The following is a 576,716-nucleotide window of genomic DNA, read 5'->3' on the forward strand; positions in this document are numbered from 1 at the left end:
GAAGGACAGGGAAGCCTGCCAGGCTGCAGTCCATGGGGTCACAAAGAGTCAGACATGACTGAGCAACTGAACAATAACCAAGATGGGGAACAACATGGGGGGCGAAGAGAGGGGAAGCACTACATTATCCATAAAGTGAGGCTTCCAGCTCTTGGTGGTGTTCTTATACAGCCACGGTCCTGGAGCTCACACCAATTTCTAAGGCAGCATCCCCTCTTTAAGACCGAATGTGGCCCTTGGAGTTTACCATTCCTCTTTTTTTATCTAACTTCTGTACCTTCTGGGGGAGGGGGGGCTGAGGAATGTGTGACTGGCTGTTCCCTCAACACTATGGAAAGAGTCATGGGAAATTAGGGGAGGCTGTCCTAGGACTTCTGTGTCCCTGTCATCCCAGCCAGCCACTTTTCCTCTATGGCTGCTACTGCAGGAAGGCTTGAGGAACTGCTGTATGCCAGAGTTCTGGAGAGAAAAGGGGAACAGAGCTCTTCTGCTTTCAGATCTCTCAGATCTCCAAACTTACATCTCTTTCTGTCCTGCCCATACAGTAGCCACTAGCCACGTGTGGGTTATTTAATTTTAAATTCATTTACATAACGTAGAATCTGGGAGAAGGATAAATCAGGTGGTTGGGATTAACATATACACATTACTATATATAAATAGATAAACAACAAGGACCTATGTAAAGAGCACAGGGAACTCTACTCAATACTCTATAAAAACCTATATGGGAAAAGAATCTGAAAAAGAATAGATATGTGTATATGTATAACTGAATCAATTTGCTGTACACCTGAAACTAACACATTGTAAGTCAACTATGCTGCTGCTGCTGCTAAGTTGCTTCAGTTGTGTCCGACTCTGTGCGACCCCATAGACGGCAGCCCACCAGGCTCCCCCATCCCTGGGATTCTCCAGGCAAGAACACTGGAGTGGGTTGCCATTTCCTTCTCCAATGCATGAAAGTGAAAAGTGAAAGTGAAGTCGCTCAGTCGTGTCCGACTCTTAGCGACCCCATGGACCGCAGCCTACCAGGCTACTCTGTCCGTGGGATTTTCCAGGCAAGAGTGCTGGAGTGGGGTGCCATTGCCTTCTCCGAAGTCAACTATACTCTGATATAAAATAAAAATTTTAAAATAAATTTTAAAAATTAAGTAGAATCTGAGACTTCCCTGGTGGTCCCATGGCTAAGACTCCACGTTCCCAATGCAGGGGGCCTGAGTTCAGTCCCTGGTCAGGGAACTAGATCCCACATGCTGCAACTAAAGACCCCAAGTGCCACAAATAGGGGGCCTCAGTGGTAAAGAATCTGCCTGCCAATGCAGAAGATGTGGGTTTGATCCCTGGCTGGGGAAGGTCCCCTGGAGCAGAACATGGCAACCCACTCCAGTATTCTTACCTGGGTCATGCCATGGACAGAGGAGCCTGGTAGGCTACAGTCCAAGGGGTCGCGAAGAGTTGGACACCACTAAGCAAAGGACGGCATCTAAGACCTGGCACAGCCAAGTAAGTAAATATTTTTTAAAATGTAACTGAGCTCATTCCTCAGTTACACTCGCCACACTTCAGGGGGCTCAGGAGTCACATGTGTCTAGTGGCTACTGCATTGGATAGTACAAATATAGAATGTTCCCATCAGCACTAAGAGTCCCACTAGACACCTCTGAAGTACTGTTTCCATTTCATTTGGATCCGACTCGGGTGAGAAATCACCAGTTCTCTTGCTTCCTCACCAGCTGTCTGCTGTTCCACAGGCCAGGGAGAATTTTTTATCTCCTTTCATCTCCTGTAAAGAGCATGTTTGTGTGTGCGTGTGTGTTGCAGGGGGCACACACTGGTTAATGACAATACCCCACTCCTCAGCTTTCCCATTCTTCTTCTCCCATTATTTCCTCAGTGATTCCTGTCATTAAATTGCTGACCTTCCCTCAGATTCATGAGAAGAGGAAAGAGTCGTCACATGGTGATTTATTAAAAGTGTCGTATCACAGTGCAATTCCTTTTATTATAAAGGAAGCTATTAAAATAACTATTGATTACTACTCTTTATTGTTTGACATGAACATTAGACTTTATTGGTGTTGCATGCATTTCTTTTTACCATAACTGAGATCTGTTAAAAAACAAGATTCTTGGATGCTGATCTGGCTATTCATCCCATCCGAGTGGTTGTTTCAGAGGGAACACTGAAAACAAATGAATTGGTAAATATCTAGCAAATCAGAAGGAAGGTCTTGAGGAAGGAGGAAAGCAGGGGTTCTGCAGTTAGTTAATAAACTGAAATGCCCTGCTGTCGGCTGTGACTGTCAGACACAGAGTTTTATGAGATCATATTATCATCCTGCTGCATGATTTTGCTCTCTGTCTCCTCTTACACAAAGAGAAGAAAGATTCAAGGGAAATGAGAAGGGCAGAAATAGACCATTGCTCTCACCCCAGTGGACTGTAAAAAGTTCAATGTCTGTGCCCCTGGAGGGAAAGAGGGTCTTGAATGTAAGGCTCCAGAAGGAATTGTGAAGTCAAGCTTTCCTCCTGCTACTGAATGCTGGAGATGTGCATATTCCTTAAAATGTACCATGCATTTTCTTTTTTAAAAAATTTGTATTTATTTATTGTGGGCTGTGCTGGGTCTTCGTTGCTGCACAGGCTTTTCTCTAGTTGCAGCGCTTGGGCTTCTCATTGCCATGGCTTCTCTTGCTGTGGACCACGGGCTCTAGGGTGCATGGGTTACAGTAGTTGTATTTCCTGGGCTCTAGGGCATAGGCTCGATAGTTGTGGCACATGGGCTTAGTTGCTTCGTGGCATGTGGGATCTTCCTGGACCAGGGACTGAACCCATGTCTCCTGCATTGGCAGGCAGATTCTTTACCACTGACTCACCAGGTAAGCCCCACATTTTCTTTTAATTATGAAAGTCACATATGCTCAGTTTAGGAAACATGAAAAATATAAATAAATATGAAAAAGAAATGAAAAACTTATCACTATGCAGAGATAAATACTAGTATGATTTCCTTCTGTTTCATTATACACACTCCCACACACCTTTTTTATTTGAACATAATTGGAATATATTATACATAATTTGGATCCTTTTTCTCTTTTTACATTGCATCCTCTTTTCCCATTTCATCAAAAAATTGTTTTAAAATGCCATTCATTTTTAATGACCACATAATATTCCATTCTGTAAACACACCATAATTTAGCCATTCTCCTGTTGTCAGACTTTTAAGGACTTTTTTTCTTATAAGTAGCATGGTGGGAATTCCCTGGTAGTCCAGTGGTTAAGAATTCACATTTTTACTGTCAAGGGCATGGACTCAATCTTTGACAGGGGACTTAAGATCCTGCAAGCTGGGAGGTGCGACCCAAAAAACAAAACAAAACAAAACATGGGCAATGAACTTTTTTGTTTGTTTTGCATGTGCTTATTGTGAGTCTTCAGAAGCAGAAATTCTTCATTGAGGAACATGAATTTTTATACAGTTTTTGGTGCTTCATAGCCAGGTACTCATCAGGCAGGTCTTCACCTGCCAAAATTCCAATTTAGACAAATTTAAGCTGTTTTCTGGGCTTCCCTGATAGCTCAGTTGGTAAAGAATCCGCCTGCAATGCAGGAGGCCCTGGTTTGATTCCTGGGTCGGGAAGATCCGCTGGAGAAGGGATAGGCTACCCACTCCAGTATTCTGAGGCTTCCCTTGTGGCTCAGCTAGTAAAGAATCCTCCTGCAATGTGGGAGATCTGGGTTCAATCCTTGGGCTGGGAAGAGCCCCTGGAGAAGGGAAAGGCTACCCACTCCAATATTCTGGCTTGGAAAATTCCATGGACTGTATAGTCCATGGAGTTGCAAAGAATCTGACATGACTGAGTGAGTTTCACTTTCACTTTCAAGCTGTTTCCTGAGGCAGTGTGCATGTCTGACCCTTTGCGACTCCATGGGCTGCAGCTTGCCAGGCTCCTCTGTCCATGGAATTTTCCACACAAGAATACTGGAGTGGGTTGCCATTTCCTTCTCCAGGGGACCTTCCCAACCCAGGGATCAAACCCATGTCTCCTGCGTCTTCTGCATTGGCAGGCAGATTCTTTACCTCTGAACCACCTGGGAATCCCAAGGCAACATGAGTCTCATGAAAATCAAAGGAAACTATTTTTTTGTGTCCTGAACATTCTAAAATTGTTACAGAGCATGCCAGTTATCAGTTGATTGCTTCTCAACTCCAAATTCGCCCTTTTTGACTGCTCTCTGAAAATGAGGCTGGGACCTTGAAATATTTTTTTCCTTTCCCAACTGTCTGTAAAGCTTTGTCAGTAGAGGGTGCTGGAGAAACACTACAGAAGGAAAGCTTTGCTTCCTCATTCCAATATGCCTGTCTAGCAGGTTCCTGCAGCAGGCACAGTGTCTCCAGGCTCTGGCAGCACTGAAGGGTGTAGCTTTCCCTGGCACCCTACCTCTGGTTATTTGTAGCAGAATGCCTCCTGTGTCACCTCCCATGAGCAGCTTTCCCTAGTGCCCTAGAGGGCTGAATCCCAGCAAGTTCTGCTGCTGCCGTATCAGCACCCCTGCCATTCTGTGCATCATGGCAGCCGTAGGGGTCGCAGCTGCTCCTTGTATCTATTCTCTTTGCTTTTTACTAGCCAATCCTTTGTTATTCCAATCCACTATTATAGTTAATAATTCTTTGCATTAAACCCTTCCTATTCAAATTGCTCTGTGGTTTCTCTTTTCTTTAAGAATTAAAAAAATTGGGGGGGTGCTGTGCTGGGTCTTTGTTGCTGTGCAAGGGCTTTCTCTAGTTGCAGCAAGTCAGGGCTACTCTAGTTGCGGTAAGCAGGCGTCTCATTTCAGTGGCTTCTCTTGTTGCAGAGCAGTAGTTGCAGTGCGTAGGCTCCGTAGTTGTAGCTCTCAGGCTCTACAGCACAGGCTCAGTATTCGTGGTGCACTGGCAAAGACGCCCCATGGCATGTGGGATCTTCCTCCACTACAGATCAAACCCAAGTCCCCTGCATTGGCAGGCAGATTCTTAACCACTGGACCACCAGCAAAGTTCAGTTTCTCTTTTCTGATCAGACCCTAACTGATCCTGGGACTAGACTGCCCTGATCTCTCTCATGTGTGATGCAGCCTGACTCCTCAGGCCAACCTAGATCTCAGCTCTGACCCAGACCCACATATTCTGTGTTGCAGGGTTAAATAATCAAAACACTGATTTAAATGTCCTTTTAAGCTTTCAGGTTGAAAGTTTTATTGATGTTTAATTTAGAAGGCAAAGTACATGGACCACTGAACTATTGCTTCCTCCTCTTTTCTGATGGCCTCTATTCAGCAGCCACCAAATTCAGTCAATTCCTCCTGCATCCTTCTTTGCCCATTTCAGGCATTTAACCCTCTACACACAGCAATGCATTCCTGCTGTCACTGGGTAATTCTCCTTTCCACCTACTGCTCTATTCAAAACCAATGGCATCTGACTTAACAGTCCTCAACCATGACGTTGGGTGATCAGTGACCTAGTGAACTAATGAAGATCATACATTTTCCCTTTTCTGTTTTCAGAGCACCAGCAAATGAGACTGTCTGGCATATTGGGTAAATATGAGATATCAAAGATAACAGCTATTCTGTTCTGTTGAACATAAAAGAAAACCCTCAGTTTAAGGATGGGCTTCCCTGATGGCTCAGATGGTAAAGTGTCTGCTTGTGATGTGGGAGACCAGAGTTCAATCCCTGGGTTGGGAAGATCTCCTGGAGAAGGAAATGGCAACCCACTCCAGTACTCTTGCCTGGAAAATCCCATGGAGAGAGGAGCCTGGTAGGCTACATTTCATGGGGTCACAAAAAGTCGACATGACTGAGCAACTTCACTTTCACCTTTTCACTTTCAGTTTAAGGATATATTAAGTATTATTGACGGAGAAGGCAATGGCACCCCACTCCAGTACTCTTGCCTGGAAAATCCCATGGGCAGAGGAGCCTGGTAGGCTGCAGTCCATGGGGTCGCGAAGAGTCGGACACTACTGAGCGACTTCACTTTCACTTTTCATTTTCATGCATTGGAGAAGGAAATGGCAACCCACTCCAGTGTTCTTGCGTGGAGAATCCCAGGGATGGGGGATCCTGGTGGGCTGCCGTCTATGGGGTCGCACAGAGCTGGATGCGACTGAAGTGACTTAGCAGTAGCAGCAAGTATTATTGAACGTTTACGTGCTAAGTCACTTCAGTTATGTCTGACTCTTTGTGACCCTATGGACTGTAGCCTGCCAGGCTCCTCTGTCCATGGCATTATCCAAGTAAGAATACTGGAATGGGTTGCCATGTTCTCCTCCAGGGGACCTTCCTGATCCAGGGATCAAACCCACATCTCCTGCTGGGGTGAGGTTGTATTGTTGTGCTTAGTCGCTCAGTCGTGTCCGACTCTTTGCAACCCCACAGACTGTAGTCCACCAGGCTCCTCTGTCCATGGGGATTCTCTAGGCAAGAATACTGGAGTGGGTTGCCATGCTCTCCTCCAGGGGATCTTCCTTACCCCAGGATCAAACCGTGTCTCTTATGTCTCCAGCATTGGCCAGCAGGTTCTTTACCACTAGTGCCATTTGGGAAGCTCTTAAATACTATTAAGTAATAATAAATTCCTCCTTCTCTGGCTTTCTGGAAATTGCACCGTCCTTCAAGATCCAAATTACATGTCACTGTTTTGTTACCTGAAACCTAGGCTTGTCTTTGATGAGTGCTGAGCCAAAAGACATAACCAAGCCAAAGAGCAGAAGGAAGGATTTATTACTTGCAACAAGTAAAGAGAACCCCAAGAATCTTTCCCAAAGCAGGTGTCTCAGACAGCAAAACTGGAGGAGTTTTAAGGTAAGGGTACATGAGGAGGCTTGAGCAGTTGAGAATTCAGCATTGAATTGGGGCAAAGGTTGACAGAGTCCAAGCTGTAGTTGACAGAAGTCACAACAGTCAGAAAAAGTCAAGTCATTATTCCTTAGATTCCAGTTGATCTGGTTGTTGAGCACTGGAGGGGGTTTTGCATTTGGGAAAACAGCTCAGGAAAATGCTTCAGGCTACTCTTTACCATGGAAACAGAACTGGGAGTCTTTATAAGTAATATATCACCTTTGCTTTCATTATTTCTCTTGCCTGAAAACAGTTGTTTGTTCCTGCATTCTTTTGTTCCCTTAAGATCATTAATTACTGAGACCTGTTCAAGAGCAAGCATTGTGACCAGGCTTAGACCCCAAATGGCTTCTCTTATGTCAAGAAAGTCATGGCTGGTTCTCTTCCTCTGGGACCTCTTACCCTACATACTTACATTTCAGTGATGCTTTCTCTCAGCTTATCAGTGGCAGTAAATTCCTTCTTTCCTCTGTGTCCTTAATATGTTTATCCCTTGGCTGTTGAGCAGATCATAGTATGTCTATGGTATGTTTGTCTTGATGGGAAATCAAGTTTCCCATCAGATTGTGAATTCCGGCTGAAAAGTTACCATATCTTGTTCACTTCTGTGTTGACTCCTAAGTGCCTAATTAATGAATACTATGTTGTTATATTAATTGGTAATAAACCTGATACTATGTGATCAACATTCAGAGGACAAGAATAACTAGTATAAGATGCACTCTAGACAAGTGGGAGAAGGCAGTGGCACTCCACTCCAGTACTGTTGCCTGGAAAATCCCATGGATGGAGGACCCTGGTAGGCTGCAGTCCATGGGGTCGCGAAGAGTCGGACACGACTGAGCAACTTCACTTTCACTTTCCACTTTCATGCATTGGAGAAGGAAATGGCAACCCACTCCAGTGTTCTTGCCTGGAGAATCCCATGGACGGAGAAGCCTGGTAGGCTGCAGTCCATGGGGTCGCACAGAGTTGGACACGACTGAAGCAACTTAGCAGCAGCAGCAGCAGCAGACAAGTGGTTCTCAAACTGTAGCTTGCATCAGAATCTTGGAGTAAAGGTGAGGTGGGATAGGGTGGAGAAGGGAGGATTGCTAAAACACAGATTTCTGATCCCTACCAATTTAGAGTTTCTAAATCAGTAGGTCTGGGTAAGGGTCCCCAGATCTGCATATTTTCAACAAATTCCTAGGTGATGCTGAAGCTGCTGGTTTGGAACCACATTTTGAGAACCTCTATGAGACAAGAGGGCAGGAGGCAGGGCACAATCATTAAAAGAATGACATAGCCATTGAGAATTGGACTCACCAAAAACTGGTTAGAACTGATTAGGTCCAAGATGACAAAAGACTGACTTCCAGTGGATTTCAAGCCTCATTGTACGCTCATTGTAACACATCAGCTAAATGACACACTACAGGTGCCATGACAGTTCCGAGGCCCAGCAAAAGAGGCTAAAAATGGGCAGTGGCTCACTTCCTGGAAATCCATGCCCCTTTCCTGAAATCCTCCCATAATCCTCCCACTTATTAGCCTATGACATCAGCCAGCCAATAAAAAGGAACCACTCCCCAACACCTTCAGGCTCTCTCACCTTTTGAGACAGGTGGCGTTCAGTCTCTGGAATGTGTACCTCTGGTTTCACTTCACTGTGACTCCCTTTGAATTCTTCCCAGCTCACCTGGTTACCGTCCCAGGAACTTGTCAGAGACCCAGGACACAACCATCCTCTCACACCCCATTTTCCTGTAACTTCTTTGCAAAGGATATCAATAAATCTGCTTCTTACCTATCACTTTGCATCTTTGAATCCCGACTTAAAGAACCTGAGCTTCATTAAGTCCTGAGATGAGTTGTATAGTTTCAGATGGAAGATTGTGGGTTCGAGTCCCATATGAGTTGAGGTTTCAACTAGGTTAGCCCACCCCCATCTTTCTCAATCTTTCTTCCAAATGTGCTTCTGTCAGCCTCAATGAACCCCAGGTGTGAGAAGACTCCCAAAATGTGCTTTTCCCTAAAGCAGCACCTGTCATAGATTCTTTTTTATTATTATTAATTTTAATAAATAAGCCACCTGGCTTGCTGGATCTTAGTTCCCTGACCAGGGATTGACCCCAAGCCCTTGGCAGTAGAATCACAGATGCTTGATACAGAAACTTCAATTAGAGAAACTTCAGGGGCTTCCCCGGTGGCTCAGATAGTTAAGAATCTGCCCTTAGTGTGGGAGACTTAGGTTCAATCCCTGGGTGGGAAAGATCCCCTGGAGAAGGGAATGGCAACCCACTCCTGTTTTCTTGCCTGGAAAAATCCCATGGACAGAGGAGCCTGGTGGGCTGCAGTCCATGAAAACCTGCTAGCATGAAAATCAGACAAACCCAGCAACTTTCACTTTCAGAGTTTTCTATTAATTCCTATTTTGTATCCAATTCGGGAATCCTTTTGACTGTCAAGTGGTCCACTACACTTAAAATTTCACCTCCTGTAACAGTCCGTGGTCCTATTTCCCTCAAGTTCTGACACTCTCTGAGTTGGATCTCACGTGGCCGCCTCTGACCAGCTCTGGGAACCTCCCCTGTTTTGTTATTCTCACCCACTTATTCCCGATTCATTCTAGATCCTCCCAGGGCATAAGTGTGGGAACGGTCCGGGTTTGAACTTGGGTTTCACTCGGGGACTTGACTGAATTGCCCTGCCTGGTGAAGAGCAGAGCTCCTCCTGAAGGCAGCGGGGTCCTCAGGGTCTTGCCCTTCCTTCCAACCCGGCCCAGTGACTTTTTTCGAGCCCTCCCCTCTGGCCCCCCTAGGGGGCGCAGCCGCCCCAGGCCAGTCCCAGCCGCATCCCTTCTCGGGGCGCACAGTGCGGGCTTTCTATTAGCGAGACTGCCCTCTTCGGAGGAGAAATTGGGTCCGCTTGGGCTTAGGAGTCAGATTGCTGGGTCCTGTCTGACCCTGTATTCCTGCGCGACCATGAACAAGTTATTCACCATTTCTGAAACCTTAGGAAACCTTGCAGGATTAGTGTGAGAAAAATACATTTAAAGCACTTGCCACTAGCCTGGTAGATAACGCTGTTGTAAAACACCTATTTCTGCTTCATTGACTACACTAAAGCCTCTGACTGTGTGGATCACAACAAACTGTGGAAAATTCTTAAAAAGATGGGAATACCAGACCGCCTTACCTGTCTTCTGAGAAATCTGTATGCAGGTCAAGAAGCAACAGTTAGAAACAGACATGGAACAATGGACTGGTTCCAAATTGGGAAAGGAGTACATCAAGGCTGTATATTGTCACCCTGCTCATTTAACTTATATGCAGAGTACATCATGTGAAATGCTGGGCTGGATGAAGCACAAGCTGGAATCAAGATTGCCGGGAGAAATATCAATAACCTCAGATATGCAGATGACACCACCCTTATGGCAGAAAATGAAGAGGAACTAAAGAGCCTCTTGATGAAAGTGAAAGAAAGTGAAAAAGCTGGCTGAAAACTCAACATTCAGAAAACTAAGATCATGGCATCCGGTCCCATCACTTCATGGCAAATAGATGGGGAAACAATGGAAACAGTGACAGAATTTATTTTCTTGGGCTCCAAAATCATTGTAGATGGAGAATGCAGCATTGAAATTATAAGACACTTGCTCCTTGGAAGAAAAGCTATGACCAACCTAGGCAGCATATGAAAAAGCAGAGACATCGCTCTGCTGTCAAAGGTCTGTCTAGTCAAAGCTATTGTTTTTCCAGTAGTCATGTATGGATGTAAGAGTTGGACCATAAAGAGAGCTGAGCACCGAAGAATTGATGCTTTTGAACTGTGGTGTTGGAGAAGACTCCTGAGAGTCGCTTGGACAGCAAGGAGATCCAACCAGTTCATCCTAAAGGAAAAAGGCCCTGAATATTCATTGGAAGGACTGATGCTGAAGCTGAAGCTCCAGTACTTTGGCCACCTCATGCAAAGAGCTGACTCATTTGAAAAGACCTAAGGCTGGGAAAGATTGAAAGCAGGAGGAGAAGGGGATGACAGAGGATGAGATGGCTGGATGGCACCACCAACTTGATGGACATCAGTTTGAACAAGCTCTAGGAGTTGGTGAAGGACAGGGAAGCCTGGCGTGTATTCTTGCCTGGGAAATCCCATGGACAGAGAAGCCTGGCAGCCTGCAGTCCATGATGATCACAAAAGACTCAGACATGATGTAGTGACTAAACAACAAAAATTTACTTTAGTCACACATCTGTTTTCTCCATCTCCATATTCAGTGTAGACACCTGACTCCAGAATAAAATACTCACTCCTGAATCTCTACTTTTCATTGGATAATCTTTCCATCTAGAAAGTTCTAGCTCTCTGCCCTACTCATTTTAATAGTAAATAGAAAACCTAATATTTATTGACAGCTTACTCTCTGTGAGATACTTTAGAAAAAAATCCTCCGAAACATGAGCTCCTATAGACTTCAGAACAACCCATGAGGTTGGAATTAATTTTGTCACTATTTTACAGATTTCTCTGCACTGAGTGTTGATCATATTCTACTTGATCATGTTCTGAAAGTGTTAGTCGCTCAGTCATGTCCACCTCTTTGCGACCCCATGGACTGTGCAGCCCTCCATGGAATTCTCCAGGCGAGAATACTGGAGTGGATAGCCATTCCCTTCTTCAGGGCATCTTCCTGATCTAGGGATCAAACCCAGGTCTCCTGCATTGAGGGTGGATTCTTTATAGTCTGAGCCATCAGGGGAGCCCAAATCACGTTCTAAGCACATATTATCTTTAGCTCTGTTGTCTCTTTCTTTCTTTTTATGTGCACTTGTCTTATCTGCCATTCTCTGTTACCTACTGGCTTTTTTACTTTGGGCATGTTATTTATTTTCAAAGGCCTGATGTGAGGCTAAAATGGGATAATACTTGTAAAGTGCACAGCACGCTGCCTGGCATGCTAAGTGCTCAGTAAATGGTAGTTTTTATCATTACATTATTAACAAGAGCTGGAGCATAACCTCTAAGTGCTTTTGCCTCCTCACTGTCTCCCCAGCACCCAACCTTGCCTATTTTTAGTAACAATCTGCTCATTCACTAATATCACCTACACACTGGCTCATTTCATCACTTCTACAGTAGAGAGGGGGTGACTGAGCTGTGGATGGCCTCCTGGCCCTGGGCCCGAGACTGGACTTTGCACAGAGCTGTTTTCAGAGGGCGGCCTTGTGGCTGGCTGTCACGAACCCAGGACACTGTATGCTTTGCTCATGTGACTGTGATTCCCACTCTGTGCCCTGCCAAGGATGCAGGAAGAGCCCAGCCTCCGGAGAACACGGAGAAAAACAAAGGCAGATCCCCCGGGGATTCTCAAAGTACTGCCTGTATCAGTTTCCTAGAACAGCTGTAACAAATTATCACAAACTTGGTGGTTTAAGACAACTCAAAGTTATTCTCATGACTTCAGGCTAGAAGTCTGAAATCAAGGTGTGGGCAGGACTGGTTTCTTTTGGAGGCACTAGGGGGAAGTGGGTGGGGGAGCCTCACCCATGCCTCTGTTCTAGCTTCTTTTTTTCTATATTCACTTTTAAATTTTATTTATTTATTTAGCTGCACTGGGTCTCAGTTGTGGCAGGCAACTTGATCTTCACTGTTGACCTTGATCTTCACTGTTGAATGCCAGAACTATAGTTGCAGCATATGGGATCTAGTTCTCTGACTAGGGATTGACCCTGGGCCCCCTGCATGGGGAGCATAGAATCTCAGTCACTGGACCACCAGGAAGTCCCTGCCTTATCTTCCTATCGAGGCTGGTGATCCTTGATACTCCTTGGCTTAGAGACGTATCACTCCCAACATCCCTGTCTCCATCATCACAGGGCCTTCTTCCCTGTGTGTGTCTGTGTGTCCTTGCCTCTTCACCTAAGGACAGCAGTTCTCAGATTTAGGGCCCAGCCTAATTTAGTATAGCCTCATGTTAACCACATACATCTACAAGACTATTTCCAAGTAAGGTCATGTTTTGATTTCCCAGGGGGATATAAATCCCGGGGGACCATTACTCATCCCACAGTGTCCCCTCACCTCCCCATCTCACCAGTGGGGTTGCTGCTGTTCTCGGATGTGGTCCTGGTCCCTCACAGAGAGAGGGTTACAAGGTCCACAAAGCTGTGACTGCATTTGAGTGCGTGCCTGCTCAGTCACGTTTGACTCTGTGATGCTATGGACTGTAGTCCACCAAGCTCTGTCCATGGGATTTCCCAGGCAAGAATACTGGAGTGGGTTGCCATTTCTTCCTCCAGGGAATCTTCTTGACCCAGGGATCAAACCTGAGTTTCCTGCACTGAAGATAGTCCTATAAGTAAAGAAAGAACAGGTCTCAGGAAGCAGCTCTAGGGAAGACTCCCAGGTGACTCAGGGAGTCTTTTGACCAACTGCCCCCCTCCTCCCTGCCCTGCCCAACACCTCAAATGGATTTCTCCAGTGGCTTAGCAGTAAAGAATCTGCCTGCAATGCAGGAGACCCAGGTTCGATCTCTGGGTCAGCAAGATCCCCTGGAGGAGGGCATGACTGAAGTGACTGGGCACACATGCACACCACCTCAAATGGGGAATATAGGGGGGAGGTCTGTGTGTGGTGGGGCATGCTGCATGAGGAGATCCTCGGGAAAAGCAGAACAGCAGGTGAGATGGAGCCAGACTGTCTAAGGTCTGTACTAAGACAAAGGTTTCTAACCTTTTGGGGTGGGGGTGGGCAGGTGGAGGTGTCAGTGACAGTTCTGAGAGTCATGGGAATGCTTTGGAACCACTCCCCTGATGGAAGCTCAAATGCACACATAAAACAATGTTTGCGGGCTACCCTAGAGGCTTGGTGGTAAAGAATCCACCTGCCAATGCCAGAGACTCAGTTCAATCCCTGATCTGGGAAGATTCCACATGCCTCAAAGCAACGAAGCCCCTGTGCCACAACTACTGAGCCTGTGCTCTAGAGTCTGGGAGCCACAACTACTGTGCCCCTGTGCCGCAACCACTGAAGCCATGACAGTGAGAAGCCCATACACCACAACCAGAGCGCAGCCCATGCAGCAGCAACGAACCCCCAGCACCGCCATAAATGAATAAGCAAAATGAAACAAACAAATATCATTTTCACAGACTTTCTGGGGTCAACAGCAGCAACCTGTACCCCAGAAAAGAGAAACGTTACACCAGCACCATCTCCCTGCCTCCCACATGGGCAGGCTCCCTGCTCCTGGGTTCCAGAACTCAGGCTGGAACCCTCAGCTTGGAGGGGTCATCAGAGAAGGCAGTGCTGTTCTGGATGGAGCATCAGTTTCCATGGGGAAATGCAAGCCTGCTTCTGTAGAGGGCTTCTGAAGGGCTCTTGCAGCATGGCTGAGTCTGTCATTTGGGGCTTGGTTGTCCTGACGGTAATCCACTTTAATGAGCTCAACAGTAAGAACAGACAAAGCAGCCTTTTCACGTGGTCCTGGCTCTGAGTTGAAATGCTTCCCAACTTCACATCCAAGTGTCCCACAAGCATCACTCTGCCGTGCCTTGGCTAGCCAGCGCTCCTCATAATAGCGGGGCTCTGGGTGGATTAATTAGAGTTTATGGTAACAATTCAGCCACCTTCCACACAACCTGCTTCTGCCTGGAGAGCAAAAGAAAAGGCTTTAATTAATTCTGAATTAAAATAACTAGAAAGAAATCTCGGCAGTCTACCAATCAGAGAAGGCAAACTTAAAATTAAGCTAATCACATAAGCCAGAATTTCACACACTCAGATGGCTCAAATTATGAGTGTTGGTCTTGTATTTGATGGAACTGTTTCCAACTAAATCAATTAAAATATGAAAGTAAAAGATTGTGTTGTTAAAATAATAATATACAGTCATTGAATTAAAATAAATCAAATATCCAGAATAAATATATGTGTATATGTGTGTGGGGAGGTGGGTGTATCCATTTAGAGTTATTATTTATGGAAAATTCCCTGGTGGTCCAGTGGTTAGGATTCTGTGCTTTCACTGCTGAGGGCCCAAGTTCAATCCCCAGTCAGGAGACTAAGATCCCGCAAGTCTTGAGATATGGCACACAAAAAAAAAGGTTATCATTTATGGACTTTCATTCTCCAGTTCGGGAAGATAGGGGCTGGTTGTGTCAAGTAGCAGGAGAAACTTAGGGAGTGCTTCCTTTGTGTCTACTCCCGTGTTTGCTCCATATATATATGGAAAGGAAAGGGAAGGGAAGGTGACTAACTCTCAGTCCTGTCCGACCCTTTACGACCATGGACTGCAGCCCACCAGACTCCTCTGTCCTTGGAATTCTCCAGGCAAGAATACTGGAATGTGTTGCCATTTCCTTCTCCAGGGGATCTTCCCGACCCAGAGATTGAACCCCGGTCTCCTGCATTGCAGGCAGATTCTTTTACTGTCTGAGCCACAAGGGAAGCCCTATTATGAAGTCATATGTATAACTTAATTTAAATCTTATAAATAATCCTATGGGAGATCACCATTTTGTGGATAAGAAACTGAGTTTCTAAAAGCAAACGTTCAGATAGCTCAGCATCATCATTAATGCTGTTGTTGTTTCTACTGAGATAGACTCTTCTTTCCTGGATAGCCTAAGTGTTATGTTCCCTGAAAGTCAGGTGGATGAACCAGGTTTCCTCTGATCTGGAAATGCTCTACTTGTAGAATCTGCACAGTTCTACAGAGTGAGTGAGCGCTGCTTGTTTTCCCTGGTGTGTCAGCCAGGTGTTCTGGAACAGTGGCATTGCAGGGAAGTGTGAACTTCCTTCCCTTTTCTCAGTGGGACATTACCCTGAAAACTAATCAACTGTCTCTGGGCTCTGGCCCAGAGGATCCTGGACCTTTGGGAAAAGGGGAGTATGCAGTGAGCTCAGTTCAGCCCTTGTCCAGCCCAGCAGTCTTAGTCCATTCAGGTTACTAAGACAGAACATAGTAGGCTGGGTGGCTTCATCAACAAACGTTTATTTCTCAGAGTTCTGGAGGCTGGGAAGTCCAAGGCCAAGATGCAGTTTCCAGGTCTAGTGAGAACCCACTTCCTAGTTCATAGTAGTCATTTTGCTGTGCCCTCACTTGGCAGAAGGGGTGAGGTGGGCGAGCTCTTTTTTGAGGGCACTAATATCATTCATGAAGACTCCACTCTTATGACCCAATCTCGTCCCAAAGGCCCCACCTCCAATGGGGATTTTTTTTTTTAGTCACATTTAAAAAAATTTTTTAACTGAAGGATAATTGCTTTACAATGATGTGTTGGTTTCTGCCATATAACTGTGAATCAGCTATAGGTATGCATGTGTCCCCTCCCTCTTGAACCTCCTTCCCATCCCGCAGCACAACTTCCCACTAGCGGTCTATTTTACACATGGTGATACATACGTTTCAAAGCTACTGCCTCAGTTCGTCCCACCCTCTCCTTCCCTTACTGTGTCCACGGGTCTTTTCTCCATGTCTGAGTCTCTGTTCCTGCCAATGGGGATTATTAACATACGAATTTGTGGCGTGATGAGGGGAGGACACAAACATTCAGTCTATAGCACCAGCTTCGTGAAGTAGTAAATGAACCCCTTAGATGGTCTCACTGATGAGACTGTAACACTCTTGGAAACTGTTAACACTCTTGAAAGCTGTCAGGAAGCTAAAGAAGTTGGGTTGAAGCTGGGGATGGGGAAGAAGCAATCAGCTGCTCCTTTGGGTTTGATACAAGGGAATAGAGGTTCTCTGTCTTCTGGAGCTGCTAACCTGGGAGGACAGAAGTCTGGGGCTGCTGGACCATCTGTCTTCAGCCCTCTGTGTGGCTACCACCTCCATGCAGACACAAATATCAGAGAGCCAGAGTGAGGGAAATACAGCTCTGGTAAAGTTGGCATAGCCTGGGAGCTTGTCGTGTGTGTGTGTTTAATTGCTTTACAACATTGGTTTCATTTCTGATGTACATCAATCTGAATTAGCTATAGGTGTACATATGTCCCCTCTCTCTTGAATCTCCCTCCCTCCCACTTCCCACCCTAGTGTTTTTCATTCTATATTCATTCAACAAGTTTATACGTAATACCTGCTACATGCCTACCGCTGGGTCATGAGCCAAGGAGCCCAAAACCATGGATGGATAAACTAGGCCTGTGTTCTCCAGAATTTCCCAATCTGCTAGGATTGAAGGATGTGTCATCAAATACAAGGCATTTCACTACCCCCTGCTATGTGTGAACGAAACTTCAGAAGAGTAGGGAGTGAGCGGCTTTGCTCATGTGTATAGGTGCTCTGTCATGTCCAACTCTTTGTGACCCCATGGACTGTAGTCTGCCAGGCTCCTCTGTCCATGTTCCAGACAGGATGTTACATAATGCATAAGAGTCAGGGTGATGAGAAAAGGATCTTCTTGACCCTGAGCACAGCCAGGATAAGTACGGTGGATGCTGCAATTTTGTGTGCCACAGAGAGAAAGCCAGCAGTGGGGAAAGCAGTATTACAATCCACCTACAAGGGGGCATGTGCTGTGGATCGAAACTCCACTCTTCCATAGCTGAGCTGTGGGGAGTCTGGGCTGTGGGTGTGGGCATCAGGGTTCTCATCTCAGAGAACCAGTGCCTGGGGCTGGGTATGCCTGTAGCTGGCTATTGAGGGATATCCCTCAGCATTCTGGTGTCCCAGGCAGTCAGAAAGTCTTTCATGGGAATTTTTGGCCCTTTGCACACCTTTTTGTCCCTCTGTGATCTAATTTTCCTTTCCGTTCTAGGCATGAACAAACATCTCACGGGAATAACGGGAATCATGTTAAAGACTTCATGGGTCAGTTTCATTTGAGGCTCACAACCATCTCATCAGGTAAGCAGAGCAAAGATAATTTCCTCTACGTTCCAGGTGGAAAACAAAAACCTGCGGCTCAGACAGGTAGTAATTTGTTCCAAGATCAACGGCTCACTTGTTGTGCAGGCAGAACTCTGGAAATTCTGACTTGCAGCACGGTCCACATTGCTTAATCAGCATTGCTTCTCTAGTATGTTATCTTATGAAGCATGGGTTAGTAGCTTCACTTGTGTGGGATGAGTTCAGGGGCCCCATAGGTCCTATGGACCCTGAACAGTTCAGTTCAGTTCAGTTCAGTCGCTCAGTTGTGTCCGAGTCTTTGCGACCCTATGAATCGCAGCACGCCAGGCCTCCCTGTCCATCACCAACTCCCAGACCCTGAACAGTTACCCCCAAAGAACTTTCCTCCTTGCCCAAGATGAAGTTTTTGTCTCCAAATACCTCTTTTTAAAATGCTAGGCTCTTGGGACTTTCCTGGTGGTTCAGTGGTTAAGATTGGGCTTTCAATGCAGGGGGCTAGGGTTCAATCCCTGGTTGGGGCACTAAGATCACACATGCCACACCACACAGCCAAAAAATAAAAAAAAATTAAAAAAGCAGGGTTCTTACCTTGAAGACCTTGAAGCCTGAGCTGTTATAACAGGAATACCATAGGCTGTGTGGCTTAATCCATAGGAATTTATTTCTCACAGTTCCAGAGGCTGGGAAGTCCAAGATTAATGTGCCAACAAAATGGACAAACGTCCTTATTTTCTTGGAGCTTACATTTTAGTGATGAGAGACAGATGCTAAACAAGAAAATTAAGTAAAAAGACAGTACACTGTAGCCGCCACCTCTTTAGGTCACCTGTAACTCATGTTTGCTGAAGGCAGCCTGCTCTAGAACAAAGAGCATGGAAGGCTGGCCTGGATCCCAGTGCTGCCCCTCGCTGGCTGGGTGACCTGGGGTCTCAACAGCCACATCTATGATTCCAAATGTATAGGCTGTAGAGGTCAGGGGCAGGTGTAACTAACAAGATTACAACTCCCCAGCTGTAAGAACATTTAAACTATCATCAAACATTTCAGGCAGGGGTTTCCCTGGTGGTTCAGTGGTAAAGAATCTGCCTGCCAATGTAGGGGACATGGGTTCAATCTCCAGTCTAGGAAGATTCCACGTGCCATGAGGCAGCTAAGCCTGTGCACTGCAGTTACTGAAGCCCCACACCCTAGAGCCCATGCTCTGCAACAGGAGATGCCATTGCCAAGAGAAGAGTTCCCTGCACACCGCAAGGAAGAGTTGTCCCACTTGCCACAACTAGAGAAAGCCCACTGGCAGCAACAAAGACCCAGCACTGCCAATAAATAAATAAAATTATAAAAACTACATTTCAGGCATACAAAATATATAGGGAGAATAGCAACATGAACACTTACAGAACTACCTACCAGCTTTAAGACATGAAACTGTAAATTCAAGGTTGGCTTTGTAATGTGTCCACTTGGTTGGCCTAAACTGAATTTCCTGGAATTCCCTCCCCCGGATGTTTAGGCTGAATTGGGCCAAGAGAGACTTTTCCTGAGATTTGGAGGTCCAAACTGAAGCAGCAGTCATATCATTTCTTACACGTGGGAGGTCAGGACAGTTGCTTTTATTGCACACTCTTGCTTCTCCCCTTGGTGACTGTGGCAGCCATCCAGGCCTGCACTGCTCCATCATGTCCTGCTTCTTCCTTCACTTTCTCTGACTGCTGAGCCAGGTGTGTGCTAAGCTCTGTGACAAAGGAGGTCAGCTTCCCCTGCAGGATTCCCTTCATCGGGGTTGGAGGTGATGAGTGACTGACATGGCTTCCTGTCCATCCTTGTGGGTTTCGGCTCAGGCTCATGGGTTCTACCTCATCCTCACTCTCCCCAAATTTATATCTGTCTTCCCTTCCTTAGCCCAATTTTCAGCTAGAGCATCGTGTTATATACAAATAGGTAGTTTGTTGTTGTTGTTGTTGTTACTTTTGGCTGTACTGGGTCTTTATTGCAGCATAGGGCCTTCTTCAGTTGAGGCACGGGGGCTTAGCTGCCCCTTGGCGTGTGCAATCATAGTTCCCCAACCAGGAATTGAACCCATGTCCCTTGTTTTGGAAGGCAGATTCTTCTTTTCTTTTTTTTTTTTTGGAAGGCAGATTCTTAACCACTGGACCACCAAGGAAGTCCCAAACAGATAGATTTTAAAAAATCAATTTACTGAGGTATAATTTCCACATAATAAAATTCATACATTTTAAGTGTATGGTTCTTTGTATTTTTTTATTTTTAAATTTTTAATTGGAGGATAATTGCTTTATAATATTGTCTTAGTTTCTGCCCTACCTCAACATGAATCAGCCATAGGTATACATATGTCCCCTCCCTCTTGAACCTCCCTCCCTGGCTGTATTTTTAAAAATGCATATACTGGGCTGCATCCATCACAATATATATACAGAGAACATTTCTATCACCTCAAAATTCCCTTCTGCTCTCCCCTAGTCTTCTCTCTCTACCCTATATAAATAACAGTCTGCTTTCTGTCACTCTAGATTAGATTTGTCTTCCCTAGTGGCCACAGGACTGGAAAAGGTCAGTTTCCATTCCAATCCCAAAGAAAGGCAATGCCAAAGAATACTCAAACTACCGCACAATTGCACTCATCTCACATGCTAGTAAAGTAATGCTCAAAATTCTCCAAGCCAGGCTTCAGCAATGTGAACCATGAACTTCCTGATGTTCAAGCTGGTTTTAGAAAAGGCAGAGGAACCAGAGATCAAATTGCCAACATCTGCTGGATCATGGAAAAAGCAAGAGAGTTCCAGAAAAACATCTATTTCTGCTTTATTGACTATGCCAAAGCCTTTGACTGTGTGGATCACAATAAACTGTGAGAAATTCTGAAAGAGATGGGAATACCAGACCACCTGATCTGCCTCTTGAAAAATCTGTATGCAGGTCAGGAAGCAACAGTTAGAACTCGACATGGAACAACAGACTGGACATGGAACAACAGTTCCAAATAGGAAAAGGAGTACGTCAAGGCTGTATATTGTCACCCTGCTTATTTAACTTCTATGCAGAGTACATCATGAGAAACACTGGACTGGAAGAAGCACAAGCTGGAATCAAGATTGCTGGGAGAAATATCAATAACCTCAGATATGCAGATGACACCACCCTTATGGCAGAAAGTGAAGAGGAACTCAAAAACCTCTTGATGAAAGTGAAAGTGGAGAGTGAAAAAGTTGGCTTAAAGCTCAACATTCAGAAAACGAAGATCATGGCATCTGGTCCCATCACTTTATGGGAAATAGATGGGGAAACAGTGGAAACAGTGTCAGACTTTACTTTTTGGGGCTCCAAAATCACTGCAGATGGTGACTGCAGCCATGAAATTAAAAGATGCTTACTCTTTGGAAGGAAAGTTATGACCAACCTAGATAGCATATTTAAAAGCAGAGATAGTACTTTGCCAACAAAGGTCTGTCTAGTCAAGGCTATGGTTTTTCCAGTGGTCATGTATGGGTGTGAGAGTTGGACTATAAAGAAAGCTGAGTGCCAAAGAATTGATGATTTTGAAGTGTGGTGTTGGAGAAGACTCTTGAGAGTCCCTTGGACTGCAAGGAGATCCAACCAGTCCCTTCTGAAGGAGATCAGCCCTGGGATTTCTTCGGAAGGAATGATGCTAAAGCGGAAACTCCAGTACTTTGGCCACCTCATGAGAAGAGTTGACTCATTGGAAAAGACTATGATGCTGGGAGGGATTGGGGGCAGGAGGAGAAGGGGACGACAGAGGATGAGATGGCTGGATGGCATCACCGACTCGATGGACGTGAGTCTGAGTGAACTCTGGGAGTTGGTGATGGACAGGGAGGCCTGGCGTACTGCGATTCATGGGGTCGCAAAGAGTCAGACACGACTGAGCGACTGATCTGATCTGATCTGATGGATGGCCATTTACATTGTTTACATTTTTAGCAGTTACAAATAATGCTACTATGGCTCTGTGGTAAAGAATCTGCCTGCAATGTAGGAGACTGGGGTTTGACCCCAGGGTCAAGAAGTTCCTCTGGAGAAGGGAATGGCTACCCACTTCAGTATTCCTGCCTAGGGAATCCCATGGTCAGAGGAGCCTGGCGGACTACAGTTCATGGGGTCACAAAGAGTTGGACATGACTGAACACACACATGCACGAGAACATTTGTGTACAAGTCTGTGTGATCGTATGCTTTTATTTCTCCTAGGTAAAATATCCAGGAGGTAAATGTATATTGGGCCATTTGGTAAATACATATTTCTTTTTTTGTAAAGATATGCATCTTCTAATATTTATGCATTGTATGTGTTTTAATACTTCATTTTATGAATGAAATCTTTAAAAAAACATTTGGCATTTTATAAACTGCCAACATGTTTTCCAAAGTGGCTGTGTCATTTTTCATTCCTATCAACAATGTATGAATTCTACTTGTGCTTCCTGTTCGCTAACATTTAGTATTGTCATTCTTTTTCATTTTAGTTGTTCTCCTGGGTGGGTGGGCTATCTCATTGTGGGTTTTTTTAATCATATTTTTATTTTTGGCTGCCCTGGGTCTTCATTGCTTTGAGTGGCCTTTCTCTAGTTGTGATGAGCAGGAGTCACTCTTTTTGCAGTGCGTAGGCTTCTCATTGCAGTGGCTTCTCTTGTTGCGGAGCACAGGCTCTCAGCTCATGGGCTTCAGTAGCTGCAGCACGTGGGCTCAGTAGTGGCACCTTGCAGGCTGTAGAGCTTAGGCTCAGTAGTTGTGGCTCACTGGCCTAGTTGCTCTGCGATATGCGAAATCCTCCCAGACCAGGGACCAAACCTGTGTCCCTGGCACCGGCAGGCGGGTTCTTCTCCACTAAGCCACCGGGGAAGTCCTCACGGTGGTTTTAAATGGCCTTTCCTGGGCCCTGTTTGTGTTTTTCTGGGGGCTGCGAGAGGTCTTGGTTTCAGCATGTGGGATCTTGAGTTGTAGCAGGTGAACTCAGTTGGGGCACGTGGGATTTAGTTCCTTGACCAGGGATTGGACCTGGACGCCCTACATTGGGAGTGCAGAGTCTTAGCCACTGGACCACTAGGGCAGTCCCCAGGCCCTGTTTCATGACCACCTCATGATGTATGTTCTTCTATTATCACCCTCACTTTACATGTGAGGAGACAGAGGTCTAAGAAGATTCAGTAGCTTGCCCAAAGACATGATATACCTAGTAAGAGGCAGAACTAGGGTTCAGTCCAGCCACTATTCCTCCAGAGATCAGACTCTTAACTCCTCTGCTACATTATTCTCCCAAGAAGTTTTGGGGTCCTGTCACGGGTAACCATTTATAAGGGGGGGGGGTGACAAGGGCACCCAGTCACCTGAAGGGAAGAGTGTGGCCTAAGTCAAAGCTTTACAGCCTAAAGATAGACGTCTGAAGAACAGGAGACAGAAGCTGCAGCTGCCGGTCCACAGTTGAGGGCTGGGCTGGGACGCATGCCAAGGGCCCCTGGTCTCAATCTCTGCCTTTCCCTGCTGTGCCCTGCCAAACGGCAATGTGGCAGCTCTGCCTGCAATAGATAGCACAAGATCATGCCTCATCCTCCCACTCCTGCTGCTTGAATCCTGCCGGCACCCAGGAAAGGGCCCCATGTGACTCAGTAACTGTTACAAGAGTCTGGGGGGATGCCAGGGGAAAAACTGTCTTGCAGCCTTGAATCCTTATGGAAACAGGTGGGGTATAAATTATAAATCAATACATATGCTAGTTCTACAGGGAAGATGGAAAAATTAAAAAAAAAACAACAACAACAACCACAAAACCCTACAACAATGTCAAGTGTCCAATTATGCACCTCTTGAGTCCATGATACCCAAGGACTAGGGCAGAGCAATGGCCCCTGGACTTTTGAATTTCAAGCAACAGTGACACTTGAAAAAAAAGAAAAAAGGAAGAAACTGAAGGGGATGACATTAGTTTGGTAGTTTTTTACTTTGCCAGGAAGGACATTAAAAAAATAACAACCACTAATTGCTATCACCATGATGTCATAAAAGAAAGGACATATTAGGAACCCCAAAGGTATAAAAGACAATCTCAGAATAAGAGATGGTCTTTAGATGGCATACATTAGCTTTATGAAAAGTGCACTATATTGTCTTGATATTTCTTACTGAAAATGCTATCATTGCCAATTTTTTTTCATCACCCAAAAGTTCCTTCTTGCCCTTTTGCAGTCAATTCCCTTCCCCCATTCCTGGCATCTGGGAAACACTGATGTATTTTCTGTTACTCTGATAGTTTAGGGAGAAAGCTAGAATTTGCAGAGCCAAAGGTTTTGTCTTGACTAGAATTTCATATAAATGGATGAAAAATTGAAGTCTCTCTTTCCTATTTTCAACTTTAAAAATCCCAGGGGAGAACTTTGGCTCAGCTGTGTCCAGTGCTCACCCGTGGCCAGTCAAGGTAGCAAGGACCTGTGAGAAAATGACATTTGAAGGGCGGAAAATTAAAAAAAAAAGATTGGAGGATGGGGAAAATCACTCCTCGATGCAAAATGGATTGATCTTCCCAGAAGAAAGGGTACAGGGGGGAAACAGATTTTAAGTATCCACCTAAGTATCCACAGCAACAGCAATTCATGTGAAAAATAAAGCGAACCAGCTGATAGGGCTGCAAGAGTCTCATTGTTTCAAAGGCTCTATCTAGTCCCCTGGCCTGAAGTTTTCCAGGGTCAAGGACAAACTGGAAGGAGTCTAGGAAGGAGAGAGTTAACATATGTAACAGTTACCCTGAAAGAGATAGAAATAGAAAAGCAACTTTCTTCTCTCTGTGTTCTTTCCCCTCCGCTACCTGTTTGTACTGTTGAACATGTTTTTTTTTTTTTTTTTTTTTCCCCAACCCTTGAATGAAATCTGGTTGGTCCCACTAGCTTTTTGGTACTCTTCAGATAACAGAAAGATCTTCAAATATTTTAATCCCAAGAATAGTCTCATTTCATTAATGAAAATGTCCAGTTGTGTGCATCAGTCAAACCTGAGAATTCTATTTCTAGGAATAGGGGGCATCTTCAGGAGAGAAGGGCTTCCCTGGTGGCTCAGTGGTAAAGAACCCTCCTGCCAATGCAGGGGACGCAGGTTCAATCCCTGGGCCAGGAAGATCCCCAGGAGGAGGAATTAGCAAACCCACTCCAGTATTCTTGCCTGGGAAATCTCACGGACAGGGGAGCCTGGAGGGCTACAGTCCATGTGGTCACAAAAGAGCTGGACATGACTTAGCAACTAAACGACAAAAACAACTAGGAGAGAAATAGCATGTGACCAGCTTCTCTAATTTTCCACCAAAAGTCTCTCTTTAAACTATAATTTTCCTTCCATATCCACCCCCCAACACCACTAACAGCATTTTCTGACCTGGGTGCAGGGAGGGGATGGAGGAAATTCCTATTAGCTTGGTACTGTCCTGATCTGTCTAGTAGGTATTCCAAGCTTTTTCCTGTGGGGTACCAGGCTTCTCTGGTGGCTCAGTGGTAAAGAATCCATTTATCAATGCAGGAGACATCCGTTTAATCCCTGATCCGGGAAGATCCCTTGCAGAAGGAAATGGCAACCCACTCCAGTATTCTTGCCTGGGAAATCCCATGGACAGAGGAGCCTGGTGGGCTACAGTCCATGGGTCACAAAGAGTCAGACATGATTTAGCAGCTGAGCAACAACAACTACGTTCACCATAGTACCTTGAGTCAGGTATGATGAGGCTGGATCAGGAGGGAGAAAGCAAAAAGGTTTACAGCTTTGTTATACTCACGGTTCCCTGGACGGAGCACACCCTGCGCATAGGGCTACTCACTGTAAACATGGGGGAGGATGACAAGGCAGACAGACAGAGGGAAATCGTGGTTTCCGTGGGAAGGAAAAAGCAAGGCAGGATAAACAGGTTTAGGACTAGCTAATTTGAATAATTTCGGTGGGCTCGAGGACATAGAAGCTGTGCCTGGCCATCTGGTACTTGGCCCCAGAGTGATAAGCTGGGTTATGGTGGCCTGTGCCAGAGTCTGATAAGGCAGGTGGTGGGGTGTGGACTTATTTGGCTGCCGATGAAGGGGAACTGACTAGTCCCTGCTGGGCCTCAAACCTGGGTCAAAACAGCGTTAAAACAACAACAACTCTATTACAGGTATTTTATGGGTTCTTTGGTGGTTTAGACGCTAAGTTGTGTCCGACTCTGGTGAGCCTGTGGACTGTAGCCCATCAGGCTCCTCTGTCCATGGATTTCCCAGCAAGAATACTGGAGTGAGCTGCCATTTACCTCCCCAGGGAATCTTCCTAACCCAGGGATCAAACTCAGGTCTCCTGCATTGCAGGTGGATTCTTCACTGATTGAGCCACCTGGGAAAGCCCATGCGCTCTTTGGAGACCCCTTATCATAGAGAATGTCTTGTCTCCTGTTCCCTTATTGTGGGCAAGGTCTTTTTTCTGCCTGTATCTCACCCTCGCTGTCTCTCTGCTCCCTCTGAAGGAACGTTTCCAGCCTCTTTCCAAGGTCTGAGGTCTCCTGTCCTCTGCTAGGGAGCTGTCTTGGGCAAGTTTCCTTTAAAGAAGGCTTCAAGCTGGCTCTTTTCTGTGTCTCTGGCATCTGACACTGAATTATACATGACATCGCATCAGCAAAGAGGCTCTCAGAAGGCACCATGGAGGCAGTGAGGAAAGCAGCAGCCAAGGGCAGGCGCAGTAGACAAAGGTTTTTCAAGCTCACATGGAACAATGTACCAGGGAGCACATCTATAAGGGCCAGGATTTGGGTGAGAAGGTTAAGGCACTTTTTCAGTGGCAAAATGTAAGGGCGTGCCACAAGACGCAGTTATCAAGATAAATCACATTTAGTGCAATGTTTAAAAACAAAACAAACGCTCTAGATACATATTTTCCCTTTTGCTTAAGACTCCAAAATGGCTCCACAGGGCACTGGCGCTAGGCAATACCAGCTTCTCTCTTCCTCCGGGTCACTAGGAGCCACTTCGACACAGAGACGCTGGAGCAGCCTCCAGGAAAAGCTGTCCTTAGGAAATAACCCTTATCTGAGCCTTGAAGAAGGAGACAAGGCATGGAGTGTATAAACCGGGGGAAGGGGACAACGTGGTCTAAGTCCAAAATGCCTGAAGTAAAAAGGCCCGGAGCGGGGATCTGGGCCATGGTGGTAGCTGTGAGTTTGTAGGCAGAGACCAGATTTTGTAGGAACTCTTCAGCATTTTAACCACAGGAGACACAGGCCCAGATTTGTTTCTTAGACAGATAACGCCTTGCGGGGGGACAATTGCAGCAGTCAGATGTGGATACAGCTAAGTCCCTTACGAGGCCAGCGCAGTATCCGGGCAAGGGATGACTATATTCCAATCAGAACAGGTGGACACAGATCCCAAAGTCCACGCCTCAGTTTATCCCCCGGAGCACAGAGGGTGGGGCGGCCCCGGGGTCTCTGTCCTGCCCATTAGGCCACCGCAGGGTCCCCTTGTGAACGGCGGGGGCACCGGGGCGCGCTGAGGAACCGCCCGAATTTAGCCGGGGGACCCGGGGCCAGCGGGGCGGGGCGGGTCCCGCGGTTGCCCGAGCCACTCGCCGCCCAATCGCCGCGGGCCCGCGGTGCCCCGGGGGGCTGGGGCCGCCGCCGGAACGTGCCGCGGCTGCGCCGACGCGCGAGCGCCGGGCAGGGCGGCGGGCGCGTTCAGTCTGGCGGCGGCGGCCGTGCGCGGACGGACGTGCCCGGAGCGCCGCAGCCGAGCCGCTCCGCGTTGCCGAGCTGCGCCCGCCCGGCCCCCGCCATGGTGGCATGGATCATCTCCAGGCTGGTGGTGTAAGTGGCCTCCTTCCCCGCGTCCCTTCCTTCCTTCCTTTCCCTCCTTCGCCGCCGCCGGCCCCGGGGGCTGCGCGCGCCCCTGCAGAACGCCAGCCCGGGTGGCTCCGGCTATTAATACCCCGCGGCCGCTAAATTTAGCAGGTACAGTAGCTGCCGAGGTCGCGGGCAATCGGGCCGCGCAGGACGCGGCTGCTGCCCTGCGGGGCCGGGCCCGGGGCGCCGGGGACCGGCGGGTGGGGCCGCTAGGGCTGGGGCGCACGGGGCTGCGCCGGGGGCCGCGTGTCGCCGCGCCCGGCCGCTTTGTTCCCCCGCTTGATGGGCTTGGTAGAGGCCCCGAGTGGGCGCGCCGCGGGGACACGCGTCCCTCTTCTTGGGGGAGAAACGCTGGCCTGGGATCGCCCCGCCGCTACGCTTTTGTCGGGTGAAATTGACAGCAGAGCCTGGGCGCTGCCTGGAGGGGTAGTCGCGGAGAAGGGCAGAGAGGCAGAGGCGGGGCTCCCCAGGGGGTTGAAAAAGACTCCTTTTTAGGGTTCTCAAATTGACAGCGGCCAAAGGAAGTGGGACGGAGAAGGACACCTCTGAATCTCGCGTCCCCTTGTCTGAGTCCTTTGGCGGGGGGTTTGAAGGAGAGAGAGAGACAGGTATCTCCGGGAAATTTCCAAGTGACAGACGGCCACCCTGACGGTGGCGATGACACCTCCTCGGCCTTGCAGGAGAGCGCAGAGTCATCCGGGGTGAGGCCTGCGTGAAGTCATCGCGGGTGGGCGTGGGGGGCGTTTTCTGCTCTGACAAGCCCCAGAGCTGACTAGACCTTTGAAGATTTCCTTCTCTCGTGGATTTGCCCTCCTTTGGAGGTAGACATAGCCATCTATTCGAGTTCCTCCCCTTCGTTGACCAGCCTCTCCTGAGTCAGATTTCCCACCTGCTCAAGGAACCGGGATGAAATTGGTCTGGGAAGGGCGGCCAGGTAGTGCGATTCTGGTTTTTTCTTTGTCTGAGAAAGAGGGGCTCCCGACTCTGGTTGATTCTGCACCATCACCCTCCACGTTTAGAAACACCTCCCATCTCCTACCCTTCTTTCCTGATTTTCAAGGAAGCCAGTCAGGGGCCGCTTTGGGAAGCAGTACTCAGCTTTGTCTCCCGGACACCATTCTGGGCTTTCCTCCCAAAGCCGCTGCATGTGCCTTTTAGCCCCCCGAGTTGTTCATTCCTTGCGGGCCTGTCCGCAGCTGTTGCCGCCTGCTGGGGGTTTGTGCTGTACCTAGAGGTGGCATGTTAAATATTTAGAAGATTTCTGCGGGCAGGGCCAGCATGAATAACCCAGGGAAGTGGCTGGCAGGGTGGCTGGCCCCACCTTGTGCCCGATCAAGGCCTGTCTTGCCTTCTGGGTGGGTTTTTTTTTTTTTCTTCCTGAAGTAGTGCTGTGATTGTCATATTTTCAAGTGGCTTCTGGGGGGACTTCAGGGTGGGGCCAGAGAGTTGAGTTGGCCAGGCTGGAGGGCTCACTCTCCATAGGTCCTGCTGGGCTGGGGCTGGAACACTGAGGAGCCAGGCTTTCTGGGGTCCATGTGTCATAAGGGGTCCGTGTGACCATCTTTAATTTTATTAGCACCCTCAGCTTATATATGAGGCCCCTGAGAGGAGTGGAGAAGAGAGGCATAGGTTTGGGTGGGGTCTTAGGGACTCGTTGTTATTTTCAAAAATAACCACACTTCCCAGAAGTGAACAGTTTCATTTCAGAGAATGTTTTGTTTATTTATTTATTTTTAATTGAAGGATAATTACTTTGCAGTGTTATGTTGGTTTCTGCTGTACAACAAGATGAATCAGCCATAAGTGTACAAATATCCTCTCCCTCTGGAGCCTCCCTGCCCCCTCCCTTCCACACCTCTAGGTCATCACAGAGTACTGGCCTGAGCTCCCTGTGTAATACGGCAGCTTCCCACTAGCTGTTTTACATATGTGTGCTTAATCGCTTAGTCATGTCCAATTCTTTGCAACCCTATGCACTGTAGCCCGCCAGGCTTCTCTGTCCGTATAGATTCTCCAGGCAAGAATGCTGGAGTGGGTTGTCGTGACCTCCTCCAGGGGATCTTCTCAACCCAGGGATAGAACCCAGGTCTCCTGCATTGCAGATTCTTTACCGTCTGAGCCATAGTAATGTATATATGTCCATTCTAGTCTCTCAATCCCACCCTCTCCTTCCCCAGCTGTTAAATGACCATGAGAAGTGCTCCTTAGCCCAGGGCCCTCTACTCCAAGGGGGAGTTTTTGGAATGTGGGGTTGTTATTCCCACTGTCAACTCCAAAAGTTCAGAGATACCACCTATCTCTCCAGCCCCCAATTCTACAGAAATCCAACATGTGTCATTTGTGAATTTTTAAAACCATTTTAATAAGCAGTACCTGTTTTGTATAAAAATACCTATTAATTATAGGAAAATTAGAAAATATAGACCATATAGACTATAAATCATCTACATGGCTACCTTATGTGCGTGTGTGCTAAGTCACTTCAATTGTGTCTGACTCTTTTCTGCCCCAAGGATTGTAGCCCACCAGGCTCCTCTGTCCATGGGATTCTCCAAGCAAGAATACTGGAGTGGGTTCCCTTGCCCTCCTCCAGGGGATCTTCCCTACCCACCCATTAAATTCGCCTCTCTTGTCTCCTGAATTGGCAGGCAGGTTCTTTACTGCTAGAGCCACCTGGGAAGCCCAGCTAATGATAATTTTAAGAGGTGTATTTGTCAAGATGTGTTTTCCTAGGTATGTACAAACATACATATGCACGTATGTTTGTATTTACCATTCAAGGAGATTATTGATTCAGCCCACATTTCCACACACCCCTTAGCAAAGAGTAGAAATCCCATGTTTGGAGCCAGAAAACCCTTGGTTCAAAACCCAGTTCTGCCTCTTGCCAACATCCCGGTTCACAGCTCAGATCCAAAGAGATACTAGTTCACAAGCACTAGTTGAACTCATGTTACTGTTGCAGAGATTTCAATGATCCTTGACTGATAAATTGTCAGGGACCACTGAAAGCATTCAGTCAACAAGAATCCCCTCCTTCTGTCCTCCAAGCAAGGGTGTACAAATTCTGGAAGGAGCTTTCAGATGTTATTCCTACAGCTTTCAAACTGGCTGCCCTGGTGGCCACCTAGCCTTAGTGGGTTGGCTCTGGGCTTGCAGCCCTGATCCCTTTTCTTTGTTTATATATTGGGGTTCTAGATCAAATGTAATTTGGAAACTATGTGTGTTTTACTGCTGATAAAAACTGCTGAACCAGTCCTTCCCTCATCTGTACAACTCTTAGTGAAGTGTGCCTTGCCTCAGGGCAGGAGGTGAGCTGGAGAAAAACACAGGTACTGGATTTTGGGGTCAGTGCTTTTTCCACCTCTGCCGGCCCTTGACCTAAAATGATGTCTTTCAAGCTCTCAAGACTTCTAGTATGAAGTCCCATGATTTTGTCCACAAGTCCCTTTTCCTGTAAGCAATCTTTTCATGATTTTGTAAGCCTCTGTCACATCAAAGAATGTGTAAGGAAGACCTATCGCTGTGTTCTGAGAATAGGGAGGGAGTATTTTCCTTCCAACCAGAGGCATCAAGACAAGCTGATGGTGTCTGGGGACAGCCAGCTGTGTTTGTGGCTGTCTGTGTTGCCATGGACTGTGAGCATTTGGAGGGCAGTGGTGGTGGCTTTTCTTCCTCTCCCACTTCTTGCCCCCTCCCAAGGCTCTTTTGTGAAGTCCCTGGCAGCGCAGTGCCCTCAGTAAATGTTGGTTGTGTTGAATGAGGTCAGAGGCCCTGGGATAAGCCAGGGAGCTGGTCAGGGTTATTCTCTGGGGACGGAGGTTAGTGGGCATTGGCACAGGCTTGTGTCCAATGGGCAAAGCTCTTAGAACAGGAACTGATTTGAGATCCTTCTCTCTTGCCAGCTGTCTTCCTCTTAAGTCCCTTCACTTAGCTAGGAAGAATTAAGGAAGAAATATTAGTGCAGTAGCAAGGTAGCCCTTAGGGCTTCTTTGATGGCTCAGTGGTAAAGAATCCTCTTGCAGTACAGGAGATGCATGTTCCACTCCTGGGTCGGGAAGATCCCCTGAGGAGAAAATGGCAACCCACTCCAGTATTCTTGCCTGGAAAATCCCACAGACAGAGGAGCCTGGTGGGCTATAGTCTGTGGGGTCTCAAAGAGCCAGACATGACTTAGCAACTAAACAGCAGCAACAACAAAGTTGGCTTTGTTAAAACCTGGTTGATAAGTGCGTGGAACATGGAAGCTCATTTAGGCCTGGGCTGCTTGCCTTCTTTAAAATACTTTGTTTTCTTTCCAAACCACTCAAGGCCTAGGTGTGTACGAATTTCAGACTGTGGAGGGTAAGTTCGTGTGCACTGGGGGGAGTTGGGGCCACACAGAGCGTCCTCTATGCCTTCTTGGGGGAATGCACTGTCTTGAAGCTTTTATTCCAAGGAGCAGGTGTTGCCTCCTTGTCTCTGGACAGAATTTTTTTGATATTTATTTATATATTTGATTACCTGGTCTCAGTTGTGGCATGTGGAATCTTTAGTTCAGCATGTGGGATCTAGTTCCCTGACTAGGGATCGAACCTGGGCCCCCTGCATTGGGAGCTCAGAGTCTTAGCCACTGGACCACTAAGAAAGTCCCTGGACAGAATTTTGTCTGAGACCCAGGCTGTTGGCTAAATGGATCCAGAGCTTCCCACCACTTAACTGGGTTGTTGTGGTTTAGTCACTAAATTGTGTCTGACTCTTATGACTCCATGGACTGTAGCCTGCCAGGCACCTCTGTCCATGGGATTTTATAGGCAGGAATAGTGGAGTGGGTTGCCATTTTCTACTCTAGGGGATCTTTCTGACCCAGGCATTGAACCCTAGTCTCCTGCATTGGCAGACGGATTCTTTACCACTGAGCCACCAAGGAAGCCATTTACTGGGTTAGTAGACCAAAACTCCAACTCATTGCATGAGGAAAAAGAGAGTCCTAATTCACCAATAATTTTAAATAACCAATAGCTATGCCAAAAAATGGACTTCACTGGTAGCTCAGCTGATAAAGAATCCACCTGCAATGCAGAAAACCCTGGTTCAATTCCTGGGTCAGGAAGATCCCCCCGAGAAGGGTTAGGCTACCCACTCCAGTATTCTTGGGCTTCCCTATTGGCTCAGATGGTAAAGAATCCGCCTGTAATGTGGGAGACCTGGGTTCAATCCCTGGGTTAGGAAGATCCCCTGGAGAAGGGCGTGGCAATCCACTCCAGTATTCTTGCCTGGAGAAACCCCATGGACAGAAGAGCCTGGTGGGCTACAGCCCATGGGGTCACAAAGAGTCAGACATGACTGAGTGACCAAGCACACACACACGTGCCGAAAAATGCCACTTTTCCACATTGCACACCTTTAAAAAAATGTTAGTTTTTAGAAAGTGAAAGTCTGATATTTAAAACAGAGTCTTGGATTGATAGCTGAAGATCTAGCTAAGTCCTAGGGTTGGGATTTGGAGTGTGCTCTGTGTGCTCTGGGTCGGGAATAGACACGTAGAGGAGTCTGGAAGGAATGTGGGTTGTCCTTGAGATATTCCCCAACTATTGCAACACAAATGGAAAAAAGAAAAAACCATACACTCTTAAATATAAGCTTGCTTTTCTTTGGGGCCTGCTCTGAAAAGTGGAATGCAGAAATGTGATCCTGTTAATGGAGGGTTCAGTGGGTTAATGATTTCGCTCCTGGCACTGGGTGTGGCACAGGGTAGCAGCCTGGTGAACGTTTCAGTTGGACTGTTGAGAGGAAGGATGCCAGGTTCTAGTCCAAGTGCTGATCTGACCTGCCGGCAGGGTCCTGAGGGCAACTCAGACCCACGCTAGGGCCCTGCTTCTGACCTGTTGTTGTTTAGTAGCCAAATGGTGTCTGACTCTGTGCGACCCCATGGACTGTTGTCCACCAGGCTCCTCTGTCCATGGGATTCTCCAGGCAAAAATACAGGGGTGGGTTGCCATGCCCTTCTCCAGCTCCCGGTCTATGAGACAAGATTTTTGACCAGCATCATTCTTGGTGACATTCCAAGAGCCATTGCTCCTCTGGGCCCCTTCCTTTTCCCCAGATCCCCCAGCTGGCCCATATGCACCATGTTTGTTTATAAACAGGGGCAAGTATCTGCAAGGAAGTGAAAAATATCAGCTTAGATTCTGTTGCCCTGATTTTTGTTTATTAATCCTGCCTGCCTGCCGGGAAGTAGCTTTTGTGCCCTTCTTCCTGCTGGGTCTTAATTTGAAGGGTAGCTGACAAGTGATGGTCTCACCAAGCTAGTAATGGCTTAGTCCTCCCCTTCCTCTTAAAGCAAGCTGTTTTCTTTGGGGTATATATTATCTGCAGGGAAAATGAGCCCTGTGAAGAATGAGAGAAGGGAGGATCAGGCCCTCAAGTAGCCACTTGGAAAGGTTGTTATTTTGTATTGTGTGTGTGTGCGTGTGTGTGTGTGAGTGTGTTGTCCAGTGGATTTCAAGAGGGTGGGAGGTGGGGTGGACTTGACTGTGCAATAGCCTTTGGAAGTTTTAAAAAATATTTATTTTTGTTTATTTATTTGGCAGTGCCAGGTCTTAGCTTCAGCCTAGTGGGATCTAGTTCCCCAACCAGGGATTGAACCTGGGTCCCCTACATTGGGAGCACAGAGTTTTAGCCTGTGGACCACCAGGGAAGTCCCTGGCATCTTTGGAATTTTATTGCCAACAAAGAGCCATGCACATGCCCAACTGGTGACCAGGATTCTTGGTGTCTGTGGAAATTTTTCCAAGAACCAACAAGTGTTAAGAGAGTTTGCATTTGGGCCAAGAGAATATTTTCCTCTCACTTCTGGGCCTTAGGAAGGCCCTGATGGATTGGAAGTTGGATAGTTACATACATATGGTTTGTTCTGAACTTTCAGATCTCACCCATCTTCACACAGAAGTACATTGTTTTCCCTTTGGTTCATTTCAGTTGCCCTGGGGGCCTTTCCTTTGATTTATAGAGAAAAAGTAAATATAAAGAACCAAGTATCTGGTACACAGTAGGGGTGTCTGAAAGAATCTGGACAGGTAACCTGGTATTGTAGCTCTCAAGCCTGGTATGCATACCTCAACCAGGATGGCCGGTGGGTTTCATCTCTTATAATTGAGGTTGCCTGGGACCAGTCTTGAGATGGGGTATAAACCTGAGTTGGGCTCACTGGTGAAGGAGACCAATAAGGATTCATGTAGGGAAGATGGTAATGGAGCATACAGATTAGTTCAGTATTTGCTCTTCCAAACTTAGCCTGTTCCCCATCATGGAAGATCCATCCCACTGTTCCCTAATTTAGTAAACAGAGAGCAACATCCTTTATCTGACTTAACATCCCCTCCTTATATCCTGTCTCCACCAGGCTTTGTCAGTTACGTGGTAGCACTACACCACAGATGCCTCCTTGATACCAGCATAGGGAGCTGTCCAGCCAGCAGCTCTGTAGTCTGCCTCTGTCCCCTTCGGGTGGTCACACGGATGCCATGCTTTCCTTTGCCTTTCACAGTCTCAGCTCAGTTACATTCTCCCTTGGCTTCTCTCATGTACTTGTACTCTCATATCCTTTCCACTTCCTTTAGGGATATGGATGGCACTTTGGGCTTCAAAACATGTTTCCCATTCCCACTTGGTAACATACCCCATCCTACCTCCCTCTACTCCACTCCACTGTGGACGTGGGCAGTGACTCAGGCCGAGCTGCACATTTTCGTGGGCACAGAGATTGGTTCAGGGGTGGGTATGTAACCCAAATGGAACCCCTAGACCCTTCCCCAGGGTATCTTGATTTGAAGCTGAGAGAGAATAGACTTGCCTGGGGGACCCAGAACTGGAAAGATATGAAGGTGGGACTGCTGGTGGCTAGCCAGCACGAGAAGAATGTGTAGAGATCGAAGAAGGTAATTATGGCAAAGCAGAGGTAAATAGGGATGAGATGCAGGAATAGAAAGCAGGAAGCTGGCACCAGAGTCTTGATTCTGGTTTCTCAGGCTCTGGTTCCTGCAGCTCCTCCTTTAATTCCTTGATCTGTCCCACATCCTACAATGAAGGCCTTGAATAGTGCTTGTAGTTTTTTTTGGCTGTGCCTTGCAGCATGTGAGATCTTAGTTCCTTGACCAGGAATCGAACCTGCATTCCATGCATTGGGAACTCAGAGTGTTAACCACTGGACCACCAGGGCAGTCCCAAATAGTGCTTGTGTGAATTAAACATTTATTGTAGTGGTAAGGATGGACTGGGTTATGCTGCAGCAATAACCCTTAAATCCCAGTGGCTAGAGACAGCAAAGATTTATTTCTTGTTTTATGCTGCCTGTTCACTGTGGGTTGGCACTCTGCTCATGGTCATCACCAGAGGCGTAGGCTGACTGAGTATTTTTTGTCTCCAGGTGCTATTATTACAACATAAGGCACCAGGATTCACTGGAGTATGGAAAGAAAATGGAGAGTCATGTACCAGCTCTTAAGTACCTCTAACCAGAAGTAACGTGTCATTTCTGCTCACATTTCATTGGCCAAAGAAGATCATATGACCAAGCCTGAATTCAACTGGGTGGAGACTTTCAATCTCACCAAATATCTGTAATCAGCCCTAGTGACCACCATATATGTTGAATGAATGAATCCTTACCAGCTTTGCAAACCTCTACATGGCCTTTTTTTGTTAAAGTTGGGGTGAGATGGGATTTTTTTTCCTATTGCTACCAGGACAGTGCTAACATACTCTTTACCTCTTCACAGTAGAAAAATCTTTGTCTCTCCTTCTGACCTGTTTTCTTTATCCTGTTGGATAGTTTTAAAAGGAGGTCTTGGGACTTCCCTAGCAGTCCAGCAGTTAAGACCCCATGCTTCCACTGCAGAGGGCATGGGTTTGTTACCTGGTTTTGGAACTAAAATCCCGTGTATGGCACAATGTGGCCAAAAAATAAAACTTATATATATATAAACAAGAACCTACCATATAGCACAGGAACTATATTCAGTATCCAGTAATAAACCATAATGGAAAATAATATGAAAAAGAATACACACATATACATATAACATACACACACACATATATTTATATAACTGAATCACTTTGCCATAGACCAGAAACTAACACATTATTGTAAATCAACTATATTTCAATAGAGACTTCCTTGGTGGTCCAGTGGCTAAGACTCCATGCTCCTAAAGCAGGGGCCTGGGTTTGATTCCTGGTCAAGGAACTAGATCCCACATGCCACAACTGAGAGTTTGCATGCCACAACTAAAGACGTCCCACTATAATTAAAAGATTCTGTGTGCCACAACTAAGACCCTGTGCAGCCAAAATAAATTAAAAAAAAAACTATACTTCAATAAATAAATATTATAAAGGAAAATATTTTTTCCTTTTTTAAAAATTATATATTCCTTTTTAAAAGTAATTTTTATTGGAGTATACTTTATTCAGGGAAAAGATTTCAAAAAATAAAATAGATCATAGCTTTCCCCTACTGTTTAAAAACTGTCTAAAGATCTCCCGTCACACAGAGAATAAAATTCAGACTCCTCACCATTGTCAACAAGACTCAGCAAGGCCCAGCCCTTGCCCACTGCACTGACCTCACCTGATATTGCTCCCCCATCGCTCACTCAGTTCCATCATCTTCATTATTCCTGGAGGGTGACAAGCTTGTCCCAGCCAGAGGCCTTTGCACTTGCTGTGCCCTCTGTCCTGAACACCCTGGAGTGGATGGGCCGTGGCTCTGAACACACTGCCCTGGATCACGCATGGCCCTTTCCCTCTTTATATTATGTCTCTGCTTACATGTCACGTATTTAGGAGAGGGAGGCCTCTTTTGATCACCTTCTCCAAGATATCCCCCACCCATACCTCTGTGCTCTCGTCCCTCCTGGAAACTATGCTTTTAATTCTTTTCTTGTTTCTGGCCTATCTCTCTACTAGGATATGATCTCCATGGTTTGTTTTGAGACTTTTTTCCTGTTTCATCTTGTAGCTGTTTTTTTAGTGTCTAGAGTGGTTCTAAGCTCATAGTTGGTGTTTAAAAAATATCCAGGGACTTTCGTGGTGGTCCAGTGGTTAAGACTCCTTGCTTCCACTGCAGGGTGGGGTGAGGGGGGCATGTGTTCGATCCCTAGTAGGGGCACTAAGATCCCGTATGCCTCTATTTATAAATAAATAGATAAAAATATGAATGATGACTTTGTATTCCCTCTGGGGTTAGAAGATCTTTTTTTAAATTTTTTATGATGACTAGGTCCTCTTGGTGTGTTGTCATGCCCTGTCCACCATCTGCATGCCCCACAGAGGAACTCCTGTCCCTGAGATTTGTGATCAGAATAAGTGATGTCAAAGTGAAACTGTATAACTCAGATTGGGACTTGAACCCACAGTCTTTTAATTGAGACTACACCCCGTCTCAGGAATTAATGAAACTCGGGTTCTTGATATCTTACCATGGAAAGAACTCAGTGAGAGACAAAGTGATCGGTAAGAAGTGGATTTATTTAGAGAGAAACACTCCACAGACTCAATGTGGGCCATCCCAGGAGGTAAGAACAACAAGAAGATCCTTTTTTAAACCTAGGTTTGTAGAACCCTGATTCGTGACCATGACACATAGCTTAACCTCTATAAGCCTCAATTTTCTCATCTGTTAAGTGAAAGATTTGGCTTCTGCCTCTGGCAGTGTAGAAAACTATATAGCCTGAAACTCCTCCTATAAGAAAACTGAATGAAACATTTTTCTAAAACTTGTGGATGAAATCTAAGTGATCCCCTAAAAACATAGCCAGACTTTTAAGTAAGTAAGAAATTTGCCAAGAGACAGGACAGAGAGAGATCTGTTTTGCTGGGCTGTAAACTAGTCCTGCAGCAGCTGCACAGCAGACTACCCTGAGATTTAGTTTCAAACAGCAGCCGTTTTATTATCATCTCCTCTGGCTCTGTGTTCAGGAATTTGGGCAGGACACGAACCACAAAACTCATTTCTGCCCCGTGGTATCTGGGTCTCAAATGGGATGATGCAAATGGCAACAAGTGGCAGACTAGCCATCTCTCACTTTTCATGTGTTCCAAGACCTCTCCACTTGGTCTTTTTATGTGATTTCTCCAGCATGGAGGCCTTGGAATAGTCAAGTTTCTTACATGGTAGCTCAGAGCTGCAAAAGTGAGTGTCCAAGAGGGACTTCCCTAGTAGTTCAGTTGTTAAGAGTTTGGTTGGTCTTGGTGCAGTACAATGTGGGTTCGATCCCTGGTCGGGGAATTAAGATCCTACTTTTCATGGAGCAACTAAGCCTGCATGTTGCAACTACTGAGCCCACAACAACTAAGTGTGCACACTGTGAAGCTCGTGTTTCACAACTAGAGAGTCCCTGCACCACAATGAAAGATCCCACATGATCCTACATGATACTGTCATACGGGATCTTTCCTTGTGGCTTGCAGACTTTCTAGTTGTGCCACGTGGGCTTAACTGCTCCACCTCATTGGGGTCTTAATTCCCCCACCATGGATCAAACCTGTGTCCCCTGCCTTGCAAGGTGAATTCTTAACCACTGGACCATCAAGGAAGCCCCCTGCAAAACTTTTCATCAGCTGGTCTCAGAAGTCCCAGGACAATATTTCAGCTGCATTCTATTGGCCAAACAAGTTGCTAAGGCCATCCTAGATTTGAAGAGAGAGAGTTTAGACTCTCCCTCTCCATAGGATGGGGAGAAGTAATTTGCAGCCATCTTTAATATACCATCCTGGAGGACTGGCCTAACTTAATTTTAGTATCTCAGTAGAGAAAAGAGGGGCCTTGAGTCTGTGGGGGTAATAAGTCAGAGCTGAACATTGCATATAGCTCAGATTTGAAGGGCATTTTGCAGCCTGCTGCTGCTAAGTCGCTTCAGTCATGTCTGACTCTGTGCGACCCCATAGACGGCAACCCACCAGGCTCCCCCGTCCCTGGGATTCTCCAGGCAAGAACACTGGAGTGGGTTGCCATTTCCTTCTCCAATGCATGAAAGTGAAAAGTGAAAGTGAAGTTGCTCAGTCGTGTCCGACTCTTCGCAACCCCATGGACTGCAGCCTACCAGGCTCCTCCATCCATGGGATTTTCTAGGCAAAAGTACTGGAGTGGGTCCTGAGTAAAAGCATAGACCCACTGGCACAGGAAGATGGCAGTGAAGTTTGTCTGTCTTGTCCAGGGTTCTTGGTAGGGGGAAACTCTCCCTTAGGAATTTGAAACCTTCTATGGCCCTGTCCTTATATGGATTTAGGGTTTAAATGAACACATTCTGCATGGTCTCTGTACCCTTAGCTGAGAGATTAACACAAACATTGGTCCTAGAACAGCATTACTCCTGCAGCATCTGATAGAAATTAATCCAGCCTCTTCCCTGGTGGCTCAGATGGTAAAGAATCTGTCTGCAATGTGGAAGAATGGGGTTCGATCCCTGGGTTGGGAAGATCCCCTGGAGAAGGAAATGGCAATCCATGTATTCTTGCCTGGAGAATTCCATGGACACGGGAGTCTGGCAGGCTACAGTCCATTGGGTCGCAAAGAGTTGGACACAACCGAGCATAAGGACAATGGAAAAAAAATTCAGCCCACCAAACTGCTGGTTCTGCTGCCGCTAAGCTGAGGGGAGCTAAGAATAGCCTAAAAAGGGACTTCCCTGTCAGTCCAGTGGTTAAGACCTCACCTTCCAATGCAGGGGGTGTGGATTCCATACCTGTTTGGGGAACTAAGATCCCACATGTCTCAGGGCCCAAAAAAAAAAAAAGAAAACATAAAACAGAAGCAGTATTGTAACATTCAATAAAGACTTAAAATGGTCTACATAAAAAAAAAGAATCTAAAAAAAGAATAGCCTAAAGAAAGAACACTCTGATGTTCTTACTTTGTGTCTATTTCCAGATTCTCCTTGATTTGTAAAAAGTAATTATTGAGTCAGTAGAAAAGATTACAAAGAAGTGGTTACGATACACAGTAATGGATAATAAATGAATGCTCCTTTACTCGCCAACCAGTTTAAGACATAGAAAATTACCTTCATTGTATCAATATATCACTGTTTACAGACATTTGGGGTCTTCCTAGATTTTTGTTTTTCTCTTTGGCTTGTGAAAGAAAAGGATTTCTGCAGTGAACATTCTTGTGTGTGTTTCCTGGTGCACCGGTGCACAGATTTCTTTAAGAATGGAAAGGCTGACACATAGGGTATATGTATCTTTCACTAGGCCAGATAACATAAATTAAGTTTCCTAGATGTATGGGTCTCTTTCTGGGCTTTTTATCCTATTTCATTAATCAACTTGTCTGACCCTGCACCAGGATCACACTGTCTTCGATACCTTAACTTTTACAAAAATTCTTGGTATCTGGCCTGGCAAGTCTCCACATTTTTTCATTATAATTTGCCTTCTGAAATGGTTTTTCTCCAGCGAAATATATTACTTCAGTTGTGCCATGTCTTTACCATCTCTTGCTATTGTCACACTTGGGAATTTTTGCCAGTCTGGTGGGTACAGAATGGAATCTCATTATAGGTTTTAATTTGCATTTTCCTGAATACTAATGAGGTTGAACATCTTTTCATATGTTTATTGCCCATTCATGTTCTCTTTTCTGTGAAGAGCCTGTTTAAGTCTTGCCAATTTTTCTCTTATCCTTATCCAACTGATTTGTAGGAGTTCTTTAAATATTTTAGATGCTAATCCTCTGTCACTATGCATTACACGTGTTTTCTCCCAGTTTCTGGTTTATTTTTTCATTTTCTTCGTGGTGTGTTTTAATAAGCAGAAGTTCTTAATATGATTGCAATGGATTTAGCAATTTTTTCATTTACAATTTATACTTTTTATGTCCTAGGAAAACCTTACTTACCTGAAATCATGACGCTACTCTCCTTTATTGTTCCTAGCGATCAGTTCAATAGTTTTCTCATTCACATTAATTTCTTAATCCATTTTGAGGTGATTTTGGTGTATGATGTGAAATAGGACTAGAGAGGTTTTTTCCTATAAAGAAAACCAATTGTCATAGCACCATTTATTATTAAGTGTGTCCTGTCTCTTTACATCTGTGATTTCCAGCCTGTCATAAAGTAAGTTTCCATGATGTGTAAGTCTATTCTGGGCTCTTTATTCTGTTCCTAGGAACAGTTTGTCTGGCCCTGTACCAATACCACTGTTTTCATTACCATAATTTTATGAAAATTCTTGGGATCTGTCCTGGCAAGTCCCCTCAACCTTCAAAAGTACCTTAGCCCTTTCTCTTCCATATACATGTTTTGAATTATCTTAAAATTATATGTTATAACACAGATGCATAGACACAGAGACATACACATACTCAAAAATCTTTTGGGGGTTTGATTGTAGTAACATTGATATTCTTGAGGTATTGAGTGTTCCAATCTATAAACATGGTCTCTATCTGTGTTTATGGTCTTTAAAGATTTTCAATATAATTTTATAATTTTTAATGTAAATATCCTATGTATCATTTTTTAGATTTATTCCCAGTTACTTGATGTTTGTTGATGCCTATGTATTTGGTATCTTATTAAAATTTTCATCTTCCAGTTGTTTGTTAGACTGCATCCTTGTCAAACTATAGATTCTTTTGGGCTTTCCAGATAGAGTCATGCCATCTGAGGAGAGCACAGTGTTGTGTCTTTCCAGTAATTATCCCCCTTTTTCCCTGCCCCTCACTATCCTGGTTAAGATCTCTAGTGCAAGATGAAAAACAGTGATGAAAGCAAGCCTTCTTGTCTTGTTCCTGATTTAAAAAGGAATGCTTCAGCATTTTCCCATAAAGTATTGTGCTAGCCGTAGGGTTTTCAGAAAACTTTAAAGAAACTTTTAAAGAAAACTTTAAAGAAGCTTTAAAGGGTAAAGAAAACTTTATTGTTGTAAGTTTTGTTTTCATCCTAGTTTGCTGAGAGTTTTTTTATTGAATGATATGGTATTTTATCTGATGCTCCCTTGGAGATGATAATGGTTTTTTTGGCCTTTAATTTGTTAAGTGGCAAATTGTATTAATTAGTTTTACCTTTAATCAATTTTGCCTTCTTGGATAAAGGCAATTGGATTATAAAGTTATTTTTCTTTTTTGTTGTTAGAACAACCCGAGATTCAATTTATTAATGTTTAGTTTTTCTTTTTAAAATTATATTTGTGAGTGATATTAGCTGTGCTGCCTTGTCTGGTTTGGTTAAAAAGATTATGCTAGCCTTATAAACCAAGTGGAGGGCGGATATATCCTCCTTTTTATACTCTGGAATAATTTGTGTAAGATTAGATTTCTTTCTTGTGTGTAAAATAAGTGACCTTACCAGTAAAATTATCAGGGCCAGGTGTATTATTCTGTGGGAAAAACTTAACATATCTGTTTGATTTCTTTGATGATTTTAGAGTTTCTCTATTTTCTTGAGTCAATGTCAGTTTAGAGTTCATTCATTTTACTAATTTTTGAAATTTATTGATAGTTAACATTGCTTCTGTCCCCCACTCCTTTTTTCCTTTTTTTTTTAAGCAATATTTATGATTGAGATTAATATCACTACTTCAATAAACAAATTACCCCATTAGGGGAAAAAAGGGAATTAAAAAAAATTTTTTTTTAATCTAGCTCTCATTAGATATATGGTAGGTGTTCTTACTCTGTCTTCCATATCTCTTCATTTCTTATTTCTGATTCCTGTTTTGTCTTTACTACTTCAAAAAAAGTTATTTATTTATTTGGCTGCATCGGGTCTTAGTTGCTGACCTTCCTTGTGTCATGAGAAATCTTTTCTTGGGGCACATGGGCTTCAGTAGATGTGGGACATGGGCTTAGTTGCTCTACAGCAGGTAGGATCTTAGTTCCCCTACCAGGGATCGAATCCTATGTCCCCTGCATTGCAAGGTAGATTCTTAACTACTGGACCACCAGGGAAGTCCCTCCTCTGCTTATGAATAATTTTCTCCACATCTGTCTCTAATTAGCTGCTTATTTCTATTTGGTCATACTTTATGGCCTCTGTTCCCTCCACATATTTTAAGATTTTTTTTAAAATTTATTCAATTATTTGTTTAGTTTTGGCTGTGCTGAGTCTTGGTTGTTATGAGGGCTTTTTTCTAGTTGGGTTGAGTGGGGGCTGTTTCTAGTTTCGGTGTGTGGGCTTCCCATCGTCATGGCTTCTCTTGTTGTGGAGCACAGGCTCTAGCGTGCACAGTCTTCAGTAGTGGCAGTGCATGGGCTCAGTATTGTGGCTTCTGAGCTCTAGAGCACAGGCTCAATAGTTGTGGTGCATGGGCTTAGTTGCTCTGCTGCATGTTGGATCGCACCCATGTCTCCTGCTTTGGCAGGCAGTCTTTGCCACTGAGCCACCAGGGAAGCCCCCTTCCACATATTTTAAATTCATGGATCTTTTATCCATGCATTATTTGTAATGTCACACATGAATCATTTAGAAACTATTGACTCACCAAGTTAAATGCAGATCTTCTAAATGTTGACAAATATACAATGTCAAAAAATCACTTTCATTAATGTCATTATCAGTCTCATCAGAAAAGTCTTTGAAGTCTGTCAAGTTCATGGTAGGAGAGGAAAATTTTCAAAAATTCTAGTCTTTGCTTGAAATATCAAATTTTATCATTGACAACAAACCTTATTTGTTTTTCTTGAAGAAATGGGCTCATTTCCTAAAACATGCTTGCCAGATGAATAACCATGGTTTGTTAGTCAATCAAGTAGCCATAGTGTTCCCTGAAAAATAGTGGATAATCAGCACATAAGTCAATGACCCAAGGGCTTTTCCTTATACAGGGATCATACATTGGTATGCAACAGTGCTTAATGCTTACTTCCCATTTCATCACAAAATATTAAAAACAACTCTACTCCAAGGTCAAGATTTAATAAAATTGATGATTTCTGCTTCATCATCAATGACATTCTTAAATGAAACAGGCATTTTTTTTTCCCTACTGGGTCGTGGTGAGGAGTACAGTGACCACTGCCCAGGTTTAATGCCGTTGCCTTGATTCATGCAAAGGCTGTGGTTTTACCCGATACTGTTTTTGCACCATCCGTGCAAATTCAATACAGTGAAAAAGGCAGATGTCTTTGTATTGTCATCAAAATTGTTTTGACCTCATGAACCCTCTGACAGGGTCCCAGAAACCCCTGGAAAGGGTTTGGGGGTCTCCCAGAAGTCTGTGGAGCCTGCTTGAGAACCATTCACTGTTCTATACAATCAACAATCATTTCCATACTTAAGAAAATCAACTGTCACTCCACAGCTTCACCCAACATGTGGTCCATACTCAAATTAACCCCAGTTTTTAAGAAACTCTTTATTTTTTTCTTGTTTCTATTTGGATCCAGTTAAAGCTCACACATGTTATCTGGCTATTGCATCTTTGACTAACCTATAACAGTCCCCCCGTGTGTGCGTGTTAAGTCACTTCAGTCATGTCCAACTCTTTGAGACACTGTGGACTATAGCCTGCCAGGCTCCTCTGTCCATGGGATTCTCCAGGCAAGAATATTGGAGTGGGTTGCCATGCCCTCCTCCAGGGGTTTTCCTGACCCAGGGATTGAACTCGCATCTCGTATACTTCCTGCATTGGCAGGTGGGTTCTTTACCACTAGCGCCACCTGGAAATCCCATCAACTTTATGGAAACTCTTGACTGTGATATAGATGCTCTGGACTTGTCAGACTTGTCCTCATGGTTAGACTTAAGTCAGACATTGTATAGATGGTGAGATGCACTTCCCACTACCTTCTGTCAAGCGGACAGAACGTCAGGCTGTCCTGTGATTGATTATACCAAACTTGTCGTCATTGTCATTTAGTCACGAAGTCATGTCCACCTCTTTGTAACCCCATAGACTGTAGCCCACCAGGCTCTGTCCGTGGAATTTCTCAGGCCAGAACACTGGAGTGGGTTGCCATTTCCTTCTCCAGGGGATCTTCCCAATCCAAGAATTGAACCCACATCTCCTGCATTGGCATGTGGCTTCTTTACCACTGAGCCACTGAGGAAGCCCACCAAACTTGATCACTTGGTAAAAAAGAAAAAATTTACAGTTTCTTTAAATCCAGAATTTTTAGTTATTTTCAGTGGGAGGGTAATATCCAAATATCCAAATATCTTGTCTGATACTATTGGAAATAATAATATCCTTTTGAGTGCTCATTTTTGAGGTTCAGAGGTGTAGCAGTTAGAATTCTTTTGGTCCCAAGGAAAAAAAAAAAAAAAACTCATGCTGGCCCATATAACTTAAAAGTCTAGGGTGGTGCTGACTTCAGATGAGGCTTGATCCAGCAGCCCAGGGTCAGCACCAGATTCTTTTGGTCTCTCCCCTACACCAATGTTAAGGCTGGTTCCCCTTGTGGACACATGGTGATTTCTAGCAGCTTCTAGGGGTTTTGGGGTCCAGGAGGAAGAGGGCATCTCTGTGTCTTCATGGGACACAAGGAAGCTTCTTCCTCAGAAGCTCCTAGCAAGCATCTTGCTCTCCTGATTTTGGTCACACACCTGTCTGGTTAGATAGCATCACTGTCTCAATGGTCATGAGTTTGAGCAAACTCCAGGAGTTTGGGAGATAGTGGAGGACAGGAAAGACTGTCATGCTGCAGTCCATGGGATCGCAAAGAGTTGGACTCCACTGAGCAACTGAACAAGCCCAGGTGCTGTCTTTCCCGGCCTGGCCGGCTCAGCCCTGCCTGCTTGCTCCCCCAACCTGTGCTTGCCTCATCTCAGGAGAGGCAGCCTCCAAACTCTGAGGTCAGCCCAGCCCCGCAGTTTCCTCCCGGGTGTAACTGAGGCTCAGCACTGACCTGGGGGCAGCTCTTTGAGCTTAATGAGGCTCTGAGCAAGCAGGTGCTTTCCCTTTCACCAGGCTGAGAGCTGTGTGGCTGGGTGAAGTCACTTGGAGTGGGAGCTCTGATCCTGGGAAGACAGTTTGGAGACAGCTTTCCAGATGATAGATGGACCATCCCACTCACTGTGGGGCAGTCCTTCCTTTACCCCATGGTGTGTACGTGTGTGCTCAGTCACTCAGTCATGTCTGACTCTTTGAGACCCCACAGACTGTAGCCCACCCATCTACATGAGACTCTGTCCATGGGATTCTCCAGGCAAGAATACTGGAGTGGGTTGCTGTGCCCTCCTCCAGGGAATCTTTCCGACCCAGGGATTGAACCCACTTCTCCTGCATTGGCAGGTGGATTCTTTACCACTGAGCCACCAGGGAAGCCCCTCTCGTTGGATACAGAGTCACAAGCATGGTGGCTTCCAGGCTGAGACCAGCCCACCTGTGTTTATTTGCCTTGTGGTATTTGAAATTTGAGTCATTCACCACATTTAAAATTGAGAGCTGTGGCAGCCACATCCAGATTTCTGTCTTCTCTGGAAGACTTGGACAATCGAGGTCCCAGGGTGATTTCAGCAGGGCAGCATCAGCTGAGCTGAGCAATGGCTGCCCCTGGGGCACATGCCCCTGGGTCTACTCAGCCCCACCTGGTCCGGTTACTGAAGGCTACTGGAGATTACCACTGCTCATCGTACACCTGGTCATTTCCCTCACCAGCCTGATGCAGTATTTCCAGAGCAACCTGGGCAGGTAGGCATTAGTATCCCTGTTCTACCAGTGAGGTAACCAAAGCCCAAACTGATTTCAACATTTGATGTAAGAAAATAGTCATGGCCCAGTTCATTCGTGGCTCTGCTGCTTAACAGTTCTGTGAGCTTGGGTGAGTCACTTTGCCTGCCTGGGTCCCAGTCTCCCCATTCATAAAATGAAGGGAGGGGTAGCTAAATGCTTACAGGGTCCTATGACATATGTCACCTGATTAGTCATTGGCTGTTTGCTGCTTGGTTCTGGAGGGACACAGATCTGTGCCTTAGTCCCCAGACGTAAAGGCAAAACTTGGATCCAACCCGCCTGCCAATGCAGGAGACATAAGAGATGCGGGTTTTGATCCCTGGGTTGGCAAGTTCCCCTAAAGAAGAAAATGGCAACTCACTCCAGTATTCTTGCCTGGAGAATTCCATGAACAGAGGAGCCTGTTTGGCTATAGTCCACAGGGTTGCAAAGAGTCAAACACGACTGAAGCGACTTAGCACAGCACAAACATGATACGAGTAAGTACTTTAAAAACTACATTTATTTATGTATTTGGCTGCACCAAGTCTTAGTTGAAGCATGAGGATCTCTGATCTTTGTTGCAGCAAACAGGATCTTTTAGTTGTTTTTTAGTTATAGCATGCAATCTTTAGTTGTGGCATGCAGGATCTTTAGCCTTTGAACTCTTAGTCACTCTTAGTTATAGCATATGGAATCTAATTCCCTGATCAGAGATCGAACCCAGGTCTCCTGCATTGGGAGCGTGGAGTCTTAACCACTGGACCACCAGGGAAATCTGCAAATGAGTACTTTTATTGACATGTTTGTACTCCAAGTAAGATGTTGCATGGGCAGCTGTGTGTGTATTGTTTCACTTTATCCTGACAGTAGTCCGATGGAATAGGTGCATAGTATTATTTCTGTCTTACAGATGAGCAGTCTGAGACTTAGAAAGTTTAAGGAATTTGCCCAGTTCTTAATGGTTATCCACTGGCTCTGATCACAGCCTTTGTTTGTCTTTGTTTGGATGTTGCAGCATTCTTTGTGTCCAGAAAGGATCATCAATAGTGGAAGGCAGAGAGAGAGCAAGGATCCAGCCCTTCTGCAGGCAGTCAGACTCATGGAGATGCCAGAGCCCTGTGGGCTGGGCTGGTTGGTCCTCAGAGGTGGTGTGAAAGAGGAGCAAGTGGTCTTCCAGGTGCAACTTGGATTCCCTTCTGCCTGGAGGCAGGCATGTGCCAGGCTAAGGTGTGGGGGTGAAATGTGCCAGCTGTGTTTGAAGAACCAGACTGACTCAAGTTGAGAATTCATGTTGGGATGTCTGGGGAGTTCAAGTGGGGAAGGTAGATTTGAGGTCAAAGTATTGGACTTTGCTTTTAGACAGGAGTGAGCCAGTGAAGGTTTTTAGAGAACGGAAGTGATGTGAAAACAATTCTATCGATGTCAAGTTTGAAGCAACAGGGTTGAACCAGAGTCTCGGCAGTAGGAATGGAGAAAGAGGACTGAATTGGTAAATCAATATGACAGAAATAATTGACAGAACCTTGAACCCCACATGTATATAATCGGAAGGAATTTTGGAAGTCATCTAGAGCATTAACTAGTCCTGGCGTGGGGACTCCCCCTTTGGTGGCATCCATCACAGTAGTACATCGAGTCACTTTTTTCCTAATATTTATTTGGCTGTGCCATATCTTAGTTGCAGCATGCGAGATCTTCATTCTTCCTTGTGGTGTGCAGGATTTTTAGTTGTAGCATGTAAACTCTTAATAACCCTTTAGTTACAGCATGTGGGATCTAGTTCCCTGACCAGGGATCGAACCCAGGCTCCTGCATTGGCAGTGCAGAGTCTTAGCCGCTGAACCAACAGGGAAGTCTTTTGAGTCACTTCTCATGCAGGATAATGGAATAGTTGCTTATGTGGCTGTTAGTTTCTCGAACCAGCACGTAAGGGTGAGAGTTACTTAGTGTCTGTGCTGATGTGAATAGTGTCTCCCCAAAGTTTGTGTCTACCTGAGACCTCACATACAAAAGACACAAAGATGCATGCATGCTCAGTCATGTCTGACTCTGTGACCCTATGGATTGTAGCTCACAAGGCTCCTCTGTCCATGGAATTCTCCAGGCAAAAATATTCAAGGAATGGGTGGCCATTTCCCTCTCCAGGGGATCTTCCCCACTCAGGGATTGAACCCACATCTCCTGCATCTCCTGCATTGCAGGCAGATTCTTTACTGCTGAGCCACCAGGGAAACCCACCCGAGACCTCAGAATGTGACTTTATTTGGGAATAGAGTCTTTGCAAATGTAGTCAAGTTAGGATGAGTTCACACTGGATTAGGGTTGGCTCTAATCCAGTGACTGGTATCCTTATAAGAAGGAAATTTGGATGCAGACTGAGACATGCAGGGGGAGAATACCATGTAACAGTTGAGGCATTTTACAGCGATGCCTCTGCAGTCCAAGGAACACCAGGGATTGCTGGCAACCCCCAGAAACTAGGAAAAGACAAGGAAGGATTCTCCCTTTAAGCCTTTGGAGGGAGCGTGGCCCTGCCGATACCTTGGTTTCAGACGTCTCCCCTCTGGAACTGAGAATAAATTTCTGTTATTTTAAGCCATCAAGTTTATGGAAATTTCTTATATCAAGTTTATGGGAACTTGTACTCATGACCTTGCAAAACCCACAGTCCCCTGCTGGTCTCTCTGTTTTAAGAAGAAACAGGGCTGCCTGGCATGACTGTCCTCAGAGGACCTGTTCAGGGTCCAGGCACTGTTCTCTCCTTTCCAGTGCTCCTTTGTGCACTCAGTTGCTCTGTCGTGTCCAAGTCTTTGTGACCGCATAGACTGTAGCCCCCCAGGCTCCTCTGTCCATGGGATCTCCCATGCAAAAACACTGGGGCAGGTTGCTATTTCCTCCTCCAGGGGATCTTCCTGACCCAGAGACCGAATCTGTGTTTCCTGCACTGACAGGTGAACTCTTTACCACTGAGCCACCTGGGAAGCCCTTCCAGTGCTCACAGTCATTCAGTTATCCAGTCTAGAATTTTGCAGTTGTTCAGGGCCCTCTATAATGTACTTCTAAAGGACCTTATTCACTGTTCCCTTTGACCATCCCTACATATGTCATGTGCTTTCCATGCTTTGACTTGAGTCCCTGCTACCCTATTCCTGAAGGCCACATCCCTACCTCACCAAGCTGTATCCCACCCATCTTTAACATCTGCTCTTTCCTCCTGGGCCACTCTAGACTAAGGTGGATTCCATGTCCTGCACCCTCAAAGCACACTCTGCTCGCTAGCACCAGTCTTTGGGCAATATTCTTCCCAGCCATCTTGAGACATATCACATGTTTTCTTATTTCATAACTCATATTTTTTTACTTTGCCAATACTGATGGCTTTTCGGCTGGGCTCAGGTCTCAGTCCGTGAAGGTAGACAGTCTGTCTTTTGATCCTTTTTCTGCTCTATACACTTTATACATTGTTAGTATTCAACATACATGTAGTGAAGTTTCTAAGCAATGGTAGGTGATAATTTTCTTTGCCTGGGAAAGATTAAGAAACAAGAAAGTTTGACTCAAAGGAAAGTCTTCTTGACGTTTAGGGTGGAAATCATACTCTGACTCCAAGAAGGTGATGGTATGTCTGTATATATCTTTGGAGTACAAACTCTTTATCCATCTCCCATTTTTTAAAAATATATTCACTTTTCACTGCACTGGGTCTTGGTTGCTGCCCTGGGCTTTCTCTAGTTGTGGCGAGTTGGGGCTATTCTCTAGTTGCGGTGCATGGGCTCTCATTGCGGTGGCTTCTCTTGTTGCAGAGCATCAGTTTGCAAGTTCAGGCCAAGTAGTTGTGGTGCATGGGCTAAGATGCCCTGTAGCATGTGGAATCCTTCTGGACCAGGGATTGAACTTGTGTCCCTTGCACTGGCAGGTGGATGCTCAACCACTGGACCACTGGGGAAGTCCATCCCCATTTAGGCAAAAAGCAACCATCAAGCATTGAACATCTTCTGTGTGCCTGCTTCTGTGATGGGCTTGAGGAGGTGGTGGTAGATAAGACAGAAATGACCTTTATCCTCCATGAGTGTTTAGTTTTGTGGGAATATTGACCAAGAGGAAATGAACAGTTCTTGACTTGCTGCTTTAATAGCTTTTCATTCAGGTGACAGGGTAGAGACAGGACTGGGGAATCAATGCTGGAAGCCAGGTTTGTGCTGGATGACCACTTGACTCAAGACTGAACCAATTCTGTTTTCCCTCTATTGGGCAAGTGAGAAGTGAGATTCAGAGATAGCCAGTTGCCATGGACTGAATTGTGTTTTCCTCCAATTTATATAGGGGCTTCCTAGGTGATTCAGGGGTAAAGAACCTGCCTGCCAATGCAGGAGAGGCAGATTCGATCCCTGGGTCAGGAAGATCCCCTGGAGGGGGCATCCACTGCAGTATTCTTGCCTGGGAAATCCCATGAACCAGCGGAGCCTGGTGGGTTACAGCCCAGGGATCACAAAAGAGTCAGACACGACTGAGCATGCAGGCACGAATTTATATATTGAAGCCCTAACATCCAATGAGAAGGTATTATATTTGGAGGTGGGGCCGTTGGGAAGTAATTAGGTTTATTTATTAATAATTTTATTTATTTAGTTTTGGCTGTGCTGGGCTTGTTACTGTGCACGCTTTTCTCTAGTTTCGGTATCAGGGCTTCTCACTTTGGCAGCTTCTCTTGTTACTGAGCTGGGCTCTAGGGGGTGTGGGCTTCAGTAGTGTGGCTCCCAGACTCTAGAGCACAGGCTCAGTTGTGGCACATGAGCTCAGTTGCTCCACATCATATGGGATCTTCCCAGACCAGAGATTGAACCTGCATCTCCTGTATTGGCAGGTGGATTCTTTACCCCCAGCCACCAAGGAAGCCCGGTAATTAGGCTCAGGTGAGGTCACAAGGATGCAGCCCCATGATGGGATTAGTGCTGTTGTAAGAAGAGGCGCCAGAGAGCGCCCACACCACCCAGTCTCTGTGATAGGAGGACACAGAGAGAAAGCTGCTCATCCGTTAGTCCTCACCAGATCCCAGCCATGCCAGCACTCTCATCTTGGAGTCTGAACCTCCAGAACTGTGGGAGAATAAATTTCTGTGATTTAAGCCCTCAGTCTGTAGTACGTCGTTATGGTGGCCTGAGCTAAAACACCAATTATTCAAGAGGCAGGAGTTGTAATAAGTAAGCATGAGGAGGTGTGTAGGCTGTGTTCTGCCACAAAGAGCATGTGGAAGATGGGTTAGCAGAGAAGGAAGAGTGACAGAGATCATTAGAGCACAGAAGTGTGAGAAACCCTGCCAGCTTTCCTAGGCTCTCCAGTCCCCGGTTCCAGACGCTCCCAGAGCCCAGCTGCCCTGGGGTTCTGACTTTACCCCAGTGTCCTCCCCACAGATTCCCTTTGTTGCTTATGCCAGCTTGGTCAGTTTCTGTTACTAACAACCAAATGACTCTCTTCCAAGACCCTCCCATTTTACAGAGGAGGACAATAAGAGCCCAGAGGCTGACTAGTCCAGGTCTCCATTAGTGAGTGACAGAGTCGGGGCTGCAGTTCTGGTCCTCAGACCAGCTGTCTGCAGTCCTGCCTTTCTGGGCTAGCAGGGTGAACTTGTTAAGCAGACCTGGGAGGCTCTGAGACCCCGAGGAGAAATGCTGTTATTCTCTCACTGCCAGCAGTTTAAAACACTACCTGTGTTGGGTCATCCTTGAAAGTGCCTTCCTAACATCACATGTGTTTTCCCCCCTTTTTCTGTAATCCTGTCCAATTGACAGCAGGGCTGTCACCAATCACTTTTTTTTTTTTTTTGGCCTTTGAATCTTGCATCTAAAAGATTCTTAGCAGTGTGCACTTGGCTGACAACAGAGGTCTCCCCAGTCCTTCCTGCCTTCTCTGCATTTGTCTGCCTTTTGTTCTCGTAATCGGATACATGTTTCTATCAAGAACAGGTGATTTTCTCCAAGCTATATGATAGGGAACACCTGACACCCATACCCCATTTGGTTTCTATATTTATGTTAAGCTATGTTTTAAAAATGAGCTCATCGTTAGTTGGAAGACACGTAAAAATAGAAAGGAAAAAATGTTACTGTTTCCATCTTCCCACCAGGACTGCTGATAACATCATAGAGAATCTTTCTGGTCCTTTTCTGCTTGTGAAGTTAATTTGCAAAAATATGCAGTTGTACTTATACATAGTAACAACTTTGTATTCTACTTTTCACCTGAAGATAATGCTCTAGAGTTTTGTGCTGTTTCAGACATTTTGTAAATATCACTTTTAAGGGCTGTTATCCATTCTAGTAAATTGAGCACAATTAAGTGTATAGTAAATCCTTTTTGGCATGTGCTAAGTCACTTCAGTTGTGTCTGACTCTTTACAACCCCATGGACTGTAGCTCACCAGGCTCTCCTGTCCATGGGATTCTCCAGGCAAGAATACTGAAATGCGTTGCTGTGCCCGTCGCAGTGCCCTCCTCCAAGGGATCTTCCCCACCCAGGGATGGGACCCGCGTCTCCTGCATTGGCAAGTGGGTTCTCTACCACTAGCGCCACCTGGGGAGTGTGAATGACAATAAATAAATATATGAATGTGAAAGCCACGCTCATGTGAGACGTCCCATCTGTTTCTAACTTTGTGCATGTGTGTGGCTATAGGGAATGGTATTGTTGGCCTTTGTTTTTCAGATGTTTTCCTTATACTGATGGAATTAGGGATAAACAGGTGTGAGTCTTTGAAAAGCTTTTGATGTGTGGCATCAAATGGATTTCATACACAGAGCACTGATTCCCCTGCTCCCAGTAGAGTGAGAGACCCTGTCAGAATTTCCTGTACAGTTCTCTGCCCAAGACTGAGTGAGAACAAATAGCTGTTTCTATTAGCGTTCTTTGAGGTCTGTCCGGAGAACTCCCAGCCGCCTGTTTGTAGATCACATGACCCCTAGCAAGAGGGAAGGACATACATTTTGTTCTTTCATTTGATAAAGTTACAGTAACTGTTTGTCTCCAGCATGTGGAAAAACGTTGCCAGTGTGATGCTGTAGATTGTTTTACATGAAAAGCCATCAGTCCTTTTTTTTTTTTTTTTTTGGATGAGTGGATAAAAACTGCCTAATAATGTAAGCCAATTGGCAGTATTTTATTATGATCACACTTTTTCAAACAAAGGTGGGAAAATGGGAAACTAGATTATCTTTACTCAACTGTTTTTGTATATTCTGCATTTCAGGAAGAGAGGCCTAGTGTTTTTTTGATGAGGGTGGGTGGGAAAAGTCTCACAGAAGAGGTGGGACTTGATTTAGAGTAGGAGCTGAGCACAGGGAGCATCATGAGGACCATGTGAGAACTCCCGTGGTGTGCTGCGTTTGGCTGGATTGGCCAGACTGCACACCTGTGTGTGTGTGTGTGTGTGTGCATGCTTGGTCATATCCAACTCTTTTGTGGCCCCCTGGACTGTAGCCCGCCAGGCTCCTCTGGAGTGGGTTACCATTTCCTCCTCCAGGGGATTTTCCCGACCCAGGGATTGAATCTGGGTCTCCCACATTGCAGGTGGATTCTTTAGTGTCTGAGCCACCAGGGAAGCCCCTGAACAAGGGCAGATGCCCTGTTTCTGTGGAAGGAAATAGGGCAGTGATCTTCAAACTGTGCTCCAGGGCCAGCAGTAGTACCACCTGGGATCTTGCTAGGAAGGCAGGCTTGGGCCCTATGTTAGACCTACAGACTCAGACACTCTGGAGGTGGCCCAGCAATCTGTGCTTTAACAAGCCCACTGAGGAATTCTGATGTACCTCACATTTAAGAGCCCCTGACATAAGGAAATGGGGTTTGAGGGGAAGTATATGATCCAAGAGGAAATACTGACAGGCTGTTGGAGAATGGAGGAGGAGGTGGAAGCTAGGGAGAAGGGTGGTGGGGCTGGTGTGGACACTGGCCTTGCCTGATCTGTGCACCCAGGAGTGTAAGGAGTGTGCTGCCCAGGCAGTTTGGGCGGTGTCTCAGTAAAACTCTTTGGTTGAAGTAACAGAGTCCCTTGGACTGCAAAGAAATCAATGCAGTCAATCCTAAAGGAAATCAGTCCTGAATATTCATTGGAAGGACTGATGCTAAAGCTGAAGCTCCAATACTTTGGCTACCTGATTTGAAGAACTGACTTATTGGGAAAGACCCTGATGCTGGGAAAGATTGAAGGCAGGAGGAGAGGGGGATGACAGAGGATGAGATGGTTGGATGGCATCACTGACTCGATGTACATGAGTTTGAGCAAACTCCAGGAGAGACTGCAGGTGTGTTGCAGCCCATGGGGTCTCAAAGAGTTGGATATGACTGAGCAACTGAACTGAACTGAACAGAAATGTGCTTCTGATCAGCTTCAGCAAGAGAGGACCTTTGTGGGAAAGATGTTGGGGTGGCTCCCAGAGTATGAGAGGACAGAGTCCACCTGGACTTCAGGAAGGACTGAAACCAGGAGCTGAGCATGGTGAGAACCCAGAGAGAATATGAGCTTAAAATAAAAAGACTCAGCTCTGTCCTTATACGGCATGTCTGTCTGTCTCTTTTAGCATGAAATATTGTCTTTGCTTCTCTGTACTCCCTCTTTCTGTCTCTGCAGACATCCTTTTTTGCTTTGGTGAGCATTTGGTCAGACAAGGCCATTCTGTGTGTGTGTGTGTGTGTGTGTGTGTGCGCGCGCTCAGTTGTGTCCAACTCTTTGCACCCCCATGGACTGTAGCTTGCCAGTCTCCTCTGTCCATGGGGTTCTCCAGGCAAGAATACTGGAGTGAGTTGCCATTTCCTTCTCCAAGGAATCTTCTTGACCCAGGGATTGAATCCATGTATCTCTTGCTTCTCCTGCATTGGCAGGTGGATTCTTTACCACTGTGCCTACAGTCTTCATTTTCAGTAACCTGCAGATCTCTCAGCTCTAATTCTAAATTCCTGGGGGAAAAAATTGGAGAGGTCCAGCTGGGGGCCAACAGTGCCTGAATCAGCTTTGGTTGGAGGCAGAGTCCTCTGTTCATGCCTGGGGATGGGGATGGGGGGTGGGGGAGTGGGTGGTCCTTGTGAGAGAGGTGAATGGGCAGCATGGCTGTGCAGTGTTTTCATGGTTTCTAGTGTGATCCACTAGTATGGGGAAATGGTTTTTGTTTTCATTCATAATGAACTTCTTAACAGCGCACTCTTGCAACACGGTGGGGCCCCTTTGAGGGTTTGTGTGCACTAATTATTAGAAACCCTTATTGTTGGTGGAGTCAGGAGGAGGGGATGGGAGGGGAGGAGGGGGTGGGAGGGGAGGAGAGGATGGGAGGGGAGGAGGGGGTGGGAGGGGAGGAGGGGGTGGGAGGGGAGGAGCTTGTTGGTGCAGAGGGACTGACACGGTGATTCTTTGCCTTTTGGGGGCAGGGTGATAGCTTTTAAAGCTGCTCTCCCTAAGAGTCTGTGATTACAAATGAAACAAGGGAGTTTGGGCATCTAAGCCTGAATGAGGGGAATGGAGGGAATTGTGGTGGCTTGTGTGTTCCTTCTTCTTGAGCACAGTAGACTCACCTTCATCTGGTTGGTGCTGTGGTGTGTTTGGGTCCATGCATCTTTCTTTCCTATGAAATCTGGGACTTAGTTGCTAACGGTTTTACAAGAATTGTTCCTTTGTTTAATTGGAATATTTCTAACTTCTGGGAGACCATAGGGTATATGTGTGAATGTATCTCTACCCACTTTCCAAAGAGGGGAAACTCCAGTTCACTGGTTTTCTTTGCTCTCTTGGTTGTAAACTGCTTCTCTAACCTTCTCTCTGCCCCGAGTCATTCATTCATTCATGCATGCATTCACTCATTCACTCATACCTTCTGTGTGCCAAGCACTGTGTAAAGAGATAAACTTCATCTTACTTCGTTTGTTTTATTTATTTTAATTTTTGGCCCCGCCCTTCAGCATGTGGAATCATAGTCCCGCCCCAGAGTTTGAACCCACATCCCCTGCATTAGAAGTAGGGGAGGGTCTTAACCATTGGACCTCCAGGGAAGTCCCCTAGAGTTTGTCCTGCTTCGTATTTTCAATCACCCTCCCTGGCACTTCCTTTTTAGTTTTCCCTCCTCCCCTCAGCCTTTGGAAGGACCCCCCTGGCAGAAGATACCCTGGAAAATGACAGCTCCCCCCAGTCCATGCCCAGCTGGCCTGATCCCAGCTCCCTTGAGCCCCTTGTAGCCCCAAACCCATGATGCTCTTGCATCATTGAGGATTTTCCCATGTTTTCTCCCTTCCTGAAGTGTCCCCTTCTTCCTCCCAGATCTACCAAGCTCCTGCTCATCATTCAACATCTCCTGGAGCATCCCCTGTCAATTTAGCAGCCCAGCCTCAGCTCACAGAGCACGGCTGTGGGTGTGATGATCTGACTGTCATTCAGCTAGACTTGAACTTGGTGATGTCTAGGACTGTCCCACTCATCTTTAGATCCTGACTGATGGATAAAGGACCAAATGCTACTCTGGGCAACAGGATGGGGGAGAAAAGGAATGGATAAAGAAGATAAAGTCACTCATAATTACATTATAGAAATGCATTCGGGGGGGATCCTTAAGGCTTTTTGAACACAAAAATTTTGTGTGGTTGGAGTTACTGTATATCTTGCTTTCCCATTAACATTAATATATCCTTGTGTCCATAATATTTCTAAACAGAATTTTAGTGACCTTTTAAAATTGTACAGTCAGTTCCTTTTTTAAAATTGTTGGACAGCTGTATTATTTTCAGTTTCTTTTGTAATAAAAAGCCATGGGATGTGTTTGTGCCTTAATCTTTGTTTACCTCTGATGGTTTCTTTTGGGTAGGTTCCCAGGAGTACAATTGCTAGGTCAGAGGGTAGCAAAGCTATAAAGATTTGAGAGATAAGAGCAACTTGCCTCCCAGAAAGATTATACCAATCTCTCCTCCCATCTGCACTTCTGGATGATTGGGTTTGTAAATTCTTAAAAAAAAAATGGAGGTGGAAAAAAAAAAAGAAACACTGATGTCCTCTTTTTTAAAATTTTTAATTGAAGGATAATTGCTTTACAATGTTGTGTTAGTTTCTGCCATACATCAACATGAATCAGCCTGATATCCTCTTAACTGGCTATGATTTCCATCTGGAGGGGGCTTCCCAGGTGGCGCTAGTGGTAAAGAATCCACCTGCCAATGCTAAGAGACATAGGAGATGCAAGTTCGATCCCTGCAACGGGAAGATCCCCTGGAGAAGGAAATGGCAACCAGCTCCAATATTCTTGCCTGGAAAATCTGTCTGGAGGAAGTGGCAGCTTTTCCTGTTTTTGGAGCCCCTGTGTGGAGACAGCCTTGTTGCCTTGCAGTCCGGGGCTGGGAGCTTGGCCCTCAGTGACAAGGGCCAGGGCTCTCAGCATAGCTGCCCCTTCCATGACCCCAGAGAGACTCTGTGGCTTTCCAAAGTAGGGAGGGAAAGAAGCTGCTTGCTGACCTGTAGGCAGGGGGCTTCAGACAGCAATGCATTGGCTGAACATCCATCATTGAGGAACTCAAGCTACAGGAAGCCCATCTGGCTTTATAAAATCTACCAGACATTAAGGGAAAATGGAGTGAGGGTGAAGCATTCGTTGCCATCATGGTGCAGAGAGGTTGCTACTGTGCATTCATCTGCCTGGGGCTTCCTGGCCACTTAAGCCCAGGAGCAAACAAAGATGGGTTTCCAAGAGGTCATTCATTTCCAGACAGGAAATTGGACCTGCCTGGAAGCTGAACTTGCACCCTCTTGCGCATATACATCTGTTGAAATATTAAGTATACTCTGCATTAAGCAATGCAGGATACACAAGAGATGTAGTTTCAATCCCTGGGTTGGGAAGATCCCGTGGAGGAGGAAATGGCAACCCACTCCAGTATCCTGGCCTGAAAAATCCCATGGACAGAGAAGCCAGGCAGGCTACAGTCCACAGGGTCTTAAAAAGTTAGACACAATTGAGTGACTAAGCACACAGAACCTGCGAATTCACTTTGAGGGGTACAATTGTAGCCCCCCAAAGGCGATAAGATCCACTTGCTGTTGGCACCCCTGTTTAAACCATGGTATTGCTTATTTTTGCTGATATACTCCTGGAATTGGTGCCATTTTGAGGACACTTAAAAAATAAAATGAACCCTAATCAAGTTTTTATTTTCCAGCTGAGGAAGATCTCACATAGATTATGTTTTTTAAATTGACATTATATTGTCACCTAGTAAACTGAAAAAAATTACTTAAAACACTGAATATGAGTGGGCTTCCCAGGTAGCGCTAGTGGTTAATAACCCACCTGCCAATGCAGGAGACGTAAGATGAGGGTTCAATCCCTGGGTGGGGAAGATCCCCTGGAGGAGGAAATGGCAACCTAATCCAGTATTGTTGGCTGGAGAATTCCATGGACAGAGCAGCCTGATGGCTACAGTCCATAGGGTCGCCAAGAGTCAGACACAATACACAGCACAAATTGAAAAAATTAATCAAAACATTTAATATGAACAAAATGGGAGATGGAAAGCTAACACCTGGTGAGTATTAAAACTTTTGTTTTAATACTCTGGTCCCTTTAAAATTCTCATTTCAAAAAAAAAAAATAAAATAAAATTCTCATTTCATTGAATCCTTACAGTGGGAACTGTTTTTATTTCTTATTTTTGTAGATGAGGGAACTGAAACTTAGAGAATTTAAATAACATTCAAAATCATGAAGTCAGTAAGTGGTAGAGATGAAATGCCCTTCTCGGTATTTAGGGGGTGGTTTTTCTCCTGGCTCCGGCAGGAGCTGGACTAAATGGGGGGTGGTGGGTAAGCTAGCTGCCGTTACCTGGTCCTGGGAGGGACAGGGCTGTGTGCCCCTAGGAGAAAGCCTGCTGTGGTTTCTGCTGAGGATCTGCTCTGAGAGGAGCTTAAAGGCACTTCAAAGGGAACCAGATGGAGAAGTTGGACAGCTCCCAGCTTCTCTGGCCTTAGACCCTCACTGTGGGTGCTTGTGTTTAGTTGGGGTGATCTGAATCCTTATGCAAACATACACTCTCGGTGGGTACTGCTGTACTGGATTTCCAGCTCTCTCAGCTCAGGAACTGGAGCCTCACCTTTTGGTACCATCATAATGAGTTTGTCGGTAGTACTGCAGTGTGAATGGCTTTATGCACATGGGTGCATAATCTACCCTCAGGAGGCCTCGGTCAGCTCCAGGGGACATGAGTTCAAGTTGGAGAGAAGGTTAAGGGGATCTGAGTTTTTAGGCATTAGTTGTCAGAGGCTGTGTCTTAGTCAAGTCTTCACCCCCACCACTGCTCCCTTTTCTCCCGCATGAACCAGGAGAGAGAAAACCAACTGGATGATTTAGCATCATCCAAAAAGGGGAATTTGGGGCTTTCCTGGTGGTCCGGTGGTTAAGATTGCACTTCCACTGCAGGGGGTGGGACGCACAGGTTAGATCCTTGGTTGGGGAACTAAGATCCCACATGTTGAGTGGTGCGGCCAACAAGGAAAGAAAGTATGAATTCTGCTAATTCCTAAATCAGCAGAGTTTAAACTATTACTGGTACACATCCCTCCCCAAGGCTGCCCTGGTGGCTCAGTGGTAAAGAATCTGCCGGCCAGGGCAGAAGATGTGGGTTCGATCCCTGGGTCAGGAAGGTCCTCTGGAGAAAGAAATGGCAACCCACTTCAGTATTCTTGACTGGGAAATCCTATGGACAGAGGAACCTTAAATTTAAACTATTCCTCAAACTTAACAACAAGAAACCAAAGCTTGCCCTAAGATTCAAACTCTGTAAATAATGGAAATAGGGGAAGAAATAAAGTAAAAAAAAAATTTTTTTTTAATTAAAAAAAAAAGAAAAACAAAACAAAAAGGGGAATTCATTGTAAAGAGTTAGGGAGTTGCATCTGGACTCCATGGGGTCCTAGAAACTGGGCTGGAAGCTATTGGGAAGCCTCCTGTTCTCACTTCCTCCCCCTCCCCAGGACCCTGCTCTCACATCTCAGCTTCATTTTCTGTGTATATGTGTGTGTGTGTGTGTGTGTGTGTGTGTTCACTGTTCTCTTTCTGACTCTGTCTCTCCAGGCTTCTACTTTTCATGTGCGTGCATGCTAAGTTGCTTCAATCATGTCTGACTCTTTGCGACTCCGTGGACTGTAGCCCACCAGCCTCCTCTGTCCATAGGATTTTCCAGGCAAGAATTCTGAAGTGGGTTGCCATTTCTTTCTCCAGGGGACCTTCCCGACCCAGGGATTGAACCCACATCTCCTGCTCTGGCCAGCAGATTCTTCACCACTGAGCCACCAGGGAAACCCTGAGGAGGGACGTGTACCAGTATTTTATTGGTATACCAGTATTGGAAGGACATATTTAGTATAACAATTTAACTACTGTTATTGCTGGATGGTGGGATTCTGGGTGATTTTTATTTTATTCTTTTTTTAAGGGTCTTAGTTCCCTGACCTGGAATCAAATCTGTGTGCCCTGCAGTGGAAGCATGGAGTCTTAACCACTGGACCACCAGGTCCAGGTCTTGTCCTTTTCTGTCTTAAAATTTTTTTCTACAATAAGCATAAACAAGTAACATAGACAGGTTAGGTTTATGTTAAGAGTAAGCAAGTTAAACCCAGTGGTCGAGTTTCACTAGGCCAGTAGGTAATGAGTGGCTTGTAGAAGATGAACAATAGGTGATCTCTGCCCTCAAGGAATTTATGGCCTGATGGGGAGGGTGATATAAGCACATATAAATCAAGCTGAAAGGAAGCTATGTTAAATGCTAATAGATTATTACAAAGCGTGTAAAAGCCATTTACACTTCTAAGAAGTTCAGGGAAGGGCTTCATGAAAAGAGTAGCCCTGGCTCTGAGTGTAGAATACAGGTTCTCAGCCAGGGGCTCTTTGGCCCCCAGAGGACATTTGCCAGTCTCTAAAGGCATTTAAAAAATTTTATGTATTTATTTAGCTGCACCAGGTCTTAGTTGCAGCATGTGGGATCTGGTTCCCTGGCCAGGGATTGAACCTGGGCCCCCTTCATTGGGAGTGCAGAGTCTTAGCTACTGGAACCACCTGGGAAATCCTTCTAGAGGCATTTTTTCTCTTTTTAATTTAAATTTATTTATTTTTAATTGGAGGATAATTACCTTACAGTATTATGTTGGTTTCTGCCATACATCAACATGAATCAGCCATAGGGATACGTATGTCCGCCCCCCCCGCCCCCCGCCCTTGAACTTCTCTCCCTCCTGGAGGCATTTTTGATCTTCACAGATGAGATGGAGGGAATGCTACTGGCATCTGGTGGAGAGACCAGGGTTGCTGCTGAACGTCCTTCAATGCCCAGGACAGCCCCCTCCCTGACCAGCAAATAATTACCTGGCTCCAGATGTCAAGGCTTCTAATCCAGTCCATGGGATTTTGGCAGACAGAGCTGGGAAAGAACCTTCCAGGCAAAGAGAATGATGGCAGGGCACAGTGGCAAAAACACATGATGTGTGCCCAGGAATTAGCGGAGGGCACGTGAGGCTGGTGGGGTGGGCCCAGCTGGCTGGTGGGGCCCTCAATACAAAAGCAAGCAATTGGATGTGTTCTGTGGTCAGTCGGGAGCTGTGGAAGTTTTGTGTTTTTATTTATTTGGCCATGGGGGGTCTTAATTGTGGTGTGTGTGTGGGGGGTCTTTGTTGCAGCATGCAGGATTTTTTAGTTGTGGCATGCAAACTTCTAGCTGTGGCACATGGGATCTAGTTCCTGGACCAGGGATCAGACCCAGGTCCCCTGTACTGGGAGGGTGGAGTGTTAGCCACTGGGCCACCAGGGAAGTCACACCGTGGAAGATTTTGGAACAGTGGAATCGCTCCATCAAGAAGGTATCATTTCTCCTTACCCCAGCTTTGCCTCATTCCTGGCTCATCTGCACACCCACGCTCAATCACACCCGTATGTTCCTGTTTTCCACCTCAGGCTGTCCATTCTTTGTTTTGTACGCATCCGAAGGAAAGCTGTGTCAGCATTCTGCTTTGCTGACCCGTGATTCCCATCTACTGGTGACAAAGGGATACAGCAAAAACATGATCCCCCTTTGGACCGCTCTCTTTCCTGCTGCAGTTTCCCAGGAAAATACCCTGGCGAGAGGTGACTGTCCACATCTGTGCAGATGGCCTCGGAGCAGCTTTGTTTGTTTGCTCATCACCACTGTTTGGGTGTTTGCTGACATCCTCATGCTCTCTCAGGATGCAGCGTGGGGCGGGGGGTGGTGCCCAGGGTACAGGTCACACTCAGCAGGGTCCACACGGGGCAAGCAGAGGCCAGGACTGGAGCTGGGTCAGATTGCAGTCATCAGATGAAAGAATGCCTGAGGCAGGGGAAGGAGTGCTCAGAACTCAACAGGGTCCTGTCCCCACCTGTTCACTGCTGATTTGTCAGCAGAGCAGTGCTGGACACTTGCTGGACCAGGTCAGTACAATAGGTACCAGGTCAGTAGATCAGTGATTTCTTTTTTTTCTTAATATTTATTTATTTGGCTTTGCTGGGTCTTCGTTGGGGCACTTGGGATCTTTGGTTGCTGTATGTGAACTGTTAGTCGTGGCATGTGGGATCTAGTTCCCAGAGCAGGGATTGAACCCAGGCCCCCTGCATTGGGAGCTCAGTGTGTTAGCCACTGGACCACCAGGGAGGTCCCAGTAGGTCAGTGATTTCTGAATGAAAGGATGAGGAGAGGTTCCAGGAGGGATGGTGTGATGGCTCAAGATCACGCTGCCAGTTGGGGTCAGAGCTGAGCCTAGACCCATGGTTTCCTGACCCTCAATTGGGAGCCCTTCTCCTGTGCTGCACCCCGTTCAGTGCATAGGGACCCAGAGATGTCACCCTAGGCCCTGACTGATACAGATCTTCCTGAAGACCAGGCCCCTGTACCCAGCACTCTGTGCTCCAGTCCCCTCCTGTTGAAGTCCACTGCTAACCAACTAACCAACCCACCCTAAAAAGCAACTTGCCTTCTCTACCTGCAAACGAGCCACAGAACCACACCATGCTACACCACAGGCTGTGGTTCCTTTAGTTATCCCTCCCAGGATAGCATACCCCCAGGGGCACCTCCAGGGCTGGTGCCTTGTTGTTGTTTAGTTGCTCAGTTGTGTCCGATTCTTTGTGACCCCGTGGACTGTAGCCCGCTAGGCTCCTCTGTCCATGGGGTTTCCCAGGCAAGAATACTGGAGTGGGTTGCCATTTCCTTCTCCAGGGAATCTAACCCACCTAGTGATTGAACCCACATCTATTGCATTGGCAGGCAGGTTCTTTACCACTGAGCCCCCTGGGAAGCTAGCCCAGGCTTAATTCTTCACACACCAGTCAGGGCTGGGGTTTGAGGAAAGATCCTATCAATGCTGAAGTTTGGGCTAAACTATACCATTCATGGCTTCCCAAGTGGCTCAGTGGTAAAGAGTCCATCTGCCAATGCAGGAGACGTGGGTTCAATACCTGGGTTGGGAAGATTCCCTGAAGTAGAAAGTGGTGACCGACTCCAATATTCTTGCTTGGGATATCCCATGGACAGAAAAGCCTGACAGGCTATGGTCCATGGGGTTGCAAAGAGCTGGACACAACTGAGCACATGAGCATGTGTACCATTCACAGTAAAACCTTCTTGGTCAAATGCACACAGGGAGATGAAGTAGTGTGAACTTGTCCATCATTTTCTCTGTTTTGGGATGGAGGCAGGGTGAATACAGGTGTCTCTGACACTACCAGAACCTTCTGGGAAGAGGCATTTCCTTGATGTCACGCAGCCAGAAGGAAACAATGAATCAGGGTGGGATGCTTTTAAGAGTCCACTGAGACAGCAGCACTCCTCCCTGTGCTCTGAAAACCATGCTCATTGGATGTTAGTGTCCACTAACCCCAGGAAGGGGCTTGCAGGCGGTGCCACCCCTGGTCTCCCAGCCACAAAGCATCCCTAGGTCTTATAGGCACAAGGGCTGGACTCATCCCCACCCAGGGCTGTTCAGGTATAACTCCCACAGTGGCTCCTGCTTCACCCTGCTGTTAGTGGGACACCATGGCCCTTTGCTCACAGCCTCCACCATAGGGAAATAATGTCACAGGTGTGTGCAGCATTTCTTTTCAATGTATTTTCTTGTTGTAGTTGCTCAGCTGTGTCTGACTCTTTGCGACCCCATGGACTGTAGCATGCCAGGCTTCCCTGTCCTTCTCAATCTCCCAGAGTTTGTTCAAACTCATGTCCACTGAGTTGATGATGCCATCTAATCATCTCATCCTCTGTTGCCCCCTTCTTCTCCTGCCGTCAACCTTTCCCAATATCAGGGTCTTTTCCAGTGAGTTGGCTCTTCACATCAGGTGGCCAAAGTATTGGAGCTTCAGCATCCCTATTTTCTTGAATATCATCCCAAGGACTACCGGCTCTGGTGGGGACACCTCGTTGTGTAGAGGACATAAACCCAGTGAGTCTCCTGGGTGCTTGTCCAAGGACCGTCACCCAGTGAGTGGTGCAGCACAGACCGGCTCTGTGGACAGCGAAACCTCCGGGCATCATGAAGATGAGAGGAGGTGGAATGGGTGGTTTACAGTGCAGTGCTGGGCGCAGAGCAGGCAGTGGGTCTGCCTGGGAGAAGGGCATGCTGCACACACTCCCTGGGGAAGGTCCCGAGGTTGGGGGGGGTAGACTCCCAATCAGTGGGAGGTTCTCTCAAGCTCTTGTTTGATTTCAGCAGAACCCAAGTTGTGTTACAGTTTGAAAGAGCCTTGGGAAGTGGGCTTATGTATTAGATAGGCTCATTTTAGATAAAACCAGCCTTCACGATGACTTACCAAGATTTCCTCAGCAAAGCCTGAGGAATATCATAATATTTTACTGATTTTGTGCTGTCAAAAAAAGTTGGGACATCTATTTAGCACCAAGGCTTTGAAATCTCACATTCTAGTTTCAGTCCTGACATGGACTCGCTGTGTGATCTGCAGTTCAGTTCAGCCCCTCAGTCGTGTCTGACTCTTTGTGACCCCATTGACTGCAGCACATCAGGCTTCCCTGTCTATCACCAACTCCTGGAGCTTGCTCAAACTTGTGTCCATTGAATCGGTGATGCCATCCAACCATCTCATCCTCTGTGTGACCTTAGCTTGATTATTTAACTTCTCTGATGGACATCTTCAGCCTGGGAAATGTAGATTAGAATCATGCCTACTTTGTAGAGTGGTTGTACCTGCAAATGCACGTAGGGCGCTTAGGGCTGTGCTCAATAATCAGCGCCGCTTATTATGGGATGTTAACCTCCCCCCCTCCCCGAAATGTGAAGTGTTTCTGCTTGCTGTTGGTTCCCAGGATAGCAGGCCATCCCTCACCAGGACTTCCCTTTCTGTCCACCCTGTCTTCATGGCCATCTGGAGCTCACAACAAATGGAAAGAAAGCATACTGTTTTCATTCTGAAATGACTAAATTTCTTATATCACCCTCCTCTAATCCAACTCTTTGTGTTCTGTGTTGGAATTGTTTTCTCCTTGGTGACCTAGTTTTATCCATTCTTTTCAGATCTGCAAAAGCAAATGGAACAGATGTTCCAAAGCACTTCTCATTCTGTGTAGTTGAGAGGAATATCTTTTCCAAACGAAGCAAACTATTTGATGTATTTCAGCTTCTTAACTACTAAGCATCATTCTACCTCATCTTTTTTTTTTTTAAATAATTTTATTTATTTATTTTTGGCTGTGCTGGGTCTTCGTTGCTGCATGGGCTTTTCCTTAGCTGCAGTGAGCAGGGGCTACTCTCCTATTGTGATTCACGGGCTTCTCACTGCGGTGGCTTCTCTTGTTGCAGAGCGTGGGCTCTAGGGCCATGGGCTTCAGTAGTTGTGGCTCTTGGGCTCTAGAGCACAGGCTTCCATGGTTGTGGTGCATGGGGCTTAGTTGCCATGGCATGTGGGATCTTCCTAGACGAGGGATAGAACCTGTGTCCCCCGCATTGGCAGGCAGATTCTTTACCACTGAGCCACCAGGGAAGCCCCTCCCCCCTGCCTCCTCCCCACACCCCCACCCCTCATTTAAAAAAAACTTTTTTCCTTTTTGGCCGAGTGGCTTACAGGATCTCAGTTCCCTGACCAGGGATCAAACCCAGGCCATGGCAGTGAAAACCCAGAATCCTAACCAGTAGCCAATAGGGAACTCCCTCCTCCACACCTTTTAGAGCACTACCAAGAATTACCTTTCCAAGCTTCAAAATGTTGTTACCCAAACCAGGGCTTTGCCTTTCTCTCTCAGGGTCCATCTGCTCTTGATGGCTGCACCCCAGGAGTTGTAAGCAACCAGCACAGCTGGGAGGCTGGCACTCACTGATCTTCTCCCAGGGGAGCCGTGGGCTTCCTTACATCACCTGCAGCACAGGTGTTCTTGATGATGGATTGGCCAGCTCAGGAGCCCAGTTCACAATGCCCAGCCAGATCCGTTCTGTAGCAGTCATTAGCTGCGCTTTTTCCATAACTGTCCCTTGTAATTAACAACTCCCTGACAATCGAGACATGTGCTGGAGAACCTCCTCTCAAAATTGAAATTTAACTCACTAAAGAAAACCTGGCTGTTTTCCACTCTGCTTTTTCTTTTCTTGGGCTTTTGTGTTCTCATCAGGGAGGCATTCTGGGCACTGGCCAGACAGCTCTGCTGCAGACAATCTCTGTTCTTCCATGAGCAGGTGAGTCAGGCCTGGATGTGATTAGCCTTTCTCTAGCTCCTCCCACTTTGGGTGAGGTGACAGTGATTTTGGTGGCTGCCCAAGCCTTCCTGCAGACAAGCCCAGGGGCCTGGAATCATGATAGTTTCTTATGTGTCACACAATAACCAAGTCACCTCCAGATCTTTTCTGGAGGAAATCAAGATGTATATATATATATAGATGATGGATTGGCCAGCTCAGGAGTCCAGTTCACACATATGTATATATATGACTTCCCTGGTGACCTTAGGCTAAGAATCCACTTGCCAATGCAGAGGACACAGGTTTGATCTCTGGTGCAAAAAGATCCCATGTGCCGCAGGGCAACCAAGCCCATGCACCGCAACTACTGAGCCCGTGCTCTAGAGAGTGTGAGGCACAACTGCTGAAGCCCATGCACCCTAACGCCTCTGCTCCGCAACAAGAGAAGCCATTGCAATGAGAAGCCTGTGCACTGAAATAAAGAGTAGCTTCCACTCGCTGCAACTAGAGAGAAAGCCTGTTCACAGCAATGAAGACCCAGCACAGCCAAATATATATGTGCAGAGTGTGTGTGTATATATTTGTGTACATGCTAAGTCAATTCAGTTGGGTCCGACTCTGTGCAATGCTGTGGACTGCAGCCTTCCAGGGTCCTCTGTCCATGCGATTCTCTGGGCAAGAATACTGGAGTGGGTTGCCATGCTCTCCTCCAGGGGATCTTCCCGACCCAGGGATTGAACCCAGGTCTCCAGAATTGCAGGCAGATTCTTTACTATCAATAGCAGGAACATATTTAGTAGTGAAACTTCTGGATAGAACATAATATACAGGCTTTGTTTTTTCCTCTACAACCAGAACCATTTGAAAAATATGATTTTTGCATTGCTTGCTAATTTTCATTCATCTTAAATGTCATTATATCCTCTCTAATGAATTGAGATGAGTTTACAATGCCATCTAAAATTGGCAAATTTTATTTGGTTAGACAATTTCAGTAAATTAAATAAATGACATTGTACCATGAAGCAGAACAGATGTAACTTGAAAAATTATAAATTCTGTTTTCCTCTAAATTTGTTACAATGAACCGTTTATGGATTAAATGAGCTAATGGGCTATACTCAATATATTCTGTTTCTATAAAATTACACATATATATAATTGTATATATATAAAATTATATGTATACATATAAAATTTTATATGTATATGTATATACATGGAGAAGGCAATGGCACCCCACTCCAGTACTCTTGCCTGGAAAATCCCGTGGACGGAGGAGCCTGGTAGGCTGCAGTCCATGGGGTCGCTAAGAGTCGGACACGACTGAGCAACTTCACTTTCACTTTTCACTTTCATGCATTGGAGAAGGAAATGGCAACCCACTCCAGTGTTCTTGCCTGGAGAATCCCAGGGACGGGGGAGCCTGGTGGGCTGTCATCTCTGGGGTCGCACAGAGTCGGACATGACTGAAGCGACTTAGCAGCAGCAGCAGTATATACATATATATATGTATATATAATACATATATATATATATATATATATATATATATATATATGGTCTTCCCAGGTGGATCAGTGGTAAAGAATCCACCTGCCAATGCAGGAGACATGGGTTTGATCCCTGGGTGGGGAAAATCCCCTGGAGAAGGAAATGGCAACCCCCTCCAGTATTCTAGCCTGGGAAAATCCCATGGACAGAGGAGCCTAGCGGTCTACAGTCCCTGGGATTGACGCAACTTAGTGACTAAACAACAACAAAAGTAAATATACATTTCCTTTTGTTTATCCTTTCATCTGTCATTGGACATTTAAGTTGCTTCCATCCCTTGGCTATTGTGAATCATGCTGCTATGAACATGGATGTGCAAATATTTCTCTGTAATAGAATTGCTTTAAAATTGGAGCTGCATTCTACTGATAACTTGGCTGATTTTAACCATAAAGAAATCAGCAACTCCACCCACAAGACCAGCCTCACTTGGCTGTGTTTGTTCCTGTAGTATCATGAGATTGTCCCCTTGAAGGACGCATTCTCAGCACAGCTGAATGAGAGGGCTGCAGGGACCTGGGTTCATACTTGTGCAGATGTGTCTACCACAAACACACATCCCTGCTGGAGGGAAGGCTGGAAAAGTGGACATCAACCATTTTCTGTTTCAGAAACATAATGTAAAATTTCCCTCTGTTGGGCAGTCGGGGGTCATTGCTGTGTGGGTAGCCAGAAGAATGATACAAGCTTGTTACACTGGCATCTAGAATTTTCACATCCTATTAGGTCATAGCTCTACCTGCCTTGAATGGCTTGATGTGTCTGAAGAGATCACACCATGACATCTGTGTCTGAGTAGTGAGCATAAGTGTAGGAATACCAGTTTCCTGATGCTCATGAGGTCACTGGGAACCATGAGAAACCCCTGAACTTGTGTCCACACTGGTTCTGCTCCCTGGGTTGTCTTCCTTACCTCCTTCTGCTGGAACCAGGTCTTACCTTTCTTTAGGGTCCCACTTGAGTCTTAATTCCTTGGGAGCCCACCATTCTTCTTTGGATCTGTTCTTATACTTTTATTCAGGCATGGATCTAGGTTTAATAGATCCTGAAGCATTTACAGTGGAAGAAAGATGCCTTCTCCAAAAAAGTCATAAAAAATTTGATGAGTATGCTTGCTAGGACCCCTCCCAGGACCCATGCAGTTGAGGGGTCTTGAAATTTAAGCTTCATTAGCTTCTCTGTAAATCTGCTTCTGCTTATATTCATTCTCTTTTTCTCTTTCTTCCCCCTTTAAAGAATTAGAGTATAATTTATATAGAATGAAATTTACCCTTTTTATCATGTAGCTCTATGAACTTAGACAAACTCATGCAATCGTGTAACCATTATCACAGCACATAGAACCATTCCATCACATTCAAAAATTTCCACATGCCCCTTTGAAGTCAACTCTCACATCCCCAGCCTCTGGCAGTGTATCTGTTTCTGTCTCTAATAGTTCTGTCTTTTTCAGAATGTCATATAAGTGGAGTCAAGCAGCATGTAGCCTTTTGAGTCTGGCTTCCCTGGTGGCTCGGAAGGTAAAGAATCTGCCTCCAATGCGGGAAACCCAGGTTTGATCCCTGAGTTGGGAAGATCCCCTGGAGAAGGAAATGGCTACTCATTCCAGTACTCTTGGAAAATTCCATGGACAGAGGAGCCTGTCTGCAGTCCATGGCAGGCTGCAGTCCATGGGGTCACAAAGAGTTGGACACAACTAACACCTTCACCTTCTTTCACTTAGCATAACACATTTGAATTTCACCATGTTACTGCGTGTCTCACCCATTCTGTGCCCGGCACTGGAGATGAGGAGGGGAAAGTCCCAGTTCCTGCCGTCAGAGAGCTCACAGTCTAATGGAGGAGGCTCTTGGGCCCACCTCCATAGGCTTTTCCTTCAATATTTAGCACGCACAGCTTTGCTCTGCTAACTCTCATTCCAATACACCTGGCACTCCAGGTACTTCTGATCCCCCTGAGCATAAAATCTCTTACCTTCTTGAGGTATCATGTTGGACTGGAAAGAGCAAAGGGTTTGAAGCCAGGAAGTGACGGCACTTTGAATCCAGCTTACCCACCTGGCAGCTCTGTGACTTTGTGTTAGACTCAGAAGTGCTGAATGAATATCTAATGAACGGATGTAAGAATGGAAACTCCTTAAGTCCCGGGTCCTACGTGTTTAAAAAGGGGATAATAGTCACGACTTCACCTGACTGCTGTGGGCATCAGTGAGCACCTGGCGGGCATCAGTAAAGATCTGTCCTGTTCCCCTCTCTTCCCTGGAGCCCTTTGATACCCTCCTTGGACAGGTGTGTGCACATTGTGTAGACCTCCAAGCTGGGCACAGCAACACCAGCACCTGCTCTGTGGGAATGGTGGAGGGAGCACAAGCTGGCACAGTTTCCCAGAGAATCCCACAGGTACCCCACAGCTACCACCTCAAATCTAGCTCAGAGCACCCTCAGGCTTATTCCCCTTCCCCCTCTCTCATGGTGCAGGCAGGAAGGTCCATCACTACTTTCCTCTCACCAAGTGTATCCCTTGTGCGTGCATGCTCAGTCACTTCAGTTGTGTCTAAATCTCTTCAACCCCATGGACTGTAGCCCGCCAGGCTCCTCTCTCCATGAGATTCTCCAGACAAGAATACTAGAGTGGGTTGCCATGCCCTCCTCCAAGGGATCGTCCCAACCCAGGGATTGAATCCAGGTCTCCCGCATTGCAGATGGATTCTTTATCCACTGAGCCACCTGGGAAGCCCCATATCCCTTGTAGGGTGCTTTAGAGATAAGTTCACCAGGAGGAGAACCATAACCCTTTACGAGGGGGCGATCTGGCCAAGAATAATGTCTCTGGCTCTCAGATCCTGGGTGGGGTTGTGAGCTGGGAAGTGGGCAACCACAGGACAGTCATTGTAAAGGAAATCCATGCTCTCCTTCAAAACATACTCAGTGAGACTCAACGCAGCAGTTATTAGTCAACTATTTGTATAATTATCTGTTTGCTGGCTGCCTTTCCTACCAGAGGACCCAGGGTACATAGTAGATGCTCAACAAATAATGATTGGGTGAAAACTATTTTGTGCCTAAAGGAATTGGCATTCGAAGCCACTATTTCTGTAAATAGAAGTGATCCCTTTATTTCTGTAGATGGGAAACTAGTATTTGTCATCCTTCTACACTGCCTCTGCAGTGTTAAATTCTCGGCTACAGTCTCCTTGTTTAATCTGTGCAGTGGCTGTTGATCATAGGTGTTTTTCTTCTCCAGCCTCAAGGAAACTGGTCCAAAGGAGTTAAGAAACACACTCCCAGTCCCATAGCTAGTCAGTGATGGAGCTAGATTCAGACTCAGGTCTGATGTCAGAGCTTAGCTTCTGGATTTCTTAAGAATAGAAATTTCAGTCATATAGATTTTTTTTAAAAATACTCAGACCGATACTTGAACAGGACTTGAGTGGGCTGGATTGCAGAGTTTAATGCTTAACAGCATGAACTGAAATCTGTAGCGTGTCTGTTCTGTGTTTTTCTAAATTGGACTTTGGAGTATTTCTGTAATCCAATTTAAATTTGTATTTTTGCCACACACATTTTACACAACTCTAAATAAGTAATAACCTCTTCTCTGTGCCACAGCGATAGGGGCTTCAGAATGGTCCTGGACTTCAGGGCAGGAGACCTGGGTTTGAATCTTGTCAGATAAGGAAGGGGCCTTTGGCGGGTCTCTGAACCACTCTAAGCCTTGGTTTTTTATTAACTGTGAAAAGAATCCCAGTTGTCTCAGAGGGTTGTGGTGTAGACCAAAAGACCAAATAAAAGAATAAGGTGTTTGTTGGGGTGTTCCCCAAGGAACAGCTTTGTATGTGTTAGTCTCAAGTCTGCAGAGAGGGGTTGGACTTGAAGCACACTGAAAAGAAAGAGTCTACAGGACTTCCTGATGGTCTAGTGATTAAGATTCCGTGCTTCCAATGTGGGGGGCATAGATTCGATCCCTGTTTGGAGAAGTTCTGCATGCCACACAGTGAGACCAAGAGAAAAAGAGAAGGGTCTATAGGCAGGGGCTAGCAGAATCACATGCCACGTTGAGAAAGAAGGACATGGTTTGTTTATTTTTGGCTGAGATCAGCTTTGTTGTTGTTCAGTTGCTAAGTCATGTCCGACTGTTTGTGATCCCATGGACTGCAGCATGCCAGGCTTCCCTGTCCTTCACTGTCCCCCAGAATTTGCTCAAACTCATGTCCATTGAGTTGGGGATACCATCAACCATCTCATCCTCTGTTGCCCCCTTCTCTTGCCTTCATTCTTTCCCAGCATCAGGGTCTTTTCCAAAGATTCTTTGCATCAGGCCAAAGGATTGGAGCTTCAGCTTCAGCATCAGTCCTTCCAATGAATATTCAGAATTGATTTCCTTTAGGATTGACTGATTTGATCTCCTTGTAGTCCAAGGGACTTTCAAGAGTCATTTCCAGTGCCACAGTTCAAAAGCATCAGTCCTTCAGTGCTCAGCCTTCTTTATGAGATTCCTTGTCTGTATTATTAAAAAACAACTTATCTCTCATAGGCCATATGAAGATGAATAGTGATATTGCTTATAAAGAAGTTTGCACAGCCCCTGGTAACTAATGGATACTCAATAAATAAAGAAGAACTTATAAATCATAGTCATATAGTCTCCAAGGAGCCCAAATGCCCCGTGGGCCAGTTCTGCTGTTTTCCTGTTTTCTCCCTCTAGCCTTTTAGAAGGTCACAGTGGGTAAACAGAAGCGGGAGCCCAAGGGGTGGGACCCATGGCAACCAGAGCCCAACTGGCTTGCCATGCCATGGGAACCTTGAGCTCTGTGCCCAGCCTGAGAAGCTGCCCAGCTTAGGCTTGTGGATAACCACTGTGAGTAAGGACGTTCCCTACACAGCATGGTAAAGATTAGGCTTGCTCAGTTGCCTATAGCACCCAGGCCCATAGTATGTCCAAGACAGTCCTTTCAGAGCTATAGTATTAGCAGCCCCTAGAGGTGTGTTATGTTTTTTGCAAATTGTTGTTTTGTCATACATGGACCCTCCAATACCAGGAAGTTGTATCGAGCTTTGAGGCTAATGCCTGGCCAGCTTTATGCATTTTTGGACACCAATACACACACACACACACACACACACACTTACACTTATGAGTGTGAATTCTTCAAGATGCTTTTTCTTTTTAAGGTCAGGTTTTTTAAATCAATTTGATAAGTTTTATTTTATTTATTTACTTTAAAATTTTTTGCCTGCATTGTGTGGCATGTAGCCATACATGGGTTAGTTCCTTGACCAGGAATTGAACCTGTACCCCTTGCCTTTGGAAACATAGGTTCTTAACCACTTGACTGCCCCAGGGAAATCCCAGTACGAGTGTTTTAAGTGTGAATTTGAATTCTGAATTTTGATAAATGGACAGTTATGTAGCCACCACTGCAATCAAGATGCATGAAGCTTCCATCATTTTCCATAATTCTTTCACTCTACTTTGTAGTCACCTCTCCCACCATCTCTAGTCCTTGCACAACCACTGATTTTTTTTTTATCCCTATAAACTTTCCTTTTTCAGAATAGCATATAAATGGAATCATACAGTGTATTGGTTTGGGGTTTGACTTTTTTCATGGAGTTGTAATGCATTTGGGACTCCAAATGCTTTTGACTGCAGCAAGTTGAGTGGTTCTGAGATCCACATGGAAAACCAATGGCATTCCTGTATAACATTAAAAACCAAGAGAAAATCTAATTTTAAAAACCCATAATACCATAAAAAAAAACTCTTGAAATATATACTTAAGAATAAAGAAAACAAAACAAGTCCAAGGTCTTTACAGAAAAATCTGTAGCATATCTTGAAAAGATGTTAAGGAAGACTCAGTAGAGGGGACAATGTTCATGAAAAGGAAACCCGATAAAGATGGTGACTCTTCCCAAGTAAATCTGTAATTTCAGTGTACTCTCAATCAGAACAGATAAAGTTTCTCATGGAACTTGACAAGCTGTCATGAAATTCATGTAGAAAATCTAAGGGCTAAGAATAGGCAAGACAGCATTAAGAATATCAGGATTTAGGGGACTTCCCTGGTGGTCCAGTGGCTAAGACACTGTGCTCCCAATGTAGGTTTGATCCCTGGTCAGGGAACTAGATCCCACATGCCACAACTGAGAGTTTGCATACTGCAGCTAAAGGTCCCATATGCTGCAACTAAGACCCAGCGCAGCCAAATAAATAAATATTTTTTAAAAAGAATATCAGGATTTATTATAAAGCTATGGAAATTAATACCCTGTGGTATAGGTGCATGGTTGGTCGGTAGACCAGGGTAAGGGAATGGAGAACTGAAATAATATCTATACATGTTAGAAAACATTACATGTAATGGTAGAATTGAAAATCAGTGGGAAAGAATTTGGTAATTGTTATTAGAACAGTTGGGATCCTGACAAAAAAGCATAAAGTTGAATCCCTAACTCATAACATACATAAAGATAAGTTACAGATGAATTAAAACCTAATAGTGAAAAAGTGAACCTTAAAAACTTTTATGACAAGATATATGTGGCCAGGATTTTCTCAACAAGATATAAAAAAGCAAGCTATAAAAGACTGATATATTTATCATTTAAAATTTAAAACTTCTGTACAACAGAAGGGACCACAGCAAAGAAAGTTAAAAGGGCTTTTTATTGGGAAAAGATGTTTGCAATCCATATGTCCAAGGCATAATTTATACCCAGAATTCACAAAGAAGTCCTAAAAGTCAGTAAGAAAAAGATAAAGAACTGAATGGGATGGGGGAGGGAAGCAATATAAATAGTTCAGTTAAGGGGGCCAAATGGCCAAGAGGCATAAAATGTTAATTAACTTCACTTGCAATATGGATTGTTGCAAGGAAATATGGATTAAAACAAACTTGAGATACTGTTTCACATTCTTCAGATTGGCAAAAAAATTTTAAATCTGACTGTATTACTTTGGCAAGAATGGAGAATCCTATGCCTTCCGATACAGGGGAACAGGCCTGATCCCTGGTTCAGGAAGATTCCACATGGCACGGAGCAGCTAGGCCCATGTAAACTGCTGAGCCTGCATGCCTCTACTGAAGGCTGTGTGCGTGAAGCCAGTGCTTTGTAACGAGAGAAGCCACTGAAATGAGAAGCCCACTCACTGCAATGAAGAGTAGCCCACTCCTCATTGTAACTAGAGAAAGCCCAAGTGAAGCAATGGGAACCTCATTGTAGCTAGAGAAAGCCCAAGTGAAGCAATGGGGACCCCCCAAAAAAAAGAATGGAGAACATCAGAACTCGTTTACACTGCAGGAAGGAGTAGAGAGTGGTATGACCTCTCTGGGGAGTGGTTTGGCATTGTTTGGAGGAAGGTGCTGTGCCCTGCAACTCAGCAGTTCCACACTGTGTGTAAACCCTAGAGTAAGTCCCACCTGCGCCCAGGGAGATTTGTATAAGAATGTTCATTCTGGCTCTGTTTGTAATAGTGACAACTTGGAAAGAACCTAAATATGCATCAATAGAATGGGTAAATAAGCTGTGATAAATTCACATAATGAAATAGTATACAGAGGTTTACAGTGAGCTAGAGTGACTTCCCTGGTGATCCAGTGGTTAAGAATCTGCCTTCCAGAAATAGATCACCAGTCCAGGTTCAACCCATGAGACAGGACGCTCAGGGCCGGTGCACTGGGATGACCCTGAGGGATGGGATGGAGAGGGAGGTGGGAGGGAGGTTCAGAATGGGGAACACATGTACACCCATGGCTGATTCGTGTCAATGTATGGTAAAAACCACTACTATATTGTAAAGTGATTAGCCTCCAATTAAAATAAATAAATAAATTAAAAAAAAAAAAAGAATCTGCCTTCCAATGCAAGGGATGTGGGTTTGATCTCCTGTCAGGGAACTAAGATCCCACACACCAACTAGAGAGCCTGCATACAGCAGCAAAGACCCAACACAACAAGAACAAAAAATGTCTAGAAAGACAAGTCTCAATACGGATCAAAAATTTCAAAACCATAAATTTGAATGAAGAAATATTTTGGTGGAATACATATAGTGTGATTCCATTTACATAATGTTTAAATAGAAATACATTTTTGTCTGTTTCAGCATGGCTTACAGAGTTAGTAAAAATATTAGTGAGAAATAGTGAGAATGAGAAACACCGAATTCAGGAGGTTGCTTATTTGGGGGAAGGAAGGAAAGAAAAATATGAGAAGAGTACCTATAGGAGACTTCAGATCTCTCTCTCCTGTTTTAAGTTTTTTCCATCTTAAAAATTGTAGCATATTTATTGAAATGCCAGTAGGCACTCTAGCACCAAGGAGGACCCTTGTGTGACAGTAGAAAGTAAAAATGGTCTTGGAAATTAATTCTCTTGGAAAGTAATCAAAACTGATTCATAGGGACTTCCCTGGTGGTCCAGTGGCTAAGACTCTGTGCTCCCAATCCAGGGGACCCAGGTTCAATCCCTGGTCAGGGAACTAGATCCCACGTGCTGCAACCAAGAGTTCTCATGCTGCAGCTAAAGATCCTGCATGCCACGATGAAGATCTAAGATCCTGTGTGTCCCAACTGAGACCCAACACAGCCAAACAGATAGATAAAAATAGTAAATATTTTTAAAAATGGATTCATAAACTTTCATGGAAAAACCTACATAGGATGATAATCAGAAATTGTATATTTTGCATTGGTGCCAGGGGTGTATATTGCTGCCAATGCTGGGGTCCCAGCAGGGCTGGGAAATGGTGGGGCAGCTGGAAGCAGGGGTGACTGAGTGTTGAGGGGGGAACCTGTGGACTTGGCCAAGATGAGATCAGGCTTGGGCTCACCCTCTGGGACCCTCCGCTGTTGTTTGGCTTGGCGAGCCCAGTGAGGGGCTCAGTGGGGCTCAGTCAGGCTTTCAACAGACCTCTTACCTGTCTTCTTGTGCTGTGCTAAGTCGCCTCAGTCGTGTCCAACTTTTGTGATCCCATGGACTGGCCATGGCTACTAGAGTAGCCTGCCAGGCTCCTCTGTCCATGGGATTCTCCAGGCAAGAACACTGGAGTGAGTTGCCATGCTCTCCCCCAGGGGATCTTTCCAATCCAGGGATCGAACCTGAGTCTCTTATGTCTCCTACATTGGCAGGCAGGTTCTTTACCACTAGCGCCACCTGGAAAGCCCTTTCTTCTTAGGAAATTTTAACTCCTTGGAAATTAACTGGAGAAAGAAGAGAGGCCCCTGGGTCCTACTCAAAGCAGTTATCTTATGTCATTTAAGCTGAAGGAAAGGAGTAGGGCCCAAGGATTGAAAAACAGCACCTAGACAAGGGTTTCTCCACCTTGGCACTTCTGATGTTAAGGACCCAATCAGGCTTTGAGGGGCTGTCCTGTGTGTTGTGGGGTTGAACAACATCCTAGGCCTCCCCCAACAAGATGCTAGTAGCGTTCTCTGAGTTGTGATGACATGTTTCCAGATGTTGCCCAGATGTCCTACTCCCAGTTGGGAACTGCTGTCGCTGAGGTTAGCATTCACAGGAGGCCCATTGCCCACCCACACCCCGCCCCCCACCCTGCTGCAGCTGGGGGGAAGTGAAGGCGGCAACCTGGATGAAGGCCCCTAGTTTGGAGCAAGAGGAGGAATCAAGGGCAAAGATAGCAAGGATGCAGCAAGCAGATACATGGAGGCAGTAGGTTGGGTTGGGGGCTTCCGGGGAACAGTAAATGGCTGTGGGCAGAGGGTGGGTGGGTGCAGAGCTCTGTGGCTCTGGAGTGCCAGGTGGGACTCTGTTCACAGATAACCAGGTGGAGTGTGTGAGCACAGAGCCTGGTTTCCCCTCTACAGAAGACACTCAAGCCTTCTTCCTTCCTGCTCTTGAGCCAACCTTAAGCACTAAAGTGGCTTTATTCCTCCTAAGAATTGTACAGCTTCTCTCTTGACATTGTAGAGAGAGTTATGTGAATCTGAAGTGGGCTGAAGTTCCTTGGAGGTTGCAGTTGTTTGATATTTATTCATCCATCAGACATTCATCCAGCAGCCACTTGGGCAGGCGCTGTGTCAGGTGCTGGGGACCCCACTAATCAATCTCGCTGGCCTGGATGGTCTGACCCAGTCAGAACAGGCTGCCCTGGGAGAAGACAGTCAGCCTGTTGTCTGGCTGCCTGGGTCACATCCCACCTCAGCTCCTGGCTATTTGTCCCTGTAAGCCTCAGTGTCCTAATCTGTAAAATGGAGTAGTAAGAATTCTTCCCTGTAGAGGGAAATGGCAACCCACTCTGGTGTTCTTGCCTGGAGAATTCCATGGACAGAGAGGAACCTGGTGGGCTACAGTCCATGGGGTCGCAAAAAGTCAGACATGACTGAGCACCTAAGCACAAGAATTCTTAGGGCTTCCCTGGTGGCTCAGATGAAAAAGAATCTGCCTGCAATGCAGGAGACCTGGGTTTGATCCCTGGGTCGGGAAGATCCCTTGGAAAAGGGATTGGCAACCCACTCCAGTATTCTTGCCTGGAGAATTCCATGGACAGAGGAGCCTGGTGGGCTACAGTCTATGGAGTCGCAAAGAGTCGGACATGACTGAGCAACTAACAATACAAAAATTCTTAGCCTGTACTGATGTTGAGAGGACCGAATAGACAGCTTGTAGAGCAGTGCCTGGCGTGAGTGAGCACTCAGTGATATTAATATCATTATTTTTAATGTCTTATTATTAAAACTACGACATAAGAGCTGTAAGAGACTTAACAAGTGTCAAGAAAATCCTGAGAGACAACTGATCAAAGACGCACAGAAGTGGCTCCTTCTTAAAGGATTAGTGAGACTTTATGGAGGTGGGGTGGGGGGGCGGGGCGGGGTGGGAAAGGTGTGGAGTTGTGGGAAGGTCGTGCACTAAGATGCAGGCAGAAGAGCAAGCTGGGGGACTTCCCTGGTGGTCCAGTGGCTAAGACTCCAAGCTCCCAGTGCAAGGGGCCCGGGTTCTATCCTTGGTCAGGGAACTAGTCAGAGCTGAGTTCAAATGCTGCAAGTAAGACCTGACGCAGCCAAATAAATAAATTTTTTTTAGAAATTGAAGAAGAGGTAGCCAATAGGAAGTCACACGTTTAAAAAAAGTTTATTTTTATTCCTTTGGTTGTACTGGGTCTCTGTTGTGACATACAAGATCTTCCATTTTTAGTTGCAGCATCCAAACTCTTTAGTTATGGCATGTGGGATCTAGTTTCCTGATTGTGGATAGAACCTGGGCCCCCTGCTATGAGAGCATGAAATCTTAGCCACTGGCCTACTGAAAGGTTATTGCTGAGTCACAAAAGACGCTGGGATTCTTGGCCTCTGGAGGAGAAGAATTCAGCCTGGGGCCAGTGACGAAGACAAGGCTTGATCACTCAGAGCTTTTGCGTAATAAAGTTTTATTAAAGTATAAAAGAGATAGAGAAAGCTTCTGACACAGACATCAGAAAGGGGCAGAAAGAGTGCCCCCCTGCTAGTCTTTAGCCAGATGTTATATAGCTATTAGCAAGCTGTTAATTATAGAAAGGAGATGTCTCAAAACTCAGAGTGGCACCAGGCCCCTCACCCACAACATTCATTTTGAGATAACATTGGCACTAGGTGAGTTATTCCGGGCAATAAAATGATTGACTTGAATCTTGAAGAAAGGCAGGTTTTCAAGTAAGTATATAGTTTCATTAACATAGATTAGGAGAACAATATATGAGTAAAATATACAGGTTTGTCAGGTCGGTTCTGAGGGGGAACCAACTTGAAGAAAGACAGAGTCTAGGATAAATACATAGTTCATTAACATAGCTTAAGACAAACATTTCCATAAGAAAAATGCATTGGTTAGCTCAAGGTTTGAGAAAAGTTAAGTTCAGGTAGAACCAGGTGTCATTATGGCAACACAGAATTTTAAGAGAAACCTTTTTAAAATTTGTATAGAGAAGGGGAAAAAAATCTAACACTTGTTTGTTTCCTCCTGCCTCTTAAGAGAAAGATAAAAAATGTCTGACACTTGCTGCCTATTGCCTCCGTTTGGAGACCCTGGCCTTCCTGCCTGTTACCCACTCTCTACCAGGGAGGTCCCAGGAAGTGACACGTGAGCGTGCAAGCATGGCTCAGTGGGGAACAGCTGCTGGGCAGGAGGTTAGGGTTAGGTCCGGAGCTGAGGGAGGTGGGGAAAGAGAAGGGCCTGGCCAGAGGGACTTGCTATGAATGGACATCAATCTCAAACCCCTTTGGCATGGACCTGCTTCATTTATTTTTTCTCCAAATAGATTTAGGAGACCTTGCCCTTTTCATTCCATTCTCCCTCCTCTGGGCAGTGAAATACTGAGTCTAGTCCCTTACATGCCGGTGTTTCTGAGCTTTTGGAGACTGGAAAGCACAGGCACATTTATCTTGCTGTCCCTATGATGTCAAAAGGGAGCCAGGTGGGGGGATGCTGGCAGCCATTCACATCTGAGTCCCCCAGGCAGACGGAGCACAGGCCTCCTTTGTCTTGGCCCTCGTGAAGCTTTCCACCTCTATGTCCACTTGGGGGGTGTCGCTGGCTTTGGGGTTCACAGAAGAGCTGATCCATGGGCTGTCAGGTGAAGATGCACTTTCCACTGGTCTCTCCTGCTGCTCACACACTGCCTCAAGGCAGGGGCTGGACACCCTCCCGGCCGTTGCTGTTGTTCAGCCGCTCAGTCGCATCCGACTCTTTGCAACCCCATGGACTGCAGCATGCCAGGCTCCTCTGTCCTGGCAGACATGACTATTGACCAGGGCCTCTGTGCCAAAGGAGGGTGTGTTTGTTTCTCCGGGGCCTGTGACGTTGTGCTGGAGGCTTTGTTGAAGCAGCCTGGTGCTGTCCAGCATCTCCTCACTATTGAGACCTCAGCCCCAAAGTCATGAGCGTCCCTTGGGTGGCTCTGACCCTTGCTTCACCACTTTATGAAATTTCCCAGAGGGAACATATATTTACCAAGCACTTCCTCTGCCCAAGGGGTGTGGGTTAGACTTGTAAGTAGACAGCATCAAGCCAACTTTGTGGAACTTGTCTTGTGGGAGAGACAGACATGGAAAAAACTGATGCAAGTGATATGGATCAGAGCTAAGAAAGGGGACCATCCAGGGTGTGGCAGTGAAGAACAGAAGAGGAACCTAATCTTCAGGGGATGCTGAGGTCAGGAAAGGTCTCATGGACGAAGAGAGATTCTCCAGAGTATCTGAGAATACTGCTTAGGGTGAAGCGGGGCTGGGTGTGGGGGGGGGAGGGGTTGGGGAAACCTCCTCCTCTGAGCTGACTTGTGACAGATCCCAGTGGATTTCCTTGGGCTGCCTGTGTCTTTGGCACTGTGGCCATCTTTTTTTTTTTTTTTTTTCTTTAATTAATTTTTTGACATTTTATTTGGCTGCACCAGGTCTTAGTTGCAACACACAGGATCTTGGATCTTTACTGTGGCATGCAGGATTTTTTTTAGTTGAGGCATTTGAACTCTTAGTTGTGGCATGTGGGATCCCTGACCAGGAATTGAACCTGGGCCCCCTGCATTGGACTCAATGGACATGAGTTTGAGCAAACTTTGGGAGATGGTGAAGGACAGGGAAGCTTGGCGTGCTGCAGTCCATAGGGTTGCAAACAGTCAGACATGACTGAATGACCAAACAACCCCTGCATTAGAAGCGCAGAGTCTTAGGCACCAGTCAGAGGAAGTCACCGTCTCCTTTTGAATTTTCTTGTTTTCTTTCAGACTATGTTTTTGTCCCTTTGGCTGTCTTATCTAGCTCCCTAGATACAATTTCAGCCTTCCCAGGGCGTGGCCTTGCTTTCCAAGGCAGTGGACAGTGTTGGTAAGGAGTCAGGCACAGAGGAGGCCAGTCTGGCTGGGTCCCTTCCCCTCCTTTATCCTTACTGGTCATGGAACTAGGCAAGCTCAGACTAGCTGCTCCAGCCTCGGTGCCCTGTCTATGGACAAGGTTCTTGTTACCAAGGCTGTCTGAGCTCATGTCTGCAGAGCACTTAGTGCAGGGCCTGTGTAAGTCAAGGTTACAAAACCCTTTCCCCTTCCCATTCAGCACCAGAAACAGACTTGGTTCAGTTAGCTTTCTGTTTTTCCATGGAAACCTGATGAATGTGGACTGTCAAGGTGTTACCTGCAACAGCTTATTGTAAATCTAAGCCCTCCTTGATAAATAGCATCTGATGGGAGTTCTCTGTATGACCCCCCATGATGAACCAGCCATGGCTTTGGGCTTCCTGAGTGTGGTGTCTCCTTGCATGGCTCTGTCCATAGGGTTGTCACATGAGATGCTGGCCCTTATGGGGACAGAGCCAGGATGGTATAACAGCTGGCACCTGAATTGACACGTAGAGGTGACTTCACCTGTCGGGTGAAAGGATGAAACCCTTCCAGCTCCAGCATCCTGTCAGTTCATTCATTGAAAAATATCTACTGAGGGGACTTCCCTGGTGGTCCAGTGGTTAAGAATCCACCTGCCAATGTAGGGGACATGTGTTCGATCCCTGGTCTGGGAAGATCCCACATGGCACAGGGCAACTAAGCATGACAGCTACTGAACCTGTGCTTTAGAGCCTGCAAGCTGCAACTACTGAAGCCTGCATACCCTAGAGCCTGTGCTCCACTACAAGAGAAGCCACCACAATGAGAAGTCCGAGCACCACAACTAGAGAGTGGCCCCCACTCACCACAACTAGAAAAAGCCTATGCACAGCAATGAAGACCCAGCACAGCCAAAAATAAATAAATGAATAAAATTAAAATAATAATTATTAAAGTATCTATTGAGTCTCCTATGTGGAAGGTGCTGGAAACACTGTTGAACAAAACAGATCCATTCTGTGCCCTGAGGCACTTAGAGTCCAATTAGGGGATGCTGTCAATCAAAACATCACGTGTCCTGATCAAATTGTATATCATGCTTTGAGAGTGTAGTGGGAAGATTTAACTTAGGGGGAGAGGTCAGGGAAGGCTTCCAGGAGGTCATATGGAGCTGGCATTTGATGAGTGAATAGGTACCAACCTGACAAAGAAGGAGGTGGGGGTGGTGGTGCAGATTCCAGAAGGAAAGGACAGGCAAAGACTCGATGGTTGGGGGTGGGGAAGGGACAAAGTAGAGAGAATGAGGGCAAGTGGAGCTATGCTATGCAGAGTCTGATTATTTAATGACCTGGTGCATGGCCCCAGGAGTGATGACTCAGTGAGAGCTGAAGCCCAAACATCACACTGGTGTCATTATTTTTGCTTCTACATCTTCAGAGCAGTGGGAAGCAGGTTATTGCAAGGTGGGGATTGTCTGGTGGGAGAAAGGGTTGGCTTGATTGGATTTACAAACTGAACAGCTGATTCTGACTGCAGGATGCTGAAATCCAGTCTGAAGGGAGTAAAATTTGAAGAAACTTGGAGTGATGCAGTTTTAGTAGCAAAGGAAGCCCAAGGTGTAGGTGGGCTTAAGAGAGCATCTGAAGGGGATTAGCAGCAGGGAGGAACATTGGGCCTTTTAAAAACATATGTATAATTATTAATTTTTAGTTTTGGCTGTGGTCTATCTTCGTGGCTGCAAGGACTCTTTCCTAGTTGCAGAGAGTGGGGACTGCTCCTCCTTGTGGTATGTGGGTTTCTCATTGTGGTGGCTTCTCTTTCTTTGGAGCACAGGCTCTAGGTGCACAGGCTTCAGAAGTTTCAGTGTGCAGGCTTGGTTGCTCCATGGCATGTGAGATCTTCTCGGACCAGGGATGGAATCTGTGTCCCCTACATTGGCAGGTGGATTCTTATTCACTGGACCACCGGGGAAATCCACTGGGCCTTTAATTTCAGGGGTCTTGGCTGCTCAGCTTGGTTTCCCACCTCCAGAGCCCCCGAACCTCTCATTTTTGTCTTTCATGACCCCAAACCACCCTCCTGTGTTGCAAAATGACAGATTGAAGGAAGGTGGGTGTGGAGTTGTAACAGGTCATAGAGGTTCCTAAGCACGTCCTAGCCATGAGCAGAAACGCTTCAGGGCCTTCAGAAAAATAACCAAGCCCCACAGAAGCATGTTCTGTAGTTCAGAGGATGCTATGGCACTGAAGACAACATTTTCCATCAAACAGAATGAATGAAAATCACATTTCTCATTTTTTTCTCTCTCTCTCTTCCCTCCAGGCTAATATTTGGCACTCTTTACCCTGCATATTATTCCTACAAGGCTGTGAAGTCAAAGGACATTAAAGAATATGTAAGTAGCACAATTTTTGAGTGGGTAGGGTGAGTTATGATGGGGTTAAGTGGGGGAGGCCGAGCGTGAAGTGGGGGCAGGGCAGATGCCCTCTTTGGTGGGTACTGGGAGCAGGGCGGTACAGTGACCTGCTAGATGTCACTCAGGAGTCCTCTCCTTTAACCCTGCTAACCTTTAGCCAGGTTAAAGGAGATTTCATGCCCTTTTAAGAAGAGTCATGAGAATGCATGGAGTGAGGTGGAGGCCATAGGAAAAGAGATAATTGCATAGTCACACAATTTTTTCATTGACTGGTGGTCATGACTGTGACATAATGAAGCATTATTTTAAACAAATGAATATGCTGAGTAACAGAGGTGTTACAAGTAGAGTGTGGAAGTGATGAGAGTGGGGAGGCCTGGCAAGAGGAAATGGTAGCTAGAGTTGGAGACTGCCAGAGGCCACAGGCCGTGGGCTTGGAAGCATGACTTCATCTCTCTGAGTGTCAGTTTCCTTGTCTGGAGTGGAAGGCAATGTTACTGGGAAACAGTCTTGCACTGGGGGCAGGGGCTCGGATCCTAATGTCCAGCAGACCTGGTTCAGCAGCTCTGAACCCCACTCCACTTCTGTGGTTTGAACATCCCACGATCTAAGCACTGTTGCTTTATAAACTTTTAGAGAACAGGAGCTATCATCCTCCTGTGGCTGAACCATCCTCCACATATACCTCCTATACCATCTTCCACAGCACCTGGCCGAGGCTGGACACACAGGTAGAGGATCAGGAGAACTTACTGGTGGGAGGGTTGTGTCACTGTTGGGTGATCTGGGTGGCCCAGTCACAGCCCTAAATGTTCTGGGCACCTCCAGGCAGGAGAATCGTCAGACTACCACTGATTGACAAAAGCCTGCGGGAAGTGGAGGGTAGGGGGTGTCCCTCCCCAGAGGGGACAGAATCCTCCATCAAAGTACAAAGGATAGAGATTTTTGTCATCAAAAGACTGAAGTTAAGTCCTGGCTCCGATGTTTGATTGACTCAATACTAGATAAAAACTTTAACTTCCAAGAGCCTCGATTTCCTCATCTGAACAATGGGTTGATATCAATAGTCCCAGCCCTTAGCGTTGGGAGGGACAAAGGATCTTTGCTCTCCTTTTACTCAGAAGAGGTCACTTGGCAAGTTAGGCACAGCTAAAGAAATCATTCAGAGCAGTAACCTGCTCTGAAGTTATTTTCTTGACTTTCCCAGGATGTCTTTAGGATGGAAGCAGCCGCCTCTAGATCAGCTCAGCCAGACCTGCCTCCACCCTTCAGAGTTTCCCAGAATGGCTTGCCTGGCTTGCATTTGCTACCATGCAGGGGATCCAAATGGGGCATGTCCCCTCTGGAGGCTGGGTCCCCGAAAAGTGTGTGTGAAGGAATCTCAGAGTGTGAACTATAAATAGCAGTGAAGTTGCATGTACAGAACCTCATGATTCCTAGTTGACTTGGCCCAGGGAACAGCACTGGGCAGCCTCCTCCACGTCTCCCTCCCTTTCTCTGACCCCTTCCAGCCGGGGATGCAGGGATGCTGTGCCAAGGAAGGAGGCGAAACTGGGGTCACCGCGGTTCAAGGTCTGATCCTCCGCTTTGCAGGGGTACAAAACTTAATTCTGTCTGCTCATCCGGGAGACAGTGAACCCCGGGGAATTGTTTTGTTCTGACTAAACTCAAGGGAGCCTGGTGTAGGACTAGAATGGCAATTCATTAATTTAAACTGAAAAATATAAGTGACAGGCAGAGCAGCTGTTTATGTTGGCCGTGCTGTTCTCAGGAGAGAAAGCTTGAGAGTTAAGATTACCCAGTTTCTCGGTAAAAATGGAACTGCAAGGAAAGAACCCAGTGGTATTAAGAGAGACTCCTTTCCTTTTTCTGGGATCTCTCACATGCCTTCAACTCACACACTTGCGTGCACACTTACACATTCTCTCAAACTCAGACTCACACTCACTTCTTTCCTTCCTTTTGACCAACAGACTCCTTTGTCCGAGAGAGAAACCTGAAAGCTTCCTTTGACTCCTGCCTCTCCTCACCACCCATCCCCACCCACACACCCAGCGGGTAACTACGAACCTCCATCTCTATAGTCCCAATAATCTTTCAAACCAGGACTCCCCTTCTGTGCTGCCCTCTCTCTTCAATGAGATCTTCCCTGGTGGCTCAGACGGTAAAGAAACCACCTGCAGTGCAGGAGACCCAGGTTCGATACCTGGGTCAGGAAGATCTGTTGGAGAAGGGAATGGCCTCCCACTCCAGTACTCTTGCCTGAAGAATTCCAAGGACAGAGGAGTGTAGCAGGCCACAGTCCTTGGGGTCACAAAGACTCGTCAGACATGACTGAGAGACTAATACTTTCTCTTCAATGAGGCTCTCATCATTGTTCCCCTGAATATCCCAGTGGCCTCCCATATCCTTTTTTTTATTGCCCCTGTAACAAATTACTATGAGCTTCATGGCTTAAAAGAACACAAATGCAGGCCTCCCCAGGTGGTCCAGTGGTTAGGACTCTATGCTTCCATTGCAAGGGCACAAGTTTGATCCCTGGTCGGGGAACAAAGGTACCCCAAGTCCTATGTACAGCCGCCCCCCCACCCCTGCCAAAAAAAAGACCAAAACCAACTAAACCAAAAAAGCAAAAATGTACTATCTCACAGTTCTGGAGGTCAAGTCAGATGGGTGTCCCTGGTTGAAAGCAAGCCTCCACTTGGAGGCTGTAGGGGAGAGCCCACTTCCTCACCTTTTTGAGTTCCTGGAGGCCACCTGCATGCCGTGGCTTGAGCCTCGTCCTGCACCTTCAGGGTCAGCAGTGTTGTGCTCTGGCCACAGCTGAGAAAGGTTCTCCACTCGTAAGGATTCCTGTGATTACATTGGGCCTGCCTGGTTAATCCAGGATAATCTTTCCATCTGAAAGCCCTTAACTTAATAACTGCCAAGTCCCTTTCATCATATAATGTAACAAATGCACCCCGGTTCTGGGGATGAGGAAGAGGACATTGGGGGTGGAGGCTGTTGTTCTGCCCACCAGATCCCTCACTGCTTCCTCCACCTCCTGTCTCTCATGCTCTGTTGTCTACATCATGCCTACAAGCCCTTGATAAATGGAAATCTATTCATTTCACTCCCCCTGGGTCCTTTAATGGCTACTTATCCCCTGCAGGATCAAGTCCAAACTCCATTAGATAATGTTGAACCTTGTTGACCTTGCTCCTTCCTACTTTCTAGCTACATCTCTACAAGCATTCAGCGCTCCTGAGCTCAGCACCCAAGGAGTGGTCTGTGGACTGGCATTATCCCACATCAGCTGGGAGCTTGTTGGAACTTGGAACCTCAAGCCCTACCCAAACCTCCGAAATAAAAATTGGCATTTAAAAAAATTATCATTTAAATTTATTTTTATTGTATTTATTTACTTTCAATTTTTTAATATTTATTGGAGTATAGTTGATTTATAATGTTGTGTTAGTTTCAGGTGTACAGGTAACTACTCAAAAATCTGCATTTTTAACAAGATCCTTAATTTGAGAGACACTGCTCTCGACATTCATAGCTTTTTATGTCTTTCCAGACTTACTACACTAGTCAAGGTTTGATGGGCAGATGCTTAAACAGAAAGGAACTTATAGGGCTTCCCTGGTGGCTCAGATGGTAAAGAATCTGCATGCAATTCAGGAGACCTGGGTTTGATCCCCGGGTTAGGAGGATCCCTGGAAGAGGAAATGGCAACCTACTCCAGTATTCTTGCCTAGAGAATTACATGGATAGAGAGGCCTGGCGAGCTATAGTCCATCGGGTCAAAAAGAGTCAGACACAACTGAATGACTAACACTTTCACTTTCATAGAATTAACTAGAAGGCTGGGGAAAGATACTCAGAAATCGAGGAAGATCCCAGAAGGCTGGGTGATGGCCAAGCTTGTGCTGCAGGAAGGGTCTGTTTAGGAATCTGCTGCCCAGGTCGCCACTACCAAACTGGCTGCCAGCTGCCCATGCCTTTGGGATATTCTTGCCTTTGGAACATCCCATGATGATTCAAAACCCTGGATAGGGACATTTGATTTTTCCAAGTCTGGGTAATAGACTTTGGCTTCCATAAAGACCCACATGCTGGGAGATGCCCTCCAGATTAGAAGGCTTTGGATGCTAGTAGTTCATAATTTTGGGGGGCACACCACAAGGCGTGCAGGATCTTAGTCCGCTGACTAGGGATTGAACATGTGTCCCTGCAGTGCAACCCAGGGGACTGCCAGGGAAGTCCTTGGACGCTCGTAGTTTTAAAAATACACACACACACACACACACACACACACACACACACACCCTACACCTCAGAGATGCTGCATGTTTGATTTCAGACTACAACAATAAAATGAATATCACCAAAAAGTGACTCACATGCACTTTTTAGTTTCCTAAAGCATACAGAACTTGTGTTTACACTATGCTATAGTCTATTAGGTGTGCAATAACATTATGTCTAAGAAACTATCAGATCAGATCAGATCAGTCGATCAGTCGTGTCCGACTCTTGGCGACCCCATGAATCGCAGCACGCCAGGCCTCCCTGTCCATCACCAACTTCTGGAGTTCACTGAGACTCGCATCCATTGAGTCAGTGATGCCATCCAGCCATCTCATCCTCTGTCGTCCCCTTCTCCTCTTGCCCCCAATTCCTCCCAGCATCAGAGTCTTTTCCAATGAGTCAACTCTTTGCATGAGGTGGCCAAAGTACTGGAGTTTCAGCTTTAGCATCATTCCTTCCAAAGAAATCCCAGGGCTGATCTCCTTCAGAATGGACTGGTTGGATCTCCTTGCAGTCCAAGGGACTCTCAAGAGTCTTCTCCAACACCACACTTCAAAAGCATCAATTCTTCGGCGCTCAGCCTTCTTCACAGTCCAACTCTCACATCCATACATGACCACAGGAAAAACCATAGCCTTGACTAGACGAACCTTTGTTGGCAAAGTAATGTCTCTGCTTTTGAATATGCTATCTAGGTTGGTCGTAGCTTTCCTTCCAAGGAGTAAGCGTCTTTTAATTTCATGGCTGCAGTCACCATCTGTAGTGATTTTGGAGCCCAGAAAAATAAAGTCTGACACTGTTTCCACAGTTTTCCCATCTATTTCCCATGAAGTGGTGGGACCAGATGCCATGATCTTCGTTTTCTGAATGTTGAGCTTTAAGCCAACTTTTTCACTCTCCACTTTCACTTTCATCAAGAGGCTTTTGAGTTCCTTTTCACTTTCTGCCAAAAGGGTGGTGTCATCTGCACATCTGAGGTGATTGATATTTCTCCCGGCAATCTTGATTCCAGCTTGTGTTTCTTCCAGTCCAGTGTTTCTCATGATGTACTCTGCATAGAAGTTAAATAAACAGGCTGACAATATACAGCCTTGACGAACTCCTTTTCCTATTTGGAACCAGTCTGTTGTTCCATGTCCAGTTCTAACTGTTGCTTCCTGACCTGCATACAAATTTCTCAAGAGGCAGATCAGGTGGTCTGGAATTCCCATCTCTTTCAGAATTTTCCACAATTTGTTGTGATCCACACAGTCAAAGGCTTTGGCATAGTCAATAAAGCAGAAATAGATGTTTTTCTGGAACTCTCTTGCTTTTTCCATGATCCAACGGATGTTGGCAATTTGATCTCTGGCTCCTCTGCCTTTTCTAAAACCAGCTTGAACATCTGGAAGTTCACGGTTCACGTACTGCTGAAGCCTGACTTGGAGAATTTTGAGCATTACTGTACTAGCGTGTGAGATGAGTGCAATTGTGCGGTAGTTTGAGCATTCTTTGTCATTGCCTTTCTTTGGGATTGGAATGAAAACTGACCTTTTCCAGTCCTGTGGCCACTGCTGAGTTTTCCAAATTTGCTGGCATATTGAGTGCAGCACTTTCACAGCATCATCTTTCAGGATTTGGAATAGCTCAACTGGAATTCCATCACCTCCACTAGCTTTGTTCATAGTGATGCTTTCTAAGGCCCACTTGACTTCACATTCCAGGATGTCTGGCTCTAGGTCGGTGATCACACCGTCGTGATTATCTGGGTCATGAAGATCTTTTTTGTGCAGTTTTTCTGTGTATTCTTGCCATCTTTCCTTAATATCTTCTGCTTCTGTTAGGTCCATACCATTTCTGTCCTTTATCGAGCTCATCTTTGCATGAAATGTTCCTTTGGTATCTCTGATTTTCTTGAAGAGATCCCTAGTCTTTCCCATTCTGTTGTTTTCCTCTATTTCTTTGCATTGATCGCTGAAGAAGGCTTTCTTATCTCTTCTTGCTATTCTTTGGAACTCTGCATTCAGGTGTTTATATCTTTCCTTTTCTCCTTTGCTTTTCACTTCTCTTCTTTTCACAGCTATTTGTAAGGCCTCCCCAGACAGCCATTTTGCTTTTTTGCATTTCTTTTCCATGGGGATGGTCTTGATCCCTGTCTCCTGTACAGTGTCACGAACCTCATTCCATAGTTCATCAGGCACTCTATCTATCAGATCTAGGCCCTTAAATCTATTTCTCACTTCCACTGTATAATCATAAGGGATTTGATTTAGGTCATACCTGAATGGTCTAGTGGTTTTCCCTACTTTCTTCAATTTCAGTCTGAATTTGGCAATAAGGAGTTCATGGTCTGAGCCACAGTCAGCTCCTGGTCTTGTTTTTGCTGACTGTATAGAGCTTCTCCATCTTTGGCTGCAAAGAATATAATCAATCTGATTTTGGTGTTGACCATCTGGCGATGTCCATGTATAGAGTCTTCTCTTGTGTTGTTGGAAGAGGGTGTTTGCTATGACCAGTGCATTTTCTTGGCAAAACTCTATTAGTCGTTGCCCTGCTTCATTCTGTACTCCAAGGCCAAATTTGCCTGTTACTCCAGGTGTGTCTTGACTTCCTACTTTTGCATTCCAGTCCCCTATAATGAAAAGGACATCTTTTTTGGGTGTTAGTTGTAAAAGGTATTGTAGGTCTTCATAGAACCGTTCAACTTCAGCTTCTTCAGCATTACTGGTTGGGGCAAAGACTTGGATTACTTTAATATTGAATGGTTTGCCTTGGAAACGAACAGAGATCATTCCGTCGTTTTTGAGATTGCATCCAAGTACTGTATTTTGGACTCTTTTGTTGACCATGATGGCTACTCCATTTCTTCTGAGGGATTCCTGCCCACAGTAGTAGATATAATGGTCATCTGAGTTAAATTCACCCATTCCAGTCCATTTGAGTTCGCTGACTCCTAGAATGTCGACATTCACTCTTGCCATCTCTTGTTTGACCACTTCCAATTTGCCTTGATTCATTTACCTGACATTCCAGATTCCTATGCAATATTGCTCTTTACAGCCTCGGACCTTGCTTCTATCACCGGTCACATCCACAGCTGGGTGTTCTTTTTGCTTTGGCTCCTTCCCTTCATTCTTTCTGGAGTTATTTCTCCACTGATCTCCAGTAGCATATTGGGCACCTACTGACCTGGGGAGTTCCTCTTTCAGTATCCTATCATTTTGCCTTTTCATACTGTTCATGGGTTTCTCAAGGCAAGAATACTGAAGTGGTTTGCCATTCCCTTCTCCATTCCCTTCTCTAAGAAACTATATACACCTTTATTCAAAAATAATGCTGTTGGAAAAATGGTGCCAGTATATCTGCTTAACTACAAATTTTCAGTTTGTGAAAAAACTCAATGTCTGCAAAGAACATTTAAAAAATAAACAATAAAAGGAGATATGCCTGTATATTATATATATGAAAATATATAGTGATCTATATTACAGTTATTTCCTAGGCTGCACAACATCTGCATCCACTCCTTTACCTAGGTTTTGGCTTTTAAAAAATCCTTTCAGAACAAATGGAAGATGGAACACCCTTGATGAAATATTCTTCAGAGAAGATCAGGAGACCACTTGAGGCAGGAATAAAACTCCTCGCCATTTCTTTCCAGGCTGGGACATACAGTTTTGAGAGGCACAGTCCCACTGTGTCCGCCTTTGCCTCGCAAAGCAACAAAGCTATTTTTTTCTGCTTCACCCCAAAACAAAACAAATTCTTCCAGTAAGAATTCTATACCATCTTCTTGCCAAATCCAAATTTCTTCATTTGAGTCCAGCTCCAGATCCATATCTCTGGCAAAGTCCTCTCTTCTTCGGGTTCTGACAGGATTCAACCTTAATAGTAAACACTCTAAAAATTAAATTGCCAAGTGAACCATCACTGGCAGAACCCATGTACTATGTTAAGGGGAGAAGGAGAATAAATAAAAATAAAATTAGTTAAAATATTTAAATCTATACATGACACAGAAAGAAAGAAAATATGAATAGAAGCTAGAGCCCTTATTTAAGTCAGTGGTCATGAGTTCATGCTTGGTATGTATGTCTTTGTTCATATGCCAGCAAATTTGGAAAACTCAGCAGTGGTCATAGGACTGGAAAAATTTAAGTCTTCATTCCAATCCCAAAGAAAGGCAGTGCCAAAGAATGTTCAAAGTACCACACAATTGCACTCATCTCACATGCTAGTAAAGTAATGCTCAAAATTCTCCAAGCCAAGCTTCAACAGTACGTGAACCATGAGCTTCCAGATGTTCAAGCTGGATTTAGAAAAGGCAGAGGAACCAGAGAGCAAATTGCCAATATCCGCTGGATCATGGAAAAAAGCAAGAGAGTTCCAGAAAAACATCTATTTCTGCTTTATTGACTATGCCAAAGCCTTTGACTGTGTGGATCACAACAAACTGTGGAAAATTCTGAAAGAGATGGAAATACCAGACCACCTGACTTGCCTCTTGAGAAACCTGTATGCAGGTCAGGAAGCAACAGTTAGAACTGGACATGGAACAACAGACTGATTCCAAGTTGGGAAAGGAGTACATCAAGGCTGTATATTGTCACCCTGCCCATTTAACTTATACACAGAGTACATCATGAGAAATACTGGGCTGGATGAAGCACAAGCTGGAATCAAGATTGCCAGGAGAAATATCAATAACCTCAAATATGTAGATGACACCACCCTTAATGGCAGAAAGCAAAGAACTAAAGAGCCTCTTGAAGAAAGTGAAAGAGGAGAGTGAAAAAGTTGGCTTAAAACTCAACTTTCAAAAAACCAAGATCATAGCATCCAGTCCCATCACTTCATGGCAAAAGGACAGGGAAATGGTGAAACAGTTATAGACTTTATTTTTGGGGGCTCCAAAATCACTGCAGATGGTGACTGCAGCCATTAAATTAAAAGATGCTTACTCCTTGGAAGAAAAGTTATGACCAACATAGACAGCATATTAAAAAGCAAAGACATTACTTTGCCAACAAAGGTCCATCTAGTCAAAGCTATGGTTTTTCCAGTAGTCATGTATGGATGTGAGAGTTGGAGTATAAAGAAAGCTGAGCGCAGAAGAATTGATGCCTTTGAACTGTGGTGTTGGAGAAGACTCCTGAGAGTCCTTTGGACTGCAAGGAGATCCAACCAGTCCATCCTAAAGGAAATCAGTCGTGAATGTTCATTGGAAGGACTGATGCTGAAGCTAAAACTCCAATACTTTGGCCACCTGATGCGAAGAACTGACTCATCTGAAAAGACCCTGATCCTGGGAAAGATTGCAGGTGGGAGGAAAAGGGGACGACAGAGGATGAGATGGTTGGATGGCATCACCAACTCAGTGGACATGAGTTTGAGTAAACTCTGGGAGTTGGTAATGGACAGGGAGGCCTGGCGTGCTGCAGTCCCTGGGGTCGCAAAGAGTCGGACATGACTGAGCAACTGAACTGACTGAATTTAAAAAGGGGTGAAATCATGATTTTTATACAAATATAAAATTAACACATGTTGAAAATTTTACTTAACTCACTGAGTAATGTGGGGACCAATAAGGTGTTAAAAAAGAAATCAGTCCAAAGGAGACTCCAAAGAACAGATATATATGTAAGCAATGAGGTATGATGAAATGTTTGTTCATAGATATTCAACTGATTTCTTGGGAAATGTGATCATTGGACCCAGTTGTATCTCCATTGGACAAAATTATTGTTCACCTCTATAGACTAAATTATCTGCATTGCAATCAGTTTTCAATAACTCACAAAGTTGTAAAATAACTCAAAGATATTGTAACAAGACACCTGCAGAGTTAAAATAATTCAGGAGGCTGGCTGCTCTGGCTAGCACCTAGCAGTCCACAGGACACCCATTCCGAAGTCTTTCACAGCTTTTCCTATTACTTCCCTTTTCCACCATCTAGTCCATGCTCCCTGTGCCTTCAACTTTAGTGAGTGTGGTTTCTTCTCCAAGTGGTAGTGTTAGTGGCTCAGTTGTGTTGGACTCTTTGCAACCACATGGACAGTAGCCTGCCAGGCTTCTCTGTCCATGGGATTTCTCAGGCAAGAATCCTGGAGTGGGTTGCCATTTCTTTCGCCAGGGCATCTTCCCAACCCAGGGATTGAACTCAGGTCTCCTGCATTGCAGGCAGATTCTTTACCATCTGAGCCACCAGGGAAGCCCTTTTTTCTTCTCCAAGGTTGTGACCTAAATCTTCATTCCTGGGGAATCTGAGGCCTTAGTGGTCTTGCTCTGGAGGGTTGTAGTAATGATCCGTTGACTTTTACCTCTGAACAAAACAATGCTTGCAGATCCCCTAGAGCAGAGATTCCCAATCCCCAGGCCACAAGCCTGTATTCATGGCCTGTTAGGAACCAGGCCACACAGCAGGAGGTGGGCAGTAGGCAAGCAAGTGAAGCTTCATTTGTATTTATGGCTGCTCCCCATCTCGCACATTATCGCCTGAGCTCCACCTCCTATCAGATCAACAGTGGCTTTAGATTATCATAAAAGCACAAACCCTACTGCACTTGAACCATCCTGAAACCACCCGCCAACCCCCATCCATGGAAAAATTATCTTCCACGAAATTGAAATTGGTCCCTGGTGCCAAAAAGGTTGGGGATGGCTGCCCTAAAGGATTCTTAACCTCCATCCAACCTCCTTCCCACCACATGTGTAATAGCAACTCTAGTTCCCCTTCATAAGCAGTATCAGTCACCCTGCAAAAGCCCAGTTCAGTTCAGTTCAATCACTCAGTCGTGTCTGACTCTTTGCAACCCCATGGACTGTAGCATGCCAGGCCTCCCTGTCCAACACCAACTCCCGGAGTGTACCCAAACTCATGTCCATTGAGTCAATGATGCCATCCAACCATCTCATCCTCGATCATCCCCTTCTCTCTCACCTTCAATCTTGAAAAGACCAGCATCAGAGTCTTTTCAAATGAGTCAGCTCTTTGCATCAGGTGGCCAAGGTATTGGCGTTTCAGCTTCTGCATCAGTCCTTCCAATAAATATTCAGGACTGGTTTCCTTTAGGATGGACTGGTTGGATCTTCTTGCAGTCCATAAGCCCTTTATTATCTGTTTCCTAGTGACACGGTGGCCTTGAAATGGCCAGGTAACCTTCTAGTCTCTGCTTGCACTTCATCAGAACCATTTTATATCCCTGGTGAAAGCATCCTTCCTTCAAGCACTAAAATTATTAAAGACCAGAGCTCAGAAGTTTGAGGATGAGAATTGAAGTGTTATGAGTGGGTTAGACCAGTGATTCTCAAACTTTAACATGCATATGAATAAGCAGAGAGTTTTATTAAAATGTAGAACTGATCCATTAGCTCTGGAGTGGGATCTGAGATGCTACACTTCTAACAAGCTGATTCTACATTTCTAACAAACTCCTTGGGGATTCCAATGTTGCAGTCTCATGAACCACACTTTGAATTGCAGGGAGCTAGCATTAGGCCTAATCCTAAGAAACAGCACCCTCATTTCCTTGGTTCCTGAACCTTTAGATTCTGGCTAAGATGCAGTACCATGTGTTGGTCACTAGTTCAGAGAGGAAACTGCATTGTCTAGGAGAGCATAGCAACTTCCCAGAATGCTAATTCCCATCTGGTTCTTTTCTGGCACTCTCCTAAGCTCTTGCAGCATTGTATAAGGCCAGCTGCTTCTGGGCATTGGGATACATGATTAGATCAGAGATTCCCCGAGACATCAGCCTATTGTTGCATTTCTTTGGCTGTAAAAGAGAGCCTTTGGTCAGAGGCAGTGTTGGCTGTGTGTGTGCACTCAGTCGTGTTTGACTCTTTATGACACCATGGATTGCAGCCTGCCAAGCTCCTCTCATGGGATTGTTGGGTGGAATATATCAAAATGAGAAGGATACTCAATGGAGTCCACAGTTTGTTGTGTGGATGCCAGAAACATGGCAGTGGGGAAAACAAGCCCTCATGCCCAATGAATGAATATTCCAGAAAGACTCTGTGCTCCCCTTTCTATGAAGAAAGGGGCTTGGTATGATGGCCTGCTCCCAGGAGGCTGGCTGGTGCCTTGAATTATGGTGCCATCCTAGAGATGCTTAGTCACTGCTGTTGGCAACTTGGTGTCTGAGCAGTGGTCATGACCAGGTCATCCTTGGTGAGAGAAATGCACATTGCTGAGCCAGTGTGTTTCCTCTGTCCACATCACCACTGCTACTGATCAAGCAATATCATGCCTGAAGTAAAAGGCTCACAGACATCTACAGAGCTGGTCATCTCATCCACCTGATTACCAAGAGCCTCCTCTGCCATAGGGACCTTCTGGTGAGCGTTAGCATGAGCCACAAATATCTGCATTCTATGGACCCATCCTGGAGAAGGCGATGGCACTCCAGTCCAGTACCCTTTCCTGGAAAATTCCATGGACGGAGGAGCCTGGTAGGCTGCACTCCATGGGGTCATAAAGAGTCAGACACAACTGAGCGACTTCACTTTCACTTTTCACGTTCCTGCATTGGAGAAGGAAATGGCAACCCACTCCAGTGTTCTTGTCTGGAGAATCCCAGGGATGGGGGAGCCTGGTGGGCTGCCGTCTATGGGGTCGCACAGAGTTGGACACGACTGAAGCGACTTAGCAGCAGCAGCAGCATGGACCCATCCTCATAATTTCGAAACCACCTCAACACCAAATTCTCAGTCTTGTCCCTTCCAAGTACCTCATCATCTATCCAAATTCTTATGTGGTGTTTTAAAATGTATCCCAGATTCATTTTAATCAGCTATGGTAAGGCATGCAGACACAGAAATGACTCATAGAGGAAGAAGTTTTTACTCACAGTTCCTTGGAAGTAGGAGGTTCAGCACATCATGCAGGGCCACTGGAGAAGCACCAGGGTCAGTTAGGAGTTAGAGGGAGAGCAAGGGGAAAACATGGGCATTGACCTTTATTACAGTTTCTGTGGGGAATTCAAGGCAAAGCAGAGTGAGCAACCTTACTACTGGCTAGTTTGAATAATTTCAGCAGGCTCTGGGGTATGGGATCTGCCTCCAGTTATCTGGCAGCTGGCCCCAGATGACTAGGGCTGGGAAATATTAGCTCAACCTGTGAGAGCTCCATAAAGGAGGTGGTTTGTAATATGGACGCCAGATTGCTCAGTTTGCATATGTGCCCTGGGATAAGAAATTTGCTATCTTTATGAATTAGCTAGTCATAGGAGAGGCAGTCTCTCCAGTCAGCAAGACCCCAACATCAAGAACACAGAAAATGGGACTTCCCTGGTGGTCCAGTGGTTAAGACTTCTTCCAATGCAAGTTCATTGCATGAAAGGGAATGCAAGTTCAGTTCCTGGTTGGAGAGCTAAGATCCCACATGCCTTGTGGCCAAAAAACCTTGCAGTCATAAAACAGAAACAATATTGTAACAAATTCAGTAAAGACTTTAAAAATGATCCACATCAAGAAAAATCTAAAAAAAAAGAATACAGAAAATATGAAAATATGGTTAATATACATGCTGCTGCTGCTAAGTCGCTTCAGTCATGTCCGACTCTGTGCAACCCCATAGACGGCAGCCCACCAGGCTCCCCCGTCCCTGGGATTCTCCAGGCAAGAACACTGGAGTGGGTTGCTATTTCCTTCTCCAGTGCATGAAAGTGAAAAGTGAAAGTGAAGTCGCTCAGTCGTGTCCGACTCTTATAAATGCCTTACCTCAGGACAATTCTCCTTCTGGATTGAGAGCACTGCTCAAAGTTCTGCCTACAGGGAATTTCCCTCCCTACTCTCTCCCAGCCACCTCTGACTAGACAGTTGTCCCCTGTGAACTTGTACCAGCAGATGATGCCAACTCATCTGTCAACCAGGCTCAGATATTTCCTTCCTCAATCATTTGTCAGAGAGGGTTCCCTGTGAGACTGAAGCAGAGCTCAGATGCAGAAGGGAGTGTGAAAGGCTTAAGAAATATTAGTGTGACTGGTGTGGGGGAGGGTCCAAAGGTGAGGTAAGCTAAGAGTTGACTGAGCCTGCTGCCTCCAGAGTTCGTGGAGGAGGCCTTTCACAGGCTCCCAAGAGCCCTGGGGGCAGGCTCTGATGGGTCCTGGGGTCTCAGCCCATTCTGTGACTCATGGAAGGTCACCAAGATCTACTTCCCACCCTTTTGTTGTAACCTAGGGTCATCGCTTCTCTCCTGTCTCCTCATTCCTGTGCTTGACCAGTCCAGAGGGAGTTCCCAGTTGTGCTGTCAACTGTCCACTCCAGAGTTGCCCCGATGATAATGTCACAAGTCAACAATATCTTCCTCTCTCTATTCTGGGTGCTGGCCTACCCACACTCCCACTCACCTTGCAGGGAGTTTGGGGTAGAATCCCTCTAACATGGCAAGTTCTATTTCAAATTTTGGAAAAACAGCTTCCATTTGGTTTCTCTGAGGAGTGGTCGGGAGACCATTTCCAGATATTTATTTATGGTTTCCATGTCTGAGTCACCAGTATTTCATTTACCTTGTTAGGCTCAGTGAGTCATTCTCAGATCCTTCTTTCTGCATGAAAGTATTTTAAGGTGAAGGAGTACATGATGGAAAATTCTTCAGGCTATCCCTTCCAGCCTCCTCTCTGCCATGGCTTCCTCATCTTTGTCTTCAGTCTTCAGCCCCAGTCTCCTTCCTGAGATTTACTTTTGCCTCTCTAGAGACCCATTGGGCATTTTTCTTAGATGTCCTCCAGAACCCTCAGATTGTCCTCAGCCTCATGGAGCTCAGCTTCTTCTCCCTAATTTGGCTTTTTTATTTTTTTTAATTTCTTGTTAATGTGAATGGTTCCATAACTATCAGTCACTCATGCCCTGACTTCAGCAGGTCCCTTCCCTCCCGTGGTATACCTAGCCATCCTTCTCTTGGGGAGCATTTCTTGCCTTGTAAGCTATCTAATCCCATCTTCCCAAAAACCCACTTAGGCCAGTATTCTCTGAAGTGCAGCATCTTAACTACTGGACCTCCAGGGAAGTCCCTGGAACATGGTTTGAACACTGAAAAGAAAAAACTTCAAGAGAGGGAATTCAGGCTCCTTGCAGTGTATATGGATACCAGTGTTGGGAATTCTTAGATCCTGGGCCCCAGTATACCAGAGAGTTTACAGCTAGATAAGATTGTTTGCTTCCTGCTAAGGAGCCTGTTCTGCTGCAGATAACCTTGGTAGTATACAGTGTCACAAATAAGTTTCTTTTGATGGACTAAGCCAGCCTTGTTCCCAAGGGTTTATTCTGTTTTTCTAAATAGAGAAGGCCTCTAATTGATCTACTTGGCCACATGTTTCAGAGTCACAAAGGCAATGAGATTCACCAGAACTGCCTCTGGTTTTTGAAAGATATTTTTGCTGGGTATAGAATTATATGTTGGCACTATTTTGTGTGTGTGTGTGGCACTTTAAAGATGTTATTTATTTTCTTCTGGTATTTGTTGTTTCTGATAAAAAGTCAACTGTAATTCTTACAGTCATTCCCCTGTATGTAATGTCTTTTTCCCCCCTCACTTAAGATTTTCTCTTTGTTTTTTAGCAGTTTTACTATAATGTGGCTAGATGTGGTTTTCTTCATATTTATCTTGCTTCAATTCACTGGGTTTTGTGGGTTTGATATGTTGGTAAAATTTTGGAAAACTTTAGGCAGTATTTCTTCAAACAATTTTTCTATCCAATTCTCTTTTTTCTCTTCTCTCAAATTCCTATTCCATGTATATTTGACTGCTTGATGTGTGTTCCTCAGGTATTGAGACTCTTCATCCCCCAGCCCACTCCCTAACCTAGGCTTCAGCCTGGTTGATTCTGTTGTCTTGTCTTCAAGTTCACTGATGTCTTGTTGTGACCAAACTGCTATAAATTCCATTCAATAATCAAAAACATTTTTTTCAGATGTTTTGTTTTTCAGTTCTAGGATGTCATTTATTTCTTTTTAAAGATTTTCCTTCTTTCTCTAGAAATCTCCCATCTCTTCACTTATTATATCTACCTTTTCCTATAGATTTTTTAAAACATATTTATACTTAAAAAAAAAAAATACTGAACCCATCCTTTTCCTCCTAGGATAAGTGTCTTGTTAAGTGGTGATAAAAAAAAAATCTATAACAAAATATCTGTTAGTAAGTTGCTGTATATCTTCTTTGGTGAGATATATGTTCAGATATTGGATTGTTATTTTTGTTGTTGTTGAGTTTTAAGTATTCGTTGAATATTTTTGATACAAGTCCCTTTTCAGATATATGTATTGCAAATATTTTCTCCCAGTCTGTGGCTTGTCTTTTCATTCTCTGAACAATATCTTTTGCAGAGCATTAATTTTTCATTTTAATGAAGTCTGGCTTTTCATTTTTTTCTTCCATGGGTCATGGTGGTGTGTTAAAAGACGAATTACCAAATTCCAGATCACCTAGGTTTTCTCTTGTGTTATCTTCTAGAAATTTTATAGTTTTAGTTAATTTTTGTGCAAGATGTAAGATCAGTGCCTACATCTATTTGTTTTTTGAATGTAAATATCCAATTGTTCCCAGCACCACTTATTGAAAAAACTATCTTTTCTCCATCAAATTGCCTTTGCTCCTTTGTCAAGGATCAGTTTGTGCAGTCTCTTTGGAGGCTGTCTCTTCTATTTGTCTAGTATATTTGATATATTTATCTGTTATTTCACTAATACCACACTCTCCTGGTTATTGTAGCTTTATAGTAAGTCTTAAAATTAGACAGTGTCGGTTCTCTGACTTTGTTTCTCTTCTTCAGTATCATATTGGCTATTCAGGTCTTTTATCATAAATGGGTGTTGGGTTTATTGATTACTGATTCATTTTCTAAAAGATATGGGCCCTTGACACACTTTAAATTGGGTTATTTGTCTTTTTATTGGGGCTTCCCTAGTAGCTCAGTTGGTAAAGAATCTGCCTGCAGTGCAGGAGACCTGGCTTTGATCTTTTTATCGTTGTGCTATATAAATTCTTTATTATTTCAATACAAATACTTTGTCAGATACTGATTTGCAAATATTTTCCCCATTTTGTGGGTTGTATTTTCACTTTCTTGATGATATCTTTTGAAGTACAAAAATTTAAAATTTTTATAAGGTCTAATATATCTATTTTCTTTTTTTTTTTGCTTGTGTTTTTAGTGTCACATCTAAGAAAACATTTTTTAACCCAAGGCTGCAAAAATTTACTCCTGTGTTTTCTTGTAAGAAAACACATTACATTTAGGTTATTACATTTAGGTCTCTGATCCATTTTGAGTTCACTTTTTTGTATATGGTGTGAGGTAGAAGTCCATCTTCATTCTTTTACGTGTGAATATTTAGTTGTCTCAATATACATTTATACTTTTTAAAGTCTTTGCTAATTGTAACATCTAAGTCAAATATGGATCTGTTTCTATTGACTAGTTTTTCTCTTAACCATGGAGCATATTTTCCTGTTTCTTCATGTATACACACACACACACACACACACACACACACACACACACATACACATCTTTTTGATGGTTGGAGTTTTTATGTACACTTCATCATAGGAACTCCAGATCTGTGTTATCTTCTTGTGAAGAAGGTTAATTTTTATTCTAGCAGGCAGTTAACGTCTAACAGATCATCTTGACCTTGTGGTAGTTAAGTTTTACATTTTGGGGGGGCAGGTGTATTTCAGTTTTACTCTTAGTCCTAGAGCTAATCTCTTAAGTCCTAGGTTGTAATTTTTATTCCTGAAGTATGACCTTTTAGATGTTCCCCTGGAAATTCCCAAATGTTTACCAACCTTCTCTAATTAGGCAAAACTTGAACTCCACACTCTATTTCTCCTGTAGTGGGCAGAAACTGAATCTCTGCTCGACTCTCCACTTCCTAGCTGTATTTTACTCAGCCACCTTGGCATATTACCAAGGTGGCTGATTCTGTACAATTCAGAAGCCAGCTAAGAAATTGAAAGGAATTTATATGTGAGTTTGGTTTATGACTTATGCTTCCCTCTTACTGAGGATTTTTCCTTTTCAATTTCCAGCATCTTTGACCATCTCAAACTCTATTTTCCACTTCCTCAGGCAAATTCGGCTATGGGTTTCTTCTGGAGTTCTGTCTGCCACATGATTTGCTGACCAGGTGGTTTCTTTAGCTGCATCCACGTGGATTTACTCTGGTGTGGTCCCCACATTTCAAAAGTTGGATCCTTTCCAGTTTCTGCCAGCTTTTGATAGCTTTTCTAGCCTTCAGACAGTTACTTTAAAATATTTTGTTTAGGGAATTCCCTGGCAGCCGAGTGGTTAGGATTCTGTGCTTTTGATGCTGAAGGTGTGGGTTCAGTCTCTGGTCAGGGAACTAAGATTTCCCATATGCCACATGGTGTGGCCAAAGATAGATAGAATAAAATAAAATATTTTGTTCTGAGTTTATTATCATTATTGGCAAGAGGATTAGTCCAATACAAACTACCCCACCATTTCTAAAAACAGGAGGAGCAGACTAAGGACTTTGGACTTTATTCTGCAGGCTAGAAGATTTTAAATGAAAGGTTAGTAGGATGAGTTCATGCTTTGTGGGAGATTAGTGTGGGGATAGTTTGCAAGATGGATTGGTAAAAGGAAAGTCAAGGGGCAGGAAAGCAGTTAGGAGACTCTTACAGTAGTTAAAGAGAGCGGGGGCAGGCGGGGAGGGGGAAACCAAGGCTTCAACTAGGGAAGAGAAACAGTAGAAATGGAAAAGGATGGTGACATGGGGGAGATAAAAGAAAAGATCCAGTTTCTGTGAAGGCTTTCCCACATGAAAGAGTTTTTTGTTTGCTTGTTTTGCTGTACCTCAGCATGTGGAATCTTAGTTCCTGACCAGGGATCAAACCCGTGCCCCTTGCAGTAGCAGCTCTGAGTCCTAACCACTGGACCACCAGGGAAGTCCTCAGAAGTGTTTTTAAGTGATCAGTGACGATTACCATTATTATATCGCAGAGAATATGGCCAGGTTAAAGTTCATCCCAGAGTGTGTCTCTGTGGAAGTTTGGAAACTTTATTTACCTGGTATTAGTCCTGGCAAAATGACCTGACTGAATCTTGAGTCACTGCTGGTCTTCAGGTCTCAGTGGCTCACCTGAGGGCCAGTGAAAGCCACCTAAAGTCTACTTTGAGCTTGAGCCTGGGTCAGTTGTGGAAATGGCCTATTTGCTTGCAGCCCCAGGGTCTGGAGTGGAACAGGACCAACCTGGGGAAGGATAGGACAAGGGGTCACCAGTGGTAGGCCAGGCTGCCTGGACCCATCTCAACATCTGCTGTTGGAGCCTGTTCTCTAAAGTTGGAAACCATTCATCCTTGACCTTTTCTGCTAGCTTTATTGCTTTCTCTTTCAACAGGTCAAATGGATGATGTACTGGATTATATTTGCACTATTCACCACAGCAGAGACATTCACCGACATCTTCCTTTGTTGGTAAGTACTCCAGGAATTGGGACTTTTCCAGGTAAGTTCCCTAGTCTCAAGGGAGAGATGGAAAAGGTCTGACCACAGTCTTAAACCTTATCAGCAGAGAAGCAGGTGCAAGGATATTCACCGGAACATTTCAAATCAAACTTCTTCTAAAGTTGTTCTTCAAGTAAATATTTATTGAATGCCCTTATCAGAGCAGGTATTGTTCTTATAATGATGGGCAAGATAAACAAAATTCTTCAATTAATGGAGTTGGTAAAGAAGCATTCATATGTTAAAAAAATTAAAAGGAAAATAAGAAACAATACACAAAAGTGTGGAATAAAACTAAATTTCCCCCCAACACCATTCACTCTCACCATTACTGCTTTTCACAGTTGTATACAATTTTTAAAAATGTGTGCATGTGTATATGTACACACACCTTTTTTGTTGTTCACTTGCTAAGTTGTGTCTGATTCTTTGCAACTCCATGGACTATAGCACGCTTGGTTCCTCTGTCCTCCACTATCTCTTGAAATTTACTCAAATTCATGTTCACTGTGTTGATAATGCCATCCAACCATCTCATCCTCTGCCATCCCCTTCTACTTTTGCCTTCAATCTTTCCCAGCATCAGGGTCTTTTCCAATGAATTGGCTCTTCACATCAGGTAGCCAGAATATTGGAGCTTCAGCAAAAGTCCTTCCAATGAATATTCAGGGGTACACACATATACACATACTTTTCCTTTTTTTAAGGATGTACCAAATGCTTTGGACTTCCCTGGTAGCTCAGACAATAAAGAGTCTGCCTGCAATGTAGGAGACCTGGGTTCAATCCCTGGGTTGGGAAGATCCCCTGGAGGAGGGCATGGGAACCCACTCCAGTAATCTTGCTGGCAGAATCCCATGGACAGAGGAGCCTGGTGGGCTACAGTCAGTGGGGGGCACAAAGAGTTGAACATGACTGAGCGACTAAGCACAACATACAGCACTGTATGCTTCAGCATTATGCAAAGCATTATGCAAGAACTTCCAGATGTCTAAACCAGGTTTAGAAAAGGAAGAGGAGCTAGAGATCAAGCTGCCAACATTCACTGGATTATAGAGAAAGCAAGGGAATTTCAGAAAAACATCTATCTCTGTTTCATTGACTATGCTAAAGCCTTTCACTCTGTGGACATGACAAACTGTGGAAAGCTCTTAGAGAGACAGGAATACCAGACCATCTTACCTGTCTCCTGAGAAACCTGTATGCAGGTCAAGAAGCAACAGTTAGAACCCTGTCTGGAACAAGTGATTGGTTCAAGATCGAGAAAGGAGTACAACAGGGCTGTGTATTGTCACCCTGTTTGTTTAACCTATACACTGAGCACATCATGAGAAATGCTAGACTGGATGAGTTACAAGCTGGAATCAAGATAGACAGGAGAAACATCAACAACCTCAGATATGCGGATGATAACACTCTAATGGCAGAAAGTGAAGAGGAACTAAAGAGCCCCTTGACAAGGGTGAAGGAGGAGAGTGAAAGAGCTGGCTTAAGACTAAATATCAAAAAAACTAAGATCATGGCGTCTGGCCCCATTACTGTATGGCAAGTAGAAGGGGGAAAGGTGGAAGTAGTGACCGATTCCCTCTCCTTGGGCTCCAAAATCACTGCAGATGGTGACCGCAGCCATGAAATCAGAAGATGATTGCTTCTTGGCAGGAAAACGATGACAAACCTAGACAGTGTGTTGAAAACCAGAGACATTACTCTGCCAACAGATCAGATCAGTCGCTCAGTCGTGTCCGACTCTTGGCGACCCCATGAATCGCAGCACGCCAGGCCTCCCTGTCCATCACCAACTCCCGGAGTTCACTCAGACTCACGTCCATCGAGTCAGTGATGCCATCCAGCCATCTCATCCTCTGTCGCCTCCTTCTCCTCCTGCCCTCAATCCCTCCCAGCATCAGAGTCTTTTCCAATGAGTCAAGTCTTCGCATGAGGTGGCCAAAGTACTGGAGTTTCAGCTTTAGCATCATTCCTTCCAAAGAAATCCCAGGGCTGATCTCCTTCAGAATGGACTGGTTGGATCTCCTTGCAGTCCAAGGGACTCTCAAGAGTCTTCTCCAACACCACACTTCAAAAGCATCAATTCTTCGGCACTCAGCCTTCTTCACAGTCCAACTCTCACATCCATACATGACCACAGGAAAAACCATAGCCTTGACTAGACGAACCTTTGTTGGCAAAGTAATGTCTCTGCTTTTGAATATGCTATCTAGGTTGGTCGTAGCTTTCCTTCCAAGGAGTAAGCGTCTTTTAATTTCATGGCTGCAGTCACCATCTGTAGTGATTTTGGAGCCCAGAAAAATAAAGTCTGACACTGTTTCCACAGTTTCCCCATCTATTTCCCATGAAGTGATGGGACCGGAATGCCATGATCTTCGTTTTCTGAATGTTGAGCTTTAAGCCAACTTTTTCACTCCCCACTTTCACTTTCATCAAGAGGCTTTTGAGTTCCTTTTCACTTTCTGCCATAAGGGTGGTGTCATCTGCATATCTGAGGTGATTGATATTTCTCCTGGCAATCTTGATTCCAGCCTGTGTTTCTTCCAGTCCAGTGTTTCTCATGATGTACTCTGCATATAAATTAAATAAACAGGGTGACAATATACAGCCTTGACGAACTCCTTTTCCTATTTGGAACCAGTCTGTTGTTCCATGTCCAGTTCTAACTGTTGCTTCCTGACCTGCATACAAATTTCTCAAGAGGCAGATCAGGTGGTCTGGGATTCCCATCTCTTTCAGAATTTTCCACAGTTTATTGTGATCCACACAGTCAAAGGCTTTGGCATAGTCAATAAGGCAGAAATAGATGTTTTTCTGGAACTCTCTTGCTTTTTCCATGATCCAGAGGATGTTGGCAATTTGATCTCTGGTTCCTCTGCCTTTTCTAAAACCAGCTTGAACATCAGGAAGTTCACGGTTCACATATTGCTGAAGCCTGGCTTGGAGAATTTTGAGCATTACTTTACTAGCGTGTGAGATGAGTGCAATTGTGCAGTAGTTTGAGCATTCTTTGGCATTGCCTTTCTTTGGATTGGAATGAAAACTGACCCTTTCCAGTCCTGTGGCCACTGCTGAGTTTTCCAAATTTGCTGGCATATTGAGTGCAGCACTTTCACAGCATCATCTTTCAGGATTTGGAATAGCTCAACTGGAATTCCATCACCTCCACTAGCTTTGTTCATAGTGATGCTTTCTAAGGCCCACTTGACTTCACATTCCAGGATGTCTGGCTCTAGGTCAGTGATCACACCATCGTGATTATCTGGGTCGTGAAGATCTTTTTTGTACAGTTCTTCTGTGTATTCTTGCCATCTTTCCTTAATATCTTCTGCTTCTGTTAGGTCCATACCATTTCTGTCCTTTATCGAGCTTATCTTTGCATGAAATGTTCCTTTGGTATCTCTGATTTTCTTGAAGAGATCCCTAGTCTTTCCCATTCTGTTGTTTTCCTCTATTTCTTTGCATTGATCGCTGAAGAAGGCTTTCTTATCTCTTCTTGCTATTCTTTGGAACTCTGCATTCAGGTGTTTATATCTTTCCTTTTCTCCTTTGCTTTTCACTTCTCTTCTTTTCACAGCTATTTGTAAGGCCTCCCCAGACAGCCATTTTGCTTTTTTGCATTTCTTTTCCATGGGGATGGTCTTGATCCCTGTCTCCTGTACAGTGTCACGAACCTCATTCCATAGTTCATCAGGCACTCTATCTATCAGATCTAGGCCCTTAAATCTATTTCTCACTTCCACTGTATAATCATAAGGGATTTGATTTAGGTCATACCTGAATGGTCTAGTGGTTTTCCCTACTTTCTTCAATTTCAGTCTGAATTTAGCAATAAGAAGTTCATGGTCTGAGCCACAGTCAGCTCCTGGTCTTGTTTTTGCTGACTGTATAGAGCTTCTCCATCTTTGGCTGCAAAGAATATAATCAATCTGATTTCGGTGTTGACCATCTGGTGATTTCCATGTATAGTCTTCTCTTGTGTTGTTGGAAGAGGGTGTTTGTTATGACCAGTGCATTTTCTTGGCAAAACTCTATCAGTCTTTGCCCTGCTTCATTCCGTATTCCAAGGCCAAATTTGCCTGTTACTCCAGGTAACAGGAGTAACTCTGCCAACAAAGGTCCATATAATCAAGGCTATGGTCTTCCCAGGGGTCATGTGTGGTTGTGAGAGTTGGACTGTAAAGAAGGCAGAACGCCAAGGAATTGATGCCTTCAAACTGTGGTGCTGGAGAAGACCCCTGAAAGTTCCTTGGACAGCAAGGAGATCAAACCAGTCAATGTTAAGGGAGATTCACTGGATATTCACCCTGACTATTCACTGGACAGACTGATGCTGAAGCTGAAGCTCCAGTATTTTGGTCATCTGATATGCTGCTGCTGCTGCTGCTAAGTCGCTACAGTCGTGTCCAACTCTGTGCGACCCCATAGACGGCAGCCCACCAGGCTCCCCCGTCCCTGGGATTCTCCAGGCAAGAACACTGGAGTGGGTTGCCATTTCCTTCTCCAGTGCATGAAAGTGAAAAGTGAAAGTGAACTCACTCAGTCGTGTCCGACTCAGTGACCCCATGGACTGCAGCCCACCCAGGCTCCTCTGTCCATGGGGTTTTCCAGGCAAGAGTACTGGAGTGGGGTGCCGTTGCCTTCTCACATCTGATATGAACAGATGCTTATTGGAAAAGTCCCTGATGCTGGGGAAGATTGAGAGCAGAGGGAGAAGAGGGCATCAGAGGATGAGATGGCTGGACAACATCATCAATGCAATTTACATAAACTTGAGCAAACTCTGGGAGATGGTGAGGGACAGGGAGACTTGGTGTGCTGCAGTTCATGGGGTCTCGAAGAGCTGGACATGATTGGGCGACTGAACAACAGCTATAGTATACCTAATAATTCTTACTTTGTTTTTTAAGTTTATTTTTTTAAATACTTTCATGAAAGCATAAACCGATCTACCTACTTTTTTTTAAAGGCCACATAGAATTTCATGGTATAGATGGACTGTAATTTATTTAATCTATTCCCTTTTGATGGACAGCTCTTTTTCTCTTATGACCAGTACAGTTATAGTGGTGAACCAAGTGAAAATCATAAGCTACGTGTTTGTACTGATATATTGTGTCTTAGCTAAATGAGGTTGTGAATAATATATAGCGTCCTGTTTATATCTGAAGTGTCTGAGTTTGTGCACATGTGAATATATACTAAAAATAGTGTCAAAAATACTCATCACTTAACTAGGGTTATTTCTGCAATTTGGGATCATGAGGTCAGTTTCACATTTGCTGTGTTTTATGAATGTTTTACTGTGATCAAATATCATCAGAAAAAAATAATAAGGATATTTCCATTTTGGAGAAAAAGTTTTCATCCTAAAAAGGATTCATCTGGACTTATCCTCTGGGGTGTCCTGGGTCAAAGACGTCCACTTCTCTGAACACTAGTTCACTGAATCCTGTCTTGGCTCAGTGTGTATGTAGTTTTTCCCCTGAAGGAGCCTGGCTTTCATCTCCACTGGGAGAGAGAGACGTCTCAGCTATTACGACCTCAAGCTGGAAGGAAGGAATCTGGATGACCTAATTTAATATGCTTGTGCCATCCTGTCCTGTTCTGTGCCCAGGTAAACAGCAGACCAGAGATGGGCTGAGTCTCTAAGAATGGAGACAGAACTCTGCTGAGCCATTTTTTTTCCTTCCCCAGGCCACACGGGCTGGCATTAGGAGGCAAACCCCATTTTGATCAGAGCTTCAGTGGGGAGGCTCCTGTCTGTCCCGTGGAGATGAGGAGAATAGGCTGGACCTAGTGAGGACTGTGAAATCCATTAAGGATCATAGCCACCGTATGACCCAGCAGTCCCATTACTGGGCTTATACTCTGAGAAAACCACAATTCAAATAGACACATGTTACCCCAGTGTTCTGCAGCACTATTTACAGTAGCCAGGATATGGAAACAACTGAGATGTCCATCAACAGATGAATGGATAAAGAAGTTGTGGTATATATATACAATGGAATACTACTCAGCCATAAAAAGAAATGAATTTGAGTCCCTTCTAGTGAGGTGGATAAACCTAGAGCCTTTTATACAGAGTGAAGTAAGTCAGAAAGAGAAAAACAAATATAGTATATTAAAGCATATATATTGAATCTAGAAAGATGGTACTGATGAACTTAATTGCAGGGAAGGTATGGAGACACAGATGTGGAGAACACAGATGTGGACACAGTGGGGGAACGAGAGGGTGGGATGAACTCAGAGAGTAGCATTGGCACATGTACACTATCATGTGTAAAGTAGATAGCTAGTGGGAAGGTGCTGCTGCTGCTGCTGCTACTGCTAAGTCGCTTCAGTCGTGTCCGACTCTATGCGACCCCATAGATGGCAGCCCACCAGGCTCCCCCATCCCTGGGATTCTCCAGGCAAGAACACTGGAGTGGGTTGCCATTTCCTTCTCCAATGCATGAAAGTGAAAAGTCAAAGTGAAGTTGCTCAGTCGTGTCCGACTCTTCGCAACCCCATGGACTGCAGCCTACCAGGCTCCTCCGTCCATGGGATTTTCCAGGCAAGAGTACTGGAGTGGGGTGCCATCGCCTTCTCCAAGTGGGAAGGTGCTAATACGTTAATAACACAGGGAGCCCAGCCTGGTACTCTGTGATGAACTAGAGGGGTGGAATGGGGGCAGGAAGGGAGGCCCAAGAGAAGAGATATAAATATATAGTTATGACTGATTTGCAATGTTGTAGAGCAGAAACTAATGCAACATTGTAAAGCAGTTGTCCTCCAATTAAAAAAAAAGAGAGCATGGCCAGCACTTCTTGTGGTCTAGTCTTCTGTTGCAATGCCCTCCTTTTGGCTGGCACTGGTGGCCTCCTGCTCTCCTCTCATCCTTTATTATGAACACCATGGGGAAGAACGTTAGTCTCATGAGCTCTTTCCTGGGGGTCCCGGCATTTCAACCACTTTGCTGGGTGGAAATCCTACCTAATGATGGATGTGCTGCTCCCTAATAGCTGGGATATGTTTAACCCTTGGTCCTGGAATTTTAGTCTCATGCCTAATAAGTAGACTTCCCAGGTGGCACTAGTGGTAGAGAATCTGCCTGCCAATGCAGGAGACATAAAGAGACTCAGGTTCAATCCCTGGGTCAGGAAGATGCCCTGGAGGAGGGCATGGCAACCCAAGTGTCAACAACTGTCTCTGGGGTTGATTTAATTTTGATTTGGGGGAGGTGTATTACTTTTCTATTGCTTCCATAATAGATTACTAAAACTTTAACATCCTTAAACAGTACAAATTTATTACTTCACAGTTTCTGAGAGTTAGAAGTTCAAGTAGAGTCAACTGAGTCCTCTGCTGAGAAGCTCACAAGACCAAAACCCAGGTGTGGGTCAGCCCAGGCTCTTATCTGGGATCTTATCCCCCAGGTATCTTATCTTATCTGGAATCTCTGGGGAGATTCCACTTATAGGTTCATTCAGGTTGTTGGCAGAGTCAATTCCTTGGGGCTGTAGGACTGAGGTCCCCACTTCCTTGACATGTGACATCCTGTCATCTTCAAGCCAACAATGGCATGTCATTTCTGTCCTCTTCTATTACCAGCCAGAGAATGGTCTCTGCCTTATTGTTTAAGGTATCATGTAATTAGACCAAGCCCACCCCAATAATCCAATATAATCTCCCCATCTTAAAAAAAAAATTCATGATTAACTATTAAGAGCACTTGCAATACATGTACCAAATGCATTGACTTGAACTTTGAAATTTTCACATGTTCAGTTTTCTTTTTTTTGGCTATGCTGACTCTTCACTGTGGCATGTGGGCTCCATAGTTGCAGTGCACAGGTTTAGTCTCCCAACCAGGGATTGAACCTGCATCTCTTGCATTGGAAGGCACATTCTTAACCACTGGACCATCAGGAAAGTCCCAGTCTCCCTAACTTAAAGTCAGAAGATTAATTACCTTAATTACATCTGTAGAATCCCTTATGCCATGTGAGGTAACATATTGGTGGGTAACATGGGGAGGAAGTTCATAGGACCAAAATGCTGCCTATCACAGGAAGGCGTCTGATAGCTGGTGTATTTGGAGTGTGTGTGCAGTGTGAGCAGAACACCCCTCTCTTCCTGACCCATGTAGAGGCGTCATCTGGTCCCTCCTTGGTCCCCCTGAGCTCGCACTGTCCAGGCAGTTTGTGGGTAGAAAGTGAGGGTCCCTTGCCTGTCTCCTGGCACCTTGGGCTCCGCTTTTGCAGGGAAGAGCAACTAAACCACTGCCACCTGTGCCTGTCTCAGCTTGCAGTCTGGACATGCCCTCAGCCTGCTCTGTCTTTTCCTGGCAACCTCCAGGTATCACAGATCCTGGTCTCCTTCTGGGATAGTCCTCCCTCTCCATCCTCTCTTTCACCCTGGGATTGGACCCAGAACAGGCCTGTTAGACAGACAGAGCCTCTTTCCCTTCCAGGGAATGGACCCCAATTCAGCAGCTCTAAGTTCTTTTTATAATTAAAGACGTGGAGAGGTAGTTCTACACCTTCTGGCTTCCTAGAAGCATCTTTCACTTCTGTTCACTTCCTGGACTGGAAATCACCCTTCATGTCTATACTTTTCCTCTCACTCTTCACGCATGCATCCCCACCCTGGTCTCTCCACCTCACCCTTAGCACAGTTCTCTCTTCATAGGTAACTTTTAAAAGCTTTCTATCTTGATGAAAACAGCAGCTGTGTATGGTCCCAGAAGAGATAGGATGGTGGTTTGTTTCACAATTTGTGTAGATTATTTCATTTAATTTTTAAAAACTTATATAATACTACATGCACATGGCAAAATAAAATTGAAACAATACACTAAAAAGTAAGTCCCTCCTCCCCCAGGCCCTTGGCTCTCTCCCCAGAGGTTAGCATGGTCAAAGTCAGTTGTGTTTTCTTCCGGAAATTTTCTGTACACATTAATTGCCTGTATATTTGACAGTTTCATCACTTGCCAAACCCCCTTTGAAATCTCTTAGAAATTCCCTGGCAGTCCAATGGTTAGGGCACAGAGCTTTCACTGTTGAGGCTTTGGTTCAATCCCTGGTTGCTGAACTGAGATTCGGCAGGCCACCCGGCATGACTGAAAAAAAAAAAGGAAACTCTTACCCCCTTGAGTGTGACGGTATTGTATCAAGAGCACAGAATTGCACCTGAGTGCTGTACAAATGACTTGGATATTATGGGTTCATCCAGCCTTTTCTTCTCAAATACATCCTAATTCTTAAGGTCAGGGCAATTCAAGGGCTTATCCACATAGAATGTTGTTGTTGTCCAGTAACTAAGTTGTGTCTGACTCCCTTGACTCTGTGGTCTGCAACACGCCAGGCTTCCCTGTCCTTCACCATCTCCCAGAGTTTGCTCAAACTCGTGTCCATTGAGTCAGTGATGCCATTCAACCATCTCATCCTCTGTCGCCCCCTTCTCTTCCTTTCTTCAATCTTTCCCAGCATCAGGGTCTTTTCCAATGAGTCGGCTTTTTGCATCAGGTGACCAAAATACTGGAGCTTCAGCTTCAGCATCAGTCCTTCCAATGAATATTCAGGGCTGATTTCCTTTAGGATTGACTGGTTTGATCTCCTTGCTGTCCAAGGGACTCTCAAGAGTCTTCTCCAGCACCACAATTCAAAAGCATCAGTTCTTCGGTGTTCAGCATTCTTTATGGTCCAACCCTCACATCCGTACATGACTACCGGAAAAACCATAGCTTTGACTATATGGACCTTTGGCTAGATACATTGTAAGAATTGTGAGGTGTATGTTTGTGAGCAATGGATGATGATTCGGAGAGAAGCAAAGCCCTTGAGCCACGCTGAGATATTGTTCCATTACTCACCGCACATTATGGGGTTATCTGTTGGTCTTGCTAAATGACAAGCCACTAAGGGTGAGGATGTTTCTACCCTAGCTTTGGTTTCCCTGAACTGCTTAGCATGGGCCCCTTACCTCATAGTTTTTCAGTTGAATTTTCCCAACTGAGTGAATCACTCAGTAAGCCAGCAGTTGTCTTTGAATAGAAAGATCAGATCAGATCAGTCGCTCAGTCGTGTCCGACTCTTGGCGACCCCATGAATCGCAGCACGCCAGGCCTCCCTGTCCATCACCAACTCCCGGAGTTCACTCAGACTCATGTCCATTGAGTCAGTGATGCCATCCAGCCATCTCATCCTCTGTCGTCCCCTTCTCCTCTTGCCCCCAATCCCTCCCAGCATCAGAGTCTTTTCCAATGAGTCAACTCTTCGCATGAGGTGGCCAAAGTACTGGAGTTTCAGCTTTAGCATCATTCCTTCCAAAGAAATCCTAGGGCTGATCTCCTTCAGAATGGACTGGTTGGATCTCCTTGCAGTCCAAGGGACTCTCAAGAGTCTTCTCCAACACCACAGTTCAAAAGCATCAATTCTTCGGCGCTCAGCCTTCTTCACAATCCGACTCTCACATCCATACATGACCACAGGAAAAACCATAGCCTTGACTAGACGAACCTTTGTTGGCAAAGTAATGTCTCTGCTTTTGAATATGCTATCTAGGTTGGTCATAACTTTCTTTCCAGGGAGTAAGCATCTTTTAATTTCATGGCTGCAGTCACCATCTGCAGTGATTTTGGAGCCCAGAAAAATAAAGTCTGACACTGTTTCCACTGTTTCCCCATCTATTTCCCATGAAGTGATGGGACTGGATGCCATGATCTTCAGAGCAGGAAAAAAGCTTGAGGAAAAAAAGTGAAAGCAAATGAAGTGATTGATAAGAGTAGCACCTGCTCACCACAACTAGAGAAAGCCTATGTACAGCAATGAACCTGGAGAAAGAAATGGAAACCCACTCCAGTATTCTTGCCTGGAGAATCCTCATGGACAGAGGAGCCTGGTGGGCTACAGCCCATGAGGTCACAAATAGTCAGATATGACTGAACGACTAACACAGCAATGAAGACCCAGTACAACTAAAAATAACTTTTTTTAAAGTCATGTTAATGTGGATGGGGTACACAGGAAAGATCTTGAAGAACAAGGAGGCTTAGCAGCAGGCTGACCAGAGAATACAGGGGCTCCAGCAGCTCAGAAGAACTGCTCAGGATCTAATGCCCATCCTCCCCACCAACCCCCCACTCTACCAATCCTCATAACCTGGGGCAGGCTCTTACACTGTCCTACACTGTGAGCATGAGGCTGGGGAGAACCAGGCTCTTGTACTCATGCTTGCACAAAAGTGCAGCTTCTACCTATAAATCAGATACCTGCAAAATTTTCACTTCTGAGCATTTTCTTAAAGGTACATTATCATTAGGACATAAAGAAGCATACTCCAGGAGATTCATGGCAGCTCTGTTGTAGTAGCTAAAGGTTGTGACCTTTGTAAATATCCATCCATGGGAGTCTGGGTAGATGCTCATGCCCCCTATACAGCCATTAAGAAGGGTAAGGCCTGGGGAATTCCCTGGTGGTCCAGTGGTTAGGACTCTGTTCTTTCACTGCCCTGGGCCCAGGTTCAATCCTTGGCCAGGGAACTACGATCCTGCAAGTCACATGAAACAGCCATAAAAAAGAGAGAGAGACAGAAACCACTCTCCATGTACTGGTATGAGAAAATCTCCAGTTCAGTTCAGTTCAGTCGTTCAGTCATGTCCGACTCCTTGCAACCCCATGAACCACAGCATGCCAGGCCTCCCTGTCCATCACCAACTCCCAGAGTCCAACCAAACCCATGTCCATCAAGTCAGTGATGCCATCCAACAATCTCATCCTCTGTTGTCCCCTTCTCCTCCTGCCCTCAATCTTTCCTAGCATCAGGGTCTTTTCAAATGAATCAGCTCTTCGCATTAGGTGGCCAAAGTATTGGAATTTCAGCTTCAGCGTCAGTCCTTCCAATGAACACCCAGGACTGATCTCCTTTAGGATGGACTGGTTGGATCTCCTTGCAGTCCAAGGGACTCTCAAGAGTCTTCTCCAACACCACAGTTCAAAAGCATCAATTCTTCGGTGCTCAGCTTTCTTTATAGTCCAACTTTCACATCCATACATGACCACTGGAAAAACCATAGCTTTGACTAGATGGACCATTGTTGACAAAGTAATGTCTCTGCTTTTTAATATGCTGTCTAGGTTAGTCATAACTTTCCTGCCAAGAAGCAAGCGTCTTTTAATTTCATGGCTGCAATCACCATCCACAGTGATTTTGGAACCCAAAAAAATAAAGTCAGCCACTGTTTCCACTGTTTCCCCATCTATTTGCCATGAAGTGATGGGACCAGATGCCCTGATCTTAGTTTTCTGAATGTTGAGCTTTAAGCCAACTTTTTCACTCTCCTCTTTCACTTTCATCAAGAGGCTCTTTAGTTCTTCTTTACTTTCTGCTTTAAGGGTGGTGTCATCTGCATATCTGAGGTTATTGATCTTTCTCCCGGCAATCTTGATTCCAGCTTGTGCTTCCTCCAGCCCAGCATTTCTCATGATGTACTCTGCATATAAGTTAAATAAGCAGGGTGACAATATACAGCCTTGACGTACTCCTTTTCCTGTTTGGAAGCAGTCTGTTGTTCCATGTCCAGTTCTGTTTCTTCCTGACCTGCATACAGGTTTCTTAAGAGGCAGGTCAGGTGGTATGGTATGCCGATCTCTTTCAGAATTTTCCACAGTTTATTGTGATCCACACAGTCAAAGGCTTTGGCATAGTCAATAAAACAAAAGTAGATGTTCTGAAACTCTCTTGCTTTTTCGATGATCCAACGGATGTTGGCAATTTGATCTCTGGTTCCTCTGCCTTTTCTAAAACCAGCTTGAACATCTGGAAGTTCACAGTTCACATTATTGCTGAAGCCACCAGAGTGTCCTGTTCATTGGATGTGTGGTGGGGAAAGCAAGGTGTGGTGTGAAGGGGAGCAGAGAATACCACTGAGTGAGTGTAGGGAGCATTGCAGGTGTCCTACATGCCCACATGATAGTATATCTTAGCCCCAGTCCACTTCTGGAAGGATCTACAGGAAACTGATGATGCTTTTGTGCTTTTGGAAAAGGGTCCAAGATGGGAAAGAGACTCTGTTATGTCCCCTTTTGGACTTCTAGAATCTTTTAAACTATGTGGACACACAACCTATTAAAAAAAAAACCAACCCATATCTCTTACATAATAAACAAAAGAGCCACAGTGTGACAGATTCCCCCTAGGATTATCTGTGTATCTTGGATTGGTGCCTGAGCTTGCCAGGCTCATTTGCCCCTTGGGGCTGACAAATACTTGTTTTCAAGACCAAATTTCCTCCATTGTTAATCACCAGAGTGTTCAAATATGAGAGGATCACATCTCTGTTCCTTCAGCTCCTTCTCTTTTCTGGCTGTGAAGCATTAAACGATCTTGACATGAAAGTGTCCTTTAGTTTCTAGGGGAATGTTCAGGAAGGGCCTGCCAGGAGCAGAAGGCAGTGGCCTAGGATGGGGAAAGAAGGGGTGGTGGAGCTGCTGTCTGGAGTGATGTGAGAGTTAAAGACCTCTGAAATGTCTTGCTAGAAATTACTGTTTGTGTTTGCTCTCTTATCACGAGGATGGCCTGGAAGGGGTTTACTTTTTTGATGCCTCAAACCTGCCCGGGTATCATGTTCCCTCATAGCATCATGTTTGAATGGTACCCAGGATTTGTTTTTAAGTTTGCTAAGACATGCAGAGGGGCTCCCTGATGTCTCAGTTGGTAACGAATCCGCCTGTAATACAGGAGGCCCTGGTTTGATTCCTGGATTGGTAAGTTCCCCTAGAAAATGGATAGTCTACCCACCCCAGCGTTCTTGGGCCTCCTTGGTGGCTCAGATGGTAAAGAATCTGCCTGCAGTACAGGAGACCTGGGCTTGACCCATGGGTTGGGAAGATCTCCTGGAGGAGGGCGTGGCAACCCACTCCAGTATTCTTGCCTGGAGAATCCCCATGGACAGAGGACCCTGGCGTGCTGCAGGGTCGCAAAGAGTTGCAAAGTCGCAAAGAGTTGGACACGACTGAGCAACTAAGCACAGCATAGCACAAGACATGCAGACACAGAAATGACTATTATGAAGGAATAAGTTTGTTAACTTCACAGATCCCAAGGGACTTCCCTGGTGATCCAGTGGCTAAGAGTCCACACTTTCAGTGCAGGGATCCTGGGTTCAATCCCTCATCAGGAACTAGATCCCACATGCTGCAACTAAGAGTTGACATGCTGCAACTGAAGATCCTGTGTGCCACAGTGAAGACCCAGTACAGTCAAATATATAAATAAATAAATATTTTTTAAAAGATACACAGATCCCTAGAGGCACAGTGTGCCATGCAGAGTCACACAGGCAGATCAGGAAGCAGAGGAAAGAAGTGTGGGCAGGAGCCTGTATTGTGGTGTCCATGAGAGAGGCAGTCTCTCCATCAGCAAGGTCCCAAGATGTCAAAGCATCAGAATACAAAAAATAAAAAGACCTGGTTAATACCCATTTGACCTGCCAAGTACGGTTGCACAGGTTGTTCATAGCACAAGATACCTGGCCAGTGGAGCTGAAATTCAGATGAAGCCCTGTTTGCAAGTCATATGCTCACAGGACTGCATCCAGTTGAAGGGTTGGGCTTTTTCTCACACGTGCAGAAGTACCATATGGGTTAACAGAGACCCTTGATGGCGCTTGTCTCAGGATGTTATTCTACACTAATTGTCTTGATTTGAGCAATCTCTGTTTCCTTGACTGGACTGTCGGTTCCGAGGATGCCAGAACCTTGTCTGTGCTTCCTGCTAGACTGGAAGCTCCAAGAGAACAGGGCTCAGGTCTTCTTTATTCCCCAGTGTCCTCTTGGTGCTCAGCACCAACTGCCACATATGGGTGCTGGCAAAGGGTTTATGGGATACATCAGTGAATAGTACCCAGAACTTTAAACTTCAGAGTTATATTTTATCTGTACCTTGAACTCTTCTTTCTTTTGCTACCAAAATGATCAAAACCTTTTTGCCTGCTGTTGGTTTTTAAAATTTAGGTTTTTTTCTATTGAAGTATAGGTGGCGGTAGTGGTAAAGAACCCACCTGCCAAAGCAGGACATATATGAGACAAGGGTTTGATCCCTGGGTTGGGAAGATCCCCTGGAGGAGGGCATGGGAACCCACTCCAGTATTCTTGCCTAGGGAACTCCATGGAAAGAGGAGCCTGGCAGGCTACATGGGGTGGCAAAAAATTGGACATGACTGAAATGACTTAGCATGCAGGCATAGTTGATTTACAATGATGTGTTAGTGTCAGGTGTACAGCTGAATCACTTTGCTGTACACCTGAAACTATATACATATGTTTAGTTCAGTCACTCAGTTGTGTCCAACTCTTTGCGATCCCATGGACTGTAGCACGCCAGGCTTCCCTGTCCATCATCAACTCCCGGAGCTTACTCCAGCTCATGTCCATCGAGTCGGTGATGCCATCCAGTCATCTCATCCTCTGTCGTCCCCTTCTCCTCTTGCTTTCAATCTTTCCCAGCATCAGAGTCTTTTCAAATGAGTCAGTTCTTCACATCAGGTGGCCAAAATATTGGAGTTTCAGTTTCACCATCAGTCCTTTCAATAAATATTCAGGACTGATTTCCTTTAGGATGGACTGGTTTGATCTCCTTGTTGTCTAAGGGATTCTCAGGGAATATATATATACATATACTATATATATGTATATATACATATATGTATATAAAGCAGTTATATATATTGTACTTGTTCAGTTGCTTAGTCATGTCTAACTCTTTGCAACCCCATGGACTGCAGCACGCCAGGCTTTCCTGTATTTTACTATTTATATTCTATTCCCTGCCCCCCTCCCCCAAGTCTGCCGTTGGTTTGAGCAGGGTAAGTACCATCCTCTTTCCTGCAAGAGTTGGGCTCCTGTCCAGCCTGTTTGGGGACTAAGAAGACAGCCAAGGAACAGAGGCTTTCATTCTAAGTGGAGATTCTTTGTCAGCTCTGCCCTGCTGTGAATTCTCCAAGTGTTTGTCCCTTCTTGGCCTCCAGGAAAGAGTGAATGAGTGGGAACTCGGGCGAGGGTGGATGTGGCATCTGGGCCTGCAGGAGCTCCGGCTCCAGCCAAAGTGAACAGAGCCTGGCAAAAAGCGCCAGTTGTTGTCAGGCACAGTCATAGAGTGACTGCTGAGAGACCCTGGGTCCCTAGCTTGTTTGACAACAAGAAAACGTGAACGGGCTTTGCGAACTCCCTGGTGGTCTCATAGATAGGACTCTGTGCTTTCACCGCTAGGTGCCTGGGTTCAATTCCTGCTCAGGGAACTAAGATCCTACAAGCCTCATACTGAGGTCACACACACACAGAAAAGGAACTGGTTTTCAAAAGAGACCCTGGACTTGTACCTCGGATGTGTGTGTGTGCACACTCGTTCATGGGAATCTGAGGACCAGGCTGTGTGCAGGCAGGAGAACTATCTGTGCTCCCAGGTTCTGTCTGTCATAGGCTCAGGGCAGAGTTGCTGAAAACCTAATGGAATGTGTATGTTTCTCATCTCTCTCCAGGTTTCCATTCTATTATGAACTAAAAATAGCATTTGTAGCCTGGCTGCTGTCTCCCTACACAAAAGGCTCCAGCCTCCTCTACAGGAAGTTTGTACATCCCACACTGTCTTCAAAAGAAAAGGTAATTTGTGTTGTTCTGCCTTTCAGTCCTTCCAGTGAGTGAAAAAAAATTTTTAAGTGATTTTTTTTTTTTAAAAAGACATATGATTTTATTGAAGGAGACTCTTGATTGACTTATTTGCCCCCTACCCGAAAATTGTTCCTTCTAATCTTTCTCTTTTAAGTCTATTTTTATGACCTGGTGAAATTCTCAAAACGATATTATTCATCACTATTATTGTAAAACATTTCCATACATCGAAACAAAAGACAGAAAAAAATTCACTCATAATTCAACTCCCCAAACTGAATTTCTTTCCTTTCATCAGGTTCAGCGCCTGTCCTTTTGTAGATGGAATTTTTATATATATTACTAAAAAATACTTTAAAAACTTAGTACAGGTCTTCCCTGCTGGCTCAGTAGTAAAGAATCTGCCTGCCAGTGCGGGAGACACAGGTTTGATCCCTGGTCTGGGAGGATCCTGCATTCTGAGGAGCAGCTAAGCCCATGCACCATAACCACTAAGCTTGTGCCCTCAACCCCAGGAGCCACAGCTACCGAGCTCACGTGCCGCAGTTATCGAAGCCTGCTCGCCCTAGAGCTTGTGCTCCGCAACAGGAGACGCCACTGCAGTGAGAAGCCCACATACCACAGCTACTACAGAGTAGCCCCCGCTGACTGCAACTAGACAAAAGCCTGAGCAGCAACCAAGACTCAGCATGGACAAAAAAATAAAAATGATAAATGTTAAAGATAAAAATAATAAATTTTTAAAAACTTAACATAAACAGGAAAGTTGAAGCCTAGAGAGATGAAAAGACTTGAATTTGTGCCTGGATAGCTACAACAGAGACTGGAATATAACAACTTTCTAGTACATTTGCTTTATTGATCAATGATAAAATGTATGCTACAAATGAAATACCTGCTATTTTTATACTTTATAAGTTATCAGTTGATAAGTGTGTTAATGAGAATAGACATAATAATTTGTTTCATTCAATTTACCTTTTGTGTTTTGCTTCAAAGTTTTGCTTCCCATACATCCTTGAAATGAAAATGTAGATTTGTCTAATGTCAGAGATGGAAAGGAGAAGGCAATGGCACCCCACTCCAGTACTCTTGCCTGGAAAATCCCATGGGTGGAGGAGCCTGGTGGGCTGCAGTCCATAGGGTCACTAGGAGTCGGACACGACTGAGCGACGTCACTTTCACTTTTCACTTTCATGCATTGGAGAAGGAAATGGCAACCCACTCCAGTGTTCTTGCCTGGAGAATCCCAGGGATGGGGGAGCCTGGTGGGCTGCTGTCTATGGGGTCACACAGAGTCGGACACGACTGAAGCGACTTAGCATAAGCATGCAGAGATGGAAAAAATAAGATAGGGAGAAATTGCAGGAAGGAGTCAAACAATATCTAAGGATACACGGAGGAATTACAACTTTTACCTCTTGAAAAGAAATTTAAGCTACTTTTAAGATAATGTCACTGTCTATTAAATTATTTTTTGTTTAACATCTCCTCTGAACCTGATTTGTCCGACTTGTTTTCAATGGATTGTTCCATGGTTTTGTTAAGATTTCATACAGTAAGAGACACATGCATGCTAAGTTGCTAAGTCATATCCTACGGTAGCCTACCATGCTCCTCTGTCCATGGGATTTCCCAGGCAAGGATATTGGAGTGGGTTGCCATTTCCTCCTCCAGAGGCTCTTTCCAATCCAGGGATCAAACCCACATCTCCTGTGTCTCCTGCATTGGCAGGTGGATTCTTTACCACTGAGACACTAAGGGAAATAATAGATGCAGAAACCATTAAAATAAAAGACTTCTGTCTTATTAATTTGTTTGGTAGCTCCTTTTTTCATTCAATGCAGTCTATGTAATGTTTCCTTAGAATGTTAACCATACACACACACACCAAAAAGCCAAAACGAAACCCGAAGGCAATAACTACAAAAAGCTGAAAAGATGCATTACTTGTCTTCTGAAATCTTAAACATGTTTGCATACCATCCTTTTCCATTTGTGGGTCCATAAGGACCCACAAACATCACCACACATAGTATACAGTCAACTTCTATTGACTTCTTGTCTTAGAATAAATTCTTGAGAGTGGGATTATTGGGTCCAGCATTCTGTAATTCATTAATGATATTATATGACTTTCTGAACTGGTTGTGTGGTAAGATTCTACCATATGAATTAAGAGCACTATCAATTCAGTTCAGTCACTCAGTCGTGTCTGACTCTTTGTGACCCCATGGACTGCAGCACACCAGGCCTCCCTGTCTGTTACCAACTCCCAGAGTTTACTCAAACTCCTGACCATTGCGTCAGTGATACCATCCAACCATCTCATCCTCCATCGTCCCCTTCTTCTCTCGCTTTCAATCTTTTCCAGCATCAGGGTCTTTTCAAATGAGTCAGCTCTTTGCATCAGGTGGCCAAAGTATTGGAGTTTTGACTTCAACATCAGTCCTTCCAATGAACGTTCACGACTGATTTCCTTTAGGACGGACTGGTTGAATCTCCTTGTAGTACAAGGGACTCTCAAGAGTCTTCTCCAACACCACAGTTCAAAAGCATCAATTCTTCTGAGCTCAGCTTTCTTTTTTTTTTTTTTTTTTTTTCAGCTTTCTTTATAGTCCAACTCTCACATCCATACATGACCACTGGAAAAACCATAGCCTTGACTAGACAGACCTTTGTTGATAAAGTAATGTCTCTGCTTTTTAATATGCTGTCTAGGTTTGTCATATCTTTTCTTCCAAGGAGCAAGCGTCTTTTTATTTCATGGCTGCAGTCACCATCTGCAGCAATTTTGGAGCCCCCAAAAATAAAGTCTGCAACTGTTTCCACTGTTTCTCCATCTATTTGCCATGAATTAATGTGACCAGATGCCATGATCTTAGTTTTCTGAATGTTGAGCTTTAAGCCAACTTTTTTACTATAGGTGGCTTGATATATTCGTTTCTGTTGCTTCTGAAAGTTGTACACTTTGGGTTTCCAGGGCAAGGCTTTGAGTACATCAGTTGGAGGTACTCCAGTACAGGTTACTGTAGCCATTTCTGAGACGCCCTTTAGGAACTAGGACACAACACTTACTGTCTCAGAGAGTAATCCCTGCCTCCACCTCATTATCAGATCTCTACTCTTCCTACTTCCCTTTCTCTAAACACTGGACTTAACCCTGAAGCCACTAATGTAATTTCCATTGACTCTTTTTTTTTTTTTTTTTTTTATTTTTAAACTTTACATAATTGTATTAGTTTTGCCAAGTATCAAAACGAATCCGCTACAGATATACATGCGTTCCCCATCCTGAACCCTCCTCCATCCTCCCTCCCCATACCATCCCTCTGAGTCATCCCAGTGCACCAGCCCCAAGCATCCAGTATCGTGCATCGAACCTGGACTGGCAACTTGTTTCATACATGATATTTTACATGTTTCAATGCCATTCTCCCAAATCTTCCCACCCTCTCCCTCTCCCACAGAGTCCATAAGACTGTTCTATACATCAGTGTCTCTTTTGCTGTCTTGTATACAGGGTTATTGTTACCATCTTTCTAAATTCCATATATATGCGTTAGTATACTGTATTGGTGTTTTTCTTTCTGGCTTACTTCACTAAGAGCTGCAAAGAATCACTTCCAGAGTCAGCCAATGGAAACTGAGTGTTGTGACTTCCCGAGGAATTTTAAACAAGGACCAGGCAAGGGGGTGAATGCCCACCTGTATGCCTCAAAGTGAAGGAAGTGCACCAATGTGCTGAACTTCCGATGAGACAGAGGCCAAGTGTCATTGACTGAACTCTGCTCCTATGATTACAGAATGGCTGTTTTCCTAAAACAATGACAACAACCCAAACACAACAAGAAGAATGAGCCAGCACTGATCCAAATTTGAACTAAACCAATATTTTACTTGCTCTTGGTCCCTAAGTAGACCACAATCTTCTCTTCCACCTCACCTTTACCTTGTAGTTGACTTCTGGTTTCTGTTTTTATTTAATTATCTGTAAAATGATCTCCTCTATCAACAAAAATATCCCCTATCTCTTTTTGCATCCTAATCTCTCCCATCGATATACACATGAGGAGGAATTTGGGTATTGTTTGAAATTGCTATGAAATAATAGAATTTCAAAGATCCTGGGGTTTACCTTCTTGAGATAAGGAAGATGACAATGGTTCTTGGTTACTGAAGCCAGCCACTGTGTAAGGTGCTTTCCTGGAATGAGCACATGTAGTCCTCACCATGGGGTTTCCAGGGTGGCTCAGCAGTAAAGAATATACCTCCCAATGCAGGAGATATGGGTTCAATCCCTGGGTTGGGACAATCCCCTGGAGAAAGAAATGGCAGCCCACTACAGTATTCTTGCCTGGGAAATCCCATGGACAGAGGAGCCTGGTGGGCTACAGTCCTTGGGGTCACAAGGAGTCAGAGAGGACTTAGCAACTAAACAACAACAATGAATTCTCACGGTGCTCCACAAGTTAGGTGCCTCCACTGTCCTCATTTTGCAGAAGACAGAACCGTGTGTAGAGGCTGAGCGCTCACCCTGGTCTGACAGCCAATTAGTGGCAGTGCCAGCGAGAATCAGCAATGGAGCAAGCTGCCAAGCTCAGCGCTCAGGAGAGGGGAGAAAAAATAGAGGTTTATTTGGGCCTTCCAACTCAGAGTGCCTCTTTTCCTTTGCCAGGAAATTGATGATTGCCTGGTCCAAGCGAAAGACCGAAGTTACGATGCCCTTGTGCACTTTGGGAAGCGAGGCTTGAACGTGGCGGCCACAGCAGCAGTGATGGCTGCTTCCAAGGTACCGCGCTGGGACCTGACCACCATGGCTGTAACTCATCCAGAGACAGGCTAAGTATAGCTGGGGTCCCCTTGAAAAGCTGAGGGGATAAAGGGTGAATATTACCCTCAGAAAACTGCATGCTCGCGTGCACACACACACACACGCAAATGATTTATGTAATACCGAGAGATTCCCAGAGCCCCTGAAGCTCACCTGTGGTTCTCATGTTAAGAAATTCTAAGTTACTTGAAGCATAAACCTTGGACACAGAGAAGAGGGGAGGGGCAGCGATGGGGTACTTCTTTGCAATTTCCCAGCATGCACTGGAAGAGTCACCTAAATAGACAGGTGCAGAGACTTATCTGAGTGAGCGGGTGCACTTCAGGTTTACATGACCCTGAAGATCTAGGGGAAGGAACCCAGGGTCCTAGAATAAGTTGAGTGGTTTAAATGTGGAGGACACTATGTGTAGTAGCAGTAACTAGAGTAGAAGAGGGTTTTTAAAAATAATTTTTTTTACAGTGTTTTGTTGGTTTCTGCCATACAACAACTTGAATCAGCCATGATTATACATATATTCCCTTCCTCTAGAGCCTCCCTCCCCTCACCCCACCCCACCCTTATAGGTCATCATGCACCAGACTGGGCTCCCTATGTTATAAAGCAACTTCTCACCAGCTATCCATTTTACACATGATAGTGTGTGTGTATATATATATAGATAGATAGATAGATGCTACTTTCTCCATTCACCCTACTCTTTCCCTACCCCTGTGTCCACAAGTTCATTCTCTCCATCTTTGTCTCCATTTCTTCCTTGCAAATAGGTTCATCAATACCATTTTCCTAGATTTCATGTATATTCATTATGACCCAGCAACCCACTACTGGGCATATAGCCTGAGAAAACCGCAATTCTAAAAGATACATGTACTCCAGTGTTCATCGTAGCACTGTTTACAATAGCCAGGACATGCAAGCAACCTAGATGTCCATCAGCAGATGAACAGATAAAGAAGATCAGGTGGATATATACAGGAGAATATTACTCAGCCATAAAAAATGAATGTGAGTCAGTTGTAGTGAGGTGGGTGAACCTAGAGCCTGATATATAGAGTGAAGTAAGTCAGAAAGAGAAAAACAAATATCCTACAGTAGAGGAGGTTTGAAATAAACACAAATCTGTGGGTATTGTGATGTAAGTCATTACTTCCTTCTCTTTCCCACCCAGCCCTGTTCAAAGGCCCTCTGTGTTCCTTCCCAGCTTCTTCTTCCATCACATTCTCCTTGTCATTGTGTCAGTTTCTTATCATGTGCTCAACCCTGAAAAATATAATTAGTAGACGTTTACTTGTAGAGCAAACTCAGCAGATTGTCCATGTAAAAATTGCTTCCCCCAAACTCGGATGTAGAGTAGGGGTCTACAGTTGGTGGAGGATGGGGAAAAGACAGTTATGGTTATGTCTGGGGAGACCCAGGGATTGGGAGGTGAGTTGTGTTTGCAAAGGGAAGCTATGAGTCCTAGATGGTGATGTGAGAGTTTTGGGGAAAGAGAGGGTAGAGCTTTGAAAGGATTTGAAAAAGGACTTTGAGTACTGATCTTGGTGCTCCATGGGCTTCCAGTGGATGGTGAAATGGAGTGTGTGGACAGTGAGTTGGGTCAAGGGACTGAGCTGGGTTTTCTAGGCCCAGGGAGAAGCACTTTAGGAGCATTTCTGGGAGAAAGATACAGCACACGGGGATGAGTGTTTGAAAAGTACCATCCACATAAAGTCAAGGAGTTCTGCAGACATAGGTTGGCAGGGATACAGGAGAACCAAAAGGGAATGATTCCTGTTTCAGAGAAGGACGAGCTGCTTATGTAACACAGAATCATAGTGAAGTGTCTCGCTGCTTCTACTGCTGGTACCTGGAGGGTCCCTGTCCACCTTAGTACGATAGTTGCTGGCAAAGCAGTGAATCCCAGGGAGTATCTTTGGAGGGGAAATTCTGCTGTTTTATCTTCAGATACCAGAATTTACAAAGAGCAGTGAATTCCAAGATCATTCTGTTTGAGATACAATCATTTTATGCTTTTGTGTTTAAGCTGAAAGAGAACTCGGAATCGCTAAATTCTGAATTCATCAGGCCAGCTTGGCCACAGGAGGCTTACAGAAGCCTTCTCCCAGGCCCCCTCCTCCACCCCATCTTCTCTGCTTCTGCACCTAAAGGACAGATTACTGCTCTTTGCTCAGCTCAGACACGGAGCATCGGTGCGGTATGTTTATCAGAGTGGCTCAGTGCGGGCCGCCTGGCCACTCAGCCGTGTGTGTAAATTATATTCTGATGGTAATTCTGTAGGGCCATCCTTTTCCAGGTCCCTCTCCAGCCGGAGTCTCCTGAGTCTTGATACCATCTTGGCCGGTCACCATCAGCCCCTCTGACCACCGGGGAAGCCCGTGAGCCCAGGCCTCCAGCCAGGCACCTTACAGCTAACCTGAAGGATGCTCCAGACAGTCTGAAACTTGCTTCAGAAAATAACTGCTCACTGGTTCTTTCTTGTCTTGCTAAAGCAGTGAGGGACGCCTGCTTTCTGCTGAATTTGGTTTCAGACTAGAAATTTTTCTGCCTTTTAGGAGCTTTGCTTTTCCTCTTTAAATGTCTTAACAGAGAAAATACTCTTCTCTCCATAAAATAATGTCCTCTATGTTTGAAACAGATGTGTACTTAAAAAAAAAAAGTAAAATTCAGTCTAGCTGAGGGATAGATCAGTGGTTTCCATAGCAACAAGGGACCACTCCAGCCAGAGGTTGAAGAATGATGACTCACCAGTGGGTTCAAATCTGGCTTCAGTGTTCAAACCACCTGGAAAGCTTTGTTTCTCATTTTTAAATAGATTCTCAGATGTGCTGAATCAGAATTTCAGGCCATGGGCCCTTGCATCTCTATTTTTAACAAGTTCCCCAGATGATTTTCAAACAGGGAGCTCATTACGGGTCACTGCCTGACACCCCATGCAGAGCCATAAACCACAGGTGATTAGGGTTAAAACAGTTAACCTGTTTAACATTCCTGGGATGCAGATTTAGCCCCTTAGAAGCATTAACCTTGAGAATGAGAAAGCTGAGTCCAGAACAACCTTGTCAATGACCCTAGGGGAACAGTCAAAGCAATTTTGTAGGGGAAAAAAAAAAAGACACCATGTCAAGTCCTGGTGGCTAGGGTGACCATATAATATAATATTCAGACAGGACACATCTGAGAGTGAAAGCATGCTCTAATTATTATGCTAGGACAACAGGTATAAAGGTCTGTTTCGAGCAAACTGGAATTTATGGTCGCAGTGCTCGTGGCCCCTGGACCACGTAGACCTGTGGCTCCTGGACCCTGCCTGCTCCTTCCAGAAAACACCCTCAACTGACAAATCAATTCTCACTCTGCATAATTACTGCATTTAGCTCCACAGATGCAGAAGACAGGGTGAGATGCCTGAGAGCCTCTCTCTGAGTTCAGACAGATTGAAGAGAGCCTTGGACCATGACCAGATGAGGAGGGTACTTCTTCCTCATCTGATCTTTTTTTCCATCCTTTGATGCTTCTCCAAGAGGAACTGCAGAGCTTAACTGGAAGAATGAAAGGTCTTTTACCTACACTTTTAGTTCATTCTTTGTCCTTGTAACTTTGAGCCCTAAGCCCTTTCTCAAAAAAAAAAAAAAAAAAAAAGAATGTTTGCAGGGTTTTTGCAAATAATCATGAAACATGAAGAAGGTTTTTAACCATTTGTTCAGTTGCTCAGTCATGTCCAACTCTTTGAGACCCCATGGACTGCAGCACACCCGGCTTCCCTGTCCAGCTTCCTGGAGTTTGCTCAAGCTCATTGAGACTGATGCCAACCAACCATCTCACCCTCTTGCCTGCCTCTCCTCTTGCCCTCAATGTTTTCTAGCCTCAGGGTCTTTTCCAGTGAGTCAGCTGTTCATATCAGGTGGCCAAAGTATTGGAGCTTCAGCATTCGTCCTTCCAATGAATATTCAGGGTTGATTTCCTTTAGGATTGACTGGTTTGATCTCCTTGCAGTCCAAGGGACTCTCAAGAGTCTTCTCCAGCACCACAGTTTGAAAGCATCAATTCTTTGGCCCTCACCCTTCATCGTGGTCCAACTCTGACATCTGTACATGACTACTGGAAAAACCATAGCTTTGACTATATGGACCTTTGTCAGCAAAGTGATGTCTTTGCTTTTTCATATGCTGTCTAGGTTTGTCATAGCTTTTCTTCCAAGAAGCAAGCATCTTTTAATTTCATGGCTACAGTCACTGTCAGCAGTGATTTTGGAGCCCAAGAAAATAGAGCCTGTCACTGTATGAATTTAAGTTGCTATTGATGTTTTATCTTAGAACTAGAAAATCTAAAATAAAAATATTGCACACTGGAAATGTCTCTCCAGACCTATTAACCCCAACATATCCCCCAGTTTTCCCCAAGGTCTAGTCCTTGTCCCTGGGAAGTAGCGGTGCATCTTTGCTTTCAGTGACAGGTGCTCTGTCTCCTTCCTGGGAACACACTTTGCTAGTACCTTCTTTCTACATGTCCCTAGTCTCCTGGTTGGTTCTGAACTTAGATGTTAGCTATTAATATTTCCCAATCAGTAATTCCACCTGGAGGGAATATTGAGCCCCACATCTTTTTAAGACTAGAATTGGAAAACTCTCTTTTTAAAAATAATTCTCTAGAAATTCACTGGGTTTCCCTGGTATGCTGAGACAGCAAAGAATCTGCCTGCAACGTGGAAGACCTGGGTTTGATCCCTGGGTCAGAAAGATCCCCTGGAAAAGGGAATGGAGAAATTAATTAGTTAAGCAAAATACATTCTCACATGAGGAGAAACCATAGTGAGAAAAAAACAATTGAGCAAGAATTTTAGTGACTCCCTCAGGCTCTGCCCATGTGTCTATCCACACAAACTGTACTCTTTTCTTCCTGATAAACACTTTTCACTAAAGAAAAAAAGAAAGAAATTTAAGAGTGTGAGATATCCAGGCCCCCTCATTCCCCTTGACATTTGAACTATATCCCCCCAGTCTCTTCCATCTGCCCAGTTCTCTGGCCTGGTAAACCAGTCTTGTGTTTTACTTGTCTCATAACTTGTAAAATAATGCCATTTTACTTCCCCTGGAGATCCTATCCCAGAACAGTCCCAGCGGTGCCAGTAATGTTATTAGAGTCACCTGTTCAAGACAGCTGCTCTCAGTAAAGCTGGCACTCTGTGTGCGAGGGATGCTTCTGCCCAGATTGCCTGTGGGTTCTTCCCTCCCTGCTGCTGCTGCTGCTGCTGCTAAGTCGCTTCAGTCGTGTCTGACTCTGTGCGACCCCATAGACGGCAGCCCACTAGGCTCCTCTGTCCTTGGGATTCTCCAGGCAAGAATACTGGAGTGGGTTGCCATTACCTTCTCTTCCCTCCCTAGAATCGGATATTTCCTGTTAGTTTGTGAGCTCCTGGTGATAAGTGGCTCTGGTTTCTTTTCCCTTGTTCCTCATTTAGGAAAAAACCAACACTAAAAGCCAAATGCCATCTTGCTTGTTGTTTTACACTCATTAAACCTCGTTAATTGATCTGAAGAATAAACTTTTTGAGGCCTCCAATCCTCTGTCCAAAATGGTAGCCACTTGCCACATGTGGCTACTTAAATTACTTGAAATTAAGTAAGTAAGTTTTAATATTCAATTCCTCAGTCTTTACTAACCCCTTTTAAGTCCTCGGCAGCCAGTGTGGCTAGTGACTGATGCAGGGATAGGATGCTCCATCTTCACAGAAAGTTCTCCTGGACAGCACTGCACCAGGAACTCTGTTATGCCTCTTGGGTTCTCCTTTGCCTTATTTCCATCTTCCTGCCTACAGTGCTCTGCTTTAACCAAGGCCCCTTCGTCTCTCACCTGCACAGCCCTTTGGGCCTTTGTTATATGAGGTGTACCAGGAAAAGAGGGGGATGGAGACAGCTTACAGCACTGCCCATGGTGGAACTTCTGCTTCTTCACCTTCTCCCCTGGTCCAGCCCTGCTCAGGCACTTTGCCTACGATTATGGTCAGCGGCCACCAGGGTGTAGCCAAGCCTTGGCTATAGCCCTAGTATCCAAATAGCTAGGTACAGTCACAGAGAGATAAATTACAGTGTCTTCCCACTCATTGGAAAAAAAAATTCACCTTCTTTTTTGCTTTAAAAATAATCTCTATGAAACAATTCACCATAATTTAAAAAAAAAAGTTGTCTGCCTCCGATCCTTATTTTTTAATCCATCATTGCTTTATCTGAAAATCTTGCTTGAATAAAATGCTGCTTTCAAATGATCATGAACTTTATTTTTGGAACCAGAAGCTAATTCTGGAAAGTTCATAAGCCTAGTGTTTTGAGATTTCTGACCAGATTGGAGTTGTTTGCCTTTGTTTTTTTTTCCCTAGCAAAAACCCAAAAGACAAAAAAAAAAATAACCTACCTGTTTACAGTCTGTCAGATTAATTATAATTAATCAGGTTTAATTATAATTAACCCATTTAATTAATTTTATCGATTAAACATTGATTTTCTTTTTATAACATCTCCCTATATCCACTCATGCTTGGAAGGCATGCTTTCCAAGGAAGAAGAAAAGACTGCTGGCCCCTCCAGGTTCCCGTGTCTCCCTTGTGTGGCTTCACACCCTCATGTCTGCCAAACCCAGGGACACCAGGAAGCTTTGTGCTTGTCCCTTCACCCCTCAGAGCAACATTTCCCAGCCTCTGTGCTCACTTACGTCAGGTTAGCCCTCTTTCTGTTTCAGCCAAGGACTGTGTGACATAAAATCAATGTTTAGAATTCACTACGGCAACCGTTTAAACACCAAGATTGTCTAAACTGTATGGACAATCCACTGAAAAAATTTGGAAGTATTCCCTGCCCTCTAGTCTCCCCAACAAATCAGCCTGCACTGGAGCTTGTTTCCAAAACAAGCTGAAACAAAACCAAGCAAACCTTGTTCACTGTGGTTCTACCACGCTTGCCTTTGTTACCCAACGCCCTTTCTCTCCGGATTTCTCTTTGGAATCCACTCTGGTGGATTAACACAAGCAAGAGACTCAGCCTCACAAGTCGGTGGAAGGGCCGGCACTCAGGAAGAGTTACTGATCTGATGTCACTTGCCCCACCTCTGTTCCAAGTTGGCCTGTGAGGATGATGGTGCTGGATGCACCAAGGGTCACAGTGGAAGAAGAGATGCCCGTGTGCCTCTGAGGACCACTCTGAGCATGGTTGAACCTAGGAGGTCTGAGAAACCACTTTTAGGATCACCATGAGTGGCTGTGGCGATGGCACCACAGCCTTCGTGGAGGAGGATGGTCGCCTCCTCTACCATCTCCCTCACCCGCTCAGCCCTTTGAGGCCTTTGTATATAAGGTTCACCAGGAAAACAGGGGTATAGAGACTCAACTTACAGCACTGCCCATGATGGAGCTTTTGTTTCTCCATCTTCTCCCCTGGTCCAGGCCTGCTTTCACACTTTGCTGACTTGCCAGCCAAAGCTCAGGCCATTTGCCTGCAATTATGATCAGCGGCCATATGTCTCTCCCTGCCCCCTCCCCTAACTTCCTTGTGTTGGGATTCTGCAGGACCCCAGCTTGCTCCTTTAACCCCCAGGGCCACCTCATCCTTTCCTTCGCCTTCAGCTGTCACCTGATGCTCCTGGCTCCCAAAGCAGCTCCTCTCCCAGGTCTCAAGTCCAGCATTACTGGTTCTCTGAACATCTCCCTCTTTCCTGGTACCATTAGTACCAGGTACCTAACTCCAAATCTACCCCTCCTCTTGTGTCCCAACTTTCTGATGATAATGAAATCACCATCCTCTCTGGTCCCCAAGCTCTAAATCTTAGTCGTCTTTGATGCTCTTCCTTCCTCTGACTTACTCTTCAAGACCTGCCCATCTGACATCCCTTCCTTCCTTCCTTCCTCCCTCCCTTGCCCTCTTCCCATCACCCTCCCTTCTAGCTTGGACTACTGCAGTAGCCACTCAAGTGTTACTGCCACTGTCCCTGCTTGAGGCCTGTGCATTCCTGTACTGATCCCTGCCTTCCTGTCTAGTTGCTCCTGGCTCTTGTACTGTGTTTACAGCGCCACCTCCTGTGCTGGTCTAGCAATAGCAACTCCATATGGTGTTCCTGGTGGCTCAGATGGTAAAGACCCTGCCTGCAATGTGGGAGATCTAGGTTTGATCCTTGGGTTGGGAAGATCCCCTGGAGAAGGGAATGGCTACCCATTCCAGTGTTCTTGCCTGGAGAATTCCATGGACAGAGGAGTCTGGCAGACTATGGTTCATGGAGTTGCAAAGAGTCGGACATGACTGAGTGACTAACATGCTATTTCTAGAGTTTTCTCTTTCCTACCTCTTCTGATGCTGATTCTTCATCGGCCTCTGTTCCCAACTGTTTGAAATCCTATCCACCCTTCAGAATCAAGAGCCGCATCCTCCACAGCTGCCTCCTCAGATTCCTGGTGAAACCAGTCTCTCACTTCATGGTCCCCCAGTGGCCCTCTTGCCGTCATTTATAGCCATGTCTTGTCTGCATCCCTACCAGTTACACAGTAAATAGTAGAGGAATGAAGGACGGTTGTACCTATTTTTAGCTGTCACAGCCAGAAAAGCAATGCTTAGTATCAAGTGTGGGCTTTGAAAATAAGCAGACCCAGGTTGGAAATCCCAGCTCCAAGACTTCACTTGTGGTCCAGTGGTTAGGATTTCTTGCTTCTTTCTGATACAGGGAGTGTGGGTTCGATCCCTGGTCAGGGGACTAATACCCCACATGCTGTGAGGCAAAAAAAAAAAAAAACCAACAAACCTCAGTTCCTCCACTTGCTATTGCATCTCTGTGAGCCTCAGTCTCTTCACTTGCAACATGGGCATGATGATGGTTTCTGCCGCAAAATAGTCATCAGGTGATGTCCACAGAGACTTCTTAGGATGCAGAGCTCATGTGGAGAATGCCTGTTGGTCACTCCTCTTATGTTCATTTACACCCTGAGGTTGATCATGATCTTCACTCACTGATGAACCAAATAAAAGAAACAAGTCCAACACTGGCATCACATGACTTACAATCCCGTCTTTCCTCTGGATGTGGTAGCATGAGCACAGCTGGGCATTGCCTGTGCTCTGTCCACCTTGCCTGTGCTGTGTGGCCCTGTGAGAGACACTCCCCCTCCCTGGGCTTCAGGTCCCTCTTAACTCTGGGGTCGACTTCTGCCACCTGTTCAGCCTCGAGGCAGGCAGTGCCTGGGCAGCAGCTTCTGTACAACACATGAGCCCCTGCCCCCACTCCCCCACTGAGAGAGAGAGAGAAGAATGTCACCCTGTGAGTGACTAGAACAGGAGCCTTAGATGCCGCCATCCGGAGTCCCTCACTGCACAGGGGAGGACACAGAGACCCTAGTGCCAAGCAGCTGCCAAGGCCACACAGCTGTTAGAGGCCTAGCTAGGCTGAGAGTGAGACTCTAGTTGCCAGTCGCTTGTTCCTGCATCACTCCAGACACCCCCACAGCCCCCTCCCCTCCACACACACCAGACCAAAGCTTCCTTAACCATGTTCTGCTTGGATCTCACCCCCTGGCCAGGAGGACCCAGGGCTGAGGGCCTAAGAGATGCCAGTCTGCCACTGAGAATTTTAGAACCAACCCTGGGTATTTTTAAGGTTGTCTGTCAGCTCTTCAGGCAAGGCTTGGGCCACACTTAAATGCTGGGCAGTGGGTCACAAGTTACCTTAAGATACTAAAGATAGGGACTTTTTGGGTGGTCCAGTGGTTAAGAGTTCCCCAGCCAATGCAGGGGACATGGGTTCAAGTCCTTGGTCCAGGAGGATCCCACATACCGCAAGGCAACTGAGCCTGCATGCCGCCACTACTGAAGATCGTGTGCATAGAGCCTGTGCTCTGCAACAAGAGAGGCCACCACAATAAGAAGCCTGAGTACTGCAACTCAAGAGTAGCCCTGACTAGCCACAACTAGAGAAAGCCCGAGTGCAGCAATGACAACACAGCTCAGCCAAAGATAAATGAACTAATTAAATTTTTAAAAAGACACTAAAGATAGATTCTCTAAAGCTTTATCACTGTGTCCTAATTGGGTTTTCATTCACTAAGTCGTGTACAACTCTGTGACCTCATGGACTGCAGCACACCAGGCTTTCCCTGTCCTTCACTATCTCCCGGAGTTTGCTCAAACTCATGTCCGTTGAGGCAATGATGCCATTCAACCATTTCATCCTCTGTTGTGCCTTTCTCCTCCTTCCCTCAGTCTTCCCCAGCATCAGAGTCTTTTCCAGTGAGTCGGCTCTTCCCATCAAGTGGCCAACATATTAGAGCTTCAGCATCAGTCCTTCCAATGAATATTCAGGATTGATTTCCTTTAGAGTGGACTGGTTTGATCTCCTTGCTGTCCAGGGGACTTCAAGAGTCTTCTCCAGCACCACAATGTCCTAATATAACATTACAAATCAACTATACTTAAATAAAAAGAAAGAAAAAAGAAATTAGATCCTGGAACAGGGATCTGCCTCACACAAAGCTCCCTCAGGGTCCCGTCTCTCCAAGGACCAGATAGGGCTTCTGGCTGGGTCTCAATGGTGGCCTTCTGCATGTGAGGGCTGGGACAGCTGGAGTCCTTCCTCGTGACCCTGAAAGCCCATCACCTGAGTGATGGCCTGGCTCAGAGGACCAGGCCCAGCTCTGGTTTACAGGGATTCTGCTCATTCATGCACTGTCGTTATCCTGCATAATGTCCTCATTTCCCATCCCACTCCTCACCTCCTCAGCAGCTACTGTGGGCACCTCAGATCCAGCCAGTGCTCCAAACCAGCCTTCCCTCACCAGTTAATGTTCATTTTTGCACTTCATCTCCCATTAAGGGCACTTCTAGTCCTTTTTTTTTTTTTTTTAACGTGGACCATTTTTTAAAGTTTTTATTGAGTTTGTTACAATATTTCTGTATAATTTGTTACAAAATGTTTCTGTTTTATGTTTCGGTTTTTTGGCCATGAGGTATGTGGGATCTTAGCTACCAGACCAGGGATGGAACCTGCACCCCTAGATGTAGAAGCTTGGAGTCTTAACCATTGGACCAGCAGGGAAGTCCTGCACTTCAGTCTTCCCTGCAGACATCCATGTGCCTGGCTCCAACTTGAGAAAGAAAGGCAGAGCACACACCAGGGGCCATTCTCTGTGTGGGCCACACAGTATATCTGGAATGTTCTCATGACTCTTAAGTATTCGTCACTCAGCCATGTCTGACTCTGTGACCCCTTGGACTGTAGCCTACCAGGCTCCTCTGTCCATGGGGATTCTCCAGGCAAGAATACTGGAGTGGGTTGCCATTCCTTTCTCCAGGGGATCTTTCCAACCCAGGGATCAAACTCGTGTCTCCTGCATTGCAGGCAGATTCTTTACCATCTGAGCCTCCATGGAAGTGACTCTAAAATCCCGCTTTATCCACTTGGGTCACCACTCAGAAACCGTCAGTGGCACTCTCATCGAAGTCCAGGTTTAGACAAAGTACAGTTTTTCCAGACTTACCTCCCACTGCTCATCAGGCACCTGAGCCCCTTCTCTGATTGGTTCAATCTCAGTTTCCCAAATCAGGTTTTCCTCTCTGACGCCTTGGCTCCGACAACTCTCCAGCTGCTATATCCCTGATCTCCCTTTCTGATGGTGCAGCTCTCGTCTCTAACTCCAGTCTGAACTCTTGGATGAGGCCTCTCTGGGTGTCCCTGCCAGCACTGCTCTCGTTCTATCTGGGCCTTGAGTGTCTGTCATGTGTTCTGTCATCCGTCCTTTGCTGTCTTGTTTGCGTTTGTGTCTCGATGCCTGGCCATTCTGTGAGGCCCTTAGGAGCAGGAAAGTGTTAGTTGCTCAATTGTGTCTGACTCTCTGTGACCCCATGGACTGTAGCTCGCCGGGCTCCTCTGTCCGTGGGATTCTCCAGGCAAGAATAGTGGAAGCAGGAACCGTGTCATGATTCACATTCATGTTTTCCTCCACCGGGCTTCCCTCAGAGCTTCAGGAACACTATCAGCATTGGTGGTGAATGAAGGAATATGAGTGAATGAGTGAGAGTCTGAGGCCAGGGCAACATTTTGGTGCCTATTTCATAGGCTTGGTGCCCATGGCTTTTTTTTCTTTTCCCCTTTATCAGGTGGCTCGACTTTTTCCCTTTGTCTCCTCTTTGGACCTCAGAGAAGGGCAGGTAACCCCGTTGAGAGGTGTGACTAACTTCAAACTGATCCAGTCGGGGAGAGAGGCCAGTAGCCACCTCTGCCTACCAACCCATGGTCTGGATCCAAGCCCGGTGTCTCTCCCGCCGACACCCGTGTGTGTACATGTGCGTTAATCCCAGAGCCGGGGTCAGCCTCCTCCCAGAGCCTCTCATTGTGTTAACGTGGTGGCATCTAACATGCAATTAACTTATTTGTTTTTGTTTGTTTGTTTGTTTGATGCCTGGAGAGTGAATTGGGTTTGATGATCGATGCTACCGTTGATGCAATGGTGGGAAGGATTCTCTTTCTCTTTTGTTTGTTAACCCACTTCTGTGGCAGAAACGGAGGCCCCTGCCTTCATCAAGCATGCTGAGAAGGAGCCTGCTCGGGCTTTGTGTGGAGCATGTGTAGCTGTAGAGGCAACTGTGTCAGGGAGGTGGGTACCCCGTGGGAATCTAGAAGGAAGCACTCACGCTCTCTGAATCGCCAGTGGGAACTGTGGTTACTGCTGGTGGCTTTGTTATCAACTGACGGACTCACTGAAGCCCTCTGACTTTATTCTCATTGTCATCAGGCACAGGCCTTAGATACGGTGCGAGGTGAGGTGTGCTACTTTATGCCCTGCCGCAGCCCCCAGTGGGATTCCTGGTGTCCCTTCCCCACTGTGTCCCTCTGGAAAAGGGGACCTCCTCAAGGGCCTGCAGCCAGACTTAGTGACTGTGTTGAATCGGGGCTCTGTGGGCCCTAATGGCAGGTCTTCTCTTAGTGGTAAATTTTTTACTTAGAGTATCAGATTAGTAGAGGTCTGGTGGGTTTTCCCAGGAACACACTTGCTCCCCCGATTAAGAAAAGCATTAAAACAAAGAGAATTTGGTGTGTGTTTGCTACATGGATTTCTTATTCCTTACAAATTAGGCGGAGAATTAGGAATTAAAGATCTCAGATTCCCAACACTGTTAATCATTTATACTCCAATAAATAATTATAAAAAAATCTTTTAAAATTAAAAAGAAATTACAATACATGTTAAGTATAAATATGTACGTGAAAGTACTTGTAAGCCCTTAATGCTTATATCTTGAATCCATCTATAAAATTAGAAAAATATAGTAATGGAGTACAAATGGAGGGACTTCCCTGGTGGTCCAGTGGTTAAGAATCCACCTTGCAATGCAGGGGACTTGGGTTCGATCCCTGATTGGATAACTAAGATCCCACAGGCCACAGGGCAACTAAGCCCATGCACCACAACTAGAGTCCGAGTGCTGCACTGGGAGATCCGGAATGACGCGAGGAAGATCCCGCGTGCCGCAAATGAGGTCAGACACAGTCAAATAAATAAATTAAATAAATTTAAAAATACAAGTGGAAAAATATACATCAATAAAATTGGAACACACACACACAAATAAAGATCTCGGATTAATAGAAAATTCAGTGACATGGTTCAGTTTTCTGGGTTTTAGCCAGGAAAATAAATTAATCAGTAATAGGTTTCCCTTCCTTGCCCCCAACATAGTTCTGTGGGATTTCTGGTATTTTAAAGAGTTGAGAGAGCCACTGGGCCACGTGGTATCGGCGTGCCAGAAAAAAAGCAAGGTTGAGTCTGTTCAGACAAACAGCGTATCAACAAGCAGCTGCAACAAGACTGGGTAGACCGTGCTTGTAATACGGTGGGAGATAAAGAGCTCAAAGTAGGACAGAATACAAATAGGAGATTCGTTTTCAGGGAAGGCTGACTACATCTCCCTTCTGGTCCCGTGATACTGGGCCGCGGGGAGGTTCTTCCAGGGGTGAGATGCCGAAGGCAGTGCAGACCTGCGGTGTGACAGTCCTGGGGCAGGTGCTCACAGTGTGCCTGAAGCAGGCTGACCGTGGCTCATGAAAGGGCTCCAGACTTCCCAGCTTTTCCTCTGGTTCACATTCTAAACCTGGTGTTGGCTGGGAAGGAAACTGATACAAGAATTTAAAGACACACACACCAGAATTTTATTTACCTTTCCTCAGGATTACCTTGGGAGGCCCAATATTTATTCTAGAGATTTTCAAATTACTCTGGGAAGTCTTAGCATTGTGATCTGAGCCACATAATCAACTGTAGAGGAGAAGGCCATAGATTCTCGAAGTTAAAATTTTCCAGTTGGGAATTCCAGAAGGGAATCTTACTCAGTCCTTTAACTTCCCAGTGACGTTGCAAGGATGAGTGGGACCAAGTTGTTGGGTCGGGGTTCCCCAAGCAGAGTTGAGACCGGGCTCTCCAGGCTGGAGAGTGAGTACATGGCAATTTCTGGAGAAACCACTTCCTCCTCTTTTCTCATTTGTTTTAAACAATCCCATGTTATTTATTTGGTCTAGATGGCATTTGTCAGCATCATGCAAGCCTCATATTTACAGATTGGGGTCTGCAGGGTGGTCATGGAAGAGTCTGTGGGTGTTACTGGAAACGCAGCTGTAATGATTTATTACGTTAAAGGTGATACATGTTCACTGTACACAATTCTAAAAGTACAAAAGAGGGCATCAGGTGAAAAGCCAGTCTTACTCCTCTGCTCCCACCCTCCTCTGGCACTGTTTTTTAATTTTATTTTTAAGATTTATTTATTGTATTTTTTGGCTGCAGTGGGTCTTCACTGCTGTACTTGGGCTTTCTGTAGTTGCGGTGAGTGGGGGCTACTCTTCACTTGTAGCTACTCTTCATTTGTTGTGTGTGGGCTCCCTATTGCTGAGCACGGGCTCTAGGTACACAGACTTCAGTCGTTGCAGTGCGCGGGCTCAGTAGCTGTGGCACAGAGTCTTAGTTGCTCTGAGGCATGTGGGATCTTCCTGGACCAGGGATCGAACCAGTGTCCCTTGCATTGCAAGGTGGATTCTTAACCACTGAACCACTAGCGAACCCTGACACAGTTATTTTAAAAGAAATCCTGTAATGGGACTTACCTGTGGTTAAGTGGTCCAGTGGTTAAGAGTCCACCTTCCAATGCAGAGAACTCGAGTTCAGTTCTTGGTGGGGGAACTAAGATCACGTGTGCCACAGGGTAACTAAGTCCCTGTGCCACAGCTAGAGAGACATTCACAAGCTGTAACTAAGACCTGATGCAGCCAAAAATAATAAATAAATAAATATTTTAAAAATCAATAAGTAAAAGAAACCCTGTAACCTTTCAGCAGGCACTTTCACAAATGTAATTATTGTGCCATTAACATGGTATAACTGGGGCTTCCCGGGTGACTCATTCGGTAAAGAATCTGCCCACAATGAGGGAGACACGGGTTTGATCCCTGGGTTGGGAAGATCCCTGGAGAAGGGAATGGCAACCCACTCCAGTGTTCTTGCCTAGAGAATCCCATGGACAGAGGAGCCTGGCGGGCTACAGCCCATGGGGTTGCAAAGAGTCAGACACGACTGAGCAATTGGCACACACACACCAAGGAACTCCTCTACTTCTCTTTATTACAGTGACTCTTTTGGAATCTTTAGATTTTTTTTTGTGTGTCACTTGCATACATGCAGTAAAGGGAAGCTATAGACACAACAAACTGGTTGAAGTCTTTCTAAGCTTCCTTTGAATCACTTATCAGTATCCATACATGATGAAGCCACATCACTTTTTGTGCTCTCCCGAGTGCTAGTGATGCAGATATTTTGTCTCTGAGATTTTCATCCATGTTGCTGTTTCCCATTCTGCCACTTCCTGCATCTTACTAGAAGGTGTCAATTCAATGTGTTTTAAACAACCTGGGCTCATAATCCTTCTTCCAGTAGGTCTTGGTTTGTTAACAGTGAACAGTCTCGAGTTTCCTTTGTCTGGTCCTGCCTTCAGGAATAATGACCGAGTGCATTCGTGTGTAAGCAGTGACAACAAGAATAAGGCAAGCAATCGTACGACTCACCCTAATTTCAGAGGTGAAAAAAATATGTCTTTTAATTGATGAACATCATTCACAAGGAGTCTAGGAGCAAGCGGACACTGTCAGTATCGCGGTGTCTTAGTGATGCCAAGGGTCCGGGTGAATGTCTTGGTGAGTCTTTTTGTCACAAGGTAGCGGTTCCCACACTCAAAGGCAGAAAGCAAGAAGCAGGGTCAGGCCTTTCTCCTTCTGCATGTCAGACAGAGGAAATATCTCTCCCAGAAATCCCTTAGCAGGTTTCCCCTTACCTCTCATTGTCCAGAATGGCCATGCGTAGTAGATAGGAGGGAGTTTGTGAAATCTTTTTTCTCACGATTTTCAGAATGGGATTGGGGATGACTTTTGGATAGTCAGTTAACAGTCTGTCTCACTGTGGTCAAATGCACTTGGAATTTTCTAATTTTTTAATTTATATTTTATTTATTAATTTGTTTTTGGCCACACTCTGTGGCGTGTGGGATTTTAGTTCTCCAACCAGGGATCGAACCCACACTCCCTGTATCAGAAGCATAGAATCTTAACCACTGTACCACCAGGGAAGTCCCTGATCTTTCTGTTTTTTATTTCAGCAGCAACTTGTATGTCTCAGGTAGCTAGAGTAATATGTTACCATCATCGTAGTTGACATTTCAGGACCACTTACTACACATTGGGCTCTGTCATGGACAGTTTATGCCATCATCCCATTTATTCCTCCCCACCCTCCTGCCACGTGGATGCTGTTCTACAGATGACAGGTTGAAGTCACCCAGCTGTAAGTGATAGGACTGAATCCAGGTCTGACTCTAGAGCTGTGCTTTGTTTATTTATTATTGGAGTATAATTGCTCTACAATGTTATGTTTCTGCTGTACAATGAAGTGAATCAGCTACATGAATACATGTATGCCTTCCTTCTTGCACCTCCTTTCCACTCAACCCCCATCCCACCCCTGTAGGTTGTCACAGAGCTCCAAACTGAGCTCCCTGTGCCATACAGCAGGTCCCCACTAGCTATCTACTTTACACATGTAGTGTCAGTCGCATGCTGCTGCTGCTTAGTCGCTTCAGTTGTGTTCGACTCTGTGCGACCCCATAGACGGCAGCCCACCAGGCTCCCCCGTCCCTGGGATTCTCCAGACGAGAACACTGGAGTGGCTTGCCATTTCCTTCTCCAATGCATGAAAGTGAAAAGTGAAAGGGAAGTCGTTCAGTCGTGTCCGACTCTTCACGACCCCATGGACTGCAGCCTTCCAGGCTCCTCTGTCCATGGGATTTTCCAGGCATGAGTACTGGAGTGGGGTGCCATGTCAGTTGCATAGTTGTGTCCAATTCTTTGGGACCCTATGGACTGTAGCCCACACAGTCTCTTCTGTCCATGGGATGCTCCAGGCAAGAATATTGGAGTGGGTAGCCATTCCCTTTTCCAGGGGATCTTCCTGACCCAGGGATCAAACCTGGGTGTCCTGCATTGTGGGCACATTCTTTACTGCCTGAGTTCCCAGGGAATATACACATGGTAGTGTATATATGGCAATCCTAATCTCCCAATTTGTCCCGACCTCCCCTTCCCCCACTGTGTTCATATGTCCATTCTCTACCTCTGTGTGGTTCTTAATCTTCATTTTCTGTAGCTTCTGCTATGGCACTTCTGAATGGTTATTTGTCCATTTGTCTTTTTATATTTTGTCAGAAATCGAGCTATATTTTTGGTACTTCCTAGTAACACCTAGTACAGTGTCTTGCCCATAGCCAATCCTTGATAAATCTTTCTGAAATAGATAAAGGAATAAATGGAAGAATGAATGAAAGAGCAAATTTATAAGTAGTTTTCCTGAATGTTAACCTAATATTGAATATCTCCATTATAATTATCAGAATATTTCCTCCCTCTTTTCAGGATCAGTTTTTGTTCTTTAGTCTCATTTCTTCTAAATTCTAGATGTCATCGTGAATGTTTCTGAGTAGAAATATCATAGGTCATTAACTGATGGATTTGGAGGGGTTTATACTGGGCAGCCGGTCCTGCCCTCATTTTCTTGGCAAAGGCTACCCAGCTGTCATATCTGGTAGGTTAAGCCTCACACCCCTTGCCCACCGTCGTCCCAGGGCAATGTCGGAGGCAACCAGGACAATTTCTGCCTTTTTCATATGTGCATGCGTGCTAAGGTGTTTCAGTCATGTCTGACTCTTTGCCAATCTATGGACCATAGCCCACCAGACTCCTTTGTCCATGGGATTCTCCAAGCAAAGATACTCCAGTATTGCCATACCCTCCTCCAGGGGATCTTCCCAACCCAGATCAAACCCATATGTCTTATGTCTCCTGCATTGGCAGGTGGGTTCTTTACCACTAGAGCTACGTGGAAAGCCCACCTTTTCGTATAATGCCCTCCAAATACCCTTTGCCTGGATTTCATATTCTAATTGTATATGTATTTGATTACTTAAATAGTTTTCTTTGTGTTGTTGTTAGTTTCCAGGAGACATTGCATCACACGGGATCTTTCTTTGTGGCATATGGACTCTCTAGTTCTTATGCACACACCAGTTGCTGTTGCGGGGGCTTAGTTGCTCTGCCATGTATAGAATCTTAGTTCCCCCGCCAGAGATGGAACCCACGTCCCCTGCATTACAAGACAGAGTCTTAATCACTGAACCACCAGGGAAGTCTGCCTGTCACGTCTTGTTCCAGGTCCCAACCCAATCCTCAATAACCCCAGTATCCTACCAGCCCCTCCCACTTCAGGTTTCCTTTTCTGCAAACAGGAGTCTGTCCTCCAGCCCCCAAGGTGCACCTAAGACAACGCCATCGTCCCTGTGCTTACCTTACGATCCTTTTCACAATGACAGACTCTCTCATCCAGACAACAAGGCCCTTCCCTTTCATAAGTATAGTGGATCGATCTTGCTTTCCTAAACAAAAGAACAGTTTCTGCCTGAGATGATGTCTGTAGCTCCCTCAGGACAGTAAAGGGCTTCCCCGGTGGCTAAGTGGTAAAGAATCCATTTGTGATGCTGAAGACACAGGAGAGGCAGGCTGGATCCCTGGGTTGGGAAGATCCTTGGAGGAGGGCATGGCAACCCACTCCAGTATTCTTGCCTGGAGAATCCCATGGACAGAGGAGCCTGGCAGACTAAGGTCCACAGTGTTGCAAAGAGTCGGATACAACTGAAGCGACTTGAGCAAGCAAGACAGAAATGGTTACAGTCAGCAGGGTTTTGTTGCATGTATGTTATTATTTTTTTAATATCATCTTTTTCCTTCTTGATTCATTACCTTTGGCTATTTTATGACTCTCAGATGCACCAGTGGCAGTCATTGTGACTCGTGGACAGTCACATGAGTAGATAAAAGAAATTGCTGTTGTCATACATTAAAAAAATATTGTCTGCATTTGATTTCCTTTGAAAAGACTAAGGACTGAGCACATTATTAAGATTATTAGATTATTAAGTTCTGATCTTCTGGCCAGATTCCTGTTTCCTGAGGATTGAGAAAAATGTAGCTATATAAGGATTTTTATTTATGTAAGGCTGGAGAAGACACAGACAAGCCCTGGAGAGTAGGGACTGAAGGCAACGGTCGTTTCCTCCACCCTGGGTCTGGCTGAGGCCCTGCTTTATTGTGGGGGCATCTGAAGGAGAGGAGAGTCAGGAGGCAGAGAAACAGTGGATGAGCCTGTAAGAGGCCCTGGAACATTCTGGGCCTGGTCCCCCTCTGTGTTTCCCACAAGTATGTGGGGCAGCTGCCCTGTGCGGAGTCCTTCCAGGGGCTTGGTCTCTACTGTGCTGACTGTCAGAGTCCCCGACAGCTGTCCCTGGCCCGTGGGGCAGGCCTCTGATGGGTGTCCCTCCTGTGTGTGTCCCCCACGACTGCCCCTGGCCTGTGGGGCAGGCCTCTGATGGGTGTCCCTCCTGTGTGTGTCCCCCACAGCTGCCCCTGGCCTGTGGGGCAGGCCTCTGATGGGTGTCCCTCTGTGTTGCGTCCAGGGACAAGGTGCCTTATCGGAGCGACTCCGGAGCTTCAGCATGCAGGATCTCTCCACCATCAGGGGAGACGGCGCCCCTGCTCCCTCAGGCCCCCCTCCACCGGGCCCTGGGCGGGCCAGCGGCAAGCACGGCCAGCCTAAGATGTCCAGGAGTGCTTCTGAGAGCGCTGGCAGCTCAGGTAGGTGTCACTTCACTTCCCTTCTTTTCCACCTCTTAGGCCTTGCTTTCCTAGTGAGAGGCCCAGGCCACCCTAGGACCCTTTCCCCAAGGACTCACTGCTCACACAGATGCCCATCAGACCATTCAGGTCAGCCAAGGGACTGAGTGCCACTCAGGCCAGGATGGGAAGCTGGCCTTGGGAACTCTGATGGGGGCAGAGTTAGATCACCTACACCAAGGGTTCTGCCTCCTCCATCTGATTATCTGGGTTGAGAGGGTGTTGAAGGTGGTTGAATAGTGGTACATAGACCAAGCCTAGAGGCGACTGACCCAGCTGTCCTTGGCCAAGGCAGCTTTCTCTCTTTCTTTCCTCTCATCCACATGCTCCCAGGAGGGCTCACCTGTCATGAGCACCTGAGTGTCTCCTCCCCCACATCCAGGGCTACAGTTCCCATGGTCCCTTTTCTTGACACGGTGTTTCCTATCCTCTCATTCTGCCATCTCGTCCCCTTCTTGTGCCCCGTCCCATAAACCTCACCCTGGGCCACCACGTGCCAAGGCCACACTAGCCCTGAGATCTAATTCCTGTGGAGGCCATGGTTGTATGAAACCACACCTCTGCCTCTGTGTCTGCCCTGGTTGAGAGGGGTCCCTGTGCCAGAATTGACATGGGACCTTATTATTAAATGTGTAGAGTCCTGGGCTCACCCCCAGGGGATTCAGTATGTTGAGGATGAGACCCTGATACATGGTGCTGTCAAGGTGCAGCCACATTTGGGACCCACCGACTTCTGATCCATCAATGGGTTTCTGGTTTGTGGAGGCTGGGGTCGGGGACTGGAGGGGTAGGGAGCTGGCCAGCACCTCTGGTTCCCCAGACTGTTCCTAGGGGAGGTTACAGGGCTGAGCACTGCTGCTGCCAGCAGAGGGTAGATGGGGAGGGGGTGGGCTGCAGGGCATGGTTCTGAATCTCCCCCGGCCCTCTCACTTGATGGGACATTGAGCCTGGGGGTGGATATAGGGCCACTGTGGCAATTTCTGGCTGTGACGTGTGCCAGGTGGCTCGCCTGCCCTTCAATGTATAAAGAGGGATGTCCAGGTCATCTAGACCTGGGTCATGTGCTGCAAGATGCAGCCTGCAGGGGGCTTCTTAGAGTCCTGAGAACAGGGTCCTTCCAGGCCCACACAACTTGAGGGTCTAAGACATGGATGGGAAAGGAGCTTCATGGCTGCCTTGGGAATGACAGCGTGTGCTCCCCACCGGGAAAAGGAGACCAGCTCAGAGCCAGGCCTGGCATCCACCAGTTTCCTCCCCTCTCGGGAATGTCCCCTCTACCTAGGATTGAAGATTGTGGCTTTTCTGTTGGAAGAGAGATGTTTTAGCCTTACTAGGGTTGGGGAGACGGAGGCTTGGCCATGGGGGTGAGATCCACCTTGGGTAGGGGAACCCTGTCGCTGAGCCAGGAGAACTTAGTGTGGAATCCCTAAAGGCCAGGCAGGAAGGGAGCTTGGGGATCACTCAATCTCACCCTCTGATTTTACCAACGAAGAGACAAAGGCCCAGGGAAGGTAGGTGTCATCAGGTTTGTGCCTTCTGGTGGCATTCTCCTATGGCCCCGACTCCTGGGTCAGTGCCTTCTAGCCACTCACCCACTGGCCATCAGGTTTCCTTGAGCATCTTTGGCTTCTGACCTCCCGGGCTCCTAGGCATGTGAGCCTCCACCCTTAATCAGTTTCTGAGCTACCGAGCCTCAAATGAAAGCTGTCACTTTGATTTGATAAAGGGTCCCGATTCTGTGAGGCTCAGCGGACAGAGCTAAAACCAACAGGGTAGAGTTCTGAGGGGGCAGCCGCTTACCAGCTATGTGGCCAGGGCAAGTGCTTTATCCTCTCTGCACCACAGAGTCCTTATCTGAACGCACAGAATGACTAGCCCCATATGCAGAGTTGTCATGAGGATTCAAATGAAATTAGCCATGTGAAGGTGCTTAGGGTCATGCCTGGCACTCTAAGTAGTAGCTGCTATTACTGTTCTTGTTGCTGTCTAACTTACCTAGAAAAGCACTTTAATATTAAAGTGTCTAAAATGGAAATGGGCTGCCTTGTGAAGTAGTGAGATCCCTGACATTGGAAGGGCCCAAACCAGAGTTAGTCACGTACAAAGTTCCTGCTTTGGCCGGGAAGTGAGTCTGGGTGGCCTGCAGTCCCTTTCTATGTTGTCATAGAGGCAAACTGAACAGAGGAAGTGGGCTCAGAGAGGGCACATACTGTGCCAGGGCCACACAGGACCAGAGTCCAGGCCTCCTGACTACTCTTCCCCTTGGCAGAGTATTTGCAGCAGCTTCAAAACTGGGAAAAAGAGAGGTCTGGTAGGATCTAAAAGGAGATGCATATTGCTCAGTCATAAAAAGGAATGAAATTTTGCCATTTGCAGCAACGTGGATGGACCTGGAGGGTATTACGCTTATTAAAATAAGTCAGAGAAAGACAAACACTGTATATATTTACTTATATGTGGAATCTAAAAAATGAAACAAATGAATATAACAAAATAAAAACAGACTCATAGATACTGAGAACAGACTGGTGGTGGCCAGAGAGGAGAAGGTTGGGGGAGGGTAAAATGGGTGAGGAGAATTAAGAGCTACAAACCGCTGAATATAAAATAGGTGACAAGGATGCAGTGTACACTGCAGGAATATAGCCAGTTTTATGTGAGATTTTTCTTTTCCTTTTTGGTCACCCTACGTGGCATGTAAGATCTTAGTTCCCTGACCAGGATTGAATCTGTGTCCCATGCAGGGGACGCACAGAGTCTTATCCACTAGACCACCAAGGTAGTCTTACTAATGTTACTTATAACATCTTTATATGGAGTATGATCTATGAAAAAATACTGAATCACTATGTTGTACACCTGAAACTAAATATTGTAAGTCAGCTGTACTTCAGTTATAAAAGAGAAGGCGATGGGGGCATCCCCTGGGCTTTGAACATTTTCCCAGGCCAGCACTTGATGGAAACGGACATGGGCTGATTTGTCTTCCTGGCCCTGCCCCCTTCCATGCTCCGTGATGCCCCAGAAAGCAGGAGAGCACTCTGGTTGCAGGTCTGCAGACTGAGCAAATGGAGTTCACGGAGAACCAGAGAGCCTGCTGTACTGCAACAAAATGCACTGTCCTCACTGCCCGCCCTTGGCCGTGGCACCCATGATTTCAGGGCCAGAAAGTGGGGTGCTGACCTAGCAGGAAGGACAGGGACCATTGATTTGCCTTCGCCCTAGCTGCTCTGGGCCTAAAATAAAAGGCAGCTCAGAAAGAAAGACAGGTGAAAGATGGCCCAGGGCCTGGGTCAAGGGCAGAAGCACCCAGGTCAGAGGCTCTGGAGTTGTCATAACCCCGGAGGGGAGGGTCAGGGTGCCTAGGAGGAAGTCCGCCAAAGGAGGCCCAGCTGGTGTGCCCTTCCCCGCCCTGGCCTCGGACACCACGAGTGGTTTGGTCTGGGAAATGGCCCCAAGTCTGGGCTTCTGTCCTGACTGAGTGACCCTGGGCCTGGGCAGAGACGGCAACGCAGCGAGGCCGACGTCACCAAGCAGTCACCACTCTTGTCCCCACCGAGCCTGTGTTCAATCTCAGAACCTTCCTGAGAGTGATTCCCTGGGCGGTCACTATCAGAGGATTTGTCCTTGGACCAGGAAAGGAACCCAGTTCGCTTCAGCCTTTGCCTTTGAAGGTGAGATACCAGAATCCCTATTTGGCCTCCATCTTGGGGTTGTGAGGAGAGCAGTTGAGGTGTTAATAATTTGCCAGTCCTGGACGGCAGGCCACTGTTGGAGACAGGCTGGGTAGGAGGCAGTGGCTGCACACCCCAGGGAGTTGTGTGCAGCTGTTGGAAGCAACAGTTTCAATGCACATTTAGGTAGAGTTTGAAAACATGAGGCCTAGTGAAAAATGTACAAAATGGAATAAGAGATTATGTAATAATTTATGTAAAATAAAAATATACATGCCCATTGGTATAAAATAACACCATGCAATTTCTGTGGCCCACCCTGCAGAATAAATGGCCTGGGAGGTATTTTGTCAGACATGATTTATTGCAAGTCTGGCATTGAACCCAGGGAAGGGTACAAAGGGAATTGAAAGAATGATCTTTGCCCTCCATGAACTTGGAGACAGCTTGTATTTAGTGGGCACCTACTGTATACCAAGGGCTTCCCAGGTGGCTCAATGGTAAAGAATCTCCCTGCCAATACAGGAGATGTGGGTTTGATCCCTAGGTTAGGAAGTTCCCCTGGAGAAGGAAATGGCAACCTGCCCCAGTATCCTTACCTGGAGAATCCCATAGACAGAGGAAGCTGGCTGGCTACAGTCAATGGGGTCACAAAGAATCAGACATAGCTGAGCGTGCATACACACACATACACACTGTATACCAAGGCCAAGATATACACCAAGACCAGTGGAGTGTGTAAGGTAGCAGCCAGTTAGCCACTGGGGCCAAATGGCCAGACACAGAGCCCTTCAGGGATTCAGAGGTCAGTGTGAGCAGGTTTTCTGCAGGCCATGACAAACTGGGAGAGAGAGAGAGAAGGGGCAGTTGGAGTTATTTCTCAGAGGAGAATTGGACTTCATCCCCTCCCTTCCCTTGGGCTGCAGGTCACAAGGACTGGCCTCTGTGCACCAGACAAGGGCATTTTCTAGCACCTGTGAGGAAGCGGAATCTAGAGTGATCCCCTCGCCCACCTTGGTGTCTCTACAGAGACCCACATTCCTGGGACCCCCATAGTGAACACATGGGGATGCCCACACCTCCCTGGGGCCTCCCTGTTGGCCTGGGGCTGGTCCCTGCCCAGGTGAGGGGTATCACTGATGATGCCCCCGTCCCCACAGTGTGTACCTGCTGCTCCACCTGCAGGACCCGGAAAGGTGAGTACACAGCCAGCCTCCCTGCAGCGTGCGAGACCTGCCTTGGAAGGAGGCTCTAACCATGAGCTGGTGTCTGACCTTGGGGCTCCCTTTCAGCTGCAGGGTCAGGGGTGGGGTGGGGTGAGGAGGTTAACTCCTTAAAATAGCAAGCGTGTATTATCTTACAGCGAATTCAGGCTAGAATTTGGGAGCAGCTTAATTGGGTGTCTCTGGCTCAGGGACTCTTAAGAGTTATGGTCTGGGTGTCAGTCAGGGCCACAGCTGTCTGAAGGCTTGACTGAACATGGCCATCTTGTGGCTCTTGGCTGGAGGCCTCAGCTCCATTCCACGTGCTTCTCTGGGGGCTGCTTGAGCATCCTTACCACATGGTAGCTGGCTTCATCCAGGGTGAGTGATGCAGGAGAGAGGCCAGGTGGGAAGCCACAGCACCTTTTAGGACCTGGTCTTGGAAAGCACAAAACCATCACTTCTGCCTTGTTCTGTTTGTTGGAAGTGAGTCATTAAGTCCAGCCCATCCTCAAGAGGAGGGGAATTCATCTCCGCCTCTTGGAGGGAGGAGTAACAAGGAATGTGGAGATACTTAAAAACCATCACAGAGTCATAGTTCCCTGTGCTCTTGGTGATAGGAGTGCAGGCACTTACCCAGGTCCCTGGAAGTGACGAGCCCTGCAGTTCTGGGGGTTTCAGTCCTTGTGCAGCCAAGGGAGCCCTGGTCCTGCTTTGCCGCTCACCAGCTGTGTAACTATGTGCAAATGACCTAACCGCCATAAGCCTGGGTTTCCTTCCAGTAGAGGTAAAGCTTCCCGCTTCCCCACCTCACTGTGCAGCTATGACAGTATCTGTGAAAGGGCTTTTTGACGAGTGATGATGGTGATGATGCTGGCCGTGATGGCCAGAAGGCCTCAGGGAGATGGGACTGGGCTCTCCCAGGCCTGGGCAGGGCCCCTGCTGCCACGCTTCCTGGGTGAGGGTGATGTCTGGGCTGTGTTGCTTTCTTCTGACCTGCTCCTGCTGTTTCCTTGATCTTAACATGTGAGGGACCAGAGATGGTGCTGGGCTAACCCAAGGCCCCATTACAACCCCTTGAAGGAGTTTCCTTTGGCTCAGAAGGCAAGAGGGGCCAGCCCTGGCCTGCTGGCTGGTGTGGGGGTGGGGGAGGAGGGAGACAAGCCTAGTGCCATGGTTGCCTGTGCCCCCAGCCCTGTTGCCACCGAGATGCGGTTCATGCTTCCCACAGAAGCGGCAAGCAGGAAGACATGGAGCTGGGTTCTCCTCAGTTTTAAGACTTTTTTCCTTCTTTTTTTGGCCACACCACATGGCATGGGGGATTTTAGTTCCCTGACCAGGGATTGAATCCGTGCCCCCTGCGGTGGAAATGCAGAGCCTCAACCGCTGGACTGCCAGGGGAGTCCCTTAGAGCAGTGGTCCCCGACCTTTCTGGCACCAGGGACTGGTTTCGTGGAAGGCAGTTTTTCCATGGACTGGGGTTGTGGGTGGATGCCTTCAAGACGATTCAAGCACGTTACGTTTATTGTGCACTTTATTTCTATTTATTACGTCAGTTTCCCCTCAGATCATCAGGCATTAGATCCCAGGGGTTAGGGACCCCTGCCTTAGACATTTCAGCTCTTGGAGTTTTAAAGGTCTGTAGAAGACCTGGGGGTTTCAGAGGCCATGAGCCTAATGAGAATGGATGGTCTAAAGATTCCTGAGCAAGAGACTGTGGGGACCATCGTCCTGCTGGAACAGAGGAGTGTACATATGCTCAACAAGGATGAAAGAAACCCAGGAGCTGCACACAGCTGTGTCCAGCACTCGCACATAATACGTGGGTCTGCTGGATGCTGCTGCTGCTAAGTCATTTCAGTCGTGTCCAACTCTTTGTGACCCTACGGACCATAGCCCACCGGCTCCTCTGTCCATTACATTTCCCAGGCAAGAATACTGGAGTGAGTTGCCATGCCCTTTCCCAGGAGATCTTTCCAACCCAGGGATCAAACCCGCGTCTCCTGCATTGGCTAGTGGGTTCTTTACCACTGGCGCCACCTGGGAAGCCCGCTAGACACACTAGTTCGTGGAAAATAACCATTCTAGTGACCTCAGGCAGTTATATTTATTTCGACCTAATCACCCTACAATTTGGAGTTTGTAAATACCTTAAGCCACTCAGAAACCCTTTCCCTATGGGATCCTGTCATCTTGGGACCTGGGAGAAGAGAGAAGCTTTCTGCTCTGCTCTTGCCAAGTGGGCCTGCTCCATGCTGCCCTCTGGGAAGTCTCCCTCCCCCGCCACCCCCACGACACCTGGTAATTTCATCATCAAAGCCTGCCTTTCTAGGACGTTAGAACAGAAGTTAAAATAGAATTATAGCTGGTGGTGAGCACCGAGTAGAGTCTGGCCTTCCCTGGAGCTGTGGGGATGGGGATTGTTGGGGATGGGGCCGCAGGTGGGGCTCAGTGGGGGCCTCAGGCTGGGGTGGACTTGCTCAGAGTCATGATCTGGGAGCCTCTGCCCCAGCCCTGCCTTTCTCAGCCTTCTGAACATCCAGGGCCCTGCAGTTTTACCCCATCTCCCTGAGGTCTGCTTGCAAGGAAACAGCTAGGGAGTCATCTGCACCGTTTCCCTCTGTGATGGTGGGAAAGCTTCTCCACTCTCCAGGCCTCAGTCGCCTCCCCTGTAAAACGGGGTGAGGGACTAAACTCGAGGCTCCGGGGACCCTTCCAGCTTGACCCGTGAAGGGTGCTGGCTGTGAAGCATCAGCAGATGGTGTAGGGGGAGGTGTGTCTCACACCTGGGGCTGGGGCACCTATACTGCGGCTCACAGATGCTCTAGCCAGAGGGGCCCTCCTGGTCCCCTGAAATGATGAGATGATTTCCATCCATGCCTCTCAGGTCCCAAGAGAACTTTCTGCTCCATTCCCGCCTGTCAGCCATTTCCTGTTGTTTCCTGCACATCTGTCTCTCTTTTTCTGTGCTTCTATTATTATCTCTGTCTCCCACCCCTACCGCCCTTTCTCCCCACTTTTCTCTCTGCCTATTTTGATGTTATACAGAACTGAAGACTGAATTCTGTCACTGCTTGAAATGAGTCATAGAGGTGGGTTCCCCCCCCCTCCACTTTTTAAATCAAGTAGATGGGACCTATTTTAAAAAGCAGAATCATCCCTTTTTATCCTATTAAAAGAGAGAGAGAATTGCATCTTTTCGTGAGTGGGGCCCTGGGGCAGTTTCTTTCCTCAGTAGCAGGAACTGTCAGAGGTTTGGAGCGTGGGCAGTGAGAGAGTGTGTGTGTATGTGTGCGTGTGCACAAACACTCGCACATGTGTGTGAGTTTCATTCCCCAAAGGTCCTTCTTTAACAGGATATTCTTTCCTTTCTCTTCGGTGGCTGTTGGGGACTTGGATGTAAGTGGTCCAGATGGGCGTGCTCTCCTCAAACGTGTTTGCTGACTTTGATTAATGGCTCCCACTAATGTGTGCTGTGTGGAAGTGTTCACTAACCCGGGGTGTTTGCTGCACTGGGGGAGGGGTGTGGGGAGGCCTGGGGCTCCTGCAGATGGATCAGCTCAGCCTTGAAGGGCTGGGAGTTTTTCCCTCCTTGCACTCCCCACAGAGAGAAGAGGTGCAGCCGCTTTCCAGCCTGCTCTACGCACGTTTGCTAACACAGAAAGTAAGCCACGGCCACACACTCATTCCCCAACTGAGGAAAATAAGAGTGACCCCTGTCTTTTCCTGGAGACCGCCCAGCCCTGGCCACTGTGGTCAGCTCTGTGGGCTTGAGGGCTTGGCTGCCATCCCCTGAGGTTTGCAGGTGGCTGTGGCCATGACCTTGCATGAGACGCTCCCCTCACACAAGTTGTCTTCAGGAGCCATCAGAGTATTAAGATGTGGACAGTAGCACCCTTTTGGGTGAGGACCTGTGGGATCACAAATTCTGTTTGGATGTACAGGAAAAGGAGCGCCGAGGAGGTCCGGCACCACATTTCTGCTCAGCCACTATTTTCACCTGGGTGCCCATAAAGATGGGACCATGTTCTGTGGGGTTTATTTCTTCACTGATACTCCTCCCTATTCCCTAAAGGATTTAAGTCTGCTTGTGGAAATATAGATGATAGATCAAACCAAATAAGAAAAATGAAGCTTGGAGGGGAAGGGAGGAGGCAAGTAAGATGGAGTCAGAACGAGAAGAAAAATATAGGTGCTTGTCACAAAGTCATAGGCAGTCTGAGATGCTGGGCTTCCTCGCAGCCAGCGCAAAGAGGGAAATGCAGTTAAGCGGTTCATTGTCCAACTTCCCTGATGGTCCAGTGGTTAAGGATATGCCTGCTAATGCAGAGGACACGGGTTCAATCCCTGGTCTGGGTAGATCCCACGTGTCACGGGACAGGTAAACTTGTATGTCACAACTACTGAGTCTGCGCTCTAGAGTCTGGAAGCTGCAACTGCTGAGCCCATGTATTGCAACTATTGAAGCCCGCATGCCCAAGAGCCCATGCTCTGCAACAAGAGAAACCACCGAAATGAGAAGCCTGTGCGCTGCAACTAGAGAAAGGCCATGCGCAGCCTGCGTGCAGCAACAAAGATCCAGGGCAGCCAAAAATAAATAAGAGATTCATTGTCACAACACAGTAGACATCTGGAGGCTCAGAGGCTCAGCTTGTCTACAGTGTTTTGTCTCCAGGGTCCTGAGAGTCAAGCAAAATGTTACAAACAACATTCTTGGCAAAAACTCTCCACGAACACAGTGACCAATAGGATTCTCCTCTTTTCAACAGGTTCTCTCTGTGTCTTCTATTAGAAGATACTTCTGGTCCCCGAGCTGCCCACACTGAAGGTGGTTCCTTCACTCCCCACCTCTGCTGAGTTGAAACCTTGTTTTCCATTCCTGCCTGGATCTCTGGACTTCCCTTGGTCCATCACTCCTAATGGCCCTTCTTTTCTACCGTTTAGTCCATGCTCAAGGATGCAGTGGAGAACTAACTCAAAGCATTTTTGCTTCATTCTTGAGATGGCACTTGTTGTTATTATTGTTATTCTGACAGTGTGTGAGTTCACTGCTCAGTCCCAGTGAGTCCAGAATGGGTGAGCAGGCTGAACTGTTCCATGCCTGAGGATCTTTTGGTGACTTTGGGCTGCCTTCTGAACCCCAGAGTGATATGTAGAGGGAATGCCATGGCCCTGAATTTAGAGGGAACCTCGTGTGCAGAAGCACAGACTCAAACCCTAGTCTGCTTTCAAGATGGGAGATTTTGTGCTGGGGCAGACCTAGGCAGGTTGCTTCTGCCCTGGTCTTTCAGTCCTAGGCAGGCCTGCCTCTTTGTTCTCCTGTTAGGTGTTCAGAGGAATGTCCTTGTGATGGGTGTTGAGTTCTGTTTGGGACAAGAGGCAAGCCCTCTGAGACAATGTCAGGACTCCACCTCTTTTAGTGGATGGGTGGCCACTGTGGGCACAGTCCTGGATCAGCTGCTCAGAGGGACCAAGGAGGATCAGCCATAGCTCAGGACACTTTCTTTGAAGCTGAGGCAGAAACTGATGGACAGGAGAACTAGGGCTCGAGGCACAAGCCATGTGGTACACATTCCAAGACCTTTCGGGTGAGTTGACAGGCTGGGGAAGACCAGAGCATTCAAAGAGGGCCAAACTGACCAGTTTTCATGTTCATCCATCTTAATGATGCAACTGACTTGGGCAGGGAAAGGGACCAGAGAGAGCCTAAACCCAGAGGGAAAAGGTTGGGGAATGCACAGGAGCAAAAAAATGCAAAGGAGAGTTAACAGTCTCAGGCTTGGCTCTATCCTGTCTCAGCTGGTCGCTCCCAGTCTACAATTCAGCTTTGAAATTCGTGGTTAAGACAACTGTGCTCGCATGCTGCCCCCTGCTGTTTATTGGGAGTATAGCAGCAATGACTGGAAAAGCAGCTCAAGGCTAGGCTCCCACTGTTGGTTCTATGAAGTCCACACTGGATGCTGTCATACCCCTTTGATGGGGAGAACACATGTGGTGGCTGAACATGTTTTTAGGAGAAGTAGCAGCGTGTCCCAGAACAGCTCTGGTTTCTGTCTGCAGGCCTCGGGTGGTCAGATCAGGTGATCAGAGGGCCCCCTGGCTCTGCCTTCTGTGGTTCTAGGTAAAAACAATATATGAAGCCTAGAAAGATATGTCTCTGAGTGTCAGATAGACTGGGACAGGAAGTATTTTATATCTCGACTGAGATAGGATCACGTGGCCAGATGACATGGAATATGCTCCACATTCGATGTTGCAGACTCAGTGACGTGAAGCTGAAGCTCCAATATTCTGGCCACCCGATTCGAAGAGCCAATTCATTGGAAAAGACCCCGATGCTGGGAAAGGTTGAAGGTGGGAGGAGAAGGGAGTGACAGAAGATGAGGTGGTTGGATGGCATCACTGACTCAATGGACGTGAGTTTGAGCAAACTCCAGGAGATGGTGAAGGACAGGAAAGCCTGGCTTGCTGCCGTCCATGGGGTCGCAGAGAGTGTGACATGCTGAGTGAACAACAACAACAGTGACACAAATAAGTTCTGGAGCTTTCCACGTGGATTAGTCATGGCAGACCAAAACAGGAATCTCGCTGCTGCCTCTGAGGGGAAGACTGCGGCTAGACTCTCCTTCCACCAGTCTCCTTTGCTTCTCTATCTAGCACTTGGCCTTTGAAATGAAAAATCTACACATTGCTTAAGGTTCTTTCTGAAGGCTTCCTGGCATTTTACATCCTCTCTCTTGAGGACAGCTCGGAGCTGTATGTGCAAGTATAATCAAGGCACCATCAGCTTGCATGTATCATGCAGAAAACTGTGTTATTCCCCTCCGGAAGTGACTGCCACCATCCTTTCCAGAGGATATTCTTTCCCCCTGGTGTTCTTCTGGTGTGGCTCCACAGCCCTAAGCTGTAGGGTGTGACCCATCTGTTTAGACAGAGGTACCCCCAGCTGGACCCCCACCTCCCCCGATAGCTTGTCAGTAGATTCTGAAGCCTGCGCTTGTTCCTGTGCATAGCGCCTCATGGTTGCAGTGGTCCTGGATCCCCTGCAACGTTCCAGGAAGCTGTCGGGGCCTCAGTTCTCCTAACTGGCCTGGCTTGCCGTGCTGTGTGCCTAACCTTGGCCTGCCCTTCTTCGCTCCTTTCTACACTGATCCCACCTTGCTGTACTTTGTCTCCCCTGCGTAGATTGTAAATGGCCATTCAGTGGTTGAGGGCGATGTGAATGAGGGTGGTGTGAAGGCCTGGGGGCCCCACCAGGTCCAAAACCCATTGGCGTTTTCTGACGAGGAGGAGGAAGACCTGCTGGACTTCATGTACAAGTTTAAAGCACCTCGAAAGACGGAGTTCCCCCAGGAGGTACACGGTATTGGGGGCTGTGGGGTGGAGCATGTATTTTCACAGAGGGATTTGCCCTGGAGATCTGGGGCTCCTGGGAGTGGCATCTCTTGGGATACCCAACACCTGAGTGCCTGAAGAGGGGAGACCTCCCTCCATCAAACAGGCAGGAGAAGCCACTAGGTAGCTTCTAGCTACTTGCCAAGGGGTGAAAAAGACCCTACCACTTTTATTTGGGAATAGAAGAAATGAGATCATATCTAAGGATTAAACAAAACAAACAAAACATCCAGCTACCAACTTAAGATGATGTGTGAGTGAAAAGCAACCCAAATGAGTGTTTTGAGGGAGAGAACAATTCAGAATGTCTTATGACATGTCTTTATAAATAGAGCTTGTTCATCTCTTTATCTCCATGTCACAACATAGTGGCCGATACAAAATATTTGGTTAGCCAAAAAGTTCGTTCGGGTTTGGAAACACCCAGACGAACTTGTTGGCCAACACAGAAGATGTTCATAAAATGTTATTGAAGAGGCACGGCCAAATGAGCAAAACAATACACTTGATATATGTACTCTGGCCAAGTATGGACGTGGATGGAATTTTGGCGGCAGGAGGGCCAAGCCTAGAGCCTCAGGTCGTTGCTCTGGGTCACAGCCTTGGGCTTGGATGCAGGGCCTGCAAAATTGGGGGACCCCAGAGTCTTCCTCTCTGTTTCATCAGGTCTCCCCTCCTTCCCCTTCTGCTGAACGCTGCAACCTGAGAGTCCAACTGAGGCAAGTTGGGAGCCCCCCTGCCCTCAGTGCAGAGACCCTTGTGAGACTCAGGTGAGGCAGTGTGTGGACAAGCTGCCCTTCTCCAACACAGCAGCCTGGCAGCCTGTCCCACCAAGGTCACAGCTGTTCCCACCGCAGAGCGCATGGTTCATTAGATTCCTTCTCAAAGTGGGGCACGCAGGGGTCCTTTTGAACTGAGAGGTTTTGGTAGAAGATATTCTAGGTTTGGACTCTGTCTGAGGAGTCCTTTACAGCCCAGCCAGCCCCATGATGGGGAGAGGGACCCAGCTCGGAGGGCATGCAAGGTGCTAGAACCATTCTAGGTCTTGAGGGTTTGTGCCCCGCCCTTTTTTTTTTAATGTGGACCATTTTAAAAATCTTTGTTCAATTTGTTACAACATTGCTTCTGTTTTATGGTTTTATGTTTTGGTTTTTCAGCCACGGGGCATGCGGGATCTTAGCTCCCTGACCAGGGATCAAACCCATTCCCCCTGCGTGGGAAGGTGAAGTCTTACCCACTGGACTGCCAGGAAAATCCCTGGTTTTGTTTTATAAAACCGCCCATGTTGCTTTACTGTTTATGGTTAAACTGCCTGAGGCAGGTCGCTGATTCTTCTCTCATCCTGTCCAGAGGTGGCTGGTAAACATTTCTGTCACATCGGTGTGGTGGGAGGACTGAGTATATGGAAGGCCAGAGCCTTCTGTTGGTGCTTGTTTCTCTCCCGCCTCCCTTCTGTGCGCCCGCTGAGCACGGAGCTCCTTGCTGGGAGAGGGTGGTGCATTTCCTGCCCCTAGGAAGGCACAGTGTGGCTGAGGAAGACTGTGCGCAGAGCAGCATGCTCCCCCGTGCCATCTGCTAAACAGCGTGAGAACCAAGGAGTTGATCCTGGCTGTGACTGGGCTGTGGGGGTGGGGCTCAGGAGTGACTCTGGAGCTTGTTCCTAAGAGGACTGGAAATAACCAGACAGAGAAGGGAGGAAAGGCCTCTGGTCAGAAGGGATGGAGATGTGAAAGGATAGTGTAGAAAATGCAGCTGAGTACGGAGAAGTGGACAGATGGGGGTTGAGGGTAGGTAGGGGCAGTGGTGAACCCCCTTGAGTGCACTATGCCAGGAGAAAGAATTTCCCTTTTCTTTAATCATGACAGTAGCAGCCCCTGTGATCTGTGTTCCATGGGAGGAGGGGGTCCCTTGATAGTCATTGGCAGGGGAGATGAGGTAGAACTCTTTATGTATAAAGCCAGTGTTTCCTGTGTTGTGTGGTTTGCTTCTGCATGAAAGGATTTCACATCTGGGAGGAGGACTGGAAATTCAGTGATGGAAATTTTAAGCATGTACCAAGAAACGCGAGGCCAGTTCCCAAAGGAAATAACAAAGACCGGGGAAGTGATGGGGAGGCCTTTCTCTCTGCTGAGTCACTTGTTAAGATCATTTCGCTCCCAAGGCAGAAACAAGTTGTGTCCTTCTTCCATGCAACTGTGCACTTGGGAGGTGCAGGGACTTAGGAGAGCATGAAGACGGGGGCACTGGGCTCCTCCACTGGCTCAGCTCTAGGGGGATGCTTGGGAGGCCGCTCTGATTGCTGTGGTGGAGACCCCAAGGGGGTCCCCAGCCCCACCAGCCTGCTCACACACATGGACATTTGACCAGAAAAGCTGAAGTCCCAACACAAACTCATCCAGGTACTGTCCTCAAAAGCATTCATGTTTATACCAAACCGAGGGGTCAGTCCTGTTTCTGTTTTCTCTGCCAGGCACCGCCTAGAATCCTTCGATCTCGCTTCAGGAAGAAAAGTACCTCATCCTCGGCCACTGAAACCACGTGAGTGAGATGAGCCAACAGCACCGGATCCACAGAATGTTTCTTCTCTGCCTTAAAGAGCTATTTATTCACTAATCACATAGAAACCCGCAAGCTGGTGTGCTCTGTGCACAGCCTCGGACGTGGCCTTTCCTCTCTCCCCTCTAAGAGCCCCCCTTTCCTTTTCTTTATTTTGTTGGGGAGAGGATAAGGGAAAGGTAGTGTGTGTGGGGTGTGACCTTAGGTCTTCTGAGGTTAGTCATTTCCCACCCTTGGATTGGCATACAGACAGCAGTGTTGTAGAAACAGAAGAGAATTCCCCCACCGAGCTGCTGAGATGTACATTTGTAACTTATTTGTTGCATACTTTGTTTTTAGTCCTATATATGCAAACAAAGCAATTTTTAAAAAACTTTTTTTTTGTTCTTGATACTAATACTTTGGACTATGATGTACATATTTATGGCTTTTGGCTTGATACCGTGGACTTGGCAAAGGCTGCCAGAGGTTCTGATGTATAAGCAAACAGCAAAAACAGAAGCGTAAAAGATTATTTTAATTCTGGAGGGTGTCTCAGATGTGCTTACGAAGCTTCCAAACACACCTCAAGGACATCCATTTTTCCTGTAGGGTGATGGTCTGTAATCTTCAGTCAGTATACCAGAGAAGTTTAGAATGGAGATATGATATTTCAGTACCAGAGGTGGGTATAATGAGGCCAGGGGAACAGCCTAGAATAAGGGAAAAGTCACAGGAAGCTTGTCTCCCCCATAGACACAGGATTAGGAGCTTCTGAGTCCTTCCGGGGTGAGGACTTCTCATTGCCTTAGGCAGGTTGGCTCACCTTTGGATGTAAACTCCTGGGATTGTTGTGACGAATCATTGAGTGTTTATTTCTCCTTCATAGTACCCTGCGCTGTGACTGGCAAAAATGAACCAATCCACCCAAACAAAACCAACCCTAGAACCATGCTTTGTTTCAGATGCTCCGAGAGGTACATCTGAGACATCTAGGTAATGATTCCAACCCCGGGTTCTAGAAGGTTCTAGAGGTTGCATCTTCATGAATGTGACCTGCTGCTTAGCTCCACGGGCAGCGGTGGCTCGTGCCGTTTGCCTCCTGGCTTGTGTGGAGTGTGAGCAAGAGAGAAGTGGCATGTTCATGGGCACTTGTATTTCATACAGGCCCACATCTTTTAGGAAGAGAACAAAGCACCGTCTGAGGCGACTCCCTAATTAAGAATTTTATCTGAAAAGAAGAATCTGGTTGAAATAGCATCTTGGTCAGTGGCGGCTACTCCCCACTGGAAGCGCTGAGCCTAAATGTAGGACTCGTCTACTTGTGCTTAGAATTGATGTTTCCTTTCAGTGTGATGCATGCAGTGGTCACAACCCAGTTACTTATTATACTTGGATTGTGTTTGTTCATAGATAGGCCCTGAACACTAGAGAGTTAGTGTCACGTACATAGAACCTACTGTCAGTCAGCTATAAACAGGCCCAGTTAGAGACAGTAGCATGACTGAGCTACACAAACCTACATCAGTCTTTGCTGATGACACATTGGCTGGATCTTAGCCACATCGGAAACGGTTTTACTTGAAGTTGTTACCAGATTGCAAATTTAAATCCCTTTTCCTCATAATGCCTCTGAAGGTGACTTGGTAATTTACAAAAGGATTTAGGAAAATAACCCTAAAAGCAAATGTGGGGTTCAGGAGGGCAAACAGAGGCTGTCTGTTTAATGTTTGTGCCCCATACCCACCAATAGCTAGATCTGTTAGTGAAGACAGAAAACCGGCTTTCTTCAAGCTCACAGAGTAGTTTCAGACAGAGGAAAAACATAGGCTTTAAAATGTATTTACCTGTTATTGGGAGTACCCAGAATTATCAGAAACAAATGCAAAAGAAAAAAAAAAAAAAAAAAAGCTTATTAAGCAGCTTTTTAGCAATTTTTTTTTCCTGGCCAAAATAATAAATGCCTGTAGCAGCAGAGATTAAAATCCTATTGTGAACAAGCTATATTTTCACCATTTTACAGTGGAGAGTTTTAACAAGTATGAGCTCTCAAGTTTGCACTCAACAATGCCAAAAATGACTTTGAAGCACTCTACTCTCAGACAAGCTGTATTACTTCTCATTTAAGATTTAAAAAAATAGAAAGATACCCAAACTGCTGTCTTAATGTAACTATTTTTCCTTCAGGTGTTGCTTAGGGAGCTGGTTTCTTTAAAAACACTGTACAACTGAGAGCAGCTGTCATATTTCTGGCAAAACATGTTTACTTATCCAACAAGCTGTATATTTGTGTGGACTGACGGAAAAATGTGAATGCCTCCAAGTGTACACATAGTGGTGTGGAGTTCTGTCGAGACGGTAAAACTGAATGTTTTTAATTTGCTGATTTACAGACACGGGCTGTTTACAAAATGCTAATGGAAAGTCTGTACCTTTCATGTAGTAACTTTTTCTTTGCTTTTGAGCACCTGTTCTGTTTCTGAGGAGACGAGAGAGGGTGTTGTACTTACAAACTGGAGAGTTAGGCATAATCCCTCCTGGCTTTGTGTGAATAGCTTGCTCACTTTGCTGGCCTCTGAATTGTGTGTTCTCTGTAGTACACTGTCCGTGTGTCTGTGATAACAGTGCTTGTCAACCACGACCGCCATTGAGTACCTTCCTAGTTGTTCATCTTGCACAGCACTGCAAACGGTAAAAGAAGTGCTTCATTCGTGAACCGCAGGCACCAGAGGGCTGGCGTTCTGGATGGTGACTGTGCACACTCCCCCTTAGTTTATCTCTGTAATCCTATAGGACGATCTGTATCAAATAGTATACTGGACTGTACATCAAAGGGATGTAAAATTACAGTATTCCAAAGGTTGAAGTTCTGTTTTGTTATAATGCCTGATCTATATCTTGAATAAAGTCTTAACATGTTTCTTTTAAAAGACATCTTTGTAAATGCTGGGCTTATGAAGAAAGAGAAAATCCTTTTAAAAAAATGTATTTAGGCTTCCCTGGTGATCCAGTGGTTAAGAGTCTGCCTTGCAACGCAAGGGACACTGGTTTGATCCCTGGTCCAGGAAGATCCCACATGCCACGGAGCAGCCAAGCCTGTGCACCACAACTACTGAGCCTGTGCTCTCCAACAAGAAAAAGCACCGCACTGAGCAGTCTGTGTACTGAAACTAGAGAATGCTGGCCGCAACCAGAGAAAGCCTGCGTGCAGCCATGATGGCTCACCACAGCCAACAAATAAACAAATATCTTTAAAAAAAAAAAAATGTATTCATGAGCAAGTATTAGAAGCTGAGTGTGCAGTCACTAACGGGCCTGGTGTCTGGGCTCTGTGCCTACTACACAGAATTGTTGCAGAGAGAAAATACTAAATGCTATCAGTGCTTTGAAACCAGTTGATCACACAAACATTCATCTGGCAGTATGTTTGTTTTACATTTTTAAAGGTCACCAGTGGAAACTAGGTAGCTGTGAAAGCAGAGCAGTTCGGCTGGAAGGCAGTTTCAATTGTGCAGACAGACCTTTGGTCTGCTGCGTTCCTTCTTGGAACCTGCTTTCTTACCTGCAAATGTGGGAGAACGTGTGCAGGTCAGAAGAGGGCGTTGCACACGGAGATGCACCGGGTGGTGTGGGGCCCTCAATGCCACTACAGCCCTCGCCTTAAGACAGAAACGGGTACATGTAGGCTTCACTGGGCGGTCACAAAGACTTAGAAACTCAGAAACATCACAATGAAACACGCTTTTTCTTTGCTTTTGTAGTCCTAAACGTTTGACACAAGGACTGTAAAGCATAGGCTCAGCAGGTGAAGAAGATGACTCCAAGATGGACAGAAGAGATCAAAGGCAGGCTGAAAATCCACTCATTCATTCATTTACTGAGCCAAGTCCATGGTCAATGGAAATGTGATTAACCAGGTTAAGATAACAGAAAAGCAAAGTTATCTAATTTAAAAGCTGACTTGGTTCAGTGTCATGAGGAAGTGTTTAGTATTTATGGTGCTAGATTTCAGTCACTTGTGGATTTCAGTGTGGATTTTCATGTTGTTGGAAGACTTGGAAATACACAAGGTTCCAAGGAGACAACCTGGGTTCTGGGACTCACTTGCAGTACTTTGGGTAATGTATTTCCCTTCTGTGAACTTCAGTTTCTGCACATCTAAACTAGGGATGGATAGTGTCACCCTCTTTCTTGGAAGGGTGATAGGAGGGTTAGCTGTTTTGTGGCTACATGTTGGGACACAGTAGGTGCTTAATAAATTACACTTTTACATATACTTGAATGTTACTTAGACCTTTCATAAGATATTTTGTTGTCAAACTACAAAATTAGTGTCTGATAAGCCCTGCTACCCACAAAACAAAAATTATATATATGAAAATTCCTTTTTCTAAATCTGGTTAGCCCTTCCACTTCAGTCCATCTCTGGCTGCGGGGCACGTCCTCATCTCTACCTCTCCTGTCACTGGCCTAGAGGGGAACCAAGGTGCTCTGAGTCCCCAAGACCTGGTTGTCTACACTGCACTAAGAAGTCACGAAGGCATGTGAAAGGCTCTGTAGGGCACTAGCTGTATCCTGCTTCCAGGGGTGAGCAGAAGAGGTAAGGAGCCAGGCCAATGAGAAATGATGGGGAGCCCTTGTGAGGGACGGGAAGCAGGAGGAAATGAAAACTCATCAGAACAGAAAGCCATCCCATGCTTCAGGCTCTTGAGATTCTCATCTCAAATCAAATGTCTGTTCTTTTTTCAATTGGTCCCATAAAGAGACACACACTTGGTGGTGGTGGTGGTGGTGGTTGAGTCGCCAAGTCGTAACCGACTCTTGAGATCCCGAGGACTGTAGCCCACCAGGCTGCTCTGTCCATGGAATTCTCCAGGCAGGAATGCTGCAGTGGGTTGCCATTTCCTTCTCCAGAGGATCTTCCTGACCCAGGGATTGAACCCGTGTCCCTTGCATTACAGGGTGGTCTCCTGCATTGTAGGTGGATTCTTCACTGCTGAGCCACCAGGGGAACCTGACACACATTTGGCCTTGCAGTTTTAAAACACTCTGTTGTCGCCCTTTTTCCTTTTAATGAACACACTAGTTTCAAGGAATTCCTCTAATAACCCTAGTCTGATATGCCACAGAATGTCAGTTTGGTTATATTTTAATTTATTTGAACTACATCTTATCATCATCAACTATTAAAGAATCTGAAGCAGTAACTGAAGCATAATTGTATTTAATAATGATTTTCACCCAGGCAAAATGCTCTGCTGTTTCAAAGTGCTTTCCAGATGATTCTGATGGGAGAGCTGAGAACCACTGCCCTAGACTATAACCATTCCCGAAAAACAGAATTTTCCTCAGTGCTGCTTACCTGGTCCTCTTCAAGGGAACAATGCATCATGAATCGTTTCTAAAAATGATTGAAATTACTTTTTCCCCTTTACATTCTACAATGTGGCAAATTCTGGAAAACATTTACCCTCACAGTTGAAAATGTGAAACCTCAAGGGGATAAATTAACTTTTATGAAATATAGTATCTTTTAACTCTTGGTTAAGAAGTTTTTGTCTCCACTTATATAGCCTCTTTATTTCATGAATGGGCATACTAAAAGGCTAGTTCATCTCTTCTCTCAATAAAAAATCCTGCTCCAGTAAACTCAGTGATAACTGTTTACCTGGTATACTAGGTGTGTGTTATCACCCCAGGCTCACCCCTGAGGGAAACTGCTCACATAACTATCTTTGGCTCTACGTGAACCTCGAGCATAATCAAATGAGTTAGGGTGGGCTCCTGACCTAAGAAAAGTCAGTCCTTACATTGACTGGTCAGTGACCCATGATGAAACCTGATATAAAAAGACAAAATGGTCCTATTAGAGTCTCTTGGTAATTAGAGATGGGAAACTGGAGCTGAGGGTCATGATGTAGAAAAGAACCTCAAAGGGTGCAAGCTAGCTTTATTATGAGGCAGCAGACACTAAGAATAAACAACAGCTGTGAATCAGAGGAGTTGGAGAGAGAATGGAGCCAGTGATGTAAAAAGAACTTAGTCACGTGCATGGCAGACCACCCAAGCCTAAAGAGCCACCGTTTCTGCTGCTGAGGTCCCTGGAGGTGCCTTGGATCCAGGATCACCCTATAATTTCTACTCTCCCTGAGGCCTGGGGGTTAGTTCTGGGTGGTGTGAGGTATTCCTGTATTTCTGGCACATGTCCTTAAAATAAAGTCTCACTGCTTGAACTAACTTGTTAGCTTTACAGTCTTTTCACATCTGTCCCAACTGGAGATGCCTTGCAACTAAATAAGCCTAATTGGAAAAACTAGTTAAGTCACTGCCATTTGTTAAAATTAATCAATAATTTAAAATTTATATTTCCCCAAACAAATCTGGGAATGTTTAATCCATTAAGTTTTAAAACATTGTTAAGTTTAATGTTGGTACCCCATGTTCCAAGTATCAGTTGGTACAATTTACATCATGTCTTATACCACTTCATCTTTGCAAAGACACCATACATACACAGATATACAGTTAATAACTGAGAAATCATGGATCTTCTGATCTATACTTTCAAGTTTGTTCGATCGTGATACATCTGATAAGGATCATCAGCATACCAGTTTCGCCTCTTCCAGAAAGATGTTGTCATTTTATCTAAGAGCTTACTCTGGGTCTTATTGCAGAAGACAAATTCCCTCAGGCGTCTTTTTCTTGCAACCGTCTTTTTCCATAATTTTTTCTTATAACCAGCCTGTTAGATAATATTACAAAGACATTTACAACATTATATTATATAGAAAAAAACAGATTATCTTCACTACTTATGGTTTATAGGCCCACTGGGAACAGAGACTAAACTTTCATAGGGGCTGGTATGTTTTTTCAGAAAAATATGATTCTCAATGGGGGTAGGCAGAGAAAGCATGCATAGTTTGAAAAACAAGTATTAATAACTTAACGGTTTTAAAAAGATTATTTAAAGTCACAGAAAATAAAGCTAAATAAATTGTGGCTTGTGAAGTACAGGGTAATGATACACAATTTTAATAGCTAACTTTATATGCGTTATCTTACTATCTCTTCAACAGTAGTGTGCTATTATTCTGATTTTACATATAAAAGAGAAACAATTAGAGCAGTGAAGTAGCAGACTGAAGTCCCAGAACTATTTAGAGTTCTTAACCGCTACACTACTCTCTTCCAAATGTCAAGGATAATGGCGTACTAGCTAACTGGACACTTGTGTTCATTTATGGGAGCTAAGTATTACAAGGGCTGAGAAGCAGAGTTCTCAAGTATAGTGCGTCATTTATCCTTTTCACACCCTGGGGAGCAGTTTCTGTAATAAGTACTCTTTTGAGGAACAATGACTACAGGAAAACTATTAGGAAGAGTGCTGAAGGAATAGTTACTCCATATGTTTAATCCAGAACTGCCTATATATCATCCATACATTATTAATTTTGAAGAATTTCTGAAGAAACAGATACTGAGATTGAATATAAAAACTATAATCATAGCTTATTTATTTTCTTTTTTCTTTCTTTTTTTTTTTGGCCTTGTGGCTTATAGAATTCCCCGACCAGGGATTGAACCTGGGCTCCTGGCAGTGAAAACATGAAGTCCTAACCACTGGACCTCCAAGAAAGTCCCAATCATAGTCTATTTAAAGTAGAAGAGACCTTAGGTGTCATCCAGGTTAATGCTTGGTTAAAACCATACAGTAATTTACAGGGAAGGTGAGACTAGAACCTGAGCCATTGGAAAGAGCCAAGGGCTCCTTTAGGGCAGCATGCTAAGTGAACAAAACCACAACTCTTTGATGGGAAGGTGCCGTGAGCTTCACATGCCTTAGTGTCATTGGTGGTTAGCAACTTCTAGAGTACAGTGATGCTTAGAAAGAAGGAAGGGTTATTTCAGAGTTCTGACTTGACAGTGCCAGAGATTAGATGGTTACTTCTCATTACTTACAATTTTAAGTTGAAAGGTTCAAAGCAAAATCCCTGTATCTGTTTAACAGGTTTTCTAGTTTGCAAGCCAAACTGGGTCCCTGTGGATCTGATAGCTAGCTAGCTAGCTTACTGTCCTGCCTGTCACCAACAGAATTATCTCCTTCAATGATTATTCTGTGGAATGTGGCCACTGAGAAAGTGCTTGAGACTTCTTAAACAGTCTCTAGGGTCAGAAATGGAAGGAGGGAATAAAGACTAAAAATTAGGAACACTTGGATGAAACTGTGCTGCAGAAAATAATTTGTTTTTATACAAATATTTTTATATTTATATTATATATAAATATATATATTTATATATTTAAAATAATTTATATTATATAAACATTTATACAAATGTTTATACTGTTTTTATACATTAGTGTAAATTAACCCATCTGGATTTTTTTGTTTTCTTCTTAAAATCAGATTTTGATGAAGCAGGCTGTTCTGTATACGGAATACTTTGGGGGTCTTGAGCAGGGACTAGGTATTATGATTGGGGAGCTTGACCAGGTCATTTATACTACTGTGAGGGTTTCAGAGCCCAATAAAAGGGATTGTGGAAAGGAAGGCAAGGAAGACCAGCCATTTCATTTTGTCTTGGGTCACATGTGGACCTGGAAATAATTACTAGCAAAGGGGAAGGAATGTTTCCAACGGCACAAAATTCACAAGTATCTGTTGAATTACTCAGTTCAGGTACTTATGGATTACATGAGCTTCTACTAACTAATATAAGAAATTAACTACCACAGGATTGTTCTAGTGGAGAAATGAGCTCAGAGTGCCAGTCAACTTATTTGTCTACAAATTTAGGATAGTTTATAAGAGAGAAGATAATCCTTCCAACCCTTCAAATAGTGAGACCATCCTACCAATTATTTTATTTTCACAGGGAAACAAATTTTGACCTTTAAAGAATTGTTTGTTAACTTCCAAATAGTAAAAGGGAATTAGGATTTGAATAGTTATCAACAGTGTCCTAGAAAACTCGGGTCTTCAGCTGCTTTCTAATTACTACCCATTCTGCTTCCATGAATAATTAAGGATATGAATGAAAAAGCCCACATTCACTTTTACCACCTGTTGCTGTGGGAGAAGACAGAACAGGAATAATCTGTAATCTGTCAGAGTCCCCCTCTAGAAGCCGTGGTCCCTGATCAGAATTAAGTACTAAGAGTTCTGTCTGATACGGTTGCCAATCATACACACCGAAGGACAAAAACTTGTCAAGTTAAAAAAGAGAAGGGGCAGGGGTTATGAAGGGTTACTATTCCGCCATAAAGATTAAGTCACCTTGAGAACCTAATCCAGGGTCAGCTGGAAGTGCTTCAGTCCCAAACCTCACCATGGAGCTAAGTCCTTGAAGTCCCCTCTACTGTTTCAATGCTTGGAGCTTAAACAGAGCCTCCCTACAAGATACTACACATTAGGAGCCTCAAAGGGATTCTAGTAATCTTTAGATAAGCCAGATATGTAGGAGACCTGAGATGAACCTGTTCTGCAGTACCAACTTCTGCCATTGTGAATAATATTTTGTTATACTGAATGCTAAAACATGTTTTCTTCACATGGATTCGCTTATATGAAGAGATGCCCACAAAGCTGGGACTCAAGTGCAGCGCTGTAAAAGCTACTGCTAAGATGTGGGGAAGATGTATCAAGGAACAGGCTAACTGAATTTTGCTTCAGTCCCATCTAACCTCACACTCCTCTTCTAAGCAAGTCACTGTGTGAAGACTCACCTTCCTCCTTAGCCACAGACCGCTATGAAGTCGAAGAAACCTATAGATGACAGCTTTCACAGTCTTCCTCTTGCCTTTTCTCGAACTGTAGTATGTTACAGTTCTGACTGGTGGCTTCAGGACATTTGGGAGCAAGAGGGCCATTCTAAAATACATTTAAAAAATTTTAACTCAGCAATAAGACATTAAAGGATAAAATCCACTTTGTAGAAATGAAAGCAGCAGCTCCAGTGCAATAAAGGTGACTTTCAATATACACTACTACTTCAAATGATCCATGATGCCACCCGTAAGAATAGAAACTGCCATCAACTTGCAAGCCCTCCATAATCTACTCCCTTAATCCCTGAGAATTTATGCTGGTATAGCTTAATTACCTGATCTCTCACCTACCTGCGCACTACATTATAAACTCCTTGAGGGGGACTTCTCTGGTGATCCAGTGGTTAAGAATCTGCCTTCCAATACAGGGGACGTGGATTCAATCCCTGGTGAGGGAACTAAGATCCCACATGCCATGGGGCAACTCCTGAGCCAGCCTACTCTAGAGCCTGTACCCTGCAACCAGAGAAGCCCACATGATACAACTAAGACCTGATGCAGTCATACAAATAAATAAAAATTTAAAAACCTTCCTTGAGGGCTTCAACTTTTTTATCCTTGTACGGTTTCTGCTGAGTATGGTGCTGGGCACTCAGGAGTACTTAAACTAAACCTTGGCTGACGGAATGAGCACCATGTGCAGCCCAGCCTTGTTAAGTTGAGCATCTTATCCAGCTTCTATTTTGGCTGACAGCTTCCACCCAGAAAACCACATCTAGAGCATCAGAAGTGGGTCCTGAGTGGTCGTCTCCACTAACATACATATTCTCTAATCTTATCAAACAAAGTCTATATAATCAACTGTTGGTAGGCACAGAATCTCATCTACTCCTAAGATATTGTGGTAGGCATGAAGATTTTAGAATTTTTGTCCAAGAGTCATGTTTACTAAAATATAATACTCAACCTATTGAGGACTGTGGCAGTCTGCCCACATGTCAGGTTTCTGACAGATGTGATCAGTCTGGGAGCAGAGGACACAACTGGTGTCTGAATATGACTGAAATGTCGGGAGGACAGTACAGAATTAAGACAGGCATTCTTGGTGCAGTTTCGATAGGCTGAAGATGCCAAAATGTTCAGGGGCCGTAAAATCCCTGCAGAGAGAGAAAAGCATGTATACTTAATATGACACTCCAAAATATGCATCCAGGGAATTCCCTGGCAGTCCAGTGTTTAGGACTTGGTGCTTTCACTGCTGGGGCCTGAGTTCGATCCCTGATTGGGAAACTAAGATCCTACAAGCCAAGGGGCACAGCCAAAACCAACAAACAAAAAAAAAATACACATCCAGATATTTAAAACGAAGTAACATCAAAGCAACCGAGTGCTATAATTAATTAATGGGTCCTGAGCATCAGACTCACACATGGAGCTTTTTATTCTTATTGCGATATAGCTTATACACAACATTACCCATCTGTGTATAAGTCAATCCTTTTTTAAGTTAGAGAGAGATGCTACCACCACCACAATCCAGTCTGATATGTCCTAGTTTTGTGGTCAACAGTAGAGGACAAAACATATGTAAAGTTAATTCCCACCACCAGCGCTTACACTGGGATGACACAGAACTCCCATACACAGGAAACAGCATGGCAGAGATGTGAAAGCTCCACAGCTCCTTGGAGAGACAGCAGAGCGGCAGAAAAAGGATTCATAAAGATAACATAAGAGGTACTTGAGTTTCCCTCTCGAAAATGAACAGGCCACAAGAGCGGGAGGCACAGTGTCTAGGTAGGATAGCACATGCAAAGGTGAGGAAGCTGAGACAAATCCTTGTTGGGAGCACGGACTGGACCTAACATGGAGGAGTGGTGGCAGCTCAGAAGGCAGATCATGGAGGGGCTAGGTGTCTTCTCTATCAATCTTTCACACAATCACCAGACTCAGAGTCCATGGCTGCAAAGCAGAATCACTCACAGAGTTCCGGCTCCACTTGCAGATTCTGACTGAGACTAGTGAGGGACTCAAGAATGTGCACGTTAAAAGAAACAGAGTCACAGATGAAGAAAACAATCTTATGGTTACCAGGTGGGAAGGATAAACTAGGAGATTAGGAATGATACATACACACTACTATATATGTAACATAACTAATAAGGACCTACTGTATAGCACAGGGAACTCTATTCAGTACTCTGTAATGACCTACATAGGAAAAGAATCTAAAAAGTAGATATATGTATATGTATGTATGATCCACTTTGCTATACAGCAGAAAGTAACACAACATTGTAAATCAACTATATTCCAATAAAAATTAGAAATAATAATAATCATAGTGTGCACATTGATAAAACTCCACAGAATGATGGAAATGTTCGACAACTGGATGAACCATAGCCCACCAGGTTCCTTTGTCCATGGGACTCTTTAAAACCGTATCTGAATGATCTCTAACTTTTGCAGAAGTCTTCGGAGTGAAGGCAATCCTTCACTCCTGTCTCTCTTAAGACCCCTTGTACCGGCACTGAGGGAACCAAACAGGCACATCCCCTGCACACTCCCTGAATCTCATGCATACACCACGTCCCAGACAGGACACAAGGAAATTTCCGTGGATGCTGTTAGCCCTATTTTAGAGCCGTAGCCTCTTAAGTTCAAAGACATTAAATAACACCTCAAGGTCAAAGGTTGGGAATGACGGATCCTGGCCTTGGTGGAACTTTCCTGTCTTCGTCGCAACTCCCCTACCCCCACCCTCGTCCTTCGGGATTGTTTTCTAGGGAAAGAGGAATGGCTGCCAGCCGGTACGGAAGAGGAAACCGGGGGAAACCCCAGGTCCGCAAGGGTCCAAGAATTTCGGCGCTCTCTGGAGCTGAAATCGAATACAGGCCACTCCGGAGAAAATTCGCAACAAGCTTCTGTCCTCAATAACGATCACCTCTCCTTTCCTGTTAACCTCCACCCACGTTAAACGTCCACTCCCTCCCGCGCCAGTCCCCGCTTCTATGAAAGCATAAACCGAGCGCGTCGCTTCTCACTGACCGGAGGCTGCTCTCACCGCACCGGCGAACATGGAGGCCGCCATCTTGCAACGCTGCCGTACGGCAGCCGCATTGGGTCTAAAAACCTCACACAGGAGGGACTTCAGGAAAACTAACCTGGGCGGAGTCAAGAAAGGGAGTTAGAAAAAATGAATAAAGGGACGGTCAGATCTACCTTTATTGAATGTCTCCTATATGCCAGGCTGTCCTCCAGCGCTGTAAAACAAGTGCCTATAGTATAGTGCTTGGCATATAGTAGGCTCTCAATAAATTCTTACTGAGCATTTAATTGATGTATTTAAGTACCATCACATTTGAAACATTTTCTTTTTGCTCATTTCATTCAATTTATTTGAGGATACAGTGTATCCTCCCAAAGCTGGTATGCTGCTGCTGCTGCTAAGTCACTTCAGTCGTGTCCGACTCTGTGCGACCCCATAGACGGCAGCCCACCAGGCCCCGCCGTCCCCAGGATTCTCCAGGCAAGAACACTGGAGTGGGTTGCCATTTCCTCCTCCAATGCATTAAAGTGAAAAGTGAAAGTGAAGGCGCTCAGTCGTGTCCTAGTCTTAGAGACCCCATGGACTGCAGCCTACCAGGCTCCTCCGTCTATGGGATTTTCCAGGCAAGAGTACTGGAGTGGGGTGCCATTGCTTTCTCCCAAAGCTGGTATATGTTAGGCTAAATGGATAGGAAATAAGGACACTATTAGAAATTTTTAAAAATTGAATTCCAGCTCTAATAAAATCAATGTAAATATCCTGAGGACATCATACACACATACACACACCCTTTTTTTCCTCTAATCAATAGCACTGTCATTTTATAGAACAGCATCTCAACTCTTTCTGAACAATTTACATTCCTTATCTTATTCCTGAGAATTACTGATCACACATTAAAAAAAAAGTTTCATTCAAACAGAAAATAAACAACTCTCTCCCATCCTTGTTGTCTAAGATACTTGAGTCATATACAATATATGGCACTATTTACAGGCTTCCCCCAGGGGCTCAGTGGTAAAGAATCCACCTACAATGCAGCAGACATGGGTTCAATCCTGGGTGGGAAAGATCCCCACTCCAGTATTCTTGCTTGGGAAAGCCTATGGACAGAGGAGCCTGGCAGGCTACAGTCCATGGTGTCGCAAAAGTCAAACATGACTTACTAAAGAACAGACCAAAAATACATGGCAGATAACTGACCCACAGTGCATTCAGTTAAGGAAAGAAGGCTTTTGGTTGAGGTGATCAGGGACAAGGAGATGGAATATAATATGGATCTTAAAGAATGGGGAGGATTTTAACAAGAGCAAGGTCACTGTTGGTGGTAAGAACACCAAGAGCTAAGGTGAAAAGAGAGGGAGCCAAGACAGAGACACACAGGATTTATTTAGAGCAGTGGCTTTCAAACTTTTTGGTCTTAGAACCTTTTTACATGCTTAAAAATTGAGGACCCCAAAGAGCTTATAATTATATGGATTATATCTATTAATATGTATTACATTGGAAAGTAAAATAGAAACTATTTATTTTGCTAGTTTCTTAATGCTTTTATAACAAGTTAACTCAAATTTGATGGCTTAAGGCAACACAAGTTTATTATCTTACAGTTCTGTAGGTCAGAAGTCCAACATGGGCTTCACAATGCTAAAATCAAGGTATCCAGGGCTATGTTTCTTCTAGAGGTTCTAGAGAAATTTGTTCCATTGCCTTTTCCAGGTTTTAGAGGCTTACTGCCTCCTTCCATCTTAAAGCGACATCACTCTGACTTCTGCTTTCATTGTCATACTTCCTTTTCAGCCTCACCCTCCCGCTTTCCTCTTTTCATTCCTAAGGACCCCTGTGTGGGTCCTTACAAACATTTCAGAATTATCTCAATCCCCATCTGAAGATTCTCAACTTAATCACACCTGCAAAATTCTTTTTTCGCCATGTAAGGTAACATATTCACAGGCTCTAGGGATTAGGAGGAGAAGGCAATGGCACCCCACTCCAGTACTCTTGCCTGGAAAATCCCATGGACGGAGGAGCCTGGTAGGCTGCAGTCCATGGGGGTCACTAAGAGTCGGACATGACTGAGCGACTTCCCTTTCACTTTTCACTTTCATGCACTGGAGAAGGAAATAGCAACCCACTCCAGTGTTCTTGCCTGGAGAATCCCAGGGACGGGGGAGCCTGGTGGGCTGCCGTCTATGGGGTCGCACAGAGTCGGACACGACTGAAGCGACTTAGTAGCAGCAGCAGCAGCAGGGATTAGGACAATGTGGAGATAAGTATTCTGCCTGTTGGTCTTACTACTTTATTACAAAACAATTATAGGGATTTTCCCGTCAGTCCAGTGGTTAAGAATCTGTTTCCACTGCAGAGGACAGGTTAGAACCCTTGTTCAGTTCAGTTCAGTTCAGTTGCTCAGTCATGGATGACTCTGCGACCCCATGCACTGCAGCATGCCAGGCTTCCCTGTACATCACCAACTACTGGAGCTTACTTAAACTCATGTCCATTGAGTCAGTGATGCCATCCAACCATCTCATCCTCTGTTGTCCCCTTTCCTCCTGCCTTCATTCTTTACCAGCATCAGAGTCTTTTCAAATGAGTCAGGTCTTCGCATTAGGTGGCCAAAGTATTGGAGTTTCAGCTTCAGTATCAGTCCTTCCACTGTATATTCAGGACTGATTTCCTTTAGGATGGTCTGGTTGGATCTCCTTGCTGTCCAAGGGACTCTCTAGAGTCTTCTCCAACACCAGTTTGAAAGCATAAATTCTTTGGCGCTCAGCTTTCTTTATAGTCCAACTCTCATATCCATACATGACTACTGGAAAAACCACAGCTTTAACTAGATGGACCTTTGCTGGCAAAGTAATGTCTGCTTTTTAATATGCTGTCTAGGTTGGTCATAACTTTTCTTCCAAGGAGCAAGTGTCTTTTAATTTCATGGCTGCAGTCACCATCTGCAGTAATTTGGGAGCCCCCCAAAATAAAGTCTATCATGATTTCCCCATCTATTTGCCATGAAGTGATGGGGCCAAATGCCATGATCTTTGTTTTCTGAATGTTGAGTTTTAAGCCAACTTTTTCACTTTCTTCTTTCACTTTCATCAAGAGGCTCTTTAGTTCTTCACTTTCTGCCATAAGGGTGCTGTCATCTGCATATTGCAGAAGAAAATGGCAACTCACTCCAGTATTCTTGCCTGAAGAATCCTGTGGACAGAGGAGCCTGGTGGGCTGCCATCTATGGGGCTGCACAGAGTTGGACACGACTGAAGTGATTTAGCAGCAACAGTAGCAGCATCTTCACATCTGAGGTTTATTGATATTTCTCCCAAGAATCTTGATTCCAGCTTGTGCTTCATCCAGTTTGGCGTTTCTCACGATGTATTCTGCATATAAGTTAAATAAGCAGGGTGACAATATATAGCTTTGACATACTCCTTTCCCAATTTGGAACCAGTCTGTTGTTCCATGTCCAGTTCTAACTGTTGCTTCTTGACCTGCATACCAGATCTCTGGTAGGGAAACTGATATTCCGCATGCTGATGTGGTGCAGAAAAAAAATTATAAATCTGTTACATATTAACAAATATCTTAGGAAAAATTATTTCAAAATTAATGAAGACTTCCCTGGTGATCCAGTGGCTAAGACTCTGTGTTCCCAAGGCAGGGGCCCAGGTTTGATCCCTGGTTAGGGAACTGGATCCCATACGCCACAACTAAAAAATCCTGGTTGCCACAACTAAGACCGGACACAAACAAGTAAGTAAATTAAAAAAAAAAATTAATGAGAAGAGTGGCATTGTTTAACCTTTTTTCAAGTCTCTGCAAGGTCTGGTTTAATAGAAAGCTGGATTTTGAAATTTGCTTATGCATTCAATTTGTTGTGGTATCACCTGTCACCTAGTGTCTGGGAAAACTCTACAATTATGAATAATGAGTAAAAAACAGCAAATATCTAGAATTATGAAGGTTGTTTTGATTTTATGGACCCTCTTTATGGGTTTCAGGTTCACCAGGAGTCCTGGCCTACACTTTGAGAACCTCTGAGTTGGTTATATTTCAGTTTCTTTGGGATTTTGGGTAGACAAGAGGCTGATGAGCTTGAACTGCTATTGTTGCTATCTTGATCTACCTACAGTGGCCACTTTGAGCCATAAAACATGAATACTGGCTGGAGAAGTACTCTGAGACATTTCTTAAGGATCTTTGAATTGCCAGTGGGAGTTGCCTAAAGTTTTGAACGAGGGAATGAATTAAATTTCTAAGTTACTTTAGGAGAGACCATTTTAAAGCAAAAATAAAAAATTTTACATTGCATGTGGAAGATGAGGATTAAGGACTTGGTTAAACTAGAGGTTAGGAAACTATAGAAATTGCCAGTAGTGGGCAGGGATGGGGTGGAGAGGTTGTGGTGGCAGTTCAAGCATAAAATTAAAAAAAAAAATGGGAGCTGCTCCGGAAGCTGTTAAGTGATAGCAGTATGAAATGGTGTAATATAATTACAAAAGTACTCTGAAAAGCAATGAACCTATACAAAAATAAGTAATTACCTGGTTTTAGATAATTTTCAAATCTATTTATCTACTTTATAAATGGGATTTGGTAGCATTAAGACTTGAAAATACTTTGCAAATGCAACAGATACACAAGTTTAGTTTCCACTATACTGTGATGGTAAGATCATTATTACTACTAATAGTATTGAATATGTTGTTTAATATTGAACACATGTTACCTTGATTTTCATACTGTTCATGGGGTTCTTGGCTAAGATCAAGTGGCTCAGATGGTAAAGCATCTGCCTGCAATGCAGGAGACTGGGGTTTGATCCTTGGGTGGGGAAGATCCCCTGGAGAAGGAAATGGCAACCCACTCCAGTACTCTTGCTTGGAAAATCCTATGGTCAGAGGAGCGTGATAGGTTACAGTCCATGTGTCTCAGAGTCAGACACGACTAAGCAACTTCACTTTCACTTTCATGGGGTTCTCAAGGCAAGAATACTGAAGTGGTTTGCATTCCCTTCTCCAGTGGACCATGTTTTGTCAGAACTCTCCACCATGACCCATCTGCTTGGGTAGCCCTACACGTCATGGCTCATAGTTTCATTGAGTTAGACAAGGCTGTGGTTCATGTGATCAGATTGGTTAGTTTTCTGGAATGCAAAAGTAGGAAGTCAAGAAATACCTAGAGTAACAGGCAAATTTGGCCTTCAAGTATGGAATGAAGCAGGGCAAAGTCTAATAGAGTTTTGCCAAGAGAACACACTGGTCATAGCAAACACCCTCTTCCAACAACACAAGAGAAGACTCTATGCATGGACATCACCAGATGGTCCATACCAAAATCAGATTGATTACATTCTTTGCAGCCAAAGATGGAGAAGCTCTACATAGTCAGCAAAAACAAGACCGGGAACTGACAGTGGCTCAGATCATGAACACGTTATTGCCAAATTCAGACTTAAACTGAATAAAGTAGGGAAAACCACTAGACCATTCAGATATGACATAAATTAGATCCCTTACGATTATACAGTGGAAGTGAGAAATAGATTCAAGGGATTAGATCTGATACAGTGCCTGAAGAACTATGGACATAGGTTCGTGACATTGTACAGGAGGCAGAGATCAAGACGATCCCTAAGAAAAAGAAATGCAAAAAGGCAAAATGGCTGTCTGAGGAGGCCTTACAAATAGCTAAGAAAAGAAGAGAAGCGAAAAGCAAAGGAAAAAAGGAAAGATATACCCACTTGAATGCAGAGTTCCAAAGAATAGCAAGGAGAGATAAGAAAGCCTTCCTCAGTGATCAATGCAAAGAAATACATTAGAGGAAAACAATAGAATGGGAAAGATAAAGATCTCTTCAAGAAAATTAGAGATACCAAGGGAACATTTCATGCAAAGATGGGCACAATTAAGGACAGAAATGGTATGGACCTAACAGAAGCAGAAGATATTAAGAAAAGGTGGCAAGAATACTCAGAAGAATTATAGAGAAAAGATCTTCACGACCCAGATAATCACAATGGTGTGATCACTCACCTAGAACCAGACATCCTGGAATGTGAAGTCAAGTGGGCCTTAGGAAGCATCACTATGAACAAAGCTAGTGGAGGTGATGGAATTCCTGAGCTATTTCAAATCCTAAAAGATGATGCTGTGAAAGTGCTGAAATATGTCAGCAAATTTGGAAAACCCAGCAGTGGCCACAGGACTGGAAAGGGTCAGTTTTCATTCCAATCCCAAAGAAAGGCAATGCCAAAGAATGCTCAAACTACTGCACAATTGCACTCATCACACACGCTAGTAAAGTAATGCTCAAAATTCTCCAAGCCAGGCTTCAGCAATATGTGAACCATGAACTTCCAGATGTTCAAGCTGGATTTAGAAAAGGCAGAGGAACCAGAGATCAAATTGCCAACATCCTCTGGATCATCGAAAAAGCAAGAGAGTTCCAGAAAAAAAGTCTATTTCTGCTTTATTGACTATACCAAAGCCTTTGACTGTGTGGATCACAATAAACTGTGGAAAATTCTGAAAGAGATGGGAATACCAGACCACCTGACCTGACTCTTGAGAAACCTGTATGCAGGACAGGAAGCAAGAGTTAGAACTGGACATGGAACAACAGACTGGTTCCAAATAGGAAAAAGAGTATGTCAAGGCTGTATATTGTCACCCTGCTTATTTAACTTATATGCAGAGTACATCATGAGAAACGCCAAACTGGATGAAGCACAAGGTGGAATCAAGATTGCTGGGAGAAATATCAATAACCTCAGATATGCAGATGACACCACCCTTATGGCAGAAAGCGAAGAATTAAAGAGCCTCTTGATGAAAGTGAAAGAGGAGAGCGAAAAAGTTGGCTTAAAGTCCAACAGTCAGAAAACTAAGATCATGGCATCCGGTCCCATCACTTCATGGCAAATAGATGGGGAAACAGTGTCAGACTTTATTTTTGGGGGCTCCCAAATCACTGCAGTTGGTGACTGCAGCCATGAAATTAAAAGACGCTTCCTCCTTGGAAGGAAAGTTATGATCAACCTAGACAGCATATTCAAAAGCAGAGACATTACTTTGTTAACAAAGGTCTGTCTAGTCAAGGCTATGGTTTTTCCAGTGGTCATGTATGGATGTGAGAGTTGGACTGTGAAGAAAGCTGAGAGCCGAAGAACTGATGCTTTTGAACTGTGGTATTGGAGAAGACTCTTGAGAGTCCCTTGGACTGCAAGGAGATCCAACCAGTCCATCCTAAGGGAGATCAGTCCTGGGTGTTCATTGGAAAGACTGACGCTGAAGCTGAAACTGCAATACTTTGGCCACCTGATGCAAAGAGCTGACTCATTTGAAAAGACCTTGATGCTGGGAAAGATTGAGGGTAGGAGAAGTGGACGACAGAGGATGAGGTGGTTTGGTGACATCACCGACTCAATGGACATGAGTTTGAGCAAGCTCCCGGAGTTGGTGAAGGACATGGAAGCCTGGCGTGTTGCAGTCCATGGGGTTGCAAAGAGCTGGACACGACTGAGAGACTGAGCTGAACTGAACTGAATCTTCCTTAAGCACGATGACTCCCTGAAGGGCTGCGAAACGAAAGGAACGCGCAGAGACCACGCCATTGTTTACGTAACTTTCGGCAAATCCATTTCTTTCTACGACATATCCAGCTGACAGAAATGGCTGAGATAAGTTTCTTGCTTGAATTCTCGACGAGTCACACCTGCCCGGTTCCAGGGCGGACCAAAGCCGGAGTTTCCGATCCACCGCCAGCCCTCCCGTTTACCTAGCAATCTACACTTCGGGTAATAGAGCCGACTTCTCAGCGCGACCCGGAAGGAGAAATCGCCCTTTCCGCCTGGAAAGGGCCCACCCTCTTGGAATGGCCGGGACCGGGGCTGCGCGTGCGCAGTCGTTGGCTGCCCTTCCGGTACGCCCGGCGCGGAGAGGCGGCACGGACGCAGGCACGCACGGACGTACCGTGTACCCTACACGCGCCGCCGCCCTAGCTCCCAGTTACACCCGCAGCGGCGTCAGCCCAGTAAAGATGCTGCGAGCCTGTCAGTTATCCGGCGTGACCTCCACCGCCCAGGTGAGGACGGGGGTGCCGGGAGACAGCGCATGGTGAACTGACTCTCGCCAACCAGCGGAAAATAAGGGAGGCTTTGGCTTTGCCTAGGCCCCAGAACAGAGGCGTGTCTCCGGGCCGCCCTTATCGCGAGAGTCCTGGGTGGGCCCGTGAGGCAGTTAAGTCGGGAGTTCGGTGAACGGGAATGACTGGAGGATAATTGCTGAAGCGGGATGGGGCGTGGAGAAGAGAAGGTGGCGGGGAGGCGGGTGTAGGACGGGAGGCACGGCTTTGGGGACATGTCATCCAATCAGCCCCTCGCTGCCTCAGTCTAGGACCAATCGAGGCTGCTGGCGCCCGGGTCGCCGGTTGGGCGCGTAAGAGGTTTCGCGGATCCAGTTGTTGAAGGTCGACGGGGGGAAAACTACATTTCCCAGCAGGACACGCATATTCTTGGCTTGTTGCACCTTAAGGAGGTGCCTGGACTGCTAGAGACCGCGTTTTAGGGGTCAAGGTTGTAATTATTCAGGAAGGACTGCCTTTCTTTTCGTAGCTAAGAACGCCTCTTGAGCTATTCTTACTCTGAACAAAAACAGAGTAAGAGTTAGAGCTTCTAGAACTCGAGGAAGGTTAAGCGCCTGACCTTGTGCTCGTTTCTGAGATTAGCCTGAGGATTTCTGTCTGTAGGTGCTAGGACAACTTTGGCAGACGTCCAAGGAGTTACCTTTATTTCTGCATAATTATCACAGTAATTTTGGAGAAGGAAATGGCAATCCACCCCAGTATTCTTGCCTGCAAGATTCTCATGGACAGAGTAGCCTGGCAGGCTACAGTCCATGGGGTCGCATAAAGTCGAACAGGACTAAGCGACTAAGCACACACATCAAAGTAATTTACTGAAATTTAAAATAGTAAACCTACTTCCATTGCTCACAATGGAAAGAGAATTGGTATTTTGGCAAAATGTGGAATTTACAAAACAGGTTCTGTGACTTGAGCAATTGAGCAAGGTCCCTGGACTCAGTGGGTTAGAAAAGGCAATTCGGCCCTCCCCCCCCAAGTTTGCTTCTCTTCCATTTCCCCTTTCGTTTCCAGGGTAAGACAAACAGGCTCTTCCGTAGGAAAGTGGAGTGTATATTAGTTTTCTCCTGCTGTGTGTACATAGCAGGTAGCACAGATGGAGCAGCCTAAAACAGCACCCATTTATTACCTTACTGTTTCTAAAGGTGAATGGTTAGGGTTATCTGCTTGCTGTCATAAAGGGGTCCAGATGTGTCCCTTTCATTTGGAGCTCAGGGTCCTATTCTAAGCTCCTTCAGTTTGTTAGCAGAATTCAGTCCCTTGCAGCTGTAGGGCTGAAGTCCCTGTTTTCTTGCTAGCTCTCATCTCACCTACCTGGGGGCGGCCTGAAGTTCTTTGCCACAAGATTCTCAGAAGCAGATTATAACATAGATATTTACTTTCTTGCAGGCTACCATGAGCTTGTCTCTCAGACTTTAATATCTCTTTCCTGTTTCTGATTTCCAGACCTAGGTTTAAAAGGCTTATGTGATTAGGGCAAACCCACCTGGATAAATCCCTTTTGATAAATCAGGTCAACTGATTAGAAACCTCATTACATCTGTAAAATCCCTTTTGCCTGTACAACTCTAATCATGGGCTTAACCACTGGGGACAGAGATCGCAGGAACCATCTTAAAATCTGGGCTACCAAAATGCCCAAGTGGGCCTGGGAGTATGCAGGAAGCAGAGCAAACTTTCAGGGCAAAACTGTAGAGGTGTATCTTTGGGGTCCTCCTTTCAGGCCCACTCTTCCTTATTTTGCCCAAAGGTTACAGCATGGTTGTCACTGATCTATCTCCTCAATCTACCCTAGGGTCAGTTCTTTACCTTGTTGTTAACAAAGGCCTTTAAAAAAGCACATGGACTGGACCATGCCATGCCCTCCAGTGACATCCCATCATATCACAATAAAATCTAAACTCTCTACCTATCCACAGGGCTCTTCATGATCTGGCTCTTTGCATATCTTATTTTTTTACTCTGCCTCATTCTGTTCTTCTGATTGCCTTTTCATTTGCTGTTTGCCCTGAAGTCCTCCCACACATTTTTGCTTAGCTCACTCCATTCAGATATTTTCTTAGATATCACTTTTCTTTCAGAGAGGCCTTCCCTATCTAAGACACCTCTGATCACTTTCTCCTTCTTTGCATCACTCTGGAACCTACCCTTAGCCTACTTGGTTTTACTTTGTAGCTCTTATACTTCCTGACGTACTGTGTATTTATTATGTGTTTTCCGCATTAAAATGGAAGCTCCTCAAAGGGACTGTACATCAGTACTCATAATAGTCCCTAGCTCCTAATAGATGCTCAGTAAATAAACATGTCACAAGTGTGACATGTTTGAATGAAAGATTAATGTGTTCTGTGACTTTTTCTTAATTTCCATAAGAGGATGTTCAGTTCAGTTCAGTCGCTCAGTCGTGTCCAACTCTTTGCGACCCCATGAACCACCGCAGCATGCCAGGCCTCCCTGTCCGTCACCAGCTCCCGGAGTCCACCCAAACACATGTCTGTTGAGTGGGTGATGCCATCCAACCATTTCATCCTCTGTCGTCCCCTTCTCCTCCTGCCCTCAATCTTTCGCAGCATCAGGGTCTTTTCCAGTGAGTCAGCTCTTTGCATCAGGTGGCCAAAGTATTGCAGTTTCAGCTTCAACATCAGTCCTTCAACATCAGAACACCCAGGATTGATCTTTACGATGGACTGGTTGGATCTCCTTGCAGTCCAAGGGACTCTCAAGAGTCTTCTCCAACACCACAGTTCAAAAGCATCAGTTCTTCGGCTCTCAGCTTTCTTTATAGTCCAACTCTCACATCCATACATGACCATTGGAAAAACCATAGCCTTGACTAGATGGACCTTTGTTGACAAAGTAATGTCTCTGCTATTTAATATGCTGTCTAGGTTGGTCATAACTTTCCGTCCAAGGAGTAAGCATCTTTTAATTTCATGGCTGCAGTCACCAACTGCAGTGATTTTGGAGCCCAGAAAAATAAAGTCAGCAACTGTGTTGATGTGACCTCCCTTTAACCCCCATAGGTTTTAGAACTTGTCTAGAGAAACTTGGCTCAGATGGTAAAGAATCTGCCTGCTGTGCTGCAGACCTGGGTCCAGTAGTTGGGTTGGGAAGATCCACTGGAGAAGGGAATGGCAACCCACTCCAGTATTCTTGCCTGGAAAATTCCATGGACAGAAGAGATGGTGGGCTACAGTCCATGGGGTCACAGAGAGTCAGACACAGCTGAGTGACTAACACAAAAAGAGAAACAGAACTGATAGGATGTGTATATAGATAGACTTATTATAAAGATTTGACCCATGCAGTTGTGGAGGCTGTCAAGTCCAACATCTGTAATGGAGGCTGGCAGGCTTGATATGCACATACCCAGAAGAGATGGTCCATTTTCAGTCTGAAGGCTGGCAAGCCAGAGACCCAGGAAAGCTGATGGTGCAGTTTTGGTTGAAGGCAATCTGCTAGAGAATTGCCTCTTGCTTGGGCAGGCTGGACTTTTTGTTTTATTCAGGCCTTCAGTTGGTTGGATGAGGCCCACCCACATTGTGGAAGGCAACCCACTTTATTTGTAGTTCACTGATTTAAATGTTGATCTCGTCCCAAAACACCTATTTTGACATATAAAATTAACCACCTCAGCTGACTCTAACTGATTCTTAGTGTCTGAAATTAGTCATCCATGTGGGTATTCAGCAGGAATGAATTGCTCTTTCTTTCCCAGAATGAGCTTCAGAGCTTTGATTTTTCCTCACTTGCCAGACCTGACACCATCCATCTTGTCTCAGTCCCAGGACTGCATGGCTAGGTCCAACCTTTTTTGAGGTAGACACAGGGTTTGGAGGACCCGGACTTTCAGTCTAGCCTGACCCTCTCCCAGACTATAAATTTGGGAGTGGTCACTGCATATGCATTGATCTTAAAAGAGAAGGAGACATTATTATTCTTGAGGATTGACTAAGCTAATTTATTTAACTAAGACCAAGTTTGATGGCAGGGCTAGTTTAAGACTGAACTTGTGTGTGGATATTTTTAGCTATCATCTTTTAGAATTCTTTCTTTTCACTAGGATAATAAAACATTGTTGCTCAGTAATAGATGTAGGTAGCGAGGTGTACGTGGTAGAAAGGAGTTTAATATATGATGCAGCCTGTTTACTTCTATGGATATTAGAATCTTTTTTTATTCTTCATTTTTATTTCTCTAGATCAGTTGCTTTCAAACCATTTTGAAATACATTTTACATTGTGACTTAGAGTACATGATTGAGAATATTTAGGTAATGTATATCCACACATAGATGCAGAGAAAACTAGGGAAATGTCACCTTCCTGCTTCTGCTATACTGATGAATATCTGCCATTTCTTTATCATAACTGAAGAGCCCTTTTTCTCCTAGATCTAGAATATGAATTTACTGAGAAATAATACTACTTTCATGTCAAATTTACTGTATTTTTGTGTGTGATATATTTTTAACCTTAATGCATGATTCCTATATAATATTTTTAGTTAACTATAGAAAAAGTTGTTGCATATTAATCTGTATTTCAAATGTAGAAGTGGCCATTAATGTCTGGATGTCTTTTGTTTGTGTGGGAAGAATTCTTATGACAGATTTCAAAAATATCAGTTACAGCTACCCTCTAGTCTAAAAAGGAAACCTGCAACCTCCAGAAAGGGTTTATATGAGGGGCCTTGTATTACAGTCTCTGTTTCCAGGATTGTGGTTTCCTTTCTATGTTCACTTTAGTTTGGTAGGGCTAGTGGTCTGTACCAAAACATAACATGAAAATTGTGTGTTTTATCTCTCCTTTTGTTTGTTTGTTTTGTTTGCTAAAATCATATTTTTATAGGTTGGAAGTAGCAGCGCTAACCTTACAACATTTATTACAAAGTTATATGTCAAGGCAAATTGTTTTGAAACAGCAATGTCTTTTCTATATTGTTGCTTATTATTAATAAAAGATATTCCAGAATTAAGAGGTGTCCAGTATCTTTTGTGTTAAAGTTAGGATATTTAGTTTGTATGAATAAAGAGAGTTTAGTCTGGTGCTTAAGAAAGTTTTGGAGGTAGACCTTGGATTTGGCAGTGGTTTCTTAACACAGGACACCAGAAGACACAAGATAAATTTGATTTCACAAAATTAAAAAAATTTTTGCATCAAATGACACAAGAATGAAAAGAATAGGAGGGAATATTTTCAAATCATATAACTGATGAAGATCTAGTATCCATAATATGTAAAGATCTCCTACAACTTAGGAACAAGAAGACAACCCAAATAAAAAATGGGCTAAGGACTTAACTAGACATTTATCCTGGGAAGGTGTATAAATAGCCAACAAGCACTAGAAAAGAGCTCAAAATCCTTGACATTAAGGAAATGTAAATCAAAACCACAGTGAAATAGCCACTTTGTAGCCAACAGGATGGTTCTGATAAAAACAGAAAATAACAAGTGAGGATGTGGAGAAATTGGAACCCTCATACTTCACTGTGGGAGTGTAAAATGGTCCAGAGTTAAACATAGAATTACCATATGACCCTGCAGTTCCACCCCAAAGAACTGAAAACAGGTATTCAAACAAAAACTTGTAGGTGAATGTTGATAGCAAAAGATAGAGACAGTTCAGATGTTCAGCTGATGTCTAGATAAACCAAGTATGGTATATCCATACAACAAACTAGTTCATTCAGTTTGAACTAGTTTCAAACTAATTTCACAAAAAGAAGTATGAGTTACATACATGATACATGTGACAACATAGGTGAACCTTAAAAACAAGCCACAGGAGGCAACATATTACATTATTCCATTTGTACGAAAAGTCCAGAACAGGCTCTGTAGAGCCAGAAGGTAGATAATTGCTGCCAGGAGCTAGGGAGAAGGGAATGTGGGGAGACCTGATGGTACAGGAATTTATTTTGGGAGTGATGAAACTGTTCTGGAACTAAATAGTGGTGATGGTTGTATAGCATTGTGGATGTACTAAATGGCACTGACGTGCACTTTAAATGGTGACTTTTATAAATGAATCTTACCGTGCAGAGAAAAAGCACCAGGTAGTTGGAAATGACCTGATATATGAAATGTGTGCATGCGTGCTCAATCATGTCCAACTCTTTGCCACCTTATGGACTGTAGCCTACCAGGCTACTCTGTCTATGAGATTCTCCAGGCAAGAATACTGGAGTGGGTTGTTGTGCCCTCCTCCAGGGGATCTTTCTGACCCAGGGATCCAACCTGCGTCCCTTACATCTCCTGCATTGGTGGTGGTTTAGTCACTAAGTCATGTCCGACTCTTGCGACCCCATGGACTGTAGCTTGCCAGGCTTCTCTGTCCATGGGATCCTCCAGGCAAGAATACTGGAGTGGATTTCCATTTCCTTCTACAGGGGATCTTCCTGAGCCAGGGACTGAACCTGGGTCTCCTGTGTTGCAGGCACATTCTTTACCAACTGAGCTACGAGGGAAGCCCTCCTGCATTGGTAGGCAGGTTCTTTATTACTAATGCCACCTGGGAAGCCCTCCAGGTAGATATCTAAAGATAGATAAATAGATTTGTGTGTGTGTAATATTAAAGTAATATAACAGAATAAACTTGAAGTCGTATCCATTGGCCAAAATTGGGACAATTTGAGTTTTCAAACAGATAATAATTGCAGCTGGTTTAAATCCATCAAAAGTATTTAAATCTATGAGTTGGTAAAGATCCTGTTTTGGTTTGTGGTAACTACATAAGGCACCTTGAGCTTGGGGTAAAAATTTATTGCCTCACTCAGTTCTGGAGGTTTCCTGGCCTCAGGTGGCCAGTTTGGTCAGCATCCCTTGTGAGGCTGTAGTCAGGCAGTGGCTAGGGCTAGAGTCATCTCAGAGGCTTCCTCACTCCCATGTCTGACAGTTGATACTGGCTGCAACTGAGACCTCAGCTGGTGCTGTTGGCTGGAACACCTACATGTGGGGTTTTACATGTCTGGGCTTCCTCACTGTTTGGTGGCTGGGTTCCCAGAGCAAGTGTGATGAGAGGCAGAGCCAGGTAGAAGCTGTGTTCCCTTTATGTCCTCCTGGTTTCAGATGTCACAGAGGATCACTTTCACTGCCCTTATTAGTAAATTGATAACTTAGGCCTGTCCTGGTTCCAGGGAATGGTGCATAGATGTCAGTTTGATGGAGGATAGCGAGTTGCTGGTGGAGAAGGTGATGGCACCCCCACTCCAGTACTCTTGCCTGGAAAACCCCATGGACGGAGGAGGCTGGTAGGCTGCCGTCTATGGGGTCACACACAGTCGGACACGACTGAAGCGACTTAGCAGCAACAGCAGCAGCAGCGAGTTGCTGGAAGAACTAATATTACAGGAAGTATTACTGTAGTCAGTTTTGGATAATATGGTCTGCCCTGTAGCCACAGCAGCTCGCATCCCTCCCACATGCAGATGTGTTCACAACCTTCCTTAGAACCCTCCAGAACCTCATCCCATCACAGCATCAGACTTAGACTAACAGACCAGGATCTTGTCATCAAATCAATTCCCTTGGCACACAAAACATCTTGGGTGTGATCCCCTGGGTGCAGTTCCTTAAGTGCTTTTCCTTTCGGTCTAAAGACCTGTGAACTAAAGAGACAAGTTATCTGTTCCCCATGTGTCCTATGCACAATATAATGTGACACTCCCATCCCAAAAGGCAGAAAAAAAAGAGACACAGCATCACTGTTCGTAACAAATGTCAGATCTACCTGGCATGAGTTGCTGCTTGCTTAATTAGGACCTAGTCCTTCTGCTTGGGAATGTTTCTCCTTAACTCTTGGGATCCTTAACTCCTTAACCCTCTGGGCTTCAGGTTTCACTCCTTACATTATCCTTCTTATTCTAGAAACGTAGCCTGTTGGCAGCCGAATTGTTTTCTCAGACTTATGTCTGTTTGTAGACGTTCTGGAGTCCAAAAACTTCAATTCATTTTGTACTCTTTCCGCTTTAGTCCAGGCTGGCCTGTTTTTCATCTTAATGACTTTGTGGGTTTCTTTTGGGTCTTTCTGGGGTTTTCTCCATTAGACAAAAGCCACACCCATAAATCTGACTAGGATAAGCTGTTCTCCATTTTAGGCTCCCTGTGAGGCTGCTGTGGTCTGAAACCCCTTAAGATTCTCAGCAGTCCTGTTGTTTAATGAAAGGAATATGGGTTGCATACTCTTAAGGCTGTCCTTAGCGAGCCTTTTCTCAGTGTAAAAAGTTCTATGAGGAGCACCTCCTGAGATCTTTCTGAGGTCTTAAAGGATCTTTGCTAACTGGAGAGGCTGAGAATGAGAAACAGTATCATTTTTTAACCCACCAAGTACTAGGTCCTTTATATTTTCTTCAAATTTTGCTTGCAAGCTCAACAGTTTTTTGGTTTATGTTTTAGAAGCTTGACTCTATCCTTATTATACTCTGCTGAAAGGAACCAGTTGGCACTTGAGAACATTCTGCTTGATACTCTGTGTAGCTAACACCCAAAAAAGATGTCCTTTTTATTATAGGGGACTGGAATGCAAAAGTAGGAAGTCAAGAAACATCTGGAGTAACAGGCAAATTTGGCCTTGGAATATGGAATGAAGCAGGGCAAAGACTAATAGAGTTTTGCCAAGAAAATGCACTGGTCATAACAAACACCCTTTTCCAACAACACAAGAGGAAACTCTACATGGACATCACCAGATGGTCAACACCGAAATCAAAGATGGAGAAGCTCTATACAGTCAGCAAAAACAAGACCAGGAGCTGACTGTGGCTCAGACCATGGACTCCTTAGTGCCAAATTCAGACTGAAATTGAAGAAAGTAGGGAAAACCACTAGACCATTCAGGTATGACCTAAATCAAATCCCTTATGATTATACAGTGGAAGTGAGAAATAGATTTAAGGGTCTAGATCTGATAGATAGAGTGCCTGATGAACTATGGAAAGGGGTTCGTGACATTGTACAGGAGACAGGGATCAAGACCATCCCCATGGAAAAGAAATGCAAAAAAGCAAAATGGCTGTCTGGGGAGGCCTTACAAATAGCTGTGAAAAGAAGAGAAATGAAAAGCAAAGGAGAAAAGGAAAGATATAAACATCTGAATGCAGAGTTCTAGAGAATAGCAAGAAGAGATAAGAAAGCCTTCTTCAGCGATCAAAGAAATAGAGGAAAACAACAGAATGGGAAAGACTAGGGATCTCTTCAAGAAAATCAGAGATACCAAAGGAACATTTCATGCAAAGATGGGCTCGATAAAGGACAGAAATGGTATGGACCTAACAGAGGCAGAAGATATTAAGAAGAGACGGCAAGAATACACAGAAGAACTGTACAAAAAAGATCTTCACGACCCAGATAATCATGATGGTGTGATCACTGACCTAGAGCCAGACATCCTGGAATGTGAAGTCAAGTGGGCCTTAGAAAGCATCACTATGAACAAAGCTAGTGGAGGTGATGGAATTCCAGTTGAGCTATTCCAAATCCTGGAAGATGATGCTGTGAAAGTGCTGCACTCAATATGCCAGCAAATTTGGAAAACTCAGCAGTGGCCACAGGACTGGAAAAGGTCAGTTTTCATTCCAATCCCAAAGAAAGGCAATGCCAAAGAATGCTCAAACTACCACACAGTTGCACTCATCTCACACGCTAGTAAAGTAATGCTCAAAATTCTCCAAGCCAGGCTTCAGCAATATGTGAACCGTGAACTTCCTGATGTTCAAGCTGGTTTTAGAAAAGGCAGAGGAACCAGAGATCAAATTGCCAACATCCGCTGGATCATGGAAAAAGCAAGAGAGTTCCAGAAAAGCATCTATTTCTGCTTTATTGACTATGCCAAAGCCTTTGACTGTGTGGATCACAATAAACTGTGGAAAATTCTTCAAGAGATGGGAATCCCAGACCACCTGATTTGCCTCTTGAGAAATTTGTATGCAGGTCAGGAAGCAACAGTTAGAACTGGACATGGAACAACAGACTGGTTCCAAATAGGAAAAGGAGTTCGTCAAGGCTGTATATTGTCACCCTGTTTATTTAACTTCTATGCAGAGTACATCATGAGAAACGCTGGACTGGAAGAAACACAAGCTGGAATCAAGATTGCCGGGAGAAATATCAATCACCTCAGATATGCAGATGACACCACCCTTATGGCAGAAAGTGAAGAGGAACTAAAAAGCCTCTTGATGAAGGTGAGAGTGGAGAGTGAAAAAGTTGTCTTAAAGCTCAGCATTCAGAAAACTAAGATCATGGCATCTGGTCCCATCACTTCATGAGAAATAGATGGGGAAACAGTGGAAACAGTGTCAGACTTTATTTTTCTGGGCTCCAAAATCACTGCAGATGGTGACTGCAGCCATGAAATTAAAAGACGCTTACTCCTTGGAAGGAAAGTTATAACCAACCTAGATAGCATATTCAAAAGCAGAGACATTACTTTGCCAACAAAGGCTCGTCTAGTCAAGGCTATGGTTTTTCCTGTGGTCATGTATGGATGTGAGAGTTGGACTGTGAAGAAGGCTGAGCGCCGAAGAATTGATGCTTTTGAAGTGTGGTGTTGGAGAAGACTCTTGAGAGTCCCTTGGACTGCAAGGAGATCCAACCAGTCCATTCTGAAGGAGATCAGCCCTGGGATTTCTTTGGAAGGAATGATGCTAAAGCTGAAACTCCAGTACTTTGGCCACCTCATGTGAAGAGTTGACTCATTGGAAAAGACTCTGATGCTGGGAGGGATTGGGGGCAAGAGGAGAAGGGGACGACAGAGGATGAGATGGCTGGATGGCATCACTGACTTGATGGACATGAGTCTCGGTGAACTCCAGGAGTTGGTGATGGACAGGGAGGCCTGGCGTGCTGCGATTCATGGGGTCGCAAAGAGTCGGACACGACTGAGCGACTGATGTGATCTGACTCTGTCTAGCTAAATCCATCAATTCATTAGATAGTGTGTACTAAGTCTCTCCAGACTCTTTGCAACTCCATGAACTGTAGCCTGCCAGGCTTGTCTGTCCATGGGAATCTCTAGGCAAGAATACTGGAGTGGGTTGCCATGCCCTCCTCCAGGGAATTTTCCCAGCCCAGGGATCAAACTCGTGTCTCCAGCACCTCTTGCATTGGCAGGCGGATTCTTTACCACTAGCACCACTTGGGAAGTCCCTTCATTATGTACAGCAAAGCCTAATTTTCTGTTTTCCACATCTTACCATTGTGAGAGTTTTGATAAACTTCTACCACTACATAAAAAGATTCCTTTTTCATCCAGGTTCCCAAAATATTTTTCATGCTTTTCTTAAGCCCTCATCAAAACAGCTTCCGTGAAGATCATTAGGCTTCTGCTAACAGTCTCCTCAAGGCCCTTCCAACTTTCAGTTCCACCCCCCAGTTCCATCCCAAAGTCATTACCACATGTTTTATGTTTTGTAGTAGCACCCCATTTCCAGGTGCAAGCATATGGTTAGTTATAGCTGTTTAACAGTTCACCCCAAACCTACTGGTATTAATTAACCATAACATTATTTGTTCTTTTACAGTAAGTTATATTATTATACAGATAAAGATTACATTGTATTATATATGCATGTGGTTCCAGGTGGTGCTAGTGGTAGAGGCCATCTGCCAGTGCAGGAGATCCTAAGAGATGTGGGTTCGATCCCTGGGTTGGGAAGATTCCCTGGAGCAGGGCATGGCAACCCACTCCAGTATTCTTGCCTAGAAAATCCCATGAACAGAGGAGGCTGGTGAGCTATAGTCCATGGAGTCACAAAGAGTCAGACATGACTGAAGTGACTTAGCACACACGCATGCATATATACATATAAGGAAATAATATATAAGTAAATATTTATCTTTCATTTCTAAGGAGGTTACATTAGGAGGTTCTTGGGATTGTATAAGCTTACAGGGTTCTGGGGAGGTGGCAAAGTTCTAGAAAAGCATGTGAAACGTGGCAAGTTTTGGAAAATACAATCTGTCACAATAAATGGAAACCAAAAAACTCTGCAATTGTTCCTCATCAGAGGATAACTGGATAAAAGGATAAAAAGAATCAACCATTTATCCTTCCTTTCCTCCATAAACTGTACTGCTGAGTAACTAAATTGTAGATGAGGGTAAGCATGTCTTTATTAAATATGTCAAATTATAAATGAAAAATAGAATCAGAGTCCACTTTTGGCAACTTCCAATAAATTAATGGATCTAGACATTGTAAATCAGCACAGTTGATAACATTAAAAAAGAGAGACAGGCAGGCGTTGTGTGCCTCCATAGTGGAAGAAAATACCACCATGTAAAGTCTTGCCAAAGAGAGTATACCTGAGTCTGGTCAAGTGTCTGGTTTCCGCTCCAGGTTGCAGGAAATACAGAGGACTGGCATATTTTAAGTTGCACCTCGAACTGAACAGAATCCGGTCTGTGAAAAATTCTGCAGACCAAACAAGCAGATTCTTCCAATAATTACTGGAGGAAACATCTATGGAGTAAAAGACTTGAGGATTAAGAGACTTAGAAGATATAGGTAGGTGTGTGTATATATATATATATATTTACTAGGCAAGATTAAACTGTATCTAGGGATTCATACGTGTATGATAAAACTGTAAAAAACTTCAATTTCCTGACTTTTAAAGCTTTATTTGGAATATAAAATTTATTATAGACTATGCAGGTAGCCAATTTTTAAAATCAGGAGCCACTATTTCAGATTTAAAAAACCTATTAATTTGAGTCAGGATACAGTCAGTTTTTTTTTTTTTTTTGGTATAGAGGTATGAAACATATTGCTACTATTTTTTGGTCATAAAAGGTGATTTTTTTTTCACGTTTAATCTCTTCTTAAATCAGGGTGCATACAGTTGTTATAGTTGTTTAATTGAAAGCTAAGCTATCAAAACAACAAAGGCAAGAACATCCAGAAAAATTCTGAGGAAAAAAAAAAAAAAGCACTAGAAGAGAGGACTTGCTCTACCAGGTTAAAACCTAATTGTAAGATGCAGTCTTTAAAACACTGTTGTATTTGTCTATGAATAGAACTGTGTGAATAGGGTGGAACAGTGGAACAAATTAGGAAATCTAAATGCACCAAGAAATTGAGTATATTTTAAGGTGGCATTTCAAATTGTTGAAAGAAATGGATTATTTTGTGATTTAGGGACAACTGAATAGACATTTAGGAAAAAATAGTTAATCCATACCATATACTTTACACTGGATTCAAAGATTTAAACGTAAAAAAAATGAAACCATCGGAGTAAAATCATGCAAGGATTATTTTATAATCAGAGTGTGCTAAGTGAAATACATCAGAGACAAGTGCTATATGATATCACTTACATGAACAGCAGGACACTTGTGTACAGGTTTTTAAAAATTGCAGCATTACTCTTAGAAGCCCTGTGTGAACCTTCTCAATTGCATCCTCCTTTTCTCTCCAGAAAAAAGCTACAGCTTCCCTTGTAGCTCAGTTGGTAAAGAATCTGCCTGCAGTGCAGGAGGCCCAGGTTCGATCCCTGGATTGGGAAGAATCCCTGGAGAAGGAAATGGCAACCCACTCCGGTATCCTTGCCTGGAAAATCTCATGGACAGAGGAGCCTGGTGGGCTGCAGTCCGGGAGGTCACAAAGAGTCAGGCACGACTGAGTGACTAACACTTACTTGCTTACAATAAAAAGAAGCAGACTCACAGATAAAGAGAGCAAACTAGTGGGTTACCAGTGGAGAGGAGAACCAGGAGAGGTAAGATAAGGGTAGGGGACTAAGAGGTATAAACTTCTGTGTGTAAAATAATAAGCTACAAGGGTATATTGTACAACACGGGGAATATAGCCAATATTTTACAATAACTATGAATGAAATAACCTTTAAAATTTGTGAACACTGTTTTGTAAACCAGAAACATAATATTGTACATCAACTATGTTGTTGTTATTTAGTCACTAAGCTGTGTCTGATTCTTTTGCTACCCCATGGACTGTAGCCCATCAGTCTCCTCTATCCATGGGATTTCCCAGGCAAGAATACTGGAGTAGGTTGCCGTTTCCTTCTCCCAGGAACTGAACCTATGTCTCCTGTATTGATTGGCGGATTCTTTACCACTGAACCACCAGGGAAGCCCACATCAACTATATTTCAGTTAAAAAAAAAAAAAGTGGTCTGGAGAATTCCCTGGTGGTCCAGAGGTTAGGACTCCATGCTTCTACTGCCAGGAGCCCAGATTCAGCCCTTGGTCAGGAAACTAAGATCTCACAAGCTGCATGGTGCAGGCAGTGGGGGAGGAGCGGGGAGTGGTTTCATAGTCCCTTTTTTTTAAAATCTTAAAAGTAATTTTATATGAGTCTTGGGGTGCAGGATGTGTCACTTTTTAAGGATCTATAAATATGTTTCATGGTAAGTTGTTTTATGAAAGTAAAATAAAATTTTAAGAAAGACATTTGTATTTGTAGTAAAAGGATTTACTTCCCCACCCTAAAAGCCTTCTGCTAAGTCGCTTCAGTCGTGTCTGACTCTGTGCAACCCCATAGACAGCAGCCCACCAGGCTACCCCGTCCCTGGGATTCTCTAGGCAAGAACTAGGTTCCTGTAACTATTGGTTGTAATGTTTTCTTCCCTCCTAGAACTGTCTTTGTGGGAAGTTTGTCCTCCGTCCATTGCGACCATGCCACAGATACTCCACTTCAGGAAGTTCTCGGTATGTAGCATATCTCCCTGTAAACAGACTTTTAACTGTGTGCTGAAGTGTGTGTGTGTGTATTCATTCCTTGAATATGGGAATATCTACTTAAAATCTTGTTTTTTAAAGGGTAGAAACACTGGAGTTTTCTCATAATACCTTTGGAGCATATGTATCTGTAGGTGAAAATTTGTTATGGTGCTCGTTTTGGCTCTTTGGTGCTTGGATGTCATCCAAGGTAGACATCCTCTGCCCCCTGTGCTGGCTTCCATTATATGGCAAATAGATTTATATCTAGAACTCAGCACATTGGAACTTAAAAAGTATTTGTTCTTCTTAATATTTATTTTATTGTATTTACAGAAATGCTTAATTAAGGGAGAGGAGCTTTGAAAATTAGTGATACTTGTTTTTGGGGTTCAAAGGAAGCCTCGTGAGTGTGAACATGCTAAGTTTAAGTATGAAAGGGCCGATTGCTTCATTCTTCCTATCCTAGATATTAATGTATTAAGGAAAAATTATCCATAAAGAAATGTTATTTTTATTTTGGACATGTTAAAAAACAAACCAGGGAAAGGTGATGTGCAGCATGTGGAGATAAACTGGGCTGCTGTGATCTGAGTCAGTGGTAGAGAAGTGGAGCTTAAAGGTGTTTGAGACTTAAGGTTTAGGGGAGTTAAAAAAAAAAAACAAAATAAACCTATGTTTCCTATTTCTTTCACGTAGGTTGTCTGCTAGCAAAATTGCTGGAGCTGGCATTTTATTTGTTGGTGGCGGTATTGGTGGCACCATCCTGTATGCCAAATGGGATTCCCATTTCCGGAAGAATGTAGAGAAAACCATACCTTACTCAGATAAACTCTTTGAGATGGTCCTTGGTTCCCCACCTTACACTGTTCCATTGCCAAAGAAACCGGTAAGAGTTTTAAACTGTTTCAGTTTATCCTGTGGAATACTCTGAAAAGCAGGTTGTTTTCATCTTGAAAATATTTTGCCAGCATTGTTTGTCATTTTTCTTTAACTTGAACTAATGTTTCCTAAAGGATTTTTATCCCTTCGGAGTCCCATAAATGCTCTCATTTAGTCCACATCACATAGAAAATAATTACGTGGCCCACAGGTTAAATGGAAGGGCAGCTTGGGCAGAAGTAACCCTGGCTGCCCTGCAGACCCCAGGGGTTCTGTGTCAGCCTCCAGCACTGCAGCTCTCAGACTCTGACTTAGAATGCTAAAAGCATAAACGAAGAATGGCCATGACACCAGGATCCCCATGTTATAGTTAGTCATGGCTCCTTTTAGATCACAAAGCAGTCACAGAATTTTCAGCTATACTGATTCAGTGATGGGAATCTCGTCCAGTATTCCTGGAACTTTGTGCATTTTCTTCAGTTTCATCTTTCTTTTCTCCATGAGGCTTACAATTTTTTTTTAAGCATCGTACATATTCCTTCTTTCAAACAGATGCTTGAAAAAAAGATTGATGAAAGAGAACATGAATTTTGCTGATTTGGTATTGGGTATTTCTGTAGTCTATGAGGTTGAACGTGGCTGACCAGTTCTTTGTTAGAAACTGGTTAGAGGTCTTTTCTCCAGTATGTAGCAACGTCTTGAGACCAGACCTGTGACAGAGTTACAATATGGAAAAGCAGGTGTCCTTTGACTTTTCCTGCCCCTTCCCCAAATGATACAAAATGTTCTACATGGTTTATTCATCCATGTGAACTTTAAAGTGTTTATGCTGGCTCAGGAAGATAGAGTTGCAGCTTCAGTAGAAGCAGAATCCTATGGCTAAAGTCCTGGGTCTGTTTTGAGCTATGTGACCTGGGAGAAATAGCTGGAAGCATCCAGGAGCATAGAGTCAGGCTACACAGTTCAGAGTTGTGTTCTTTTCTCCCTGGACATGACTTCCAGGTGTCATTCTCAATAGCCTTGACCTCTTCTTGCTCCACGTTTGCTGCCCTGCTGTTAAAGGTCAGAAATAGGGTAAGAATAGTGGCAAGACAAAGAATAAATATTAGAGTTTAGGGAGGGGGGTTCAGGATGGGGAACACGTGTACACTCATGGCGGATTCATGTTGATGTATGGCAAAACCAATACAATATTGTAAAGTAATTAGAGTTTAAACAAGAGAGGATAGCAAGCAAAATATGGGCAACTGTGAAGGTGAATCCAAGAATTCTAACCTCGCTACCTGATAGCATGGTACAATCATTAATATTAAAAAAAGCAAATTAAGAAGAGTGCAAGGGCTTCTCTGATGGCTCAGTGGTAAAGAATCCGCCTGCCAATGCAGGAGACAGAGGTTCGATCCCTGATCTGGAAAGATCTCACATGCTGTGGAGCTACTCAGCCCATGTGCCACGACTGTTGAGCCTGTGCTCTAGAGCCCAGGAGCCACAACTGTTGGGCCCACGTGCCTCAATAAGAGAAACTGCCACAATGAGAAGCCCGCACACTGCAACGAAGAGTAGCCCCTGCTCACCGCAGCTAGAGAAAAGCCCGTGCAGCGATGAATACCCAGTACAACTAAAAATAAATAAAGTTATTTAAAAATAAGAATTTTTAAAAAGACTGCAAATTTTGAGGTTGTGTAATGCAGACATGCAGAGCTGACAAGTGGAAGTGCCCAGCAGGTCAGCAGTGCTGTCCCTCCCTACACACAGCGTTTCTTTCCCACCTCCAGGCTCCGCCCCACCAGTCACTCTTAACATCATCTAGGCCATCCTTTTATTAGTTTTAGAGAATCTTCTATTTTCATGATATTTTCATTGTATCACTTAATCAGGGACTTTGATTCCTATTGTTTTAAAGACAGAATATAAAAACAAGTAAGGCTTTGAGATTGTCTCATGGTATCTCATGGTATGAATAAGAAAAGTGAAGCCAAGAGTGGTTAAATGTTAGCTTAGGAGCTGGCTGTTGGTTCCTTTATTTCTGTGGTTTATGGTTTTTGCTGGTTCTTCGGTTGACATTCGGTACCCTTGGCAGTGTGGCTCTTACTACACTCTGCCTTTAGCTCTGTATGGTCCTGCACATAAATCCTTGCTCTCGTACTTGTTTACCATGTGGCTATGCCTGTACTTTTCATTCATTTATTTACTCAAATGTCAGTCAAGTGATTATTATGTACCAGGCGTTGTTCCAAGGTCCTTGGTAAAGCAGAAGACTAAACAGAGATCCTTTCTATTTGTATACCTCTTCCCATGGTTGTCTTCTACCCAGAATGACTTCCTTTCTTTTGTCTTCTATTGTTTTCTTCAAGACTGGCATTCTTCACTACACAGATCAAAGTCAGTTTTCTCTGACCTCTGAATTCCAGTAGCAGTTAGTGTTTTTATTTTTATTTTGTCGCATTTATTCAGTACTCTCAGTTGTTGTGCATTGTTACAAACGTGTCGATTTTAGAAACCATGCACTTCATTTGATGGTAACCCTTTTAGGGTCAACATGGTTATTTATGCATAGACAGTAAATACTGAGAGAAGATGATCCTAAAGTGTTTTTTCACATGGTCAGTTTATTGTCTCATTGTAGATACAAATGCTGTATCTGAATTATTTTTTTTCTTTTTTCTTTTAATTAGAGAATAATTGCTTTACCATGTTGTGTTGGTTTCAGCTGTATAATAACGTGAATCAGCCTTAAGTATACATATATTCCCTCCCTCTTGAACCTCCCTCCCACCCCTCCACCCCCATCCCACACCTCTAGGTCTTCACAGAGCTCTAGGTTGAGCTCCCTGTGTTATATACAGCTTCCCACTAGCTCTGTGTTTTACATATGGTAATGTATATGTTTTGATGTTGCTCTCTCAATTTATTCCATCCCCTCCTTCCCCTGCTAAAATCTTTTTGATGAGCATAGACGATAACTTCCCTAAATGGTGACAAATGTTATGTACCTGGATAGAATGTAGTACTATAAAAATGTCATTTTTCTTAAATATATGTGTTTCTCTCAAATCTCTTAAATATGTATGTATTTGAGAGAAGTAATATTTTATTTTTATGATATGTATGTGTGTATACATAAATACACACACAGATCTAATAAAATTTCTTATTGATTTTTCCAGAGGGTGAAGAATTAGATAAGATTTAAAGTTCACATGGAAGAATAAGGAATGTACAAGACTGGTCAAGGACATTTTGAAAGTGTTGGGTTAGGGAGTCAGATGACACTTGCCTTTCCAGATACTGACTTTGTTATAATTCTACTGTTATAAACAAAAAGATTTTGACATAGGAATAGAAATTAGAGAAATAGAACAACTGAGTCTACAAATAGATCATATTTGTACACAAGCTCATACATGGTCATTGTGAGAATGTGAGTTGCTAGAACCTTATGTGAAAGTGATACTATCTTAAAAATATACAAGTCCTCTGACCCAGTGTTTCTTGTGGCAAACCGTCCTGCAGACATCATACTCTAGTGCTTTTCAGTTGTCTGTGGACAAGAATGCTTAACAAAGAACAGGAAACAGTTTAAATGTCCATAAATAGTGGAATAATAGACCCAGATTATGGAATTTGAAATTCCATTAGGATATACAATTAAATTGGGATATTATTCAACTAAAAAGAATTTCTTAACCTGGAAGCAAATGAGTTGTTGTTAAATGAAAAAAATATATTAATGTGTTGTTAAATGAAAAAAGCAAGTTATATGATAATTTGTATAATATAGAATTACCTATTTTAGATTGTTTAAAGAAATGAAAAACTGCATATTTGTCTATACCTGAGCTCCTGGGTGGAAGGATAGATTTCAGGGCATTAGCAGTGGCTCCCTGAGAAGCCTGGAAGGAGCAATGAAGAGGCTAAATAAAACAATGCTTTATCTTGATACTGTTTTGCTTGTTATAATGAGCATGCATTTCATGAGATAAAAGTAATAAAATTTTAATAAAAAGAAAGTGGGTATATTTCTGATTTCTGGTAGTGACAAAATTCAGAACCATTTCTATTATGGTTAAGTAGTCATCTTAGGATATCCGAGTCCCAATGCCAAGTTCTTGCAAAAAGGGAAACCACATAGATGGTAAATGAAAATATTTCTGTTACTCAGTAGTTTTCTCTGGCATATCATTTGACAGTCCTGTTCATGAATGGTGCCTTAAACTTAAAGCATTTGGTTACTAAGAAAGAGGAAAGCAGGCATTACAATTGCATCATATATCTTGGAAGTGCAGGTGCGTGAATCTTGGAGATTAAAGAAAGGAAAAACAAATTTTTATTTTTACTTAGAGCTTTTTAAAAAATGTTTGTTTCTAACTGAATGTATTTAGAAGACACCATAATTGGATTTAGAAAGTGAATGGAAATAGCCTTCTCAGTGTTGTACACATAAAAGTAATGGTATTTAAAAGGAAGGTCATATATCAAGTACATTAGTTACCCTAGGAGAAGTTTTTGTTACTATTAAAATATGGACTACTTTTGGACTGCATTTTCCTAGTATGATGGGTTCTCTTACTGTGGTTAATAAAATACATTGTTGTGAATTATTGATAACTCCCAAGCTTGAAAAACTACTTTTTAAATAATACAAGTTACTGTATGCTGCCTTTTTAAAAAACACTATTTATGTCTGAAACGTTAAATGTTTTTCATTTCCAAGATTCAGTCTGGTCCACTGAAAATCTCTAGTGTATCAGAGGTAATGAAAGAATCGAAACAGCCTGCCTCACAACCTCAAAAACAAAAGGGAGATACTTCAGCTTCAACAACAGGTACCTATATTTAGAATTCTTCTTTTAAAATTGTGGGTAAATGAATTGTTTAATGTATTTGTACCCATGGTCAAAGGTGAGGGGGTCTGTCCCCATGAAGGAGTCTTTCCTCACCCTGGGAAAGGAATATTCTCTCGTGTCTTCTTGGCCCTCGTTTTAGGTGTTGAGTGGGATATGGAATGGGGCTTTTGTTTTTGAACAGCTACTGAGTACTAGTAAGAACAAGAATCGGTCTTGCCTGAAACACAGTTACTTTTTTTCCTTTCCTCTGACTCCTAGTTTTCCCTCTCTTTAGATTTTAAGATTTGCTCTCTTTCCCCACTTTTTTCTACTTGTTCATCAATTCGTTCTCCTCTCTTCTGTCTTAGTGATCTAAGTATCTTAATCTAGGTTTTGATATGCAGGTATTTTTTGTCTTCATGATTTGTAAGTAATCCCACACCAATTTACAGCATTTAGCTCATCCTCACCTGTTCAGCATACATTTGAATTTATTGTTTCTCTGTACTCACTTCTGCCATGATGAAATCATCATTCAGTAAATACTGAGTATCTATGGTGTGCCAAGTGGTGGGTGTCTTCTAGGCACTGAGGTTATAACCATGAACAAAATAGTAAAAACAAGCATACAAATGCTGTGCATATTTCTTGGTGGGATGAGGGGAGGGAAATTGTATACAGATGCACAAGTAATTTATGTATAAGTGAAAGTGAAGTCGCTCAGTCGTGTCCGACTTTTTGCGACCCGTGAACTGTAGCCCACCAAGCTCCTCTATCCATAGGATTCTCCAGGCAAAAATACTGGAGTGGGTTGTCATTTCCTTCTCCAAATTTATGTATGCTGCTAAGTCGCTTCAGTCGTGTCTGACTCTGCGCGACCCCATAAACGGCAGCCCACCAGGCTCCCCCGTCCCTGGGATTCTTCAGGCAAGAACACTGGAGTGGGTTGCTGTTGCCTTCTCCAATGCATGCAAGTGAAAAGTGAAAGTGAAGTTGCTCAGTCGTGTCCGAGTCTTAGCGACTCCATGGACTGCAGCCCACCAAGCTCCTCCATCCATGGGATTTTCCAGGCAAGAGTACTGGAGTGGGGTGCCATTGCCTTCTCCAAATTTATGTATAGGATGGCATAAAATGGTAAATGTGGGAGGGAATATTGCAGTTTTAAATGGAGTGGGCAGGAAAAGTTTCCTCTGGAAGGTGTCTTTTGAGCAAAGACCAGAAAGAGGTGAGGAAGTCCGTCATGTAAAAGACTGGTGGAGAAGAGCATCCAGGTAGAAGGGTTAGCTAGTGCAAAGACTTGGCATGTTCAAGCAAGGAGTAAATGAAACTGGGCTGAAGTAAGTGAAGAACAGCAAATGAGGTCAGAAAGGAAGCAGAAAACCAGCATGTCAGTTCTTGGTGACCATCGTAAGAGTTTTGCTTTTTAGTCTGAGTAAGATGGGAAGCTCTTGGGAGGGTTATAGGTCAGGTGATTGATATCTTTTATTTTAATAAGATTACTGGCACTGGCTATTGTAGGCTTCCCTGGTGGCTCAGATGGTAAAGAATCCACCTGCAATGCAGGAGACCTGGGTTTGATCTTGGGGTCAGGAAGATACCTTGGAGGAGGGAATGGCTACCCACTGCAATATTCTTGCCTGGAAAATCCCATGGACAGAGGAACTTGGCAGGCTATAGTTCATAGGGTCACAAAGAGTCGGGCATGACCAAGCAACTAAGCACATATGCAGGCTGGCTATTGTGGAGGATAGATAAAGGAAACAAGGACAGAGCAAGAAGACCAGTTTAGTGGGCTTTGTGATAATCCAACTATAACTCTTAAATAGGACCTTCAGTTTATTTAAGAAATTTTTTTCTCCATTTTTTTGTCCCCTGCATCTATCTTTTCCATCAACACTTTTATTTATAATTTATAGGCTCTTGACTTTTAAACCTTCCTTTCTTTAAAAATATGTCTATGACATAAGTTTTTTGACTGAGTTCTCTAACTCACCATCTAAACTGTGAACTTTTTTCTCTGTGTTTAAAATTGCCATCTTGTTTTCGTTTACACCTCTTCATTCATCTCTACCATTTTTCAAAGCAATTAAAAAACGGTTTTTGGTTGCCTTTTTTTTGCTTACTTTCTTTATTACAGGCTCCTTTTCCCCCCTTTGTTATTATTTTCACATGTTATGTAAATCTTATGTCCCCTTCTCATGTTAAGTATTAGTACCATTTAGTACTATTAGTAGAAGCCTTGCCTGAGAATAATGGTTAGAATACATATGGATGCTGACCAGACTCCTTTCTGTTGTGCTTTCCCAACCATTGTTCATTGCTTATGGATTTATGCAGTGGACAGAGCCCCCGACTAATTTGTGTGTTTGAGTAGTGGCATCACATGCATTTGTGTCTTTAAGGAGTCAGATGTGAAGTGGCAGCAGTAGTAGTAGATTCCTGTGTGTTCTCTGCTAACCCAGGAAACTATATACCATGTGTAGCACCCACAGAGGCAGCTCAAATTATCTCTGCGGCAGGTGACACACTGTCGGTCCCAGCCCCCGTGGTTCAGCATGAGGAACTTATGAAAACCGGTCACCCTGAAACTGGTGAAGGAAAACCCAAGCCTGCAACTTCAGGTAGTTCAATTATCTGTGTATGTGGTTTTATAAATTATGTGTTCATCAGAACTATGTACTGTCTAGGCAATTGCTAGATACTCTTAAGTGCACATTTATACTGGCTTTAGGTCTGCAGCCTTGCTTAGCTAATTTTTGATATTTTAGAGAATAAGTCTTTGAAAACAAGGAGCTTTAGAGCTGACCCTTTATTTCTTCATGTTGGAATCATTCAGTCATGATGTGGTTTTATAATCTTTATCACAAAAATGCCCACAAGTTGATATAGCTGGCAAATACAAATGATGGTGTTTTTATGTCCCCATTAGCTGTTGAAATTCTGTGCTGAAATTTGATTTCCTCTTATTTACTTTTGCTGCAAGAGGAAGCATCCTCAACTTCTGTAAGGGAGCGGCCACCTGAAGAAGTTGCAGCACGACTTGCCCAACAAGAGAAGCAAGAGCAAGTTAAGATTGAGTGTATGTAACCAGTGCTTTCTAAGTACTTGGGTCGTGTCTCTCAGTTGCTTTCTTCTTCAACCTTTGAACAAGTTTCTCATCTGTCAGCTGTTAGTGGTTTCTTTAGTGGCATTGCTCTTATTCACCAGCTTTATTTCATCATTTGTGTTCTTTCCATCTAAACTTTTACCCAGGTGACAAGGGGTTATTCTTAGTGTAAAATTGTTGTAACTTCCAAGTGATGCATGTACTTTCTTCATTTGTTTTTAGTATGGTTAGTGCTGAAGACTCTATATACTTAGCAGAACAGGAACAATTTATGTTTTGGCACCTTGCCTAAGAGTCTTCTAATTGTTACACTTATGCATTTATTTGTGCAGGTTGGAAATGGCTCCTTCTCTAGTTTGTTACCTGGCCTCTGGACTCAAGTCTCATCATCCTCTTATATGACATTGTTGAGGGATGGAATGTTCCACACATTGCTGGTTTCCACCCAACTGAGGCTTATTCCTTTTTTAGGTTTCAGTTTTATATTAGGTTTTTTGATGGTTTAAAGAAAAAAGATACTAGTTATCTAAAAATGTATTTTCCTGCCTTAAGGCACATGGAACAAAATTCATTGTATAATGCTGCAGTATACTGACGTCTCTGGAGGTAGTGTGCATGTAGTGTTTTGCCGGACTGAGAGTTGTTAGTTTTAAACTCTTATGACAGCTGTTTGTAGGTGGTTTTTTTGTCTTTTTGTCTTCTCTCCATTTATTTCTGTTTGTCTTTTTCTGCCTTTAATGGTTCTGGGTTTCCTTCAATTTGCTGGTTCTGTCTTATTCCTAGGAAGCAAGTTTGTTAGAATTGTGTAAAGAGTAGATGGGCCAGTATAAGCACATTTGGCTGGGCTTGTTTTATGTCCAATTATGTAGTCTATCCTAGAGAATGTTCCATGCATGCTTGAGAATAATGTGTATTCTGATTTTTTGGATGTAATGTCCTACAGATATCAATTAAGTGTGTTTTATTGTGTAATTTTAATGAGTATAATATCCTCTTTTTCTATTGATCCTTTTATCATTAGATAGTGTTCATCTTTGTCCTTTATGGCCTTTGTTTTAAAGTTTGTTTCATCTGATATGAATATTGCTACTGTTGCTTTCTTGTTTCCATTCACATGAAATGAAAATATCTTTTTCCATCCCCATCCCTTCACTTTCGATCTGTGTGTATCTTTCACCCTGAAGTGGGTCTTTTATAGGCAGCATATTGTAGATTCTTGTTTTATTATCCAAGCTGTAACTCTCTCTTTTTTTTTTTTTTTTTTTTTTGGGCTATTCTGGGTCTTTTTTTTTTTTTTTAATTTTAATTGAAGGATAATTACTTTAAAATAATGCATTGGTTTCTACCACACATCAATATGAATCAGCCATAGGTTTGCCCATGTCCCCTCCCACTTGAACATCCCTCCTACTGCCCTCCTCATCCCACCCCTCTAGGTGCTGGGCCTTTGCTGCTGCATGTGGGCTGTTCTCTAGTTGTGGTGAGCAGACTTCTCATTGTACTGGCACTCTGTTTTTGTTAGGACTAGTCAGTCTGTTGACCGTTAAGATAATTACTGATGTATATGTATTTATCTCCATTTTAAACCTTATTTTCCAGTTAATGTCCTATTTCTTTCTTCCTGTGTTCACTTTTGTGATTTGATGGTTTTCATTTGTATTATGCATGAATTCCTTTCTTTTTGGTGTTTGTGAATCTGTGGCGTGTTTTTTTATTTTTGGTTACCCAGGTTTTCCAGTATGTTAGCCCATTACTATATGTACTTGTGTTAGGCTGATAGTGATACAAGCTCAAACACATTCTAAAAGATCTGTTTTCTTACTCCCCTCCCCCACATTTACTCATTTTGACATCCTGTTTTATATCTTCATGTTTATCCTTTTGCTCTTCCTTGTAGTTATAATTGCTTTCACAGAATTTTCTGGACTATTTCCTAAACTATGTACTAACTTATTTAAGTGACCGTCAATCCTTTCATACATTTGTCTTTCCTGTTGTGATTTTCCCTTGTGTATAGAAAATCCCGGACAGGTTTTATTTGCGAAAAATTCAGATATACATAAAGGTAAAAATAGTATAATAACCCCATAGATCGATCATCTGGATTCAATAAATTTTTTTAAAAAATTTATTTATTTGGCTACACCGGGTCCTAGTTGCAGCATGTGGGATCTAGTTCCCTGACCAGGGATCGAACCTGTGCCCCCTCCATTGGACTACCAGGGAAGTCCCTGGATTCAATAATTTTATCATACTTTTAAGTGTAACTTTGATTCTCTAAAACTGTATTTTGTTTGTTCATTTTGGGGGGAAATGTGACACAAGACTCAACAGGTAAAGAGGGAAAGGTTAAAGTAATCGCTGGGGAAGGATCTGCTTTTTAACTTTTTTTTTTTTTAACTTCAGCATTAGCTAAGAGCTTAGAAGATGCCCTGAGCCAGACTGCCTACGTCACGCAGCAGGCTATTGTGGCTCAGAATGCTGCGGTGCAGGCTGTCACTGCCCACGCGAACATACTGAAAGCAGCCATGGATGATTCTGAGGTGGGCCCAAAGAATGTTACACGTGATTTCTTCCTCCTAAGTTGGGCTCTCTCTCACTAAGTGAAAGCAAACTAGAATGATTGATTTTTTAGAAAAACAAAGCAAAATGAAAAAAAAAAGAAAACTTGAAATTTTCTTTTTAATGAATTATATATAGTGCTTTATCTTACAACCATGATGTGGTATTAAGATTAGTTCAGATTTGCTCTCATGTTTTAATACTGCTTGAATGTATTTGTTGTTTGGTTTTTTTTTTTTTTTTTTTTGCTTTAAAATTGCCAACCATTTTTTAAAATATACTTTTTTGTGAAATACTTTGAGATGGATACACAGTTGTAAAAAATAATACAGAGATCCCAGGGTTCCCAAAACACTAGCTACTTTAAATGCTTATGCTGATTATTTACATTATACACTTCAAAGAATAAAGTAATTACACTAGTTAAAATGTAATACTGAGACTTAGTAAATTTCCTTTACATTCAGTTATTCAATGTATAAAAATGCATCTTGACATCAAGTCATTTAAAGAATAAAATAAAGTAGAGAACCTAATAAATCTCAGGGATCAGGATTCTGCATCATCATTAAAGTTATTTTGCCATAATGACTGAGGTTTTTTAAAAAGTTAAATATACTTTACATTGCTTTAGGCATATGCACATACATCACAAAGCAGTTAAATTATACTTTTGATGCAAACAGCCAAGAAACTACAACCTTGGAAAAATTAAAAGAAGATTCTGTTTATTTAAAGTCCAAGAAGAAAGCTTAAATCTTAAAGTTCATTCTAAGAAACCACACAGAGAATATTTAATATACTGATTATACACATGTGAGAAAGCTCAAAGTTGCATGATATCAGGAAATTGAGTTTGAACCCAAGTGAGTTCTTTCAGAAGGACAGTGATTAGAAACTTTAAAATGTCCATGGTACTACTTTGGTGGAAGGCTATACATAAGGGGGTATTTCCTCTCCCCACTGAACATATAACATGTGGTGCATGTGGCTTGAACAGTACAAAATCTATTATAATTAAGATTTTACAACTAAAGGATACCTTATAGTAGAAGTTAACCAGATTAGGTATAGTTAGCTGGTGTTAACAAAATAATCCAGAAAAATGTATGAGTACAAGTTTTGGAATGTTAAAAATTGATCCCAGCTCTGTTTCTTCTAGTAAAAAGCTGTAGGTACATGTAGGCTCACTCTATAATATATACTGAGTTACTTTCTAAAAGGCAGTGCCTGTAAACTGTTGGACCAGAGGATCGTAGGGGAATCTGGTGTCTGTTTTATAGGACAGCTTATCTTTGGATCTCTACTAGTAGAGGGAGAAACATTTTGGCCCCCAGATATGTCATTGGCACTTACATGATTCATGAGTCTATTTGGGTTAGTTATGAAGAGTTATCCTAGTATAATATCAAGGTCTTATAACAGCATACAGTAAAGTCTTGTAAAATTTTTTGCACATGAAAAGATACTGACATGGCCCAAACCAGCATCCTTTCTTTTTTTTTTTAGTAATTGAAAAAATTTATTTATTTTTGGCTGTGCTAGGTCTTCATTGCTGTGCGGGCTTTTCTCTAGTTGTGGCAAGCAGGGACTGCACTCTAGTTGTGGTGTGTGGGCTTCTGTTTGCAGTGGCTTCTCTTGTTGTGGAGCCTAGGCTCTAGGGCTGCAGGCTTCAGTAGTTACAGCACAGGGGCTCAGTAGTTGGTAGCTCCTGGGGTCTGGAGCACAGGGTCAGTAGTTGTGGCCCATGGGCTTAGTTGTTCTGAGGCATGATCTTCCCAGGCTGGGGATCGAACCTGTGTCCCTGAATTGGCAGGTGGATTCTTAACTGCTGGACCACCAGGGAAACCCCAGCATGCTTTCTTGGTATATTTTATTTTGCAAGATGGGTAGAGTGGTAGTTTACCTAAACCTCAACTTGATTATTTGCACCATGAAATGACTTTGTTTTGTTACTTTACAACAATCTATATAAAACATAAAAAGTTCAAAAGTGAAATACAAAGGTAAAAAAGAAAGTACCAAGTATTTCTTCTAAAAGCAATTCTTAACCTAGGGTCAAATCTGTGGATAGAATTCAGGGGCTCATTAAACTTGGATGGAAAATATCTTTATTTTCACTAGCCTCAAAAGCTTTTCCTTCATTTATGAATATTGACAACAAAAGCAGTAGTGTTAGTAATATTCATAACTTTATTACCAAGAGAGAGCACAAGTATTTTCCTATCACATTATGGGTACTTACAGACTGTTGAAATATCATTTATGCTCATCACTACTTCTAGATTAGGGTATTTATTAGTCCTGCCACTAAATCTTGGTTTGTGTGTCACAGAATTAAAAAATACATATTTTTTTGATCAAATTTCAGTGTAATTGGGCTCCTTTGTAATCTCGTAGTTTCATGTTAAGCATTTACAAATGTTATTCAGAGAGGCTTCCTCAGACTGCCATAGTGGTCCAGTGGCCAGGTTAATCCTGCCTTAAGGAACTTGGTTGTTTAAACTTTCTGTTGATAATGAAAGTACCTTTAAAATCAAGATCACACTTGATGTCAAGGGGAACATAAGGTTGAGAATTGCTTGTGAATGATCCAAAGCAGAGGCATTACTGAGTCCTCTTCCCCTTCAAGTAGCAGGCCTAGGGCTGCAGAGGCAAAGCCACTTGTGTTTCTGACAGGGGAAGATACAGGATGGTCATCCAAGGCCCAGGACACCTAACTCAGAGAGCACTCATGTTTTGGGTGTGTAGCAGCCCTTGTGGTGACTCTCTTTAGTGACTTGTCAACTATAATTATTGAACTACTTTAGTCATTTTTTTCCTTGACAATAAATATTTTATTTTCTGGTAATTTAATATGTTCCTGTTTTTCACAAAGGTCCTGGTATAGTGTATAGTCACCCGTCAGTATGTACAGGGGGTTGGGTCCAGTATCAGCCAGGGATACCACAATTCAGGGATGCTTGTCTCATAATTGGCCCTTCTGCATCTGAGGATTGAGCCAGCTGTGGATTGTGTAGTGCTCTGCTGAAAAAAGATCTTCATATAAGTGGTCCCATGCAATTTAGACCTGTGTTGTTAAAGGGTCAGCTGTACTTTGAAGATAAGCCCTAAGGTGGTTTTGTCAAATCTAAACATAATATACTACTTTAACCTATATCTACTTGGCAAAGGAAAGGGAGAAAGAAGGTCATTTAAAATAGTTTATAACTAATTTTAAAAGTAGTTTTAAAGAGTTGAAACAGTTGCAAATAGCATCCTGCTCATTGTTTATATGATGCAGAGTGACGGGGAGGATGGAAGCTGGACTCATCTGTGCCACGCCTTCAGTTGCAAGGGTTCTCACACACTCTTGTGTGAGCATCTTCCTGCACAGAGTGTGATTATTCTGCTAGAGGTGGTTTTTATTTTTGGTATGATAATAAGCCGTAAATATGAGCCAGCTCTGCTCAGCTGAAGAAGGTGACAGTCAGTTCCAATGCTGAAGCAAAAAATGTTGAACCTGCCTAAGGAATTTCCAAGGGAGACATTTATATAAAGTCCACATGGTGTAAAACCAGCTCAGGGTGGAGTGGGGTTCTTGACAAGACTTGATTTTCTCCTTAAAGATTATGGAGAGTCGTTCTTGGGGGTAATGTTTTGGGGAAGTAGAGACCCCACAAGTGTGTAAACTTTCTATTATACTTACTAATATTTCAGTAGACCTCCAAGTAAGAAAATTTTAAGTACTGGTGCTTCGTTGAAGAAAGACTTAATCCACAGACAGTTCATGACAAGTTGTTGTTCTTAATCATCTTTTCTGCTTCATATCTCCTTTTGAGAATCTAGCAAAAATCTTCTCTCTCCTTAGAGCGTACTTGTGCACTGGCACACACGCTTACAGTTTTGGTGGGTTGGTTGATGGGAGCTGATTCATGGACTTCTTTGAACCTTTCATGAACATTAGATTAAGAGTTCCTTTTAGGGAGAAATGTTATGTATACTTTTTTAACCTTTGACTTTCTGTATTTAGTCATGTTATTACGACAGTACTAGTAGTTATTCATGTGTTCGTAACTAAAGCTTTTTGTTTAGATTGCAGGTGACAAGAAGTCAGCTCAGTGGCGCACAGTGGAGGGCGCGTTGAAGGAACGCAGAAAGGCAGTAGATGAGGCTGCTGATGCCCTTCTCAAAGCCAAGTAATTACTCATGGACTTTGACAAGTAATTAGGGCCTCCTGGTGGCTTTCTTTTGGCTCTGTTTTCTTTGTACTGTCTACATAGAAAGAGGAGGCAGAGAAACCCTTCCCTTCTCCACCTGTACTGTATTTTGGTATTAGGAACATGAAAATTTAAAAGGATGAGAGAGAATAAAATATATAATCTGGCCAAAATAAATTTGACAGAAACTTACATAAACAATTTTGTATTTTCTTTGCATATTACTTAGGTGATATGTCTATAGTTTACAGAGATTCTGCCATTATTTCAAGGTTTTTCTGGGATGGCTTGAGCAGTTTTATCAGAATTTAAGGAGTGTGTCACACTCTCTTTGCCTTAACTACCAAAGTAATTAGCATATAATAGGTCTAGTTTTATGTTACCTTGACCTTGATTCCTGAAAGTAGGCTAAAACTAGAATCAAGCAAGCAATCCAAATATAAGTTCAATCTCTGTCAACAGGAACCTAATATTTGAAAATGGGTTCTCATCAACATTATGGAACTGTTATTTGTCATTCAGAATTTTGTTGTCTCAACATAATATTTATAATTGGTAGAGAAAAGGAAGCTTTCTGATAAAGCCAGCATGTCTTTTAGGAGATTGACTGCATAATGTTCATCACATCAGTAGACCATGAGTCAGGGCTCTGAGTTCTGTGTTTGTGGTTTGTAGATTATAGTCCATCCAGCCTGAATCGAGAGGGCTCCCGAAGACCCAACTCTATGCTCAGTGAGCTCTTCAATTTGCTCCCTTGCCTTTGTCTTCCTCAAGCTCTCATTGGCAAGGGAATCAACCTAATCCTTGTAAAAGCTACCATTTATTGAGTGCTCTCGATAGCACAGTAGCAGGTACTGTGCAAGACACTGCTCATGAATTACTTCTAATCCCTATGACAGAGTGAGCAACAAAGGAGAGGCTGGTCTGGGAGCTAAATCCAGGTCTGCCGGGTTCTGAAGCCTATGTCTTTTCCTGTACACCATGCTACTCATCTGGTCCACTCTTTAAATCTAACTTGAGGTGCTAAAAAACCGAGGTGTTTTCAGTTGTTGGTGAGGAAAACTTCTCTGCCTATTGAGTATGAAAAAGCATTGAGTAGTTGTTTCAAATTAAATGTTTCATAGACTTAATTGTAACTCATATTGATTTCAATTTTTTTAATAAAGTTGGCAAGGATTAATACTAAACCTTTGTTTTATTGGTTTCTAGAGAAGAGTTAGAGAAGATGAAAAGTGTGATTGAAAATGCAAAGAAAGAAGAGGTTGCTGGGGCCAAATCTCATATAACCGCTGCAGAGGGGAAGCTTCACAACATGATCATTGATCTGGATAATGTGGTCCAAAAGGTGTGTTTTCCAGGTCTTTTATAAGTATTTTTTATTTTTTAATGTAGTTCTTTTGTCAAGGGGTTTTTAAGAACTCAGGAAAATATTAAGATTCCTGTCATCTTTCTCCCTTCCCCTGGAAAAGAATATTAGTTGTTACTAATTTTAGAAACTTGCTTTGGACATGAAGTGGATTGTTCAGTATTGTTGATACATTTTATAATAGGTAAGTGTTTGCTCATGGTCATTACCGCTTATGGAAATTTCCATTTTGTAGCATCTCTTTTGTCTACACTTCTGATCTGTGTGGTTAGTTTTTCCATGACCCAGAGAAAGAGGAACAATGGCATAAGGAGATGGGAAAGGGTGTATCCCTGGCATTTGAACAGAATTAGATGGAAACAAAGACAACACTTACATTCCTTTCTCTGACCTTCAGATTTCTTTCTATGTATTACTTATATATTCACAACCAAATGTAAATAAATACATGAATATGACTTATATTTTTTGGAGTGTTTATGGTATTTTTTGTTCACTTTAACCACATACCCCTTGTATTTGTTCAGGTTCAGGCAGCTCAATCTGAGGCTAAGGTCGTTTCTCAGTATCATGAGCTCGTGGTCCAAGCCCGGGAAGACTTTAAACGAGAGCTGGACAGTATTACTCCAGAAGTCTTGCCGGGGTGGAAGGGGATGAGTAAGTGCAACTGAAGTGTTGGTATTTTACTTTTTCAGTTTTTTTTTTTTTTTAAAAACAGCTGATCATCAGATCTAAACTTATTGGCTCCATTCTCTAGTCTAAACCCCTCTGGCATGCATATTTCATCTCATGTGCAGTATAGTGTTTTCAGCATTTTATTTCAGTCATACCTGTGACAGGTGACACACTGGGTTTAGCAATGGTGAACACAAATTCCAGCCAGTGTAATTTGGAATCTCAGTGAGTGAAGTGACATTTTAACCTTGACTCTATTTGCCTATTCTGTATAAAATTATTGAAAACCTTTGGCACTTTAAAAATATTCATAATGAATTACTTAAGGCATACCTTGTGTCTGCTCTGGGACAGCCTTGATTGAGAACTCACCTGGGACGTTAGGTGAAAAGGGAAGTTCAGGCTGTTGGCCTTCAGCTTGCAAATTGCTTAGATTGCAGGGAATTGGGTGGCTAAACAATTACACATTGTAACTTCAGGGAGTAGTCACATCTGCATGAAGCGCTGTGTGACTAAAATCACAGAGATCTGGAGTCTCAACAAGATCAAAACAGTACTTTCTAAATGCCAGAGTCTTTTAGAAACTGAACGTCAGGTAGCATTTGAAGAACTAGTGATACAGGTCTCTCTGGGGTGAAGGTGTTGAAGTTGCATCACAGAACCAAGGCTGGTCTGAGTAGCTCAGGTAATAATGCCAGTGCAGGGATTTTAACGGCATCAAGGCCAACCAGAACGATTTAATGGCAAGAAGTAGAATCAAGGCTGTCAAAAAATAACAGATATGAAGTTAGTTTTTTTTTTTCATGTGGTTGACTCACCTAAGAGGGAGATAGATAGCAGTTTCTCGTCAAAGCAGAAAATAAAATCAGGATTTGTATGAAAGGATTAAGTGGAGAAATATACAGAGTTCAGTCTGGTAATAGGTTGAGACAAAACTACCTTGTCCATCTTTGCCTGTTCTTCCTGCAGCACTGGGTCAGCTCCCCGTTTCTTTGATTGAGAACCAGATTAAGTGGTTGACTTAATGGACTGTGACTTCCTGAAATAACCTGCAGGCTAATGTGAAGTGGGGGAATAAACGAGAATTGTAGTTCCTGTGTAAAAATTTAGTTGATTGCTTCATGAAAAGAGATGAGTCCCCAGAAACCAAAACTACTTTCAGTGTCATTCACTCTCTGATTTTCTGAAATGTTAGAATTTACCTTGATTTATACTGTTTTATGATCCTTTAAAACTTTTTTAGGAAATACACTCATCATTTTGCTTTTCAGTACTAAAATGTGCTTTTTCTACTACGGGCTTCTGGTTCCTTCTTGTTGTCTTTTGGATATTTCTGTACAATGATTAATAACTGATACATGTACTTTCTTTTTCTCAAACCGTTGTTCTTTTCCTTTGTAGGTATTTCTGACCTAGGTGAGTAGTTACATGCATTTTATGTTTAAAGACTTGTGTTTTAAGTCTTAAAAAGGCTCAAGTCTTTATTTTGCCTGTGATTCTCATACTAAACTATCAAAATTAATATAAAGTAGAAATATGTTGCATGCCATAAATCTAATTTGGATATTTTTGTCATCCATATGTTCTCAGGAACAAAAATGTTTTTACCATGTGATCAGAAACCTGTAGATGTGATATATGTGAAGATATATATTTTAAGTTTTTATTTTATAAAATTTCAAACATTAAAAAGGAAGAAGAAAATTGTAATGAACTCCTGTGGATCCATCTCCCAACTTTGGCAATTACCAACACCTGGCTGGTTTTGTCTCATTTATTCCCCCAGCTTATGTTGAAGCAAATCCCAAATATCATATTCTTTCACTTGTAAAAACTTTCTGTATTTTTTACTGTTATCACCAAATCATTGTCACACTCAACAATAATTCTTTGTGTTATCAAAGTTGCTTCAGAGTTCAAATAGCCCACTTTCTAGAATGAGTTCTTTTTAGTTCTTTTTGATCAAATCAATATCTAAAGGAGCTACACATATTGAATTTGGTCTATAAATCTCTTATTCTTTTTTTGCTTCTTGATTTACTTAATTGTGGAATTGCGTCATTTGTCATATAGTATTTCCCATATTCTTTATTTTGCTGTTACAGCGGTAATTGTTAACCTGTGATAATATCTCAGAACACTTGTGGTGTGTGAGATAGGGAAAGAAAAAAAAAAAAAGAGAGTCAAAATCTTTGAATATTATTTTGAAAAGCTCTAAAAATGGTTCTGATGGACAGCTCTGGCTGCAGATTTCTGTCGTGGATTATATTACCTGTGTAAGAAAAAGTACAAAGTTCTGATTAGGGAAAAGTGAGAGAATTTGAATTTGAGTCAAGTTTTAGCAGAAAAGAATCTTTATTTGGATTCCTGTTATGCTTGAAAGAAAATGATTGTGTATGTAAGCTTGTCCTGAGAGGCAAAATTACATTGAATTATAAAGCCAGTTTATAATTAGTTTAGATTGGAAGTACTACTGATTTGGGTTACTGGAAAAAAAAAAGTGATTCTATACTTGAAGGCCTCCCTGAACAGTTTTGCTTGGAATTGGAAATATCCAGTTGGACATGAGCTGTGCATTTCTGATTACACTGCAGCCTCTGTATCTCTTGTGAAATGTCAGCTCCTTATGTCTTTTCTTTCTAGCTGTGAAAATTAAATTGCAGTTAGTTGAGGCAAGTTACTTGGATGTATGATTTGGGTGGCATCATTGACATTTTCATGTGGTTTGGTTTAGCTGACAAGCTGTCTGCCGATGACCTGAATGCCCTGATTGCTCATGCTCATCGCCGCATTGACCAGCTGAACAGAGCACTGGCCGAACAGAAAGCCACAGAGAAGCAGCACATTGCCTTAGCCTTGGAGAAACAGAAGCTGGAGGAAAAGCGGGCGTTCGACTCTGCAGTAGCAAAAGCATTAGAGCATCACAGAAGTGAGATACAGGCTGAACAGGACAGAAAGGTAAAGAAATGAGTAAAGTTAACCAATATTTATGTGAATCTAGCTTGATTATCTACTTCTCGAAAATAATAGCAGCAGTCACTGACTTCAGAATACTAGCTGTCAATTAGGCCAGCCCACCTTTGAATGGAGCTTCTGCCCTTGTTCTTGTCAGAACTTCTAGGAAAGGATGAGTCTAACAGCGAGCCTTTATGTTGAGCAGATGCAGAAGTGCCAGAAAGTAATGAGCTGCTAGCATCTAGGGTTATCTAGCTTGTCTTTTCCCAGTGGAGCCTTTCAGCCCCTTAAGCAGTGTTGAAAAGAGTCTGTTGTTTAGTCACTCAGTTGTGTCCGGCTCTTGCAACCCCAGGAACTGTAGCCCGCCAGGCTCCTCTGTCCATGGACTTTCCCAGGCAAGAATACTGGAGTGGGTTGCCTTTTCCTTCTCCAGGGGATCTCCCCAATCCAGAGATCGAACCCATCCATGTCTCGTGCATTGGCAGGCAGGTTCTTTACCACTGAGCTACCTGGGAAGCCCAGAAGTCCCTGTTGGATTCTGAGAATATTTTTCTCTGAGTGTTTCTGAGTGGTTGGTAGTTAAGCATGGATGAAATAGCTGTGGTCTTCTGCCTGTGCACATTGTGTATTAAAGAGGTGTCTACTGACTGATTAGGAACCTTGCTACTCATTCTACCTTCGGGTATTCTCTGACCACTTACTCCTAAAACTGCTTTCTTCCTCAGACTGCCAGATACCACACTCTGCCGGCCCTTCCCCCACCTTGCTGACACTCTTTGGCCTCTGTTGCTCAGCCTTTCAAATATCAGCGTGCATTTACATTGTCCTGAAACCTTTTATCCATTTTGCTGCCTCCAGGTGCTCTTAGCTAGTCCTGTGGCCAATGTCACTGACATTTATTTTGCAGGCTCTGACCTCTGCTGTGGTTTCTTGGGCTGACTTGATGACTCCCAGCTGGATTTTCAGTAGTCATTTCATGTTCAAAACAAATTTCTTGATTCTGTGCAACCTGTTTTCCAGCCCCTCAGCTTGTTTTTCTCTAAATAAATCTCCATGCACTCAGTTAATCAAGCTAGAAATCGTGCTCAGTTAGTTGTTCCTCCATCAACTTTCGCATTCAGGCCATTGAGAGTCTACCAAGCTCTGCATCAAGAGTAAATCCCCAAACTCTCCACTAGTTTCTCTCTCAGTTACCACCACCTTAGTCCACATTGTCTTCTTGACAGGTGGTTCCCTGTTTGCATACCCATCTTTCTTTGTTTATACAGGCAGATGGTCTTTATTTATAAAATATATTCTCATCAGACACTGTGCTGCTGCAAATTCTCCACTGACTGCCCACTGCATTTAATATAAAATCCAAATTCATAACTTATACCTGGAAAGCCCTTGATCTCATTCCTGTTTGCTGTGAGCCAGGCTTCCCTTACTTGTTTTATTTCGCAGGTTCCCTGAGTTTTTTTATTGATATTGTTTTGGTGCCTTGACTACATCTTTTTGAAGGCAGAAGGAGAAGAGGGTAGTAGAGGATGAGATGGTTGGATGGCATCACCAACTCAATGGACATGAGTTTGAGCAAACTCCGGGAGTTGGTAATGGACAGGGAGGCCTGGTGTGCTGCAGTCCATGGGGTTGCAAAGAGTTGGACACGACTGAGTGACTGACCAACAACAGCCCATTCCTATTCCCTTCCCTCTAAAGTAGAGCCTCTGTATTACTTTTTTGTCTGTTGCCCTATTTATTTTCTTAAAAACAAGGATCACAGTCTGAGATGTCATTCATTCCTCTCTTGAAATATATACCTTGGCAATAGTGCAAGAAGTTTGTCTACCTTGAGCACCATTTCATTCACGCTTATAGTGGGCAGTACCTGGCACAGGACTGGTACTTCATAAATATTTATCCATTGACTTAATGGATTCATTCATTAACTGTATTGTTTCTGAGAAAAGTTATGAATTCCAGGTAATTAGTGTTAAGTAATTTGTAGCATGATCCATGTCTAATTATTAAGCCAGACTTGATAGACTTTTCAGTTTTGCCTTGGTTTGGCCTGTGTGAATCTAAATTCATATGAAAATCAGCAGTTTCAGAGCAGCTTTCTTTGTTGAGAGAGATTGTGTTCAATAACTGCCAGATATTTGTTAATTTTCTTAACACTTCTGCGTGGTAGGCATTATTATTCACAGAGGAGAAAATGGAGACAGAAGATGAATAATTTCCCTGAGGGCACACAGATAGTTGCAGTGAAGCTGTGTTTGATCTCAAATCTTTATAGTTGTTTTTTCTATGAGCTTGGATTTCTTAATTCCCAGGGGAGTTTGTGATTCAGGAAATGACAGTGTTTTGGAGACAGCCTGGTGATATGGAAGAAACACAAGTTTGAGGGAGGGGTCAAAGAAGCCCCTATTTGAATCTGATTTTGCTATAGCCATATGACATAGCTGTGTGACCTTATATGAGTCGCTTTTCCACACTTAGCTGTCTGATTCATATTAGCATTCGAAGTATAGAGTGTGTTCACATTCACGGCCAATCATAGGGGTTCCAGACCAAGAAGTTGCCATCATCGTGGTTACTGGTCTTTCTCGTTTGCTTAAGCATTTGTGCAGATTTGAGAACTCCTCATTACTGTGCTTGGCTTCACAGGTAGAGGAAGTCAGAGACGCCATGGAGAATGAAATGAGAACCCAGCTTCGCCGGCAGGCTGCTGCCCACACTGATCACTTACGAGACGTCCTTAGGGTCCAAGAGCAGGAACTGAAGTATGAGTTTGAGCAGGTGAGGACCTGTTGTAAAGCATTGTCTCCTCTTCAACCTTCTTTTCCCATTTATGTTATAAACAGTCTCTGCTTTCATCTAACATTTCCACGTCCTTTCATATGAGGTGTGGAAGCATGGAGCAAAGTTTCTAATGGTACCCATCATGGAGTGCAGGGGAAGGCGGAGCTTTTTTGTCATGTAAATATTCATTGATTTCGCTGCGTTGGGTCTTAGTTGCAGCATGTGGGATCTTTGTGAGGCTCGCAGACTCTAGTTGTGGTGTGCAGGATCAGTAGTTACGGCAAGCAGATTTAGTTGCTCCTCAGCATGTGGGATCTTAGTTCCCTGACCAGGGATCAAACCCTAGTGCCCAGCATTGCAAGGCAGATTCTTAACCACTGGACCACCAGGGAAGTCCTGGTTGGGGGGTGGGTAGGTGAAGTGGTGGGCTTTTGTATATTTGCAAATCTGCTCCTTTTTACATTAAGGTGTACCGGTGTGTTACTGATCAGATATGTGTTTTATATCTATGTCCTAATCATTTGGAGACTTCAGAGCTTTAAGGAGTGTTGGTACAGGGATTTCAGGTATGCAGGTAATGATACTTGAGACATGTATTTCCTGCTTTATCTCCACAAACTCTGTGGATTACGTAGTAGTTCTCAGATTTTTATATCTGAGGAAACATCCGAGAGAGGTGAAGTTTGGAAACACAGCAAATCATGAGGATACCTTTCATAATTAGTTTCTACTCAGGCCATTTATAATACATTAACTTATTATCTTGTCTCACAAGAAGGGAATGAGGTTTTCTAAGTAAGGAAAGCTTCTGGAAAATTGAAATTTATGCCGATAGGAAAAGGTGTATTACTTTAAATTCTATTTGTTATGTATTTTTCTGAGAAAAAAATGAACTCAAAGAAGAAGATACTGAACTGAATGTAAATATGGGTGGCTATATAGTTACCTTATTTTCTAAAGTTGTCATTTTCTCATTTTAATAGACTTCTTCCTTCTGGTCTTCCTCCTCTTAATATTAGGTTCCACCAGTAAATTTGTAGAAGATTAAAATTAAACATCAGATATAAATTTTAAGAAATTTTTGAAACTTGACACACAATGTAGGAGTTTCATGACACCTGTTTTGAGATAAAGGCCGTCTTTGCTTTTGAACATAGCAGTTGTTGGAAGACTTAGTGACCCAATAAGTGACATACATGGAGGTAACATCACTTTTTTTTGTCAACTATTTATACTTTCAGGACCTGTCTGAGAAACTTGCTGAACAAGAATTACAGTTTCGTCGGCTCAGCCAGGAGCAGGTTGACAACTTTACTCTGGATATAAACACTGCCTATGCCAGACTGAGAGGAATCGAGCAGGCTGTTCAGAGTAAGCACGTGGAACCTCTTACAGCTGACTTCATTCAGCCCTACTTCTTAGAGTAAATTCTCGTTACGAGGATAATGGTGTACCTGCATTGACACTAGGGAATGAAGATGCCAAAATCACTCTAATAAGTTGTATTCATTTCTTAGAAAATTAGCGTCAGATTTGGTTAAGTTTGGATTACAGTGCTGTGAGAGGGAACTTAAAGGAATCTAAAAGTTAAAGTGTTGGTCACTGAGTTGTGTCCAGTTCTTTGTGACCCCATGGCCTGTAGCCTACCAGACTCATCTGTTCATGGACTCTCAGGCAAGAATACTAGAGTGGGTTGCCATGGCCTCCTCCAGGGGATCTTCCTGACCCAGGGATTGAACTCAGGATTCCCGCATTGCAGGCAAATTCTTTACCATCTGAGCCACCAGGGAAGCCTAAAACTTAAGGAATCTAAAACTTAAACCTAAAATACCTTGCAGTTATACTCATTATGTGACCAGCATGAGGTCACCATTTACATGGCAGTTTACCCTACACACTTTGGTTGTGTCCCACACACCAAGTGGAGAAGAGGTCAGTGTTGTGGCATGCTCACCCTCAAGGCTCTGCTGCCCCACGCCCAGCCCTGCTGTCACAGGGTTAGCTGGGGGTGATTTGCTGTTCCACGCACCAGATGGACAGTAGTTATACTGAGGCCTCCACAGGCCGCACTGAGAGGGAAATGTCCTGACAGTGAAGGTGTTATTAATGAAAGGGGCTTCTTTGGGGTGTGATGGAACCTTTTTTTTGTCAGATTAGTAGAACAAACTGAGTACTCATAAAATTTCAGGATCCAGTTGCCTTCCATTCCTTTGCAGGAAGTTTCTGATGGCCTTAGTAGAAGTCTTAGCCTAGATTAAGAGGTATGTCTCTTTCTCAAAACATTTCTGGAGATAAACATATCTGAATTAGATACCATCCATTGTCCCAGATGTCACAGGGAGAGGGAAGGGAGGCTCACCTGTGTACATCCTTCTGCCCCACTCCCTCCAGGGTTGTAGTCAAAACGAGTCCTCAACCACTGATGGACATTGGGTTGTTTCCAGTGATTACAAATAAAGTTGTGATGAAAATTTGTGTACAAAAAACCACCCCCACCACCAAGTCCTCAGCCAAGTATGTCGTGCCTGGTGGCCTCATGTGAAGAGGCCGGCTAGGAAAGACTGCGCCAGAAGCAAGTGGTGGGATGGGCGAGGCAGAGGCTCTGTCCAGCCCTGTCTTCCCCTTTTGTGGACTCAGCTTATTGAAGGTGCATCAGTTCTCTGCATGTATGAGAAGGACTTGTAGTCAAGTGGGGAAAACAGTCTCTGTCTTTTTCTGTAGGTCATGCAGTTGCTGAGGAGGAGGCCCGAAAAGTGCACCAGCTCTGGCTCTCAGTGGAGGCCCTGAGGTACCGCATGAAGACGGCGTCTGCAGACCTGCCCACGGTTCCCCTGGGCAGTGCGGTTGAGGCCATCCGAGCCAGCTGCTCCGATAGTGAATTTGCCCAGGCGCTAACCGCGGCCCTCCCTCCAGAGTCCCTGACCCGTGGGGTGTACAGTGAAGAGACCCTTAGAGTCCGTTTCTATGCCGTCCAGAAACTGGCCCGCAGGGTAGCCATGATCGATGAGACCAGAAATAGCTTATACCAGTACTTCCTCTCCTACTTACAGTCCCTGCTCCTGTTCCCCCCTCAGCAGCTGAAGCCGCCAGCAGAGCTCTGCCCCGAGGATGCAGATACATTTACGCTCCTGTCATACGCCTCCTATTGCCTTGAGCACGGCGACCTGGAGCTGGCAGCAAAGTTCGTCAATCAGCTGAAGGGGGAGTCCAGACGAGCAGCCCAGGGCTGGCTGAAGGAAGCCCGCCTGACCCTGGAAACCAGGCAGATAGTGGAGATCCTGACAGCATATGCCAGTGCTGTGGGGATAGGGACCACTCAAGTGCAACAGCAGGAAGGCCTAGGAAGAGTCCCGTAAAGTCATGTTCTATATCAGAGGAAATCGGCAGTAATACCTGAAGGGTTTGCAACAGGGTCTTAGAATTGTCTAGAAGTGAGAAAGTTACAAGTACTGTTCCAAATGTTAACACCTGTTGCATTTATATTATTTCCACTTGCTATCATGTCAGTCAACTCCAGGAGTATTTTATTTGCAACTTGTGTAACATTTTCTGTTTTTCAGGTTTTACTGATCAGGCTGGTGAGCCAGTCAAAATAATGTTTGTGATCACTATTACTATTGATTTTGCCCTTGGAGCAAACTGAATAAAATAAAAAGATGAAAACTGAGTAGCTTATCCAGTTTCAAAAAGTACCATTTCTGGTTTGTTGTGTATATAGAAAATTTCCTTAAGAAGCAGCAACAGCAGAAGTAGGAACTCCTGGGTGCTGTTTCTAGGCTGTGAGTTGGGTTATATAGATAAGCCAAAATGGCACTATATTTGTAATTGGAAATATATCATTCCAGTGATTCGAAGGCACTAGAAATAGTGTATAACCCAAATTTTGATTGCTACCATGGGGAAAAACTGTGTTTCACACCGGGGTGCACATTCACACACACCCTTACGTGCATGTGTACCTGAAAGTTTCTGGAACCACTCCTTTTTTATTGTTAGCATCGTTTATTTGGCTGCACCAGGTCTTGGTTGTGACATGTGGGATCTTTAATTGTGTCATGCAAACTCTTAGTTGGGGCACATGGGATCTTATTTCCTGACCCAGGATCGAATCCGGGCTCTGTGCATTGGGAACGTGGCATCTTAGTTACTGGACTACCAGGGAAGTCCCTCTTTTCTACTTGTGATGCACTCTGTTCTGGTCTGTGGCATTAGAGAAATGTTGGTCTCCTCTCTACCCACAAATTAATGCCACAGCCCTCAGAAGCGTTCCTGGCTCTGAGTTCTGACACCCTAATAGCTGCCCTTGCTCCTATTTGGTGTGTGGACTGTGAATCTCTCCAAATGAAGTCGGGTGGTAAGCCTGGAATCTTAAAGGGATTTAAACTGGATTGCTGTAAAACCCAGAGAACTTGCTTACCTTGCTTCTCTGAAGACTAGAACAATTTCCTAGTGGGTAAGCATTAACAAATGTTTTTATCTTTTATTTTTCATTTCATGAAATTATTGTCAACATTTTTTTCCAAAATCATAATTTTGTGGAGGTGTCTGTTCATAAACAGATTATTGAAGAGGCATTTTAATCTAAGCAACATACCTGGAAATCATGAAAAAATGAGAATTAATTATATATTTCTGCAGGAGTATACCAGCTGATGATTGTTAAATGAACAGTATGAAAAGGCAAAAAGGTATGACACTGAAAGATGAACTCCCCAGATTGGTAGGGGCTCAATATGCCACTGGAGAAGAATGGAGAAATAACTCCAGAAAGAATGAAAAGGGAGCCAAAGCAAAAACAACACCCAGTTGTGGATGTGACAGGTGATGGAAGTAAAGTCCGATGCTGTAAAGAGCAATATTGCATAGGAACCTGGAGCGTTAAGTCCATGAATCAAGGCAAATTGGAAGTGGTCAAACGAGATGGCAAGAGTGAACATTGACATTTTAGGAATCAGTAAACTAAAATGGACTGGAATGGGTGAATTTAACTCAGATGACCATTATATCTACTATTGTGGGCAGGAAGAAATGGAGTAGCCCTCATAGTCAACAAGAGAGTCCAAAATTCAGTACTTGGATGCAATCTCAAAAACGACAGAATGTTCTCTGTTCGTTTCCAAGGAAAACCATTCAATATCACAGTAATCCAAGTCTGTGCCCCAACCAGTAATGCTGAAGAAGTTGAAGTCGAACAGTTTTATGAAGACCTACAAGACCTTCTAGAACTAACACCCAAAAAAGATGTCCTCTTCATTATAGGGGACTGGAATGCAAAAGTAGGAAGTCAAGAAATACCTGGAGTAACGCAAATTTGGCCTTGGGTACAAAATGAAGCAGGTCAAAGGCTAAGAGTTTTGCCAAGAGAATGCACTGGTCATAGCAAACACCCTCTTCCAACAACACAAGAGAAGACTACACATGGACGTAACCAGATGGTCAATACCGAAATCAGATTGATTATATTCTTTGCAGCCGGAGATGGAGCAGCTTTATATAGTCAGCAAAAAAAAAAAAAAAAAGACCAGGAACTGACTGTGGCTCAGATGATGAACTCTTCCTTATTGCCAAATTCAGACTTAAATTGAAGAAAGTAGGGAAAACCATGAGACCATTCAGGTTTGGCCTAAATCAAATCCCATATGATTATACAGTGGAAGTGACAAAATAGATTCAAGGGATTAGATCTGATAGAGTGTGTGAAGAACTATGGACAGAGGTTTGTGACATTGTACAGGATGTAGTGATCAAGACCATCCCCAAGAAAAAGAAATGCAAAAAGGCAAAATGGTGGTCTGATGAGGCCTTACAAATAGCTGAGAAGCAAAAGGCAAAGGAGAAAAGGAAAGATACAAGCATGTGAATGCAGAGTTCCAAAGAATAGTGAGGAGAAATAAGAAAGCCTTCCTCAGTGATCAGTGCAAAGAAACAGGAAAACAATAGAATGGGAAAGACTAGAGATCTCTTCAAGAAAATTAGAGATACCAAGGGAACGTTTCGTGCAAAGATGGGCAAAATTAAGGACAGAAATGGTATGGACCTAACAGAAGCAGAAGATATTAAGAAGAGGTGGCAGGAATACAGAGAAGAACTATACAAAAAAGATCTTAAGGACCCAGATAACCACGATGGTGTAATCACTCACATAGAGCCAGACATCCTGGAATGTGAAGTCAAGTGGGCCTTAGGAAGCATCACTATGAAAAAAGCTAGTGGAGGTAATGGAATTCCAGTTGAGCTGTTTCAAATCGTAAAAGATGATGCTAATTTCAAGTGCTACACTCAATATGCCAGCAATCTGGAAAACTCAGCAGTGGCCACAGGACTGGAAGAAGTCAGTTTTCATTCCAATCCCAAAGAATGCTCAATTTACTGCACAGTTGCACTCATCTCACACACTAGCGAAGTAATGCTCAAAATTCCCCAGGCCAGGCTTCAACAGTATGTGAACTGTGAAGTTCCAGATTTTCAAGCTGGATTTAGAAAAGGCAGAGGAATCGGATATCAAATTGCCAACATCAGCTGGATCATCGAAAAAGCAAGAGTTTCAGAACAACATCTACTTTTGCTTCATTTATTTAACTTACATGCAGAGTACATCATGAGAAACGCTGGGCTGGATGAAGCACAAGCTGGGATCAAGATTGCTGGGAGAAATATCAATAACCTCAGATATGCAGATGACACCACCCTTATGGCAGAAAGTGAAGAACTAAAGAGCCTTATGAAAGAGGAGAGTGAAAAAGTTGGCTTAAAGCTCAACATTCAGAAAGCTAAGATCATGGCGTCTGGCCCCATCACTTCGTGGCAAATAGATGGAGAAACAGTGGCAGACTTTATTGTTTTGGGCTCCAAAATCACTGCAAATGGTGACTGCAGCCGTGAAATTAAAAGATGCTTACTCCTTGGCAGGAAAGTTATGACCAACCTAGACAGCATATTAAAAAGCAGAGACATTACTTTGCCAACAAAGGTCCGTCTAGTCAAGGCTATGGTTTTTCCAGTGGTCATGTATGGATGTGAGAGTTGGACTATAAAGAAGGCTGAGCACCAAAGAATTTATGCTTTTAAACTGTTGTGCTGGGAGAAGACTCTTGACAGTCCCTTGGACTGCAAGGAGACCCAACCAGTCCATCCTAAAGGAGCTCAGTCCTGGGTGTTCATTTGGAAGGACTGATGTTGAAGCTGAAACTCCAGTACTTTGGCCACCTGATGCAAAGAGCTGACTCGTCTAAAAAGACTCCGATGCTGGGAAAGACTGAAGATGGGAGAAGGGTACAGAGGATGAGATGGTTGGATGGCATCACCGACTCAGTGGACACCAATTTGGGTAAACTCCAGGAGTTGGTGATGGACAGGGAGGCCTGGTGTGCTGCAGTCTATGGCATGCTGCAGAGTTGAACACGAATGAGCAACTGAACTGATAACCAGCTAATGATTGTTACATTCAAGTCTGCATGGCATCTAATGTCCTTTGATTTGGGAATCCAGTAGACTTGTTTTGGCCTGGGTTGGGGTTAATTTTGGGCGTGCTAGTTCTTCGTTGCTGCTGGAGGGTTTTCTGTAGTTGTGGATAGCAGCAGCTACTCTCTAGCTCCAGCTCCCAGGCTCAGTATGTGGTGCACAGGCTTAGTGGCTCAGCTGCATGTGGAATCTTCTGGCCCAGGGATCAAACCCATGTCCTCTGAATTGGCAGGTGGATTCTTAATCACTCTACCACCAGGGAAGTCCCTCAAGTCTCTGAGCTCGATCAAGTGGGTTTGTTCTTGGGTTTGACCTTTCTAAAATCTTTTGTAAAGCCCATGGTGTGCAGGTCAGCTAGACAGCACTCTTTTACAGGTAAGTCTCCTTCCCGAGCCAGGCTGGAGACTCCTTCAGCACCTCCCACCCTCCTTTTCGTACCTTTCATTTCAGCATCACATGCCCTAGCACACTGCCTTATCTCAAAGAAATAAGCCCATTTCTCTGGTATACTGCCACTCCACCACTAAGATCGAAATGACTCCATAAACCTCGCCTCACCCGTCCACACTAATGACTGCTGTCTCATAGCAGATCCTGTTACCAGCAGTAGAACAGCTTTGCATCATGACCAGGTACACTTACATGATGACTTGATTACCATCAACAGGCAATCACGTCAAGGCAACACTTCAGTCCTTTTCACAAGCCTTCACTCAGATCACTGGAAGCACAGCACACCTGAAGAAGGTGCCAGCACGCTCAGAGAAAGAGGACACACTTGTGTAAGCCCCAAGCCTACTGGGAGACGGGGGTGTGCAGAAAAAAGGCAAACGCACACATACCTTAATTACAATATTTATTTACAGCTTTCATCTTCCCAGCTGTGCAGCCTAAAGCCCTGTGATTGTTCAGTTCTCAGATGCACCATGTTCCACGTACAAACATCCCTGAACTTGGGATACTACTGACCCAGTATCAGTGTGATGAAACTGCACAAAATCTTCCTTTAGACTCTGAATTGGAGGGAGTGCCACGGTCACAGCATCAGCCAACAAAGGGTAGAGTCCACAGCAGGGGAGGGCAAATGGCGCCGACGTCAGCTGACAAGACGCCTGCTGCAGGTGTGCTCACACGAGCCGCACACCTCAGTGTGCACAGAGGTGAGAACAGTGGCGCTGCGTCTGTTCACAGGGTAACCCTCACACAGGTGGCTCAGCCTAGGACGTTACCTTAAATAAGCCAGTGTGTATCAACTGTATTTCAAGGTTCGCCAAATCTGTACCCTGTTTTCTTCCCAGTACAGATATTAACACCTCAGGTATCCAGTGTCAGCACGGCTATGCCTGGTCCCAGCTGCTCCTGATTCCCCCACTTTATTTTATTTGTCTTCGCTGATATCGCTACCACTGTCACTATCGCTGTCGCTGGTCAGTGCGGTTAGGTCTCCCAGGGCTTCCCTGTAAGAAAAATAAATAGGGTCACACTGAAACTCAGGCTTGGCTGGGGGTCTCTACAGCTGCACTACAGCAACAGAGGACAAGATCCAGTAAGTCAACGGATAGGCCTCCCTGACTCAAAATATCATTAAATCAACACATCCTGACTTTCTGTAAAGAAAGGGAACTCAGGGGTAGAAAGCTACAGACATGTGAATGGGCAGATAGATGGGCTGCTCCATCTCTTAACTTTTCTTCATGGTAATGACACAGAGCCCAAGAGCCCACTTACTTCTGTTCTTGGCTGAGGGTGAAGTCAGCAGTTAACCTCTGGGTGAGGCCCTCACAAATAGGCAAGCTGAAGGAATTTGCCAGCTTAACGACCTCAACGGCCTGGGCAGGGCTGCTGGATGCTTTGGCACTATCCATAAACTCATTCAGCAACTCATTCCTGTAAAAGGCAAAATGTCAACATCTGCCAACTACACCCCTCACAGATTTACATACAGAATCTAGTATCTTACAAAGATCAGCAGCTTTGGAGACAGTTACATGAAGTTTAAAGGGCTAATGAGATAATGAATACTGTTAATTCAACATGCCTTCATCCTCAACATCTTCACCATCTTCAACATGATTCAGCATGCCTTCATGTGGACCTATCCACAGTGTATTAACAACATGTTGTGATCACTGAGCACAGAGGAAGAAAACTGCACTTGCCGCAGAATGCCTTAGATGGTGGGAGTGACTGTCCATTTGCTTGCCTAACAGAAAAGTGCCCAATTGCCAAGATTGAGAGAAATTCCACACCGCCCCCCACCCCGTAAGAGTGAAACCCACATGACTAATCTAGGATGTATGCAGGAAGGCCTGTTAACTTGAACTTACCTGGGGATCTTATTATGTTTCCTGAAAAGCCCCAGCATTTTCCTGTTCGAGATGAGATAGGAAAGAGATTAGGAACAGTAACAGAACAGATGGCAATTGAGTGACCAGAGCTATTCTCCCAGATGCAGACACTAAGTGTCCTCCTCCTACCTACAGCGGAAGCTCTACCAGCTCCCAGCCTCGTCTCTACTTAAGAATCACTCCAGGTGCCTCAACCCTCTTCTCCAACTTCATGTGTGAACATTACACACTGCAGAGGCAAATGTGTTTTGTTACGAGCATTGAGAATTGCTGGGGTTCACCCTCCTCTAGAGGATCACTTCAGTCCCCCCAGGGAGGGAATGTATCACGTGGGCAGAGGGAAGGGAGGGAGGCAAATACCGTACAATCGCTTTTCTCTTTTGTGATCCTGTATGTGAGTCCAGTGTGTCTTAAGCTGACGTTATGAAGAGCAGGCTCAGATTAAGGCACGAGTCTCATGTAAGTGCTCACCAGCATCCTGCCACATGCAGGATGAAGGAGAAGCACATACACTCAGCTCCCATCATCAGCTGAGGTCCGTACCCCTGCGCCAATCATCACAGCCTGATTCACAACATGTGTCAACCTGCCTGAGTCTACGACTCCCAGCATCACGGGTCAGCAGCTGTGCAGCAGGTTGTGTGATTCACCACCAGTCAAGACCAGTTGAGGTAGCAAAGCCTCCACCAGCTTTTCCTAGAGAGAGCGAACACCCACACCCTGGACTGACAGTCATATGTTCAACATAAGGTCCTCTCTTGGGAACAACCATACACAACTACCCCCTCACTGGCCCTAAGAACTAACATTTACATCCAAAATAACATACAGTGGAACCACGCAACCATGACCACCCCAACCAAGTGCTCCTTTGTTGACTTCTCTGCTTTTGGAAAAATGAAGATGCATAAGGTTTTCATTCACAATTAAACACTAGAAATGAGTATGAGAATGAACTGCCAACAGGAACACACAGAAATAGAATACAGTGGCACAAACCAATGATGGGTTCTAGTCAAGGCTACATTTAGTCGATACTGGTAAATGCCACTTTCCTCACGTTCCAGTATACAGCCCACATTTTAAGCCGGGGCTGTGGGTGTGGGGAAACCATCCATAAATGAGGTATCAATGCCCAAAACACTTTCAAAATTAAGATTCTCTGGTCATTGTGTTCTATGTAGGTGACTGGAGATACAGAAAATGAAAAGAAACTGAGCCCACTGAACCACATCCTTTCTTACACACGTACATTGATTCTTCCCCAAGTTTGCTTTTTAGTTAGTATTTGGACGTTCCCATAGAAAACTCATTACAGGGCTTCCCTGGTGGCTCAGTGGTAAAGAATGTGCCTGCCAATGCAGGAGACATGGGTTCGATCCCTGCTGTGGGAAGGTTCCACATGCCGTGGAACAACTAAGTCCGTGCATCACAACTACTGAACTCGTGTGCGCGAGCCCAGAAGCCACAACTACTGAAGCCCTAGAGCCCACACTTCGCAACAAGAAGCCACCACAATGAGAAGCCTGTGCACCACAACTAGAGAGGAGCCCCACTTTCTGCAACTAGAGAAAAGTGGGTGCAGCAAGGAAGACCCAGCATAACCAAAATTAAAAACAAAAACAAAAAACCAAAACACACCTCATTGTGCAGAAACTCATTTGTCTCCTGAGAAACCACACATCACACAGCCATATTAGAGATGCTTCCAGTTACACGTGTGGTGGTTCGTGTACTCACCAGGCTTCCTGGGTTCTCCCAGCCCTTAAGAAGAGGATGGCTATGTAGTTTAGAGAACTGGCTGGCCACTCTGAAGCAGTCTGTCTAGCATCTTGGCTTTCGTAAGTCGATTTGATGTCTGCAGCACAGTCAGCAAATGCCGCCTGCAGCTGAGAGGCCCCGAGAGTCAGCAGAACTGCCTCGCTAGTTTTATGACAATTTAAGAACAGGAGACTCCACAGGACCATTAAAATTTTTGAGCATTGCATCTTACTATTTGAACACATCGCATGTACAGCACATAGTAATACATATTAACAATGACAAAAAAAGGCAAAGCACCCGACATTGATGTGATAATTTGGTTAGCCATGTATTTCAAATCCAACCATGGGTTTTCTCTTTAGAGATAAAAAGGAAAGAAAAAGGAAGGAAGGGTATTCTAATTGGTTGGGTATGTTGAGATGTGTCTTTTTTATCTTTTCAGCCACACCGCACACATCCAATATCTTAACTTGGGGCCCCCCGTTATGGAAGTGCGGAGTCTTAACCACTGACTGCCAGGGAAGTCAGATGTGTAGATTTAAATCTGGGTTTAGGTGGCAGAATTCTGCACAGTAGATGAAACCATGGAAATCACCCTCCCCAGGTGCTCAGTATTAGAGCATACGCTGGCTAGTGTATATCTAACAATGAAAGCAAAACAAGCCTACCTCTGGTGGGTGCTGATCCCTGGCCATGAGCATCAGAATCTCTTCTTTTAGGTCATTGCGAAAAGTATGACCATATTCTTTACTATCTTAAAACAAAAAGGAGCAGAGTGAGACATGATGACCACCATGTAAAAACCAACATTCTCTGACCTTTGTCCACTGTCAGCAGTCATCCATATTGGGGCAGGGGGTGGGGGGTGCGGGAAGGGAGAAGAAAATAAGAAAATTCATTGCCGACATGTATTCCAGGATTCTAGAAACTAGCATGATTCACCGTAGGAAAAGGACAAGAGAGTAGTGAAAGCCAGTGCCAGTAACTGGCTCCCGGGCAACTGCTAACAGCATGTGGGCCACACTCAAGCAGACTCCCGCTCCCCATGGTCTTATAGCACATGGGAATCGTCAATGGTCCTCGTACATTATCACCAGAGCAGTCTCGTAAGGCAGGACGGCAGGGCTATGGTCTCAGTGTCTCATGTCAACTTGAGGCAAACAGGAACGGATTTTACAATCACAGTCACCTAGTGGGTGAGCTACAGCATCTTCTGCAGTCAGTTTACACGCATAACACACACACACAGTCATGGCTGTTCCTTAGAAACCATGCTATCACCAATATCACTGTTAGCTACTGAAGCACAGAGATGCATCACAGTCCAGTGAATGAATGGCACAGGCTTTGCAGGTTGAGATTTCGGGTGACCCATGTAACTAACACAAGTGCACAAAACCCAGCCTTTTTGGTCACAAAGGAACCAACTGAGGTCCTTTCCACCTCACTGTTACTCATGCAATCCAACATGAAACACGAGCAGGTCACCCTGAAGGAGACCTCAACCACAGAGTTTAATTTAGTGAAAAAATGGAAGCTTTCTTCCCTAACCACATTAACACGCTTGTGAATCAAAATATAAGACAAGAGTAAGATGGGTCGGGACACACAAACTGAAACTGACCTTTCCAGATCTGAGGAATCATTTCTAGTCGATTGGCTACGTCTAATGCTTGGAGAAGATCTATTAATGTTTGGGAATGGGGAAAGAAGACCTGGTTAAGAAAAATACAAATACATTTTTAAGTATTACTCAGCAAAGACACCACAAACATCTACAATGATAAATGTTAAGTCATGAATCACTTACCGAAGGTATCAGGTCCTTATACCACTTCAAGGTGACATCAATTTGTTCCATTAGACAAAGCAAACTAAAGAACTTAGAACTGTGATGGAGAAAGAAAACATGTTTAGTCTAAAATCCCTACCTAGTAGGGGAATGATTACATTACAGCACAGTCATATAATGACATATTACACACAAAACAGGCTAAGATGAAATCTTTAGGGATTCACCCTGCTATGAATTCAGAAATATAAAATAGGAAGGTGTGGCTTCCTGGGAAGCTCAGCTGGTAAAGAATCCGCCTACATTTCGACTCCTGGATTGGGAAGATCCCCTTGAGAAGGGTTAGGCTACCTACTCTAGTATTCTTAGGATTCCCTGGTGGCTCAGAGGGTAAAGAATCCGCCTGCAATGCAGGAGACCTGGGTTCAATCCCTGGGTTGCACAGATACCCTGGAGGAGGGCATGGCAACCCATTCCAGTATTTGGCCTGGAGAATCCTCATGGACAGAGGAGCCCTGGGGGCCACAGTCCGTGGGGTCGCAAAAAGTCTGACAGGACTGAGAGAATAAGCACAGAACAGCAGAAGGAAAAGATACATGGATTTAAAGTTACAAATACAAATAGCTTAAAAGATACAGAGTGGACACCTCAGTCTGACAAATCAGTTTTACCACTGTTTGAATCTACTGAGTATTGACAAATTAGTTTGACCACTGAATCTCACAAGTGTTCAAATAACTTGTATTGTTAAAGTCAGGATCATGCGACCTAAAATAAGAGTGCCAAGTCTCCTACCTGCAGAACTGACTATTGGTTGCATACAGGTGTTCCGTTAATGCAAAGGATACATTTCCAATACACTTACTAATAAAAATTACGCCGAGGATCGGGGCCAATGAATTTCCGGTTGTCTCCAGTGTTTAAAAGGCCATGGACCTGGTAAGCAAGTTCTAGATCTCTGAGAGAAGAGCACTGAAAATGTAGAAGTAGTAAATAACCATCACTCAGTGATCCTTATCAGCCAAAGGTGGCTCACTATATGAAGCAAGAAAGTAGATACCTGGGGAAACACGTATACTGATTTAACGTTTTACTGACTGACAGCAAATGAATTATAAGAAATTGGGGGTGGGTTCAAATCACCAAGTTCAATGAAATTTAAAACAAAATAATGTTCATCTAGTAATTAGTATTCACCTGTATTTAGTATTAGACAAAAACACTCGGGATGCCATGCATAAGACAGATGGAGTGCTATCTCTAGCGTCACTATACTGGCAAAAATCCCCATGAAATAACTCCAAACCCACCCAACAAGAAGTCATTCCTGTCTATGAAATACTATACTGCCAACAACAAACAAGATACCATGGAAATGAGTGTGGACATGCGTGTCTGAATACCCAGAGGAAAGAAGCTGGAAAGACACACACTAAGTTGTAAAGCAATTATCCTCAGGGAATAAGACTGCTAAATTCATTCTGAAACTGCTTGAACATTTTCCCTATGATTAGCATGATAAGCTGAAAAAACAATATTAGACATAACCATCAATCTAATAAGTTACCAACAGGCAAATACGAAATACTCTGAAAGCTTATCTGAACAAAGGTATGAAAAAAGACAACAAACACAATCAGCACAGGATGGGAATGCTGTGATTTTGTAGAGATTTTAGAGGAATAAAAAATTAGGACTAATGACATGAAAACAAGTTAAGAGTTAGGAAGTGAAAGAATCAGGGAGAGTCCTCCCAACCACCAATGATGAATTTAGGAAATGGATAAAAGAAAAAAAAAAGTTTTAAGCAAGAAATGGTACTTACAACCCTCATGGCTGACTGAAAAAACATATCTGAAAAATCAAAGTTCAGAAGAGCCTTGGTTACTATGCATAAAGTATGTTTTCAGGTCAGTAACATTAATTAAAAATCCTGCCAACAAAACTGGTAAGCTCTAGGACAAACCTAAATGAATGAAAACACAGGAGAAGCAACACACAGCACAAGCCACTGATATTCTGCTTTCTCAGAATAATCACCCAAAGATGACCCAACTAAATCAAACCCCATCCTCCTCATAAGGCTCGAGAACCTGGCAGTCAGGAAAAGAGGCTGTCTGTCTTACGGCAGCAATTTCTGCACGTACCGTCATCGGGGTCCTTTGGAGAAAACGTCTTTCCCGTTATTTCATCCATGATATCATAGATGACGAGGGACGATGCTTTTGAAGGGCTTTCTGCAGAAAAAGAAGGTAACTGGGTTTTCTCAGGAGCCCACTTCCTGCACAACCATGGGGTAGGCAGAACTAGTCCTAGGGCCGCCTTTCTCATTCGTCCACCCAAGCCGTGGAGCTGGCCAGGCATATCCCTTCGAGAGGAGTGAGCGCACCCTCTGCTGAGTGCCGCTCTCCTCAAGGCCTGGGTCAGCTACAGCGCTCCCAACAGACTCAGCCCCTCCTTCCTAGTCTCCTCACCAGGCGGACATGCACTGAAATGGGAGACAGATGGACACCCTCGCCAAGCCTGCCTACTTAGAAAACAAACATGTTTTTTGCTAATAAACATCTGTGCTCCTTTTAAATATAACCAGGATGAGAGCCAAGAAACAGAAAACTGGAGAATCAAAATGCATCTATGACATTTCCAGTTAAACATTTCACATTATTTATCTATATTCCCTTCCCCACCTATCCACCTGCAAGTGATAATATAGTTTCAATGACAGCACAGATGTACTTTTGAAGTTCCTCAAGGATGTTTGCATTTGTTACAGTTCTAATTATTCTACTGTCCTAATAAACTATTTTATATGTATCATCTCTTCATTATTTTAGGCTTTTTCCTTTGGGTAAATTCCTAGCAATTATTATTACAATCAATTTATATCCCTAAGACACACTGACACTCCTGCCCCTATGACCCTGGGTGTTACTTAGGAAGCATAAGCACCAGTGACTTTAGTCAGTCAAGGTGATGTGTGATGTTATAGTGGAATAGGCTTTAGGGTGGGAATTACTTAGTTTTAGTACAATACCTACTCTTGCCTGGAAAATCCCATGGGCGGAGGGCTACAGTCCATGGGGTCACTAAGAGTCGGACACGACTGAGTGACTTCACTTTCACTTTCATGCATTGGAGAAGGCAATGGCAACCCACTCCAGTGTTCTTGCCTGGAGAATCCCAGGGATGGGGGAGCCTGGTGGGCTGCCGTCTATGGGGTTGCACAGAGTCGGACATGACTGAAGTGACTTAGCAGTAGCAGTACAATACCACCAAAGTTTAGTAAAATTTTAAATGACAAAATTACTGTGGAAACGGTTCACCTGTTTTCAAGATAAAGTCATTTAACTGCTCTTACTTCCCTATGTGTGAGAATGTGAATTTTGTAAAACTACCCTTCCAAAATAAAGATTTTCTGTTGTTTTCACACAAAAAGCCCATTACAGGAGAGAAAGACTGGAACTGTCATTTCTAAACCTAGGGTTGTTTCTCAGGTTGGGGCAAATGGCTAAGAACCTACAGTGCTTACTACATGCCTCCCAAGCATGAACAGGACACTACACATAATTCATTTCATCATTACATCATGATGGCATCAACTCAGAGGTAAGATATCCAGTCCCTTCCCACACATCTGGTAAATGGTAGAGATGAAATTTCAACTCAGGTGTGCCTTGCTCCAAAATCCATTCAATAGAGCACAGCTGACCTAAAATTAGGTAACAAATGGAGCCTTGAAGTTCTCCCATGAGGCTTCAAAATAATGTCAAGGTTTACTGTGGAGCAGGACTATCCAACAGCTTCCTGCAAAGATGGAAATGTTCTATAATTGCATCACTGACGATGCAGTCAGCAGTCACGAGTGGCTACTGAGCACTAATGCTATGAAGGAATTTAATTAAATAGCCTTGTGTGGCTAAGTAGCTACTGTATTGGACAGCACAGTTCTGGAGGGCAAAAGGAATTCCAAACTCAAGTACCTTCTGGCCAAAACCATACACTGCCCGTTAGTACATTTAATGACCTTCCTCCACTCCAACTTAAGTTTTACATGACAAAAAGATAACACTATCCTCAAGAGTAACTTTTTGCTCGGGCTGTAGACAATGCTATTCTGTGAACTATCCGATCTTAATTCATTAGCAGTGAAGTTAGCCTAATCTCTACATAAATAACATAATGACATACATACCATGTTGATAAAACAGCTGAATAATATGATGATATGTTGCAAGTGAGGGTTCTTATGTTACCAGGTACATAGAAAAAAGAAAAAAAAAATGTCAAACACAGCTATACGAAATATAGCTTACTGAGGTATAGTGAATAAAAACATTAGTGGTGTTACATAAATAGAAGATGCATTCCGTTCCTCTGAACAAAGACATTTCCCAGCTGATATAATTAATGTAAAGGTGGAAAGGTGTCATAGAGATCAAATTCCTCTTAGAAATCTAGATAGGTATCCTCCAGATACCTATCACTAAAACATTACAGTCAATACTCTTGTGAGTTTCATTTAAGAACACTAAAGGATACTGAAGTGAACTGATTCAATAACATAAATACTGAAAAATATACAACATACTAGCACACAATTGGGTTCAAATACTTAATTATGCCAGAAAATGTCACGAGATTTTAAAACCAGCCAACCGTAAGTGAACAATTCTCTCTAGAATCAAAAAATCCCATTAAAAAGTATCTAAAATCCTAAGAGTGTAATTTGCTATAAACAGCAAAAAGATGATAAAGAAGAGCTCCCATTATACTAAATATACATAATTAAAAAGTGTGCTTAATGGTGGAAAGGAAATTCCTACCATATTATGTAAACAGCACAGAAAAGTTTAGTCTCTTTTTGGATCACCTGGACCTGAAGGCTCAGGTCAGCACTGCCTTTAGTGGGGGACATGAGGACACCCCTCACCTATCCCGATGGCTTTCATTTCCCGGAAGGTCTGTAAGGCTGGCAATTTTCCAAATGCATAAAATCTTCGGAGACATTTGAGAATAGTGTTAAAAGTCTGTAGATTGGGCTTCACGTTCTGTGCAACCATTTGTTTCAGCAGGTCCTAGTTGAATCAAAAGCAGTATTATTTTTTTTAATGCCTGGTGGTTAATTTGTCCAATAAACAGAACACACTAAAAGAATTGGGCTGTCTGCCTATGTTTAAAGCAGATTAATAAATAAGCCCCCCATTTAAGAATTCTAGTGCCCCTGAGAGAAGGCCCTTTCAATAGTCACTCTAACGCCCATATGATGTCCGTGTCCAACTGTCTTTAGCGGCCTAATGGGTCTAAGACTGAAGCAAAAGAAGAGACTAGAACAGATTGGTTTTTTCCTTTCTACATGAGCAGCATGGTATGGTATGCACTTCCCTGGTGGCTCAGTGGTAAGGAACCCAGCTGCCAATGAAGGACACGTGGGTTTGACCCCTGGGTCGGGAAGATCCCCTGGAGAAGGAAACAGCAACCCACTCTAGTATTCTGCCCTGGAGAATCCCATGGGCAGAGGAACATGGCGGGCCGCAGTACATGAGGCTGCAACGAGTTGGACACAACTGAGTGACTGGACAACAATGAATGGTATAGTGTGGTTTCTATTCCTGTTACTTCGTTTCTGTGATTTCAATTTTTAATAACTTTCCTAGTAATTTTTTCAATAAATGTTTTAATGAAAAAAAAAACAAAAAAAACCCACACACGATTATAAGGAAATAAATGAATATAATAAAGCAAACTGGTCTTCCTGGATTCTAGCTATATGCTTGGGTCACATGTCAGATACAGCTACTTATACTAAGGGTTGCTAGAAGGGTGTGAACAGACCACTGCAAGTGGAGAGCCCAGTGCGGTGACCACCACAAACATGCTCTCTCCACCCCATGCACTCCGAGCAAAGGATGGTGGTTGGTGGTGGTGTAGTAGGTGAGTCATGCACAACTCTTGCAACCCCACGCACTGTAGCACACCAGACTCCCCTGTTCATAGCATTTCCCAGGCAAGAATACTAGAGTGGGTTGCCATTTCCTTCTCCAGGAGATCTTCCAACCCAGGGATTGAACTCGTGTCTCCTGCATTTCAGGACTCCCAGCAAAGGATATTCTGGCTTATTAGTAGCCAAAGTGAGGGTTCCGCCTTACCAATATATTACTCCACTTTTCTTCAAATTTCGCATTCACCACCAATGCTGTTGCTTCAATCAATGAATTGAAGGTGTGCACATCAGCTATAAAAGAAGAAAACTACTTTAACAAAATTTGGGGCAACCAGGAAACCACTCTTTTCTCTGGCTCTGGACTCTCGCTTCAATCACCAACATCACAGGAAAAGATTAAGAATGAGCGAATCATTAAGTAAAATCCTGCGATTTTATAGACTCCTGATATAATGATGCATAGGTAAGAATGCAGAGATGATGCAGAGGCAAAGAATCCACCAGCCAATGCAGGAGATGCAGGTTCAATCCCTGGGTTGGGAAGATCCCCTGGAGATGGAAATGGCAACCAATTTCAGTATTCTTGCCTGGGAAATCCCATGGACAGAGGAGCTTGGCAAGCTACGTCCACGGCAGAGCTGGGACATGACTGAGCACGCACACACGCCCAGACAAGAGAAGGAAAGGAAGGACAGAGGTGAATTCTCCAAACACAACTCACCATGGAGTCTGTTGTTTAATAGTTCAGTGTACATGCTTAATGCCTGTGTATGAGCTCGGTGCTGGAAGAGGGAAAGGATGAAAATTAAACACCATAAAAGTTGTCTTTTATAAATATTTGCATATCTACTGTTCTCAGAAGTAAAAGGATAGACCAGAATGGATAGTGTTTTTCCTTTTTACATGAGCAGTGTGGTATAATACAGTTTCTATTCCTGTTACTTCAACCCAGTGATTTCAATTTTTGAAAACTTTCCTAATAATTTTTTTCAATAACTGTATCTTATTTGAATGAAAAAACAACTATGAGAATTACATTGTCACAACTGGGGGATGGGAGGATGAATCACTGGCATGAAGCGGGTAGAGGCAGTTCCCAAACATCCTTCAAGGCTCTGGAAACCCCCAACGACAACAAACTATGTGGCCCAGCTGTGGAGGGTTCTGAGGCTGAGAAACCCTGACTCAGTAGAAATTAAAGACCCAAACATAAAACTACCCAGAACAAATGTTACCTTCACCATTCCTCGAATCATTGTGCAGTAAGAATGTGCATTTTTCTCAGGCATCAGAGCAAAGATTCTCTCAGCGTGGTTTCTGGCTCTAGATACAAGAGTAAACGTGAACCAGCAGAAACAGATAAAACCAGTAACAGCTACCACGTGGAGTATTTGCAACGTTCCAAGCATTTTCTGCATATAATTTCAAGTAATTCTTCCCACCCAGAGAAGGAGATCTGGTTACCATCATTTTAAAAATGGGAAAAACTGAGGCTCAAAGACCTTAAGTTGCCCAAAAATTTACTGGGTAAGTCGCAGAACCAGGACTTGAAAGGTGTAATATGTACTCAGCATTGTAAACAAACAGCAAACTGCACAGCAGGGTACACGGTCAAGTTCCCCCACTCGCTTTCAACTGGAGATGATTCACCAGAGGCAACCACAGACATGTGGTGCCCTGCAACCCACTGTCCTAGTCGAGCTTATGTCATCTGGCTCTTTCAGTCAGTCAGTCAATGTGCTACGTTATACAAATCATGCTGCACCTTCATTTTCTCTGTTACCAACACATCTTGGAAAATAGAGCCTGGATTTGGGCCCAGATGGTACTCTCAAGTCTCTGCTCTTAATCACTATAAGAAATTATTAGTATCTACTGAAGAAGTTTAATTTTTCATTCCGTTCACTTTGATATTAACAGTAGCTTTCCTTTTCCAGACACCCTTACGAAATACCTTTCTTTTAGTTTTACTCAGTTAATTTGAATTCTGAATCATTACATAAATGATATTTATCTTTTGTTCGGTAGTGAATACCTCTGTTAGCCAGCAGTCTTAATTTAGAACTACGCTCTGGCATATGTGTATTCTAACATAATTTTAAAAATTCTGAACCTTTTTAGAATTAGAGGTATATAGTGCAAGATAGGACTACTAACGAAACTACCAGAAGAACCATACCAGGATGGTTACATGGAGTTAGGCAGGGGAAAAAAAAGAAATCAACACCAGTCCTGTAACCTCTACCTGGTTGGAGGTAAAGATTTAATAAAAAACGGTCCAAACACATATGAAAACCAACTGTGACATTTACAGTGCACACAGCGAACCAAGTGCATCTCAGAATACTACAGGGTTGTAGCTCCTTCAGGGGGTGACGAGGAACATTCCACAACTGTGCGGATCCATAAAAGTTCTAATTATCCTGTAACATACCTCCAAGTAACTCCAAGCTGAGGACCAGCCTTCTTCTTAGACTTCATGTTCTCTCCCTCTTCAGCCTCTTCCTGAAATGAGCCATCACCAACAGACATAAAACAGAATACAACAACGGAAAGCATTCTCCAAGTTATACTACTCAGAACCAGTAAGGCAGAGGAAGTTTCAGAAAAGCAAAGCAAATAAAGATTCAGTAGAAGGTAAAAAGGAGACCCAGTGTTTATTAAGAAATATTAATTTCGAGAGTATGCTCATTCCTCTCTGCCTACGTATGCATGAATTTTCAAGAGGGCTGGGGCCAGGGGTTTTCCCCTCTGTCCCATACACAACATATTGTCACTTTGAGGAACAACAACAAAGGGGCCCATCCAAACATTTCTGGTCACTGGTTTCTGCATGTGGCAGGCAAGGTCAAAATACTTTTAAGGAGGGAACCAGGGTAAAACAATTGTTAAAATCCATCTCTTCCTCCACATCACCTTTTGTCCAGGCTACATACTGTGCTACATCACACCTCAGCACAAATCTCTACCCTAACATAAGGCACAAGAACTCACCTTAAAATGAGAAAGAATTACTACCAAAAGAAACTTTAAAAAATCATTACCAACTCTTCTGATTGTTCATGTTGTTGGAAATTATAATTAGTGGAGGGTTCTTGGTTTCCATAGTAACACAACAAATCCAAGAGACTGTTAGTTGTTTCCAGAGATACAGTGGTTCCTGTGGGTGGGGGAAAAAAAGGGTTGGGGGGAGAAACTTTGAAACATCAAAGAACTAAAGCCTATTGGATTCCATTCTCCAAGGGCGAGTTGCACCCCACATCAGCTTAAACATCTGGAGTGATGCAGACAGCACACAATCCCTAACAGAGCTGTCTGACAGAAGAGATAACATACCAGAGTCAAGTTTGACCCTGGGCTCATTTATTCTATGTACTCATATCCCCAGAGAAACTCTCATAGTTCTACCTATCATCTTTGAAATGAATGCTCTGGAAGTGATTGCCATGTAGTCCCCCAGGGCCCAGTTTCATCTTCACAAACGCAATCAAAACTGTTTCGCCTGGATCCAGGCCCTCGCTGAAATACATGCCTGGAGATAGTAGCCTTTAAAAAATTACTGTTCCAAACATTATGTTCCCATCTTGACACTCATCAAGAGGGAGAAAAGGAAACAGGAAGAAGTATGAAATATAATTTAGTGCTTTAAAAAGAAAAGTAGCTGCATTTTTTTTTTTAAGAAAATATACTGATAATACAAATGCCCATCAGGAAACTTAAAAGCCTTTAGAAAAGACAAAACGGCAGAGTGGATGGGAAACAGGCAATGGAGTGTAACCTGACTGCCTCACAGCATCTCCAAGCTGTATGACCCTGAAGATTACTTGCAGTCAGTCAGTTTCCTTTATAAATGACGACAAGCACACCAACTCATAAGGTGTTATAGAATTAAATGCCTACAAAGTGCTTGGCACTTATTAGGCCTTGATATTAAAATTTTCTATACTTCCTCTCCTAGGATGTCGACTCATTCCGTTACTCTGAATGAGCTGAGTGTCATGGCTCTGACCCTGTCTTTAGTAAGGTTCACTGAACAGCTGCTTGCACCTACACCACACAGTATGTAAAACAGAGGCAGACAAGTCTTAATATAATGATGTTTATCATATTCAACATGCAGAGGGAAAAGCCTCCCTAAATGACAATCTGCATCAGCAATTCATTTGTACACATGATGCTTTAGCAGGCTACACACCAAAATTCTTAAAGTTTCCTGAAAATATTTCTTGCCATATTCAAGACTATATTGAGTGATTGAGTCCAGTTTTTATCTCTTGTATGTTTGGCTGATCTTTATCCTAAACCACTGACCAGCACACCAGATTCTGAAACTTAAGCAATGCTGCTCCTTCCATGCCACTGTAGGTATATTCTCATCTCATGATAGCTTACAAGCCCTGTCACCTAAACCCCTAGAGGTTCATCCACATCAAATTCAGATAGCCACAGGATTTGAGAGACAGAAGGATTAGAGCAATTGAGTTTTTCAAGGCTACAGTGCTAATCAGTGCCAGAACCTACCCAAGCTTCTGATCCTGCAGCTTAGTGCTCTTTCCTTTTTAAGTATTTCTTTCTAGTCTGTTTTATGCCTCTCAAACTTTCTTAAAGAATTTAAGAAATGTGAATACAGTATGAACAAACCTGATGTTAAAAACAGAAGCTAAGGAAGAATGGCTGCAAGATTTCTCTACCTGCACAAGAGGACAACATACCAGCAAGGACAACGCTATCCTACCCACAATTTCAAAATGACACTAAAGCAGAACTTGAAATATGACTTCTTACACAACAAAAAATATAAAAACAGCTACCAAGCAGAGAAAGTAGCACAGCACTTGTAACTCGTACTCACAACTATCTAGATCACGTGCACAACTGCGGCCTACTTCCACGCCCACATTCCCGGGGAGCTTCACATGAACGTGGGGGCTTCAAATGAACTTAGTCACCTGCTTGCAAAAGCTGATCAAATATGTCCACAGAAGCTTTGACTTTTTTGAGCTTGATTCGTTCCTGCAGAGCAGCCTCACTTATTTCTTCAATCTGAGGTTCAAAGTACTCAGGCATTAAACACTAGAAAATAAGATGGTTAAAGTCAGTGCAAACAGGTCAATGGGAAACCACAACAGGGTAAGACAACACACCATAGTATTTGATTAACACACCATAATATTCATGCTTCATGCATCAGATACTACCTATCATTTTAATATGAATGTCTCTTTAAGGAATCTAACTTTACCTCTCCAGTCACCAAAACAAGATTACTTAGAGATCTCCTAAGCTGGGGCAAAGAATTTAAAAGCTCCTAATTATAAATATTTAGTCTGGATTTGAAGAATCCTATATCAAAGAACTAAAGCCTATTGGATTAAAAGTCTTCACTTTTCCCAGTGAATTTAGTTACCAGTGAACTAAATTCCCTAATTTCAAGCTGAACTTACTATTCTTCCCTTGCTAAAACCATCCTTCCTACTTTCCTCTCAATCTTGGTTGAAGGTTCCACAGTACACCTAGTTTGTAAAGACGGAAACCTTCCACCCCTGATAACTTCTTTTACTGTAAACATTCAGTATTACCAAGGTATGTTGATTTTACCTCACTCACCAAATTACTCAAATACTTAGGGACCCAGGGAAGGCTTCAAGCAGAAGTGAGCTAAACACAGAAGAGTAACTATAAGTCAGAAACACAGAGGGGAGAGCGCAGGCCCAACAAATGGTCATTCCACTGCTGTCGCCGTCTTAGTTCAGGATTTCAATCTTTATGGACACAATCACACTGACGTCCTAATTTGTCCGCAGGATCTGCTGCTTGAGAAGCACAGGGGTGGCTGGGTGTGTGCACTTAGAAAGTAGGGAGATGTGAGAGGAAGCAGTTCTAGACACATTGAGTCTGAGTTACTACTTCCACTACTTAGCTCAGAGGCAGAGCCCATGTTCAGCTGACCACTGTGGGACCCACTAAGTGTAATGCCTAACACCCAGCAGGCCCTCCACACTCACCCCTTGCGACCACAGACCAGAGGGGGCTGGAAAAAGAGCGTCTGGAGTCCAAAGTAGAGACATTGAGGCCAACATACAAGAATGCCAAATGGAGTATAAGGGTTATTGAAGCAGGAAGATTATACTCAGGAAAACAAGAGAGTGACCAAGTACGGAATCTTGAGAAAAAGAACCAAGGTTTGAGGAGTGGATGGAAAACCAACGAAGGGGACCAGAAAGGGAAGGCAGAAGTGAAGATCTGAGAGCCCGGTGTTGCAGAAGCCAAATAAAGAAAACAAAATGAAGAGCAAATACATGTAGTTTTAAAAATGATAATAAAGGTTTGTACTGTGAGCAATGATAACCATAAATATTAAAAGACCCAAATACTGTAGGCATTCAAATGGCTACTTAAACATTAGTTGTGACAGCTTAGTTTATTTACACAGTATTATCTGAAAATTGCAATTACCTCTCCTTACCGGTATATGAGGCTCAGCTATGTCTTTCTGAAAATATTTGGGATATGAATTAACAATAAATTTTGCTGCATTCTCTCCGGACTTCTTTGCCAACAAAAATGAATGCTATATAAAGAAAAAGAGTTAGGCGTAAATTGATACTACATATAATTAAGATCAACGTTACACCCTCAGCAAGAATTAATCTGCCCTCCCCCGCCTCACCCAAAGAACACTGTAATACACAGAATTCCAAGTTAAACTACCTAATTATTATTTATCCACCTCTGCTGAATGTAACATAATTTCAGGTTGGATCCTACATACAGCTTGAGGTGTGCAAAAACAATACATTTAAACTGAGTGAATTGCTCTATAGTGGGAATGATCTCTAAGTACTAAAAATCCAAACCAAATTCCTTCTCCATAGCCAATCTCTAAAACGTTTTGATAAAAGTAGTAAAAGAATCAGAAAATCTACCAGTTTATCTATTAGCCTCTATGAATTTTTCAAAGGTGTCTACAAGTAAAATAAGTCCTATGTGTCGTCCTGTTACCCAAACCAACAAGGTAAAACATAATACTAGCCAAGTTACCTAAAAATACTCACAGATTCCGCAGAGGATGTTGGTATGAGGTAAGGATCATCCTGAAATGCATAAGGTGCAGCTGTGGTATCCTGTGGAGAAGACACACAAGTCTCTTTAGACAGGCTTTTATTAAGAGGACCTTGTGGAAGTTTTTCGGAGAAGGCAATGGCACCCCACTCCAGTACTCTTGCCTGGAAAATCCCATGGATGGAGGAGCCTGGTGGGCTACAGTCCATGGGGTCGCTAAGAGTCAGACACGACTGAGCAACTTCACTTTCACTTTTCACTTTCATGCACTGGAGAAGGAAATGGCAACCCACTCCAGTGTTCTTGCCTGGAGAGTCCCAGGGATGGGGAGCCTGGTGGGCTGCCGTCTATTGGGCCACACAGAGTCGGACACGACTGAAGCGACTTAGCAGCAGCAGTGGAAGTTTTAACTGCATGTATCACAGAAGCAGAAATATGTATGTTGGTAGACACTAACACCTACGCTGTACCCTAGGCTCTGTGAGACTTGGTTATAGTTATGCACAATTTAAAGCAAACAATGGCTCAAATCCTCATGACTGGTTTTAACTAGGGGCTGCTATCAGCAGGGATATCACTGTTTTAAATGCAAAGTCAAGAGCCTCTGAATTAACCAGCCTGGGCACCAGTTTCCTGAACTAGGGTGTCCCTTCAATGCATGGCACTAACTACCCAAGAGGCTCCTTCAAATGGAGGACAGTATTTACGGGGCCCTCTCAGGAAGTGGGAACAGCAGCAGCATCTCCAGTGTGCTGTTTCCCAAGGTTCCAAACGTCCTTAAGTTGTTTCAGGTAGAACTCCGAACAAGATTAACTCTTTGGCACCAGTAGTGTCTCTTAGAATGGCCCCCGAATTACTTCCTCTATTCCTCCCCTCTCCTTCACAGACCCCTTCTCTGCACCTCCGGCAACTTTGTTTCACAGAAAAAACTCAACCTACATCTCTAATCTCTTCTGACAGTCCCCTTGCCACCCTTAAGTATTCACCTGGACTCTCTGGGGGAGAACTTCCCTATGGTTCTTAATAGAAGGATGCTCTGACCTAGGGCCTGGAAGCAGTACTTTTTAGGGCTCTCACTTCCTGATACCACTTTCAAATCCTGTATTCCCTTTACACTCCTCTGTGGCTCACTTCATCTGGTTCACAGGTGATCTCTGGGTTTAACAGGTGGCGAAAGTGGTAAAGAACCTGCCTGCCAATGCAGAAGAAGTAAGAGACACGGGTTTGATCCTTGGGTTGAGAAGATCCCCTGGAGGAGGGTATGGCAGTATTCTTGCCTGGGAAATTCTATGGACAGAGGAGTCTGGCGAGCTACAGTCCATAGGATCAGAGTTGGACACAACTGAAACCACTTAGCACGCATACATCTACTCTCTACCAAGACATGACGGGTATGAAGGACAACTCAGAAGAAGCAGTTCTAGGATGGCTTCCTTGGACCATTACTCCATGATGGCCAACCGCTGCCTGGCTCTGTCCTGTCCACCATCTTTATCAAATACCTGTTTGGGCCTCTAGTTTGGGGTCACACGCTGGACCTCTCTCACTAGACTTTATTCTTATTTGTTTCCCACATTTTCCTCCCTCAGTGATTTCCAAGCCCTTAATGGTTTGAGAAACTCCTCCTTGACTCTGGCCCTGTAGCTCAGATGCCGCACCAAATCTACCCCCAACTGTACTTCTCTGACAGAGCTACCTCCCCTCTTATCGTCTCCATTTCAGTGAAGGGTACCAAGCACTCTGCAATCCAAATCAAAGATCCTCTTCCGTTACTTCCATTCAACTAAGCGTCATCAGTTGTGGCTGACTCCAGTTCCTTAAATCCTCTACCTACTCCACGGTCCCTTTTCCCAGCCACCACTGCCTTAGTTCATTGCCTGCCTTATTCACTCATTCAATATTTACTGAACACCTCATATGTGCCAGGGAGACAACAAAATCCTATCCTCCACAGAACTCACAATCGAGTGAGGAATAAAATCTCCAGAAAACAAAGCAAATAAAACAGATAGTAAATTTAAAGGTAATAACTGCTATGGAAAAGGAAGGGAGGGAAGACAAGCTGTCAGAGAAAATAAACATACAATTTTATATGGTGTGGTCCGGGAAGACCTCAAGGAAAAGACTTAAAGAGATAAAGGCAGAAATTACGTGGATATCTCAGGGAAAAATAAACTAGGCAGAACAAATAGGAAGCATTAAAGCCTCGAGGCAGACCTGTGCCTGAGAAGAAACTGAGAATTCGCTAGGAGGCTGCCTGGTTAGAGCAGGGTACAAGAAAGATGGCAGGCAATGTGGTCAGAGCTGGGGTGAGGATGGGGGTGATCATGTGGGGCCTCAGGCACCCTTGGAGGGACTTCAGTTTTTGTTTCATTTGTAACAAATCAGAAGCCATTTGAGTTCTGAGTAGAACAGTGATGTGAGTCAACCTTTTAGCAGGGTTGCTATGGCTGCTTAATGGGTTGAGGAAGTCAAGAGAACAGACTGCTGTAATTAATCCAACATAGTAAGAGAGGATGGTGGCTTGGATGACCTGGTAAGCACCATTAAAGGTAGAATGTGTGGTTCCTGAATGAATGAATAATTGTCCCCTGGATTTTAAGAGCCCAAGCCCAAACCAGACAGTGTGCACATAATTCTACAACTTCTTTGACTTAAATGCACCTTGGGTCAATCTCACTGAAAAACTGACAACAATCTCTGAGGTCTATTTCCCGAGTTTACATTTCAAGTGCCTATTTATGGATATGTGAGCTGAAAATCTAAGTATCTTGCTAGTATGGAGATGCAGTATTTTAAAACCAACCTCAGAAACTTCCAGGATGTGTTTGGCCCATACGTTTTCACCTATAATTGAAGAACAGTTCTGGAAATCTGTGACAACCGCCTCAAGGAGGGTGAGAATGCACACAGATATTGTGGTTAAAAAAAAAAAGAGAACTTGAAAGTTCTATTTCTGAGGCATTTACTATGGTTTCAGTTTATCTATGAAAACTACATACCCTATTCTTGAATTGTGAAGGGAGAAATTTATTCACAAATTAATCAGATAGCTGGAGCAATAATAAAATAGCCAGCATTTACTGAGCATGTCCTTCGTGCAGGTGATGTCCTAAGCCCTTTCACGTGTAATAACTTATTCCTTACCCAAAACCTCAGTGTTTGGTGCTGTAAGTAAACACCCATTTTACAAATAAGGAAACAGATTATAAACCAGATGTATTTTCTAAAGTTTGATGTAATAGTCATTAATATAAGCCATTATAAAAAAAGAAAACATGTAGGAAATTTTACATGTCAAAACTAATTCCCTGATGTATCAAGAGAAAAAGTAACTTTGTGATAAAGATGAAACAGAACATTTGGCCCTAAGACCCAGATTCTTAATCACTGAATTTCTTTCAGTATGGTGGGTACACTGTTGTCAAAGTGGTTCTACAGGTCACTTGCATTAGAGTATCACACCCAACCATTCCCTAGGAACATGTATTTCAACAAGCTCTTCAGGAGGTTAAAAATCACTGGCATAGTATAAAAACACTGAATCTGGAGGAAAAAAACCATGGCACCAAGTCAAGGTTTTAATATCCTAAGCAGCCCTGAGCTAATCACTTTAAAAGCTTTAGATTTCTCATTTGTCACATGAAGAGTCTGGACTAGATAGTGCTATGAAACTCTCTAGATCCACAACAGTTAAACTGTGAATAAAGAAGAGGTGTGAACATTAAGTTTATTATTAGCTGAATTAGATACAAAAACCTGAAATTCCTACTTACCCTGTGCACCGTGGATGCAAGTGCTTGAAGAACAGCAACTTTATCCCTAAGAACGAGAATCACAAGTTAACCCTCATCAGGGCTTCTCACACTCACAACGTGAACAAGTGACTCTACTCTCAGAATGGACTGGCCATTAACAAAGATCACGTCTCAAGTAAAGCCAGTTCTGATCTCTAGAATAATATCACTAGAATAGTAAGTTAGAAAATGAGAAAACTGTTCAATTCTTTTGACCAAAGGTGGTTAGTACATGTTCCTACTATACTTTGCTACCCTCCCTGGTCTGGTCTCTATAACCATCACCCCAGGCTAGCAATTTCCATCCTCATCCTCATAAAACTTTATTAACCCTGAATCTCACATCCTATCCATTTTCCTCTGCATTCTTACTGCAGCTTTCTGTAATATTCCTGCCTTTATTATCTAAATTGTTGACTCCCAATTCAGCTATATATGGGAATAGACATATGAAAAAAAGAAAACATCTACAAAACTTTACATGTCAAAACTAATTCCCTGATGTATAGAATATCTACTGGATTTTCTAAAATAGCAGTTAATGTAATCTTAGCAAGAGAAAGACACTTTTCTCAGTATTCCCTAACTAAATCTTTCATTAGCATATTTAAATCTTATCAAGTGAGTATACTCAACAAATACAAGTGAAAACACAAAGAACATTCAAATCAGTCACCAGTTTCTTAAAGGTTATTTTAAAATTATCTCAACGAATACTCTATACTGAAAAAAAAAATCTGGCAGAAAACAACAAAATTCTGTAAGGCAATTATCCTTCAATTAAAAAATAAATTAAAAAAACAAAAAACAAAACTAGACTATTCTATCTGATGTTATTTTGTGACCCCCCTGCCCCCACTAAACCTCTACTGTAGGTTTAGTGTTTATATTTCCAGAACTTTAAAGGGTACTTTTACACACACACCACCATAAAAAACAAAACAAAAACACATGTCATCATTCCGGGTATGTGTTCCATAAGTTTGCATTATCCCTGTTACTATGTGCAAATCTAATTAATTTCTTTAAATGTTATATTGTATGATAACCATTTTTTAATCATCTCCTTACTATGGGCATTGGGGCCATTTCACTTAATTATTCCCAAGTTGTAAACAGCACTCTCATCCATGTCTCTTTGGGTGTATTTGCAAGTGTTCCTCTACAATGGCTAACCAATTGGTACTGCACGTTTTAAAATTGTGGTTCTGCCAAATTTCTCTCCAGTGTGTTGTTCCAGTTGACTGCCCTATCAACAAATGTATTTTGAGTATCCATTTTCCACATCTTCTTGCCGTTGTGGTAAATTTTAACATCCATTTCTTTAATGAGTCCAGTCACCTATGCACTGATCATAATTGGGCTCCATGCCCTCCCTGAAGTAACTATACAATACAGACAGACGTGCTCAGAATACTCTATCCTGTCACAGCTGTATATGAAAACTCAGAATAACCCTCTACAATGTGTTAAAGTCTTCTACAGCACTTGTGATCTGGGAAATCATAGCCTTAAAAGATGCTTCATGTTTCAAATAAGGCAAGAGGAACTTATAGTCTTTACAGTTTCTTTTCAATCTAAAAGCACAAATTCCTGAGCCTGGAAAGCAGAGGCTCTCTATTAGAAAGGACAGAAATGGTATGGACCTAACAGAAGTAGAAGATATTAAGAAGAGATGGCAAGAATACACAGAAGAACTGTACAAAAAACATCTTCATGACACAGATAATCACAATGGTGTGATCACTGACCTAGAGCCAGACATCCTGGAATGTGAAGTCAAGTGGGCCTTAGAAAGCATCACTACGAACAAAGCTAGTGGAGGTGATGGAATTCCAGTTGAGTTATTCCGAATTCTGAAAGATGATGCTGTGAAAATGCTACACTCAATATGCAGGAAATTTGGAAAACTCAGCAGTGGCCACAGGACTGGAAAAGGTCAGTTTTCATTCCAATCCCAAAGAAAGGCAATGCCAAAGAATGCTCAAACTACTGCACAATTGCACTCATCTCACATGCTAGTAAAGTCATGCTCAAAATTCTCTAAGCCAGGCTTCAGCAATATGTGAACCGTGACTTCCTGATGTTCAAGCTGGTTTTAGAAAAGGCAGAGGAACCAGAGATCAAATTGCCAACATCCACTGGATCATGGAAAAAGCAAGAGAGTTCCAGAAAAACATCTATTTCTGCTTTATTGACTATGACAAAGCTTTTGACTGTGTGGATCACAATAAACTGTGGAAAATTCTGGAAGAGATGGGAATACCAGACCACCTGATTTGCCTCTTGAGAAATTTGTATGCAGGTCAGGAAGCAACAGTTAGAACTGGCCATGGAACAACAGACTGATTCCAAACAGGAAAAGGAGTACATCAAGGCTGTATATTGTCACCCTGTTTATTTAACTTCTATATAGAGTACATCATGAGAAACACTGGACCGGAAAAAACACAAGCTGGAATCAAGATTGCCAGGAGAAATATCAATAACCTCAGATATGCAGATGACACCACCCTTATGGCAGAAAGTGAAGAGGAACTCAAAAAGCCTCTTGATGAAAGTGGAAGTGGAGAGTGAAAAAGTTGGCTTAAAGCTCAACATTCAGAAAACTAAGATCATGGCATCCCGTCCCATCACTTCATGGGAAATAGATGGGGAAACAGTGTCAGACTTTATTTTTCTGGGCTCCAAAATCACTACAGATGGTGACTGCAGCCATGAAATTAAAAGACGCTTACTCCTTGGAAGGAAAGTTATGACCAACCTAGATAGCATATTCAAAAGCAGAGACATTACTTTGCCAACAAAGGCTCGTCTAGTCAAGGCTATGGTTTTTCCTGTGGTCATGTATGGATGTGAGAGTTGGACTGTGAAGAAGGCTGAGCACTGAAGAATTGATGCTTTTGAAGTGTGGTGTTGCAGAAGACTCTTGAGAGTCCCTTGGACTGCAAGGAGATCCAACCAGTCCATTCTGAAGGAGATCAGCCCTGGGATTTCTTTGGAAGGAATGATGCTAAAGCTGAAACTCCAGTACTTTGGCCACCTCATGCGAAGAGTTGACTCATTGGAAAAGACTCTGATGCTGGGAGGGATTGGGGGCAGGAGGAGAAGGGGACGACAGAGGATGAGATGGCTGGATGGCATCACTGACTCGATGGACGTGAGTGTGAGTGAACTCCGGGAGTTGGTGATGGACAGGGAGGCCTGGCATGCTGTGATTCATGGGGTCGCAAAGAGTCGGAGACGACTGAGCAACTGATCTGATCTGATCAATCACTTTGTCTCTAAGGGGACAGAGAGTAAATATTTTAGGCTTTATGGGCCATAAGGATTCTGTTACAACTACTCAGCTCTGCCTTTGGAGCATAAAAGTAGCCATAGATAGTAAGTTATTAAGTGACTGAGGCTGTGTTCTAAAAAAGAAAAAAAAAATTAATTGACACCAAAATTTGTTATGAAATAAGTCTTCTTTTAAACCTTTACTTAATGGGCTATAAATAAATAGGCCTCAATCTGTTAACCAAGGCTCTATCAACTACCCTATTTCTCCTATTCTAAAAGCATTTTTTAGAGGCTGGCCTGCATGGTCTCCCACCACCACAGTTAGGTCATGATCACATCCCACCCTGCCTTACTGTTTTCCAGATTTGTGGGGCTTATACAGAAGAATTACCTGCAGGAACATGCATTTGAAACAAAATCCCCAGGTGATTCTGATGCCAATAAAATCATGTGACCCATTTTAAGGTACAGTTAAACTGTGTTTTCAATAAAGAAAAGTCAAAGTCACTCAGTTGTGTCCCACTCTTTAAGACCCCATGGACTATATATAATCCCTGGAATTCTCCAGGCCAGAATACTGGAGTGGGTAGCCTTTCCCATCTCCAGGGGATCTTCTCAATCCAGAGCTTGAACCCAGGTCTCCTGCACTGTAGGTAGATTTTTTACCAGTTGAGCCACCAGGGAAGCAATAAAGTATAAAATATGCATTCTAACTAGACTGTAGGCCATCTGAACACACCCTCAATACACTTCCTCTCTTGTATTCCCCATGGGACCGTTGTCAGAAGGGAAAGAGGCAAAATGAGTTGGTAAAGCGCACTGGACATGAATGCCATTCGAGAAATGCCTTGTTCATGCTTATGTATATTCCTATTCTGATCTTGGTTCTGATTCTCAGGCCCACGTTTTAGTCACTGGGTCGTATCTGACTCTTTGCTACCCCATGGACTGTAGCCTACCAGGCTTCTCTGTCTATGGGATTTCCCAGGCAAGAATACTGGAGTGGGTTGCCATTTCCTTCTCGAGGGGATCTTCCCAACCTAGGGATCGAACCCACACCTCCTGCATTGGCAGCAGATTCTTTATCACTGAGCCACTAGGGAAGGTAAAAATGAATCTGAATATATCCATACAATAAAATACTATGTAATCACTCAAAATTAGAGTACAGAATAGTACGTCTAACAAATCACCACTAAGCTAAATGTCCACATACAACTTATATATAAAAGGTTATACTGCAAAACTTTAAAATAATAGCTGCCATCTACTGAGATCTGATTATGTGGTAGTAACTGTTGAAATGCTCATGTAATCCTCTGAGGCAGGTGGTATATTACCTACAAGTAACTTGTCTTTGAATACAGTGATTGGTGGTAATTTTATTTCCTTTTTGCATGTTCAATTTATCCCAATCCCCTTTAGGCAATGGTCATTAATTTAAGAGAGTTTTTTTTTAATTAGTCTGAATCTTCAAGTCACATTCAAAAAAGACCTAGTTTTTTGAAAGATCTTTCAATGCATTCAGTAATATCATTACTAAATGAATTTTTGTAAGTTTTAATTCTTATGTATTCAACAAATGTTGAATATGTATAAGGCAATTTGTTCAAGGATCTATCCAGTGGGTTAAAAAAGCTAAATTTTGCAGTCTGCACCATTTACCTACTAAAGACCATAAAGATAATTCTTTTTTGGGGTCTCCTAACAATGTAAAACCTCCTTAAGAAAGAAAAACAGAAATTATTCTAATAATGATTCTCATGACTGACCATCACTACGTAAATATTAACCCAAACTTAGTTCAGATAGGTCTTTTTAGTAAATCTCACTCCCCATTCACTCACTACTCTCTACCTCCAATTGCCATTCCTGTCACTGGCTTCTTACCTAACAATGTTTCTCATAAGCACTTAACCACTTTTTGAATGAATGCTGAATACTCACCAAGTTTTCTTTTTTGGAATGACTACTTCTTCAGTCCCTTAATGTGAAAATAAAACAAAAGCAAATCAGTTTCCAATACTACTACTATAAAGAAGTATAATGCATTAACATAAAAACGGAATTATTTCAATACATTTTTATATACCTGCTATATCAGCTCCTTCATCCTTTGGGACAGCTGCACTTCCAGAATAAAATCTGCAAAATAAATAAATAAAAGCTCTAAAGCTAACACTCACTAATGAACTTTCCAGCTCACCCCCAACTATGTGCAACTGAGCCAAAATTTTCCAATCATCATGGATCAAACTGATTGGATAATTCATGTCAAGGTATGCTGAGAAGACATGGCCTCAATGACAAGTTCAAAACCATTACAAAATAAGTACAAGATACAGATATAATATGGCCAACAATTTTCAAAATCAGGCAGTCTCATTAAATCAAATCATAGGAAAAAAAAGGAAAAATTTAGTAGTACTTGAACATTTTAACAGCTGACCTGAACTCTGAAGACCTAAAACTCTGGGGCTAAAAGAAATGATTTAATGGGCTCCTGATTATACATGGATGATTATCTAATGATCAAATGATAATAAAAGACAAAGCCATTTAAAGCAAATTATGAAACTAAGATCACCATGGTTTTTCATTCCACTTGCTTCAACACTCAGGAATGTACCAAATGCCTTTGTCCTAATATAAACTTGGAACTGTTATTATTTTTTAACCCAAAATATAGAACCACTGACCCCTGAATGAGTTTTAAAATGTTATCACGTTAAAAAAAATAAAGTCAACATATCACACAGATCACATACACTATCTTGTAGGTATTTTCCTACACTGATACCCTTCAGAAAATTGTCAAGATGTGATTAAGATAGAAAATTACTTCCTTTACTGGTTTTGGTCTCCAGTGTCCTCTTAAACCAACCCCTCTGCACTACCTGGTGAAGCCATTTCCTGTCTTGTGAGCCGAGTTTAGGGAAGAAGGCCTTAATATAAAATGTATACTGTAAACTACACAACTCATTTATTCCTCACTGTTTTTCCATGGCTGCTACTAGCTCCAGTCTACACATAAGGGAATTTGTCTACTATCACCTCGCAAAGGAAATGCAAACATCCAATCTAAAATTAGGTTATTTCCAACTTTCACAAGCAATTGCTGGCTTTCATACTTCCACAACGCTTTGTATTGAAAAATAACTACATAAATGATCCACGTGCCAAGTTTTAACAATCACAGCGATTTCATTCAGATTGTGTTCACATCTTTTGGGCTTTCCTGTTTTTATGAACACTTGGAAAATTTCTTCCGTCAACCATCCCTACAACATCCAGTGGAACTCGTAAACGGCCTTTAATCTGGGAAAACCTGATTTCCCCCCGTTCCTCCCAGGTGGGAGAAAACGCGTAGGGGCGGATAGTTTTCCTTTTTTAAAAAAACACGTGGAATGGAGTGATTAATAGCCACACTTATTAGGATGCAGGATTCCCCAACAGAAGAATCCTAATCTTCCTGTGAGTTCTAACCCCGGCGTAAACCAGCCAAATAAGAAATCTCCACCCCAAAAAAGCGCGTTTGGAGCCCTTGCTCAAAAACGTGCCGCACCGCGTGCTGGCTTGCCGGGTCGCCCGGCCACGAGCGCGCTCATTCCACTTCACCGCATCTAGTTCCCCAGCAATAAGGGGGAAAGGGGATACAAAGAGCCAAGGTGATCCCGGTTCTTTCTCATGGGTTATCCAAACTTCTCTCACCTGCTACTAGGGGTCCGTCCACAGGGACCTGCCCGCCGAGCCGTCAGCTGTACGCAAAGCCCACAGCTGACCCTCAGCCACCTTGCGGACGCCACGGACGCCATATTTGGCGTCTTCGCATAGTATGCTGGGAAAGCACGCCCTCCACCTTAAGGCGGGAGAGGTGGGCGGGGAATGGCTCGGCTATTGGCTGAGACGGAACAAGAAGAAATCAATCATAAAATAGGTTACAAGCTCATGGTTTGAAAGACTTTGCTTCAGAAGTTAAAGGCTCAGTAGGCCTCATTTCCCTAGAAGATCTTTCCTAAAAGATTTTTTTAATTTCTTATATATGTTCGATTATTTTCAAAATAAAGGGGCGCGCGAGAGTCGTGAAATTATTTTCTCCCTCCCCCCACCTCGAGCTGAAATGATATTGTCCCTGTAAATCTTCAGGCGAGCCTTTCTCGCGCGCAAGCGCAGTTTAAAATCACATGGTGGCGGACCGGAGGTGGTGTGAAAACTGCAATCACTGTTGTGGGCCGTCTCTCTGGGTGTAGGAGCTCGGAACTGACCTGGAGGATGTTGGGCTCAAAGAACATGCCCTGGCGGCGGCTGCAGGGCATTTCCTTCGGGATGTATTCGGCCGAAGAACTCAAGTAAGGAGATGGTGGGAAGCATGCAAGAGCCTCTTAGGCTCGGGGCCGTAAACTACTGTTCCCAGCAGGTCTTGCGCCCAGTTTCTCCTCAGAGTCCGTTGCTGTGTAGCGCATGGCCTGCTGGGACCTATAGTTCTGGGAACGTCTTGGGCTAGTGAGCACTGACTGCCTAGAGCCCGGTGTGGCTGGTTTGCACTTGGGTAGGTAGGGGTTCCCAGATGGAAGCGTTATCGTCCGCCAGTCTCCTCGTTAAATCAGCCTGGTTTGTGGAGTTACTGTAATGTTTCTGACGTAGTTTATTAAGCGCATGATGAGTCTCCTCTTGTCTGTAAGATGATTATTCTTCAAGACTCAATTCATGGGACAACTTCTTGGTTGGACCGTCTATATTCTCTGCCTAGTTATTAATACTAAATCAAAAAGACCCTCTTAAGTCTTTCTTTTCATCGCCGTAGCATTTGACAGAACTTTATTATTTTCAGGTTCTTCTATTTCTGTGACATGTATTGTTTCCTTCCTGACTCAGTTTATCAACCCACTAACATTTATTGATCATCCTGTTTTTGCCAGGCACTAAGCTAGGTGTTCATGAAAAGTGAAATGTTAGTCTCTCAGTCCTGTTCAACTTATTGCGACCATGTGAACTGTAGCCCACCAGGCTCTTCTGTCCATGGGATTGTCCAGGCAAGAATACTGGAGTGGGTTGCCATTCTCTTCTGAGGATCTTCCTGACCCAGGGATCAAACCCAGGTCTCTTACATTGCAGGTAGATTCTTTACCGTCTGAGCCGCATTCCTGACACATTGGTGAACGAGGTCCTTGCATTCAGTGGCTTATACTCGAATTCATCTCAGGCTCTTTAGCTGATTCCTCTTTTCCTTAAATCTTGTTGTTCCTTCAGATTCTATTCTAGTCAAATAACTTTTCTTTTCCAAAATGTCCTCCCTAGACAATTTCACCACTTTCATGATCTGTACTCTCAAATTTAAATCTCCAACCCAAATTTCTTTCCCTGATTTTTCAGACTTGGTTTTTTCAGCTGCAGTTGGACATCTTATTTGAATTTTACACCGAGATCTTAAACTCATATACCAAAAACTCTTCCTATCCCTACAGGAAGGGAGAACTTGACCCTCCAAAATGGTATACCTTAATCTAGTGCAAAATGTTCACTATTTTGTGACAGGGCTGTAATTCTAGACCCATTTCTCCTGACATCTCATTTGCTTATTGGGTTCTTACTGTGTGTCATCTATGTATTTCTTTGTTCTCTACCCTCCTTTTCATCACACCGTGTCTCTTGTTTGAATTGTCTTTTTCTTCCATCTCCCTGCCTTTACACCACTCCAGTCCATCCTCTACCTTGCTGTTAAAATTATTCTTCTGAAGTGCAAATGCGATGATGCTCCTATTCCCCTTAAAATCCTGCAAAGGCTTTCCATTTCCCTCAGGTGAATGATACTTTTTTAGCTTAGCCTACAGGTTTACCGATGATCAGTCCAGTGATGATTTTAGGTATAACATCATCCCTTCTTTCGCCCTAGTAAACCACTTGCACGTTCCATAAACTGCCATCAGGTTTCATCATCTGCGCCTTTCTTCAAGCTGTTTCCTCCACATGCATTATCCCCTCTGCCAGAGGGGTCTACTTCCCTGCTCTCACCCCACTGCCCCTCCCTGGAGGCACCTGGAGAGCGTCTCTTACACTGAAGGCGCAGCTCAATCTCCCTCATTTCTGAAATCATTCCACACCTAGTACAGTTGTGTCATGGTTCCTTGGTTACTTTTTGTGCTTGTTTGTATTTTAGTCTCTCCACTGGCCTTTCTTTTATCCTCAACTCTTATTGACTGACTGGATGAATAAACTCCTGGGCTACAACAGTATGCTGCTTCTGAAACTCAATTGTATCATCACTAGCCATAAATTGATACTATTTCATTCAAAAGCAATAGAATTGATTTTTTTACAAGTGAGTTGTGGAGTTTTCAGAGAACTGCTTGAGTAAATTTATACCCATTACTAACATTTGATCTATTTGAGTCTAGGGTTGAGAAATTTCAGTAATTATGCTACATTTTGTTGTGCTAGTTTCTAGTAGCTTCCTAGCTCACTTGGAGTAAAAGCCAAGTCCTTAAAATGGCCCGGAAAGGTCATTCTGGCCCCCTGGTTATTTCTCTGAACTTACCTCTGTACTCACCCTGGCCTCCTAGCTGTTCCCAGAGTGCCATAGGCACACATCTGTCTCAGGACCTTTGCACTCCCTGCTTCTTCCTCCTGTGAAAGTGACCTCCTGTGATGGCCGGCTCCTTCATCTTCAGGCCTTTGTTCAAGTATAAGCTTCTCAGTACGGATTCCCCCCAACCATTGGCCCACTCTATCATCCTTCCCCTTTTCTGCTTACTTTTCTTCATAGCATATTCTTCCATCTAATAAACTATGTGCTTACTAATTTTTGTTTTTGTCTGCCTGCTTTCAATAGAATGTAAAGCCCATGAGCGCAGGGACTCTTGTCTGTTTTCCCAGCATCTAAAAGTGTGTCTGCCACATTATTTGTTAAGTGCATGCATGGGTGGGCGGAGGAGCTATCTGTTCAGCTCTTGGTCCTCTCCATTTTTACTACAACCATTTGTGAGGGGGCCGCTCGTTATAGGAGAGGAAATTCCTGACTCTAGGAGGCAGCAAAGGTCATCCTGAAACCCACGTTTGTTAGTCTTAAACTCTGTTCTCTCTGGTGAAATTCTTACTGGTTGCCCTTGTTCTATATCCCATTCCTGCAATAATTAGAGTGATTTTCTCCTTTTCCCCCGGGTAGATAGAGGCGCTTTGTTCCTTACCGTAGGAAGACTGAGGATGAAGACAAAAACATACATTCAGTTTTGGAATGTGAGGTCTTTGTATAGTCTTTAAAAGCACAGGACACAGTTCTTCTGCCAATTGGCACAGGTCTGTGCTGGACCCACCTGCCTACTCTTTTTCCATCATTATAGGCTCCAGGCAAGGGAAGTGAAGTACCAACTTATGAAACATGATAGAAAGAGGATCTAGTGGTAAAGGCTTTGCACCCAGACCTAATTAGTATTTGGCTCATTCTAATTGTGTTTGCCTGACACAGTAAATGTTTTTCCTATTTATAATTCCAGTTAAGTTTTAGAGCTCCAGGTGAAATGAGAGACAGAAATGTAGATGAATATTTCTCCAAGTCCAGTGAAGAATGATTTAGCCTAAAGGTAGTGGGAGAAAGTAGTAATAGTAGTGAGTTTAAATCATTAAAAAATTTTAAACTATGGAAACAATATCATCAAGAAAGTGAAAAGACAGGACTCAAAGTATGTGCAAATCATATGTCTAATAGAACACATGTGTTCAGAATATATAAAGCAGTCTTGCAACTCAGTAATAAAAAAGCAAATAACCCAGTTAAAAAATAGGTAAAGGATTTGAATAAACATTTCTCCAAAGAGGATATACCAGTGGCTAATAGGTACATGAAGAGATGTTCACCATCATTAGTCATCAAAACCACAGTGAGATGCTACCTCATACCTGCTAAGATGACTGGAAACAGAAAGATCACAAAATATGCTGGCATGAATTTGGAGAAATTAGAGCCTTGGTATGGAGAAGGAAATGGCAACCCACTCCAGTACTCTTGCCTGGAAAATTCCATGGATGGAGGAGCCTGGTAGGCTACAGTACATGGGGTCACAAAGAGTTGGACACGACTGAGTGACTTCACTTTCTTTCTTTCTATAGTTCCTTTTGGAGAAGGAAATGGCAACCCACTCCAGTGTTCTTGCCTGGAGAATCCCATGGACGGAGGGGCCTGGTGGGCTGCAGTCTTCAGGGTTGCAAAGAGTCGGACGTGACTAATCAACTAACATACACACATACACACCAGAGCCTTGGTGTATTGCTGCTGGGAATGTAAAATGGTGCAGCCACTTTGGAAAACAGTCTGGCAGGGTCTCAAAAAAGTTAAACATAGAGTTACCATGTAACTCAGCAATTCCAATCCTTGGTATATATCCATGAGAAATAGACAAAATATATTCACACAGCAACTTGTATATAGAAGTTTCTGTCAACATTATTTATAATAGCTAAAGTGTAAAAGTAAGCCAATAAAACTGGTTTAGCCATACGATGGAATATTGTGTGTATGTGCTCAATCTCTCAGTTGTGTCCAGCTCCTTGCGGCCACATGGACTGTAGCCCACCAGGCTCCTCTGCCCATGGGTTCTCTAGGCAAGAATACTGGAATGGGTTGCCATTTCCTACTCCAGGAAACCTTCCTGATCCAGGAATCGAACCCTAACATCTTATATCACCTGCATTGGCAGGCAAATTCTTTACCACGAACGCCACCTGGGAAGCCCAAAATGAAATATTATTTGGCTATTTAAAACAAACAAAAAAAAAAGTATAGATACAGGCTATGATGTGGATGAGCCTTAAAAATATGCAGGGACTTCCCTGGTGGTCCAGTGACCAAGACTTTGTGCTACCAGTGCAGGGGGCCTGGGTTCAGTCAGGGAGTTAGATCCTGTGTGGTACAACTAAGAGAGGCACAGCCAAAATAGATATAAATAAAAGTAAATATTTTTAAAAATGCATGCAAAGTATAATAAGCCAGCTATAAGAAACCATGTATCACATGATTTCATGTATGTGAAATGTCTAGATGGGCAATTCTCTGGAGATAAAAAGTAAGTAAGTCACTGCCTAGGACTGGTGGAGGGAGGTAGAGATGGATGGAGAGTGACTGCTAATGTGTATAGCATTTCTTTTAGAGTATGAAATGACTATCCACTCCAGTATTCTTGCCTGGGAAATCCCATGGACAGGGGAGCCGGGCAGGCTATAGTCCATAGGATTGCAAAGAGTCGGACACGACTGAGTGCTAACACTTCCTCTTTTTTGAACTGCGTGGGCTTTGGCTTTAAGTCTGGTCCATATCTCTCTCCTACCTTCAACACCACCTCCGCCTTTCTGGGCTTTGTCACCTGGATTAAATCACCTGACCGCTCTAAGCCTGCTTGTTCCTCTGAATAACGCACATTATAATGCCTGTCTCGGAGGGTTAAAGTCACACACATGTGTGCATGCTCGGTCATGTCAGACTCTTTTGTGACCCCATGGACTATAGCCCTCCATGTCTCCTCTGTCCATGGAATTTTCCAGGCAAGAATACTGGAAAATACTGGGTAGCTTGCTGCTTATAGAGCATTTGTCATGTAGTGAGTACTTAACTCCTTCGTGCAATGGCACCCCACTCCAGTACTCTTGCCTGAAAAATCCCATGGACGGAGGAGCCTGGTAGGCTGCAGTCCATGAGGTCGCTAAGAGTTGGACACGACTGAGCGACTTCACTTTTATGCATTGGAGAAGGAAATGGCAACCCACTCCAGTGTTCTTGCCTGGAGAATCCCAGAGACGGGGGAGCCTGGTGGGCTGCCTTCTATGGGGTCACACAGAGTCGGACACGACTGAAGCGACTTAGCAGCAGCAGCAGCAGCATGAAGCCTTCCAGTGTGCTCAGTTAGTGCAAGATTTGTACTAAATCTGGCTTTCAGAGACGTTACCACTCACTCTTCTTCATTCAGCCTCTGTCGTGTGCTAAGTGCTGAGCTGCAGTGAGGAGCAAGGCAGACACCAAGTTTGCCCTCTGGATCTGTCAGCGCAGCTAAGGATCTGGATGTTAAAGCATGAATTTGTAAGTGCCGAAGAGGAAACATCAGAGAAGTTGGGTAACCTTAGTCTTCCCTGGTGGTTTTTATCTCCTTAGGAAATTAAGCGTGAAGTCCATTACGAACCCTCGGTACCTGGACAGCCTGGGGAACCCCTCGGTAAATGGCCTGTATGATTTAGCTCTGGGCCCCGCTGACTCCAAAGAGGTGTGCTCCACCTGCGTGCAGGACTTCACCAACTGCTCTGGGCACTTGGGCCACATCGACCTCCCGCTCACCGTGTACAACCCTCTCCTCTTCGATGTAAGTCCTGACCTGGCCACCTGGGCCACGTGGGTCTCGGGGCTGCGGGTGGGATTTGTGAGTGCTGGCCCTCCCCCCGGGGCAGGTGTCTCAGGAGGAGGTTAGCTCCAGACACTCTGAGTGAAAGTGCTCTTTACTTTGAGATTTAAAACCTGGAGGAGCCAAAGCCAGTATATTCGACTTAGCCTCTAGCCCTGCCTAGACGAACTTCAGTCTGATTCTTGTTGAAGATCGACAAAGCTGGGTTATCTTTATGCAAAGCTAGGGGGAGGAAACGGAGGAAGAGGGGCGAGGGGAGCAGTGTTCAGATCCAATCCCTTTTGTTTCAGAGGCTTTATGCCTTTCAGAAATGTGGGTGGGGCTTCCCTGGCAATAGAGCAAGAGTCCCTAACCCCCTAGATCTAATACCTGATGACCTGAAGTGGAGCTGATGTGATAACAATAGAAATTAGCTGCACAATGAATGTAATCCAGAAACCATCACCTCCCACCCCATCATCTGTGGAAGAATTGTCTTCCATGAAACCACTCCCTGGTGCCAAAAAGGTTGGGGACCACTGCCATAGACGACTTTGGAATTCTCTGGGCCTCTCTGAGGCCTTCAGGCGGATTTGTAGGCGCTTGCTTAGTGGCAGGAGGAACAGAGCGCCAGAAGGCCCAGCGCTGAGCTGAGAATGATGACTGTCCAGTCCTACTTAGACACTTCCAGCTTCTTAAATCAGTTAACTCAGCCTCCGGGATTCACTTTAAGCTACTCAGATTAGTGTACAGGGACATGATTTTTGTCTTAATCGTATTAGGGGAAGAGGAATGTCTTGTTAAATACGAAATGTTTTATATATTAAATATTTAAATAATTTTCAATATTTAAATAAGTATTAAATTTAGTATTTAAATAAAGGTAGTTCCCTATCTCAGATCCAAAGTAAATTTCTAATGTTAATGGATTAAAATAAAACCATAAGTGAAAAATACAGAAGAATATCTGTCAAGTTCTTAAGGCGAAGAAGGACTTTCCAGGTACATAGGGTGAGATGGAATTCTTTATTTCTCCACCCCCCATACTCCAGTCCCAGCAACCCAGGGCTTCCCTGTCGCTCAAGGTTAAACAAGGACCGCCTCTGAGGGGGCTGACGACCCCAGTTATGCCTGGGCACACGTGCTCTGGCGCTGTAGCCTGCCATGGCCAGGCAAGGTGGGGGCTCAAAGGCAGCAGGTCAAAGTGGAATTCTTAAAAGGGTAAACTGCTGGCATAGAAACAAAAACCATAAGTATGTATGTTGAAAATCACTTTGACTGCTATGTCACTTTCTAATATCCTGTCTCTTTTTATTCCCTCTCTTCAGAAACTCTACCTGTTGCTCCGGGGCTCCTGTTTAAACTGTCACATGCTGACCTGCCCCCGGGCTGTGGTTCACCTCTTACTGTGCCAGCTGAGAGTCCTGGAAGTTGGGGCCCTGCAAGCAGTGTATGAGCTGGAGAGAATTCTCTACAGGGTAGGTAACGTGACTATCCTGGTAATCAGACAAGCTAAAGCAGCAGGCATAAGAGCTGTTTGTGTATGAATAGTCCCCTAAGAATAGTTACCAGGGACTTCCCTGGTGGTCCAGGGGTAATGCAGGGTTCAATCCCTGGTCTGGGAAGATTCCACATGCCGTGAAACAACTAAGCCTGTGCGCCACAACTACTGAACCCACACTCTAGAACCTGAGCTCTGCAACAGGAGAAGCCACTGCAGTGAGAAGCCCCGAGCGCTGCAACTAGAAAGTAGCCCCCACTTGCTTAGATGCACAGCAGCTAACACGCCGTGCAGCCAAAAAGAAAGGTCACCAGAATGCTGGAGATTTAAGTCTTGTGACTGAGTACAAATAACTAGGCTTGAAAACATGAAGCTATAAGAATAATTAAAGAAATGTTTGTGAAAACAACATACAAATACAATTTTATCCATCAGTGAGCTTTCCCTGCCCCCAAACCCAGGATCCAACCAGAGTTCATGCATCGTTTTGAATGGTTATATCTCTTTGGTCTGCTTTAATGTAAGATATTTTAATATAGGGAATTTCTTTCCTTGACACTGACTTTTTTGAAGACATAAGGCTAGTTATCTTGTGGACTTCTCACATTCTGGATTTATCTGATTATTTCTTCATGAGATTCACATTTCAGTAAGATTATACCTACCTGATGTAGAATCCTTTGTATTGCATTATTTTAGGAGGCACCTGTTGTCCAGTTGTTCTGCTACTGGTAATGCTGGGTTTGGTGATTTGGAATGGATGGTGAGCACCAGATCTCTCTTGTAAAGAGACATTCTGTTCGTGATTAATAATAACCTGGTACTATTATAAATATATTATTCATGATTAATAATTAATAACCTGGTAAAAAGTGAAAGTGTCAGTCTCTCAGTCGTGTCTGACTCATTGCAGCCCCATGGACTGTAGCCCACCAGGCTCCTCTGTCCATGGATTCTCCAGGCAAGAATACTGGAGTGAGTTGCCATTTCCTTCTCTAGAGTATCTTCCCAACCCAGGATTGAACCCAAGTCTCCTGCGTTGGAGGCTGATTCTTTACAGTCTAAGCGACCAGGGATGACCTGGTGTTATTATAAATATCTTATTTAAAATTAATTTCTGGTTGGTAGATCAAAATATTACTCACTTTTGTATGAAATAACCTGGTTATTCATCAGGGTATGACAATTCAATGAGACAAGGATCTCATCAATTCTAATACTTTATTTGTAGATTTTTTCAGATTTTCGACACACTCATATTACCTGTGAATAATAGTAAGTTTATTTATTTCAGCCTTTATATGTTTCATTTCTTGTTCAGACTTTATTAGGTGCCTAGGATCTACATGACTTTGTTCAAAGGGCAGCATGCATCCTTGTCTTGCTTCTTGTTACAAAGGGAAACCGTTCACCTTTCCTCTTCCCCTTCCCTTTCCTGAATAATTCAGTCTTAATGACATTAGGTGGGCAGAGCAGATAGGCTTCCACACAGAGATGCGACCTGGTGTGGGTTGTCAGGGCCCAAATGAGGTGAGAAAAGCATCCAAAACAAGACCTTATCTGTGTGTGCACGTGGCTAAAAAACTAATCTCAGGTCACATTTGTCCAAGAGAGAGCTTGTGTGTGAGAGAGAGTAGGGTTTTCTTAAACCTTTTACTCAGAGTAAATTTTACTTTTTTGGAATCCCAGGTGCCACTAGTGGTAAAAAACCACACCTGCCAGTGCAGGAAGCATGAGATACGGGTTCCATCCTGGGTCGGGACGATCCCTCGAGAAGGAAATGGCAACCCACTCCAGTATTCTTGCCTGGGAAATCCCATGGACAGAGGAGCCTGGCAGACTGTGGTCCATAGGATCACACAGAGTCGGACACGACTGAAACGACTTATCGTGCAGGAATTTGTCCATTTTGTTTAAAGTGTCAGATCTGTTGTTATAAAATTATTTGGGATGCCCACTACTTTAAAATATTTTGGGGTGAAGTATACCCACAGAAATTCATTAATTATACCCACAGTCTAACAAAGAGTTATAAAGTAACCATCACTGGTATGAGTGCCTTCAACATCAAACTACAGTCCGTATTTCCAGAAACTTCTTTTCTTTCTCCTCCTGGTGTGCTTATTTTTGACAGTTTGTCATTGTACTTGCTTCCCTGGTGGCTCAGTGGTAAAGAATCTGCCTGCCAATATAGGAGATGTGGTTTCAATCCCTGGATCAGGAAGATCTCTTGGAGAAGGAAATGGCAACCCACTCCAGCATTCTTGCCTGGGAAATCCCATGGACAGAGGAGTCTGGTGGGCTACAGTCCTCGGGGTCACATAGAGTCTCACACAATTTAGCAACTAGGCAACAACACTGTACTTAGCAAATTCTTTGCAGGAATAATTTGAGGTCTAGGATGCTGCCCCCTTTCCCCAGAGAGACTTCTTACTGCTTCTGCCCTGTGCTTGGTGACCTGGGACCATCAGAGTCCATAGTCAAGGCTGAAGGCTCCCTGGACTGCAGGCCGTGGGAATCCAGGTGTTCTGTTCCAGGGCTCATCTAGTTCCCAAGGACACAGTCCTTCAGGTTCCCAGATTTCTGTTTGTGGGATGTGGCAGGAAGATACCTTGTTTGATTCCTGTCCTTTCACTAACTCTAGGCTTTGATTTCTGTCCCCATTCATCATTTAAGACCCTCAGAATGAAAAGTTCAAAATTACTGGATTGTAAAATGTTTCCGAGGCCATGCTGGCATGTTGTACAGCTCCAGGGAGCATCCCAACTCTGTCAGCATCTTCCCTGGAGGGACATGGCTACGCTGAAGGCTGCCCCAGTGCTGGGCGATGTGGCAGCCCTGCTCAGAGCAGCCTTGGCCCCTGGGCTCTTTGACCTGGATCCCCATTTTCCCTTCATTATGGCCTGATTATCCCTCACAGTTCTGACAACTCTTCGGAACTTTACTTTTTAAAAAATATTTTATCCTGTTTTTTTGTTTTTTTTTTTTTTTACTTTTTCATTTGGTCTTAATAATCTGTGTGCTGTGCTGTGCTTAGTCACTCAGTCATGTCTGACTCTTTGTGACCCCATGGACTATAGCCTGCCAGACTGCTCTGTCCATCAGGATTCTCCAGGCAAGAATACTGGAGTGGGTTGCAATGCCCTCCTCCAGGGGATCTTCCCAACCCAGGGATTGCACCCAGGTCTCCAGCATTGCAGGCAGATTCTTTACTCTCTGAGCCACCAGGGAAGCCTTAATAATCTAGCCCAGCTACCATTGGAAGCTGAATAGTCTCATTTATATATATTTGTTTATTCATTTGGTCATGCTGGGTCTTCGGTGTGGCAGGTGGGAGCTTCAGTCTTCATTGTGACATGTGGACTCTTGGTTGTGGTATGTGGGATCTAGTTCCCTGACCAGGGATCTAACCTGGGCCCCCTGCATTGGGAACTTGGAGTCTTAGCCACAGGACCACCAGGGAAGTCCCAGGACATTCTCAGTTTTGATTTTTTTTTTAAACCAGCAACGTGGCCAAACTGTTTTGAAAAGGCACCACAGCAGCCCTAAGGTTTCTCCTTTCTCTCCCCTCAGATACAGCTTTCCCCTCCCTTGGAGGGGCTGCCCCTGGTACTGCTTGTCATGCACATGCTTTATTTTGATCACATGGTTTTTCTCTTGTTTTTCAGTTTCTGGAAGAAAATGCTGATCCTACTGCCTGTGAAATTCAGGAAGAGCTAGAACAATATACAGTCAAAATCCTGCAGAACAACCTCCCGGGATCCCAGGGTGCACAAGTGAGTTATCCCATCTCTCTGTTCCCTGAACACTTGGTTTTTAGCATAATTATCACAGTTCCCTCTGTACTGTCTTTGACTTATCCCTTGGCTCAGATGATAAAGAATCCCCCTGCCATGCAGGAGACCCAGGTTTGATCCTTGGGTCAGAAAGATCCCCTGGAGCAGGAAATGGCAACCCACTCCAGTATTCTTGCCAGGAGAATCCCATGGACAGAGAAGCCTGGCAGGCTATAGTCCATAGGGTTGCAAAGAGTCAAAAACACTTTTTTTTTTGGCTTCCCAAAGCAGACCTGGGTCAGCTTTGAATCCCAGCTCTGCCTCTTGTGAAGGTCATATAACTGTCCCCAAGCCACTCTTTCCTCATCTTTGATGCCTGCCTATAGAACTGAGGAGAAGTTTAGAAGAAATTAGGTGCTTTGGGTACAGTGTCAGTGAGGTTCTGGCTTACGTCTCACTTGGAGAATGAGGCCCATGTCCTGTTCTTGTTTCTCTCTCCAGTGCTAAGTGACCACTGCCTCCCCATTCCCCCATAGCATCTGTGTAAGTGTTAATTTGTTCAGCCAGTGAATGGTGTAGGTAATCAACCTGCAGGGCTAATCTTGAGATCTGCTTCACCTAATGCCCAGGTTTCACACCAGAGATTATGACTTAAGTGGTCTGGGTTGGGGGCCCACGGGGGGGTACAAAAGCCCCCAGGCTAGGTCTCATTTGCAGAACTAGCTCCAAACCACTAGTTTTGCTTAACTGTGGATGTGCCTTGCCTCAGAGCCCTGAGGTTCATCCAGGGGAGATAGCAGCTGCTGTCTCAGGTTTAACTTAAAATTAAATTATTTAATTTAATTAAATAATTTAATTATTTATTTTATTAAATTATTTAAATTTATTCATCCTTGCTATCTTCCAAGCTTACCACTGCCCTCATGATCTCTTCATCTTAGTAACAGCTTGGTAAGTTTCCCCTATTATGAATGAAGAAACTTAAAGAAGTCACTTAGTGATTGGCAGTGTTTGGTTATGTTAGGGTTTTGTGGAGAATTTTAAGAAATGGGGTGGCTTCCTCTGATTTTTCAATAATAAGTGAAAACTACAAAATGTATACCTACTAGATCTCTTCAGGATGGCACTCAGGTTTTTTGACTTATTTTAACAGGTGAAAAATGTCTGTGAGAGCAGGAGCAAACTCATCTCTGTCTTCTGGAAGGTACATATGACTGCTAAGAGATGTCCCCACTGCAAGTGAGTCCTAGGCACTTCCCTCTAATTTTTTTTTATTTTATTTTATGGGTGTATAGTTGATTTACTCTATCATGTTAATTTCTGCTATATAGCAAAGTTATTGGCTATATATATCTATATGTATTCTTTTTCATATTTTTTCATTATAGTTTACTGTAGGATATTGAATATCATTCTCTGTGTTGTTTATCCATCCTATACATAATAGTTTGCATCTGCTAATCCCAAATTCCCAGTTCTTCCCTCACCTACCTGCCCTCTCCCTTGGCAACCACAGGTCTCTTCTCTAAATCTGTGAGTCTGTTTTTGTTTCCTATATATGTTCATTTGTACCGTATCTTAGATTTTACATTGTTGGGTTTTTTCCTCTCTCTCCTCACAACTGTCCTCATGTCTAGAACTGGGCGGTCAGTGGTCCGGAAGGAGCACAATAGCAAACTGACCATCACGTATCCGGCCATGGTGCACAGGGGAGCTGACCAGAAGGGCACTGAAGCCCAGGGTAAGCAGGTCCTGGGAGGCCCTCCGTGTGCTTTTCACGTGTGACCATCAGACGCGCGCCACGACTTGGGGATCCCTGGTCCTCTGTACCACATGCTTCTTGGCTGCGTGTCTGTGGTGGGCCAGCAGATGGTGGGTGTCTGGGGTCTTAGATCGGCGGGCATCCTGATGCGTGCTCAGTCCTTGCCACTGGTGCACGTGCGAGGCAGTACCCCACCGCCTGAACGAGGCACCTCTTGCCACAGGTGGTCAGTATTCTGAAAGATTTTTGAGGAAGAAGTTATTACTTGATAAATAGTTCAAACCATTTTGTTGTCAAACAAGTGTGGATATATTTTGGACTAAAATGTAGGTGAGGGACATTTTCCTCGGTGGTCCAGTGGTTAAGAATCTACCTTCCAATGCAGAGGATGCTGGTTCCATTCCGGGTCCAGGAGATAAGATCCCGCATGCCTTGGGACAGCTCAGCCCACAGGCCACAACTATAAAGCCCGTGCACCACAACAAAGACCTAGCACAGCCGAAACAAAAAATATATATATTTAAAAATAAAAAATGTAGGTGAATTTTAAAGAAAAACTGTGAGCATCTAAAGAACATTAGCGCCTCCTGCAGGCTGCTCTAGCTGTCCTCTCAGATCCCTGGAATAGAGTGTCTCCCACTCGGCTCTGCCCTGCTCTTAGGGGTACCTGGGAAGAAATTTGAGAGACTTAGTACTCCTGCTTTTTCATTTTTGTAGTTTTAAGTTTGTTTAACAGTGCTTTCCACAGTTTATTGTGATCCATACAGTCAAAGGCTTTGGCATAGTCAATAAAGTAGAAATAGATGTTTTTCTGGAACTCTTGCTTTTTCGATGATCCAGTGGATGTTGGCAGTTTGATCTCGGGTTCCTCTGCCTTCAAAGCCTTTGACTGTGTAGATCACAATAAACTGTGGAAAATTCTGAAAGAGATGGGAATACCAGACCACCTGACCTGCCTCTTGAGAAACCTATATACAGGTCAGAAAGCAACAGTTATAACGACATGGAACAACAGACTGGTTCCAAATAGGAAAAGGAGTACGTCAAGGCTGTATATTGTCACCCTGCTTATTTAACTTATATGCGGAGTACATCATGAGAAACGTGGGGCTGGAAGAAGCACAAGCTGGAATCAAGATTGCCGGGAGAAATATCAATAACCTCAGATATGCAGATGACACCACCCTTTTGGCAGAAAGTGAAGAGGAACTAAAGAGCCTCTTGATGAAAGTGAAAGAGGAGAGTGAAAAACTTGGCTTAAAGCTCAACATTCAGAAAACTAAGATCATGGCATCTGGTCCCATCACTTCATGGGAAATAGATGGGGAAACAGTGGAAGGGGACGACAGAGGATGAGATGGCTGGATGGCATCACCGACTCGATGTACATGAGTTTGAGGAAACTCAGGGAGTTGCTGATGGACAGGGAGGCCTGGCATAGCGCAGTTCATGGGGTTGCAAAGAGTCAGAGACGACTGAGCGACTGAACTGAACTGAACAATGCTTTCTGGTTTTTCTTCTGAAGTAGTGAAGATTAAATAAGATTTTCCATTTGAAATGTTGAGCCCAGTGCCTGCTATGTTGAATATGCTTTGTGGATATTGGCCATTCATTTTTTATTATAATGCAGTCAGTGTGCCAGGGCAGAAAAAGCATCATCTGTTTTGGACAACTTGTGCCTGCGTGCATGCCAAGTCGCCTCAGCTGTGCCCGACTCTTTTCGACCCCATGGACTGGAGCTTACCAGGCTCAGGCTCCTCTGTCCATGGGATTCTCCAGGCAAGAATACTGGAGTGGGTTGCCATGCCCTTTTCCAGGGAATCTTCCTGACCCAGGGATCGAACCCAAGTCTATTGGATCTCCTGCATTGGCAGGTGTATTCTTTACCACTGATCCACCAGGGAAGCCCTTTCAACACATGAATCTTGAGAACATATAAACATTTAGACCATAGTATAGCAAACTTGTTTATTACTTTAAAATAAATCTTCTATTTTAGACTAATTTTTAGATGTGTAGAAGAATTGCAGACATGCTGCAGAAATTCGTATGTACTTTTTACTCAGTTTGCCCTGATGAAACATCTTAGATCACCATGGCGTGTTTATCAAAACTAAGAAATTAACATTGGTATACTACTGTTAACTGACATGCAAACTTTATTTGAATGTCACCAGTTTATCCAGTGTGTGCTTGGTTACTAAGTCATGTCTGACTCTTTGTGACCCCATGGACTGTAACCTGCATTGGCAGGTGGATTCTTTACCTTCTGAGCCATTGGGAAGCCCAGTTTATCCAGTAATGTCCTCCTTATGTTGTTCCAGGATCCAGTCCAGGATACTACACTGCATTTAGAAAGTCTGTTTAATGCTTAACCATTAACAGGCACAAGGATGGGTTTTCCTGCACTATACTTATATTAAATAAGATTTTCCATTTGAAATATTGAGCCCAGTGCCTGCTGTGTTGAATATGCTTTGTGGATATTGGCCATTCATTTTTTATTATAATGCAGTCAGTGTGCCAGGGCAGAAAAAGCATCATCTGTTATGTATAGTTATGTATAGTATGTATAGTAACTATACATATACATATAGTAACTGTTATGTATAGTAACTATACATAGCCCTGAAAACAATTTTTAAGGTTGGAAACTGCTACTCTAGACTTCAGGGCACTTTAGGGAATATTCATAGATTGAGAAGAAAGGTGGTCAGGATTCTAGAGGATGACTATTTGGGGCAAATATCTAACAGGCAGCCTTTAAGTGCCTTTGCCAGACCAATTCTTTGGAGTAATTGTCACTGCAACTATGAGAATATGATGGTGCCAACCAAAATCCTGTGCATCAGAAACAAGTCAGCAGTGGTCTTGGATGGTTTTCGGATTGGATTGGTCGTATTTAGCAGGCGTTTACTTGTTGGGCGCTCAGCCTTATGCCCAGGAACATCCTGTGGCTGAGCCCAGTGCCAAGCTGGGGACCTGACCTTGTGGCCTCCATTCTCAGGGAAGGCTGCGGGTGAGGCAGCTCAATTACTCCAGGGAGAGGTGATGCAGAGGCAGGTGAGCATTTGGACAAACGATCTGGCCACGTCCCTGGTATCTAATGGGCCATGCAGTTGGGCCTGTGGCTCAGTGGTCCCCACATACTCCTGATCTCACGAGGAGTGCTGTTAGCTTGTGAAATTCACACATGACCAGTGTGCTATTCAAGCCCCATTATGCCTGCTAGCATTTTCAAGTGAGACCTCTTACAGCCGAGGTGCTTCGCCCACCATGAGCCAATCTTCCCCATTGTTTGACTTCCCAACTTTTTTTTTCTTTCATACAGGAGCTCTTGGAGCTAAACTAAATACATGTTGCAGCTGTTCTGAAATCCTATTGAAGCAGATTTCATTTTTTTTTTTTAAACAAGGTCACTGGATGGTATTTTTGTCTCAATATTCATTTTTATTCATTTATTTGGCTGTGCCAGGTCTTAGTTGTGGCGTGCAAACTCTTGGCTGTGGCATGTGGGATCTAGTTCCCTGACTAGGGATGGAACCCGGGCACCCTGCATTGGGAGCACAGAGTCTTAGCCACTGGACCACCAGGGAAGTCCCTGAGGCAAATAGCATTTTTGCAGGCTCAAAAAGGGCCTGGTTAGGAAGGGTGCAGTCCATGTGAGGAGGTGGCATTCTGCAAGTCTCTTCTGACTCAAACCCAGTGAGTGAATGACCTCCATCTGCCTTAATAGGGGTTAAACTGGGCTGGGGCCACTTCCTGCACTAGCGACTCTGAGTCAGGAGCTGAAGAGAGCTACCAGATGCCGCTCATCTTCCTCAGTTCATCAAGGCAGATTAGTGAGAAAGAAGTTTCCAGAAATGCCCACAAAATTGTCCTTTAGGTTAATGAGGTCTTTTCTCCCCACTGAACACCCATAACTTTCTATATCTGGCTTATCCCCAAAGGTCAGAGCCTTTCTCCATTGCATTCCCCTCACTTCCTTCAACTGCATTAACTGGTTGAAATGTTTTGCTTTTATAGGAATCAAAATTTTAAATGTGTTCACTCTTGACCTAACTATTCCGCTTTTATAATCTTATCCTAAGAATTATGCATGCCCACAGTATTAAGTAGTTTTGAATTGGAAATATCTTAAATGCCTGTTAGTAGAGACTAATTAAATAAATTATGGTACATCTTATTAATTGTTTTCTAAGTTACAAATTTCTCTAAAAACTTTCCATGATGTATCTTCTACAGTTGGTAAAGAAACCAAGTAGAGAATTAGAGGTGAATGAAGCTGGGTTTTACAAATATAGAAAAAAGCAGAAGAGTGGGGTTTTTTTTTTTTAATATAAATTATCTTATAGTATTTTGAACATGTGTATCTAAGCCAGTGAAAACTTAGTATCTGCTGGGTCTTGCTGCTGCTGCTAAGTCACTTTAGTCGTATCCAACTCTGTGCGACCCCAGAGACGGCAGCCCGCCAGGCTCCCCCGTCCCTGGGATTCTCCAGGCAAGAACACTGGAGTGGGTTGCTATTTCCTTCTCCAAAGCGTGAAAGTGAAAAGTGAAAGTGAAGTCGCTCAGTCCTGTCCAACTCTTAGTGACCCCTTAGATGCTGTTAATTGTTAGGAACACAGACAAGACACAGTTTCTACCCTGATAAGTGCATTAAAAAAATATTGAGTGATTTTGTGGGGAGAGGTGGGGTGCTGAGAGCCACAAGGCTTGTGGGATCTTAGTTCCCTGACCCAGGAGTCAAAGCCAGGCACTCGGCAGTGAGAGCACTGAGTCCTAATCACTAGACTGGCAGGAAATTCCCAAGCAGTGTATAATTTTGATGAATGTGTTCCAAAAGAGGTTGATAGTTTTGACGGGAGGGGATACTCACCACTATACAAAGGCTGAAGTTGATAGTTTTGAACCTAGAGGTCACATTACTCACTTTCTTAATCATCTAAATGCTTGGGGCCACACCTACTGAATGTGACTTACTCTGGGAGTGGCTGATTAAAGAGTATCCCAGAGTGATCTTGGTTAATCTGAGAAATCAAGATCCATCTACTTATCACCAGCATGATAGTTGTAAGAAGAAACTGAATATACATTCACCCATAAAAATGTTCATCTTCATTTATCCATAATTCTCCTGCTGTGAACCTTTCTGGTAAAAGCCATGTGCATAAAGCTATTTATCACAGTGTGACTTAAAATAAAAATAAATTGAGGTCAGCTCAGATGTCCAACTGTTAGAACGTGGTTAAGTCACTTATAAAACGTCCTCTCAGGAATATCATGCTGCAATTAAAAATGATGGCGAGGGACTTCCATGGTGGTCCAGTGGTTAAGAGTCCGCCTCGCAGTGCAGGGGATGTGGGTTCAATCCCTGCTGGGGGCACTAAGATCCCATGTGCCATAAAGCAAGTAAGCCTGCGCACTGCAACGGAGGATCCTGTGTGCCGCCACTGAGTGACCCGATACAGCCGGATAGATAAATAAAATAAAAATGATGGTGAGATACAAGCTATAGGGCAACATGCAGAAATGCTCATAAGATGACACTAAATGAGCAAAGTGGTACAGAGTAAATCTGCACCTAACACTTTATAAACCAAAGGACCAGAAAAGAATATGTAAGTGGTCATGGTGATAACATGATATAATTGTGGGTGATTTTTTTTTTCCCCTTTGGCTCTACCTTTTAGGTTTCATACAATAGTTGTTTGGTTTTCATTACTTTAGAAATTAGATTAAGGGGAGGGGGGGGAATCCACAGCAGAGAGTAGGTTGTCCTAGAGATTGACTTAAAAAAAAAAAAGTATTTATTTTAATTTGTTTCTTTGGCTGCCTCAGATCTTAGTTGAAGCATGTGGGATCTTGTTCTCCAACCCAGGATCAAACCCAGGCCCTCTGTATTGGGAGTGTGGGGCCTTAGCCACTGGACCACTAGGGAAGTCTGTAGAGATTGATTTTTTGGTCAGATTGCAGGCTTGGAGGAGTGGGGAAAGGAATTGCTAAATCCCATTACGGAAAGAGTGTCTCTAATTGACTTACTGTGCTCGCTTACCCTCTTCCACTCCAGGAATTGAGGAAGCTCAGTTGGGAAAACGAGGATACCTGACACCCTCCAGTGCTCAAGAACATCTCATAGCTCTTTGGAAAAATGAAGGTGCTGTGCCAGGCTGAAGAAACAGCCCATTGACTCCCTGGACTCCTTTACCCTGCTTTTTTATGGTTTCAAAATTGTGATTCTTGTAGATCTCTCCTGAAACTGAACCATAGATTTGGGGCAGGCTTCAGGGTACCTTGTCATTGATATTTATAGCGTGGGAAATGTCTTTATTCCTTGAACCATGAACTTGATGATTACTATAACTGAGCCTTATCATTAAATGATAGCTGTGGGTGGGCATTGCTTAGTACAGTTTGACATGTGTCTTGAAGGCGCAGTGTAACTCACCTTATTTTTTTAATGTATTTTATTTGCTTATTTATTTTCATTATTGTTTTTTAATATTGCATTTTTATTTCTTTATTTTTTTCACTGCACCATGCGGCATGTGGGATTTTGGTTCCCTGACCAGGGATGGAACCTGCACCCCTTGCAGTGGAAGTGCAGAGTCTTAACCACTGGACCGCCAGGCAATTCCTTCATTAGTTTTTATGAAGACACATGTGATCTTACTCTCCCTATTGTCCTATATTCTGGGTTTTTTGTAAAAATTTTTGTGGTCACCCTTCCATGCTCTTAATGTACAGGTTTAAATGATCTTTTGATTTATTTCAAACACAGGGTTCTTTCTGAATTACCTTTTTTTGGGACTGGAAGATGTTGGCATGGAGTCCAGGTTCAACCCCAGTATGTTCTTTCTGGATTTCTTGGTGGTACCACCCTCAAGGTAATACCCTTTCATTGGCTTTATTTCACCTGAAAAAGGTTTATGGAATAATTGAATAATGACCTCTGGGAGAGAAAGGAAGGGTCAAAGGTGCTGAAAAATAGAGCAGCAGTTCCACTCCCAGGTGGCAGGTGGTGGGACTATTTTCCTCTTCATTTTTCCTGAGTGCAGGAGGAATGTGGGTTTCTTTTGGAGCTTGGGGCGTGTGAATAGGGATGGGTAAGTGACTGAGGGAAGTGTGCACTGATTCCACATGTCCTCCTGCAGGTATCGCCCTGTCAACCGCCTTGGGGACCAGATGTTCACCAACGGGCAGACGGTGAACTTGCAGGCTGTCATGAAGGACGTGGTTCTGATCCGAAAGCTTCTGGCAGTGATGGCCCAAGAACAGGAGCTGCCAAGTGAGGTGGCAGCAGCCACCACAGAAGAGGTCAGGAGCTGATGCCTTAGTTCTAGCTTCCTATGCTGTGGGTGCAGAATGCTATGGGAATGCTATGGGTCCTGGGAGATACTGGTTGGCAATCCTGCATGGTTGTGTGTGAGCCATGGGTTTGGGAGGACTGGGCAATGTCTGGGGGAAAGTGTGGGTCTGAGCATGACCGCAGTGACCATGCCCAGTGACCTTGATTGAGTTGTTTTGGTTTCTTGTTCTTATCTCCACAATAAAATGAGTGATCTGTGGGGAGGTTTTATCCGTGGTTGTGGTCTGGGCTACCTGTTGTCACTGGCAGTTCTAGAAAGAACAGTCTGTGGTCCTCAGGCTCTAAACCTGTCCCTACTGGGCTCTGGTACCAGAGACCCATGCCACCTAGCTCTGATTTTGGCTCTTGAAGATCTCTAGCATCAGGGTCAGGAAGGCAGTGTTGGCATTTGGAAGAGTTTCCCGCAATAGGAGTGTCAGATTTGGTGTCAGATTTGGGGCTTAATTTTCTCCCCAATAAATGTTGGAGCTGAATTCCATTTTCCTGTTTCAGCAAACGTTTCCTGAATCCCTTTTAGTGTGCTAGGTCTACAGTGGGTATAAAGATGAGTCAGGCACTCAGGAAGTTTGTTGAGATTGGTGACATTCTTCTCAGCTTTAAGATTCTTTCTAAATGCAAATAGGAAGGACTGTCTCAGCCTTGAGTAGACCAGAGAGGCTCCCAGGCTCTCTTCCTTGGGTGGGACCGGCCCGTCACCAGGTGGCGCCACAGTCTGTCAGGGACACCCATGCTTGGGTTACTCAGCCTTTTTGCTTGGGTTTCCTTGGTTTTGCTTAAGTTTTCTGATCTGCCTGTGTAAATGTGCTTTAAAAAAAAAATGCTCAATATTAGAGATATCTGCCATCTGCAGGTCCTGGTCTACTTTCAAAGAGTTGGCCATAGGATTGCCACGTCCAGTGACCAGAGCTAAAGATTTCATGTTGATGTCTCTTGAAAGTAGGGTAGCCTTTGTCCAAGAAAAAAGCTAAATCTCAGCAGAAATGAGCAGCATCCTCTCAGATTCTTGAGGTCACTACTGCCTGAAGTCAAAGTGCCCTCTTTTCCATCTGATCAATAGCAAGAGTTCTTTCTTCCCATACTTGCTCCACGGCGGCCCTCTCATGAATCATGAATGCCTGGGTGTGAATAGGCATGCGCCATTCCAGGCACTGAGGATGCGCCAGTGAGACTGGTCTCACCCATTTCACAAGTAGGCGCGTGGCCCTACTTGTCAGCTGATGCCTTCAGAAGTGAGTTAGTCTGACAGGGGTGCTGTCATCATACAGGGGACCCTGGGAGGCTCCTTCAGCCAGAATAGAAACCACACCTGTCTTCCCTATAACTGAGAAGTCTTCTGTTCCTCAGGATTGAGGACAGGCCCACTTTATCACCAGTGGTTTCCATGACATTCTCACTTACTGGATCCCCCTTCCATCAGCGCTGACGGGTTTCTTCTCTCTTCTGACCCACTGGGTCGAGGGACCATTTGTCTCTCTCCTGTGTCATACCTACCCAGCCCAAGAGGGCCAGTCCAGGTGGCCAGACAGTCGGTCAATAGGTGGTGCTCTAGGGCAGCTTACCGCCTCATACGTTGTCGATGCACACGGACAAGATCAATTTATGAGCACTTGGGCCACAAATCTGTCAAGTTCAAAAGACATAAAGGCCAACTTCAGAGTTCATCATTTGTCAGAGCTCAAGTGAAAAAGAAAAGTGGAACCAGGCCTGACCTTGAGGGCTTTTCATCACGCCCGTTTTTCTTGGTTGTGTCTTGGCAGGAAAAAGACTCTTGGATGGCTATGGACCGATCCTTTTTGAGTCAGCTTCCAGGCCAGTCCCTCACAGACAAACTTTACAACATTTGGATTCGCCTTCAGAGCCACGTTAATATTGTGTTTGATAGCGAGATGGACAAATTAATGATGGAAAAGTACCCCGGCATTAGACAGGTGAGCAGTTGGATCCCCATTGCTAGCCGAAGGGGTTAAATAATAAACGTGTTTGTCTTAAGGAAGAAAACAGTAACCATACTTGTTTTTTTCCCTTGACAGTGACTGTTTTATTTTAACCAATTGGCACTACCGTAGTTTTGGTTTACTTTTTATTTTGTTATTTTTTAGTGAAAATATGAAAGATTTATTTCAACTGTATAAAATAATTGAAAGAGGAGTAAAAGAAGATATTAATAAAAGATGGTCCTAACTGAAGAATGAATGAAACTAAAATTGCAGACCAAAAAACCCAAACATAATAAAGATGTGCATAGTATTGGGTTGGCCAAAAAGTTTGGGTTTATCCATCCTTTTTCGCCAACCCGTTACCATTATACAGGCTTGTGAATAATAGAAGTGTCATCTTTCATGCTCGTGCTCAGTCGCTAAGTTGTGCCCACAATTAAATATGGCATATATATGTTGTAGAGCTTCCCTGGTGGCTCAATGGTAAAGAACCCACATGCTAATGCAGGAGATGAGGGTTCAACCCTTGGGTTGGAAAGATCTCCTGGAGGAGAAAATGGCAACCCACTCCAGAATTCTTGGCTGGAGAATCCCATGGACAGAGGAGGCTGGTGGGCTACAGTCCTTTAGGTCACAAGAGTTGGACATGACTTAGCAACTAAAAAATAGCAACATATATTTTCTAACAACTTAATATTTTTAAGTCTTGATTTCTAAATTTTTTTAATGATTTCTGTGGACTTTTCCCCCATAAAGATCCTGGAGAAGAAGGATGGTTTGTTCCGAAAGCACATGATGGGGAAGCGTGTAGACTACGCAGCCCGCTCGGTCATCTGCCCAGACATGTACATCAACACCAACGAAATCGGAATTCCCATGGTGTGTGCTGTTAGGTGGCAGATGGGAGTGGCGAGGAGGGTGGGGAGAAGGCATGGGATCACGGTGGCTTGGGTGAAGACAGCATCTGCCTCTCCCCGTATTGAGTCCTTAGAAGGGGATCCTGAGGCCATGGCGTGGCGTTGCTCTCACTCCCTGCCAGGTCTCCAGACACCCTCCACCCACAAGGAAGACCCCTGCTCCTGGGCTACCAGGGTGCAGCTCCTGCCTCTCCTCCTCCTGCCCCTCTTGGTCTAGTCATTAAACCTTCCTAGTCAGATGGAATACATGACAGAGATGAGGGAGCGGGGCTTTCTGTCCCGTGTACTTGCCTGGCATCAGGAGTCAGGGCCGCGGAGGAAGGGAGAGAGCCCCAGGGAGCAGGCGTCACTCCCAGATCCTCAGGGGTAGGCGGTTTGCCCCGTCCACCCATTAGTGTTTCCTTAGGGAGCCAGTTTTCTTTTCTCACTTCCCCACCACTTGAGGCTGCGGTACTCATTAGCAACAGCCCCTTCATCGTCTTCCTCCTTAATGGGCCTTGAGGTCAGTAATAGAAGATGGTTTAATTCGCCCTGTGGAGAGGCTCATTTCCTCGCACACGGCCCTGCTGCCACTCTCAGGGGAGGACTGGCAGGGAGCAGAGAGCACAACTCAAGTGTTCTGATGGCCTCCTGCGTGCTCCCTCCGTGTCCCCCAGGCACACGTGGGCTTCCTAGGCAAGGGCTCTTGTGTGAGGGGACAAGAGTCAGAGAACACCCATTCCTGGGCACCGGGGGTCTCTGCATCCGGGAGCTGGGTCAGGTGGCAGGGAAAAGCACTGGGAAGCCCAGTGGTGACATTCCTGAGTCCGAGGCCCTGGGAGGAGAGGCCCGTGACCTGTTCATTGCTTTCTTTGGACAGAGGAGGACAGGGAGCTCTGTTGGCTTTAGCCTCATGGTGCCTTCAGGGTCCCCAGCTTCGGGAGAGACCTTTAGTGTTGCTCCTCTTTCCACCTTCAGCGGTCTTCTCTTTCTTGGATATGGGTTCATTTGGTACTGGAGGGACTCTGAAGTTCCCCCTCTGCCCACCTCCAGGCCTGCCCCAAGCCTAGGGCCACAGTGGCCTGTTGCTCACAGGATGGTTTTCAGGAGCAGAGCTTGTGAAACTGCCTCTTGATCTCTTGTGCACACCCTTCCCATTGAGCACTGTGGACAGGTTGTTTGTTACAGAAGCAGAGGAGGTTAAGGTTGGGGGATAAGCTAGAGACCCAGTCATGAACCAGACAAGACTAGTGTGTCCCTGTGAAGCTTATATTCCAGTGGTGGAGACACATAAACAGATAACACAAATAAAGATACCCCTCGACTTATGGTGTGGTGGTAAGTTGAAAACGCCATATGTCAAAAGTGCATTTAATGGACCTAACCTACTGAACAGCATAGCTTAGTCTAACCCACCTTAAACCTGCTCAGAACACTTATGTTAGCCTACCATTGGGCAAAATCATACAGTGCAAAGCTTATTTTGTAATAGTGTTGAATGTCTCATGGAAGTTACTGAACACTATCCTGAAAATGAGCAACAGGATGGCTCTAAGTGTATGGGATATTTATGATCCCAGGGCTGACAGCCAGCAGCTGAGGCTCACTGCCCCTGCCCACCTTCACAAGCATATCACACCATGTTTCACAAACCCAGAAAAAGACCAGAATTCAAAATGGGGAGTATGATTTCTACCAAGTACATGTTACTTTCACACTGTTACAAAGTCCGAAAAAATCCTAAGTTGGGCACAGTCTGTACATAAATACTCTGTCAGTAGTGGTCAGTTCGTCGGCAGAGGTGGAGAGGGCCAGAGGTCAGGGTGGCGGGGGTTGGGGTGGGGGTGCCATTCACACAGCAAGCTGGCCAGTGTTCAGCGAGTTCCTTTCCATGGGACTTCTCAAGAGTCTCTAACGTAGTTATTTTCCTTTTGAAGCACCAGAGGGTTTTAATATTCAGTAGCTCAGAACTCGCCTAACCAGGGCACTCATTTTTCTTGGAATGTGGTGCAGGCCTGGTGTGTCAAATGGATCACTGCCATTTTCTCATGTATCAGGGGACCAAATCAGGTTTATCTCAGGCCAAATAAAGAGATTAAGATGCCATGTCTGGGCTCAGGCCACCATCAATTAGTGATGACTGCTGGGGGGTGAGGGGAGGGGAATTATTGGTGGAGGAGGGTGATACTTGAGAGCAGGTATTCGCCAATTGTCTAAAGCTCATGTTCCAGGCTATATTACATCATTTGGGACCTTGAATTTATTGGCAAACTAGTAAACGATGAAATTTTAAAATAGGTTAAAAAAATTCTGCATAAATTACTAGTCTCAGATAACTTTTTGGGGCAGATTACTCTGGTAGAAAAGGAGACCTGCTCTCTTCCTTGGAGGAAGCAAGTCTGGAAAAATGATTGTGAAAAAGACAGGGAGATGTTGCTTTTTTGGCTGAAGGACTTTCTTGGCTCAGGGAGCACGTCCGCATTTTAGGGGAAATGCGTTGAGTCACACTGGGGGTGTGAGCATGTTGAATCACACTGGGGATCCTTCTGACCTTTCTCTGCCTACCCTGAATTTTCATATCCCCTCCTTGTTTCCAGGTGTTTGCCACAAAGCTGACCTACCCTCAACCAGTCACCCCCTGGAACGTTCAGGAACTGAGGCAGGCGGTCATCAACGGCCCCAACGTGCACCCTGGAGCCTCTATGGTCATCAACGAGGATGGCAGTCGCACAGCCCTGAGCGCCTCGGACCTCACGCAGCGGGAGGCCGTGGCCAAACAGCTCCTGACACCAGCTACGGGGGCCCCTAAGCCCCAGGGGACAAAAATTGTGAGTAACGGGCATATTTGGTCAGGGGCTTAGGCTGCTCCTTTTGGGCTCCCCCGTGACTTCAGCTGTGGTGCCAGTGCAGGAGGGCTGTGAGAACTGTTCCTGCTCCCCCCACCCCACCCCTACCCCCTGCACCCCACAGGGGGCTGACCCCACCTGTGGGTGTTCCCTAGGGCCTCAGCACCATGAATAAAACTTCATTTGATCATCCCATGCAGGCAGCACAATTCCGGTTACATACTAGGGACGGAGAAATGCCCTTTCATTATAACTCCACTATGATCTGCTGCCCTTAAACAGGGCTGCTCAAAGGTGGTCCTCAGCAGCAGCATTCCTGGAGCCATTTCCCAAATGCGGGAAATGCATGTTTGTCTCCCTTTTCCCCCATTCACTGCCCCGAATTAGACTGTCTGGAAATGGAACCCAGGAATCTGTGTGTTAACAAGGTCTATGGAGGGTTCCTCTGCATGCTGAGAGCATGCCCTAGGAAGGAAACGTTCTGTGTCTGTGAAAATTGACTGATGTCAGCTGATGCTTCACTTTCTGGAGATTACTAGTTCTTACCTGTAGCACTATGTTAAGGGATCTCCAGCCTTTCTCTGGGCTCCCACGGAAAGAGTACAAGATCAATTAGCAATGTCTGCTGAGGGCATAAGATGGGTGGGTGATATCCCTTCTGTCTGTGTCAGGTAACAACCATTCCAGCTGGGAGGGGTATAGCAAACAACCCTCAACCAGGCAAGAGTGGCAGAAATTGTTGGAGTGAAACGGATTTGGGATTAATATATGGTGACTGCCCGAGTCAGGGAGTGATGGAGTGCATCGTCCTCACCCATCTACTTGTTTGTTGGGTTTCCCTTGCCCTCTGACATGCCTAGACCCACCAGGTTTTCTTTTTGGTGGGTTCGAGCTCTACAGAGGACTATTGAAGCTTGAAGGAGCTTTGGTTGGAGGACAGAGAGGGAGAGGAAGCCTTGTCTTGATGAGCACTGGTCCCCACTGCTCTTCACTGAGGCCTGTCCTCTTGCTTTCTCCCCATCCCGAGGTCCAGCGGTTAACAGGCCTTGCGTCTTCTGCTTTGGCAGCCAGGGGCAGACAGGTCCAGCCACCTGTTTGTTCTTTTCTTATGCGTTAAGTGACGTTTGTGTTCAGGTTCGCAAACTTATCCTGTCATTTTTTTTTTTTTTTTTAAATAATTTTATTTGGTTTTGCGTGTGTTGGTCTCTGTTGCTACATGGGCTTTTCTCTAGTTGCGGCAAGTGTGGGCTGCTCTCCAGTTGTGGTACACAGCTTCTTATTGCGGTAGCTTCTCTTGTTGCAGAGCACCGGCTCTAGAGCACAGGCTCAATAGTTGTGACCTTTAGACTTAGTTGCTCTGTGGCATGTGGAATCTTCTGGACAGGGAATGAACCCTCATCTCCTGCTTGGCAGGTGGATTCTTTACCACTGAGCCACCAGGGAAGCCCCTATTCTGCCATTCTTAAGAGCCCCGTGTTTTGCTTGGAGCTATGTGAAAGATGCAAGAGAAATAAAGGTATATTTTTCTTAACTTAAGGTGAAACAAGACAACCACAAGATAACTTTCATGCTATTAAGTCAAGCATGTGAGACAGTAGGACACTTTGAGAGGAAAATTGAGAGAGGAGAGCAGGGTGGGGTCAGGTGGTGGCAGGGCCCACTGCAAGCTCTGTGTTGCACTTTGCCAGGCACCACGGACAAGCTCTTGTTGCCCTGGGGTGGGCAGCCTGGTGGGAGTGAGTCCATAAGTGTGTCACTACTGCTGAGTGGTGTGGCAGACATAAAGGGACAGCGACGCAGGGTGGTGACGGAGCCCACATGATGCTGGAGAAGAAAGGAGGTCGGGTGGGCATGCAGGGCGAGTTTGGAGTTGCCAGAAGATGATTGAGGACCAGCCTGGGGGCTGCAGGGGACCCCAGGGTGAAAGGAGGGTACATTTCCAGGGAGAGGATGGGGTTGGGGGCAGGCTGGGTGTCAGGGCTGTAGAAGAGAGAAAATGAGAAGGAATGTGGTTTCCAGTGCAGGAGATGGAATGCTCTGGAAGGAGGTGTGTCTGGGCCCCTCTGAACTGAGGTGATGGTGGAGAACCTAAGGGCCTATCTCACGTAAAAGGTAGAAGTGTGGGACCTCATTTAGGGTTAAGAAATGAAATTATCAGGACTTCCCTGGTCCAGGGGTTAAGACTCCATGCTTCCACTGTAGAGGGCACAGGTTTGATCCCTGGTTGGGAAACTTAAGATCTGACAAGTCGCATGGTGTAGCCAAAAAAAAGAAGAAATTGTCAGAAAGTTAAGCTCTTTGAGCACAAAGTAGGACAGACAGAAAGTAGGGGGACCCGTGGGAGCATGAGGCAGGTGGGCAGGATGCTGAGGGAGGGTGGGCAGCCGGGCTTGCTCTCAATGCCAGCATCCGTCCCCCACCTCTAGTCAAGACCAGCCCCAGAGTACCTTTGCATCTTCCCGAGGCACATAGGAGGTGTTTGTGGAATTAAATATGAAGTTTAAGGAGAGGGAGAAAGGAAAATGCATCAGATTTGCCCAGACAGAGACCACCTGTGACCCAGGAGAGCCGTTTGAACAAAGCAGGAGGAGTTGGGCCCCAGAACCTTTGTCATCTCCAACTAGAGCAAAAGTAGAAGGCTGGTGGGGCTCCTGACGTTGCTGGGATGTGATGATGAGACAGGGACACTTCCTTCACGTGGCCGCTCTACATCTGTGGGGTTGGAAGTTGGCTTCAGAGAGGGCAGGTTGGCTTCACTGCACTCGCTGGGCAGCTTACGAGAGGGGATGGAGATGAGTTCTGAGCTGCAGGGAAATAAGGGAGGTTGGCCTTATCTGTCTCCCGGCTGAAGTTCACATCGGCATACTGTCTCTGGTTTCTCCCCTAGCCCCAGCATCCCGTCCAGACTTCCCCTTCAGTCCTTGAACTTGCCGTGTGTGCTGGGAACACTTTGTCCTCCCCAGACTCCCCAGCCATCGCCGCTTTGTACCTCAGCAAGGCCCTCATTCCTCAGGGGAGGAGCCTGCACATGTTTTCAGCCAACGTGCGTGTGTGTGCTCAGTCGCCCATTTGTGTCTTGACTCTTTGCGACCCCCTGGACTGCAGCTGCCAGGCTCCTCTCTCTGTTCATGAAATTTTGTAGGCAAGAATACTGGAGTGGGTTGCCATGCCCTCCTCCAGGGGATCTTCCCAATCCAAGGATTGAACCCGCATCTCCTGCATTGGCAGGTGGATTCTTGACCACTGAGCCACCTGGGAACCTGAGAGTAAACATCTTAGGCTTTGTCAGCCACATGGTCTGTGTTGCAGCAGCTCAGCCCCACTTCTGTAGCATGAACTGTGGAAGCCACCAGGGCAGTACAAAGCCATTGGATTGGGCCGTGTTCCCAAAAAACTCTAGTTATAAAAACAGGTGGTGAGCAGTTTGCCACTTTCACACTTGCATGGGATCCCCTCCCTGTGTGTCCCACCTCACCTCCCACCCTCGTTGCCTTGTGGGGTCACTCCATGGGCCCCCACCTATTCCACTTCAAGTCCTAAACCCCTAAGGACAAGGGTGGGGTATTAGACCCTCCACTCTCCCCAGCACCCTGTGGACTGGACGGGTCCACGTTGAGGTGCGGGAGGCTCCATGGACCGAGCTGAGGATGTGGCTCCCCCAGGGCAAAGATAGGAAGGGACCTTTTGAAACTGAAGTGTTCCTTGTATTAGGATCTTGGGCTTCCCAGGTGGCTCTAGTGGTAAAGAGCCCACCTGCCAATGCAGGAAATGTAAGAGATGCGGGTTCGATTCCTGGATCAGAAAGATCCCTGGCGGGAGGGCATGGCAACCCACTCTAGTATTCTTGTCTTGAGAATCCCATGAACAGAGGAGCCTGGTGGGCTACAGTCCATGGGGTCACAAAGAGTCAGACAGGACAGTAGTGACTGAGTGTGCATGCACATATCAGGACTTGGGGACTAAGAATGATTTTTTTTAGTTTCCAAAACCTCAGTGATGTTATATGTCATGTTTATACACATAGTCAAGTATGTGTGCATTCACAGCCTACTTGTAATTTGTAAAGTAGTTTTCTTGCTGAACACCTTACATATAGATGAGAACTAGGCCAAAGGGCTGGGTTACGTGACTGGGAGGGAGAGACCCAGGTCAGGACAGACTGCAGGTTCGATGAGAAGGGGGAGGAGTGAAGTCTCTGCCCCTTCCCCTGGCCCTCATAAATGGAGGAGGAAGTGGCCGGGTTGGCCAAGCCTCATTTCCCGGCCCAGCAATCAGCCCCGAGAGCAGCTCTTTGGCTCTGGGTCTGCTTCTGAGAACTCTGACCCGGGCACTGGAGCATGCTAATTTTCACTGTGGTATTTGTTTAGAGACAAGAGAAAGGAAGGGCCTCTGGTTTGGGTTGGCAAGGGGAGCACCCTGTCCTCCAGGGCTTCTGTTTGGATTGGCCGGAGCCTGCCAGATGGGCCTGCGAGCCTTCCCAGCTGTGGGGTTTGCTTATGCCGGAGGATGTCTCGAATTTGTGAGACTCCAATCCAAGGCCCGGCCTGGGCTTTGGGGCCTGAGCCACAGGTCTGGGCAGTTCCTCCCTTGAGAAGCTAAAGAAATAGACCTTCAAAGTCAGCTCAGGCTCCATGACGTGCCCTGGGCAGACACTCATGGGAATCCTCAGAATCCAGGTCTCCTTGGAAACATGGATGTGGGGGCAGGAGAAGGATGGGTTTGGATTCCTCGGGGAGCAGAAAGACCAAGTTCCTGCTCACTGCTTTTAGGACTGCCTTTTAGAATTTGAGGGGTTTGCTCCCTGCTTCCTTGAGTTGGAGGAAACTTCCAGCCCAGCTGAGTAGGAATGAGGAGAGGCCGGTGGGTGCATCTCTTGTTAACCTTTAGCCTCTCTCTGTAACCAGCTCTCTGATCCAGCTTCATAATGTGTTTCCTCCAACCTATTACCTGCTGAGTAATTTAGGGAAGACTTGGGGTGGGAGGAGCGCTCACTGAGTCTCCATAATTCCTCTGGGCTGTTGAGGGCAGCATGTGGAATGATTGGGATAGCAGTTGCCTCATGCATTTGTTGGTTTTTTGTTTGTTTTATATTTTTGGCCACACTGAGTGGTTTGTGGGATCTTAGTTCCCCAATCAGGGATTGAACACAGGCTCTTGGCAGTAAGAGCACAGATTTTTAACCACTGGACCCCAGGGAATTCCCGTGTATTTGTTTTTTGAAATAGCATCTCTGTGCATCATTTAGGAAGCCCAGGAATTAATTAAGCTGAAGCTCCAATACTTTGGCCACCTGATACGAAGAGCCAACTCAATGGAAAAGACCCTGATGCTGGGAAAGATTGAGGGCAGGAGAAGGGGACGACAGAGGATGAGATGATTGGATGGCATTACCAACTCAATGGACATGAGTTTGAGCAAACTCTGGGAGGTGGTGAAGGGCAGGGAAGGCTGGCATGCTGCGGTCCATGGGGTCTCAAAAGGGTTGCACACAACTTAGCGACTGAACAATAACAAAGATGAAAGGCCTTATACTAAAATCAGCTTTGTGGGAGGAGGTGTCCTGTCAGGAGGACATGACCACTGGCATATTGATATTGGTAAAGAGCAAGAAAGTGTGCACAGTGGTTATCTTTGAAGAGTAAAATTACTTGTGGTTTTCATTCTCTTCTATATTTTCTATATTCCCCCCCACAGTAAGCATATCACTTGTGCAGTTTTTCGTGCTTTCTTTAGAAATAGTTGAAGATCTTTAAAAAAATTTTTATAAAAGTGGCACACGCTTGTTGTAACATGAATAGCAGTAAGACATGTAAAGGTCCAGGTGGTGATCTTTCTCTTCTTCCATGTCCCCCTGCCCCAAGGATCCCACAGAGCAGCTCAGTAAGAATCTAAATACCTTTGTCCTCGTGTGTATAAACACATAGAGTTGGATTGGGTTTAAAATCGCCTCATCCTGTCACCTTAGATGGCCCTCTCTGGTGGCTCAGATGATAAAAAAGTCTGCCTGCAATGCAGGATACCTGGGTTTGATCCTAGGCTAGGAAGATCCTGGAGAAGGGAATGGCTGCCCACTCCGGTCTTCTTGCCTGGAGAATTCCATGAACAGAGAAGCCTGTGTGCTACTGTCCATGGGTCACAAAGAGTCAGACATGACTGAGCGACTGACACTAATACATCACCTTAGATGGCACCTGGATGGTTTTTCTTTTACTGAAATACATTATTGTCATTTTTTCAAGACTGGTATACATTTAAATCATCCTTTTTTAAAGGATCCCTGGCAGTCCCTGTTGACTCAGCTTCCACTTCTGGGGACCTGGGTTCAATCCCTGATTGGGGAATTAAGATCCTGCATGCTCCATGGCCTGAGCGCCCCCTCACCAAATCCTTTTTCATCATTACATAATATTCCATAGTACATACTATGATTTATCTACCGATGCCCCTTCTTTGAGGCAGCCAGGTTTTTCCCTGTTTTTGCCACCATTAACATGGGTGCATCAACATCATTCATAGAACCTTGCATTTGCACCTTTTTCATTCTGAAAGCCCAAAGGAAATGAGTTTTTAATGTTCTAGAATGTGCTGTGAAATTGCTTTCCCGAAAGACCATGGCAATTTAAACTTGTTATTAATTTTTAAGTGCCATAAAATATTTTCCAGGAGCATTGAACTGGGAATCAAGAACCCTGAGTTTCAGTCCTGGCTCGGAAGGATGAGGTTGGGCAAGTATTTCTGAAATGTGGAATTCACATTTGGACTAACGTACTCAGATGTGGCTGAGTACGTACTCAGAAGTCTGCCAAATCCTTTCAAGCCCAGGAGTTTTATGGTTATGTGTAGACCTGCTGTCTTAAGATGTGTCCATTTCTTTTTTCAGGTTAATTCTCTGGGGAATTCAAACTCCAGAAAGGTTGTGCATGTCTGAAGAAGACAGACATTACTGGACAGGGGCCTGTAGCATCATTGACTTATCCCTCCCCTGGAGGAGGAAATGGCAACCCACTCCAATATTCTTGCCTAGAGAATTCCGTGGACAGAGGAGACAGGCGGGCTATAGTCCATGGGGTCGTGAAGAGTTGGACATGGCTTAGCAACTAAACAACAGCAATAGTCTGAGCCCAGAGCTAGGACAGGACTCTGCTAGGTTGGCAGCTATTTCTCAGAAAACCTTAAGGCGTCTGTCTCGTAAACCAAAGAACCCTAACCATGCCAGTTCGAACTCTACCATGCCTGGTTCTTGAATTTGGATTCGGTAGTAGGGGCCTGTTTCCTCTGCCAAGTGACATTTTGGGATTCCCGGACAGCTCAGTAGTAAAGAATCCACCGGCCATTGCCAAGAGACCTGGGTTTGGTCCCTGGGAAGATCCCCTGGAGAAGGAAATGCAACCCACTCCAGTATCCTTGCCTAGAAAATCCAATGGACAGAGGAGTCTGTAGGGCTGCAGTCTATGGGGTCACAAAAGGGTCGGACACGACATAGTAACTGAGCACGCACACACACTCTGAGACCCAGAGGGGCTTAGTAGTTATTTCTCATAGATTTGTAGGGTTTCACTCTGGACTGAAAGTTCCCCTTTTATTGAGTAAAACATGAGAGAGACAGAAGCCCAGGGCGAGGTGAGCCCTTGGCATTATGGCAGTGATGCCAGAGTGGCCACTGCTCAGCCCGTCCTCTGCTTTGCCCGCAGGTGTGCCGGCATGTGAAGAACGGGGACATTCTCCTCCTGAACCGGCAGCCCACCCTGCACAGGCCCTCCATCCAGGCGCATCGCGCCCGTGTCCTCCCCGAGGAGAAAGTCCTGCGACTCCACTACGCCAACTGCAAGGCCTACAACGCCGACTTCGATGGAGATGAGATGAACGCCCACTTCCCCCAGAGTGAACTGGGCCGGGCCGAGGCCTACGTCCTGGCCTGCACCGATCAGCAGTACCTTGTTCCCAAGGTAGGTCTGACCTTGAGGCTGTTCCATGATCATCACTGGCTTCCAACTTGGCAGTTCAGGTCAGGGCCCCAGGCAGCTCCTGGAGTCAGCATGGTCTGTTAAGCAGGAGCATATGGAGCCAGAGGGTCTTGGATTCTTCCGGGTGGGGTCTTCAGCCCCCTAGTTGCTTAGAGATAGGAGGTTTCTCTCTTGTTGCCTCTTAAGATGTCAGGAGAGAAGTTGTAACAGTCATCCCAGGAAGCCGAGTTCAGTACCTGTATCTTAGGTCTGTCTTCCAGCCTGTTTGGATTCTACAATATATCAGCCTCTGGCAAGCCACCTATGAGGATCCCCATCGTCCACAGATGACTTTGATCCTTTAAGTTAAGGAGGGTTTTAAGAGACAACTTAACCCCCAGGGTTTGATCCCTGGGTCAGGAAGATCCTCTGGAGAAGGAAATGGCAACTCAGTCCAGTATTCTTGTCTGGAAAAGTCCATGAACAGAGGATCCTAGCGGGCTCTAGTCCATGGGGTCACAAAGAGTCAGACACAACTGAGTGACTAAATCCTGAGGGTCCAGATGAAATTCCTTGCAGCCCATGAGGAACCTCTACTGTGAATCCCTTCTTTTATAAACCGTTTGTGTCGCAGCGATTCACAAATTACCCACCATTCATTTGGGTTGTAATGTGGGGGTAGTAATAAAACAATAAAGAACCATGGCTCCCATTTACCAAGCACTTTTTCAAGGCCAGACACCATACGTAGCACCTTGGAGGCCTCTCCTTTTCTCCTCCCCACAGTCCTTGGACTAGGTGCTATTAACAGCAGCAATCACAGGTGAAGAAATGGTGTAACATGTCCAAGGACACAGAGCTGGAATGGAAGCGGGTGGGGAGGAGGGTCCAGGAGCTCCCAGATCTTTGTGGCTTTTCTTCCTTTCCTTGGTGTGGGCCCTGCCACCCTTCCACAGAAGAGACAGAGACATCTGCACCCAGGAAGCATAGAGGCTGCTTAGAGATTGTCCCCCATCAGTTAGTGACCTCTCCTCCTGGGAATTTCTCTTCCCCTATCCCACCTGGAGAACCAGGCAGGTGACCAGTATCCCAGCATTCCAGCCTCTTTTCCTACCAGACACACCAGTGTGGCTTCCTGTAGATCCAGTTAGTTGAATATAACTTTCTTTCCGTTTTCTGCCCACCTTGGCTGGCTATTGATTAATGAAGGGGCTGACCATAAGCAGGAGGGGTTAAGGGCCCGCCCACTCAGGTCCCCAAGAAATTAGAAGAAATAGTTTGATTGATTTTTACTAACAGGGGGTTCCCTGATGGTCCAGTGGTTAAGACTCCGAGCTTCTACTGCAGGAGGTATGGGTTAGATCTCTGGGGAACTAAGATCCTGTATGCCTTGTGGTGCAGCCAAAAAGAAAAACATTAAACAAAATTTTTTTACATGAATAGTTTAGAAGAAATAATTATAAGGAAATTGACTAATTTGAAAATTGGCCTTTTATGTTTTCATGTAAATTACGTCAGTTATAGCTGTGGTGGTGGTGGCAATAAAGCGACTTTGTCCTGAGCACTCCGTGTGCCTCGGGCACCACTCTGAGCAGTCTGCAACATTCTGGCTTAGTCCTCACCACAGCCTTAGGCGGCAGGTGCGGTTTTCAGGTGAGGAAACACAGGTGAGTGACTTGTCAGCCAGTGAAGAAGCTGGGACTCGAACCCAGCACCTTTGACCCCGCCAAGCTTGTGTGCTCAGCCTCCTGTGTTCTTAGTCCCCCTTGACAGGCGAGGCTGGGCTTGGGTGAGGGTCTGTGGAAAGAAGTGACTAACAGGACTGTGCCAGTTGTCTAGCCTGCTAGAGAGAATGTCACATTTTATCACGGTGGACACTACCAGTAAACAGCAGATGGTTCATTTTTTTTTTTTGCTGGCAGAGTGACCTCTGGACATTAGCCTCATGAAGAGTTGGGGTGCTCTGAAGTGCTTAGGCCAGTGAACTTGAGTATTCACTAGACCAATGTAGACTTGATTTTCATTGAATAAGATGGAATAGGGGACTTCATTGCTCATTGCGTACACCGTGTCCTGCAAAGGGCCGGCCTATTTAATTTCAGATGTGCCTCATCACATGCTCACCTGCCTGTGAGTATAGGGCCAGAGATAGAACAAAAATAAAGTCTCACCAATAAATTAATTTCTTAAGAAGTAAAAAATGGGACTTCTCTGGTGTTCCGGTGATTAAGACTCTGAACTTCCCCTGCAGGGGGCAAGGGTTTTATCCCTGGTCTGGGAACTAAGATCCCACATGCCACCTGTGCAGTTAAAAAAAAAAAGAAAAGAAAAATCAGGAAAAAAAAAGGTAAGAAACAAAAACTAGACAATTCTAGGAGATGACCTGAGAATTCACTTTACTTTCAGACACCTTCTTTTGTCAGTGGTAAAGAGCTTTTGATTCTTGATAAATTTTGTGTAAGCCCTTAGTCTAAGTGCCAAGAGGAGAAATCCTATTTTTGGTGATAGTTATAAAAATGAAGGGCTTTCCAGGTGGCGCTAGTGGTAAAGAACACGCCTGCCAATGCAGGAGACGTAAAAGATGTGCGATTGATCCCTGTGTAGGGAAGATCCCCTCAAGGAGGGCATGGCAACTCACTCCAGTATTCTTGCCTGGGAAATCCCAAGGACAGAGAAGCCTAGTGGGCTACAGTCCCTAGGACCACAAAGAGTTGGACACGACTGAAGTGACTTAACACACACACACATACACGCATAAAAATGAAATGTGTACTTTGATGGCAAAGTCCTGAGATGGCAAGAGTCAGTTTTCTTAATCCAGGAAAGCCATTTTTTGTTAATTTTTCTTGATGTATCTTTATTTCCCTATTGTTTTCTTTTCTCTTTGTTCATTGTCCCATTCTTCTCTATTTTTTAGGTTTCTTTTCCTTGACTAAGCATAGTACCCAATTTAAGTACATTTTATTGTTAGTTTTATGTATTTAATAGAGTTGCTTGTTGTCTTCTTAAAATAGATGAAGGGAACTTGAGCTGTTTCCTTGCAAAGAAAACAGTTACACTTTTTCATTTATATGTTTCTTTGTGGATTCTTCCTTTTTTCCCTTCTGTTTGTTTTATCTATTAAGGGCCACTGCTTCATGGAAAGTTTTTTTAACAAGGCTTGAGATGTACTTTCCTGACTTTGACTTACTCAGCTAGAAAATTCAAGTCACAGAATACCCTAATTTTCTAAGAATCCTAACCAAAGACATCTAGTGTAATATTGTTTTGCTGTGATGTTAAGTGGAATAGGATAGCTGACAATTATGTGGGTTTTTGATCAAGAGATAGTCTTTCTGATCCTAAGCAGATTTAGAAAATTCAGCATTATAAGTAGACCCTTAGTAAATTGCTTTAATCAGCACTCCTCCCTAGAATTCATGCTTATTGCATTGAAAGCAGTTTAGCCATTAAGGTAATTTTCTAGTCATGGAAAACTCTAGACGGAAAGAGAAGGCACTGACTAGATCCTGTAACTTGTAATTATGTTCTTTAAAGGGAAAAAAAAAGGCAAAATCTATATCTGCCCCCAAAGACTGTTATTGTTTAGTAGCTCAGTCATTTCTGACTCTTTGGGACCTCATGGGCTGTAGCCTGCTAGGCCCCTCTGTCCATGGGATTTTCCAGGCAAGAATACTGGAGTGGCTTGCAATCTCCTTGCCTAAGGATCCTTCCGACCCAGGGATCAATGCATGTCTCCTGCATTGCAGGCAGATTCTTTAACCACTGAGTCACCAGGGAAGCCCCCAAAGAGCTGTGGGATGAGTCAAATGCTTAATACTGTTTTCAGTTTTTCCCCTAAGCAAAATGAGACCTTGCCTTTGGAACAAGTTGCAGAGTATAATTTTTTGTCTGTGTTCATAACTCAAGGCCTTCATAAGAAGGGCTGTGTGCCCCATATGATCTCGCCTTCTGTCTGCAACACCTATCTGGCTCCTCGGTAATAATTATCTCTGAGTTTACATAAAGCCCATTGCCACGGTATTTAGACTGTTTGACAAGCATCCTTTTTAGCCTTTAAATTAGTGCGTGTGGCTAAATTCCTGGCACTTCTCCATGGCTGCACTTTAGAGTTCCTTAGTTATGTAATACAGCCATAATATTGGACAGTATTTAACAAATAAGCAAATGATAACAATCTTTAGATCCAAGATTTTTCTCTAGTTCCTATAAACAGGGAAAAGTTAGTAAAAACGCCTTCTTAATAAATGTCAGTGGGCAAGTCTATTTTTACCTTAGTGTGCGTTATGTTGCCATGACTGCAGACCTGGCAGATAGGGTTCAGGAGACTGGGGATCAGAGAAGATGAATGTATCCATCCAAACTGGGGCTGTTATAAAAGCCCTTGGCTTTGGGTTTTTTTGGGTTTTTTTGGCCCTATTGCAGTTCTTGTGGGGTCTTAGTTCCCTGACAAGGGACTGAACTTGGGACCATGGCAATGGAAGGGCCGAGTCCTAGCCACTGGACCACCAGGGAACTCTCTAAAAGCCCATGTTTTGGCATCTGGTGGATAACAGCCTACCATGAATACATGCAAGATCATGAAGACACACTGACATCAAGCATTCTTTCCTTCTGCAGTCACGTACGTCAAAGCCCCACCTCCACCCATGACTCTCTCAAGGAACCTCTCCCCAAACCTCCACCTCTCTGCGTTGGCTGAGTCCAGGTCACTCCGCAGGCCAAACTGAAGTACTGCCCATGCCCCCAGAGAGACCATTCCTGACTATTGCCTCCTATCCCAAATCTATGTAATGACCCATCCCATTCTTTTCCTCCACAGGCATTTAAAATTCTTTGTAATAATGTATCTCTCCAGTCATTTGTTCACCGTCTAGCTCTTCCTCATTGTGAGGGATCTGTGTGTTTCAGCCACTAAAACAGACTGAAGGTTGGCCTCACCCAGTGCCTCGGCATACAGTAGGCTCTCCATAAATATTTGTTGAATGGGTGACTGATTTAGAGGAGAACCAGGCCAGAAATGTGTGAAAAACACCAAAGCATAAAACCAAAATATAAAAACAAGAACACAGCCAACAGCAGCCAGACCGAATTTATGCGTAAATGCCAGAAATATGCCGAAGTTAACGAGAAGCAGATGGGATTAGGGAGAGAAGGCCAGGGGGCCTGCAGGAGTTTGAAGCACTTTTGATATAGAACAGTGGGCAAAAAGCAAAGGTGGGAGCCGGTCAGGAAGCCCTGGTCGTGTGCTCTGGGAAGCAGTTTGCTCTCAAGATGGGAGGCCCAAGCACTGGCTAGGTGTGGCCGTAACTGGACAACATGGGGATGTAAGGAGGGCTGTTGCTAGTGGGTGGCTCCCAAGCACAGGATTAAGAATTAGAATGTGCCTTCTGTTTTTTTTTGTTTTTTTTATTTTAATTTGTCCTTCTCTTACCTGTTTTGATTTGTAGGATGGCCAGCCATTGGCGGGGCTGATCCAAGATCACATGGTTTCAGGAGCAAACATGACCATTCGAGGCTGCTTTTTCAACCGGGAGCAGTATATGGAGCTGGTGTACCGAGGACTCACAGACAAAGTGGGGCGTGTGAAGCTCTTTCCTCCTGCCATCCTAAAGCCCTTTCCTCTGTGGACAGGAAAGCAGGTAATTAGGGGGAAACAAATGGTGGATATTTATTAAAAAAAAAAAAAAAAGGAAACTGGCCACTCAGTAAAAAGGTTTTGTTCCCAGGAGAGTCCAGGCCAGAAACAGAAATGACAAATCAAAAAATATCTCTTTGATAAGACTTTCGGGTGTGGATGGTTTCAAAGGAGTGTCTACAACTGCATATTTTCTGTCCTTTGCTTCTAACTGAAACTTCTAACTTAACACTGGCCTCATCGTCTAGATATGGTGGTAATAGGCAGTGGTGCTGATGGTAGCAGTAGTTATGTTTGTTGGGAGTGCTTCAAATATGTTAGATTACTTAACCCTCACAACCACCCTGTGATGCAGACACTGTCATTATCACCATTTATCACCATTATCACCAGATGAGGATAACGAGGTTTGGAGAAGTTGTTACTTCTCCAAGTCCATAGGAGGTAGAGTTGAGATTCAAACTCAGGACTTTCTGACACTCAGAGCATCATATTATATTTAATCAATTATGTGATCTTGGTTCAGTGGGCCTCAGTTCATTATTTACAAAGCAAAAGTGTTCAGGTTGATGAGCTCTAAGGTCTCACCCCCCTCTGCAGTTCTTTAAATCCATGGACCTGGTACTTGACTGGTTTTCTTATTAAGCCAACTTGTATTTCTGGGATAAACCTTACTTGGTTATGAGATAGTATTTGCTAAATTTTTGTTCAGAAGTTTTTGCATCAGTGTACATGAGGAATTTTGATGTGTGGTTTTCTTTTCTTGTCATGCGTTTACCTGGTTTTGCTATTGGGGTTAACATTGGCTTCATAGAAAGAGTTAGGAAGTATTTACTCTTCTTCAGTTTTCTGTAAGAGTTTGTACAATATGGATATTATTTTTTCCTTAAGTGTTTGGTAGAATTCACCAGTGTAGTCATCTGGACCTAGAATTTTCTCTTTTCAGTTCAGTTCAGTTGCTCAGTCATGTCCGACTTTTTGCGACCCCATGAACCACAGCACACCAGGTCTCCCTGTCTATCACTAACTCCTGGAGTCTACCCAAACCCATGTCCATTGAGTCGGTGATGCCATCCAACCATCTCATCCTCTGTCGTCCTCTTCTCCTCCCATCCTCAATCTTGCCCAGCATCAGGGTCTTTTCCAATGAGTCAGCTCTTTGTATCAGGTGGCCAAAATATGGCAGTTTTAGCTTCAACATTAGTCCTTCCAATGAACACCCAGGACTGATCTCCTTTAGGATGGACTGGTTCTCCTCGCAGTCCAAGGGACTCTGAAGAGTCTTCTCCAACACCACAGTTCAAAAGCATCAATTCTTCAATGCTCAGCCTTCTTCACAGTCCAACCACTGGAAAAACCATAGCCTTGACTAGACGGACCTTTGTTGGCAAAGTCATGTCTCCGCTTTTTAATATGCTGTCTAGGTTGGTCATAACTTTCCTTCCAAGGAGTAAGTGTCTTTTAATTTCATGGCTGCAGTCACCATCTGCAGTGATTTTGGAGCCCAGAAAAATAGTCAGCCACTGTTTCCTCTGTTTCTCCATCTATTAGCCATGAAGTGATGGGACCAGATGCCATGATCTTAGTTTTCTGAATGTTGAGCTTTAAGCCAACTTTTTCACTCTCCTCTTTCACTTTCATCAAGAGGCTCTTTAGTTCTTCTTCACTTTCTGCCATAAGGGTGGTGTTATCTGCATATCTGAGGTTATTGATATTTCTCCTGGCATCTTGATCCCAGCTTGTGCTTCCTCCAGCCCAGCGTTTCTCATGATGTTTTCTCTTTAGGAAGGCTATTTTTAACTAAAATTTCTGTTTTTCTAATTACATGTAGGGCTGTTTAGTTCATCTCTTTCTTCTTGGATGAGCTTTACTGCTTTGTTTTTTTCTAGGAATTTGTCCTTTTCATCTAAATTGTTGGATTTATAGGCATGAAATTATTCATCACACTCTTTTATGTTCCTTTACTGTCTGTGGAACCTGAAAGTGGTCCCCTCTCTCATTCCTGATAGTGATAATTTATGTCCTTTCTCTTTTTCCTGATCAGTTTTTCTGAGTTTTATTCTCAAAGAACCAGCTTTTATTGACTTTCTCTATTTTTCTGTTTCCTTTCCATTTATTTCACTTTCATCTTTTTTATTTCCTTTCTTCTGCTTACTTTGGGTTTCATTTGCCCTTCTTTTTCTAGTTACTTAAGGTTGGAACTGAAGTCAGTAATTTGAGACTTTTTTCCTGTTTTAATACTGGTATTTTATATATAAAATTTCCACTGAATATATTGTATTTTCATTTTCATTCACTTCAAAAGACTTGCTCAATGCCTTTTTTATTTCTGTTTTTAACCCCTGAGATATATAGAAGTCTTTGATTTAGTTTCCAAATATTTAAGAATTTTCCAGATTTGTATACTATTGATTGCAATTTTAATTCCACAGTGGCCAGAAAACATACCCTGAATAACTTGAATCCTTTTCAAATTACTGAGATTTGTTTTGTGGCTTCAAAGATAGTCTGTATTGGGAAATGATCTGTGTGTCCTTAAAAATCACAAGTATTCTGCTGTGTTGGATGAAGTGCTCTATAAATGTCAATTAGGTTCAAGTCTGAAGAACAGTGGATGGAAGTTCATGACATTGTACAGGAGGTGGTGATCAAAACCATCCCCAAGAAAAAGAAATGCAAAAAGGCAAAATGCCTGTCTGAGGATGCCTTACTAATAGCCGAGAAAAGAAGAGAAGCAAAAGGTAAAGGAGAAAAGGAAAGATACACCCATCTGAATGCAGAGTTCCAAAGAATAGCAAGGAGAGATAAGAAAGCCTTCTTAAGTGAACAATAAAAGAAATAGAGGAAAACAGTAGAATGGGAGAAACTAGAGATCTCTTCAAGAAAATTAGAGATACCAAGGGAACATTTCCTGCAAAGATGGGCACAATTAAGGACAGAAATGGTATGGACCTAACAAAAGCAGAAGATATTAAGAAGAGGTGGCAAGAATACACAGAACTACAAAAAAGATCTTATTGATCCAGACAACCGTGATGGTGTAATCACTCACCTAGACCCAGACATACTGGAGTGTGAAGTCAAGTGAACCTTAGGATGCATCACTACGAACAAAGGTAGTGGAGGTGATGGAATTCCAGCTGAGCTATTTCAGATCCTAAAAGATGACACTGGGAAAGTGCCACACTCAATATGCCAGAAAATACAGAAAACTCAGCAGTGGCCACAAGACTGGAAAAGATCAGTTTTCATTCTAATCCCAAAGAAGGGAAATGCCAAAAGATGTTCAAACTACTGCACAATTGCACTTATTTCACATGCTAGCAAAGTAATGCTCAAAATTCCCAAAGCCTGGCTTCAATAGTATGTGAACCGTGAACTTCCAGATGTTCAAGCTGGATTTAGAAAAGGCAGAGGATCCAGAGATCAAATTGCCAACATCCATTGAATCATAGAAAAAACAAGGGAGTTCCAGAAAAACATCTACTTCTGCTTTACTCACTATCCAAAGCCTTTGTGTGAATCACAAAAAAACTGAAAATTCTTAAAAGAGATGAGAATACCAGACCACCTTACCTGCCTCATGAGAACCTGTATGAAGGTCAATAAGCAACAGTTAGAACTGGACATGGAACAATGGACTGGCTCCAAACCGGGAAAGGAGATGTCAAAGCTGTATGTAGTCACCCTGCTTACTTAACTTACATGCAGAGTACATCATACAAAATTCCAGGCTGGATGAAGCACAAGATGGAATCAAGATTGCTGGGAGAAATATCAATAACCTCAGATATGCAGATGACACCACCCTTATTTCAGAAAGTGAAGAGGAACGAAAGAGCCTCTTGATGAAGGTGAAAGAGGAGAGTGAAAAAGCTGGCTTAAAACTCAACATTCAAAAAATGAAGATCATGGCATCTGGTCCCATCACTTCATGGCAACTAATGAGGAAACATTGGAAACAGTGAGAGACTTTATTTTCTTGGGCTCAAAATCACTGCAGGTTGTGACTGCAGCCATAAAATTAAAAGATGGTTGCTGTTTGGAAGAAAAGCTATGACCACCCTAGACGGCATATTAAAAAGCAGAGACATTACTTTGCCAACAAAGGTCCGTCTAGTCAAAGCCACGGTTTTTCCAGTAGTCACGTATGGATGTGAGAGTTGGACGATAAAGAAATCTGAGAGCCAAAGAATTGATGCTTTTGAACTGTGGTATTGGAGAACTCTTGAGAGTCCTTTGGACTGCAAGGAGATCAAACCAGTCAATCCTAAAGGAAATCAACCCTGAATATTAATTAGAAGGACCGATGCTGAAGCTGAAGCTTCAATGTTTTGGCCACCTGATGTGAAGACCTGACTCTTTGGAAAGGACCCTGATGCTGGGAAAGACTGAAGGCAGGAGAAGGGGACAACAGAGGATAAAGATAGTCCATTACTGACTCAATGGACCTGAATTTGAGCAAGCTCCCAGAGTCAATGATGGACAGGGAAGTCTGACATGCTGCAGTCCATGGGGTCAGAGAGTTGGACAAGACTGAGTGACTGAACAACAGCAAAACAAGGTTCAAGTCTACTATATCCTTGCTGTTCTCTGTCCTTCATTTCCTAATGTCCATTGTATTGAAACCACTGTTTCATATTCATGTCTGCTTTTGTTATTGTTATTTCTGGTGGATGTGAAATCAGGTCACCATGGCTCCATCCTGACCAGAAATAGAAGTTGATTTAACAAAATAGTAGGGGAATTTTGCAGTTTAAGATTAAAATCTGTAATTATGGATAGTCTAGTTCTGGAATTGGTAAGCTTTTGTTATAAAAGCCAGATAGAAAATATTTTAGGCTTTGTTGGCCATACGATCTGTAAATTACAGCTACTCAGCTCTGCCATGATAATGTGAAAGCAGACATAGACAGGGCTTTGGAATGAGCCTGACTGTGATTCATTTCAACTTCTTTTTTACAAAAACAGATGGTGGGCCACGTTTGGTCTATAGGCTGTAGTTTGCTAGCCCCTAATTTAGTTGGATATATGTGTTTGTCCAGGCTTCCCTGGTGGCTCAGTGGTAAACAATTCCGCCCGCCAATGCAGGAGATGTGGGTTTGACCCCTGGGTTAGGAAGATCCCCTGGAGGAGGGCATGGCAACCCACTCCAGAATTCTTGCCTGGAGAATCCCATGGACAGAGGAGCCTGGCCGGCTACAGTCCATGGGGTCATGAAAAAGTTGTACACAGCTTAGTAACTAAACTTAGTGACTAAACATCAACAACATTTATTTGTCCACTTATTATTCCTGTTTATAATTTTTTATTTTTTCTTTTTTATGTATGTTTATTTTGTAAGCCATCTCAACTTATCTTAGAAATAAAGGGATTTTAAGTGTTAAGTAAACTAAGATCATGGCATCTGGTCCCATCACTTCATGGCAAATAGATGGGCAAACAGTGGAAACAGTGGCTGACTTTATTTTTCTGGGCTGTAAAATCACTGCAGATGGTGATTGCAGCCATGAAATTAAAAGATGCCTATTCCTTGGAAGGAGAGCTATGACCAACCTAGACAGCATATTGAAGAGCAGAGACATTACTTTGCCAACAAAGATCCGTCTAGTCAAGGCTGTGGTTTTTCCAGTGGTCATGTATGGATATGAGAGTTGGACTATAAAGAAAGCTGAGTGCCAAAGAATTGATGCTTTTGAACTGTGGTGTTGGAGAAGACTCTTGAGAGTCCCTTGGACTGCAAGGAGATCCAACCAGCCAGTCCATCCTAGAGGAGATCAGTCCTGGGTGTTCATTGGTAGAACTGATGTTGAAGCTGAAACTGCAATACTTTGGCCACCTGATGTGAAGAGCTGACTCATTTGAAAAGACCCTAATGCTGGGCAAGATTGAGGATGGGAGGAGAAGGGGACGACAGAGGATGAGATTGTTGGATGGCATCACCGACTCAATGGACATGGGTTTGGGTGAACTCCGGGAGTTGGTGATGGACAGGGAGGCCTGGCGTTCATGGGGTCGCAAAGAGTCGGACATGATTGAGTGACTGAACTGAACTGAACCATCCAGAATTTATTATAATTTTGTTTAAACGTAAGCAGTGTGTTCAAAATAGAACCAAATAGTGGACAAAGACTACATAACTAGAGCTACAGATACGTTCATCCACCTCAGTCTGAGAATCCAGCCAAAGGAAATCATCTGAAATGTAGTATTGATAAAAACTACTTGAAGAAAGCAGTCCATGACATCATGGTTTATAGTGGTGGAATATTAGAAAAACCTAGATACTCAGCACTGGGGCTGTGTAAATTGTGGGACATTTATTAAGATATTGCTCTGTGCTGTGCTTAGTCACTCAGTCATGTCCGACTCTTTGCAACCCCATGGACTGTAGCTCGCCAGGTTCCTCTGTCCATGGGGATTCTTCAGGCAAGAATACAGGTGTGGGTTGCCATGCCCTCTTCCAGGGGATCTTCCAAATGCAGGGATCGAACACAGGTTTCCCACATGCAGGCGGATTCTTTACCGTCTGAGCCACCAGGGAAGCTTTGTATAGTTTAAAATAGTGGCTTTAAAGCATTGTGTGACAGTCTGGAAAATTTTCAACGTAATGTTGAAAGAAGAAGTAGACTACACAGTTCTATGCATAATAACAGAAGCATGTTAAAAATGTATATGAGCAAAAATTTGATACAAAAAAGATCAAAATGATAGAATAATTTGGTTTGTGTTAGGAATAATTTAACATTCCTGGGCTCTGCTTACTGTATAACCAAGTAAAATTAGAAAATAGGCCCAGATTTTATTTATGTCACAGTTGAGATTTTTCCGGGTTTCTTGAAAGCTTGGTACAGGCTGTTATTTCTGTACAAGTAGGTGAAAGAAGGGAACAGTTACTGCACTGCATAACAATATGTTAGTGACCCAGTCTAATTCTACAGAGGAAAGCCATGTTTTGAATCAGGAGATAAGGAACTTAGCTTGGGAAATTTATTTGTACTGCCTTAAAAAGTTAAGTCTTAGATTGTTTTTCCAGGGCATTTCATACAGCCTCTTGAGAGGTTTTCTTATATTATGTGACTAAACCATTATTACTTGTTCACTTTACCATTAATGGATGTTTGGGTTGTCTTCAGTCATCTTCATTTGGCTGTTACAAATAGAGCTGCTATGAACATTTTTGTATATGTCTCTTATTGAACATATGTATGCATTTTCATGGCTAAATACCAGGGAATCAAATTGCTGAGTCATAAGATCTACCTTCAACTGTAATAGATAGTTTAGTGAACAGTTTTCCAAAGTGGTTGTAGCAGTTTACACCTCTATCAGCAGGGCAGGAGAGTTATGGTTGCTCCTTATTCTCAGCAGTACTTGCCTGCCAATGCAAGAGAAGTAAGAGACGTGGGTTCAATCCTTGTGTTGGGAAGATCCCCTGGAGGAGGACATGGCAACCTACTCTAGTGTTCTTGCCTGGAGAATCCCATGGACAGAGGAGCCTGGTGGGCTACAGTCCATAGGGTTGCACAGAGTCAGACCCAACTGAAGCGACTTAGCACGCACAGTAACAAATGAGTTTGAGCACCTCTTTATATGCTTATGGCCATGGGATCTCACCTTTTGTGAAGTTCCTGTTCAAGTCTTTTGCCTTTTTTCAATCCTATGCCATTCTCCTATTAATAGATAGGAGTTTTAGAAGTCTATCCTTGTATGGGTCCATTACCAGATTATAGGTATTACACATACCTTCTACTTGATGGCTAGGCTTTTTGCCCTTTCACTTAATGCTGTTTTCTAATGATCAGAAGTTCTTTATTTTATGTAATATAATTCACCAGGCTTTGCCTTTTATGGCTAGTCCTGTATAAAAATTATTTGCCTGCTCCAAGGTCATTAAGATATTTCCCTGTATCACTGTTTAGCAGTTTTGTTGTTTTGCCATTCATGCTTAGGTCTACTTCTGCCCAGAGTTGGTTTTTGTGGGTGTGTTGCTGTGAGGTAGGGGTCAGGATTCATTTTTTTCCTGTAGGACTATCCCGTTGATGTGACGTAATTGATGAGAAGATGTTTGCTTTTCCTCTGCTCTTTAGTATCTCTTGTGTCCTAAATCAACTAATTGCATACATGTAGGTCTACTGGATTCATTTCAGTTCCTTTGGTTGTTTGATTCCATTGCACCAATACTACACTCTTAATTATTGTGGCTTTATAAGTTTTGATTTTTGATAGTATAGTCTCCAGCATTGTTTTTCAAGACTGTCTTGAATATTCTTGGCCCCATGAATTTCCATATAAATTTCAAAGCCATCTTGTACATTTCTGCCAAAAAATAGCTACAGCGAGTTTTGTTGGAATTACATGGCAGCTACAGATCACTTTAGGGAGAATGGACATATTTCCAGTACTGAATATTCCATTCTTTCAGTGACATAGAAGTCTTGTTCATCTTTCGTTAGATTCATTCGTAGATATTGCTATTATAGATGATTTTATTTATTGAATTTCCTATTTGTTTATGGTTAGTATATAAAAATACAACTAATTTTGTATATTGTCCTTGTATTCCACAACCTTGCTGATTTCATTTATTATATTAACTATAGAAGTGTAATGTAAGTTTTTATTTAAAAAGATAGTAATATCAAAGGAAAAAGGAAAAATTTCTTCTCTCTCCAATCCCATTGTTCATCTTCTCTGTGCATACTCTCACAGAGAAGAAATAAAAATGAAATCATGTACCTACTCAAGGGAACTATGAACCATGATTAAATTTGACAGTCAATTTTGAGTTTGTATTTAAGACTGCTTCTTTATCCATGTTATTCTGTTGCCTGAGACATGCATTTTCCTTATCCGTAGGTATGTGGACCTCAGTTTTAACTGATCTGTAAGATGGCTTACTTTAAATGAGCTGTCAGATCCTCCAAAGGGAATGCCATTATTTCCATTATTTTAAGAAATCCCATTATTGCAGGCAATTTGAACCACCCTAACATACTTCAGATATAGCAAGAAGTTTATTTAACTCTTTTCATGTGCTGGGGTGATAGAATGTTTCTTGTAATTGTTTTGTGACGTACTTAATTCACTTAATGATCTGTGGGCTTCTCAGATGTCACAGTGATCAAAGAATCTGCCTGTCAATGCAGGAGACGTGGGTTCCATCCCTGGATCGGGAAGATCCCCTGGAGTAAGAAATGGCAACCCACTATAGTATTCTTGCCTGGAAAATTCCATGGACAGAGGAGCCTGGCAAGCTACAGTCCTTGGGGTCGCAAAGAGTCAGACACGACTGAGTAGGCATGTTATGATAATAGTCTATTGTGGGGTTCGTTCTCTGTACATGTGGATTGACTTCATTCTTCTTAACCCATTCTGTGTTGTTCCCAGTAATATGGATATTCTATAGTTGATTTAACTGTCCCTCTAATGACAAATATTTAATGAGTGTCCAGTTATTTTCCTGTTTGGCCACGCCATGCAACTTGTGGGATCTTAGTTCCCTGAGAATATTGTGGATGGTCTTTTATTCCTAGCATAGTTTATGACCAGAAAGTAAATTATACACTTCTGTAATATTAGTGCAGGAAGAGACCCAGAATCTTGTCTGCCACCCTTGTTTTTTTTTTTAATTGAAATATAATTCATACCATAAACTTTACCGTCTTTAGTAAGTGTGTAATTCAGTGCTTATTTTTAGTATATTCTCTGTGGTGCAACCATTTCTACTGTCTAATTCCAGAACATTTCCATAATCCCCAAAAGAAACTCTGTTCCTATTAGCATTCAGCCCTAATTCCTCCCTCCCCCATCCCCTAGCAATCACTTTCTCTCCCTATTGATTTGCCTGTTTGAGACATTTCATAAAAATGGTATCATACAATAGGTACCCTTTTATGGCTTGTCTCTTTTAGTTAACATAATGGTTTCAAGATTCATCCATGTTGTAGCACAAACAGTACCTCATTTCTTTTCATGGCTGAATAATATTCCATTGTATGGATATTCCACATGTTATTCACTTGTCAGTTGATAAATGGATAATTTGGCTTGTTTCCACTTTTTGGCTGTTACAAATAAGGCTGTAATGAGTATTCATGCATAACTGGTGCATGAAACTGATGCACTCATTTATATGAACATGTACTTTCAATTCTCTTGAATATATAGAGAGAAGTCACTGAGTCATATGGGAATTCTGTGTTTAACTTTTTTGAGGAACTACCAAACTGTTTTCCAAGGCAGCTTACAATTTTACATCCCCACCAACAGTACATGAGGGTTCCAATTTCTCCATATTCACCAACATTTATTTTTCTTTTGTTTTTAAAATAACCATCTTAGGGGAGTTCTTTGGCAGTGCAATGGTTAGGACTTGGCACTTTCACTGCCAGGGCTTGAGTTTGAACCCTGATTAGGGATCTAAGATCTTATAAGCAAGTGGCACAGCCAAATAATAATAATAATAAAATAAAATAACCATCTTGTGAAGTAGTCTTTCATTATGGTTTTCATTTGCCTTTCCCTAATGATTAGTATAAGTTAAATAAGCAGGTGACAATATACAGCCTTGACGTACTCCTTTTCCTATTTGCAACCAGTCTGTTGTTCCATGTCCAGTTCTAACTGTTGCTTCCTGACCTGCATACAGGTTTCTCAAGAGGCAGGTCAGGTGGTCTGGTATTCCCATCTCTTTCAGAATTTTCCACAGTTTATTGTGACCCACACAGTCAAAGGCTTTGGCGTAGTCAATAAAGCAGAAATAGATGTTTTTCTGGAACTCTCTTGCTTTTTTGATGATCCAGTGGATGTTGGCAATTTGATCACCCTTATGCCAGAAAGTGAAGAGGAACTAAAAAGCCTCTTGATAGAAGTGAAAGTGGAGAGTGAAAAAGTTGGCTTAAAGCTCAACATTCAGAAAACTAAGATCATGGCATCTGGTCCCATCACTTCATGGAAAATAGATGGGGAAACAGTGTCAGACTTTATTTTTGGGGGCTCCAAAATCACTGCAGATGGTGATTGCAGCCATGAAATTAAAAGACGCTTACTCCTTGGAAGGAAAGTTATAACCAACCTAGACAGCATATTAAAAAGCAGAGACATGACTTTGCCAACAAAGGTCCGTCTAGTCAAGGCTATGGTTTTTCCAGCGGTCATGTATGGATGTGAGAGTTGGACTGTGAAGAAGGCTGAGCGCTGAAGAATTGATGCTTTTGAACTGTGGTGTTGGAGAAGACTCTTGAGAGTCCCTTGGACCGCAAGGAGATCCAGCCAGTCCATCCTAAAGGAGATCAGTCCTGAATATTCATTGGAAGGACTGATGCTGAAGCTGAAACTCCAATACTTTGGCCACCTCATGTGAAGAGTTGACTCATTGGAAAAGATCCTGATGCTGGGAGGGATTGGGGGGCGGGAGGAAAAGGGGATGACAGAGGATGAGATGGCTGGATGGCATCACCGACTCGATGGACGTGAGTCTGAGTAAACTCTAGGAGTTGGTGATGGACAGGGAGGCCTGGCGTGCTGCGATTCATGGGGTCACAAAGAGTCAGACACGACTGAGTGATTGAACTGAACTGAACTGAACTGAATGATTAATAATATTGAGCAGCTTTTCATGTGCTTACTGGCCATTTGTAATATCTTCTTTGGAGATATGTCTATTTATGCCCTTTGCCCACTTATTAATTGGGTTGTATGTCTTTTTATTGTTAAATTCTAACATTTCTTTATATATTCTGGCTACCAGATCTGTCTGACATATATGATAACACAGGTATTTTCTCCCATTGTATGGGTTCTTTTTTTCTTTCTTGACAGTGTCCTTTGACACATAAATTTAAAAAATTTTTATGAAATCCTATTTATCAACTTTTTTTTTGTTCCTTGTACTTTTGGTATTATATCTTAGAAACTTTTGCCAATTCCAAGATCACACAGATTTACAGCTGTGTTTCCAACTAAGAGTTTTATGGTTTTCTCCCTGACATTTATGTCTTTGATACATTTTCAGTTAATTTTTTGTGTATTATGAGATGGGGTCCACCTTTATTCTTTTGTTGGTAGATATGCAGTTGTCTCAGCATCATTTGTTAATAAAACTATTCTTTCCCCATTGAATGTTCTTAGCACTCTTGTTAAAAATCAATTAGCCACTGAGGTATGGGTTTACTCTTAGACTCTTATTTCTGTTCCATTGGTCAGTGTGTCTGTCTTTACGCCAATGAGTGCTGTGTGCTGTCGCTTCAGTTGTGTCCGACTCTTTGTGGCCCCATGGACTGTAGCCCACCAGGCTCCTCTGTCCTTGGGATTCTCCAGGCAAGAATACTATTTGCCATGCCCTCCTCCAGGGCATCTTCCCAACCCGGAGATCGAGCCCATGTCTTATGTCTCCTGCATTGGCAGGTGGGTTCTTTACCACTCATGCCACCTGGGAACCCATGTCTTGATTACTGTAGCTTTGTAATAAATTTTAAATCTGGAAATATGAGTCCTTCAGCTTTGTCTACTTTCTCAAGATTGTTTTGACCATTTGCGGTCCCTTGCATTCCCATTTGAATTTTAGGGTCAGCTTGTCAGTTATGCAAGTTGGAATTTTAATAGGGATTGCATTAAATATGTAGATCAATTTGGAAAGAAAGTGTTGCCATCTTAACAATATTAAGTCGTCCAATCCATGATGTCTTTTCATTTACTTAGATCTTCTTTAACTTCTTTCAATAGTATGTTATTGTTTTCCACTTAAAAGTCTTAGACTTCTTTGGTTGAATTAATTCCTGAGTATTTTATTCTTTGTGATTCTATTGTACATGGAGTTGTTTTTCTAATTTCATTTTCAGATTGTTCATTGTTAATGTATAGAAATATGATTGATTTTTGAATATTGATCTTGTATCTTTCGGTTTTGCTCAAGTCATTTACTAGCGCTAACAAGTTCTTTTGAATTCTTTCAGGTTTTCTCTGTATAAGATTATGTCATCTGCATTCAGAGGTTGTTTTCTTTCTTACTCTCCAATCCGAAAGTCTTTTCTTCTTTCCATGCCTGATTGCCCTGACTTAAACCTCTAGAACATTATTGAGTAGAGTGGCAAAAGCATGCGTTCTTTCCTTGTTCCTGATCTTAGAAAGCATCATCTTTGCTTGCTGAAAATGGCAGTGGTAGTTTTTACATCAGTGCCTCCCCTTTATCAGGTGGATGATGTTGCCGCCTATTCCGAATCTGTTGACCGTTTGTATCATGAAAGGGTATTGAGATTGTCAGTTGCTTTTCCTGCTCCCTTGATTTTGCAGATGAAGTAGCAGGTCCATATCCCTTCCTTACATGTATATGGCTGCATGTGTTACCCTTCTCCCAGACTTTCCATCCTGACTGTGCCCAGCTGGCAGTTCCCACTGCACATGTGGCACTGTGGTTTAAGTGCAGCTCGTAGTCAGCATCCCAGGAAAGTCACCCTCCTACCTTTCTCCTTACCCTCTGTCCTAGCAGTGCCAGCCTTGTGAAGACTGAGGGCCAAGACCTTCCTGGTCATTTTCCTCGGAGATAACAAGGAGTATTGTCTGCTTTCTGTAACAGTGTTGTTGCCAGCTGTTCCCCAGCTCCTGGTGCACATGCATGAAAAGACAGCTGCTCTCATAACCGCCCTGACCCCATTTGTACATACAGATCCTTCTTTATGGGCCTGGTACAGGCATACAAAGAGCTGTTGATGCCAGCGGATGGCTCCCAATGCCCTCCAACCCTGCCCCGCCTACCCACCCCCTCACCACCCCAGTACCTCTCCAACCGGTCTGCCTGCCTCAAGCCTATTGCTTCCTTGGGAATGTATGCTCTTGGCCTCTCCAGAACTGACCCATGGTCATCCCAGGTACAGCTGCTCCCATGTGGGCTGCCTGTGAGGTTGCCTCCCTTGACCTCCTGTTAGTAGCTGCATAGGTGGTGCAGTGGTAAAGAATCTGCCTGCCCATGCAGGAGACCCAAGAGATACGGGTTTGATCCCTGGGTTGGGAAGATTCCCTGGAGGAGGAAAGGGCAACCTGCTCCAGTATTCTTGCCTGGAAATTTTCCATAGACAGAGGAGCCTGGCAGGCTATAGTACATGGGGTTGCAAAGAGTCAAACACGACTTTTTGAGCATGAACACACTTAGAGTGAATGAGAGCTTCCCAGGTGGCTCGGTGGTAAAAAATCCGCCTGCCAGTGCAGGAGACACAGGAGAAGCGGGTTAGATCCCTAGGTCAGGAAGATCCCTTGGAGAAGGAAAGAACAACCCACTCCAGTATTCTTGGCTAGGAAATTCCAAGGACAGAGGAGACTGGCAGGCTACAGTCCATGGGGTTGTTGTAAAAGAGTTGTACACGACTCAGCAACAACTCAGAACAACAGATTGAATGGATGGCCATACTAATTTAAGCAGGAGAAAGACTCTTTTAAGTAGCCATAATTAAGATTTCGGGGATCAGCTCTGTTACAGTGAATCGTGTGGAAGCCCATCGGGTGGCCGAGCTGTCATCTCACCAGCATGCCCTGTGGTGGGCCTCACACAGAGACTCCGTCCTGCGTGCTCCCCACTCACGTTGCCTTAATGACTGCTTCTAAAGTGCCAAGTCTTCTTGTCACTGTCTCTTGGGAGGCTTATTTTCTGCGTCATTGATTTAGCCTCAAAGTCCAGGCCAGGAATGTGTTGGGTTGACCAAAAAGTTTGTTCGGGTTTCTCTGTAACAGGCTAGGGGAAAACCCGAAGGAACTTTTTGGCCAGGTCAGTATGTGGAACAGGGGATCCTGCTAAAAGTGGAATCTGAGCATGTCACTCCTGTGATCAAAACCTTCCAAATACCTTTCCTTCACACTCGAATGAAAAGCCTCCTGCCCGAAATGAATAATCTGACCTCCTCTGAGCTCTGAGCTCCCTGGTGGTAAGGCCCTGCCTGTCCTATTCAAAATCCCAGGTATTCTTTCTCCCCCTGCTCTACCCTAGCTGTTCCTTCCCTGCTTTATTTTCTTCCAAAATGTGGATCCGCTTGGGACTGGAGCCTCCGTTGAGGGTGGCGACTGTTTTATTCACCACTCCCCCCAGCGCCTGGTTCATAGTAAGCACTCGACATAGAATTGCTGAATGAATGAACAGATCGTAACTGTATTCTACACATGCACAATGCTAAGGCTAAGAGAGCATAACCATTTGCCCCGCAACTGGTGACCAGTATGGTGGAATGGACACTGGGACACCCCCAGAGTCTCAAAGCTTCACTGCAGCTCACTTCTCGGTCAGATACTTGGGCCTCCTCTGTGAAGCTCTTTCGAGGGAAGGCTCTGAGTTCTTAGTCTTCACATCCTTTCCTCCTTGGCGCCAGAATGTCAACGCTATTCTGCAGGAGGATGTTACTGATTGTATGAGACAGTTGTCATGTGCTTTGATGTGGTCTGAAAATGGGAGAAGGATGCTTCCGATGAGCGTTCCTGGACCTTTGCCCCTGTCCTGGGGCTGACATGTCAGGGCTGCCTTTGCCTCCCTCAATTCTGCTGTCCTTCTTTCTTTCTTTTTTTTTTTTTAAACCACATACAAATTTAAATCTTTCTCTGCTGTGAGCCCACAGCAATTTATTTTCCTTTTCTTCCCTTGGTCTATTCAGGAACTTAATTTTCAGGTCAGGGGGTTATGCACTCTAAGAAGTGAGGTTCTTAGTGGTGTGTGTTTGTTTCTAATCCTGTTGTTGTTCACTTGCTCAGTCATGTCCGACTCTTTGTGACCCCTGGACTGCAGCACACCAGGCTTCCCTGTCCTTCACTATCTCCCAGAATTTGCTCAAACTCATGTCCATTGAGTCAGTGATGCTATCCAACCATCTCATCCTCTGTCACCCTCTTTTCCTGCCCTCAATCTTTCCATGCATCAGGGTCGTTTCCAATGAGTTGGGTCTTCATATCAGGTGGCCAAAGTTTTGGAGCTTCAGCATCAGTCCTTCCAATGAATTCAGGGTTGATTTCCTTTAGGACTGACTGGTTTGATCCCCTTGCTATCCAAGGGACTCTCAAGAGTCTTCTCCAGCACCACAGTTTGAAAGCTTCAGTTCTTCAGTGCTCAGCCTTCTTTATGGTCTCTCACATGCTGTACATTATACATAAATCACATAGTAAAATCTGAGATCAGGTTGTCCCACAGACAAGAAACTGTCCCTTTGTTGGTGGTGATAGTTTTTTTTTTTTTTTTTTCTGCTTTACCTACAGCTCATCAGAATGGAGTTGTCTGCCTTTCAGGATTAAGAAAGACAAGTGGACCTAAAAGGAAACATCTAAGCTTTTCTTCCTTCCATCAGCTTTGTCTTCTTTTTCTTTCCAGGTTGTGTCCACATTGCTCGTCAACATAATCCCAGAGGACCATATCCCCCTGAACTTGTCAGGAAAGGCGAAGATTGGTGGAAAGGCCTGGGTGAAGGAGTCTCCTCGGCTCGTTCCCGGCTTTAACCCTGACTCCATGTGCGAGTCCCAGGTATGGCTGCCCAGCTGTGTGCATTGGAGACTTCCAGTCCCAGGTTTAGGCGGCTTGATTTAAAACCAAGACAGAGAAGTGGAGGCACATGTATAGAAAGAGGAGTCGTGCCTTGAAGGAAAGAGTTGTACCGAGCTATGTAGAGTCAACCATTAGCATTCCTTTTCAAATTTATATTTTTTATTTTTATTTATTTGGCTGTAGGCTGTACTAGGTCTTAGTTGTGGCAAGTGGGATCTTTAGTTGCAGCATGTGAACTCATAGTTGCGGCATCCGGGATCTAGTTCCTTGACCTAGGGATTGAATCTGAGATCCCTGCATTGGGAGCTCAGACTCTTAGCCACCAGACCACCAGGGAAATCCCTGACCATTAGCACTTGACTCTTATGTAAAGCCCATAACCAGCTTGGGAAGGTTCTTCCAGCAGAAGGCCTCAAACTTGACTCTGCAAAGCTTAGAAATGCAGACCCTGAGACCTGTGAGTAGCTGGCTATCATCACCCTGTGCTGAGGTTTCACACCTCCCAGCTCCATGCCTAGGAACCAGGCCTCAGCAGCAGCTCCAGGACAACCAAACCCTGGGGACACAGCGCTGTTGCAGGAGAGTGAGACTGTGACCCCACATTGAAGATTTCCAGGGCCTCATGTGCTCTTGCTGGGGAAGTATCCCCAGGGCCCCTGCTCACAAGGGCTTTGTCGCAGGGTCTAACACACATGCCATTCATAATAGAACCCAAGCTGCCCCTTTTCTTTCCCTTCATAGATCATACGCTTAATGTGTGCAGCACTTTTCTTTAAATCAGAAATCCTTTAAACTAGAAATTTAAATTTAGTTTTAAATTTAAATTCAAACTAGAAATCCTTCTTTAAATTAGCTTCTAATGCTTGAAACAAGCTTTAAGAAAGTACAAATTCAGGGCTTAAAGCATATTAGAAAGGTTCTGTGTTTCTTACTCCCAAGGTTCCAGGGAGGAAGTACCTAGGCCAAGGTCACAGTTATGAAATTTAGATTCAAAATGCACCCCTTTCCAGTCACAAAGTTTTTATCAAGGATACATGACCCCAAGTCAGAATGGTTGGGTGATGGGAGTGGGGCACGTAGGAACACACTGAACTGTCTATAGTTGGGGGGGTGTAGTCCCCGAAAAAGAATTTTGTTTAATGTTCTTTTTTTTATTCTATTTACTTGATTTTTGGCTGTGCTGGGTGGGCTTTTTTCTCTAGCTGCGGAGAGCCTGGAGGCTGCGCTCCAGCGGTGGTGCACAGGCTTCTCCCTGCAGTGGCTCCTTTGCTGGGCAGCGCAGGCCTCGGCAGTTGTGGCTCCTGGGCTTAGAGTACAGGCTCAGTACTTGTGGCTCACAGACTTAGTTGTTCCAAGGCATGTGTGATATTCCCAGATCAGGGATTGAACCCATGTCTCCTGCATTGGCGGATGAGTTCTTTACCACTGAGCTACCTGGGAAGCCCTGAATGTTGTTCTCTGTGTGCTCACCTGCTTTATCCCCTTCTTTGCATCAAGAATTTGAGGCAGGTGAGGGTTATAAGGTTAGTAAGACATGGAGTAAGGGAGGGGCGGGGCAACCCCCACCCAGTGCCAGTGGCCATCCATCCGCAGGTGATCATCAGAGCAGGGGAGCTGCTGTGCGGGGTGCTGGACAAGGCGCACTATGGGAGCTCCGCCTACGGCCTGGTCCACTGCTGCTACGAGATCTACGGTGGGGAGACCAGCGGCAGGGTTCTTACCTGCCTGGCCCGCCTCTTTACCGCCTACCTGCAGCTCTACAGAGGCTTCACCTTGGGTGAGTGAAGCAGGTGGCTCTGGGGCCCCACCCTGCTCAGTCCGCTTCTGCAGCCAGCCCACCTGCCAGGGTATCTCCCAGTTCCAGGGGAGCAGCCGGGCTCCCTTCACAAGGGCATCTTCACGGGGCCTCCAGTGACATTGCACAGCCTTGCTTCTCTGTGCTTCCGCACCCCTCGACACACACCCATACCACCCTAGTCTCTTCATCTCTTCATACAGCACAGAGTGACGCCCTTCCCCCCATCTTCATTTCCATTCTGTGCCTTTATCAACGCCTTTCTTTATGGTCTCCAGTCTCCTAGACTGATTTTTCTTCACACTCATACCTCCATTCTCTCCTGCAAGTGCCCTTCCAGAATCTTTCTGGCACTCTGTGCTCCACCTGGAGTCTTCCCTGTTGTCAGAACAGCCCACGCCACCCGACACAGCGGGTTCTGTTGGAAACACCACGTTGGGGCTGACCTGTCAAGTGATCGTAAGACAGACAGAGGAGCTCTCTCCCTGGGAGTGATAGCCCACTGTTTTAGGAAGTTGCCTCTGATAAAGAAAACAAAGGGGCCGATATTTTCCGTGCTATGAGCTCATTCAGAGCAGTGTGTCTCTCGGTATTCACAGTGGAGTCCAAGCCCTTCTGCAGTTTCCCATGCATGAGGAATGGGTGTCAGGCCTTGCACTAAGCAGGACCCCCAGCAAGCGTGGGAATCATCCCGCTGATGAGACTGAGTTCATGGACTGGCTCAACGTGCAGACAGGGAGCCAGTGGGTCTGCTGGAGTTTGCTCATTGGCCTGCAAGAAGGCCATCATAATTATAAAATTTATATTGTGGAAAAGTCAAAATAATCACAGACATGAAAATAATTAAAAATCACCCAGCATTCAACTGCCAGAGATAACACCAATATTGACTTGATATGTGTTTTTCTAGACTTTCAAGTATAAACACTTTCTGGAAAAAAGGGGTTCCTACAGTAATACCTAGTGTTTTGTAATCTGCTCCCCTCCACCATTTACAGATAATGTTTTATAAATGTCCTTCTGTAAGCAAATATAAACTGACTTCCTCAGGTCTGTGGCTATAAACTATTCTGCTTTTGTAGATGTACCATGGTTAATTTTACCAGTTCCTGTTATTAGACAGGTTCCTGGTTCTCACAGTATTTCTCGGATGAGCTTCCTTGAACAAATGTCTTTAAAAATGGAAAATAAATGGACTTCCTTGGTGGCACAGTGGATAAGAATCCATCTACCATTGCAGGAGACATGGGTTCGCTCCCTGGTCTAGGAAGATCCCACAGGCTGCAGAGCAAGTAAGCCTATGTGCCACAACTACTGAAGGCTGCATGCCTAAAGCCTGTGCTGCACAACAAGAGAAGCCATCACAATGAGAAGTCCATGTACGGCAACAACGAGTAACCCCCACTCGCCACAACTAGAGAAGCCCGAGCAAAGCAGTGAAGACCCAGCGCAGCCAAAAGTAAAAAAAAAAAAAAAAAAAAAAAAAAAGTAGAGGAAGAATCCACACCCAGACCGTGATGAGGACCGAATCTAACAAGCAGCTCTGCTCAGCACATGATCCGAGGAGAAACTAGCCAAAGTGCAAAGACTGTCTGGTGCCGAGACTGAGAGGGAGCAGGGCCAAGCTGGATGTCAAGCTTGGAGGGAAGTCCAGGCTAGAGGAAGTGCCTTCAGCCCTCGCAGCCAGAGGTCACTGAAGGGACAGCAAGATGGCCTGGAGCCGACCCTATGGAAGGGCCCATTGTCATGGTGGGGCTTGCTCACCGAGAGACAGATTCTTTCTCCTCCTCAAGTTCTTTAGAGGCACTCAGGCTTCCAGGACATTGCATGTGGGAGTCCCAGACATCTTAGCCCAGCTTTGCAACACTGCAGCCTTGAATTCCCTTCCTCCTGAGACCTTAGCTGAGGGACTGTTGAGGTCAGTAGCTCTCAAATGTAGACAGAAAATAGTTCATTGAAAAATGAAGTGGGAAGACTCCCTGCCTAGGATGGGGAATTCCTTAGCCATGTGAAGCCAGAGGGACAGGCTTCATTGAAGTGGCCCAGGGACTCTTCCTTCCATAGCAACAGAGAGGACCCTGCAATGGTTGTCCCTGTCAGCCAGGCTTGGATGTGTCTGTCTGTGCTTGCCCACGGATTCTCACAGCTATACAGTGTGGTCCCTGCTGACGTGATTTCTGGAAGTCAAAACCGGGATGTCTGTCCCCCCCCTCTTCTGTTTTCCTCAACCCCAGTTTTTCACCCAGAATGTCATCTTCCCCTCTGTCCCATTCATCCAACATGTTTTTATTGAATGGAGGGCCTGTAGCTTGTGACCAAGTTTGGGACTTGGGCCTGGGTTGGCTTTCTACCTCTGTACCTGTGGGCTCAAGTTTGAGCCTTAGCTTTGTCATTTATAAGATGGTAAGCACTTAAGAGATGGTAGCAGTCTTTTTGAGGTGATGGGAATGTCACCATCGTTATTCAGGTGCTTCCTTGGTGCCTGTCACCATGCCCCATGCCCTGACCTCACCAAGTTCACAACCTGGTGAGAAGTCAGGCCTGGTTGCATCCAAACTGGTCTGTTTCACTTCACAGGAGTAGAAGACATTTTGGTCAAGCCGAAGGCGGATGTCAGGAGACATGGGATCATTGAAGACTCCACCCACTGTGGGCCCCGGGTGAGGAGGGCCTGGGGGCTACCGCCTACAGCAGAGTTGGTTGGGCTCCAGCAAGATGGGGCCCACACCTTCCTCCCTTGCCTGCAGCCTCCAGTGTTTCCTCTTTTAATCCTAGGCCGTCAGGGCTGCGTTAAACCTGCCAGAGGCAGTGTCATGTGATGAAGTCCAAGGGAAGTGGCAGGATGCCCATCTGAATAAAGATCAGAGGGATTTTAACATGATTGACTTGAAGTTCAAGGAGGAAGTGAACCATTACAGCAATGAAATTAACAAGGTTAGTCCAGCGGCATGTGCTCTTACCACCACCATTTGAATGCTGTTTTTTTTTCTTTTTTTAAATTACATTTTGAGTCTCACTCTGGGCCTCTTGGAGCAATTTGACTGTTGAACAGCTGACTAGGTGAGACTCCAGATGGGGCGAGTAGAATTGATCACTTTGAAGAGCCAAGGGATTTGTACCCTCAGTTAGGGTCGGGAGAGGTCTTCCTTTGATTAATGCTGAGCATGAAGGCATTGCATTATTCTTTCTTTCATTTATTTATTTATTTTTTCCCACACTACCTGGCTTGCAGGATCTTAGCTCCCCAACCAGGGATTGAACCCAGGTCCTCGGCAATGAAAGCGTCTAGTCCTAAGCACCGGACCGCCAGGGAATTCTGTACTAGTTGTCATTTTAAATGTTTATATTTTAGGGTAACGGCCTTAAAAGGGACTGAAGAAAGTCTTTTCCAGGGGCCTCTGCAGGGTGGAGGGGCACAGTAAAGGCCCAGCACCTCCAGTGCTGCGTGTGTAGGACAGCTGGGGTGAAGGCCCATGTTTGAATCCTGGCTCTTCCACGGGCTTGCTCTGAGATCTCCGGCCTTGTGTGATGTGAGCGGTCTGAGCGAGGTGTCCTCCCCTGGGGCAGGGATGGGAAGAGACCTGCCTCACGGATTTGCTGGCAGGATTCAGGAACTCATCTGCACAGTGTCCTGGGTGAGGTCTGACCGCCCTGCCAGTCCCCCAAAGCCCCGCAGCTGAGAAAGGAGGGGGGGCCCCATTCTTGTCCCAGAGCTGGGGCTCCCAGTCCTGCAGCTTGAAAGAGCCCACTGGCCCTCACCCCGGCCTCCTGGGCCTTGACACCCCACCTGAGGAGGAGAAAGGGAGGGAGGACCAAGCCTAGCCAAAGTCAGTGTTTGCTAACTCAGTTCTGACTGGTTGTCAGCAGACCTTGTTGGTACAGTTCTCTCCTTGCAAGGCGAGGTTCCTTCCAGCCTTCCAGCACTGCTCGAGAACGGGGAGGCTCAGCTTCCAGGGCTCACTGGGGATGCTGTGGGTGGGGTGTCATCTCAAGCGTCTCAGGATTACCTTATTTCTTTTCCTCTGTCTCTTCACATCCACCCTGTCTCTCCTGTGTGAGGGTGGGTGTCTGCATCCCTAGGCAAAGGCTTAGATAAACTCAGAGCTACCCCCCACCTCTCCACAGCATCTCCCCAATCCACCTGGGGGCTTTGACTACTCTTTTGCCCCGGGAGCTGAGGCGGAGCGCCTGCTTTTCGCTTGGGCAGCATGTTGGCAGATATGAGTATGACACGGGCACTGGTCATCATGGCTGCTTGTCCGGGGCCAGGGCATGCTCTGATGGGTAAGTTCCCAAGAGCACCACCTTAGGTTTTATTTTTAATCAGCTGCATTTCAGCATCACGAACTAAAAATGCTGGCCCCTCTGCATCTGCCTTCCGGCTTCCCGGCAGAGGTGTCAAGAGCGTGGCAGCCGGGGCCATTCTTTAGACCTCTTTCCAGGGCTTCCAGCCAAAGGCTTAATGCCGACAAGACTTCTCCTTAACCTCAAATGGGATCTGGCACTGCTCTCCAGATTCATAGTCTAAGTGGGCTCCCGCATTTACCTTCTGGACTTAAGATTCCCAAGGAGGAGTCACTGACCGATGTATGTGTTCCATCTGCAGGCATGCATGCCCTTCGGCCTGCACAGACAGTTCCCAGAGAACAATCTGCAGATGATGGTGCAGTCTGGAGCCAAAGGTTCGACAGTGAACACCATGCAGGTGTGAGCAAAGGCGGGCTGGCTGCTTGGCAGAAGGCTGGGGTGGTTGTAGGAGGCACTTTTCAGATTTGTTTCTGTTTTTGAAAGAATCCATGATCCTCGTAAAGCATGGCAAGTACTGCACAATACAGAAGTATATGTAGAAATCAGTACAGGAGCTAACCACTGTTAACACGCCAGTGTTGTAGACACATGGAGGTAAATATCCAGATAGTGTATCGTGTGTGTACATGTTAAGTCTCTTCAGTCGTGTCTGACTCTTCACGACCCCATGGACTGTAACCCACAAGGCTTCTCTGTCCATGGGATTCACCAGGCAAGAATATCGGAGTGGGTTGCCATTTCCTTCTCCATAGTGTTTCGTATAGATACCTATTATAAATTTAGATACTGTATGGTTATATATTTTCATGTTGCAGTGCTATCACAATGATTTCACAAATCTTAGCAACTTTTTTTTAACTTTGATGACCTTGAGAGAGTCTTAAGGACCATCTCATTGGTGAGTACAGAACAGTAGGAATGGGCTTCCAAGGCTCAAGGCCACCAGGAAGCCCTTTTGACTAAGTAGAATCCAGACACACTGTCCCCAAGAGCATCCCCAAGAGCAACACCTGAGAATGTTCAGGATCACAATAAACTATATTTTCTGCTCGTCTCAGTTTCCCTGTTAGGGAGGTCCCTTTCAGGTATAACACGAGATTGTTCTGAAACATGGCTGCTTTTGCAAAGCACTGTCTATTTCAACTGACCCCAAATGTGAAAATTCTAATCAGTCAGTGAAAGGAAGATACAGGTATTTTCCTGAAACATCAGCTTTCCTGGTTTATTAAGAAATGTAGGTTGACCTTCAGGAACTCCATTTCCATGCAGTTTTTCTTGAAGAGCAGGTGCTCCATCCCCTGCTGGGACAGAGCATCACTTAAGGCGTGTGTAGGTCTTCAGTCCCATCTGGGTTTCCTTTCTCCCAGATTTCGTGCCTGCTGGGCCAGATCGAATTGGAAGGTCGGAGACCCCCGCTCATGGCATCTGGCAAATCGTTGCCCTGCTTCGAGCCTTATGAATTCACCCCCAGGGCTGGTGGCTTCGTCACTGGCAGATTCCTCACTGGCATCAAGCCTCCGGTATGTATTTTTTGGTTTATCCTTTTGGCTTTCCTCCTCATTTCTACACTCAGGAGTAGGAAGCCTATGAACTTCACCAACAGCTTTAAGCAAAGATAGTCAAGAAATAAATGCCACCACATCCTTGCTTACCCTCTAGATGGCAAGGGCCCCTGAGAACCCTAAGAGCCACATCATGTTCACCTTCGGAATGCCAGAGCCCAGCGCGGTGCCTGGCACATCGTGGGTGCTCGGGCAGGATTGCTGATGAGTGGGAAGATGAATAAGATCCATCCCAGCTCGACCTCTTCCTGCCTCGTGTCTTCTCTCAGCCAATTCTTCCCTGCCTCTGAGGGCAGCTGGGGAAGGGGAAGCCCTCCCCAGAGTGCTCTCCATTGCCAAAAGGAGCATCACAGAGATTTAGTTTACAAAGCTCTCCTAAGAGAGCCTCATGGCTCTTCCTTGACCCTGGGGAAACTGACCAGTTGTAGCAAATGCCTAGTTTTTCCTCCATCAGCGATAGAACTCTCCCCTAAGAGAAAGGTTTTCTCCTCACACTTTGAGAAATGGTTTTTTGATTAGTGCTTTCTGTTGCTTAGTCCAGTGCATCTCTGCAAAGACGCCTCTTGTGGTCAGACAACAAGTCTAGGTTGTGAAGAGAACTGACCTTTTGTGTCAAGGCCATCGGCTACGCCCAGGGCTTCTCTCTTGGTCTCACACAGATTCTCCAGTGGTTGTCCATGGCCTCTGGCAAAGGGTGGTGGAGAGCTGATATAGACCAGAGAGTTCTGAACGCTGGTTGCGACCCCTAAGTGAATCATGAAACCATGGTAAAAGATAGCAACCGGCTTTATGTGATGGAATAGAGTAGGGTGATAAAGAAGGCATCCGAGTGAGGGCTGGGGTCGTTTCATAAAGTTCCATAGTTTTAGCTTGAATCATGTATCTTTATCCACACACGTGAGTGGATGTATGTACATGTTTGCCGATCATTGTTACAAACACATGTCTCATTGTGGAAGTTTGGAAAACACTACGTGATGAGGCAAAAGTGCCATTTCTGTTTGAAACATGGAGTGTGGCGCTGAGGATGGACTCCTGAGAATGAGAACTGGCCCTGCTCCTCCACTTGTCTCTCTGCTCTCCGGCAGGATAAGACAGAGGTCACCCCAGGGGAGGGCAGATGTCTCTGGCATCATCAGAGCTGCTGGGGACATTGGCCTGAGCCGCCCTCCAGGAAGCAGGCTCTCCTCACTGTGCCACCCCTGGACCTTCCTGCTTCTCCCACAGGAGTTTTTCTTCCACTGCATGGCCGGGCGAGAGGGTCTGGTGGACACTGCTGTGAAGACCAGCCGTTCCGGATACCTCCAGAGGTAAAAAGCACCTGCCCTGCCAGCTTCAGGTGGCTCAGCGTCCCGGGTCCATTCAAGCTCTGTCTCTTTTTCACATTTTCATTGCCAATTCGCTTAAGATCCCTTTGAGGGGGGGGAGGTGCGGGGGAACTTCTGAAAAGTAATCCATGGGTGTTCTGAGACAGAAAATAGCCAGCTAGAGGATTGGTCTAGCGTGAACTCAGAGGTTTACAGGAAGGGCCCAGGTGTCAGCAGCTGTGCCCTTTCCCTGGGCAGGGCAGGCAGCCACGGCTGGAGATGGGAGCGAGGGTCGCACAGGGGCACGGGATCCAGCCTGTCCCGGGGCTTGCTTGGCTATAGAACAGCAGTCCACCTTTCTGCCTCTGCCTTCCACCTGCCCTGTCAAATGCTGCTCCAGGAGGCACTGAGCTGAGGGTCTCTGTACAGGTGCATCATCAAACACCTGGAGGGACTGGTTGTCCAATACGACCTGACAGTCCGCGACAGTGACGGCAGCGTGGTGCAGTTCCTGTACGGGGAGGACGGCCTGGACATCCCCAAGACACAGTTCCTGCAGCCTAAGCAGTTCCCGTTCCTCACCAGCAACTATGAGGTAGTGTGCCGCCTTCTGGAGCCTGGGGGTGGCGGGGTAGGGCCTGTGTGGTGGACCTCCCACCCTGAGCTTTGCCACCCAATCAGAGTGACTGCTGAAAACTAGAGTAGGGAGAATTTAAAAGCACCAAGCAATGCCCTGGAACACCTGACATGGCAGATGCTTCGAACAACTGCACTGTTGGGGGCATTTACGGTCCTAAACTCAAGTGCACTGTGGCTGCTGTCTGCCTGCTTCCTCACTGCTGCCTGGGCACACAGGGACCCTTCTGCCCATTTTACAGCCAAGACAGCTGAGTATCAGAGTTTAAGTGACGAGCTGGTGAGGAGCAGGGCTCATGTCTGCACCCAGGCCCTCTGATTCACAAGCCCATGGTTTTCATTCCATGCCTTACTGGCCCAAGAGGGATCATCAGCATTGGCTGAGCAGTCCCCCACGTTTTGCAGATTGGGAAACTGAAACTGACATGGCCTGTTCAAGGTCATGGCAGGTGGTCAGATTGAAAGTTAAGGGCCAGCTCCTTTCCACCCTGGTGCCTGTCCCCTCCTCCTTTCTTCCCAGAAATACCCATGTTCTGGAAGGACTCTGAGTGTCAGGGTTTCTGCCCCATGACCTCAGCTCCTGAGACTGCCAGCTCCCGACTCTGGTTGGCACCGAGTGAGACTCTAGTTAGCAGTGGGTGCTCAGCCCCTCAAGGGGCATCGTGAGGGCCCCACACGGGCCACCTCCTATGAGGTTGTGTGAGTTGTGTCCCATGGCCTTTGTGTTACACCCTCACCTCTTCTTTCTTGCTTGTGTGGTCTGTCTGTCTAGGTAATAATGAAATCGAAGCATCTCCATGAAGTTTTATCCAGAGCGGATCCCCAGAAAGCTCTCCGTCATTTCAGAGCCATCAAAAAATGGCACAGCAAGCATTCCAACACCCTCCTGAGGAAAGGCGCCTTCTTGAATTACTCCCAGAAAATTCAGGCGGCTGTGAAAGCCTTGAACCTTGAGGGCACAAACCAGAACGGCCGCAGCCCCGAGACTTACCAGGTGATGCTGGAGGAGGTGGGGGATCAGTGGGATTGAGGGGATGAGGGGTTGTTTTCCTGGTGGAAGGTCCAGCCATGAAATCTAGCTTCATTCACTGTTGGCCAGGAAAAATGGTGCTCAAATATCAATTTAAGGAGGGGAAATCTCTACAAAGAGGCCTCCCCAGTGGCTTAGAGGTAAAGTATCCACCTGTAGTGCAGGAGACTCGGGTTCAATCCCTGGGTCAGGAATATCCCCTGGAGGAAGGCATGGCAACCCACTCCAGTATTCTTGCCTGGAGAATCCCAATGGACAGAGGAGCCTGGAAGGCTATACCCCATAGGGTCACAAAGAGTCAGACATGACTGAAGCGGCTGAGCACGCATGCATGCATTTTTACTAAAGTGTGGGCAGGGTTCCAGGCAGCTAACTAGGGCTGGTAAGTTGGGTTCCCCAGCCTCCCCGAGGACGTGAACAGTCATCAGGAGTGGAGAAGGTGGCCGTGGGCAGAGACCACGTGACAGGAGCCCTCAGTTGAGAGATTGGGGTTCAGAGACCCCTTAGGGTGGGGACTGGATATCCAGCCTTCCTGTCCTCCCTCTTTCCCCTCTTTTTCTGCGATCTCCCACCTTCTAAGCATAGCTGAGCCAGGAGGCAGGGGAGCACTTTGAAGCGGGTGCTATGGGACAGCTTCGGGGCATCGGGCATGTGAAAGCCTGGACAGGGGACAGACGGGGATCAGCACGGTCACCTGGCTCATGGTGACCGTGTCCTCATGGGCCTGAGACAGCCCTGGTTTGCCTCTCATCCCAGGATGATTATTAATAATGTTGCATTTTATTCTACAAGAATTGCAGTTTGGAGAGTAGCTCACATGGTCGCCCTGCTTGTGCTTGAAGGGCCACAACGAATGGCTCCTAGAGTCGTGGTCAAGCAGTACACCCTGGAATGGATTTGGTTCTCTGTCCTTCCAATGTCAAGATGGCTTTCCTGTGCTGTCAGATTTCTGTCTCTTTCCCATGCTGTCATTTGAAGCAAGGGCCTTTGATCCTCCTCATCCTATTGGACACCCCAGGAAGAGAAGCCCGTTCCTGGTGTTGTCCCACATAGCTGAGTCCTGTCCTTCCTTCCAGATGCTGAGGTTGTGGGCTGAGTTAGACGAACAAAGCCGGAGGAAGTACCAGAAGAAGGCGGCTCCTTGTCCCGACCCCAGTCTGTCTGTCTGGCGCCCAGACATCTACTTCGCATCCGTGTCAGAAACATTTGAAAAGAAGATGGACGACTACAGCTGCGAGTGGGCAGCTCAGGCAAAGCGGAGTTACGAGAAATCGGGGCTTTCTCTCGACAGGTAATAACATTGACCTTTTGCACCTGCAGAGGGAGACTCTGCTTCTCTCAGGCCCTTCCTTGCCCACTCTGGCAGCCTCCTGGGTCTGAGACTCCAGTAGGAGGGAGGGAAGTGAAACAGAGGGCACCTTGCAAGCCCTGAGGGCTGTGGGACAGATGAGAGCTTAGGCAGGAGTGTGTCCCCAACCTGAGCCAAGATGGAGGAGACTGCTCTGCGGGGAAGGAGACTTACATAGTGACCGTTCTCTTGAGTGTGGGATGGTAGGCATGGCTCAGTGAGAGGCAGGGAGTCTGGTCAGCAGCTGCCAACCCTGGGACCTGGCACAGGTCATCCTTTGCCCTTTGACACCACATCTTAGCCTTTTGTAAGGAGCTGGGTCTGATGATTCCAGTGACCCTTTGAGCTTCGAGTTTCAAAGCTTCGAGGAGGAAGGACCACTTGGAGTCCCCAGCTTGGACTTGTTCACAGAAAAATAAAACAGGGAAAAGAAATTAATTAATATGAAAAATAAAAGTTTTGTCAGCTGTAAATTTAATATGGCGTAATGTGATATTGTTGCTCAAAGCTAATATAAATAACTATCATGATTAAAAGTAGAATGTTAAGGAATTGATGAACAGTTCCTTGATCATTGCTGTCTTTGACAGCATTTGAAGTAGAGTTTGGGCTTCCCAGTCCCAGGTGATGCAGTGGTAAAGAACCTGCCTTCCAAAATGCATTAGACACAGATTCGACCCCTGGATCAGGAAGATCCCCTGGAGAAGGAAATGGCAGCCCACTCCAGTATTCTTGCCTGGAAAATTCCTTGAACAGCAGAGCCTGGGAGGCTACAGTCCATGGGGTTGCAAAGAGTCAGATACGACTTAGTGACTAGTGACTTATCAAGACAAGTGGGAAGCCGGGCATGGACCAGCACTGAGGCAGAGTGAATTGAAAGGTGATATGTACCCCCAAGGAATGTCTGCTGGGGCACTGGTCTCAGAGCAGTCATCAGGGGGTCCTTCCCTCTCAATTCTCTTAGCCTGGCCTGCAGAGCTGGAGGCCTGAGATCATCTGCTCTAGCTTGGCTGCATGTCCTGCACCTGATGAAACCCTGCCAGATACACAGGGAGTCTGAGGGTCCAGGGAGTGGGACTGCGACAGGGGGAGGAGCAAAGACAGATTCTTGGGTGGAGGACCTGGAGTGGAGGGACAGCTGTCACTTTTTACGCCTTAAACTGATTGCTCCAGCCAGGCCTCAGAGGTATGAAGATGGAGTACTACATCACAGCAGGTTGTGGTTTAGCTGCCAGCTGGGTTTTCCCCGAAAGAGCAAGGCCCTGATTCCCTTTCACCTTCCTCCCTGCCGCTCAGGATGCTGCCATTTACTTTCAGAAGGACCACGTGGGTCCTCCCTCCAACTGTGCTGCATCAGGAGTGGTGCAGGCTTAGTCCCCGGGAGCATCACTTGGGCTCGGCGGGCCAAGATGGGGAGGCAAGTGTGCTTCCGTGACTCTCACAGAGGCTCTGTTAGCAAGCCCCAAGCTCTGGGGGCAACCCCAACGTATTCGAAGGTTTCTTCTGTCAGGAATACTGATATGCACTCAAACCTCACTGGTTTGAAGTAGTTGCGAGAGAATACACATCAGGTTAGTGAAAAGTCTGATTTTTATTAATAAAAAGAACTTGCGTAGAAATGTAGTTTTATTACTTTCCTCTGTACTCACACATAAGGTCCATTTAACCTTGATTTACTGAGTCAATTCCTTGTCCTGTGTGCTGGGGTCACACAGTGTTTCTGTGGCTGTTCTAAAAACAGGAAAAAGGGTTATTAGTAAGTTACAAAGGTTACAAAATCATATAGCACGCATACTTCCAAAGTGGCCCATAGCCACTTGCACTAATTAAGAAGATAAGTGCCCTATTCCCGTCTCCCCCACCAGATCCCCTTGCTTGTTCCGTGAACCTCTCCCTAGTTTCTACAGAGGGAGGTTTCAGCCCTCTCCAAGCTGTCATAGCCAATGGGGAATAAAGAATTAGCCAAGGGATATGTGAACAGTGAGTTCGCAGGTTCCATGACATTCTCTGGGTAGACGTGAGCAGTCTGAATGTGGACCCCCAGCGCTTCAGCCACCAAGCTGGGCTTTGTGCTGCGTCATTTAGGACATTTCAGGGTCATTGGCAGGAACTGAAGGCTTAGAAGGACCATTTGCCTGGTAAAACAAGCCCAGAAGGAGGACAAGGCATCAGGTGCACGCACCCTGCTTACAGGGTCTGTTGTCAGCTCGTGACAGGCAGGTGGTGTCTGTGTCTCTGACCCCTGATGTCCTCCCACCCTGTTTCCAGTTTGAGGACTCTGCTGCAGCTCAAGTGGCAGCGCTCTCTATGCGACCCGGGTGAGGCCGTGGGCCTGCTGGCCGCCCAGAGCATCGGGGAGCCCTCCACACAGATGACGCTCAACACCTTCCACTTTGCCGGCAGAGGCGAGATGAACGTCACCCTGGGCATTCCGAGGTGGGCTTCAAGGATACACGGGCAGGGTCTGTCCAAGCCTGCTCCTGGGAAGGAGGGGATTCCATTAGAGTGTGAAAGTGTGTGTGTGTGTGTATGAGTGAGAGTGTGTGTGTATGAACGTGTGTGTGAGTGTGTATGAATGTGAGAGTGAATGTATGTATGAATGTATGAGTGTGTGGGTGAGGGTGTGTGTGAGTATGAATATGAGAGTGTGGGTGTGTGTGTGTGTATGAAGTTTTGAGAGTATGTGTTTGTAAAAGAGACAGGGTCATCAAAGCGGGGGTCAGGGTTGGAATTTCCGGAGCCCAACTGGTTTCTGCACTTGGATCCATGCCCAGGCTTCTCAGCATCTCCATTTAGCTCTCCACCAACTCCTGGATCCCAGTTTCCTGGAATGCTTGTGAAACTGCAGGCTCCCGGGGTCAGGCCATCTGGTTGCCTGGCTCTGGGGGTACCACTCACCTAGAACAGAATCCAGAGGGACCCTGGCTCTTCAGGTCAAAGTGTGCACCCTGCAGGATGATAGCTGCTGGGCGAGAGGAGAGAACAGAGATCACGCTCACCTGCCCGGCCCGGCCGCCTTCTAGCTGAGTGACTCAGGCTCCTCAGCTTTCTCAGCCTTGGGGTTTGTGGGGAGGAGGAGGGCAGGGGCCGCAGTGCAGTCTGGCCAGGCTGGCTCACTGAGCCGTGGCTGAGGCCTGGCCGTGGTCCTTGTGCCTAGTGGGAGCGCTGCAGACACTGGTTCCCTTCCTTTCGTCTCTCGTTTGTTTGGTAAGCCCTTAGTAAGCACTGTAAGTGAGGCATAGGTGATAGGGAGCAAGAAGACACAGCTCTGTCCTTGAGGAGCCCATGCTTCAGTGGAGGAAGCTGACTGCAGAGTCCCTTGCTGTCACACACAGGGCCAGAGCAGGGACACCCTGATCAGCTTATTTCCTCCTCAAGATCCTAAGGTCTCTTGCAGATCCTGAAAGAACTCCAGCATGTTGATGAGAAAGACTTTGCAAAATAGAGACTCCGGGTGCTGCTTTGGCTCAGATGTGCCCTTGTTCCATGACAGGTTGCGGGAGATCCTCATGGTGGCCAGTGCCAACATCAAGACACCGATGATGAGTGTACCTGTGTTCAATACCAAGAAAGCACTGAAGAAAGTGAAAAGCCTGAAGAAGCAACTCACCAGAGTGTGTCTCGGGGAGGTAATGATCTCCCTCAGACCCGGCTGCGGGCGTTTTCCTGTGTCCCCTCCATCCATCCTCCCATCCAGGAAGAAGGGCCTTTGTCAGCTCTTCTGACTCTGGGCTCAGACTTCACCAGTGAGAGAGGCAGGCTTCCTCTGCCAGGTGCTGAGCAGGGGTGGGTCAGGAAGCTTTAAAAGTAACCACTGGTTCTGCAGCATTCTTATGTGCCTTACAAATAAAGATACTTTCTTGATTAACTTACCAGCCCCACTGGAGCCCTCCCCCTGCAGCCTCAGGCCCTTCTCAGGAGGTGTGACCTACAGGGTGGGGGTCCCTCTCCCTACCCTGAGAGGGACCTACATCAGTAGCACTCATTTTAAACTTTGTCTCGTGGTCCCAGCCCCTGTGCCTGCAAACTCAGTGTTCCCACTTATAATGCTCAGTCCCAGGTATGGGGCACACTGGGTCCTGTCTGTCTGGTTCTAGGTGTTGGAGAAAATTGATGTCCAGGAGTCCTTCTATATGGGGGAGAAACAGAACAAGTTCCGGGTATACCAGCTGCGGTTTCAGTTCCTGCCGCATGCGTACTACCAGCAGGAGAAGTGCACGAGGCCCGAGGACATCTTACACTTCATGGAAACCAGGTCAGGGCTCAGGCCATTTGACTTTGGCACATTCTTATTGTATGACTTTGTCATCAACCTCGAGGGCTCCTGGCCACAGAACTCCCAGGGCCTGAGGGCTCTTTCCCAGATGATTCGCTCAAGGGAAGTATTTAGGAAAACAGGAGGTCCTGCAGCCTCATCTGGCTTGTGGGTGTGACTCCATTGCCCTGCCTGCCTCCTACTGTCTGACCCATGAGTTTCATCTACTCATATTTGGAGGATTTAAGGTGTAGGAGTACATGGACCATAAAGAGAACAGAACTTTATCAGAGTGATAGTGCTGTGATGTCAGACCAGCATGTGGTGTTCATTTCTGACATGACGTGGTTCTTAATACATTTATATTCTGTCAGGAAGGAGTCCTGTGCTAACAACATGCTGCTCTTAAACATAGTTCTATAATTGGGATTAACCTCCAGCTTTTTAAAATAATTTTATTTATTTATTTTGGCTGTGCTGGGTCTTGTCATGGCGCAGCCTTTTGTCTAGTTGCGGCAAATGGGGGTTACTCTCTAGATGTAGTGCAGAGGCTTCTTATTGCGGTGGCTTCTCTTGTTTTGGAGCACAGGCTCTAGGGCACTCGGGCTTCAGTAGCTGCAGTGCGTGGGCTCAGTTGTTGTGGCTCCTGGACTCTAGAGCACAGGCTCTCAGTAGTTGTGGCACATGGGTTTAGTTGCTCCGAAACATATGGTATCTTCCTGGATCAGGGATCAAACCCACGTCTCCTGCCTTGGCAGGCAGATTCTTTACCACTGACCTACCAGGGAGGGTCTACCTCCACCTTTTTATGGAGAAGATCTGGTTCCTTTCTGGTAGGGAGATTGAGCATCCGTTTTTCTCTCAAGCTCAAGTCACTGTTAGACACTGGACAGCATGGGCCACAGTGCTGAGTGCCCAGGATTTGGAAGGGGTTTCATATCAGGGCTGGTGCAAGCCAACAAGAGCCAATAAAGCACTGCTGACTTGCCAACCGACCCTGGATGGTAGAGCGCAGACTCAAATGGCTGCGGGGTCGGCAGGTAAGAAGGCCGGTGAGGCATTTGGGAGCCCCTGGCCAACTGGAGATCATGTCATCTGCCTCGAGAGGGCAGGAATGTGGGCCAGGGTGGCCAGACCTTCTGATTCAAAAAAAGTAATAAGAAAACTACCTCTCTTTTTTTTCCTGTCTTTGGTTTTTTTTTTTTTTTTTTTTTTTTTTTTGCGTGTGTGCTTGCTCGGTCGTTTCAGTCATGTCTGACTCTTGGCGACCCCATGGACTGTAGCACACCAGGATCCTCTGTCCCCGGGGATTCTCCAGGCAAGAATACTGAAGTGGGTTGCCATGCCCTCCTCCAGGGGATCTTCCCAACCCAGGGATCGAACTCACGACTCATTATGTCTTCTGCATTGCAGGTGGATTCTTTACCACTAGTACCACCTGGGAAGCCCTTGCTTGCTTTTACTTTTATAAATTAGTCTCTAATTTGTAAGCATTTGCAGTTAATTCATATCTTTGTAAAAGCCCGTTGAGGCTCAACCAGATATGTTAACAGGATTTGGCCACGGAGCCCTGGCCCCTGTCTTCAGTCTGGAACAGCCCTCAGGTCTTCCAATGCTACTCAGAATCAAAGAACCAGGGGCAGAGTGAAGGCAGGATATCCATCCACACAGTGATTCCACAAATATTTGCTGAGTGCCGCCCACTCACAGGGCAGTCCTGGGGTAGCGTGGCCAGGAGGGAGCAACTGTCTTGCCCAGGCCCTCTTCTTCCCTCTCACCTGAAGACTGGGGCTGGCTGCAGCCTGGCCCCACTAAGCAGGTGGCGTGTAGGACGGCAGGGTTGTTTAGATGACCTTGGATGTGAGCTCAGCCCTTTGGATGGGGGAGCCGGCCGGGCCCTGGGGAGCATGTGCGTCACCCCTCGCCAGGGTGGAGGAGGCTCATTCTGTCAGGAGTGCTCTCGGGGTGCTGGGTCATGTCGCAGGAGACCGGACGCCAGCTCATTAATTAACTGGGAGGAACATCTCTCCCAGTGTGCCACGTGTTTGTCCTGTCCAGGCAGCCCTTGTCTGAGAAACAGGAATTAGGATCATGTGGCCTCTTGAGAATTACCGAGAGCGGGCCGATCGGCCCTATTTCCATGCATCTCAGGTGTAGGCAGGAAAGTTGCATGAGGTGTGCACCATGCTGTGCCCAGAGTTCTTTCTCTTTATATTCATTTGGGGGATTGAAAATCCATCACTGTTTAAAAATTTCTTCTTGTTAGGGAGAACCCTGACTTCTCTTTTCAGTGGTGAAATACTTAGTCGGCTCCTACTTGGCATTTGGCTAGAGTACTTGAAGAGCTGTGATAAACAAAGCTATGGGCCCTCGCCCTTGGTGAAGCTACTCTGTGGCTTGGGCAGGCAGGGTTCAAGCGAGAGAGCAGCATCGGGGGGTGAGTGGTTGGGCTGCCTTTGCCAGGCCTGCGCTGTGCAGGCCCCATGCAGACCACGTGGGGATGGGAATGTGCCTTCAGAAGGGTGACCACTCCCCCACACACCCCCAGAAGCTTTTTCTTTTTTCTTTCTCCTTCTCCCCTTTCTCATCTCTCTCCACCTCTTTTCTGTCTCTCTTCCCTTTTCCCCTCTCTTTCTTCCCTTCTTTTGAATCACGGGACTTTACTTTCTTGACTGCACTGCATAGCTTATAGGATCTTAGTTCCCCAACTGCGGGGATCGAACCTGCAGCCCCTGCAGGGGAAGCGTGGAGTCTCAACTGCTGGACTGCCGGGGAAGTCCCTCATGAGACTCTTTTTCCATAAATGGGAGAGAAAAAAGATAGAAACACATGAGGTGCTTCCCTAATGGAGACAAATAAGCCATGAAGCTCCCCTAAATATTCCTCCTGGCACCCATCCCTTTGGGTGTGTGTATAAATGATTCAGAAGGCAGGCTGGGGCTGTGAGGTGGGAAGAATACTGAGCTCAGAGGCAGGAGGTGAGCTCCGACCTCCGGTCCCCAGCTGTGTCACACACCAGGTTGGCTTTGGTGAGGCTGACCCTGCACACGGCAGGTGGTGGAGCTGTTGGTGGGCGCTTTCGGAAACAGCCGAGAGTCATGTTCCCTTTGGTAATTAATTCATGTGGGAGGGAGATTTCTCCGCTGCTGCCCCCATCCGGCTCCACCTCAGTTGTCACATTCTGACAGATGGCACAACCTTCACAGAGTGATCATTGTGGGCCTGTGGTGACTGACTGTGCCCTGACTCTGGGCATGTGGCGGGAGTGGTCCCCACAGTTGCAGATGAGGTCAAGGCCCTCGTCTGTCTCTCTCTAGACTCTGGCAGAGCGGAGACCTGAACCTGTCCTTTCAGAAGCATCTCTTCCTCCCTCTCTTCCCAGTTGATTATATATCTTTCTAAAGTCAAGCTGGGCATCTCCCTATCTGGCCGTCTTGTTCCTGTTCCTCCTGCCTGGTGACCAGGATTTTTCCTGGATCAGTGGGTAAGGAGCCTTCCAAAGGCAGAAACCTCAGCCAAAACCATGTACAGCTTTAAAAACTTGGGAGTGGGGGGTGGAAATTGGGAGGGAGAGTAGCAGTCTGTTGCTTTTACTGAATAAAATAGTAAACACGTGACCGGCTCAGTCCTCCAGTTAAGGTGCTGAGTGCCTGTCTTTTCATCCTGGCTTTGCCCCCTGGGCTGGCACGTGGCAGGCACATCACAGATGCTCAGAGAACACAGGCTGGCTGGCTGGGCAGATGAGGAACTGATAGTTTGTATAATTAAAAGCAGACCATTTGGTGTGCTGTTATAGCCTGACTCAGAAGACCGGCAAGAGGATAGATATATGAGGACAGGAGCAGGGGACAGGAGACAAGGCAGGCGACAAATAGATAACCCAGGAGGAAGGGCTGGGGAAGGCCTGCTGGGCTCTTTCTGCCTCGCGTTAGTCCTTTTAACTTCCCTTGGTTCTAACCTGTCGATGGGCTTCCCTGCTGGCTCAATGGTAAAGACTTTAGCTGCCAATCGAACCCATGGGTCAGGAAGATCCCCTGGTGAAGAAAATGGCAACCCACTCCAGTATTCTTGCCTGGCTATGGACAGAGGAGCCTGGCGCGCTACAGTCCATGGGGTCTCAAATGAGTTGGGCAGGACTGAGCAACTAAACAACCACCACCACAGTCTGTCGATGTGATTTACTACCACAAAGTACGTTATCACTGCCTTGGAGATTCTGATAAGCTCTTCCACATCTTAGCTCTCTCATCAAATCGTCAGGGCTCCCACACCAAGGAGACAGAAGTTGTCAGCCCCAAGCACTTCCTGGAGATGTGGTAGGTGGGCTGGGGGCAGCCCTGGCCCCAGCCTGGGTGCCCCTCCTACTGAAGGCCCCGCTGTACTGGTTAGCTGGCCCCACAGGGCACCAACAACTGTCACTTATTGAGCAGCCAGCCTGCCAGGCCCCATGACAGGTTTTGGTGGACATGGGGGTGTTTCTAATCTCTAAAGCAAGATTGCATGACACCCACACTTTCCAGACAAGAGAAGTAAAGTTCAGGAGATCATCGGTGGTGATTGAGGCCACGCCCCCTGGGAATGGCCCAGGAGACCATTGGCGGTGATCCAGGCCGTGCCCCCTGCAAATGGTGGAGCACACTTTCAGCCCTGCCTTTCTGATGCACCGTATGTGCCTCTCCCCCCCCCCCCACCCCCCCCCACCCCCGCCCCAGCCCAGAAATAGCAAAAGGGGGAAAAAATGAGCTGACTGGAGAGGCAAGGTCTCTGTCTCCTGAATCAGTCCCCAGCATCACCTCAAGTGGGTGAAGTCCTTAGAGCATCTTATCCCCGCAGTGAAGGAAGAGTGGAGATGTTGGTACTGAACGGGGCTGTGGGGCTTTCTTCTAATTTTAGATTCTTTAAAATTCTGATGGAAGCCATCAGGAAGAAGAACAGCAAAGCATCAGCTTTCAGAAATGTGAACATGCGGAGAGCCACCCAGCGGGATCTAGACAATGCTGGCGAGTCAGAGAGGAATCGGGTGAGCAAGTCCCTTGGGGGCCCCTTGGGGACCATTGCAGGGAGGTCCGAGGCTGGGGCCCCCTCAGGGTGGTGACTCACTGAGTCTGCTCTCCTGGGATGGCTCCGTGACTGTTTTCAGTGCTCCTTGTGCTCCTTCCTAGGGTTGGCCCCTCTCTCTGCTTACCTTGGCTTGTGTGTGTGTGTGTGTGTGTGTGTGTGTGTGGCCACATAGCACGTGGGGTCTTAGTTCCCTGACCAGGGATTGAACCTGTGCACCCTGCGTTGGGAAAGCATGGAGTCAGCCTTAACCACTAGACCACCAGGGCAGTCCCTTACCTGAGGATTTATCTGCTGCTCTGAGAGCCGAGAAGCAGTGTTTCCTTCTTGGGTGTGGAGGGCCACGGCGGGGAGCTGCCACTGGCAGCCACCCAGAGCGGCCTGCCTCGCCCTGGGTGCGGGCCCCAGCTCATCCGTCTGTCTGCTCTCAGGGCCCCCTCTCCTCTGTAGGTAATTTTTTTTTATCCTGAGGATAGACTCAAAGTAATGATACCTACTAGACTTTTGGAAGTTTTTTTATCTGTTTTCACTGGCTCTGGCTTTGGCTTACCTAGGCCAGATAAACTGAGACTCACAGAGTACTGGGCAGGGACCAGAGAGGCATTCTGAAGCAGGGAAGTTGGGCTTCAGTGATGGAAAAGGAAGGAGCCAGAGGGAAGCCATTGGAGGCAAAATAATCCAGAAATGATGATACCTTAAGATCCCTTGGAGAAGGGAATGGCAACCCACTCCAGTATTCTTGCCTGTAAAATTCCATGGACAGAGGAGTCTGGCAGGCTACAGTCCGTGGGGTTGCAAAGAGTCGGACACAACTGAACGACTAAGACATACATATATACATCTGCCCAGAGATGCAGAGGCAGTGTGGGGCCAGCTCCCTGGGTCTTGTCTGGGCCAACAGTTGGCTGTTCTCTGCTTGGACGGGGGTGCAATGAAGACTGGTCCCATCCTTTTCCAGCTCCGTGATTTCAGCTATGACACCTCCTCTCTCTGGGCTTGTCTCCTTATCCCTAAAATGAGGATCTGGCCTAGACAGAATTCCAGGTCTCCTGCCCTGGAGTCTACCAATTGGAATGTCTTTGGAAGGCTGCCCAGTCTTAATTCTTAATTCACCCAGGAGGAGATCATAAAGAACTAGGTGCCAGGGTCAGGAGAAAGGAATAAATATTTAGTTTCTAAAATGCCAAGGTAATTCTTTCTTTTCATCTCCACCCAAAGCATAAATACTTGGAACAATATTAGCACCATCTTCTTTTAATGACTTGGAAAGCCTTGGCACTTTTTTTTTCTTCTTAATACAAGGTTTTATGAGTGGTATGTGTAAAGATTTAGGCTGAAGAGAAGGAAGTATGGAATCCAGGGGTGGGTAGGTGGGTGGAAGGGATGTAGATGGAATTGGGAAGGTGGTAGGTACTGTGTGATGAATGGGTGGGTGAGAGGCAGGTAGGGTGGCTGGGTGGCTGAGTAAGGAGACAGGCGGGTGGATGGGTGACCAGTATGGTGCATGGATAGATGGCTTCACCAGGCATGTGGTATTGGAGCTCATCTTTCTCTTTCTTTTCCTGGAACCCCAGGGAGAGCAGGAGGGCGACGAGGAAGAGGAGGGGCACATTGTGGACGCTGAAGCTGAGGAGGGAGATGCTGATGCCTCGGATGCCAAACGCAAGGAAAAACAAGAGGAGGAGGTGAGGGGCCTTTGGCCGAGGTGACACCTCTGTCACACCTGAGGGCTCCCCTCCCCGGTTGTGTAAGGACATGCCTGTGCATCATGCTGGAACCATGGGGAACCTTGAAGCAAAACCAGTCTGCCAAACACAGCCATTCGATGGAGAAGGTGGTGTTCATGGGGTGGCGAGTAGACAGGAGCTGGCCCAGGGCTGCCCTTAAGGACTGGCTGTCCCTGTACCTGAATTAAATTGGGGGACCCCGAGGCCTTCGGGAGGGAAAGTCAGGCCACCTTCTGTCTTTACAGAAAATGAGTCCTTCCCCTTCCCCCTTTCAGTCCTTTACCACCACGATTGCTGCTGGTGTGGAGGGGCCAGTGGGGCTCCCAGGTGAGAGAGCTAGAGGTGGGGCACACAGCTCCGAGGAGGGGGCCCTGGGACTGAGGGGCTGGTGTCCCCAGGGGGGCAAACAGAGGGCAGAGGCCAGGCCGATAGAGCCGGTGGGGCTGGGGTCAGCCAGCAGATGAGAGCTCTTCTGGGGGTGGGGGGAGGGTCGCACTTGTTCTGCAAGGTCAAGTTCAGGTTGCTGGTCGGGCCCAAGTGACGTGGCCTGCATTCCATCCCTGCCAGGTCGACTATGACAGCGAGGAGGAGGAGGAGGAGGAGAAGGAGGAAGAGGAGAAGGAGGACGAGGACATTCAGGAGGAAGGGACCAGCCTCAAAGAAGGCGTTCAGCAGGAGCAGGAGGAAGGCAGCTGGGCCCCCGAGGAGAGCTTGCTCCCCGGCGCCCCCCTGACGCAGCCACAGAAGCGCGCCCGAAGCCGGGAGCCCCAGGGGGCCGAGGCGGTGGAGCGCCGGGCACAGGCGGTGCGCGAGTGCCACCCGTTCATAGAGGACTACCAGTATGACACACAGGGCGGCCTGTGGTGCCAGGTCAGTGCCCGTGAGGTTCACCAGCCCCAGATCACAGCCCCCTCTTGGGCCCGCTCACTCTGACTTTCCAGTAACAGCCTGTGGGGGTTTGAGGCATCAGGCCCTGAAGGTACTTTCATGTGGGAACTTCAGGCCTCAGTACAACCCATGTGTTGATGCACATCACAGAGGCCGGCAGACACTGCGTTCCTCACACCACCTTTCTGCCTGGTATCACTTCCAGGATTGCAGTGTCCCTGGAAGGCTCACTGGTCTGGATGCCTAGACGTCTACACATACACTGGCTTTAGTCCTTTCCTTTGATCCAGTTCAGTGATTCGTAAATGGTAGCACAGATATGAGTCATTGACCAGGAGTACACGTACAGAGGGATGTGTGTTACACTTTGTGGTCATTGAAAGGATATCAAGGGTGATGTTGAGTGGAGCTCATGTTGAGTGGAGGTGAGTTTCACCAATGACATCTGTGAAAATGGATGGTGCTCTGCTGTTTTCACCTCAGTCTGTGGGACCGGACATGGCTGCCATGTGGTCATTAAGTCAGCCCATGTTCACGTGCCAAGTCCACTGCCCGGCTTGCCCCAGTGGGGCTTGGAGGGGTCTCTCAGGGACCCTGAGTGGTGTGGGGCTGGGGCAGCCCTGTCTTCTAGCTCAGCTCCCCTTCCTCTTGCAGGTGACGCTGAAGCTCCCTCTCATGAAAGTCAACTTTGACATGAGCTCCCTGGTAGCATCCTTGGCCCAAGGAGCCGTCATCTACGCAACCAAGGGTATCACAAGGTGCCTCCTGAATGAGACCACCAACAGTAAGAACGAGAAGGAGCTTGTCTTAAACACAGAAGGCATCAACCTCCCGGAGCTGTTCAAGTACGCCGAGGTGCGTGTCTGCTCAGGGTCACATGCTGTCCTGCGGATGGGTCCTCACGCCAGCTCAGGCTCCAGCCACTCTGTCCTGGCCCTTCCTGGGCTATTCACGCGTCTAACCCACGCTTCCCAAACCAAGTCTGCAGCCCAGGCCACCTCTTGGGGATCTCCAGTGCACATGAGCCTGGTTAAGATTTGCAGAACGAAACCTGCTTAACTTTACTGAACCCAGAGTTTCACAAATTAATTTGCATGCAGTTTCTTTTCTTGGAAATCGAAACCTCCGAACATAGACTTGTAAGAAATAGTTATACTGAGTGCTGGCTGGGGAGCTGCTTGGTTTATCTGGTGAAGGGGGCCCTGGGCCCCCCCACCCAGCAAAGTCCTATGTATCTTGTTCCCCCTGCTTCCCAAGCACACCCATCCTTTCCTCTGAGCTCTCTGTTGCTGCCCCCCAGTTCACTTCATCTCCCAGAACCTTCTGAGATGCTTTCAATCCCCAGGCACAAGTTTTCCCCACTGCATTCCGAGTTGCTGATATCAGCCTACTCTTCCCTCGTCTGCACTAAGCTGGCAGGGTCCTCCAGCCTCACACACATCCTCCCACAGCACTGCCCTGCACACGTCCCACCTCTGCCCAGAGCCTTTCACCAGCTGCTTCCCCAGAGGACAGAGCTGGAAGGGCTCAGGCCTCCCCAGCGTCAGCCACTGACAGGGCGCACTCGAGTCATGCCCGTGGGATTTGTCTTAACAAGGCCAGGTGACCCGCCGGGGTCTCTGCTGTCTCCTGTGGGGGTGACATGCCCTAGCACACAGCCACTGTGAGCCCCGCCCCGGGATGGCTGAATTGGAGCTTCAGGTCCCTGGAGAGGCCTGGCAGACCCCTGTACCCGGCGAAGGAAATTGAATCTCTGCCAGGGAACTTGCCTCACCTACCAGCAGAGCCAGGTCTCTCTGTTACATAAACAAACACCTTTGTTCCTGACTCTGAAAGTAGATAGCGAATCATCTCCCAGCCCTGGCTGATGGTGAGAGAGACCCTGGGCCCAGCCAGCATGCTGTCGGCCGCTCCGCCCACACCGTTCCTTAGGCTAGTCCTAGGCCACCTCACGCCCACTTTGTCATCAGCTGCAGCCAAGGCGGCAGCGAGGCCCCGGGGTGGGACATGTCCGCCGGAGGGAGCAGAAGGCAAGGCCCTCCACAACATCCTCTCCCGCCTCCCCCAGATCCTAGATCTGCGCCGTCTCTATTCCAACGACATCCATGCCATGGCCAGCACGTACGGCATCGAGGCCGCACTGCGCGTGATTGAAAAGGAGATCAAGGACGTGTTTGCTGTATACGGTGAGAGGGGATGCGGGTGGCAGGCAGGAGGCCCCGGGTGCCGGTCTAGATCGTCAAGGAGCTGAAATATGGGTGCAGTGAGGGTGGAGCCCACGGGACCCTCAGGCCCCGTAAAGAAGGGTCCCCTGTGTGTCAGTCCTGTCAGTCCCGTCCCCAGGGCCTCCCCACCCCCCACATGTTTCTGATCTTGGCCTCAGAGGGAAGAGGGAGAGTCTCTTCCTCGCCTCGCCTTCAAGATTTCAGTTCCCAAAGGCACGCAGTGCTGTAGCGGCTCATGTCCTGCAGGGCTGCTCCCCATGCTGCTAGAGGCAGTTGTGATGCCCAGGGACACAGGGCTGCCCACCGAGGTCGGGTCAGAGAGCTGAGTGAGTAGGTAATGGAGCCGGGTCGGGGGGAGCCCTGGGGTTAGGTGACGCTGCTTCCCCCTCTTCACTGCTGAACCCCCATCCTGCTCTTGCCACCCCTGTGACAGGCATCGCCGTTGACCCCCGCCACCTCTCGCTGGTGGCTGACTACATGTGCTTCGAGGGTGTTTACAAGCCACTGAACCGCTTTGGGATCCGGTCAAACTCCTCGCCGCTGCAGCAGATGACGTTTGAGACCAGCTTCCAGTTTCTGAAGCAGGCCACCCTCATGGGTCAGTCGTGGGCACGTCCTTGGCCTTCCCCACCCCTGCCTGAATCTGTTCCGGCACCCTTCCACAGCCTCGCACGTTGGGGAGAGCCTGGGCGGTCAGTACAGGAAGCGCTGGTGGGTGGGCACCAGACTGGAAGGCCACCTCTTGCCTTTTGGAGGAGAGGGGAGGGTCTTCCTCTCTTCAAAATTCAGAAGCAATGCGGCCTCGTTCCCACCAGGCCCCAAGCTTCAGGACCACCCTCATGGCTCTGGAGGTGCCCTAACCACCAAGCCTCTTGCTGAGTGCCCCCCACACCTGTCTCTTCCCCTCCCATCACCCCCAGCTATACCTTACAAGTGCTCTTGTGTCTCCCAGGATCCCATGACGAACTGAGGTCCCCATCAGCCTGCCTCGTGGTCGGGAAGGTCGTCAAGGGTGGGACCGGCCTCTTCGAGCTCAAGCAGCCACTAAGATAGTGCCCCCTGCGCACCAGCCCGCCCGTCACAGGAGAGAACCGGGAGCCCAGAGTCCTGGGCAGTTCACAGTGATGGCGCAGGGCCTGGCAGTGACTTTGGGGGTCCAAAGAGCAGCTGGCCTTTGAGCTGGACTGAGATCACCTGGGAAATGGATGAGTTGCTCATCCTCACCCCTTCCCATCTCAGGATGTGAATGAAGTCCTTACCAGATACCCCCCAGACCCCCTAACCCCGGCTCAAAGTGGCCGGACCTCCCCCTGTGCTGCAGGATGCCTCGGAGGTGGAACCCCCAGACACCCCCAGGGTAGGGAGGTGAGGTCTCAGTGCTGTGAGCAGCCAGTGACTGCAGGCAGGCTTCCTGGGGGCTCAAAACGGGCAGAACACTGCTGCCCCTTGGCCTGCTTCTGCTGGCTGCACCAGCCGCTGGGGACAGAGTTCCGTAAGAGTCACTCCTGAGGTGCTCTCTCTGGACCAAGCACAGGATGGTAGAGACCTCTCACTACCCACTTTCTATGCCTGGGGCATGTGGCTTCGCACCCCAGATCAGCCCTGCGCTTGGGGCAGGCCTCGCCGGGGCCCCAGCAGCTCACCCCCACCTGAAACCCTGAATCCCCAGCCGGGCTGCACTGTTGGAGTGAGTTGCCTGGCTGTCTTTCCCTAGCTCTGTTCTCAATCCAGCACTGAGGCCTGTGTCTCTCTATAGGCTCTGCCCCATCCGGGGCTCCCTTGACCTCTGGTACCAGCAGCATGGGGCCCTGGCATGGACAGAAAAGTCAGAGGACTTGGACCCAGGCTTTGTAGAACCAGAGGCTGTTTCTATTTTTGTCTAATGTTATTCCAACTCAGGCTGAGTAATAAACATCGCTGGAACCAGCCATCGGGAGGAGAAACATAGAAAAGACTTCAGGCTTTTGGTTTTGTTCTTGGCTCTTTGGTTTATGGTTTCTGTGTTGTGATTTGAGAGCCCACAACTGGAACTACTCAGCACAGTCACAGCTTAGGTTCCTCTTCCTGTTTTTTTGGCAGAGGGTGTGGAAGGAGAGCTCAGCCTTGGCAGCCTCCCCCTCTGACCCCAGCCAGTCCCTGCAGTGTCCCCCGTCCACAACCAGTTTCTATCCCTGAGGCCAGGGGAGCAGAAGCCAGTGGGAAGGAGCAATGGCTGGGCTGGGAGGGGAGGCCTTGTCTGAGAAAAGTGACCACGCTACTCCCTCCAGACACATGATGACCAGACTCAGCCTGTGTGTCCTGCACTGGCACCAGGGGAAAGCTGGCAGAAACAGGACTCACCTGGGATTTCCCTGACGATACCGTGGTCAGGATGATACGCTTCCACTGCAGGGGCCATGGGTTCATTCCCTGGCTGGGGAACTAAGATCCTGCATACCCCACATGTGTGTGTGCTCGGTCGTGTCTGACTCTTTGCGACCCTGTGGACTGTAGCCCACCAAGTTCCTCTGTCCATGGGATTTCCCAGGCAAGAATACTGGAGTGGGTTGCCATTTCCTTCTCCAGGGGAGCTTCCTGATTCAGGGATCGAACCCGAGTCTCTTGCTTTGGCAGGCAGATTCTTTACTACTGAGCAACAAGCATTAGTCTAATATGAACAGGGTTGAGAATCGCCAACTTATTAGAATAAGCCCTGGGTTGTGCCAGGTCACAGCCAGCATCCCCTCTAATTGGTGAGTTGACTTCTCCACGTGAGTCAGACACCTGATTTCCCCACAAAGATCTTAAGGTCTGCATACCTGCCCTCAGGAAGCAGGTGGGTATGTGTGTGTGTGTATGAGATGAAGCTTTCATGGTGCCAAGAACACAGTGTGGTTCAAAGGACACCTTGATAGGCTCTACCTGGAGCCTCAGCAAAGAGGTGGTGACACTTCTGGCCAGAAAGCAAGAGGTTTGTAGCTGCCTCCCAGCCCAGCACATCAGGTCACCTGCTCGCTCAACTTACAAGTTCCTAGCAGCAGGGCTCCTGCAGGGGCAAGAGGAGGGGACATGACCAGGAAATGTTTCTAGAAGCAGCTCTGAGAAGTTCCTATTTAAAAAGCTAAGCTTGAATTACTGAAAGAATCGTGCCTTGAGTTCTTTAAGCAGCTCCTCGCTCCTCCCTGGAGAGGTAATCAAGAGCTCTGTTGAATTCATACAGCTCTGGTTTGTTTGCAGCCCCAGGGAGAGGCCAGAACCTGGTACCCAGGAATAGGGCTGAACACCTCAGCTCACCTGGGCTGGGCTTGGTTGTCCCTGGAGCTGCTCAGCACTTAAGCAGTTGCCCCTCTTTCCCCCTCCCCTCATCCTGCACTCACCCAATCTTTTTTTTTTTTTTTTGATGTACCATCTTTCCATGGGTATCTTTTTTTTTTTTTAAAGAAAGAGGTGGCAAGCTTCCCCAGTGACTCAGCAGTAAAGAATCTGCCTACTGATGCAGGAGACTTAGGTTCAATCCCTGAGTCAGGAAGATCCCCTGGAGGAGGAAATGGCAACCCACTCCAGTATTCCTGCCTGGAGAATTCCAAGGACAGAGGAGCCTGGCAGGCTACAGTCCATAGGGTTACAAAGAGTCGGACACAACCAAAGCAGCTGAGCACAACAAGTTGTTTATTTTTCTGACTCCATGCCGGCATGCAGGATCTTAGCTCCCTATTCAGGGATCAAACCCATGCCCCTTGCAGTGAAAGCTCAGTGTCCTAACCACTGGACTGCCAGGGAATTTCTGCATACATGCAATCTTGATGCCCACTGCACCAGGCTCCCAAAGATATGGGAAGTACACAGGCCCTGCTTTCACTGAGCTCAGGGTCTAGGGCCCCAAACTGACAAGCACATGTGAAATTCAGCCTGTGTGACCCAGCCAGAGGCTGAGGAAGTCACGAGGCATTGCATGAACATGCACCCTGCCTCCCCCTGCCACTTGGGGTGAGGCCCTCACCCACGCAGCTGGCTTTGGGGAGAAGCCAGAGTGGGAAGGAGAAGTGAGGAGGCACTCGGGTGCCCAGAAGCCAGAAGGGAGGGGAATGAGAATCAGCAGTCCAGTCATCACTACCCTCCTCATGCACTCACTCCCAGCCCAGCTCCCCCACCTTCTCCCTCGATGGTGCAGCCCCCCAGGCCTTTCTTTGCAAGTGGTAAGTCAACCCTGTTCAGAGGTCAGGCATCCACTGACCACTGCTTTCCACACTGGCTGCCCAGCACTATTATCTCAGGGAGCCAAGCCAGCCAGAAACCACAGGCCTCGGGTCTTCTCTGATCCATGGTTCTTGCCTGGAAACATGAACTTGAAGTACTGGTATATTGAACCAGTCAAACCTCAAGAATGGAGCTGAGCAGCATGGCTGCATTTCAGGCAAGAAACTGAGCTGTGAAATTGGACTCCTCCTGGAATCTTGGGACCTAAGCTGGCCTCTTTGTGCTTCAGTTTCCTTATCTGTAAAACAGTGATTAAAATTAAATCTGTTTATAAAAGCACATGCGGCTATAAATGTTTACCTATATAGCAAGTGGTTTTTTAAGTGGGAGTGAGGGACAGTTGTGCCCCCTGGACATTCGGCCATGTCATCTTTGGTCATCACAGCTGGAGAGCAGGGGGTGCTACTGTTACCTAGTGGGCTGGGGCCTGAGATGCTGCTACACCGTCTACAATCCAAGGACAGTAAAGAATTACCCCTCCACATTCTGCTTGCTGGCGGGCTTTCCTGGTGACTCAGTGAAGAACCCCCCCTGCCAATGCAGGAGACTCAGGTTCAATCCCTGGGTGGGGAAGATCCTCTGGAGGAGGAAATGGCAACTCACTCCAGTATTCTTGCCAGGAGAATCCCATGGACAGAGGAGCCTGGCGGGCTACAGGCCATGGGATCCCAAAAGTCAAAGAGGTCGCAAAGGTCCATGGGGTCACTACTGAGCCCATGAGCACACTCCCCTGGGTGGCCATGCAGAGGCACGGACATGCCTGGAGTTACCGTAAAAGATGTGAACCAGCCAGAGTTCATCAGAGCCCTGGCAGCCTTCCTCACAAAGTCCAGGAAGCTGAAAGGTGGATACTGTCAGGCTGGCCAAGCATAAAGAGCTCACTCCCTGTGGTTCTACACACGAGCTGCTTCCACAGCACAGCATCTGTACTTCCCAGGTGGTGCTGAGGTGGTTCCATGACCAACATTTCTAGAGAGTGTTAGAGAAATGCTGCCTGACCACTTCAACCCCAAGAGCAGGTCTCACCAGGTCCTAGCCCTGGAGGGCCTGAAGATGGTGGGAAAGGACCAAGACGGGAGCTGCAAATGGACACGTCCAGGGACAGAGAGATCTGAACAGAATTGCCAGACAGGTGGCTTGCGTGAGTGCAGAGTGGCTTCAGTTGTGTCTGACTCTTTGTGACCCTATGAACTGTGTAGCCCACCAGGTTCCTCTCTGTCCATGGAATTTGCCAGACAAGAATACTGGAGTGGGTTGCCATGCCCTCCTCCAGGGAATCTTCCTGACCTAGGGTCTCCTGCTTTGGCAGGCGGGTTCTTTACCACTAGCACCACCTGGGAAGACAGGTGGCAGCTGCAAACAAGAAGCATTACAATAGGGACTTCCCTGGCTGCTCAGTGGTTGCTGGTGCTGCTGCTGCTGCTAAGCCACTTCAGTCGTGTCCGACTCAGTGCGACCCCATAGACAGCAGCCCACCAGGCTCCCCCATCCCTGGCATTCTCCAGGCAAGAACACTGGAGTGGGTTGCCATTTCCTTCTCCAGTGCAAGAAAGTGAAAGGTGAAAGTGAAGTCGCGCAGTCGTGTCCAACTCTTAGCGACCCCATGGACTGCAGCCCACCAGGCTCCTCCGTCCATGGGATTTTCCAGGCAAGAGTACTGGAGTGGGGTGCCATTGCCTTCTCCAGATTTCGCTTTCCAATGCAGGCAGTGCAGGTTGGATCCCTGGTCAGGGAGCCTCCAGGCCAAAAAACCAAAACAAAACCAAAGCAATATTGTAACAAATTCAAGAAAATAATAATAGTCCACATTAAAAAAAAAAAAAAGCTTAAAAAGAAGCATTGCAACAAATGATACTGGGTTAATAAACTGCTTGATTCATAAAAAGAAAAACTGCACTTCCGGGGTGGTCCAGTGGTTAAATACCCACCTGCCAATGGAGGAGACATGGGTTTGGTCTCTGGTCCAGGAAGATTCCACGTGCTGCCGGGCAACTAAGCCTGTGCCGGAACTAGAGCCGGTGTGCTGCAACTACTGAAAAGCTGAGAAACCCTGCCTCCTACACATGTAAGGGGGTGGGGGTGTCAGGGGGTAACATTGTTTCTTTTACAAAATGGAATCATTTAAATTTTAGCCACTCTGAGAGCCAAACAACAGCATCTCATTGTTACTTTAGTTTGCAATTCCCTTGTCATAATTTCTGAGCATTTTTTCACAGGTGTGTTGGCTAGTCTGATTTGCATTGTGAGACTATTTGTATCGTTTGCCCATTTCCTATTGGTTGGTTTCCATTGACCTTTACTGTCAATTTTAAAGGACTCTGATTTCTTACAGCTATATTAATAGATAACCTTTTTTCAGCTGCATTACTTCCCCCCCACCCCAAATTAAATGAAGGAGATAAAGAAAAGTGAAAGTGTTGGTAGACTCTTTGCCACCCAGTGGACTGTAGCCCGCCAGGCTCCTCTTCTGTCCATGGAATTTTCCAGGCAAGAATACTGGAGTGGGTAGCCATTCTCTTCTCCAGCATATCTTCCCAACCCAAGAATTGGGTCTCATATACTGCAGGCAGATTGTTTACCATCTGAGCCACCAGGGAAGCCCGAATGAAATTATACAGACCAAGAACTGACCACCATGTGGTTAAGGAGGTTCACTGCTGGCTGCACAGAGCTGTGCTCACTTCTTGACTCTAGTTAGGACAGCTGGTCGTCTTCTGAGGTACAGAGATTGACAAAGTAAATTCTCCCTTGTGAGGGACTAACAGGAAATCTCCACATGTGATAGCATTTCCATGGTGCTGGAGAAACCATGGTAACCGCAGAAAGTTTCTGAGGTCAGGAGCAGAGCGTGGAGAGCCCTGCACTCGTGAGTGGCTGCTCTTAGCTGGGTTCCAGGTGCAGACACCACTCACCCCTGCATCTCACCCAGGGCAGCGGGGGATGCGGCTATGCTGCTCCTTTCATGGCAGCGCTGCACAGTCAACACACAGAAGCTCGAGGATGCGAGCCAGGCTGCCGGCTCAAGAGTCCGGGCTCCCGGGCTCCACACTGTGCCCGCCCCCTCCGCTGAGGCACTGGGGAAAGGGTCTCACATTGGAGGAGCTGGTAAATGTGAGGATACCACATGCCTCCCCAGGCCAAGGAGCACCCCTCCTGAGTATGCCTCCTGGGCATGTAGACGGGACAGCCAGGTCTGGAGAGGGGTTCCTGTGCTTTGCCTGACTGGGGAACTGGCAGCTCACAAGATGAAACTGGAATGAATAAATGGCCAGCAGCCACCTTAAGGAACTAAGAACCCCAATCTATGGCCCAAATCAAAGCGGAGGTAAATTTTTTTAGTATTTATTTTATTTATTTATTTGTCTGTGCTGGGCCTTAGTTGCAGCATGTAGGATCTTCCATCTTTGTTGCTCCTTGTTGCTCAGTCGCTAAGTTGTGTCCGACTCTGTGACCCCATGAACTGAAGCATGCTAGCCTTCCCTGTCCTTCACCATCTCCCAGAGTTTGCTCAAACTCATGTCCATTGAGTTAGTGATGCCATCCAACCATTTCATCTCCTGTCTTCCTCTTCTCCTCCTGCCTTCAATCTTTCCCAGCATCAGGGTTTTTTCCAGTGAATCAGCTTGTCACATCAGGTAGCCAAAGTATTGGAGCTTCAGCTTCAGCATCAGTCCTTCCAATGAATATTCAGGACTGATTTCCTTTAGCATTGACTGGTTTGATCTCCATGCAGTCCAAGTGACTCTTAAGAGTCTTTTCCAGCACCAAAGTTCAAAAGCATCCAGTTGCACCATGCAGGATCTTTAGTTGTGGCATATGGGATCTAGTTCCCTGACTAGGGATCAAACACAGGTCCCTGTATTGGGAACTCAGAGTCTTAGACACTGGACCACCAGGGAAGTCCTTGGAGGTAAATTTTGAAGAGTTGGAGAAATATATCATGGGTGTTACTGAAAAGAATCTCAAAACCTGGGCGCTAGCCCTTGGCTGCAGAGGAGAGCAGTACCAGGTAGCAAGGATTCCTGTGATATTATCTGGTGTGATCCCCTCAGTCCAGTGGCACTCATCCTATCCACCCCATTTCATGGTTGAAGAAATAGATCTAGAGAAAGTGAGAGCAGTGCTCTGGGTTCAGCGCAAATTTCAGGGAAGATGCCCAGGTCTGGCATCCCTCTTGGAGCTGAGCCTTTGCACATGCATCTCCTGGCAGTTGGACCATAAAGAAGGCTGAGTACCAAAGAATTGATGCTTTTGAACTGTGGTGCTAGAGAAGACTATTGAGAGTGAAAATGTAGGCTTAAAACTCAACATTCAGAAAACTAAGATCATGGCATCCAGTGCATCACTTCATGGCAAATAGATGGGAAACAATGGAAACAGTGAGAGATTTTATTTTGGGGGCTCCAAAATCACTGCAGATGGTGAGTGCAGCCATGAAATTAAAAGACATTTACTCCTTGGAAGAAAAGCTCTGACCAACCTAGAAAGCATATTAAAAAGCAGAGACATCACTCTGCCAACAAGGGTCCATCTAGTCAATGACATGGTTTTCCAGTAGTCATGTATGAATGTGAGAGTTGGACTATAAAGAAAGCTGAGCACCAAAGAATTGATGTTTTTGAACTGTAGTGTTGGAGAAAACTCTTGAGAGTCCCTTGGACTGCAAGGAGATCCAACCAGTCCATCCTAAAGGAAATAAACCTAAATATTCATTGGAAGGACTGATGCTGAAGCTGAAATTCCAATGCTTTGGCCACCTGATGGGAAGAACTGACTCACTTGAAAAGATCCTGATGCTAGGAAAGATTGAAGGCAGGAGGAGAAGGGGATGACAGAGGATGAGATGGTTGGATGGCATTACCAACTTGATGGACATGAGTTTGAGCAAGCTCCAGGAGTTGGTGATGGACAGGGAATCCTGGTGTGCTGCAGTCCATGGGGTTTCAAGGAGTTGGACATGACTGAGTGACTGAACTCACTAACTGAGGATGAGTCTTAGGTTCTATTGAACAGATGGGTTTTGGATCTCCTTTGAAAATAGAAAAGGGAGCCCTGGGAAATGAGACCCAGGTCTGTTAGGGACCGGGTTGGGAGCTGGGGTCAGGGGGAAAGGTCCAGAGAAGTCTGATGGATGAGTCTTCGGGAAGCTGGACAGCAGGGTTCACTGTGGGTCACAGGCGGAACAAGGGTGATGAAGCCTTCAAAGAAAAATATCACAACCTGGCTGGGCATCAAAGGCCAAGGGCTGGCCATTCCCAGTGCCCACGGACCTCTGCCCCTACTCTCTGAGCCTACCAACCTGCTTTCCAGTCTTGCCTCAGAAGGCCTGGGCTGGCAAGCACCCTGGGGCCTGGCTGCTGCACCCTGCATGGTGCTGTGTTAGGTGCCTCTCCCAAGACCAGTTCCTCACCCAGCAGTCTGCTGCCAGGGGACCAGCTGACCCCAGGTAAAGGCTGCCCCAGCTTTACACAATGCCCTGGGCTCTCCTAGATCAGGGGTATTTTCCCTCCCCCAGCAGCTTGACTCACTTGGACTCCTCCACATCCGGTCACAGCTCAGGCCCTGGGCAGCCAAGGACTATCTGGTCAGTCCAGCCCAGACTCTGTGCTCTAATAATACATATCCGACGAAGGAGGAAGGAAAGAAACAAGAAAGGGAGGGGAGAGGAAAAGGGCTATGCAGGGAGTTCATGTGTCATGTCTTCAAAATAAGCACATTTTCTCCTCCATTTTGCAGAGCCGTGGTTCTCAAAGTACGGTCCCTGGGTCAGCACCCTAAGGGTCACCCAAGCATTTCTAGAAACATGAATCCTTGGACCAGATCATAACCTTCCCGAGTCATAGACTCTGGGGTGGGGCCCCTGCTCTGTTTTTACAGCCCTCTGGGGGATTCTTGGTCAGGCTCTTGTTTGCAAATCACTGCCCCAGAAATGTCAGGAGGAAGTGTTTTTACGGCACTGTCCTTTTTTCAAAAGCTAGTTCAGCCCTAGGGCTCTTCTGGCCTTCAGGAAATAGTTTCAGCCTTCTCAGACAGTTGCCCCCGCACTGCCCCTGTTTGACCCATGGGGCAGGGCAGCGCTTGGAGAGCAGCCTTTGCTGGGCGGTGGGTCTCCAACAGGCTTCAGCACCTCTGTGTCCCTCACATCCATTAATTCATTTGAGCCACCTGACAAATTAAAAGACACTTACTCCTTGTAAGGAAAGTTAGGACCAACCTAGACAGCGTATTAAAAGCAGAGACATTACTTCGCCAACAAAGGTCCGTCTTGTCAAGGCTATGATTTTTCCAGTAGTCATGTATGGATGTGAAAGTTGGACTATAAAGAAAGCTGAGCGCTGAAGAATTGATACTTTTGAACTGTGGTGTTGGAGAAGACTCTTGAGAGTCCCTTAGACTGCAAGGAGATCCAACCAGTCCATTCTAAAGGACATCAGTCCTGAATATTCATTGGAAGGACTGATGATGTTGAGGCTGAAACTCCGATACTTTGGCCACCTGATGAGAAGAACTGACTCGTTTGAAAAGACCCTGATGCTGGGAAAGATTGAAGGTGGGAGGAGAAGGGGATGACAGAGGATGAGGTGGTTGGATGATATCACTGACTCAATGGACATGAGTTTGAATAAACTCCGGGAGTTGGTGATGGACAGGGAGGCCTGGCATGCTGCAGTCCATAAGGTTGCTAAGAGTCGGACCCAACTGAGTGACTGAACTGAACTGACAATCTGTGAGGGCAAATACAGCACCTCAGTTTAATAGACAGAAAAAGAGGCTCAGAGGGGTTCCCAACTCCTTGAGGGGCAAGATCTATGCCTGACAAGCAGTTTAAATAACCAGATGGAGAGACTTCCTGCACTTGAGTGGTGGGTCTGACCTCCTACAGCCCCACCTCTCCCCTCAGTAGGTGCGTGCCTGCGTGCTAAGTCACTTCAGTTGTGTCCAACTCTTTGTGACCTTACGGATTGTCACCTGCCAGGCTCCTCTGTCCATAGGATTATTTTGGCAAGAATACTGGAGTGGGTTGCCATTCCCTTCTCCAGGGGATCTTCCAGATCCAGGGATCGAACCTGAGTCTACTGGATCTCCTGCTTTGAAAGCAGATTCTTTACTGCTGAGCCACCGGCGAAGCCCCTCAGTAGGTGAGGGGTGCCTAACTAGGACATCCTGGGGAAGGGGAGCAGTGAGGAACAGGGAGGCCTTGGGCCTCCTCCTACAGTGCTGGTGGGCAGAATTTTCCTCTGGACCCCAACAAAGCCCAACAGTACCTCTTACCCATGTAAAGTCCTCTATGTTAAAAATTCCTCCAGACAAAGCAGTTCCACTTCTGGGTATATACACAAAAAATTGAAATCAGGGGCTTGGAAAGGTATTTGCACACCCATGCTCATAGCAGCATTAGTCACAAGAGCCAAAAGGTGGAAATAACCCAGATATCTATCAATGGATGAATATGGTACAAAATGGGGTATATACATGCAATGGGATATTATTGAGCCATTAAAATACATAGTGACCTGAATCTAATCACTGGGTTGGGAAGATCTCCTGGAGAAGGGAAAGGCTACCCACTCCAGTATCCTGGCCTGGAGAATTCCATGGTATAGTCCACGGAGTTGAAAAGAGTCGGACACATCCAAGCGACTTTCACTTTCTTTCCAAATACATGGTTCAAGGAATTCCCTGGCAGTCCAGTGGTTAAGACTCCATGCTTCTACTGCAGGGAGTGAGGGTTTGATCCCTGGTCTAGGGAACTAAGGTCCTGCATGCTGCACAGTGTAGCCAAAAAAATAAAAGCTTCCCCCGTCACCTACCGCCCAAAACATGCTTGGGGCTTCCCTGGTGGCTCAGACAGTAAAGGATCTGTCTGCAGTACAGGAGACCAGAGTTCAATCTCTGGGATGGGAAGATCCCCTGGAGAAGGGAATGGTAATCCACTCTAGCATTCTTGTCTGGAGAATCCCATGGACAGTGGAGCCTGGGGGGTTACAGTCCATGGGATCACAGAGAGTCAGGCGTGACTGAATGACTACCACTTTCTCTTTTTCAAAAACATGGTACAACTGGAAAGATATTATGCCAAGTGAAAAAAGCCAGACACATTCAAGGACAAATACTAAATGATTCCTTTTCTACAGAATAAGGTAGTGAACTTCATAGAGACAAAAGGAAGAAGGGTGATGGCCAGGGCCTGGTGGGAGGAGTAATGGGGAGTTAGTATTTAATGGGTACGGAGTTTCAGTTTTGCAAGATGAATTTCAGTTTTGCAAGTCCGAGGTGGATGGTACTGATGATTGTCCAACAATGTGAATGTACTTTATGCCCCTGAAACTGTACACTTAAAGATGGTTAAAATGGTCAATTTCATGTCATATCTATTTCACCACAATAAAAATTGCTATCCATTAATGAGTCCCACTGCCCCCACCCCCAAATCCCCTGGGAATTGGAATCAATTTCAGGGAAACAAAGCATATAGATCATTTGGCAAATACCCTACACGGCCACATGACTCCACTGTGACAAGGGAGAGAAAGTTCTGGACATTGGGTTCAACTTCCTGGGCTCCCATACTCTGACGCTGTGACCTGATTTCAAACTTGCAGTCTCTACTTTTATGAAATGAATGGATACTATCTCAGGGTTCTGGTGAGGGCCAGAAAGGAGGTGATCTGAAAGCTTTCAGCACAAAACCAGTGTCAGTCAACAGTAGTTATGTATGGCGTTTCCTCATCCTGCAGCAGGGCAAGTTCCTGTATTATTCTTCAAAGCCCAGCCAGCTCAAATCCCACCTTTTCTGTGAAGCCTGCGGTAGCCTGCAGGATCGCTCACCAAACCTTAAATATTTATTTATTTGGCTGCCTTGGGCCTTAGTTGTGGCACACAGGATCCTCGATCTTTGTTGCAGTGTGTGTGTGTGTTAGTTGCTCAGTCGTGTCCGACTCTTTTCGACTCCATGGACTGTATGTGGAATTTTTAGTTGTGGCATGAGAACTCTTAGTTGCGGCATGTGGGATCTTAGTTCCTTGACCAGGGATCCAACCCAAGCCCCTTGCACTGAGAGCATGGATTCTTAGCCACTGGATCACCCCAGATGGTGATTTGCCAAGATGTCTCTCCTTTCACTCTGGTCACTTGCCTTCTGGGAGCAAAGCCCTAGCAACTGACAGTGGACATATTGAATGAGTAAGAAACAAGCCTTTGTCATTGAAGCCTCTGAGATTTGGAGATTGCTTGTTTCCTCGGTGTAACCCAGCTCAGGGCTACTCCAAGTGTGGTTTTGCTTTTGCAGCATTGGCATCCCCTGGGGGCTGGTTAGAGATGCAAATAATCAGGCCCCACCCTTGACCTACTGAAACAGATTCTGCATAAAGTGCTAAGCATGGCTTCTCTCCCAGAAAGGTGCTCAGTGGCTGTTATTTCCTCCCCAGTCCTCTGAGGTTTCTACAGAAGACTCTGCTAATAGCCTACTTAAGAGTTGCTTTCCCTTTCTCCCTACTGAGAACTCAGGTTTCTGTTGTTGTTCAGTTGCTAAGCCTTGTCCGACTCTGCGAACCCATGGACTGCAACACACCAGGCTTTTCTGTCCTTCACCATCTGCTGGAGCTTGTTCAAACTCATGTCCATTGAGTCATTGATGCCATCCAACCATCTCATCCTCTGTCACCCCCTTCTCCTGCCCCCAGTCTTTCCCAGCATCAGGTCTTTTTCAGTGCAGCTCTTTGCATTAGGTGGCCAAAATATTGGAGCTTCAGCTTCAGTGTCAGTCTGTCCAATGTATATTCAAGATTGATTTCCTTTAGGATTGACTGGTTTGATCTTGCTGTCCAAGGAATTCTCAAGAGTTCTCTAGCACTGAAGGACTGGCAATATGCTCAGGTGAAAACACTCAGTTTCCCAGACTCCCTTGCAGATAAGGGTAGTCATGTGACCTGGTCCTAGTCACGTGATCTGGTTCATTTCTGATCCAGAGGAATTCAGAGTAGGGCTTCAGAGAATTCTTATCAAAGGCCACAGGCCCGGGTGGCAGGTTTCTCTGGCTTTGGGCCTTGTCCTTCCCCTTCCTTCCTGTCTTTTACTTCAATGCGGTGGCAGATTGTCACCCAGTGGCTCCCAGGACTCATACATTCCTGTGTTCACACCCTCAGGCAGCCCCCACCCACATTGGATCTGGGCTGGCCTGAGCCTAACTCTGACCAGTAGAATGTGGTTGCAGTGAGGTTCAGGGACTTCTGCTCTCAACCTGGGCTTGCCTACAAGAGATCTTTCGACAGGAGATCACATTCCTGTCAAAGGGAGGGACAGCCATCCAACCCATCATCCAGATCTGGAACCTGGGAGTCACCTCACCTCCTTTTCATCTGCAACTAATTGGCCACCAGGACTGTCCCCACCCATGGCCCAAGTCCATCCCAGACTTGATCCATGGGGCATCCATCTACTGACCTCCTGTCTTCCTCCCTGCCTGGTCTCCCCACCCCGCATCAAGCCTACATGTAGATGGATGTTATAGTGATCCTTCTAGGGAATTCCCTGATGGCCCAGTGGTTAGGACTCTACACTTTCATTGCCAGGGACCCAGGGGCAATCCCTGGTCAAGGAACTAAGATCCTGAAAGCCATGAATTGCCACCAAAAAAAAAAAAAAAACAAACAAACAGAAGATTGATCTTTCTAAATACAGATCTGAAGATCATTCCCCAATGCTTTAGAGTAAGTCCCAGGGCCGCAGCATGACCTACACATCTATATGTGACACAGCTACTGCCTCGCTCTCCAGCCCGCTCTCTGTCCATTCCCTTCTCTAAATACCATGGACGGGACATGCCATGCTGCTCCCTGTTTCTCACACCAGCTTTGCCTATTGATAGCTCCATGTCTTTGCTTCAGCAACGACAAATGTCATCCTTCATGTTGACTCAGTACCATGGTCTGTTCAGGCTGCTCTAATGGAATACTACAGACTGGGTGGTTTAAACAACAGAAATTTACTTTCATGATGTTGGAGGCTGGAAGTTCAAGATCAAGTTAGTTTTCATTCTCTGTTTTTGTTTGTTTTTTTTTTTTAACATCTTTATCTTTTGTTCTACCTTGTTCCAAGGAGATTAGCTTGCCTATTTGGAGGCCTGGGGTCTTCTGCTCTTGTTTAGAAGTTGCTCTGTAGGAGTTGTTCCATATTTTGATGAGTTTTTGATATACTGGTAGAGGAGGCAGGCGATCTCCCCATCTTACTCCTCTGCACCTTCTTCTGCTCTTAAAGCATCTTGGTAGGTTTCATTCTGATGCTTCTTGTCTTGGCTTGTAGGTGGTTGCCATCTGGCTATGTGCTCACATGATATGTGAGCATGGGGAGAGAGGCAGTGAGTTCTCTGGCATCTCTTCTTTTAAGGACACTAATTCTATAAGATCAGGACTCCACCCTCATGACTTCATTTAACCATAGTTACTTCCGGAGGGGCCCCATCTCTAATTACAGCCACCCTGGAGGTTAGGGCTTCAATGTATGAATTTGGGAGGGAAACAGACATTCAATCCATAACATACATTCACTTAGTAGTGATGGGGAATTCTCTGGTTGTCCAGTGCTTAGGATTTCATGCTTTCATTACCAAGGGCACAAGTTCAATCCTGGTTGGGGAATTAAGATCCCACAAGCTTTGTGGCAAGGCAAAAGAGAGAGAGAGAGAAATTAGGAGTGGCTGCCTAGAGAACTGTGTCAAAAAGAATTCTGAGGTCCTTCCCAGGTTCTGTGGTAAAAAGAGCTATGGTTGATTAGTCACGTCTACCTATGGTTGATTATTCATGTCTACCTGGGGCTTCCCTGGTGGCTCAGATGGTAAAGAATCTGCCTGTAATACAGGAGACCCATCTTTGATCCCTGTTTCAGGAAGATTCCCCTGGAGGAGGGCATGACAACCCATTCCAGTGTTCTTGTCTGGAGAATCCCCATGGACAGAGAAGCCTTGTGGGCTACAGTTCATGGGGTCACAAAGAGTCGAACATGACTGAGCGACTAATACTTTCACTTTCATCTGGGGCTTAGAAAGGAGGGACTGTGGCGGCTCGTGTACTGTGTATTTTTCTTGTCTGTTTTATGTGTTTATCTTTTCCACTCTCTCTTCTGCCCCAAGCACAATGCCTGACACATTCTAGGCTCTCAATACATTTTTTGATGAATGAATCAAGTGAGTAGTTGTCTCAAAGCACATTTCTCATCCATGATGTCACTTAAGCTTCACAGCAGAATTCGAGGTCAGTCCAAACAATTAAAGATCCTTAGAAATCTCCTTGAAAGTGTTCACCCCTCTCTCTGTCTCTCACTCCATGCTGGACTTGCTGCGTTTGACCTAGCGGCTGCATGGATGCCTGGACCAGAGTCTGTCCGGATCACAGGTGGCTCTTGCTGCCACTCTCTCCTAGAGCAGCTGAGGCCTTCGCCCTTCCTGCTGTCCCCCGACACTCCTGCATCCCCACTCATCCTAGAGCCGCCAACCCCATCCTCTGGCTACCAATCACTTCAAATGAGTCAAACACATGCTGTGGCCTCTAAGTCTGGTAGAACAAGGGGGTGGGGATTGACTAACCTTCTGATGGAAGTTGGGGGCACATGCTAACCATTGCTGTAATACAGGAAATTGAGAGCAGGTGAGGGTGTATGTGATGGGGGGAGGGTGTCACATTTAAAGGGAAAATGTACTCAAGTCTTCAGTATACCACGGGCTTTCCAGGTGACTCAGTGGTAAAGAATCCACCTGCCAATGCAGGAGATGTGGGTTCAATCCCTAGGTCAGGAAGATCCCCTGGAGGAGGACATGGAAACCCACTCCAGTATTCTTGCCTGGAAAATCCCATGGACAGAGAAGCCTGTTGGGCTTCAGTCCATGGGGTCACAGAGTTGAACATGACTGAGCAACTAAGCATGCACTGAAGTCTCCAGTATACCTGTTAGCAATGCAGCTCATGTAATTGTGAGCGTGTGTCTGAGTGTGTGTGTGTTATGGGGCTGCCTCTCCCCCGCCTGTCACCCCTGTGCCCATGCTCAGCCATGCTGCCTCTGCCAGCCTGGCTGTGTGCCATGTGCCTGAGCCCCTTCAGGGCTGTGGATAGACACCCTGCCCTGGCCTCACTCCTGGTCTGCCTGCTAAGACTTCTCCCCACATGGCACTAGTTCTCAGGCAGCGCCATGCTTAGCCCTGTGACATGTGCTCCTGCCCATGAGGAGCTCGTGGCCAGCGTCAGCAGCTGGACCACCCTGGGCCGTGTGTTGGGAAGGCCAGAGACCATGCCCCCATCTGGTTGGGTGGCAAGGACAGGTAAGCAGGCACAGTGGTGTGTGGGTGTGTTTCAGGCCAGTGAACCCTGCTGTTTGCCTGCAATCATGGTGGGAGCACGGGGCTGGGAAGGGGAGACCAGATTTGGGGGTTGGTTATTGGCACCACGTGCGAATGTGCTAAGTCACTTCAGTTGTGTCCGACTCTTTGTGACCCTGTGTACTTACTATAGCCCGCCAGGCTCCTCTGTCCATGGGATTCTCCAGGCAAGAATTCTGGAGTGGGTTGCCATGCCCTCCTTCAGTGGATCTTCCTGACCCAGGGATTGAATCCCGGTCTCCTCAGTTTCTTTATTGTCTGAGCCACCGGGGAAGCCCCAGGCAGCAAAGAGCAGGCACCTGCTCTCTGGGTCTCGCGACCTCAAGAACAAAGCAGGATTTCTTGCACCCCATTCACTCAGGGTTCTCTCTCCTTACCATGGGCATGGTCTCATGAAGTTACTACTGGAAGAGAAGGAAGCTGAGCCCAGTTCTGCTACGTGCTAAGGTGGGGGTCCAGAGCCCAGCTCTCAACCAGGGTCTGGCATCCAGCGAGTTTCCCAAGGCTAGATAAAGCCGGTGATCATCTCCCAAGCCCTTCCCAGGTCGTCTCAGGAGATCCACAAGGAGGGCGCTGGCCTTTCCACTTCCTCAGCATCTTCCTCCAGGTCCCACTAGTCCAGCCAAGAAGGCAGTGGAGCCCCTGGGGTAGAGTCACAGAGAGAAGGTGAGGCGCCCATGCTCTGGGGGAACAGCCTTGCCACTGAGTACCCGACCCCTCCAGTGGTGTGTTGAGAAATGGTCAGGACTCTGTTCAAAGCCTGCTTGTGGACAAACCTGAGTCCTGTGACAAGAACCCAGGGTGACTCACTCTTTATGAGGCTCCTGACTTCCCAGGAAAGTTGTTTTGTGTTTATTGCTTTGTAAGAATGGAATTGGGGAATTTACTGGTGGTCCAGTGGTTAGGACAAGGTGCTTCTACTGAAGCAGGGTGAGTGTTCAATACATGGTCAGGGAACTAAGATCCCACAAGCCACATGGCTTGGCCAAAAAATAAATAAGTAAAAAGTAAATGGACTCTTTTCACAGCCATTTTTTGCCCATCATGTGTCTTCTACTGTGGGCTCCCAGAATGGGGCCAGGGCTGTACAGCCCCTATCAGCAACCCTGGGCCCCCTGCATCCCTTACTAACAGAGCCCCACTTTCAACCAGGCTGCAATATACTCTGCTTGGTCTAAGCCAAGAGTAATTCCAGTCCCTTTGCTCTTGACCCTGGTTGATGACAGGTAAGTAACTTCCGGGAAAATACATTTTTCACTTATATAGGGAAAGGGCCATTCTTATCATTCCTTTCCTGCTGTGTGTGGTCCTGCAAGGGTATAGAGCTGAGGCAAACATCCTGCCTGGAAGACCACATCACCACAGAGGGCCACTTCCGGTTGACATGATGGAGACTGTTGTTATCACTGAGCAGGACCCTGTGGGGGCTTTCTGTGACAGACCTCTCCCTATATCCTCTACTTTAGCTCCTCTCTGTAGTTCCTAGATAATAGTATCTGACGCACACTTGCAGAGTTGTTTTACACATGCTAAGACCCCAATCAAATGGAAGAAATTAACTACTGGATGACTAAAAGCATATAGCCCCCAGACCTACTGGTGCCTAAGGATGAATGAAGTTAACCCCTGTGACACCACCGTGTTCCCTCACCATCAGCCAGAGAACTGTGACGAGCTGATCACATACCTTGGGACGCCCTCCCTCGCCTGTCCTTTAAAATGCTTTGCTGAAATCCTTTAGGGAGTTTAGGGACTTTGAGCGTGAGCCATGTGGTCTCTTTGCTTGGCACCTTACAAGAAACATTGCACTTTGCTCCAGGCTGGTATCAGTAGATTGGCTTTACCCCATGTGGGTAAGCAGACCCAAGTTTGGTTCAGTAACATTGTGACCAATTTCAATTCTGCTTTGCATTTATTTAATTTATTTTTGTCTGTGCTGGGTCTTTGTTGCTGTGTACAGGCTTTCTCTACTTGCAGTGAGCAGGGGTTAGTCTCTAGTTGCAATGTATAGGCTTCCCATTGCAGTGACTTCTCTTGTTATGGAGCTTCAGTAGTTGTGGTACACGGGCTGGGCTGCCCTGTGGCATGTGGAATCTTCCCAGACCGGGGATCGAACCTGTGACCTCCACATTGGCAGGCAGACTTTCAGTGACTGAACCAACAGGGAAGTCCTCTGCATAGTATTTTAAAGTTCATCTGTTGTCATCACTCTTACATTTTACAAAAAGAACCATGCCTTTCACTAATTTCCTAATTTTAAGAAAATCTTCTTAAAATTTTGTATGTATGTACAATATGTATCTTACATACAGTTCTTGTATGTAAGTTGAGGAAATGAGAATGGATCAGTGAGGTCAAGGGAAGTTCACTATCACCTGGACCAATGGATAAGAGAAGGCAATGGCACCCCACTCCAGTACTCTTGCCTGGGAAATCCCATGGATGGAGGAGCCTGGTAGGCTATAGTCCATGGGGTCTCGAAGAGTCGGACATGACTGAGCGACTTCACTTTCACTTTTCACTTTCATGCATTGGAGAAGAAAATGGCAACCCACTCCAGTGTTCTTGCCTGGAGAATCCCAGGCACAGGGGAGCCTGGTGGGCTGCTGTCTATGGGGTCGCACAGAGTCGGACACGACTGAAGTGACTTGGCGGCAGCAGCAGCAGCAGCAGCAGCAGCAGCAGCAGCAGCTATTCAAATGGAATTTGAAAATTTATGTGAACAAATGAGAATCCCATAGACAGTGGAGCCTGACAGTCTTACAGTCCATAGGGTCCCAAAGAGCCAAACATGACTGAAATGACTTAGCATGCATGTGAAAAAATTCCGTTTTCTACAACAAGTGTCCTGGTAAAGATTGCTGGAATAAACATATTCTGGTTTCAAGGTTTTGTAAGTCAACATTTCAAGGTTTTGTAGGATTCTTAAACCTATGATTACAAACTTTCCCTATTTCGGGAGAGATCTTGTCCCTCTCCATTAAGAAGTGAACCAGCAGAAACTGAATTTTATAATGAAATTATACCCCCAAAAGTATAGTTTTAACTTCTATTGTATAGTACTGCTGCTGCTGCTAAGTCACTTCAAGTCGTGTCCAACTCTGTGCAACCCCATAGACAGCAGCCCACCAGGCTCCCCCATCCCTGGGATTCTCCAGGCAAGAACACTGGAGTGGGTTGCCATTTCTTCTCCAATGCATGAAAGTGAAAAGTGAAAGTGAAGTCACTCAGTCGTGTCCAACTCCTAGTGACCCCATGGACTGCAGCCTACCAGGCTCCATCAGATCAGATTGGATCAGATCAGTCGCTCGGTCGTGTCCAGCTCTTTGCGACCCCATGAATTGCAGCATGCCAGGCCTCCCTGTCCATCACCAACTCCCGGAGTTCACTCAGACTCACGTCCAGCGAGTCGGTGATGTCATCCAGCCATCTCATCCTCTGTCGTCCCCTTCTCCTCCTGCCCCCAATCCCTCCCAGCATCAGAGTCTTTTCCAATGAGTCAACTCTTCGCATGAGGTGGCCAAAGTACCAGGCTCCATAGGCATGTAAATATTTGCTTTATTTGCTTTTTCTTTATCTCACAAGATATAATGGCTGGCTCAGGGCCTGTTTTCCTTAATCATCTGTGTCATTGACTCCCATTCTGTCAAAGTTCTTCATTAACCTCAGGCTTGCAGCATTGAACTTGGATTAAACTTGTCTAGCCAGGGCTGAATTGAAGAATATGTGGCTCATATAGTGTCCTCTTTCCACAAATTGCTGAACCAACTTGGTACTCCTGTTTTGTAGGCCTTTGTTAGGCAATGTAATTAACCACCCTTACCATTAAACCCCAGTCATTGGGTTTTCTGTCACTAGCAGCCATTGCATTCCTGAATAGCAGAGAATTTTCAGGAAGGATTCCAAGGAGGTATTTCCCTTCTAGGATTCCTTATCACAGCTACTCACACCCAAAGCAGGAAGACACTGTCGACTCTTTCTTCACGGGCCCCAAGCCTCCCAACCTGTCACCTACCTCCCAAGTATGTTTTGAACTAGTCCATCGTTTTCTGTTCTTCCCCACTAGTGGAGTCGCAGCGCATGTGTCATCTCTTGCCTCTGCTCTGTCATCTCAGTAGCCTCCCAAATGGTTCCCCTGCTCCCATACTCACCTTCTTTAAAGCAGCTGCTGCTGCTGCTAAGTCGCTTCAGTCGTGTCTGACTCTGTGGGACCCCATAGATGGCAGCCCGCCACGCTCCCCCATCCCTGGGATTCTCCAGGCAAGAACACTGGAGTGGGTTGCCATTTCCTTCCCCAATGCATGAAAGTGAAAAGTGAAAATGAAGTCGCTCAGTCGTGTCCGACTCTTCGCGACCCCATGGACTGCAGCCCACCAGGCTCCTCCATCCATGGGATTTTCTAGGCAAGAGTACTGGAATGGGGTGCTATCGCCTTCTCTGTCTTTAAAGCAGAGTGAACTTAAAAAAAAAAAAAATATATATATATATATATATATGTATGTATAGATAGATCTGATCCTGACACGCTCATCCTTAAAGAAGCCCATAACTTCTCCTTGGACACAGGAGATCTTAGATCCACAATAGGGTATATTAACTTTGTATTGGTTGCCTAACAAATAACCACAAACTTTATTTAAAAGAACACCCAAGTATAATACAGTTTTCTTGAATCTGGGCTTGACTGAATTGGGCTGTTGCTCAAGGTCCCACAAGGCTGCAGTCAAGGTGTCCACTGTCTGTGAGTGCTCATCCAAGGAGGCATCATGGAGTGTCTTCCCACTCACATTTCATTGGCCAAAGCTATTTACATGATAACACCTAACTTCAAAGAAGGCAAGAAAATGCAACCCTGCTATTGATATCAAGCAGGACCCTGTGGGGTTCCTGGGCACAAAGGCCTTTTCTGTGTCCCCCATTTATTATTTTGTTGTTGTTGTTGTTGTTCAGTCCTTCAGTCCTGTCCAACTTTTTGTGACCCCACAGACTGCAGCACATCAGGATTTCCTGTCCTTCACCATCTCCTGGAGTTTGCTCAAATTCAGGTCCATTGTGTCAATGGTGTCATCAAACCATCAAACCATCTCATCCTCTGTCTTCCCCTTCTTCTCCTGCCATCAATCTTTCCCAGCATCAGGGTCTTTTCTAATGAGTCAGCTCTTCACATCACGTGGCCAAAGGATTGGAGCTTCAGCTTCAGCATCACTCCTTCCATGAATATTCCAGGTTGATTTCCTTTAGGATTGACTGGTTTCATCTCCTTGCTGTCCAAGGGACTCTCAAGAGTCTTCACCAGCACCACAGTTTGAAAGTTTGTTTTTTTCAGTTCAGTCTCTCAGTTGTGTCTGACTTTGTGATTCTGTGGACTGTAGCATGTCAGGCTTCCATGTCCATCACCAACTCCTGGAGCTTGCTCAAACTCATGTTCATCGAGTTGGTGATGCCATCAAACCTTCTCATCCTCCAGCATCCCCTTCTCTTCCTGCCTTCAATCTTTCCCAGAATCAGGGTCTTTTCAAATGAGTCAGTTCTTTGCTCAGGTGGCCAAAGTACTGGAGTTTCAGCTTCAGCATCAGTCTTTCCAATGAATATTCAGGACTGATTTCCTTTAGGATTGAATGGTTTGATCTCCTTGAAGTCCAAGGGACTCTCAAGAGTCTTCTCCAACACCACCGTTCAAAAGCATCAATTCTTCAGCGCTCAGCTTTCTTTATGGTCCAACTCTCACATCCATACATGATTACTGGAAAAACCAGTAATCAGAGTCAGCAAAGTAATGTCTCTGCTTTTTAATGTGCTGTCTAACTTGGTCATAACTTTTCTTCCAAGGAGCAAGCCTCTTTTAGTTTCATGGCTGCAGTCATCATCTGCAGTGATTTTGGAGCCCCCCAAAATTAAGTTTCTCACTATTTCTATTGTTTCCCCATCTATTTGCCATGAAGTGATGGGATTGGATGCCATGATCTTAGTTTTTTGAATGTTGAGTTTTAAGCCAGATTTTTCACTCTCCTATTTCACTTTCATCAAGAAGCTCTTTAGTTCCTCTTTGCTTTCTGCAATAAGGATGGTGTCATCTGCATATCTGAGGTTATTGATATTTCTCCCAGCAATCTTGATTCTGGTTCGTGCTTCATCCAGCCTGGCATTTGTTTTTTAATATTTATTAATTTATTTGGCTGTGCCAGGTCTTAGCTGCATCACCTGGGATTTTTGATCTTTGTTACGGCATGCAGGCTCTTAAGTTGAGGCAAGCAAACTCTTAGTTGTGCCATGTGGGATCTAGTTCCCTGAGTAGGGATCAAACCCTGGCCCCCTGCATTGGGCGCATGGAGTCTTAGTCATTGGAAAGTCCCTGTTCCAAAGGAAAGTCCCTGTTCTCCATTTCTTTGATTACAGGAAATAGACTTCCTTCAGTCTCCATGACCTTCCCTGAGTTCCCACAGCAGGTTCAAATAGCTGCTAATTAGGGAAGGACGGGGTTGCAGAGACAGGATTGAAAGTGAAAGTGTTAGTTGCTCAGTTGTGTCTGACTCTTTGGGACCTCATGGACTGTAGCCCACCAGGTTCTCTTCTGCCTATGCAGATTCTCCTGGCAAGAATATTGGAGTTGTTTGCCATTTTCTTCTCCAGGGGCTCTTCCCAACCCAGGGATCGAACCTGGGTCTCCTGCATTGCAGGCAGATTCCAGAGACAGAGACAGGGAAGTAACAGCCAAAAGAAACAATAGTGCTGGCCTGGGACAAGGTTCTGGTTTCCCATCAGGGGATGCACACAATATCTTTGAACTGTTTTGCAAATACCCCACCAGGTGGGAGAAGTTAAAGGTTAATGACAGTAGACTGCCCACAAGCACAGAGACACCAGAAGGGTTGGAAGCAGAAGGTGGAGGATGCTGATGCCCACTTATCTCACACCAACCAATCAGAAGAATGTCCACAAGCTGATCATGCCCTCTCTGAACCGTTACTTCTCACTAGCTCCTCCAAGTTGGATCACACAGTTTTAAGAGCATTAGCCCGCAGTGGCCCTGTTTGCCTGGCAAAGCAATAATGCTATTCTTTTCTACTTCACCCAAAACTCTGCCTCTGAGATTTAGTTCAGTGCTGGGGTTCAGAGGCCAGATTCAGCTTCACTACATGAGTGAGAGGAGGAGAGATGGCATCTTTGTGCACAGTGCTAATGCCTATCCCAGCTACTATGAGGGACATTATGATCTGCCACTGGAAACCAATACACTTTACCTAATGCTCTTGGACTGTCTGTCTATCCTCCTGGTGACTCTATAAAGAAAGAAAATGAAACTAGTTTGGCATGACTTAGTAAATTTAACACTGGCTCTGAGACCTCCTGTTGGTGCAGTGGTCAAGAATCTGCCTTCTAACGCAGGGGACACAGGTCAATCCCTGGTCGGGGAACTACGATTCCACATGCTACAGGGCAACTAAGCCTGAGAACCACAACTAGAGAAACCTGAGGTTGGCAGTTACTGATCCTGTGTTCTGCAACTGGAGAGCCCTGCATGTCATAACTAAGACCCAGCGCAGCCAAAAAAACTCCAAAACAAAATAACAACAACAGAAAAACACTGGCTCTAATGACTGGTATATTCTCTATTTTAAAAAAAAATAGTTTTATTTCTTTCTTTCTATTTTTGTCTGTGCTAGATCTTTGTTGCCACACCGACTTTTCTCTAATTGTGCAGAGCAGGGGCTACTTCTAGTTGCGGTGCACACGATTCTCTTGTTGCAGAGCACGGGCTCTAGGGCACACAGGCTTCGGTAATTGTGGCTCCCAGGCTCTAGAGCACAGGCTCAGTAGTTGTGGTGCACCGGCTTAGTTGTTCCATGGCATGTGGGATCTTCCTGGATCAGGGATTGAAGCCATGTCTCCTGCATTGGCAAGTGAATTCTTTACCACTGAGCCTCTAGGGAAGCCCTCTTTTTTTTTTTTTTCAAACCTTAAAAATATTCTAATTTCATTTCCTTTTTTTTTGACATAAATTATTGAATCCTGTTTAATTTTCTATCTTTATCCTAAATCTGTTATTTTGAATATCATAGATCTAGGATTGCTAATGCCTGGTGATGACACAAGACCACTAATGAATGAGCATAACGCTCTTACAAAAAGGTGATGCACAACGTCACCAGGCTGGGGACCTAGGAGGCTCCTGAATTTCCCTCCTCTCATGGACCCATGAAAGTACAGCACCACATGGAGCAACTCCCTGTAACAGAGATCCAGAAACTTTCAAATCGTCTTCTAAAGTATGGTGCATTCTGCATTCCCCCAGCAACGAGTGAGAGCTTCGGCTACCCCACATCCTCGTCAGCATTTAGTCTCGTTTTGTTTAGTGTATTGGCCATTCTAATAGATGAGTAGTGGCAATATTCAAGTTTCTTTTGTTTCCAATTTGTATTGTAAGTGATGACCGTCTAATGTGTAGCTAATTGTTTTGGCATTCTCTCAGGGATAAAAAGAAACTTATGAATCTATGGTTTCTTAACACATGCATAATCCATTGCCAAAAAAGTAATTGCAAGATATTCATTGTAACAGTGTTGTAAAGGCATTTGTTTATAGTCAAGGCAATTACAAAGTCTGGGATGGATGATCAAAAGTGTTATGAATACTCAAGGCTCTGTGTGTGTGTGTAACCAAAGATGGTTGAAGCCAACTGAGGCTTAACTTCAAGGGTAGGAGAAGACTTGGACTTTCTATATGGGTGGAAGAAGGCAGGAGGTGTCCTGACTTCCATGGGCCAGGTTGGGACTCCCCATCTAAAGATAAGCAGATCATGCCGTGAGTGCACCTCTTAAAGGAAGCACTTCCTGGTACTTGCTTAAGATTTCCAGTGAATGGAGATCAGCCCAGTCTCCAGGAATCTTCGAGATGCTGACTTAACCTTTGACTCAGATGGGAGAGCCAGCGGGAGGGAGGCCACTGGCATCATCACGTGATGGAAACAGAGTGAAACCAGAGAATGGAGTGAAGAGGAGACGACACCAAGGGTCAACCCCTTGGCTTCTCTGGGATGGAGTTTGCTGAACTTCTGCACAGGGAGGCACACCCAAGTTCCCCTAAGTGACCACGAGAGCTATCCAAGTGGGCAAGCACAGGCTCTTTCATTGATGGGACTCAGTTATCCTTCCCTCATCTCTCCCGCCTGGACTTTGCACAGTCCTTTCCGGATCGTAGGAGTTCACTGAGAGGCATCACCTCTGGCTGAGGGGGCAGGGACGCTTACCTGGGGGTGGGATTTGTTTGTTTGGTTTTTGTTTTTGTTTTGTTTTTTACTTTTATTTTATTTTATTTTTTAAACTTTACATAATTGTATTAGTTTTGCCAAATATCAAAATGAATCTGCCACAGGTATACATGTGTTCCCCATCCTGCACCCTCCTCCCTCCTCCCTCCCCATACCATCCCTCTGAGTCGTCCCAGTGCACTAGCCCCAAGCATCCAGTATCATGCATCAAACCTGGACTGGCAACTCGTTTCATACATGATATTTTACATGTTTCAATGCCATTCTCCCAAATCTTCCCACCCTCTCCCTCTCCCACAGAGTCCATAAGACTGTTCTATACATCAGTGTCTCTTTTGCTATCTCGTACACAGGGTTATTGTTACCATCTTTCTAAATTCCATATATATGCGTTAGTATACTGTATTGGTGTTTTTCTTTCTGGCTTACTTCACTCTGTATAATAGGCTCCAGTTTCATCCACCTCATTAGAACGGATTCAAATGTATTCTTTTTAATGGCTGAGTAATACTCCATTGTGTATATGTACCATAGCTTTCTTATCCATTCATCTGCTGATGGACATCTAGGTTGCTTCCATGTCCTGGCTATTATAAACAGTGCTGCGATGAACATTGGGGTACACGTGTCTCTTTCCCTTCTGGTTTCCTCAGTGTGTATGCCCAGCAGTGGGATTGCTGGATCATAAGGCAGGTCTATTTCCAGTTTTTTAAGGAATCTCCACACTGGTCTCCATAGTGGCTGTACTAGTTTGCATTCCCACCAACAGTGTAAGAGGGTTCCCTTTTCTCCACACCCTCTCCAGCATTTATTACTTGTAGACTTTTGGATCGCAGCCATTCTGACTGGTGTGAAATGGTACCTCATAGTGGTTTTGATTTGCATTTCTCTGATAATGAGTGATGTTGAGCATCTTTTCATGTGTTTGTTAGCCATCTGGATGTCTTCTTTGGAGAAATGTCTATTTAGTTCTTTGGCCCATTTTTTGATTGGGTCATTTATTTTTCTGGAGTTGAGCTGTAGGAGTTGCTTGTATATTTTTGAGATTAGTTGTTTGTCAGTTGCTTCATTTGCTATTATTTTCTCCCATTCTGAAGGCTGTCTTTTCACTTTGCTAATAGTTTCCTTTGATGTGCAGAAGCTTTTAAGGTTAATTAGGTCCCATTTGTTTATTTTTGCTTTTATTTCCAATATTCTGGGAGGTGGGTCATAGAAGATCCTGCTGTGATGTATGTCAGAGAGTGTTTTGCCTATGTTCTCCTCTAGGAGTTTTATAGTTTCTGGTCTTACGTTTAGATCTTTAATCCATTTTGAGTTTATTTTTGTGTATGGTGTTAGAAAGTGTTCTAGTTTCATTCTTTTACAAGTGGATGACCAGATTTCCCAGCACCACTTGTTAAAGAGATTGTCTTTAATCCATTGCATATTCTTGCCTCCTTTGTCAAAGATAAGGTGTCCATATGTGTGTGGATTTATCTCTGGGCTTTCTATTTTGTTCCATTGATCTATATTTCTGTCTTTGTGCCAGTACCATACTGTCTTGATAACTGTAGCTTTGTAGTAGAGCCTGAAGTCAGGTAGGTTGATTCCTCCAGTTCCATTCTTCTTTTTCAAGATCGCTTTGGCTATTCGAGGATTTTTGTATTTCCATACAAATTGTGAAATTATTTGTTCTAGCTCTGTGAAGAGTACTGTTGGTAGCTTGATAGGGATTGCATTGAATCTATAAATTACTTTGGGTAGTATACTCATTTTCACTATATTGATTCTTCCAATCCATGAACATGGTATATTTCTCCATCTATTAGTGTCCTCTTTGATTTCTTTCACCAGTGTTTTATAGTTTTCTATGTATAGGTCTTTAGTTTCTTTAGGTAGATATATTCCTAAGTATTTTATTCTTTTCGTTGCAATGGTGAATGGAATTGTTTTCTTAATTTCTCTTTCTGTTTTCTCATTATTAGTGTATAGGAATGCAAGGGATCTCTGTGTGTTGATTTTATATCCTGCAACTTTACTATAGTCATTGATTAGTTCTAGTAATTTTCTGGTGGAGTCTTTAGGGTTTTCTATGTAGAGGATCATGTCATCTGCAAATAGTGAGAGTTTTACTTCTTCTTTTCCAATTTGGATTCCTTTTATTTCTTTTTCTGCTCTGATTGCTGTGGCCAAAACTTCCAAAACTATGTTGAATAGTAATGGTGAAAGTGGGCACCCTTGTCTTGTTCCTGACTTTAGAGGAAATGCTTTCAATTTTTCACCATTGAGGATAATGTTTGCTGTGGGTTTGTCATATAATAGCTTTTATTATGTTGAGGTATGTTCCTTCTATTCCTGCTTTCTGGAGAGTTTTTATCATAAATGGATGTTGAATTTTGTCAAAGGCTTTCTCTGCATCTATTGAGATAATCATATGGTTTTTATTTTTCAATTTGTTAATGTGGTGTATTACATTGATTGATTTGTGGATATTGAAGAATCCTTGCATCCCTGGGATAAAGCCCACTTGGTCATGGTGTATGATCTTTTTAATGTGTTGTTGGATTCTGATTGCTAGAATTTTGTTAAGGATTTTTGCATCTATGTTCATCAGTGATATTGGCCTGTAGTTTTCTTTTTTTGTGGCATCTTTGTCAGGTTTTGGTATTAGGGTGATGGTGGCCTCATAGAATGAGTTTGGAAGTTTACCTTCCTCTGCAATTTTCTGGAAGAGTTTGAGCAGGATAGGTGTTAGCTCTTCTCTAAATTTTTGGTAGAATTCAGCTGTGAAGCCGTCTGGACCGGGGCTTTTGTTTGCTGGAAGATTTTTGATTACAGTTTCAATTTCCGTGCTTGTGATGGGTCTGTTAAGATTTTCTATTTCTTCCTGGTCGAGTTTTGGAAAGTTGTACTTTTCTAAGAATTTGTCCATTTCTTCCACGTTGTCCATTTTATTGGCATATAATTGTTGATAGTAGTCTCTTATGATCCTTTGTATTTCTGTGTTGTCTGTTGTGATCTCTCCATTTTCATTTCTAATTTTATTGATTTGATTTTTCTCCCTTTGTTTCTTGATGAGTCTGGCTAATGGTTTGTCAATTTTATTTATCCTTTCAAAGAACCAGCTTTTGGTTTTGTTGATTTTTGCTATGGTCTCTTTTGTTTCTTTTGCATTTATTTCTGCTCTAATTTTTAAGATTTCTTTCCTTCTACTAACCCTGGGGTTCTTCATTTCTTCCTTTTCTAGTTGCTTTAGGTGTAGAGTTAGGTTATTTATTTGACTTTTTTCTTGTTTCTTGAGGTATGCCTGTATTGCTATGAACTTTCCCTTAGGACTGCTTTTACCGTGTCCCACAGGTTTTGGGTTGTTGTGTTTTCATTTTCATTAGTTTCTATGCAAATTTTGATTTCTTCTGTGATTTGTTGGTTATTCAGCAGCGTGTTGTTCAGCCTCCATATGTTGGAATTTTTAATAGTTTTTCTCCTGTAATTGAGATCTAATCTTACTGCATTGTGGTCAGAAAAGATGCTTGGAATGATTTCTATTTTTTTGAATTTACCAAGGCTAGCTTTATGGCCCAGGATGTGATCTATCCTGGAGAAGGTTCCATGTGCGCTTGAGAAAAAGGTGAAATTCATTGTTTTGGGATGAAATGTCCTATAGATATCAATTAGGTCTAACTGGTCTATTGTATCATTTAAAGTTTGTGTTTCCTTGTTAATTTTCTGTTTAGTTGATCTATCCATAGATGTGAGTGGGGTATTAAAGTCTCCCACTATTATTGTGTTATTGTTAATTTTTTCTTTCATACTTGTTAGCATTTGTCTTACATACTGTGGTGCTCCCGTGTTGGGTGCATATATATTTATAATTGTTTTATCTTCTTCTTGGATTGATCCTTTGATCATTATGTAGTGACCATCTTTGTCTCTTTTCACAGCCTTTGTTTTAAAGTCTATTTTATCTGATATGAGTATTGCTACTCCTGCTTTCTTTTGGTCCCTATTTGCATGGAAAATCTTTTTCCAGCCCTTCACTTTCAGTCTGTATGTGTCCCCTGTTTTGAGGTGGGTCTCTTGTAGACAACATATGTAGGGGTCTTGTTTTTGTATCCATTCAGCCAGTCTTTGTCTTTTGGTTGGGGCATTCAACCCATTTACGTTTAAGGTAATTACTGATAAGTATGATCCTGTTGCCATTTACTTTATTGTTTTGGGTTCGAATTTATACACCGTTTTTGTGTTTCCTGTCTAGAGAGTATCCTTAAGTATTTGTTGGAGAGCTGGTTTGGTGGTGCAGAATTCTCTCAGCTTTTGCTTGTCTGAAAAGCTTTTGATTTCTCCTTCATACTTGAATGAGATCCTTGCTGGGTACAATAATCTGGGCTGTAGGTTATTTTCTTTCATCATTTTAAGTATGTCTTGCCATTCCTTCCTGGCTTGAAGAGTTTCTATTGAAAGATCAGCTGTTATCCTTATGGGAATTCCCTTGTGTGTTATTTGTTGTTTTTCCCTTGCTGCTTTTAATATTTGTTCTTTGTGTTTGATCTTTGTTAATTTGATTAATATGTGTCTTGGGGTGTTTCGCCTTGGGTTCATCCTGTTTGGGACTCTCTGGGTTTCTTGGACTTGGGTGATTATTTCCTTCCCCATTTTAGGGAAGTTTTCAACTATTATCTCCTCAAGTATTTTCTCATGGTCTTTCTTTTTGTCTTCTTCTTCTGGGACCCCTATGATTCGAATGTTGTAGCGTTTAATATTGTCCTGGAGGTCTCTGAGATTGTCCTTATTTCTTTTAATTCGTTTTTCTTTTATCCTCTCTGATTCATTTATTTCTACCATTCTATCTTCTAATTCACTAATCCTATCTTCTGCCTCTGTTATTCTACTATTTGTTGCCTCCAGAGTGTTTTTAATTTCACTTATTGCATTATTCATTATATATTGACTCCCTTTTATTTCTTCTAAGTCCTTGTTAAACCTTTCTTGCATCTTCTCAATCCTTGTCTCCAGGCTATTTATCTGTGATTCCATTTTAATTTCAAGATTTTGGATCAATTTCACTATCATTATTCGGAATTCTTTATCAGGTAGATTCCCTATCTCTTCCTCTTTTGTTTGGTTTTGTGGGCATTTATCCGTTCCTTTATCTGCTGGGTATTCCTCTGTCTCTTCATCTTGTTTAAATTGCTGAGTTTGGGGTGTCCTTTCTGTATTCTGGCAGTTTGTGGAGTTCTCTTTATTGTGGCATTTTCTTGCTGTGTGTGGGTTTGTATAGGTGGCTTGTCAAGGTTTCCTGGTTAGGGAAGCTTGTGTCGGTGTTCTGGTGGGTGGAGCTGTATTTCTTCTCTCTGGAGTGCAACGAAATGTCCAGTAATGAGTTATGAGATGTCTATGGTTTTGGGGTGACTTTGGGCAGACTGTATCTTGAAGCCCAGGGCTGTGTTCCTTTGTTGCTGGAGAATTTGCTTGGTATGTCTTGCCCTGGAACTTGTTGGCCCTTGTGTGGTGCTTGGTTTCAGTGTCGGTGTGGAGGCATTTGATGAGCTCCTGTCAATTAATGTTCCTTGGAGTCAGGAGTTCCCTGGAGTCAGGGTTTGGACTTAAGCCTCCTGCTTCCAGTTATCGGTCTTATTTTTACAGTAGTTTCAAAACTTCTCCTTCTATACAGCACCATTGATAAAACATCTACATTAAAGATGAAAAGTTTCTCTATTGTGAGGATCACTCAGAGAGGTTTACAGTGTTACATGGAGAAGAGAAGAGGGAGGAGGGAGTTAGAGGTGACCCAAATGAGATGAGGTGGAATCAATAGTGGAGAAAGTGGGCTAGCCAGTAGTCACTTCCTTATGTGCACTCCACAACTGGACCGCTCACAGATGTTCACGGAGTTATACAGAGAAGAGAAGAAGGAGGAAGGAGACAGAGGTGGCCAGAAGGATAAAAGGGGGGAATGAAAAGGAGGGAGACAGATCCAGCCAGTAATCAGTTCCCTAAGTGTTCTCCACCGTCTGGAACACACAGAAATTCACAGAGTTGGGTAGAGTAGAGAGGGGTTAGGGAGGAGACACAGGCGACCTGGTGGAGAAAGCGGAGAGTCCAAAGGGAGAGAGAGCAGTCAAGCCAGTAATCTCGCTCCCTAGTGAAAAATGGGTCCTGAAGATTGGGTTCTTAAAGGTACAAAATTGGTAACAAATACATAGAAGCAAAAATTAAAAATCTAGAGTAGAGTTTGGAATTTCAAAAATACGATGTTAAAGAAAAGAAGAAGGAAAAGAAAGAGAGAAAAAACGAACAAAGAAAAACAAACAAGGTCGCGAAAATTATAAAGAAAATACAGGTACAAAATTGATAACTAATACCAAAAAGCAAAAATTAAATATCTAGAGTAGAGTTTGGAATTTCAAAAATACGATGTTAAAGAAAAGAAGAAGGAAAAGAAAGAGAGAAAAAACAAGCAAAGAAAAACAAACAAGGTCACGAAAATTATAAAGAAAATACAGGTACAAAATTGATAACTAATACCAAAAAGCAAAAATTAAAAATCTAGAGTAGAGTTTGGAATTTCAAAAATACAATGTTAAAAAAAAAGAAGAAGAAAAATAAAGAGAGAAAACAAACAAACAAACAAAAACAATGTCGCAAAAATTATAAAGAAAATACAGGTACAAAATTGATATCAAATACCAAAAAGCATAAAGTAAAAATCTAGAGTAGAGTTTGGAATTTCAGATATACAATGTTATATAAAAGAAGAAGAGAAAGAAACAGAGAAAAAAAAAAAGTCACAGAAATTAAAAAAAAAACTATAGGTACAAAATTGATAACATATACCAAAAAGCTAAAATTAAAAATCTAGAGTAGAGTTTGGAATTTCATAAATACAATGTTAAAGAAAAGAAGGAAAAAAAATCAAGATCAAAAAATTATAAAATATATATATATGAAGTTTGCTGAAGAGAAAAAAATAGGGTCTTTTTTTTTTTTTACAAAGTAATAGGTTATAAAAGTGAAAATTAAAGGAACAATAGAGGACTTAAAATCTAAAAAAAAAAGAAAAAAAAAAGAAAGAAAGAAAGAATGATCGTAAAAATAGTAAAAATATATCTAGGACTTTCTCTAGTTTTGTTGTGAGTATTGTGGGTTCAGTTCATTTTTGGCTAGTTTCCTGGTCCGACTTATATTTCTCAAGATCTATAGGCCCCTTCCTATGTAGTCCGTAGTAACCACAGGGTTTTAATCTGTTGCCTGTAGCTTCCAAGGCGTTTCCCTCTGTTATAACTTCTTCTGTTTGCTGGTCTCTTCAGTGTCTGGTTTCCGCCCTGACACAAAGGGGATGATGGAGGACACTTTTTTTTTTTTTTTAGGCTCACTTGTTCAGTCGCGCTGTGGGGAGGGAGGGAGGGAGGGATGCTGCAAACAAATAACACTGGCATGCGCTCGCAGTGCCTCAACCACACTGGGTCTGCCCCCGCTCACGGCGCGTGTAGCCTCCCTGCCCACACTGCTCGGGCTCTAGGTTGTTCTGCCGGGAACAATCCGAGGCTGGCACCTCCCAGGTCCAAGCCGCTCAGGTTCAGGCACTCGGGTAGTCCTCAGAGGCGCGGACTCGGTTGGGCCTACGTTTTGTGCTCTTCCCAGGTCCAAGCAGCTCAGGTGATGAGGTGTTTGGCGAGCGCCAATGCTCCGACTTATCGCCTCCCCGCCACTCAGTTATCTGGGTGTAAAACTGGCGCACCTTCTCAGGCAGATGTTGACCGTCCAGACTCCCAAGAAGTTTTAGTTAGCAAAGAAGCCTGCTTACAGTTTTATAGATAATGTCTCTTTGGGGCTGCGATTGCCCCCTTCCGGCTCTGGCTGCCTGTCACCGGAGAGGGAAGGTCTGCAGCCGGCTATCTCTGTTCAGTCCTTTGTTCCGTCCGCGGGCCTGGCGGTGTCTTAGGTTAGGGCTGGCTTTTTGCGTGGTAGTTATCCCACAGTCTGGTTTGCTAGCCCAAATTATTTCGCTTAGATAGCGCTCAGGGTAATCAGGCCAGATTCTTACTGTAAGCGATGCAGCCCGCGCCGCGCCTCCCTGCCCAGCCCCCGCTTGCTAATGGCGTGTGCAGGCGTCTGCGCTGCTTCTCCGCTGGGGAAGTTACCGTAGGACTCGCAATCTGCGGGTTTTAATTGTTTATTTATTTTTTCTCCCTGTTATGTTGCCCTCTGTGCTTCCAAAGCTCGGCACAGATTCGGCAGTGAGAAGGTTTCCTGGTGTTTGGAAACTTCTCTCTTTTTAAGACTCCCTTCCCAGGACAGAACTCTGCCCCTCCCTCTTTCGTCTCTTTTTTTGTCTTTTATATTTTTTCCTACCTCCTTTCGAAGAGTTGGGTTGCATTTCTGGGTGCCTGATGTCCTCTGCCAGCATTCAGAAGTTGTTTTGTGGAATTTACTCGACGTTTAAATGCTCTTTTGATGAATTTGTGGGGGAGAAAGTGTTCTCCCCGTCCTACTCCTCCGCCATCTTGGCTCCTCCTCCTGGTTTTTGTTTTTTAATCTCTGGTGTTTTCTTTTTTTTATGTGGTTGCGCTGGGTCTTCTTGCTGTGTGAGGGCTTTCTCTAGTTGCAGCAAGTGGGGACCACTCCTCCTTTCAGAACGTAAGCCTGTCATTGCGAGAGCATCTCTTGCTGCAAAACACAGGCCTTAGAGCGCAGACTCAGTAGTTGTGGCACAAGGGCTTAGTTGCTCTGTGGCATGTGGGATCTTCCCAGACCCATGATCAAATCCATGTCCCTTGCATTGGCAGGAGGATGCTAATCCACTGCACCAGCAGGAAAGTCCTGAGAGGTGGGATTTAGACTACATATTGACGAAAAGATGGAGGAGGTGAAGACTGAGGATTGGCAGGTCAGCATAGAATCTGATTGGTCAGGAGCAGGAAGTTCCTGGAAGTGGTGGTGGTGGGGGCTTGGCCAGAAAGTTGAGTTGGGGACGAACTGCAGAGGCCTTGAAGGTCAGCTGAAGCTTCCAGATGCTTCACCAGGAAGCCATGGAATGCTTCTGATGTGGGACTTGACATCTATAAGCCTGAGTGAAGCCAAGACTAATCTGACAGTGAGCTGTGGGACAGACTGGACAAGAGAGACTGAAGACAGGGAGGTCTATCCTAGGCTATGGTCATGGTCAAAGCCCAAAGTGAGATGTGCGTGGGCCAAACTGGAAAAGGAAAGGGAAAGACAGAGACAGGGGTTTGATCCCTGCTCCAGGAAGATCCCACAGGCCTCAGAGCAACTAGGCCTATGAGGCACAGTTACTGAGCCAGTGCTCTAGAACAGGAACTGAAACACTGAGCCCACATGCCACACGACTGAAGCCTGTGTGCCCCACAGCCCGTGCTCCGCAACAAGGGAAGCCACTGCAATGAGAAGCCCATGCATCACAACTAAGAGTAGCCTCCACTCACCGCAGCTAAAGAAAGCCCAGCTGCATGAAGGGAGATCCAACACAGCCAAAACGAAATAAATACACCTTAAAAAAAACAAACCCTCTGTTCACAACCTATATGACTGCTTGCTTTTAGGTAGCTCTGTTCTAGAAAGAGGGCCCTAACTGAATTGGTAGCATATGTATATTTCTAACTCTTTAGAATGGGAAAGACTAGCGATCTCTTCAAGAAAATTAGAGATACCGAGGGAATGTTTCATGCAAAGGTGGGCACAATAAAGGACAGAAGTGGTATGGACCTAACAGAAAACAGAAGATATTAAGAAGAGGTGGCAAGAATATACAGAAGAACTATACAAAAAAGATTTTCAAACCCAGATAATCATGATGGTATGATCACTCACCAAGAGCCAGACATCCTGGAATGTGAAGTCAAGTGGGCCTTAGAAAGCATCACTATGAAGAAAGCTAGTGGAGGTGATGGAATCAGTTGAGCTATTTCAAATCCTAAAAGATGATGCCGTGAAAGTGCTGCACTCAATATGCCAGCAAATTTGGAAAACTCAGCAGTGGCCACAGGACTGGAAAAGGTCAGTTTCCATTCCAGTCCCAAAGAAAGGCAATGCCAAAGAATGCTCAAACTACCGCACAATTGCACTCATCTCACACACTAGCAAAGTGATGCTCAAAATTCTCCAAGCCAGGCTTCAACAGTGTGTGAACCATGAACTTGCAGATGTTCAGCTGGATTTAGAAAAGGCAGAGGAACCAGAGATCAAATTAGATCATGGAAAAAACAAGAGAATTCCAGAAAAACATCTACTCCTGCTTCACTGAGTACGCTGAAGTCTTTGACTATGTGGATCATAGTAAACTGTGGAAAGTTCTTAAAGAGATGGGAATACCAGACCACCTGACCTACCTCTTGAGAAATCTGTATGCAGGTCAGGAAGCAACTGTTAGAACTGGACATGGAACAACAGACTGGTTCCAAATAGGAAAAGGAGTACGTCAAGGCTGTATATTGTCACCCTGCTTATTTAACTTATATACAGAGTACATTATGAGAAACACTGGGCTGGATGAAGCACAAGCTGGAATCAAGATTGCCAGGAAAAATATCAATAACCTCAGATATGCAGATGACACCACCCTTATGGCAGAAAGTGAAGAAGAACTAAAGAGTGTCTTAATGAAAGTGAAAGAGGAGAATTAAAAAGTTGGCTTAAAACTCAGCATTCAGAAAACTAAGATTGTGGCATCTGGTCCCATCACTTCATGGCAAATAGATGGGGAAACAGTTGAAACAGTGACAGACTTTATTTTCTTGAGCTCCAAAATCACAGCAGATGGTGACTACAGCCATGATATTAAAAGATGCTTACTCTTTGGAAGAAAAGTTATGACCAAAGTAAATAGCATATTAAAAAGCAGAGACATTACTTTGCCAACAAAGGTCCGTCTAGTCAAAGCTCTGGTTTTTCCAGTAGTCATGTATGGATGTGAGAGTTGGCCTATAAAGAAAGCTGAGTGCAGAAGAATTGATGCTTTTGAAGTGTGGTGTTGGAGAAGTCTCTTGAGAGTCCCTTGGACTGCAAGGAGATCCAACCTGTCAATCCTAAAAGAAATCAGTCCTGAATATTCATTGGAAGGACTGATGCTGAAGCTGAAACTCCAATGCTTTGGCCACCTGATGGGAAGAACTGACTCATTTGAAAAGACCCTGATGCTGGGAAAGATTGAAGGCAAGAAGAGAAGGGGACAACAGAGGATGAGATGATTGGATGGCATCACTGACTCAATGGACATGCATTTGAGTAAATTCCAGAAGTTGGTGATGGACAGGGAAGCTGGCATGCTGTAGTCCATGGGATCACAAAGAGTTGGACACAACCGAGCAACTGAAATGAACTGAACTATGTGGGTCACATTCTCCCAGGAAAATGGAGAGGTACTTCCAAAAGAAGAAACACCCCATCCCAGCACATGTATTATTTTTCCCTGCCAAAAGAATCCTGGTGATCTTTGTTTTGGATACCTTGTGTATAATGTTTATCTCAAAGACCTTCTAGTTCTTTATCCACTTCCTGCCAGAGCTAGAGTGGGAGGTGGAGCAGGGAGACAACTCCCCTTCTTGACTCATGGTGTCATCTGAGTCCCAGCAAGAGAGAGATGGCAACAAATTTACAGCTGTGTTATTGGAGAGAACATAATAAACAGAAGAATTTTAGACACATGGAGGAGATGAAAGGAAAACAAAAAGGATGATGCAGCATCTCCAGGATAGAAATGTGGAGCACCATCAGCACTGTCAGCTTGAAGGGACCGGGAGAGGAAGTGGTTAAAAGAACCCTGAGAGGCCTGTAGCTGAAGGATGGGGTTGCTGGAAAGCGGCTGGGGCCTTCCGTGTAGGAACCAGGTGTACAGCTGCCAAGCCATCCTCCACTGGCAAGGGCGTTAGAATAGTAAACACTCTGCTGGTGCTTTCCAACTCCCCTCCGTTTCCTGCTGGTGTCTGCTGTGGGCTGAAGTCAGCCAGAGCCCAGAAGGGGAGGGAGAGTCAGTGACAACTGATGCAGGTCAGCTCCTGAGGACAGAGCACAGTGGAGAAGAGAGAATGGATTTGGAGAGTTGAAGGGAATATTCAGCATATTAGTATTTGTGTTAGTTTGTTTTGTTTTTAAAATTTTGTATTTATTTATTTTAATTTTTGGCTGTGTTGGGTCTTCGTTGCTGTGCGTGGACTTTCTCTAGTTGCAGCGAGTGGGGGCTACTCTTTGTTGTTCTGCACAGGCTTCTTATTGCAGTGGTTTCTCTTCCCCGGGAGTACAGGCTCTAGGCACACAGGGCCAGTGGTCATGGCTCGAAAGCTCTACAGTGTTGGCTCAGTAGCTATGGCCCAGGGGCTTAGCTACCCCATAGCATGGTGCATTACTGCTGCTGCTGCTGCTGCTGCTAAGTCGCTTCAGTTGTGTCCGACTCTGTGGGACCCCATAGACAGAAGCCCACCAGGCTTCCCCATCCCTGGGATTCTCCAGGCAAGAACACTGGAGTGGGCTGCCATTTCCTTCTCCAATGCATGAAAGTGAAAAGTGAAAGTGAAGTTGCTCAATCATGTCTGACTCTTAGAGATCCCATGGACTGCAGCCCACCGGCTCCTCCATCCATGGGATTTTCCAGGCAAGAGTAGTGGAGTGGGGTGCCACTGCCTTCTCCAAAGAAACACAGTAGAAACTGGCTATTCTTTACTGAGCACTGACTATGGACCTAGCATGAGGAAATGATGTCAAGCCAAGGCTGGTGAGTAAACAGGTGTTTCTCTTTGAAAGGTGGTCTGCAGGGAAAGGAGATGCTCTGAGACCGCAAGAAGCGGCCACCCAAGCACATGTGGAGACAAAGCAGGATAAGGAACAAAGCAAATCCATTTTCAGGTCCTAGTTTCAGCTCTCTGAGAGGGACTGGAGGCCTGTTTTCATGGAAGTCTCTGAATTCCGTAGAAAAAGTTTCCCTTTTACATACAGCAGCTTGAGGAAGTTTCTATTTCTTACAACCAAAAAACTAGGGATACATTTAATTTGAAACAAAAGAACATTAAGCACACACTTTCATTTAATGCATGTAACAACCCTGAGAAGTAGGTTCCCTTGTTCCCATATTATTTTATTACTTTTTCATTTTTATTTATTATTTATTTGGCTGTGCCAGGTCTTGGTTGTGAGACGCAGGATCTTTTGGTTGCGGCTTGTGAACTCTTAGTTTCTCATGTAGAATCTAGTTCCCTGACCAGAGATTGAACCCGGGCCCCCTGCATTGGCAGCACAGTCTTAACCACTGGGCCACCAGGGAAGTCCCCCCATTTTATTGTATTATTTTTATTTTTTCCCCAATCAGATACTGAACTGGGGCCCTTGGCACTGAAAAACATGGAGTCCTAACCACTGGACCCCCAGGGAATTCTGCTCTTATCGCCATTTTAAAGATGAGTCTATTCAAGGTTTAGGGTTTCTCAGTGGTGCAGTGATAAAGAATCCACCTGCCAGTGCAGGAGACGAAGAAGACTCCGGTTCAACTCTCGGGTCAGGAAGATCCCCTGGAGAAGGAAATGGCAACCCACTCCAGTATTCTTTCCTGGGAAATCCCATTGACAGAGGAGCCTGGTGGGCTACAGTCCATAGGGTTGCAAAGACTAAGTGACTGAGCATGCACACATTCTAGGTCTAACATTAGGCAATCTTTATCTCGGGGTCTGGTACTCACACACTCAGGTCTGCCTGACTCCAACACTCTGGAATTTTCTAGGACTCCACGAGCTGGCAAGGCTGGTCAAAAGCACTTTCCAAAACCAGAAGGTAACTCCACCCTTGACCAAGGCACCCCATGGGGACGCTGGCCTCTCCATCAGCTTGCCAGCTAAAGCAGCTGGAGTCCTGGGAGGAGCCAGGAGGCCCGGCCACCCAGTGCCTAAATGTTTGAAAGGGACCAACCTTGGACTTGTAAAACTGCCGCCAAGTTTTTTTTCAAGTACTCCTGGGAAAGCAGTATATTTGCAAATGCTGTAATTCCTCAGCTAAATACCAAGGACGAAGTTGAATGCACTTAAGATCATCTCTGTGCTCCCACATTTTAGAACCCCCCGCCCTAGAGGTAGACTGAGTTTTTGGAGGAGGGTGGGCTTCCCCCCTCTGGCTCCCAGGAACCTGGAGGGGAAGGGCCTCTCAGCCTCCTCCAACTTGTCCCAGCCCCAGAACCACTCCCTGTCAGCCTCCCCATCTCAGAGCAGGAAGGTGAGGTGAGGTAACGTCTCTGCTGATCAGCAGTGGCCACGAAATGAAAAGAATCTCAGCAACGCTATGTTTAATTTAAAGCAGACCCACCCGCCTTAGCCAGGCTGCAATTTCACTCAGAATAACCAGTTTGTTTTTCTTAGACATTCCAGGAACTAACCAGCCACCCCATGTAAAACCCCAATGGGAATGTTAGGACGGATCTCTTGCGGGGGACCACATGCTCCCTGCCACCCCATCATTTGCTGCCTCGTTCTCCCTCAGGGACTCCTCCCTCAGAGGGGTTGGGCCTCTCTGGGGGGTCACTTGATGGCTGTCCCTTGCTCCCTGTGGCTCTTTTAGCCCCAAGCACCTGACGCAGTGCCCAGAGTTGTGGGGGTTAAAAGTTGTCAAATGGATAATAGTAGCATCTGGTCCATTCCTCCAGTGTGCTCTCTGTGCCCTGCTGGGCTCCCCAGGTGGCACTAGTGGTAAAGAACCCCACTGCCAAGGCGGAGACGCAAGAGATGCAGGTTCAATCCCTGGGTTGGGAATATCCCCTGGAGGAGGGCATGGCGACCCACTCCAGTATCTTCGCCTGGAGAATCCCAGGGACAGAGAAGCCTGGCAGGCTATAGTCTATTGGGTTGCAAAGAGACAGATGTGACTGAGGCGACTTAGCATGCACTCTTTACCAGCTCAAGTCCTTTCCACGTCCTAGTAAGGCGTGCTGCAAGTTTTGGTTTTCGTTTTGTTAACGTTTATTTGTTCATTAGGCTGCGTCCGGTCTTAGTTGCGGCATGCGTGATCTCGTTTCCTGACCAGGGATGGAACCCAGGCCCCCTGCTTTGGGAGCTCGGAGTCTTAGCCACTGGACCACCAGGGAAGTCCTTTGTCAAAAGTTTTTACTGCTCTTTTTTACAGATGGTAAAGCTGAGGCTCACAGAGGTTACCTAACTTCTCCCAGGTCATCCAGCTGGGACTGAAGCTCTCCCACGCCCCCGCACCCATCTGAAGCCCAGGCTCCTCTGTTGCCCATCTGGACACCTCACCCCACCCCCTGCCTGAGGGCTTCAAGGGTTTTGCCTGAAGGCGGTGCCCTTGTTGGTTACATCATTATGTCACTCAAGTGACAGCTGGTGAGAAGGGGTGCTGCAGTCACCAAGTTCTGTCATCTGGTTGTTCATGGTTTAATCACTAAGTCATGTCCAACTCTTGTGACCCCATGGACTGTAGCCCGCCAGGCTTCTCTGTCCCTGGGATTCTGCAGGCAAGAATACCAGAGTGGGTTGCCACGCCCTCCTCCAGGGGATCTTTCTGACCTAGGGATTGAACCTACATCTCCTGCGGCTCCTGCATCGCAGGAGAATTCTTTATCACTGAGACACCAGGGAAGCCCTTCTCAGGCCTCTTTTTTTTTTTTAATACTTATTTTTTAAAAATTTATTTTTTGATCGCTGCATGGATTTTTCTTTTTTTTTTCTTTCTTTCTTTCTTTCTTTATTTTTTTTAACTCCCAAACCTTCTAAATTTCTTTTTTTTTTTTTAATTTTATTTTATTTTTAAACTTTTAGTTGTGGTGAGCATGGTCTACTCTCTAGTTGCAGTACCCGGGCTTCTCATTGCAATGTCTCCTCTTGTTGTGGAGCACAGGCTCTAAGGCTTCAGTAGTCGTGGCCCATGGGCTCAGTAGTTGCAGCTCCCTGGCTCTAGACCGCAGGCTCAATAGTGGTGGCACTCAGGCTAAGGGGCGCCACTCCGCCACATGTGGGATCTTCTAGGATCAGGGATAGAACCCACGGAGAGAGGCGGGAGACAAGGACTCCCACACAATGTCCCCATTGACACTTGTGGATTGGCAGGTGGATTCTTTACCACTGAGCCACCAGGGGAACCCCTCAGGCCTCTTTTTAGATTCATGCAGCTAGGCCTAGGCTCCAGGAGCCCTGGGAGGGAGGTGATGGGAGGAGCAACAACCAGGGAGCAGTTTCCAAAACTGAGGTGAGGAGAAGATTGTGGGCTGGGCCTCAGCTGAGCCCAGGCCTGGGTGGCCCAGATGGGTTTATTCTAGTGCCCCAAGGCCAGTTCCGGAGTCTGGTCTTCCTCCTCTAGGCCAACAGAACACAGCAGTTGGCACATTCTGGGCATAAAACTGCCCCAACCAGAGGACAGAGCCTGTAGTGCCGTGACCTACCTGCCTCCCGGGCCTCCCTGCCTGGCGTCTTCTCCACTCTCAGGGCTCAGGGTGGCTGGGAAATGAGCTCCCTGGCCTCACTCCTGGGCTGCCTTGGGTTTCACGGGGTGTGTGTAGGGAGAGCAGGATGGGTGGTGGCTCCCCTGGGGGGCCAGCAGGGGGAAAGTGGGTGCCTCTAGTTGGGTGTGGAGCCTGGAGCCGAGGCCTGGCCGGGGGGAGCAGTGATAAGGGCCCACTGAGGGAGGTCGGCTCAGGGGACAATGGGCTCAGTGTGGGAGGCCTGGGTTATTGCTTTCCCTCTCTGCTCCCAAGAGGTTTCCATGGCACCCAGCCCCGGCTTGGCCACAAGTGTCAATGGGGACATTGTGTGGGAGTCCTTGTCTCCTGCCTCTCTCCGGGGGGTGGAGGTGGGGGAGGGGAAATGGCCCTGTGAATGGCCCCTAGCGCTGCGCAGAGGGACTGTCTCCCCTATCCCCTCCTCCACCTTGGGAAAGTGGGGGGATGTTGAAGGGCTTTCCTGGGACGGCACTGTGTGGGGTCTCCATTTAGGCTTGCTCATCCCAGGAGAGGGACAGCCAGGTGACACAAATCACTTCTCTGGATTTTCCCCAAATCTAAGCCAATCAATTAACTCTCCCCTCTACTGACTCATCTATAGGAATGATAAGTTTCTCCAAGTTGGAGGAATGAGAGGCATTTTACAAGTTGCCAAGCCTTGAGGACATGCCACTCACTTTTTTTTAAAAACCAAAGAGGCATTTTTGTAGCTAGTTCACCTAGTTAAGCCTTAGCACAAGGCAGCTAATGGCAAATGCTATCATCATTATACAAAGAAAATACTGTGACAGTGGCCTGGGGATTCTCGGAGGGTTTGGAGAAGAGCTGGTAAAAGAGTTGGACCTCAGCAGGTAGAGTGGGTAGAAGCAAAGGTGAAGAGGTGGGAATGTTTAGAGAATCTCGGGGCATGGGGCCTCTTGATGAAGGTGAAAAAGGAGAGTGAAAAAGCTGTCTTGAAACTCAATATTCAAAAAACTAAGATCATGGCCTCAAGTCTCATCACTTCATGGCAAATAGAAGGGGGAAAAGTGGAAGCAGTGACAGATTTATTCTCCTGGGCTGGACTCTGAGAGCTGTCCTGAGTTGGGACCAAGAAGCATGGCACCTGGAGAAATAGGCCCCTCGGTCCTGGAGGAGGGTCCCAGTGGTACCACACACAGTCCAGGTGGGACCAGCATCACTGGCAAATGCAACTTCTCTCTGAGTTCGAGAGGTCACATTCCTGAGATGCAGAATGTGACTGACCCAGTTGTTTTTTCAGAGCCAGGCTACACAGGTCAAAGGCCACTGACCAGCCGATCTATTGGCTGTGTTTGGGTAAGCCATGCAAGATTCTCAAGGCTAGAATTTCTTTCTTTTTAAAATGAGCATGTGTAATTTTTGTACTTAGGAAAAAGATTACATTTAGCTTGTAAAAAACGGACTTTTGTTTGTCCATTTATACAGGGAGGAGGAAGGTGAGAGATTTTTGCATGGTCTCAGAAGGGACTGTGGGACAGGCAGTAATAGGTGCGTGGGGCTACACGACTCTGAACACCCGAAAGGCCTCTACTCAGTCTCATGTCATGTTGAGCTAGACATCCCCAAAGTGTACATCCTGCAGGATTCCATTTATATGAAATTCAGGAACCCTCAAAACTAATCTGTGATGGAAATCTGAATGGAGGTTACCTTGGATAGAAGGATTGACCTGGGAGGAAGCAGAGGGAGACTTCTGAAGTGATAGAAATAGTCGGTGGTGATCTGGATGGTGCTAACCTGGGGAGCGGGATCTATCTATCGTCTGTCTATCTATCTGTCTAATCTGTCTATCCACCATCTAGGTAATAAGTCATTCGGCCATACTCTTGATGCGTGCTTTTAGCACTTCCCTGGTGGTTCAGTGGCTAAGCCTCCATGCTTCCAATGCTGGGGGCCCAGGGTTTGATCCCTGGTCGGGGAACTAGAGTCCACATGCCTCAACTAAAGATCCTGCATGCATCAACAAAGACTCCATGTGCCACAACCAAGACCTAGTGCGGCCAAAAATAAAATATATATATGCTCTTGATTACACATGTTGTGTTAGAATTTTTAAAAAAGACAATAAAAGAGCAATTTTCTTCTGAATTTTCACTGAAGTTCAGTGGGGATCTAGGCTAATAAAGGCACTGGCCCTAATGAAAGAACTTGACATTTGTCAAGAAGGCCAACAGAGATTTGAGGACCCCTTCTAGGCTGTGGGATTCCATTTTTACCAGTTTTCTAAACTCTGCCTCTGGATTTCCTGATTCCCAGACCATTAATATCCTGCCCCACAGGATAGGGACTATTTTTAGAGATGATTCAAGAAGAACTTCCTCTGGACTCCTCCTATCTCTCGCCTGCAGAAAGGGATGCTGACTGAGCACAAGGCTCCTTGCGGGTGGTCTGCGCCTCATGAAGACCTGGGAGGTCCCTGGGCCCTGTGCTTACGTTTAAAGACTCTGTTCAATAACATATCAAGGGCTGCCCTGGTGGCTCAGTGGTAAAGAATCCGTCTGCCAATGAAGGAGACGTGGGTTGCATCCCTGATCCAGGAGGATCCCACATGCTGCAGAGCAACCAAGCCTGTGTGTCACAACTATTGAGTCTGTGCTCTAGAGCCTAGGAGCCACAACTACTGAGCCCCTGTGCAAAAACTACTGAAGCCAGAGTGCCCTAGAACCCATGCTCTGCAATGAGAAGCCTGTGCACCGCAACTAGAGAAAAGCTCCTCACACCAAAAAAGATCCAGCACAGCCAAAAAAAAATAAATTTGAAAAATAATGTATCAAACATGTTAAATACAACCCACAGTGACTACGATAGATGTATGCATATATATATACATATAATATACTCACATATATGTTGTATATATTTTTTATTGCAAAGTATTTTTAACTGGCTTTAATAATTTTGCTTTTTAAAATAATAGGATATGAACAGCACATGTTATTTCTTGGTGATCTCCACACACTCTTGCAGAGGAGAAAATGTTACTTTCATTTTCCAAATGTAATGAAATTATTATAAATACTAAATTTACCAATTAATGTAGCTGACATAATGGTTCACTTTGTAGGCATTTAATTAAACTTGTATTCATTTTGATTATACAGGATTTTATTTATTTATTTTTTTATACTTTGGAGCAAATTAATTTTTTTCCCTAGAATGCAAAGTTTTCCTGTGAGGATAGTGGTCAGTGGATAAACTGGATCTGCCTGGGTTCACCTTAAAGGGGCTTCCCATGTGGTGCTAGTAGTAAAGAGCCCACCTGCCAGTGCAGGAGACATAAGAGACGCAGGTTTGATTCCTGGGTCAGGAAGATCCCCTGGTGGAGGGCATGCAACCCACTCCACTATTCTTGCCTGGAGAATCCCATGGATAGAGGAGCCTGGTGGGCTATGGTCCATAGGGTCACAAAGAGTCGGACAAGACTGAAGCAACTTAGCATGCATGCTGGGGCTCACCTTTTAGGCCAGGTGGGTGGGCCCGGTCAGGCCCGTGGGATCAACAGCAGAGCCCACAGCTGGGGTAGGCAGACAGGCTGTGGGTTGTGGACAGTGAGCATGGGATGGTCTCAGAAAAGAGATGGCCATTTCCTAGGGGTTGGTGAAAATCAACTTTTCTGTCCTGTGGTGATGAGGAAAATGTCAGATTTAGCACACTTTCAGAATTACAGCATTCTTCTGAGTCTGACAAAAATACGAATCTGATGAATCATTTTATTTAATTATTTATTTATTTGCCCATGGCTCACAGCATGAGGGATTCTATTAATAGTTCCCTAACCAGGATTGAACCCATGCCCCTGCTGTGGAAGCTCGGAGTCCCAACCACTGGACTACGAGGGAATCATTTCGAAAAGTCCTCTCACATGGTAGATCTGTATACACAAGCACAGACAAATCTGGAACAATGTACCAACGACTAGAAACACTGATTATATCTAGAAAGCATAATTATGGGGTCACTTTCATTTTCTGAGTCACCCATATCTGTAATGTTTGGATTTTCACAATGAGCGTGTAAATCCATCTCTCTCTCTTTTTAAAAGTATTTCTTTCTCTAGCTGTGCCAGGTCTTAGTTGCAGCATGTGGGTTCCTTTTAGTTGAGACATGCTGGATCTTTAGTTGCTGCACGTTGAATCTAGTTCCCTGACCAGGGATCAAACCCAGGCCCCCTGCATTGGGGGCATGGAGTCTTAGCCATTGGACCACCAGGGAAGTCCTGTTAATCCATCTCTTGCTTTTATGTGATGAGTAAGCTCTGAAATGTGCCAGTTCACTCAAGACGCTTACCTTGAAACTTCAAAATAAAGTTTTTCCTAAAAAAATGAAGAGAATACTAGTGATATGTTCCAGGAGATTGAAAACAGCATGCCAGGAATGTCCTTTCTATCATTGATTAAAAATCAACAGAAAATTACCCATATAAACATATATTAATAATAATTCAAAAAAAGGCCACCTGGCAAAAACAGTGAAGCTGTAGGTCGTGGCTTTGATCTGTAACCAGTAAGAATGTGTTTCTCATTTTTCTCCATTTTGGTGATAAAGCTTTGGCCATTTGTTCACTGAGGACCTCCCAAGAGTACATGCATGGCTAGTTGCTTCAATTGTGTCTGACTCTTTGCAACCCTATGTACGATAGCCCGCCAGGCTCCTCTGTCCATGGGATTCTCCAGGCAAGGATACTGGGGTGGGTTGCCGTGCCCTCCTCCAGGGGATCTTCCCAACCTAGGGATCGAACCTGTCTTCTTCACTGCAGGCAGATTCTTTACCCTCTGAGCCACTTGGGAAGCCCTCTCCCAAGGATATCAACTAACAATTTCTAGTCCTGAGAGCTGTACAAGCTAACCCACCCCCCTGGGGAAATGCACATCACAAAGCGTCATCTCCAAACACCACAGGACACAGCCTCCAGGCTAACTGGGAGCCCATGGCACTTTGCATTATGCTATGATTGTCACCAGGCAAGTTTTTGAATTTGGTGGTCATAGAGAGGACTCAAAAAAGGGAGGCAGGCAGGTTACCCCAAAACAAGCTCTGTATGTTTTAAAAGAATTAATTTCTTTGGCAATTTTTTTCTAAAATGTGTAGATGAATACTATGTAAGTTGATTAATCAGAGGAAGTTCTGCAAATGAAAATTTCAAAGGAGAGGCTTCACCTCTGGGTGTCCAACTTTCCCCTGATTGATTGGCTTATACATTTATTTAGCATTGGCTGCCCCTAAAGGAAGGGCTGGGGGAGGCTGATGGAGCAAGTAGAGGATATGTGTAGACAAGCCATGTATGACTCCAAGGAATTCACAATCTAAGGATTTCCCTGGTGGCCCAGTGGCTAAGACTCTGGCCTCCTAATGCCAGGGGCAGAGATTCAATCCTTGGTCAGGGAATGAGATCCCACATGCCACAGCTAGGATCAAAGATCCTGCAACCAAGACCTGGAACAGCCAAACAAAGAAATAGTAAAAACAAATATTTTAAATAAATTTCTGTTCTTGGTAAGCCACTCTGTTTATGGTGGGTTTTTTTCCTATAGCAGCCTGAACCAAGGCAGTATCGCTGTGAAATTATAGACTGAATGTGGTAGTCATAATTTTTCTAATATACATTACAATAAATGAAAACTATAGAAAGTGGCCATACAGCATGCAGAATCTTGTTCCCCAACCTGGGATGGAACCTGCACCCCCTTAACCATTGAACAGCCAGGGAAGTCCCTAAAATATTCTAAATACCTGCTCACATATCACCTTAAGGTATCTTATGTGTCAGCCACGGTGTGAACAGCACTTGAGGAAACACTGACTTTGTAGAGGAAATTTGATACACACAATATGTATTAATAATCATATCCTAAAACAGGGCCCAGCTCATGGGTGTGAGACCAGGGCAGTTATGGGCCCCATGGTCAGAAGGGTCCTGTATTGGGGGTTTAGTGCTCTGCTGCGCATTATCTTGAAGTTTTAAATTTCTTTTTAAGTTGCGATATAATTGACATATAACATTATGTTAGTTTCAGGTGATGCATGTTAGTTTCATAATGATTCTATATTTGTATATATTGTAGAATGTCCACCATGCAGTCTAGTTAACATCAGTCACTGTTCTTTGTTATTAATTTTTTTCTTGAGATGAGAATCTTAAGACCTTTATCAACTTTCAAATATGCAATACAGTATTATTAACTACAGTGACTATGCTACACATTCCCATGACTTATTTATTTTATAGCTGAAAGTTTAACTTTTGGCTTTAACTTTACTCATTCCTCCCACCCACATTCCCACTCCCATCCTTACTGGTCCCACCTCTGGCCAGTCTGTTCTCTGTATGTGTGAGCTCAGTTTTGTGGGTTTTTTGTTTTTGCTTTGGAATCCAGGTGTTAGTAAGATCATACAGTATTTGCCTTTCCCTAACTCATTTCTCTTGGCGTAATGCCCTCAAGGTTCATCCATGCTGTTGAAAGTGGCACAATTTCATTCTTTTTATGGCCGAGTAATATTCTGCTGTGTATCTATCTATATAGATCGATAGGGATAGATAGATAGAGACCACATTTTCTTTACTCACCTGTTGATGGACACTTAGGTTGTTTTCACATCTTGGCTATTGTGAATAATACTGTAATGAACATGAGGCTGCATGAAGTTTTAAATAATTTTATCTTTGAGTTCTTTTTTAAATTTTTAAAAATTTTTTGGCCATGCCCCATGGTGTGTGGGATCTTGGTTCTCTGACCAGGGATTGGGCCTGACCCCCCTGCTTTTTAAAATTTTTTAAAATTTGTTTTTGGCTGCATAGTGTCTTAGTTGTGGCCCATGGGGTTCTCTCTAATTATGGCATGCAGGCTTAGTTGCCCTGTGGCATTGTTCCCGGACCAGGGATCGAACCCTCATCCCCTGCGGTGGTGGGCAGTCTTAACCACTGGACCACCAGAGAAGTCCCTTTGAGTTTCTATTTTGTAAGTGAAGTCCAATGAGACAATGAAGCATGTCCCAACAGCTTGGAGCCTTGTCTCACACACCACACTGTCTTCTGCCACCTCCCTAAGATGTGGTTCTGGCTGCCCACTCCTCTGACTACCTGTGTCCTAAGCTTTCCCAACTCCCTTTCTTACCTCTGCCCAGAAACCACTGCCCCTTTCAGCCCTGGTTTGAGGGTTCTGGGCACCTAGGCCCTGCTGTGTCTCGGGATAGGGGATGGGGGCAGCCATCTCTCCCCTGGGCTGGTATCATGGGCCACTCAGCTCGGGCAGGGCTCTTGCTCTCCCCGATCCATGTACTTAGCACATCCGCCTTAGGGTCACCTGTCTGCCAGGGGTCGGAGCACAGGCCCACAGGAAGGGAGACACATGGCTCTCCATGCTGATCCAGCAGCTATGGTGGGAGGGGAATCAGACAACCAGTGATGTGTGAGCACCCAGTTGAGGAGAGCAGGTTGCCTGGATGCCTGTGAGCATCTGCCATCAATATCCCCAAGCCTGAGGGACCAATAACACTAAACAGAAAACAAAAGCATAATGGCATATAGATGATCTTTTTTGCAAAGCAGAAATAGAGACACAGACGTAGAAAACAAATGTATGGATATCAAGGGGGGGAAGGCAGGGATGGGATGAATTGGGATTGACATATATACACGATTTTTAAAAATTATTTATTTATTTATTGCTGCACTGGGTCTTTGTTGCTGCCAGACTTTCTCTAGTTACAGCAAGGGCTACACTCTGGTTGTGGTGCACAGGCTTCTCACTGTGGTGGCTTCTCTTGTTGCAGAGCATGGGCTCTAGGCATGGGCTTTAGTAGTTGTGGTTCCCAGGCCCTAGGGCACAGGCTCAGTAGCTGTGGCACACTGGCTTAGTTGCTCCAACACATGTGAGATCTTCCTGGATCAGGGATCAAACCCTCGTCTCCTGCGTTGTCAGGTAGATTCTTTACCACTGAGCCACCAGGGAAGCCCAACATATGTATACTATCGATATTGTTGTTCAGTTGCTCAATCGTGTCTGACCCTTTGTGACCCCATGGACTGCAGCACACCAGGCCTTCCTGTCCCTCGCCATCTTCCAAAGTTTGCCCAAGTTCATCAAGCCCATTGCATTGGTGATGCCATCCAGCCATCTCATCCTCTAATGCTACTGATACTATGTATAAAATAGATAACTAATGAGAACCTACTGTATAGCACAGAGAACTCTACTTAATGCATTTGTGATGACCAGATTGTGAAGGAAATTCAAAAAAGAGGGGATATATGTTAACATACAGCTGATTCACTTTACTGCATAGCAGAAACTAACACTATATTGTAAAGCAATTACACTTCAATTTTTAAAAGAAAAAAATAAACACCATGACAGGTCAAGAAAGAGCTTTCAGCAGAAAAGAAAAACTTTATATTTTAGTACCTTTAATGATACTTTTTCTTTTTTTTTTGAACAGGGGCTGCTATGCTTTCCTTTTATACTGAGCTCACAGGGCTTCCCACGTGGCACAGTGGTAAAGAATCTGCCTGCCAATGCAGGAAACACAAAACATGCTGGTTCAATTCCTGGGCTGGGAAAATCCCCTGGAGGAGGAAATAGCAACTCAATCCAGTATTGTTGCCTGGGAAATCCCATGGACAGAGGAGCCTGGTGGGCTATAGTACAGTGTCACAAAGAGTCGGACACAACTGAGTACTTGTGCGCATGCACACACACACACACACACTGAGCCCACAAAACATGCAGCCAGTCCTGACCCAAAGCAGTGCCTGGGACGTCTTGCTGGGGCCATGCAGGTAGTTTCTGGAGCGGGGGTGGGGGGGGTGGGGGGGCACTGGAGGATGTTTGCTGGAGGCTGGAGGCTCCAGGGAAGCATCAAGGTAGACAGAGCCACTGCTTTGGGATTCGGAGTCAGATGGGATTTTAGACCTACAAGGCTGGGACGAGGCAACATCAAGAAAAGGAGCAGAGGTGGAAACTCTGGGTCTGCTCCAGGGACTGCAAAGGCAGGGTCTGGCTGGAGCACTAGCCAGGGAACAGGAACCATGGGACATGACTCAGGAAGTGGGTGGGCTCCTGGAAACTAATCCCGGAAACTGGGCTTGGTCTGTGGTCACGGACAGGAAGACCCAGATAGTTTCTAATGAGGGAGATAACAGATGTGAAATGTGATGGTGGAGTTGGCAAAAGGCCTAGAAAAGGAGATCCAAGGCTGGGAAGGGGCGAGATCGGGCCTCCTGTGTTGATCATACAAGTAACAAGTTATACTTTTTTTTCCAATTAAAAAAATTTATTTTTAATTTCTGGCTACGCTGAGTCTTTGTTGCTGCAAGTGGGCTTTCACTAGCTGTGGCGAGTGGGGGCTACTCTCTAGTTGCGGTGGGCAGGCTTCTCATTGTGGTGGTTTCTCTTGTTGCCGAGCATGGGCTGTAGGGCATGCGGGCTCAGCAGCTGCACTTCTCAGGCTTGGTTGCCCTGAGGCATGTGGGATCCTCCAGGATCAGGGATCGAACCCCCATCCCCTGTACTGGCAGGCAAATCTCAACCACTGGACCACCAGGGAAGTCTCACACTTAAAAAAAATGTGTGTCTATTTCTTTCTTTCTTAACAGGTCTTAGTTGTGGTGTGAGGCATATGGTGGGATCTAGTTCCCTGACCAGGGATCACACCCAGGCCACCTGCATGGAGAGTGTGGAGTCTCAGTCACTGGACCACCAGGAAAGTCCCCACAAGTTACATTTTTCTTTATAAACCCTGAGAGGTTAAGAACTGAATTGCAGCAAGAGGTAACTCTATGAAGAGAGAATGAGACTAAAGGCAGGGTGGGGTGTTTCGAGAGTCCAGAGAGGAAAGACGCCAGATGTATGTTATCCAGGCCAAGAAAGAAAGATCTATTCCAAGTGTCTCCAAACTTATTGGATCACACGCTAATAAGATATTTTTGAGCACACACCCTAAGATCTGTATCTTATTTTTGCATAAATTATGCACTTGCACAATTCTATTATCGTTGTTATGAAACAAAAGCAAAACCAACTTTTAAAAGGATAACTGGGAAATTCCCTGGCGGTTTAGTGGTTAGGATTCTGGTCTTTCACTGCTTGGGGCCTGGGTTTGATTCCTGGCTGGGGAACTAAGATCCCAAAAGCTGTGTGAAGCAGCCAGAAATTTAAAAATAAAAGGATAACTGACAATGAGAATGGGCTTCCCTGGTGGCTCAGTGGTAAAAAACCCGCCTGCCAATGCAGGAGATGTGGGTTTGATCCCTGGGTCAGGAAGATCCCCTGGAGAAGGAAATAGCAAGCTACTCCAGTCTGGAGAATTCTTGTCTGGAGAATTCTTGTCTGGAGCATTCCATGCACAGAGGAGCCTGGTGGACTGTATAGTCCATGGGGTCGTGAAAGAGTTGGACACGACGGAGCAGCTAACCAACAACAAATGAGGATAAAAAGAAGTTCTAAAGTCCTCTTTCAGCCCGGAGTGGGCTGCTATCTTGTCTCTGTTGGAGCCTGGGAGCCTGATATTATACCTAGACACTTCTTGTCTCTCTCTATGTTCCCCATGGCAGCTCAGGACTGTCCTCCCAGATCTTCTCAAGTAGAAGGGGGCTGGGCTTCTAGGCAGTTTGTGTTTTACATGTGTGGGAAGTGAGTTGTGTGCAGAGCTGCATGGAAGAGTTGGATATGGGGGCAAAAGATGCTGATTTAGTTGAGTGTTAGAGAAATTCCTGGGTGAGAAAGCCTCAGGGGATTCCCCCTAGCACCCTGTGGGCAGAAACTGTGGCCATTAGGTTACTAGGGGGATGCTGGGGACTTCAGTAACTCGCCAGGAGTCATACAACTCGGGCAGGAGCCGTCCCCAGGTTTGGCTGACTCCAGAGCCCATGTCTGCCCCACCGGGCTGCACCACCTCCCCTGGTCAACTTTGGCTCAGGTCTAAGTTTCTGGAGGAGCAAGTTGTTGGGGTTTTGCTCTGTTGCCTAGGGCTGGTTGTCTGGATGAGGAAGGCCAGTGGAGGAGGCCCTACTGGGACCCTGCCCACACTTGCCAGGAACATCCACATGCAGGCAGCCACCCCCATTCCAGGGCTTTGTCCTGGGGTTCACCAGAAGTCAAGGGGTATGGGAGGACATCTTCCCCATCCCTCTCCTCTCGGGTGACCAAGTCTGAAGTGTGGTCCCCACTCTCTCCTGGAGGATTCTTTACTACTGAGCCACCAGGGAAGCCCAACAATACCTCTGTACATTTAATCACAAATCTGAAATCATTTGTCCTACTACATGTAATGATTTTGTTTTTTTAATATGGAGACCCTGATCATTGTTGTGTCTGGGCCAGACCTCCAGAGGGACTGGGGTGCCGTAGAAAAGCAGTGTTAAGTTAAGGGGTGTCAGTCACTGTTGCTGGCATTTCTGAGCCACTGGCCTCTGTTACATCTTTGAGTTGGGCCTCCTTCTTTGGAAGATGGAACTATCTAGGCCCTGGGGGCAGAGTGATACTTCCTTTCTAGTATAACCAGCACATTTGCATGCTTTCTTTTTGCATCTTGAACATGTCTGGGAAGTGCTACAATTTTGTTTTTCTTTTTAAAAATATTTCTTAAACTAAGGAGTCAAGCTGCTGCATTTCCACACAATTGAAATTTATTTGCATTCAGCACAGATTGTAAGAAACCCGGTTTCTGCTATAGCCTCCCGTGTTTGGGATGCACACCTGGGGAGCTGAGGCTTCTGGGAAGAGCCGCTGGCACTCACCAGAAGCCAGAAATTTACCCCAGAAGCTTTCGTTCAGTGTCCCCTCCTGCTCCTTGGTTGACCCGTCCCAACAAGCCAGCTCTCTGTAGACCCAACTGTTGACTTTTTAAGCCCAAGACATCTTTCCCAGCATGCCCCGCATTTAAGATACATATGTAACACCTTTTGGAAGGGTGACAGAAGGCTCAAGCTGGGTGTCCCTGAGGACTGAGGGACAGGAAGATCCTAGACTCCAGGAATATCAACTTCCTTCTTGTCTGAGCTGTGGCAGTTCCTCTAGGTAGTGTTCCCCCCATGACTGTAGGCTTTGCTTTCCTCTCATTCGGTCCTTCCATCTGAATCCTAGTCCGAGATGATGGTGTTTAAAATCCTGGATTTGCCTTAAGGTGACACAGTGGTAAGAAACCTGCCTGACAAGCAGGAGATGCAAGAGATGCAAGTTTTATCCCTGAATTGGGAAGATCACCTGGAGTAGGAAATGGCAACCCACTCCAGTATTCTTGCCTCAAAAATCTCATGGACAGAGGAGCCTGGATGGCTTCAGTCCATGGGGTTGCAAAGAGTCAGGCATGACATAGCAACTAAATACAGACACAGAATTGGGACTAAGGTGAGGCAAATGAGGAAGCCAGGACACAGAGTTAAGGAGGCATTCATTTTCAGGGTTGGGGTCCTCACCTGCTTTACCCTAGTCCCAGCTCTGGCTGCACAACAAATGACTCCAAAGTTGGTGGCTTCCCTTGTGGCTCAGACAGAAAACAATCTGCCTGCAATGCGGGAGACCCGATCTGATCCCTAGGTTGGGAAGATCCCCTGGAGAAGGGCACGACTACCCACTCCAGTATTCTTGCCTGGAGAATTCCACGGACAGAAGAGCCTGGAGGGTTACAGTCCATGGGGTTGCAAAGAGTCGGACATGAATGACTAAGCATGCTCACACATTTGCCTGTAGGAAAGTCTTGGTTTTACTTCTTCTATAAAGTGAGAACACCAGCCTCTTCCTCCTAGAGTAAATGTAGGGTTAAATTAAATGAGAGATCCTGGGAGAGCTCTCACAGGAAGGCCTACCCCCAGAGGAGTGGGCTACCACAGAAGGCGAGGCTGGTGACATGTGTTCACCACCTCTGTCCATATCTGTAAATGGCAATGGTTACATTTCACTCACAAGGGATTCTTTTTTTTTTTTTTCAAAATCTTTATTGAATTTATTATAGTACTTCTTCTGTTTATGCTCTATGTTTTTTGGCCATGAGGCATGTAGGATCTTAGCTCTCTGGCCAGGGATTGAACCTGTACACTTTTCATTGAAAGACCAAACCTTAACCACTGGACTGCTAGGGAATTCCCTCACAAGGGATTCTTGTGAAATGCAAGTAAAATATTCCATGTAGAAAGTCCCGCCCAGTAAGTGGTGGCAATTAGTTCCCCATTGCTGACAATTGCTCAAGAAGCCTCTCTTGTCCCACCTAACCCCAGAATGATGTGAACGGTGAGATTTGTGAGTCAACCATTCATAGGAAAACTAATGGACACTGAGGACCAACCTAGTGTGAAGGACTGGGGATCAGAGATGCAGGTGAGAGATGAGACACCATGGCGTCTTTAAGGAGCTGGCAGACAGACCAGAGGAGAAAGACAGACAGGTCCTCACCATCAACAAATGCTAGGAGAAGGTGAGCGAAACATAGGGTGGTATTGCAGGATGGCGTGACCCTCTCCCAGGGCCCAAGAGCAGGCGCTTGTCTAACACTCAGAAATGAATTGTTTGAGGAGACATGTGTGCTGACAAAGCAGAGACTTTATCAGGAAGAAGCGCCCAGACTGAGAACAGCATGGTAAAGGAACCCAGAAAGACTACTCTGCCATGTGGCTCGCAGTCTCAGTTTTATAGTAATGGGGTTCGTTTCTGGGTTGTCTCTGGCCAATCATTCTGACTCAGGGTCCTTCCTTGTGGTGAACGCATGGCTCAGCCAAGATAGATTTCACTGAGAAGGATTCTGGGAGGCTGGTAGGACATATGGGCTGGTGTCTTCTCTCCTTTTGACCTTCCCCATGCTCCAGGTGTTTGGGAAGAGAGTGATGAGGATACCTGAGCAGAAAGTCATCTGGAGATGTGCAGGGAAGCTGGGCGGCTTGAAACATAATACATGAGGTGAGGCTGGAGAAGCGCCAGGGTTTGGCTTTTGTTCCAGCATTGCTGATGGAACATCAAGGACCCTGCCCTTCCCTGTTCTGTCTCTGTCTAGTGTCTGGGAGCTGCCACCCTGAGAAGAAAGAGTGAAGCAGGACTTGAAGGGGACAGGGAGACAGGGGCAGGGGTAGGCTTGACACTTCTTGATAAAGTCCTCTTTGATAAGGTGACATCAAAAGTAAAGGAACATGTGACGATCTGGGAGAAATTGTCCTAGGAAGAAGGAGCAGGAAAATGAAAAAAACTCTAAGACAAGAATATGCTCAGTGCATCCAACAGGGGCCGGTGAAGCTGAAGCAGGGTGATGCAGGGAGGAAGGAAGAGATGAGGTCAGTGGGTTGGTGGAGACCAGATAATATAAGGCCTGTGGGCCATTGTAAGGACTTGGGCTTTTTTCGGGGGTGATGCTTAGTGGCATGTGGGACCTTAGTTTCCCAACCAGGAATTGAACCCACACCCCCTCCATTGGGGCTGAGGAGTTTTAACCTCTGGACCACCAGGGAAGTCCCAGAACTTGGGCTTTTGTTTCATACAAGATAAGAAGCCACAGGAGGGTTTTGAGCAAAGGAGTAATTTGATCTGACTTGAGCTTTAAAAGGTTTTCTCTAGCTATTTGAGTGGATGGTAAAGATGAGGGCTGGAGAAGGCGATGGTACCCCACTCCAGTACTCTTGCCTGGAAAATCCCATGGACGGAGGAGCCTGGTAGGCTGAAGTCCATGGGGTCGCGAAGAGTCGGACACGACTGAGCAACTTCACTTTCACTTTTCACTTCCATGCGTGGGAGAAAGAAATGGCAAGCCACTCCAGTGTTCTTGCCTGGAGAATCCCAGGGACGGGGGAGCCTGGTGGGCTGCCATCTATGGGGTCACACAGAGTCGGACACGACTGAAGTGACTTAGCAGTAGCAGTAAAGATGAGGGCAGGGACAGGGAGACCAGGTAGGAGGCTACAGCGATAAATCGGGTGAGAGATGGTCATGGCTTGGACCATGTTAGAAGCAGTGGAAAGAAGCACTGGGTTCTGATGTATTTTGAAGGTAAGCCAAAATGATTTAGTAATTATTGTATGTAGGACATGAGAGGAAGTGAGGAATCAAGGATAACTTTCAAGCGTTGTTTCGCCTGAGCATTGATTCCCCTGGGATTGTCCTTTTCAAGGATGAAGAAAGTGAGGAGGAACACTTTGGAGGGATAGGAGATGGTAAGTCTGGAATGTCCATTCGACATCCAAGTAGAGAGGTCACGTTGTAAGTTGGAGATAGAAGTTTGGAATTTGAGGGAGAGGTTTGGGCTGGAGATCTAACTCTGGGAGTCATTCAGTCCCTGAGAACTGGATGAGGCAGTAAGGAGTGGTAGAGGCAAGGGCCAAGGCCTGAATCCTGGTGCGTCCCAGTGTTTAGGGTCAGAGAGATGTGAAGAATTGGCCAATGAGGTTGAAGAAAATCTGGCGGGGGAGGGTGCACGTCCACACCCGGAGCGTGTCAGAAGGGTTGGGTGAGCTGCTCCATCAAAAGGTCAAACTAGATGAGGTCAGAGAATCACCCATTAGATTTGGCAACAGAAGGGCCTCAGAGGTCTTGACACAAGCTACTCAGGGGAGTGAGGTAGCAAAGCCGGTAAGGTTAGAGTTCCAGCAGGAGGGGAGAGGAGGAATTGGCGATAGTAAATGGATAATTGTCTTGGGGGGAGCAGAGAAAGGAAACAGTGGCAAGTGGGATAAGAGAGAAAGGGAGAGACCTCTGTGTTGTTTTGTTTCTCTATATTGTTACTGAATAGGCCAGCTGTGCTCAGATTCTGCCAGGCACACACAACAGAGGATGTGGGTGTGGGCAGGAAATTCTGTAATGATGAGCTGTGAATTCTAGGTTGGGTCAGAAGGGGAAAGAGGCAAGGAAGGGGCTAGTTATCAGTGAAAACACGGTTGAGTCAGAGATTGTAGGTCTCAGCTGGAAGAAGAGTTATTGCAATCTGAGAAGGAGTGAGCTGGAAAGACAGGGTGTTGTGGCTGGAGAGCGGGCCGCCAGCAATGAAGATAAGGAAGAGCTGTAGTCAGTGGTGATGACAGGTTCCAGGGTATGAAGGTGGGAGGGAGTGCTAGGGCTGGAGGTGTCAAGGTCAGGAGTGGAGAGTAGGTCATGACCTGAAAGACACTGCATGCTTGTGCCCCCTCAATTCTTTTCAAGATGTATTTACTTTTATTTTATTTATTTACTACTTCACTGGGTCTTTGGTGCTGCGCATGGGCCTTCTGCAGTTGCAGCCAGTGGGGGTTCCTCTCTAGCTGTGGGGCTTGGGCTTCTTGTTGGGATGGCTTCTCTTGTGGAGCGCGAGCTCTAGGCACTTGGGCTTCAGTAGTAGTGGCACATGGGTTTAGTTGCCCCGAGGCATGTGGAATCTTCCAGGACCAGGTATTGAGCTCTATGTAGTCCCCTAACACTGGAAGGTGGATTCTTTACCACTGGACCACCAGGGAAGCTCTCCCTTAAATCCTTACGTAGAAACCTAGTCCCCAAGGTGATGGGGTTAGGAGGTGAGCTTTGGGGAGGTGATTAGGTCGTGAGAGTGGAGCCATCATGCATGGGTTTAGTGTCCTCGTAAAGAAGGCCCAGAGCATTCCCTTGCACCTTCCACGAGATGAGGACACAACAGAAAGATGGCCTGGTTCTAGGAACCAGGAAGTGGGTTATCATCTGTGTGTGGCTGGACGGTTTGACTTTCCAGTGTCTGGAAATGTGAGAAATAAATTTCTGTTGTTTATAAGCCACTCAGTCTGTGGTCCTGTTACATCAACCCAGACAGACGAAGTCACTGGGACGTGGAGAGAATCTTCTACGTGGGTGTTGAAATCATCATGAGATAAATAAAAGTAATGCTGGAGACGGAACTTCCTTGGCACTCCAGTGGTTAAGGGGCTTTCCAGGTGGCACTCATGGTAAAGAACCCACCTGCCAATGCAGGAGACTTACAAGACACAGGTATGATCCCTGAGTCAGGAACATCCCTGGCAGGGAGGTCATGGCAACACACTCCAGTATTCTTGCCTGGAGAATCCCACGGACAGAGGAGCCTGGTGGGTTACAATCCATAGGATCATAAACAGCTGGACATGATTGAAGCGACTTAGCAGGCAGGCCAGTGATTAAAATTCCCAAAGCAGGCAGCTGGGGTTCAATCCCTGGTCAGGGAACTAGATCCTACATGCTACATCTAAAGACCCTGCGTGCTGCAACTTAGACCTGGCACAGCCAAAAACAAAAAAGAAAGTAAAGAAAAGTAGTGCTGAAGAGAGTGAGTGTGAACTCAAAGCCCTCATGGAGCTTGGGGTCAGCACGTGCTGGCAGCAAGCAAAGGGGTCAGTAGTGAAGTTTGATGAGGCTCAAAGGGAGATTTAACTGGGTAGTTTTTTAGGAAGGAAGGAGGGAGAATGGTTTGGAAGCAGCATTGAGGAGCTAAGATGACATCGACCTTCCCTCCCCTGAGACCTGAGGTCTGAGAGCTGGAAAGTGAACAGAACTTGACTGGCTGCGGGAAACTAACAGCCTCTCAAGGAGCATTTTCTGAGCCTCGGACTCAGTTTTCTATACCTCGTTTTCACATCATCTAAATTGCTTGGGAGGTGGTACTTTGTGAACACACATGTGATGCTGACATTGGAAATCTCACCCCAAACAACAATTACCCCTCCACATAACATTAGGATGGTTTTTCTCCTGCATTTACCCAGTAGGTATATATATAGCTGTCATCTTCAGAGCTCGTATTTTTAAATGACCTTTAAAAACCTTGTTTAGGAAAATACACCACTCTTTTTGTGGTGAGGTCTTATCCCCAGGGAGACTCACTCTATTTGTGTTTAAAGTTTTTTTGCCCATTTTATTTTTTACCAGTGTCATCAGAATACCTTTCTAAACAGACACTAACACTGCGTGAGGTCATTTCAGGCTAAAGCAGCCTCTCCAGACAGTTGTCATCACTTAAGCAGAGGAAAGAAGAAAGAAAGGAGGGAGGGAGGGAGAAAAAAAAAGAGGGAGGGAAGAGGGAATGAAGGAAGGGGTAGGAAGGAAGGCAGGCAGCATACAAGCAAGGACTCCAAAGTAAGACTCCTTGGAGTTAGTCTTTTCTGGGAAATCATTTTCAGAAAAAAACATCCTTGCCTTATATTCATCCATCTTTGGTGCTCATTTTTATCAGCTCAGTGTCTAGAACAGTGCCTATTTGAAGAATGAATTATTACTATTGGTGCAGTGGTAAAGAATCTACCTGCCACAGCAGGAGATGCAAGAGACACATTTGATCCCTGGGTCAGGAAGATCCCCTGAAGTAAGGAAATGGCAATCCACTCCAGTATTCTAGCCTGGAAAATTTCACGGACAGAGGAGCCTGGTGGGCTACAGTCCATGGAGTCACCAAGAGTTGGACATAACTGAACACACGGCACAATAATATTACCTCCTAGCAAGGATTCCTTCTTGGCCCTTAGGACCTTGTGCCTATGGTCCTGAGAGAACCATCTTCTCCCCAATGCCCACCCCATGCGCTATGTCTATCAGTTGCTGAGCTCTAACTTGCTTCTTTTCTCCTCCAACATGTGTGTTCAGAAGTTCTTTGGCTTTTATTAAATGCAACTCTCCTGTTAATCCATTACAGAACTCCATCTTGTGCCAGTCACACACTGGCTCTGGACCCCGTTGGGCAGAGGGCCAGGTTTGGAAGAAAGTTCTCCCCGTCAGTGATGAAGTATGGTTAAAAGGTGAGATTTTCACTGCCGGATGCAAAAACTCCAGAATGTTTTCCATCTGCATTGAGGAAGCTGGTGATGGAGTTTAGAGGCCATCTCAACTGGAAGGGATTTGATGAGGCAGGAGCTATAATAGAAAGATGTAAATAGGGCTTCTGGTGGATCAATGGTAAAGAATCCACCTGCCAATGCAGGAGACACAGGTTCAAACCCTGATCTGGGAAGATCCCACATGTGGCAGAGCAGCTAAGCCCATGTGCCACAGCTACTGAGCCCACACCCCATATAGCCCATGCTTCACAACAAGAGAAGCCAACACAATGAGAAGCCTGTGCGCTGCAACTAGAGAGTAGCCTCTGCTTGCTGCAACTAGAGAAAAGCAACAGAGACCCAGCTATAAATAAATGATTTTTTTTTAAAAGAAAGACATCAATAAAACATAACTGAGGGCAGTCAGAGAAACTGGGTCTGGACAGGAGGAGGAGAAAATAAACTGTGTTGCTAAAAGCCTCTCCAACCTTCTATGCCCCTAACACCCTCTCCCTCTCTAGGAAGCCTGTCAGTGAAAATTCAATGAACTATCAAGTTAAGAAGGAAAAAAGGAAAAGACTTCCCAACAGTCCAGTGGTTAAGACTCTGTGCTTTCATTGCAGGGGGAGTAGGTTCGACCCCTGGTGGGGAAACTAAGATCCCACGTGCTACACGCAGTGTTACCAAAATATAGGGGGCAAAAAAAAAAAAGAGAATTTTAGTTGAGCCAAACTCAGGATTATAACATAGGAAGCAAATTCTCAGAAAGCTCTGAGAACTCTTCCACTTGTTAGAAGTCAAAGGCACAATCATATACATCTTTGAGTCAAAGCATCACACATTAAAATGACATATTGCTATTTTACATAAAGTTCATTAAGGATACATAGTCCAAGTAGGTAGGTACAAAGCAAGCAGCAAGTCACCTTGCTGCTCATGACCTGCTACAGAGCTGGGAACGAACCCTCTTTAAGAAGTAAACCAGTGTTGTGATGACCTAGAGGAGTGGGATGGGGTTGGAGGTGGGAGGGAGGCTCAAGAGGAAGGGGAGACATATGCATACCTATGGGTGATGCATGTTGATGTATGGCAGAAACCAACACAATAGTGTAACTATCTTTCAATTAAAAATAAATAAAGTATACAAATAATAAATATAACAAAAAAAGAATTTATATGGCTAACATCAGAAGGAAGAAAAAAAAATGGATCTTGTATGTTGGATCAGGCCCCCCATCTTTGAGGAGTTCTGGTTAATGGGTAATGCAGATACACACTGCAGATTATGGGGAGAGGGGGCCCAAACACACAGAAAATTTGATATTTAATTTTTTTATTGTCCTACCTTAAAAATATAAATTTTATTTCAGCAAGCAATTGTCTGCAGTAGAGTTGGCTTTGAGAGTTCTGAGATTGCACATTCTGATAATACATAATGAGTTTCTGAACAGTGAAAGTGAAAATGTCAGTCGCTCAGTTTTGCTCAACTCTCTGTGACCTCATGGACTGTAGCCCGTCGGGCTCCTCTGTCCATGGAATTCTCCAGGCAAGAATACTGGAGTGGTTGCCATTCTCTTCTCCAGGGGGATCTTCCCAACCCAAGGATTGAATCCAGGTCTCCCACGTCACACAGGCAGATTCTTTACCACCTGAGCCACCAGGGATGCCCCAAATCATATTGAGGTGGTTGTCATCAAGGAAATATATGGCTCATTTTGGAGCCTCCTGTGGGGTTGAGTAGCTTTGTTTGGTTCCATGAAGCACTGTTTCAACCATGAGTGCACAGGACTACGGCTTGGGGAAGAGTCCTCACAAGCCATCCCTTTGGCTCTTGAGTGTATGATACAATCCTCATTTGATGACCAAAGTGCTTATGTTCTCCAGCAAGATGAAGAGAAGAAACTTTCAGAGTGAGGCTCTACAAGCATTTTTGAGGATGCCCTATGAAACATCAATCAATAATAATGATGCGAAGGGACTTTCCTGGTGGTCCAGTGGTTAAGAATCTGCCTTCCAATGCAGGGGACATGGTTTGAATCCCTGGTCAGAGAACCAAGATCCCACATGCCTCGGAGTAACAGGAGAAGCCCACGTGCTGCAACAAAAAGCACTCATGTTGCAATGAAAATCCAGCGTAGCCAAAAACTTAAAAAATAATAAAAATGAAAAATCAATAATAATAGGGTTGGAGAGGCAAGTATTCTTCCCATCTCTACACCTGTTTTATTGGAGTCTGGGAATTCCTGAGACCTCCACAATGCACTCAAGGCTGAAAGTGAAAAAAAGTGTTAGTCACTCAGTTGTGTCCAGCACTTCGTGGCCCTTTGGACTGTAGCCTGCCAGGCTCCTCTGTCCATGGGATTTCCCAGGCAAGAATACTGAAGAGGGTTGCCATTTCCTTCTCCAGGGGAATCTTCCCAACCCAGGGATCAAACCCAAGTGTCCTGCTTGGCAGGCAGATTCCTTACCACTGAGCAGAGACAAATACAATTTTAGCATAAAAAAGTAGAGAAGAAATGCTGGCAGGAGGTTTACTCTTTGTATAATAGATTGAACATCTAATGCTATAGATGTACCACCACAAAGCTGATCCTTACAAGACCTAGTCAAACCCACCATCCCACCTCTTACCTCTCCTTGCCCATTAACCAGCCATGGAACCAAACATGGCTGGGAAGGACCTGCCATCCATACTGGAGGCCAGGCACAGTGGGAAGCACATAAAAAGGACCCAGGGGCTGGAGGTGTAGGGAGAGTAAGAAGTAGGGACTCCAAAGGAATGAGAAGGTATGCTTGTGGCCACATCAAGTGCTCTGAGTTTTCCATGCTGGGACATTTTCCATAGGGACACATTGAGTGGGATGGAGGGGTCACAGCAAACCCTGATACTCTGTGGCTTCTCTGGGAGACACCTGAAGCCAAGGATCCTGGGAGCCCGTGGCATGATGGAGGCCAGGTGGAAAGATGGTTTGGTTTGTGCCCTGGGCCACCACTCCCTTCACAGCAAGAGCCCGAGTTGGGGTTACTCTGACCTTGTTGACTGCCTGCTGGATGCCAGGCACTCTTACACACATTGTTCCCCCAGCTGAGAGAAGCCACATCCCCCGGCTAAGTTTCCCTGGCAAGTGACATGACAGGGCAGCGGCTGAATTCAGGCTGATGTGTGTATCACAGATGAAGCCTTCTTTATTTTTTCCTTCCCTTCCTGCCTCCCTTCTTTCCTTCTTCTCTTCCTTCCTTCCTTCTTTCTTTCACAAACCGAGGCCCACCTCTGAGACCCTGTCACACCCGCCAAGTCCTCCAGTCCAGCTGCTTTCCTGCCTGGCTTGCACGTGTGGAGTGTGAATCCATTTCACACCCCTCTCAGATTTGTTCCATGCTGCCAAACACACCACACCCATTATGTTCACTTTGGCATTTTGTTGAAGGCCAAAAAAAGAAAAAAAACACAACATGTTGGATGAAAGCTGGGAGAATAACCAAAAAAAAAAAAAAAAAAAACACCACATTCTTGATGCAATTTCTTCTTTTCATCCTATTTCCTCCTTGGCAAAGACCCTGAGCGCAGATCAGTGGTCCCGCCTTGGGAAAGGCAAGATTACAGACGCTGTCCAGACATATGTGCTCTCATTTGTTCACTTCTCAAACCTTGTTGTGCCAATGAGGCACCTGCAGAGCTGCTAAAACACACTGCTGGCCCCCCACCTCCAAACTGAAGTTTCAATGGGTCTGGATTGGGTGGGGAAGAATCATCATTTCTTTTTTTTTTTGGCTGCACTGTGAGGCATGAGGAATCTTAGTTCCGTGACCAGTGATAGAACCCGTGCTCCTTGCAGTGGAAGCTGAGTCCTAACCACTGGATTACCAAGGAATCCCTAGAATCATCATCTCTGACAAGCTCCCAGATGTATATATTGGGGTTCAGGATATGTGTACATGTTCATTCGCTAAGTCATGTCCAACTCTTTGCCACCAAATTGACTGTAGCCTTCCAGACTCCTCCATTCATGGGATTTCCCAGGCAAGAATACTGGAGTGGGTTGCCATTTCCTTTCCCAGGGGATCTTCCCAATCCAGGGATCGAACCCAAATCTCCTGCTTTGCAAGTGGACTCTTTACCACTGAGCTACCTGGGTTCAGGACATACTAGCCCAAAATATGGTACTTTGACATGTTTAATATCTTAAACTGAGTCTGAGAAAATGGCAGAAACAGGCAGTTCATTCTGATCACTGCCCACTTCGTGCCTGAAACAATTCATGAAACTCCTATGTGAAAGGTCCCCAGGAAGAAGGAGTATATTCTCATCACCAGAGACAGGGAACCAGGGCCAAGAAATCACTATTAAACCAACCCTTATCTTCCTAGCCAATTCTTCACCACTTACTGCCCCTAGCCCCAGCCTCTTTCTTTTGTCAAGTTTTCACAAATTGTTTCTTTGTCTAAGGACATAGAAGTTCTTGCTCTGGTCACTTCTTTGTGTTTTCATTCTCTTGTGAAGGCTCCATGTGCATGTAAAAGTTCAATAAATTTTGTATGAATTTAATCTCCTATAAATCTGTCTTTGTCCATTTAATTTCCAGATCCAGTCAGGGTGGACACTAAGAGGGTTGAGGAAAACTTTCTCCTCACCCACACATTGGCTCTTTAGTTCAGTTCAGTTCAGTCGCTCAGTCGTGTCCGACTCTTTGCGACCCCATGAATCACAGCACGCCAGGCCTCCCTGTCTATTAGCTCTTAGTCAGCAAGTTTACTGAGTGGCCCGGCCTTAGGTCAATTGTAAGTGGACCCTCTTGCGTCCTGACTGGATTTGTCTGCCAGTGCTGGGAGAATGAATAATTTTCTAGATTGTCTTGAGGGCTCCTGGTAAATGTGGTTCCTTAGGGTGTTACTCTCACCCAGGAATATCAGACTGCTTTCACCTTTCTTTTCTTCAAACTTGCTGAACAATCATTTTCCTGAGACCATACCTAAAAAGGTTTGTTAGAAAACAGTAGCTGTGTGTGACCCAGATCTTAAGACTTGAGGTTGGACATGCATATTAGTTTCCTTATTAGTAAAATACAAAAAATTCTACTACCTAACTGTTAGGACTAAAGTCACAAATACTAAGTGAAGCACCAGAGCCCAAATCTGGCTTCTCAGAATCTCAGAACAGCGCATGTATTAGTAACAACGGTATCAGTGGTTCCCATGGATGAGTCCAGGCACTGTGCTAACTGCTCCACAGACAGTGTTCCATTTAAACCTCACATTACCCCAGGGAGGAAGATATTAGTCTTCTAGCACCTTTGCGGAAGCCCAAGCTGCAAGATGAAATAACTTGCCTGTGGTCTCAGAGCCAGGGGTCCCGCCCACGATAAGGTTGTTACCACCTCATGAATTCTATCAGTGGCAGAAAATAGAAGCTAAACATCAAAGTCAAGTTCAAGTCAAAAATACAGGATCCTGACATTTTCTGAATCAAGATCCAGAATTCCTGGGATTCACTTCTTCCCACGTGGTGTCTCAGGTCCTAAGGAGGCTGTAAATCCTGCCTGTGTGCTCACCACCCCTCAAAGCAGAAATATGCCTTTCCCTTTGCAGTTAGTGCCACTAAAGACAGATTAGTTTGCTGTCCATTTACTATGGAGTGAACGCCTATGGGGTCCAGGCATTGTGCTAACTGTTCCATAGACAGTGTTCCATTTAAATCTCACAATACCCCAAGGAGGAAGATACTACTATTCTTATGGTACCTCTGGGGTGCCATCAGTGTCTCTTAGTAAACTGTCAGACTGTCTGCAGCCCCAAATAGGGCTGGCAGTGGGGAGACTTGGGATGCAGTACTGAGTTTGCTGGGCTTTCCAGGTGGCTCAGCGATAAAGAATCCGCCTGCAATGCAGGAGACATAGGAGATGTGGGTTTGATCCCTGGGTTGGGAAGGTCCCCTGGAAGAGGGTTTGGCAACTCACTCCAGTATTCTTACCTGGAGAATCCCATGGACAGAGGAGACTTGTGGGCTACAGTCCATGGGGTTGCAAAGAGTTGAACATGAAGCAACTTAGCACACACGCGCGCACACACACACACGCACTGCCTTTGCTCTCACAGAGTTGTGAGGGCATGGACCAGCCATTTCCCTTGTCTGGACCTGTTCCCTTACTGGTACACTGGCATCTAAGGCCCCTTTGGTGCTAACATGTCTGCACTCTACTAATTTTTCCTTAGGGCTTAGGAATCAAGTTGGGTTCCAGAGCTTTCTCACATTGCCCTGGAACCTCCAGGGTTCCAGCAATAAACCAGGTCTTAGAAGACTACTTAGATATATGTAATTCTCCTCCAGCTAGCAGAGAAGGGGCCTCTGCATTAATGAAAAATTTAAAAATCTAGATTTAAATACAAAATTTTCTAAGAAAACACAAATTACCAAAATCTATACAGGGGGACATAGAAAACTTGAATAGACCAAAAAACACAGAGGAAATTAGAACTGTTGTCAAAGTTCTTTCCCTTAAAAAAAAAGAAAACCTCAACAGGCTAAGATGGTTTTATTGGTGAATTACATCTAATTGTCAAGGATCTGATCATTTCTACAATGCATAACTTTTTCCAGAGTCTAGAAATGAACAAGACTTAACACCAACCTGGAAAAGTAGGGTGTGTGTGTCAGCTGGGGCTCTGGGAAGCAGATGCTGACTGGCATTGGGTGTGCAGTTTTAGGGCAAGTAACAGCTGTGAAAGGGAAAGGGCTGAATCCAGACTGGGCAGGGAAAGCTGTCAGACCAAGAGGTAGATCTGACCAAGTCTTTGCTAGCCTAACAAGAAGCTCCAGAGCAAAGACTGCATTAGAGCAGGGGTCCCCAGCCTCTAGGATCTAATGCCTGGTGGTCTGAGGTGGAGCTGATATAATGATAATAGAAATAAAGTGCATAATAAATGTAATACCCTTGAATCATCCCCAAACTATCCCGCCAACCCACCCCACCCCCACATCCCAGTCCGTGGTAAGATTGTCTTCCACAAAATCAGTCCCTGGTGCCAAAAATGTTGGGGACTGCTGCCTTAGAGGATCCTACAGAAATGGCCAGGCACCTTTACCTTTTTTAGTCTTGCTTAGTCATTACCTGGAAGCACCCTGAGAAAAGCGTGACGTTGGTTCACCATATCCCATTAAGGAAAGATAGAAGGAAAGAACAAAGGGTGGAAGGGAGGATAGAAGCAAGGGAGGTGAGAAGAAAACTAATCATACTAGACACATAGAGGCAAAAATTCTCAACAGACCATTAGCCAAGGAAATCCAATGGTATTTTAAAAGGATTATACGTAAATAATCCAAAGATGGTTTTAAGCAGACAACAATTAATTTGCTATAGGAGTAGATTAAAAGGGAGCAAATGTATTCCCGTTACAATAAATGTTTTGATAAATGAATTAGATAACATAGATGCCTATTCGTAAGTAAGAACATAAAGTTCTTGGGAAGCTGAGGTAGAAGGAACTTTTCTTACCTTGATAAAGCCTAATTACCACAAACTGTTTGTAATTACCCTATTTGATGATGAAAAATCAGACATTCCAGAAAAATCAGGAAGGAGACAAAGTTGACCATGATCATCATCACTATTTAACAGCCTACTGGTGGCACTACCCAATTCAATAAGGGAAAATTTTTCATTTAAATTGCCACTCATTGTTCTGAAGTTGAGTGTGGTGATGGTTGCCCAACTCTGTGAATATACTAAAGAAACATTCAATTATACCCCTTAAATAGGCAAATTGTGTGGTATGTGAATTATATCCCCCAAAGCTGTTAAAAATCAATATCTTCTCTACAACAAGATTTTACTGCTTAGAAGATACTTCTCTACTTAGAAAACCAAAGAGAATAAACCTGAAAACTAGTAGCCAATTTCAATGGCTCAACAGGTGAAGAATCGTTCTGCAATGCAGGAGACACAGGAGACACAGGTTGGATCCCTGGGTCAGGAAGAGCCCCTGGAGAAGGACATGGCAACCCACTCCAGTACTCTTGCTTGGGAAATCCCATGGACAGAGGAGAATGATGGGCTACAGTTCAAGGGGCTGCAAAGAGTTGGACATGACTGAACACTCCACACCACAGCCCATTTCAAAGCAACACAAAAAAAGAATCCTATTTACTACACACAAAACTAAGAATAGACCCAATAAGAAATGTGGAAGACTTAAATTTAAAATCAATATGGGTCTTCCCTTGTGGTCTAGTGGCTAAGACTCTGGACTCCCAGTGCAGGAGGTCTGGGTTCAATCCCTGGTCAGGGAGCTAGATCTTGCATGACTCAACTAAGACCTGGCACAGTCAAATAAATAAATGAAAATATAACAAAGCAACTTTTAAAAATAAATAAAAACAATACAATTTTTACTGCTGGAAACAAACTGAGGTGTAGAGCATTTTCCCTGTGTGCCCCTCCCCCCCATTCAGGAATGGCTATGAGGGGAATTCTTTTTAGAAGTGCCTCTGGACCTCACAGGACCGTGAAGCATGTGGCTAATGAACTACTTTAAACACCTGGCACAAAGTCTGGGAAATAGCATTTAACAGACGTTAATTATTTTTTCCAGATTCCATGCATGGCTAGAACTCGGGGTCACAGAAATCAAAAGTTGAATTTGATCCAATGGTGTTAGTGGATTGGCTGGACTGACAGAAATGCTCAGGAAGGAGTGTGACATTTCTCTGAACTAAATATGCCACTGAGATGAGGGGAGCTAACTGGAGGTAGGGCTTCTCTGGTAGCTCAGCTGGTAAAGAATTCGCCTGCAAGGCAGGAGACCCTGGTTTGATTTCTGGGTTGGGAGGATCCGCTGGAGAAGGGATAGGCTACCCACTCCAGTATTCTTGGGCTTCCCTGGTAAGAGATAGGAAGAGATTGGAGGTGAGAGCTCATAAGAAAATGAGCCATTATAGTTTAGAAACAAGACTCACTCAGTGTGTGTGTGGGTGGGGAGAGCAGATCATGAGACCATGGAGCACCCCTAAGTCCATCCCAAAGACCCCAAATCAGTGACCTACTCTAGTCCCCTCTGCATGGAGCATTAAGCTCAAATTCCTCTCTAGCTGTAATCTGGCCCCACTGGACAATGCCAGTGCTTAGCTTGACTTTTTTTTAAAATCACTTTGCTCTCCTTCCCCCACCGCACCCCCAACATCCAGCACCTGCAGTTCATTCTCAGATGGCCATCCTGAGGCTACGGAGAGCTGAACATGCCTGGGAATTTACTTTCCCCTAACAATTAACAGAGTGCTGCAGCTGACCTCTGTTCAGTAGGTTGGGGTCTGAATTAATTAGGATAAAGTACTGGTGGCTCAGACTGTAAAGAATCTGCCTGTAAGGCAGGTGATCTGGATTTGATACCTGGGTCAGGAAGATCCCCTGGAGAGGGAAATGACAACCCACTCCAGTATTCTTGCCCGGAGAATCCCATCGACCAAGGAGCCTGGTGGGCTGCAGTCCATGCGGTTGCAGAGTCAGAAGTGACTGAACGACGAACGCTTCCACTTTTTCAAGATGCTGTAACAAAAAATGTAGAGTGACTCAAGGATGAACACAACTTATTTTTCAGATAATGTCCAAAGTGGGTATCCCTGGGACTTCCCTGGTGGTCCAGTGGTTAAGACTCCACATTTCCAATGCGAGAGATGTGGGTTTGATTCCTGATCTGGGCCTTCCCTGGTGGCTCAGATGGTAAAGAATCTGCCTGCAGTGTGTGAGACCCGGGTTCAATCCCTGGGTCGGGAAGATCCCCTGGAGAAGGAAATGGCTACTTACTCCAATATTCTTGCCTGGAGAATTCCATGGACAAAGGAGCCTGGTGGGCTACAGTCCATGAGGTTGCAAAGAGTAGGACATGTCTGAGCAACTAATATTTTCACTAGGAATTATGGTCCCACATGCCACAGGCTTGACCGAAAAAAAAAAAAAAAAAAGAAGAAGACAACTAAGTGGCTATTCCTGATTTGTGATTGGGTCTCCTCTAAGTGGGCATCTGGAGCCCAGTCTCCTCCTTCTACACTTTGCCCTCTGAATGCATGTCTTCCAGAGTCACTGTTCCAAGTTGGAAGAGGGAGAAAGACCACAAAGGGACTTTGTGTGAAAGATTTGGGGGTTGGCTGGGAAATGACACACATCACTCTAATTTACAAGGAGGCTGGGAAATCTAGTCTAGGTGCCGATCCAAGAAGAAGAGGAAATGGGTTAAGTTGCACCACTTTCACTGTTAATTATTTTGGATGCCAAGTCCAGGCAGAGAATGTAAATTTGAGGCTATGCTTGTATTGTAACTGAGACACCTTGAAGAAGATTTTTAACCTTTCTGAATCTCAGGTTTTCTTTAGCCTAGAACAGTGATGATAATAATGATAATAACAACCACTTCAGGGTTATACAGAAGGCTGTTGGCTAAGGTCGCTTATAAACATCAAAATCCCCTGGACATGCTCTTCATTCATCTACCTGGAATTCACTGTCCCCTCATCCCCAGCCTTTATCTAATTTCTATCCCCCATTCAGAGGCTGGGTCTAATTCCCTGCTTTTTTTGTTTGTTTTATGGAGTTAGGTAGTATGTTATTACATTGTTCAGTTGCTAAGTCATGTCTGACTCTTTGTGACCCCATAGACTGCAGCATGCCAGGCTCCTCTGTCCTCCACTGTCTCCTGGAGTTTACTCACATTCATGTCCATTAAGTTGATGATGCTATATAACTATATCATCCTCTGCTGCCCCTTTCTCTTTTTGCCTTCAATTTTTCTCAGCATTAGGGCCTTTTCCAATGAGCTGGCTCTTTGCATCAGGTGGCCAAAGTACTGGAGCCTCAGCATCAGCATCAGTTCGGTAGCTCAGTTTTGTTCAACTCTTTGGGATCCCATGGACTGCAGCATGCCAGGCTTCCCAGTCCATCACTGACTCCCAGAGCTTGCTCAAATTCATGTCCATCAAGTCAGTGATGCCATCCAACTATCTTATCCTCTGTCTTCCCCTTCTCTTCCTGCCTTCAGCCTTTCCCAGCATTGGGTCTTTTCCCAGACTCATTGGGTCTTTTCCAATGAGTCATTTCTTTGCATCAGGTGGCCAAAGTATATGCTTCAGCATATACTAATGAATATTCTAGTGAATATTCAGGACTGATTTCCTTTAGGATGGACTGGTTGGATCTCCTTGCAGTCCATGGGATTCTCAAGAGTCTTTTCCAAAACCACAGTTCAAAAGCATCAATTCTTCAGCGCTCAGCTTTCCTTTTGGTCCAACTCTCACATCCATGCATGACTATTGGAAAAACGATAGATTCGACTAGAACAACCTTTGTCAGCAAAGTAATGTCTCTGCTTTTTAATATGCTGTCTAGTTCGGAGAAGGCAATGGCAACCCACTCCAGTACTCTTGCCTGGAAAATCCCATGGATGGACACGACTGGTAGGCTGCAGTCCATGGGGTCGCTAAGAGTCGGACACGACTGAGTGACTTCACTTTCACTTTTCACTTTCATGCATTGGAGAAGGAAATGGCAACCCACTCCAATGTTCTTGCCTGGAGAATCCCAGGGACGGGGAGCCTGGTGGGCTGCCATCTATGGCATGATCTTTGTTTTTTGAAAGTTGAGTTTCAAGCCAGATTTTTCACTCTCCTCTTTCACTTTCATCAAGAGGCTCTTTAGTTCCTCTTTGCTTTCCGACATAAGGGCTGTGTCATCTGTATATCTGACATTACTGGTATTTCTCCCAGCAATCTTGATCCCAGTTTGTGCTTCATCCAACCTGGCATTTCACATGATGTACTCTGCATGTAAGTAAATAAGCAGGATGACAATATGTAGCCTTGACGTACTCCTTTCCCAATTTGGAACCAGTCCATTGTTCCATGTTCACTTCTAACTGTTGCTTCTTGACCTGCATACAGGTTTCTCAGGAGGCAGGTAAGATGGTCTAGTATTCCCATCTCTTTCAGAATTTTCCATAGTTTGTTCTGATGCACACAGTCAAAGGCTTTAGCGTAGTCAATGAAGCAGAAATAGATATTTTCTGGAATTCTCTTGCTTTTTCTATGATCCAGCAGATGTTGGCAATTTTATCTCTGGTTCCTCTGCCTTTTCTAAATCCAGCTTGAACATCGGGAAGTTCTCAGTTCATGTACTATTGAAGCCTGGCTTGGGGAATTTTGAGCATTACTTTGCTAGCATGTGAAATGAGTGCAATTGTGTGGTAGTTTGAACATTCTTTGGCACTACCTTTCTTTGGGATTGGAATGAAAACTGACCTTTTCCAGTCCTGTGGCCACTGCTGAGTTTTCCAAATTTGCTGGCATATTGTGTGTAGCACTTTCACAGCATTATCTCTTAGGATTTGAAATAGCTCAGCTGAAATTCCATCACCTCCTCTAGCTTTTTTCATAGTGATGCTTCCTAAGGCCCACTTGACTTCAAACTCCAGGATGTCTGGCTCTAGGTGAGTGGTCACACCATTATAATTATCTGGGTCATGAAGATCTTTTTTGTACAGTTCTTTTGTGTATTCTTGCCACCTCTTCTTAATATCTTCTGCTTCTGTTAGGTCCATACCGTTTCTGTTCTTTATTGTGCCCATCTTGCATGAGATGTTCCCTTGGTATCTCTAATTTTCTTGAAGAGATCTCTAGTCTTTCCCATTCTATTGTTTTCCTTTATTTCTTTGCATTGATCACTTAGGAAGGCTTTCTTATCTCTCCTTACTATTCTTTAGAACTCTGCATTCCGATGGGTATATTTTTCCTTTTCTCCTTTGCCTTTCATTTCTCTTCTTTCCTAAGCTATTTGTAAGGCATCAGCATTAGTCCTTCCAATGAATGTTCAGGGTTGATTTCCTTTAGGATTGACTGGTTTGATGGTAGGCAGTATGTATACTTATTATTCATTTATTTATTTGGCTGCAAGGGATCTTCATTTCAGCATGCGGGATCTAGTTCCCTGACCAGGGATTGAACCTTGGCCCCCTCCTTTGGGAGCATGGAGTTTTAGCCACTGGATGATCAGGGAAGTCCCCAGTTCCCTGTTAAGAGTGCTAGAGTCCCCTATTCTAGCAGCTATAGCCCTTTGGGTCCTGGTACCAGTAAAGAGAAGAAAAAATCCAGATTCCTTTGAAGTAGTTTGGGACTTTTTGTTTTGTTTTGTACTTTTTTTCTTTTTTTTTGGCCACCCCATGCTGCTTGTGGGATCTTAGTTCCCTGACCAGGGATGGAACCCACAACCCCTGGATTGGAAGCTCAGAGTCTTAACCATTGGACCACTAGAGAAGTCTCAGCTTGAGAATTTTTATTACCTGGGAAACCTGTGAGCAATCCCAGCCACTCCAGCATGTGTGTTATGCTAAGTCACTTCAACCATGTCCGACTCTTTGTGACCCTATGGACTGCAGCCTGCCAGACTCCTCTGTCTATGGGATTCTCCAGGCAAGAACACTGGAGTGGGCTGCCATGCCCTCCTCCAGGGTACCTCTCTGACCCAGGGACTGAACCCACGCCTCTTCTCTGTCCTGCATTGGCAGGCAGGTTCTTTACCACTAGAGCCACCTGGGAAGCCCTGGCTACTCCAGCACTTACTCCTAACTTAGAAATGTTTGCTTCCTCTCCTGGTGAGCTTTTGACAATTTGTGACATTCCTACCAAAACACTGAATTCTTGACCATCAAGTAGCCAAATCCAAGAACCAAGAAGATGAATAACTCAGCTTAAGAAACATAGAAAAAAATGCTAGAGACTTTTTAGTGCCTCATATTAGAAGAGCTGTGACTTCAGGTCCCCCCAGAGGTAAGTGGGGTGCCTACGGCAGCTCTCTAATCCCCATGAATGTCCCTTTAACAGCCGCCTCTTTGATAAAATATTCTCAAATGTTTCCAGCTCAAATTAGGCTCCCCTTTCCCCAAGGGATTGCTTTTCCTAAATGTCACAGGACAGAGCTCCCACTTCAAATCCTTTTCTGGTTAGTTTTCCTTCTCACAGAGATTAAGTTACTGCAGATCAGGGACTGTGTCTTTTGATTCCACACTAAAGATATGAAGATTTCAGTAAAAATGTGTTAGTCAAGGACATCCCATGGAGAGTGTCATTCCTGAAATGGGATAGTTGTGTTCTGATTCTAAACACCCAATATAATGGTTAAGATATCAGGATCTTTGAAATGTGATGTTCTTGGGCATTTATCAACCCAGGTTTTTGAATGTGTGTGCATGCTCAGTCGTGTCTGACTCTTTGCAACCCCATAGACTGTAGACTGCCAGGCTCCTCTGTCCATGGAATTTTCTAGACTAGAATACTGGAGTGGGTTACCATTTCCTACTCCAGGGGGTCTATCTTCTTGATACAGGAATTGAACCTGCATCTCCTGCATTGGCAGGTGGATTCTTTACCATTGGCACCACCTAGGAACCCTGTCGGAGAAGGCAATGGCACCCTCACTCCAGTACTCTTGCCTGGAAAACCCATGGATGGAGGAGCCTGGTGGGCTACAGTCCATCAGATCGCTAAGAGTCGGACACGACTGAATGACTTCACTTTCGCACATTAGAGAAGGAAATGGCAACCCACTCCAGTGTTCTTGCCTGGAGAACCCCAGGGACGGGGGAGCCTGGTGGGCTGCTGTCTATGAGGTCACACAGAGTCGGACACGACTGAAGCGACTTAGCAGCAGCAGCATGTATTTGAGTCAGTGCTAACCTGGGTTGTTAGTCACTCAGTTGAGTCCAACCCTTTGCTACTCCATGGACTGTAGCCCACTAGGCTTCTCTGTCCATGGGATTTCCCAGGCCAGAATACTAGAGTGGGTAGCCATTACCTTCTCTGAGAGGTCTTCCCAACCCAGGTCTCCTGCTTTACTGGAGATTCTTTACTGTCTGAGCCACCAGGGATTTGTTTGTCTAATTTCTTTTGGTATCTAAAAATATTACAGGGTTCCTGATGCTGCTGCTGCTGCTAGTCACTTCAGTCGTGTCCAACTCTGTGCAACCCCATAGACAGCAGCCCACCAGGCTCCCCCGTCCCTGGGATTCTCCAGGCAAGAATACTGGAGTGGGTTGCCATTTCCTCCTCCAATGCATGAAAGTGAAAAGTGAAAGTGAAGTCGCTCAGTCGTGTCCGACTCTTTGAGACCCCATGGACTGCAGGCTACCAGGCTCCTCCTTCCATGGGATTTTCCAGGCAAGAGTACTGGAGTGGGGTGCCATTGCCTTCTCCGGACTCAAACACATAGTACCACTCAAAATTGAACAGAGAAAGGGTGGATGATAGAAGTGTGTTCATTCATTCATTGAACAATAACTATTAGGTTCTAAACTGTTCCTAGGGCTTCCAGGTGGTGCTAGTGGTAAAGAACCTGCTTGCCAAAGCAGGAGACCTAAGAGATACAGGTTTGATCCTTGGATTGGGAAGATCCCTTGGAGAAGGAAATGGCAACCCACTCCAGTATTCTTGTCTGGAAAATCCCGTGGACAGAGGATTCTGGTGGGCTACAGTCCATAAGGTCGCAAAGAGTCAGACAGGACTGAAGCAACTTAGCATGCATGCATGCAGGCACGTTAGATAGTTCAGTTCTTAGCATTGGCAAGGACCTTAAAGAGAAAAGAGAGAGAAAGACTCAAGTTCCAATCTAGTAGAGTGAGACCAGAACAGAAGAGACTGATAAAGTTGGACAAAGGACCAGACAAGCAATTTAGAAGCAACGTTGGGGGTAGGTAACTTTAGGGGCAGGCATGCACGAGCATGACCCAGAAAGAGGCCCAGAATGGAACAGATTTCACCAGCTGTCTTCGCTTTTCAGGCTGGCAGACATCTAAAGACTGACAACACCAGGTGTTGATGGGGTGTGCAGAGCCAACACTCACATATTGCTGGGTTGGTGTAAATTTGGGCCAGTCTTTCCACAGGGCAACTTCATGCAATGTGCCCGTGTTGAAAATGCACATACACATGACTCAACAATTCCAAACCAGGCCTATGGGAATGACTGGACAAATGAAAAAAGATGTCTCTGCCAGTTTAGTATATTCATTGTATCATTACTCAAAGAGGGGGAAGTTGTAAGCACTGGATTGGGTCATGTGCCCTTATGACAACCAGAGGGATCAGGTCCTTTGACTGGCTGAACCTCAGTCATGCATCTCTCCTTTGTTGCCAGGGGATGGAGGAGAACCATGATGGACAGGATTAGGACTAGGAGAGGGGAAGTTCCCCCAAAGGAAAAAAAAAAAAAAAGGAACAGTACTATTACAAGAATATGAGGATGAGAAAAATTACTGAATAAATAAAATTTATAGGTACTTCCAACCACTATAGCAGGAGTAACTGGGGCAGAGAGAGAGATGTTTCATGTAGAGAGAATACCGTTTTTTTTTTTAATTTATTTTATTTATTTGGTTGCACGAGGTCTTAGTTGTGGCATGCAGGATATTTGATCTCCACTGTGGCATGTGGGATCTAACTCCTAGTTGTGGCATTTGGGATCTAGCTCCCTGACCAGGGATGGAACCCAGGCCCTCTGCATTGGGAGCATGGAGTCTTGGCCATTGGCCTACCAGGGAAATCCCTATACTATTCTTAACAGATCCTCAGAGAGTCTCTAGAGTCTGTGATGAAGCTCCTTGTCCTGAGAGGCTGAGAAGGGGTATTGGGGAAGGTCAAGCCTTATGAAGAAGCTGGATTGATAAATCCAGACACATGACTAACTGAATAACTTGAAAGATGTGGTTGAGGTCAGGGGATGGGGCAGTTTTAAGAAAAGCACCATCAGGACAATTGAGAATGCTATGAGTGGGATTAGGAAAGGTTTGGATGGGCTCGTGTTATGTCCACACATGCCAGTGTGACATTGGCCAGCAGTGCCTGGTCACCTCGAACAGATGATTCAATGATTCAATCACTCAAAAACTGTTTCTTAACTCGAAAACCGAGAGAAGTAACCAATCACATGGGCTGCCTGGGAGAACTTCATGAGACTGTACAAGCGGAAACACCTAACACAATGTGGCTTGAATCTAAGGAGAAGGGCAGACCAGAAGGAGCCCTCAAATTTAAACAAAAGGAAAAACAGTTTGCACGGAAGACATTAATTATGGTGGCCCCAGGAAGTCTGAAAGGCAGGGCTTTGTTCAAGGGCAAAGGGAACCTGGAATTTAACTTGGGCTCAGTAATAAGGGTTACAAGTCTACTTGTGACCTGAAACTATGTAGAAAAACCAGAAATTGCCCTTCTGCAAGCTCTTAACTGTGTACAAATGGAACAACTGTTCACTTATACGTTTTTATTTTTCATGCACACTTTGGCTGGCTGATTAAACACTTCAGGACAGGAGCTACTTAAACTCCAGGAGGTAAGGATAGGGAACCCACACCCCACCACCCTGTTGCTCCACTCTGCCCTGTGCTCAGAGCACCGTGGGCTCTGCTTCCACCTTGAATGTCTTTTCTCAGGATAGAGGATGGACCACTCTTACAGGGACTGCCCTGAATTTCCTTCATCTCAAGCTCAAAACCAGTGAGTCACATGCCACCAGGGTGGCCATCGTGTGTTGCTCTGTCCAGAAGTGAAGGAGAGGGGACTTCCCTGGGAAGGAGAGGAAAGGGACAGATGCTCCCATCGCTTCTGACCCCCCACGTGGTCCAGTCTGTGTACAGAGAGCCTTGAACCAGTGTGATACAGGACAAGCCCCAGCCCCCTTCTTCACTCTGAACGTGGTGGCCATGCTTTCTCAGGGGGCAGCCGTGGAGAATGGGAGAAACCCTGTGATGACAGAACCTCATAAACAGCGGGGTCTCGAGCAGGTGCCTGCTATTACCACCCTGCCTCGGCCCACGGGGTTTCCAGGGTGTCGGAGCTGCCGTCTGTGTCCCAGGATGAGAAGCAGGTGGTCCATCTGGGCCAGATTACCAGGCATGAAGCCTGGTAATCAGCAGTCATTTCTGAGAGCCCTGCTTGGCTTTCTGTCTGGGATCCAAAGCAGTGTTGTTGCCATGGACACCAGAAGTCCCTTGCCTGCGTCCAGAGGGAAAACTGAAGTGGCGGCCAGGAATTCTCAGAGCTGGCTGGGGAACAGGATGGAAGCAACTCAGAAGCGAGTGCCCAAGGAGAGTAGCAGGGAACAGAACAGGAAACAAGGAAGGAAGCTGAAGAGAACTTTCTTTCCCTTCCTTGGCTCCTCATCACACGTCCAAGGCACAACCAACCCTGCGTCAGAGCCCCAGCTGAACCAAATGGTCCCACCTACTATCTAGCTGTGGGCTCTCCCTAGAGCTGAGGCAGGGGCTCCATCAAAAGATGGTAGGGCCCCATCGTCTAACAATGCATTCCAAGCCGCACATAGGATGTAATTCTATGTACCTGCCCAGTACTTGCTGCTTTGTGAAACCACAGACACAAGAGAAAGGACCTGTGGCCACAGGCTGCTCACAACAAACAGCTGTTTTTGCACGGGCAACCCTGGAGAGGGGCTTCCCTACATCTAAGTCACCAAGTAACATAGGTGCCATTAGGCTCACCATCAGGCTTCCCAGGTGGTGCTAGTGGTTAAGAACCTATCTGCCAATACAGGAGACATAAGGGACATGGGTTCGATCCCTGCATTGGGAAGATCCCCTGAAGGAGGGCGGGGCAAACCACTGCAGTATTCTGCCTGGAGAATCCCGTGGACAGAGGAGTCTTATGGGCTACAGTCCATGGATTGCAAAGAGTCAGACACAACTGAAGCAACTTGGCATGCACACACGTGCAGGCTCACCTCCAGGCCCATCGCTGGTGTCGTGACCAGAGGGATGGCCTGAGCCTCCAGCCAACATGGAAGAGGTCCTCTGGAGGTTGAGACAGATTAGTTAGCTTGAGAGAAAGCACCAGATCAGGACAGGGCAGATCCAGCAGAAGGAAGCCTGGGCCACCGAAGGGTGACAAAGGCTCCATCAGAGGTACGAGGGGCAGGCAGTTGACAAGGGGCAGGGCCCCTGCTTGCTTCTGGCTCCTGACGATCAAACCCTCTTCCTTCCCTCCCTTCATGCTTCCTCTTCCCCTTTTTCTTTCTTTCCTTTGATTTAGCAGCCTTTTTTTTTAAGTTATTTTTAAATTAATATTTATTTATATTTATTTGGCTGCCCTGGATCTTAGTTGTGGCACATAGGATCTAGTTCCCCTACCAGGGATTGAACCTGGGTCCCTGCATTGGGAGTGCAGTCTTAGCCGCTAGACCCAGTCTAGCAGCTTTTGACTTGGTTATTTCCCAAACAAACAAAGCCACCCCAATGGTTCCAGTTCTTCAATACTCCTTGGTTGTTCAAAATCATTTCTTCTGAGGTGAAAGAGGAGCTGTGCCTCTCAGGCTTCTGTTGATCTTGTGTCAGTTGACTCCTACCCCAGGGTTGGGGGAGACTTTGGGAGGACACGTCCTGCCACAGGAAACCCCAGGTCTCATCAGTAGCATGCAGCCATCTCTTAGGTGGATCGTCTCCTTGGAAGGTCACAAACTTTATCCAACTCCCTGGAGTGTCTCTGTGACACTCTGGACCACGTGGATTGATTCAGCCCTCACGTATACAGGCATCAGAACTGTTTGCCTCTAGGCTCTTCCTTGGGTCATCACATTCTCACAGGCTGATATTTTCCTGAAGCTTAGCTGCTTGGAGTGGAACCAGCCTTCTCACCATGGCTGGGCACACTCAGCTCATATAGTTCCTGTGGAACTCATGCCCTGGTGTGTCGAGACCTGAATGGAATCTTTCTAGACCACAGACACATTATCAGCCTCCCTTACATACTCGACCACCCCCAGGCTGGCCAAAACTACTTAAAATGCCCCTCTGAGCCATTTGTCCAGTCGATAAGCATATCTGATCTTCACTGTTATATCTGCATCTCAATTGCCCTTTATTCTGCCCCAACAAACTGCTCAGAATGACTCTACCTTCCCTCCTGCCAGCACGCACTGCACCCAGCACTGGTTCCTAATGACACCCTGTGTGCACAAACCATGCCTCTCCTGGAAAATTGGTCCCTATCCTCCTAGATCTGAAGCAGAAGTGGTTGCACCTTCTCTTTCCATGAGCATGCTTGCCACTCTGTTCTCAGAAGCTTGCTGTGACTTCCACATGGGGCCTCAGTGCCTCAGCTCTATAGTGTCTGTCCCCCATGCCCTCTTCCAGGGCAGCCTGAAGGCAGGGGCTGAGCTTAGCACCTTGTAGGTGCTTGTTACTTACCTATTACTACAGATAAGACAAGGCTTAGTTGAGTTCAGTTCAGTTGCTCAATCATGTCCAACTCTTTGCGACCCCATGGACTACAGCACACCAGGCTTCCCTGTCCATCACCAACTCCTGGAGCTTACTCAAACTCATGTCCTTCAAGCCGGTGATGATATCCAACCTTCTCATCTTCTGTCATTCCCTTTTCCTCCTGCCTTCAATCTTCCTCATTTTCAATGAGTCATTTCTTCCCATCAGGGGCCAAAGTATTGGAGCTTCAATTTCAGCAGCAATCCTTCCAATGAATATTCAGGACTGGTTTCCTTTAGGATGGACTAGTTTGACCTCCTTGCTATCCAAAGGGACTCTAAAGAGTCTTATTCAACATTACAGGTTGAAAGTATCAATTCTTTGGCTCTCAGCCTTCTTTATGGTCCAACTCTCACATCCATACATGACTACTGAAAAATCATAGTTTTGATAATACAGACCTTTGTCAGTAAAGTAATGTCTCTGCTTTTTAATATGCTCTCTAGGTTGGTCATAGCTTTTCTTTCAAGGAGCAAGTGTCTTTTAATTTCAAGGCCACAGTCACCATTTGCAGTGATTTTGGAGCCCAAGAAAATAAAGTCTTTCACTGTTTCCATTGTTTCCCCATCTATTTGCCATGAGGTGATGGGATGGGATGCCTTAATTTTTGTTTTTTGAATGTTGAGTTTTAAGCCAGCTTTTCCACTCTTCTCTTCATCAAGAGGCTCTTTAGTTTCTCTTTGCTTTCTGCCATAAGGGTGGTGTCATCTGCATATCTGAGGTTATTGCTTTTTATCCTGGAAATCTTGATTCCAGCTTGTGCTTCATCCAGCCCAGCATTTTGCATGATGTACTCTGCATATAAGTTAAATAAGCAGGGTGACAATATGCAGCCTTGACGTACTCTTTTCCCAATTTGGAACCAGTCCATTGTTCCATGTCCAGTTCTAATGTTGCTTCCTGACCTGCATACAGGTTTCTCAGGAGGCAGGTGAGGTGGTCTGGTATTCCCATCTTTTTCAGAATTTTTCAGTTTGTTGTGATCCATACAGTCAAAGGCTTCAGCGTACTCAATGAAGCAGAAGTAGATGTTTTTCTGGAATTCTCTTGCTTTTTCTATGATCTAGCGAATGTTGGCAGTTTGAGCTGTGGTTTCTCTGCCTTTTCTAAATATGCCTTGAATATCTCCGTGTTTTTGGTTCACGTACTGTTGAAGCCTAGCTTGGGGAATTTTGAGCATTACTTTGCAAATGTGTAAGATGAGTGCAATTGTGCAGTAGTTTGAGCATTCTTTGGCATTGCCTTTCTTTGGGATTGGAATGAAAACGGACTTTTCCAGTCCTGTGACCACTGTTGAGAGTTCCAAATTTGTTGGCATATTGAGTGCAGCACTTTCACAGCATCATCTTTTAGGATTTGAAATAGCTCAGCTAGAGTTCCATCAGCTCCACTAGCTTTGTTCATAGTGATATTTCCTAAGTACCACTTGACTGGGAACTCCAACACATCTGGCTGTAGGTGAGTGATCACACCATCATGGCTATCTGGGTCATTAAGATCTTTTTTGTAAGACAGATACTAAGAAGCTCTGTTTAGAGAAGAAGATAACAGTGCATTAAGAGATCTTCCCTGGTGGTCCAGTGGTTAAGAATCTGCCTTCCAATGCAGGAGATATGGGTTCAGTCCCTGGTGAAGGAACTAAGATCCCACATGCCGAGGGGCAACTAGGTCCACTCGCTAACAATTACTGAGCCCACATGCTCTAGAGCCCATACTCCAAAACAAGAGAAGCCCAAATGCCACAACTAGAGAAAGTCCTTGCACCACAACGAAGACCCAGTGCAAAAAATTGGGGACTTCCCTGGTGGTGCACTGGATAAGAATACGCCTGCCAGTGCAGGGCTTATGGGCTCAATCTCTGGTCTGGAAAGAGTCCACAGGCCTCGGTGCACCACAACTACAGAGCCTGTGTTCTAGAGCCTGGAAGCTACAAAAGGCCTCACGCCCTAGAGCCTGCGCTTGCAACAAGAGAAGCCACCACAATGAGAAGCCTGTGCCCTGCAAGGAAGAGTAGCCCCAGCTTGTCACAACTAGGGAAAGCCCACACATAGCAGTGAAGACCCAGCACAACAAAAAATAAATGAATAAATAAAGATGTTTTTTAAAGTGCAGTAAGTACCTACTATATGCCAGGCATTATTCTGTGCTCAGTTAATGCTCAGAACAACCCCATGAAACAAGTACCATTCCACTCCTTACTTTACAGTTAAAGAAGCAAGGACTGGGTACGTAACACACTAAATCTCGCAGCTAAATAATAAAGCCAGGATTTGAACCCACAGTTTCCACTCTTAACCACTAGCATGTAAGGCTTTTCACACTAAGAATGGTCAAGAACTCGATTTTAGAAGTTTAGAGCCCTCAGCAGTAAATGGACGAGAGTAAAAATTTTGGTTCTGATCTTGACCTTACTCAACCAGACTAAGCCTCAATTTCCTCAAATGTAAAAGGAGCACAGGGATTTCTCTGGTGGTCCAGTGGCTTAGACTGCAAGCTTCCAATGAAGGGGGCCCGGGTTCAATCCCTGGTCAGGGAACTAGATCCCATATGCTACAACTAAAGATTGTGCATGCCACCACTAAGACCTGGCACAGCCAATAAATACGTAGATTAGATAAATAAATATTTTAAAAAATCTTTAGGGACTTCCCCGGTGTTCCAGTGGTTAAGAATCTCTCTGCCAACGCAGGGCACACAGGTTCAATCTCTGGTCTGGAAAGATCCCACTTGCCTTGAAGGAACTAAGCCCATGCAACACAATTCTAGGCATGAAGCCCACATGCCTAGAGCCCGTGCTGCACAAGAGAAGCCACCACAATGAACAGCCCCTCCCACCACAACTAAGAATAGCCCTCAAGCACCAAAGAAAACCCAGCACAGCCAATAAAATAAAATAAAGAGTTTTAAAAAATCTTTTAAAAATGAGCACAGTAATAGTATTTTATTCAATTTTTAAAAAAAGTTTTAAAGTTTTAGTTGCTCAGTTGTGTCTGACTCTTCATGACCCCATGGACTATAGTCTGCCAGGCTCCTCTGTCCGTGGACTCTTTCGGGCAGAATACCATTGGCAAGGTAGCCATTCCCTTCTCCAGGAGATCTTCCCAGCCCAGGGATAGAACTGGGTGTCCTGCTTTGCAGGCAGATTCTTTACTGTTTGAGCCACCAGGGTGATTTTGAAACTGCAAATCTGCTCTATTCTACAGCTGCAATGCCAGAGTGTGGTGGCCTTGTGAGGCTTTTAGATTTGAACTACGGCTGCCAGCTCTAATCTCAACCCTCACAGAGAATTTTCTTGAGAACACTCAAGGTATGTATCCTTCAGATTTGATGGAGCCAGACTGTGCACTTTAGTTCAAGTCTATGCACTTGAACTCCTTTTCTTGGATACTGACTTTCCTTACAAGTCTCCCACCTGCTTCCACGACCGTTGCCCTTGGGTTCAGGGTCCACACTGTGTACCTGAGATGATTGGCTTTCTTGTGGGCATTGGTGGTGGACGCCCTGAACATGACTCAGTGTCCTTTATGTGAGGGTCACAGGGACGCTTCTCTAACACAAGTGTTGTCTTCATCAAAGGCACAATGCTAAAAGGAGGGGAACTGTTTTGAGCTTCAGTTGCTGGTATTGCTTAGGCTGAAAATAGTCCTTGTTTGGGAAAATATTTTGATAAACTGTGAGACATGGGGTAGGAGTTCAAGATCTGTGAGTTACCAAATATATGGCCAAGTAACTTAAGATATGGCACAGGCTGTTTTGCCTGAGATAAAGAGGGGACTTTGACCTCTGAGAAAGAGAAGAGGAAATTCAGCAAAGCCAGAGGAGGTATGGGGAGGGATGTCTGTAAGGTGGTGGGTGAGGTGAAGGCCAATGGCTGGGGGCCTATATTAATTTGCTAGGGCTGTCACAACAAAGTACTGTGGGCTGGGTGGCTTAAAATAAATTTAATTTTCTCACAGTTCTGGAGACTGACAGTCTGAGATCAAGGTGGCCACAGGGTCGATTTCTTCTAGGTCCTCTTTCCTTGGCTTGCAGGTGGCTGCCCTCTCCCTGTGCCCTCACGTGATCTTCCCTCGGTACATGCCTGTGTCCTAATCTCCTCGTAAGGACACCAGTCATCCTGGAGCAGGGCCCCTTTTAGTGACCTCATTTTAAACTTCATCATTGTGTATTTATTTTTTTTTGTTTATAAAAATTATTTTATTTAAAATTAATTTTTATTAGAGTATAGTTGCTTTGCAATATTGTATTCAATTCTGCTATACAGCAAAGTGAATCAGCTATATATATACACCCATATCCCCCCTTCATTGGATTTCCTTTTCACTCAGGTCACCACAGAGCACTGAGTAGAGTTCCCAAAGTTATACGGTAGGTTCTCATTAGTTATCTATTTTATACATAGTATCAATAATGTATGAAAGTGAAAATGTTAGTTGTTTAGTCGACTCTTTGCCACCCCATGGACTGTAGCCCACCAGGCTCCTCTATCCATGGGATTTCCCAGGCAAGAATACTCGAGTGGGCTGCCATTTCCTTCTCCAGGGCCAACCTAGGGATAAACCCGGGGTCTCCTGCATTGCAAGCAGATTCTTTACTCCCTGAGCCACCAGGGAAGCTTGATGTCAATAGTTTATAGGGCATCCCTGGTAGCTTAGTTGGTTAGAATGAGAATCCACCTGCAATACAGGAGACCAGGGTTCTATCCCTGGGTTGGGAAGATCCCCTGGAGAAGGAAATGGCAACCCACTCCAATATTCTTGCCTGGATAATTCCATGGACAGAGGAGCCTGGGAGGCTACAATCCATGGGGTCTCAAGAGTTGGACATAACTTAGTGACTAAACCTAAACCACCATCCATCAATAGTGTATAGATGTCCATCCCAATCTCCCAATTCATCCCACCACCACCACCCTTTACTTCATCTTTAAAGACACTATCTCTAAACAGAGTCACATTCTGAGGCACTGGGCTTAGGACGTCAACATATAAATTTGGGCAGGGGGGTTTAGCAAAGTTCAATCCATAATCAGAGCCAAAGGATTTTGAACACCACCCTGCATCCTCCCAACCTTGTCTTCCTGTGAAAATCTTCACTAGCTACTTTATGTGAGTGGAATCTTTTGTAGAAGTCAAATAAAAGGTGAGCCTTGTGTCTGGGGCCATGTGGAGGGGAGGTAGAGCTTGTGGGATCAAGAGCCATGAGAAAGGAGGCTCCAGGGAAACAGAAGGAAACCTGGGACACGCTGTGGACTTCCTAGGGCTTGGAGACCTGGACTAGTATCTGTTTGTATCACTGATCATCTTTCCTTCTTGGTTTTCATTGTCAGGAAACTCAGAGTCGTATTGGAGGTCCCTTATAAGAAATGTTCAGGAACTCATGCGGAATTACTCCCCAAGCCTCATCCTACCCTTTGGCCTTGGTTTTCTCTTGCCCCTCTATTGTGAACTTTTTTTGTCTTTGTCTATTCAGCACCCCTTCCTTGAAAGCACTTTACTCACCTTCATATAGTCCCTACAGAGCTGTCAATCATAGTTTCAGGGCCCCTCCCCTACCCTCATTACATGCTGACCCAAGTGCCCCAGTCATATGGTCACTAGGATGGTCATGTGACTCAAGATAAACCAATCAGAGAATTACCTGAAATGGATATAGGGAGACAGATGTTCTCTTAGCTATTGGCTAATTTGAAAGGGTAGGAATCTCAGGCTTCCAGGAACTATTTTTCCCACCATCTGGACACAGACTGATTTAGCATGAGGCCAAGAAGAAGCAAGCAGAACTGAGAGATGGAAGATAAGAGTCTGGACATCATTTGAGCTTCAGGATCTAGCTCGGCTTATAATCAGGTCTGGGGCTTCCCAGGTGGTGCTAGTGGCAAAGAACCCCCCCTGCCAATGCAGGAGGAATAAGAGACATGGGTTTGATCCCTGGTTGGAAATATCCCTTGGAGGAGTGCATGGAAACACTCCAGTATTCTTGCCTAGAGAATCCCATGGACAGAGTGCATGGAAACACTCCAGTATTCTTGCCTAGAGAATCCCATGGACAGAGGAGCCTGGCTGTCTACAGTCCATAGGGTTTCAAACAACTTAGCACACACTGATACACAGCCAGGTCTATCCCTGAATCTACCTGTAATTGGAGTTAATAAATTGTCTCTTTCCCCAACATGCACTGGGATACAGACTGAAGGTAAAGATCAGAGTAGCTCTGTTTCTTCTTTCAAGTTCCTGAGACAGCCCTCAGTTAGAGCATGAGACCAAAGGGGCAATGCTTATCTCTGAGTCAGAAACCATAAGGGCAAGTCCAGTTCCAGATCTATGATCTGGATAGACCTCTGGAGTTAGTTATTAGTTAACAGAGTTTGTGAACTCAAATAGAATACATGCCCACTAGGACTGCAGGGATGTATTTCCAGAAAATCCCCAAGTTTGTCGAACAGTGATCTGTGATTGCTCAAACCCCAGGGCAGTCCAAGCCCTGCAAGGACGCTGAGAAGAAGGGGCCACTAAAGCAGCCTCTGATGGGGAGTCCTCCCCTACACTGTACTCAGCAGTGGCCTTGGAAAAATCCCTAGACAAGGGGTGTCCTTGCAGTTAGTAGGAAGGGGGGCAGTTGGGTTGGCTGGCCTAGATGCTGACTGCTTTGTTTGGGCTGTCCCTGCTTCTGCCCTTTAGAGCATGGAGCATTCTAGGAGCTGCTCTGCATGGTTTTCCCTTCTTTTCACCTAATGGAGTGAACACTATATCAGTTAGTGCGGAATACTATGCAACTCAAGCATTTTTGCATTGTGCAAATCATCAATAGTCCTACTGATTTTTAATTTTTATCTACTTGGCCTGTAAATTACAGAGAAATGTATTAAAATCTCCTGTTATGATGACAGATAAGTCAATTTCTTCTTATTATTCTAATTTTTGCTTTTCATTTTTTAACCTTTTTTTTTTTTTTTTGGCCACTCCTCAAGGCATGTGGGATCTTAGTTCTCCAACCATGGATTGAACTTGCACTCTCCGCATTGATAGCACAAAGTTTTAGTCACCTGGCTCATCCAGGAAGTCCCTTGCTTTCCATTTTTTAAAAACAACTACTTTTTAAGAGCAGTTTTAAGTTCACAGCTAAATTGAGCATAAGGCATAGAGATTTCCCATATAGCCACTGTCTGCACACATGCACAGTCTCCCCACCATCAATATATCCCACCAGGGTGGTATATTTGTTACAACTGATAAATTTACATTGATGCATCATCATGCAAAGTCCATAGTTTACATTAGTGCAGCTTGGTGTCGTATATTCTATGAGTTTGGACTAATGTATGGTATGTATCCACCATTAGAGTCTCATACAGGATTGTTTCACTGTCCTGAAAACCCTCCTTTTATCTCATCACTCCACTGCTTTATAACCCATGGTTCCCTTACTCAAGGTCCAAGTTGGCTTCTGGAGCTCCAGCCCTCACACCTCTATTCCAGTCAGTTGGATGGTGTAAGGGACGGAGAGACTCTATATCACATAAAGATCCTTTGTGTTCACAGCTCTGCCTTCTCAGCTTCTTCCCTGTCTCTCACCCTCCATGGCCACATCTGGGTGGGCACTGGAAGGTCTGCTTCTTGGAGCTTCATTGCCTTCACGGTCTGCTTCTGCTGGTACAGACTTGGGGTTTAGAGTGTACTTTGGAGGGAGTGGATTAACTCTCAGAGGTTGTACCAGGCCAGTCTTGGGTTTTTTTTTTTTTTTTGCAATAAAGTTTCCTTGAAAAATTAGTAGGCTTCCAGGCTTTTTTAGCTTTCTCTAGGAACCAAGATTGTTTCTTTTAAACCTCAAGACCATCATCTTTCAGTTACTGTCTCTGTTCTCTCCATATTTCTCCCCTTGAAATACTCCATTTCATTGCCTCCCAGGAACAACTTTCTTGAACTTTTCACTGAAAGGTAACATATGTATATAAAAGCATACAAGTTAGAGTAAACATTTTGACAAATTTTCACAAACTGATCACACCTGTGTGACTGATACTCAACTCAAGAAACAGAACATTATCCGTAGTGTAAATCTTCCAGTCAGTACACCCCTCAAGGGCAACCACTATGCTGACTTCTAACATCATAGATTTGTTTGTTTTGCCTATTTTAAAATTATATAAGATTATGTATAAATAGAATAATCCATGTACATTCTTTTTGTGTCTGGGTTCTGTTGTTCAAAGCCCTAAATGTTTGTGGATATCATGTATGTTGTTGTGTGTGGCCATGATTTGTTTATTCTTATTGTCGTATAGCATTCCACTGTGTGAATATACTGCAAATTATGTATTCCACTGTTGATGGGCATTTTGAGGGTCACCAGCTTGGAGCTAGTACAAACAGTGTTTCTATTCTCATATTTATCTTTTAATGAATTTATGTACATGTTTGTGTTGGGTATTGTTTCAGTTATCTATTGCTGTGTGACAGTCTGATTTTATTTTATTCTATTTTTGTGGCCATGCTCTGTGGCTTTTGACAGAATTCAACATTCATTTATGATAAAAAAAACTTTCAACAAAGTGGGTATAGAGGGAACCTACCTACACATAAAGGCCATATTTAACAAATCCACAGCCAACATAATGTTAATAATGAAAAGTTGAAAGCATCCTTGCATCCCTGGGATAAATTCCACTTGATCATGGTGTGCTGTGCCATACTAAGTTGCTTTAGTCATGTCTGACTGTTCATGACCTGTGGACTGTAGCCAGCCAGGCTCCTCTGTCCATGGGATTCTCCAGGCTAGAATACTGGAGTGGGTTGCCATTCCCTCCTCCAGGGTGATCACAGCGTACGAAACCTTTAATGTTTTGTTGAATTCAGTTGTCTATTATTTTACTGAGGATTTTTGCATCTATATTCACCAGTATATTGGCTAGTAATTTTCCTTTTGTGTTTCTTTTCTGGTTTTGGTATCAGGGTGATGCGGTCCTCATGGAATGAGTTTGGACGAATTCCTTCCTCTACAATTTTCTGAAATAGTTGTAGAAGGATAGAGGTTAATTCTTCTTTAAGAAGAATCACAATGTTTTGTATAATTCACCTGTGAGGTCATCTGGTCTTGGACTTTTGTTTGCTTAGAGATTTTTAAATTGCTGACTCAATTTAATTACTGGTGGAAGGACTGATACTAAAGCTGAAACTCCAGTACTTTGGCCACCTCATGCGAAGAGTTGACTCATTGGAAAAGACCCTGATGCTGGGAGGGATTGGGGGCAGGCGGAGAAGGGGACGACAGAGGATGAGATGGCTGGATGGCATCACCAACTCGATGGACGTGAGTCTGAGTAAACTCCAGGAGCTGGTGATGGACAGGGAGGCCTGGTGTGCTGCAATTCATGGGGTCACAAAGAGTCAGACACGACTGAGCAACTGAACTGAACTGAACTGAACTGAACCTGTCTGTTTATATTTTCTATTTCTTCCAGACTCAGTCTTGGGAGACTGCATATTTCTAAGAATTTATCCATTTCTTATAGTTTGTTCATTTTATTGGCATATAATTGTTTATAGTCATCTCACTATATTTTGTATTTCTATACTGTCAGTTTTAACTTCTCCTCTTTTGCTTCTTTATTTTTATTCTCCAGAGACATAAATGGGTTAATGGATGGGGAAACTTACACATCTGACCCAAGGCCCTGCAGTGACACCCTAACGTGTGCAACAGACAGAGGTAGCAGTCTTTGTTCTCATTCCAGATTTTATTTATTTGGGCCCTCTCTTTTTTCTTGATAGCTACCTTTTCTTTTTTTTCCCTTGATAGCTACCGTTGGTGGCTCAGGTGGTAAAGAATCTGACTGTAATGTGGGAGATTGGGATTTGATCCCTGGGTTGGGAAGATAACCTGGAGAAGGGAATGACAACCCACTCCGGCATTCTTCCTTGGAGAATCCCATGGACAGGGGAGCCTGGTGGGTTATAGATAGTCCATAGGATTACAAAGAGTCAGACATGACTGAGTGACTTACACTTTTTTGTTTTATTCTTGATGAGTCTGGCTAAAGGTTTTGCATTTTTTTCAAAGAAGCAGCTCTTAGTTGCATTGATGTTTTCTATTGTTTTTCAGTCTCTATTTCATTTATCAATATTTATGCTCTGATATTTATTATTATCTATTTTCTTCTATTCATTTTGGGTGTTGTTTGTTTTTCTTTTTCTAATTCTTCAAGCTGTAAGAGTAGATGATTTAATTGAGGTTTTTCTTGTTTCTTGAGGTAGGGCTGTATGATTATAAAATTCTCTGGTAGAAATGATTTTGCTGCACCCCATAGATTTTGTATTGTTCTGTTTTCATTTTCATTTGTCTCTGTGTATTTTTAAAATGTTCTCTTTGATTTTCTTTAGTGGTTTTCAACTTCTCTTTTTGTATTGTTACATTTGCTTTATGTATTTAAGTGTTCCTATTTAGGGTGCATATATATTTTCCAGTGCTATCTTCTTTTTGTATTAATCCATTTATCATTATATAATGTTTTTCTTTGTCTCTTGTTTTAAATTCTATTCTTTTCTGATGTAAGTATTGTTCCTTCAGTTTTCTTTTTCTTTTTTTTTTTTTTGCCATGCAGCTTGCAGGATCTTAGTTCCCTGACCAGAGATTGAACCTGGGCCATGGCAGTGAAAGCCCAGAATCCTAACTACTATCATCAGGGAACTCCCTCCCCGGTTTCTTTTCATTTCTGTTTACATGAAATACCCTTTTCCAAATCCTAACTTTGATTCTCTATGTATCTTTAGATCTGAAGTGAGTCTCTTGTAGACAGCACATATGTGGGTCTTGTTTTTGTATCCATCCAGCCTCTCTATGTGATTAGAACACTTACATTTAAGCAATTATTGAAATTTACATTTAAAGCAATTATTGATAGCTATTTACATAGTGCCATTTTGCTAATTGCTTTGGTGGTGTTTTCATAATTCATTTTTTGTTCTTTTCTTCTTCTTTTGCTTTCTTTATTTGTGATTTGATAATTTTTTTTTTTTAAATGGCCTCACAGCTTCTTAGTTTCCCAACCAGGAATCAAACCTGTGTGTTTTTCTAGTTCGCCCACCAAGAGTTTTACCTTTCAGAGGTACTGGTTTGATGAAAGAGTCTCTAATCCTACTGTCCAGACCACACAGATTCCAGAACTTGCTCCTACTGCCAGAACACAAGACCTAGGACAGTACACAGCTCTAGGCCCTCAAAGATTGGCAGGTGTCTTCTGGATGAGTTCTAACTTTAGCATTTGCTTAGCCCTGTATTTTGGTTTTCTTATCTTGAACCTCTGTAGTTTTTTCTTACTTTCCCTCTACTTTAACTCTATATTTTAAAAGATGTTTGTGAAAATATTGTATCCAGCATTTCTGGGTGGTCTAATTGTCAGGATTTCTCTAGCACTTCTGCTGGGAATGATCACTTTTGGATGGCTGCCTGATGACAAATCCAGCTCCAAGTTGACCTGAGCATGTCCAAATCTATCAGGTGATCAGAGCTGAACCAAAAGGCCTATTGCATAACAGATTTTCTTCTTTATAAGGCAGTTGTAGTTGATCATAGAATTTTTTTCCCTGCTGTTACAGTTCATACAAATGATTTGACAATGATGAGTTGCTCTCAGAGGGGGGATATTTTGTACCTTCTTTCTCTACAGGAGACATTTGGCAGCGTCTGAAGACATTTTTGGTTGTCACAGTTGAGAAGGGGGTGCTGTTGGCATCCAGTGGGTAAAGGCCAAGGTTGTTGCTAAACAACCTATGATACACAGCTCCTAGGCAACAAAGATGATCTGGCCCCAAATGTCAAAAGAAATTTTGGAAAATAACTATAATGTCTCTTAAAAATCTTCCTATCTCAAGTACAGGATATGACTGCTATTTCTTCTAACTCCTCTGACTTAGATATAAACTTTGAAAATGTTTATTTGTCAAAAAAGGATGAAGGAAAATGAACATTGCTACCATTGACAGACCATCTTTTCTGCTTCAGGCATGGTGTTAAATGTGTTAAATGAAGATAGTTCCATTCATTTCTTCATTTTCTCCAGTATTCTGGGTCAAAAGTTGACATAAAACTTTCAGATAAAACCAAAAGTAGACTGCAATTTTCAAGTAAATTATGCAACTCAAAGCAGAAACAACTTTAGTTAAATTTCTAGGTATGAAAACATGTGGCATTTCTTTTTTAAAATTTTTATTTATTTTTGGCTGTGCTGGGTCTTCACTGCTGCTTGTGGACTTTCTCTAGTTGTGATGAGTGGGGGCTATTCTTCGTTGTGGTACTCAGGCTTCTCATTGCAGTGGCTTCTCTTGTCCCCAGGCACAGGCTCTAGGGTGCTCAGGCTTCAGTAGTTGTGGCACACGGGCTTAGTTGCCCCTTGGCACGTGGAATCTTCCCGAACCAGGGATCAAACCCGTGTCCTCTGCAGTGGCAGGTGGATTCTTAACCACTGGATTGATCACCAGAGAAATCCTACTTGTGGCATTTTAAAGTTTAACTTTACAAGGTCAACGTATCAGAGTGTGATCAATGTAACCAAATAACTTTCTTCTGACTTTCGGAAAAGCTAGAGATGTAAACACAAGCCTGACTTTGCAGCACTGTGGGTCAGGCTGCGGGTAAGAAACGCTCCTAGGATCACTCCCTGGCCTCCATCTTAGACTCTACCTGTGTCAGCCTGTAAGGTCGTCCTTGCAGGGTCTCCCTTCCAGGGAAGTGAAAATTGAATAATGACTTGAAAATCTGATCGGCAGCATTAAGCCCACTTGACTGGTTAGAAAGAAAATAAGAGAGGGCTTCCCTGGTGGCTCAGTGGTAAAGAATCAGCCTGCCAATGCAGGGACATGGGTTTGATTCCTGGTCCAGAAAGATCCCACATGTCCAGCGGCAACTAAGACCATGTGCTGTGACTACTGAGCCCACGCTCTGGAGCGCAAGAGCCCTAACTACTGAAGCCGTAACTACTGAAGCCTGTGCTCTACAACAAAAGAAGCCACCACAACGAGAAGCCTGAACACTACAATTAGAAAGCAGCCCCTGTTCGCCACAACTAGAGAAAACCCAGCGCAAACAGCAAAGAAGACCCAGTGTAGCCAAAAATAAATAATTTTTTTTAAAAAAGAAAGAAAAAAGAGAATAAATATCCTCACAAATAGAGTGCCATTTGACTTGAGGAATCCCACAGGGTTGTCCAGAAAGCAGGGCAGGGGACAGGGATGGAGCAAGCAGGTGTGAATAAAAAATGGAATAAAAGTTGTATCTTGATTAGGAAGGAGTATGTAGGTTATACTGTGAATGATTCTGAGGTAGTGTCCAAATCCAATGGGAAAGAGTACAGTTATTAACTCAGGATAGTTGGTTTATGTCTTATTTGCTTTGTCTGCTCTCATGTCCTGCTTTCATATGAGAAAGGCACAATTAATCAGGAAAAGTTATTGATGGTCTCCGTTATGCTATTGATACGGGGTTAGGAGAGGAGTCATTACACAGTAGAAAGGGTATAAATGCTGCTGAGTGTTGGCTCATGTCATCAAAGTCATCCACACGTCCTCATTGTCTTATAACACTTTGTGGCTTTCATCTTTCCTGGACCTAGAATTGGTGGGATTCATATTTATGCTCTTGGTAGAGACTGCCAGATATCCTACAGCAGTATCACTCCATTTGATTTTTATTCCCATCAGCAGTAGATGACTGTGCTTGTTCACTCACAACCTGCCAAACTTGGGTGTTGTCACTCTTCTTAATATTTGTCAATTTGATGGTTGAAGATAGCTGCTGATTTTGATCCAGTCTTGTTGGCTCACTCTCCAAGCTTGTGTTCCCACGGTCCTGCCCCTAAAATTACTCCATAGTCTAACTTTTACTTAGTCAAAGGTAAACATTTGACTCAATCACTGTGTGATTGACTGATTGAGTCTCTATCATTAGAAACAGATCTCAGAGATCAGGACTCTTCTACTTCAAAATTTCCTCTCTTCTTCCAGGGCCTTAAATATTCTGTGGAGGGAAGAGGAAAGTGAAAGTGAGAGTCGTTCAGTCATGTCCGACTCTTGGCGACCCCATGGACTATACAGTCTGTGGAATTCTCCAGGCCAGAATACTGGAGTGGGTAGCCCATTTCCTTCTCCAGGGGAGTTTCCCAATCCAGGGATCAAACCCAGGTCTCCCGCATTGCAGGTGGATTTCATGCCAGCTGAGCCACAAGGGAAGCCCAAGAATACTGGAGTGGGTAGCCTTTCCCTTCTCCAGCGGATCTTCCTGATCCAGGAACTGAACCAGGGTCTTCTGAATTGCAGGCAGATTCTTTACCAATTGAGCTATCAGGGAAGCCCTATGTGGGCAGCCCCCCAAATCCTTCTTAAAATGAACAACCTTGGGCCAATGTACACATGAAGGAAGAGTTTACTGTTGGCTCTCGCACGATTGGGAATTGGGTGTGTTCAGCAGATTTGGGATGTGTAACCCCCAAAGACCTTTTAATTGGGAGGTACTCTGCACCCTTCCAGAAAGGTGGGGACAGCCTGAGTGACCATGTTTTCCTGGGAGACCCACCTTTGGCCATAGCCAATAAGACCACAAAGAAGAGCTGATCCAAGCTGAGCCAATTAGATTCTCAGGCATTCACAGTGAGAGACACAGAAACCAATCTATTGTGTTATATTGTGGGCCACAGGAGTTGTAAGATCATGCAGGGTTGAAGCTGTTCGGGGTAGCATGGTAACCCCCAAAACAATGAGTTATTACAAAGCAGGATATATCCAAAGCCTTCAGAAAAAATTCTTAACTTTGAAGCAGAGATGAAAGAACTCAGGGAGAGATGGGTTGTGGAGGGGTGGGGGTGGGTAGAGGAAATAGTCACCAGATTCGAATTTTGGCTCCAGCAGATGTGCTCTCTGAGGTTACTGTGAAAGTGAAAGTGTTAGTCAGCCCTATAGACTCTCTGTAACCCCATGGACTGTAGCTCACCAGGCTCCTCTGTCCATGGGATTCTCCAGCCAAGAGTGGGTGGCTATTCCCTTCTCCACGGGATCTTCCCAATCCAGGGATTGAACCCAGGTCCCCTACAATGAAGGCAAATTCTTTACCACTGAGCCACCAAGGAAGCCTTACAATAAATCCTCTTTGTATGGACCCATCCTGACCAAGACTATGAAACAATTGCCCAAGTCCAGCTCTTTTTGCTCATTTTTCACAGTACTCAAACAACCTTCTGAGAACTGCCCTTGACATCACGACATAGGAATACACACCCACCTAGGTATGTTTGCTCATCATAGGTGTATGATTACCAAGGGGTTACTGAGTAACTTCAAGTGTCTAGCACTATGCTGGGGATCAGGTACACAGCAGAAAAGTAGGGGACATAGTTCCTCACTCCAGGGAGATACAGTGCGAGAGAAAACTAATATATGAAAGAATTATACCCCAATCTCTCATAAGGGCTGGGCCAAGAATGCTCTTCCTTGAAAGGACTGCTGAGATCAGATTGACACGTGCCAGCCCCAGCTGGAAGGCACGTGGGGAAGCTGTTGGGTCAGGGCAGCCCTAACAAAGAGGCATCAGGTTGTAGCTGGAGAGACCATCCTTCGTGCATCCACCCAACACCCAGCCGTGTCCTGGTGACTTGGGGACCTCCCAGGAGGTTGATGAGCCCTCTGGGGAGCAGCCCTAAGGGCCAGTAGGTGTGCCTACAGTCAGGTTGCTCAAAAAACTGTCCTTTGAAAGGGAGGAGTTATTATTCTCGTACTTGGCTGGGCACAGTGACAGGGGCATTGAGCTTATGGGCCCAGGTAGAATGGAGGAAACAGAAAAGCTGACCCACTCCGGGCCATGGACTCTCCAGGTGAAAAGTCTTTTTTCTCTAAAAAGGAGGACATTGTGCTTCCTTCACAGGAAAAGTTTTAAGACTTTGGCAAGCCGAACTGTGGAAATTACATTGCCGCTCTCAAAATGCTACTTGAAAGAGCATTGTACCTATCCTGGTGATTGTGTTGAATGTAGTCTTAATTTATTTATGTTTGGACTGGCTGCACAGCTTGTGGGATCTTAATTCCTGAGCCAGGGATCAAACCCAGGCCCCCAGAAATCCTAACCACTGGACTGCCAGTATTTTTTATTTGACACTGAGTGCTTCTTTGAAGGTAGCAGCCTGTTGACTAGCTGCAAGTCCAGGCCTGCAGGCCCAGCCTGTTTCCCCTTTCTGGAACCACTCCTGACCTGGGATTTAGGGACCTGGTAATGGCTGATATGAATGAACACATCACATGCCATGAAGTTCTAGATGTGTTACATGCATTATCTGTGTCCATCCTGCAGAAGTCAGCATTACACCCATTCTACTGAGGTAGAGGAGGTCAAATGACCCTCCAAACATCACACAGCTAGGAGGCTTATCCCTCAGCCCTTGCACTTGACTCTCTCACTCTGTTGCCCTTGGAAACCTGCCTGCCCTCGTGCTTCCCTCCTGATCGACGCCAGCCTCGTGGGCTACCCTGGCTGTCATGTGCTCCAAGCATTCAGATTTGAGAAATTCCTTTCCACTCTCTGAATAAACCCATTTGTCTCTTGCCTCCAGGTCTTTGCACATACTGTTCCTTCCTCTTCATTAAGAGTTTACTTGAGGGGATTCCCTGGTGGCTCAGTGGTAAAAAAATCTGCCTGCCACTGCAGGAGACACAGGTTTGATCACTGATCGGGAGGATCTCACATACCATGGAGCAGCTGAGCCCACATGTGGGCCACAACTATCGAGCCTGTGCTCGAGCCTGGGAGCTACAATTACTGAAGCCAGCGTGCTCTAGAGCCTGTGCTCTGCAGTGAGAAGCCACCACAATGAGAAGCCCGTGCACAGCAAACAGAGAGTAGTCCCCGCTCTCTGAAACTAGGGAAGAGCTCTCATAGCAACAGACTCAGCACAGCCATAAATAAATAAAGTTATATGTAAGAAAAGAATTTGTTTGAACAACTTTCCCAATTGTCAGGGTCTCAGCTTAGACCATATGCCCTCTGGAGAAGCACTTCTTGAACACTCTGGGTCTGACTTAGTGTACCTACTCTGGGCTCTGCAGCACTTCCCCTATTGTGGGGCTCATCGCTTTAGATTGGAATTGCCTTTTTTTCCCCTTAGGCCATACCAGGCAGCATGAGGCATCTTAGTTCACCAGCCAGGGGGTGGAACCAGGCCCCCTGCATTGGAAGCATGGAATGTTAACCACTGGACAGCCAGGGAAGTCCCTGGAATTGCCTTGTTACATTTCTGTCTACCCTGCAGTTAGCATGAGTGCTGCCTACATTTCCCCCAGGGGTTAGTCTTGCTCCCTAAGTATACTGAGTGGTTAGTACAGTGCCTGGCACATAGGCGTCCCATAGGTACTTGCTGGAGAAGGAAATAACCGATGACGGCTTGGCCCCGCCTCCCTCACTGTCAGTCCCCGCCCTCTCTCCACCTTCGACCACCTGCAGGCTCTCTGGGTTCCCGCGCGATGAGCCATGTTCATTGCTCAACATGGCAATGGGGCCCACTGTTGTTTGGTGCTGACTGATGACCCAGAGCCTGCCTGCTGCTGTCCAGCCACCCCCGCCCCCAGACCCATCGTTTGTCTGCTGGACTGGATGCGCTTTCTGTGCCCCGCGTCTGTCCGACCTGGAGAGTAGGTCTGGCAGGTATAAGTCCCTCCTGGGACTGTGGGCGGTATCCGACTAAGTATCCACCTATGGCGCTATTCACAGAGATGGGCTTAATCCATACATAAACAATCTATGTTTGACAATCACAAGAGACCGAAAAGAGCGCAAAGCTACTCTTCACCAATTCCTTGAGAACGGGAATGACGAATAACGGAAATAACAAATAACAGATATATCACGGACTCCCAGCTGAACACAACCCAGGACCAGAGTTTGGGGCTGTCTTGTTAGGCAAAGCTATAACCCTTTAGTTGCTGAATGTGGGGAGCCCAGGAGAGGGGCCAGAGCTGAGTGAGTGTGGTCTTCAGGTGGAACAGGACAACAGGTGTATGGCAACCAGTATAGAATAATTTCAATACCATAACAACCCATAATAGCACCTTGGTGTGTTCTAGCTGAATATATGTTTCTTCTATCAGTGACCGTGGTCATCAGCAGGATGATACAGAACTGGAGCGATTGGGTTGAATGATTGAAAGGACAGCTTGTCTACTATTGCCTAAAATAGCATCATCCGTGTGCCTCAGCAAATTATTCGTGGTTCAGATGGGGAAATGAACAATCCACTCTGGTGATGTTTCCCTGTGATTTGGGGATTGAGAAACACACTGTGGGAATACAAAAGCTAGTACCGACTCAGCTCCTGCCCAGAACAAGAGTTGACAAGAGCTGAGTGTGTGTGTTTGTCTAGATATGTGTCTAGAGATATGTGTCTAGATACGTGTCTAGAGTGTGTGTGTTTGTATGTGTGTGATGTGTAGTCTCTGTGTGTGTGATGTGGGGAGTAATATAAAAGTTTCTAAACTGCCATGGTTGTGGTGTGAAGGTGTGATTGTGTGTACATGGCCCTGCGTTCTGGATGGGACTGCGAAGATGGAGTCTGGGGGAAGAAAAGAATGGAGGGAGCCATCTCTTAGCCAAGTCCTTAGAGTGAGTTGTACACCATCATCCCGGTAGGCCGATTGAACAGGAGACTGGCTGGGACCACCTAGCAACTGACAGCGCTCAGTGATGGTCCGCCTGCTCGGGTGGGCTCCCTACCTCTGAAAGAACATTTTGACAAAAAAGGAGAGAAAGGACATCCCAGTTTCCTTTGTAGCTTCTCTACTGTTTCTTGTTAGTATGCTGTTTGTTTGTTTGTTTGTTTTTCCAGTATAGCTTTTTGCCAAAAGAACTTGCCCTAGAGAGCTTGTGAGGAAAACTTAAGGCCTAAGTCAGTCTCAGACCACATCAGACAAAGCAAAGCCTTCAGCCCAGAGGAGATTTTCTCCTTTCCCAGCAGTGACAGTAGCACAGGGATTAAAAGGATTTTGGTCATGGGAGTATCATAATGAACAACCTGTTCTAGGAGCCTGAGGACTCGGATAGATCCGAGGAGAGGCAACAAATGCCTTGTCCAAGGTCACTGCACAGCTTCTCTCTGATTGAGTGTTGGCAGGGCTGGGGTGGAGTTACTGGTCAGCGTAGATGATTGGGGGCTTCCCAGGTAGCCCTAGTGGTAAAGAACCTGCCTGCGAAATCAGGAGATATAAGAGTCACCAGTTAGATCCCAGGGTGGGGAAGATCCCATAGAGGAAGAAATGACAACCTACTCCAGTATTCTCGCCGGGAGAATCCAAGGTAGATTGTTGGAAGAGCAGAGTCTCACTCCAGGCTGCCTGACCCCCAGCTAACAGGATCCTCTAATTCTCTGGCACCTTTAGAATCTCATGGATCATGTGGGGCTGTGACCCAATTGTCATGGTCTCTCCAAGCCCCAGGTGTGAGGGCTTGGACTGTCTTGGTCCTCAGCAAGGGAGCACCATGGGGCCTTGACATAAAAGTCACCAGTAATGACATTTGAGCTTACTGAGGTCCACTTGTAAAATTAGGGGCTTCCCTGGTGGCTCAGACGGTAAAGGATCTGCCCACAATTCAAGAAACCTGGGTGCAATCCCTGGGTTGGGAAGACCCCATGGAGAAGGGAATGGCTACCCACTCCATTATTCTTGCCTGGAGAATTCCATGGACAGAGGAGGCTGGCAGGCTGCAGTCCATGGGGTCTCAAAGAGCTGGACACAACTGAGTAACTAACACTTTCACTTGTAGAATTATTTTAAGAAACTAATTGAATGGGCCTCATTCTCCATTTTTGGAAAACCCTTTCCTAAATGATTAACTAATGATACAAAATGAAAATGTTTCCAGCTGGTGCCGACCACGTTCTCAACCATCTCTCCAGCTCAAAGGTCTTTGATGTCTCCATAAATGTTCAGGACACAGTTCTCCCAAGTTCACTCTTAGACCATATGAGAAATAGCCTGATTTTTTTAAAAAATCTTTTTTATCAAGATATAATTTACACACAGTGAAATGCTCAGATCTAACCTATAGAGTTTGATGAGTTTTGACATATATTTACAGAGTGCAACCATTACACCAATGAAGACATAAAACATTTCTATTTCCTGGAAAGTTCCTGCTTGTTCTTTTCCAGTCAATCCAATTCTTCTAACTTCTATCACCATAAACTGTTTTTTTCTTTTTTCTAGTGTCTATTACAGACTGAATGTTTATGTCCCTCCAAAATTCACATGTTGATGGTATTAGGAGATGAGGTCTTTGGGAAATGATCAGGTCATGAGGGTAGAGCCCTCATGAATGGCAGTGCCCGTATAGAAGGGATCCTGGAGAGATTCCCTCACCCATTCCACTATGTAAGACACAGTGAGAGCATGGGAACTCTATGAACCAGGAAGAAAGCCCTCACCAGACACCAAAACTGCTGGTGTTTTGACCTTGGACTTCCCAGCCTCCAAACTATAAGAGATAAAGTTCTGCTGTTTTTAAGTCACCCAGTCTGTGGTATTCTGTTATAGCAGCCCAGACGAACCAAGATTGTCATATAAGTGAAATCAAACAGTACCTAATCTTCTGTGTCTTGTTTTCTTTACTCAGCATAATGTCTATGAGATTCATCTATGTTGTTTAATATATTGGTAATCCTTTTCTTTTTATTGCAGAAGAGTTTCCCATTGTATGTATAATCTACAATTTGTTTATCCATTCATCCATTGATGAACTATTGGGTTTTTCCAGCATTTGGCTACCAAGAATAAAGTTGCTATAAACATTTACACAGATTTCTTTGTGTGGGCTGGATATAAGTTTTGTTTATCTAAGGTAAAAGTATCTAGGAGTAGAACTACTGGGCCATAAAGCAGGTGGATATTTAACTTTACAAGAAAAGTATGGCTTGTTTTTTAGATAACTTTTGTGAAAGGACATTTAGAAATCAGCTTGCAAAAACCACATCAAAAAAGTCTCTACAGGGAGAAGGTGGTAAGAGAGAGGTCACAGCCTTTATGGAAAATGGCTGTTTTAACCAACTCTCGAATATGCGCTAACTTTGGGCTGTACTCAAGAAAATGCTGTTCACATTACTAATGGAAATGGACTAAGTAGAGTGGCAATACTGAGATACACAGAAGGTTATTTGTGCCAAAATGTTGACCAAACCTTTTGGAATTTTGCCTTAAGCCCAACCAATTACAATTTAGCAGGTTGATTTATTGAGAATGTAAACTCTGGAAAGGTCACACTTTGAAAAGCTCATCTGAGTTCTAAATTTTCACTTCTGTAGACTCCGTCTTACCCCAGGAAAGATAAACAAGCTTTTCTGTGATTTGAGGGTTTGGATAACTGGGCCTTCACTGTCTGCCAGATGTACTGTCAACCCTTATTCTATGAGACAGCAGCTCTACGAAGCTTTTGCATTTGGGGGACTAAACAGGAGAAATGGATCTGAAGTCGGCTGGCCCCTTGGGAACTGGAATAAGGGAAAATGATGGCGTCCCACACAGGGGAGTCCTGAACCCCGTGGAGACCCTGCTTCTCTTGCAAGACCTCCAAGCAAACAACTACAGGGTAGCTGGTGAGGTGGGGAGCCAGGAAGTGTGGCCAAGAAAGCTTATACAAGAGGCTGGCCTTGTTCTCCCACCTGCAAAGCGGGGCTGTCAGAAGTAGGAAAGTAGAGCATGAAACCACAGTTAGAGAAACAGCAGCATTAGTAGGCTCCTGGGAGGCCTCAGGGGACCAAAACCACGGATACTGCCTTTCCTGGCAATGTTAGTTGTTCTCTGTTATGGGATGAATCATTGTTTACTGTTTTTCAGACCCTTCACGTATTAGAGTTTTATACTTGCATCCTAACTTGTGACTCTGCAGTGGTACACATTAGCATGAAAGAAATATACTTCTGCCTTTGATGTTGGCATAGCCACGTGATCAGTTTTAATCAATGAAGTGTGGGCAAGAGGTACTCACGAGGCCTCAGGAGGCATCAAGGGTCTCTGCTCAACTTCCTGGGCTCCTGCCACTTGCCATGAAAGGAACGTGCCCTGGCAGGGCTAGTCCAAGGAAAATAAAGAGGAAGGTGGATGTAAGCCAATTTGAAGCCTTAATCCGCGCCAGGGAGGTTTGTGGCTTCAAGCAGAGCTTTCCCAGCCAAACTACAGATCTGAGAGAAAAAAAATCAATGTTTGTTGTTGTATGCCATTGAGTTTTGTGCGATTTGTTATGCAGAATTATTATAGCATTTGCCGACTGATACATAACACTAATATTGCTCTCTTCTTCTTTCACAGTAAGGCAAATCCCAGTTTTCATTTGGGCTTCCCTGATGGCTCTGACTGTAAAGAAAATGCCCGTGATGCAGGAGACCTAGGTTTGATCCCTGAGTTGGGAAGATTGCCAAGAGAAGGAAATGGCTATCCACTCCAGTATTCTTGTCTGGGGAATCCCATGGACAGAGGAGCCTGACAGGCTACAATCTGTGGGGTCACAAAGTTTTCACTGGCTCTTTGGAATAAAGCTAAATACCCCAGCCTTCCTTGCAACTATATATGATCATATAATTGAGTTATGGTCAATGAGATGTTAGTAGAAGTGTTGTGTGGTAGCTTCTGAGACTTTTCTTTGAAGGCCAACGACATGCAGTGTTTATCCCTTTCTGCATCCTGCTCTCTGGAACAGGATATAATGGCTGGAGCTCCAGCTGATATTTTGGATCCTGAGGAATAAGACCATATCCTTTCTCCTCTGGCACTCTCTTCCCTCTGGCCACCCTCTCTTCTGTCAACTGTCCTAGTTGTTCAGCATCCCTGCCCACTCTATTTTACAAGCATTCTTGTCAAGAAATATAAGAAGATATTTGATGGATATAAATTAACATATGACATAATTGCAAATGGTTTTCCCCATGTTGCCAGGTAGCCAACTCCCAAGTGTGCCTCCCCCACCACTAAGGGTGATTAGAGGTGGAAAGCCCCTCCATCATCTGCGGGGTTTTCAGTTGGCAGCGACACACATTTATGGGTGTTTTCCTACAAACTGGTAAATTTGATGAATGCTTAGATGTATCTAACAAATTTCCCCACAATCCATAGTATATGTGCATTGATGAGCCCATTTTATAGATAAGGAAACTGAAGCTCAGTGAGGTTAGGGAACCTACCCAATTCTTATAGAGTGTGAGTGACCCTGGGACCAGGGTCCCAGCCCAGGTCTCCCAATTCAAAGTCCCACATCCTTTTCCTTATTTTGCACACCCATTTATTTCTCAGTATCCCCATGGGGTCTACCACAGACCTGGAGCAGTGATGTTCAGAAAGGGGGTGAAAAGGAAATGAATGAAAGCTTATCTTTGCCAGGTTACTCAAAGGTCTTTTTTTCTTTAAAAATTTTTTTCCACTCTATCATTTATTTATTTAATTTACTTTTGGTTGTGCTGAGTCTTCGTTGTGGCACACAGGGCTCTTCATAGCTGCATCAGGGTTTTCTCTAGTTGTGGTGAACGGGGGCTATTATCCAGTTGTAGAACTCGGGCTTCTCATCGCAGTGGCTTCTCTTGTTGTGGAGCATGGGCTCAAAAGTGTGCAAGCTTCAGTAGTTGAGGCTCATGGGCTCTAGAGCACAGGCTCAGTAGTTGTGGCACAAGGGCTTTGTTGTCCAGCAGCATGTGAATCTTCCCGGACCAGGGATCGAACCCATGTCCCCTACATTGCCAGGCAGATTTTTAACCACTGGACCACCAGGGAAGTCCCACGCCTTTTTTCTTCATGTAAGATGAATCAGTCTTCACCACCAGCACACACATGTGTGACAAGAAGGCTCACTCTGGGAGATTCATTTGCAAGAGAAGAGTACCCACTGCCCTGTATGGGCACAGTTAGGGGCATAAAATGGGCAGTAGAAAGATGCAGGTGGGGAGAAGGGCACAAGAGGTGTTGCTTGCTCTTCTGAGAGGCAACAAGAGCTGCCTAAACATCTGCTGAGAAGATGGAGAGAAGAGCCCGAGAGGGGAATCCCTTGGGAGAGTTTGAAGGAGATTGAATGTCAAGGAAACTCAGAAACCACAGAAAGAAGGGGAATGTTGGAAAACGCACAGGCTGGCAAGATGCAGAAACTCTGGAAAAACTAACATCCCTTCACATCATCTGTAACATCTGGCCTCTTTCAAAACGGGTTGTAGGTAACTGGATGCTAGACCCTCTGCTTGCACTGTGCCCACTGCTAGCCCGGGTACTACCAATGCCACCAGACACTGAATGCCTTAGCCATCAGTCCCATCAGAAGGAATTTCCATTACATCGTTCAGCCTGGATTGAAAATATCAAGTGAGGTTCTGATGGGTTGTACTTAGTTCATGTGTCTTTGCTCCCCCTACCAGAGTTCAAGGGGAGCTTTTTCACCCCTTTGGGCTCCAGAGCCAGACCCTCACACAAGGGCAGATTCCCCACAATCAGGAAGCAGGCTCAGATGCTACACAAACTATTAATCACCGCACTATAATCCTCTCCAGCACCACATGTCTGGGACAAACCACCGAGGGAGTGCCAGCTTCCACTGCTGTGGACCATGCCTTTGCAAACCTCGGCAGCCAGTTCATTTAAAGCTGCCATCTTTCCCACATTTGTGTTTGCTGGGCTGGTTTGCATTTTATGCAATTGGTTTTAAATCAGTTTTTTCCCCCTTTGCCTAGGAATATTGGCAGAAGTAAACAAGAAGTAAGTGAGAAGATGCCAAAGATGGATGGGATGGGAGCAAACCATTTACAGGGTCATGGTCGATTTGCCATGACACAGCCTGGCAGGAGATGGGCCTTTAACCATCAGTTTTCCATTAATTCTTGGAACCAGACCCTCTGTGGCACAGTGGTGAGGAAGGAAAGGTTGATTTTTATGCTCAAAAATGTTGGGACTGGGAATTCCCTAGCAGTCCAGTGGTTAGAACTCTGTGCTTTCACTACTGAGGGAAGGGTTCAATCCCTGGTTGGAAAACTAAGATCCCACAAGCTGCATGACATGACTGAAAAAGAAAAATGTTGGGACTGAAAGGAACCTTAGAGTTATCTAGCCCACTTTTTTTGTCAAGCATTTTTTAAGCCTTGGAATTCACACTTTAAAATGGTGGTCCCCAGCCTTTTTGGCACCAGGGACAGATTTCGTGAAAGACAATTTTTCCATGGACCAGGGCTGGGTGGGGGGATGGTTTGAGGATGATTCAACCATGTTACATTTATTGTGTACTTTATTTCTAATCTAAAGCTGCCGCTGATCTGACTGGAGGTAGCAGTCTGAGGCCTGGAGGTTGGGGACCCCTGCTTTAAAGGAAATCTTCACGAAAGCCCAAATTCTAAAAATAGATCAAACAGGAAACACTCTGGCTAAAGTGATATTGAAGGCCCAGGGCAGCTAAAGAATCACTGAGTCCACACAGACACAGAAAACAAATATGTGATTACCAAAGAGGAAAACAGTTAGGGTAGGGAATAAATCAACAGTTTGGGATCATCAGATATCAGTCAATTCAGTTGCTCAGTCATGTCCAACTCTTTGCGACCCCATGGACTGCAGCACACCAGGCTTCCCTGTCCATCACCAACTCCTGGAACCTGCTCAAACTCATTTCTGTTGAGTCGGTGATGCCATCCAACTGTCTCATCCTTTGTCGTCCCCTTTCCTCCTGCCTTCAATCTTTCCCAGCATCAGGGAAAGAGTCAGTTCTTTCCATGATCTTTCCAGACTCTTTCCAATGAGTCAGTTCTTCCCATCAGGTGGCCAAAGTATTGGAGCTTCAGCTTCAGCATCAGTCCTTCCAATGAACATTCAGGATTGATTTCCATTAGGATTGACTGGTTTGATCTCCTTGCAATCCAAGGGACTCTCAAGAGTCTTCTCCAACACCACAGTTCAAAAGCATCAATTCTTCAGAGCTCAGCTTTCTTCATGGTCCAACTCTCACATCCATACATGGCTACTGGAAAAACCAGAGCTTTGACTAGATGGACCTTTGTTGGCAAAGTAATGTTTCTGCTTTTTAATACATTGTCTAGGTTGGTCATAGCTTTTTTTCCAAGGAGCAAGCATCTTTTAATTTCATCAGATATAAACTATTATATATATAAAACAGATAAGCAACAAGTTCCTACTGTATAGCACAGGGAACTATATTCAATATCTTATAATAACCTATAATGAAAAAATATGTATGTCCATATTCATATATGAATTACTTTGCCATACATCAGAAACGAACACAGCTTAATTTCAATTAAAAACCAAAAAAACAATAAATGAAAATGACCATGACCAGGGGCTTCCCTGGTGGTCCTGTAGTTAAGAATCTGCCTACCAATGCAAGGGGCACAGGTTTGATCCCTGCTCAAGATCATGTGAGATCAAATTAAGATCCCACATGCCTCAAAGCAACTGAGACCATGTGCCACAACTACAGAGCCTGTGTCCTGCAACTACTGAAGCCTTTGTGCTCTACAGCCCATGCTCTGAAACTAGAGAAAGCCTCTATACAGCAACAAAGACCCAACACAGCCAAAAATAAATTTTAAAATTAATAAATAAAATTTTTTAAAAAGAGAGAAAATGAGCAATGCAAAAAAAAAAGAAAAAAAGAAAAGAACACTAAGTCCAACTCTTGTATTACAGATGAGGAACCTGAGACCTAAATATGAGAGTGACATTCGTAAGGACACAGAGCCATTTAGTAGCAGAGCCAGCTCCCAGACCCAGACCTCTCAGGACTCCTCCTCCAGCCTCATGCAGGTCAAAAAAGAGCTATTTCAACTTAAAATTCTAGAAGACATTGGAGTGCAAGCAGTACATTGCTCAGACCCACTCTAACAGAGGGACAGAGTGGGGCACAGCCTCTCTCCCACACTGCGATAGGCACTAGACTGGGCAGGACTGGGTAGAATTGTTGGTGATGCCCATAGGGAGGTGGGGTGGTTCTGAGGATGTACATCCAGTGGAAACAGCAGTGGTCAGGGTTCTAACAGGAAGCAAACGGCATCTCAAACTGAGGAGAGTTTGAAGAAGGACCACATACAAAGATGTGGGCAGTGTGAGGGGTTTCCCAAGTGGCACAGTGGTAAAAGAATCTGCTTGCCAATGCAGGAGACATGGGTTTGATCCCTGGGTCAGGAAGATCCCCTGGAGGAGGAAATGGCAATCCACTTCAGTATTCTTGCCTGGGAAATTCCCTGGACGGAGGAGTCTGGGAGGCCACAGTCCATGGGGGTCGCAAAAAAGTCAGACACGACTAAGTGCGCATGGGCAGTATGAAGGGAAACTTCCAAGGGGTGAGGAATCCCAGGAAAAGCAGGCTTCATCTCTCCTAGACCTGAAGGTACAAGTGCTGAAGTGGTTAGAATACAGCCACCTGGTCAGAGCTGCAGCCTTTGTTAGGAGAAATAGACAACTCCCTGCAAGTTCGAGTAAGCAATAACTTCCTGCCCCCAGTGCCTTCTGTTGGCTGAACCTGACCAGAAGCCAGGGCAAAGTAGCCTTGGATGAGCCCATTCACAAAGGTCAGCATTGCAGGACCCTGGGCATGGCTGGAGGGTGGGGAGGTGGTCTGGAGGGGCAAGTGGAAGACACCTACCACAATGTGGTCCGGTAGAAGCACAGCGTCCAGTAGACCTTTGTGTGTTCATGAGCACACCCCCCAGGCGCTCCCAGAAATTCTCATGGGGCACAGGCACTTTGCAGGGGAGGATGCTGGCAAGAACTTGAGAAACAAGGTCATGAATGTGACCTCATTTGTACCTACAAGGCCTGAGGAAATTTGCATACTTCATTATGCGAATTTGAGCTGAAGCCCAGCTCCTCTCACGTTGGCAGTAGAGGAACATGCCCTGCTTGCAAGATCAGGTGAGGTCTGTAAAGGTGCATTTTGCCCTTGGAGATTTCCTCATCTCCAGCGCTTGCTACCATGGCAGCCTCAGGGGAGTGTGGCTTCCTCTTCGCTTTTCACATCTGCATTCCTGCAATGTAACTCCCATCCCAGAATATGGGATCTGGGTTAGCTCAGACTCTGCAGGCTAGGGGCACAGTCTCTGATGAGACTGCCTTTGTACCACAAGCAAGCCACAGATTTGCATTGGGGGTGGGGGTGGGGGCGGTCCTCAAGCCACCCAGATTTCTGAATAACCAGCTAGGTATTTGGGGGATCCCATTACCTCCCTCAGGTTGATAATTCACTAGAGTGACTCAGAACTCAGGCAAGTACTAGACTTAACGATTTCAATTTTATTATAAAGGATACAAATCAGGCGGCATTAGTGGTAAAGAACCTGTCTGCCAATGTAAGAGACATAAGAGATGCAGGTTCAATTCCTGGGTTTGGAATATTCCTTGGAGGAGGGCATGGCAACCCACTCCAGTATTCTTGCCTGGAGAATCCCATGGACAGAGGAGCCTGACCGGCCACAGTCCATGGGGTTGCAAAGAGTTAGACAGGACTGAAGTGACTTAGCATTCACACACACAGAAATCAGGACCAGCCAACTGAAGAGGCACATAGGGAAAAGTCCAGGAGGGTCCCACACTCGGAGCTCCTGTTTCCTTTCCAGAGTACATCGCCCACCCAGCACATGTATGTGTTCACTAGCCAGGACTTCACTCGAGCCTCAGTGTCCTGAGTTTTTCTTGGGGTTTTGCCGGGAGCCCGCGAGAGACATTCCACTCATGACAAAGGTCATGAGGAAGGAGGCTCGGCATACGCAAGGGCGGGATCGAGCCTCGGGAGTGCCCCCGGATATTCTCGAGCATCTACCCCCAAAAAACCAGAGTCTGCCTACTTTATTGCTTTGTGCTCTCACCTCTGACTTTACTGGGGGCTGTCCCCCACCACCATCTCACTTTCTCTGTCAAAGAGTTAACTTACAGCTCCAATTAATAAAGTTCCTGGGCAATTAGGAGTGTTTAAATCCAAACCCCTCAGATGGCTCTCTAACTCTCCTGACAAGTTTACCCGGACACCTACAGCTATGCATACGATTGTTTACAGTCTCCCAGCCTCGAGAGGCACGGGAAGCTTAAGATATTCAAATAGCTTAGAGCCTCTCAGAGAATTAGAAACTGTCAGAATAAAACTAGTAAAAGATTTCATTGATGAGCCAATGTTTGTTGCCAAGTTTTCACATCCCCTGAATTGTATCCTTGAATGTGCATTAATTAATATAGTTGGTATGTAGAAAAAATAAGTAGTGGCCTTAGTGTTAGTAACTTTAGACCCTTAAGGTAATAAATTCTTTCCTTTGTAAACCCATTACACATCCACCCTATAGGAACGTAATCTTATCTTCGGAAGATGGCGCCAAACCTTAAAATAATTACTCTTAGAGAAAATAAGTCTTTGTTGATAAGTCCTTGTCAAGAGTCATAAAATGTTAATAGGCCTCCGGCCAGAAGATGATGTAAATCACCTAAACCATTTGTATACGATAAATCTGCAGGAAAGAAACCCTGGTTTTGATAAGCATCAAAGACTGCTGATTTTGCATCCCCTATTATCCTCTATGTGTAACTTAGGGTATAAAAGCCCCTGTTGAAAATAAAGCTATGGGCCTTGCTCACCAACGCTTGGTCTCCCCATGTCATTCTTCCCTTTAACTTCCAGCTGAGTGTCCATCTGGAGCGCGGATATCCTCTGCGACCATTTATTTGCCTGGGCTTCTAAGACCCACTCGAGAAGGTGTCTAAGGTGGGGCACCTTCCGCTATTTGAGAGGGCGCCTGCGGCCTCCGTGGTCAGAGCTAACCTGGTGTCACGGGTTAAATTGATTTTCCGCGTAAACCAAGCCACTCAGCTTCTTTTCTCCACTGAATTTTCCTACTGAGCTATCCTCATTCTATTACTCTTTATTATCTCTAATTAACATTTGAATAGGTCGCCTAGCCGTCTCTCCTTCGAATACCCTGGATCAGCCGGGGCTGGACCTCGGCAGGGTTTCATTACACAGGCTTGATTAATGGAATCACAAGCCACATAATTGAACTCAATCTTCAGCCCCCTGACCCCTCTGAACCAATATCACCTGACTCAAGCCCCAGCTCTGTAATCACACAGTTGGTCTTTCTGGGTTGGCCAGAAGCTGAAGCTCTTGGCCAGCCTGAAGCTCTCTAGGGCCAATCAGAAGTCACCTCATCAGCATGAACTCAGGTGTGGCCCCAGTGCCCCCTGCAAATAACAAAGATACTCCTAACAGTCAGGAAGTGCCAAGAGTTTAGAAACAGCATCCCAGGAGTCCAGGACAAAGACCAGATAGATTATTATACAATGATATCCCATAACATGGTTGTCACAGGCTGAAACGTTTACTTTGGGCCTGACTAAAGGCGAGCAGTGGGATGGTTAGGATTTTCCTTGGGTCCCTACCTACCATGGTTTCAGTGACGACACAGAGTGCTATGCATGGTTTGGGGAGGATATTCTGAGGCTATCTGAGGAGGATATTCCAGGATGAACTGGAAGGAGTGATACGATTAAGTGGTGTGATTCCACACAAGTCGTGTGGAATTCCCAGGTGGCTCAGTGGTAAAGCTCCTCCTGCCAGTGCAGGAGATGCAGGAGACCCGGGTTTGATCCCTGCATCGTGGAAGATCCTCTGGAGGAGGAAAGGGCAACCCACTCCAGTATTCTTGCCTGGGAAATCCCATGGACAGAGGAGCCTGGCAGGCTATGGTCCATGGGGTCACAAAGAGTCAACTTAGCGACTGAGCACGCATGCATGCATGCCAACTTTGGCATAGAAGAGGATTGAAAGGGGAAGGCGAGATCATACAGGTACTTGCTAGGGATAAAGGGATAAAATTTTTAAAAGGGAATAGTGAAAGTGAAGTTGCTCAGTCGTGTCCAACTCTTTGCGACCCAAAAGCCCCAAAAGGGAATAACCTCAGAGTAATAAAAATGATAATACTGTTTGCAAAGACTGCTTGTTAGAACACACAAATCCAATCCCACTTTGGCTCCCATCCTAAGGCCAAGTAGTGGGTACCATGTTTAACTTGTACCACCCAGGAGGTCATATCTTTTAATTTCTCCTCCTTAAAATCTAGACTTATGAGACAGAGACTCAGAGAGAGATGGGAGTGCCTCTCTTTCTCACCACATTCTGGTTTCCAAGCTAAGGAATCACTTCTACACCCAAACAGCTCTCCTAGTGGATGTGGGTCCTCTTAAGGAATATCATATCAACCTACTCTGGGCTGATATGCACTAGTTGCCACACAAATTGTTAAGTGAATCAAACACTTCATAGTACTAGTACTAAATCACTTCAGTTGTGTCCGACTCTTTGTGACTCTATGGACCATAGCCCTCTAGGCTCCTATGTCCATGGGATTCTCCAGTCAAGAATACCAGATTGGGTTGCCATTTCCTCCTCCATGGGATCTTCCCGACCCTGGGATCAAACCTGTGTCTCTTACATCTATCTACTGCACTGGCAAGTGGGTTCTTTACCATTAGCCCCACCTGGGAAAAGCCCCAAACATTTCTTACAGGTTGGTTAAAAAATTGCTGCTTCCTATTTCTAGAATGTGCTTCTACTATTATTTCATAGCCCTTCCACTGGACCAGGAAGGCTACCTACAATAATTTCCAGAGCCCTGTGCAAACTAAAAATGCAAGGCTCCTTGTTTAAAAATTATCGAAGGTTTCAAGACAGAGTCACCTGAGTATTAAAGCAAGCATAGGACTCATCTGAGCACACGCCAGTCTATGAGGCTGCACAAGTCACATGACCACGAAACCAGCCCTGTCTGGGACCCCTCCACACCGCCTCACAATCTCAGGAAAGAACTGATCCTGGCACATCTGGCACCTCCAGGATCTTGTCCAGCTCCACAGCCAGCATCCTGATGAACTATAGTTGGCAGAATACATCTCCTGCCTCCCGCCTCACCACCAATGCAGGACAAGCAGGGAGTGTGAGCAAGAAATAAATCTGTTTTAAGATACTGACGGAAGGTTGATTGTTACTACAACATAAAATGGTGCGTCTTTTTTTTTTTTTTTTTAAATTCTGGCTGTGCTGGGTCTTCATTGCTGCACAGGCTTTTCCTAGTTGTGGAGAGGGGGGCTACTCTCTAGTTGCAGTGCGTGGGCTTCTCATTATGGCATCTTCTCTTGTGGAGCATGGGCCCTAGGGTGTGTGGGCTTCTGTAGTTGCAGACATGAGCTCAGTAGTTACTGTTCTCTAGAGCAAGGGCTCAGTAGTTGTGGAGCAGGGGCTCAGTTGCCCCAAGGCATGTGGGATCTTCCTCGACCAGGGATCGAAATGGCGTCCCATGTATTGCAAGATGAATTCTTAACCACTGGACCACCAGGGAAGCCCGCAACCTGGTGCATCCTGACAAATACATACCAATGCTGGATGTTCAGTCTAATCATGTCCAACTCTTTGCAACCATATGGACTGTGGCTCACCAGGCTCCTCTGTGAAATTCCCAACTCAGGGATCAAACCTGAGTTTCATGTGTTTCCTGCATTGGCAGGCAGATTCTGTACCACTGAGCCACCTGGGAAGACCAATATGTATTGATATTCTATAAAGTCTTACATATTTTGACAGTCATCCTGCCCATGTGGTGTCTCCTTGATGCCCAAACAGGACAAGCCTGCTTGTTTTCCTTGAAGGAACATGACTTGACTCTATTATCAGAAACTCCAAATTACACAGGGCACAACCATATCACCCAATGCTATTTTTAGGATGTGAACTTTTCCAGAAAACCAAGGCAGGTGCTTTGTATCAATGTTCTGACAAAAGAGTAAAATGTACATTTATAAACTCATCGTAATAGGTCACCACAAAATAAAAGGACTTATGTTTTCATTGGATGGCTTTCTTAAGTGAGTGCCAACTGCCTCTCACTGCTGGATCTGGGGTGATGCAGCTCAAGAAAGAGGAAGGGAAGGAAAATACAAAGGTTCAACTTTTACTGATTTGTGGCAATTACCTCCTTCCTGGAGAGGTATTGTGTGAGCAGAAGAAAAGAACAAAGCACTGAGAAGTGCAGCCTCCTCTGGAAGCTCCCAACCCCTTCACCCCCTCCCCACTCCATCCCAGTGAAGAAGAGCGCAGAGGTGGATATGATAGGTACATCAACTTTTAAGTAGAGTGTTCAAGATTTAAAAATTAAACATGTTAAGTTGCTTCAGTCGTGTTCAACTCTTTGTGACTTTATGGACTATACTTGCCAGGCTCCTCTGTCCATGGGATTCTCCAGGCAAGAGTACTGGAGTGAGTTGCCATTTCCTCCTCCAGGGGATCTTCCCAAAACTAAACATAGCCAGAGGATTTTTTTTTTAGGGCAGTGAAAATATTCTATATGACACTCTAATGGTGAATCCATATTATTATACATTTGTCAAAGCCCATAGACTATACAGCACAAAGAATGAACCCTGGACTTCCCTGGTAGTCGAGTGGTTAAGAATTTGCCTGCCAATGCAGGGGATGTGGGTTTGATCCCTGGTCTGAGAAGATTCCACATGCCCCAGGCAACTGGGCCTGTGTGCCACAACTACTGAGTCTGTGCTCTAAAGCCCGGCTCCACAACAAGAGAAGCCACAGTGATGAGAAGCCAGCACACCACAACTAGAGCGTAGCCCGCTCTGGCCGACACTAGAGGAAGTCTACACGCACCAAGGAAAACCCAGCACCACCAAAAATAAATAAATGAAAATTAAAAACAACTACAGCAAGCAAAAAAGCCCTTTCCTCATTTACCTTTCTTCAGAGTCCTAAGGAGTGGCAGGTCGTGGGGAGAATGGGAATGTGTGGGAAGCCCAGAAACGGACATACATGGAAACTCTAAAGCCGGGTCACCCAATTGCAAAGGAGGAGAGATGGCCCAGTTCAGCCACAAGGACAAGGCTCAGAATGCACACGTGGAGCTGAGCAGTGTTCCTTCCTGAATGGCAGAGCTACGGTCACATGTAAGAGTGTAAATGGCTTCAGGCTGCTGACATGGCTGGGGGTATCCAAGGCACAGCGCCTGATGCTCTCGGCTCCTCCACTCAGGCGGCTGAGACCACTGAGTTTTGTGTCTGCCCATGTGAGGTACGAAGAGGAGGTGAGTCCATCCACTTATCATCACCTTTTGCATGGCTTATTTGCTGTTTCAAGAGCGTGGCCAAGTAGGTGCCCTGAATGCACACAGGCCTGTCCCTTGCGCTTGATTCATGGTGTGGCCTCGGGCAGGATGCAGGTGTGGGGAGTTGGCAGAGGCAAGTCAGATGTGTGGGAAACTCTCTCCATAGAGATAAACATCTCTTGGCCCACTAGCGTAATTACAGAGATGCTTTGTGTGGAAGAATCTGAGGTAGAAATAATAGCAATACATTTTGGAAGCAGGAAAGCAAACCAAGGTAGAATAACTGGCTGAACAGCCTTTCGAACCCAATCCCAAGTATGACTTGGAAACAGATAGAGCAAATGTTTCACTCCATAGACTCCTCAGAGGGAGGAAACTGGAGCCGCAGGAACTTCTGGGTCCAGCAAGCAGGAGTTGTGTGGTTAATTGGGTGAGGACTAGGAGAAGCACTGTCTGAGGAGTAGTCAGAATATGTAAGTGGGCTTCCCAGGTGACTCAGTGGTAAAGAACCCGCCTGCCAATGCAGGAGACAGAGTTTCGATCTTGGATCGGGACGATCCCCTGGAGAAGGAAATGGCAACCCACTCCAGTATTCTTGCCTGGGAAATCCCACAGAGGAGCCTGGCCGGCTACAGTCCACTGGGTCACGAAGAGTAGGTCACAACCTAGTCACTAGAACAACAAGAACAAACAACAACAATAAATGTAAATATATGTTTATAGATGCAAACCAAGCTAGGATTATGTAAATTACCTTGTGCTCACCAAAAGCAATGTTTGCGCTTGGTAAACAATCTATGAGTATCTACTGTTACTGTCTTTCCTAGGTCCCTTAAGACCCTTTTGATTCCACTAGGCACATACCCCTCTCTTGCTGCAGTAGAAATCTGGAGTTTCACTCTCTGCAGAGGGTAACAGAGTGGGTCTCTGGATTGAGGGCCAAAAGACTGAATATGTGGATTGTAGAACAGAATGATGGAGGACTCATGCCATTAATTTATAAATTCAAGGACTTTCAACTCTTCTTGCCCCTCAAGGTTCAGAACATGCTGGCAGCCTGACCCACCTTTCAGGAAGGAACCTGGAAGATTTTCCTCTAGGAGTCTGGGCAGCTCTGGGCTATGTGGGAAACTGCCCACCCAGATCTCCTACAGTATGGTCAGGCTCCATCCACACAGGCTGGACTGATGAGGAAGTGCCATCTGAGATGGCTCTTGGGAGGTTTTAAGAGGGAAGTTAAAGAGCTGGGGTGGAAGGAATAGTATAACAAATATGCAGACACAGGATAGGTGAGGCCTTGGAGAAAGGGGGTGAATGGGAACTGGGCCAGGGAGCAGGGCAGGAGTAGGGAGAAATGGGAGATGAGGTTGGAAAGGGTGTCTGGGATCAACAGGTGTCTGACAAAGGGATGAGTGAGCAGGAGCAACTGGGTTCATCTGCAAGTCTATGCTGGTTGTTGCCCTGGGGACCAGATGGAAGAAGGTCCTTAAGACCAAGCTTAGGAGATGAAAGCTATTTCAGTAGATAATAAGGAGCCTGATGAAAAGTTTGCAAACGGGAAAGTGACGTACAGAATTGAGTTAGACTTGAAAGACGAATTAATTTATGAGCCAGACGCTGAGGAAGGCGATGTGGGGCTACACCAAGGTTAACTGGGAAACTCTTGGATGAATCAGTGTCCATATTTAGAGGATGAAGAAGAGATCAGAGTACAAAACAGAAATTGCTCAAAAAGGAATTGAGCCCCTTGGACAGGAAACAAGAACTCTGATGGGATGCAGGAGAAAGGATTGAGCAAGAGAGAAAGAAAGCAGCTGCCAGCCCATCCGATGAAAACAAACACCTTGAACTCGACAGGAGACTTCAAATGTTACTAAACTTTTTTGGCAGTTGTCTCCCCTTTAACCAGCCTAACAAGGAATGCCAGGAAAGACTCATTTCCCTTTTCCACTGATGTGGTCTCTTTTCAGCTTTCCAACTGAAAACAGCCTCGTGGAAGCATTAACTTGTTTGAAGCAGCTTACAAATAGAGGAAGTTTGGGAAGTTGACTTTCCCAGCAAGTGTTTTGTCCTTGGAGATTCTTTTCCCCTCAGCATTCTGCATGGGACTTCCCTGACGATGTAGGTGATTACTAGGTCCATCCTTTTGTGACGAGAGGTGGCAGTGCCAGCAAAGTAGCCCATGAAGGAAACAGGATCCTCCCCTCCAACTCAGAAGTTGTATTTCCCCACCTGCCTGCAAACTTGAAATTGATCCCCTTCTTTTTTCTCTGAATAAAGGCATGGAGGTCTTGGTTACAAGGGCAAATAGTGGTTCGAAAAGGGAAACAAAATGTTCATTACTAACCATTTACACCTTGGTTCATGTAGCAGGGCCCAAAGGAAGGAAGGCGTCCCAGGATAAATAGTAATTCATACTGATCACACTTGAGAGTAAATTAAAGACGTCCACAGTCATCATCTTGATCCTCAGAGTAACACTGAGGGCCTTGTAGGAGTATCATCTCCCTCTGACAGCTGAGGGAGTCAAGACTCAGAGAAGTTCAGTGACTTGCCCAGGAACACACAGGGAGCTGGCATTGGCAGAGCAGGTGTGGAGGTGGACAGTCTGGGGCACCCTCCCAGGGTTCTGTGAGGTGGCAGGACATCCAGAGGACCTTGGGCACAACACCACCTTCTAGGGTTGAAGCCACATTGTTTGTTTAGTCCCTAATTCATGTCTGACTCTTTGTGACTCCTTGGACTGCAGCCCTCCAGTCTGCTCTGTCCAAGAGATTTCCCAGGCAAGAATACTGAAGTGGATTGCCATTTCCTTCTCCAGGGGATCGTCCTGCTCCAGGGATTGAATCTGTGTCTCCTGCATTAGCAGGTGGGTTCTTTACCACTGAGCCACCAGGGAAGCCCTGAAGCCACATTAGGCTCCCATAAATTTCACTCGTTGCCAAGGCCTCTTCCTTCTGAGTGAGATAGAAAAAAGGGAAGAAGAGAATCATGGGCAGTAAAACCCAGACCACCCATCAATCCTGAAACCCACATCTCCATTCCAGTTCTTTGTTCCTCTGTGGGAGAAGGTTCTGGAGAGCCAGCCCTACAGTCACTACCCGCTCCAGATTTCCCTCCAAGAGCCGAGATTTCTGCCTGAAAACATGGCCCTTTCTGGGAATTCTGTCCTCCTGACATGTGATCACTTTAGTTCACAGTCCAAGGTCCCTGAGGTGCTCAGAGGTGGGAGTTGACTGCTGGTAGGTCAGCCCACCATGATGGGTAAACACGGAGGTGGCTCCAGACGTTCTCCAGAAAGGACTTTGCCCCCCAAGCTCAGGTCCTGGATGGACATTCATAGGAACTACATCTGAAGGAGGCAAAAACATGGCCATGACTCTGGATTCAAATAATCCCAAATAAGCTGCCGCTATAACAAACCTTCCCAGGCTTCCCAAGTGGCACTAGTAGTAAAGAACCCGCCTGCCAGTGCAGGAGATGTAAAAGACATGCGTTTGATCCCTGGGTCTAGAAGATCTCTTGGAGGAAGGCATGGCAACCCAATCCAGTATTCTTGCCTGGAGAATTCCATGGACAGAGGAGACTGGTGGGCTATAGTCCATAGGGTCGCAAAGAGTTGGACATGATTGAAAGGACTTAGCCCACACACACATGACAAACCTAGACAGCATAGTGAAAAGCAGAGACAACACTTTGCCGACAAAGTTCCCTCTAGTCAAAGCTATGGTTTTTCCAGTAGTCACGTATGGATGTGAGAGCTGGATCATAAAGAGGGCTGAGTGCCAAAGAATTGATGGTTTTGAACAGTGATGCTGGAGAAGACTCTTGAGAGTCCCTTGGACTTCAAGGAGATCAAACCAGTCAATCCTAAAGGAAATCAACCCTGAATATTCATTGGAAGGGCTGTTGTTGAAGCTGAAGCTCCAATACTTTGGCCACTTGATTCAAAGAACCAATTCATTGGGAAAGACCCTGGTGCTGGGAATGACTGAGGGCAAGAGGAGAAGGGGGTGACAGAGTATGAGATGATTAGATGGCATCATTGATTCAGTGGACATCACTTTGAGCAAACTCGGGAGATAATGAAGGACAGGGAAGCCTGGTGTGCTGCAGTCCATAGAGTCGCAAAGAGTCAGTCACGATTTAACGACTGAACGACAGCAATGAAGCCAGTGCTTCCGTTCCTCAGGATCCCCATGGCAGATCCTTTCAGAGAGGAAAAACCCAGCAAGAACAGCAGATAACTTGCAGAAGCTTTGACCCAATCCAATGTGGAGCTCAGCAAGGCTGCATTCATTGTCAAGGCCACAGGAAGGAAGGAATGAAGGAGGCCTAAGTGTTCTTTGGAGCTGAGTCCCTCTGGGAATTCAAGGAGAGCTCTGAGGCTCCTCCCTGTCCCTCCCCTCATCCCCACTCCCCCAAGCTACACCCTCACTCGACAGTTTGCAAGGGATCACTGGGGTTTATAGGGCCAATCTGCCCATCTAAGGACCTTGGTTAGAGGACCCAGGACCCATAATAAAACTGGATGATTGCTTCCTCACCCCTTTACCTCAGACCTCAGGGGAAAAATTAGAGACTGGCAAGAGCCCTGTCCCCTACCTGGACCCCACCCTTGACTCAGACCATCTCATCAATATATCATTTGAAAATAAATAATCATGAAAAATGTCTAGAATAGGGCTTCTCTGGTGGCTCAGTGGTAAAGAGTCCGCCTGCCAATCCCGGAGATACAGGTTCAATCCCTGATCTGGGAAGATCCCACATGCCAAGGTAAAACTAAGCCCATGTGCCAGGACTGTTGAGCCTTGCTCTAGAGCCCGGGAGCCACAATTCCTGAAGCCCTAGAGTGCAGGTGCACCACAAAAGCCACTGCAATGAGAAGCCTGTGCACTGCAACAAAGAGTAGCCCCTGCTTGCTACAAACTAGAGAAAGCACACGCACAGCAATGAAGACCCAGCACAGCCAAATATAAATGAATGAATGAATAAATAAAGAATTGCTTAAAATGACCATGATAGGCATTCATCTGTGACTCATCAGAGTATCTTTCACATCTGAATGCTCTTGATGGCCCAATGAATGCAATTTAATTCAACATAGCACAGTGAAGGGACTATTTGAGTCAGAAAGAGGAATATTGCATGAGCATTCAAAGCAGCAATCGCAGCGTCGTCAGGAAAACACATACCCACTAGTGGCCATTCAGGCCAGTGTTAAGTTAAAGTTTTGGAAGAACAGGGGAGGCAACCATTCTTTCAGGATAGAGGAGAAAAGTTGGGCAGCAGGCTGAGAGAGGAAGAGGTATTTGGCTAGACCTTTGGGCCTCTGCTGGGAAGGGCTTGTGATCAAAGCAGAGAGGTGAAGTACACGTGTGTTTGAGAAAAGGTGAGCGCTCTGGAAGGGTGATATAGGACAGATGTGAGTGTTGAGTTAGGGGAGAGAAGGAATGAGCCATCTACCCTGGGCCAGGTAGATGCAAGGCCCAGCAACAAGTGGAGCAGGACAGGGAAGGGAGTGTAAGAGAGAGATTAGTAAGCAACAAGGAACACTTGGGCACTGTTATCAGAACAGACCGGTTTCTCCCCTGAGAAATAACATCTATGGTGAGAAGGGCATTGAACCAGGGACTTCCTTGATGGTCCAGCAGCTAAGACTCTGGGCTCCCAATGCTGGGGGCCTGGGTTTGATCCCTGGTTGGGGAGCTAAATCCCACATGCCACGATGCTGCAACTAAATGCCATAATGAAGACCAAAGATTCCAAATGCTGTAAGACCCAGTGCAGCAAAAGAAAGAAAGATTTAAAAAGAAGAAGTGCATTGAACCAAGAAGACCATTCCTAACTCTGGCACTCATAGCCAAGGGACCTTGGATGAGTGGGTTCCCTCCTGGGTATCAGCTAGCTCCTGTATAGGTGGAAGAAACGAATGCTTTCCATTGGTGATGCTTGACATCACATCCCTCCTAGCAGAAAGCAGATGGCCCATGAAAGGGGAAAGCTGAGGACAGCTCAGTGAAGGAATTGTTGACCAAGTGCATGCATGCTAAGTCATTTCAGTCATGTTGCACTCGGTGCGATGCTATGGACTGTAGTCCACCAGGCTCTTCTGTCCATGGGATTCTCTGGGCAAGAATACTGGAGTGGATTGCCATGCCCTCCTCCAAGGGATCTTCCTGACCCAGGGGTCAAACCCACGTCTCTTAAGTTTTGGGTGTTGGCAGGTAGGTTCTTTACCACTAGTACCACCTCAGAAGCCCAATTAAGGGAGCCAAAAGGAGATGGTAAAATGCCAGAGACTTGCAACATCTGGAAGCCATTATCACTCCTTGACCTGAAGGGATATGTTGAGAAACCAGAAGCTGGTGTTCTTAATTAATAATGTGCTGATTATGACCTGCAGAATGCAGAGGCAGAGCCACTTACGTGGGGGTGGGTGGGGGGCGGTGCACAGGACAGAGCTCCCTCAGCATCCGAACTTCCACTTCGAGGAAATGAAACCCGTGGGGTCATGTTGATTGAAGGCACCTTTTTTCAATACACGTACACAAAGTAAGTAGAGTCATAAAATTTATTACTGTCAAGATTCTAAGAGCTGGGGGAAGGGGGTGGGGCACAGTGAGCTGGGCGAAGGCCAGTCAGCCAACGAAAGGTCATGAGTGAGCAGGACAGACAGAGCAGGGCAAGCACCTGATACTTATAAGATAGTGCATGTGGAGGTTACTAAGTTTTCTAGCACTTAACTCTAAATGGTTATTTTTTAATAATATATTTATTTATTTATTTTTGGCTGTGCTGCATGCAGACTTTTCTCTACTTGCAGCAAGCAGGGGCTACTCTAGTTTCTGTGCACCAAGATTCTCATTGTGGTGATTCTCTTGTTGGCAGAGAACTGACTCTAGGGTGCGATGGTTTCAGAAGTTGTGGGGTAGGGGCTTAGTTGCTCTGTGGCAAGTGGGAACTTTCTGTACCAAGGATCAAACCTGTGTCTCCTACAATGCAAGTGAATTCTGAATCACTGGACCACCAGGGAAGTCCTAAATGATCATTTTAAAGCTGCCCCTGGGAATTCCCTGTCGGTGCAGTGGTTAGGACTCTGCACTTTCACTTCTGTGGGTCTGAGTTTGATCCTGCATGCCATGCAGACAAAATCAGTAAGCACACAAGTAAATAAATAAATAAAGCTACCTCATAAAGCGGGAATCCTGAGGGCAGGAATCCTAAACTCAAGTCCATGTGAGAGTTGGACCATAAAGATAGCTGAGTGCTGAAGAATTGATCCTTTCGAACTAGGGTGCTGGAGAAGACTCTTGAGAGTCCCTTAGACTGCAAGGAGATCCTACCAGTCAATCCTAAAGGAAATCAACCCTGAATATTCATTGGAAGGACTGCTGCTGAAGCTGAAGCTCCAATACTTAGGCCACCTGAGGCCAAGAACCAATTCATTGGAAAAGACCCTGATGCTGGGAAAGATTGAGGGCAGGAGGAGAAGGGGACGACAGAGGATGAGATGGTTGGATGACATCATTGACTCAATGGACATGAATTTGAGAAAACTGTGGGAGATAGTGAAGGACAGGAAAGCCTGGTACACTGCAGTCCATGGGGTGGCAAAGAGTCAGACACGACTGAGCAGCTGAACTAAAATGTCTAGACTCTGAGTGTGAGCAGGATTATCACACTCTAAACTACCCAGGCAGCAACTCAGAAGAAAACAAAAATTGCTTTTCTGATCACAAGGGGTGACAACATGAAGCTATTAGCTATAAGAGAGGGTCTGCAGGACCAAACCTGTAGCCTTCGATAGAGAATATGGCCACTGACAACTGGGGAAGAATAGGTCAGAGGCCAGAGGTATGAGCACCCTGACCTGCAGCTACCCTCCGTGCCTCTCAGCTGAATACACGCAAAAGCCAGCGAGCAAATGAGCAGCTGGAGGTGGTCTGCAGGTCTCAGCTTCTCAGACAGAGCAAGGTGGAGATGGGCCTGGAGAAGGTGTGGAGAATGTCTCACACAGGTAGCAGGCTGACAAATTAAATAGCTGTGTTTATTTTCATGTGTAATAGAGAGAATATAGCTAGTACACCAAAACCATCCATCCATTCACAGCTGTCATTGAGCAGGGAAAGGCTAGAGCAGCTCTTTCAAGGATAAAACATTAGATGGTTGAGAGAAAAATATTAAGTGATGGTAAGGTAGTACAAAAACATGGCAAAAATCACAGAGATGGCATTCCTACAACTGAAGTTAGGGAAATTCAGGGCTGGATGATATATAAGATTTCTTCTCTCTCTGACTCTGAGTTTCTAAGTGTCTCCATGTAGCCATAACTGAGTGCAAGAACTATCTCAGGTAATCTAGGTTCAGTTATATGTTATGATCATTTAACAGGGTGGGATGACACTGGACTTCTAGTAACTTCAATACTCTTTTAAGACTGTTCTTGCTCTTCTTCTCTTTTTTTAAGTTGGAAGATTTTTTTCTTTATTTTTTTAAATATAAATTTATTTATTTTAATTGGAGGCTAATTACTTTACAATATTGTATTGGTTTTGCCATACATCAACATGAATCCACCACGGGTGTACATGTGTTCCCCATCCTGAACCCCCCTCCCACCTCCCTCCCCATCCCTTCCCTCTGGGTCATCCCAGTGCACCAGCCCCAAGCATCCTGTATCATGCATCGAACCTGGACTGGCAATTCGTTTCATATATGATATTATACATATTTCAATGCCATTCTCCCAAATCATCCCACCCTCTCCCTCTCCCTTAGAGTCCAAAAGACTTCTATACATCTGTGTCTCTTTTGCTATCTCACATAGAGGGTTATTGTTACCATCTTTCCAAATTCCATGTATATACATTAGTATACTGTATTGGTGTTTTTCTTTCTGGCTTACTTCACTCTGTATAATAGGCTACAGTTTCATCCACCTCATTAGAACTGATTCAAATGTATTCTTTTCAATGGCTGAGTAATACTCCATTGTGTATATGTACCACAGCTTTCTTATCCATTTGTCTGCTGATGGACATCTAGGTTGCTTCCATGTCCTGGCTATTATAAACAGTGCTGCGATGAACATTGGGGTACACGTGTTTCTTTCAATTCTGGTTTCCTCGGTGTGTATGCCCAGCAGTAGGATTGCTGGGTCATAAGGCAGTTCTATTTCCAGTTTTTTAAGGAATCTCTACACTGTTCTCCATAGTGGCTGTACTAGTTTGCATTCCCACCAACAGTGTAAGAGGGTTCCCTTTTCTCCACACGCTCTCCAGCATTTATTGCTTGTAGACTTTTGGATAGCAACCATTCTGACTGGCATGAAATGGTACCTCACTGTGGTTTTGATTTGCATTTCTCTGATAATGAGTGATATTGAGCATCTTTTCATGTGTTTGTTAGCCATCTGTATGTCTTCTTTGGAGAAATGTCTGTTTAGTTCTTTGGCCCATTTTTTGATTGGGTCATTTATTTTTCTGGAATTGAGCTGCAGGAGTTGCTTGTATATTTTTGAGATTAGTTCTTAGTCAGTTGCTTAATTTGCTATTATTTTCTCCCATTTGGAAGGCTGTCTTTTCACCTTGCTTAGAGTTTCCTTTGTTATGCAGAAGCTTTTAATTTTAATTAGGTCAAATTTGTTTATTTTTGCTTTTATTTCCAGTATTCTGGGAGGTGGGTCATAGAGGATCCTGCTGTGATTTATGTTGGAGAGTGTTTTGCCTATGTTCTCTAGGAGTTTTATAGTTTCTGGTCTTACGTTTAGATCTTTAATTCATTTTGAGTTTATTTTTGTGTATGGTGTTAGAAAGTGTTCTAGTTTCATTCTTTTACAATTCTTTTACATTCTTTTTCATTCTTTGACCAGTTTTCCCAGCACCACTTGTTAAAGAGACTGTCTTTTCTTCATTGTATATTCTTGCCTCCTTTGTCATGGAAGATTTTTAAAAAATTTTTATTTATTTGTTTTTGGCTGCTCTGGTTTTTGTTGCTCATGGGCTTTCCCTAGTTGTGGCAAGCGGGGCTATACTTCCTTGTGGCACGCAGGCTTCTCACTGCAAGGGCTTCTCATTACTGTGGCTTCTCTTACTGCAGAGCATGGGCTCTACGAGGTAAGGGCTTCAGTAGTTGAGTCTCCCAGGCTCCAGTGGGTGGACTGAGTGGTGGTCCATGGGCTTAGTTGCCCAGTGGCATGTGGAACCTTTCCAGACCAGGGTTTAAACCTGTGTCCCCTGCACTGGAAGACAGACTCTGAACCACCAGACCACCAGGGAAGTCCATTCTTCCTCTTCTTCTTCTTGAAGGTTAGAAAAGCATAAGACACAGAGGCAGAGAACAAACTATGAATACCAAGGAGGAAAGGTAAGGCATGGGATGAATTGGGAGATTGGGACTGACATATATGCACTATTGATACTATGTATAAAATAGATAACTAATGAGAACCTACTGTGTAGCACAGGGAACTCTACTTGGTGCTCTGGGAAGGAAATCCAAAAAAGAGCAGGTACATGTAAACATATAGCTGATTCACTTTGCTGCACAGCAGAAGCTAATACAACATTGTAAAGCAATTATACACCAGTAAAAATCAATAAAAAAAATAAAATGGGGATAATAATAGTGCTCACTGACTAGGGTTGTCATGAGAATCATAACATTTCCCATTACTGTTTTTTAAATTGTTACTGTTATTTTTTAAATTATTATTATTGTTGTAATTAGAATGCCTTCAAAAAAAAGTTGTGTCTATTTATGTGCCCACAAGCATATTTTAAGAGTATTGCCCGATTGCTTCAGAAATAATTATAAAGGAATCAGGAGGAAAAATAAAGAAAAAACCACAAACCAAAACACATGAACAAGAACATTTACAGCATCATTACTTGTTATAGTCTCCAACTGGAAACAATCCAAATATCAATCAAGGGGATAAAAAAAATTGTTATATATCCATACTAGGCAGCAATGAAAATGAACACATTTAAGCTGCATGTGGCTACATAGATGAAACCCACCAACCCAACACTGAATGAAAGGAACCAGACACAGAGTCCAGGCAGTGGGATTTCTTCTGTAAACAGTTCAAAAACAGGCTAGACAAATCTTTGAGGTAGAAATCAGAAGAGTGGCTACCATCACAGGGAGGATGGTGAGTGAGGGTGGTGACCACAAGGAGCTCAAGGCTTGCTTTGGGAATGTAGGCAACACTCCTCCCCCTGCCTACCTCTCCACCCCCTACAATGACTACTGTTTATTGAGCACTTTCTATGTACCAGGCTCTTACACATTCAGTTCAGTTCAGTTCAGTTCAGTTGCTCAGTCGTGTCCGACTCTTTGCAACCCCATGAACTGCAGCACTTCAGGCCTCCCGGTCCATCACCAACTCCCGGAGTTCACTCAAACTCACATCCATTGAGTTGCTGACGCCATCCCGCCATCTCATCCTCTGTCGTCCCCTTCTCCTCCTGCCCCCAATCCCTCCCAGCATCAGAGTCTTTTCCAATGAGTCAAGTCTTCGCATGAGGTGGCCAAAGTACTGGAGTTTCAGCTTTAGCATCATTCCTTCCAAAGAACACCCAGGGCTGATCTCCTTTAGAATGGACTGGTTGGATCTCCTTGCAGTCCAAGGGACTCTCAAGAGTCTTCTCCAACACATTACAACCCTCCAACAAGCCTACAGAGCTGACATTTGATTTCTGTCCCATTAACGAGGACATGGAAGCAGAGTTACTGTCTGCCAGGGTCAGCACGTCCATGCCCGTGTTCCACCGTCACAAAGACTACTGTTAATTGAGCATGTACTATGTACCAGGCTGTGTACACACTGTTGTTGTTGTTTAGGCTCTAAGTCATGTCTGAATCTTTGTGATATCAGGGACTGCAGCCCACAGGCTCCTCTGTCTATGGGATTTTCCAGGCAAGAAAACTGGAGTGGGCTGCCATTTCCTTCTCCAACACTCTTTCTTGACATGGTGTCTTCACTGAGACAGAATTCATTGAGCTGTACATTTGTGATTTTTGATCTTCTTGATTGGTCTCCTAGTAAAAAATTTTAATTTATATGTATAGAAAATGGAAAAGTTGTGATGTTTCCCTCGTTGATCCTAGTAAAATGGCCACGAAGGATGAATTGTCTCTTTAGGCGGTGTGCCCCTGATGATCAAAGGAACTTTGTGGGAATGGTCTTTGGCTTGGGTCTATGAACCATGTCCCTAGAGGTGATCTGCTTCTTACAGGCATCTGAGAAAACCACCAACCTTTGACCACTTTTAAAGGTTTTGGGGGAACTTCCCTGTGGTCCAGTGGCTAAGACTCAGTGGTATCCACGCAGGGGATCCCCAAGCCTCATCCCTGGTCAGGGAACTAGATCCCACATGATGCCACTGAAACAATGAAGATCAAAGATCTGTGCTGCAACCAACACCAATCGCAGCTAAATGAATAAATAAATATTTAAAGATAAATTAAAAAAAGGATTTTGGTTCCAAAAGTGATATGATTTCCAGCCCCAAACCTGCATGAGTGTTGGCTTTTGGTTGGAATTCTCTGAGGAAACTTTCTCTTTATTTTGGTTCCACTCTGAAATAAAAGTAGGTGTGTGCGTGCTCAGTCACTTTAGTCATGTCCGACTCTTTGCAACCCCGTGGACTGTAGCTCACCAGGCTCCTCTGTCCATGGGGATTCTCCAGGCAATAATACTGAAGTAGGTTGCCACGCCCTCCTGCAGGGGATCTTCCCGACTCAGAGATCAGACCCGGATCTCCTGTGGCTCCTGCATCACAGGCAGATTCGTTTATTGCTGGACTTATGCTGAGCCACAGGGAAGCCCAAAAGAAGGTATCTTAAGGCTAGTAATTATCTATGGTGAGTATCCCACTGTTTCCCTTGGGAAGTGAGATCTGACTCCATCTGTTGAAATTTCCCCCCTTTGAGGGTTTTGGGTACCCATAAGGAATAGATGGGGAGACAGGGGAAACAGTGTCAGACATTTTCTGGGCTCCAAAATCACTGCAGATGGTGACTGCAGTCATGAAATTAAAAGACACTTACTCCTTGAAAGGAAAGTTATAACCTAGATAGCATATTGAAAAGCAGAGACATTACTTTGCCAACAAAGATTTGTCTAGTCAAGGCTATGGTTTTTCCTGTGGTCATGTATGGATGTGAGAGTTGGACTGTGAAGAAGGCTGAGCGCCAAAGAATTGATGCTTTTGAACTGTGGTGTTGGAGAAGACCCTTGAGAGTCCCTTGGACTGCAAGGAGATCCAACCAGTCCATTCTGAAGGAGATCAGCCCTGGGATTTCTTTGGAAGGAATGATGCTAAAGCTGAAACTCCAGTACTTTGGCCACCTCATGGGAAGAGTTGACTCATTGGAAAAGACTCTGATGCTGGGAGGGATTGGGGGTGGGAGGAGAAGGGGACGACAGAGGATGAGATGGCTGGATGGCATCACTGACTCGATGGACGTGAGTCTGAGTGAACTCCGGGAGTTGGTGATGGACAGGGAGGCCTGGTGTGCTGAGATTCATGGGGTCGCAAAGAGTTGGACATGACTGAGCGACTGATCTGATCTGATCTGAAGGATCTCCCATTTAATCTAACAGTTTTGTCTCCATCTCTGATCTACCTGGCCAGAATTAACAGATGGATCCAAGGCAACTCTGACTCCTGCTCATCTCTCTGTAGTCACATTTTTTCATTGTTTCTGCCTCAGAGGGGCAACTCAGCCTTCCTGTAAAAATATGGTTTTGATAGTTTCCTCAGCAACTTGCGATTTTTGGCAGATTTCTCCAGCAGCTAGCCTGCCATATTGCTGGAGCACAGCATTCATTTTTTTATCTTCATTTCCCAACAGTCTCTTAGAATCCTTTGCTCATCCTATTTTCTCTTCCTGGATTGATCTTCTTCATTTTCTCCATTTGCTAAGTCCTACTGGAGAGCAAGGAAACCAAACCAGTCAATCCTAAAGGAAATCAACCCTTAATATTCATTGGAGGGACTAATGCTGAAGCTGAAGCTCCAATATTTTGCCAACTGATGTGAAGAGCCAATTCATTGGAAAAGACCCCGATGCTGGGAAGGATTGAGGGCAGGAGGAGAAAGGGGCCACAGAGGATGGGATGGTTGGATGGCATCATTGACTCAGTGAACATGAGTTTGAGCCATCTCTGGGAGATAGTGAAGGACAGGGAAGCCTTTCGTGCTGCAGTCCATGAGGCTGCAAAGAGTCAGACAGGACCGAGCAACTGAATAAGAACAACAGTTGTGATGGGCAGAAAATTCTAAAACAGCTCCCAAATCCCAAGCCTCTGGTGGACACATACTTTCTCCTGGTTCTTCAATCAAACACTAATCTAGGTTACTGTGAACAGGTTTTCCAAATGTAATTAATGTCACAAGTCAGTTGATCTTAAAATAAGGAGATTATTCTGGGTAGACTTGAATTAATCATATGAGGTTTTCAAAAGCACAAAGTTTTGTTCTACTGGTAACAAAAGAGAAAGTCATGGAGCTCTGCTCTGGCTGGCCTGGAAGAAAGCAAACATCTGTGTTGTGAACCTCCTGCTGCTGCTAAGTTGCTTCAGTCGTGTCCGACTCTGTGCGACCCCATAGACGGAAGCCCACCAGGCTCCCCCATCCCTGGGATTCTCCAGGAAGAACACTGGAGTGGGTTGCCATTTCCTTCTCCAATGCGTGAAAGTGAAAAGTGAAAGGGAAGTCGCTCAGCCGTGTCCGACTCTTAGCGACCCCATGGACTGCAGCGTACCAGGCTCTGCCATCCATGGGACCTCCTAGAGGGCCACAAAGCAAGGAACTATGGGCAGCCCCTAGGAGCTGGGGGTGGTTCCTTGGCCAACAGTGAGCAAACAACACAAGGACTGCAAGCTCATAACTATGAGGAAATAAATTGTGCCCCAAAACCAGTGAGCTCAAGTGAGGATCCCAAGCCCACATGAGGACTGCAGCCAAGGCCAACACGTTGATTTCAATCACATGAGATCCTAAGCAGAGAATCCAGTCACGCTCTGCCTGAACTTAAACTGGGAGATAGTACGAACTTCCCTGGTGATCCAGTGGTTAAGCCTCTGTGCTGCCAACGCAGGGGGCACAGGGTAGATCCCTGTTGGTCAACAAAGATTCTGCATACCATATGGTGCATAATGTATTCTCCCCACCCTGCCCCCAAATCTGTGAGATAGTAAATTTGTGTTGTTTTAATCTAAGTTTATGGTAATTTGTCATACAGTAACAGTAAACTAATACAGCCCCAAATTAATGTAGCTACCAGTATATTTACCTTAGTTTTCAATGCCACATTCAAGTTTCACCCCTCTAAGAGATGTCCTTGAGCCCTCAGGCAGATCCAGCCATGTCTCCTTGGGGCTCCCTTGGTGCTTTGTTCACTGTCTTTCTCTTATATCTCATTGTGTGACCAATTTTGCTTGTTTATTTATTCTCAAGTGTCTTTCTCTTCCGCTAGACCATTTGGTCCAGAAGGTCTTAAAGGTCCTGAAGCAAGGACCAGTGTCTTAGGTGGACTCTGGAGTCTGATGGCCTGGGTTCAAACCCTGATTCCGCTACTTATTAGCCATGTGATCTTGGTGGGTTATTTCCTTTCCATATGATCTTGGGTAGTTTCTTTCCTTAAGTTTCTCCTTAGACAAGATCTCTCTTCCCTCAAAGGGAAGCTGTGAAAATAAAATGCAGCTCAACATCTTGATTAGCATAATACCATATGCTAATAATACTTATGGCACATAACAGGCACTTGGCAAATGTTTGTCAATGAATATACAGGCGGAGGATGGATGGAATGAGGGCCTGCTTGAATCTCTGTATGTGAAGGCACGTCCCATAGTTTCCAAAAGGATTCAGTCTCTGCAGAACTCTTTCCTCAATAAACTGCCCTCTGCCAACAGTCTCCCCTGATGCTTTTGTACTGTCTTTTTCCCTCCCTTGTTTGTTTTACTCCCGCGTCTCCCTTGATTGTGCACAAGAAACATTCCTAGAAAAACCTCAAGGGACCGACTTCCTTTGTGCTTCAGGGCAGCAGACAGAGTCTGTGTTCTGTTGGCTGCAGCTGTGCTCCAGCCTCTGGGGACTGAGGGAAGCAGAGTCCCCAGAGGACTTGAATGGGAGTCTAACACAAGGTGAAACCCACCAGGGGTAAAAGATGAAGACAATCCCTGGGCCAGAACCCCCACGAGGCAGTGGTAGAGGGGGAGGGATTCCTGAGCCCCCAACTCACACACATCCTCAGTCTTGATTGCTACAACTTCCTTCCTTCCTTTCTTTCTGGCCTCTTACAAAATAGTCACATCAGCATCATCCCTAGCAGCTTCAAGGATGCCAGTCCCTGGGGAAGGTGCAGCTTCTGTCTTGGTGTTAGACGATAGTCATTTGGCAGGTGAAAATAGAGCATCTGGAGAGGCCTCTGTTATTGTTGTTGTTCAGTCACTAAGTCGTGTCTGACTCTTTGCAGCTAAACAGACTATAGCACACCAGGCTCCTTTGTCCTCCACTATCTCCAGGAGTTTTGTCAGATTCATGTCTATTGAGACAGTGATGCTATCTAATTATCTTATTCTCTTTTGCCCACTTCTGCTCCTGACTTCAATCATCCCCAGCGTCAGGGTCTTTTCCAGTGGGTCAGCTCTTTGGCATAAGGCCAAGTATTGGAGCTTCAGCTTCAGAATCAGTCCTTCCCATGAGTATTCAGGGTTGATTTCTTTTAGGATTGACTAGTTTGATCTCCTTGCAGTCCAAGGAACTCTCAAGAGTCTTTTCCAAACCACAATTCGAAAGCATCAATTCAGACTTCTTTATGGTCCAGCTCTCACATCCATACATAACTACTGGAAAAACCATACCCCTGAGACCTCCGTAATTTGAACCAATGACTTCCTTGTTTTTATTTATTGTAAAAAATAACATTTAGTAACATTGAAGTACATTTCTTAAAAAAGGAAGAAAGATTACTCACCATCACCCTTATCCCATAACTGGTTTCTTTTTCCAAGTTATCTTCCAGTTTTTGGCCACATGGAAAAATTTGCATACAAATTTTGTTTGTTTCATTTAATGTTATGTCTTAAACCTTTTTCAGTGTTGGAATAATCTTTACATTGATCTCTCTCTCTGTTTTTAAACGGAAACTATTCCAGCCAATTTGATTGAAGCATAATTAATGATTTTTTACCCCTTCAGGACATTATTCATTCCCCTGAATCTTTGAAGCTGGTTCTGGGCAACACTGGAAATGAAAGGAAGTTTGTTTTCTAAGCCCATTTGCATGCCTTACAGATCTTCTTTCTTCCCTGCTAGCAATTTTAGCCTGAGTTCTGTCACCAAGGGAGCAATCTGCACTCCATTTCCAACCTGCTCTGAGTCTGTGCCCCCATTCTGCGAGCTATTAAGAAAAATAAGAATCTAGTTCTACTTTTTCTCAACGTAAAAGTGATACATGCTCATGTCATCCAATTTGAGAATACATGAAAACAAAAGAAAATAAAAATCTGCTGTAATCTTGCTAGTCAAAATCAGATGCCATGGTTCTTTGTTCCTCTCAAAAATGTTGTTGGCACTTCTGACGCCACTCATCTGTGTTAGGTTTTTTACCTCCCAGAACCTCCTATGCCTTCCAAATTCACCTTAGAAGCTAATTTGTGTTGTAGTGATTACAACTGAACGAGTAAACCCTAGAAAGCATATTATCCTGAGGCCTTAGGCAGCTGTTGAGGAAAAAAAAAAAAAAAACACAAAAAGGTACATAATGTACTAACTGGGGGCACCTAAGGTTGGCTAGTTTAACCACAGTGGAATTCATTGGCTTATAAAACTGCAATATGTAGAGGTAGGATGGACTGCAGGTCTGGTTTGATCAAGTGGCTCAAAAATGTCAAAAAAGAATGGTTTCTTTCTAATCTCTCTCTGTATTTTCTCCACAACATTATTGTCTTCCTAAGGTAAGTTCTTCTTACTTGGAGGCCTTATCAGTAACCTCTAGGATTACACATTGCCTGGCCCTTGTCTAGCAGGGTATGAGAACATCTATCTCTTATGATTTGATAAATTCCCACAGTCTCCTGTGATTGGAACAGTCTGGTTCCTATGGCCATCCATGAACCAATCCTACTTGCAAGGAGGATGAGAAAAATATGCGTGGTTGAAAACAGTAAGTCTTAAACTCTAGTCTCAGGACTCCTTTACACTCAGAGAAATTAATGAGGAGCCCAAAGAATCCTTTATTTTATTTTTATTTTTTTAATTTTAATTTTATTTTATTTTTAAACTTTACAATATTGTATTGGTTTTGCCATATATCAAAATGAATAGGCCACAGGTATACATGTGTTCCCCATCCTGAACCCTCCTCCCTCTTCCCTCCCCGTACCATTGCTCTGGGTTGTCCCAGTACACCAGCCCCAAGCATCCAGTATCGTGCATCGAACCTGGACTGGCAACTCGTTTCATATATGATATTATATGTATTTCAATGCCATTCTCCCAAATCATCCCACCCTCTCCCTCTCCCACAGAGTCTAAAAGACTGTTCTATATATCAGTGTCTCTTTTGCTGTCTCGTATACAGGGTTATTGTTACCATCTTTCTAAATTCCATATATATGCATTAGTATACTGTATTGGTGTTTTTCTTTCTGGCTTACTTCACTCTGTATAATAGGCTCCAGTTTCATCCACCTCATTAAAATGGAGATTTTATCTATCAATACTCACCAAATTTAGAAAGTAAATTCATCAACACTGAAGAAATACAAAGGATCATGAGCAATAACAACAAAGAATTTTATGCCAATAAAACAGATAGACTAGAAGGAATAGACAAATTCCTAGAAATGTACAATCTCCCAAGCCCAAACCAGGAAGAAACAGAAAATATGAACAGCCCAATTCCCAGCAATAAAACTGAATCAGTAATCAAAAGCTACCAACAAGCAAAAGTCTAGGACCAGAAAAAACTTCATGTATGATTTCTACCAAACATTTAGAGAAGAGCTAACACCTATCCTTCTCAAATTATGCCAAAAAATTACAGAGAAGGAATATTTCCAAACTCATTCTATGAGGCCAACGTCACCCTGATACTGCTACCAGAGAAAGATACCACACAATAAAGAAAATCACAAGCCAATATCACCGATAAACATAGATGCAAAAATCCTTAGTAAGATATTAGCAAACTGAATTCAATAAAACATTAAAAGAATCATACATTATGATCAGGTGAGATTTATCCCAAAGATGCAAGGATGGTTCAATATCCACAAATCAATCAGTGTGATACACCACATTTACAAATTGAAAAATAAAAATCATACAATCATGTCAATAGATGCAGAACAATCTTTTGATAATATTCAACATTGATTTATGATAAAACTGTCAACAAAGATGGTATAGGGGGACCATGAAAGTGAAAGTAAAAGTGAAATCGCTCAGTCGTGTCCGACTCTTTGCGACCCCTCGGACTGTAGCCCACCAGGCTCCTCCATCCATGGGATTCTCCAGGCAAGAATACTGGAGTGGGTTGCCATTTCCTTCCATACTTGAACATAATAAAAACCATGTATGACAAGCCCACAGCTAACACTACACTCACTGGTAAAAGCTAAAAGCATTTCCTCTTAAGATGAGGAATAAAACAAGGATGTTCATTCTAACCATTTTTATTCAATATAATATTAGAAGTCCTAGACATGGCAATCACATAAGAAAAAGAAAGAAACAGAATCCAGGCTTCCAGTTCAAGATAGCAGAGTGGAAGGACATGTGCTTATCTCCTCCTGTGAGAGCACCAAAATTGCAACTAGCTGTTGAACAACCATCAACTGGAGCATGTTGGAACCCACCAAAAAAAAGATATCAAAGACAAAGAAGAAGCTGCAGTGAAATGGTAGGAGGGATGCAATCATGATAAAATCAAATCCCATACCCGCTGGGTGGGAGAACGATAATACAAAGAAGTTCTCACACTATTGTGAAGGTTCTGAACCCCACATCAGGCTTCCCAGCCTGGGGATCCAACAAAGGGACTGGGAGTCCCCAGGGAATCTGGACTTGAGGGCCAGTGGGATTTGATTATAGGCCTTCCAGAGGACTGAGGGAACAGAAACACCAGTCTTGGAGGGCACAAACAAAACTTTGCATGCACTAGGACCTAGAGAAGAGGAGCAGTGACCCCATAGGAGACTGAACCAAAACACTTGCTAGTGTTGGAGGGCCTCCTGTAGAGGTGTGGGTTGGCAGGGCCTCACTACAGGGATGGCAGCACTGGAAGATCCTCCTTGGTGTAAACCCTCTTGGAGTTTGCCGTTAAGCCCACCATGGAGCCTAGGGCTGGGTCGCCTAAGGCCAAACAACTACCAGAGAGGGAGTGCAACCCCATCCATCAGCAGATGATTGGATTAAAGTTTTACTGAGAAAGGCCCTGCCCACCAGAGCAAGACCCAGTTTTTCCCATTGCCAGTCCCTCCCATCAAGAAGCTTACATAAGTCTCTTAGCCTCATCCATCAGAGGGCAGACAGAAGAAGCAAGAAGCACAGTCTCACAGCAGTTAATACAAAAAACATATTACAGAAAGTTAATCATGATGAAAAAGCAGAAAGTTATGTCCCAGATGAAGGGACAAGATAAAGTCCCAGAAAAACAGCTAAATGAAATGGAGATAGGCAATGTCCCAGAAAAAGAATTCAGAATAAGATAGTGAAGATGATCCAGGATGTCAGGAAAAGAATGGAGGCAAAGATTTAGAAGATGCACAAAATATTTAGCAATGGCCTAGAAGAACTATAGAACAAGCAAACAGAGATGAATAATACACTACAAGGAATTAATAGCAGAATAACTGAGGCAGAAGGACAGTTAAATGATCTGGAGGACAGAAAGGTGGGAATCACTGCCACAGAGCAGAATATAGAAAAAGAATGAAAAGAAATGAAGACAGCCTAGGAGACCTCTGGGACAACATTAAATGCACCAACACTTGCATTATAGGGGTCCCAGAAGGAGAAGAGAGAGAGACAAAGGACCTGAGAAAATATTTGAAGAGAAAATAGCTGAAAACTTTCTGAACATGGGAAAGGAAATAGTCAAAGAAGTCCAGGAAGCACAGAGTCCCAGGAAGGATAAACCCAAGAAGGAACACATGGAGACATATAGTCCCCAAACTGACAAAAATTAAAGACAGAGATAAAATATTAAAAGCAACAAGGAAAAACAACAAATAACATACACGGGAACTCCCATCAGGATATCAGCTGATTTCTCAACGGAAACTTTACAAGCCAGAAGGGAAGGGCATGATATATTTAAAGTGATAAAAGGGAAGAAACTACAACCAAGAATACTCTACCCCAGCAAGACTCTCCTTCAGATTTGATGGAGAAATCCAAAGCTTTCCAGACAAGCAAAAGTTAAGATAATTCAGCCCCACCAAACCAGCTTTACAATGAATGCTAAAGGAACTTCTCTAGGCAGGAAACACAAGGAAAAGACCTACAGAAAATTAACCCAAAACAATTAAGAAAATGGTAATAGGATCATGTGCGCATGCTAAGTCACTTCAGTTGTGTCCAACTCTTGACGACCCTACAGACTGTGGCCTGCCAGGCTCCTCTGTCCATGGGATTAGCCAGGCAAGAATACTGGAGTGGGTTGCTGTTTCCCTCTCCAAATAGGATCATACATATCAATAATTATCTTAAGTGTAAATAGATTAAATGCACCAACCAAAGACATAGACTGGCTGGGTGGATGAAAACATGCGCATATATGTACTTCCACTTACAGCATTACTCTACTCGACACCCTCCAAAATTGTATGTAATTATTTTATATTGTTAAGTTAATCATGTTCCCATTATGGCTTGTAATTGTAAATATCTTTTATTTTTTGTCTGGCTATTGATTGTGAAATTGATAAACATCTTTTACTATTGTGATTATGTAACTATTACTCACTTAATACCATTGTATCATGATCGGTCAACAGAAAAATAATAGAACTCTATATCACCAAAACTAGGATCTAATAGAAAAATCTGTAATCACTTTTTAAAATCCAGATGCATATCACAATTATCTTGAAATTTTTTGAAAAATACAAACACTCAGGTATTGCTTTTTTTCTCCAGAGCTCCAGATGTGTTTCTAATGAGCAGTCATGTCTAAAAACAACTGGACTATATGATGATCTTTTACTTTTATTTAGTTTGTTTCACTTTTTCTATTTCATATTCAGTGTTCCCATTTCATCTAGTTTATGTTCTCCAGTTTCTCCATCTCTTATTTTTATGTTCTTTCTCAAGACTTTATCCAGTGTAATAGAAAAGCTTTTATATACTTGTTTATATAAATATGTATAATATATATATTTTAGAAAACATGAATTTTTGCCTAACTAAAATTTTATGACACTTTGATTCCACTTGTTTGACTTAGTATGAATAGAATGCTATATTTCTAATTATAAAATAGATATGCAACAAGCAACAAAGGTTTACTTTGTAGCATACAGAACTACAGTCAATAACCTATGATGGAAAATAATTTTAAAAATAATATGTGTGTTTGTATAACTGAATCATCTTTCTGTGCACCTGAAACATTTTAAGTCAACTATATGTCAATATAACATATATATATATATATATATTTTTTTTTTTTTTTAAGAAAGAAACAGAATCCAAATTGGAAAGGAAGAAGTAAAATGGTCACTGTTTGCAGATGACATGATACTATACCCAGAAAGTCCTAAAGATGCCACCCAAAGATACTAGAACTCATCAATGAATTCAGTAAAATTATAGGATACAAAATTAAAACACAGAAATCTATTTCATTTCTTTATACTAATGGTGAATTATCAGAAAGAGAAACTAGGAAAACAATCCCATTTACAGTCACATTAAAAAGAATAAAATACCTAGGAATAAATCTAACAAAAGAGATTAAAGACCTATACTTGGAAAACTCTTAAGATTCTTTTGAAACTGGAGATGAAACAAACAAATGGAAAGATATACTCACGGCCTAGAACTAATATTGTTAAACTCTCCATGCTATGCAGAGCAATCTGCAGATTCAACACAATCTCTAACAAAATGCCAATGGCATTTTTCACAGAACTAGAACAAATAATTACAAAATGTATACGGAAACACAAAAGACCCTAAGTATCCAAAACAATCTTGAAAAAGAAAAACAAAGCTGGAGGATTCCAAACTACAAACCTTCAGTAGTCAAACCAGTATTGTACTGGCACAAAAACAGACATGTAGATCAATGAAACAGAACAGAGAGCTCAGAAATGAACTCATATTTACATGAGAAATTAATCAATGACAAAGGAGGCAAGAATATACAATGGGGGAAAGAAGCTCTTTAGTAAATGATGTTGGGAAAACTGGACAGCTACATGCAAAAGAGCCATACTGAACTATTCTCTCACAACATGCACAAAAATAAAGTAAAAATGGATTAAAGACTTAAATGTAAGACCTGAAAGTACAGGTAGTATGCTCTTTGGCCTCATAAGTAATGTTTTTGGGATATGTCTCCTTAGGCAAGGAGATTGAAAGCAAAAATTAACAAAGGGAACTACATCGAACTAAAGCTTTTGCGTGGCAAATGAAACTACCTACAAAATGAATAGGCCACCTACTGAATGGGAGAAGATATTTCTTCTCCCATTTGTTTACAGTAGATTCAGTAAGGGTTCAAAACCCAAAATATACAAAGAACTCATACAACTCAACAACCAGAAAACAAACAATGTATTAAAAAATGGGCAGAGAATCTGAATAGACATTTTTCCAAAGAAGACATATAGGTAGCCAACAGGCACATGAAAAGAAGTTCCACATTAATAATCATCAGGGAATTGCAAATCAAAACCACAAACAGATATCACCTCAACCCTGCTAAGACATCAAATAACATCAAATAGCATCAAAAGACAACAAATAACAAGTGTTGGCAAGGATGTTGAAAAAAAGGGAACCCTTGTGCACTGTGGTGGCCACTATGGAAAATAGTATGGCGATTCCTCCAAAAATTAAAAATAGACCCACCATATGATCTAGCAATTCCACTCCTGAGTATTCGTCTAAAGAAAATGAAAATATTAACTCAAAAAGATATATGCACCCCTATGTTCACTGCAGCATTACTTATAATAGCCAAGATATGGAAGCAACCTTAGTCTCCATCAATAGATAAATTGGTAAAGATGTTTTATATATACATATATATATGTATATATAGACAATGGAATACTGCTTAACTGTAAAGAAGAATGAAAGTTTGCCATTTGTAACAGCATATATGGACTTAGAGGGTACTATGCTAAGTGAAATAAGTCAGATAGAAAAAGACAAATACTGTATGATTTAACCTTTAACCTACATGTGATATCTAAAAAACAAAACAAATAAACATAACAAAACAGAAACAGAGTTATGGATACAGGGAACAAACAAGTTTTTGCCAGAGGGGAGAGAAGTGAAGGGGGAAAGAAATAGGTGAGGGTGATTAAGAGATACAAATTTTCATTTGCAAAATAAATGAGTGATCATTATGTAAGGTACAGTGTGGGGAATATTGTTGTTCAGTCACTCAGTCCTGTCCAATTCTTTATGACCCCATGGACTGAAGCACACCAGGCTTCCCTATGCTTCACAATCTCCCTGAGTTTGCTCAAACTCATGTCCATTGAGTCAATGATGCCACCCAAACATCTCATCCTCTGTCGCCCCCCTTTTCCTCCTTGTCTTCAGTCTTTCTCAGAATCAGGGTCTTTTCCAGTGGGTTGGCTGTTAGCATCAGGTGGCCAAGGTATTGGTGCTTCAGCTTCAGCATCAGTCCTTCCAATGAATATTCAGGGTTGATTTCATTTAGGATTGACTGGTTGGATCTCCTTGCAGTCCAAGGGACTCTCAAGAATCTTCTCCAGCACCACAGTTTGAAAGCATCAATTAATTCTTCAGCGCTCAGCCTGCCTTATGGTCCAACTCTACATCCATACATAACTACAGGGAAAACCATAGCTTTGACTATATGGACCTTTGTTGGCAAAGTAATGTCTCTGCTTTTTAATATGCTGTCTTGGTTGGTCATAGCTTTTTTTCCAAGGAGCAAGGGTCCTTTAATTTCATGGCTACTGTCACCATCTGCAGTGATTTTGGAGCCCAAGAAAATAAAGTCTGTCACTGTTTCCATTGTTTCCTTATTTATTTCCCATGAAGTGATGGGACCAGATGCCATGATCTTAGTTTTTTGCATGTTGAGTTTAAAGCAGTAATTATGTAATACCTTTGTATGGTGACAGATTGTAACTGGACTCATCATGGCGATCATTTTGAAATGTATAAAATATTGAGCCACTATATTGTGTAACAGGAACTAACATAGTGTTGTAGGTCAATCATACTTTAAAAACAAGCAGGTGCACAGAAAGAGAGATCAAATTTGTGGTTACCAAAGGCAGAGAATGGCGGGAGGGGAATTAGACGAGGGCAGTCAAAAAGTACAAACTTATGGTTATGAAATAAATAAGTACGAGGGATGTAATGTACAACATAAGAATAGTCAACACTACTGTATATTACACGTGAACATTGCTAAGGGAGTAAATTCTAAGAGTTCTTACATGAGGGAATAATTTTTTTCTATTTCTTTAATTTTGTATCTAGATGAAATGATGGGTGTTTACTAAACTTATAATCATTTCATGATGTATGTACATCAAATCATGCTGTACATCTCAAATTTATACAGTGCTGTATGTCAATTATATCTCAATAAAACCGAAAGAAAAAACTAAATTCTTTAAAAATAATAAAATAATTCATAAAAATAATAAAATTGCATGTTAACATGTTGACAAAAAGCCCAATGTTTTCAAAAACAAAAAGATGGTGAGAAGAATGCTTTTTAAAAAAAATATATTTGCAAGTCTCTTTAAGTATGGCTTAATAGGATACAGCTGGATTTTCATATCTGCTTTTGCATTCAATCTGTTACAAGTTGTTCTGGTTAAATTATGTGAAGAAAACCTGCTTCACATTGATACAAAATTGGAAAAGCAAAAAGTACTCTAATAGTCTTTCAGGAATATTATGGATATTCTTCTTTGATAGTACACCAAAACTCTACAAGAGGTTATTTCTTTATTTATATAAATACTGAAAAGCTGTCAAGTTGATGGCAACACAAGTTTTCCAAAATTCCAAATTTCTTTTGAAATCCAGAAGGTTTTCAAGATTGGCAACAAGTAGTCAATTATTTTCCTTGAAGAGACAGGCTTGCTTAGTTCGTTTGCAAGAAAAAGTCTACCAAACACCCAAGTTGAGATAACCATAATCTGTCGGTTGTTTTCTCAAGTACGAATGGAGTTCCATGAAAAAACAAAACAAAAAACCCACCAGCTATTTCAGCTTGCAACTCAAACGATTGCATGAGTGCTTCTTCTTGCACAACCATCACATGTCAGTTTGCAGCAAGTGTTTTATGTGTCGTTTCCATGTAAAATATTTACAAGAGAGACTGAGCTTTTAATGAGTTAATCACATTTTTGTTGCTCCGTCCAGAAAATTCTCAAATGTAATGTAATTTCTTTTTTCCCACCATGAGTGTGTGGTGATGAAAACACTACTACAGTTGGCTGCCCTTCCTCTGGGAAAGCACCAGAACACCTTTTGCACACCTTTGCTTTCGCACCATCAGTAACAAAGGAAAATAATGTCTTAGATTATAATGAAATAATTTTGACTTCAGAGATTCTCTGAAAGGCCACCCCTGAAAGGTCGTCTGAAAGGGACACCCCTGACCAGGGGTCTGTGGACCATACTTTGAGAACCACTGACTTGGACCAATCAGAGCCCAGTCATAGAGCTAAGAGTGGGGCAGGCTTACCTTAACTGTATGTTGCATCACAGAAGGGGGAAGATGAAGTGAATGTTGGAAGCAATCACAGTATCTGCTATGAGAATGACCAAAGTAATGAACATAAAGTAATGAACAAATTACAAAATCGTGGATGCTGTCCCAGATTCACAAACAGCCCCACCATTTTGCTAGCCAAGGTCCAAAGGCTTTTCTGAGACCAGTATCTGTCTTGAGGTCTTCCCGGGTGGAGCAAAGGTAAACAGTCCACCTGCCAATGCAGGAGACTCCATAGGCATAAGTTTGATGCCTAGGCCTGGAAGATCCCCTTCAGTAGGATATGGCAACCTGCTCTGGTATTCTTGCCTGGGGAAATCCCATGGGACAGAGGAGCCTGGTGGGCCGTAGTCCATTGGGTTGCAAAGAGTCAGACATGATTGAGCACACACATACCTATGAGGCTTTGAGATCCGGTGGCTGGTTTTCATCTATTGTTTGGGGATCTCTGTCGTAACCCTGAACAGTAACTAACGGTGGTGGGGACTTCCCTGGCCATTCAGTGTTTAAGACTCTACGCTTCCACTTTAGAGTACTTGGGGTTGATTTCCTTGGGGAACTAAGATTTTGCGTGCTCTGCATTGTGGCCAAAAGTAACTAAAGGTGGCCCTGCAGCTTAGTGGAAGGAGTATTAAGAGCACGGCTTGTATTGTTGCACAGAAAGTCAGTCTCTCTCACAGCCTTCCAAGCCAGGGTACTGCTGAGCCTCATGCCAGCCATAAAGGGTATCTGGTTCTTGCCTGCCTCGGGGCAGCTGAAATGTGGAGGTGGGTGGATGAGGTCCCTGCACAGGAGAGGAGAATGGGGGTGATAAGGCCTCACCATGGTTCTGCTGGGCTCCCTGGTGGCTCAGTGATAGAGAATCTGCCAACTAATGCAGGATACAGAAATGGTAACCCACTCCAGTATTCTTGCCTGGGAAATCCCATGGACAGAGGAGCCTGGATGTCTACAGCCCATGGGGTCACAGTCTGATACAACTGAGTGACTGAATGACTAAACAACAACAATGATAATGCTAGTGGTGGATTGACTGGAAGATCAGCTGTATCCGTTTTAAAAAATACTTTTAAATGAGGTCTGGCTTTATGAATAAAGAATATCTGGGAGAAAAGTGGAAGAGCAGCTGAGGCAGATGAAAGTAAAGAGTGTCTGATAAGGCAGGCCTCTGCTTATCTCCAAGAGAGAGGGGCTGAGGTGCTTAGTATTCTCCTTGCAGGTGTCACTGACCCCAGAGAGCTAGGCCTCGGCTCTGCTAGCCAGCCTTGGCCAACTCTCAGGATTCAGATCTCCGGACGAAATAGCCTGGTAAGCTGCAGTCCATGGGGTCGCTAAGAGTCGGACACGACTTCACTTTCACTTTCACTTTTCACTTTCATGCATTGGAGGAGGAAATGGCAACCCACTCCAGTGTTCTTGCCTGGAGAATCCCAGGGATGGGGGAGCCTGGTGGGCTGCCGTCTATGGGGTCGCACAGAGTCGGACACGACTGAAGCGACTTAGCAGTAGCAGCAGTGATAACTTTTCCTCCAATATTTTAAAAATGCTTACATGTCCTCAACTTTAAATAATCGAGAAACACTTTTAGGACAAAATCCTTTTGAAAGGTGTGAAGGCAGTCCTTCCACGCCTTCCTTTCCAAGTTTTCCCTCTTGATCTTTGTTACCCAAGACCCCACATTTTGCCCCCAGTCCCCCTGCCCCCAGCTGGGGAAGAGGACAGACAACTCCAAGTCTTGTTTGTAACTGTGCAAACCGTGTGCAAACTGTTGCAAAAAAAAAAAAAACAAAAAAAAGTGACAAGATTTTCCGTTTATGCAAATATATTTGGCTCCCTGTCTAGGATCCTGCTTTTCAAAGTGTAACCGAAACCTACATCACAGGCACATGACTGCGATGCCCTGTGTTCGCCAACCCCAAAGGATATTCTGAAACCAGAACAACTTCACCGACTTTACTGAAGAGTCAACAAGTCCTACCGCACACCTGGCTGTATTAAAGAAACAACATATCCGTGTTTTCAAGTCTTTTAATTCCTGAACTTGGGGATTCACGAATATTCACGCTTTTAAAAACTGTATGCCATTTCCTCTCCAGATTCAAGGGGGACTCCAGACATACGGAAATGAGCGCTCCAAACGCAGGTTCGCATTCATACTCTGCCACTAAAAGATTTAGTGTGACTCACGTCTGCTGAGTCTCAATAACCCATCCGCGAAATTAGTGCTCTCTCACTTTTCTCCAATACTTGGAACAACATAAAACTGTTCAGCAAATCTCCAGATACACTCAGGCAGCTCTCGTTGTCTCCAGGGCCCCAGGAACTCCAATCCAGCGTTGTCTGCGGGTCCATCCTAGAGAATAAAGCACGTGACTCCATAAAGCCCCTTCATTCAGCAGCTCCGCTTCTACGAGTCCTCTGCGCAGTAAAGTCCTATACTCAGTCCAAACACCTTTTGTTCCTTCACCATCTAACCGCGAGCAGAGATCTAGAGGGCTGTGAGTGCCCCGGACCCGCCAGCGCCAGCACACAGTACGACGCGCGTCCAGCTGGGGGCGCCCGGCTCCCCTAGGCCCGCTGGGTGGAGGGTTGCGAGTCCAGGGAGCGAGGCAGCCTCGGGAGCCCTCGCGCGCTCTGATTGGTTCTCGTATCCTCGTGACTCCAGGCCCCGCCCCGCGCCCCTCCTCCGCATCCGAGCCTGGGAGCGCTCGGTCAGGGACTGAATGGGCGCTAGCGCGGCGCTGGGGGCGGGCCGGGGCGCGGGGCCCGGGACTAGAGGCAGGCTGGCGCCCGCTCCCTAATATGCGAAAGAAGGCGGCGGGTGGCGCGGAGCGGCGTCCCCTGCAGCCGCGAACCGAGGCGGCGGCGGCGGCACCTGCCGGCCGAGGTACGTGGCGCAGCCCCCTCCTCGGCGTAACGGGGCCCGCTGGCCGGGGGCGGCGGCGGCGATCGGCCCCTGCCCCCGCGTGGCTGGGCCCGGCGACTCCGCCCCAGCTTCCTACGGGCAGCGCCCAGGGCACGGCTCCCCCAAATGCGCCTGGCGAGGGCGCGGGCTGGGAGTCGTGGCCTCGCGCGGAGCGGACCGGCTGGGTACGCCGCGGCCCGCGCAAGTGTGGACGCGGTGGAGACGGAGGGGTGAACGGCCGGGATGTGCGCTCCAGGCGCGGTGTCCCTTTCCCTTCTGTGTTCCGTAGCGACTTGGGGTTTAATTCATTGCTCGAAGCTTCCGAGCCAGGAGAGCCCAGTTAACTCATTTCCCCGGGACAGGATTGGGGACCCTCGGTGACTAGCAGCTCCGGCGGCTGTCTTTCGCATCCATCGGGAAGGCGTGATGTGCAGTGTCTGCAGGTAGAAATTCGCCAGTGACCTTTCGTGCCCACTCTGTGCGGCCAGCCCTGCGGAAGAGACACGTTTTGTGGTGACCTTTGGTGTTTCCTGAGTTGTAAGGAGTGGCTTGACATGGGCATGCATTTATATGCTCCTTTAGTGTGTTAAGTAATACAAGATTTTCTGAGAGCATCTTCGAATAGGAAGAAGCTAGGTCCTACCCATCCCCACAAGAGGTGGGTGACCTTGGCCAACGCTGATCCCCCTGTAAGACTCCATCTCCTGATCTGTAGTGGGAGGCTTGACCTGCAGATGGCCAAGATCCCTTTCAGGACCCTGGTTCTGTGGTTCTGATGGCAAATGTGTTCACCAATGAAGAGGGTCCTGCAGAATCACTAACTCACTGGAAAGACATTTTATGTCCTCATATCTTAGTTCATGTCTGTGGCCTTTGCTTCATTAAGTATCAGTCTGTTTAAAAGGAAAAATGGTTTTTACCTGCCGGCCCCTTTGGCTTACCTGCTCATCAGGCCAAGCATGGATCTGACTTTGGGATTACAAAGAGGAAGGAGATGTGGCTCCTGCCCTCTGGTGTTAAGTTGAGCCCTGCTCTTGGTAATCTGCTTCCACAGAAGAGAGGAACCTTGGGGAGGAATCCTGTCTGCTGAGTGAAGGGGCACAGAGGCAGAAACTGTCAGGATGGGTTGTGGTTTCACTCGCCTAATCCTGAAAGCTTGACAGGTTAGCAGAATGTCTTACATTTCTAGTCGTAGAGCCAGGAATCACCTGAATTCCAGCCAGGGCTTGGACGAGGAGAGATTGATGTAAACTGGCAGAGCCCTGTGACCAGAGTATAGTGAACCTCTTCATAGGTCTGTCTGTTGTCTGAGGGACGCTATTTCTGTGAGATAAAATGAATCTTGGTTATGATTAGTTGTTGGGTCTTCCTGTAGGCGAGAAAAAAAATGGGTGAGGTGGGAAGGCATGAAGGTGTTTGTGGAAGAGAGAGGGAGAGGGCTGACAGTCATCAATAATAAACATGCACATTAATGACTGCCTATTTTGAAAATGCTTATAATTTTGGCTTAAACTGACAGATTGTTTCATATTACCATGATAGGTTAGTATTGAATTTTTTGGAATTAATTTATTAGTTTTTATTGGAATATAGTTGGTTTACAATGTCGTGTTAGTTTCTGCTATACAGCCAAGTGAATCAGTTATATATAAATATATATTCGTTGTTGTTTAGTCACTAAGTCGTGTTCGACTCTTTTGCATACATGCTAGACTGTAGACCGCCAGGGTCCTCTGTCCATGGGGTTTCCCAGGCAAGAATACTGGAGTGGGTTGCCGTTTCCTTCTCCAGGAGATCTTCCCAACCGAGGGATTGAACTTGCATCTCCTGCATTGCAGGCAGATTCTTTACCGTGGAGCCACTGGGGAAGCCATATATATATATATATATTTTTTTTTTTTTTTTAGATTCTTTTTCCATATAGGCCATTCATTATACAGTACTGAACAGAGTTCCCTGTGTTATACAGTAGTTCTTCTTGTTTATCTGTTTTATATATAGTAGTGTGTATATGTCAATCCCAGTCTCCCAAAAACCCTTCCCTCTTCTTTCCCCCTTGGTAACCATAAGTTTATTTTCTACATCTGTGATTCTATTTCTGTTTTGTAAATAAGTTCATTTGTACTATTTTTTTAGATTCCACATATAAGTGATATCCTATGATATTTGTCTTTGTCTGACTTGCTTCACTCAGTATTACAATCTCTAGGTCCATTTATGTTGCTGCAAATGGCATTTTTTTTTTTTTTTCTGGCTGAGTAATAGTGTTGAATTTTAAGACTATGTTCAAGGCAGGATAAGAAAAAACCCTTTGTTCTTTGATGTGTCTCCTCCAGTCCTCCCCTATTTGCCCTGCTGGTCTGTTTGGCAGGAGTTTGTCTAGCAGGTTGGCTCTTGGGAGGTGAAAGAGACGATAGAAGAGGTTTCAAGACCTCTATGGGAGTTCATCCAGATGCTGGGGGCAGAAGGGAGAGTCTTGGAAGAAGGGTCACGGCTCGCTTTGCACACCCTTCTAGTTCCTGAGAAGCAGTTTAATCAATTTAATCTGAATTGCCTGTGGAGACGCTCCCAGAGGGCATGCTCTGTGTTTTTGGTTCATCTGGGAAGCCTTGGCAGAATTAAAGCAACTGGAAGTATACACACATTAACAATGGTACGCACTCCCTAACTGCTGAGAAGCAGCAGCAAGGGGCTGGATCAGTATGAGGGGTGTTAGCAAAGGCATCCATAAGTGGGTGAATCACTGGCTTATTGTGGGAGGAAACCATCACTGTGGATGGTGACATGCAGGCCATTAGGGAGAGAGACCCTGGAGAAGGCAATGGCACCCCACTCCGGTACTCTTGCTTGGAAAATCCCATGGACAGAGGAGCCTGGTAGGCTGCAGTCCATGGGGCCGCTAAGAGTCGGGCACGACTGAGCGACTTCACTTTCACTTTTCCCTTTCATACATTGGAGAAGGAAATGGCAACCCACTCCAGTATTCTTGCCTGGAGAATCCCAGGGACAGAGGAACCTAGTGGGCTGCCGTCTATGGGATCACACAGAGTCGGACACGACTGAAGCGACTTAGCAGCAGCAGCAGCAGCAGGAAGAGAGACCCAGCTTGAGCACACGTGCAGAGGGGGAGGAAGGAAGATGTAGCGAGCAGAAGAAAAATGAGGTTAGAGAGGTACAAGGACATGACCAGGCTTGTCTTACTTAGAAGAGCGTTATCTTGTTTTTCTAAGTATAGCATACATGCTAGAAAAGTAGGCATAAGTGGATTACTGTCCAACAGATTTTACAAATTCAGCATACCATGCTCTGAGATCAAGAAGCAGGAGCACCCATGGGTCCTGTTCGAGTCACTGTGTCCTGGAAGAGAACCCCTGCTGACTCTCGAGCTTGTATCACTGGAATTCTGCAGTGTCTGTCTTCTTTCCTTCAGACTTGGGTTTCTGAGACTCGCTCCAGATGCTGCCTCTCGCTGTAGGGTGCTCACTCATTGCTGATTGGGCCTGTGGGTAAAAAATATACTGTATCTTTGTCTGTGCACTGTTGATGGGCACGTGGGCAGTTGGCAGGTTTGGCTATTACAGTTAGCGATGCCATGACTGTTTTCATACCTGGCTTTTGTGTGTGTGTGTGCACGCATATTTCTCTTTTTAACAGCTTTTTAAAATATTATATTTATTTAATTTTTTAATTTATTGTGGCATTTGGGTTCTGGTTCCCTGGCCAGGGATTGAACCCAGGGCCCCTGCATTGGGAACATGGAGTCTTGACCACTGGACCATCTGTGTGCTCAGTCACTCAGTCGTGTCCAGCTCTTTATGGCCCTATGGACTGTAGCCCACCAGTCTCCGGGCAGGAATTCTAGAGTGGGTTGCCACTTCCTACTCCAGGGTATCTTCCAGACCCAGAGATTGAACCTGTGTCTCTTGTATCCCCTATGTTGGCATACAGATTCTTTACCACTAATGCCACCTGGGAAGCCCCTGTATGTGCATTTCTGATGAGAGTCTAGGTAGGGGTGTGATTCCTGGGTCATGGGTATATGTATACTCAGCTTTGTATGGGTAGTTCCTCACTACTAACTGATTAGCTCAACATTGGCTTTGAACCGGGGAGACCGAGGAAGGACTTGTGCCAGGAGCCATGATGAGTTACCACGTGTGTATGCGCTATAGATTCTCAGCTAGTGCGGTCACCTCCAGGCCACGGCCGCCCCGGGTCAGGCGGCAGGACAGGCTGACCCTGAGGAGCACTTCAGCTCCATGAGCCTCTGTGGTCAGGGAGTGGTTGTCTCTTCCATACTGCCACAGACACCCCTGGGAACGTCTCCCTTACCTTTTCTAACACTGCACTTTCTCTGCTTTGTTTTTAGTTATGTGACTTGTGTTCCCTGTACCTCTGGGTTTCTGCTGAGGAATTCCCCCACGTCCTAGAAGAAAAGCTTATTTCTTGTTTGATCTTTTGAGGCCATGCAAGACATTTTTGTTCCCCTTTAGAGTGTGGAAAAATATACAGAATTAAGTAATATTGGATGGTTCATCACTTCCTTATACCCATGAATTCTTCCCCTTTTCAAGTTTTAAATATCTGGAATTAATGGTTCTGTTTCATGTGATGTGATATGATTAAAGAGGAAAAAATTGATACAAATAACACATTTGAAAAGTCTGTTTTGATGGAATAGGACGTTGTGTTTTGAACATGAAGTCTGCCTTTAAGATGAGGTGTCATTTTCATAATGAAAGGCTTACATGTGTTGAGTTCAAAGCAGAAGCAGTTTTTCTGTTATTCATGTAGTGTTCCTTTTTCTCTAGTCCTTTCTCTCCCCTCAGCTTCTACTTTTATAGTCTCTTCTATCTTGTTCTCTGCCTCATTTCTGCTTTTCACAAACATCTTGTTTTCATTTCCAATCTAGACTCCAGCAACAAAAGAGGAAGCCAGAGTTGTGGTACTTTTTTTTTTTTTTTTCCCAGATAGAGCTACCAATCCTCTCTGTGCTTTGCTTGTCATTTTCTGCAATCAAGTCCTTAGTCACCCAGGATTTGGTATCTGGTTTTCTTGTTTATTCTTCCTTTGGAGTGGCTCTGTCCAATAGAAATATAACCCAAGCCATATATATATAATATCAAAGTTTTGGTTTCCCAGTAAAATTAAAACAAAACAAAACAGGACTAAACTAAACTTGTATGCACCTAATAATACAGCTGCAAACTATACAAAGTAAAAAGTGACAGAATGACAAAAAAAAGTTGACAAATGTGACAACATAATGAGAGATTTTAGCATATCTATTTCAGTAACTGATGGAACAAACTAACAAAAAACCAATAAGGGATTGATTTAAGAAGCAAAGCAATTAATAAGCTTGATCAAACCAATTATATAGAAAACATAGTTCCAGCAAGTGAAGAGTAGTATACTTTTACAAAAATTGAACATACACCAGGTCATAAAGTAAGTTCTAACATATTTAAAATAATTAGTATCATATTGACCAAGTTCTCTGAATGAAATGAAACTAAATTATGTATCAGTTTTAAAATATAATTTAAAAACATATTTGAAAAGTTAAATTTGAAAGTATTTAGATTTGAATGATCAAGAAGTAATAGCAATGAAAAAAGATACGTCAAAATTTGTAAAATGAATTGTACATCTAAAGCTTGTGGGTTGCAACTAAATAAGGTAAGGGAAATATGTGGTCTTAAAGACTCATATTTGCAAGAAAATAGGCAAAAATTAATAACCCAGTCAACTAAATTAAGAAGTTAGGAACTTAGCAATTAAACCCAAGAGATTAGAAGGATTTTTCTTTTAGACAGGTGAATTAATTTTAATAATTTATTTTCATTAAACCAATATGTATAAAATATTATTAAATTAATACAAAAGTTGTTTTTGAGCTATTTTACATTCTTCTGGTCAAACTTAATTCTTCAAAACCTTGTGTGTATCTTACATGAGACCATATCTCAGTTTGGACGGGCCATATTTGAATTACTCAGCAGCCACATGTGGCGCATGGTATCTTTGCCTCCTATAAACATTGAAGGTATTTATGATGATAAAGTGGAGAAGGCAATGGCAACCCACTCCAGTGTTCTTGCCTGGAAAATCCCATGGACAGAGGAGCCTGGTAGGCTGCAGTCCATGGGGTCGCTAAGAGTCAGACACGACTGAGCGATTTCACTTTCACTTTTCACTTTTCATGAATTGGAGAAGGAAATGGCAACCCACTCCACTGTTCTTGCCTGGAGAATCCCAGGGACGGGGGAGCCTGATGGGCTGCCGTCTGTGGGGTCACACAGAGTTGGACACGACTGAAGCGATTTAGTAGTAGTAGTATGGTGATAAAGAGGGCAATCAGAGCTAACAGTAGAGGGGTTCAATTATCTGCCAAGAGAATCGAGATTCATGAGAATCTAAGAGTGTTTTGTGGTTCGCAGAGGATGACTCTTTTTGAAAATCTTATATACTACTCTCTACAACAAACCCACATACTATAAAATATAGGACAGAAATAAGGATAAATGCTGTACTGACTCACTATATCCTTACCTGTTTTAGACATATTATATATGTATATGTATAGGCCATGTTATATACATGTTATATATGTATATGTATAGGTCACATGTTGCTGCTTGCTATGCCCCCAGGCACATATATGTTATGTTATGTATATATAGACATATATGTATGTATGTTCTTTTCATGTTCACAGAACCCATATGAGTTTATCTTTATTTCTGTCCTATATTTTATAGTATGTGGGTTTATTGTAGAGAGTAGTATATAAGATTTTCAAAAAGAGTCACCCTCTGAGAACCACGAAACACTCTTAGATTCCCATGAATCTCGATTCTCTTGGCAGATAATTGAACCCCTCTACTGTTAGCTCTGATTGCCCTCTTTATCACCATAAATACCTTCAATGTTTATAGGAGGCAAAGATACCATGCGCCACATGTGGCTGCTGAGTAATTCAAATATGGCCCATCCAAACTGAGATATGTTCTCATGTAAGATACACACAAGGCTTTGAAGAATTAAGTTTGACCAGAAGAATGTAAAATAGCTCAAAAACAACTTTTGTATTAATTTAATAATATTTTATACATATTGGTTTAATGAAAATAAATTATTAAAATTAATTCACCTGTCTAAAAGAAAAATCCTTCTAATCTCTTGGGTTTAATTGCTAAGTTCCTAACTTCTTAATTTAGTTGACTGGGTTATTAATTTTTGCCTATTTTCTTGCAAATATGAGTCTTTAAGACCACATATTTCCCTTACCTTATTTAGTTGCAACCCACAAGCTTTAGATGTACAATTCATTCTACAAATTTTGACATATCTTTTTTCATGGCTATTACTTCTTGATCATTCAAATCTAAATACTTTCAAATTTAACTTTTCAAATATGTTTTTAGGACATTGAGGCTCAGGGAGGTCAAGAAACTGTAGGGGACAGAGCAGGGATTCAGACTCAGGCAAACTGACCTGGAGGTGGTGGCTGAGGCAAAAGCATCTCTGTCTTTGTAGCACTCGGCGCATTCACACCCCACCCATCAGAAGAGCTCCCATCGAAATTCCTGAGAGGATGATCTGAGGTGGTCCCTGGTCCAAGTTCCTGCGTTTCCAGGCACAATATCCTCACTCTGCCGGGTCTCCATGGCAACTTCCTCACTGGTCCTGCCTCACAATAGGAGTTCCCCATCTCCAGTCCTGCCTCAAGAGAGGTTTGTCCAAAATCCAGTTCCAGTTTAAATCCCCCTCCCACAGTTGCTTCTTTTATCTCAGGATGAAATGCCAACCCACCATGGCATGGTCTGCTTCCTTTTGCAGCCTCTTGGTATGTTGTTCCCTCCAGAGCTGGACCTTCAAACACTCACTTCAGTGCCAACTGTCCCTGCTCAGGGGCACCTGCTTCCCCAACCCCCACCAAGTCCTATCCATTATTCCTTCCAGAAGTGGGGGGAGGCTTCTCTAAGCTCCCTCCCAAACACACAATATACCCATGTCCCCCAAATGTAAAATATCTCCTAACACTGCCCTCATATCCAATGTAGAATAAGTTAACAAGAAAAATGAGGAAAATATTAACATTGGTGATGGATCTACTCGTCTAATTTTAAAAATGAGATGAGAGCTCTTTGAAGAGGAGGCTATATCTGTGTTGCTTCTTGCTATACCCCCAGGCACATACTCCCTGCCTGATTAAAAATGAGGTTATGTGAATGACAGTATGCCTGTTTGGGATCCTGCCCAGGAGCTGGTTTTCCAAATTTTTGGAGCAGAAAGTAAAAGGGACGTGTGATTTAGGCATAAAAGGAAATTGTATGTTTTAGTGATGCCTCTCACAGACCTGAATACATGTTGTCGGTTTTAGGAATTCATACACGCTTAACTTGTTCTGAGCTTAAAATGACTCAAACAAAACTTTCCTTTGTCTTCTGTGGTTTTTCCCTCTTTCAGGCTCTCAATGGCCAGGGCCTGTCAACTTTTGGGTTGTTCCCAGTCACTGTCCCTCCAATTCCTTTTCTGGGGTTGTTATCACTTTCTGATGTGTCATTTTATATGACTATTTTGGTTCTTCTGTTTTAAGGACAAAAAGTGTTATTGAATATAGTCAGCCCTCCATGTTGACCAACTGCAGATCAAAAATATTCAAAAAGGAACATTTCCTGAAAGTTCCAGAAAACAAAACTTGAGTTTGCTGCGTGCCAGCAGCTATGTACATAGCATTTATGTTGTATTAGGTATTATAAGTAATCTAGAGCTGATTTAAAATGTATACGGGAAGATGTACATAGATTATATGCAAATACTGCATCATTTAATGTAAAAGGCTTGAGCATCCATGGATTTTGGTATTCAAGAAGCGGTGGTGGTCCTGGAACCAATTTCCTGTAGATATCAAGGGACTGCTATACGAGATTACTACATAAACTGCCTACCGAATCTTCCACCTTCCCTTCCCCACTTAGCAGCTATCTGCTCCCTGAGGAATATTGCCAAGGTCCTATTTGGTGACGTCTCTTCATAATCTCAAAGCATAAGAACCCATACCCTGACTCTTTCTTTGGGAGGTGGGATCTTGGTTATTTTAGAATTTGCACACTCACTCGCCCATTATACTCCAGTTTAGGGAAGGATCCCATGTTGGAGCTTGTTCATATTGAGTCCCAGAGTTGCTGTTGTTAACTGTTCATTCTACTGACTTTCACTTTTTCCTATTACTTATGCAGCCTGACTACTTGTATTCCCTTTAGATGAAGAGGGAGATCTTCTACTGAAAAGGTAGCTTTTAGATTTTGCATTATTTGTGGCATTCAGGAGAGTGCCACAGATGTGTTCTGCTGTAGCATCTTCTGCATGTCTAATTTGCTGTCACATGGGGGCCCACCGCCCAAGAGATATTACATAAGATGTTTTGTTAGAGCTTGGAGGGAACCTGGGCAGTTCTCTGGGCAGTTACCTCAGTTTACTCCAGTGTCCTGTCTTATCCCTTCTGGCCTCCTCCTCTTATCCCCCTTTGTTACCCCTGCCTCAGCCGTGAAATCATCTCAGTGCATGGTGGAATGGTGGCAGCTGGTGGGGCCTTCTTGCACACTTGCTTTTTTATGTTTTTTCTATTAGCAGCCTGAATTTGTTATGCAGGCTGGATCTCAGCAGGCTGGGTGCTAAAAGAACAGCCGCTGCCAGCTCATTCACCAAGTTCTGTGGCCTCTTCCTTCACCACTCTTGTCGGCCCCCATCTCTCTGTCCCTCTCCGTCTCCCCTGCTCCATCAGCCCTGGCTGCGGTGGTCATCAGAGCCCCTTGACCATCCCTCCCGTGGCCTCTTACATCCCTGTGTGAGCCCTCTGCCCTCCTGCTTAAGGACCACTTAGGGTCACTTCCTCCTCTGGGGCCAGTTTGGAGGCCCTCACTCCTACTTTTCTAAAATTTTTGATGTTTATTTATTTATTTATTTGACTGTGCCAGGTCTCAGGTGCAGCACGAAGGATATTTAGTTGGCATGCGAACTCTTAGTTGCAGCACGTGGGATCTAGTTCCCTGACCAGGGATTGAACCTGGGCCTCCTGTGTTGGGAACACAGAGTCTTAGCCTCTGGACCACCATGGAAGTCTAATGATTCCTTCTTTGCTACATCTTCTCCCACTTTCCCCCAGATCCCCTGAGACCTGGCTGCAGCAGCCATCCCTGGGCATCTTGACATGCCCTTCCTCCCATCCAGAATACCTGCTCTCTCTCTCCTTTGTGTCTCTGAGGTCCAGTCTGTCCTTAAAGGACCCATTTACACTTTGTCTCCTCAAAGAGGCTTCCCTGATTTCATTTGATGTCACTAGTATTCCGTTGCCTGGGGCACCCCAGGTGTACTGTCATGCCTCCGCTTTTTGGCATTTTAAATATTTAGGTATTTTTGTTTTCCCTGGCTGGATTTTTTGTTTCAAGAGAAAGGCTATGTCTTAGTTTTCTATATATTCCCAGTGCCTGATATATGCTTATTACATGTCTGTTTAAAGGATCATTAGGTGAACAAAGCAAATTATACAACAGTACGGACCAGCCCTCCCCAGCTGGGGTTCTACAAGAGGATTAAGCCCGAATGCTCTAAGGCCACCATGATATTGGGTTGACCAAAAAGTTCATTTGGGATTTCCCATAATATCTTACAGAAAAGCCCAAACAAACTTTTTGGCCAACCCCAATATATTATGAATTAACTTCTCACCCATACTTCTGGAGTGATTTGAATTATAGACCATCCTTGAGAAAATTAAAATAGACACTCAATCCTATTGTATAGCATGGAGAACTCTGCTCAATGTTGTGTGGCAGCTGAATGGGAGAGGAGTTTAAGGGAGAATGAATACATGTGTATGTGTGACTGAGGCCCTTTGCTGTTCACCTGAAACTATCGAAACATTGTTAATGGGCTGTACACCAATATAAAATTAAAAGTTAAAAAAAAAAAGAAATAGACACATAAATCCTTTTCTGTAGGGCTTAATCTCTAGTGGAACCCAGCCTGAAGATGTCTAGTATAAGTACTATGATCCCAATCCTGATACAGTATACATATGCCAAGAGGAAAGGCGGATGCAATATAGAGCACAGTGTTAGGGGTGGACATCACTGTGTTGTAGTGTAACAACCAGTGTGTGATTTCAACATGTTCTTTCTGAAGTTTTTAACTTTGTGGTAACAGAGTTTAAAAAAAGTTTTTTGAATAAGCCAAATTGGAGGTCCTAAACCTGGCTGTGCCTTACTGTAAGGCAATGGAGAGTTCAGTTCAGTCGCTTAGTTATGTCCCACTCTTTGTACCCCATGGTCTGCAGCACACCAGGCTTCCCTATCCATTACCAACTCCTGGAGTTTACTCAAACTCATGTCCATTGAGTCAGTGATGCCATCCAACCATCTCATCCTCTGTTGTCCCCTTCTCCTGCCTTTAATCTTTCCCAGCATCTATTCCAATGAGTCAGTTCTTCGCATCAGGTGGTCAAAGTATTAGAGCTTCAGCTTAATGGAGAGTTAGGGCTTTGTTTTTAAATATAGGTCCACTATGGGAACTACATTTAAAAACAAAATCCCAAGTTTGCATTGCCTTATAATAAGGCGCAGCCAGGTTTAGGAGCTCCAGTTTGGCTTATTCACAACCCACTCCAGTATTCTTGCCTGGAGAATCCCTGTAGACAGAGGAGCCTGGTGGACTACAGTCCATAGCGTTGCACAGAATCAGACACAACTGAAGCGACTTAGCACACACGCACCAATAGTGAACCAATCCACCAATAGTGGATCACTGAACTTACCCTTTAGCAATGTCCCTGGAGAGCCAGGCCTCTGAGTGAGGGTGACTAGCTGTCAGACCTCTGAACTTGGGTGTTGCCACTATGCACTTTGTAAATGAAGGACCGTGTCTAGAAGGCATGACTCACCATAAGAGAAACTAGCACAGTAATGGGTACTTACAGAATACTTTCAAAAGCAAATCTAGAGGTATTTTTTCTTAACAGCTAAGAGTGAACATTAGTTGCTGTTTAGTCGCTAAATTGTGTCTGACTCTTCATGACCTCATGGACTATAGCACGCCAGCCTCCTCTGTCCTTCAGTACTTCCCGAAGTTTGTTCGGATTCATGTCCATTGAGTTGGTGATGCTATCTAACCATCTTATCCTTTACCACCCCTTTTCCTTTTGCCTTCAGTCTTTCCCATCATCAGGGTCTTTTTCAATGAGTCATCTCTTCAAATCAGATGGTCAAAGTATTGGAGCTTCAACTTCAGTCCTTCCAGTGAATATTCAGGGTTGATTTCCTTTAGGACTGAACATACCCTGGCGTTATTCAAATTAAGTCTGAGACAAGAGTCTCAATGCTTGTTCTGGCTCATCAGCTATTGCTTCAACCAGCTCTGTTTTTTGTTTTTTGTTTTTCTCTCTGAAGTTTGACCTTACTTGACCTCACACAGAATTTTATCCATATGCTAGGTGCTGAAACCAGTAGATTGGATGAGGAAGAGGGTAATTACTTAGTGTCTAAATATGTCCCATCAAGTTACTTATTAACTACAAAAGGGAAAATAGTAACTTGATAGTGGATAAACTTGCCTTACACAACTTTGACCAACTGATTTAAGATCAATGGTATTGGGACAAAGCAATGTCAGGGGTCTCCTGAGAAAACACACCTGGACGGACCAGCACCACTTCTGGGAAATTCCTGCCTGAAATGTGTACCTTGAATCTAATCATGAAGAAATGGACAGATCTCCACTGAGGGACATTCTTCAAAACAACAAGGCTGTACTTTTCAAAAAATGCCAAGGTCATGAAAGATAAAGGAACTGTTTCTGATTAAAGGAGGCTAAAAAGATATGACAGCTGAATGTCACATGCGGTTCTGGACGTGTGTTCCTGTTTTTGCTCTGAAGCCATTATTGGGACTGCTAAAGAGATTTGTCTGACGTCTTCAGAGTAGAGAATAGTATTAAAACAATAATAATTTTCTGATTTTTATCATCATACTTCGGTGTGTCTGGGAGTGTCCTTTTTAGGAAATACTAAAATATTTAGGGTTGCGTGTCATTGTGTCTTCAGCTTGCTTTCAAGTGGTTAAAAAAAGTGGTTGGATATCATAAAATAGAATCACCAAGCCAGTGTGGTAGAATGGTAACAAGCAGGTTGTCTGAGCGAGGCAAATTCTTTGTACTCTTTTTGCAGTCTCTCTGTGTGTTTGAGGTTATGTCCAAAAATAAAGTTTAAAATCCCGAAAACCTCCGGGTCGTGGTGGTGCAGCCAGTGTAGCATCAGAGGCCAGGGCTCTCGGTGGCTGTCCTTTCCAGGATCACTACTGAAACCATTTCCGGCAACACTGAGCTCTCTTCAGAACTGGTTTTGTAGAAGATGGGTTGGAGACCACTCAGTGTGGCTTCACCTGACAGGAAGTTCTTTCCCTAACTTCCTGTTGCGCTCATCACCGCTGCTGTCCCAGAAGGCACCATGCCTGCTGTTCTCCCCTGGGTATCTGGTCAGCCAGCTCCAATCCACATATTTGCCTGGTTGAGACTAGACCTACAGCTGTTCCTGCCAAGAAGACTTCCTAGGCACAGTGTAACTTCACATTATCACCCAACCTGCTTTGAACATACTAGCAAACGTCTTCAGAGAGGTGACTTGGCCACCATGTAACAGGCAACAGCCAAACAGTTAGGTATTTTCTCTCTTTTTTCTCGAAAAACAGAACCAGCTGCTTTTTTTTTTTTTTTTTTTTTTTTGAGGTTGTTTTCCCCCCTCAGCTTTATTGGGATAGAATTGACATGTAACATGTGTAAATCGAAGGTGTACAACATGTTGACTTGATACACTTATTTGCTGCAAAATAATTACCACCATAGCCTTAGCTTAAACCTCCATCACATCACATAATTGTCATCTTTTGTGTGTGTGTGGGGTTGGAACATTTAAAATTTATTCTCTTAGCAACTTTCAAGTGTGTAATACACTGTTATTAACTATAACCATCATGCTGTGCAATAGATCCCCAGAACTTACAACTGGGTGCTGACACCTCCATGTTGCTGCCACTCCCCAGCCCCTGGTAACATCCATCCTACTCTCTGTTTCTGTGAATCCTGCTCTTTTAGAGTTCACCTGTATGTGGTATTCCAGTTGCTCATTTATTTCCGTGTTGGTGGGTGGGATAGTCATTGGATTATGTTTATCCCCCTTCCTCACCATACACACACAGAGATTCTTGATGGAAAAAGAATTCCCATCAGTGTTCTCCATGTGCTCTGGGTGCTGCACAACCAACCGATGAGTGTGCTATCTGGACTCATGGAAGGATCTAGTCTTCATGTCTGCCTCTTGTTAGGATCTTGCTGAGTTTGGGTTAGTTTTTCTTGTGGATCTGGCTGCAGGCCACTGATCAGCACATTCATGTATTCATTGGCACATTGGTTCAACAAATATTTAAGGGCCTTTTACACGCTAGGTAGTTTCAGGATTTGAGTGACTGCAGTGAACAACATTGACAGTCCCTTCTCTAGGAATCTTATGCTTCAGTGGGGAAAGCAGAAAGTAGGCCAACACGGATGAATCCTGATAAGTGTATGAAGTATTCATCAATTCAATGAGTATTTAAGTGCCTTTTACATGCTGCTGCTAAGTCATTTCAGTCATGTCTGACTCTTTGTGACCCCATAGACGGCAACCTACCAGGCTCCCCCGTCCCTGGGATTCTCCAGGCAAGAACACTGGAGTGGGTTGCCATTTCCTTCTCCAATGCATGAAAGTGAAAAGTGATGCTAGGCACTGTTTTAGAATCTGAGGTTACAGCAATGAACAACATCGACAGTCCCTTCTCTAGGAATCTTATGTTTTAGTGGGGAAAGCAGAAAGTAGGCAAATATGGATGAGTTGTGATGAGTTTATGAAGCAGAAAAGTGAATCATTGGGCTTAGGGTGGGAATGCAATGCTACAGAGGGTGATCAAGGAGGTAACTTTTGAATAAAAACCAGGATAAAGATGGTGCAGGAGGGCCATGGATTTGTCCTTGCAAGAGTTGCTGTCTTCTTAACATCTTTGTCACTTCACTAAAACCTTGAAGGAACAACATCTGAAGTTTCCAGGCATGTTCTCATTTTGGGAAATGTTTATGTAGTCCAAGGGCTCAGACTTAACTTCCTTTAATGCTTTTAAACCTATAAAAAGCAGGCAATTGAATGATAGTCATCATGTATTCTCAACATTGAAGTATACCAGTTAATTAGAAGTAGATTACAAAGCATACCTCAGTCGTCTTGCAAGTGTTTACATCTTGGTAGGTGGTCAAAATTAGAGTGTATAGACTACATATTCAGGCTTCCCAGGTGGCGCTAGTGATAAAGAACCCACCTGCCAATGCAGCAGACATAAGAGACTCAGGTTTGATCTTTGAGTCTGGAAGATCCCCTGGAGGATGGCGTGGCAACCCACTCCAGTATTCTTGCCCGGAGAATCCTGTGGATTGCAAAGAGTTGCAAAGGGTTGTAAAGAGTTGGACATGACTGAAGTGAATGAGCACACATGCACACAGACTACTTATTCACAGAGCAACACTTTTATTTTCTATTTAGAAGACAGGTCCTCATAATTTTTACACAGTTTGCAGGCAGATTGGAAATTCTTTAGGCTAAACTCTATTGTTACTCACAACTGTGCAAACTTGTTGGTGAGCAGTTTCCCAAACAGCCGCACCCATCCTCATACCTTGGAGGGATTTTGCTTAAAAAGCACATTTGGTATGCTCACCTGGTCCTTCCAGGCAGGAAGGTCTGGAGATGAGGTCTGGGAATCTGTGTGTGTTATAGCAGTGAGTGGTTCTGCATTGGTCAGGTTAGAGGATCACAGGCTGAGATGGGTGGAGGCACTGAACATTTAAATTGAACGAAGACTAGAAGATATGGGATGATGATTGAGCATGATCGCAGCATCCATGCTCTCACCAGCAGGTTTGTTGTGGTTTTGACCTCATGAATGAAGTTTCACATTCCTAAAATAGAACTGAGCCACTGCCTACCCAACAGAAATAGGAAAGTCCCATAGAACAGAGGTTTCCCATTCCCACCTTTGCTGGTGGGAGTGCAATGAGATGATTAAGTTGCATGGATCCAGGAGTGAAAGCGGTCCTTCTCCCCACCAACCCACGCACACCTGTGAACTCCACTTCTGCAGGCTGGTATCTGAACGCAGGCCTGTCTGTGCCTGCCAGTTGGTTCCTGTCCCATGAGACAGCTGAAAACAGTACCCCATACCTTGATGAGTTAAGATTTCTTGAGATTATGCAACCCAAACCAAATCTAGAAAACGATTAGATACTGATCCTCAGTTTTTGCATTGCTTCATTACCTGAAATACTTCAAAAATACAGCAGTGTTGGGACTTCCCTGGTGGCACAGTGGATAGGAATCTGCCTGCCAATGCAGGGGACACGGTTTCAATCCCTGGTCCAGGAAGATCCCACATGCATGTGGAGCATCTAAGCCCATGCTCCACAACTACTGTACCCATGCTCTAGAGTCTGCGGGCTGCAACTTCTGAGTCCTCATGTTGAAACTACTGAAACCCATGTGCCTAGAGCCTGTGCTCCACATCGAGAGAAGCCACTGCAATGAAAAGCTCAAGCAGGGCAATGGAGAGTAGCCCCCACTCAACACAACTAGCTAAAGCCTGAGTGCAGCACTGAAGACCCAGAGCAGCCAAAAAACAAGTAAGTACAGACAACAACAATAACAAATACAGCAGTGTTGAGGTTTTAATATATAGAGAGACTTTATCCCAATGGGTAGTCAGCAGACAATGGAAACACTTTTGATTGTCACAGCTGGGAGAGAGGGGAGGACCAGAGATGCTAGCAGCTTCTAGTGGGTAGAGGCCAGGGATGCTATGAAACAGCCCACAGTGCACAAGACAACCTCCTGCCACCTAAAGCAAGAATTGGTGGTTTAGTTGTTAAGTCGTGTCTGATTCTTGCGACCCCATGGACTGTCCCACCAGGCTTCTCTGTCCTCTGTCCATAATTTCCCAGGCAAGAATACTGGAGTGGGTTACCATTTCCTTTTCCAGGGGATCTTCCCAATCCAAGGATCAAATCCGTGTCTCCTACATTGCCAGCAGATTTTTTACTGACTGAGCCACCAGGGAAGCCGACAGCAAAGAATTACTCGGCCTCAAATGTCAGCAGTGCTGAGCCAGAGAAACTCTGCAAAAGATCAACTCAGTGTCTTATCTGTGTTATATGTTAGGGTTCAAAATGAGCATTCCTATTAAAAAAAAAAAAATTCCACAGCTGAAACTTGTTTGGAATTAGCCTCCTAGCTTGTATGAAGATGGCATTCTGCTTGGTTGGACAAGGGGCACAAGTCACCAAGACTCCATGAGCCCCAGCGAAGACACTGGCTGGTGTGCTCTTGAGCTTTTCCAACTTAACCTACCCCTCCTCCCACAGCTTCCCCTCCCAGTCGGGTCAGGATAGAAGGAAGTTTAGTTTAGAGCTTCGTTCTCAACTACTGCTTCTCACTTCTGGATCCCAGCCGTGTGGCTTTTGTGACAGTGCCCGTGGGTGGGCTTGGGTAAGACCACACCATGTCTGTGTCTGTGCTGTGTGTCAGGCGCTACACCTCTGAACAGCCTCCTTCCCTGCCACTTTCCCCACACCATTTAGTCACATTCTTGTCATTTCCCTGGACCTTGGGTTTCTGCAAAGCAGGGTCCCAATCCTTTTATTTCTCTCTCATTTTTGTTTTTTTGGGGGGCCAGACTGCACAGAATATGGGATCTTAGTTCTCAGGTTAGAGATGGAGGCTGTGCACCCTGCAGTGGAAAGCAGAGTCTTAACCACCGGACCACCAGGGAAGTCCCTCAATCCTTCATTTCATCTCAGTCTCCCCACAGAGCACATTGGAGGCATTGATGAAATTAGAAGTCATCCTTTTTGTGTGTACACTGGTGGTTGTCATTGTTTAGTTACTCAGTCACGTCCGACTCTTCGTGACCCCATGGACTGCAGCTCGCCAGGCTTCCTTTGTCCTTCACCATCTCCCAGAGCTTACTCAAACTCATATCCATTGAGTTGGTGATGCCATCCAACCATCTCATCCTCTATCAGCCCCTTCTCCTGCCTTCAATATTTCTCAGCATCTTGATATTTTCCAGTGAGTCAACTCTTCACATCAGGTGGCCAAAGTATTGGAGCTTCAACTTCAGCAGCAGTCCTTACAATGAATATTCAGCGTTGATTTCCTTTTAAGATTGACTGGTTTGATCTCCTTGCTATCCAAGGGACTCTCCAGTCTTCTCCAACACTACAGTTCGAAAGCATCAATTCTTTGGTGCTCAGCCTTCTTTATGGTCCAGCTCTCACATCCATACATGACTACTGGAAAAACTATAGGTTTGACTGTATGGAACTTTGACAGCAAAGCGATGTCCCTGCTTTTAAATATGCTGTCTAGATTTGTCATAGCTTTTCTTCCACGGAGCAAGAGTCTTTTAATTTCATGGCTGCAGTCACCATCTGAAATGATTTTGGAGCCCAAGAAAATAAAGTCTGTCACTGTTTCCATTTTTTCCCCATCTATTTGTGATGAAGTGATGGGACTGGATGCCATAATCTTCATTTTTTGAATGTTGAGTTTTAAGTCAGCTTAGTGGGGACACTTGTATTACTTTTTTAGGTTGCTGCTACTGCTGCTAAGTCGCTTCAGTCATGTTCGACTCTGTGCGACCCCATAGATGGCAGCCTATCAGGCTCCGCAGTCCCTGGGATTCTCCAGGCAAGAACACTGGAGTGGGTTGCCATTTCCTTCTCCAATGCATGAAAATGGAAAGTGAAAGTAAAGTCGCTCAGTCGTGTCCGACTCTTAGCAACCCCATGGACTGCAGCCTACCAGGCTCCTCCATCAGGGTTAAAGCGATTCAAAATGCATTTTGTTTAGGAACTGTTGTACTCCTTTCTTAAATGCTTGAATTTCTGGACTGTTATGGGCTTGAAATTGTCACACACAGTCAGAGATTTTACTGAAGGTGTCCTTGTCTGATTTCCAGCAGCATTTTCCTCTTCTTTCCAATCCCTGGAAGGCTCTGCCCTTTGTTCTTCCTCTTGGGGATCTAATCTCTTTAGAGCAGCCTTAATTGTCCCTTTATCCAAACAGCTCCATGCCCTTATCAAGGCATCGATGGCCCTACTGCTGACTCGGAAATATTCCTTGTCTCCACCCTCCTCACGGGCAGGATTCTCATTCCATGCAGGAAGCAGCCTGAGCAGCATGTGAAACCTTCCTGGCAGCTGGGGGTGGTCACATGATGCAGTTCTGGCTAAAGGGACAGAACTGGCAGCCTGTCAGGGATTTCCAGGGAAGTTTTTCCTCCCTTGATGGAGGTGCCTTCCCTTCCTCTCCGGTTCATCCCTCATCTCCCTCCAGCCTGAAGTTTGGAGCAGATACTGGTGGGAGCCAGGAACACCAACGGCTTTGAGAGCCCCTGCTCTAGCCCTGCTCTGTTTGGCCCTGGACTTCCCATTCTGTGAGAAGAAGACACCCCCGGGGACTTCCCTGGGGGTTCAGTGGTTAGGATTGTGGGCTTCCACTGCAGGGGCACAGGTTCGATCCCTAGTCAGGGAACTAAGATCCCATATGCCTCAAGGTGCAACTAAAAAACAAAAGAAAAAAGATACACTCTTTTAGCTGAAAGCCTTGGCTGAAACTCCAGCTCAGATCCCTCCCCAGGGCTCCAAGTATGGGGTCTATCAGCCTGATGGCCCACAGGCCCTGGGGACTCACATGTCCTTCTTGTGACGTCCCTGACACTCGAGTTCTCCTCCATCCTGCCTGCTTACCACATCTGACCTACCTCAAGCCCATCTCTTCTGCAGCCGGAAGCCCTTCCTGACCATCTGGCCACCAGCATGGCGGCCAGGGCACAAGGTCTGCTGCTGAGGCCAGCCCTGTCTCAGGTTCGCCACCTCCCTCACATCCCTGCTGCCTCCCCAGTGATGCTCGTGCACATATCATGACCCCCTACCACCACACCCGAATAAAATCTTCAAGGTTTCTTCTCGTGATCGTCCATGACCTTCTGCCATCATCCATACATTGACCCTGCAGACATCATGGCCTATCTTAGGTCAGGTTCTCTAGAAAGTGAAGCTGTTAGTTGCTCAGTCGTGTCTGACTCTTTACAACCCCATGGACTGTATAGCCCTCCAGGCTTCTCTGTACATGGGGATTCTCCAGGCAGGAATACTGGAGTGGGTTGCCATGTCTTCCTCCAAAGGGATCTTCTCCACCCAGGGATCAAACCCTGGTATCCTCTGCTGCAGGCAGATTCTTTACTGTATGAGTCATGGTTCCCTAGAAACAGAGCCTGAAATAGGAATCATGGTCTCTGCTGTCCCCCAAGGAGCTTGAATTGCTTGCTCAGAGAGATTCCAGGCCTTTCGTACTCCGTTAGTCATTGCCTGGGGACAGAGCACACATCCGTGGAGAAGCGGGTAGTTGTGTGCTGTGTCAATACTTAGAGCTGAGATGTGGCGCCAGCCCTGGGATGTTCAGCACACCCACAGTATTGCCCTTAACTCCTGCCTGTGCCCCTACCCAGGCCATACTTTCTCAGCTGCACCTAGCTCACTTGCTCCCCAAGCTCCCCAGACCTCTGCTTTGTTCCTTCTGCCCACAGGGTGGGTCTCCCCTCCTCACCCAGCTTCCCCTGCTCCTGCTATAGCTGGGTTTGTTGTCCTTGGCACCAGGGGATGTTTAATCTCTTCACACTTCAGAGCAGCCGTCTCCTCCTGGGGCAGGCTTTCTATCTTGCCTCCTGTCCTCTTTTATCAAGTATCTAAAACACAAACCCCAAGCACAATTCAAGTAATTATCTTCTCTGCTTTCCTGCGGATGGGTGTGACTTGTACCAGTTGAGGTTCACAGGAGAGACGTAAATTGACTTCATCTTGTTGACTGGCTCAGGGTGTCACTCTCAGACCTGCTGAGAAAGGCTGGCTGGAAGGGTGGGTATTCTGTGGAGCCTGGGGGCACCGGGTGGGGGGGGGGTGTGTGGGCATTTCCAGCTGCCTCTGGGATGTCTTGGTCTAGTTATTTATCATCTCAAGTTCCTCATATCATCATGAGGTCAGTTCAGTTCAGTCGCTCGGTTGTGTCCAACTCTTTGCAACCCCATGGACTGCAGCACGCCAGGCCTCCCTGTCCATCACAAACTCCCGGAGTTTACTCAAACTCATGACCATTGAGTCAGTGATGCTATCCAACCATCTTATCCTCTGTTGTCTCTTCTTCCCACCTTCAATCTTTCCCAGCATCAGCGTCTTTTGAAATGAGTCAGTTCTTCAAATCAGGTGGCCAAAGTATTGGAGTTTCAGCTTCAGCATCAGTCCTTCCAATGAATATTCAGGACTGATTTCCTTTAGAATGGACTGGTTGGATCTCCTTGCAGTCCAAGGGACTCTCAAGAGTCTTCTTCAACACCACAGTTCAAAAACATCAATTCTATGGCACTCAGCTTTCTTTTTAGTCTAACTCTCACATCCATGCATGACTACTGGAAAAGCCATAGCTTTAACTAGACGGACCTTTTTAGCAAAGTAATGTCTCTGCTTTTTATATGCTGTCCAGGTTGGTCATAACTTTTCTTCCAAGGAGCAAGTGTTTTTTAATTTCATGGCTGCAGTCACCATCTGCAGTGATTTTGGAGCCCCCCAAAATAAAATCTGTCACTATTTCCACTGTTTCCCCATCTATTTGCCATGAAGTGATGGGACCAGATGCCATGATCTTAGTTTTCTGAATGCTGAGCTTTAAGCCAATTTTTTGACTCTCCTCTTTCACTTTCATCAAGAGGTTTTTGAGTTCCTCTTCACTTTCTGCCATAAGGGTGGTGTCATCTGCATATCTGAGATTATTGATACTTCTCCTGGCAATCTTGATTCCCGCTTGTGCTTCATCCAGTCCAGCGTTTCTCATGATGTATTCTGGATATAAGTTAAATAAGCAGGCTGACAATATACAGCCTTGACGTACTCCTTTCCCGATTTGGAACCAGTCTGTTGTTCTATGTCCAGTTCTAACTGTTGCTTCTTGACCTGCATACCGATTTCTCAGGAGTCAGGTCAGGTGGTCTGGTATTCCCATGTCTTTAAGAATTTTCCAGTTTATTGTGATCCACACATTCAAAGGCTTTGACATAGTCAATAAAGCAGAAACAGATGTTTTTCTGGAACTCTCTTGCTTTATCAGTGATCCAAAGGATGTTGGCAATTTGATCTCTGGTTCCTCTGCCTTTTCTAAATCCAGCTTGAACATCTGAAAGTTCACAATTCACATACTGTTGAAGCCTGGCTTGAAGAATTTTGAGCATTACTTTACTAGCGTGTGAGATGAGTGCGCTTGTGCAACAGTTTGAGTATTCTTTGGCATTGACTTTCTTTGGGATTGAAATGAAAACTGACCTTTTCCAGTCCTGTGGCCATCATCACTAAACTACTAAAGTTGACTTCCATTCCTGTTTCTTTCCGTAACCAGGACCCAAATTGGTCTTGGCCTGCATCTTTTCTGTGCGGGTCTTCATGACTTCTCGATCCGTGTCTGTCCTCGTCATGTCTTCTTTCTCACCTGGATGTGCCTCAGGCTACCCTTCCCCTCAAGCACCCAGCATCCTGCCCCGCTGTCCACTGGCAGCCTGGTGAGGCTTCCTTCTGTCCTGCTGTACAGTCCTTCTCAGACACCTCCCACCTAGAAGGGCATGCTCTTTTGGCTGCCATGTTAATAGCTAAGCTGTACCTGCTCATCTTCCCAAACCAACCATGTCCTTTTTATTTACTGCTTCGTCAGCTTCGAGTTTTTGTTTTTAATAATCTTGTGTGTGTATGCGTGTTCAGTCACTCCAGTCATGTCCTACCCCTTGCGACCCCATGGGCTGTAGCTAGCCAGGCTCCTCTGTCTGTGGGATTCTCCAGGCCAGAATACTGAAGTGGGTTGCCATGCCCTTCTCCAGGAGATCTTCCCAACTCATGGGTCAAACTGGTGTCTCCTGGATGTCCTACTTGCAGGCAGATTCTTTACCACTGAGCCACCCGGAAAGCCTGCCTTTATTGTTAAAAAATAAACAAAACCCAAAAAAACCCTTCACATACAGGTCTACCCACCTATTCTGATACCTACCCTCCCTAAGCAACCCCCACGTGGAAGGGCATGAATAAAGACAGTTGGAATTCTCAGCCCCCTACTTCTCCATGTGTGACTTTCAGCAGATTAAATTTATCAGGTTAAATGCAGATAGCAGTTCAATGAAGTAGGTGTTTTAGTGATTTAGGATTTAGTGTTATCTTGTGTAGGATTATTCCCCCCAATAAAATTAGTGCCCTATTCTTTTAGGGCACTAAATTGCCCTATACAGCAATTGCCTGTATAGTTTATCTAACAGTTTTTCACATACTGCTTTGCAGCATATGTTGTACTCTTATCTTGGTTGGTTAATTCTTAATTTGAAACCATTAGTGCCAGATCTACAAGTGGACTGAAAGCCTGGAGCTTGCCCTAATGTTGCTTCATCAGGGCCTTAATAAGAGTGATTTGCTCATCAGATATATAAACATTTGAGAAGCAGCTATTATATTTTTATATGTGAGTGGAAATAGGTAATTTTGAAAGCCAGGTCTTTTCTGCATAGAAGGGATTAGTGGAAGCTCTTACCCTGGCAGTCTGAATGAAAGGAGGGAGATATTCATCAGCCCTGGGATCTTAGCACTTGGAAGGAGTGGGAGGAGCTGCCCGTGAAGGAGATGGACAAGTTGGGAACCAGGAAAGTGCCACGGGGCAGATGGTGATGACCTGCCAACACACGTCCTTGGAGGAATGCCTGAAACTACCATCACCTCTGAAACCTCATAAGAAATGGAATATTTATTCAGTAAATAGGTATTAGTTGCCTATTATGTGCCTCTTACCATCCTAGGCACTGTGAACTCAGTGGTGAGCAAAGACACCTACTCTCTTGGAATCTATATTCTAGTGGGGAAGACAAGAGAGAAATGTCTATTCAAAAGAAAAAATTATGAGTAACTTGTCTCATGATAAGTGTTCTAATGGAACCTTCAATTGCATGCCATCCTCCACCAAAGAGAACATTTTTAGAAATTCATTTATGTGTCTTTGTTGCCACGCGTAGGCTTTTCTGGAGTTGCAGAGAGCAGAGGCTCCTCTCTACTTGCAGTTCATGAGCTTCTCATTGCAGTGGCTTTTCTGGTTGCACACACTCTAGGGTGCACAGGCTTCAGTAGTTGTGGCACGTGGGCTCAGTAGTTGTGGTGCACACAACTTAGTTGTCTCACAACATGTGGAATTATTAACCCACTGGATCATGGGGAAGTCCCAAACAGAACATTAAAGACAAAGGAATTGAGTGGACACAGTGCAGATGGTATAGAGATGAGCATGACTATAAACCCCTGGGTTCTCCAAAGGAGCACCTTAGCCCCACTTAGCTGTATGTCAGCTGTAAGTCTGTGAAGACAACTCAGGTAGGTTGGCCCTCCTTTTGTTGTGTGGAGGGACATGGAATCCAAATGGTCCCTTCTAAGTTGAAAGAAGATATTCCAGCCCAAGTGAAACTTCATATGGGAAATCAAATTCTCCTGGTTTGAATGCATATACCCCAGAACGTGATTACACGTATATATACATATGATTTTACAAACCAGCTTTTTTTCTTACAGTATCTTTCTGTGTCAATAAATGTAGGCACTGAATACTTTAAGCGAGAGCTTCTCAAACTAAATGTTTATATGAATCCCTTGATTCAGCAGGAGTGTGGGGTGGTGAGCAGTTCCGAGATTTCATGTGTCTAACCTCTTCTCAGCAGAGGCTGTGGTCACAGATTCTGCTTCATATATCAAGGCTTTAACAGCCACGGGGAATGTTCCATATGATTTATACCACAAGTTACCAACAAATTACCTGTTGCTAGGCCATGAAATTATAAGACGCTTACTCCTTGGAAGGAAAGTTATGACCAACCTAGATAGCATATTCAAAAGTAGAGACATTACTTTGCCAACAAAGGTCCGTCTAGTCAAGGCTGTGGTTTTTCCAGTGCTCATGTATGGATGCGAGAGCTGGACTGTGAAGAAAGCTGAGCACCGAAGAATTGATGCTTTTGAACTGTGGTGTTGGAGAAGACTCCTGAGAGTCCCTTGGACTGCAAGGAGATCCAACCAGTCCATTCTGAAAGAGATCAGCCCTGGGATTTCTTTGGAAGGAATGATGCTAAAGCTGAAACTCCAGTACTTTGGCCACCTCATGCGAAGAATGACTCATTGGAAAAGACCCTGATGCTGGGAGGGATTGGGGGCAGGAGGAGAAGGGGACGACAGAGGATGAGATGGCTGGATGGCATCACTGACTCGATGGGCGTGAGTCTTAGTGAACTCCGGGAGTTGGTGATGGACAGGGAGGTCTGGTGTGCTGCGATTCATGGGGTCGCAAAGAGTCGGACACGACTGAGCGACTGAACTGAACTGAACTGAGGCATGTTAGAAGGGCTTCCCAGGTGGTGCTAGTGGTAAAGAACCTGTTTGCCATTGCAGGAGACCTAAAAGACACAGGTTTGATCCCTGGGTTGGGAAGATCCCCTGGAGAAGGAAATGGCAACCCACTTCAGTATTCTTGCCTGAAGAATCCCATGGACAGAGGAGACTGGTGGGCTACAGTCCATGGGGTCACAAAGAGTTGGACACTACTGAAGTGACTTGGATGCATGCATGCAGGCATGTTAGATAGTTCAGTAGAATTTACATTTTACTCTTTGCTCTTATAATTCCTGTTCACATTCAGTTTTAGTTTGAATCTTAAATATCATTGGGAAAGTACATTTTGGTGGTGGGGAATTTATCATGTTTGATGACAGACTATAGGCATATAACACACATTCATTCCATGTGGGATGTTTCTTTCTTTCTTTCTTGGCTGTGCTGGATCTTTGTTGTGGCATGCAGGTTTTTCAAATTTCATCATGCAGGTTTTCTAGTTGTGGCACATGGGCCTAGTTGCTCCACGTCATGTGGGATATCACTTCCCAAACCAAGGATCAAACCCGCATCCCCTGTGATGGAAGCCAGATTCTTGACCACTGGACCTCCAGGGATATCCCTGGGATGTTTCTTAAGGTCCTGTTCTGTGCCAGGTCCTACCCCTGCCCAACCCCTGCAGCTCAGTCATCCAGGCAAAAGGGTACAGGAGACCTAAAATGTACACAGGAAATTTCAGTTCATAATGGTAAACAGAGATAGGGGAGTGCCCAGGGGTGATTATGGTGTTTAAAATGAGCTTCACAGAGAAGGAGAGGGTTTAAGGATGAAGGAGCTTCCCTGGTGGCTCAGACAATAAAGAATCTGCCTGCAATGTGGAAGATCCAGGTTCGATCCCTGATTCGGGAAGATCCGCTGGAGAAGGGAATGGCAACCCACTCCAGTATTCTTGCCTGGAGAATCCCATGACAGAAGTGCCTGGTGGGCAGCAGTCCACGGGGTTGCAGAGTCGGACATGACTGAGTGAGTAGCACTTCCACTTTTGCAAGGAGAAAATGGTGCAGAGAATGGGGACCGGGACCCTGGAGTCCTGTGCCTTGCATGGGGGAGTTGATGATTGCAGAGGTGGGAATGGAGGTGTGATTCCAAGGCACCCAATGTGGTCTGCAGACTGAGTGAAGGAACAGCTGGGCTGTCACGGTGGGGAGGGAGACCCATGAAGGAGGCTGGGCATTTGGCTCAGAGGATAAAGTGTCTGCCTGCAATGCAGGAGACCTGGATTCGAACCCTGGGTTGGGAAGATCCCCTGGAGAAGGAAATGGCAACCCACTCCAGTATTCTTGCCTGGAGAATCCCATGGACAGAGGAGCCTACAGTCCACGGGGTCGCAAAGAGTCGGACACGACTGAGCGACTTCACTTTCACTTTCGGGAGAGAGAGCCTGACCAGAAACTGACAGGGCAAGCACAGAAGGGGCTTCCAGAAGATGCTGCCTGTCCAGAGACCCCAGGAAGGAACATGGACAGGATTTAAGAAAGGCCTCTGATGGGGCTGGATTGGAAAGCTGTGGCCAGAAACCAGCGTGCCTAAAGGATGCAGGTTACCTAAACCCTCAACCATTGGGGTGGAAGCCTGGAAGGCAAGGGCAGGGGCCAGCGACCAGGGGGCCACTGTCACCCTGTGCTGAAGCTTGTACTTGTCACAGAACTAGAGGTGCCATCCCCTCTGTTGGGTAGAAACCTAGGATGCTGGCGGCCCCAGCTGCTGCTGGAGTTACCTGTGGGCAACTCCATCTCCTCTGCTCCTATGTCATGGAGTCAGGGAAAAGAAAGGCTGCCGCCCCTGTCCTTGCCTTCCAGGCTTCCACCTAGATGGTCCACAGTCACAACTCAGCAGGAAGCCGGGTGGCACAGTGGAGAGTCTGGGAATGCAGTTTGCAGGTTTCAGTCTCAGTGGCAGAGAGGATGAGAAAGAGGAGGGGGAGAGTAGAGGCCAGAGCCCACAGCCCTATCCAGGGTGCCAGCCATAGGCAAGGGCAGAATCCAGATTCTAACAGCACCTGCTTAGTCTGCTTTGTTCTCGGGAGGTCCACTCAGGGGTGAAGTGTCATTCTGGTTATAAAAACACAGGCATCATAGAAACTTCCACTTTATAAATGTCTTGATCATAAGCAGCCCCTTGGGACCCTCTGCTTGGCTGACTGTGTGTCCAAGTAACCACAGAGTTACGGTGGTTGAAAACCTTTCAGGGTCTCAGTTGATCTCATTTCTCCTTTAAAAGGAATTCAATAGATTCTTCAGCAGAAGTTTGCTCATGAAGCCCTTGGCTCTTTTTTTTTTTTTAATATTCAAATGGAGTGAAGCAGGTCTATGAAAATTCTTACATTCTAGTGCTGCATGGTTAGAATTGGGGAGAGTGTTAATGGTAGCAAAACATCAAATACTTGAATGTCAGTTTGAGAAAAGTTTTTTTCAAAGAAAATGTCACACCACTAATGGGGGAAATGAATAATGAGATGTTACTTCTTCCTGCTACAAGACTAAGTGTAGTAAAGATATGATTTCCTAAATTAATATATAAACGTACCATTATGCTATAGGTGCCTGTACTAGCTGAGATTTAAGCAACAGTTGCTTAAATAAGACAGAAGTTTATTTCTGTCATGCAAGAGTCCAGAGACAGGTGGTCCAAGGTGGATTGGTGGCTCTGTCCATAGGGGTGGCCCAAAGACCCAGGTCTCTTCTCTCTCGTTGCTCCTCCATCTCTTGGGTGATGGGCTGTGTGGGCCAGAGTGGCTCATCAGGTGTCAGTATTTCAGCCATCAGGAAGAGGGATAAAGGAGAGAGGGGAGTATGCCAAGAGATGCACCCTCAAGTTGTACAAGTCACTTCTGCTTGTTTCCCACTGACTAGAACTTAGCCATGAGACTGTACTTAGCCCCTAGGGAGGCTGGGAAATGTAGTCTTTATTCTGGGAGGCCATGTGCCCAGCTAAAAATCCAGAGTTCTGTTCAACTGAGAGGAAGGGGGTAACTAATATGGGGGGAGATGTTTTGATGTCTACTACAATACCCATTAGAGTATTACTTAAAAATTGAGAATCTGAGAATACAGTTAATTCAAAAGATTAAGTAGGCAGTGTGCCTGAGAACATACATATTTTTTAAAGAAAAACTTCTTTTAAAATTAGCATGTTTTCTTTTTCCCTTAGTGTAACCCTCTTCCTCTGTGTACATTCCTTTTCTTTTTTATGTACACTTTCTTTTTAAATTTTTATGGTAGAAAATTTCAAATATCATTGAGAATTGTATAGTGAGCCCTGTGTACCCATTGCCTAGATTCAATAGCAATTTAAGGTTCATCTTGTTTCAGCTATTCCCACACACACTTATCCCCTTCCTGTTTTTTGAAGCGGTTTTCATGTCTCCTGTTTTGTCTGTAAATAGTTTCATATGTATCTCTAAAAGGTAAAGGCTCAAAAAAAAAAAAAAAATTAGACCTAATTTTGGGATAGTTGTAGAGTCACATGCAGTTGTAAGATATAACTCAGATTACTCCTTTCTTCCCCAATGGTGTGTGTCTGTGTGTGCTCAGTCGTGTCCAGCTCTTTTTGACCCTATGGACAGTAGCCCTCCAGGCTCCTCTGTCCATGGGATTTCCCAAGCAAGAATGGATTGGAGTGTGTTGCCACTTGCTACTCCTGGAGATCTTCCCAATCCAGGAATCAGACCCAAGTCTCCTGCATCCCCTGCATTGGCAGGTGTATTCTTTACCAGAGAGCCACCTGGGAAGCCCTTCCCCCTAACGGCAGCAAAACTGTAGACTATCGAAGCTGGGATATTGGCAGGCATATAGTCAGGAAACAGAATATTTCCATCCCCACATGGACCCCTCATGTTGCCTTCCCACAGCCACTTCCATCTTTCCTTCCCTTACTCCTGACCACTGCTAATCCGTTTACATTTCTGTAATTTTGTCATTTCAAGAACATTATGTAAATCGAATCCTATAGTGCGTAACCTTTTAGTGTTGGCTCAGCTCGAGATTCGTCCATTTACTGTGTCTATCAATCCGTCACTCCTCTTTCTGGCTGAATAGTATTACATGGTACAGCTGTACAACATCAAGGCTCCTTAGGGAATTCCTGGTGGTCCGGTGGTTAGGACTCTGTGCTTTCACTGCTGAGGCCCCAGGTTCAATCCCTGGTCAGGGAACTAAAATTCTGCAAGCCACACATTGTGCCTCCCAACCCCACCCCTGCGAAACAAGTTTCTTTAAAAGCATCATCTACCAAACTTACTTGCCTCTTCCCCTCCTCCTCCCTCTCCTCTCTTCACAGCAATGCCAAGTGACCACAGCCGTGTGAAGCTGAGAAGGGATTGCTCACGGCCCTCCCTGCAATGGTACACCAGAGCTCAGAACAAGATGCGAAGACCCAGCTTGTTGCTAAAAGACATCCTCAAGTAAGACTGGGGCCTCGGGCTACAAGATGCCTCTGATTTGGGCAGAACTGGGAGAAAAATTCAGTGAGAGCCCCTTGGCCACACTTGGTCACAGTCGTTTAAAGGCATGTCTCAGTCAGGGTTCAGAGCACATGTGCCCCAGGTGCCTGCATCAGGTCATCCTTGGTGGCAGTGCAGTGCTGGCCTAGGGGGTCGCCAGGCCCTGCAACTTCCAGGTCACAGCCCTTCCCACTGCTGTCCAACAAAAGAGGGCTTCCCCTTCACCATTTCCAGTGAGTCTAAAAATGCGGTTAATTAAAATTCCCTACAGACATTTGAATAACATTTAACATTAAACACTAAAAAGCATGAGAAGTATTCCAGCCAGGTTACCCTTCCATCCTAATAAGAGATGTGAGCGTGAGCATGCGCGTTGAGTCGTGTGTCTGACTCTTTGCAAACCCATGGACTGTAGCCCTTCAGGCTCCTCTGTCCTTGGGATTTTCCTGGCAAGAGTACTGGAGTGGGTTGCCATTCCCTTTTCCAGGGGATCTTCCCAACCCAGGAATTGAACCCAGGGCTCCTGCCTGCAGGAAGATTCTTTACCATTGAGGCACCTGGGAAGTCATTAATAAGAGAAAGAATTGTTAAAGGGGGGATCTTGTTGGTTTTATTTGGTACCAGCGAAACCAGGTGGTAAATTACCCTTTTTTTTCATGTCTCTGGGTAGAAATCCAACCCTGAATCTAGTCTCTCACCTCATTTTACTAATTTGGGAAGGAGATGGGTAGAAAAGAAAGTGTATATTAATAAACATCTCCTTTTATCATCAGTTCAGTTCAGTCGCTCAGTCGTGTCCAACTCTTTGTGACCCCATGAATCGCAGCACGCCAGGCCTCCCTGTCCATCACCAACTCCCGGAGTTCACTCAGATTCACATCCATTGAGTCAGTGATGCCATCCAGCCATCTCATCCTCTGTCGTCCCCTTCTCCTCCTGCCCCCAATCCCTCCCAGCATCAGAGTCTTTTCCAGTGAGTCAACTCTTCGCATGAGGTGGCCAAAGTACTGGAGTTTCAGCTCCAGCATCATTCCTTTCAAAGAAATCCCAGGGCTAATCTCCTTCAGAATGGACTGGTTGGATCTCCTTGCAGTCCAAGGGACTCTCAAAAGTCTTCTCCAACACCACAGTTCAAAAGCATCAATTCTTTGGCGCTCAGCTTTCTTCACAGTCCAACTCTCACATCCATACATGACCACAGGAAAAACCATAGCCTTGACTAGATGGACCTTTGTTGGCAAAGTAATGTCTCTGCTTTTGAATACGCTGTCTAGGTTGGTCATAACTTTCCTTCCAAGGAGTAAGCGTCTTTTAATTTCATGGCTGCAGTCACCATAATTATCAAGGCTTCCACATGCCTGGCCCTGTGCTGGGTACTGGCCAAGTGGGAGATAGACCTAGGACCAGAACTCCATACAATGTGGATGGGACAGACTCACAGCCAGGAATTACAGTGCAGCAAAATCAGTGCTGTAGACACTGAACCTGCTATTAACCTTTTCTTCCTTCCTTTTTTTTTTTTTTTTTTGTCCATGCTGCATGACTTATGGGATCTTAGTTCCCCTGATCCCCTGCATTGGAAGCTTCAAGTCCTAACCACTGGACTGCCAGGAAATTCCCCCCTTTTTGTCTTTTCTAATCAAAATAAGGGAATTATTAATGCACTCAATATAATATCTTTACTGAGGGCTGAAGAAAGGAATAGGTAATAACTGCCTTCACAAGATTCAAAACAGATTTGAGTCTCTGCTGCCCACACTTCCTCTTTCCACTTAAAGATGACTAGTATTACCAGTCTTGTGTATGTAACAGATACTCTGTGTGTATTTCCCTCCCCACACCTTCAGTTTTTTACACAAATGGTTGCATCCCACTCACTTCTGTATTTGATCCCACAGAAGAATTAAGATACTTGTTCAGGTTTCATGGTGGGTTCTGTTGAAATGAGAATCAAGAAGTCTTTTTTAAAATTTGTTTTTAAATTGGAGGAAAATTGCTTTACAATGTCGTGTTGGTTTCTGCCATACAATAGTGTAAATCAGCCATAATTATACGTATGTCACCTCCCACTTCCTAGTGATACTTTCTTGCATCATAATCCTCAGATACTAGGAAATATTTCGCACTATTGTGTACAGTATACTATGCTAGATGCTGTATTTTTTAAACTGTCCCTTTCTTTAAAAAATAGATTATTTTCCCCTTAAGGTTATTCCTTCACTTTGTTTTTTCAATAACACAAATTATTTAAAGGAGTGTTTCTTAAACTTGATTTAAATTTTTTTAACCTTTACTTTGTCAGTAACCCTTGGGGAGCTTAGTAAAACGAGATTTCTTAGGACTTCCCTGGCAGTCCAGCAGTTAGGACTCGTCATTTCACGGCCTGGCCCCAAGTTCAGTCCCTGGCTGGGGAACTAAAATCTCATAAGCCTCATGGCCTGGCCAAAAAGAAGGAGATTTCTAGAACCAGGACTAAACTCAGTTCTTTTCTCCCAGTGTGTGTGTGTGTGTGTGTGTGTGTTTTAAACTGTGGAATAGTTTTAATTTATCAGTCTTTTAAAAAAAATTTATCAGAGTTTTAAAAATTGTTTTCACAGGTGGTCTTCAAGGTGACTGGTGGTACTGCCTTAGTTCATTCTGTCTCATTTCTGGGTATAATTTTTTAGAAGAATAATAAGTAGATTATTTATTTTGTTTTCTTTTTTTATGGAAGAGCTCACAGTATTTTCTCCCAGTTTTTTTTTATTATGGCAAAATATCTTAGATTTACGGTCCTAACCATTTCTAAGTGTACAGTTTCATCGGCATTAAATACATTCACAGTTACACAACATCACACTATCCACCTCCAGAACTCTTGATCCTTTGTACCCATTAAACACTACCCCCTCCTCCGCTTCCTCTAGCCCCTGGCAACCAACATTTTAGGTTCTGTTTCTGTAATTTTGACTAGGTGCATCTCATGTAAGTGGAATCTTACAGAATTTGAAGGGCTATTTTAAAGTAGCAAACAAAGCTGAGATTCTGTAGCTCAAAATTTATTATTTTCTTTGAAGTCCAATAATCTTTATTGTGATTCATATTTTACTGTGCTGCCTTTGCAGAAGAAAATTTTTTACTTGTTTATAACAAAGACAGTCATAAGTGACTCATTTATCTTGTTAGGAAAATAAGAAATGCCACCCTACGAGGTCGTCTTAAAGGCAGTACTTTCTTGCCACGTGTCAGACAAACAATTTGGATTAGGTTTTCAGTTATTTCACATGTTCTCTCTTGATTATTCCATGACAGCATCATTGTGCCTCATTAATCTTTTTTCTAGGTGTACACTGCTTGTATTTGGAGTGTGGATCCTTTTTTATATCCTCAAGCTAAATCATACTACTGAAGAATGTGACATGAAAAGAATGCCTTACATGGATCCCGATCGCATAAAGGTTAGCTATTCTATCAGTGTGGTTTAAATTAGAATATTTCCAAGTGTATACTGAAATAGTAATATCGTCTCTAAAGTGTTATAAGTAAATGTTCATGAAAGTTATAAGCAGAAGGGAAATCATTTAACCTTTGTACTTCAAAGCATCCACCTTACCCTCTTCATTCACTGAAGTCATGGGGTGAGGTTTTGAGCACCAGGGATGGGTTTTGTGGAAGACAGTTTTTCCATGGCCTGGGGTGGGAATGGGGATAGTTTTGGGATGATTCAAGCATATTACATTTATAATATCACTGCTGATCTGACAGAGGTGGAGCTTAAGCAGTAAGGCAAGCAGTGGGAAGCGTCTGTAAATAGAAATGAAGCTTTGTTTGCTTGCCAGCTGCTCACCTCCGGCAGTGTGGCCCAGCTCTAACAGATCATGGACTGGTATTGGCCTATGGCCTGGGGGTTCGTGAAGTTAATATGCTGTGATCCTATCAACATAAATGTTCTTAAAGCAGATCAGAAAGAAATTCTTTTCCTATTGTTTGTCATTTCTGTGTTTAATTTTTTTGTTTTAATGATTTCACATTGTATTTCAGGATTTTTCCTTCAATGTGTATTTATTTTTTTAATCAATTGTCATATTAAATGGTAATTCCACTGATTGAGTTGCAAATTATCTGATAATGTTCAGCCCTGGACAAAAGATGAGATGATTTTAAGTAAAGTAGCATGGTATTAATGATGACTGACACATATGGGTGCTTTACATATATTATCTTTATAAATTAAATTATATTTAATTGTCATGCAGTGTTCTTTGCATCTTACAGATGAAGTCTAAGGTTACCTGAGTACTCAAGTCAGGGCTTGGACCCAGCAGTGTGGTTTCAGAGTGCAGGCTCCTGATGACTCTGCTCCTTGCCTGGGTCGAGTGTCCACAAAGAAGAAGCCAGAAGTTATAGGTAGTGTGATGCAGAGAGCAGAGAGCTTCAACTTGACCTGGTTTCAAATCTAAATGCCACTCAATTACAGTAGACCTTGGGCAAGTGACTTAATTGTTTGGTGTGCGTGCCTGCTAAGTTGCTTCAGTCATGTCCGACTCTTTGTGACCCCTTGGACCGTTGCAGCCCGCCAGGCTTCTCTGTCCATGGGATTCTCCAGGCAAGAATATGGGAATCGGCTGTCATGCCCTCCTCCAGGGGATCTTCCCAACCCAGAGATTGAACCCCGGAGTCCCCATTTTCTCAGCTGTGGGGCACCGATAACATCATCTGTGAAATGGAGTAATCCGAGTCCAGTAAGATAACAGACACAGAGCCCCTTTTCTAGTTCTGGTTTTTACTCATGTGTTTCTAATCTGTATATGCTTGGAAATGCCTCATGTTTTTTTGTGGGACAAACAGGTATAAACATATACGTGAAAAGAGCGTGGTTAATAAATGCACACATGGCTTGTGGAGAACCCTTGTGTCTCAGGAGTCTTGCTGATCACGGGACCTTTCTTTCCTGCTGTTTCTGTCCTCAGACGTTTGCCGACTCCATTCATCCCGGCAGCATGACTTGGTTCCTGCCAGTCTCTTCAGCCCCTGTGTCAGCCCTGCCTGTGTCAGGCACAAGAAAACCCTTTAATCTACAATTAAGTTGTAGATCTTCTAAGGAGAAAAGCCTATTCAAATTCCCCACCCGATTTTTATCTGGGTTATTTGTCTTTTTCTTACTGAGCTGTATTAAATTCCAGAGGAAGGAGAGAGGTTACATGAACCACAGTGCAACGTCTCCTCTTTGAACTCCAGATTGTACAGAAAATCCATGGTTAAGTTTTAACAGGCAATTCTTTGAGGACCTAACAGTAATATGCGTGTGTGTGTGCCAAGTCTTTTCAGTTGTGTCCGACTCTACGACCCTATGGACTGTAGCCCGCCAGGTTCCTCTGTCCATGGGATTATCCAGGCAAGGATACTGGAATGGATTGCCATGTTCTCCTCCAGGGGATCTTCCCAACCCAGAAATCGCATCTTTAACGTCTCAGGCATTGGTGGGCAGGTCCTTTACCACTACCGCCACCTAGGGAGCCCCTACAGTAATATACATTATATTTAATATTCCTTTGAGGAATAAGACAGATGCCTCCTCTTTGACTCTTCATAATTCCCAGTAGACAGGAAAAAAGCTCTCCCTCCTCTTCCCTCTAAGTCATGCAACATGAATTCCCCCTTTAGGCTGGTGGGGCCAGTTTTAAACTGAAGTTCACTGTTGAACCAGTAACAGCCTCTCATGGTTGCTAATGCCCTGCCCCAGTTGGCTTCAGTAAGGATTCCTGACTAGTCCTTGAGCAGAGGTGGAGAGGGCGGGGTACCTAATGGGCAGGGTCAGCTTCCCAAGCCCCACTGCCTGCTGGAGAAGGGATGATGACACCGAAGAAGAAGGGACAGGAAATGGAGACGCAGGAGGCAGCCCAAGGGGCCAGCTGCATCAACCCAGTTCTGAAAGACTTCTAAAAGATCATTATCTTTTCCAATTAGAAAGTGCCCCATAATTGTGTGGAAAGGAGAAGGAATGGGGATGTGGTTGTGTAAGTCAAATGGGTTTGTTCAAGTCTCAGTTTGGAAATTAATAAAGTAAGAAAGTGAAAACCTGCTCTAATCATGGAGAGATGAGGGGTGTCTTTTATTCTGTTACTTGACACTTTTAAAAACGTTAGCGCTGTTGACTTTGTCAAAATGCCCTACTTCTCACGGTGGTCACGACTGTGCCACAAAGCACGTGTCTCAGTGAGCATGGCCGAGGAGAGAAATAGCAAGATTTAGATGCTGCTAAGGATGTCGGGTGGGGAATAGCAGAATATGAGACTGAAAGGAGACAGGACCAGAGCATGAAAAACCTTGAATTCCACTCTTGTTGTTCAGTCGCTCAGTCCTGTCTGACTCTTTGTGACCCCATGGACTTCAGTGTGCCAGGCTTCCCTGACCGTCAGTATTTCCCAGTGTTTGCTCAAACTCATGTCCATTGCGTTGATGATGCCATCCAACTATCTCATCCTCTGTTGCCCCCTTCTTCTCCTGCCTTCAGTCTTTCCCAACATCAGGGTATTTTCCAGTGAGCTGGCTCTTCACCTCAGGTGGCCAAAGTATTAGAGGTTCAGCTTCAGCCATCAGTCTTTCCAATGAATATTCAGGTTGATTTCCTTTAGGATTGACTGGTTTGATCTCCTTGCTGTCCAAGGGACTCTCAAGAGTCTTCTCTAGCACCACAGTTCGAAAACACCCATTCTTCAACCCTCAGCCTTCTTTATGGTCCAACTCTCACATCCATGCATGACTATGGGAAAAACCATAGCTTTGACTAGACTCTGAACAGCTCCTAAATTTAATATCTGGTCCCACATCACTAAGCAGGAAGAGAAACCCTCTAAGTCCCCATTACAGAGGAAGTGGATGGGAAACTGGCTGGTGTGAATGGCTGGGAGGTGGTGTGAATGGCTGGGAGGTGGTATTCAGTATGAGCTCCCTACAGAGAAATCTCTGTGTCCAGGCTTTGGTGGAGACTGACCCATCCTACCAAGAGCCCTTGGAAGAATCTGATGATTATGGTTGTATATCAGCAGAAGATCTCAGAGTCATGTGGGTGGGGCCCTGTTAGCTTTGTTGACGACATTCAGCAGCTTGCAAGGCCAGCAGCCCTGTTGGACTCTGAACATCCGGTTATATTCTGCCAGTGTGAGTACAGCAGATGTGTGTAAAAAACATCTGGCCAAGTGTTTGCTGTGGGTTTTGTATTTTCTATTTAAAGATGTCCCTTAATATGCAGCTTGTGCAAAAAGACTGACAGTGGTCTCTGCAGGGTTGCTACGGCAGTTTGAGTGTGGTGCAGGTGCCAAGTCGCACTTAAGGGATATTTGAAGAGAGACAAGGTCAGAGTCACATCAATTTAGGTTGGGGCCGCATGGTAGCACCATTTTGAGCTTGACTTTCTCTCAGGAACTAAAGACCACACATCATCACCCTGAGGACTGCATTCTGGGCTGTTCATCAAGGCCAAATTTATGTCTTTGCTCTGACTCCATAGACCCACACTCACATATCTAAAGTAAGCAAAGTATTCCCTGGTGGTCCAGTGGTTAGGACTCCGTGATTCCACTGCAGAGGGCCTGGGTTTGATCCCTTGTCAGGAAACTAAGATCTTAAATGCCACACAGTGCAGCCAAAAAATAAATAAAAAATGAAGTAAGCAGAGTAACCCTGGGCTGAGTTTTTAATCAGTCCAGGCATTTGCACTTCCAAACTGATCCTTCTCTCCCTGGTGTCCTTACTTTTCCCCTGACCATCCTTCAGTAGTCTCATAGAGGTGAGGAAACTGAAGCCTAGACCTTGGGCCAATGCTTTAACCAAGTTTACACTGCGATAGCAGGGAGATCCAACCAGTCAATCCTAAAGGAAATCAGTCCTGAATATTCATTGGAAGGACTGATGCTGAAACTGAAGCTCCAATTCTTTGGCCACCTAATGTGAAGAGCTAACTCACTGGAAAAGACCCTGATGCTGGGGAAGATTGAGATCAAGAGAAGGGGGCCACAGAGGATGAGATGGTTGGATGGCATCACTTACATGAGTTTGAGCAAATTCAGGGAGATGGTAAAGGACAGGGAAGCCTGGCATGCTTCAAAGGGTCGAACACAACTCAGCAACTGAGCAACAACACTGTGATAAAGATATCTGGAACTGGGTCTAGATCCAGATTGTCTGATTGTTTTCTTCCTAACAGTGTCTTTTGGTAAAATATACATGCCATAAGACTTACTCCTTCTCCTTTTAAGCACCCAGTTGGAGGAGTGTTATTGATATTGGATATTTCTCCTGGCAGTCTTGATTCCAGCTTGTGCTTCATTCAGCCCAGCATTTCTCATGATGTACTCTGCATATAAGTTAAATAAGCAGGGTGACAATGTACAGCCTTCACGTACTCCTTTCCCAATTTGGAACCAGTTCATTGTTCCATGTCTGGTTCTAACTATTGCTTCTTGACCTGCGTACAGATTTCTTAGGAGGCAGGTCTGGTATTCCCATCTCTTGAAGAATTTTCCACAGTTTGTTGTGACCCATACAAAGGCTTTGACATAGTCAATAAAGCAGAAGTAGATATTTTTATGGAATTCTGTGCTTTTTCAATGATCCAGTGGATGTTGGCAATTTGATCTCTGGTTCCTCTGCCTTTTCTAAATCCAGCTTGAACATCTGGAAGTTCACAGTTTATGTACTGTTTAAGCCTAGCTTGGAGAATTTTGAGCATTACTTTGCTAGCATGTGAGATGAGTACACTTGTGTGGTAGTTTGAATGTTCTTTGACATTGGAATGAAAACTGACCTTTTCCAGTCCTGTGGCCACTGCTGAGTTTTCCAATTTGCTGGCATATTGAGTGTAGCACTTTCACAGCATCATCTCTTAGGATTTGAAATAGCTCAACTGGAATTCCATCACCTCCGCTAGCTTTGTTCGTAGTGATGCTAAGGCCCACTTGACTTTGCATTCCAGGATGTCTGGCTCTAGGTAAGTGATCATACCATCGTGGTTATCTGAGTCATTAAAGTTGACTCATTGGAAAAGACCCTGATGCTGGGAGGGATTGGAGGCAGGAGGAGAAGGGAACGACAGAGGATAAAATGGCTGGATGGTATCACCGACTCGATGGACATGAGTTTGGGTAAACTCCAGGAGTTGGTGATGGACAGGGAGGCCTGGCGTGCTGCGATTCATGGAGTCACAAAGAGTCAGACATGACTGAGCAACTGAACTGAACTGAAGGTCTTTTTTGTACAGTTCTTCTGTGTATTCTTGCCACCTCTTCTTTTTTTTTAATTTAAATTTATTTATTTTAATTGGAGGCTAATTACTTTACAATATTGTATTGGTTTTGCCATACATCAACATGAATCCGCCACAGGTGTACACGTGTCCCAATCCTGAACCCCCCTCCCACCTCCCTCCCTGTACCATCCCTCTGGGTCATCCCAGTACACCAGCGCCAAGCATCCTGTATCCTGCATCGAACCTGGACTGGTGATTCGTTAATATCTTCTGCTTCTGTTAGGTCCGTACCATTTCTGTCCTTTATTGTACCCATCTTTGCATGAAATGTTCCCTTGGTATCTCTAATTTTCTTGAAGAGATCTCTAGTCTTTCCCATTCTGTTGTTTTTCTATATTTCTTTGCATTGATCGCTGAGGAAGGCTTTCTTATCTCTCCTTGTTATTCTTTGGAACTCTGCATTCAAATGGGTCTATTTTTTCTTTTCTCCTTTGCCTTTCATGTCTCTTCTTTTCTCAGCTATTTGTAAGGCCTCCTCACACAACCATTTTGCCTTTTTGCATTTCTTTTTCTTGGGAATGGTCCTGTACAATGCCACGAACCTCTGTCCATAGGTCTTCAGGCACTCTGTCTATCAGACCTAATCCCTTGAATCTATTTGTCACTGTCACTGTATGATTGTAAGGGATTTGATTTAGGTCATACCTGAATGGTCTAGTGATTTTCCCTATTTTCTTCAATTTAAGTCTGAATTTTGCAATAAGGAATTCATGATCTGAGCCACAGTCAGCTCCCAGTCTTGTTTTTGCTAACTGTGTAGAGCTTCTCCATCTTTGGCTGCAAAGAATGTAATCTGATTTCAGTATTGACTGTCTGGTGATGTCCATGTGTAGAGTCTTCTCTTGTTTTGTTGGAAGAGGGTATTTGCTATGACCAGTGCATTCTCTTGGCAAAACTCTGTTAGTCTTTGCCCTGCTTCATTCCTTATTCCAAGGCCAAATTTGCCTGTTACTCCAGGTGTTTCTTGACTTCCTACTTTTGCATTCCAGTCCATATGATGAAAAGGGCATCTTTTCTGAGTGTTAGTTCTAGAAGGAGCATCTAGTAAGTTTATAGTTATACCTCCATCACCACAATCCCACTGAGAACATTTCATCACACGTTAATTCCCTCTCATCCCTTCTGTGGCCAGTCCCTACCCTCAACTACCAGCCCCAGGCAACCACTGGCTGGTTGAGATTTTATCATGCTACTCTCTCTGTGACTTGGTTATTCAGATTTTTCTGCCTTTAACCAGGTAAAAGCTATAGACAGCTAACCCATGGGAGTTAAGCCAGAGTTTACAAATATGGAAGTGAAAGTCATAACATAACCCATACCTTTGGTTCATGTGGTCTGTGGCTGAGTTGGGTTCCTACACATTTCCGGTCAGCTCCAGACCTCAGACCCCCCTCCAACCCAAATGCTGTTCCCTGTCCTGGGTTTAAATCGATAAATAAAACATTGCCTTTTACTCAGAATTATGCCACTTACCTATATCTCTGAGAAGGACTGTCCTAAAAATTATGGGGTAGAACTGAACATGGAGATTCTACTGAAGAAATTTCATTTTTTAATACCCCTCTGTGGATTCTCACATTGTGGTTTTCCATGACAAATGGCTATGTCATTGACAACTGAAGCTGCCTGATGTTTATTTATTCTCAGTCATGGACAGTCAGCAAACTCAGCCTGGAAGTCTTTCAGAAACTGAATCTCCTGTGTCCCTGTGTCGATTCAGGAGCAAAGGGGCTTCCTCTGTCTTTGAGAGAGTCCACAGTCCTCTGCTTGGCGGTGGTCCTCACTCAGAATGGATGTCAGCCAGACTCACCATGTCCTTCCGCACCAGCCTGCTCTGGCTCCCAGCTTTGGCACTGTCTGCAGCAGAGAAGAGGAAGGTTGTGATGCTTCCGGTCTTGACTACAGCTCTGCAAGGCGAGCTGTCCTCCCCGGGCATTTTTCTTCTGAGCTTTGAAGCCAGGAAGAGGAAGGAGGGAGGCTGACCATGTCACTGGGATGGATTTATTGCACCTGCTATGAATGAGGGACAGGAGGGGTCACCATCAGAAGATATAAAATATATAAATGATGTGCTCTTTCCAGTACTAATAACTTTTTGAAACTGTGATTTTAAAAATAGGAAGAGGGTTCTGCTATATTCAGAGAATTGCTGTTTCTACAAAAGTATTATCATGCAGAAATCAGACAGGACTTTGAGAAAAAAACATAGTTGAGGCAAACATTTAGAACTGTATACAGCAATAATAATCCTCGTAATAGTACTGACACAGTTCAATGACACGTGTAACATGTGGAGCATGTTACAACATGTTTCAACAAATTGAAACAAAAGAGGAAAAGGGATTGCTGTGGTTTTGGCTATTTCCAGTGGCACTGAGAACATTGTCACTGGGATGGATTTATTGCACCTGCTATGAATGAGGGACAGGAGGGGTCACCATCAGAAGGTGCTCTCCTCAAGGTCTAGAAAATTCACTTTGAAGCCTGAGATGGGACTCTCTGCCAGAATGGAAATTTCACTCCTTTCAAATTAAAGAGAAAATCCGGCAGTCAGAAGAGTCATGCTCCGGTCTCCGACTCCATCACCTAACCTCTCTTTCCGGTCCTGAGTCAGTCATGAGGCTTCTGTCTCCTAGTACTTTTCCGATGTTCTTTTTTATCCCAGGAGATTTGTAAAACAAGATGCTTGGGATATGCTTCCGTAGTGAGGAATTAGACCTTTTGTCCTCTAAAAACTGTTATTAATAACCCTCAGGCCTGGGGTCTAGAGACAAGTGTGTACAGCACATGTGGTCCCTGTGCGTCCCTGCCCGCACAGTCCGGCCTTACGTGCCAGTGGTTGCAGAGCGTCACTGAACTTGGAGGCCTGGTCACGGTGAAGCCTGCATTCAGGGTCTTCTTGGGTCACAGCTGGCTTCTTGCTTGGCTTTCTCACTGATTCCTTGCAAAGCTGCCAGTTCAAACTCTTGCTCTCAACAGTGATTATCAGCTGCTCTCTGTGGGCAGAGGCTAGGATCATAGGAGCCTGGGAGGCGATCAGACTAGGTGACCTGCCAGCTCAGCTGTGTCCTTCTGGGTGAACCACCCTGAGCCCACAAAGAGAAGATAGGACCATCTTGCAAGGTGTCCTAGGTGTCATGCTGGTGACCTGAGACTGTGACCATGTCTGCAGCATTGTCCAAAGCTCCAAGAACATCACTTCCCCTCTCCAGGCGTGGGGCCAGATCCTCAAGATATAAAAGATATAAATGATATGCTCTTTCCAGTACTAATAACTTTTTGAAACTGTGATTTTAAAAATAGGGAGGGGGTTCTGCTATATTCAGAGAATTGTTGTTTCTACAAAAATATTATCATGCAGAAATCAGACAGGACTTTGAGAAAAAAACATAGTTGAGGCAAACATTTAGAACTGTATACAGCAATAATAACCCTCGTAATAGTACTGACACGGTTCAAAAGACATGTTCAATACTAAAAATAAATATCCCAGCAAATAGAGGACCACACACCCACACACACACACATACGCACACACGCGCGCATACAGTTTGATGGAAGGAGGGATAAGGCAAGGCCAAGGCTGCGGCATGTAGTGATGAGGACATAGAGCACAGCGATGAAGGAGAACTTCCTGCCAGACGGTCCCAAGGCAGCATTTGGCCAGACCGAGCCAAAGGGCAGACTGTGGGGTGAGTGGCCATTTATTCCATGTTTGTCCGTGTCCCGCTGCCTTCAGCCAGGCTAGTGTACTTGGCCTTCAGCAGTCATTTCTTGTTGATGCAAAACATTAACATTGCAGTGAAAATTGTATACAAAACCAAGGCAGTTTTTTTGTTGACAGGACAAAGTTGCAGGTTACACCTAGTTTCCATTCCAGGCTGTGAAGATCGTTACCCTAACTGATAAATAATCCTGTTTTCAACCCACTAGACAGGAACCTGAAACAGGAAATCTTTTTTTTTCCTCTCTCTCTCTCTTTTGGCTACGCTATACAGCATGTGGGATCTTAGTTCCCCAACCAGGGACTAAACCCGGGCCTCCTGCACTGGGAGCGTGGAGTCTTAACCACTGGACCACCAGAGAAGTCCCTAGGAATCTTTTTTCTTTTAAACTTAAAAAAAACCATAAAATTTAAATTTAATTTAAAATTTACCATATTTATTATTTTTAAATGTAGTTTAGTCCTGTTAAATATATTCACACTGGAACATTTCCATCTTGCTAAACTGAAACTATCCACTCCCCCAGCCCATAGTAATCACCGGTCTATTCTTTCTATTTCTGTGAATTTGACTACATTAGATACTCTCTATAAGTGGAGTTCTACAGTGCTTGTCTTTTTGTAACTGGCTTATTTAGATGAGTATATCTTTGAGTTTCATCTGTGTCGTATAGCACGTGTCAGGATGTTATGAACCATGAAATCTTCTGAGAAGATTTTTTAAAAATGAATCTTAAACACCTTTTTGAACCCCGGATTTATTTGAACGATCTAGGCCGGAAGGGTGGGAGGTGAGGGCCTTCCTGTTTCACTCATGCAATGAAACATCTTAATTGAGTTTATCTCCTTTTCATGTGGTTCTCCTAGATTTTCCTCTCAAACGTCTAGCATAAATTGACTCTTTTTAAAGTATTTTTAAAAGTTTATTTATTTTTGGCTTTGCTGGATCTTTGTTGCTGCACATGGGCTTTCTCTACCACAGAGAGTGGGGACTTCTCTCTAGTTGCCATGTGAGAGCTTCTCATTGCGGTGGTTTCTCTTGTTACAGAGCACAGGCTCTAGGCACACGGGCTTCAAGAGTTACAGCGCTTAGGCTCCATAGTTGTAGCTCATGGGCTCTAGAGCATGGGCTCAGTAGTCGTGGCTCACATGCTTCATTGCCCCTTGACAAGTGAAATCTTCCTGGACCAGGGATCAAACCCTCATCTCCTGCATTGGCAGGAGGATTCTTAACCACTGGGCCACCAGGAAAGGCCCATAAATTAACTCTTAAATGCAGTTGTTTTGTGTTACAAGTCAGTCATCCACAAGGGAGCCACGTCCACCGCAGGGCCCAGTGTCACCGTCAGAGTGCGCTTCTAATGCCTGAAGCCTTTGACATGCAGATCTGTGTGCTTCATTCCAGAGAGCCCAGCAGTACGCCCAGCAAGTCCTGCAGAAGGAGTGCCGGCCCCAGTTTGCCAAGAGGTCGATGGCACAGCTCTTTGGGAGCAGGTACAGCTTGGACCTGCCACCGTTCGTGACGAAGGTCTCCGCAGAGAGTGAAGCCGAGTACAAGTACGACCCTCCTTTCGGATTCCGCAAGTTCTCTGGGAAAGTCCAGACCCTCTTGGAACTCTTGCCAGAGCATGACTTTCCTGAACACTTGAGAGCCAAGAGCTGCAAGCGTTGTGTGGTCATCGGAAGCGGCGGGATCCTCCATGGACTGGCGCTGGGCCATGCCCTGAACCAGTTTGATGTCGTGATACGGTACGGTGGCTTGAAGACCAGCCTCTGTCCTCTAGGCCGTAGCTCACTGCCGTGGGTCAGGGCAGCACCACAAACAGGAAGCACCCAGAACAACCCCACATGTCCCTGCTTTCCGGGGACTCACGTTTTGAGAAGTTGAAACAAAGACGTGAAATGATTGGATGCTCCAAACTGTGCGGTACTGACCCTCATTTTGGTAAAAACCTTTTCAGTGCAGTTGAGGGTTGGAAAGATGGGTAGATTCAGATAAGCCAGCAAAGGAGGAAGGCTGTGCTAGGCAGGGCCTGGAGGAGGGTGTGGGGAAGGGGGACATACTTGAGTCAGTGCGACACCTGGCTTCTAGGAGTGGGACTTGGGGTGGGTGGACCTGGGAGGTGGCCCTGGCTGGGACCAGAAAACACACAGAAGCATTTAAACACCAGATCCCCTGGAGGAGGGCATTGCAGCCCACTCCAGTATTCTTACCTGGAGAATCCCATGGACAGAGGAGCCTGGTGGACAACAATCCATAGGGTTGCAAAGAATCAACTATGGCTGAAGCAACTAATCACGCTCACTACAGGCAATAGGCAGTCATCCTGAATTACAGGATTTGCTGATAGTTTGACAGTCATGTTAGGAAACACCAGGATTTCCAGGCTGAGGTCTAAGGTATTAGTGGAACCACTGGGATAGTTGAGGAAAATCTCTGGCCAGTGACGAAGGATGACAAGATCCATCTCAGACATTTTGAGCCTGAAAGTGGTGATGTGTCCACATAATGCCTTTGTCACCAATAGCTGTGATTTGGGGCAAGTTTCCTTTCTGTCCTGTGCCTTGATTTCCTCATCTGTAAATGGAGGCCATGATGGCACAGAGCTCATATAGGGTTACTGTGAAGACAAAATGAGTTAACAGGTGTAAAGCATGTGGAACAGTGTCAGACTTATGGTAGATGCTCAGTGAAAAATGAAACTGTTAGTTACACGTCATGTCCGACTCGTTGAGACCACACGGATGGTAGCCTGCCAGGCTACTCTGTCCATGGAGTGGAAGTGTAGAGTCTTAACCACTGGACTGCCAGGGAAGCCCCTCCTTCTCCAAACAAGAACACTAGAGTGCTGTTAGGAGTGATGTTTGGAAAATGTATAGGAAGGAGGAGGAGCTATGGAAGAAAAGGGAGGGGGTATAAGAGGTTTCTAGGAGAGAACCAGACTCTTTTGTAAGGGCCAAGAGAGAGAAGAAACAAGGAACAAGTTTTAAGGCAAAATGTATGAAGTATGGGAGTGGGGTCAGGGCTTCAGGGGTGGGGAAGTTGTTGAGGTGAGGGAGGGTGTAACTGCTTCCTTCCTGTGGGGGCTTCCTGTGTGCCAGATGCTGTCGTGGGCTGTGGTGTGTCTCAAGCCTTGGTGAAGCCATCCTGTTAGCCAGTGTCAGAGATGAGGACACGGAGGCACCACAGGGCGTGGAATTCCGACCAGACCCTGACACTCCAAACGCAGAGTGTTGAGGCTTCCAGACCTCAGCCCCAGCTCTGTGTGAGCAGCTGAGCGATGTGCACAGGCAGCACTGGAGGAGGTAGACGGGACCCTGTGCCCATCTTAACGGTACACGAGTGGGATACGGGAGGAGACAAAGTGAGAAACTGGGGTGCACGCTCTGGCCAGAGGAGAGGTACTGTGGAAGAGAAGGGCGGCCTTGAGCTGACCTTGAGGAAAGGTGGGATTTGGCTAATGAGATGGCTTCAGCAAAGAATGAGAGTCTTCAGGGACTTCCCTGGTGGTCCAGTGGCTGAGACTCTGCACTTCCAATCCGGGGGTCCCAGGTTTGCTCCCTGGTCAGGGAACTAGATCCTACATGTCACAGCTAAGACCTGGAGCAGCCCAATAAATAAGTAAAAATTAATTAATTAAAAATTTTTAAAAAGAAACAAAAAATGAGAATATTCAGAGCATGTGACAGTGTCTGGCTCACAGGAAGCACCCAGAAACAGCAGTTTCATCGCCTCTCACCCCAACATTGTTCACAGCCCCTAAAAGAAAGATGGGATTTGACCTTGAAGAAAGGGGGCAGGGAAATCTGGGTGAGGAGCCCTGCCTGGCAGGAGGAGAATGAAAGAGGGGACAGGGGCTGGCTCGATGACCAGTGATGGTGGGGCCAGGCTGGGAGGCATGAACGTCATGCATAGGCACTGGGAACCATGGAGCACTGGGGACTAAGGAGGGAGACTTAGCTGGATTGTAACGGAAATCAGTTGAAAAATTTTTGGTGGGTAACTTTCAGGTTTAAAGCAGTTCTACAATTAACAGAAAAGTTGCCAGAGTCATACAAAGAGCTCCCCTTTTCCCAGATTCCCCAGCTGATAACACTTGATCACACTGGCTTTATAATTTTCTCTCTTTATATTTTATTATTCTTTTCTGAACCCTTTGAGAGTTAGTTGCAAATTTCAAGCTCCTTCTTTACACCTAAATACTTCAGTGTGCATTTCCTGAGAACAAGGACATTCTGTTATAGAACTACAAGATGATATTCAGAATAAGGAGATTAACACTGATGCAGGAGAGACTTATTTACAATCCTTATTCAGATTTCACCAGTTATTCCAATAGTGTCCATTATTTAAAAAGAAAGGAGGGATTTCCCTTGCAGTCCAGTTGTTAAGACTCTACACTTCCACTGCAGGGGACACGGGTTCAGTCCCAGGTTGGGGAACTAAGATCCCACATGCCTCACAGTACAGCCAAAATTTTTTTTTTAAATAAAGGAAAAGAAAAAGAATATAACTGGTCCAGGATCATACTCTGCATTTAGTTGTCATGTCTAATAATATCTTTTAATAATCCAGGACTTAGGTATCTGAGATCTAGAAGAGGAAGTAGAAGTAGAAGTAGAATGGAAAAGAAAGGTTTATACAGATGTGATAATACAGGGAAAAGACCAAACAGACTTTTCTTGAGATTTCAAAACTATGTACCTGGGTGAGTGATACTGCTTTAAAAAGAATTCTTAATGTTTCCCCCAGACTGTCCACATTGGCAAAGCTTCCATCGATCTAACAGTGGTCAGTACCCCAAATTCCTGCTTTAATTTAAGACCAGGTTGCACCCTGGTAGCTTAGCGAGTAAAGAATCTGCCTGTCATGCAGGAAACCCTAGTTCAATCCCTCGGTTGGGAAGATCCCCTGGAGAAGGGAATGGCAACCCACTCCAGTATTCTTGCTTGGAGAATACCCTGGACAGAGGAGCCTGATAGGCTATAGTCCATGGGGTTGCAAAGAGTTGGACACAACTGAACGACTTTCACTTCACTTTGCACTTGGGCCCAGTGCCCTCCTTGGGCGCAACCCTGTCTGTGTAACTATGGTTTGTGTCTGCTTTGCTGCGGTTTCTAGGTTTTCTTTTCTGATTATCTTTTTGAAATTCTGGCAAGGACCACTAATAGCCAAGCACAATGGAAAGCTTTCAAGGAAACATTACTAGTGCCCAGAGAACACACACGGTGTAATGTGTTTAGGTTGGCTTAACATGGCAGGACTGGATGGAATTGCTTGTCATTCATAGATTGGATCCAGGCGGATGTTGCTAGTTCGGAGACTGAAGACTTCGCTCATCAACACCTGGAAAGGGCAGAGCTGAGGGATGATGGGGCTGCTGGAGGGGAGGCACCCTACCCCCAGCCATACCCTCATTCCCAGTCCTTAAAAAATGTGGAAAACATGCTGCAGGAATTTTGCACGTGATTAAGCAGTTAATGTCAGTTTATCTTTGTCCTTTTTACTTTAATAGGTTAAACAACGCACCTGTTGAAGGATATTCGGAGCATGTTGGCAATAAAACTACTATAAGGATGACTTATCCAGAAGGTGCACCTCTGTCTGACCTTGAATATTATTCCAGTGACTTGTTTGTTGCTGTTTTATTTAAGAGTGTTGACTTCAACTGGCTTCAGGCAATGGTCAAAAATGAAACCCTGGTAAGCACTAGAAATTCACCCATCAGATGTGCCTTTGTAAAAAGTGAAGGACTCTCTAACTGGAATTATAGGGTTTTTTGTTTTTCAAGTTAACATTCGTGCTTTTGTGTTGTCTTTCAAATAGCTACTCCTTTTGTTGAAGCCCCTCAGAACTCCCCTTGGGAAATTGCTTTCAGAACCCAAGTCACACATGGAAACCGGTATCATTACTTAGTGGAAATAAAAAGCATGGGACCAAAATTGCTATGATTGAGGTTGACCACCCAGCTGATTTACCAGACTTGAATTTACATGGCTTCTGGCTTTTGTCAGAAATTAGACTTATGTGCATGAGTATAAATTATTATCAAGGCTGCTCAGAAGAATATCCATAAATTCTCTGAGGGGTCTTTTCAAAGAGAGTCTCCAAAAATGCTTTGATTGGTGGTTCTCTTGTTGGAGTCGATTCACAGCATTCCAAAAGGGCAGATGTGGATGAGATGGCCCTGGCTCGGTATTCCTTTTGTTTGTCTTTACAGTAATTTATCACCCTACTTTATGAGGCCCCCTCCATTATGTTGAAATAAATTTTAGAGGTCAACTTTTAAGGAGTGTGTGTGCATTTATATGCATTTGTACAATCTGGCTAACTGTAAAATTAATAGGACATATCAAACTCTTTAGAGAAGCTTCACATGATGGAGGATTTGTGTCTCCAAAATTTATTGGGGTCTCTGGATTTCCTCTGGGTAGTTTTTCTAGTTGAAAGATGGAGCGCATATGAAATGATTTATAGTCAGACAAGAGATAACACCAGACAGGAAGTGGAGTAAGTGGCTGGGGGCAGGGGCGTGGTGGGGCCTGAGCACAAGTGGGCCTCAAACTGAATCTATTTGCTTGATCTTCCCTGGACAAAATGATGGCTTTGGATCCTGAAAAGACCTACCATCTGAGGCTATTACCTTAAGAACTTCTTTCCCCAAACTGATAAGAGTTGCTTCTGCAGTTCCTTTCCTTGTCCAGTGCCACCTTCCTGAATCAGATCCTTACCGTTGCATGGCTCTGTGATTTTGCCACAGAATGCAGAACACAAACCCATGTGGGGCCACACCCACAGCTTTGCCCTCATTAGCAGGGGCCACATTCTCCTCCTCCTCTGATAACTTGATTAACTCCCCCTAATGATTGCTTGCTCTCTTTCCTTAGCCATTTTGGGTGCGGCTCTTCTTTTGGAAGCAGGTGGCGGAAAAAATCCCACTACAGCCGAAACAGTTCAGGATTTTGAATCCAGTTATTATCAAAGAGACTGCCTTTGATATCCTTCAATACTCAGAGCCTCAGTCGAGGTTCTGGGGCCGCGATAAGGTATTTTTGTAACTGCTGATACATAACTGTTCCTCTTTGTGTTGGAAAGGAGCCGTCTATATGCCTTTCAGTTAGGGTCAGCTGTAGACCCAGGAAGATCTTCCAAAGATGACACCTCATCATGTTCCGTGTGTGTTTACCTCTCGACATCTTGACCTTAGAGGCTCCCCATTGTTTAATCCTTTCACCCCCAGTGGTTCGTCTCTTTAGTATAGTTAGCACTTTGATCACTGAGATGTTATTTAAGGTATTCTTATTCCAGGAATCCATAAAAAGTTACTCCAAGACTCCAGAAAAGTTGTCTACATTTGAGCACTACAGGCCACTTAAGAGAAAATTGACGTTTATCATCACTCTCGAGGACCCTCATGGGCTGCAGTCTGTAGGGTCACAAAGAGTTGGACACGACAGCACACACATGCACGCATACATAGGTGATGGCAAATAGGCAATTTCTGTAGATCAGGGGTCCACAACCTCCAGAATCTAATGCCTGATGATATGAGGTAGAGCCGGTATAATAATAATAGAAATAAAGTGCACAATAAATGTAACATGCTTGAATCATCCCGAAACCATCCCCAGCCCCCAGGTTCGTAGAAAAACTGTCTTCCACAAAACCGGTCCCTGGTGCCAAAAAGCTTGGGGAACCCTGCTCTCGAGCAGTGCTTTTTCCATTGCTGCCTGAGTCCCACACCCCAAACATTCCGATTCATCTGTCTGTGCTGTGGTCTGTACACTGGGATTTTCAAAGTTCCCTGGGTAGTTTTGTTTTGCAGCCCACTCTGAGAACCTTTGTGCTGCAGATGGTTCACTGCAGTAGATTCTTTACCTGCAGTCAGCTTGTGTGGCTCTGGTCGGAGATGCCTTTATCACCTGTTTCTTCATAATGTAAAGAACTATCCGTCCTAAGTCGCCTCAGTTGTGTCCCACTCTTTGTGACCCCAGGGACTGTAGCCCACCAGGCTCCTCTGTCCATGGGATTCTCCAGGCAAGAATACTGGCGTGGGTTGCCATTTCCTTGTCCAGAGGATCTTCCCAACCCAGGGATCGAACCTGCATCTCTTAGGTTTCCTGTACTGGCAGGTGGGTTCTTTACCACTAGGGCCACCTCCTGTGTCTCTAAATAAAACTTTTGTAAAAGCAGTAGAAATCATTTTTAAACAGAATTTTAAGCAAAGCATTTATATATAAGGGAGAGCAAGGAATTTTTTAATGTAAGGTTGTGCTACCCACACCAGGGGCCTGAGATACCTCCTAGGAGGTGGGACTGATCCAGGAGGGAATTTGCAACACTGAACTGGACCCGGAGGGTCCTCATCCAATAGACAGATGAGCAGCTTCTATTTGCCCTTTGAAGCAAATTCTAAATAAAAAGATGATTTAACACAACTGTGTAAATTTTAAATTAAGAATTCTGTGGTTGTTAAGGAAAGTAAGTATCTGAATGTTGTTGTTTAGTTGCTAAGTTGTGTTTGACTCTTTGTTATCTCATGGACTGTAGCCTACAGCCTCCCTTTGTCCATGGGATTTCCCAGGAGAGAATATTGGAGTGGGGAGCCTTTTCCTTCTCGGGGGGATCTTCAGTAAGAGCTGAATCTGACTCTGGCTCCAGCCTCAGGCTTGGGTACCCAGCTCAGGTGAAACAGTTCACGTGGTGGAAGTGGTTCCCTTCACAGGCTGCCGTTTTCCTCGGGGGCTGTGCCCTCCATCCATGGGGAGCCCAGGAGGGCCACGTGATTCCTGCCATTGCAGGAACATGGTCAGGATCCGAGGTGCCTTTTCCCTCTCAGAGGAAAGCAGCCCCATCCCCTACCAGTGACTGTCAGGTCTCTGGCTCTAGCTGGCTTCCCCTATGCAGAGCACGTGCGGTCCCCCAGAAGGTGGGCTTACAATTTTTAACCTGTTGGCATCACTTTTAACAAAACAGTTATTCTAAAAAAAGATAACATACTGCAGCAAGACTCTTAAACTAAATTATAAGAGATTTCACTATAAATATACCTAGATTTCTGTATCTTTTAAATGGCCTGGTTTCTTTATTAATAGTATTAATAGAGTATTTTTACTTTATTTTACTCCATAGTATTTTTTAAGCACAGGCAAATGCTCATTTGTTGGTTTGCAGGTCGATTTTATTTAAAAAATAACCTTTAAAAATTTAATTACATAAAATATGAAATTGCTAATAGAAAGGGGTATCAGAAACAAAGTTAGTGGGGGGAAATTTATCATAGAAACAATGGAGTAAATACTCTCAAAACATTAAGTGAAAGTGAAGTTGCTCAGTCGTGTCTGACTCTTTGTAACCCCATTGGCTGTAGCCTACCAGGCTCCACCATCCATGGAATTTTCCAGGCAAGAGTACTGGAATGGGTTGCCATTTCCTTCTCCAGGGGATCTTCCCGACCCAGCAATCAAACCTGGGTCTCCCACATTACAGGCAGATGCTTTACCGTCTGAGCCACCAGGGAAGATCTTATTAAATCAAAAAGAAAACAATGAGCCAAAAAAGAAATGGGAAAAGAATTTGAACAGACATTCACAAAAGAAATTAATTTAGCCAAGGAATAGATGATAAAATGTCCAATTTCACCAGTAATCAAATAAAAGGCAATTAAAGCTACAATGACATTTTTTGCATGTTTTCTTAAAAGAGATTTAAAAGCTTGATAATGTCCTTGTTTGGCAGGAATGTAGGTAGAATTTAAGTTGGCACTTTTTCTGGAGGGTAGTTTGGCAATGTATGTATCAATTTAAAATATGAATAGGGAAATTGGGAAGGACTCTAAAATTTTTATTATAAGGAAATTAGAGATAATCTGCAAGGCTATTCTAGGTGGTTCATCATAGCCAAGGTCAAATAGCCAAGGATTAATACAGCCTATTGAAATTGATGCTTTCTAATTGTAGTGCTAGAGAGGACTCTTGAGAGTCCCTTGGACTGCAAGGAGATCAAACCAGTCAATCCTAAAGGAAATCAACCCTGAATATTCATTGGAAGGACTAATGCTGAAGTTCCAATACTTTTGCCACCTGATGGCAAAGAGCTGACTCATTGGAAAAGATAACTGATGCTGGGAAAGATTGAAGACAGGAGGAGAAGGGGACAGTAGAGAATGAGATAGTTAAGATAGCATCACTGACTCAATAGACATGAATTTGGCAAACTCCAGGAGATAGTGAATAGAGGAGCCTGGTGTGCTGCAGTCCATGGGGTCAAAAGAGCTGGACACAACTTAGCGACTGTGACTGAACAACAACAAATTCTTGACCTGCTGGGTGCACGCTGGCTGCAGTTGGAGAGGACAGGACACCACCTGAGAGTCCTAAGCCCAAGCCAGAGGCAGGCTTTCTATGGATCAATTTCCCTTGGTTTCTGTTTGCAAACCTGCAAAATGACTGTTGAGTTCCTTTATAATAAGGAAGGCTGACTTGAGAGGTCGACACGGCATACTGGGGACCAGGAAGCAGTTTTTACCGAATGGTGGGCTCCCTGGATGTTTCCGAATCCCACCTTCATCTGTGAACTCTGAAGGGTTCCCTGTTGTCCTAGTTGACAGAATAGGACAGTTGCTTGTAGAAGCCACAGACTCCGCTCAGATGAATATGTTAGTAGCTGCAAAAGAATATCAAGTAGTAGATGGGCAGTAGCCTCCAGGAGGGCTCTCTGTATTCCTGTCTGCCACCCTGTGTGTTACCTTTATCTACAACCTGTATTGGAAATTCAGAGAGCACACTTCCAGGTGTACTAGCAGCAAGATGTCGGACATGAAGAGGGAACTGCGATACAGTCAGAATTCAGAATTGGACATTTGGCATTCTAGCCCAAAGCCAGTAAGGGTACATTTGAGGGGCAAAAACCCGAATGTGAAAGCCCATAATTTGAGGTTAAAAATGTACTTGCTTGATCAGAGAGTAAGCAGAAATTGACTGAGCAACAGGACATGTGAAAATGACCTAGGGACGTTATTTGCCGGGAAAACAGATGGGGGCCTTAACCTGCAGGTAAGGGGTGAACACAGTCTTCACAGGGCAGGTTCTGAGTCCCCTCTGTTCTCAGGCAGAGGCTGTATGGAGCCAGGAGCCAGTCAGGACAGGATGGGCTCCGAAATCCACGTCCCAAGAAGGGCTATGGCTACTTATCCCAGAGCAGCCCATGTGGACTTTTCTCATGTAAAAGAGGACATGAGTTTGATTCACCATTATGGTCATCCTTTGTAGGGCTGGTGGGTGAAGGTTTTAGAAAGAATACCTCTTAGCTTGGTGCTTAAAGGACCCGCCAGGCTGCCTTTCACTGATATGTTCAAAGAATTTACATCGGGACTTCCTTGGGGGTCCAGTGGTTAAGACTCCATGCTCCTAATGCAGGGGAAAGTAAAAGGAAAGTGAAGTCGCTCAGTCGTGTCCTACTCTTTGTGACCCCATGGACTGTAGCCCACCAGGCTCCTCTGTCCATGGGATTTTCCAGGCAATAGTACTGGAGTGGATTGCCATTTCCTTCTCCAGGGGATCTTCCCAACCCAGGTCTCCTGCATTGTAGACAGATGCTTTACCATCTAAGCCACCAGGGAAGACCATGCAGGGGACCCAGGTTCAATCCCTGGTCAGGGAACTAGATCCTACATGCTGCAACTAAGACCTAGTGCAGCCAAATAAATAAACAAATACTTTAGAAAAGAAGAAAGAATTCACATCACAGACCATGTTTTAGAGTCCAGATTCCTGACTTGGATGGCAGGTCAGACTTTAGAATTGGATGATATGTAAAATGGTGTGATATATAAAGTTGCAGTCCTGAGTACATATTTGCATTACTTTGCATAGCATGTAGCGAACCTGGAAAGCAATGACTTGTGCTAAGACCTTTTTTCTTTGTCTCTTCTCCTTTGCAGAATGTCCCCACGATTGGTGTCATTGCCGTCGTCTTAGCCACACATCTGTGCGATGAAGTCAGTTTGGCGGGCTTTAGCTACGCCCTCAACCAACCCAGAACCCCTTTGCACTACTTCGACAACCTCTGCATGGCTGCCATGAACTTTCAGACCATGCACAATGTGACGACAGAGACCAGTTTCCTTCTGAAGCTGGTCCGAGAGGGCGTGGTGAGAGATCTCAGCGGAGGCATCCATAGTGAATTTTGAACCCAAAAAAACCTCACTTGAAAATGCAGCTCCGGGGGACTTCCCTGGCCATCCAGTGGTTAAGACTCTGTGCTTCCAATGCTGGGGGCCCGGGTTCAATCCCCATTCTGGGAACTAAGATCCCGCATACTGTGAGGCACAGCCAAAAAAGAAAAAATGCAGCTCTGACCCAGAGGGCTGTTTTTCACAGCCTTCTTGATGAATCTCATCCTGCAAGTACTTTGAAGTGCAGCCAGTGTTTTTTAACTTTTAATTTAAAAAACGAAAGCAACCACAAAAGTTCTGCTTTTCCCACTTTCTCCCCCTATTTATTTGAGGCCAGTGTTTTTGCACAAAATTTTGTAAGTTAATTTTGAGAATGGGAAAGACTTTCCAAAGAGAATTGTATGTCATGATGTTTTATTGTATGGTAAGGAAGTTATTTAATTTGTAAAAGCTCTGTTCCTGTCTACTGCACACAGAATCCCAGGTCATTAAGTGGAAGAAGGGAGGTGACTCCTTTGATGACAGTCCCGAATGCCTGATTCTGGTTCTGTTAGTCTGTTTGGTGGGACGAATGTCGGACGTACTTTCAGGGTGACATGCTCGGTAGTTAAACCACTGGTTGGGCCAAGCTAGTGCGTGAGGCCTGGGCCACTTGGAGAATTCATGGTCCCTCTCTCTTGATCTGCCTTCCTCCAGAAGTCTTAGAGGAAGCAAGCAGGAGAAATATACCGGAGGCCCCTGGTCAGGGAGGGACACTGAGACACTCTCTGTGTCCTCTGTGTTCTGCAAAGCTGCCCTGGGTGGCAGAAGCCACGATCTTCCCTGCAATTAAGATAACTCTTAGATTTCTGGGAGTTTTTAACTTGTCCTTCCAAACACTTAAGTATTCATCCAAATTATTCCACAGTCTTCTCTGAGGTAGCTTATAAAAATTAGGACAAAACCTCTGTTCTCCAGAGTCATAGGGGAGTAAACTCTTTCTAGGAATGTTTTCGGAAACACTGAAATGAAGTCTTCCCAGAGTTATAAGTTGCCTATTAAAAAAAAATTTTTTTTTTGAATGCCTATTTGGCAGTACCAGGCAGTGTGTACCAGGTGTACCAGGCAGTGTGCCGGTCAAAAAAAAGAATAAAAGCTTTTGAGGAACTCTTACGAGCTAGTTAATTTGAGTGTTTTGTTTTTCTTTTTTTAAAGAAAAGAAGTTTATAAGTGTAGTAAAATGTCTTTCTTGGATACTGCTGCCGGGCAGGACCTCACCACAGGGACAGAGGAGAGGGGAGGAAGGGACCTCCTGCTACCCCTGTGTCTCTCCCTTCTCCAGCTCCCTGGGTACTGCTGCCCCCTCCCCCTGCAATTCTCATGCCACCCACAGCCCTGGTGCAGCTCTGACCCCCAGCCAAGGCCAGTGGCTCCCACATCTGCCAGCTCCTCAGCCTGGGCCAGGCAAAGAGCTGGATCATAGCCCTGAACAAGTCCCTCAGATCTCCAGGGTCCTGGGGCCAAGCTTAGAAGGGCCTGAGTAGCAAAATAGCATTTCTCTGATTTTATGTATTTTCTTAAAACTTTTCTATAGATTTTGCTTTCTATTCTTTAAGACACATCTCACCCATTAAATGGTGAGACTTAAGGGCTTCCCTGGTGGCTCCATGGTTAAGAATGCACCTGCCAATAAGAGAGACATAGGTTTAATCCCGGGTCCGGGAAGATGCCACGTGCCTTGGAGCAACTAAGCCCGTGTGCCACAACTACCGAGTCTGCACTCTAGAGCCCAGAGCACTGCAACTACTGAAACCCGCACACCTAGAGCCCATAAGCGAAGCTACCGCAATGAGAAGCCTGAGCACTGCAACTATGGGGTAGCCCCCACTTGCCTCAGCTAGAGAAAAGCCTGCGATACTGCAAAGACCCAGCAACAGCCACACACACACACACAATATATATATATATACACACACACATATATATATATATATTTAATGGTGAGACTTAACTTTGAATATTGAGACTCAGGAAGATGGTCAGTATCTGTCCTGTGATTCAGATCGGTCCAGGCCTGCACCACGCATCTCTACCCCCTCATCCTCAGGGGCTACTTAGAGAAGATCCCATGGACTGTAGCCACCAGGCTCCTCTATCCATGGAATTCTCCAGGCAAGAATACTGGAGTGGGTTGCCATTTCTCCAGGGAATCTTCCCAACCCAGGGGTTGAACCCGCATCTCCTGTGTCTCCTGCAATGGCAGGTGGATTCTTTACCTCTGAGCCAGCTGGGAAACTAAAGCAGCCCAGATGTTTACTTAAGAAGACAAGAAGCAGCTAGGGCCCAACACTTGGACAGCTTTCCCAGTGTTGTGTGCACCACCTCACGGGTGTGTGTGGTTTCCTGTGCCCCTGCCTTGCACCAGCGTTGGGAAGCAGTCTGTCCAGCACTTTCCAGCTTTCATTTCAGCGAATGTCAGCCCTGGGCCTGTGCCTCTCAACTTTTCATTTCTAGCAGGCAGTACGTGCTCTACATCAGTGGTCCCCAACCGTTTAGGCACCAGGGGCTGATTTCGTGGAAAGCAGTTTCGTGGAAGATCAGGGGGATGCAAGTGATGGGGAGCAGCCATAAATATAGATGAAACTTCGCTCAACTGCCCTCTGCTCATCTCCTGTGTGCAGCCCAGTTCCTGACAAGCCACCGACTTCTTAAGAGTCCCTTGGACTGCTAGGAGATCAAACCAGTCAATCCTAAAGGAAATCAACCCTGAATATTCACTGGAAGGACTGATGCTGAAGCTGAAGCTCCAATACTTTGACCACCTGATGCAAAGAGCCGACTCATTGGAAAAGACCCTGATGCTGGGAAAGATTGAAGGCAGGAGGAGAAGGGGGCGACAGAGAATGAGATTGTTGGATGGCATCACTGACTCAATGGACATGAGTTTGAGCAAACTCCGGGTGATGGTAAAGGACAGAGAAGCCTGGCAAGCTGCAATATATGGGATCACAAAGAGTCAGACACGACTTAGTGACCAAACAACAAGAACAAATGAAGGTCCCTGGGTAGCTGCCTGTGGGACCGACACCCGCTTCCCAGATGCCGACTCTCAAGAAGGACCACATGCTCCGCTCTTGAACTAAAGCACAGACCACCAGGGGAAGGGACTGAGGACACAATGCACTTCTTGCCCTTCCCTGGAGGGCCAGACACCCTGACCCAAATTTCTCAGTCTATTTCTCTTCTTTCCTACATCCCAAGGCCATTCTAGCCTGTTTTTGTGTTCACAGAACAGGGAATATATCTATATTTACCTACAACCAAAACACACACACACACACACACACATATATAATTTATAAATATATATATTTAGCGAAGAAAATCAGTTTCAAGAAAATCAGTTTTAAAGAGGGAATTCCCCGGCGGTCCAGTGGTTAGGACTCGGAACTTTCACTGCCAAGGGTGATAGTTCAATCCTTGGTCGGAAACTAAGATCCTGCAAGCCTTGAGGCATGGCCAAAACAAACAATAAAGACAATGAGTTCATTTAAACTATTGGTTTGTTGTTGTTTAGTCTGCTAAGTCCTGTCTGACTCTTTTTGCGACCCCATGGACTGTAGCCTGCCAGGTTCTTCTGTCCATGAAATTTCTCAGGCAAGAATACTGGAGTGGGTTGCCATTTCCTTCTCCAGGGGATCTTCCCAACCCAGGGATGGAACCCAAGTCTCCTGCATTGGAAGGCAGATTCTTTTTATCACTGAGCCATCTGGGAAGCCCATAAAATGTTGGTTAGGTCCTTGATATGAAATACCTCTCTAAACTACCAGATGGTAACAAATTAGCAGAGATAGAATGTGCAAATAAGAGCAATTAATGACTAAAGTGAAACTCAAAAGTAGTTTCATTTTGTTACCTGTAACATATCCAGATATCCTCTCAGGATGACTCATTTGGGGTGGGAAGATATTGACTATCAGTCCTAAAGCAATGAGAATTTGAGAGTACATCTGGAACTAAGTTATAAACTCTCTAGTGACAGAATTTTATACTTTATTCCGTCTATAGCACCCACATAGCTCAATGGGCTTCCCTTATAGCTCAGTCAGTAAAGAATCTGCCTGCAATGCAAGAGACCCGGGTTCAATTCCTGGGTTGGGAAGATTCCCTGGAGAAGGAAATGGCAACCCACTCCAGTATTCTTTCCTGGAGAATCCCATGGGCAGAAGAGCCTGGCAAGTTACAGTCCATGGGGTCTCAAGAGTTGGACATGACTTAGCAACTAAACCATAGCACCCACAAGAAGACCTTGCCTATTGTAGGCATTAAATAAATATGTTTGATGTTTTAAGATTTTTCTTTCTTTCTTATGGCTGCACTGGATCTTCATTGCTGCACACGGGCTTTCTCTAGCTACAGCTAGCGAGGGCTACTCTTTGTTGTGATGCTCAGGCTTTTCATTGTGGTGGCTTCTCTTGTGGAGTTCTAGGCACATGGGCTTCAGCAGTTGCAACACGAGGGCTCCAGAGCACAAGCTCAGTAGTTGTTGGGCACGGGCTTAGTTGTTCTGAGGCACGTGGAGCCTTCCCAGACCAGGAATTGAACCGATGTCCCCTGCACTGTCAAGTGGCCGCAGAGAAGCCCAAATACGTTTGATTTTATTTGATATCTTTGATGGAATTTGAAGACAGCTGATGGTTTAAGATTGTTAATGGTGAACTCTTGGGTCTATAAGCTGGGTTAAGGAAGTCTTTTATGCTAAGAAGAAGGGAAATACAGGTAATTAATGCAATAAATGCGGTCACAGTAAGTGCTTTGGGCAGGAAAGAGCTCTCTGCAGGAGGTGCCTTGGCAATAACTTTAAACCAGGCGCCACCCATGCTCTTCTCACCTCAAGCCCTCACACACCTTTCAGTTCTTTTGATCAACCTAACGTGTTGGTTCTTTCTGTTGATCAAAGAAGCAGAAATCTTGAGAACAGACTGTGTGAACAAGAGAGCACCTAAAGAAAAATCACAAGAAGTCAACAAGGCTGTACACCGTGGGGGATGGCAAGGACTCTGACCCCCTGTCTCAGTGATTAACTGAGATTACTTTCCCTTTTTCCCTTTAAAAACTTTCAGGGCCGAGCATAACATTTGGAGATGGTTTGGGGGGTGGCATTGAGTCCAACATCTCCCCAGGTGGCTGGCACTCTAACTAAAAGTAACTTTCCTTTCTACCAACACTTGACTCTGTCTTGCCTATTGATTTTTTAAAATATCTATTTTTGGCTATGCTGGGTCTTTGTTGCTGTTCTCAAACTTTCTCTAGCTGCGGTGAGCAAGGGCTGCTCTTTGTTGTGATGCTCAGACTTCTCACTGTGGTGGTTGCTCTTGTTTTAGAGCACGGGCTCAGTAGTTGTGGAGCACAGGTTAGTTGTCCTGTGGCATGTGGAATCTTCCCAGATCAGGAATTGAACCCGTGTCCCCTGCGTTGGTAAGCAGATTCTTTTCCACTGGACCACCAGGGAAGTCCTCATATATTGATTTTTGAGCATCAAACAGTTGGACATGAGTTCTATAATATCACTTTTTCTTTATATAATTATCCTAATGATTTAAATGATATTTTAAAGAACGTGTAAAAGCTTATTAGCTCTGTTTAATGGCTGTATCATGTCCATATGTTTTTGAAAACCAATTTATTGCAGAAGTTTCTAAAATAGAAGTTGAATCTGTGTACCTTATCTTTTCAAAGACCCACCGAGAGGTATGTATCACAGTGTGGGTTGGGGTTTCTGACTCTTAACAGGAATTTCTGAATCAAAGATTCTATGATTTGCAGTCAAGGCAGTCTTAGTGAGTTTATTGTATGGAAATTGGAAACCAAGATAATACATCTCTATTTTACCTACACATTTCTCTTAAAAAAAAAAAAACAACTATATATAGTTTACTCGATAAAGATTATTTTTAAAAGATGATAGGGACTTCCGGTGGTCCAGTGGTTAAGAATCTGCCTTGGAAGGCAGGGAACTTGGGTTTGATTCCTGGTTGGGGAACTAAGATCCCACATGCCACGGGGCAACTAAACCAGCAAGCAACAATTACTGAGTCCACACACCACAACTAGAGAGCCCCTGCACTGCAGTGAAAGATTCTTCATGACATAATGATGATCCGGCATGTCACAAGTAAGACTGGAGGCAGACAAATGAATAAATATATACAAAAAAGAAAATTGTGAAAGATACGACGCATTTTGAACTGGGCAGTCTTTAAAATAATGGTGGACACAGGAATTCCCTGTTTGTCCAGTGGTCAGGACTCAGTGCTTTTACTGCTGGGGCCCAGGCTCAATCCCTGATCAGGGAACTAAAATCCCACAAGTCATGAGGGGCAGCCAAACAAACAAACAAAAAACCTGCTTTCTAACTCAGGTCTTGTTCTGGAGCTGCTTCCTCTTTCAGTATAAAGAGTGAGTGAGATTCAGATTATACATGTATACACATACTCCAAAGAAGCAAAACTGTAGATTCCAGTGTAAACCAAAAGTCTTGTCCCAAAACAAAAGATTGAGAGGAATGTCCCAGCAGCGGTCTTTTCCTCACTGTCTTGCCCATGGCTCATTTTGGTCACTTTTCTTAGCAAATTTGACCTAAATTTAGGGACACAGTGTGCACTGTGGTCCTGAGGGGTGAGATGAGGAGAAGTCAGAAGGACAGACCCTCTGTCCTCTTACTAACCTCTCCTGCTCTCTCAACACCACCACCATGCATGATCTGGAAGCCTAATCAGAAACAGGAAACCATCTGGTTGACCTTTTGCTCTACAGCCAAACATTTCCAGTTCATGCATGCATGCTGGCCTGGAGCCCCCCATCTGGAAGGGGTGGTCAGTCTCAGTTCCAATTACACTGTCCAATTAGCAGGTCAAATATCCTGATTTTGACTTTAAACAGTATAATCACCATACTCATTGTTTTATATACTTATTCCTCGTGACCTATTTTTTGTTTTTTAAAAAGTATTTATGGGGCTTCCCGGTGGTGCAGTGGTTAAGAGTCTGCCTGCCAGTGTAGGAGATGCAAGAGATTTGGGTTTGATCCCTGGGTTGGGAAGATCCCCTGGAATAGGAAACAGCAACTGGCTCCAGTAGCTTACCTGGAAAATTCCATGGACAGAGGAGCCTGGCGGGCAAGAGTCCATGGGGTTGCAAAGAGTTGGATACAACTGAGTGACTAAGCATACACACACACAAACAAAGTATTGATGCCAAGACATTTGCAGTAACTTTCAGAGAGGGTTCTCCTGACCCTTGCATCTCAGCCTGCAGCTGCTTCAAAGTCTTTCCAGAATTTTCCCCAAACCTCTCTCTATAAAGAGCTCGTCCTGATTTTCTTCCTGTCCTCCCTTTCCTCTGCCGACCCCACCCCCTGTTCACATCCTGTACTGAACATTGATTTAGCGTCTCTCCAACTAGAAAGAATCCTTCCTCTTCAGGAAGTTGGCAGAATTGGGCTGACAACTGAGGAGTTTCTGGCCTGGAGTGGGGAGCCAGATTTAAAAACCACAGACTTGTTTCTGTTTGTCAAATGTCAAAACTTCCTGTAGAAACAAAGGACTGTCTGATTTATGTTGTCCAATTTTGGATACTTCTGGAAAAATTAAAAACAATGTTAAATATCATTTAGCATTGAGATATGAAATAGAAGAAAAGCTAATTTAGATCATTTTTTATTTCCTTAGCCTTTTTGAAGTTTCTGTGTATGACCTTTGCATAACAAACTTGTGTTGCAGTAACCCTGCAGCTGTCTGGCTTATGCACTGAGGAAATGTAAAACCTCTATTAACACACATTGATACAGCTCTTTTATTTTTATTTTTTGGTGGCAGAGGGAGGGGCGATGCTGCACTGGGTCTTGGTTGCAGTGTGTGGGATTTCTCTAGTTGTGCAATTCAGGCTTAATTGCGCCGAGGCATATGGGATCTTAGTTCCCTGACCAGGGATCAAACCTGCATCCCCTGCATTGGAAGCCAGATTCTTAACCATTGGACCATCAGGAAAGTTCCCAGCCTTGTTGTATGAGAGAAAGGAGAGGGAACTATTTTGAAGTGTTGATCCTATGGGCCAACAGACCAAAGTTGGTGTGTCCACAAGCAATAGCATGCTTTCACATTATCGTCATTGTCTGGGTCAAGGGTCTGTTGTCTCCATCTCTGGGAGACGGTCTGACCAAGTCAGAACAAAGGCCATGTTGACTCCTACCTGCTCCAGATGCAGCCCCAAATTCTCCAAAACTTGGGGTTGAAACCAAGTTTCAGGTTTGTTTTTTTTTTTTTTCACACACACTGAAATATACCAGCTCCTAGAATACAAAAGTGAGACCAACAGTGAGGGGTCGTTCTGCCGACTTGATTCTGTGGCTCTGGCTAACCATTCTGGCAGACTGTTCTGTACTGAACACCATTTGGTCAAATGCTGAAAACAGCTGATGCTCTGCTCATGGTTCCAAACAGATGCTCTTGGCTGTATCTTAGTACTCAGTGGGCTGGCCCCTGACGATCCTGTCCTGTGACACCAGCCATCTCTGCTTTGCCGGCACAGTCACCCTTAGTGCAACAGCCTTCCTAGAACCATGACTGGACCCCAGTGGACAGGCTGCAGAATGGACCTGGCCTCCCGCCCCACTGTTGAGTCTAGAGGGGAAGGAAACGTTAAAGACCCGAACGTGACGACACAGGCAGTAGAGCAGAGGGGAGGGCATTGTGGAGAATGTAGGGGATGCCCAGGGAGTCAGCCTGAGACCAAAGGGGTCGGTGGGGGAGAGGGGAAGAGCCGGCAAACAGAGCAAACAGACTGATGGAGGTGGCACCGCATGACCAGCTTTATCAGAGCAAAGCCAAAAGGCAAGCATCGGTAGGCTCAAGCTTCCAGAGGCAGGAAGCCCTGTGGGCCAGGGTAGGATGAATATCAGGGTGAGATGGAACCACCAGAGGGTATTCGTGGTGTGTTCAACCTGCTTCAGTTTATACTGAAGCATATCTTAGAGGCTGGCTGCAGGTAGAAGGATAATGGAGGTAGGTTGGGTGGGGAACCCTGAAACAGAAAGGATGGGAAAAACCAAGAAAGGTGATTTCACTGCTGGTAAGACTGAAAAGTAGGTGGTGCTGGAGAGCTGGGCCTGGTGAGTAACTCGGCCCTACTTTGGCTGTAACATACATCCTTTTCTGGGTTTCTCATCTGTTAAAGATGTTCAGGCTGGATTTAGAAAAGGCAGAGGAGCCAGAGATCAAATTGCCAACATCCATTGGATCATAGAAAAAGCAAGAGAACTTCAGAAAAACATCTACCTCTGCTTCATTGACTATGCTAAAGACTTTGACTGTGGATCACAACACACTGTGGGAAATTCTTAAATAGATGGGAATACCAGACCACATTACCTGCCTCCTGAGAAACCTGTATGCAGGTCAAAAACCAACAGTTAGAACCAGACATGGAACAATGGACTGGTTCCAAATTGGGAAAGGAGTATGTCAAGGCTGCATCTTGTCACCCTGCTTATTTAACTTCTATGCAGAGTACATCATGCGAAATGTCAGTCTGGATGAAGCATAAGCTGGAATCAAGATTGGTGGGAGAAATATCAATAACTTCAGATATGCAGATGACACCACCCTTAGGCAGAAAGCAAAGAGGAACTGAAGAGCCTCTTGATGAGAATGAAAGAGGAGAGTGAAAAATCTGGCTTAAAACTCAACACTCAAAAAACTAAAATCATGGAATCTGGTCCCATCATTTCCTGGCAAATAGATGGGGAAACTATGGAAACAGTGACAGACTTAATTTTCTTGGGCTCCAAAATCACTGCAGATGGTGACTGCAGCCATGAAACTAAAAGACGCTTGCTCCTTAGAAGAAAAGCTATGACCAAGCTAGACAGCATATTAAAAAGCAGAAACATTGCTGACAAAGGTCCGTCTAGTCAAACCTATGGTTTTTCCAGTCGTCATGTATGGATGTGAGAGTTGGACCATAAAGAAGGCTGAGCGCCGAAGAATGGATGCTTTTGAACTGTGGCATTGGAGGAGACTCTTGAGAGTTCCTTGGACTGCAAGGAAATCAAACCAGTCAATCCTAAAGGAAGTCAGTCCTGAATATTCATTGGAAGGACTGATGCTGAATCTGAAGCTCCAGTACTTTGGTCACCTGATGCGAAGAACTGACTCACTGGAAAAGACCCTGATGCAGGGAATGATTGAAGGCAGGAGAAGGCGACAACAGAGGATGAGATGGTTGGATGGCATCACCGACTTGATGGACACGAGTTTGAGCAAGCTCCAGGAACTGGTGATAGACAGGGAAGCCTGGCATGCTGCAGTTGGACATGACTGAGCAACTGAACAACAAAAAAGAGGGCATGGGGAGGGAGGGTTGTGGGGAGGGCAGCACATTAATTTCCCTTTGAAAGTGTTAGTCGCTCAGTCACGTCCAGTGCTTTGGACTCCACGGACTGTAGCCTGGAAGAAATTGTGGGTGCTTGCTCAGTTGCGTCCGACTCTTTGTGACACCATGGATGGTAGCCTCCCAGGCTCCTCTGTCCATGGAATTTTTCAGGTAAGGATACTGGAGTGGGTTTCCATTTTCCTTCTCCAGGGGATCCTCTCAATCCAGGGCTTGAACCTGTGTCTCCTCCTGCCTTGGCAGGCGAATTCCTTACCACTGCACCACCTTGGAAGCCCAACAGGGAGAAAATCCCAACACTAAAAGGAGTGGCTGGAAGAATGGGCCGCAGCGCCACCTCGCCACCTCGTGTCTATATGGTGTATGGCAGCTCTCAGAGCACCGGGCTTCCAGAGCAGGGAGTCAGTCCCTTTCCTGCGCAGGTCAGGCCTCTTCTTCAGCTGGGGTTACTTCCCTCCTTCCTGCACTATCTCTGACCACTTCTCCTTGGGTTCACCTTCCCCCTTCCAAGTCTCTGCTCTTGATCTTCTCTTCTTTTCCCCTTTGATTGTAATCTCTTCCTGAGAAATCATCCTCTCTCACAGGTCACACTGGCTCTCTTTTCTCCCACACCCAGGTCTGCAGTGGGGCCTCCCCATCAAGTCTTCAGAGACACAGCCTAGCATGTCCGTCTCCTGCTGGATATTACCTCCTCCCCAGCTAGTCTGGATCTCAGACTCCAAATGCAGAAAATTCCAGGGCTCTTCCACTAAACGACTCAGTTTAGGCAACTGATAGGCAATATCTCACAGGTAACAAATTCCTGGCGGCTCCGATGGTAAAGAATCTGCCTCCAATGCAGGAAACCTGGGTTCAATCCCTGGATCAGGACGATCCCCTGGAGAAGGGAATGGCAACCCACTCCAGTATTCTTGCCTGGGAAATTCCATGGACAGAGGAGCCTGGTGGGCTACAGTCCATGGGGTCACAAAAGAGTCAGACACGGCTTAGCAACTAAACAGCAACATCTGTAGCATTATCTAATATTCTAATTATCTAATATTATCTAATAGGGAAGTGTGCTACTCAAGATCATGATCTTATAATGCTTAGTCAAAAGTAGCAGAGACCTTTGATCTATGACAAAGCAATTTCAATCCTGGGTATATAATTTAATTGCTGATAAATTCTCACACAGGTCTAAAAAGGAAACATGTATAAAAATGTATATCATTTATACATTTGTATATCATTTATAAACATGTATAAAAATATGTATCATAGCATGTTGGTGGATGCAATCTAGGTGTCCACCCTGGAGGAGCAGATGGGTCCAGTGTGGTCCATGTACACCCCACAAACAGTTAGAGGCAACCAGACCTGATGTAGATGCTACAAGATGGATCTAACTTCAAATCAAAGAGCTGAGCACAAAAAGCAAAGAATGAGACCTTTGTCAATCCAATGGGCAAAAAGGAAAGCACTGGAAATATTTTAAACAGGGGGCTTGAACACAAAGCATTAGTGATAAAGGGGTTGGATTGCTATAGGAACAAAGTGGAGGTTAAAGCTACTTACAGATTCATGCCTGCAGGAAGCAAAGAGCAACAGTGTTACAAGAACCACCACCGCTGCTCCCTGGAGAGCTGCTCCCAGTAGCTCCCCCCACCCCACCAAGGCTTTTCCCATCTTCCCCTTCTAGTCTCCCTCCCTTGCCTCCCGTCATCACCAGAACCTCACAGGCAGAAAGGCAGGAGATTCAGGGACTACGGTTTTTGGATTTCCAGACCCTGCTGTGGAGATGATGGTCTAGACAAGCAATCAGGAGACAACGCACGTGACCCAGCATAGCCCACCTCTTTGCTCCTCAGCATCCGTGATTGATTGATTTAGTTGCTAAATCATGTCTGACTCTTGCGAGTTCATGGACTGTAGCCTGCCAGGCTCCTCTATCTGTGGGATTTCCCAGGCAAGAATACTGGAGTCGGTTGCCATTTCCTTCTCCAGGGCATCTTCCTGACCCAGAAATCACACCTGGATCTCCTGCATTGCAGGCAGATTCTTTACCAACAGAGCTATGAAGGAAGCCCAGTACAACCCATATTTAAACTTCTGAGTGACAGTGATCACGACACCCTGACAGCAGGAGGCAACCATCATCACACTTTTGTGGACACACTCACTCTGTCCACAAAATATTAGAAACCAGGTTCCCCTAGTCACTGCCTCCATCTCTGGGCAACGTTAATTTCTCTTCTAGTTCAATCACCAATCCCACCTGAATTTTCTGTTACCTAGAAACAATCCTGGAGGGGCTTCCCTGGTAGTCTAGTGGCTAACTCCCCATGCAGGGGGCCTGGGTTCAATCCCTGGTTGGGAAACTAGATCCCACATGCCACAACTAAGAGTTTACAGGCTGCAACTAAAGATCCAGCATGCCACAAGGAAGGTAGAATATCTGGCATGCCCCAGCTAAGACCTAGTACAGTCAAATACATTAGTTAATTTTTAAAAATTTAAAGTACATGGATGCTCATTGTATTATAAAGAAAAAAAGAAACAATACTGTTATGCTGATATCATCATTTCTTATTTTAGGCACATTTTTAAAATTAATGTGTTTATTTAAAAAAATTTTTTTTGTTTGGTTGCCCTGGGTCTTCGTTGCTGTGTGTGGGCTCCTCTCCAGTTGTGGTATGCAGGCTTCTCGCTGCAGAGCACAGGCTCTAGGCGCATGGGTTCAGTGCTGAGGTTGTTGTTCAGTCAGTCCTGTCCAACTCTTTGCTGTCCTATGGACTGCAGCACACCAGGTTTCCCTGTCCTTCACTATCTCCTGGAGTTTGCTCAAACTCTTGTCCACTGAATCAGTGATGCCATCCAACCATCTCATCCTTTGTCTTCCTTTTCTCCTCCTGCCTTCAATCTTTCCCAGCATCAGGGTCTTTTCCAATGAGTCCCTCTTTGCATCAGGTGGCCAAAGTATTGGAACTTCAGCTTCAGCATCAATTTTTCAAATTAATATTCAGGGTTGATTTCCTTTAGAATTGACTGGTTTAATCTCCTTGCTGTTCAAGGGACTCTCCAGAGTCTTCTTCAGCACCACAGTTCAAAAGCATCAGTTCTTCAGCACTCAGCCCTCTTTATGGTCCAATTCTCACATCTGTACATGACTACTGGAAAAACCAGAGCTATGACTATACAGACCTTTGTCGGCCAAGTGATGTCTCTGTTTTTTAGTATGCTGTCAAGTTTTGTCATAGCTTTTTTCCAAGGAACAAGCATCTTTTAATTTCGTGGCTGCGGTCACTGTCCACAGTGAATATGGAGCCCAAGAAAATAAAGTCTGTCACTATTTCCATTGTTTTCCCATCTATTTGCAGTGAAGCGATGGGACTGGATGCCATGATCTTAATTTTTTGAATGTTGAGTTTTAAGCCAGCTTTTTCACTCTCCTCTTTCACCTTCATCAAGAGGCTCTTCAGTTCCTCTTTGCTTACTGCTATTGGGGTGGTGTCATCTGCTTATCTGAGATTGTTGATATTTCTCCTGGCAATCTTGATTCCAGCTGAGTTTCACCTGGCATTTCCCATGATGTACTCTGCATATAAGTTAAATAAACAAGGTGACAATATATAGCCTTGATGTACTCCTTTCCCAATTTGGAACCAGTCCATTGTTCCATGTCTGGTTCTAACTGTTGCTTCTTGTCCTGGTTTCTCAGGAGGCAGGTAAAGTGGTCTGGTATTCTACTTAAGAATAGTACTTAAGTAGAATAGTCTACTTAAGAATTTTCCATAGTGTGTTGTGATCTACACAGTCAAAGTCTTTAACATAGTCAATGAAGCAGAAATAGATATTTTTCTGGAGTTCTATTGCTTTTTCTGTGACCCAATGGATGTTGGCAGTTTGATCTCTGGTTCGTCCGCCTTTTCTAAAACCAGCTTGAACATCTGGAAGTTCTCAGTTCACATACTGTTGAAGCCTAGCTTGAAGGATTTTGAGCATTAACCTTCTAGGAAGTGAAATGAGTGCAATTGTGCAGTAATTGAACATTCTTTGGCATTAATCTTCTTTCAGATTGGAATGAAAACTGGCTTTTTCCAGTCCTGTGGCCACTACTGAGTTTTCCAAATTTGTTGGCATATTGAGTGCAGCACTTTCACAGTATCATCTTTCAGGATTTGAAATAGCTCAACTGGAATTCCATCACCTCCACTAGCTTTGTTCGTAGTAATGTTTCCTAAGGCCCACTTGACTTGACACTGTAGGATGTCTGTCTTTAGGTGAGTGATCACACCACTATGGTTATCTGGGTCATTAAGACCTTTTTTATATAGTTCTTTGTGTATTCTTGCCACTTCTTAATATCTTCTGCTTCTGTTAGGTCCATACCATTTCTGTCCTTTATTGTGCCCCTCTTTGCATGAAATATTCCGTTGGTATCTCTAATTTTCTTGAAGTGATCTCTGGTCTTTCCCATTCTATTGTTTTCCTCTATTTCTTTGCATTGATCACTTAAGGCTTTCCTACCTCTCTTTGCCATTCTTTGGAACTCTGTGTTCAGATGGGTCTATCTTTCCTTTTCTCCTTTCCCTTTCACTTCTCTTCTTTTCTCAGCTATTTGAAAGGGCTTCTCAGATAACCATTTTGCCTTTCTTTTTCCTGGGGATGATTTTGATCACAGCCTCCTATACAATGTTACAAACCTCCATCCCTAGTTCTTCTGGCACTCTATCAGTTCTCATCCCTTGAATTTATTTGTCACTTCGACTGTATAATCATCAGGAATTTGATTTAGGTCATACCGGAATGACCGAGCAGTTTTCCCTACTTTCTTCAATTTAAGTCTGAATTTTGCAATAAGGAATTCAAGATCTGAGCCACAGTAAGTTCCCTGTCTTGTTTTTGCTGACTATATAGAGCTTCTCCATCTTTGGCTGCAAAGAATATAATCAATCTGATTTCAGTATTGACCATCTGGTGATGTGCATGTGTAGAATCTTCTCTTTGTGTTGTTGAAGGAGGGTGTTTGCTATGACCAGTGTATTCTCTTCCCAAAACCCTGTTAGACTTTGCCCTGCTTATTTTGTACTTGAAGGCCAAATTTTCCTGTTACTTCATGTATCTCTTGACTTGCTACTTTTGCACTCCAGTTTCCTATGATGAAAAGGATATCTTTTTTTTTTTTTTGGTGTTAGTTCTAGAAGGTCTTGTAGGTCTTCATAGAACTGTTCAACTTCAGTTTCTTTAGCATTAGTGGTTGGGGCATAGACTTGGATTACTCTAATGTTGAATGTTTTGTCTTGGGAATGAACTGAGATCATTCTGTTACATTTAAGGCTGCACCCAAGTACTGCATTTTGGACTCTTATGTTGACTATGATGGCTACTCCATTTCTTCTAAGGGATTCTTGCCCACAGTAGTAGATACAATGATCACCTGAATTAAATTCACCCATTCCCATCCATTTTAGTTCACTAATTCCAAAAATGTTGATGTTCACTCTTGCCATCTCCTGTTTGACCATTTCCAGTTTACCTTGATTCATGGACCTAATATTCCAGGATCCTGTGCAGTATTGTTCTTGACAACACTGGACTTTACTTTCACCACCAGACACATCTACAGCTGGGTATCATTTAGGCTTTGGCTCAGCCTCTTCATTCCTTCTGGAGCTATTTCTCTGCTCTTCTCCAATAGCATATTGGACACCTACTGACCTGGGGATTCATCTTTCACTGTCATATCTTTTGCCTTTTCATACTGTTACTGGGTTCTCAAGGCAAGAATGCTGTTCATCAACTATATTTCAATATCTTTAAAAAAGAATCCTGAAGACATACATTTGAAGGGAAAATTGGACTTGAAGTAAATGTATTAAAACAAAATAATAGATGTGTTTTTTTTAAAAAAAGAAACCCCTTCCCTATTTGTGCTGAGCACCAAGGCAGTGGGGCAGGTGGGGGTGCAGACAAGCTCTCATTCACTGATATAAAGGTTAGTGAAGTGTGAGCCATTCCCCAGGAACCTCAGTGCAGACCCTGGAAACCCAGGCCCCAGAGATCATCCAGCACTGTGGTTAACAGTGTAGCCTCTGGAAGAAACAACTCAAGTCCAACCTGTACAACCTCCTAGACGTGTGGCTTTGAGCAAGTTCCTGACCTCCCATGGTCTCGTGCTTTTGAACTGTGAAGCTGGAAAAGACTCTAGAGAGTCCCTTGGACAGCAAGGAGATCAAACCAGTCAATCCTAAAGGAAATCAACCCTGAATATTCATTGGAAGGACTGATGCTGAAGCTGAAGCTCCAATACTTAGGCCACCCAATATGAAGAACCAACTCAGTGGAAAAGACCCTGATGCTAGGAAAGATTGAGGGCAGGAGGAGAAGGGGATGACAGATAGCGTCACCAACTCAATAGACATGAGTTTGAGTAAACTCCGGGAGATAGTGAAGGACAGGGAAACCTGGAGTGCTGCAGTCCTTAGGATCATGAAGAGTTGGACAGGACTGAGTGACTGAATAACAACAACATCTGGAATAGAAGATGGAATGAGATCATTTGCATAAAGTGCTCCATAAATATTAGCCATTAGCATTAATAGCCATCTCTGTGAATTATTTTTTTAAGTCTGACAGTAGACCACAAAGGACTACTTAGATTTTAAATTAATATTCCCTTCATAACATAGAAATTACCTAGTTATCCTCAAGCTGTTATGTTCAGTTTACAAATCTTGTTATTCTGTTTATAAATATGGCAACGTGAGTCTAGTGTCTTTCAATTCTATTTGATTAATGATCTATTAACTTGAGGACACTAAGCTCTTTTGAAAATTCATTTACAAACTTAATTAAATTCCCCTAAACACTTTGAACTGCATTCATAAATTTAATATATTGTATTTTCTTTGTAAACACTTTGGTGGCCTAACAAAGCAAAATATCTCCAAGTAATAAATTATCATGGTGCTTCCCTAGTGGCTCAGATGACAAAGAATCTGCTTGAAGTGTGGGAGACCCAGGTTCAATCCCTGGGTCTGGAAGATCCCATGGAGAAGAGAATGGCTACTTGCTCCAGTATTCTTGCCTAGAGAATTCAGTTCTGCTTTGGTTCTCTAACAAAGCAAAATATCTCCAAGTAACAAATTCTTATAAGCCTAAGAAATAAGATGTATTAATATAGTGAAGCACCAGCTTTCTTTAAAATCTCATAATATTCACAAAAATGGAATCAAATTTTCTTTCCCTTTCCAACTGAAACTCAAAAGTCTAAATACTATTACATATTTAAAATGCATCAGGCTGATCTATCAGTCTTCAATGCGCTAGAATCTCTTAACTATTATAATACTTTAAAGAAACCACGATACAAGGGTTGGGCTTCCCTGGTGGCTCAGTGGTTAGGAATCTGTCTGCAATGCAGGAGACACGGATTTCATCCCTATGTTGGGAAGATCCCCTGGAGAAGGAAACAGCAACCTACTCCAGTATTCTTGCCTGGGAAATCCCAAGGACAGAGGAGTCTCGTGGGCTACAATAAATACAAGGGTTACTCCTAAACTTCATAGTTTGATCCTTAGGGTTTACTTTATCTTATCATCTTCATGTTTAAACCTAAACTTTCCCAGGTTGGAAAAGGGCCCTTGAAGAATCGAATGCACTGCTTCCAGCAGGCCAAGGGCACCACCCTCAGGGAACTGGTAACATGGCTGATAGTGTATGGCCAAGTGGTGGATGTTTTTTGGTCAGAACTTCAAGACAGAATTGTGGATCTAGAAGCTGCAGAGTCCAAAGGGCTGCAGTTTGGATCCACCAGGCTCTTTGTATATTTTGAGATGACAAGTGTTCGTCACTCAGTCGTGTCCAACTCTTTGTGACCCCATGCACTGTAGCCCGCCAGGCTCCTCTGTCCATGGAATTCTCTAGGCAAGAATACTGGAGTGGGTTGCCATTTCCTTCTCCAGGGGATTTTCCTGACCAAGGGATCAAACCCACATTGCAGGTGGCTTCTTTACCTCCTAAGCCACAAGGGAAGCCCTGAGATGACAAGTAGAGGCCCCCAAGTTCATCCCTTTCAGATAGAAATGGCTTTGCAACCTAGGCTCGCTAGGCATTTAACCCTTTACCCAGTTTTCTATAACCTCGTTTTTCACTTTTATTGGCTTAATTGGAACATGAGTTAACATGTTCCATTCCTCATGACCCCCTCCATCAGGCTTCTTCTTCTTCTTCTTTTTTAGTATTCATTTGGCTCTGCCAGGTCTTAGTTGCAGCATGTGAGATCTAGTTCCCTAACCAGGGATGGAACCCAGGCTCCCTGCATTGGGAGCATGGAGTCTTACCCACTGGTCCACCAGGGAAGTCCCTCCCTCCCCCAGGCTTCTTCAGTTGGATTCAATCAACCTGCTCACCCACTTCCCTGGTGGCTCAAATGCAAAAGTTCTGCAATGCAGAAGTTCAGTTCAGTCCCTCAATCGTGTCTGACTCTTTGTGACCCCATTCCCCGTGAACTGCAGCATGCCAGGCTTCCCTGTAGTTCACCAACTCCTGGAGCTTGCTCAAACTCGTGTGCATAGTGTTGGTGATGCCATCCAACCATCTCATCCTCTGTTGTCCCCTTCTCCTCCTGCCTTCAATCTTCGCCAGCATCAGTCTTTTCCAATGAGTCAGTTCTTCGCATCAAGTGGCCCAAGTATTGGAGCTTCAGCTTCAGCATCAGTCCTTCCAATGAATATTCAGGACTGATTTCCTTTAGGATTGACTGGTTTGATCTTGCAGTCTAAGGGACTCTCAAAAATCTTCTTCTGAAGTGCAGAAGAGCCGGGTTCAACCCTGGGTCAGGAAGATTCCCCTGGAGAAGGAACGGGCAACTCACTCCAGTATTCTTGCCTGGAGAATTCCAGGGACCTAGGAACCTGGCAGGCTACAGTCCATGGGGTTGCAAAGTGTTGGACACAACTGAGGGACTAACAACACAACAGAACCTGCTCACTGATGGGAGCCACGTCTTGTTGGCTTCAGCTGCAGCAAAAAGGTCACTTCAAGTACATAGCATTTTCCCACAGGCACAAGTTGCTGCCTGGCAGAGTTTAGAGGGGCAGGAGCTTTTCCCGAGATAATCATTTACCCTTTGTTCTTAATCTGTTTTCCTCCCCGTATTCAACCTACCTTTCCTGCTTTTATTTTCAGGATCTTGAACAATTTAAGGGAAGTGGTCTAGGGGTTTGGGGAGAAGAGAAAGAGGTGGTTTGGGGAGAGTGGCGGTCCAGAGTAGCAGTGCTCACCAGAAGGGACAGAGCCTCAGGTGGCAAGGGTAAGCTGTGTGGGACATCCGGGGAGCACGTGGATGTGGCTCCAGGCCCGGGGGCTGCTGATCTTGGTGAGGAAGCAGCAGAAACTCCTGAAGGCTTAAAGGTGAAGCTCTCACAGTGGCCCCCACACACTGAATATTTCCCTTGCCTCCCCCTTCCCTTTTTTCTTGCATCCCGTTAGGCTCCTGGGTGCTTGCACGGGCCTACGGAGGAGGAACCCCACCTCCAAAAACAAGTAACAGTGAATGCTTCTTCAGCCCTGGCAAACTGAAGTCAGGTCTAACTTAATTTTTTTTTAATTGGAGTATAACTGATTTACAATCTGGTGTCTCTGATGGTAAAGAATCTTCCTGCAGTGGAGGAGACCCGGGTTCAATCCCTAGGTTTGGGAAGATCCCCTGGAGGAGGAAATGGCCACTGACTCCAGTACTCTTGCTTGGAGAATCCCATGGACAGAGGAGCCTGAGGGGCTACAGTCCATGGGGTCACAAAATATATATATACATATATATATATATATATATTCTTATGTATATATTCTTTCTCCGAGACCTTTTGCTTATGTGTCCCTGTGTGTCCAGTCACTAAGTCGTGTCCGACTCTTTGTGACCAGATAGATTGTAGCCCACCAGGCTCCTCTGTGCGTGGAATTCACCATGCAAGAATACTGGGGCGGGTTGCCATTTCCTTCTCCAAGGGATCTTCCCGACCAAGGGATCAAACCTGACCCTCCTGCACTACAGCCGTATCTTTACCACTGAGCCACCTGGGAGTCCCTCTTTTTGCTTATAGGTAATCACAAAATATTGAGTATAGTTCCTTGTGCTATACAGTAGGTCCTTGTTGGCTATCTATTTTATATATAGTAATGTGTATATGTTAATCGCAACCTCCTAATTTATCCTTCCCCCACCCCAGGTCTAATTTGATTTTAATGAAATAGGGAAGGGAACTATTTCCAGCATTTGAGTCCTGTGAGATTTACATTAAATGATTGTTTCTGGAGTAGGAGGAAGAGCACTGAAGGGTGGGAGGTGAGAATTCTATTCCTGAACCACCAATAGAACAAGAGCACTGCAGGGCAGGTCTGGCTCAGCCATTTGACAGCAATTTACCTCACTTCACCTGGAAATGGGTTTCACACCTACCAGGGTCCCTTCCAAGCCGGGGTCTGGCCCGCCTGCCCAGTCCAGGGTTTGGAGGCCCTGCAGGTGGTACAGAGTCACTCTCTGTACCGAGGAGCAGCCGGTGCCAGCCCAGCCTGGCCAGCAGAGGGCACTGCCATGCCGTGCAGACTGTTCCTGCCTCAGCCTGCAGGACCTGCAGCTCACCTCTAGGAGGCCCCCAGCCCTCACAGCTGCATGAAGCAGTTGTGCTATCCAGCATCCATCCCCTTTCAGAGGAGCTGTCTCATACCCTGGACCGGGTCACTGGGTCTTCACTCAGGCCAGCTTCCAGACTCTCTGGGGGATCCAGGTCACCACAACCATGTGGCTCCTCTTAACCCCACCATCAATTCCACTCCCATAGTATGCCAGGCCCGCTCAGACCCCTCTTGTCACTTAATCTCAAAGAAAGGAGATACAGATCATCACCCTGTGGGGAAACTGACACAGGAGAGGCAAAGTGACTTGCCAAGACCTCATGGAACTGCACTGAAACCCAGACCTCTTTGGATTCCAAAGGCCACGTGATTTCCACAACAGAGTTGAGTCTCCTGAACGTGGGCCTGGGGGTTTGGGCTGTTTGGGGGAAGCAGGATGGCGGGGGTTCTAGTTGCCTAGCAGAGGTCTAGAAGGTGCACTGTGCAGGTACAGGCTGGCATAGCTTAAGCTGAGGTTGGCGTCATGTGGAGCACGGACGGGCCTGGAGATCAGATGCCCACTGTAGGCGGCTTGTTTAGGGCAGCCCCGTCAGAAGCAGCTCAGACCCTGTGAGGTGTCTGTCCTTCCCTGGGGCTGAGCAGGGCTCCTGGGAGGCCCTGATGACAGGACAGTTAGGGAAATTAAAGGCAGGGGTGGGCAGGGTAGCCCAGGCCACACTCTCACTGTCCTGATCCTGGGTTGGCGACTGACGGCAGCAACAGGCAGTTGGCGCCCACCTTGTCCCCCATTTCCTCCGAGCAAACTGGCTCGGGCACTTTTCTGTTTCCCTCTCGGAGGTCACCAATGTGACGTCACCCAGCAGCCCAGATTTACCATCAGTGAAAATTCGATTCCCCAAATGGGGAACCCTGTCTGCACAAGAGACTGGGTCAGACGTGCAGGGGTTTGATGAGGGACCAGAATGGGGGAAATGAACACATCCACAGCTCAAGGTGACCCAAGGCCAAGGGGATGGGAGACCTGAAGGTGAGGAGAGTGTTGGGGTACCCTGTCTGGTGGGGAGGGCCCGGGAGGACCTAATGCCCTGACTGATGGTCAGCAGACAGAGCCTTGCGATAGAAGAGGGGCTGAGCCCAGGTGGAGAGGTGGGAGGAGGGGCCCGGGTTCAGAATCAGGAGAATGTGTGGTGGTGGGGAATGTTCGAAGGCGCTTGTCAGGGATGAAACAGGGAAGGTGGGCAGAGGGCAAGCGTGGGGAGCTACATGTCAGGCTGAGGATGCCACAGGCACATACAGCTGACCAGCACTTCAGGAGGGCAGCAGAGCACCTAAGACTCTGAACCAGACTGCCTGGGTTCAAGTCCCAACCCAGCCAATCACTAGCTGTGTGACCTTGGGTGAATCATCGGGTTCCTTGGTGTTCTAGTTTCTCACCTAAAATGTTGTTCAAGTATGACGGCTACTGTGAGCATGAAATAAATTCAACTGTGTGCAGCACTTAGCAAGTGCCTATTACAGCATATAAATAATAGCAATAGCTATTTGGGCAGCAATACGATGCTCCAGACTCTGAGCTGTTTCCCTATCTTCTACGCTTCAACCTTCACAGGAAACCTCAGAGGTACTATCACCGTACCATGACTGCACCCATTTTACAGATGGGGAAAGATGGTCACAGTCACAGAGCAGCAAAGTAATGAGCCTGGCTCCACACCCCTGCCCAGAACACTCGGCCCATATCTCCTCATCCCTCCCCCACCTGCCTGGTTCTAGGGACCTTCTAAGTCACCATCTCTTTCCGCTGCCAGAGAAGGGTCCTGGGCCATGGTCTCTGTGGCTCATAGATCCTGGGATTCTGAGCCCAGCTTTGTGGGCCTGAATGCAAGAATAGGAGAAAAAGTTCAGTTCCCCGCTCCCTTCCGCCCCTCTCCGCCCGCGCCCCACCCCCACCTCCACCCCGCAGACCCCTCCCCAGGTCCATGCCTAGCAGTGTAGGTTTTAGGCTACACATCAGCCGCTCCCTGTTCAAAGCAAGACAGGGGGAAAGGCGTGGAACCCTTAAAACAGTGCAAATGTGTCCCGCGCCTGGGCCCGGCGCGCGCAGACAGAAGTTGTGTACACAGGATTTTAGTATTTCCTCTCCGGCTCCAGCCCCAATTTGAGGGCCTGTAAAAGCTTGAATGGCGTCCAGTGCGGCGTGGTTTGCCTAAGCTCGGCTCCCGGCGCAGAGTCAAAGCAGCCCACACAGGGCTGGGGCGCCCGCGGGGGTCCCTGGGGGGCAGAGGGCGCCCATGCCCGGGCCGCCGAGCCTCCCCCAGCCCCCCCAGCCCCCTCCCCCGCCCTGGTGTGGGGCGCTGATGGCGGGAGGCGAGGGCCAACTGCCTTCGTGACCCACAGCTTCACCGCCCCCCACCCCTCCCACGGTGCCTGGAGGAAGAAATTATGAGCTGGAAACCTCTCTCATTTCATGGAGGTGGGGAGGGCTCCCCGTGACTGAGGGGCTGGTCCAGGCTGTACCCGGGGTGGGGGCGGAGGCGGGGGCGGGGAGCCTTGTCCAATCCCTGCTTTTATATCTGCCCCCAAGCACCTCCACCTTAGTCTGAAATCATTCAGTCTCTTTCCCTCACTGGCTGTGTGTGTCTATACAACTCACTCACCCTCACTGGGCCTCAGTCCCCTCACCTGTGAAAAGGAGCTGGTGTGGCTCCATCTCAGGCTTCTGCCAGCCCCAGCCCCAGCATCTTAGGGTCCCAGGAGATTGTGAGCTGCCTGGGCTGCAGGCTTGGTGCCCATCTGAGGAAGAGAGGTCTGATCCCCATCCCCAGGGGCTGTAACACTGGCGGGGTTGCGGGGGGGTGGAGAGTGTGTCTCATGGCCAGAAAGAGATCCCTGAGGACCCTTCATAGTCGGGGACCTTCCAGGGGTCACTCGCACCCTGAGCACAGCAATCTGCTGTGGACACAGCCCGGGTCACATGGGTATCTGTGCATGGAGGATTTCAGCCTGTCCTCCACAGTCTCTGCTCTGCAGTTCCCTCTCTCACATGTGTGATGTTCAGGGCTGCATTTGAGCTGAACAGAACTCATTTGGTGACTTGAACTGACACTTAACAATCTTAGTCTGTGGAGACACGGGTTCAGTCCCTGGGTGGGGAAGATGCCCTGGACAAGGAAATGGCAATCCACTCCACTATTCTGCCTGGAAAATTGCATGGACAGAGGAGCTTGGCAGGCTACGGTCCATGAGGTCACAAAGAGTTGGACATGATTGAGCGACTGAGCACACACACCGTTTCTGCCTTAGGAACTCCATTTTTAGACGAAGTAAAGAAAGCTTGGAGAAATTAGACAGCTTTCCCCAAATTACTATGTTGATTATGAGTGTTGTTCACTGGCCATTTCCACTGTCTCTTCCAGGCATGTGGTAGGATCACACCTCAGGGGTCCCTCTGTAGTTGGGTGGGGCCATCACTGCAGATGGTGAATGCAACCATGAAATTAAAAGATGCTCCTTGGAAGAAAAACTATGACCAACCTACATAGTATATTAAGAAGCAGAGACATTATTTTGCCAACAAAGGTCCATCTAGTCAAAGCTATGGTTTTTCCAGTAGTCATGTATGGATGTGAGAGTTGGACTGTAAAGAAAGCTGAATGCCAAAGAATTGATGCTTTTGAACTGTGGTGTTGGAGAAGACTCTTGACAGTCCCTTGGACTGAGAGGAGATCCAACCAGTCCATCCTAAAGGAAATCAATCCTGAATATTCATTGAAAGGACTGATGCTGAAGCTGAAGCTCCAATATTTTGGTCACCTGATGTAAAGAGCTGACTCACTGGAAAAGACCCTGATGGTGGGAAAGATTGAAGGCAGGAGGAGAAGGGGACGACATAGGATTAGATGGTTGGGATGGCATCACTGACTCAATGGACATGAGTTTGAGTAAACTCCAGGAGTTGGTGATGGATAGGGAAGCCTGGCATGCTGCAGTCCATGGGGTCATAAAGAGTCGGAACGACTGAGCAACTGAACTGACTTATGTGACTGGTCCCAGCCAGTGAGTTGTGAGTAAAAAATTATATGAGTCTATCCCAAGTCAAAGTATTCAAATGCCAATTCAGGCCCCTCCAGATCTTTCCTCTCTCTCTGTTCCAGCAACCAGCAAGTTCAAAATGGTGGCCATTCATTAGCCTGCATCCCAGTTCAGTTCAGTTCAGTTGCTCAGTTGTGTCCGACTCTTTTCGACCCCATGGACTGCAGCGCACCAGGCCTCCCTGCCCATCACCAGCTCCTGGAGTTTACTCAAACTCATGTCCATCAAGTTGGTGATGCCATCCAACCATCCCATCCTCTGTTCTTCCCTTCTCTTCCTGCCTTCAATCTTTCCTACCATCAGGGTCTTTTCAAATGAGTCAGCTCTTTGCATCAGGTGGCCAAAGTATTGGAGTTTCAGCTTCAACATCAGTCCTTCCAATGAACACTCAGGACTGATCTCCTTTAGGATGGACTGGTTGGATTTTCTTGCATCCCAGAGTGGGGAGAAATAGAATAGAGCTCTGAGTGGATTCATGATGGACTTTTAGAATGAACAAGATAAATCTTTGTGTTTAAGCCATTATAAGCCATTACACTTTTTTTTAATGTATCTTTTTTTTTTTCAATTGTTTTTGGCTGAGCCTTGTAGCATGTGAGATCTTAGTTCCCGACCGGGGATAGAACCCATGCCTCCTGCCTTGGCAGTGCAGAATTTTAACCCCCAGACCTCCAGGCAAGTGCCTAAGCCATTACACTTTTAAGGGCATTTGTTACCACAACCTAACTCATCCTCTCCTGACTGATACAGCCACCAAGTCGGACTTTGGAGGGCCCCTCACTTCAGCATAAGGGCACAATGGACTTGCCAGAAAAGGAGACAAGCCATAGAGTTATATGGACAATACAGCCCCTAGAGCATATTGCTACTAGAACTCTCTGCTCCTAGGAAACTGGACTCTGAATGGCAGCAGTCCCCAGGCCCTCTGCACCAGCTCAGCTTGGAAAAGGCCTACAGGGTATTCAGCACCTGTGTCAGGTGACCCAGGGAGCCCTCCCCATGCTGCTTAGCACAAGTCACACAGCAGCTGGATCTACTTCTAAGGGCCCCTCTAAGGGGAGATAGGGACTAGCTGGGACCCACTGCAGCGAGTCTCTGGAGTAAAAGTGGGAAGACATGGTGGATTTCACAGTGTCAAGTCCAGGAGCTTCTGCTTTCTTAATAAAAGGGGCCAGATTCAGCTGGTGTGACCTCTCTCTTTTCATCTTTCTATGTGGGCATGATACCTAGGGTGCTTCCCTGGTGGCTCAGTAGATTAAGAATCCACCTGCAATGGAGGAGACCCCGGGTTGATCCCTGGGTCAGGAAGATTCCCTGGAGAGGGAAATGGTGCTATACCAGTCATCTAAGACCACAAAGAAAAGGCCAGAAGAAACTCTCCTACACTGTTGGTGGGAAAGTAAGTTGGTGCAGCCATTATGGAGAATAGTATGGTGGTTCCTTGAAAAAAAAAACTAAAAACAGAGTTACCATATGATCCAGTAATCCCATTCCTGGGCAAATATACAGAAAAAAATGAAAAGGCTAACTTGGAAAGATACATGCACCCCAATGTTCATGGCAGCACTATTCACAATAGCCAAGATATGGAAGCAAATTAAGTGTCCATCGACAGGTGAATGGATAAAGACGATATGGTATATATGAGAATACGTATTCAAGAGAATATTACTCAACCATAAAAAAAAATGAAATAATGCCATTTGCAGCAACATGGATGGACATACTAAGTGAACTAAGTCAGTCAGACAGAGAAAGATATCATATGATGTCACTTAAATGTGGACTCAAAAAAAGGATACAAATGAACTTATATACAAAATGGAAACAGACTCATAGACTTAGAGAACAAGCTTATGGTTACCAAAGGGGAAAGGGAGCAGGGAGGGGTAGTTGGGAATATGGAGTTAACAGTTACACACTACTATATATAAAAATAGATAAACAGCAAGGCCCTACTGTATAGCACAGGGAACTATATTCAATATCTTATAAAAACCTATATTGGAAAAGAATATGAAAAAGACGTAACCATATATTTAACTGAATTACTTTACAGTACACCTTAAGCATTGTAAATCAATTAAACAAATAATTAAGGCCAGAAGAAACCTCAGAGTGGTTGAGCTACAACAGCAATGTTATCGCTGATTTCTGATTTCTTTCTCCTGGTTTCTTATTATGAGAAAAAGACCCCCTGTGTGTGTAAACCTCTATAACCAGGGTTCCTGCTCCTTGCAGCCCTGTACCTTCCTATCTGGTACAGTTCCTAGCAGGGGAGTTGGAAGAAAGGACTTTTTCTGGTTATCAACCCCTGTGTTCCTCCCCTTTCCTCACCTGAGGTTACATGGCCCCAGATCAATCCAGTCCCCAGAAGTTGTCCCCAGTCAGTTCTGACTGCAACAGGAAGATTTAAGCACCCCACATCCAGGGGTGCCCCTTCACACCTACTCCAGAGTGACCGTCCCCAAAACACAAACCTGAGCATGGCACTACTCTGCCCCAGAGCCTACCGCTTTCTCTCGGACCCTGAGAATGGCACTCAGATGCTCTTCCAGAGCCCTCAAGGTCCTTCCCACCCTAGATTCAGTTTACCTTTGCAGCTTTAAATCCCTTCGCTCCTTACCAGGCACCATCCCCCTCCTAAGCCGCCTCTGCCACCACCACCCTCCCATCCACCTTGGTCTAATGTGCTTTTTCTCTCTTTTGCATTCTTTGTCCACACTTTTGTTATAGCAAGTGCTCTTCCCCTTATAATTACTTGTTTGCAAATCTTTCCTTCCAGAGATTGTGAGCTCTGAGAACAAGGGCCAATCCTTACTCTATTTGTATGTACCTTAGCTTCCAGAGTGGCTAGTACTCAAAACACAGCCTGCTGAATAAATAAAACCTCAGTGCTTTGGTGATACTTTGGATATTAACTGCAAGCTTCCTCTTTGGGTCTTGTGTGGAGCCACTCTTCAGGTAAACTGTGAAGTTCCCCATTCTGAGGAAAGGGCTTGCTTGGTTTCCTGCTGCTGCTAAGTTGCTTCAGTCGTGTCCGACTCTGTGCAACCCCATAGACAGCAGCCCACCAGACTCCCCCGTCCCTGGGATTCTCCAGGCAAGAACACTGGAGTGGGTTGCCATTTCCTTCTCCAATGCATGAAAGTAAAAGTGAAAGTGAAGTTGCTCAGTCGTGTCCGACTCTTAGCAACCCCATGGACTTCAGCCCAACAGGCTCTTCCGTCCACGGGATTTTCCAGGCAAGAGTACTGGAGTGGGGTGCCATTGCCTTCTCCGCTTAGTTTCCTACTAAGCATATTTAATGAGCACCCACCATGTGCTTGTATCAGTTAGCTGTTACTGCAATCATGCTGTGTAACAAACACCCACAAAATCCTGGTGGCATATAACTGTAAGTACTTATTCATCTATGACAAACCTAGACAGCATATTAAAAAGCAGAGGCATTACTCTGCTGACAAAGGTCCATATAGTCACAGCTATAGTTTTTCCAGTAGTCATGTACTGATGTGAGAGTTGGACAATTAAAAAAAAAAAAAAAAAAGCTAAGCACCAAAGAACTGATGCCTTTGAACTATGGTGCTGGAGAAGACTCTTGAGAGTCCCTTGGACAGCAAGGAAATCAAACCAGTCAATCCTAAAGGAAATCAACCCTGAATATTCATTAGAAGGACTGATGCTGAAGCTGAAGCTCCAATACTTTGGCCACCTGAAGGGAAGAGCTGAAAAGACCCTGATACTGGGAAAAACTGAAGGCAGGAGGAGAAGGGGAGGACAGAGGATGAGATTGTTGAGTGACATTACCAACTCAATGGACATGAGTTTGAGCAAACTCTGGGAAATAGTGAAGGATAGGGAAGCCTGGCATGCTGCAGTCCATGGGGTCACAAAGAGTCAGACATAACTGAGCAACTGAACAACTTATTCATCATTTGTCTTTGAGTTGGCTGGGGGTATCACAAGTTGTTATTACAATCTTCACTTTTCAGACCAGAGGTGAAGAGAGATAAAGCGACAGTCTAAGTTTGCACAGTTGATAAGCAGCAGAGCCAGAATGAAAACCTAGGAGCCTAGCTCGTAGATGGATTTTTAACCATTATGTTGCACTGCCTTGCCCCTCTGCTACAGACTGAATGTTTGTGCCCCTCCTCTCTGTGAATACAATTGTTGACACTTAATCCCCAGTGCCAAGGTATTTCAAACTGAGGCCTTTGGGAGGTGATTAGGTCATGATGGTGAAGCCCTCATGAGTGGGATTAGTGCCATTATGAAAGGGGCCCAGAGAGCTCTCTAGTCCCTTCTGCCTTGTGAGAACACAGGGGAAAAACAGCCACCTATCAAACTGTAAGCAGGCTCTCACCAGACAGTGAAGCTGCCTGCTTCTTGATCTTGAACTTTTCAGCCTCTGGAAGTGTGAGAAATAAATTTCTGTTGTTTACAATCTACCTAGTTTGTGGTATCTTGTTGTAGCAGCCCCAACAGACTAAAATACTCTCCCTCTTGGGGAGCAACCCACCTCTATGCATAAAGAGTTTGCTCATTTTTTTTAAATAAGTAGAGTCCACTTTTTTTTTTTTGTCTATACTGGATCTTCATTGCTCCAAGGGCTTTTCCCTAGTTGCAGTGCACAGGCTTCTCATTACAGTGGCTTCTCTTGTTGCAGAGCACAGGCTCTCGGGGTGCAGGCTTCAGTAGGTGCAGCACATGGACTCAGTAGCTGAGGCTGCCAGGCTCCAGAACACAGGTTCAGGAGTTGCTATGCAAGGCTTAGCTGCTCTGCGGCTTGTGGGATCTTCCTGTATCAGTAATGGAACCCCTGTCTCCTGCACTAGCAGGCAGATTCTTTACCACTGAGCCACCAGGGGAGCTAAGTTTGCTCACTTTTAAAATCACAACCTAGTATTTCACTCAATGGATGGCAATATATCATAATTATTTAGCCAGTCCCTACTGATGTGCATTTAAGCTGTTTCCAAACTTTCACAAACAATGCTATATGAACAATTTGTGCCCAAGTCATTCAGCCTTGGTGAAGTGTAACTGCAGGGAAAATTCCTAGAAGTGGAATTGCTGGGCCAAAGATATGAGCCTTTATAATTTTGAATAATATTACTAAATTGCCTGCCAACAATCTATGGGCTGGCAATTTCCCCACACCCTTTCCCACATGGTATGTTAGCAAGCTTTTTGATCTTTAATAGCATGATGAATGAAAAATACTATCTCAGTGTTTTTTAGTTTGCACGGTTTCCATTATGTGTAGGGTTGAAAAAATAATAACGTTACTTCATGGGGCTTTTGTGAGGATTAAATAAATTAAGACAATTAATAGATATCAAGTTCTTAGGACAGTACCCAGTTCATGGTAACCGCTTAATAAATATTTATTATTATTACTCTGAAATATTGTGGGAGTGCGGAGAAGGGCAAGCCACAGAGCAGTATGTATAATATGCTATTATTTGTGAAATAAAACAAGAAGCAAAGATATATTTACATATACACATGTATGCATGCACACATATATGAATATATGTATTTGCACGTATATATAAAACATTTCTCAGAGAAGATATACAAAAGCAGGAAATATTGATGCCTCTAAGAAAGGAACCAGCTGCTGGTGACAGCAGTGAGGAAAGATTTTTCCTCGCTTCTCTTTGTATCACATCATGTTTCAACCATGAGCATGAAACCTTCTCAGAAAAGGTTGCAGTTCCTGGCACTTCCTGTAGGAAAGCAAGCTACACAGATAAGAAGAAGGATTCCAGACCTATAGCTTTATTCTTTTTCAATTTTATTTACTCCAAGATATCCAAAATATCATTACTTCAACAGGTAATCAATATAAAATGAGTTAATGATCTTCCAATTAAAAAATTAAAAAAAATATATATATATAAGTGCCAAAACTAAATCATAGAAGATGCTATAGGAAAATATGTCTATTTTCTAGACAGGGTAGGATTCCTTAAACAACATGCCAAAAACAAAGTCATAGAGAAAAAGATTCTAATTTGACTATATTAAAATTAGGCATGTTTTCACTGAAAGACAATAAGAATATTAACATATAAAAATGCATTAATAATATTTTACTTTAAAGATACAAAAATCAAGTCATGATTTAAGACTTTTAAATCTTCTCTATGGTGATTCTCCAGGCAAGAATACTGGAGTGGGTGGCCATTCCTTCTTCCAGGGCATCTTGCCAACCCGAGGATTGAACCTGCATCTTCTGGGCAGGTCCTTTACCACTAGCACCACCTGGGAAGCCCCTTCATTTGGATGGCCACGTTTAAGTTGCTTGTTAGGCACATCTGGCTACTGGATATGTACTTGAGCAGGACCCAATGGGGCCTTCCCTGAACAGGCCTTCCCCCATATCCTCGCTTTAGCTCCTCTCTGAAGTACCTAGAAAATAAAAGTTGATGCACATTTCCTGAGCCCCATGGCTTTAGGTTTAAGTTCCCAGAAGGCGCAGAGAAGGCAATAGCACCCCCACTCCAGTACTCTTGCCCAGAAAATCCCATGGACGGAGGAGCCTGGTAGGCTGCAGTCCATGGGGTCGCTAGGAGTCGGACACGACTGAGCGACTTCACTTTCACTTTTCACTTTCATGCATTGGAGAAGGAAATGGCAACCCACTCCAGTGTTCTTGCCCGGAGAATCCCAGGGACGGGGGAGCCTGGTGGGCTGCCATCTACGGGGTCGCACAGAGTCGGACACGACTGAAGCGACTTAGCAGCAGCAGCAGCCCAGAAGGCGACGCAGCCCATTTTCCCACCCTGGCCTCTTGAGGGCGCCAGACTCACCCTAATGGTAGCTCAAAAGAAGGTTGGAGTTGCCCCAAGCTGAGGAATGGGAAGAGCTGTTCATTCTTCCCTGTTTGTCCATGCTCTCTAAACCTAATCTCTCTATCCAGTCCCCTCATGGCAGGAGGAGGCAGGACGATGCAACAAGGGAGCCTGAAACCTTTGATACCTTCAAGACACCTGACGAGGTCATAGAATTCCTGGATTTGGTGCCTTCATCCAGTCTCAATGACACCACTGACCTCCTGGGCAGGCAAGACTCATCACCTCCCTGGGCCTGAGCTTCCTTGGAGTGAGAAGGGGTTACTTACACCCAGCCTACATCATAGGGTTTCAGTTAAATCAAATAAGCAATGTGAAGCCATACTGAAAAAAAACCAAAGCATGATGTTAGGCAGGCTTACAAAATGTGGGAGTGGAGGGTAACAGTGAGCGTTCCTGACCAATCACCAAAGAGAGAGTCTTCTCATGGTACTACTCCATGAGACATCTCTTCCCAGTTCAGACTCCAGCCTGGGAGCCCCTCTTCTCATCCAGGAGAACACAATGAAGCACCTTGCCAGTCAGTACTTGATGACAGACACCACACAAAGGACAAAGAGAAGAAGGATGCAGGAAAGAGAAAAGCTGAGCCTGAAGAGAAGTCAGGTTGGGGTGTGGAGACTGCTCAGTGGGGAGAGGGGAGGAGTCAAAATCACCTGAGAGCGGTTCTCTGAAGCGGGGAAGGGAGGACGTTCCTGTTTGCCGAGCTGGCCCCCTGCGCAGATGTGGGGCCAGCTCTCTCCTGCCAAGGTCTGAGAGACCCTGTCAGGGCATGACCACTCGGGGAGGGGAGACGTATCAAAGAGAAAGTGAAAGTTGCTCATTTGTGTCCAACTCTTTGCGACTCCATGGACTTTAGCCTGTCAGGCTCCTCTGTCCATGGAATTCTCCAGGCAAAAATATTGGAGTGGGTTCTCTTCTCCAGGGGATCTTCCCAACCCAGAGATTGAACTCAGGTGTCCTGCATTCCAGGTGGATTCTTCACCATCTAAGCCACCAGAGAAGCCCAGGAATACTGGAGTATCCTGGAATACTAGAGCCTATCCCTTCTCCAGGCCCAACCCAGGATCAAAGCAGAGTCTCCTGCATTGCTGGTGGATTCTTTATCGGCTGAGCTACCTGGGAAGCCCATCAAGGAGAGAAGCACGTGTCAAATTCAGCATCAGCTCACTTTGCAGAGTCTTCTTTAGGATCAAATTCAGCTGTTGTGATTGAGATCCAAAGCTTCCTCAATTGTATTCCCATCCTGGCACTCAGGGAAAATGACAACAGTTATTGGGTTGGTGAAAAAGTCCATTCAGATCTTTACTGTAAGCTGTGTGGAAAAATCTGAATGAACTTTTTGGCCAGCCCAGTATATAGCTCCACTGGACCAAGGATGGAGATCATCAGTAGCTTCACACACCTGAGTGGTCCAACTTTGATGGGGAAGCTTTGGCTTTATTAAGGTAGATGTTCACTTCCCCGTCAGATTGAAGAGTGAGTTGTTTTGCTGACTCTTGCTCTATGAAGCCATCAAAGCCCTGAACCCCATCTGTATTGTTGCTTCTCCATCCTTAGCACACTGCTCTCATCTGAAAGATCCAGGATGGCACACCCCACACCCACCTTCCATCTAGAGAGAGGGTGAAGGGGAAGCAGAGGCCATCCTCTTAAGGGTGTGTTAGTTGCTGCATAACGAATTACCACAGAACTTAATTAATTAAAGCAACAAGCATGTATTATCTCAGTTTCAGCAAGTCAGGAGATCAGAGGATGCAGTTGAGGCACTGGCCAAGACCAAGGTCCTCCGAATGCCAGCTAGACCAAGGCTTGAGGATTCACTTCCAAAACGGTTCTGGCGTATGACTGTTGGCAGGAAGCCTCAGGTGCTTGCCACATGGGCCACTCCATAGGGCTTCTTTTTTAAAATTGATTTTTGGCTATACTGAGTCTTCGTC

At 45.0% G+C, this 576,716-nt stretch overlaps 6 protein-coding genes, 2 long non-coding RNA genes and 6 other non-coding genes across 35 annotated transcripts; 8 read left to right on the top strand and 6 right to left on the bottom strand.

The window, feature by feature from the left end:
• The first annotated feature begins 27,251 nt into the window (after positions 1-27,251).
• Positions 27,252-164,993, top strand: REEP1 (receptor accessory protein 1). Of its 7 annotated transcripts, none has more exons than XM_044925998.2 (11): positions 27,252-27,566; positions 85,629-85,701; positions 105,371-105,447; positions 122,009-122,129; positions 126,817-126,930; positions 139,098-139,148; positions 147,039-147,216; positions 152,090-152,125; positions 159,336-159,487; positions 160,193-160,296; positions 161,997-164,993. In XM_044925998.2, exons 1-11 carry the CDS (start codon positions 27,535-27,537, stop codon positions 162,070-162,072), a joined length of 1,014 nt encoding a protein of 337 aa, XP_044781933.2. In that variant the 5' UTR covers positions 27,252-27,534; the 3' UTR covers positions 162,073-164,993. The 7 variants fall into 7 exon arrangements, with proteins under 7 accessions (XP_044781933.2, XP_044781932.2, XP_044781928.2 ...); XM_044925995.2 differs by lacking the exon at positions 27,252-27,566 and adding an exon at positions 27,573-27,710; XM_044925997.2 differs by lacking the exon at positions 160,193-160,296 and having other exon boundaries at positions 27,389-27,566; positions 159,336-159,494.
• LOC112578259 lies at positions 59,235-59,373 on the bottom strand. The gene has a single exon (XR_003102557.2). It is a non-coding gene; the product is annotated as a small nucleolar RNA SNORA68 (small nucleolar RNA).
• TRNAG-CCC lies at positions 77,909-77,981 on the top strand. Its single transcript has one exon. It is a non-coding gene; the product is annotated as a tRNA-Gly (tRNA).
• TRNAE-UUC lies at positions 116,941-117,013 on the top strand. The gene has a single exon. It is a non-coding gene; the product is annotated as a tRNA-Glu (tRNA).
• Positions 164,994-168,459: 3,466 nt separating the features above from the next.
• MRPL35 (mitochondrial ribosomal protein L35) lies at positions 168,460-175,037 on the bottom strand. Of its 2 annotated transcripts, none has more exons than XM_006074760.4 (4): positions 174,887-175,037; positions 172,803-172,992; positions 171,794-171,938; positions 168,460-168,806 (listed from the first exon to the last, which is right to left on the bottom strand). In XM_006074760.4, the coding sequence occupies exons 1-4, from the start codon at positions 174,927-174,929 to the stop codon at positions 168,618-168,620; spliced, it is 567 nt and encodes a 188-aa protein (XP_006074822.3). In that variant the 5' UTR covers positions 174,930-175,037; the 3' UTR covers positions 168,460-168,617. The 2 variants fall into 2 exon arrangements, with proteins under 2 accessions (XP_006074822.3, XP_025116956.2); XM_025261171.3 differs by lacking the exon at positions 174,887-175,037 and adding an exon at positions 174,300-174,473.
• A 7,710-nt stretch (positions 175,038-182,747) lies between these two features.
• On the top strand, positions 182,748-224,746 carry IMMT (inner membrane mitochondrial protein). Of its 7 annotated transcripts, none has more exons than XM_006074761.4 (15): positions 182,748-182,972; positions 197,634-197,707; positions 198,416-198,605; positions 203,313-203,424; positions 205,908-206,045; positions 206,408-206,503; positions 208,937-209,073; positions 213,167-213,270; positions 214,501-214,636; positions 215,185-215,314; positions 216,734-216,748; positions 218,067-218,290; positions 220,937-221,068; positions 222,313-222,442; positions 223,793-224,746. In XM_006074761.4, the coding sequence occupies exons 1-15, from the start codon at positions 182,763-182,765 to the stop codon at positions 224,425-224,427; spliced, it is 2,463 nt and encodes an 820-aa protein (XP_006074823.4). In that variant the 5' UTR covers positions 182,748-182,762; the 3' UTR covers positions 224,428-224,746. The 7 variants fall into 7 exon arrangements, with proteins under 7 accessions (XP_006074823.4, XP_006074824.4, XP_045018181.1 ...); XM_006074762.4 differs by having other exon boundaries at positions 205,944-206,045; XM_045162246.1 differs by lacking the exon at positions 206,408-206,503 and having other exon boundaries at positions 205,887-206,045.
• Positions 224,747-229,371: 4,625 nt separating this feature from the next.
• Positions 229,372-258,386, bottom strand: PTCD3 (pentatricopeptide repeat domain 3). 3 transcript variants are annotated; one of them, XM_025261175.3, is made up of 24 exons: positions 258,230-258,386; positions 256,611-256,663; positions 256,466-256,502; positions 251,216-251,261; positions 247,433-247,501; positions 246,844-246,948; positions 245,327-245,450; positions 243,422-243,537; positions 242,812-242,882; positions 241,613-241,700; positions 241,099-241,159; positions 240,583-240,668; positions 239,367-239,511; positions 238,629-238,679; positions 236,584-236,673; positions 236,262-236,290; positions 235,302-235,408; positions 234,455-234,533; positions 234,269-234,359; positions 233,313-233,398; positions 232,621-232,769; positions 230,860-230,901; positions 230,261-230,419; positions 229,372-229,989 (listed from the first exon to the last, which is right to left on the bottom strand). In XM_025261175.3, the coding sequence occupies exons 1-24, from the start codon at positions 258,331-258,333 to the stop codon at positions 229,911-229,913; spliced, it is 2,067 nt and encodes a 688-aa protein (XP_025116960.3). In that variant the 5' UTR covers positions 258,334-258,386; the 3' UTR covers positions 229,372-229,910. The 3 variants fall into 3 exon arrangements, 2 of the variants coding, with proteins under 2 accessions (XP_025116960.3, XP_044781936.2); XM_044926001.2 differs by lacking the exon at positions 258,230-258,386 and adding an exon at positions 257,416-257,969; XR_006543408.1 differs by lacking the exons at positions 229,372-229,989; positions 230,261-230,419 and having other exon boundaries at positions 232,621-232,803.
• On the bottom strand, positions 231,312-231,447 carry LOC112578276. The gene has a single exon (XR_003102574.1). It is a non-coding gene; the product is annotated as a small nucleolar RNA SNORD94 (small nucleolar RNA).
• A 142-nt stretch (positions 258,387-258,528) lies between the features above and the next one.
• Positions 258,529-343,152, top strand: POLR1A (RNA polymerase I subunit A). Its single transcript, XM_006042040.4, has 34 exons — positions 258,529-258,867; positions 264,654-264,858; positions 266,205-266,354; positions 270,046-270,153; positions 271,307-271,392; positions 271,791-271,894; positions 277,986-278,072; positions 278,697-278,802; positions 279,070-279,232; positions 281,042-281,212; positions 281,978-282,100; positions 284,715-284,945; positions 292,655-292,909; positions 298,357-298,548; positions 314,884-315,033; positions 316,648-316,831; positions 319,427-319,509; positions 319,625-319,783; positions 321,456-321,554; positions 322,525-322,677; positions 323,947-324,029; positions 324,456-324,621; positions 325,435-325,656; positions 326,769-326,983; positions 329,309-329,476; positions 330,534-330,669; positions 331,138-331,295; positions 336,189-336,315; positions 337,928-338,038; positions 338,648-338,950; positions 339,623-339,823; positions 341,037-341,154; positions 341,627-341,791; positions 342,146-343,152. Exons 1-34 carry the CDS (start codon positions 258,791-258,793, stop codon positions 342,244-342,246), a joined length of 5,160 nt encoding a protein of 1,719 aa, XP_006042102.3. The 5' UTR covers positions 258,529-258,790; the 3' UTR covers positions 342,247-343,152.
• LOC112578275 lies at positions 265,948-266,074 on the bottom strand. Its single transcript, XR_003102573.3, has one exon. It is a non-coding gene; the product is annotated as a small nucleolar RNA SNORA76 (small nucleolar RNA).
• Positions 343,153-487,266: 144,114 nt separating the features above from the next.
• Positions 487,267-543,929, top strand: ST3GAL5 (ST3 beta-galactoside alpha-2,3-sialyltransferase 5). Of its 7 annotated transcripts, XM_044926003.2 has the most exons (8): positions 487,344-487,491; positions 504,076-504,267; positions 517,429-517,552; positions 520,914-521,028; positions 532,007-532,350; positions 536,118-536,304; positions 537,490-537,648; positions 542,544-543,929. In XM_044926003.2, exons 3-8 carry the CDS (start codon positions 517,431-517,433, stop codon positions 542,790-542,792), a joined length of 1,176 nt encoding a protein of 391 aa, XP_044781938.1. In that variant the 5' UTR covers positions 487,344-487,491; positions 504,076-504,267; positions 517,429-517,430; the 3' UTR covers positions 542,793-543,929. The 7 variants fall into 7 exon arrangements, with proteins under 7 accessions (XP_006045933.1, XP_006045929.1, XP_044781938.1 ...); XM_006045867.4 differs by lacking the exon at positions 504,076-504,267 and having other exon boundaries at positions 487,275-487,491; XM_006045868.4 differs by lacking the exons at positions 487,344-487,491; positions 504,076-504,267 and adding an exon at positions 487,590-487,952.
• Positions 488,740-495,136, bottom strand: LOC112578077. The gene is made up of 3 exons (XR_003102296.2): positions 495,010-495,136; positions 490,810-491,009; positions 488,740-488,832 (listed from the first exon to the last, which is right to left on the bottom strand). It is a non-coding gene; the product is annotated as an uncharacterized LOC112578077 (long non-coding RNA).
• On the top strand, positions 490,481-493,121 carry LOC123328527. The gene is made up of 2 exons (XR_006543409.2): positions 490,481-491,011; positions 491,879-493,121. It is a non-coding gene; the product is annotated as an uncharacterized LOC123328527 (long non-coding RNA).
• On the top strand, positions 517,231-517,303 carry TRNAE-UUC. The gene has a single exon. It is a non-coding gene; the product is annotated as a tRNA-Glu (tRNA).
• Positions 543,930-576,716: the final 32,787 nt, after the last annotated feature.

This window comes from Bubalus bubalis, chromosome 12, assembly GCF_019923935.1.
Source record: "Bubalus bubalis isolate 160015118507 breed Murrah chromosome 12, NDDB_SH_1, whole genome shotgun sequence".
In the NCBI taxonomy this organism is placed as follows: domain Eukaryota; kingdom Metazoa; phylum Chordata; class Mammalia; order Artiodactyla; family Bovidae; genus Bubalus; species Bubalus bubalis.

Bases quoted from the DNA above. Each gene is read 5' to 3' on its own strand.
- POLR1A (XM_006042040.4), top strand. From the start codon at position 258,791: ATGTTGGGCTCAAAGAACATGCCCTGGCGGCGGCTGCAGGGCATTTCC. The intron at 284,946-292,654 runs GTGAGTAACGGG...CTTTGCCCGCAG, and splicing joins AGCCCCAGGGGACAAAAATT to GTGTGCCGGCATGTGAAGAA. The intron at 330,670-331,137 runs GTAATGATCTCC...GTCTGGTTCTAG, and splicing joins CCAGAGTGTGTCTCGGGGAG to GTGTTGGAGAAAATTGATGT.
- MRPL35 (XM_025261171.3), bottom strand. From the start codon at position 174,420: ATGCATGAGATTCAGGGAGTGTGCAGGGGATGTGCCTGTTTGGTTCCC. The intron at 172,993-174,299 runs GTTAGAGATCAT...CTCTCTCTGCAG, and splicing joins CTCCGAAGACTTCTGCAAAA to GGATTTTACGGCCCCTGAAC. The intron at 171,939-172,802 runs GTTGAGTATTAT...AATGTATTTTAG, and splicing joins ACTGCCACAGTCCTCAATAG to AATGGCCCTCTTGCTCCCAA.
- ST3GAL5 (XM_006045867.4), top strand. From the start codon at position 487,407: ATGCGAAAGAAGGCGGCGGGTGGCGCGGAGCGGCGTCCCCTGCAGCCG. The intron at 487,492-517,428 runs GTACGTGGCGCA...CTCTCTTCACAG, and splicing joins GGCGGCACCTGCCGGCCGAG to CAATGCCAAGTGACCACAGC. The intron at 521,029-532,006 runs GTTAGCTATTCT...GCTTCATTCCAG, and splicing joins TGGATCCCGATCGCATAAAG to AGAGCCCAGCAGTACGCCCA.
- REEP1 (XM_044925998.2), top strand. From the start codon at position 27,535: ATGGTGGCATGGATCATCTCCAGGCTGGTGGT. The intron at 122,130-126,816 runs GTAATTTGTGTT...TTCCTTTGCCAG, and splicing joins CACTGTCTTCAAAAGAAAAG to GAAATTGATGATTGCCTGGT. The intron at 152,126-159,335 runs GTGAGTACACAG...ATGGCCATTCAG, and splicing joins CACCTGCAGGACCCGGAAAG to TGGTTGAGGGCGATGTGAAT.
- IMMT (XM_006074761.4), top strand. From the start codon at position 182,763: ATGGCCGGGACCGGGGCTGCGCGTGCGCAGTCGTTGGCTGCCCTTCCG. The intron at 218,291-220,936 runs GTAAAGAAATGA...TTGGCTTCACAG, and splicing joins AGGCTGAACAGGACAGAAAG to GTAGAGGAAGTCAGAGACGC. The intron at 221,069-222,312 runs GTGAGGACCTGT...TTATACTTTCAG, and splicing joins TGAAGTATGAGTTTGAGCAG to GACCTGTCTGAGAAACTTGC.
- PTCD3 (XM_025261175.3), bottom strand. From the start codon at position 258,333: ATGGCGTCCGTGGCGTCCGCAAGGTGGCTGAGGGTCAGCTGTGGGCTT. The intron at 247,502-251,215 runs GTAAGTAGGAAT...TCTTCTCCACAG, and splicing joins TTGCATCCACGGTGCACAGG to GATACCACAGCTGCACCTTA. The intron at 230,902-232,620 runs GTGAGTACACGA...CATCTCGAACAG, and splicing joins GGGAGAACCCAGGAAGCCTG to GAAAATGCTGGGGCTTTTCA.